This window comes from Vicugna pacos, chromosome 30 (assembly GCF_048564905.1).
Source record: "Vicugna pacos chromosome 30, VicPac4, whole genome shotgun sequence".
Lineage (NCBI taxonomy): Eukaryota > Metazoa > Chordata > Mammalia > Artiodactyla > Camelidae > Vicugna > Vicugna pacos.
Window position 1 is genome coordinate 23,642,785 of NC_133016.1, and position 576,716 is coordinate 24,219,500.

At 40.1% G+C, this 576,716-nt stretch overlaps 7 protein-coding genes, 1 long non-coding RNA gene and 6 pseudogenes across 14 annotated transcripts; 5 read left to right on the plus strand and 9 right to left on the minus strand.

Annotated features, from left to right (window-relative positions):
* Positions 1 to 13,552: 13,552 nt before the first annotated feature.
* SMAD7 (SMAD family member 7) lies at positions 13,553 to 43,747 on the minus strand. The gene is made up of 4 exons (XM_006219094.4): positions 41,514 to 43,747; positions 40,129 to 40,182; positions 34,448 to 34,522; positions 13,553 to 15,525 (listed from the first exon to the last, which is right to left on the minus strand). Exons 1-4 carry the CDS (start codon positions 42,121 to 42,123, stop codon positions 14,987 to 14,989), a joined length of 1,278 nt encoding a protein of 425 aa, XP_006219156.2. The 5' UTR covers positions 42,124 to 43,747; the 3' UTR covers positions 13,553 to 14,986.
* A 68,888-nt stretch (positions 43,748 to 112,635) lies between these two features.
* On the minus strand, positions 112,636 to 429,884 carry DYM (dymeclin). 6 transcript variants are annotated; one of them, XM_072952335.1, is made up of 18 exons: positions 429,613 to 429,864; positions 427,477 to 427,639; positions 411,633 to 411,824; positions 385,712 to 385,764; positions 383,986 to 384,079; positions 382,889 to 383,022; positions 372,721 to 372,793; positions 350,176 to 350,301; positions 348,671 to 348,813; positions 320,099 to 320,281; positions 316,530 to 316,708; positions 314,645 to 314,770; positions 304,274 to 304,387; positions 303,225 to 303,319; positions 217,121 to 217,223; positions 174,866 to 175,048; positions 164,013 to 164,126; positions 112,636 to 113,039 (listed from the first exon to the last, which is right to left on the minus strand). In XM_072952335.1, exons 3-18 carry the CDS (start codon positions 411,770 to 411,772, stop codon positions 112,890 to 112,892), a joined length of 2,010 nt encoding a protein of 669 aa, XP_072808436.1. In that variant the 5' UTR covers positions 411,773 to 411,824; positions 427,477 to 427,639; positions 429,613 to 429,864; the 3' UTR covers positions 112,636 to 112,889. The 6 variants fall into 6 exon arrangements, with proteins under 6 accessions (XP_072808436.1, XP_072808437.1, XP_072808435.1 ...); XM_072952336.1 differs by lacking the exon at positions 429,613 to 429,864 and adding an exon at positions 429,391 to 429,588; XM_072952334.1 differs by lacking the exon at positions 429,613 to 429,864 and adding an exon at positions 429,391 to 429,588 and having other exon boundaries at positions 427,477 to 427,646.
* Positions 136,889 to 140,482, plus strand: LOC140690534 (uncharacterized). Of its 2 annotated transcripts, XR_012065847.1 has the most exons (4): positions 136,889 to 136,956; positions 137,973 to 138,202; positions 139,109 to 139,228; positions 140,161 to 140,482. It is a non-coding gene; the product is annotated as an uncharacterized lncRNA (long non-coding RNA). The 2 variants fall into 2 exon arrangements; XR_012065848.1 differs by lacking the exon at positions 137,973 to 138,202 and having other exon boundaries at positions 136,891 to 136,956.
* Positions 429,885 to 441,715: 11,831 nt separating the features above from the next.
* On the minus strand, positions 441,716 to 442,621 carry LOC140690334 (olfactory receptor 4C6-like; annotated as a pseudogene).
* A 12,564-nt stretch (positions 442,622 to 455,185) lies between these two features.
* Positions 455,186 to 456,112, minus strand: LOC102541547 (olfactory receptor 4C3D-like). The gene has a single exon (XM_015252128.3). The coding sequence runs from the start codon at positions 456,110 to 456,112 to the stop codon at positions 455,186 to 455,188; it is 927 nt and encodes a 308-aa protein (XP_015107614.3).
* Positions 456,113 to 462,371: 6,259 nt separating this feature from the next.
* LOC116278459 (olfactory receptor 4C3-like) lies at positions 462,372 to 463,296 on the minus strand (annotated as a pseudogene).
* A 7,876-nt stretch (positions 463,297 to 471,172) lies between these two features.
* On the minus strand, positions 471,173 to 472,870 carry LOC116278460 (olfactory receptor 4C3D-like). The gene is made up of 2 exons (XM_072952039.1): positions 472,846 to 472,870; positions 471,173 to 472,092 (listed from the first exon to the last, which is right to left on the minus strand). The coding sequence occupies exons 1-2, from the start codon at positions 472,868 to 472,870 to the stop codon at positions 471,173 to 471,175; spliced, it is 945 nt and encodes a 314-aa protein (XP_072808140.1).
* Positions 472,871 to 486,815: 13,945 nt separating this feature from the next.
* LOC102541052 (olfactory receptor 4A15-like) lies at positions 486,816 to 487,769 on the minus strand. Its single transcript, XM_072952340.1, has one exon. The coding sequence runs from the start codon at positions 487,767 to 487,769 to the stop codon at positions 486,816 to 486,818; it is 954 nt and encodes a 317-aa protein (XP_072808441.1).
* A 5,608-nt stretch (positions 487,770 to 493,377) lies between these two features.
* Positions 493,378 to 503,482, minus strand: LOC102540805 (olfactory receptor 4A47-like; annotated as a pseudogene).
* Positions 503,483 to 508,683: 5,201 nt separating this feature from the next.
* On the minus strand, positions 508,684 to 510,240 carry LOC116278461 (olfactory receptor 4A47-like). Its single transcript, XM_072952040.1, has 2 exons — positions 509,333 to 510,240; positions 508,684 to 508,738 (listed from the first exon to the last, which is right to left on the minus strand). The coding sequence occupies exons 1-2, from the start codon at positions 510,238 to 510,240 to the stop codon at positions 508,684 to 508,686; spliced, it is 963 nt and encodes a 320-aa protein (XP_072808141.1).
* Positions 510,241 to 525,842: 15,602 nt separating this feature from the next.
* On the plus strand, positions 525,843 to 526,759 carry LOC102543864 (olfactory receptor 4A47-like; annotated as a pseudogene).
* Positions 526,760 to 534,801: 8,042 nt separating this feature from the next.
* LOC140690335 (olfactory receptor 4C12-like) lies at positions 534,802 to 535,695 on the plus strand (annotated as a pseudogene).
* Positions 535,696 to 546,851: 11,156 nt separating this feature from the next.
* On the plus strand, positions 546,852 to 547,778 carry LOC140690492 (olfactory receptor 4C3D-like). The gene has a single exon (XM_072952328.1). It carries the CDS (start codon positions 546,852 to 546,854, stop codon positions 547,776 to 547,778), a length of 927 nt encoding a protein of 308 aa, XP_072808429.1.
* Positions 547,779 to 567,553: 19,775 nt separating this feature from the next.
* Positions 567,554 to 568,484, plus strand: LOC102540066 (olfactory receptor 4C3D-like; annotated as a pseudogene).
* The last annotated feature ends 8,232 nt before the right edge of the window (positions 568,485 to 576,716 follow it).

Sequence of the window (576,716 nt, forward strand, 5' to 3'; positions counted from 1 at the left end):
TGAAGGTTTGTGGCCACCTTGCATCGAGCAAGTCTACCTGCGCCATTTTTCCAACTTCATTTGCTCATTTTGTGTCTCTGGGTCACATTTTGGTGATTCTTGCAGCATTTCAAACTTTTTCATTATTATTACATTCGTTACAGTGATCTGTGATCAGTGATCTTTGATGTTACTACTGCAAAAATATTACGTCTCACTGAAGGCTCAGGTGGTGGTTAGCATTTTTTAGCAATACAGTGTTTTTTAATTGAGGTATGCACATTCTTTTTAGACATAATGCTATTGCACAATTAATAGATTACAATATAACATAAGTATAATTTGTATGCACTGGGAAACCAAAATTTGTATGACTTGTTTTATTTTGATATTCACTTTATTGCAGTGGCCTGGAACCAAACCCTCAATCTCTGAGATGTGCCTTTACCCAAGAGAAATGAAAACATATGGTCATCCAGAAACTTGTACATGCATGTTTATAGCAACATTATTCATAATAGAGAAAAGGTGGAAATAACTCAAGTGCCCATCAAGTGAGTGGATAAACAAAATGTGGTATATCCATACAACGGAGTATTTTTCAGCCAAAATTAGTGAACCTTAGTGTAAACCATGGACTTTGGTTGATAGTGATGTGTCAGCATTGGTTCATTGACTGTACCGATCTGGTATCACACTGTACCACAGGAGATGTGCAGGACGGTGGAGGAGGCTGTGGTTAAGGGGAAGGGGTATGTGGGAATTCTGTACTTTCCTTTCAATTTTGTGGTGAGCCTAAAATTGCTCTAAGAAATAGTCTATTATTTTTAAAGTAAAAAAAAATTGTTGATACATGTTACAACATGGATGAAACTTGAAAACATTATTTTTAAAGTGAAAGGAGCCAGTCACAAAAGACCACAGTATATAATTCCAGAACAAAGGAAATCTATTTTCCAGAACAAAGGAAATCTATAGAGACAGAGAATAGACCAGTGTACCCCCAGGGCTGGTTGGAGTGGGTGACAGGTAAAGCATAGAGGATTTCTTTTTAGGGTGATGAAAATGTTCAAAAATTGACAGTGGTAATGGTTGAGCATACCTTTGCATATACTAAAAACCATTGAACTGTATGGTTTAAATGGGTGAATTGTGTGGTATATGGACTATATTTTTATAAAGCGGTTAAGAAAAAGACATTTTCAGACAATGGAAACGAAATTCAGACCATGGATTAGGAAATTGGTCAATATTTAGGCTTTCTGATTTTGTTAATTGAAAAAAAACTGATGGACGACTCTTGTATTAAGTAGGAACTATCATTATTCCCATTTTACAGATGTAGAAGCTGAGGCCTGGAGACATCAAGTTACTTGCCAAGGATCACACAGCAGTTTAAGAGCCTGTGGTCTTTACCCTCTCCTTGTTTCTCTTGGCACCTTCGTCTTTTCCTTTATAGTACTTGTCACAATTTGTAATTTTATATTTTTTGTTCTGTGAGACAATGAGCTCCTTGAGGACAGAGGCAGGTCTCTTCTGGTCGTCACTTCCCCATCTATTTAAACAAACATTTATGGAGTCAGCTTACTAGAAGCCAGGCCTGTATGTGTAAGAGTCAGTGAAAATATTTAGTATAGGTCTTGGCTCATTGTGGGTGTTCAGTAGATACTTGTAGTTTGGATGGATGGAAGGATGGATAGATGGGTGGGTGGGTGGATGGATGTGTAGATGGGTAAATGGATGCATGGGTGGATGGTTGGATGGATGGATGGATGGGTGGATGGATGGGTGGATGGATGAGTGGATGGGTGGATGAATGGATGGTTGGATGGATGATGAGTGGATGGGTGGATGGATGGATGGATGGATGAGTGGATGGGTGGATGGATGGGTGGATGGATGGATGGGTGGATGGATGGATGAGTGGGTGGGTGGGTGGATGGATGTCTTGATGGGTGGAGAGGTAGTTTCTAGACAAAGGCTGCCTGGGCCTGCCCAGGACCACCTTCAACCTCCTCACCTAGCTACCCTTTCCCTCCTACCCTAATCCTGTACCCCTGCCCCAACCTTCAGGCCCATCACATCCTGGAATACACACCCACTGTACAGCCTCTCCTCTCTCCCTCCATCATGGCTATCCAAACTTTCATCATTTTTCGGGGACTTCTGTGGCCTCACATCCTCCGGGAAGTCTTCCTAGCCCGTGCAATCTAAGCCTTTCCTACACTCTTTCTAATGCACAATACTCAACAGAAATCCTGTATCATGTGCAGATCTGGACCTCAGGGACAGAGGCCTTGGCTCCCTCCTCCTCTGCTGGTTGCTCGGTGGCAGGCACTGGGTGCAGTGTCTGCATTGGCCACACAGTTAGGAGTCATGGCTTCTCCCTTGGCAGAAAGGGAGGACCCAGGCACTGGAAGTAGGAAGGACCTCAGCCCAACACCAGCTCCACAGGGACTGCCAGGCCCAACCCTGGTGGAGGCTGGGCCAAAGCCTGACCTCTGGGCCAGGCTGGGGCTGAGCTGGCAGGGAGACACAAGCGGGCTGGCCGCAGCAGGGGCCGGGCGTGGGTGCCTCCCTTCCCTCCCAAGCCCGAGCCGACCAGCCCCCAGGCAGGCTGGAGGCCTGTTTGCCTTGGCCCTGGGCCAGGGCCGCCCCGCCAGTGAGTAATGCATGAGGACCGCCTGGCTCCAGTTCAAGGGAAACGGGCTGGAGACGGGGCCTCCTTGCCTGCGCAGGGCTAGGTTCTGGGGGCGGCTTCCCAGAAAGTGCCTGCTGAGGCTGCCTCAGGGCCACTGCTGGGCCTGCCACACACCCCTTCTCCCCCGGCTCTTCTCCCCCTCCTCCTCCATAAAGACCAAAGAGAGGCCGATCTGGAGTTCCCAGGAAAAGACCCTTAAGAGTGGCCAAGGACCCAGCCACCTACCCGCATCCCCAGACCGAGCCAGCCATTCCCTGGAGCCGTCACCCTACACTTTCTGAGCACCTCCTGTGTGTATGGCAGGGACCCGCCATCAGGGAGTTCATGGGAGTTCAGGGGGTGAGGCAGGGGGCGATGGGGGAGGAAACGCCACAGACACTCTGGGCGGTCATACTGGAGTCAGTCTTACTAGAAAGGACCCCTTGGGTATCTGCCCACATCCCAGGCTTCTGGGTGAAGACACTGACACTGAGGCCCAGAGAACAGGAGTGACTTGTCCAAGCCACACAGGGAGTTAACTGCAGCAAGATAAGAACCCAGGTCTCCTGACCATTGGGCCCTAGCCCCCGGCTGCTCTGAAGGGTGGCTGTGGCTTTAAAACTGCCCGGCTCGCATGATGGAGGGACAATGGCTAGGACATTTTTATTACAAGGCTGGGTCCTCCTGAAGTGTTCATTTACGCTCTGCCCTTGCTGAGTGGCCTCTGCTTGCCTAGGATCCGGGTGACCATCCAGGTGGGGAGCATACCACGGCCATCGTCTCCATCGCAGGGGCAGGATTCCCAGCCCTCCTGGCCCAGGGGATGGCTTTGCAGCCAGCCTTGCCCTGTGCCCCTCCCGGCCTCTCTCTCTGTCAGTCTTCGTAGCTGCGCACTCCAGCAGGTTATTCTGGAGAAGTAAAGCCCGAAAGAGAAGTCCTGACAGGGTCCTGGACAAGTCACAGAATCAACAGTGGGCTGGAGAACTTCTCCATAGCAGGGGGTGCAGCTAAAACCACACCACAGAGCTGGCCTCTCGAGAACCCACTGCCCTCCTCCCCCAGAGCACCAGATGACTCTCCTCTCCCCGCTGACATCTGCACTAGACACCAAACACTGAACCACGGATCCTGCTGTTCCCCAGAGATGGAATGTGGCCCCTGCCTCCCCCTGGAATCATTCTCCTGCTTCTCTGGTCCCTGATCCTGACTCCAAAACCAGAGCAGGGGCACCTGATTGGCCAATCCCAGGGCACGTGCCTATACTTGGCCACTGGGGAAGCTGGGAAAGCAGGTTTCTCGCTCTCTAGCCTCTCAGCAGGCTCAGGTAAAGAGAATTCCAGGTAGAGGTACGGGCAAATCAACAATAACATGCCAGAAATCGACACAACATTGTAAACTGGCTGGACTCCAACTAAAAATAAATAAACAAACCACTTTGAAATTAAAAAACAGAAACCAAAAATAACAGATGCCCTCTTGCTTGCATCCCCCCACCTCCAAGCCTTTGCTTATCCAGCCCTCCGCCCAGACTCTCCAAAGCGCACACAAGCACAGAAGGGTGTAGCTGAAGGGCTTTGGGTTCAGTATGTGATTGTATTATGTACGGAAAATTCTTAGCATAGGGCATGGCCCACAATCAGTGTTTAACAAAGTCAAGTTCTTCTCCACGGGGAGTGTGCAGACGCAGCAGCCAAGGGAGGGTGACCTTGGCTCAGCTGGTTGGTGACAGGGTCTGGCCCAAGGCAGACAAGAATGAGGGTTGTAAGAAAGTGTCACGAAAAGTGCTGTAGAATCCGATTCGTGCCAACAGGAGAGACTGGAAGGCTTCCTGGAGGAGTAGCTCTTTGAGCTGGACATTGGAAAAAGAGATTAGATCGGCTAGACAAGAGGACAAAGGCATTCCAGGCCAAGAGCCTGTGCAGAGGCAAGGAGATGTCAAATTGCTTGGCTCAGATCTGGGTTTACAAACTCCCTCTGCCATAACCAGGAGTAGGTATCAGCGGGGGGACAAGCATGGGTGCAGGGGCAATGACTAGGGGGTCTCTGAATTGCTCGGGCCAGAGGCCAGCAGTGCCTAAGCTCAGGTAGTGGCAGGGAAATGAAAACAATTTGATATCCAGAAACCTCAGTCCAGGGCAAGGGTGGGGAGGAGCAGAGGGGAGGGAAGAAGGTGACTCTGCTTTCTGGCAAGTGGATTTGAGGGCTGGACCACATTCTGGGCCCCTTTGTATGATGGGCTTGAGGCAACAGAGCAAAGGCTGAGGCTGCCAGTGAGCCCTTCTCTTTCCTTCTGCCACGCAGTCCTCAGGCAAGGTTTGAAGGAGGAGGGTGGGAAGAGGAAAAGGAAGGAAGGAAGGAAGGAAGGAAGGAAGGAAGGAAGGAAGGAAAACATGGTACAAGCAGGTTTTAAAGATAATTGGCATCAAAATGAGGGACTAAACAAGGAAGGTGAACTCATGGGATCCAGGGAACAAGAAACTCAAGCCAACACAGAGGCAGAGGGATGCTTCAGGGAGATGGCCGTGCATCCATCAGGTCCATGAGGCAACCTGTCCAGATGGGAGCAGAAAGATGGAAGCTGGGGGGAAAAACACTGAACTGACAAACTGTCTGATAGATCTGGCCTTGAGGAAAAGTTAAGAAGCTTGAAGAATATTGAGAAGTGCCTGAAGAGTGTGGAAACAGCAGGGAAAATGCAAAGAAATCTAAGCCAGTGAAAAGAACCCAGGCAAGTCTTAACTCCAGGAATTGCAGAGTTGTGTAAGGAAAGAAATGCAATCAAAGAACGCTCCATGGCTCAGCAGTGAACGGGACTGGTACTGTTCCAATCACGTAAGTACTATCGATGAGAAAGGAAGTAGTATGAAGATTCAAGACAGTGATCCCCAACTAGAAAGTTCACAGAAATTAATAGACAATATCTAAAGTTAATGCATCAAGAAATATCAGAATATCCAAGACATGGAAGCAACCTAAATGTCCATCGATAGATGACTAGACAGAAGATGTGAGATATATACGTACACACACACAGAGGAATATTACTCAGCCAGAAAACAGAATGAAATAATGCCATTTGCAGCAACGTAGATGGACCTAGAGATTATCATACTAAGTGAAGTAAGTCAGACAAAGACAAATATCATATGTCACTTATATGTGGAATCTAAAAAGAGGAAACTTATTTACAAAACAGAAATAGACTCACAGACATAGAAAACAAACATACGGTGACCAAAGTAGTGGGGAGGGATAAATTAGGAATTTGGGGTTAACAGACACACACTACTATATATATAAAATAGATGAGCAACAAGAACAATATATATAACTTGACTCCATTCATGAAAATTGTATATGTTGGTATTTAGAAACAGAGGTCAAGTTCAGAAGGGGACGAATCAAAACCTCCTGTCACCTCTGGGGAGTAGTGTTGGAAGGCATACTTTGAAATGATGAGATAGAGGATAATTTTTACTATTGATTTTGTGTTTTTCAGTATTTTTAAAGTTTGGGAAAAAGCATTGCATAGATAAAATAAAATTCTCGTCCCCCGTGTCCCATGACCACCACACTCCATTCCACTCCCTGAGGCTGGCAGCCTGACCCTGTCTTTCTTGTTATTCCCAGCCCTCTGTCCTGCTCTGGAATTACTCTGAGACGAGTCCCTTGGGCACTGTAATTTCCCTGGCTGCAGCGTGTCATTAGAAGATCTGGCACTGATGACACGAGGCCTGGATGCAGCAAAGATTCCAGACCCTGATGGGACAGGACAGCCTGACCACAGAGCAAGTCTCCCGGCAGAGACACCCCTGGAGTCTCAAGCTGCCTCAGCAGAATCTGGGACTCAGAATGTATCTTAACCTTGAGAGAAGGAGCCAGAAAAACTGCTCTTTCAAAGCTGCAGGCTTCCACGGGGGCTCAGGGCTCAGAGCAAGGGTTGTGGAGGAAGGCAGACATGGGCTCCTGCTCCACTCTTCTCCGGCTATGAGGCAGCCTCCATTTCCCCACCTGTAAAATGAGATAATGGTAACCCATATCTTAGAGACAACACCAAGTACCTTGCCGAGAGCACCTGGCACAAGCCCTGCCTTCAATCAACAGCCTGCTGTTATTATTATGATTGTGGCGGCAGCTGTGACCATTACCCACCCCAAGAGGCAAAGTTTTGCATGTACCTTTTTGGGTCAAAAATATAAGAATGCACTCTTTCTTTTCACAAATATTAGGAAACAAGCACAGACCCACTCTTCTTGGGGGGAAACTGAATTCCCTGGGAACCTGAATGCATTTATTTCAGTTTGGAAAGTTGAGCAGTCATTCAGCACTGATTCATCCAGGGAGCATTTGTCGCGTGCCTGCTCTGTCCCGGGCACTGTCTTAGATACTGGGGATATGGCCGTGGCCGGAGTGTACCCTTCACTAGGGGTGTCTGACAAGAACCAAACCAACAAAATGGGTGTATAATAAAACGTGAAACCTGTATATAATAGAACACACATAGTGCCAAACAGTGCTAAAAAGGAAAGGAAAGCAGGTTAAGAGGACTGTGTGCTGGGAGTGCTGTCTGATGATCGTAATCCCTGTGTTCAGCGCATCAGAGCTCTGCTCTGGACCTGAGTGAGGACGCCCAGGAGGGCACTGGTCTCAGCTGGGTCTGCACTGACAGTACCCTGGGCTGGAACAGCAGCTTGCTCCTGTGGAGATGGATGGTTTGAGGAGGAGGGTGGGGAGGAGCTGCTAGAGGCTTTTAGAGGGTGAGGAGCAGGCAGGGGGCATTTTCACACAGCTGTGAACCACTTGGGGACCCTGCGCCTTGGGAGGGCTCCCAGCAATCCTTCCAGGGACACCAGTGGAGGAGCTCCCTCAGTTTGCATCAATACAGCAAGTAATTACTAAGCACCTACTATGAGCCCAGAAGTGGGCTCAGTGCTATGGTGTTTTTGTTTGTTTGTTTTTTGTTTTGAGGTGGAGCAGGTAATTGGGTTTATTTAGTTAGTTATTTTAATAAAAGTACTTGGGACTGAACCTAGGACCTCGTGCCTGCTAAGCATGTACTCCAACCACTGAGCTATACCCTCCCCTCCTGGGGGTGGGTGTGATGAAAGATGTGATTCAACTAGGTACGTGAGCTGGTACCTGACCTCCAGGAGCTCCAATCACACTGGAGATACAAGACCAACCTCCACAAAAAGAAAAATGCAGGACGGATTGAGTTGAGCCCCTGAGCATATGGAACAAGCCATGGACTCGTCTAGAGAGGCAAACCACCACATCTCAGTCGGTGACACATAAAAGTTACACAGTCACACAGTCTGCTGCCAACCCAGTGGCTTTCCAGGCAGTGATTCAGGGATCCAGGCTATTTTCATCCTATGCCTCCATCATCTCAAAACACATCTTCCAGGCATGGCTGTGGCAGAGGGAGAAACCACTCACCAGCGTTCCAGCGCTTTAGCCCAGCAGTGGGGGAAGGAGAGTCACAGCCCCTCCACTCACAACCCGTCGGCCAGAACCAGTCGCATGGCCCCAAAGAAACTGCAAGGGAGGCTGGGAGATATGGGGCCCACCCCGCTACACATGAAATGTCTCTGCCACAGCCGTTTATTGCTACCAGGACCCAGCAGCAGAGTGGAGGAAAAGGAGTCTGAAAGGGGCTTTGCACAGAGCAGGCTGGCGCCAGGCTCTGGAAAAGACAGACTTCAGGAGAACTTGCCACCTCTTGGCTGGGTGTCTCAAGTAAGTCATTGATCTCTTCCATCCTCAGTTCCTTCTTCTAAAAGGGGCATAATCAGAGCTCCCATCCAGAATTCTTAGGAGAATGTGCATGTAGGGGCTCTCTGCACTGTTGAGAAGAAATGTAACATTGTTATCTACAAATTAGCCATGTTTTCTTTCGGGTTCAATGCAGCCCTGAGAGACACATTCTGCTTCTACCTCCAGGGCCTGGGTCTCTGTGTCCTGCCTGTAAATGCAGGGCATAGATTCCATCAAATACTTTGCCACCGGCACGCCCCTTTGGGCCTGGGACCAGGCTGGAAGAGACAGTGGGAACAAGGACACGTCCTCCAATCATCTGGTTGTTTCACTCAATAATTCATGTCAAGTTTGCATTCTGTTCCATCACACACATGGGCTTGTCTCAGGACAAGACAGTCATATTCTTTCTCCCCCAAAGCTCCTTAGAATGGCAGCTCCAAGAAGGTGCCCCTGGTTTGTTTATCCACTTGGCCTGGCCTGGGGCACCCATGTCTATGGAACGACCTCAGCGCTGGGTTCTGAGGTCCTGCGGCCCTCGAATCCCGAGGAAGTGTCATCATACAGGCTCCCTGGAAAGAGGCTCCTGGCTCTCCTTGTCTCTGTGGCTCCATTAGACACCAAATGGACCCCGCAGTGAGTCCAGCCTGGCACCCAGGCCGTGCCCCCTTGCACACCCCTCATTCCCAGCCTCCCACCCCACCCCTAACCAGTGAATCGTGCCTGAATCAATCAGAGCGCTTGCACTGGTCCGAACTCACCGAGGGCCTCCTCCAGCGGCCACTTCATGTTTGCTAGATTAATTGCAGCCGGGGGAGGGGAGGGAATCCATTTTTAGAAAATCATTACTTTCAGAAAGAGAGGGGGGCGCCTCTGGTTGGGGAAAACTGCTGAGCTGGCAACTCGGGCCTGCTGCTCCAGCGCCAGGAAACCTGGGGCTGTGCGGGGCTACTCTGCTGGGTGGGCACCGCCTGGGGGCCCACACTCCCTCCTCCTGGGGCCGGGAGCCCTCCTGCCCGGGTCCCAACGGCCTTCGCTTCCTGCTCTGGCCTGGACTTGGCAGTTTGCTGGCATTCTGAGCAGCAAGGAACCACCCCAATATTGACCACCCCACACTGCCAGCTGGCTTGGTCGGATGTCTTCTTTCAGCCCCCTTGCTGCACAGACCCAGAGGGTGATGCCAGGGGCAAAAGATCGCCACTGCCTTGAATCGAGCATCTGGTAGATGAAATGACATGAAATTGCCATTTAGTAGGCCGGTATTGTCAGTCCCACGTGCTTCAGCCTAAGCACCACGTAGCGAGCTCTTCAGTGCGTTTTCTCACTCATCCCCCGCTTGGCCCCATGAGGCAGGTATGATGCCCATTTCATGCCTCAGAAACCGAGGTTCACAGAGGTTAAGTGACTTACCCAAGTGAGCGCGCAAACCTTGGTCCCTCTGACTCCAAATCCAGGACCCTGAGTCACAGCCCCCGCCCCACCTGCCGGGCCCTCGTGCCGTGACTGTCTACAGCCGTGCTGCCAGCGGGGCTGCGCTGATGGCACCCAGACGGGCAGAAAGCTCCCCTGGAGGCCGAGTGCGGGGGCCTGACTGTCAGGACGTCTGCTTGCTGTGGGCTGGGTGCAATTCCACCCTCCCCCTCCCCCAGGCTGTACGTGGGTGTCCTGGGCAAACCGCTCACCTGTGGGAGGCTGTCCTCTTCCCGAGCCGGCTAAGGCCTGCCTGCGTGGCGCCGCAGCGTGGGCATGCACTGGGAAGACCCTTGCTGCCCAAAATCTGTACAGACGCCAGGTGGTGTCTCTATTGTTTGGTGATCAGATCGACGTGGTTCATTCAAACCAGAGCTTGTTTTAGGGAAAAAAATATGCCCCACTCAGTCACCCTTGACCCAGGCCTGCCTCTAGAGATGAGATGTCACAGAGGTGATGAACTCTGATGCTACCATTTGCCAGCTAGGGGACCTTGGGCAACTCTTTAACCTCAGTTGCTTCATCTGTAGAATGGGGCTCATAATAATAGTATCCACTTTTAGGGTGGTCGTAAGGATTATATGGGAAAATGCCAAAGTAAAATGCTTGGAACACTACTTACCATGCAGAACACCATCACTGCTGGTTGTTGCTGTTATTATTATTATTGTTATTATTATTTCCATCCCAAGCTAAGCCCACAGTTCTGCCTCTCCCTCCCTCACTGGGACAAACCCTGTCTGAGCACTGTGTTAGGAATTTTTAGGGCAGTAGATCTTAAGTGGGGACCCAGCTGAGACCCCAGGGTACCAAAAGCTTACTGCTCATTAGGGAAGAGAGAATCTTACTCCACTGATGTCTCTTTAGAGCAGAAATTTTTAAGGGGGGTGGGGTGCTTCCTGGAGGAGGCGTGGTTTGGGTTGCATAGTGAAGGATAAGACCACCAGTTGAAGAAGGAGCTGGAAGACATTTGCTTGGAAGCACATAAGCCAAATGTGTTTGAGGAACCGCAAGTCACTCTGCATGCTCAGGACTGAGGGGGTACGTGTGTGTGCCTGTGTGTGTGTGTGCATGTGTATGTGTGTGTGCATTGTGTGTGTGTGCATTATGTGTGTGTGTGTGTGTGTGTGTGTGTGTGTGTGTGTGTGTGTGTTGCAGGCAGGGGTGGGTGGTTAAAAGGTTGGGAGGCGAATGCTGAATGAGTAGAAGGAAGACCAAGGTGGCATTAGGAGGCCCTGAGCTAAATCATTACCAGTGGGAATAGAGCAAGGGAAGATATGTGAGAAATGTTTGCATTTTTAAATAATAATTATGGATGGAATGAAGGAGGGAGGACAGGATCTGGGTTTTTTTATTTCATGATGGAGGACAGGACATGGAAGATGGGAGAATCCAGGTTTCTGGCCAGAGCAGCTGAGGCATTTGCAGGGCGAGGGGAGATGAAAGCACCAGAGTGACGTTGTTTTCCCGGGGACAGGGTGTGGCCTGAGAGCTGAGGGCAGAACCCTGTGACACACCCCAAAACCTGACTGGTGATCAAAGAGGAAGGAGAACCAGGTGACAGGAAAATTTCCTTCCAGTGAGGCATCTCCTCCTCCCCTCCACGAATCCAAGCTCCACCTGGGCTGGATGTCCTGGCTCCTCTGGGTCCCATGTGGTCCGAGGTACACCTGTGCTGCTGGCAACCTCGAGCTGGGCATCTTGTCCTCCAGCACCACTGAGGCCAGGGGGCGCCTGCTGCAGTCCTGGCGCCCAGGAGGTACCCAGGGGATGCCTGTGGGGAAGGCTGCTCTGGCCAGATGAGGGAAGTGTCCGGTACCCCTAACACGGGATTTCCCCTAAGTATCCCTCTCTCCCTGACCCAGAGCCAGCCTCTCCATCGGAATCCACATGCCTGCAGCCCAGTTCCAACCTCATGAGGCTGAGAGTCAAGTCCACGTGTCAAAGGAGGGTGTGAAGGTGCTGCTGCCACAGCTCCTGCCTCCCAGAACCAGAGACCCTGCCCATGCCGCACGGGACCCACCTTCCCCTGATTTGAGGTTGTAGGCCTGGCACCCCAACAAACTCCATCAAATAACATCCCTTCAGGGTGTGGACCAAGGAGTAGGGCCAGAGTCAGCCCCAACCACTTCCTCGCCGAGTGACCTTGGGCAAGTCTTTCAACCTCTCAAAGCCTCCATTTTTGCAGGGGGTCCTAGTGAGGATTAAATAATTCCCTTAAACGCTTAACATCATGCCTGGCAACCAGCTAAGTATTCAATAAATGGTAGCTATTATTATTATTAAAGAGCTTCCTGGCATGCTGATGCAAGTTAGAGCAAACGAAAATGCCTTTGACAGCTCCCTAATGTAACACCTTCCACCCCACCCCTCCTCCACCACTACCACCCGGGAGTTAATTAGAGCCCTCCTTGGGTGTTTTCCAGACACGGAATTTTACACTCCTTCCAGGTTGCAGAACTAGAATAAATGGAGGCAGCTTTCTGTCCAACTGATAAAAAGCTGCCTCAAGAGGTAGTGAGGTCCCCGTCACCGCATGTGAACAAGCTGGCCCAGATGACCATTTGGCACTAATGCTCTGGGCCGTAAATCAGCAGGTTGTGTTGAAGTTCACATTTTCACTATACAATTGCATTGTAATTCCCTCAAATTAAATGGTGGTGCCAGTAGGCTGTAGTGCCGTGTCATTTGGCAAAATGAAAAACTGGCAATCCTACCCGAGCCCTCCAATAAAGGTTTTCCGAAATTGTATAAGTTTGTCGTGTCCAAAATTTTAACTCCCAATTCAGATACCCCCCGCTCCTGGGTTGAAGGTTCAAGACTTCCTGACATAAACACCTAACAGCCCCATTTGGTGCCCAGTTTGGACTCATTTCTTGTGCAAGGAGCCCTGAATCTAAAACGTGGCTCAGATCAGAGTGGAAATCCTAGGGGTAGTACCGAGAGGCAGTTTACCAGCAAGTGCCGTTGGGGCTGGGCGGGGCCGAGACACAAGAAAGCTGGAAGGGGTTTAAGCAGACAGAGCAGGACCTGGACTCCATGACCCCCCAGAGTCTACTCCACCCCAGAGTGCCCAGTGCAGAACTCGGCGCGCCCAGGAGGTAGCCGGATCCCTCCTCCCAACACTAAACCCCCACTTCATCTCTCCTCCAGGGCTCCAGCTCTCAGGAAACCTGTCCTGGAACTCAGTGTGGCAGTGACCTTCCTCTGCGAAACGTGCCAGTCTCAGGACTTAAAGTGAGGAGATAGCAAGCAGGAACCAGAAGGACCCCAAGGTCTTCGGGCTGTACCTCGCCCTCCCATCTCCCAGGGCAACCTCCTTCCCAATCATCCGATATAAAATTCCCTTTTCTCAACTCTTCAAGCTTTGAAAAATCACCCGCCTTTGTAAACTCAGGGCTCCCTGAGGTTGACTCCATTACAAACTCAGGATGCTCACCAGCTAAACTCTAGGGTTCCTGCCTAACAAGAAAGGTGGCATCTATGCAGGTACAGATCTTTCTAATAAGGGAAGACAGGGCTATTCTCTCCAGAGACATCCAGGTAACCCCTCTTCCTCCCCAACCAAGCACTGGGAGACCCCAGCTGTTCTGGATTCTGGACACACCTCCCCACACCCCTCCCACCAGAAGAAAAAGGAGCTGGAGGACAACATGGAATCAAGTATACATTTTAAAAATTGTTTAATGGAACATAAACTCCTTTAGAAAAACATTCAGCCAGGTGATAACACCCATAGAAAAAAACACCAATCTTGTGTTTATCTTTTTTAATTTGGCATTTGTTATTTGCATTTATATTAAAGCAAAGTGCATCTTTTCTTTATTTTTGTTTATACACATTGCACAATACATAAATAATGATGCTTATAAAACGTCTTTATATTTACAAGTAATAATATATTTATATATAACATAAAATACACTTTTTCTTTAATAAATCTCAGGGTTTTTTTTTCAGGAGTCCTTTATCTCTCAAAGCACTACAATGCTAAATTTCCAATGAGAATGCTTCTCTTGTTCATTTAAACCTTTGTAGTTAGAAAAATAGCTTATGTTAAAGTCTAAACATGCTCATTGAGCTAAGAGCAGTGTCAACGTATCATACGAGTGTATGAGTTGTAGAAGAAATGAAAGAGTTAGGTGTCAGCTCAGGATGGTACCTTGGGTTGTGATGGACCGAATCCTTGGTGGGAAGAGGGGGATGCTGAGAAGTCTCCCTCCTGGGGCTTCTCCCCTTGCTGGTCCAACAGCAGAGCTCAACACATGGGCTGCGGAGGGGAGGAAAGTGCTGAGCTGGTTTTCTGAGTCCGGGGAAAACCTGATGTCACCAGGGCAGGGGAGAGGCTGAGGGGCCTGAGAGGGCACTGGGTGAGCAATACTGTGACGGGGCTGCCCCGGCAGCCCTTGGGAAGCCCATCTCAGAGATGTCCAGGAGCAGATGGTCAAAAAAGAAAGACACGACAATGGCAACAGGGTGGCTACAGGGGAGCGATAAGACGGCATGGAAAAACGGGTTCTGGTTCAGCCTCTTGCAGGGTTGTTTCTAAGAAGCCAATGTCCTAGAAGGGAAGAGGTGAGGCGGGGGCTTCCCGGGGCTGGGGACAGAGCCTTGCTGCTGGCAGCTGCTGCCCCACTGAGCATGTCCAAGGGGCAGAGAGACAACCTTGGGAGCAAAAGGTCTCAGCCGGAGACATCGTAAGAAACACACGAGTCCCCCATCTGCATTCGTGCGCATGTGCACACACTCACATTCGCTCACACGTACGCCCTGACAAGGGCAACAATGACCCCAAAGTTGGGACCTGCTCCCCATTCCTACACTGTGTTTGGCGGTACTCCGATTTTTGCCTCCCCTTTTCACATGAGGTGTTCTGCCAACCATACCACCACCACCCCCTAAAAAAACCCAATTCTTTTCATAAGCTATTTCTCACAGAACAAAACAAAACAGAGCATAAACGAGAAAGACGAAAAGGGGAGGGGGGGGAACACGACCAAAGAGTTTGCATGAAAAGCAAGCACTCAGGAGGAAAACGTTAGCAGCAAAGTAGTTTGGACTGGGCCCGCTCGGCTCCCGCTCTGTCCTCTCCCCATGTGGCTACCGGCTGTTGAAGATGACCTCCAGCCAGCACGGGCAGCTGCTGATGAACTGGCGGGTGTAGCACTGGCCCCAGCCCTTCACGAAGCTAATCTGCACGGTGAAGCCAGTCCACGGCTGCTGCATGAACTCGTGGTCGTTGGGCCGCTGCAGGCTGAACGCTTTCTCGTAGTCAAAAGCCTTGATGGAGAAACCGGGGAACACTTTGTGTACCAACAGCGTCCTGGAGTCCGGGTTGTCCAGTGTGGCTGACTTGATGAAGATGGGGTAACTGCTGCGGTTGTACACCCACACGCCATCCACCTCCCGCGTCAGCTGGATGCCACAGCCAATTTTGCTCCGCACTTTCTGCACCAGCTGACTCTTGTTGTCCGAATTGAGCTGTCCGAGGCAAAAGCCATTCCCCTGAGGTAGATCATAAAAGATATCCAGGGAGGGCTCCTGGACACAGTAGAGCCTCCCCACTCTCGTCTTCTCCTCCCAGTATGCCACCACGCACCAGTGTGACCGATCCCCAGGCTCCAGAAGAAGTTGGGAATCTACAAAACAAAATGGCAGACACAGTTGGTGGTGACGGGGACTGGCATTTTCCTCTGCATCCTCGAGTCAACACACACATACACACAGGTACCCCCCGGACCAGCTTGTCTCTCAGTGCAAGACAGGAGGAGGTGACAGTGGTACTGGAAGATGTCCTCCTACTGAGGCCTGGAAATCTTGACCCAGTCTTGATGGAAGAGCCTTGCTTTTAAGCATGGGGCTCAGCTGGAGAGCCTCTCCCCTCCTCTTCTCCCATCCTCCGAGGACACCAGCACATGTGCCCGTCTGGCCAAAGGAAATCCCATCCCTGCAGAGCTCAGAAGCCAGGACCACTTAGCAACTTGCTAGGTCCTGGTTTTCGGGCTAGCAGAGGCCTTCCAGACAGATGGTCTGAAATTATAGTTCTTGAAACTGGACGGAACCTCGAAGGCCAGCCGCTCCAGCCCCTTGTCATCCTCATGAGAAAACCCAGGCCCAGGAAGCTTATTGCTCAGACCGCAGGGATGACACAGCCAGACCCAGCACCCAGGTCTCCAGACTCCGGGACCACCTGCTGAACAGTCTCTGCGTGTGACCCCGTCCTCAGATCAGTGCCTTGGTCATAAGGGTGTACCATCCGGGAAGATTTTAAATGGAAGAGGTTTGAGGTAAAAATATGTCTTCCTAATAGAAAAACAATTCTCAGTGTGTCTGTCAACAAGCTCTGTCCACAAAGCATGAGTTCACGTCAAAATGCCAAATCACAACACACAGCTTGGTGTCAACCCAGACTACCTTACAGAAGCTCCCTCCAGCCCAGACAGAAAAGGATGTGTCTAAAGCGGGTACACAACCTTGCTGGCAGGGCCCTTGTCTGCCGGCATCCTCCTCTTCCCCCTCCCTCCCCAGGAGCATCTAGACTGGGGGCCCTGCCCCCTCCAGTCTCCCTCCCCTGGAGGCCCCACCCCAGCCTTCCTAGACCTGCTTCTTCCCACAGGCAGCGGGGGAGACTGGGGTGATGATCTTGGTAAGGTGATTTTCCTGAATAGGCGCTTGGAGCTCTTTAAAAGGGGTGGGGGGTATATGGAAGGAAAGGGGGCCCCCAGCGGCTGGCATTCCAGCTCCTCCTTAAGCTGGAGCCGGCGGGGCAGGCCTCAGACTGGGAACCATAAATCTCCCCAGCCCAGCCGGGCTGCAGGAACGCTGTGGTTTGTGGTGGCAGGGCGGAGACCGGAAGTCTTGCATTTGTTAACAAAAATGGGGAAAGGCAGGGGGAAAGCCGGGCAGACGGCAGGGCCTCCCCTGCCCTCCAGGTCCGTCCTTGCTTCTCAGACCTGGGGGCTTGGGGCATGAAGGTGGGTGCTGTGAGATGTCTTTGGCTTGTTTGGCCTTTTTGAGTTTGGAACCACTGGCTTTGGAGAGGGGTGATGATGGCTTTTACAGCAGAGCAGCCAGGGCCGGGGGAGGGCTCGGGCCCCCATGTCCTGCTGCCCCGGCAGGCCGGTAACCAGTGCAGCTCAGCACACCAACTGCTTCCAACCCTTACAGGCATGTTAGGACCTGGGAACCAGTCAGCTCCATTAACATTTTTTTTAAGCAGCAGCCAGTTTTGCATGGAGGTGTCCCATGCATACTTCCGTGCAAACGTACACCGTGACACACTGAGGGGGCCACAGACATACACCCTGAGCGGGGGTCCCCCAGACACCCTACCTGGCCTTCTCAAGTGCCTGCCGGGGCGGCTACACAAAACGGGGAACCCGAGGGCTCATTCCTCCCCTCAGTCCCCACCCCATCGAAAATCAATGCCAGAAACCTGGCCTGTCACCTCCCCCAACACACACACATCTCTGAAGCACAAGAGTGAGAGAGGCCGTGTCCATGAGTGTGGCATACGAGTGTGTATTACACGAGTGTGTGCATGCACACACACCGGAACATACGGAAAAACAAGAGCGGGACAAGGGCTCCAAGCAGAAGTGACTCATCAGGCATTAACTTGTTTCTGCAAAGTATCCATCAACGGCTAATAAACTCGTGAGCGCTGGCAATCTTTGAACCCTCTTGCCGAGGGAGTTCAGCTCTGATTCAGGCCACACCAAAGACCCGTAACATCCATGTAAATAAAAATGCTCTGGTGTCCAAGTTCGCTGGGGAGGAGAAAGCCCTCCTCTGGAAGGCACAGGGTACCCATCTGCCAGTCCTCCCGTTTGGGGCAGGGAGAGTGTTTCGAAACATAAGAAGTTCTGGTTTATTAGCCCAACTCGGGACAACAAACCGGCCAGGAAAGGAAGACCAGGGAGTCTCTGGGAGGGAGGTTCGGGAGACCCTCAGCCGAGCCTCACCACAATACTTTGAGCCTCACCACAATACTTCGTTTCACAGGAGCCCGGCTCCCCTGAAACCTGGCACCCAGTAGTGCAGAGGGGGAGGGGGGAGGAGGGGGGTGGGGAGAGGAGGAGGGGGGTGGGGAGAGGAGGAGGAGGGTGGGGTGGGGGCCTGGAGATCGAGTTGCCCCAGTGCCAGGCCCACCGGCAAGGGGTGGGGGCCTCTGGGGGCAGAGGAAGCTGGGCGGGGGCTGGAGCCTGAGGTCAGCCAGCAGAGGGGAGGGGGAGCGGGCTGAGGGGAAAGGGGGGCACGTTCTGGAGGGTTTCTCTTTCATCTGTGCAGCCCGCCATCCACCCAGCAATTTGCTGCCAGACATCCCCTAGAAAAAGCCTTTTTCTGTTGAGGTTAATGGCTCAGCCCAGATAAACAGCATGTGGGTGTCCCTGGATGAGAACAAGGCCCCTGAAAATCCATTAGGTGCCCTAATCTGGGGCAGCAGGACCCCTACGTGCAGCCATGTCACCCCGTAGCCCCCAGTACCCTGATACCTCACCTCCTCACTGCTCCTGAATTGTATCTCTGAGCACAAAAACAGGTTCTATAACAAGGGTGAAGGCCCGCCTTTACACAGCCCGCTCCTGGGGGCCGATACACAGTGCCCCATGTTGCCAACTCAGACTCCCCTCCTTTGCCCTGCACCACCCGGCATCTGTGCTCATTTCTGGGAAGCACCCAGCATCATCTTCAGAGAAACACAGTTTCCTGAATCGGGCCCACAGCCCACAAGCATCTTCCCACAAAGTTCTATGCAGATGCTCAGCTCCTGGGGGCTTCCCAGGCCTCGAGGGGAGGAGCTGGGAGGACCTCAGTGAAGAGTCCCCCTCGTTACAAGGACTAAGAAAGGGTCCTCGCATCACAGTTGCTGATACTTCATCTCCAAAGGTGAAACTCACAGCCCCTTGTTAGTTTCCCTCAGCTTTTATAACTTTTTCCGGTATTTTCAACAACTTCTTCTCCCTCCTCAGAAAACTGTACAGGGGCTTGTTTTAAAACTCTATTTGTGCATTTTAAAGCATCCAAAAGAAAAGCTGTGTTGTAAAAAGCTAACTAATCAGATGCCTGCTCACAATTTTTTCTTTTTATTACAGTTTAGGGAATTTTTGGAGCAATCCCAGAAAAGTGCTGAATCGGCCTAAAATTCCTTTAAGGTTGTTTTACCCCCTCCCCTTCCCCATTTCCCTTAAAGCATAAAATCTACCCTTTAAAAGGAAAGGGGGAGGCGGGTGTGGAGAAGGGGAAGGATTTTGCCTCGTGTTTGCACTTGCATTAGGGAAGACCACTTAACAAGGAGCTCCCTGCCTCGTACAAAGAGTTATTTAATTACCCTGGTCATGAATGAACAGACCAGACCCTTCTAGACCAGAGGCTCATGAATGAATCCCATGCCTGGGATCTCAACGGCACAGGGTGACCAGACCTCAAGGCCACATTTTAGGTAAGAGAGGAATTTTTCCCCTTTTAAATTTTTTATTTGAAGGTGTAAGGAGACGAAGATGGAAAAAAAAAAAAAAACTGGAGGGAGGAAGTAAAGACCAAGTTCAGTGCCTCACTGGTACAATTTCCAGCCTCCAGGTTGGGAAGTCAATCCTGGGGCCAGAGAGGCAGAGCTGTCCCAAAACACCCAGGGGAATTCTGGAAACACAAGTGTGCACAAGAGTGAGGCCATCTGACCCTAGCCATGTCCACACACAGAGGAGAGGTCCCCAAGATTCTGACCTTTCAGGACAGGGACTTGGGAAACCAAGCCAGCACAGAACCACAGCAGCTGGCGCCCACTGAGTCCACTATGCCCCACTGCCAGGGCATAAGAAAAGAGGCAGGAATCAAAGGTGGACGGGGAGGTGGGGGTCTCCACTTGCTCTCATTTCTGTGAAGCACTTGGATCATAGAGGATTATTTCTCTATTCAGCAGTGGGATGGGTCTGCGAGCCCCCCATCCCCAGTGGTCCAGCAAAGAGAAGGCTAGGGACGGAGCCTGGGCAGAAATGGCTGCCTCACGCAGGCTGATGAGGGCAAACGAAGGGCACAAATGCAGACCCAGAAGTAAACCCGGCAACCCTGGAACGCAAACATCGCCACGCCTCGCCCTCCCAGGTCCAGGGTTCTCCCTTCTCGGGACTCCGGCGCCACCAAGGGTTGCCTCATCCTGTCCTCCCCCTCCATCAGTCATCTCAAAGGTTAACAGCAGCCGTCAGCTCAGCTCCCCACCCTGGTCAGGAAACTGGCTGTTCTGAGAGCAACCAGCCCACTTCAGGGACAAGGACTAAGATAAAAGAGGACTCGGTGCCAATCTGTCCACCCCAAACACAATTAACAAAGACTCTTGTTGGGCTCCAGTTTTCAAGAAGCAAATGACCAAAAACTAAAGCAAACACATAAAAACTTGCTGCGGTGTCTGGGCTCAGTGTGGGTTCTGGGGTCAGCGTTAATCGGCCACGTTCACTTGAAAGATGACGTCAAGGGCTGCTCCCTCAGATTCTTGGGGCAGCAAACACGACTCGGGTTTAGAGGGTAGCTTGCTCTCACTCAAAACGCTTCAGGTTAACTCTCAGTTACCCAACAAATGCTCAGACCCAACCCACCACCACCGACTGCCCCAAGCTCCTTCACCAAAAGGCTCAGTCCTGGCTCGTGGAAGGCAGAACTGAAAAAGTTGGATTTTTTTTTCCAGAGCTCTGCAACGAGGCTCTCCAAAGACGTGGCTGGACTAACTAGGGCGTGGGCAGGGGGAGCCACAGGCTCTTCTTCAAAGGCTGGGGTGCTTCTTCAGCATCCCTGGGCCCAACAGTTGAGCTCCCCAAGTCCCACTCCGCAGGGAGTCCCACCTCCATGAGCTGACCAGCCATGGAGTCAGACACCCCCCAACTCAAATCTTGGTGTTGACTTGATCTCATCCCTAACAGGGTCATTGTGACAATGTGATCAAATGCAGCCAGAAGCCAGGGCCTGGCCTGCAGCCACACTGGAGGGTCTCACCTCTCAAGGGTACATCATCTCTTGGGTTCTCCAGAGGCTCGGAAAATGCTGATGACTCTCCATGCTCCCACCCCACCCCAGGTGAGAAAACAGTCCTGGGCTGATACCTACACCCCATGAGCACTTACTATGTGTAGCGCTGTTAGAAGGACAGAAAGGAGACCCTGTGAGGTTGCACGGTACTATCTCATGTTAAAGGAGAAAATGAGGCCCACATCACCTGCCAAAGAGCAGGTGGGTTGACGGCCAGAATACTGCCCCGTGTGAGCTGTGGGCGGGCGACCACTTTGAGCCTCTAAAGCCACTGGTCCTCTCCAAACACTAGCGAGAAAACCATGTCCTCCAGAGCACACGTTGGAAATGCTATGCCCACTTTAGGCCCGAGTGTGGAGTCTAGCTCCCTTGCACCAAGAAGCCAGGAGAGAAACGGCTTCTTTGTCAGCAAGCTGGTCTGTGACCTCGGCCAAGTGGCTTTGCCCACTAAGTCTCAGTCTGACCTGCCCATAACTGATAGGAAGGGAACTGGGGCAAAACAGCCTCTTGGGCCCTCTTCCAGCTCTGAAGGTCTGGCTACAATCTAGGATTCACAGATGTGCCCCTCAGTATTCAACAATGCTGGTTCCATTTCTTTTTACTGCCTTCTGGAGAGTAAGGAAATCACTTTGGGGAGCAGGGCATAGTTTCGCATTTCATTTGCAATAATAAAACAAAAACAAAACAAAATCAAAAAGGAAAGGAGATGAGTCAGATTTTGCTGTGTCCATCTCTAACCCAACTTTTTTTTTAAAGAGTTGCAACCTTGTGTTCTTCCTGTCTGTCATTCAAGGCCCCCAGGAAAAGAGGAGTGTCTGGAGGAAGAGTCTCCTGTATCACCACCGTACTGCCAATGCCCACCCGGCTTGTGGCCCTGAAGTTTCTCACCCACCATCACCTCCTGCAAACGCCCCGAGCTTACAGATTCGGCAGGTCCTGCTAGTCTAGAAGGCTGATTCGTGACTGTGTCTTACGAACTGTGATGAGTAATCAGTTACTAGAGGGAAAAGGTACTTCCCTGCTCCCCTAGTGGGCCCCACCCCCGACTTCCCAAAGCCCCTCAATGCCCCCAAGTCTGAGGCCCCCAGCCCAGGGGTCCCGCCTAAGAGCAGCGTTTTGCCATCAGAGAATATAATTGAGGGTAGCGCCGGGCAGGGGAGGGAAGCCACACAAAAGCTCCCATCTGTCTCGCCAGCCGGGCTGACGCGGCTTCCTGTGCCCCAGCCTTCAGCCATGCAAATTATAGCGTGTACCCGGCTGCGTGCCTTCTGAGGAGGCCCGCTCTGCCCGGCTCCAAGAGGCCTCAGAGGAAGGGTGGGGACCCCCAGCCCAGCCAACTCCATTCATAATATTTACAGTAAATGGGCCTCCCTGGCTGTCGGTTAGTGTGCATCCAAGCTCATCTCTTCTCAAGTCTGAATTTCAAGTCTCTTCCACTCCTCGGAGCATCCTAAACTTCCCACCCTCACCCCCTCATAACTCAGCAGCAGCTCCCTTAGAAAGGGGGTTCACACACCTGCACACACAGAGCGCCCCCACCCCTCCCCAGACCTCCACCACATGATCTGCTCACCTGCCTGGCCCCTGGGCAGGAGCCTGGCCACTCTCAGGAAGACCTAACAAGGAGGGGGGACATCCCACAACAGAAAGCCCAGCAAGTCACATCTCTAACCCTCCCACCTCCCACCTGCAGAGGGTCCAGAAATTCCCCCAAATTCCACACTTGGATTCCCAACTAGGAGTGCTCCTCCACCCGCAATCACAACCTTCTCCGAAACCATCAGGAAGTCCCTCGTCTTCTTTTTACTGACCACTTCTAAGTATGCTGGCTACACGTTAGAGGGTCGGTAAGAATCTTAATAAACATGGATGCACAATGAGCCAATTTTCCGAAAGGACTCAACCCCCAGAGGTGCAGGACGGTTTTCGCCTGATTCTGCAGGTCTGGGGCTCTGCCAGAGTTACTTTTGCTGCGGGCCTCGATTTAATAAAGCCCCGTGCTAGGCGGGAGGGTGCAGCTCAGTGGTAGAGTGCAGTGCTTAGCATGCACAGGGTCCTGGGTTCAACCCCCAGTACCTCCATCAAAAATAATAACAATAATAAATAAAGCTGATATCTCCCCAAAACTAAAATAATAATAATAATAATAAAGCAGCCCCATGCTGCACTGACCTCCAGCTCCCTGAAAGGAATTACAGCCCCAGATGCAGGCCCTGCCCCCTCACCCCATCCCGCACACAGCTCCAACTCAACTCTAGCTTTTCTAGAGTAGGGACACCGTCCGGAGATGTGGAAAAATACAGTGAGAAACAAAAGTCCTTTTCATCTCTCCCCTCCCCCAGCTCCCCTTGTTCCATAACAATTATGAAAACTGTTGGATGGGATGGCATTTTGAACATTTACTGCATTCCGGCCAATAAATTCCAATGCAGAATCTGATGGAAAAGCCTTTCCCCTCTTCGGCCAGCTCCCTGGCTCCCTGCCCCCTGCTCACTCCCAGCCCTCATTCCTTCTTTCTTTACAACCCAATACCAGGGCCCAGCCAGGCCAGGGCCCGCACTGTACTTACGGGGAAAAACAGTACGACAGACTGGAGACAGTGTGCAGACTGGAAAAGTTAATCATTACTTCTGTCTGCCTCCGTAATCTAATCTCCCTGGCTTTGACACACTCACTGTTCAGCCATCCCAGCCCTTTCACCCCCAAAGCAGCCAGGACCTCATAGGCCTGAGGCCCCCCTCTCACGGGCCTTCCACCCTTTGCCTCCAGTGAGGAGGCCAGGGGGATGAAAGCTCCCCACTCCCTGGACCGCCGTGACAAGGCTCCCGCTGCTCTGTGCTGTGTGCCCCGCATTTCAGAGGACTCCGGGCCTCGCGTGGGCCCCACATAAATGCGGGCTCCAATCTGGCTTGTGTTACAGCAGACAGCCAGGCCACCCCTCCTCCACTGCCCCCTCACAGCACACAGACTCAGTCCCTCCCAGCCCCCTATCCCATCTTCTCTCACTCCCCCTGCTGGGCTCACCCCCCAGCCCATCCAGTTGCCCCGTGAGATGTATGCAGACACACAAGTCAGGATGGCTCTGCCTCAAAAAACTCAACACAGAATTACCACAGGACCCAGCAATTCCACTGCTGGGTACATACCTAGAAGACTGAAAGTGGGGTTTTGAAGAGATACTGGTACACCCATGTTCATAGCAGCCTTATTCACAATAGCCAAAAAATGGAAGCAACCCAGGTGTCCACTGAACGATGAACGGATATACAGACACATTTAAAAAAAAAGGCGATTCTAACACAACATGGATGAGTCTTGAAGACATTATGCTGAGTGAAATAAACCAGACACAAAAGGACAAATATGGTATGAGACCACTCATATGAGGTCCCTGGAACAGTCAAATTCAGAGACAGAAAGTAGATTGGTGGTTACCAGGGGCTGGGGAGGAGGGGGCCTGGGGAGTTAGTGTTTAATGAGTACAGAGTTCAGTTTGGGAAGGTGAAAAATTTCTGGAGACGGATGGTGGTGATGGTTGTACAAATATGTGAAAATTTATTTAATGCCACTGAACCTTAAAACTTAACACTTAAAAATGGCTAGAATAGTAAGTTGCATGCATATTTTACACAAAAAAAGAAAAAAGCCCTGTGGCCTCTCTGAAGGCTTTCCTGTACACCCTGCCTTCCTGGGTACAGGGTACTCTACAGGGGGCTAGGGATAAGGGGCACCGGCAAGGCTAAAGGCCCCCTGGAAGTGTATGCAAATATTGGTATGCATATGCATTTTCCTGGGGAAAGATCCCTCCCACAAGTCTGAAAGCCAAGAAACTTGAAGAAATACCATCATTTTCTTCGCCAGTAAAAGAAGCCTCTCTCTGGCTACCCACCTCCCCAGTAACAGGGGTCTCATTCCCACCCACCCTCAAATCCAAGAATCAAAGATCACAGATCACAGGGGGTCAGTACCACAAGGGACTTGGGAGATCAGGTCCGACCATGGATTCTGCAGATGAGAAAACTGAGGCCAGGGACACAAAAATGGCTCCGGCAAGGCCACGCACCCAGCGGCAAGGCCACGCACCCAGCTGGTGGCTGTGCCCGCACCCCACCCCCACCCCACCCACCCCCCGCCCTCAGCCCAGGAAATCAGGCCAGCCCCAGGGGACAGAAACCTGGGGGGGTGCTTCCCCTCCCAGCCTGAATTCTCTCCAAGCCCCCTCATGGGACTCTGGCAACTGATGACAAGGAGATTTTGGGGAGTGGGAGGACAAGTCTGCTTCTGAATCTCTGCGAGCTTCCCAAACTCCAGACCTCTTCCCCAGGAAATACCCCCCATCAGGGTTTAACTGTGAGCCCCACCCCCCGTCCCAAGCTGGAGATGGGGCCCATCTATTTTTAAGAACTGTATTGTGCACCCAGATCACAGGAAGAACTCAACTCTTGCTTTTCCCTCTTGGTTACTGATTAATGAGGGGGCGGGACCGTGCGGCTACGAGGCTGCCCCGGGGCTGGCAAGATCCCCAGGCACTTTCTGAACAGAGCAGCTCTTCTGGCCCTCCCTGGCCTCAGCCGCTAGGCTGGGGAAGATCTGCCGACTTTAGCAGGTGACCGCCAGGTGGGAAGGGGCGGCAGAGACGATCATTTCACCTCCAAGTGGAAAATGCAAGAAGGTGGAGGGTGCTGACCTCACTGTCCTATCTTTTGTTTGTCCCTGTTGAACAACCATCCCAAATTCAAAAGTAGAAAGGCAATACAGAAATGAACAAACATAAGAGCCACCAACAGTCCCCGGCCTGGTGATCTGAGTGCTGAAAGACAGAAACCCCCAATTTTGCAAAATGAAACTGGAGTTGAGATCCGTCCTTCCCTCACTGCCCTAGATCAAACCCCAGGCCAAAACAGCTCTCCTGACTTTACAGAGGAGCAAGGAGATTAATTAAATTAGTGATCTCCAAGAAATGAGCCATCAGTCGGCCAGGGGTGGCAGGGGGTGGCCAGGGGCAGGATGAGCGTGAAAATGAAACCCCTTGGTAACTGGGTATTAGATTACCTCAAGTAAACCCTCCTACAGGCAGGCCAGGGCCAGAGCCCCACACCCCGGCTGGGACCTCAGAAATGGACTTGACCATCAGATTTTAAATTAAAAAGCAAGCGTTGCCTCCCCAGATGCATGAGAATCAAGCCCACCGGAGTTATAAAAATCCAACTCCTGGGCTTTGGAAACATCACACCTCCCCTGTGGCTGTAAAGACATAAATACTATCACTCCAGATGTGTCGGTCCCCCGCCCCTTCCCTCCCCTGCTGGGCTAGTCACCTCCTCTGGGCTGTGCTCCCAGGTACTACCAGGGTCTGGATTATAACTGTACCTCCTGCTGTTCCGGCTGTTATCTCACAATCAACAAGTGAGGGGGGGCCTGTGGCTGGAAACAGAACTGGAGGAGACAGACCTCTGTTTATCCACAAGCTTTGCTTTATCTCAATGCTCAACAGACCACACAACCCAAGCAGAGGCAAAAGCCGATAGCAGAGAAGCTGTGCCGGCCCTGCGAGCTCAGACAATCACCCTGGGGGCCCGTCCCTCCAACATCTCACCCAACGGCCCGGCTCCTACTGCCTGAGAAGCTGACCCCTGCGCCTGACTCCAGACAGAGCCAAACCCTGCTCAAGAAGCCCCCAACAGCGCCTTTAGACAAACCATGCCATCTGCCCACAGTCCAAGAACTACATCCTCCATGTCTGGCAGAGCCTAGCTAAATGATTGGACCACAGAGATGTGCTGGCTTCTCCTGAAGCAATTGGTTCCCTGTCCCAACTTCACACCTTGCAGAGGGAGGCACACATGAACCCACCTGGGAGGTGAGCGTGCCTTCCAGGCCGGGGTCAGCCAGAGAGGGCTAGGCCCAGTCCCAGCTCCCCGTGGAGGCGGGAAGAGAGAGCCCCTGTCCTCAGCTACTTCCTAGCCAGCTGCGGCCGATCCTGAGAGGTGTTTCCAAGCCAGGCGCCGGCCAGGCAACCTCTGTGGGCTCACCACCTGCCCACAGCATTCTGCCTTGGCGTCCTGCTCTGTTTGGACAAGTTACCCTCATCGAGTGTTCAACAATGCTTTTACACACCCCAGGGCTCTTGTGTTATGAAAACAAAACAAAGCATGCTAAGGAAAAAAGCTGGGGGAGGGGCGATGGAGGGCAAGCAAGCCACACACAGCTCTCTTTCTTTCTGGTCTCCATCCTAAAGATGGTTCCTTGGCATCTTTAGGATCCCACATCCCATGTCAGGGGAACGATGACGCCATCAAAGAGGGGACTTAGAAACCAAGAGATGAGTAAATGAAAACTGTTTTCACACCCAGAACAAAACCTCCATACCATTGGGCTGCACAAGTTCTCTTTCTAGGGGAAGCTTCTGGGTGACTGGGGGCCGCATGACCCCCCATCCCCCAGGGCAAAGCACAGCTCCTGGACACAGCTGTACCAGGGGAGCTCTGTCTTCTGACTCCTCTTTACTCCTCACCAGCGCCCTAGAAACAGACAGTCAGGGAGTTGAGGGACTCTGGGCTCAGTGCTTGAAAATAAAGGCAGCCCCAGCCTGCCGAGTGCCAGGGACCTTGATGAGGGGAAGGTCATGTTGGGGTGAAGAGGCTAAGGGCATCAGTAAATTCCTATCTAACCCCTACCCAAAAAATACGAGGCTTTTTTTTTCTTTTTGCAAGTTAAAACTGAGCTAATGACACTGGGTGGGGCTCAGTGTCGAGCACTGTGCAGCCAAACCAAAATTCGCTTCCAGCCAAGAGCCGCTTGGCCTCACCATTGGGGGAAGGAAGCTGAAAAAGTCATGAAAGATTCTTTAGTAAACCGGGAAATAAGGCTGCAGTTAACATTTCAACTGAAGGTGACCCTTCTGGTAAAATATTTTTTTAAATAATAAAAGTGACATAAAGTTCTCAAACAGCCTCTTTCTTAAAGAAAATGGGCCTAAACGTTCTCGTGGGAGTGGAAGGAAAGAAGGGAAAACAAAACAAAACAAAACAAAACTGGGCTGGCCTCCTCTCAGCCACTACCTTTCACGAACAACTTTTTTCTGGAGTTCTTCTCATAAAAGGAATGATGCAATTTCCTGTCTGGTCCCAATATTTCCTGTTCACTTACAAGGTGAAAGTTATCACCCTGCTTTAAACAACTGTCCTGAACTCCATAGAAAGTTGCTTTTTCTATCCAGTGCCCCATCCCCATCACAAAGTCTCCCCATCTTAGAACAGAAACATCACCATTTTCTACACCTTTAATGAATTGTTTTAATAAAAAGCCTTGTTCTCTCTATGGAAGAAACTGAGTCTATAGTCACGGCTCCCGCAGAAAGTGGGCTAGGGGCTCGGATCCTCACCGGGATAAAGTGGACGGGCCCAGGGGCAGCCAAGCACCCCCAATGAGCCAACGTGTTTAGACAGAGTTGCCGCCACCAAGGGAATATTGCTCTCTTGGTGTGTTAGCCACTAAATTGAGAACTGCACCTCAGCAGTTAATAATATCTTCCTGCTGAAAATAGCCCAGAGAGGAAGCCTGTCTGTGACAGTAGGCACGCCGCCAGACTCCGGGCTAGCCATTCAGTACTGCGCGAGAAAGATGGTAGGGCCAGTGGTGACCTCGCAGTGGCCACGCTGTACAGTATCCTTTCACAAGGCTCCTGCAAAGGGAGGGCTCCCGGGCGAGTCACCAGCCTCCTTCTGCAGCCTTATAACCTCGGCAAGGATGTCACATGGACCAGAGGCTCAGGCAGCAGGACCAGAGGAGGGGTCAGATCGCCCAGCGGGGGATCAGGAGGACCCCAGGCTTTGGGAGACAGCCCTTGCATGGCTGGCTACCCGGCACTGGGCCAGCCAGGGGGAAAAAGAGCTTCTGGTGCAGAGAGGGAACAGAGCACTCACTTCCCCTGCAGGAAGGTCAGTCTTGGAAAATGAGCCACAGGGAACTTTCCTGACTCTCCCTTCTGTAACCCTCATGGAAAAGGAAAGATTGCAGAATCACAAGAGACAGGCCCATGATCGTGGCCTCACCCAGGAGACCTCAGAGGTGCTTCGGAAACAAGCGTTTACCTACAAGTGTAGAACCCAGGCACCTGACAAGTCTCCACAGTCAACGTTCTTTACTGATTATCTAAATATCTATGTGTATTTCAAAGCTGCCACAGGTCACTACTTCTTTAAATTGCGGCAAAATATGCATAACATAAAATTTACCATTAGTGACATTGACAGCATTCACAGAGCTGTGACCATCACTACCTAGTTCCAGAACATTATTATTACCCAGAACGGAAACCCTGTCCCACGGGCCTCTTTTAACAATGTCATTCACAACAGCAAAGCCAACGGGGAGGAAGGGGCAGAGTTAATGCACCTCGTCCAGTTTCAAAAATCTTACTTGAGAAGAGGCTCAACCAGCAAGATGTTCAAGTTCTTCACTATGGGAACTGAGACAGAACCACAGAAAACCTGCAGGGCCACCAGAAGAAGCCACCAAAGATCACCCCCTGCAGGAACACAGTCTTTCCACCCCCTAACACCAGGGGCTCCCCAACTTGTCTATGCCTTGAAATCACCTGGGCGGCTTCAAAAAATACCAACACTGTGATCCTGACGACAGACTGTGATTCGGAAGATCCCTGAGGTCCTAGTGTGCAGGCAAGTCTGGGGACCACCGCCCGGTGCCTTTTTTCCTCCTACCACCCGGTTAAGACACCTGCTTTGAAGCAGCCTGGCAATCACGGCACTGCAGCAACAGGATCCCGGGACAGTAGCAGCGCAATAAAGCAGCAAACGGAGCCAAACTTAATCATGAACCCTCTGGCAATTCCTCCCTTTTCACTGTCCCCCGGTTCTGAGCTTGCCATCAAGGTCTCACAGGTCCAGAAGTCCACCCAGCTGCAGCCGGGCTCTGCTAAGAAAAAGCAGAGCCTGGGGAGGGGGTGTGAGTGACCCAGGCTGTGGCCAAAAGCTGCGCGGGAGCCTGGCCCTCACCTGGCCACCTCCCACTTCGCAGGCCAGCCCTGTTCTGCCTCAGTGACAGGATGCATGAGGCGGCAGGCCTTCTAGTCTGGCCGGCAGAGCAGCCCCAATTTGCGCCAGAGACTTTTAATGCTGTCACCCTGCATTCAACCCCTGCCTGACTGCCCCATTCTTTCCAAGACAATAGGGGTTTTAACAGTGAGCCCTTCTCCAGGTTGAGTGCATGACCTCAAGCATCGCAGCAGAGGCGGCAGACCCCATGACTGGTCTTCACCAGGGAGTGGCTGTGCACCAGGTGAGCTGGCCTGGGCCCGAGTCACCAGGCTGGCATTAAGGAATAGGTGGATTGGGTCCTTAGAGATTCAGTCACTTCTCACAGTGGCCTGGACAGAAGGCGAGTGGGTAAATAAGGGGCTTTTGCTCATGGACACAGGTGCTAGTCTGCCTGACTCCCCCATAGCCCACTTGGATGAACTCAGTCCACTCCCGCTCTCCTCCCCATGACATTAGAGACTCCAGAGAAACCACAAGCTGCTTGTTCCCAGGCACGGGAAGGAGAAATTATAAACACAGCAATGGGCACCCAGGCCCAGATTCCCAGTTTGCCATCACCGTTCCCAGCCAGGTCACAAACGCAGCTGAATAACTTTTGGTAACAACAGGATAGAACCATCTTTCCTAAGCTACTTGGTTTGAGCCCAAGATGACCATGGACCCAGCCAGGGTGGCATTTTCAGATTCTATAGGTGTTTTTGAAGACCCTCCCGCGAGGCTCTAATAGATGCCAGTGGGGATGAAAGAAAAGGAAAGAATGGTTCCTGAAAAGGATGCTGATCTCAGGATACTCCCGTCACCCAGAAGTAGAAGCTATACATGGATCTGAAGACCTTAGCGAAGGAGCTGGCCTCCCTTGGATTGGTTAAGATGGTATCTCTCCAATAAGTACTCTCAAGTCCCTCCCCTGGACACACCAGTACCATGTCTCCATTGCCTCCCGCTTCCCTTCTTGACATCCACTGTGGCACCTCTTTTGAACTTTAAAAGACTACAAATGATTGCTGGCCTCCAATCTCTGCCCTAAGTGGGGAGGTCCGTATGCCTAAGACCCAATCAGCTCCAGACATCAATACATAAAGCAGGGGGCTGGAGGATGGGCCTGCAGCTCAATAATCTAGAACTCGCAAGTGGGACGGTGTTCCTTCAACCTCCCCCCAAACCAGGACATCAGACCCGCCAAGTGAAAGCCCCTCCTCCCCAAAACTCCAGATGGAGGCTGCCAAGATGACAGCTTCAAACACATGCTTTTAATTACCAGTGATACAGTGAAAGCTCTGGGAGCAAATCCTTTCCCTTTCCACCACCGAGCTAAACCTAGAAGCTTCCCATCTATATGAGACTCCTCCAAGGTGGGTATTCCTGGATCAGGACACATGCCAGCAACAAAGGCCTGTTCTGTACGCTTTTTAAAAAGCACCATACCCAGATCACAATTCAAAACCAATCCACAAACACTTCTCAGCCCCAAAGAGCATATCCTCATGGAGAAATTGTCTCGAGGGTCACTGACCCCATGTGAGACGGACCCAGGCCTCTCCCAGAGCCTGCCTGTGGGCATCTGCCTGCTCGTGTGTCTGCATGGGATCGTCTATCTGTACGTCTGCAGCATGCATACGCACGCACGCGTACACACACACACACACACAAAACCATGCACCGAGCAATCCATCTGTCTCGGAGAGCCGGCTGTCAGAAATGAAAGTACAATCTCCTGGAACCGAGTCACAGCCTTCTAAAAATGTGCCGTTTTCCCAGACTGAGGAAACTTGCAGGGGTGGGGTATGTTTCACTGCGAGTCCCAAAGGCCTGGGCCTGTCGTCTCACCGGCCAGACCCGAGCTGCAAGGCTGGAATTCCAACCTGCAGCCAGCGGGCCGGCTCCCAGCCCACTCCCCTTCCTCGCAGGAAAGGGAAGGGCCAGCCTTGGAGTCACCCCGGCATCTCAGGAGGGGCGTGCCTTTGCACACACCCCCACCCCCACCTCCGAGACACCACATTTTCACATTGGGCTGTTTTCTCTTTCCCTTCTTCCCTTGCCAAGAGAATCAAGCCCTGGCTCCCGCTGCCGACCTTCCTCCCACCCTAAACTGAGCCCCATTCATTAAGCCTGCTCTCAGCCAGGGCAGGACAGGAAGGAAAACAGCACACAGGGCCTGTGAAAGAGACACTCACAGAGGTGATTTCAAGGGGGAGGTGGGGGCAGATCCTTGTGGGCGTTTTCCCCGCCCCCCACATCCCCCACTTCGATGCCCGCTTGGCCCTGCCTTCCCCACAGCAGGCTCCTCACCAAAGCCCCCCATTGGCCTCATCTTCTGCAAGGCGGACACACCCAGGCCACCCTCTCCCCATCCCCATGGAAAGATCAACTTCTTGGAAACGAGGAGGTTCAGGATTTATCCCTTTGCAAAACTCTCTGCCCTGGCCCCAGGCCACTACAATCATTTGGGGCGGGGGGAGCATCCTCACTGCAAAGGGTGGAGACCTGGGTTTTCTCAGCGCCCCAATGCCCCCTCTCCAGATACCCCCCAAACCACTGGCACCAACCCAAGAAGCAGTTTTTTCTATTTCCCCCCACAGCACATTATTAATAAACTGCTCCAACTCCGAACGGAAAGAAGAAAGAGCTCAAACTTTGAAGCCTTGGGAATTAGTAAATCAAGAACTAAAATTCAAAACAAATGCTCTTTCATGTGGAGCCCCCCCCTCCTTTTTTTTTTCTTTTTGCAGTTTTGTTCAACTACATGATCCCTTCAGAGACAAGCACTCCTTCCACCAGCTCCTCATTCATTGAAGTGGCTGCAGGTACTCTGGGGCTGGGGGGAGGAGTTAATCATTGCTTGACCCCCAGTTTCTTTCTCCGACTGGAGAAACTCTTAGAAGCCCACCCATCTCAGAAGGGGCTGCAGGGTTACACTGTTAAGGTCACAGTGTTCAGCTCCCGGGCGGGTAAGGAGGCTGGTGGCTGGCCGGGTGTCGTCACTTCCTCCAGCAAAGGAGACAGACAAGATGTTATCAACAAGACAAACCTTCCGAAAAGCCCCCTTTCAAAAGCTACCGCTTCCCTTGCTTATTTCATGTGGTTCGCAGGGGCCGGGACTCCTCCCTGCACACTCGGGATTTAAAAAATAAAACCGTCTAACAACATCCTGAGTGTGCTATTTTGCCCACACCCTTTCCTCTCCTTGGTCTTCTTTCTTTCCGGAACTCTCTCAGCCTTAGAAAGCAGAAACCCTCCAGCTCTTCACGCCCCGTGTGTTCCTCCCTCCTCCACTGCCGTGGCCCACCCTCCTCCTAACGCCCCAAGCCCCCTGCCCTCGCTGGGTCCTTCTTTTTTCCTGCTCAGCTCTCATTAGGAGCATTGAGTAAACAATACCTCTGTCTCAGATAACAGCCAGAGCATATACTGCGCTGAAATAAAAACAAACAAGGGTCTCCCTGCAGACATTCTCAGCAAGCTCAATTCCTGGAGAGGGAACAGGCTGGGATGACTAACAGAGCAACACCTGACCAGTCTGAGGTCACCTCACAAAAGAGGGTGCACCACAGTCCCCTGAAGAGTTTTATGGCTTCCATCCAAGCTGCCATGATGCCACACCAACGTCCCAGGGGCAAATGCCCAGAACTCTGCAGGATTTTCTTTTTTATTTCCCCCCAGGTTACTTTCCCTCTTGCTTTAGCTAGTTCTTAGAAAATCCAGTGATTGGCACACTGGGGTAGGAAAAACAGGTGGAAACAAGACATCTTTAGAACAAAATGGAAATGCCTCCCATTTACATTGCTAATGAGTTTCTCCAAGTTTATCACTCTCCTCTCCTGTCCCTCAGGGACAATGAGGCTTGAGCTACCCACTGCCCCTCATCCAATCCCATAACCCTCCAGCCCAGCCATGCCAGGCCCTCGCTCACAGCCGTGGGCCCTGAGGAAAACCTTCCCTGCTGGGTAGCAGTGGTGGGGCCTACTATGTGCAGCGTCCCAGCCCGGGAACTCCCATTGCCTGACATGCATTGCAGACGCTGGACCGAGAATTAGGACTTGCAGAGAAGCACCAAGGACGTCTGTGCTAAACTTCCATCATACACTTGGGATCTGTCTTCAACAAGTTCCCAAAAGGTAGATCCATCCCCTTAAGGCACCCGATGCACTGTGGGCAAGAGCTTAAACCATGAACTGATGACATCAAAGTCACCAAGGGAACCCCCTCAAGCCAGGAACCACTTAACAAATAACCAGGAAACGGGGCTCAAGGGCAGCCCCCACACCCCCATCCCTGCTGGCCTGTATTTCCACATCTACAGGGCAGGCCTGGCAGGGACGGCAGAATGATGAGCTCAAGGGCACTACAGTCACCACAGATGCACCCAGTTTAACGCACATAAAAGTGGGAATTAATTCCAGACCAGCTAGGGTGACGGAAGGCCACCTCCAGTCTCCAGTAATTTTAGGAGGTCTTGAAATTGCCAGGAAAGTAAGAGAAAGCATCTCACCTGAAAGCCCCCCAGGGGCCAGATAATTCGTTCCCCCTGTTTCAGCGGAGGAAGGCACAGCATCCGGACAGGCTGCTGCAGATCGGGAAAGGAGAGAGAAATGCAACACAAATAAGTAAACAGAAGCACCAAGATTAACTTGTAAGCACATTCTGAACAGCATTAAAGAGAAACCACACATTCCAAACGGCCGACTCCCAGCCGCGATGCTGACTATGAGTGGTCTGCTCAGGCTTCGCTACCCATCACGAGACAGACCACAGCACCTTGTCACCCGTCTGGGCTCCGGGCCGCCAGTTCATCATTAGTCAAGTCAGACTCGATCACAGACTGGCTGGAATTTCTTTGATTGCAAATCCCCCATTGAGGAAACCAGGTAGTTTCCAAGGTCAAAGAAGGCCGGGTTCTTCTCTCCACCTTGGCTGCTGTCTCCCCACCATCTTTCCCAAAGAAAGATTCAGGGCACGGACTCTGCTTGGATCCAGTGGCCTCGCTGACATTCCCACAGACCAGTGTCTCCCTCTCATTTTTTTAGACAGATTTCCTAGTTCGTCAGGACTTTCTTAAAACTGGCATTAGGCTAAAAGGACTGCTTTTTTGTTCTTAACTGAGGTCTTGTAAGTATAGCAAAGCACACAAATCTCATGTACAATTCAATGAATTATACTCTTGTATACACCTGTGTGAAGCCTCTGCCACGTCAGGACAACAGAGAACATTCTCAGCAAGGGTCCTAGCTGGAAGAGAAATGTTCTTCCTCCTTCCAGGCCTAATCCAAACTCCCCACCTCTGGAAATCTTCCCTGGCAACCCCAGACCTGCGAGGTTCCCTGCCCTCAGTTCCTATAAAATCCTTCTGGCGCCCAGCACTGGGAGTTTCCTTCTGCGGTCTTTACAGATCTTTGACCTTCAGATCCTGCCTGCCTGAACTAGACTATAACCTTCTCTTGAACATCTTTGTCACCTCAGGTGCTCAGCAGTGACCTAAATGTTAATGAGGATAATGTCAATTCCAGCTGAGAAACAGACTCGACAACCTCCCTCCAAGCAATTAAAACAATAACGCCCACGAACCACAACTAATTAGTCCCAGAAAACAAAAATACACAAGACCCCGTAAGCATATCACGCACCACTGCCAACGCCAAACTTACTGAAATCCATAGAGAAAGGCCAGCTCAGGAAAGGGGTTTCCCAGCTCCGAACCAAAAACACCAGGGTGGATGGTGCAAATTCCAGTCCTTCCACCCCGGGCCACTAGCAGGATGTCCCTGGGGTGTGCATTACCAGTTTCCCACTGGAACCGCTTGGCCGAGATGGCAAATATGGAGCCAAGGGAAAGAGCGGCCCAGAGGCAAGCAGCCACGGGAGCGCTCTAGTAGCCCAGCAGCTGTTTCTGTTTCAAGGTGAAGGGCAGAGGTGGGCTGGCCCCTTCAACTCTGAGTTTCTCCCTCCAATCTCTCCTGCATCCTCTCTCAGGCTAGAAGAACAGCTTTCCAAGAGTTCTTCTAAACAGAGGAGGGGGAAGCGGAGGAGTGGCAGGGGAGAGAGAAAAGACTGTGTGTGTAATCTCATTTTATCAGAGTAAAGTATTATTCCTAACAGGAATATACAGTTTTACAGGATACACTTAATCACATGGAAAACAATAGGGGCAGGCAGGAAACAGAGTTGCTGGTTAGAGAGTATGCCCTGCACTTTCTAAACGGCTCTGGTGGCCTTCAGCATGCTCTAGAGATAGGCTTCAACCTACCCCCAAACGGAAGGCAGCCCCACATTAAATATGACTTACCCATGGCCACTCCTCACCCCCTCACCCCCTGCCACGCCCCCGCCCCATCCTCCCAGCTTTGGCTGTCTGGATCCCAGGGGCAAGGTGTGTTTCAAAGGAAGAGCCCGGCATCTCAGGGCAGAGCTGGGACCACATTCAGGGTGTCAGCCTGTCTCAGATCAAAGGTAAGCCAGCTCCACACCAGCAACCACAAGCGTTTCTATGAAATGGTGCTCTGCCCTTCGTGCAGCGCCTTTGATCTCGGGATTTACAAACATTAATTAGGACTTCCTACCACCCCTGTGAAGTAGGAAGGTATACCTGTTCGACATACACCCAGGGAAACTGAGGCGTCACTGAGTAGGCCAAGGGGCCACCCAGTGAGCTGATCATACCCAGCACCTACCCCGTGCCTCCCCCTCCCCAGGCAGGCCAGCGTCCTCACTCTTCCCTGTACACAGTCGGGCTGAGACAGCCTTCAGCATCCAGACTAGCCTCAAGCTCCTGCCAGGCTGGTAAAGGTCAGAGGCCACACCTCCACCTCTCACCCACAAGAAAGCTCCTGGAGGTGGCTCTCTAAAGCTAGGGTCTCAGCTTCTCCCATGTCGTCTGCTCCCCGGGGCCCAGGCTGGCACACACTCAAGCTCTAGGCCACTTCTGGCTCTTCTCCACCACTAACCACCACCAAGCACCCAGGAAATGCTGGGTTCTGTGGGAGAAGGCCTCATTCCCCTCTCCCAGCAGCAAGAGAGACCTTGAAGACGCACGCCTGGGAGCGCCAAGGAATGAGTGCTGTGAGGGGACAAGGAAAGGGAGTTGGGGGTCCCACTTCTCTCATTCAGAGCCTGGTTCTCAGAGAGTCACCCTATTCTTGTCAACTTAGTTCTGAACTTCCTAAGTCCTGTCTGGGACAGAAGAACCCAACCCTCACCCCACCCCCACCACTGTACCCCAGTGTCCCAGCTCTGCTCCAGTTCACAACCCTGGTTACAGAAGAACAATCCAATGCAATGAAATCACATTTTTAGGCCACAGCATCAGGCCTATAAAATGAATGAATGAATGAACCAATAAATGAGTGAATGAATGAATCATCTAACTCTTCGATCATAGGAGTTTAAAAAGAGGCCTGGAAAAGTTAAGAGTGGCCTGAGTTAAGAGGTAAATGCAGGGCTAGGTCCCAGACTTCTCAACTCAGGCTTTGGAGGCTTGATCTGCCAATGGGCTCTGATCACTGATCACCTGCATCCCTAGCCTAAGGGAACAGGGTACCAGCAACATCCCCCTGCCCCCAGTCATTCTTCAAACCTTTCAGACCATCAGATACAGAGGACACAGGAAGCAGAGCCCACAGAGCACTCCCTCCCAACATCCCCACCCCATAAGCTGAGATCTCATTCTAAAAGCCTGCTCTTACTCCTTGTATGATGGGGAAGGAAGGTGGGGGGGTCTGCCTGACTTCTGATAGGCCCAAGTCACAGCCACCCTGCTCCTACACTCAGCCACATCTAACAATCCTCCTTTCCCAGAGTGAAGTCCTGCTGACTTTGAACCACCTAGCACCCGGGTCTACAAAAGTCCAGCATCCCAGAGGCTGCCACATAATGACTTATATTATAGCAAAATGGAGTTCCCGACTTTCAGCCCTGGCTCTCCTTCAAACGCTTCAGGGGGACCAAGCCCCAGTCCCTTCCCACCACCTCTTCCCAAGCTGGAGACTTCACTGAAAAGATCTCCTCAGTTGTGCAACTGGTTATGATTTTAATAGTTGTCCACTGTAAACCTTACGGCTGGTTCTCACCTAATAACCCAAGACCAAAAATTCAACCTAAGGCTTAGAAACTGAAGAATCTAAGTGGCTGATCTAAATTCCCTAGCCAAATGGTCTCCCCTGTACAAGGCGAGGATAAAAACCTGGGGCAGCATCTCATCTGTGTGTCTGACCTCAACGCCCCCGGCCACAGCAGCCAACAAAACCGGCCCCAGCCCTGGCTGCCCTCCAACGTGTCCGGAGATCCCTACTGAGGGGGCTTCGCCTGTTAGCACCGGGCATACTTACACAAGGGTGGTGCTTTCATTCTTTTTTTTATTTGGGGGTTTTGGGGTTTTTTGACTTGTCTTGGTTTTTTTTGTTTTACACAAAATGTTTTGGGTGAATAACCAGCTGTTTGAGTTTCCGATTGGCAGGTTAATCACTTCCTATTGGCTGATCTGGAGAACTTTTCTCCCCCTTGAAAATGGCACATTCCTGTCTTTGTGGCTTCTCTGTTTACACACATTTTGCTACCTAATGTCAACACTTGCTAATGAATAAATATATCACTCCACTCACTGAAAATGAGGTCCTGGCCTGAGAGGGTGGCTGCTTGAATCCAGGGAACAGATTTGTCCCGCTATCTCTGCAGGAAACCCAAGAGAATGTGGTCCTTCTTTCCTATGGTTTTAGGAAGTTTCTCGAAACATCTCCACCTAATCGTCTTTGCCCCCGGGGCCAAGGTGACTGGACTCTATCTTTCTCTCTCTTTTAAGGAAAAACCACCAAATTTGAAGACTATGGAAGGAAAAACAAAAACAGGACAGAGAGAGTCCCTTGGAGAACTAAGCTCTTAAAAGAATTCTTGAGTCTTGAAGCCAAAAACCCAGTCGAGTTACATTCTTTGAGAAAACAGAGCTTGTTAATTTCAGTTAACATTTGTTACAAATACAGAGCTGGTTATCTCCTCATTAATGACTATTTATCTGGTGTTTTGCAAATCGAAAGCAAAATATCCCATGCTTTGCAGGCCACTTATTAGACAGGCACCAGGCAAGCAGCAACGCCTTTCGACTTGAGGGAGCGTGGAGTCGGGGAGGGCTGGCTGGAGAGCATGGGCTTGGGTTACACCATTCATTAAAGTATTTAATTTACGACAACGCCCCAGCAAAACTTTTAATTAGTGGGGGGGGGAAAGCCGAACAGCCCAAGCTCATGAGGCGGAAGGACCTGTAGAATTCCAAGAGCAAAATGGGGCCCAACCGTTCACTTTTCCTTCTCCCAGAAACTTTGGAAAAATAATAAAAATGTTGCATTTTTCAGGGACCAGTACAGACCCAAATCACAATCCATACTTTCAAGCAAAGGAACCTCCCACTGTAAGAAGGGGCTCCAGGACACAGGGGACCATCCCAGTGGTCACCCTCAAGTCCCAGTTTTGCGGACTCTCTTTCCCTGGCACTGTTGGCCCCTGCACTGCCAGCCAGAAGTTGAAGGCAGACAACCACAATAGGGCTGGTGCCAGTCTCAGGTGGGGCTTCTGCCCTGGCCCCATGCCATCCAGTGACAAAGCAAAGGGCAGGCAGAGCTAAGCTAAACACTTTCATAGACCCCACTAGGAATTCTGAGAAAACCGGGCAGGGGCTGTTGCCCTAACTTAGCAAATTTTCTCATCTTCTTACTCCAAAGCAAGGTCTTCTCTACAGCTTGTAAAAACTATCCTTCCTTCTATCCAGTTGATCCATTCTTCCCACTGATTGTTCTGGCACTCACGAAATCCCCGAAGCTTCCCAACAACCTGTCCTATTTGGCTCCCAAGACACTTCTGCGTGGATCAAATTCCACGTGTTAAAGCTGAGCCAACTTGGGTTACAGAAAAAAGGAACAAGATGTAAAGCATATCTAGGAAACACCTTTGTAAAAAATATATATATGTATACATATACACATATATACATACATACACACACACACATATCTCAGCTTCAGTCACAACAAAAACAGGAAAAAAAATCCACCAAACTTCCAACAGGGGAAACCTATAACCACCTCGGGGCAAGTGTCTCCCCAAGCCGCTGCCTAGATACAAAAATCCGCCTTTTAGACACTCCATTTCTAACTTAAGATAGGAAGGGTATTTTTAAAATCATCTACTCACCAGTTGGTTTGAGAAAATCCATCGGGTATCTGGAGTAAGGAGGAGGGGGAGACTCTGGAATTAAAAAAGAAAGAGAAAATAAAGGACGAGCCAAGAGAAAGAGAGATAGAAACTTATGATAACAGAGGCATTCTTTTAGCCCAACTGTTTGTCTTAGCTGTGGGGGTTGGAGGCAGGGCCGCGAGGCGGTGATTGCCTTGATATTTAGCTGTCAGATAAACAAAAGAGGCCGCCTGGCGCCAGCCTCGGCGCTCCGCTCCTCCACGTCTGCGGCCGCCGCCGCCGCGCTCAGCCGGCCCGGCTGGAAACCACCGGCTCGGCCGGGGCCGCGCACTTCACAGTTCACAGGGTGGGGGGCGACGAAGCCCCCTCCCCGTCCCAGAACTTCCGACCGCGCTCCCCCTACCACCTCCCACCCCGCCCCGACCCGTCCCTCGGGTGCAATTCACCTCTGCCACCGCTGCTCCGCTCTGCATCCGCACGGGGAACACGGAGCTCCCCTTCCCCAGCCCACCCGAGAGGTGCACCCCAAAAGTGCGCTGATGAACTTAGGTTTGTGGGCGCCCCAGGTGCACCCCGCCTCCGCACAAAGATGTAGAGAAAAAGGAAGTAATGGAGGAGGCTGGGAGGATAAAGAGGAGGCTGGGGTCTCAGCTGAGAAGCCCAGGCCCCAGCGAGGTAAGGGGCAGCATCGTCACGGAGGCGCTGGGATCAGATCATCCTACAGTCAGTAACTGCTCTCCTGGGCTGGAGAAGAGGGAAAAGTAGGGGACACCAACTTTTCCTGACTACTTGTTCTCTTCCACCCTGGGCTGGCAGAGTTGAGAGTAGATATCCACCTCAGCCTCCCATCCTAACTCTTTGTCCCCAAACCCTAAGCTGCGCCGGCCAGAGCAGTATCCTGGCCACTAGTGCCCACGAGACTCTCCTTATTTACCGAAGGAGCAGACTTTCCAGCCTTTACAACTGCTTCTTCCAGTCTTCCTTGGCGGGCTTGGACCGAATCCAACTCGGCCACACACCTCAACGCCTTTCCGGGTGAGGGGGAGGCGTGACCCCCAGTTCTCTGCACCCCTTGGTTGATCCGGAAATGAGGGCGCCTAATTTTTAACCCCAAGTCTGTAGACTGTGTGCACGAGCAGTGCCCACAGCCCCCCTCGGGGGGGGGGCAACATAAGCAAAAACTGGAAGGGAACCCCCCAGGGAATGCCCTTCTAGTTTCCCCTAGTCTCTTTCTCTACCTTTGGCCCCCAAGTCTCCTCCCACGAGGGGATGTGCACTACCCTCTAGCGAGGTGGCTGCACAAACACACTGCCCAAGGGGGCTTTTCTTCCAGCACCTGAGCGCCAGGAGGAGGGGAGGGTGGGCACAGAACAACTTCTTACCGAGTTCGCAGAGTCGGCTAAGGTGATGGGGGTTGCAGCACACCAGCTCGGGGTTGATCTTCCCGTAAGATTCACAGCAACACAGCCTCTTGACTTCCGAGGAATGCCTGAGATCCGGCCACCTGAACACTTTGCACAGCAGGAGGGGGAGCGAGTAGGACGAGGGCGGCTGCGCGGGCTGCGAGCCGGCGGGCGCCCCCAGGCCCAGCCTGCAGTCCAGGCGGCCGGGCAGCAAGAGGCACGCGGTGCGCGTACCGCCGCGGGACTCCACGGCCTGGAGCAGCAGCTCCAGCTGCCGTTCCTTCAGTTTCTTGAGCACCGAGTGCGTGAGCGCCTTCAGATCCGCCTCGGCGCCCCCGGCCGCGCCGGCGCCCGCGGCTGGGGGGTGGGGATGGTGGTGACCTTTGGCACCTCGCACTGCCTTGCCCAGGCAGCAGCCAGCCCTGCCTGCACCGCCGCCACCGGCCCCATGCGCCCGGCCGTCCGTCGCCCCTTCTCCCCGCAGCTCGCCTCCTCCGCCTCCCCCCGCGCCCTCCTCCTCGTCCTCGCCGCCGGGCGCACGGCTCCTCCAGAGACGCCGGACGAGCGCAGATCGTTTGGTCCTGAACATGCGGGGCGAGGAGGCGAGGAGAAAAGTCGTTTGCCGGCTAAGGAGCGAACATGACCTCCGCACACCATGAAGAAGTCGGGCGCCGAGTTGTGGCAGCAGGCGCAGGCGACAGCAGCAGCAGCAGGGGCCCGGGCAGGAGCGGCGGCGGCCCAAGGGGCGCTCCGTGGCATGCGCCAGTCTCCCGGAGGCCGGGGCGCGCGCGGGGGCCCGGGGGCGCCCGCCGGGGCTCGGGGGCCTGCGCTCCGGCTGCCCCACCCCGCGCGGCCCGCGCCGTGCGCGGCTCTCGGGCCCCGGCGCACCCCGGAGGAACGCGGCCGCCGCTTCCCTGGGGGCGGCGAAGCCTACCCGGGTCGGCGCCTCCCCAAAAAGAGGCCCCCCCGCAGCGGCTCCCGAGTGTCGGGCTCGCCAGCCTCGGCTTCCTACATGGAAGATCCGCGGGGACAAAAACGAAAGGCGTTCGGCTGGGCTGCTGGAGGGAGGAAAAAGCCTCTTTCCCCCTTGCTAAGCAACTTAATTCGGGGGTGGGGAGAAGCAGGCAATTAAAAAAAAAAAGCAGGCACGCGATTTATTTTTTTCCTCTATATCCTTAGTAACCGGATCTCCTTGAATTCCGTGCACACGAAGACTCGGGGGAGGGGGCCGAGTGGACTTCACCCCACATGAGATGTCTGGCGAAATAAGGAGGCTCTCTCAAAATCTAAGAACCAAATATGCAAAGCCCAAAATGAAAAACACCACCTCCTCGCACCCCGGAGGTCTGGGGGCGTCCGGCTGGAGCTGGGGTTTAAAACAAGAAAATGTCTACAAAGTAGAACAAGACGTTTGAGGGGTGGAAAAAATGTATCCACGAGTTACATCCCCCTTTTTTCCTTGCAGAGCCCCGCTGGTCTTCCTCTCCTTTTCTTCTGCCAAAAAAAAAATCGTATATTTTTTTAATCCACAGAGAGCTTTGGCTAGGCTGCTTCAATCCTTCGCATCTGGGTGATTTAGGGGAGTCTCTGGTCTTTCCTCCTGCGCTCCCGGAGGCCCCGGTCCTCAGCGGGGACTTCCTCGGGGCTGGCGGGGGCGCGGGGGCAGAAGATGCTGCGGCGGCGGCTGCGCCCCGCGGGGCTGACAGCGCGGGGGAGGGCGGCGCGGCAGCCGCGGAGGGCCCCTGGCGGGTCGCGCGCTCTCGCCCTCTTGGGCGCAAGCTGCTCGCTAGTGCGAGGGCCGCCGGCGCCCCCTCCCCTGGCCGCGGCTGGCTGCCGGGGTTCCTTGTACGGACTGCTCGCCCCGACTCTGCTGCGGCGGCAGGAGGCCCCGGTGTCCCTCACGCCGCCTTCTCCTTCGAGACTCCTCGTCGCGCCCGGGAGCCTCCTTGTCCCCCGTCCGCCCTCTCCTGGCGCTCGGGTCCTTCTGCCGCCGCCGAGAGCTCGCCAAGCCGCACTCAGGGGCTCCGGGCCGGGCGCTCGGCTGCTCGGCGCCGGCTGGCTGGCTCTGTCTCGGGCAGCGCTCTCCGGCGCGGCGAGAGGACCGAGCACGGCGCCCGGCTGGCTCGGCTGGCGCGGCTCGGGGACAGGCTCCTCCGTGCGCCGAGCGGGCGAGCGAGTGTGCCCGGGACTCGCCGCCTCCCGCAAGGCCTCCCGCCCCCGCCCCCTTCCCTCCCCCTTTCTCCCCCTTCCCTCCCCCGCCCCCAGCCGCCGCCGCCTCCTCCCCTCCTCCCGCCCCCCCCCGCAGGCCCTCTGCTTTGCTGGTTCCACTGCGCAGTGGCGCGCCCGGCTCCGGCCTCGTCACGTGGCCGTCTAGACACCCTGTCGCTTTAAAAAAAAAAAAGCGATTGTGTTTCGCAAACAACAGATCGGGTTTCTAAAAGCTATTTCTCCCCCCGCCCCCCTGCCACCGCCACCCCCTTCCCGGTCTGCAGAGGGGGCACCAATGGGGGGAGCGAATAAAGGTGGGGAGCAAAGAAGCTCCCGCTATCGACAGAGACCTGCCCGAATCAGAGGAGAAGTGGGAAGACCCAAGAGCACCGAGCGGGTCTCGCCGGCGAGTTTTGGAGCCGAACGAGCGGGTCGGTGGCCGGATTTAGACCCAGCCATAGCTGTCCCGCGCGCGCTCGTCCTAACGCTTCATTCATTCGTTTTGTTTTGAAGGCCTTGGCGGCGGATCCCCTGGCCGCGCGGGAGGGAAGGGGGAGGAGAGCGCTGTCTCCGTTTAAAAGACATTTACACCAGACTGGACCGAGGCCCTGGGAAGTGTGCGCTGGAGGGAACAGCCGGGCCGCCGAGGGCGGGGAGGCGGCGCGAATGTGACCTCAGCGGCGGCCGCGCGCTCCCTCCCGCCCTCTCCCGCTCCGGGCTCGGGTTTCTAGGACTGCCTGGAGAAGTGTGTCTTGTGCAAAGCTCTGGAATGCATTTGGCTGGCTGACGAGTTGCAAGGGGCAGCATCCAGGCGGGAGGGTGGGGGGCGCGCCCGCCCGCCGCCGGCAGGTTTCCTCCGGAGCCCGGAAGACCTCCGCCACCCCGCCCCCCGGCGCGGGAAGGTTACCTTCCGAGCAGACCTGCCTAGGGCATGCATATGCATGCGAGGCCTGTTTCTGCGCCCTCTTCGGCCCTGTAGCTTTCAAGGTGCTTAGAGTCAGAGAGTTTATCCCCTAACCCCAGCTTTTAGCGAAGCATAGACCCAGCTGACAGATTACTGAATGAAAATGTGTAAGGCATTGGTAGGGCGAAGAACCAGACTGCATTTACTTCGTGAAAGCTATTGGTACTCAGAAATGTAATGATTTAAATATATACGTATCAATATTGACTAGGCCACTAGTTGGCATGGTGGTCTAACCTCACATCTTACCCAGTGAAATAAGATTTTTTTTAAAAAGTCATTTAGAATTGTGAGATCTGGACGACAATGAAACTCATGGAGAATTTTAACAAATCTTTAGGAAAGGTGTAGTGAACTGTTTTCATTTTCCCAGCTAAATTATTCTCATTTAAAAGGAAAAGTTACAGAAGAATTTCCACTTTACTGCTCAGCCCCTTCCCCTCCAGCAACTTAAAAGGTGTCTGCATGCCATGGATGCTTACTAAATATTTAGGAATCAATAGAGTTGGGTAGGCATTTGAACCATTCCCCTCAAACTCACCAAGAGCACCTTTGGAAGTATAAATGTGAGAGAAAGTCGTGATCTATCAATGATCTTCCCTAAGCAAGGGGGCCCTGAAGCTCACTGACAGAGAAAACTCAGGGATGCCAGGCAGTGCAGAAACGTCTAGGACAGGGCAGCAGCTGGCATTCTAAAGATTTACTTTGTAAGCCACATAGACTGCAATTGTATAAGATCATAATTTTTTAACAAAAAAAATTGCTTATTGAAATGGGCACTGAAACCTGTGTGTGTAAAATAAACTGTGTGTGTGATAAACTTTCCAAACAAGCAACCTGCAAAGGCAGCAGGAGAGAAAGCACAGGAGAAAATGGATTTGGGTGATCCTATCTTCACAGGCAGGGGAAGACAAAAAAGGCAGAAATGGGATTTTTGAGGCTTTTGGAAAATGTATAATACACTCACCTCAGAAAAGGTTAGAAAGAATACCTAACTAAAACAAAACCTGGTTCCTGGCTGGGCTCTGCCACTCACTGGTTAAATAACTTGCACTGGTGGTGAGCCTCACATTAGAAGAGCACTTGGCAGGGTTTAAAAAGCTTTCTAGCTGAGTTTCCTGCCTTCTCGGGGTCCCATTCCCTCTCTGCTCTGGACCTCACTAGAAGATATTCACTTTTCTAGAGAGGCTAGGCCAGGCTGCAAAGTGACAGGAAGGACTTTTAAATAAACAGTGAAAACAAAAGGCATATTTCTAATTAAGCTTCTTGGCTACATGGAGACTATAAAGACTCTGGGAAATCTGGCTATCTGGTCAATGGTGCTAACACTCTAGGATGAGAGGCCAGGACACACACAGGGCAGGTAGGTTTAGTGGGTGTTTCAGAAGTTGAATCTGACGTCACAACTTGTCTGGGTGGAACATGTATATACTTGCAAAGATATGTTCCCATATAGTGTAATTGTGGGTGTTTTAATTCAGGCGTCTTGCTCTCCCTACACGGCTTTCCTCCTCCATTTTACTGCCCTAAGTAGACAATGGGTGGGTTGCTGGGCAAGTAGCTACATTGGTTGGTGCTGCTTTATAGCTCCCTGGCATCCCCTGAACCAGCTAACATCCCAAGCCTTTCTGAGAGCCAGCCCCACCCCATTACATTCTTATTCCTTTCCTTTCCAAGAAAGAAGCTGGACGATAGAGGAACTCCTGGCTGGCTCGTGTGCCTAGAGAGGGAGTTCCTTTCCTTTCCACAGGCACAAATGAAACCGACAAGCACCCCATTTCAAACTATTCTGATCCTTAAAAAAAAAAGTTTAGAAGTTCACCAAACTATTGTGAATGAGTTTGATTCTAATCATTTGCTGGCAGGGAATATGGAATAAAATATCTCATTTGCAGTTGTTTATTTCCTGTTGTGGCTTCTATTTTCATCTTTTAGTCACTTTGGTGATAGTAATCAAACCCTAATCATGGTGCAGCCACAAGTCACAGAGACCAAAATAACTTGCAGCAGTTATGACAAACAAGGATGGAGTCAGCTAAAGACCTGGCTACTTAATCACTGGCCCCTGGCACCTGAAGGACCGTGGGGGCTGCCATTTGACCGACTGCTGGCTACGCATCCAGAGGAGAGAGGAAGCTGGAGGGAAACCGCTCCAAGGCCCCTGGTCTTGAGCAGTCAGGGCCCTAGTGCGCATGAGGAAGGCGGGCATCAGAGGGCACCGGAAGTGGAGGAGAAGCAGGTGAAGGGTTCATGGTTTCCAGGGGGAAAATTGACATGAAAGAGAAAGAAGAGGATGAAAAAGAACCTGCAAAACTCTCCACAACTACAAGCAACTCTAAGCAAAAGCTAAAATTAAAAAATTAAAAATTAAAAACAAAAAACAAAAAACTCCAGTCCAAGGAAGACAGGATTCTTCCTCTCAGTAATTTTCTCATTTCCAATGGTTCCTGGAAGAGAAGGGCAGAGAGAGGCCCCAAAGTGCATGTGCGTATGTTGGCAGGGGGTCCCAGGGCAGGGATGAGGCAGGGATGAGGATTTTTCCTTGCAGAAGCCCAAAGAAGAAACGACTGAAGAGGCCAAAAAAGTGTTGGAAAATACTGACATTTCTTGCACAACTGTCTCCTGAAAAATGTGTGAGTGAGCCCTCAACCATCCAGAGCTGGCAGCAATACAAATGGAAGTGATGGTTCATGAAAGGAAGACAGCATGAGTGAGGCTGATGTGACAATCAGCACTTCTTGGCTTATCTTAGAAGGAGGACATAAGTGAATGAAATGCGTCTAATTCACAATCAAATAAAGATGCTATAAGCTTTGACTCATCACATATTCTTGTATTGCAGTTACGCTGTCAACTGATCTATAACATTTGCCAGGTAGCTGGCCAGGGAGTTCAACTAGGTACTGGGGGCTTGAAGGGGAGGGGCAGGATGAAATGAATGTTCTTATGAAAGAGACAAGAGAAACTTCTGGGAAAAAGTGAAGACTGAGGACAACAGAGACTTTCAAACATATAGCCATAGAGATGCAGTTTCCTCCACGGAGGGACACTGGATGGCTGAAGAAAAGGCTGGGAGGGAAACTTTACTGTATGTAAGTTTTTGTACCTTTTGAACTTTGCACCATGTGAATGTTACTTATTCAAAAATATACAGATTTAAAGGTTTTTTTTTTTAATCCCTACCTACTTTTCTCATTTCCTGAAATTTACTGTTCTGATGTCCTTGTAGAAAAGGACGTGCTTTGTGAGGTCTCATGTGGAAGCCAGGCTACAGACAGCTTCTCTCTCTGTGGGGCAGTTACTACAGGAAGGTTGATGACAACGGAGGCCAATGTGTCATCCCAGACGGCAAGGGTGGAGGCTGCCTTGTCATGACCCTGGCAAGAGTCAGTGAGGAAACACGCCAGTCCTAATCAAACGTCATTCTAGATATCAGTCAGGTGCAAGTCCTAACCCGGGGAGGACAGCCTTGTCTACACCGATGTCTCAACGACTGAGACACAGGAAGGAGCCTGCCCCGTCTGAGAAAATGACAGTTGTGCTTTTTGGAACAGAAATGTGTTCATGTGACTCTTAATCCATTCAGCCAGCATTGATTCAAGAGGTGACGCCAGGTCCCAGGCACGACCTCTACAGGATAGAAAGTTGTGTTAAACAGCCTCTGCCCGCAAGAAGCACACCATCTCAGAGAGGGTTGGAGCTATGAAAACAGCCAGCCCTCGGGAAAGGAGCAAGGACAGAGCCAGCAAGAATGGAGGGGCTTGCTTGGGAGAACAGATAATCAGGGGGGAGTCTGTCTGGGGGGAGTCTGTCTGGGAGGAGTCTCAGAAAATTTCCCAAGGGAAGAAACACTGGGGATGAGATTGGCTGAGTTGACAGCCAGGTAGATGTGCTCAGGAGGGAAGCAATCCTATGCAAAAGGAAAACACTCTAGGAAGAAACAATTGCTAGTTTCCCGTCAACTTCAGCTCAGTCTTTAAAACCCAAGCCCAGCCTGTCACTGTGAGTCTGTAACTTTGTAAACACTCCTAAGCCCCAAGGGGGTCGGGGATGGAGGTGAGGCCCCTGCAGCCGGTGTTCGGGGAGATCGTCTCCCTCAGGACGAAGTCTTCTCTGTAGAAAGAAATTGCAGGCACAGCGCTTTCTGTGGTTTAGAAAAGTTTCTCCCCAAGTAACTGAGGAAACCGCCATGATTTCCATTCCTCAAATCAACAGTTAGGCCTCACTGGTGGCAAACTGGTTCTTGTCAGGAGACTATGCTAATTTCAAGATAAGTGGAAGGGCAGAGCCTCCAGCGTGAAGCTGACCTGTGATGGCTCAGTAATGGGGGTGCTTAGATAATAGCCCAAATGTCAACAATGAAAAATTACGATTCACCATTTCAGTGTAGACAGAGGGACACACGGCTTGGCTGATTCCCATGGGCACTAAAAAGAAATTGATTTCAAAGACAGTAAAACGAGGAAATAAATGTTGTGCCTAACTCAGAGGCACCCCGATGAGCCGTGCTGTTATTCCTCACTGTCCGCACTGCAGACAGGGTCTTCATTTGAACCTCAAGACACAAGCCAATGAACTCCAAGCTCCTGGTCATATTGGACTACCAAATTCACCTTCACGGTTTTCTGATTTTCCCCCCTATTTTTATCTTTCCCATTCCCCTACCAAAAGTCACTAACGGATGAATTTGGTACTGAATTCTGCCTAGTAAGTGCTGTTTAGCATCTTAGCGACGAGACATCCTGTTAATGATGAATCAGAACTGGGCAGCCTGCAGAAGGGGTGATGTTTTGTCTGTAGTAGAGTCATAGGTGACCACCCACACTGCCCCTGGCACATTCCGGGACCCACCAAAGAAGCCCGGCCCCATGAGCGATGGCCAAGGCATCTCCACTATAAGGACCTAGGGGAGCAGCCGGGACCCTCAGCCCAGTTTTAGGATTAAATATGCTTTTCTACCACTGCTACCTGCAGGGCTTCAGTAAATCTGTTTCCGTAGTCTGTCTGCCTTCCTCAAACAACAAACACTGAATTAATGTCTTGTGTGTGCCAGACCCGGTATGAGGCTCAAGGAACAAAGCCCTCACCACAGGGTTGCTGGGACGAGGCTCGGGCTCGCCGGCCACACCGCCAGCACAAGTGCTATGTAAACGCGCTGGTATACAGATGCTAATTATGATGATTATCATGGATTCAGAGGCAGGAGCCACCCTATAAGCTAATTTTGCCTAACCTTCCAAACCTAGGAAATGAATTTTTATGGGGAAATGTGTCCAAGTGATAGGGTAATGAAGAAGGAAGCCACTCACTCTAGAGTCTGGGACTTTGTGTGGGTTTTACTAGGACCAGTTGGGACTGTCAAAGAGTAAGGCCAGCATCAGAATTTAAAACCAAATAGCCTGGGAAACCCTTTTCTTAGAATGAGAGAGGGGTAAGTGAGAACACACTAAAAAGTGTTTCTAGTTCTTTCCTATGTCCTAGAAAGAACTTTGTTGGTAATTATGACAAGCAACGAGGAAGTGTGAAGGGGTCCACTTTTGCGGGGAAGGAGGTGCTTAGCGCAGTCTTGATCCCACCTCTCTCCATAAACATTTTTTTTGAAGGGTTTCAAGGTCTGTAGAATATGACGCTATTTAGCATTGCTCCAGTCTGGCAGACCCACAGGAGAAGACAAGGAAAACTGCATTAAAATATGCTCAGAGCTAGAAGGGACCGTGCCTCAGCTCTCCTGCATCCGAACTGTGGGCCGAGCATCTCTCAGACACATGGTCTTACCCGTGGGGAGTCTGCATTCTAGGGGGAGACAGAGAAGAACTAAGTAAAAAAAAAAAAAAAAAAATTTAAAAATATGATCTCACACAGTCACAGGAGCTTTGGAAAACCTGAAGTAGAGTGAGGGGCTAGGGTTGGTGTGGGCTGACTACGGCCACTTCAGATCTGTGATCAGGGAACCCCTGTCTGGGGAGGAGCAAAGATCAGGAAAGAGCCTTCCAGGAAAAGGAGACAGACCTAACCCTGAGAATGGTGCACTGGCAAGTAAGAGGAACAGCTGGGAGGCCAGCGTGGCTGGGATGGTGACAGGTTGGGGAGAGTGATGGGAATTACGGAGAAGAGAGCTACCGGGGCTGGAGAGGGGGTGCAGGGGTTGGGGACGGGAGGCTGGGAGGGGGGCTAGAGCACACAGAGACCCCAGGTGTTCATGCTTGTTAGGTGAATGTGCTGGCAAGCCCAAGATAACAGAGACCGTTACCTTGGGTATCAGGGGAAGCACAAATCACCCCAACACGGGAGCCAGAAGTGCTGTGTTCAAGCATCAGTGCTGTCCCCATTAGCTGTGTCACCTAAGACCTTGATTTCCCCATGGATAAATGGGGATAATAATACTTACCAATGCAGAGCTGTCTCAAGGTTAAATGAGATGATGTATGTCAAAGAATACTGTAGAGATGGAGCTACAGGATGGTGATATAAGAATTCCCCATCAGGCATTTCTGAACCCAACATAGAATAATTCTGCGGTATCCAAGCCCTAACAGTGTCCACTTATACGTGTGGGATGACCAGTAAACCCTGCATTTGTGGAATCACCGCTGAATGCATTTGTATAGCAAATTTGCTATTATTTCATGGCAATACACACACACACACACACACACACACACACACATATAGCTCATCCCATTTCTCTTTTTCTCCTTGAATAATAGGAGCATGTTAAGTGCAAGATGATATTGAAGATGGTGAGGAAACTCTCTGACACCAGAATAACCTGAAATTGATCACTTGTTTAAAAATGCACAAACTCACAAGTCTTACTTTTGAAAAAACAAAAGGAAAACAACCTAAAAGGCCTAAGAAAGCAGTTCACTTATGAAAGCTCCAGGGTCCTACCTGGAGATCGTCATTCTAAGTGAAGTAAGCCACAGAAAGACAAATATCACATGACATCACTTATATACGGAATCTTAAAAATGACACAAATGAACTTGCTTGCAAAACAGAAACAGACTCACAGACATAGAAAACAAGGGGGTTACAAGAGGGGAAAGAGGGTGGGAACGGATGAATTGGGAGTTCAAGGTTTACAGATACTAACTACCACATATAAAATAGACAAAACAACATGTTTCTACTGTACAGCACAGGGAACTATATTCAATATCTTGTAGTAACCTATAATGAAAAAAATATGAAAAGGAATGTATGCATGTATATGTATGACTGAAGCATTGTGCTGTACACCAGAAATTGACACAACATTGTAAACTGTACTTCTATTAAAAAAAAAAGGCCCAGGGTCCTAAACCAGGAGCTGGGATCTGGTCTTTCCAGAGTAGCCCCATGTTCCTTGTATGTGATTTTGCATCTAACAGATCCTGAGCAAAGACTGGGCGGTCACAGGTGCCAGGTGCAGTTAGAGACCCCCATCCCCCCTTGTGGTCCTCCTTGAGACCTGAGGAAGGAGGCCTTCTCTTGGCACATCAGCCTCCCTCCAAGTGGCTCCCGACCCAGGTTACTTCATTCCCAGCCCAGCTTTCCCCTCCCCCATGACCGTGGGCTTCAGGGAACACCAGCTCTGGGAGCCATCATGGGCCCAGACCAGGGGAAAAGCTCCAATAATCATCTGTATGCCCAGAACTGCTTAAAACAGATTTCTGCTGGTTCTCTGCCAAGCCAGAGACACCTAACAGAACACCTGTATCCCTCAGGATGCCGGAGGGGCACACCCACTGCATTTCTTACCTATCCCCCTCCATACCCCGCGAATCACACTCACCCTTATCCCCAGCCAGCTGCCTCCCAGCATCCCCCACTGGCTTGAGACAGACCTAGACATAGAAGAGGAGCAGAGTAAATCCCACCTAACCTGGAAAATACAAATTCCAGAAGGCTCTCAACAAATGTGAGTTCCCTTCCTCCTTCTCTCCAGGTGATGAACAGGGGCCCCCAGGGGGTGCTTTCATCTCCCAAGAAAATACACTCCATTACTGCAGAACTTCTCTGTCCTCTCTGCCTCCAAACAGCCATCCAGCCCCACACTCCATCCCTCATGGAATATTCTTGACACTTTAAAGGATCTGGCCGGCATGAAAGCCAATGTGGCCACATTCTTTAATTAATATTTATTGAGTGTCCCTATTAGGTGCCTGGCAAGCAGAGTGTGTTATGCGTGGCTAAAATATCTATTCCCTTTCCTCTCCAAGAAAGTACATTCCTGGACAACCCAGGAACGTTGATATGCCAAGTAGAGGAACAGCACACTCGAGCAACAGCGCAAGTGAGCTGGGAGTCAGTGAGAGGACAGAGGCAGTCCACAGGGGTCAGGAGATAGGAGCTTGAGGCCGGCCGTCCCAAGCTGGGTATGCAAGCTCCAGGAGGGAGTTTCACTTCTCTGGACCTGTGTCCGCACCAATGTGATGGACAGTATCACTGTGCCTGCCTCCTGGGGCTGGGGATGTTGTAGAAACCAGGTGAGATCACATAAGTGACGCCCTTGGGGAAGTTTAATATGCCATACGAATGCCAGATGTTTCCTCCCAAATAAAATCTTTGGTGCATTTCTTGGTAGACACAAAAATTGAATGAGATTTAAAAGAATGGGACCCTGGGAGGTCCCAAAATCTGACAAACACCATGTGGCATGAGTTTAGATTCCAAGGCTCTGATCCAAACTATGGGCAATCCCCTTTACTTAAATACTAAATACATTCATCTTCAGCTAGATGTACGTATATGTGTATCACACACACATACACACTAACTAGGAAGGAAGGGAGTCCTTTGCGGGTCCCTTCACAATAACTTGGTGCTATATATCTGCAAATGTGGAAAACTATGTAGGTATGATACAAATAAATTAGACCATGAATTATTCTACAGTGTTAAGTGCATAAACTTCAGAATTTCAATTTCATACATCCTTGGTGTAAATTGGTGTGATCTCTCTGGACAGCGATAGACATTTTGATCAAGAGCCTTAAAAATGTTCCTATGGATAAACAAAATGTGGTATATGTGTGGAATATTATTCAACCTTAAAAAGGAAGGAAATTCTGACACATGCTACAACATGGATGAATCTCGAGGACATGCTAAGTGAAATAAACCAATCACAAAAAGTCAAATACTGTTTGATTCCACTTATAGGAAGTACCTAGAGGAGTCAAATTCATAGAGACAGAAAGCAGAAGGGTGGTTGCCGGGGGCTGGGGAAGAGGTAGTGGGGAGTTAGTGTTTAATGGGTTGGAGTTTCAATTTTGCAAGATGCAAAAAGTTCGGGAGGTGGATGGTGGTGATGGTTGCACAACAATGTGAATGTAATCAATGCCACTAAGCTGTACACTTAAAAATGGTTTAAATGGTAAATTTTATGTTACATATATTTTACCACAAGTTTTAAAAAATGTCTCATTTCTGACTCAATAATCCATCTAGGGATATATTCAAAGGACATAATCAGAGAATAAGGCAAAGATTTTATGTAAGGCTGAACAGGAATGAATAAAATATCTGTGTTAGGAAACACCATGCCACCAATAAAAAGCCTGCTTTTGAAGAATATATACCGACATGGCAGCACGCTCATGAGGAACAGGATTCAAAACCATCTGCCCAGAGTGATCTCAACTTTGGAATATGCATACCCATATATGCATCAGGGAAAAAGATCATAAGGAAACAAACCATTGGTTTTCTCTAAGTGGTAGGGATTATAGATGCATTTGTATGTTCTTCATGTTTCCTAATGTTCTATGATGAGTATGTTATTAATTACGTTTCTATCAGAAAAATGGTAAATCAATATTAAAAGGACTACAGAGCTTGCAGGTGTGTCTTTAGATCCCTGCTGGATCTGGGTATGCTCACGATGGGGTTGGCACAGGGAGCGTGCCATCCAATAAGCTTTCCTGAGGATGCATCAGATCTGGAATGTACACTATCTGTCTGCAGACAACCCACAGCACAATGGAGACACTTGTGATAATATTTGTGACTAGGTAACTGTGGCCCCAAATACTTTATACTGCTTTGGGGCATCTGTAGCAGTTTTGTTGAAACTTTTGGGATATATAAAGCAGTTGCCTAAATATTATATGTCAGAAGTATGAAAGAAACATTAGGTCAGTTGTGTATTCATGTTTGAAGAGGATGTGGTTGAGAAGTATGATTCATATGGGTTTAGCTAAAATGTCCAAAACACAATCTTCATCACAATGTTAAATAGAAGGATTAGAAGCTGACCAACTGAAAAGACAAAATATCATTGAAGCATAGCTCTCATTTTATTTTATTTTTTTAATTTTTTGTGGGAGGGAGGTAATTATGTTTATTTATTTATTTATTTTTAGAGGAGGCACTGGGGATTGAACCTAGGACCTTGTGTGTGCTAAACATGCACTCTACCACTGAGCTATACCCTCCCCCAAAGCTCCCACTTTCAATGACAACCAAAAAATAAAATACTTAGGGAAAGCATTCTAAAAATAATGCATAATCTAAATGAAGACATTTTTCAAACACCAAAAAAGACTTGAATAAATGAAAAGACACATCCTGGGGGGAGGGTATAGCTCAAGTGGTAGAGTGTATGCTTAGCATGCACAAGGGCCTGAGTTCGATACCCAGTACATCCTCCAAAAATATATAAACCTAATTTACCTCCCCCTCTGCCAAAATAAAATAAGCAAATAATAAAATTTTTTTAAAAGAAATATCCTGTTCTTAGATAGGAAGACTCACTGTTATAAAGTTCCCAATCCTTCTCAAATTAATGTACAGTGTACCTTGTTGTTGCTTATTTTTGTTTTTGTTTTGGGTTTTGGGGGGTGATTAGGTTTATTTATTTATTTATTTTAATGGAGGTACTGGGGATTGAACCCAGGACCTTGTGCATGCTAAGTACACCCTCTACCACTGAGCTATACCCTCCCTCCAATGTACAATTTACCTTGATCCCAATAGAAGTGCCATAGGATTTAAGCAAGGGGTGTGCAGAGGATTTAAGCAAGGGATGGCCAGACTGATTAAAGTTCAAATTAAAGGCAAATACTAGGTAAAATTTGAAAAAGAAGAATGATAGGAAGCACTCCAAAGACACTATAAAGCTTTAGTAATTAAAATCATTTTTTACTGACTCATGCATAAATAGAGACCCATGCAACTGAATGGAGAGGTCAGAAGTTGGTTTAAATATTTTTTTTCAAAGAGCCAACTTATGGCTTTGATCATTTTCTATATCATGTGTTTATTTACCATTTTGTTAATTTCTTGGCCATGCCCTTTACTAGCAATGTGCCTCAGTATTCACATCTGTAAAATGGGGAGGATAATAATGGCACCTTCATTGAAGGATTGTTCTGAGAATGAAATAAATTAATAATTTTATTAGTACATGTAAAACACTTAGGAAAGTTCCTGACACGTATTGCTTTAAGTGTTAGCTGTAAAATAACAATCATCAATGTCACTATTATTTAAATTAACCCATATATGAAAAAGATCTCCTATACTGGGAGGTATGTGACTTCACTGGTAGTTAGAGATGAAATTTTAGATCCTGAAATAAGAGATGCTGGAAAATCTCTTTCCTCAGGAAATACAGACTCGGGATTGGGAAGAACATTAGATTGTCCTGTCTTTTCGAAGATTTTCAGGGAATGTGAATTCCCTGTTCTCAAGGAAACCTGTTCTTCCCTTGGTGGACTTTCTAGTTAGAAGGCTGACCCCAAACTGAACTGGCTGCTTATAACTTCTATCCATTGATCCAACTCTTAACCATCAGCAGCCATGTAACAAATGTAATCCACCAGCTCTTCTTGAAGATTTCTACTACATCTTCCTTCGCCTCCTCTCCTAGAAATATGCCCTGTTTTCTCAGGCTATTGTCCCAGAACAGGATTGCCAGATTCCTCACCATAACATTCACCCTGCTCTGGGAATCCTCAATTCCAGCATTCTTTGTTGAAAGTTGGTAGGTACCCAGATCACAGCATTTTGGGACTGGAATGTCCTATGTATGAATGTTGAGTGAATGAATGAATGAATGAAGTACTCCAGTTAGCACCGTAATATACCAAAACTATCATCATCTCCCTCTTAACACAGCCTCAGATTATATTAGCTTTTCCAAGAGGAGTTTCCAGAGTTTGTTGGCTTGGGGATGCAGGCATGCCTCTCCAGATTCCTTCCCTCCCTGGGGAGATAAGGCTGTAGGACCCACTGACTGATGCCTGCCAGCTCTGGGAGCCTGCCAAAGGAGAAGGGCAGCACAACAACAGAGAAGATGAAATCTGAAAACAAGCACTCTAATCATGCAAAGAAAGAAGCTTGTCATCAGCTCCTGTCTCACCTGATGGACTGAGGGTTATTGGGGTGTTCCTCAGTGCCCCTCAACAAACATTTCTGGTTCCATTTACAGGCAAAAGATAGAAAAACACTTCCTTGCCCCCTGAAGTTAGGTGTAGCCACATGACTTGACAATGAAATGTGAGTGGAAGAGCCAGGTGCATTCACCGAGTTCCCCTTTTCCTGCCTTTGGTGACTGTGTGTGCACGCACAGACATGGAACCACCCCCAGTGGAGACCACGCTGAGCAGAGTCCCAGCCAACCCACAATAGATATGGAGCTCTAATGAGAAGTAAGTCTTTGTTGCTTACTGGTTGGGGGTGGGGTGGGGGAACAAGAGGGAGTCTACCCCTACCTGCCCAACCAACTTAACCCAAGGTATCCTGGGGAACAGAAAATGAAACCCTACATAGATGGAGCCACAGAGACCCAGAGAGAGAAGGTCCAGACCCTGCCAATCCCAGGTGTGAGCCTGGGAAAGTCACTTGACCACCCCAGACCTCAGTTTTCTTATCACTAAAAGAGGAAGATTGAGGTAGATGATCTTCTACTAAACTTCCTAAAGTCAGATTACATAAAAAGACAGTCTTAGCGCAAGATGTTATCACCGGGGGAGACTGGATGAAGGGTATATGTACAGGATGTCTCCATAGTATTTCTTACAACTGCAGATGAACCTACAACACTCTAGAACCAAACCAAAATAAGTGGGGGGGGGGGGGTAAAAAATCAGCTTTAGTCTGAAGCCAGTTCTCTAAGCACTAGTTAATGATTTTGATGTTCGATGGCTTCACTCTTCCAGAGAAACCCCTCCAAAGGCCTCCAAGGGACTTCCTGGGCGTAAGGCAGCCCCCCACTCCTCTTCTCTCTGAAGACCCATTTAACTGCCAACCAGCAACTCAAGAGTTCCCATTGTTCTGCTCAACTTAGCTACACAAACTAAATGTTAAAAATGTACAGAAATGGGGAGGGGTGTGCTTAGCATGCACAAGGTCCTGGGTTCAATCCCCAGTACCTCCATTAAAAAAAAAAAAAACCTACCAAAAATGTAATGTCACAATAGGTGACAGCGTAAAAACTTTCCGATAGTTGCATTTTTTAAATGCTGGGTGACAAGTGAGTTCTGCTTGCGTTATGCTTTTCGCCTTTCTATGTTTTCTGTATTTTATTTAATAAATTATGGATACCAATTTGAATTAAGAAAACAAAATCCATGGTCACAGTGGCAGCCTGTTTAGTCCAGACTGTGAGCGGACACTACTGAGCTAGGAACCTTCAGGGAGCCCATTAGCCAAGTGACCTTCGACAAGTCGTTTTCTCCCTGTGGGGCTCAAGGACCTCTTTGCTGAACTGCACGTCCGTTCTCTGAACGATCCTTTGAGGCCAGAGTTTGAGACAGAGTCCTGGGCAGACTCTGTCCTTCCAGCTCAGGTCCAGCCTCTCTCCCCTTTGCCACCTTGAGACAGAGCTACAGTCACCAGCACTTCTGCCACACTCCTATTTTCCAGGCACAAAACTTCAGGGGTCTAAGCACACAGTGGAATCTGAGGAAGCTAACAGACCAAGACTAGCCTAACATAATGACAGGGTGACACTTTTGGCTGATCTATCGACACAGTAGTTAGAGATCCTCTTTAACAGCAGGAAAACTGATGAGTAAAGCTTGGTCAAGGTCACCCAGTTTGGTGCTGATGCTGCCCTCCTTGCAGTGCCCTCCCACAGACGTACTTGTGCCCAGCCCCCATCCTCTGGTTCAAGGCTTCTTACTGCTCCATAGAGCAGTCCAACAGGAAAGCCCTGGGTAGCAGGGATCCGGACACCAGGGCTCTGGGATGGCCCGCTGCATCTGCCTTAGGCAAATCTGATATTAAAGGTCAGTGCTTGAAATCAATTTTTTTATGATTTATAAACTTTTCCTTCACATATAACTCATGTATAGAAAAGTGTATGGATCATAAGTATATAGCTTGATGAATTTTCACAAACTCAATACACCCATTAAACCAGCTCTCGGGCCAAAAATCAGAACATCACTGGGACCAAGAAACTCCCTCCCCAGTTCCCTCCCAGTCACCCCACAACAGGGGCAACTAACCACTTTTCTGACTCCTCACACCTGGGATTACTTTTGCCTGCTTTTGAACTTTTAAAAAAAGGGATCACCACATTTTTTAATGCACTTTCTTTTTAAGCAACTAAAATTTCAAGTATACATGTAGAGGAATTCGAGGATGGCATTGTTTTTGATTTGGGCAACCTGCAAGCTGCTTTAAATTCATTCTACATGGACCATGAAGCGATTTAAAAACCAAAGTATTTTACTCTGCCTGATCAAATGAGTTTCAGCAATCTCTCTCAGGGTCCCTGGGGCTTCTTTGTTAGCCCTGTCCCTTTCTTAGAACACCTAAATCCTGTGATTCTAAGACCCAAGCCAGACTAGCTTAAAAAAAAACTTCTTTTTTTTTTTAGAATAGTTTTACATTTATGGAGAAGTTGCAAAGACAGTGCAGAAAGCTCCCATATATCCTGCACTCAATTTCCCCTACTGTTAACATCTTACATTACTACAGTACTATTTGTCACAACTCTAAAACAGTATTGGTGTATTACTATGAACTCATCCATACTTTTTTCTGATTCCACTAGTTTTCCCCTAACGTTCTTTTTTTTTTTTTTCTTCTAGGATCCGTCCAGGATACCGTGTAACACTTAACACTTATGTCTCCCTAGTCTCTTCTGGGCTGTGACAATTTCTCAGATTTTCCTTGTTTTTGATGACCTTGATAGTTTTAAGGAGTATTGGTCAGGTATTTTGTAGAATGCCCCTCAGCTGGGTTTGCTGGATGTCTTTCTCCTGGTTCTGGGTTTGGGGGAGGAAGACTACAGAGGTGAAATGCCGTTCTCACCACATCAAATTAGGAGTACATGCTGTCAGCATGATATACCATTCATGATGCTGACCTTGATCACCTGGCTGAGGTCGTGTTTGCCAGGTTTCTGCACTGTTTCCATACTGTACCTCTTGGAAGCAAGTCACTAGGTGCAGCCCACACTCAAGGGGATTAATCTCCACTTCTTCAAGGGGAGAAAATCTATGTAAATTATTTGGAGTTATCTATGTGGGAGATTTGACTCTTCTCCCCCATTTTTTGTTTGTTTATTTACTTCTTCAATCAGTCATTCCTTGTGTCACTATGGATCTGTTCACAGATATTTATTTTACACTTTGGATTAAAAGCCAATATGATGCTGTATATTCCTTTGCTCAAATTGCTCCAGCCTTGGCCATCAGGAGCCCTTTCAGCTTGGCTCCTTGGCATGCCCCATCCTTTTGAGCACTGAGCACTTCTCTGCTTTCCGGCACTACAAGATGCTCTGGACTTATCTGGAGTATTTCCTGCCCCAGCCTTAGAACCAGCCATTTGTGCAGAGAGCACACTGACGGACGCATTCTTCCCCTCAAGATGCAGGCAGTCCTCACTGTGGGAAATGACCCAGCCTTATTATACACAAACCAGCTATTTGCAAACAACTTCAAGTCGAGTCTGATGGCTTGTTGGGGAGGGGGTTTCCCCTGAGTCTGGTTTGTTGCTTTGGTTCAAGCACCTGCTTACCCCGTATGCCTACTGTCTCTTCTCCCAGATGGTTTTCAGTTTGCCTGAAGCCACTTTGCTCACTCACTTGACTTAGACTGTGATGTAGACCCATCCCAAGTGAGTCAGACTGCAGAGCTAGAATAAATTAGAGAGGTCCTCCTCCCGAAAGGCCTCCGAACTGCCAGCCTGGAAAACTGCTATGTAAAGATACGAAGCCAGCTGGATACACACACGCGCGCACACACACATACACACACGAAAAAGGAGAAGGCACTTGGGAAGGGCAACAGAGGGCTTCACTCTGAGAGCTGGTATTAAAGGGGGAAAAACAGGGAGGCGCTTGGGCAATCCAGAATGGCAGGTCTGAGCTGGCCTGGGGTTTTAGCACAGGAGGAGTGAGTTCTTCAGAACAGGACCAATTAAAACCTTTTAAAGTAATTGTTCCCCTGCCTTCTTTCAAAGTCGAGCACTAATCGCCTCCTCTTTCATTCTTCCCACCATTCCATCATTTTAAATTAAACCCTTTGCTTCTCTCCCGCCACCGCATCTGGCCCATCACAGAAGTGCTGCTACACGTGTTTGCTGCTTGGGGCTGGGAAGGGGCCCCTGACACTTGCTTGGCTTAGCACAGAAGCAAGATGGGCTCTGTCCCACTCTCACCCCCACCCCCCGCAGAGCAGAGTGGAGCAGGGAAGGAGCCAGACGGTTCCCGGAGCACATGACCAGGTAGTAAAGCTTCATGGCTGCCCTGCCAGGGTGTCCACTAATATTACTTAGCATGGTGGTAGGGTGGGCAGGGCCTCCTCTGGACTGAGCCATAAACCCTTTATGGCTCCCTGAAATGTGACACATCAAGGTGACATCACCTGTCCACCTTTAGTCTTTTCTCCCTCTAGCAAAAGTCCCTTTCAGGCTGTAGGTGCCTCTCCCAGCACGTCCCTTTATGGGAGGACTGTACAAATGTCTGAAGGTTCTGAAGTGATGTGGGAAAGAAAGTTCTCAGGGGAGGTTTCCCCATGGTGGTAGGGTAATATATAATTAATGGAACTGCAGACCATGAAGGTTACCTTGACCTTGACTGAGTGATAAATATAACTGGAGTTAGGCACAGAGCACACCATTCAGAAAAGCTTTCACCTTTTTTATTTTTAATCCCATCTCCACTTTGCCGTTCTACAGTAGCAGAGCATTTTACGGAAAGAAAATCTACTTTCTGTCTCTTAACGGGATAGACAGCTCCTCCAATCGTCAATCCGGGCTGGGGTGGCGGTGTTGGCCTTCCACACCGAGTCCACTTTCCTAACACTGGCCGGGAGGGACAGCGAGGTGACCCAGTCACTCAGCCAGTTGGTGGCAGGGCCTCCAGACGCCACTCGCTTCTAGGTACTTCCCATAATGGAAGCCTTCGCTCCATTAAAAGTTATTTTCGGGATTCCACAAGCCCACCACCATCCCACCCAAAGCGGAAAATTTATGTAAACGAGTCAAAATAAAGCAACAGTTTCTTAATAAATATGTTTAGCGTTTCACTCCGGACTCAGGCAACAGGATAGGGACTTAAAGGTTCAGTGTTCTTCTCTATACAGCGAGACTATTTTTAAACATTTAAGGACGTATTCAGGTCCACACCAACTCCAGCGGTCCACACCCCTCAGGTTAAGCAGGGCGCTGGTTCCGCCTGACCTGGCCCCACTATCCTGGCGGTTCCCAACCGCTGGACACAGGCCCATGCCCGGGTTCCTCCATAACTGCATCCTCCCCTCTCCCGGCCTCCCCTCAAGAGGCCAGGCATCAGGGGAGGAGTTGAAGAACTGGACGGGTGGCCCCGGGGTCCCACCTTAGCCCTGGGCTGGCAAGGACACCAGGTTAGAAGACGGGGGCGGCTGTGGGGTGGGGGAGAAGAATATTAAAATAGGAGGGGGAAAACCATTCACAGCGGGGTTCCTAGGAGGCGAAGCGGGCGAGGCTGGGGGGAGGGGGGATTCGCCTGCAGGACTGGGGTTGGGGGGAAGCTGGCTGCTCTGATAAAATAGCTGCAAGGAACATCCTGGGGACTTCCATCATCCTTCCGGGCTGCGGGGGTCTGAAGCCCGAGACGCCCGTGACTCACCCGGGTGGCGGCGGCGGCGCGAGGCCTGGCGAGCCGGGAGGACTCGCTCGGCGCGCGCCCGGGAGCCGGGGTTGGGGGGGCGGGTGGGGGGGAAGCGGGGAGGCGGGAGCGCGCGCGCAGCGGAGGCGCCGGGCGGAGACCGAGGCCGGGCCGTGCGCCGTCAGCCCGGCGCCGCGCTCCTAGCGCCCGCGCCGCCTCCCGGGGCGCCGCGCGGGTGGCGCAGGTAGAAGCCGGGGCGGGGGCGGGGGCCACCCCAGGGCTCAGGTTCCAGCCGCCTGGCTCGGCTCGAAGCAGCACGCTGCCAGCGGGCGGGCATGCAGGCGGACCCGGGGGAGCGGGGGAAGGGGCGGAGACGGAGGCGCGGCGGCGAGGGGCGGGGCCGGGGCGGGGCCGAGAAGAGCTCGGGTCCCCCTCCCACCCGCCGCGGGCGACCGAGCTCCCGCGGCTGCGCTCTGGGCGCCGCTGGCGGAAGTGGGGGCGCCCTCGCCAGGCGCCGAGGCGTGGTGGCCCGATCGCAGGGCGGGGAGGCGCGCCCGCGGCGGGGCCCCGGGCAGGCGGGCGGGGCGCGGGCCGCACAGCCGCGGTGGCGGCGGCGGACCTGTAAACCTTAATGACAGCAATCTTGCCTGTCTGCGCCGCTGACTCACGCGGTGACCCAGCCTCCAGTCACCCGGCGGCCTCCCTCCCGCCCTGTGGCCTCAGTTTCCCCGGCCGCCGAACAATGAGGCCACTGTCGTTATTCATTCTTCACAGCCCATTCACTCGGGGAGCACCGCGGCCTCCCCGGGGAAGGGACCGAGGCGGCGAGCTTTTAATTATCCCTAGTGGGGTCGGGGGCGGGGAAGGCCGAGCCGGGCTGGATAGTTGAACGCAGGGACTATTCCCAGGTCGGCTTCAGCTTTTTATTTTTAAACCGTCCTTTCCACTTCATCATATTCGAGTTTTACCCCTTCCTCTCCACTCTGGTGGGGCTGCTAGGAAAGCAGTGAAGTGACTCACCACCTCGGTCTGGCGGTTTAGGCTTTTCCCAAATATTGCATGTTTAATCAATCTCCTCACTACCAACTTGAGTGCCTACTACGGGGCCGGCCCTGCGTGGTGAGCACTGAAGATGCAGTCGAGCAGGAAACTAGCCAGTTCTTAAGCCCAGCCTCTCAGAGGAGCCACCTTATAGCAACCGGCTCACTTGTTAGATCCTTGTGTAGGAATAAAAAGGATCAAATTACTGACGCAAGCAACAGTGGATGAATGTAAGCCAGACACAAAAGAGTACATACTGTATGACCCCCTTGTAAAAACCCTAGAAAAGACAAATCTGCTCCATAATCCACCATTGGTTGTCTGGTGGTGGGGCAGAGGGAGGTGACTGGGATGGGGACAAGGCCACTCAAGGAGGATAGATATGTCCTATGTCTTGACTGAAGTGGTTACATGGGTATAGATAGTTATCAAAACTCACCAAACTCTAAAATGGGTGCATTTTATTGTATGTAGATTATATTTCAATAAATTAACAGGCCATTAGTCTCAGGAGTCTGAAAGCTTTGTCAAGGTCATGTAGCTAATCAGCCTTCGTAATTAATGTTTCAGAGTGCACGGAGATAAATAACTTAAAATACTATACTCATAAAACTTGAGCATGGGAAAGGGATTGATGAAGGAATAATGAATGTTATTTGTTGAGGGCTCCAAAGAGAAGGCTTTACAAAAGTTATTTACTGAAATTGTACAAGTCCTGAATATTGGTATTACTGTTATTATCCCCATTTTACGTTGAAGAAAACAAACTCAAAGACGTAAAATAACTCTCCCAGCCTCACTAGACTTACCCGGGCAGACATCACTGAGAGGCACGGTCTGCATACCTCAGTGGACTTACCTGATTTTATCGCTGGGTGTATGAGACACTGAGGTCTGAGATTCAGGGTCACCAGCAAGGGCTTTGGAGGCAGTGGGGATCCTGTTAGAATGCTGCCCCTCCTCTTTCTAACGGTGGGACCTGGGGCAAATTACCCTCTCTCAGTCTGGGTCACGTGGAGACAGGCCCCTCAGGTGTGGTAGTGGGATGCTGGGAAGCGCTCAGCTGGGTGCCTGGTTCAACACATGCCCATGAATTTTGGGTACCACTGTCACCTGGGGCAAGTCCCTTTTCTGTAAGGGCCTTGGTTTCCTCATCTGTAAAATGAGAGGGTGGGCTCTAAATTCCCCTCCACATCCTGACAGCCTGGAGTATTTGGAGGGAGGAGGGTGAGGAGTGAGGAAGGATTAGGTAATTTCCAGGGATTGAGGGCAAGTGCGGTTCCTGGAAGGGAAGTTTCCCCAGAGGCCCTGCTCCCTTTACAGAACCTCAGAATGAAAGGGATCTGTGGGGTTTTTTCTAATCCACACTCTGTACCCCAAAGGAGAGAGTCTTACGACACCCACCCCTGTGAGAGTGGGCCCCAGCTTCTGCTGGAACATGCCCTGGGTGGGGAGCTCAGTCCTTTATGAGGCTGCCTCCTCCACTATTGGGTGTCCGTGGCTTTCAAAACATTCTTCTTCCTTACGTGCATCCCCAGTCTATCCTCCTGGGTCTCCCCTTGAGAAGCAGTTTTGGTGACCAGGTACTGACTCCCTGGGGAACATTCTCCTCCTTTCTCAGGAGTCCTTGGCTTCCTCCTTTCTGTGCAGACCTCTCCCCTCATCAACTAAGGAGTAAGCCGAGGGAAGGAAGGCCCACTTGTGGCCTGCCCACCGGGGCCGGCAGCCTATCCTAAGCATCTTGCAGGATCCGTGCCAACCCCGTTCCCAGGGAGCAGAGTGCAAGCCACCGTGACCGCCTCTGAAGGACACCCCGTGTTTCCTGTTCTGGGAAGCGGGACCCTCACACCTCTGCTTCCCACCCCTCATTCCTCACAGGACAACCAGCCAGGGAGATTTAGAACCTGCAGCACAGATTCACACACATCAGGTGCACGTACACACTCACCCTCCCCACACAGAGCCCCGCATACACCCCGCAAACCGCAGAGATTCTCGTGGGCAACGCGCAGCTGTGTCCTACCCAAGGGGCCTGGCTGAGGGGGTCCAGGCAGCTCACAAGGCAGGGCTGGGGGCCCCCGACGGAGGAAGGGCACCTTCTCATTTGCACAAAGGCCAGGTCTGTGCTCACCGTGCCTCTGGCCTGCCCCCCACAGCACAGCAGTCCCCCACCAGCAGGCTCTCTGGACTGGTAGACCCCAGGGCCCTGAGGACACCCCCAGTCCTCCTTGCTGAACGCCCCTGTCCCCCGTGAAGCCCCCACCCCTCCGCTGCTCTGGGTGCCCCACCTCCAAGACCTGGCTTAAGGCACAGCCCAGCTCTTCCCTCCCCAGGCCTCTGTCACTTATTACCGTGACCTCAGCATCACCGTTCACTGGTTTAGCCTCCACATGCTTGTGCAGCGCCTGCTTGGGCCAGGTCCTGGGCTCGGTGCTGGAGATGCAGAGGGGACGAGGTCGAGCTCAGTTAGTGGGCTTTGGACCCTGAACAACAGTGGTCACACGCAACAAGCTCGGCCATGGGAGAAGCACCTGTGGGAGCTGCGGGAACCGGGGGGGCACCTGTAACCCCAACTAGGGAAGCAGTCACGGAGAACTTCTTGGAGGAGGTGACTACCTGTAACTCCAACACTGTGACTCACTGTATGCTGAGCTCTGTCTCCTGTAAAGGGGGCCTTGGCATGCGTGGAGACTATGCTTGAGTCCCCAGCCTTGGGAAAGGGTATCCGACTCAGCCTCAATGTCCTTGTGAAATGAGGATGTCAGCCTTGTCCTTGTGAGAGAAGGGCTGAGGCGGTGTGGTGAGGTGGGCACTGGAGCCAGACAGGCTGCCTTCCAATCCCAGCCTGATCACGATGAGCTATTCAGCCTTGGGGAAGCTAGCTCATCCCTGACTCAGGGTCCTCATTTGAAACACAAGGATCATAACATGAATCCCTCACAGGGTTGGAAGGATTTAAAGCATTTTAACTGGGAAAGAGTTCAGAACAGTGCTTGGCACATGGTGAGCCCTCTGTATACAGAATATATATACGTGCTTAGCAGCCCTTGGTACATAGTAGGAGCTCAACCAGTGTCCCAGCACGGATATGCCCTTGAACATGACTCTTCATCCTGCTAGACCTTTCACTTTATCTTTATTTCTGAAGGGAGAGATGCCAGGCTGGGTGCAGATGTGTTTGCTCTGTTCCTTGAAGACTCACAGCCAGCCTGGGCCTTGGTTTGTGGAGGGGTGGGGCAGTGACAAGGAGGTTCCCTCGGTCACTAGGTAGGTGGCCACAGGTGCTGGCCCTGTGCCCGTCTCCTCCCAGTTGGCACTGTCACTGGGAAGGTGGCAGTGCCACTCACGGTGATCTAACTACTCTCCTAACCTCTCCCTTCCCCGAACACGGGCTCACCTTGGCTTCGAGCAGATTTCCATTGTTACTGCCATCTCCTCCTTCCTTCCCTTCTCCTCAAAATAAATATATAAATATCAAACATTCTGGCCATTCCTCAATTCGAGTTACCCTGCCACCCAGCAATTCCTCTCCTAGGTCTGTACCCGAGAGAAATGAAAACATATGTCCTCATCTGTAATATGGGAGTCATAACAGAAAGGATTTGTATGGAAACTTGAGCACGAATGTTTATAGCTGCGTTATTCACAACAGCCAAAGGTCCTAGATGTCCATCAGTGGACCAGTGGGGAAGGAATCTGTGGTATATCCATACAACGGAACATTATTTGGCCATAAAACGGAGTAAAGTACTAGTACGTGCCAGGGCATGGATCGGCCTTGAAAACACAATGCTAAATAAAAGAAGCAAAAAGCCACAGAGTGTATGATTCCACTTACTTGAAATGTCCAGAGTAGGAAAATCTATGAACAGAAAGGAGGTAACTGATTGTGTTGTCAGACCCAAGTTCAGGTGCCTGACACATACTGCAGCCAAAAAAACCAAACTATCAAGTTTAGAGTGGAGAAAGGTTTATTGCAAGGGACAAGCAAGGGGAGTGGGGTGGCAGCTCAGGCTCAAAAGGCCTGGACTCTCAGGTGGTTTTGGGGAAAGAGGTTTCATAGGCAAGGTTTGGGGGGAGGTCTGCAGGGTGTGTGACCTTCCTCTTGGCTGGTGGTGAGGTACCAGAGTGGTGTTCCAGGAATCTCAATCATCAGCCTTCTAGTTCAACCAGAAAGGGTCCCCCTTACTTGTGCTCAGCCTGAAGTTATCCTCCTCCACCCTATGCACACCCCCCCAAGGAGGAACCAGGCCCAGGCCCTTCTCTGCACTGTTCTCTCCGTATTCCCTCACCCCCCTCTTTAGTATGTGATTTTGCCCTTTGGAACTCAGGGAAGATCTAGCAGGCTGAAAGCCACTTTCCTCCAAACAAGAAACGGGACACAGAAAGGTTTTTGCACATGGGAGGACCCCACAGGGCCCTGCTTGGTTTCAGTCCCCCCTTTTCTTTGACACTCCTCAACCTTGAGGGAAACAGGTGTGGGGCAAGAAAAGGAGTAACACTTTGATAAAGAAGTTACTCATAAACTCAGCAGAGGAACTTGGTTTGAGGGGGCCTCTTAGGGCTGGGGTGGGATGAGGGTCTGCGGCTGAGGGGATATTAGGGCGATGGTTAAGGAATATGAAACTGCTTCTTGAGGGGACGAAAATGTTCTAAAATCGATGGTGGGCATGGTTGCACATTTCTGTGACTATTTTAAAAACCATTTGTTTGTATGCTTGGAATGAATGAATTTTATGGGACATCAATTATATCTCAGTAAAGTTTGGGGGGGGTGTAGCTCAGTGTTAGAATGCATGCTTAGCATGCACAAGGTCCTGGGTTCAATCCCCAGTTACCCCCCCCCCACCAAAAAAAATTAAAGAAAGAAAGAAAGAAAGCTGTTGAATACATATGTGGCTAAATGCAAAATACTGTTCTTTTCTGTCCTGGGGGTTTATTGTACTGAGGAGCTACCGCATCACAGGTGGGGACAGTCTTGAGTGCAGAGGCCCAGCATGGGTCCCTGTGGTGTCCTCCAGGCACCTCTCCAAGCCCACAGGTCCCCCGCAGGCCAGTGTGCCCTTCCCCCTTGTGTGGCTGTGTGCGCCCCACAGCTTCTGTGACCTTCTGTTTCCCTTGCTCATCACCACAGCCCGGGAAACCCCTCCTCACTCACTGTTCAGTGCCCAAACCCTCATCACCCCTCTGTGGCCAGCCTCACCCAGAACTCGCTGCTCCCTGCCGGGGTTCCTGGGTGTTTTGCTCATGGGGAGTAAGAATGTTTACCTCTTTCCCCAGCTGAGCAGAATTTCCTTGAGACTATCCCACACCCATTCCTGGAACAAACTAGGTGCTAAATAAATGCTGCTGAGTTGATCTGAACAACAAGGGACTTGAACTGAACCGGTGAATCAAAACCGTCCACCTGAAATGTTCAGCCTGGAACTCAATTTTTTTTTTTTTACTGACTCATTATTTAAATCCTTTTTTTTTTCTCAATTCAAAAAGTACCCAGTGAACCAGTTTGAGGTGAAACCAAATCTGTGCCTTTTCTGAATGCGTTTCAGTTGAGCTGGAATACAATGAGAACAGAATGTTTTCCAAGCTGAAAATCTCCCAAGGTGCAGAAAGTTCTACTTGTCCTTTGTTTTGGGGTTCGGGGGCTTCTGTTCTCTGCAGTTCAGAACCCCTCCTAACCCTGAAGACCTCAAGGTTCCTCAAATTGCTGTGAAGCTCTGTGAAAGCAGACAGAGAGAGTGCGTAAGGCCTCCGTCAAGGTCACACAGGCAGGACTGGAGGCCAGCTCCTCCCCAGCAGCTAGTCACCTCCAGGGTAGGAAAAACATCTGCCTAACAAATTCCCTTAAGATGTCACCATAAAAAGGCTTATGGTATTAGTCCTCTCCCAGGTGTTTGCAGACAGTCCTTGGGGAATAGGTATGCGTAAAAAGAGCTCACCATTTACGAGCTTTTTTTTTTTTTAATTGCACCTTCTAAATTATAAACTCATGGTAGAAAAGTACCTGCCATTGGTTTTGTATTCTTTGCAGTGAGCCTTCAGCGAAGGACCTGGCCCCCCGGAGATTTGAATTCAGTAAACTAATGGGTGGGGAGGGGCGTTCTGCATTTTTAGCAAGTCTCCTTGTGATTCTGGCGCTCACGGTAGTTTGAGAACTATTGCTATGCAGCACAGAGCACTTAGTAGACCAATCAGGATTTGCTTATGAAAGGAAGGAAAAATAGAGAAGAAGGGAGAGGCTGATAGCTCTCTTAAGTATTTCCCAAGATAATCTTTTTCTGCCGGGTACACAGTAGGTGCTTAATAACTGTGGCATATGCAGTGAAAGAATGTTGTGGTGGTCCAGGCCAACAGCGCAGTGAACAGCTTCTCCGTGCAGCCTGAGGGGACCCTGTGGAGCCCCTCAGGTGTCACTGCGCTTTCCAGAAACGGTAGCCGCTAGCCGCATGTGGCTATTTAAATTTAAATCAAAGACGAACTTCCGCAGTTGCACCAGCCGCCTTTGGAGAGCTCAATACCTCGAGAGGCCCAGGAGCCTGAGTGCTAATGGGTCACTGATGCGGGCTCGAGGGGCAGGGCCCCATTCTCTTCTTGCTTCCAGAGATGTTTCCGGAGAGCTGAAGAGCTTGCTGGAATCAGAGCTTTGGGCAGTAAAATCTCTACTTCCAGCTCAGCTGGAAATGAGTGTTTATCCCTTTAAAAATTAGTCATTTTCATTGTAAATAGCTGTGTTCAATTTTTTTTTACATTTTTTATTGATTCATAATCATTTTACAGTGTTGTGTCAAATTCCAGTGTTCAGCACAATTTTTCACTCATTCATGGACATATACACACTCATTGTCACATTTTTTTCTCTGTGATTTATCATAACATTTTGTGTATATTTCCCTGTGCTATACAGTGTAATCTTGTTTATCTATTCTACAATTTTGAAATCCCAGTCTATCCCTTCCCACCCTCTACCCCCGCCCCCGGTACTGTGTTCAATTTTTAATAGAAATTTTTCTTAAATCTGTCACATACTCCCCTGAGCGGAATGGAACTCTTTCTTTCTTGGTGACTTCGGTCCCCTATGCAAATCTTGCTACTCCTTTGGGCGAAGACTCAGAGCACGATGAAGGTGAGCCCCTCGTCTCATTCCAAATAATCTAGACAGCTGAGTTTGGATCATTTTTTTCTTTTAATAATATTTCCCCCTCCTTTCCCCTTTTACTCATCCCTGGGTTTGGACACCAGCTCATAAAGGCAGTTACAGTTGTATGTTAAGTATGAGCTCATAGATTTTAAAGACTCAACGACCAGTGAAGAGCTTGTGTTTTGGAGCAGGGATTTTTGATATCCATATGGCTGCTCAGAAGTCTTTTCTCCTTAAATCCTGTTCTAAAATACCTATTGGGTAACTTAGATACTTGGATTTTGGACTGGTTGACAGGTTACCACTCATCATAAATAAAAATATTAAAGAGGTTGGGTTAACTGTTTCCGTTTCTGTAGAGCCAGCTGTTTCCCAAAGTGCTCCCCGATGGCCTCAAAGTCAGGATTTGGTGGCTCACCATATAGAAGAAGACTCAAAGAAAAGAAGGAAGAAGAGGGTGAGTGGAAGGCGCTGAGGACAGTCTTAGGTCTGGTCCCCACTTTTAAACAAAGAGTAGTCGTGGGTGGTTTCAAAGAAGCTTTGGAAGCAGGAGCCTAGGGAAACAGTTAGTGCTACCAGAAAGGGGAACAGCTAACCCAGCGCCCCCGGGGCTGGGCCAGTACCCGCCCATCCGCCTGTCCCCGAGGAGCTCAGTCAGAGGCACGTGCGTGGAAACCCTCTCCAGAGTACCTGCAACCTCAAATAAGAACGTGGGGAGAGCAGTGTTTACCTCAGGGGAGTCACTTTCCGAGGGTGGCATGTCACGTCAGGGGATATATTTGTAGGCTGGGTCCGGGGCCCTCCGGCAGCCCTGCCAGACCCTCCGAGGCCGCGGCTCCCATAGAGGGGGACCTGACTCCAGGCTCGGGCTGCCCCAGACAGAACCCGGGCCCAGAGCCCTCCAGCCCTCTGCTTTGTCCTTCCCTTGGAAGATAAGAACCCGTCATTGTTTCTTCCTGGACGTCATGGGCTTGGGGGATGAGAAAGAGCACAAATTCACCTCCCGCCCCCATAGCTCCCTCTGGAGCCGGGCGCCCAGTCTGAGGGAAGCTGTGTGAAATGTAGGAAGTGGAAAGAGATTGTATTCTTGTGGCCAGATCTTAGAGTTAGTTAGGACTTTTCACACCCCAAAATGACGGTCCAAACCCTTTGATCTGTAACCCAGTAAAAAGTTGGGGATTTTCGTCCCCAGGCTCTGGTGGCGTTGAATTGTGCCCTCCTACTATCCGTTTGTTTGTTTGGACCCTCCATCCAGCCATCAGGTGGCACCTTACCCTTCCTGGAAAAGCCCTTGCACCCCACAGCACCAAATTCTGTACTTACCCTGTTTATAAAATTGATGAGTGAGGCTTGGTTCAACTCTCCATTGTGGCCCTGAGTACTTCTCTGTCTTGGTTCCCCTCCACTCTTTTTGCCCTTAACTTTACCTGTTGTCACCTACAGAGGCCTACAGAGGTGCTGTTGGCCCTTCGGCCTGTGGCCCTGGCAACGGCCCCAGGGCACCCAGAAGACCTGACACAGCCTCATTCTAGGAGAACCAGGCATTCCCCCCTGCGGGGATGAGAATTTGTTTAAGGAGACCCGGGGTGGAAGTGTGAGAGCTAAGAGAAGGCGCCCTCCCCTAGTCTTGTTTTACACAAACAGGACAGTTCAACAGCTTTGGGCTCTGACCGAAAATAAATTGGTCTTTCTGCAGTTCTTTTTTTCCTTCCTTCAACCAAAATATGCTCTCTTCTGTTTTTCCCCCTCCACACCGGAAACTCTACTTATGATTTTTAAATGGTCCTAACTGGGGAGAGGAAGTTGATTGGCTGGGGAGAGAATTCCACACTCGTCCATATCCCACTGGGCCCAGAGTCAATAGCACGGCCCTCCGGGCTCCAGGCGGCAGGAGACCGGACAAGCCACGAAGTATTTATTTTCTGTGGCTTTGCTCAGGCCTCTGCAGACAGGGTTTTTATTGAATCTGGCCCCAAAACTGCTGGGATTAGGGCTTGCTTGGCTACTCAGAGAGAAGTAAGTGTTCTCAGAAAAAAAGTTGCCCTCTCCTGCCCTCTCCTGCCCTCCCTCCCCTTCTTTCTCTTTTCCACTCTCCCCATGTGGTTTCTTTGTTTAAAAGTTTTCCAAAATGTGCTCGTACTGAGGAAGAGAGTCATGTTTTTCTGAAAGCCCAGCACGGCTCCTCTGAACCTGTGGTTGGCGTCAGTCTCAGGAGCTCCCTGCCGCCCCCAGCCCGGCCCCGGGAGGAGGGCCGGCCTTGCACTGCGTGCGCCCTCTGGAAGGCCTGGCCTCCGCTGTAGCCTGCCCAGCTTCGAGGCCCCGAGAGGCAGCAGCCGGGTCATTCCCAGGCTTTCCCCTAGAGCTCAGAGCTCAGAGGGGCCCCAGGCCCCTGGGGAGCCTTGCTCATAGTGAATGCAGCCTCCCTTGAGGCGAGGGCTAAGGGAAGATGCTGAGGGCCTCGGGCAGGTGTGTGTCTGGCAAGGCCAAGATCAGAATCAGGCAGAGCGGAGCCCCCCAGCAGGGGTCCTGGGCATTCCTGTTGGACCCTAGAAAGAAAGCTATGGATTGCTTCACGGGGCTCATAAGCTGCCCCCCAAAACAGGCTCTGTGCCCTGCAGCTCTGGCCGGGCTCAGATCTCAGTGTCCTGAGGAAGGGGTGGATTCTACCCAGGAACCTCTGTCCCCTGCGGGCAGCAGGGGTGCCAGATACTGACGGAGGCCCTGAGGTGCCAGGACAGGTGGCACCCTCGCCCCTGGCTGTGCCCAAGGCCCATTCACTCTTCTTTCACAAGCTCCTTATCTGTGATGTGATCGCTCTTAAGGCCCCATCTAGCAACCAGGTGGGCTAACTTCAGTGACTCATTCACTCATTTATTCACTCAACAAACAACTGTAAACAAATAAAGTAGCTCTGAGAAGATAGTGCTTTGGGCCACTGGATGGGAGGGACCTGGCTGCTGCTCACCGGGGCGCAAGCAGAAGCCTTAGACCGCCACCCCAAGGCGAGTGAGCTGGGCTAGCTCTCTGCTGGGAGCAGGAAGGACAGAATCCCTGGAGAAAGCACGGAGGCTGGATGAACACTGCATCTGTAGAACAGAGAGACTCTCCTGGTATGTTGGGTGGATCAGCGAATGTGAGGCCTCTTTGGACACAGGCGGTGGCATCAAGCCAAAGATCTGTTACGTGGACAAAACCCAGCCGTGTTGGGTCTGGGGTTTTGTTCATCTGGTTCCTTGTCCCAAATTCGAAGGACCATCTGTGTTGTGGGAGGAGGAGCCGGTTATCGCTGGGGTTTATTGTGGGGCTATTAATAATGAGTGTACCCCCGCTCCAGGGTGGGGGAGACAGCTCGGGGCCAGCCAGCCCGGTCCCTGGGGCCCCTTGCTCCTGCCCTGCCAAATTCCTCAGAGCCCAGTGGATAAGATTAGCGGTTTCTACTTCCCAAAGGCCCCAGCCTCGAATTCTTATCCAGCTCCAGGCTGGGTTAACTGGGGTGGGGGTGGAGCTGGCCTGCCAGGGCTGGGAGCTCAAAGACCCCAGAGACGAGCCCAGCCAGGCAGGCGACAAGCCCCCACTCAGAGGCAACTTGAGTCCTGAATCCTCTATTAGTTTCCATAGTCACAACCTGAAAGACAATTCTAAAAGTGGGTACCTGGGTGCCAGCCCAGCAGTGGGCAGGGAAGAGAAGGGGGCAGGGAAGCCAGACCGGGATATAGCCTGAGAAGTCCCGCATGTCCTGGGCCCTGTGTTCTGTCCGTCTCCCTCCATCCCCTTGTCCCTGTAGCACAGCTGGGCTGGTATGGTGGGGCCTGGCCTCAAGCCTGGCCCGTTTGCACCTGTAGCTGCTGCTCCCAGGAACCCCTCATACACCTTCTGCCTGTCCCACTGCCCACCCAGCCTGAGCAGAGACGCTGCTGAATGTGCAAGGGCCCCCTCACCCCCACCCCCACCCCTGGGAGCTCACGCCGGGCCGTAGGCAGGCCGGCCTGCCTGGAGACTGGTTGATTTCTGTGTGTGCCGGGGGGATCTCTACCACCCAGTGGCTGGCTCCTGGGCTGCGTGCATGCACACGCACACACACACACACACACACACGCGCGGGGCCCTCCCCTCAGGGAGCTTCTAGTGGGGAGGCAGGTCTCAGTATTCACTGACTGTGAAATGACTCACATGGTGTATTTTAAATTTCCTGGGAACACGTGTCAGGAGGCTGGATTCTAGAACCCACTTGACTGCTTCATGCTGCGACCTTGGGAAAGTCACCTAACCTCTCTGTGGAGTTCTCATTTCCTACTCTGGGAGCAGATTAGATTAGTCTATCTCTGCAGAACCTGTTAGGAATGAGGCCAGGAAGAGGTCACAGGTTACATCAGGGCCAAGTCGTTCCCAAATTCCTCTGGGGAGGGGAAGAGTGCTAGGCCGCCCTGCCCAGAGGCTGGATGGGAGGTGGCTCTTTCTGCAATCTCCGGATTCCGGCAGAGGATGCTTCTCCTGACCTCCTGGAAGCTCTCCTCCAGGAAGGAAGGTGACCACATGGATGTAGACCCTTCCCCTCTTCTCCTGAGCCCCCACCTGCCAAGCCTGCTGGCTTCCCAGCTCCCTGTCTGTGCCCTGATTTAAGCCAAGGACATATGTAGGTTGAGGAACCTTCAGACGAGCTTCTAGGGGGCTTGACGCTGGAGAGGGGTGTTGGGGTTTTGTGGGGATCTGTGGGCCAGCCATGGCGGTGACCTTGGTCTGCCCAAAAGCCCATCCAGGGAGATTTTCCAGAAGCGCTGGGATTGCCTGGAGACCCCCCAAGTGGCAAGGGGAAGGTGGGGCCCGAGTGGATTTTGTTGGGTCGAGACTTGGGGCTGGAGGTGGGACGGGGCATCCTTCCCGGCGTAGGCAACACCTGGGCTGCTGAGGGTTGGCGGGAGAAGGTGAGGGCCACATTAGAACGGAGAGGCTGACCTTGCAGTGTGGCCGCCTCGGCCCTTCCAAGTCCTGCCTTTCTAGGGCTTCTTTTGTTTCCATTACTGACCTACATGGGAACTCCTACTGTCCCCAGACAGTGGTTTTCAGTCCTGTAGGGGTCAAATCACCTGGAGAGCCTTGACAAACACTGGTGCCCGAGACTCATGGCAGAGACTCTGATCTCATCAGCGGAGAATCTCTAGAGCCTCTCCTGTCTCCAAATGAAGGGTACCTTCTCCATCACTCCTCGCCTGCCCCAGTGCCTGAAGGTCCTTCCTCCCCCACCTCCTACTGGAGGACATCTTCCTCACCTGGGATGACTGTTCACATATCTGGTCTCTCCTGAAGGTGAGGGACAGCCACCTAACCTGGCCACCTCAGCCAGGTAAGTGAAATGGCATTTTCTGCTCAGGTGGGAGTAAAGGCTCATCACAGCCTCAAGTTCAAGTCAGATATGTGCGGGGAGTCATGGGTCTGTCCCTGCTCTGCTCCTCCAACCGACACTGGTACCCTCAACCCTACTGTCTGGACAACCACCTCCCTGGCAGGAAGCAGTGTGGGTGGTGATGGGCAGGACCTGTTCTGTGGGCCGGGCCAGCCTGCAGTTTCCAGTTTTCTTCTGGACAAGCCTTGCCATGATCTCCAGCCTCACCTTGTCATCATCCAGTGGCCACTTCTCAGCATGTCCCGTTGAGGACCCCTCAGTCAGCATCCCCTCCACAGGCTCCTGCCTTGGCTTCTAGAATGCCCCCTCCCCCAGTTCTTCTCTTGATGGACCCCTCAGTCACCACTGCCACTTCCCCCGAAAGCAGGGTCCCCTGGGGCCTGTCCTTGGCCCTGTCCTTGCTCCAGCTCTCCCAGGAGTGGCATAGCTTCAAATACTATGTGCACGGAGATGCTCATCTTCAGCCTGGACCTCTCTTCTGAGTTCAAGATCCTGCAACCAGCAGTTCACCAGCCCTCTCCCCGTGTGTCCCACAGACACATCCAACCCTTCCACAGCCAAACTGTCCCTCCTTTAGTTTCTCTGCTTAGAAAGTGTGGCTTTATCCAGCAAACTGCCTCCTCCTTGTCCTGGACTCCTTCCTGCCCTAATCCTCAACCAAGCTCCCACTTCCTTTTACACCTTAAGTCTCCATCCCTCCACCTCCCTCCACCTCCCTCCACCAGCCTGGTCCAGGCCACCATCATTTCTCACTCAGACTCTGCAATCATCTCTTAATTGCATTTCCTGCTTCCCCTCTTATCCCCATACAAACCTTTCTCCACACAGCAACCATCAGGAAATCTGAAGCACGGGAGCCTGGATGTGCACACCTCTGCCTAACACCTCCCCTTGCTTCATCCCAGCCCTTGTAGGCCCTCATCTCCTCCTCCCAGCTCCTTCCCTGTACCCCTCCACCCACATTCCAATCATTCTGTCTTCTTAGAGTTCTCCAGTATATCATGATTGATACCTCTAAGACATCATACCTCTGGAATGCCCTTTCCCACTTCGTCCAGCTAACTCCTATTCAGTCCTCAAAACCTCACTCAAGTGCCACATCCCCTGGAGAGCCTTCCAGGACTTCCTAGTCTGAGTGCAAGAGTGACTTAGACTGTGTCTTGGTGTTTCACAGCATGGAGCACATCTACTCTGATTTTCAGGACGGCCACTCTTCCTGGTGCCACGGCCCATGGGGGAATGTGGAGCCTGGAGAGGGAACCACGGAGTGTTCAGATAAGGGGAGAGAGAGATCGTCATGCCTGCCTTGTGGTGGGCAACATCACTGGGTGGGGCTTATCCATGGGACTTGTCAGAATTTTGTGGGACACAGCTGGCAGGGCCCACAGTGAACTTGGCCTGCATGTGTCAGATGAGAGGTTGGTCAGGGGCCTTCTCAAGTAAAAAGCAGAGGGTCACCCACCAGGAGCTTTCTGGGGTGATGTGCATGTTCTATATCTTGCTGAGGTTTGAGTGACACGGTGTATTCATTCATTCCAACTCAGCAAATGTACACTTAACGATTTTTTGCTGCATATATATTTTATATCAAAAGAAAACATTTTAAATAAATATTGAACTCTAGTGAACAATATGCACACTGAAGTATTTAAGGGGAGGTGACTGATGCCTGCAATTTACTTCCAAATGTGTCCTGAAGATCACAATGGATGGAGAGGGGGGGTGACACACGAACGACAAAGTGACAACAGCAATGTGTTAGGGGTACAGAGCAGGTGGTGGGTAAACAGTTATCCCCCATAAAATTCTTGCCACTTTGATATTTAAAAAACAACTTATAATAAAATGCTGGGGTGAGAAAGCAGAGGTCCAGGGCTGGAGATGGCACAGGGCAGGAGGGGCCGCGCTGCCTTCTGGAAGAGGCAGCCTGCGCTCCAGGGTGAGGATTGTCCCGGCTCCTCCCTGAGGGGACAACTGAGACTGCTGGGGTTTATAATTTGCATTTACAGTAGTGGCCTAAACTGGATACGTTTTATCCCAGAGTGTGAGCTTTGCCATTTTCAACAGATCCCTCTGTTGTCCCCACCAGCTCCAAGGTAAAGCACGAAGGGGATTCAACCTGACATTGCCATCAAGTCCAGGTAAGCGGTGCCCCCACGCCACCCCAGCACCCAGCAGAGGCTCTTTTAACGTGACTTCTTTCTGCTCTAGAGATGAGGGTTACCCAGCTGGATCCTTGAGTCCCCCCCACTGCATGGTGAGCTTCCTGGGGCGGGGGCCACAGCTGATTTTTCTTTTCATCCCCAGCACTTGGCCCAGTGCTGGCATGTGGGGGAGCTCGGAACTGTCTGCAAGGTGAGGGAATGCTCTCGGCTGTTTCGTGTCGCCCACCAGATTCGGCCAGCCTGGGTGCTCTGACAGTGCGTGGAGCTAAAGGTGATGCCAGCCCCCAACAGTTGCCAGCAGAGATGCCCTAAAATTGCTTCCCAGGTTGGGGAGAGATCCTTCTGTCCTATGTCAGGGCAGAGTGACCCAGTCTGGCACTGCGTGGTCCAGAGCTTGCCCTCACCTCTCCGGCATGATTCCTCCCGTTCCCAGCAAGCTCCACCTATCCCAGCCACGCGGCCCTAGTCCTGTCCTCCTCCTCCGCCCGACACTGCCCAGCCTCCGGGCCTCTGCTCACCGAGTGTTCTCTCCCTGGAATGACTTCTCCACCTCTTTCTCCTACCTGAACTGGCACCGGCCTCCTTGGCTCTCTGCCTCCCTAGGCCAGGGCAGAGATCGTTTCCTTTAACTTGTCCATCGCCCACTGGCCTTTCTGCCTGGCCTAGCACAGATCAAACAGTGTTGGTCATTAACTATGCAGCGTGACCACTGACTTCTCTCCATGTGTCCAGCTGATCTCCTGAGGTCTACCTGTTATCCACATCCCTATCCCTCCCGAGGGCTTAGCACAGGGCCCAAGAGGGCAGAAGACACCCTGGTGAGCTGGTTGACAGAGTATGAATCTTTAGGGCCGGGGCTCCCAACCCAGGCCCAGAACTGGAGCCATTTTTATGAATGAAGCATCTGAAATTGAAACCCATCCACCTGAGGACAGAAGCAATGGCGCCCAGATGCAGAGGGGTGGACAGCAGACACTGAGGCTCCTGGTCCTCCTTTCTCTGGAGCTTCACCTTCAGCTCCTCCTTGACCTTGAAGGGGCCTCACATTGGTCCGCTCCCCCGTCTCTTCCCGAGCTGCCTTCTGTAAAGTGATCTTTCTATATTTACTTAAACTTCTATTTAAAGAGGAATTCCTCATAATTACTCAGCCGCAGAGAGCTGACACTGTTTGGCTCTGTTTATTTAGTTTCTCCTGGTGATTGGCAAAATGTCCTCAGTGGCTTTAAAGAGCAGATATAGACGAATGACCTGTTGGTCATAAAATAAAGTATGATGTTCTTTTCTGTCCTCATGGGAGATGGCATGTGGAGGGGACGTGCCTCACTGTCCCATCCCATGAAAATGCTAAGGCCAGTCGTTTCTGAGGTTGGATTAATGAAGCTGGCTTGTAATTTTTGAAAGGCACCCACATCATCTGGGCATGAATATATATATGTACACAGTGTGTGTTCAGCACACCCGCTATACACACTTCTCATGTACACACAGACATTCACACCCACACACCACCTCACAAACAGCAAAGGGCAGACATGCCAACAAAGGGATGAAGCAGGGATTAATACGCCTATTTTTTTCTTCAGAAAAATTTAATTGATATTTGGCTTTTAGCCCAGTAGTGAAACTAAAATAGTAAGTTATTTATGTAGAAATGACTCCCAAGGCGCTTCCCTCTCCTCTCCCTCACCCTGCGCTCCTCTGCCACCCACCCCCACGCAGTGACCTTCCTCTCCGACAGCCCAGAGGAAAGGGTGTTCTGAGTATCCTCTGTAAAACTCTGGCCAGGAGCTGGGCTCAGAGGTGGCTGGCCATCGGGGAGACTGGGGGGGGGACAATGGTATTGTTCTCTGTTCTCTCCAGCTAATTCCAATTAGTTTGAAAGCGTGCAGACAGTGGGGACAACTGTCACGCCTCCCAAAAGCGACCCGACCGATCTAACTCAACACAGCGCTTCCCATGAGCCCTTCTCCTCACCGTCCCATCACAAAACCTCTCAGCCCTGCTTTCTCAGGGACCTCTTACCCCCACACCCCGTTTCCCATCCCTTGTGGTCATCTCCCCTCCGGCAGCCTTGAGCTGACCCCCTTGGTACCAGGCCAGCCTTCAGAGACCCTCCACTGTCTTTCCCTAAGTGCTTTGCGGACTGCTTTGTGTGGCTGCCTGTCCCTCTGCGGTGAGACTGCCCCTTCGAGGGGGACAGGACCTGTACCTCGAGCAGCTGCAGTGTCCCCAAATCGCCTGGTATGCAGATGGGGATCGGTGGGGAGTCGTGGGGACAGTACACACTGTTGCCTTAACACGGCACAGCTCAGGATCCTGAGAGATGTCTGCTGTTGCCCAAGGACCCTTCCTGGAAGCCTCGTTTCTGCTGGGCCCAGACCTAAGCCAGTGGGCCTCCCTTTCTGAATCCACTGCAGCTTCGCCTCAAAGCCGGTGAACAGACCTGAAAGAACTCGGGGCAGACGCGTGATCCCGTCGTGGACTGCAGATCAGCCAAGGAGTAAGGGAAACCTCCACCATCAGCTCCTTTGCTCCAGAAATTGTCGACAGGGCGTCCTGAGCCCCAGGCTAGTCTCCAGTTTTTGATGATCCGTCTTTCACTACCTAGTCTTTCAGTGGCCTCGCATCCCAGAAAACCAAGAGCACCATTTCTCTTTTTTCCCCTTTTTAAAAAAATAGCCCTTATATTTTATTGAAGTGTGGTCAGTTTACAATGTTAATTTCAGGTGTATAGCAAAGCGATTCAGTTATACACGTACATACATACATATATATATATATTTTCAGATTTTTTTCCATTACAGCTCATTACAAGGAATTCAATATAGTTCCCTGTGCTACACAGTAAGTCCTTGTTGTTTATCTATTTTATATCCAGTAATGCGTATCTGTTAATCCCAAACTCTGAATCTATCAGGAGGACCATGTCTATAGAGGAAGTTGGACGAATAAAGACAGCACGAGAAGACAGAAGCTCCCCCATCCCTAAGCTAACTCTCCTCAGACGTGGCCGGCAGGGCTCAGCAAGCATGCTCTGTAGCCCTGGGCCCTTTGCCCAGCCCGCCCACCTCCCCAGCCAACTTTAGGCCTTGCCCTCCCCGTGGTGTCCACAGCCCCCTTGTCACCCACTCTCCCCAAAGGCCTGCTGCAGTGCAAATATTAATAGAGAGATCCACCAAACCCTTTCCAGCGGTTAAAATCTAGCTTGAATTAGTATAATTTCAACAAACGTTGTTGAGCATCCACTGTCCTCCAGGAGCTCTGCTAAGTGTCACTAAACAAAGCAGGTGGATCATTGCTTTCACGGAGTGTATAGTCTAGCAGAGGGTTCCCAAAGTTTAGGTGCGTCAGAACCACCCAGGGGGCTTGTTAAAATAAAGTCTTTTAGGGCCCAACCCCAGAGTTCCAGATCCAGTCGGTGTCTGGAGTGAACCCAAGAATTTGCTTGTCTAGAGGGTTCCCAGGTGACACTGACGCTGCTGGCACACAGACCACACTGGTCCAGCAAATCCCCAAAGGAACAAAACCCAGGGCAGTGATTTTTAAGGAGAAAAGACTGGTGGTCCAGAAAAACAAAAGGGTGGCTGAGAAGCCAGCAGCTCATGGCCGGCAGACTCTCAGCATATCAGAACCTCGAGAGTTCACTGAAAAAGCCACTGGGCTGGATGAACCCTGAGATCCTTCTTAGGTCACGTTTTCTAGAGGATGGGTGACTCGGCAAGAGGGGGACGTGGGCTGGTGAGCCAGGGCAAGGAAGCTGGGGCAGAAGGTTCTGGAAACCACTGGGGTTGGGCCAGTGTTCGAGAAGAGGAGACTCTGGGCCTTCCTCTGCCTCCCCAGTTTGTCTTGGCTTCAGCAGCCCCCACCCGGGCCCCCCCACCACCAGCCCCCAGACAGGCTGTGGCCTGGCTGGGACCAGCGGGACCTGGGAGCCTCTGCTGCCCACGACACCTACGATTTTAGAATCTGGAGAGCAGATGCCTCTCCTTGCTAAGCAACTTGTGAAACAAACAATTTGCTTCAGGGCTTTCTTTTTTGAAGCTGACTTTGTTGTTGGGGTGGCAAGATGTGTGTACAGATAAGCTTCTCAGAGTGATGACATCATAAGAATAATAAAAATGCCACTTTGCTCTCTGTGTCTTCCACCTCTGAAGCATCTTCTTCAAAATAATCGCAGGTCCAATCCTATTACCAGCTCTGAGGGCTGGGGGTGGACGTGGGGCAGGCGTGCCCGCTGACAAACAGTCAGCTCTGCTTACGGCACTTCAACGGGCTGGGAGCAAGCCCCCTTACCTCCCAGAGCCTCAGTTTCCCCATCTTAAAAATGGGCTGAGCTACGTGGCTTTTAAGGTCCCTACCTCTTCCCAATTACATACACAGAAGTGATTTAAACTGGGTTTTTAACCAAAGCGTTGTTCAATGGGGAGTCTTCACTACAGTGGTATCTGTTGTAGATAAATTCGACCGGGATACATATAAATAATTTTTTTCTCTTGTTATGATAAGGGGTCAGAGGTTGCTTCAAGTTTGGGGGTACCCTGAAGCTTTCACAATTTGTGAGGGCATCTCCCTAAGAAAAATAATACAGAATTATTAAACAAAATTAAGCAGGCTCCCCCGCTGTGAGGAGCCCCGAGGCTCTAGCTTCTTAACTCCACGGGGTCGCCCTCTCCGTGTGTGGTTCAAGGCCCACTGTTGTTCTGGGCGAGTATCAGCTTCCAGAATAGAGAAGTGGGACCCTGGAGGCTGTCTTGGGCTTGAGTCGGCACTTTGCAAACCTGAGTGTCTCCCGCACTCATCCTGTCCTAGCCTGTGTTTTGGCCTTGACACTGCGGTTGCCGGGCAACCGTCTATCCTATAGGAATTCACACTCGTTCTTCCAGGAAGAGGCACATTTAATTTCAGACCCGGAGTGCTCGGTGACGCGGGGTGTCACCAGCCTGTGCCCTCACAGAAATAACCCGAAGCACTCAGTCAAAAGTAGCTGGGGGAACTGATACCCGCATTTGATCTTATTCCCCTAAAATAGCTTGGTCTTGTTTATGGGACTGCTGTGAGAGAGGGGACGTGGGAGTCTGGCTGAGCTCACCGCTTGGTGCTTGCTTCCCTGTAGCCATTGCCAGAGACACTCGCAGTGACTCAGGGCCCTGAACATGATGTAACACCCCTGGCTTCCGGGCCGGGTGACGGGGAACGTATGACAGCCTTGGAATTCCAGGCAGGACCCTTGGTACCCGCCTGCCAGTTCTTGACCAAGGTCAGGTGCGGCTGAGAGCTGGGATCTCCAGCCTCCTGGTGGGACCTGGGGAGGGCATCCCTGCCCCTGAGCTGGAGCCCCCACTGAGGATGGGCCCAGGCCTTGGCAGCAAGGGACTGCACATCAGTCCGTTCTCTAAGGCAGTCCTTAGACCAAGGTCCTTGACCTTGGCCCTGCCCTGAAATCACCTGAGGAGATTTGAAAAATATGGACCTGATGTAATGGTGAGATTCTAATGTACAGCCAAGGTTGAGAGCCAGGGCTTCTGCCCAGTATCACCTCCCCAACCAGCTGTGGACTTTTCCTTTTTGGCAAGTGTGTCTGGGGCCCCGGACACCCTCTGAGCTCTGACCTCCCAGGGCCTTCTCTTGACTTGAGCGCAGTTGTCTGCCCTGCCAGGAGCTCACATGCCTCAGGCTCCCAGGCCCTCAGCCAGGCATCAGGTCTTACCTGCTGGCCTACTGTGTGCCCTGCCCAGGGTCAGGCCTCCCTGTGTGGGTGCACATGGCCCTCCATGACGCTGGGGAAGAGTGAAGACCCCTGGACAGGTGCTGGACTGGATGGAGTGGGAGAAGGTGGGGCCTTCACGGGGTGGTGGGTAATGAGGATGGAGGTTAAGAGTTGGCTGTTGGGCTTTGAAAATATACTCAAGGCAGTGTGCGAACTGGTAACAGGGGAGCGCTAACTAAGCTCACAAGCTAGCAAGCATAGGTGCTACGTGAAAATCAGGTTTTGGAATTTGTTCATTGGTCAGTTTGTATTTTATTGTGGTAAAATCACGTAATATGAAATTCACCCTCTTAGCCGTTTTTAAGCGTACAGTACAAGGCTGTTAACTGTGTCTCGGATCTCCAGGACCGCTTCATCTTGCCATCCTCTGTACCCGTCCCCTCCTCCCCAGGCCCTGCAACCACCGTTCTTCCTTCTGTTTCCAGGATTCTGACTACTTCGGACACTTCATGCAAGTGGAATCAGCATTTGTCCTTTTGTAACCAGCTTGTTCTACTCAGCATAATGTCCTCAAGTTTTATCCATGTCGTAGCATGTGACATTAATTTCTTTCTGTTTAAAGGCTGAGTGACCTTCCCTCCTACATGTGTGCCGCATCTTCTTTATCCATTTATCTGCTGATGGACATTTGGGCTGCTTTCACCTCTTGGCTATTGTGAATAACGCTGCAATGAACATGGGTGTGCAAGTATCTCCAGACTTTACTTTCAATTTTTGGAGTGTACACCCAGGAGTGAAATCACTGGATCAGATGGTATTCCACTTTTAGGCTTTGAAGAACCATTATATGATCTTCCATAGTGGCTGCACCATTTTACATTCCCACCAGCAGTGCCACGATGGTGCCAGCTCCCCCGTCTCCTCTCTGCTTGCTGTTCTCTCTCCCTCTCTCTCTCTCTCTTTCTTTTTCACTGTAGCCATCCAAGCAGGTGTGAGATGATGTCTCACTGTGCTTTACTCAGATTTCTCTAATGATTGGGCATCTCATTTTATGCGTCTCAGCCGTTCACACATCTTCTTCAGAGAAATGCCTACTCAGGTCTTATACCCGGTTTTAAAATCAGGTTACTTAGTTTTTAGTTGTTGAGTTGTGGAAGATTTTTACATAGTCTGGATATTAACCCTTTGTGTGACATATGATTTGCAATTCTATTCTCCCATCTTGAAGGTCATTTTTCACTCTGTTGATTGTTTTCTTTAATGTGCCTTGGTCAGTTTTTAAATACAATGTAGGGGACTAGTTAATAAGTTCTGTTAGTGACCTATGTGAGCGACAGGGCTGTCAGCATTGGAGTGGGGCTGGCCACATCTCCTCTTCCTCTAGCATGTGCTTATGAAGAATGAACATGAAGAATTTCTACAGAAATGCCTTGCAGTGGCTAAAGAGCTGTCTGCAAGCTGGGGTTACCCCGAGCCTGGCTCAAGGCGGAAGAGGGCTGCTGTTTCTCTCAGGCCTTGATGTGCCTGGTACACACACAGCCCAGCCCGGAGCCAGGGCTCAACAGAGGCCTGAATGAATGCACCACAGGGTCAAGTACGAGCCTGAGGGACAGTATGGATCAAAACAGCCTTTATGTTATTGGATCGACAGGTGGTTCTTAGTCCTCATCTTGCTTCATCTGTTGGCAGCTTTCAGGAGGGTCGGCTCCTCCCACCTGACTCACCAGGCACAAGACTCCCATTTGTTCCCTCCAGCCGCCTCCCTCTTTCTCCTCTTCCTCTTTCTGCCCAGCTGCTTCCACATCTTCTCTCTGCCCTCCTCAGTTTGATGCTCCGAGCTCCGTCCTTGGGCTTCATTCTCCACCAGCTACAGGAAGGAGATCCTGGTGGTCTCATCCAATCTCAACTGTCTGCTGACAACTCCCCCGTTCATCCTCCAGCCCGGCCAGCTCCCTCGAACTGCCGGCTCATACGTCCAACAGCTTTTTTGACCTCTCCACATAGACATCCAATGACCTTATCAAACACAACAGGATAAACCTGAACTCCTGAGCTCCCTGCAGGCTGTTCCTGTGAGGGTGGCCCAGCCTGGTCAGTGGCAACCCTGTCCTTCTGTGACTCACTGACCCCTCGTAGTCATCCTTGCGCTCCCCTGTCTCAGAGCTCACGTCCAGTCTGTCAGAAAACCCCACAGACTCTGCCGTCAAAGTACAGTCAGAATCCAACCGCTTCTCCTCACCTCCATACTACGGTAATCTCAGCTAAACGTATCCACTACTCACTGGTGTCCCTGTGTCCCTCCTTTGTCCCCCTGCCGTCTAATCTCAACATAGCAGAGTTTCCTTTTAAAATGCAAGCCTATTACTCAGAGTAAAGCCCAAAGACTGACAGGCATCTGTTTCAGTGACTCAGGGCAAGGCCCTCAGACCAGCTGCAGCCGCACTCAGAAATGCAGAGTCTCAGGCCTGGCCTTGGACCTACCGAATCCAAGACTGGGTTGAGCAGGAGCAGGATCTGTTTCATAAGCCCTCCAGGTGATTTGGCTGCGCACTCAGGCTGGAGAACTACGGGTCTAGTAAGGTCTGCTCCTTCTGGCCCTGCCGCCTCCCTGACCTCATCGCCTCCCTCTCCCCCGTCGATTACTCCATTCCAGCCAAACAGGCCTCCTTCTTGACCCCAAACACTGCAGACACACCCCTGCCCAAGGACCCCTTTGTCCTACTCTGCTCTTCACCTCCTTCAGGTCTCGGTTCAATGTCACCTTCTCAACTGGGCCTTCCCTTCTCACCCTGTTGAAAACTTCAACTCTGTTTTTCATTATAGTGGTGATTGCCTCCTAATGTTTTGTGTCATTTACTTGTTTCTTGCTTAGAGGCTCACTGCTCCCACCAGAACGCCAGCTCCGCTTGGGCAGAGATTTGCCTCTGTTCACAGATGCATCCAAGTGCCAGTAACGGTGCCTGGCTCAGGGCGTGTTTGTTGAGTGGAATGAATGAATGAATGAAAGAAAATCCACCTTACCCCAAAGAGCAAAAACTACCTTTTACGGAGCGCATATTTTGTTCTGACCTTTTTTCCAACATGAGTTCTAATTCTCTCAAAATCCCTGCAAGTTATGCAGCACAATCTGCATTTTATGGATCAAGAACTTGACTCAGAGAGTTAAGCAGTTTGCTAAAAGTTGTCCTGTTTAGTGCCTTTCTGATCTTGAAGCCTCTGCTCTTTCTCTGACACCAGAAAGCCACTCCCAAATGCCCTCTACCCATCTCCCCAGAAGAGTGCGGCAGCCCCCAGCAGGAGGAGACACTGCAGCATGGGTAAAGCCACTGTGTCCAGGGAACATACACTAAAAGGTAAAGCAGGACCCGAACACTGGGACCCACCCATCTGTGGATCAGAGCACAGAGAAGGGAACGCCTGGATCCTCGGAGTCTGCTGGTGGTGGGGAGGGGGCTGGGGAGCAGGGGGGCTGGCGTGACTGTCGGGCGGCCATCCAGCTTTCCCTAGATTCTCATGCAGCCCTTTAGAGAATGTGCCCCTTCACCCAGTCTCTAAGCAACCACCTTCTGCAGCAGGCGGGAAACGATCCATTAATGATACGTTAGGAAACCTTTACTGAAAATAATTACACCCTCCTCTGAGCGACGTGTCAAAACACGCTGGAGGATCGTCAGTTCAGGCAGAGCCCAGGGGCCAGCCCGTTCCCTCCAGCCCCCTTCCTCCTTCTCACTCTTCTCAACCTGGCATGTCTTCTGCTCCAAAACCCTCTCTCTCCTCTTCCTGAGATTGACAAAATGGGGGGTACCCACAAAAGCCACAACCCATCTCTCTTGTAAACCACACTGCTTAGCTGTCCCAGGGCTCAGAGGATGGATGTCATGCTCACAGAAGGTTTGGGATCAGGGCGACCCTGGGTACATGGGATGGATGTCTTCGTAGCTGAGGGACCGCATCCAACTTCTGAGGTGGGGTTTTAGGAATCATTAAGGCCTTAGGGCTCCGGCAGACCCAAATGAGCCCGGTATTTGACCTCTCTGCACCTCAGTTTCCTCATATGTAAAATGGCTGAAACAGCTTTGAAGGGTTGCGGTAATTAGATGACATCTAACCGATGGGCGTGTTACTCTGTGTCCTGGAATGTGACACATAGTAAAGGCTTCACATAGATCCTGACACTCTTGGGACAAATGTGACTTAATAGTGAAAGAGAAAATACAGAGCACTACTTAGTACGCAGTGAAGTGGAAGAGGAGAGAGCTTCAGGTGGGCTGGGATAATCAGGAAGAGCTGGGCTGGAAGGGAGGGGAGGGTTTGCAAAGTCAGAGGGACTGGTGGAAGACAGCGCTGGTGGGTCTGACTCCAGGGAGAGAGAAACACTTAGCAACATCCTAGTGTAAGCCCTTCACTTACTTGGCTTCTCCCTCATCAGAATTCAGGCTTGGAGTCTGTCTGTCCGGTTCTCCAAAGCAGTAGATAGATGTTGAATGAAGAAAGGAAAAAAAAATGAGGTGTACCAGGCAAGACCGATTGAACAGGGTCCCAAATCTTGAGCTGGGGAAATGACACTGGAGGTGGTGGGAGATGGGGTGCATTTTGGTTATAATGGGTATGTGTATAAAAAATGCTTCTCTGAGGGGGGCGGATATAGCTCAGTGGTAGAGTGCATGCTTAGCATGCATGAGGTCCTGGGTTCAGTCCCCAGTACCTCCATTAAAAATATACATATAAACCTAATTACCCGCTACTCCAACAAAAACAACAACAAAAAAACCCCAACCCCAAGTGAAAAATGCTTCTCTGCACAGTCTTCCCAGGGGAAAAGTCTGGAAGGATTCAGTCTAAGCTGTTACGAGGGGTAATCTCTGGAGATTGGGAGGGAAACTTTTACTTTATATACTTCCCCATTGTTTGAATTAATTTTAAAATAACAAGAATTTCTGTACATTTTCTAAATAGTCAATGACTTTGAAGAAAATTGGGAACCGTTGGAGTAGGGAACTAAGAAGGGGCACTGGTCCTTGTGAGGGGCCGGTGGGCGGGCAGCTTTAAGTGTCCTGGGGGAAGAGTCGGGCGCCCCTTCCTCTCCCGTGGGAGGGGTGAGGCTGCGGGGCCCGGCGGGCAAGAAGGGCTTGTGTGAGGAGTTGGGGGTTTCTCTGCAGGGCACGTGTTGGACAGGCCCGGGTCCAGCGGCTCCTGAGGAAGGCTGACCGTCATGAGGGGAGCAGAGGGTAATGGCTCTCCCTCTCCCTGCCCGACCTGGTCACTCACAGCTGGGCTCCCTGCCCATGGAGGGAGAACCAACCATTGTTGACTTTGGGGCCCTGGTTGAGGCTGCAGGGGGACCTGTAACCTCTAAGAAGCAGACTGCTCCTCTCCCGCCAAGCATCCTCTTTCCTTGTAAATAAGGCCTGGTTCCAGCCTCCCAAGGCCAGGGCAAGACGGCAGGCTGGGGCACTGTCAGAGGCAGGGCGGAGGGCAGTGGCATTGGGGCACCTTCTGAGTGAGTGGGGTTCAGGAAGGGTAGAACCATTCTGGGAAGGGCGACTCGGAGGCCGAGGCCCAGGCCTGCCCCAGCAGGGGGTTAGGCTGGGTGGGGAAGGCGGGCTTCAGGGAACCCAGGCTGGAGAGCTAGGACCCTCTCAGGGGCTTCTTCCTGACAGTTCTGGGACAGGAAGCAAGGGCCCGTGGCCCCTGCATTTCAGAAAGATGCCACCTGGACAGGCTGCAAGGGAGGGCAGGTGGCCCGCTTCCCCACTGAGGACCACACCCCCGGGGCCTGTCGGGGATTCTGAGGGGGCAGCCGTGCCACTGTCCTGCTGAAAGAACCTGAAGGGACAACAAAACCGAGATGCTGCCCTATTCCTGCCTCACCTTGACTTCCCACCCTTTGCCACCAACAAAACTCCCGCCAGCGGATAGCTTTTGCCAGCTCTCTCAAGTTCCTATCATTTTATTTAAAATTTTTCTTTATTAGTATTTAGAATATCAAGTAATATACGTTTGCTGAAAAATCGTGAAACAACACAAAAGTATCGAAATAAGAAATAAGTATCTACCTCGTCCTCAGACACCTCTTTCAGTCCTGCTCCCTGGAGCTAACAGTCTCTTCTCTCTCGCTCACACACACACACACACACACACACACAGTGTTTTTATTCCTTATTATTGTTCAGCTTTGATTTGTTTTGTTTCCACAAATTTGGGAACACATTTTACATATTCCTCTGTAACTCAACAGCACAATATCGTGGAAATCCCTCGTAACAAACGAAATGCCTGAAATACACAGTGTGACGTTCTATACTTTACTGGGACAACCTGCTATTGATGGGCATTCGGGGTTGTCCCTAATTTTTTGCAGATTCAGACATACCTGCAAGAACATCTTTCCAAAACCATCCTTGTGAGCTTGTACCAGTGCTTTTGTGCAATATTTTCCCACACGTGGAATTGCTGGGTTGAGAGTTAGGGGTATTTAAGCATCAGGTCGCTGTTGCTCATTTAAGGCCCCCGAGGCAGCCCCGATTTGCTTTTGAACGGCAATGCATGAGTACTGCTCTCATACCCTTCCCGGCGCTGCATATTCTTAATCTTTTAATTTTTTCCCAAAGAGACAGAAGAAAAACAATCCCTCACTGGCGTCACTTTGTATTTCCTCTGATTACTGAGGAGAACAGGCATCTTTTCATACGTTTATGGGCCATTTTGTTTTCTCTGGGGAATTTCTTCTCCCTGTCTTTTGCCTGCTGGGTTATCTTTTGCTCGTGTATAGGTTCAGGATACAAATCCTTTCTATTTTACACATGACACAAATATTTATTTCCTCCTGGTGTGTCATTTGTCTTTGAGCTTTGTTTATGAGGTCTTTCTTAACTCCTCTTTCAGTTTGTAAGTAGCCAAAGGACTCCTTTCTGCTTTCTGGGTGCCTCGCATCTCCCAGATCCTACCCGTCAGGGTAAAACTGATGGGAACTCAGACCTTGTTGGCACAGGAGCCCAGCCCGGAAGCGTTATCCAGAGACAGGTATTTTGTCCAGCAGAAGCCCGGACCGAGGCCTCTGGCTGCCCCTGGACTAGCCCCTCCTGCCCACACGAGCCTCCCCCAGGGCTGCAGACTCACTCCTTGGCCCGCCACTGGCCCAAGGAGGATAACAAGCAGGAGGCAGGATTTGCTCTGCCTCCCGCCCACCCCCCCCCCAACCCCAGACGCTGTCCTGCTGGGAGAGGGGAGGGCCGGGAAGCATTGGCTCCAAAGCCCAGATAGGGGAGATACGTTAATGGACTTGTCCGGAAGGAGTGGGGCTTGGGATCCAGTGGACAGACCGACTGGCCACAGCACAAGTCCAGCGGAGACGCCAGCCTTATCTCTGGGGACTCTGGAGGGCGCCTCCGGAAAATGGGTCAGCGGAGGCGGCCTCTGGAGCACCGCCTCCCCCCACCCCTGCCCCAGGCCACCCCATGCAGTAGTAATGACCACAGCTGCCCTTTAGCTGTTAAAAGTTTGGGATTTTCCCCCTTATAAAAGTAGTATAAACTGCACACAAAAATCGCAACCATCCCAGAGTGAACCTCGTGAACTGTGCCGGGGGCACTTGGCCCCCTCCCCGCGTCCCAGGCCTGGAGTCTGTCCGGAGCTGATTAGAGTTTCCCTTCCTTCTCGAGTCTCTTTCCCCAGTGGTTCCAGAAAAGCATCCACGTCATCTTGATTCTCAGACGTTCTGGCATAACGTTACACGCAACCCTTCCTGACGACCGACGCGTCTCACGCTTGTCTGAGGCTGGCTCCCTCTCCCTGGTCCTGCTCTTGTGGGTATTTTCCCCCCTCTTTTTAAAAACCTTTCTTATCATGAAACAGGCACAGATAAAAGTGCATTTAAGACAAATGTACAGCTGAATAAAGGACTTGGAAGGAGATGCCTGCAACCACCACACAGATCAGGGGACTGTTCCACACCCCAGAAGCCCCCGCCGCGTCCCAGGGCCCCTCCCAGCCCCAGCCTCCTTCTGGCCCCATCATCCTGATTTCCAATTGTTTCCTTTGAACTCGTCCCATTGTGGTTTGGCTTTGCCCGTTTGTGCCTCTCTTTATTTCTTGGGTCAGGCTTGCTGGGTAAGGTCAGTGGGCTTATTTTTTCAAGGAAGCTCTACTGGGCCAGCTCCAGTCCCCCAGCCTGCACCACCCTCCCCCTCCCCGGGCTCTGCCAGGGCCGACACTTCACCTGCCCAGAGGGCCGCCCTGGCCTCCAGGCTCACCATCCGCAGGTGGGAGTCCCCTCTCCACCCCTCACCGCTGCATAACCTCGGGCAGTTTATTAAACGCTGTAAGCTCCAGTGTCTTCCTATAAAGTGAGTTACTGGGAGGACTGGATGTGTTAGCACCCGGAAAGCGTTTGGCCCAGTTTCTGCCATTTAGTAAGCAGGGCACAAGTGCTGGCTTTCATCCCCGAGCCTCCCCACCTCCCTGCCGTGGCTATTCCTGCGCCAGCACTTGGCGTTGCTTTTTCCTTCGAGTTACGCGGGAATCCCTACTTCTCCGACGGCCCAAGCCAAATCCCTCAGCTTTAATGACACCCTCGGCTGGTGACTTGCTCCTCCGGCATTTCTTTTTCACCCGCGTCCCCATATTCTAAAAGGCTAATAAAAATCTCGGCCATTTATTAAGCAACTCTTTCTACATGTTATCTGTCATTCTTGTGTCAACCAGGAAAAGTAGACCATAGCTCCATTTTATAGGTGAACACATTGAGGCTCACAGAGGTTAAGGAGTTTTGCCCAAGGTCACAGAGTTGCTAAGTGACAAAGCTGGGAATCAAATCAAGGAGGGAATTCATCCAGTGCCACCGCCAGCCTATGTGGTGCCTTTGCAAGTTAGCAAAGGCGGCTTTTTCTTGGGGCACACACAACCCCCCATGGGATGAAAGTCATGGAGATGGGGTGCAGGTGGGATGTGACCCCCCTGGCCCCTTGGCGGATGTTGATAAGACACAGACAGGAGGAATCCGTTGGAGTGGCAGGTACCCCGTGCCCCGGAGCCAGTCTGGCTGTGCCTGGGGAAAGGGAGAGGCCCCTGTGGAATGCATGCTCAGAGGCCCCAGAATCTAATTTACCCTGGAGAACCCAGAACATTCTATGGACCTTTTATGCCTTCTGAACCTTAGCACAGGCTAAGGCCCTGGGGGCTCCCATCACTCAGTTCATGGTGGTTGTGGCCGTTTTGAAGGCAGTTGCCGTTACCCTCTGACCTTGAGGGGCTGTGTAAGGAAGTGGCCAAGGGCCCTGATGCCAGACTGGACTCGAGTCTGAGCCCAGTCATCTTCTGTCTGTGCTACCTTGAGCAAGGTCCTTCTCTGTGCTTCAGTTTTCTTGCCCATAAAATGGTGATGAAAGATAGGACTTACCACCTCTATAAAACTGTGATTAAACATGCTACTTACCTCATAAGATTGTTATCAGAATTAAAGCAATTCACACATGCCCAGCACTGTGGGGGTTTGTGCGTGTGTGTGTGTGTGTGTGTGTGCTTATCCTTAAACCAATGACCAAGGACCCTGAGGGCTTTGAGATGCCCCAGTGGGTCCTAGCTCTTCCACAGGATGTCTGGCCACTGGGCAACACCCATATGTCATCCTGGGTCCTAAGGCTTCCTTAGGCCTGGTCTACCCCACGGCAGGTGTGCCCATCGGACCCAGGAGCGTGGGATGAGGAAAGAAGGCACATGCAGGGAACTGATCTTGGTGTTCTTGCTGAACCACATGGAAGGTGTTTTGCAGACATTGATTTCATTTGTTTTTCACCACATTGTGAGATAGGTGGTATCAACTCCCACCTTGTGAAAAAGAGGCTCAGAGAGATTAAGTAACTTACCCAAGGCCACACAGCATTGGGATTTATTCTAGGTCTAACTGGCTCCAGAGTCTGGGCCTTCCCTCTACAACGAACTTACTGCCCTAAGGTCGGCAGTCTTCTGGTGTGGTCCTGAGGGCATGACTAAGGTGATACCCCTTGTTCTCAAAAATTCCTGCTTCACAGACATAGACATTTCAGAGCCTTAAGAGATGGAGAGTGCATTGACTCTCTCAATCATTTTCAGGACTACTGTTATCTTAACAATATTAAATCTTCCAATCCATGAACGTGGGATGTCTTTCCATTTATTTCAATCCTTTAACATCTATTTCAATTGTTTTGTAGTTTCCGGAGGACAAGACCTATGCTTCCTCTGTTAAATTTATTCCTAAGTATTTTATTCTTTTTGATGCTGTCATAAATGGGTTCTTTTTTTCTTAATCTCATTTTGGATTGTTCATTGCTGGTGTATAGAAATAAAGTTGGTTTTTGCACGCTGATTTTGTATCCTGTCTACTTGCTGAATGTGTTTACTGATTGTAATAACAGCTCACTGCCCTTGGATACCCGGGATGCTCTGGGGTTACTTTGGCCAGAGGAGGGAAGGAGGGCTGGCAGGGGCAGATCTGGGGGCTTGGGAGTTTGGTCTCCAGTCATCAGCTCAGAAGGTGCTGAGGGGCCCTGCCCCTGCCTGGACAGAGAGTAGAGGCGAACAAGAGAAGGCACCACACTTGCCGATCTTGCATCCGGTGCCACGGGACACGCACGTGCAAGCACGCCAGCTGTTCTCAGAAGACCTGGGCTCCAGGCCCATCCCTGGCCCAGGTGTATCTCAGCCAACTCTCTCCCCTGCCCACCTCTGACTTCCCTCTCCAGTTACAGTGCCCACTGCTGCTTACCTTCCTCCCTCCTCTCTCCTAGTTCTTCTTCAGGACTCATCTCTAACAGGGAGACCCCCTTCTGTCCTTTAGGGCCACCACTGGCCCTTCAGCACCAGTGTGCAGCACTGTCAGAGCTGGCCTTGGCACACAGCCTGTGCTCAATAAATGTTTCTTCCCCCAGGTGTACAGACAGAGGCATGTATGTTTGGGAGGCAGAGGATGAGTGAGATGGGCTGGAGGGACAGGAGGCCTGAGAGCCGGCTGGGGCTGGGACCCCTTTCTCCCACTTCCTCAGTCTCAGGAGATGCCCCATTCTTCTGGGCAACTCATGTGCCCCGCCCACTCAGCTCGTCCTGGGCTCCCAGGCCCTCAGGAGGATAATGAGACCGAGGAAGTATTTATGGAGCGTCTTCCTGGAGGAGCCTCGTGGCTTCCCAGCCATGACCTACCTCAGTGCGCACCAGAGCAGCTGCAGGTGTGCCAGGCTGGTACCAATTTGTAGGAGGGGGAAACTGAGGCCCAGGAGGGAGAGGGTTCACCTGAAGATGCCTTCTTGAGGGCCAGAGGGTTTTGGGAAGCAGAAGCCTCCTTCCCCTCACAGGAATAAGGGCAGTTAGAACAAAAAGGTCGAGTTAGGCCTGTCTGGTCCTAGGGTGAGTCTGGGCATGAGCCCACTCTGGTCTCTACCCTCCCCTGCCTGCATCCCCCTCCCCATCTCCTGGCCTGTGCTGGCAGCCGCCCTTCGTGGAGGGCTCCCGGGGTGAAGCCGCTGCCACACACCAGATGCTACTGGGGAAACTGAGGCAGGGGCTTCGCCCTCACCCCCAGGAGCCTGAGGGGTGGGGGAACCACCCAGGCCAAGAGAGGGGGTGGGGAGATGGCGGTGCACAGGGCCGCTGGGAGCAGCTTAAGAGAACTCCTAGGGGGCCTTGTTTGGCCTGGGGCTTTGAAGGACAGGCAGGCCTTTTGCGCATCTAGACTCCCGGTGCCACCTCTGCAGGCCCTGATGGGTGGAGAGGACTGGCCAGTGCTGCTGCTCCCCACCGTCTGCCAATGGTCCTGTTCAGGGTTAGGTGACAGATACACACATTCTCCCTTTATTTCCAGGGCCACCATCCACCCAGCTCTGGGCTGGCTTTGCAGTCAGTGTAGGCCCTGGTAACAGCTGGTAGCCCCTGGGGATCCTCTCTGTCTCCTTTTATTTTAAAATGGGGATTTTTTTTTTTTAATTGGGGCTTGAACCCAGGACCTCATGCATGCTAAACATGTGCTCTACCACTGAGCTGTTTCCCTCCCCCTTCGCCTGTGTCCTGTTGGCAGTGCCCAGCAGGCCTCTCTCTGGGTCTCTGAGCACCCTGGGCAGACCCTGCACACATCAGCAGCTGGGGGCATGGGTACCCGCTGGCTGGGCCAGCTCTGGCAGTGAGGTTTCTGCCTCCCCATGGCCCTGGCCTGGCTCATCCTCCCTCCCTGCCTGAGCTCGGTCTGCACAGCCAGGTGATGGGGGTCTTCTGGGCTGGACACCGCCGCCTAGGCTCTGGAAAAATGGTTTTGTCCACTGCCCTCTTCATGCGTCATCACATTTAGCCCCTTCTGCGGTGGGCGCTTTCATTAAACTGATCCTTACCCAAGGTCACAAAGGTCACAGACACGGTAAATGGCGGAGCAGGAAATGCTCCCTCACCACCAAGCTGGCTGTGTTCCCAGGCTCCGCCAGCACCCTCCCCACACCCCACCCTCCCAGGGCCCAGCTGAGGGGGTTGAGGGCTGGGGGTGAGGTTTCAGTCTGGGGTCTTCTGCAGTGGGGGCTGACATTCGTTTTGTGGCCCTGCCCTCTGAGCCGTCGCCCCCTCCTCAGGTCATGGCTGGGGGGCAGGGCATGGGAGGAGGGGGACAAGTGGGAGGGAACCCTGTCTGCCCAGCATCTGGTGCTTAGGGTGCAAGCTGGGGAAACCAGTCCTAGGGTGGCGTCCTCAGCAAAGGGCCCCTGGCCCCTGGCATCAGGCACACAACTGCAGAGGGTCCAGCCTGGCCTGTAGGGGAGCAGAGGCCTGGGGGGCAGGAGAGCAAGTGTGGAAGTATCTGGGGAAGCTGAGGGTGTCTGCCACCTAGCCCTGGCTGACCCTGACAGGCCCGGTGACCTCTCAGTGCCGCAGGCCACGGCTGTGAAGTGGGACTTCCACTAGAGGACACCAGCCAGGGTCCCCCCACCTGCCTTCCTGGGACACCCCCTGGTTTCAGGATATGAGCCCATGTCTTGGCTGCAGGTGTGCAAGTGTGTGTGAACATATGTGAGTGTGTGAGCATGTTGATGTGTCTGAATGTGGATGCACATGTGCGTGTGTGCGTACGTGTGTGTGCAGGGAGTATGCCTGTGAACTCTGAAGTGAGTTAAGATAGTTAAGCTGCCCCAACTATTCCCCAAACCAACCAGCCCCTGAGTCCCAGCCAGCCTTCCTGCTGCCTGCACCTGCGGAGGGTGAGAGCGCGGGTCTCCAGGCTGTACCAGAGAGTGACCAGCACGATCCCCATGAGGGGGACTGTCGGATACCAGGAGGGGCAGAGCTCAGCAGATGTCACTGCCCAGGGAGTCTACCAGGCAGCTCTGGCTCTAAATCCTACCCCAGCCCCTCCCCAGCCCCCTGAGCAGCTAGGGGAGGGAGGAGTTGTGAACGAGCCTAGGGTGGGGGGCGGGGCCTCAGGAAGGGGGGTGCCCCCCCCAGCCCAGTTCCTCCCCCTCACCTTCAGCCACTGATCGTCCCAGCTCCGAGTCCAGGGCTCTGGGTGACTTACTGTGGTTTGGCATGAAGTCTGAAGACCCCGAGCCCCCCAGGATGACGCCTCGCCCTCCTATTCTCTGCTCTTGGGCAGTTCTGCTCTCCAAAAGCCCTGAATTTCTGAGGGCTCAGGTGGTCTGGATCATCCTTCCCGCCTCCTGGAGGTGGCTTCAGAAGGCCCAGTCCTGGCCTCTGTCCATCCCAGACCTGTTTCCAGCAGTTTCTACACCTGTCCTCGATGTTTCATCCCCACCACAGCCTCACAGGTCCGAAAACAACCTCTTCACCTCTGCTTTCTCCACTCAGCAGCCCACCTCCTCCCACTGGCGGCTGCTCCTCCTCCTGGTCCGGTCACCTGAGGCCAAAGGCCACCACCTCTGAAAGAAGGGGTGATGGCCGGCAAGGGGGATGCTGCTCTGGGGGGCGGGAGCTGGGTCAGGCCCCTGGGGTCCCCCAGGAGCGCAGGCCAGAGCTACCTCTCGGCACCCGTTTCTCCTCTGCAAGCTGTGGCCCGTCTGGTTCAGGCAGGTGGGCGGATGGATGAGGTGATACAAGGTACAGCCAGGCACACGGTGCCGATGAGCTGGGTGTTTTGCACAGCTGTCCGCTCTCCATTTTCCATCTGTACCCTTGTGGCCACCAGTGAGAGGCTCTAACTGCCATCATGAGGGCCCCTCCAGACCTTCAACACTGCCTGCCCAATGGCCCTTGGGTAGGGCAACCCTGATTTTTACCAAGCCACGCCCGGCTCAGACCCTGGAGGGCTGATGTCGCCTACCCCGGAGTCCAGCACCATCCCAGCATCTGACTTCCTTTCACCTCGGCTCCCCCATTTCCCTGCCACATCCCGCTCCCCTGGAGGACGGGGACAGCCCTAGTCTTTCCCCACCCCCTGTCCTTGCCCGCAGAGTCTGTCTGGCCCAAGGGGCCCTCGCTATTTCCTCACCATCCTCTCAGGGGGTCCCTAGACCCCTGGCTTGTCCATCAAGTGGAGGGGATGGAAAGGTGCAGGGGGCTTGAAGCCCAGAAGGAGGTGCAGCACCAACAGGAAGCCTCCCACCTGCTCTAGGGTCTCCAGGTGGGGCAAGTGAGCTCCCGGAAACAGGAGCTCAGCTGCCATGCCCCAGGGAGGGGCGGGGCCACGGTGGACCCATGACCTCATCTCCCTGGTTCCAGGCAGCAACCCCGCCCACCTTTGAGAATTCCATGACTCAGGTAAAAGGGGCGGGGTCCTGCAGAGGTCTCAGAGCCAAGGTCACACTGCTTTGCCACCCAGCCATCCCTGCTGTCCTGCTCTGTCTCTAGAAATGCACGCCGGGATGGGAGGGCACTGCCTTCTCTGCTTGACCAAGGGACCAGCCTCACCATGGGGCAAAGAGGGGAAGCCACGAGAGGCCCAGAGAGGAGTTCTTGTGGTTTGGGTGACAGGGCAGTTGGAATCTGCAAGCTCCTACCTCACTCAGCCTGCAGGGTGGGGAGACTATGGAGTTGCTCTGGTAGGCGGGGCCAGGGGCCAGGGGCTGGGGGCCAGGCCTGGACCTCAAGGGCTCCTCTTAGCAGATGGGAGGCTACACTCAGGCCAGCCAAGTCCGGCTGCATGGGTCGTGCACTGCCTAACTCCACACACACGCTCTGATGTGATGGCTGGCAGACGTGTGATGTGATGGCTCTCTCTCTCTCACACACACACACACGCATGCACACACACACGCACACATGCACACTTCATACATACAGTCATCTTGAGAGTGATTTCACATCAATGCTCCGATACGTACACATTTCTTCTGCACTGTTTAAAGATGGCAGCAGCAAAATAAAGGTGACGGTGGCCCGGGCTCTGCTAAGTGGGGGAGTGGGTTTAGAAGGAAGAGCTGAATTGCCTTTCTTCTGAAAGGCTGCATGTTCCCCAAAGTCAGAATTATCATCCAAACCTTGATTGGGACCCACAGGAGCCAAGGGCACACTGCTCTGCCACCCAGCCATCCAGAGCAGAGCAGTGAGACACAGGGAGAGGGCCGCCGTCTCCAAGCCAAGGGCAGAGGCCTCAGGAGAAACCAGCTCTGCCGACACCTTGATCTTGCTCTTTCCAACCTCCAGGGAGGACGTAAAAGCCTGTGGTTTAAGTCCCCTAGTCTGTGGCATTTGTCATGGCATCTGGAGCAGACTGCGTGGGCTCCAAGTTGAGACAGGAGAAGGGGGTGTGAGTTAAATACTGGGGGCACGGCAGCGATTTCAGGCTGTGCTCCCCACCCCCAGCCTAGATGGGAGGCCCCCAGGGACGCCCACACCCTCCTCCGCTGGTTCTAAAGCGCCTCCTTCCTCTGCCCATTTCCTGAAGGTTCAGCTCCTTCGAAACACACAGCGAGCCTGGATGGCCTTTAGGAGACACCTCCGCCCCACCCATCCCCGAGATGCTGTAGCTGCAGGAGGCACCAGAGGTGCCCAGACACGCACGTACGACACACATGCGCACACGCACTCGCGTGCACGACAATATGTCATCTATTAAAATTCCACTTTTACAAACTTGTTTTAAAATTGCCCAAAGGACATGGAAAACAGCCCTGCTTTGAAGATGTGTGCATTTTGGAAGGGCCGCCTCTGCCGACATCTGGTTTCCTGGTCCATAGACCGAGGCGGGAGGCTGAGTCTGGGCCCCTGCTCCCCGGTGGGGTTGGTCTAAAGGTGTTTCCACCCCCTGGACGCCCCCCTGCTCTGCCAGCACCCATCCCAGGTGGGGGCTTGCGCTGAGCTGGGGCTGGCAGGCTGTGGAGTGTTCTGAGCCCAGGCCTGGGAGGACCGGGGGCCGGGGTTCCTGGGACGCCGAGGACCACAGCCAGGGGCTGGGTGAAGTGTTCCTTCATAGGACTCTCCTTCCAAGGGCGTCCTCATCCCACATTCTCGGGAGCCCTGCTGGTTGGCTGGCCTTGGCAGCCAAACACTGCCAACAAAGAGCAGCCCCTCAGCTTCCCCAGCCCCGGTCGCCTGCATCCCTCACCCCACAGCCCCCTGCCAGCAACTCCCTCCCCAGCGCGGCGCCCTGTGCCCTGATCGTCCTCCCCATAATCCCGTGGGCAGAAGAGGGGCAGGGAGAGGGCACAAAGCAGAGTCACGAACAAGTGTTCTGCTTGTTGCTGTTCCCTGTGCCTCAGTCTCCTGTCTGTATAATGGGGATAACCTCGGGAGGTCTGCTCTGAGGTGGGATCAGGGGCCATGATGGCCCAGAGGGGAAGTTGGCCCACTGAGGCTGGGAGGAAGCTGCCACTTTCTGACCCCCAGAAAACTTATGGGAGCCCAGGAAGGGAGGACACGGGCTGGGCTGGTCTGAGGTGAATTCCTGGAGGAGGCTGGATTTAAACTGGGCCAACAGGGTGAGGCCTCCTCAGTGGCGACCAGGACATGTGCTCTGCCCTGGCCACAGGCAGGGGTCCTTCTGCTCCCTCCACCCCCACCCATGAGGTAGACAGCCCCCTGCTGGGCCCTAGGCAGGGCTTTCCAGGGCTTGGGTGCTTCTCCACCCGCTCCCTCCCCACCCCTAGCTCCTCAGTGCACTCGGGGAAATTCCCACTATGAGGCTGTCATCCAGGTGAAATCTGTGTGAAACCGACATTGCTGGTGGCGTGCTGGTGGCTGCTGCCACCACTAAGCCCCCTACCACCCGCGGAGCCCCCACTGCCCGGGTACTTCTCACCACTTATCCCCAGTGTTCCTCCCGCCCTGCTCCCCGCAGCCTTGTCATCCCCCTTACAGACTGCGGACCCAGGCTGCACAGGTGCCCACTGGGTAGCCAGACCAGCTGCTCTGAAGCCAGGCTCTTTCCAGTGGAGCTGGGTGGGCCACGCTGATCTCTGCCCCAGAAACAGTGGCCCTTGAGGGTGCTGCATGTGTGGGAGACTGCTGCTTTCTGGAACCCGTGGGCCCCAGCCCCCGGCCATGCTCCTTTTAGTCACTTCTCCTGCCTCAGGTGCTCAGTGGAGGCCTTACAGATGCCAGCATGGCGATGGTGCTGCCCTGAAGAACTTCATTGTAAGGGGCCCCAACAGGAACTCCGTGGGCACAAAGGATGGGTGCTGTCTAACCAGCCTGGGCTGGACTGCCTGGCAAAGGCAACTTCTGAGCTTCACCTTATAGGGGGACAGGAACTGGCAGGGAGATAAGGAAGGGGAGGGGGATCCAGGCAGAGCGTGGGCAGAGGCAGTGGGATTCAAATTAGAACCTCCCACGGGACATCTCCCTGCCTAGCCTGGCCCCACAGTGGGTTAATTAAATATAGCCAAGGCTCCTTTGGGACCATCAGCATCAGTCCCCTCATGGCTTGGGGTGGGGGCAGCGTTGAGGTCAGCATCATGAGGTTGGGAGCCTGTGAGACTCTGGGGTCCAAGTCTGGAGCCTGGGGATCCCTCCCAGGCTGGAGACTCCTCCCCGTTGTTTCCCTTGAGTTCCCCAGCCTGGCCTGGTGGGCCCCCTCAGGAGCCAGGCTGGGCTGGGCTGGAGGGGTTGTGCTCTGGCAAGGACAGATGTTTCCAGTTTGAGGGCTTGGTTGTCAGAAATTGTTTCCCACCAGACCCTGTTTCCTATTAAGCTGACTCCGGGAGATGGAGGAGCTGCTGTTCATCCACTCAGCCTGTGTGTGGAAGCCCCGGTGAAGATGGGGCTGGGGAGGGCTGAGAAGTAGCTGTGGTGCCTCCACCTTCCAGGCCTCCTGGCCGTCCACAGCCCTCGTCCTGGGAACTGTCCCCTGTCTCCCAAGCAGCCTCATTCAACTGTAGAGTCTGAGGGCTGGGACTCAGGAGACCTCTAAATGGGGTTCTCTGCCTTTCCCCCATGCCCTTGATCATAGCTTATACTGTTGGTTACCTGTCCGCCCCTGCCTCCCCCAGCTCCTTTTTCCTAAAAGAATCTGATTTATATTCTGATATTCACTTTCCTGCATACCACTGATCCATCCAGGCTCCAGATCCTGATTGGTTTGCCATGATGGTGGAACCCTCTCCTTGCCAATGATGCTTTAGGAATGGGTGTGAGAAGCAGGGCTAGGCATGGAAATGTGAGGGGACCACTGGGAGAGGAGCCTCACTGCCAAGCTGTGCCCTAGATGAGATCATGCCTTGATGCAACACCGGGAACTGTGGCAGCCCTCTTGTGACTATGAGGTGAGCCAGTCAGAGGGTGTCAGAGCTACAGATGGGCAGAGTCTGGGTCCTTAAGATGGCATTGGGCTGCTGCATTAGCCCTCTCTGGGGCTTCCTATTATGTGAAATAATACCAGCTGTTATTTATTGAGTGGATATCATGTTCTAGAAACTATATACTGGCATATTTGACAAATATTCCTTTTTTAACTTTATTTTTTATTTATTCATTTTTATGGAAGTATAGTTGATTTATAATATTTTGTTAATTTCTGGTGTACTGCACAGTGATATATATATATATATATATATTTCTTTTCATATTCTTTTTCATTATAGGCTATTACAAGGAATCAAGTATAGTTCCCTATGCTATATAGGACCTTGGTGTTTCAACACATATTTCCTGAGGTCAGGCACTGTTTTGGGTGTGGGATGCAGACATGCAGAAATCAGACATAAATCCCTGACTCAAAGAATTTACATTCTCCATGCTTTAAGTATTATCTCACTGAAGACTCAAGTAACAGCGTGAGGTGAAGTGAGCGATTCTATAGTTTGGCTTATGCAACACACTCCCACCCCTGTGGACCGAGCTTTACTGACACAGGCTGGAAAGCTAGCGGTTTCGTTTTCTAGGCTCCCCCACAGCTGGGGTCTGCATACATCCAGCCTTCCCCAAGCAGAGCCACCAGCAGAGACCTGGGGAGTGAGCGCGAGCACCGGGTGGCGGCAGGCGCATGGGCAGCCGGGCGAGGTGGTGGTGCTTGGTTCCTCTGGGGCAACTGTGGGCAGAGTTTGGTGACTGGTCTCTGAGCTACGTGGATGGGTGCTGAGGGTGGGGCGGGGCAGCCGCCACGCTGCCTCTCATTCCTGGGGAGCGATCGGCTTTCTCTTGGCTGTGTAGGATCTAAGCTTAGTTCCATGGCCCACCCCGGAAGTTGGTAGCTACCTAATACCCAGAAATAAATCCTTTTCTGCCTCAATTACCTCCGGTAGACTATATGATTGCTGCAAATAACATCACCCGAAATGTGCCATTGAGCTTGAGGAGGTGGTTGGGTGGTAGATGGTAAGAATTCATCCACTGTGGGTGAAAAGCCAGCGTCCCTTGTGGGGAAATATCAGGCCAAGCCGTTTCCTCCTGTGCTTAGAAAGAAGGCCACAGCCAGACATTGGGCTGAGGGCTGGGACAGGATGACTTTGGGCTCACTTCTTTGAGGAGGGTGTGTGGTGCTCTTTGCAGGGGAGCAAGACCCTGTGTGGATGATGGATAAAAGGGAGACCAGCAGGTGGAAACCTTCTTCACTCTGCAGCTGCAAGAGCAGTGTTGAACCTTCCAACCCATGAGTCTAATACACCTCCCCTTATTTAGGGTTTTAATTTCACTCATTTTCTTTAGGTTGATCCCTGGGCACATAATGAGTTTTTTAAATGCTATTATAAATGGTACACTTTACAATTTTCATTTTGTAACTGTTCTGTTGCTAGCATATAGAAATATAAGTGATTTTTGTATGTGACCTGGTGTCCAGGAACCCTGCTAATTCTGCTAGTTTACTGGTAAATTTATTATTATTATTTATTTTTCATTGATTCTTTAAATTCTATATTGCTTTACAATTGTCAAGTTTCACATACATAATTTCATATAATTCCATCATAACTCTTTTTTTATCCTCTATCCCTATATTACTGGTAGATTCTTTTAGATTATCTACAATAATTATCATCTGCTCATGAAGGCAGTTTATTCTCCTTCCACCCAATCCAATCCATTCTTTTTTAAAAAAACAGAAACAATGTTATTGCAGTGGGCTAAGACCTGAAGTACTATTTTCCACTAAAATATGGTGAGGCTTTGGAAAGAATTTTACAGAGGACACCTGCATACTTACCATCTAGATTTTACCAGGCTTACCATTCTTGTTTTATCACACATCCGTCAATCCATCCTTTTTTTCTTTTTGTGATACATTTCAAAGTAGTTGCAGACAGTATTTCTGCCTTGTACTTTGGCATTCATTATCATTATCTAGTACCAGTTTTTAAAATTTATCTTTTGGGGGGAGGTAGTTGGGTGTACTTATTAATGTTTAGAGGAGGTACTGGGGGATTGAACCCAGGACCCCGTGCATGCGCTCTACCACTTGAGCAATGCTCTCCTCCTCTTGAAAAGAAGTGTTAATGGACATCATTCTCTTGCTCTCAGTCTGAAAATTTTTGATATTTTAAGTATGATGTACTTGCTGTAGGTTTTTAAATAGGTATCTTTATCAGACGGACATTTCCTTGTTTTTCTAGTTTGCTAAACATTTGTATCACCCAATGATTGTTGAATTTTATCAACAAATTTTGTCCATGTCTACTGTCATTTACTTTTCCTTCTTTATTCCCTGAATGTGAATGACTGATTTTTGAATGAGAAATCCAATTTAATTGTGCTGTATTTTTGTGCATTGCTTTTCATATATTGTTGGTTTCTATTCGTTAATATTTTGTTTAGATCTTTTCATCTACAATAATGAGAGAGATTGGTCTGTAATTTTCTTATACTGTTCTTGTCAGACTTTTGATATGTAAGGTTATACTGATTTCATAAAATCAATTTGGAAGTTTTCTATTTTCTGGAAGAGTTTGTGTAAGATTGGCATTGTTTCTCTTAGATGTTTGGTTGAATTCATTGGTGAAGCCATCTGGGCTTGTAGATTTCCTTGTGAGATTTTAAATTATGGGTTCAAGTTAGGCAATAGATATTGGATGATTCCAATTTTCAAGCTCTTCTGATGCCAACTTTAGAAAGCTATTTAAAAAAAAAAAAGACATTCATTTTATCCAAAGTTTAAAAACAGATTTATTGAGGTAATTGACATACACAAACTGCACATATGTAAAGTGCACACTTTGATTAGTTTTGTCATATGTGCACATTCCTGAAATCATCACTCCACATAGATTTTAACACGTATTAGTATCTATAATTTCCTCTCAAATATTCTTAACGTCTGCCTGATCTGAAGTAATTTGCCCATCTTCACTTGTGAAACCAGCTGTTCCTCTGTCCCACCTCCCTCCTGGGTTTCATTTGCTTTTTTTTTTTTTTTTTTAAATTTCTAGGTAGTTGCTTAGAGAATTAATTTTCAGCCTTTCTTCTAACATATGTATTTAACCATATAAATTTATAAGCATAGTTTTAGTTGCAACTCAAATTTTCCTTCTTAAGTTTTAATATAGGGTATTTTCATTATTCAGTTCAAAATATTTCAAATCTTCTTTTGAGTTCTTCTTTGACAGATGGTTATTTAGAAGTCTATTTTACTTCCAGATATATGGGGATCGTTGCATTATCTTTCTGTAATTGATTTCCAGCTTAACTGCATTGTGGTTAGAGAACATATTTCACTTGAATGAACTCTTTTGACGTTTGCTGAGACTTGCTTTATTGTTCAGCATACAAATTGTGGTGTGTGTGCCATTTGCATTTGAAAAGGAAGCTGTTGAGTGTAGCGTTCCACTTGAATCCACTTGGCCAAGTTTTCTAAATGGTCCATATGGTGGTTGTTTTTATTTTTATTTTTGTTTTTTCACTGTGTTAAATTCTTCTACTTCTTTCAGTTCTATTGAGATATAGTTGACATACAGCACTGTGTAAGTTTAAGGTGTACAGCACAATGATTTGACTTACATCATGCAATGATGACCACACTAATACAGGTACAGAATTAAAGCAATTTAAAAAATGTTTCCCCTTGTGATGAGAACTCTTAGGATTTACTCTTTTACATCCCTAGTACTGGAAATCTGTACTATACTGGTGGTTTTAAAATCAAACCCAATAATCTTTGTCAACACTGACGCATTAGCCTATTTAGATTTAATATAATAATGGTTTTATCACATGTATCTTTTTTTTTAATTGAAGTACAGTCACTTTACAATGTTGTGTCAATTTCTGGTGTACAGCATAGTAGTTCAGTCATACATATACATGTATTCATTTTCATTTTCTTTTTCATTATAGGTTACTACAAGATACTGAATATAGTTCCCCGTGCTGTACAGTATAACCTTGCTGTTTATCTATTTTGTGTACAGTAGTATCTGCAAATCTCGAACTCCCAATTTATCCTTTCCTACCCTCTTCCCCTCCTGGTAACCATAAGTTTGTTTTCTATGTTGGTGAGTCTGTTTCTGTTTTATAAATAAGTTAATATCTTTTTTTTTTTTACATTCCACATATAGGTGATATCTTATGGTATTTTTCTCTTTCTGGCTTACTTCACTTAGAATGACAATCTCCAGGTCCATCCATGTTGTTGCAAATGGCATTATTTTATTTTTTATGGCTGAGTAGTATTCCATTGTATAAAAATACCACACCTTCTTTATCCAGTCGTCTGTCAATGGAGATTTATGTTGCTTCCATATGTTGGCTGTTGTAAATAGGGCTGCTGTGAACACAGAGGTGCATGTATCTTTTTGAATTAGAGGTTCCTCTTGATATATGCACAGGAGTGGGATTGCTGGACCATATGTAAGTCTAATTTTAATTTTTTGAGGAATCTCCGTACTGTTTTCCATAGTGGCTGCACCAGACTACATTCTCACCAGCAGTGCGGGAGGGTCCCCCTTTCTCCACAGCCTCTCCAGCATTTGTCATTTGTATCTTATAACCTGCTTTCTGTTTGTCCCACCGCCTATTCTGTTTTTCTCCTCTCCTTATCTAATTTTGTAGCTCTTAAATCTGTCCACTGAATTATTCCACCTTCTTTCATTAGCTTAAAAGTTAAACACTTTCACTAATATTTATTACAATATGCATTGTAGATGTATCAAAGTCTAATATTAAATGAGATTTTTTTCTAACCCTCTTTCTGGATGAGCAGAACTCTTAAACCCTATTTAAGCCCTCCCCAGCTACATATATTGACTTTCATAATTTTAATATATATTTAAAGCTTCACAAGACACAGTCATTGTTTTACGTAGTATTTATGTTGACCTGAACATTTATCGTTTTTGTTGCTCTTCAACCCTTCGCGAAGCTCTGTTCTTACATTTGGGGTCATTTTCCTTCTGCCTTCAGAATACTCGTTTAATTTCCCTTTAGGGTATGGACGCTGATGAATTCTTCCAGCTGTTTGTCTAAAAGTGTCTTTATTTACTTCTTCATCCTTTCAGGATACTTCCCCCAATTAGGAACTTCAAGGCTGCAGTCATTTTCTTTCAGCACTTCAAAGGCACTATATTTCATTGTCTCTGCTAAGTTAGCTGTCCGTGCAATTGTTGCTCCTTTGATGGTGATCCCTCTCTTGCCCACGCCTCACCCCCCAGCAGCTTACAGTTCTTTTCTTCCCCCTTTGGTTTTCAAGGTTTACTATGATGGGTCTAAATGTGCATTGTGTTTTATTTATTCCACTTGAGATTTGTTGGGTCTTCATGAATTTATGGCTTGATTCCGTTCATGAGTTTTGGAAAAGTTCTGGGCCAGTATTTATTCAACTACCCCGTTCTTTTACTCTTTTGAGATCCCAAGTACACTTAGGTCAGACAGACATCCTCACTGTATCCTTTGTGCCTCTTAACTTCTATTTTCTATCTTTTTGACTGTTTTTGTTTCTGATTTTTTACCTTATTCATTCTCTTCTCAGTTGTGACTAATCTGCTCTTAAATCCATCCATTGAATTCTTTTCTTTTTTTTTTAGGAAGGAGGTAATCAGGTTTATTTATTTAATGGAAGTACTGAGGATTGAACCCAGGACCTCATGCATGCTAGGCAAGTACTCTACCACTGAGCTATATCCTCCCCCCATCCATTGAATTCTGAATTCTTGTTATATTTTTCAGTTCTAGAATCTCCATTTGTGGTCCCTTTTTATTGTCTCTAATTCTCTGAAATTCTGAGGCACGCTTTTTCTCTTCTCTGTTTTAAACACACAAAGCATAGGTGTTTCAAGTTCTGTGACTGGGACATCTGGAGAGAGTGAGGGTATTTTTTTCCCTCTGATGGCTTCATTCATGTAACTTACATTGTTTGGGCTTCTCATATACCTGGATATTTCTGATTGTAACAGAAATAATTTGAGGCCTTGGGTTATGCTCCTGTCTTAAGTCAGCTTGGGCTGCTATAATGAAATACCATAGACTGGGTGGCTTAATCAAGATACAGTTATTCCTCAGTTCTGGAGGCTGGGAAGTCCAATATTAAGGCGCTGGATGAGTCCATCCCTGGTGAGGGCTCCCTTCCTGGCTTACAGACAGTGGTCTTCTTGCTGTGTCTCCACATGGCTGAAAGAGAGATTTCTCTCATGTCTCTTCTTCTAAGGGCACTAATCCCATCACGGGGGCTCCACCCTCATGACTTCATCTCAGCCTAATCACCTCCCAAAGGCCCAACCCCCTAACACCATCACATCGGGGCTTTGGGCTCAATATGTGAAATCTGAGGGATACAATCAGCCCAGAGCAGCTCACTTCCTCCAGGGAAAATGCACGTTTGCTAACTAAGCACCTGGGGGCACCAGCAATCTGGTTTCACCTCAGTCCGTGTTTAGGGGCTGAGGTGGTTGAGAAGCTGGGCCACAGTATCGATGAAGGATTGTCTGCTGACGGTAATGGAGGACTAGGTAATCCAAACCAAGGGCAGCTTGTCTTCTGGAGGGGGCTGCCGCCAGCTCCAGAGGCTGTGTCTGAGTAGCTGGCACTTTTGACAGCTTTGTGAAGTCAGGACAGTAGGGGCTGCCACACATGACCTGACCAAGATGGGGTCGGGAGCTCTTGATGAATCTCCATTGCCTTGGGTGGATATACCCTAATAAGGTGAAATTTTATGCTTTGAGTTCTTAAAAAATAAGAATGCATTATTTGCTGTGGATTGCGCTATCATCCATTCCTCAGCTTTTCATATTCATAGAGAATTTCATATTCACCAGAGAATAGAAACTAACCTCCTTGACTCCTGGAGACAATGTAGGACATTGGAGTAGCCCTGAATTTGGCATCAGTGCGCCCAAGGATCAGTCCCTAATATCAAGCGGCAGCTACTGAAACTGCAGGCACGGTGCCTGGAGGGAATTAAGAGACCCAAAGGGTTGACCTTGCAAACTTAAGCCTATAACGTATCAGCAAGTACCACAACTCTGTTAATTTATGGCTCCGGAAAGCAGACTCAGTTATACAGAAAGCTTTAACGCCGAATGCAAAACCCCAGCTCCCCAGAACTTAAGACAGTACGTTGCCTTAAGAATGATAAATTAAGAAACTTACGGCCTACAAGCACTCCCGTACTGACGCTCCTCTTGGTTGGACCTAAACAAGCTGGAGGAAGAAGGTGCTGAGTGTTCTGATGCTGGTCCTACATCCTTCCCTCTCCGTCTTCCTCTTCTCCAGCTCCTGCAATTTCCTTCCAGGGGAGAACACTGTGCGCGTAGCGTACTTTCCGTGCTTCACTCTCAGGGACTTTCTTTTCTTTCCTTCCTGTCTTTGTCCTTGAGCTGCTCCATATCCCCACTGCCATGTGCACTGCTGAATGGTGGCCAGCCTGTGATGCTGACCTTGCAAGGCTGTTGTTCACAGATCCTGTAACATCAGCCTCAGTGGGTGACTGTGGAAACCACAGTTATAATTTTGCATCTTTTTTGCACAGTGCCTTGAACTCTTGGTAGGGAAGGTGCCACTGAAAGGGATGTGTTCTTTTAAAAATAAATACTGTGGAAGAACACTTTGTTGGTATGATCACACACTACAATAATAACTTCGTATCTTGGGTAAAACCAGGTGTTAATTTACATTCAAACACATGATGGTCCTGTATTACCTCGTTCTACACATTTTTACTTTGTGGAAAGCAAAAACATTCCTAAGTAAATTAATGCAAGTGTAATTCAAGTTTATCATTTAAATTTATTGTCAGGTAATGAATCTTTCACAAAAATAAAGAAGAGACTCCTGGAGGACTTGCAGAGCCGAGGCAGTGATGCAGCGGTGTCTGGAAGTGTGGACTCACACGCTGCCTCTGAGGCTGGAGCCCCAGCCGAGCTGTTAGACCAGCGAGCACGTCTGCTGAGTGGTTAAATAAAGGGGCGGGACGTGGAGGAAGAGACCACTGGAGAATGGGCCTGGTGGCCTGGAGAAGAGACTGTGGGAGGCCCTTAATCTGGGCTTACTTGGTGGTTTGCCCTCTATGACTGAGTTCTGGGGGACTGTCTCTCCCCTGGTCACAGGATCTGACAGTCCTGCAGCCCAGTGATTGTCCCGCAGCCCTGCCCGGCCCTCAGTCTCCTAAGATAGCCCCGTGGTCCTTACCAGAGGCTTGGCTGCTCCATGTGACCCTTTAAAAATTTTGTTTTGATTTAAAGGAAAGGAAGCAAATCAAAATACTTTGGAAACAAATTAAAGCTACTGTCATTTCCCCACATAAGAAATAAAAATGATTGCCACCTGAAACGGTAAGCACATCATTTCCCCCCTCTGACTGAGAGGACTGCTCCTTCCACCTTCAAACTGCCTCTCCTCCAAGCCAGACTAACAGAAGCCGTTCACATGCCTCATCTGCTGGTCTGAGGCAGCGGTTTGTGTAGACACGTCAGAGGCCTGAATGGAACGAAGGCCTGAGGTGGCGGCAGGCAGGCTGCATGTGCCTCCTGGGTCCACCCACTAGAGATGGCCCTTTGTAAGTCAGCCAACCTCAGGGAGCTTTGGTCTCAGTCCCTGTCCTGACGATAATGAAATCTCCTGGCCGACCTCAAAAGCTGCTGGAAGGACAGAGCAGCCAGGCTATCCATGGGTGGAAACCACACAGATGTGTACTGACCCGTGGGAGTGTTTGTAGCCTTCTCCAGAGCTCAGTGTGAGAGAAGATGGTGCCTCTTCCGCCCTGAGAAGACAATGATGGACCAAAATGACTCAGGCTCCAGCCCAGGGACATGGGGACAAGGGAGAAGCTGGCTCTTGATATAGATTTGACAGCAGCAGGTTGAAACAGGTGCTCAGCCTTGTCTGGGACCATGTGCTTTCTATGCAGAAAAGCAGAGAGTTTTTGTGTCTTTGAGAATGAAACTAGGCCATGAAGAGGCCGTGGACCCAGTGCCTGACCGGAAAGGCCCATCCGCCTCTGCCCTCGGTGCTCACTGCTCTGCTCAGGGTGACCCAGGCGGCCGTTTCCCTCAGAGAAGCCCCTCCCTCCAGCTCAGGGACCAAACTGTGGATCCCAAAGGCCCCAAAGAGTTTAAACAAAGTCAGAAACGAAGGGAAAAACATGTTTTTCATCTCATGTGGAATACTGTATTAATCAAATTGGTCTCCTTTTTCTCCTATTAGTCTGGTTGAAGAAAAAAGACTGCTTTCAAAATGAAGCTTTTCTTTTCCCAATGATTAATACAGAGTGGATTAACTTAATTTGTGCTAGACTCCAATTTAATTCAGCTACAGCTCAGAGGCCAAATCCACAGAAAAGTTAATCTGGGCTTCATGAGAAGGAACCATTTCTTTCTTTGAGGGGAAGATGCAGAGGATCTAAAGGCTTATATCTAACCGCCCGGCCTTATATCACAGGCCCTCTGAAAGGCAATCACACACACACGACTTCATTTCCTTACTAACTCCTGTCCTGTCATCTTTTCAGACTGATATTTCTCAGTGTTGAAAGAAACACGCACACACACACATACACTAGACCAAAACAGAAATCTTGAATGTACAAAAAAAAAAAAAAAAGAAAGAAAGAATGTACTGGTCAAGTGTTATATGCCTAAGGCATCAGGTTCCTGGAAAAGCTCTAGATTTTTGGTTCAGAAATAAAATTGCATGTGAAAGAGCAGGTTTTTACATTTATTATTGTTGTGTACCCCCCTCCCCCATTTTGCACTATCATCTAAACTAAGTGATCTATTGCCAACTGGCACCAATTTTCCAAACCCAACTGTGCAAGGGAAACATGCCTGTGTGATCTTCTTTAATAGAAGATGCACCAGGGAATCTGTCTACCTCTGTTTCCCAGAAAGCAAATAACTAGGAAGGCTGCTTGGCTGGAGGGGGTGAGGGCGGGAGATGGCGTCCAGCCCTCAGTCGGAATCCATCGTGAACAGCTGGATGTCCTGCGGGTTCCAGTACAGGCCCACGGCTGAGTTGTACACCAGGGACCAGACATAGGGGATAAAAAACTCCTCAGGCTGCTCCTCTTCCACATATTTGAATTTCAGTTCTGGAAATTTCTGTAACAAAAACAAAGTGATTGGATAAATCTCACAGTCCCAAGCAGAAGCAGGTGTGGTTCTGAAGTGGTGTGTGGTGCACCTGGAGCCCACCTCCCCTGACTGGTCACAGGGCCTGCGAGCCCTGGGGCCAGAAGACCCAGCTTCCAGATGACTCCGGAGCACGCGTGCTCTCCTGCAGGAAGGACGAGGGCAGCGGACGGTAGCCGGCCGCGAGGAGCAGGGACGAACAGGGGGCGATGCGGGATGAGAAACATCAGACGGGAAACGGCCCACTTGGGCCCTGTGGCGGGGGGGGGGCGGTGACTCCCCGCTGAGCTCGGGGGAAGCTTGGGTCTGGCCCTACAGACGCTTCCAGGTGACCGGGTTGCTCTCTGCGGCCCTGACGGAGGACTGAGGACACGTGCAGCTTTGAGGTCCTGGCAGTAGCACTCTCATCGCAGCTTCCACCAGGATTCAGGGTTTGGATTTTTCTAATTTCACTCCTGACCTATTTATTCCAGCCAGGGCGGAGGATGTGAGTCTCCTTCCGAGAGCCTGAGTTGCTGCTGGGGTCTACGGAAAGCCTCCGGGCTGCTTCCCTGGCCGAGGCGACTCCGGCCCGAGTGGCTGTGGTTTGGTGACCTGTGTCCCAGGTGGGGCGGGGAGAAGGGGGCAACAGTGACAGAAGAGGAGGGTGTGGCGGAAGGGGAGAAAGGGAGCAACGCACACACAGAACGCATGGCTCACAGGGGCAGATTTTTATCCAGCGTGTTTGCTGCTGTATCTGCAGAGATGATTTGATGACTGAATCAATGAAGCAGTCAACCATGTAAGGACCAACCATGTCCCAGGCACACGGGTAAAGGCTTCACGTCCACTGCTGTATTCAGTTCCTCTTACATGAGTCATTCATTCATCATGCTGGTTGAGCGTCTGCTCCTCTGCGCCCGGTGGGCGCCAGAGCCTCGGGATACAGGGTGAGCAGCCGCACCCTGTTCCTGTCCTCACTGAAGGTGCGTTCACAGAGACAAACGGAAGCAGCAGCAGCAGCAAAACAATAAGAGAGTAGTAGGAAGGGAAGGACAAGAGGCTCAGAGGCCTGCGGGTGGTGGAGGGGGAGCCGGTGGAGGGGGGACAGCACAGACGGAAGGGGAGGGGCAGAGGAAGAGTGAGCCCTGCTCGGCAGGGCCCAGACAGGAGGACAGGAGCTGCGGGAGCCATATGAAGACTGCTGGCCTCTGAGCTAAGGTTCCAGAAGCCGTTTAAGGGCCTCAGAAGGGGGGCTGATGAGAGTGGCTCTGTGCAGGGACCGCTCTGATCACGGGGGGATAAATCCCGGGCACCTGGCAGGGACAGGGCCTGGTCCAGGTGAGGGGCATGTGGCCTGAACAAAAATGACACTAGCTGGGTAGATTTAAAAGATATTAAACAGAAAGGAGGGTGGGGAGGGGCAGGGGAGAAACACACACACACACACACACACACACACACACACACACACACACACACACACACACACACACACACACACACACACACACACACACACACACACACACACACACAGTTACAGATTTTGAAAACCATCATTTGCAGTGATTAAGACTAAACATCTTAGTGCTGGATCCTCAGAGTTCCAGAATGAGGACAGAGGGGAAGAGTTAAGCAGGAAATGCTTCGTGGCAAGATGAGTTTTGAGCTACATCTTGAAAAAGTGGGTAGGCAGGAATCCATCCAAAGGAAGGTCCCCTGATCATGAATGTGACTTCAACATACCAGAGACAGCACAGTCCCTGCTTGCTATGGCTTTTTCATGAAACCAACTCCATTCCACGGCTTCCAGGGCGTAGGCAATTACAGAATATACACAAGTGGGTTTTACAAGTGGCCCCAGCTCGAGCACTATCTACCCCTGGGTCCTCCCTCATGCTCTATACACCTTATACTTTGTAAAACTACTCTGTTTTAATGAAAACCCAAGCCTTCTCAGACTATCAGTGTTTCGAGTCAGCTCTTCACCGTCAGGGTAGGCTGGAAGTCTCAGTGTGGGCCAACGGCAATGCTGATTACAGCGCGGGGAGTGACTCCTCCCAGGGGCTCATGGGGTCAGTCTGGCTGACAGAGTTAGATCAGCTCGGGGACATGGTACCACATCCAGCACTTAATGATCGAACTGAAATGCAACCAGGTCCCCGAGCTTTCCACTCCCTTGTCATCCACTCACTGGGCCCCTTGGGTCCCTCCCGCCCTGGGCCCACGTCCTCCGGGCGCACCACAACCACTCAGCAGCGGGGTGCTCTCTGCGGGCCCGGAGCCCCCGGCATCCCGGATGGGCTTCCTCACAAGCCCTGCGCTGCCCCGGCCTGGCGTGGGGTCCTTGGGTATGGGGACAGGGCTGCTGGAGGTGGAGTAAGTCTTTGTCACAGGATCACGTGTCTTATAGGTAGCAACACAGTGATCTTCTTCTCCATGAAAAATCTGCGTTTGTAGTAAGAGGACGCAGCAAGCAGCTGCCGCCAACCGAGCACTCCCCGAGCACCAGGTGGGTCTGGAAGCTCCCCAGGCACAGGGTGGTCAGTCAGCACAACATCCGGAAGGTGAAGAGGGCCTGGAGAGCTAAGCAGCTCGCTCACACAGCCTGGGGGGTGGAGTCGGGGGTGGAGCCTGGTCAGACCGGGCAGGAGAGTCAGTTTGAAAGGCGACACCGCAGTCCCAGCCACCCGAGTGCTTTGTCCTGAAATTCAGTTCTCCTCGGCTCCATGGAGCCCTTCGGGGTTAGTTCTGTGTCCCTTCACCATGTGACACAGAGTCTGGCCACTACTGGTCTTTAGAGAAATGACCAAACCTACAGTGATATCAATAACCAAGAAAGGATGGGGGGCTGTGTTTAAAGAAGAAAAGAAATTTGCCCCCTAATAATGAGGATGAAAGTCCCAGTTCTTGGAATGGCCTTAACTTGAGAAAACCTCTCATTCTGTCCTGGAGAGAAGTGAGGGGGCCAGGGGTGCAGAGGGGGTGTTTGAAAAGGCCCCCCGGCCCCCTCTTTGCCGCCTTCAGCTGGAATAATAACACCCTACATTTCTAAGTGGCAATGTCACCAGTAAGATGCACTCCTTGTTGTCAGACATAAAAGTGCCTAAAAGATGTGAAGCCTTTTCTCCACCCAGTGACAGGTTTCGGGGTTTTCCTACGAAGGATGGCCTTGGGACAGGATGTGAGGCCGCTCTCCGGATCTCCAGGGAGGGCGGCATGGGAAATAAGACAAGCAGAGTGCTTTCCCAAGAATCCCTTCCAATTGAATTAAAGGAACTCAGGCAAGAGCCGCTCAGGGGGGTGACACTACGTTCATGTGCTGGCACTAACTGCCCTCTTGGTTTTGGGGGAAGTTCTGATGGCTCTCCAGTCAGGAAAGTAATGAGTCAAAGACAGCCTTTAGATCGTACACAGGCAGAGCTAGGAAAGGGCCACCAGGAGAAGCCCGGGGCACCCCCATGACGAGCCTTCCCACCACCTGGTAGAAACAGCTGAAAATACCTCCTTTTCACTTTGGCGCCAGTTTACCTCAAAACAATAATCCATCTCAATCTGGAGTAAATGTAGTTAACAAAAATCTCAATGTAGGGTGACACCCAGAGTGGCAAGAATATCCAGATATAATATATAACAGTACGTGAAAATAGTATAAAATGGTATAAATTTTACCCAGCAAGAGCAGACAAATATTTTCATTGTGAAGTTTCTCTGGTGGATCAATGATTATTTCTATAGAAGTTCTCCATAAAAACGCAATGAATTCAGAGATTACGGCTAATGTTCATAGCTAACATAATCAATTACCGATCATGTGGCAGGCGTGTTCAAACACCTGACACCCAGCTACTCATTTAATCTTTGAAGTAACTAGAAAAAGCACCTGACAGGCAGGTGGACGATCTGAGTTGCAGTCCAAACCTTTCCCATCCATTCATGCATCAAGTGCTTACCGAGGGTCTGTGTGCAGCAAGCACGGTACCAAAACTACAGACGCACACAGTCCCAGTGTTTAGGAGCTGACAGTCTAGTCCTTGTCACTTGGGTGACTTGGGACAAGTCTCCTACCCTCACTCAGGCTCAGGCTCTTAAAGGACAGAGTTTACTCCACTCTGAGATTGTGAATTTAACCATTCTACTTCACAGGGTTGTGACAATCACATGCGATGAGCTGCATGTCAACTTTTATACTTTTACTTTCTCTGGTGCCTAACACAGAATAAGCACTCGGTAAACGCTGGCTGTTAGCACTGACATTACAGTGATACGCAAATGGAAGGCGTGGTCTTACTTTAGAACTTTCAGCAACCAAGTCTAAAGACCGAAGTACCATCCCTGGCCTGGTCCTAAGCCCATTTCTCTTACTCCACCCGACTGGACACTCTCACTTGACAACCCTGTTTCCTGACTCTGGTATTAATCACAGAAACATAGAGAATCTGGGCCTCCCCATGTGAAAACCCAGAAACAAGGGCTGACAAATGGCTTAAAAGCGACAAACTCATCTTCATTAACATTTTTAAAGAAAAAAGTTATGTCACTGAGAGAAGGCAGGTTCCGAAGAATTGCCTTCTGTCTGTCTCCGAGTCATCATTCATTGAACAGTGAGCTCAACGAGCAAATGCATTAACTGCAGATCTGCACACAGTCCTGGGAGGCAGCTATCCAGGCCGACTGCAGGCGGGGACAGGCCCTCGGGTGAGGTTATGGCTACAGTAAAGTGAACAGAAGGGTCACCTCTAAGACATATCTGACATTAGCTTCACAGCCTCCCTGGAGGATTATGGGGCATGTTCAACAACATCCAAAAAGAAGCCAGGGCTGTGGCATCTGACCTCCGAGCTGCATGGTGCTGTGGCAGCTGACGTGACCCAGGAGTGAGGACGCCACCCGGCTGGGCGCTCAGGGGAAGTGACACACACTCAGAGCGCCCTAGTGTCAGGTACTTCCCACCTCATCCATGACCACCTGTAACAAAACCAAAGTGGCAGCTCTCAGCTCACTGGGTGATCCCCCTCACAGCAATTGGGGCTTATCTTGTGCATGTGCTAGCTCACTTGGGCACCATCTGTCTCCCCAGAATACAGGCCCCTAGAGGGCAGGGGCCTTGCGAGCACCTGGCAAACTACTGACACTTGGGACATGCTGTTGAATGAGTTAAATGAATGAGCGCCTGACTTCAAATCCGCACATAATCCTGTGACATCAGTCTTATTAACTCTATTGGATGGATAAGAAAACCAAGATTCAAAAGGCTAAATGATATGCCAAAGAGGACAGAGCTAGTAAGTGGTGGAGACGGGGCGGAACGAAACTGTACCTGTCCACCTGGCCTCCGCAGAGTCAGTCGGGAGGTGTCTGGCCGTGCGCTTCTTTACAGTGTCTGTATCTGATGTGGGTGCTCGGTTTCCATGTCTTTCCAGTAACGACAGTGAGCCTCAGACACCACTTCCATGTCCCCCAGCCACTAAGTCACTTCTCCCTTGTGCCTAAGTGCCCTCATGGGAAGCGATGGAGCTGACTTCCATCCCTGGAGTCCAGGTGGCCCCCGGCTAGAGGTCAGGGGGCCTTGGCTGTCTGGGTTCAGCCACTGACACGCTGGGCAGGTTGGGGCAAGTCACAGCATCTCTCCAGGACTCAGTTCTCCCACTTGGTGTAAAATGAAGGACCTCTGAGCTCCTTCCCATTCTACTGGGTGTGGTTTTCTGAGATGACCCCAGCCTGTCAGGTCTACACGCTTGTCCTCACTGCATGCCTCCCAGGCTCTGCTGGGTGGACCTGGAGAACAGGCTAAACGAGTCAGGTTCAGCGGCCACCCTGAGTCAAGCACGTGCTGGTTTCTGCTCAGCCAGGCTTCACCTGGTGGTAGCTCAGGCGAGAGGGTAAAAAGCTGAAGGCTTCTGAGCGGTCTGGTATGCTGACAGCAGATGGTATTAAAGGCTAAGATTCCCACAACTGCTTAAAACCCAAGACAAACATGAGGCTGGGCTGAGCTGCCGTGGCCTGCGAGCTCGTGGCCAAGTGGGCTGAGGTCCCAGGCGCGGCCACGTCTGTGCTGACGAGTGAAGGCCCGGACCCTTCCACGGAGTGTGCGCTGCTGGACACGGGACAACCAAGACAGCAAGTACAGACAGAGTGACACGGACGTGCTCCCACTGCCAGCCAGACCCGAACACCGCAGACAGCGCACCCACGGGCCCCTCCATCCCCAGTACCTGCCCCTTCCTCCTCGGGGGAACAAGTCAGCTGCGAGGTATCACTTCCTGGGCTATTTGCTTGGAACTTTTCATCAACATTTAAAAGGTTCAGCAAGGAGGATAAAGCATAAATAGCAAGAAGAGCAAGCGCATGGTCTCCAGGACAGGCTCCAACAAAGCTAACGTTAACCAAGCACAAAGCGAGGGGCTGTGTCTTTCCTGCAGTGAGCTGTTTTTTAAGACAGTGTACTGGGTACATTTTAAAAGGGTGAATATTAGGCATAAATCATAAAAGAGTTTAGCAAACACTCTTCAGTCAACCTGACAATGTGAATGCAGCCTCTGCAGAGCTAGCTGTGTCCAAGCTGCCTTGAACTTGACCCCTCTCCCAAGTCTACCTGCCTACTGAGCCAGAGAGTGCGCCAACATGAGCTGAGATTGATACGGACATTCTTAAAAACATGTGCTCCTCTAACACGTCTCAGAAGTCCAAGAGCTAAGGAAAAGAAAGACGAAAGGTTTTATTTAGCACTAATGACCCTGGGGACACATTTTGTCAAGATTCAGTCTAAAAAATGTCACAGTCTGAACGTCAGACCCACCACCTAGAAAAAGTCACTCTCCCTTGTGTTCTTGTCAAAGCTGTGGAGAAGGGTGATGCCATCCTGTGACGGCTCACGGAAGTCCAGTGTCCTCACTGCAGAGCATCTTCACCCCTGACTCGGCCAGCAGGGCCCAGGCCGCCGGGGCCTTCCCGGCTCTGACGCTGTCCTCTCCTCCCCACCGTGTCTCCTCTCTCGCCTTCTCAGGCTCCATCAGTGACTGCTGGATGGATGTGCTTGAGGGCCACTAACACTCTGGGAAAGCGGAGGAGGGGCTCTGGGGGGACACGCACTTTGACATGACAGTTACGGCAAGAACTCCTCTGGAAGGGGCTGGCAGAGGGCGGGCTGCTGGTCACCGCAGGTTCTGGCTTTTGCTCCTCTCTTTCTGAGTCTTGTGACTCAGCGCAACAACGAGGGAAAGCCCATCTCACAGGCTTGGAGCTTGGTCTCAATCCAAAGCTACTTACAACAATCTTGTTGTTTTGATTTTTGGAGCCAGAGGTAATGCTAGACTCTCGAGTTTGGCCGGAATGTTTTTATCAGCTCCAGTGAATCAACCCACCGCAGTGGGACATCCAGACGCCCAGCCCAGAGACAAAGCAAAGGTCTGATTTGGTGGCTGAGACTCGCGTATAAGAAGCAGACCAAAAGCTTTAAAGAGCGTCTCTGCTGTCAGCGATGTGATCTGGTGAAAACCCACAGGAAGCTCAGCGAACAGATGCAGGCTCGACTGCAATAAGTTTATCACCACAAGAGTTCAGTGGAGCTTCCCCTTCCACCTGAAAATTATGCAGATAGCATCAGAAACTCTAGCAAGCACCTGCAGGGCTCCAGGAAGTTCAGTGCAATTTACAATCAAATAGCTCGACGGCACATTAAAAAACAATTCTTTCAAAGGCCATATCAAGCCTCTGGATAGACAAGTGATGGTGATGGTGGGTAGTGAGGCCACGGGAACTGGTGTGGGGCGGGATGGGCGAGGTGGGTTACTGCTGGCAGCGCACACCGCGGAGGGTAGGTTCTGTACAGATGAAAAGTCAACTGGTTTCAAGATCCTGTCATAAGATAGCAAGGGAGGCATTTACATGCAACTCTTTTACCCAGGGGTGAATTTGGAGATGATTATCCAGTTTCCCTCCATTCTTTCCGTCATGCAGCCTCACTGTGTCATGCTGGGTCCTTCAATTAAACGCTGAGGAAGCACCAACTATACACGAGGCATTGTGCTACACTGAGGCTGTAGAGGCAAGAAAGGGGAACAACCGCTGCCCCTCTAACAGGAGGGATGATTTAGAGGCGGACTAGGAAGAGAGGGAGCGGGACACAGGATGAAGACCAGTGTTCGGGAAGGGGCGCCTGGCTCCACCGGGTGGTGGGGGGGTGAGATGCCAGGTGGGCTCGACAGCCAACTCCAGAAGCATCTCTACAATCAGTTCAGCTAAACTGGGGTCTGAACGAGCCTGAGCCTGAACTACATTCCACGTTTCATAGACTGCACTACCAAGGTATCAAAGATTATTACTTAACTGACAAAAAGGAAACAGGCATTGGTCCGTGAATTACAGCAACACGGAAGGTGAAACAGTTCTATTTTATGCAAATTTATTTCAAAATTGATGAAAAACTAAATTCAAAATAAGGAAAATGATAAAAGGCCAATTATTAAAAGTTACAAATTAAGAAATCCAAAGCTAAAATGAAGACGCCCACCATGAGGTGGCTCAGGGGACAGTCACAGCACCTCACGCGTCTAAGAGCACGATGGCCGGCTGGGTGGCGGGACCTCTGGGCTGGCTCTCTGGGAAGCAAGCTCCCACCAAAGAGAGGGCTACAGGTGAGCAGGCGCCTGTCCTGAAAGCTCAGGCCAGGTGACCCACCTCTCGCTGAGGACACTGTTTTGCCATCTCTGAGTATTACAAGTGACACCAATGGCTTCTGTGACTGGTGGCAAAAGAACCTCTGAGGAAATACAGACGGATACAAGGTAGAACCCACGCTCGTGATGAGCTCTCTACAATCTCACTGCCACATCACCAGCCAAAATCTGAAGCCCACTTGAGACTGAAGTCTGAGCAAATGTCAGACCCTCCCCTCACAGATCCAGGTTAAGGTGGGTCGTGGAAAGGAGGATGTCTTTAGTTGAAAATTTCTCTTTTCTGAAGGCTGGTGGGGCAGCCCGGAGGAGAAGGAAGTGAGGACAGGCTCTCCTGCTGCAGGGGAAGTTTGAAAAAGGCCTTGACAGGTGGGTTCTGACCTGTAGGGGCAGGACCGGGGCCAGGCACTGCCTGCGGAGAGACCCTTGTGAGCAAACAGTGAGGCCAATGGCTCACCTGTGGGCAAGGCCTGTGGGGCCGGGGCAGAGGCTTGAAGGCTGGCAGCTGGGGGCACCGATGGAAAGACAGGGGGTGGAGACAGCTAGGGGGGCCTTGAGGGCCAGGACAAGTCTGTTCCTTTGGTGAGCTTAGAGTTGAGACAATAGGTAGGTTGGGGATAGATATTTATAATTTAAAAGTCATTAGCTCTGAGATGGGAGTTGAAGTTGCCAAGTGTGTGTACGCCTCAAGAAGACTGAACTGCATCACTGAGTCAAAGCCTCTGCTTCGAAGGCAAGTCACTTCCCATTCGGACGGCTGGGAGGAGGAGAACGTTTTGATTCCACGGTGGGAGATGAAGGGCAAAAGTAGAGAACTCACTGGCAGAACTTCTTGTGCTGAAAGCGACCCAGAGGGGGAGCCGCAGATGACCTTTGGAACGGCTTGCCCCTCCTGCCGGGTGTTGTTATTTTGGAGAGAACCCAGCTCTCTGGCCAACAGAGGGAGATCCCAGAAAGATAAATGCATTGCTATGAAATAAAATTCTAAGTAGAATATAAACTCCTTGAGGGCTGGGATTTTTGTTTTTGTTTTTTTCACACTGATGTGTCCTCCAGTACTTAGAATATTGCCAGGGGTTTAAGAGATATTTGCTGAGTAAATTAATAAAGGAATAAATAAGCAAAGAGGTAAAAATTGCTGTTTGTAGAAAAACTCAGAGTTACAGGGGGGAAAACATTTGGGAAAATTGAGTCCCGCACCCTAGGTGAGTTAGTGGAATAAACGCTCAAATTTATTTGTGACAAAATGAGCCAAATTAAGCCCATGTCACTTTGAGGAGACGACGAACTGACTTCCTGAGATTTGGGGGTGGGGGGACGCATCAAATCTAATAGATTAATTCACTTCTCAAGTTGCCTCTTCTTGCTCTCCAGGATCCCACCACTGTCGGATGCTGGCTTACCTAGGAAAACTGCACAGTAGACAATGGATGATGCTGATACAGATGGTCATGGTCACATTTTGTATTTCAATATATATCTAACTATGGAAAATAAAATGAGCTCATTAACATGCACTAGTCATGAATTTTGCATGATGTGTGAACTGAGACAAGTTCCATTTTTAATCAGCCCTTTACTTTTCACTCTTGTGAAGACTGCGATAGGGTTCAAGGAAAAGGGGGAAGATACGGCCTCAAAATGTAACAGTTGAGCCCTAAATGCTGTGTCTGTGATAATATTTAATTGTTTTTCAGATTCATATGTGAATTAAGTGGGAGTGGGAGCTACAGATTTGGAGAAAGCTATCTGGAAAGAGAATTCCAACTAAGACAAACGTGGAGATAAGAAGTTGTCTTCAATTCCTTAAGAATATCTTCTTTGGACATTCTCAGGATTTAAGTTATAAGCAAATGTCTCAGGTTTTCAAGCCTTCAAGGGGCATGACCCATTCTTAGAAAAGTCATGCCTTAATTACTCCTTAGCAAGAAGTTAAAACTAGGCTCTGATAATCAATAGCCCCCCACACCCACTATATAGAATTTTTTCTTCCTCTTATGGAAACACCCTATTCCAAGTGTTATATGAAAAGCTTTGTGGTTGCTAAACCAATGGTGTTTTCTTTAGTCTACTTGGAAAGCATTTTAGAACCTCTAGTTCAGTCCTACTGACTCCTGTAGCTCTGTCTGCCAGTGACACAAGCATGACCCATGAGTGGCGACCAGACTGTGACTTCCTGTCAAATGCAACTGCCCTGGCCCACGGTTATTCCAACATGTGTGATCAATGAAGTAAAAGCACATAATAAGGTTTGTTCCCTTCTTCACAGCCATGACGACTAACAAAGGGAACGAGGAAATTTAGAGGAGAGGGAACAGAGGCAGAACACTTCAAAAGATTCCTAGCAACACTGTTTGCTGGAAAGTAGAAATCTGTTGTGAAGTGAGCCCACCTTAGATGTGGTCCACTCAAGGATGGTTATGTAACTATGAGGCACAGCTAGCTAGAAGATGGGGTCCCCCAGCTTCAATGAAACAGGTCTAGGTCAGCTAGAAAAATCCATCATTTTCCTGAACTTTGACACTAAGAAATCCTGGAACCACAGGCACATCAGCACTAGAAGAGACAGAACACCCCTCACTCCTAATTTTAAAAAGAAGGTACAAAAATGTACAAATGAAATCACAAAAGGTCCACCAAGTTAACAACAATTCACATTGAGTGACTAGTATTTAAATTTACTTTTTTAAGAAGTTGTCCTAATGTTGGGGACCTATTCATTATCTCAGCCCAAACTCCTTCAGACTGAGGCTCGATCTCTTCGGGAAGGCAGTTGACACTTTCCAAAAGTAAAAAAAAAAAAAAGCAATTGATAAATTGTTGTGCTTTTATTCCCCTGAAGTCAGTAAACATATTATTAAATGAATCAAACACTTGATTTGCGGTTACGCTCACATTGTAAGATATTATCTTACTGTAGTTCTATTTGTAAAGCAGCTATCAATTGTGAAACACTCAATTGGTTGAAAACCTCAAAAGACAGGAGATAAGCAATGAATGCATCAGAAAGAACTAATCAAAGCAGTTTGTCTAATTTTCCTCAGGGAAAACATGAATAGGAAGAAGCAAAAACAGCAAAGAGGGTGGTGGGGCAGGTCACTGAAAGGCAGGGGGTAAAATGAGAAACACTAGCAATAGTAGAGTTATGTGATTTGAAAACTATGACCGAAAAAATAAAAATAATGAAGGAAAACCTACCCTACTATATATTAAAATATAAAGCTAAAATAATTGCATGGTATAATGTCCCTCCCTCTAATTTGGACCATCACAGATATATATAATTTAGAATTTACACCTGCTATGTTATAATCACACAAGAACTAACCAAATGATCTGTGTAGAATATCTCGTCTACAGAATACAGGATACATTTTATTTTATAGATTAAAAAAGTGGTTGAGATTTAAACTTCTAAAAGTTTTGATTTTGAAAGTTTCAGATTTAGAAATTTCAAAATGTACACAAGTACATGAAAGGACCAAAGTCCATATTTCCTTTAGGTACTATACTGCGTGAAGGATACCACGCTCCCACATTCACCAGACTTCGCCCCTCTTCTCACTCCATCTAATCAACCAATCCATCGATCATGTGGAAAACACTCAGGTACAGCAGGTATAAAGCAAAGCTCAGACTCTCAAGGAGCTCAAAATCTCATAAGGAGACAAAATACAGATGTACAAAGTAAGCATTTAAATATCAACCTCGCTGTTCAACACCAAGAAGAGTGATACGGAGAGTGAACTACTGAGAAGTTTCTGGCAAGATTGATACACCTGTCATGTCTGGACAGTCTCCATGGAGGCAGTAGGACCCAGGCTGCGAGGACAGAGAAGGGGCGACAAGGTCACTTCAGGCAGGGACGAGCAAGGCAGGAATGGAGAGTGTGTTCAGGGGTCAGGGGGCCAGGGAGCAGGCAGAGGAACAGCAGGGTAGGCAGCGGGAGCAGAGGTGCTAAAGGTGGGCTGGGCTTAGAGTCTGATTGTACGTTATCTTCCCTGGCTTCTTCAGGCACCAGGGAGAGAGCTGTGAAGAAGCTAAGAGAGGCAGTGAAGTTTACTTAAATGACTGGGTGGTAGAGGTGGTGGTGCTAACAGAGAAACGAGATCCACAGACAAGCATCATTCTCACCCCAGCAGGTACTTGCTAGGAATGCAAATTCTTGGGCCCCAAATGTTCTGTGATTCAGGAAGGCAGAAGGGAAGGAATGACCTGGGGTAAAAAGAATTTCAAGCTTGGAGAAGGAGCTGGGTGTGGGAGTCAAGGCTCTCAGGAACCGGGAAGTGTGTAGACCGCAGAAAGGCAAAGGCTGCTCAGCACAGTGGGGCTGCAGGGACCCGGACACCATCCAGACAGCTCCCTCAGCTGGCACATGGGGGAATTAGGCCTACAGTAACAACGATTAATTTCAGGAGTCGAGGCTAAAAGGTGGCAGGGATCTAACGAGAGGTAAGTATTCGGGGCCGTTGGCTAGGCTGGCCCTGAGACACAGACAGAGGCTGGGAACCATCTGCGTGGAGCCTGAAAGCAAAGTGAAGGTAATTAGAAAGAAAAAAAGGGGGGGGGGAGTTTACCAAAAAACAGTGCTTTATGAGAATCTAGTAAGTGTAAATTTTGCTAGGAACTTCCCAGTTCCACTAGTATGCAATCATTACACAAATAACTAATTACTTTTGTTACTGCTGTCTGTCTTCAGCGATGTTAATGGGAGACAGATTCAGAATACAAAGTGTCAAGAGCTCTTTCTAACCCACAGCTGTGACACGGTTTTTGGCTTGAAGCTCTAAATGGATGGTGCAGGATCCTCGTGGCCCCTCTTCTTAGTAGCTCTAGAGGCACAGTCACCCCAAGTGCAGAGTGGCTAAACAGGCAAATTGTTCGTGTGCTTTAGGGAAATAATTTTAATTCCCTTTCTTGGACAAAGGTCTCCCTGCAGCGAGAAAGGGAAGGCAAAGATTATGATGAACCAAAGAACGGAAAGGCTGGAAGAAGGGCTGTGTCCCTCTAGGGGTCCAAGAAATACCCCGGGAGGGCCCACGTGTGCAGTAACGAGCCACTAGGTAACAGAGGCCCCCAGGGCCTGCCAGTGACTGTGCTGGTCCTGTATGGAGCGGAGAGGGACTCCCAGCCCCACAGGGAAAATGAGAAGTGGGGAGGGAGGGAGGAAGAAAGCTGAAGAAGACTCCAGAGCTTCCCAAGTCATTCCAGTGCCATTCTTGGTCTTCAGCTATCACTCTCTGTGCCCACTTCCCTGAAGGGGGGCAGGACCGTCAAGGCAATTCAGAGAGACTTGACAGCCACACAGCAGGCTCAGGGTCCTTCTTTATTCAAGTGCCACAGAGCAAAACGGAGCAAGTAAACAGCCCACTAAAGAGAGAGTATTTTTATCGTCAATATTATAGCAGAAGAGAAGAATACTTCAATCTGCTTTCCAGAACCAACAGAGAGAGGCTAGTAAACAAGGGACAGGTGATGTGATTACAAGCCAAGTGTGACCTGGATCTCAGATCGCACACCACCGAGGAAGATATTCACGTAGAGGTAATGAATGTGCAGATGTTAATATCTGGAAGCTGAAACAAAGATCAAATCTTCCATTGACAAAAGCCTATTCTTTGCCATTCTTGAATCCTGCTCTCACCCTTTCCTGTGCGAGAACACAGGTTTTATGTTTCATTTCTCACTGTGCTAGAAGTTTAAAAACTGGCTCACCATACCTAAAATGGAGTATTGGCTTCAGGACAGGTTAGAAATTGAACTGCACTGGTATAAATCCACGTGATAGCAATTTTTTCCCATAATTTTCTTATGAAGGGAACATTTCACAACTTTATGAATAAGCAATAGCACTGCAGGCAGGTTGAAAAAAAAAAGATGTTCAGAGGTGGCGAAGCAGTGGTACCAACCAACCAGACTAGAAGCCCAGGAAAGAGTGAATCTTCACGCTCTGAAGAGGGCAGCCCCCGGAGCCCCGGGGCTTCCGCTGACACGGGTCACGTCCTGGGGCAGGCAGGGCCAGACCTGTGGAACGGTGGTCAGAAAAAGCCAGGCAAGGAGCTGGGAGTCATGGCGGTTTCTATTTCCTCCGCGGCAGTGGCTCTGTATGCTGCGGAGATGGGCAGAGGAGGTGCAATGGCAAACGTCAACTGGGGAGCCAGTCGGGGCCTTAGGAGCCCCCGTGCCTGTGTCACTCACAGTCTGAAAGCCGAGGCTGGGCCAGGCAGGGCTTTTGGACTCCCGTCCCATTTAATCCCCCAGCTTAGACAGACTGGAGGTTGTAAAAGGCCGGCAGTTGGTACTTAAAGCTGATCACGGCCATGGTCATCCTTACCGATTATCATGCAATGGAAATAAACACTATGATAAGGAAGCATAAACTTCTGAGACTAACATGCATCTCTCCCATCTAGGCTCTGAATGGCATCATGGAGGGAAAATCCAAGACATCTGAATTTTAGACTTGGCTCTGACACTAATAAATTTGGACAAATAACGTCACCCCTTTGACACTTGGTTACCTCATCTGTAAACCATTACTGCCGATGAGGCCCGCTCGGCCCGTGGTGGGGAACTGATGCTGAAGGCTGGCTGTGATGTGTAAGTGACTCACATGGGGCTGGGGGACCAAGGGCCAGGCAGGCTGCTGGGCCAACCCCTGCCTTGTCCACAGAGGCATTGCCGCAGAAGGGCCCTAAAAGAGCCCATCTCCTGCCCTGTGACAGAGGCCACGGCCAAAGGAGAATTGGGAACAGAGGGACGCCTCCCTTCTCCATTTTGGTCTCCACCAAACATACATTCATTTCTGTATTTTTCAAATCGATGCCCTAGAAGACAAGTAAAACGTGTACGTGGAGCATTTGAAGATTTATAGTCATTTCCAAACCACGACAGTGGTTGAAGAGGAAGGAGTCTTAAGTTTTATAACACAGGCCTAATTATTCTAAATTTACATATTTCAATCAAGAAACATGCATTGCTTATCTCTTAATTTACTTTCAGGGACTAAGCATGGATAATTCAGTTTGTTATACACTGCAAGCATGAACATTAACTAAAATTGGAATTTACCTTGAGGATACTCAGAAACATTTAAAGGGTATTTCTAAGGGAACTTCTAAATTTAAATAATCAATATATTATGTTTCAGTATTTGAATATTCCTATAGAACTACTGTATGCTCAGCATGAAAGGGATGACATCTGGGTTCTGGGGCTTTTAAAATACTGCTTTACTTTCAAAAGCAGCACGTGAAGGAAGAGAGAATGCTGTGCTTACTGCCAGAGTGATTTACACTGTTGATGCAGCTTCCACCGTTTCTCCATCCTAGTGAACGTACAAAACACTTTCTGATGGAGAAGGATGTTAAGATAAAACCTCTGATTGAATCTCTCCTGTGAGGTGACCTGTTCACCCATGCATCCTTCCTTTCTTTGTATTAATATTTACATTTTAATTATAACCACTGATGATTTAACAAATATGGCATTTTAATACAATGGCAGATACAAATTAATGGTCTTCTTTGCCATCTGGCTAATGGGTCTGCCTCATGTGTTGTGACTATATTGAGAGCCTGACCAAATGGCGGACTCTTGGCCGTCTTCCTGACTGTTCTGGTGGTCAGGGCTGCAGCAATGCAATGTGAGGCACAGGTGGCTGCCACACAGCGCTGCAGGGAGGGTGCGGGGCTGGGAGTCAAGCTGAAGATTTACTCAGTACCACCGAAGGCCCAAAACCTCCCCCAACATTTTATTAGTGATGACCCCATACACAGAAGTGGAGAGAACAGTGTCCCCATCAACCCGTCACAAGTCATCAACTCATGGTCATTCTTGTTTCGGCCACCTCAGACCTCCCTCCTCTGAATTATTTTGGTGCCAATCCTATAATTTTATCCCTGGATGTTAACCTATATAGTATCGAACAGGTAAGAACTTTTTGCTCTACTTTTAAGATAACCCCAAATTAAGTTATAGAGTGACCCTTTGTATCATAAAAGTATTTAACAAAAAATATGAAATATGGTCTTTGCCCTTAAGTGATCTTAACAATTACCTGGAGAGTTAAGATGAATGCCAATGGAAAAAAGAGTCACTAAACAGCAATTCTCCAATGTAACCTATTGTTAGAAGACACAATGTACTAATGGCCAGTTCTGATGTAGATGGATTTTAGGATGTGCACAAATGGGTCCAAGTGACCTCTGAGCTTCATCTGCTTCCTCTCCTTTACACAAACCATCAGCCTCTGCCAAAGTGAACTCCCGAAGGTCCTCTGCACACTCCAGGCAATTCCCGCCTCCATGCTGTCTCCAACTCTGAGCTCGCTCTTTGTGGCCAAGATGTCCTTCCTACCACATTATCATTTCCTACAGAGCTGGCTCAAATGCTTCGCCTCTTCCCGAAAGTTCTTCATGGTCCCCTCTGGTGCTTGGTGCCTGCCTGCCGCCCCACCCCCTACCCACAGGCATCTGTCTGCACATTTCCCACAAGGAGTCTGGACTGGATACGGGTTTGTATATGGTTTTCACTCACTACCGGATATACATGTTTTGAAGGCAGCTTTGCTGAGCGAGGAATGTAGCCCCCTCCACCCTTCCCCTGCCAGGGGCTACGGTGGCTTCGAGTGAGAGACACAGACTCTCGCTCAAGGAGGGGGCAGAGGTAGGAAAGTATTCTAGGCAGAAGGAATTATTCAGAAACTTGGCCAAACAAGAAAACGTTGGAATGCTCCCATACATCGACCTCTCGGAGGAACTCCTGGGTAGCGAGGGGTGCACGAGCGATGATGACATCTGATCATGGTTCTCTGGCCTAAAAACATCCCATTGGCTTCCCAGTGAAAACCACTGTCACAGAAGATACCAAAGGGGACAGACTCTGCACCAAGGGGTTTATAACCTAGGCATGAAGATAAAACATCTATTAAAAATCACTGTAAGACAAGGTAGAAGTGGTAAGTATTACGTGAAGTATACAAATTAGCATCATTTATAGGAGTCCAGGGAAGGGAGAAATTACTTTAAATGGGGGCATCAAGAAAGGCTTCAAGGAAGAGGGGCACCTGGGGGGTCAGTAAACTATGGGTGGAAGTCGGGCATGCGAAGGGGGGGGAGGGCATTCAGGGCAGCGGGGGTAACAGAAGAAAAGGCACGGAGGCAGAAAAGCACAAGGTGCCCAAGGACTAGCCAGTGTCAGGCTGTCTGGAAAGTGGGGAGTAAAAGGGGGAGTGACGTGAAACAAAGCTTACAGGCAGGTTTATGGCCCTTTACTGAGCCTGCTGGAGACTCCAGTCTGTGAAGAGGCGGCACTGATGTATGTGAGCAGAGCAGTGACGGGAGTGAATGGGGCTGTGGAGGGTACGTGGGAAGCGACGTGATCCATCTGGATTGAGGAGGGCAGTGACTCAGGTCCCAGGACTCGAGCAGGGATCCAGGTGACTGAATGTGCACCTGAACCTGAGAGACGACGGCGGGGTGTGTGTGTGACGGGGGGAACAGAGAAGGGGGACAATGCCCCTCCCCAGAGAGGGAAATGAGGGCTCAGAAGCGACAGCTCCAGAAATAAATCCAAGAGACTCCTCTGTGGATGGTCATGCGTTGTGTCCGATGACCTTTGTTACTTTTGTTTTTCACTAGAAACAAAGGCGCAGACAAAAAAATCCTGTTCCATCCTCTGTCTGGCTCCACTCTAATGAGTCTTTATCTCTGCGATACGGTTTCTTGGAGCCCGGTTGCCCCTGGGAAGGGGCTCCGTGCAGCTGACTTCACGAAGTCTTTATATTTAGGTCAGCAGGAGCTGCTCACACAAGCCCCCGGTCCCGCCAGCCTCACAGATTAAGCACGCTGTCTGAAAGGGTTATCACAATTCTGGTTCTCTGGCCTCTATCTTCGAAAATGAGAAAAGGGAAAAACGGAGCCTGGGAGAAAGTCCTAGGACCTATTTCTCAAGGGAGATATTTTCCTTCACTTTGCCCATTTCAATCTTTGATCGTCAGCCTGTGAATAGTAGACAGCAGTAACAACGGCTTAGGAACAGCTACAGACGGGCTGTCAACGACCGACTTTCCCACACATGTCCAGCTCAGGTTCAGGACCTGTGCACAAACGCCCTGGGCAGTCCCCAGACCCTGACTCTAACATCTCCAAGGCCTGCAGATGCACAGTGACTGATGGTCAATCCTCCTGCCGTTAAGTGTGAGCCAGGAAACCGCCTCCCACATGTTTGGGGAAAAACAGCAAGCCCTGAAGTTTCCAGAGACGAGAGTTAAACTGGACTGGACTTAAGATGCTCCATAGGACCCACCCTGGTTCCCATGCACAGAACACACATGGATGGTTATGCTGTTTGCCCCCAACTCTGCCCTTGAATTATGTGGAAAGAAAACAGGAGTCCTTGGGACACATTAGGGTTAAGGGTTCCAGCTTAGAAAAACTGATTCCAGTGCGGGGGTCATCCTCTATACAAAGTTTAGGACAACTTGCTCCCTTTCAGAAATGTGCATGCAAACTTCATTCCCAGGATTCCTCCCCACTGCATTTCCTTTTCACTTCTGCAAATCACAGATGGGAATGGAGTGGGGGTAGGAAGGAGGAGATCAGAGTAAAACTGGAAAGCCACTAAGGTAACCTGCTTTATCGAAGGGTAGAAGGCAACAAAATTCCCAAGTAGGCGCTTTCTGTATCTGGAATATTCTGCCTTCATCAGTTTTTATTCATCTCTCATTTCCTCTTTCCCCAGTGTGGCAAATTCTAGATTGAACCAGACCCCTACTAACTGGAACTTCCATGAAAGCACACTTATTTTAGGACAAAGAAACAAAGATGAGAGAACAAGCACATATTCAGTAAGTTAAGAAAAAACACAACATACTTCCAGGGAACCCTCCCACTAAGATTATTATATACTCTGCAGGACTGCACACAGGTCTGTAAAAGAACTCACGTTAGAAAGATGGCGGAAACACAAGATTCTGATTATCCACAAAAGACAAAAAGCACCGTGGTCCTCATCTATGCCTAAAGAACTCCCCTCTTAACTATTAGAAGCTTTAGGGTGCAGGTTGTACTGAAGGTGCAGTTTGTAAGTAAATGAATGTACAGACAGAACTAAAGAAATACGTGAATGAAAGATGCTGTATCACAAAGCCGAGAAGCTGAGTGCAGTTCAGGGCAGTCCCTGACCCAGAGGAGCTTCCTGTCTAGGGGACAGTCATGACACAATGACAGTTCGAAGTGTGCAGGGCACCAATAGCTGGGCTAACAAAGTGGTGGGAAAGGCTCTGCTGAGGAGGTGCTAATTTCTATATCCTAGAGAAAGAGGTGAGTTTTGATAGGGAAGAAGCATTTAGACATTGGGGAAAAATACACATAGGGCCCTGTGTGCAAAAACAATAGTTTGTAACTTTATCTTTAGGAGACAGTAAAACTGGTCATTCCCCAAAGGACCAGGCTTTTATTTATGTTTTACCTTCTATAAACTGACAGTTTATAATTTATAAGCCTTTTAGAGAATCTTATCATAAAACTGTACACATTATAAAAAAATTTCGTCAGAACAACTGCATTGCCTAGAAAAAAAGCAGCCTTTTTAAGGCAGTTTCTGGCTTGGAAATATGAATTCTCTGATTTCAACAAGGGATGTTTCATAAACCTACTCACTGGCGAATAAAAATTAACTTCTGAGATTTCAATTATTTTGAGCTACTCTTTTAATTCTAATTCTCCCAAAAGCCATTTATCATTTATAAAGAAAATGTCTTTGAAAGAAAACATGCAAAAATTTATATCAAATACATAATTCTGAAAATAGATTAATTTTTGTGGAGCTCTCCAAGCAAGTTCTATGCATTCATATTCCCTAAACAAATTGTTAACAGTAAGAAATTTTACATTCACTTTTTGAGGGCCACTCTGAATTTTCAGCTGTGATCTATTTGATCAAATCCTACTTGAAAGTTAAAAAAAAACAAACAACTGTAGCAGACTGATGCACAGGGATTTTTTTGGCTTTGTGCTTTTATGTAGAGAAGCTAGCATGTATTTGAGATCTCTAGCAAGAGTATATTAAGTTCTATTAACAAATTTTTTGGGACATTGTGTTCTAAATATACATTCTTCCTTTTTAGACTTCTAAATCTGCATTGAAATAAATTTAGTTTTAATTTTTCCCAAGTTCAAAATTGTAGTTTCTCTCTTTACTTTTTTTTTTCAAACTTTTATTACGGAAAATTTCACACACACACACACACACACACAGTAGAGAGTATAACATAATGAACCCAATGTACCTATTGGCTAGCTTCTAAATTATCAACAGTTCGTCCGAACTCTTATCTACCATATTTAAAAAATATAACCACAATAATGTACCGGAGCTTAAATAGTTAAAATAATTACTACTATATAATATCTATCAGGGCATATATTTCCCCAAATGTCAAAAAGGCTTTTCTGCAGCTGGCTCATTTGAATCAGGACCCAAACAATGTTTACAGATTAATTTTTTTCTTTTTCATTCCTGCAACATTTAGTAACCACCTGATATGCATTAGGTAATGTGCTGGATGCTAATCTCAGTTTTATTTACCAGTTTTATTTTCAGATGCTGTTTTGCAATTCAGCCCTTGGTTGCTTATTATCTGTCTGGTATTAATCTGCAGCCATAACCAAGCACTGACTCTTAACAACACAGATGCCCAATTCCTATGGGCTGCTAAGCTATAAACGAACAATTTTCTCAAACTTTTTACTTACTTGTAGGATTTAAATTAGCAACATTCTTATTTCTGAAAGCACTCAACTGTTTAAAGTATACTTAAAGTTACTTGTTTAACTAATTCATTAGTAGATCAGAGAGAGTAAGTCAAAAACACAAATGGTCTGAAAGTGCTCACAGGCCAGTTGCAAGCTCTGGCCAGGGGTTCTTCGCACGGCACAGCACAGCACTGAAATGCCCACAGAAGACTCGGGCCTTCGGTTTAGAGAAAGCAAGGAAATAATCTATCTTCCCATTCCCACTGGCTTTACAATTGCTGACTCCAGTAACTCCCAAGCCCAGCCATTCATCATGATAACCTCCGCTAACTCCTGCTGCCTAGGCCATCTTCTTCCTTCTCTCTCTCTTCTTTTTTTGGTAAAACAAACAAACAAACAAACAAACAAACAAAAAACTTAACCATGTTAACCAATTTTAAGTGTACCATTCAATAGTGTTTAGTATATTCAAATTGCTGTGAAAAAGATCTCAAGAACTTTTTCATCTTGCAAAACTGAAACTTCCTAACATTAAACAGCCCCCCGTTGCCTTTCCCCACAACCCTTGGCAATTACCATTCTCTGTTTCTATGAATCTGACTCTCTTAGCTACCTCATAAAAGTGGAATCATTTGTCTTTTTGTGACTGGCTTATTCCACTTAGCATAATGACCTCAAGGTTCAGCCACATAGAAGCATGTGACAGGATTTCCTTCCTCTTAAAGGCTGAATAATATTCCATCGTATGTATGTACCACATTCTGTTTATCCACTTGTCTGCCTTCTGGCTACCATGAATGGTACTGCTAGGAACAAGAGTGTGCAAATACCTCTTCAAGAGCCTACTTTCAGTTCTTTTGGATGCATATCCAGGAGTGAATTTGCTGGAGGATACAGTAGTTCTGTTTTTTATTTTTTGAGGAGCCTCCAAACTGTCTTCCATAGTGCTTGCACCACTTTACCATCCTACCAACCGTGCACAAGGCTTCCAACTTCTGCACATTCTCACCACCATTTGTTACTTTTTTTAACAGTAGCAATCATAATGAGTGTATTTTTTAAATTAAAAAAGCGGATAAATTAGGAGTTTGGGATTTGCAGATACACACTTCTATTACAAAACAGATAAACAAGGTCCTATTGTATAGCACAGGGAACTATATTTAACACCTTGTAATAATCTATAATGAACAAGAATATATAAATGCATAACTGAATCACTATGCTGTACACCAGAAACTAACACAACATTGTGAATCAACAATACTTCAATAAAAAAATTTTTAAAGAAAATTTCTGTTACATGCCTCATAGTAAAATAAAATATACTGTTCACTGAAAAAAAATTTAAAACAGGGATTAAAAAATTATCATTAGCTCCACAATCCAAACACAACAACTGGTAAACATTCTGATATATAACGTCTACCCCTCACTTTATTTGCAGGGCAAGGGAGGCATAGATCGTATTTTAGGAGAGGTAACATAATTTAACTTCCACATGCAAATGGAAACAGGGAGAAGGGTCTTACATATTGCTAAAAATATTTTTATCATCTTCACTGAAATCCCCGTCTAACATTTCTATCACTTTCCACACTTTACTCACTTTTAAAATAAAGGTGTCTTCGTGGATTCCCTCACTTTTTCAGCCTTGTCTGTTATGAAATACAACACACATACAGAGAAGTCCACAAACACAGACAGGTGAGGACTGAGCTAGTACGAGGCGAGCATGCGTGTAGCCGTGGCTCAGGTCTGCCAGAGAACACTCGCTCGTTACCGCCATCCTGACTGTCACAGCGACCACCTCCTTGCTTGGTTATGCTTTACCACCAGATGGATTCCTTAACACCATGGCTGAGTTCTGCCTTTCCTTGAACTTCATGTTAATGAAATCTACAGTATACATCCTTTTGTACCTGGACTCTTTCCTTTAGCGTCGTGGTGAGGTTTGCACACGGTGGGTTCGCTATGGTCCACTCACTTGCATTGCTATCCAGCACTCTATTGTCTGAATACACCATAGCTTTTAAATAATTCTACTGCTGATGGACACTGGTTTGTGTCCAGGGTCCCACTACTATGAACAACGGTGCTATGTGTCTAACGTCACATGCGTCTCCAGGCCTGCAAGGGCACGCACTCACGTTAGGCGTCCACCTAGGAGTGAAACGGTGTACATTTGCTCAACTTCAGTAGACTGGTCAAACTTCTTCTGAAGGTCTTCAATAACCACATGACCCTCTATCAAACCTTCACTGGAAACTGTTAAAGCCTATTTGTGGCCATCACACTTGCTTTTTGTTCAGACCCACACCTTCCCATCACATCACAATGAAGACACACCCAGTGAGGGCACTGTGTGTGCTGGGTTCCAGGCTGAGTTTTGAGGCTATAAAAGGCAGATGACAGGTCCTGGACAACAGGTGTTACAACTGAGTTGGAAAAAAAGGGCAAAGAGATAAGAAGGCAAGTCTTAACAGAGGTTGCACGCACTGAGCAGCAAATGACTGGTGTGGTTTCTGAGTGCTATGGAAGTTGGGCAGAGGAAGGGGCAGGGTGATGTGTGAAAATCCAGGGGAGGGGACCTGATCCTGGCTAGGCCTTGAGGGAAACGCAGAATTGAGATGAACAAAGGAAGGCCATGGCTGGGAAATTCTGCGTTTAGAGAACAGGGAAGGACCGGTGTTTCTCTGAAACAACGATCCAGGCCACATTCAGGTGCACAAGGGCAGAAGCTGTCTTTTAAAAGGTCAGAGAGTAAACCTGCAGCGAAACACGATGTGTAATATCATCAAAAGAATTAAAGTCTGCTAGCTAAAAACATTACATGTAGTCACAAATGTGTATTCAAATACAACTCCAAAGTGCAGTTCTAAAAATACTTACGGTGCTAGAACACTGAGCCCCCAGGGCCTAGCCTGAGAAAGCGATCCCTTAAGGCCTAGACAGACCTGTGATGTTACCGTCACAGGCCACGCAGGACTCCAAAAGTGGTCCACTAGTAAAGACATTCACAAAGAGGTCATAAAGAGGACAGGTCAGGGAAAGAGTATTTGAATGAACACAAATATATCACCAACAGCCAGCGAAAACTCATGGTGTCATCCTTCTATATAAAGAGCAGCAAAGAGCCAATTACTAGTAATAGTTGGACTTTCAAAAATTTTTGAGGCTGCTTTGATGGACGATGTAGCCTGATGGCAGGAGTTCCGGCACCCCTTGAACGCAGAGAAGTGTCACGTAGTACAGAGCAGCCAGGAAACCTGGCTCTGGGCCTGCATCTGCCCCTGCCAGCCTTGTGACCTTGGGCCACGAGTCAATTCTCATTGTCTCTATTCATAAAATAAGGGGGCTGAACACAGGGTTTCTAAAATCTGTCTTAGCTCTCCATTCTAACAACTAAGGCTGAGAGAAGGGCTATTCTGGTCCACTTCCTTAAGAATGAGAAACGCTCAGGCCTGGCTCCTCTGTATCCTTCCCAGAAGCCTTAAGCCTGATGACAGAGAAAGGACACAGTCTGATGCTGTTCCTGAGAAATACAGGGAACTCCAGAGAATACTTTGTCTTAAATCATCCGAACGCCGTTTTTGTTAGCCCGGGCCGCTGGAAGTGAGCCGCGTAAGACAAATCAAAGCCACCAGAGAAATGAACCCTGGCGCTGGGCTGCTTCTGTCACAACTGGAATATCACACGCAGCTTTCGTACGCCGAGGGTGAGAGCGGACGCTTATTTATTCATTTCTAGGAAGAGGTGGAAATTTAAAACAAGGACGTGGCTTCTCCTGTTTCTTCTCCAGGAATGATTACATTTCAAACCTTTTTTATTTGACTGGAAATTGGAACACTTGGGAGAGAGAGTTGGGGCCAACTTTAGTAGTAAATGTGAAGGTAGCTGCGTGGAATTGATAGGTCTTTTCATAAACACATATTCTAAAGCGTCTTTAAGAAAATACCAGAATCAGGGAAAAATCTACAATACCAAGTTTTCGGTTTCTGTGTATTGGGACAAGCACGTATTCAGAGGTAACATGAGTGGAACAAATGCAGGAACGCAGTACGTTGGTTACAAAAGAACAGAGCTTTAGAGATAGATAAGCTGGCTCGGCCTCACTTTCCAGCACAGAACTTTCTAGATGGAGGGAGGTGTGAGTTAAATGAGATAACTTAGTCCTGACAGAGCAACTGATGTAACCATGAAAAATGGTGTTCCAAACTGTAAATTTTTATAAATCAAATCAGTTACTCTTTAAAAGAATTTTAAAGTTACTATTTAAGAGGATCTTGCTATGATTCCTTCCAAACTAAACTATCAAACCAATCAGCCACTGAAATAAAATCATTTAGGAATTCGTCTGTTTTGAGAGTTCAGATTAGTGACTTGAGCCTTCTCTGGACGCAGGTCAGTGACTGCTGTTCTGAAAGATGAGGTCTTAATGTTTCTCAAAGACAGAGATGATATCAACTTGATATCCTATAACTGCCCCACCTTTTCCTCAGGGTCATGACCTCTATGGATTCTTCTGATGTCTTTCCATGAATAGTATGTAAAAGTTCTTACAAGGTAATAAAAAGTAAGATTCACAGGTGTTGTTTTTCTGTTCCTTCTCTTGTTTTATCAGGACCAGCGGCCCTTGATTTTCACCGTCAATGTACTAATTTGCAGCAGTTACGTTGTGGCTTCCAATCTATTTCAGACTTGGGAACCAAATGGCCAAGCTTGTAAGACTGTGTACCACGTGGTAAGCAAGGGGCTTGTAACCCTAGCCTAGTAATAAAATGCATGGAAAGGATTTTGATTGTTTAGAACTTCCAGCTGTAGTTCTTGGTTTTGTCCTAGAAAAGCAAGGTTGATAGATAGATGGGAAGAAAACATTGGTGAACAACTGAGTGCTCACTTTGTGCCAGGAGCTATGCACTGTCTCTTTTAAATTTCCCCAGTCACTCAGGAGGTAAGCAAGGGTATGAGACCAGACCCACCTTGAGGTGAGAACCTGATGTGCAGTGAGGGTGTACTAACGTGGCCAAGACTGCGCAGCTGGGGGTACCCTGCCGGCCTCTCCACTTATGTGCTCGGGGCGCTGGTGTGGGATCTGTGTTCTGTCGGTATTCCCTGCTCAATTTCAGTCAGGGAAACCAAGGTCTCCCCAAGTCCTTCGGGGTTTGGGCTGTCACTTTCTTTTGTCATTTGCGTCCCTTAAGGAAGTAAATTACTACTTAAGATTTCCCATTCGGAAAAGAAGAGCTGTTTCTCTGAGTGCTACTTTAGAAACTGTGCCCTCCTATACAGGAAGGCTCTTTCGGGGAAAACCTCCAGCAGAGTGCCGTGCAGACAGGAGTTGCTCAGTCAACGCTGGTTGAACAAATAAATGAAAGGCAAGAAAATCGCTCTTGGCCAATAGCAGTTCTGTAAGAAGAGGAACGTTAGCTACTGGATGTTGGAGATATTTATTAAAGGACTCAGAGGTCTGAGGACTGCGGGGACAACATAAATAAGGACGATGATCAAGAGCCCATGTGGTTTTGTGTTCCCCATTGTACCCTGATCTGAAAAACCCTCAACATTGGTTCAGTGTTTTTCTTCAACAGGGACTGTTAACAATGAGAGGCTCTATGAGGGGATGTGGAGAACATGGACAAAAGACTAAAATACTCCCTGGTTTTTCATTTTCAGATCCTGCAGCTTAGGGCTGGGATACAGATGGTCAGAGAGGAAGGCAAATTTTTCATGGTGCCTACCTGCTATTATTTCTCATCTCTGTATCAACAGGAAGAAGGCTGAATGCACAAATTTGATAAGGATGATATTTATTTAATGGCAGAGGTTGTTGGAAACAAGAAAAAGAACTAGACATACTATCTGAATATTTTCCTTATGAAATTTCTCTCACGCACATTTTAAAAAAAAGACTGTGCTTTCAATCCCCCAAATACAGTCTTTTGCTACAAATGTATTGAAACTGAATGGAGAAAAATAAGATCACTCTTGACTACAAGTAACCACCCACCTCTGTCTGCGTAACACTCTGGGATGCAACTGAAACCATGGACACAATGCTCCACACGCAATTCAAATTTGCAAAAGCTTATCTCTGAGTGACGAAGAGAGAACGCGTCATTCGTTTACCCTTTATGGAACCAGTCTGTCTCTTTGGGGTTCAGATTATAAGCCAAGCCATCAACCTGCAAAGGCTGAGGGCTGGCTTTGTGATTCTAAGTGTATCTCTAGCAAACAGGAGCCACAAGAAACTAGTGCCCACTGATAGTAATTCTTTACTAAGTTGCAGGCCTGAAATAATCAGGGCTAAAAGTTGAAAGAAAAGTATCTCTAAAGAGGAGAAGAAATAGGAATCTAAGGAATTCACTCCTGGATACTATCTAGTGTATACACTAAATATCAGATATTTAATGTCAGAGAAAGGACAATAATGGTGAGACTACAAACGACCTCATTTACAGTGTCTTGTCATAGTGACTACTGAGAATTAAATAAGGCTGTTTCTAGCTGCTACTGCTATCAATTAGCCAGCACCACGTCCACAGCCATAATAACTGCCATGTGCATGCTGCATTACCTCTGGGCCTGCTAATTCCAAACAAAGGAGGTTGTAGCTGTAGATGGCACTGAACAGACCAGCTACAACTGAATGCCCTGATAGTCAGATTTTGTTTTACAAAATGAAATGATTCAGTACGTCAGAATATTTTAGATAATTCAGCCTAGTTCCGCTCCTTAAACATACGAACTAGATTATACACTTTGTAATAATTTAACCTTCACTTACCCAAACGATTCCACGCCATGCAAGTACATGTTTCTTTTCATTCTCGTTACCTCTAGTTTCACAAAATTTAAACAATGATCTCTGGTCTAAGTTACAAGGTTATGTTGCCAATATGGCGATGTGTGTCATGTATAAAGGCTTTCATTTTTCAAAATGAAAAAAAAAATCAGTTCTATGAAATTGACACTTCAGTTTGAGAGATGAAGATATTAACATAGAAGAAAACCCCATCCCAAAGGATCATCTTTTACGTCTGTAGAAGCAGCCCCCAGACCCACGCCACGGCCTGCTCCCCACTCCAGCCCCTGCCTTACGGGGTTCCTCAAACCCTAGTACCAACGAGGGTTCCCACGGAGCAAGACATGACATGCTGGACAACAATAAAGGGTTAACGCTCCTCCTGAACTCTGGAAGAAACCAGATTTCGTCAGTGAGGTTTGGCAATGTGAGAAACCCTGTAACCAATTTCATTTCCTGATAAATGAATGGTCCACAGGGGAAAGTCCGCCAGTGAGTCTCGGAACTGTTGAGAGCTCAGACTCCACTGCGAGGCTCCCTGAAGGAGCCAGCCTGTCTATTGCTTATCGCTGCTGAGCCGGCCAGCCCCATGCAAACATGCAAACAGGGCAGCTGCCAGATTCCATTTACAGCTCACTGAAGCGCGAGCAAGAGGGCTTCCCAAACATGTGGTATCCCTTTAAGGAATGACGCCGCCACTGTAGATCCCCTTCTTCATACTGGGCTTTTTAACCTGTAGGGCTGCAAACATATGCCTATTAGAATTATTTCAGAACAGCAGGTTTAATGGTCTTCATCCTTTAAACTTTCTCTCATCCAACCAAAACCGAAATATCTTCAGCATTCAGTTTGGATTTAGAGTACGGGAAATGCAACATCTAAAAACAACACACTCACATAAATAAGAGTAAAATGTAGAAAGTCAGTCGGATGGGGGTTACATAGCAAGTACCTCAAAGTGCTAAAACAAGGTTACTTGAAATGTAAATAGCATAATTAACTGCAAGATCATTTACATTTTAAGCTTGAAATGAATAAATATCGATATGTTTAAGTAAATGAAAAGGCAATATAACCATAGATGCTATATTTATGCTAGAAATGTAAAAAAAAAAAGGTAAAGAACACTTCACAGTAATCAGACTCAAAGCATAAACTTAAAAATACGTCTGCTGAATTCAAATACATTTTCATCAAAGGTTAACTTGACTGACTTAAAATCTCTAATCTCACTCTGCTTAGGAAACACACCCAATTACTCCACATAAAATGGCCACATGAACACTTGAAGGCAGGAGAAGGGAAAAAGCCCTAAATAATGGCTTCAGGCCCTTAATTATAGAAAATAAAGAAAACAAAATCTGAAACTAGTGAGCTTTCAAGAAGCTCGCAGGCTTGGTCTGGCAGTAAGGAAACCTGGAGCTGATTAGCCTCACCCTTGCAAACACACGTCACAGCAGCAATGAGGAAACGCTGGCGGTTTACAGAGAGGGATAATGTGAATTTCGTCCACCGAGAAGAACGCGTAAACCGAGGACAGAAGGAAAGCCAACGAGCCCTTTAGCTTCTTCAAGCATTTAATTCTTTTTTTTTTTCCCCCGGTTCTTCATGGTTTTAGGACATCAAGATGCATTCTTTCTTTGGCTTCAATGTTAGATTCTTGGTGACACAGAGTTGAGCTGTCTCCAGGCCCAGACTAGCAGAGAGAAGTCTGTGCATTCACTTGTGGGCAGTCGGTACTAAGTCTGCTTTATTTAGGTCAAATAACCTGATAACAGAAGGAAAGGCTGCAGAGAAAGCGTGTTTCCTAGGCTGTCTTAACACCATCTGAGTTGTGACTCTGATCAGTCACGTGCATTGAAGACCGTCTCTTTAGTACCAAGGCTCTTTTGGTCTCCACAGTTTATAAATCAAAAGCCAAAAATGCATTTCTAAATATTATGATTATGAGCTACTTCAAATCTTAATTATCTACATATATAATAATAGTGCATAGCACTTTTAAATTCAGAAAATAAGCACAACTGAAAGGTTTAATTTAAAAATAGGGCTCATGACCTGTGGTAGGAGAATTAGTCTGGCTCATACCTGAAAACTGAGTTATTTAGAGGATGATCGTCAGTGCTTTGTGGCACAGAGCTACAAATGACGACTGAGTTTAAAGGCCAAAAGCACATCTGAGGCCTTTAATTAATCTCCAGAACTGTTTCTTGTAAATATTCTGCAAAGCACATGAGTTTCTTATACAGTAAGTTCCGAGAGAACTAAAACATCTTTCTGTCTCCTTCTGAATGTGGCTGCTTTCAGACTGTCTCAAATTCAGAAGCTGGAAGGGGTGGGAGGTAGGAGAGGGGAGTGGAGGGCTTCAACAACACAAATGCCGAGACTGCTGTGGAAAAGGCCTGACGTGACAAGACTCACGGAGTTCTGATAAGAGAGGCCGCCGACTGCCCGAGGGGAGGCAGACAGGGCAGGGCTTCCGTCAGATGTGCATCAGCTAGGAGTCCAGGAGGTCAGGGACCAGCTTCAGTGCTGCCTCCTCGCTGGAGGATGGATGATGAATGAGGACCCATGATGCTAGGGTGAACAATTAGGAACCTGAGGAATTTATTCTGAGGCGGAGCCAGGGAGATCCCCCCCCCCAATTCGTATGCTTCTCCTTCCTTCCAGGTTCTTTTCCATCCACAACACTTTCCCGTCTGAGAGCTGAGTGTGCGGCTGCTGAGGAGGGAGGCTCTGCTGGCCTGGCTGGGGCAGACCGAGCCTGAATGGGGGACACTCCCCTGCTGTCACTACTCCTCACACCTCTCCTCAGACTTTCATCCAGGGATCAGAGTCACTCAGAAATGTTTAATTAAAGCAAGAAAATATGGCCATGACACAACCGAGGAAATGTAAGTACCGAGAGAGTCAGTGAGAGATGAACAGGGAGGCAATGACAGGATCAAGAGGAAAACACACATTTCTGGATCCTGACTTGGCAAACTGGCAACGGGCGTGATGAGCTAAACTACAGATGTGAAATTCTATCCGTGTTTTGATGATAGGGGTAGTGGCTAATGCTAGAAAATATCAGAATTTTCCCAACACTAGGAATTCAAAACATTTACTGCTGTGAGCCTTGGAAACAAGGAATGGTAGTTGAAGTTTTGAGGTAGGGAAGCAGACGGATCAAAAGAATGTTTACTCTGTTTCCTAGAAAAAAAAAAAAGTTTTATGAAGTGCTCTTTCCAGTGGAAGACACAGTTATTATTTTCTGCTGGGAAACACTCTGGCTAGTTTACAGTACGGATCTGCTATAACATGGGAAGAGTTTAAAGCCTATACACTTAAAAGCTCGCTAACACGTATTTTCCTGTTGCGGCTGTGGTAATGTTGATCCTCCATTTAGACAGAGCAATGTCAGAAATGTGTTAGCAGGAGCACCCTGTTACTGCAGAAGCTGAACAACATTAAAGGGAGTTTAAAGCAGGCAAAGCAAGCAAACAAACCAGTCCAACCCACCCTTAATCTTCCTACTCAAAGTAAGTAAATATTTGCATTTGGGGGAATAATCTGTCTCTGTATGGGTGCTTACATTTGGACGGGTGAATACACACTTACGTGTGTATGCATAAATATAAATATGAACACAGTTACAATCATATGAAAAGCATTATGTTTTGTTGGGAGTCTGGGAGACACATTAAGAAGAACTGCCATGCATTTCTACTTCGAGATGACACTATAAATTATTTCCTACTTTTGGTTTACTCCCCAGCTATAGAGATTATGCCAGAAGTAACCCACTGAAATATGTTTTGCTAAAACATACTATTGTAATTGTTCAAGTAATTCACAACTCCAGTGTAACAGCTAGAGATGTGCTGCCTAGGCCACATAAAATGATTTTTCTGGAGCCATTTTACTTTTTATATGAAAAGTTACATAAAAACATAGCAACAGTATAAACTGCAGAAGGTTCACATCCTGAAGACACCTGGGAAGAAGGGAATTGTACATTCTGCTTTAAAAAAACCTTTGAAGTCACTGCATGAATGTGGTACCGGTTACTCCCAGAATTCTCCCTAGGAGTGCCTGTCACAGTGCACAGCACTGCTGCCCGTCCTGAGAACTCTGACGGATAATATGCCTAGATAGAAATCTTTCTCTTGTTTCACCTAAAGAAATTTTTTTTTTTTTTTTTTTTTTTAGTGGAGGTCCTGGAGATTGAACCCAGGACCTTGTGCATGCTAAGCATGCACTCTACTAATGAACTGTATCTGCCCCATAAACTTGGGTTTTTGAGGGTGGACATTACGTAGCTTTTGTTATTACAAGGCCTATTCCCAGCTGTGAAAGCAGGGACATGGAGAAAGAATGCTCTTGAGTCCTCTGAAATCCAAATCTGAACTCCTTAAACAATCTAACCATAAATTAGTTCTTTTCTCAAGTGGTGAGAACGTGGTACCCTGCACAACAGGGGAGCTTCACAGAAGTACTTTTTTTCTTTTTCCTTTTGGCCATGTTCTTCTGGTCTCCAATTATACTTCTGAATTGAACTCTGGAATTTATTACGTGAAAATGACCAGACTGACTGCTTCCTTCTTCTTTTGCTTGAGATTATTGCCATACAATAAAAGTCACTAACTTCAATGTTTGATGTGATGAATTTTGCTGTTTGTATATAATTGTGTAACCGTCACTACCACCAAGGCATAGATGAGAAGCCCCTCTTGCCCCTTTGTACTTGGCTCCCTACCCTGTCCCCCTTGGCCCAAGGCAGCCACTGATCTGTCTTTGGTCACAGTTTTGCCTCTTCTAGCATTTTCTTGACTTCTAACTATCTAATTTAGCTTTTAAAATAATTTTAATGTTTTAAAAATTACTAAGACTTGCTCTGTGGCTCAGAATATGATCTGTCTTGGTAAATGTGCCCTGTGCATTCAAAAAGAATGTGAATTCTGCTACTATTGGTTGAGATGTTCTATGAATATCAAGCAAGTCAAAATGATATCCTATGTCTTCACTGATTCTTTTTTGTCCAGTTCTACTGATTGCTGAGAGGAGAATGTTAAAATCTCCAAAATAATAGTGGTACTGTCTAGTTCTCCCTTTAATTCTGCCAATTTTTTGCTTCATTATTTTGAAGCTCTATCTTTGGTGCATATACATTTACAATTATTATGTCTCCTTTTGTTGAACTATCCTTTTGGTCATTTTGAAGTATCCCTTCATCTTAGGTTTTGTTTTGAAAGTTTTCCTAGCTGATATTAATAAAGCCATTTCAACCTTCCTATGCTTACTGTTTGCATGGTATTTCCTTTTCCTTCTATCATTTGCTTTCAGCCTATCTATCCTTTTATATTTAAAGCACATCCTTTGCAGACAGTATACAGCTGGGTCTTATTTTATCCATTCTTACAATCCCTGCCTTTAATGAGTATTTAGTGCATTAACATTTAATGTAATTATTGATATGTTTAGGTTGGTCTACCATCTTATTTTTTTTTTATTTTATCTTTTTACTCTATTATGCTGTCTGATAAAAACATTTTGTCTTCTATACTTTTATAAATACCATCAACATGAATATTAACACCTTTTCTGAAGTTCAATAATCTTACCAAAAACATTGTATTTATCCTTTGAAATTGTCTTGCAGATGCAAATATACCTTCATTCCTAATCTAATTCAGATTCATAAAGTATGAGGAAATTATCTTGTGCAACAATTTTTAATAGGATATTCCTAATTGACACAATACCCAATTGAATGGGTGTTTACCATCTAGATTCTTTTTTAATTTCTTTTCTTAGGATTCATTTATTCCTAATAAAATTGTATATTCTAAATGAAATCAATGCATGCTTGCTTTCAAGCTACAGTTTATTCTCTGTTTTGTTAGAAAAACAGAAAGAATTGGTAGCAAATGAAAATAAATTTGGATACAATTATGTCTAATCTGAAATGTTATTATTAGAGATATGACAAGAGACTTAGTTTCTATTTGACCAGAGAATGGAAAATATAACCAATAATTCCAAGAGCTACAACACATTTAAATTCAAAATTCCCACAGGATTTTTTACAGCCTGTGATGATTGTGCTCATGGGCTTAGATAAAGCCAAAACATATGAACTGGAAGTATGCGAATATCAATTTCCATAAATAAAAAAGAAAACAATTTAAATGCAATGACATACTCGTTTCAGAAGCTTATATTTGGTCATAAGATCAACATAAAATGAAATTTGATCATTTTTCATCAGAATGGTTCATCATTTGTAATACATGTCATTTCAATAAAGTCTTGGGATATATTAAAGGTATTTGAAAAGATAAGTTTTTTTTTTCATTCTGTTTAGTTATAAATTTGGCTTTGGGGGGGGGTTCTATTATCCTTTCAACTGAAATTGAATTCTCTCCTCTACTTCTCTAAACTGCTAACACTATAAAATAACAAAATCTGTTCACCTGTATCTTGTATAAAATCAAGTGACTTTAGAACTGTAAGGAGCCTATGGATCATATGTCCTTTGCTACACATGCATCAGTAGCTTCAGCTTCACCTGACAAACTGTATAAAGTGCAGAATCTCAGACCATCACAGACTTACTGACTCAGAATCTGCATTTGCACAGAACAAAAGGTTTTAATTTTGAGGAAGTCTAATTTATCATTCTTCCCATTATAAATCATGCTTTTGGTACCAAGTCTAAGGACTCTTTGCCTAGCCTAATGTCTCAAAGATTTTTACCCATTTTTTTTCTAAATTTTTATTTACATATCTTTTTATTGAATATAGTCAGTTTTCAATGCAGTGTCGATTTCTGGTCTACCATCTTATTTTTTGTTTTCTTTTTGAATCCTCTGTTTTGTTCCTTTGTTGTGCCTTTCCTACCTGGGGAGGGAGGAGACGGAACTGTCTGAAAATTTTTTAGATTTCTATTTTAAATTTTCTGTTGCTTTTTTTAGCTGTTGATTTTCATATATTTTTTCAAATAATGGCTACCCTAAGATTACAATATATACCCTTAATCTTTTACAGTCAAATTGTAGATAATAATTTAGTACTTCATGTAAAATACGGAACATCATACAGGACCATATTACACAGGACCATATTCATCCTTTGCCATCCTTTATGCTATAGTTGTGTGTGTGTGTGTGTGTGTGCACGTGTGTGCACATTTGTGCAAGGATGCTATGTCTATATACATTATAAATCCTACAAGACAATGTGATAACCTTAGTTTTAAGGATTTATATAGTTCATTTAAAAATTAAGAGAAAAAAGGCTGAGTTAAAAGGGTGAGAGGAAAAGGACAGAGGGAAGGATAGAGACAGAATAAATATGAATATTTTGCATTTATCCCGATATTTGCCACTTCTGGTAAATATTCATTTCTTCTGAAAATCTTGAGTTTCTGTCTGGTAACACTTCTATTCAGCTCACAGAACTTCCTTAGCATTTTAATAATGCAAGTGTGCTGGCAACAAGTTCTCTTACTTTTCTGTTACCTGATAATGTCTTTATTTTGTTTTCATTCTTGAATAATTTTTTCATTAGATATAGAATTATGGGTTGACTATTATTTTTCTTTCACACTTTAAAGACTTTGTTCCATTTTCTTCAAGACTCTACAGTTTCTAATAAGAAGTGGTGTTAATTGGATTGTTGTTCCCCTGTATGTACTACGCCATTTTTCTCTTGGTCTTTCTCACTGGCTTTCGACAGTTTTGACAATAATGTCCCTTGATGTGGGATTGTTTGTGTTTATTCTGCTTGGTATTAGCATCTCGTATCTGCAAACTACCGACTTTTTTATTGTCATTATTTCTCAGCTGAGCCTTCTCCTGTCTCTGCAGAGATTATTATGCATTGAAAACATGTTTCATGCCATGAAAACAATGAGCAGAGTTACAGTTACTGCTTTTAAATCCTTGTCTGTTAGTTCCAACATCTGGTTTGTTTTGGGGTTGAACTCAATTGATTTTCTTTTATGTAGAGAATGTGTTCCATTTTCTTGGTTCCTTGGATGTTGGGAAATTTTGGATTGCATCCTGAGTTAAGTTGTGGAGATTCTTGTTTGAGCTTTAACTGCGAACTATTTTCAGTAGCAGCACCAGTCTCTGTTCAGATCTTCTGTCTCTACCTGGGCTGCGTAAAGTCTGGTCTCCGGATGCGTGGCTCAAGGTTTAGTCAGAGGTGTGGGTAGAAATATTTAGGGATCCCTTTCTCTGACTCCTTCTCCTCTGGGATTCCTCCACTGTTTTCAGGGTTCATGGATCCTCAGCTTCTTTTTTCGGTTCTTCCCGTCAGAAAGGCTACAACTTTCCCATGTGCCCCATCACTGCTATGTGCGCCATGAACTGCAATTAGACTCAGGCTAAAAGCCCTCAGAGACAGGAAGCTTGCTACTTCCCATCCTCTAAGTGAAAGTACACTCTCCACCAGAGTTTTCTTGCAACTGTTCATCTGTTGGCATCTTCAGGGTGTGAAGTCTGGTCTTAGTTGAGAATTTTGGTCTTTGGCTGAGCTGCTGTGGGCCTATTTCCCATATATGGTTCAGAGATCAGTCGGAGGTGTGGACAGATACAGTTTTGAGGGTTCCTCCTTTGGTTTTTTTCCTTCGAGGATTCCTCTACTCTCTTCAGCACTCACTTTTGGGGTTCTCCAGGTCAGAAAAATTAAGAGTTTTTCCATGTGAGTCCCTCACCCCTGCACAGTAAACCATAAACCACACGGATGGTGCTTTGCCCCAGCCTAAAAGCCATGGACATGTGAAGTTACTTACATACCTTCCTATCGCTGTCTTCATTATGAGATGGACACCCTTTCAGAGTCCGTTTGCTTCTATTCACTCTCCAGTACCTACAGGTAGTTGTGTTCTGAATTATCTGATGGGGCTTTATAGTTGTTTTCTGCGGTGGGTGTCACCTGGTAGGGTCCTTAGTCCCTGATACCTGGAAGTATTCTCAAGCTGATTTTCAACCATGCTGAATACATTAATAACTTCATTCAATAATATTTAATAAGTAGCTGTTCTGTGCAAGGCAGTGTATTATGCTAAATGCTATGGGGGGATATAAACATAGAAAATACAGCAAGAAACTTAAATCAGGTGAAATTAAAATATACACATACATATTTATATATAAGATAGCATGAGAACTTTTCTTTTAGAAGCTTAAAGTTGGAAATAATCTAAATGTTTACCATTAGTAAAATGCACAAATCATGGACTATTTACACAATTTGATACATCAGTGGGAAGGAGCAAACTTTGTGTAACAAGAAACGTCTCTCATAAACAACGTTGAGTTAAAGAAGAAAGGTGTAAAAGAAAATAAACTGCATGATTCCATTTACAACAAGTTTGAAAACAGGAAACCATATTGTTTGGGACTATACATGCAGATGGTGAAGTTGTGAAGAAAAAGAAGACCATCACCTTAGAAGTTAAGATAGTGTGTATTTCTAGGGGAACAGGATACATATGTTGGGACTTCGGTGCTGCTGGCAATGTTCCGTTTCTTGTTCTGAAGGGTGATTACATGGATATCTACCTTCTCACAATTTAAAAAGTAAAAAAAAAAAGGGGGGGGGGCGGCTTTATCAGTAGGTGGAACCTTGACTACATTCTAGGTATGAAGGATCACTATGAACAAGTTATTATTCTTGTGGCTCAACATACTTCTGAAAATACATATAAAATATATTCTTTCCAATCTCACTGTAAGAGCAAAAATATAATTTGATCCCAACACAGGCCTGGTTTAACTTAACCTTAGCACCAGAGAAAAGCTGACTTTAAGTGCTTTTTAAATTGTGAGAGTCACATTTAAATGTAACAGAGTCATTTCTCTTGGAAAGATCATGCCAAAAATCTTTTTTTGATGAGCAAAGATCCTCCTTGGACACAACTAATTGGTCTATAATTTATCATTTTTTAATGTTGGGGTTTGTGTATGTTAGGCTTCTTTAAGAGAGGCATACTGGTGGTGATCTTCACCATCTAACAACTGGCACTACAGAGTAGGATGTCCCCTGGAATATTTGTCCAAATTCACATTTTAAGCTGTACTTGAGATAAAGACCGTATCATTAATTCTAAGTTTTCAAAATGGATTCGATTTCTAATAATTAGTATTCAGGGTCCAAGATACTTCCTACTGTCCTCAGAGCTCCTAGGCAAAACTCCTATAAAGAACCTGGGTGTGCTGAATTGACAGGAAGCAAAAATTGTAATAGGAGTTAATTAATTGTCTCAAACTCACTGTTAAGTATCAGAAGTATTCATATTCTTCATAGACCTATGCTAGGGTTTTAGGGCCTCGAATCCTTTAAAACCAACAAACGCTGAACAAAAGCTTTTAACTGTACGGCCAGATGCTTACCAGCCTCCTTGGTGTGATCAGTTATGTGCCCATCACTGCCCTTCCCACTTGCCCCAGAAATGAAAGCCATCATAAAGAAAGCAGTTTTGTTCCCCCAAATGACCAATTCAGCTATGTGTAAGGAATTATACTAGTGTTCAAGAGAATGGACTTTGGTTTCTTTAAAAAGTATTATTTCACCTTAAAAGTTTTCAGAAACCTTTGGGATGTATGCTCAATTAAGAACATCCCTTCAAAAATCATAAGAACCAAATACAATTATTTAGTTTTCTTGTTCTTTCACTTAAAAAAAATTCTATGTAGAAAAGCTGACTTGAGAATACTAATAACATAAACAGAATCCACAGAACAAATTATTAGACATAATTTTTTAGTCATTCTTTTTATCAGAAATAATTCACTCTTTATCACCCATTAAAGTTAAATAATACTGTAACTTTCTGGGAGCCATTCTATTTTGGGCATAAATTAGGTTGCAGAATACTTTGTAAGGATTGCAGTTAATGACTTGAACAATAACTGCAGAGGCAAGGGAACAATCTCAGTAACTTTCATTCAGCCAACGTAACAGAAGAGTCAAGACTGGGACAGATGAATAATGGTAACTGGTTCTATTTTTCAACCACCATCGTAGATTCTTTTTTGGGGGGAAATTTTAGTTTGTGAATCACAAATTTCTGACTGTATCAAAAAAAAAACCTCTATCAAAAGTAACAGCAGAAATGTAAAGATAAAATAACACTGATTAATGTTTCCTTTTCAAAGGAGGAGTATCAACATTCTCCAGAGTGGCCCTGGCATTGTGAGCTGGTGTCCCTGGGTCACTGGAAACCGTGGTTTGGAGAGCTGGGCAGAATTTTTCCTGCTACAGCAAAATCAGATATTTATCATTTTTCAATGAAGAGTTTTAGTTTTCATAACTACATATAAGATGTAATGATAATAAAGATTAAAATTTTTATACTCTTGAGATCACAAAGTAAAAAATAGGCTTAATCTACTTCTTATCTATTGCAAGGAAGAATAAAAAATATCCTATAAACTGCTTACAAATCTACCATATGTTTAATTAAACAAAAATAATTTAAGACATGTAACAAGTACCATGGTTAGACTGTTTATCAAGAATGGCTATCCTAAAAGTAAATATGACATGAAGCCCCTGCACGTGTAGCGCAATGTCATTATTCTGTATGAGGAAAGTCTAAGAATGTTCGAGTACTCCATAGAGTAGCAATGGGTATAACTGTTCAAACACTTCAAAGATTACAAGACCGTATACAAATACTGTCAAAACCAAGAACTTAATTAGGTGTGTTACGAATACTTTAGGTTAAACAAATTGGTCTAGTGGGCAAACAGGGTTGTGAATTAGGAGGAGACAAAAATTTAAGATTTCAAAGAAGGAACAGCTTCTTTACGGTTCAAAGATAAGAGACTGAAATAATCTTGGACAAGCCATTCTCTTATCTCTAAATTCTCCTTAGCCTTCTTCTTCACTTACAACATCCTTATACTTCATACGCTTGTTGGGAAGACTAAATGAGAACACCTGTGGGGAAAAAAAGAGCCTCTGGCACAGAGCAAGTGCTCAACAAATGTAACTGGATGACAGACAACAAAGAAAAAGGAGCTGAGTCAAAAGAGGGATGCTCATGTCAGACTAGAGAGTAGATGCGACCTTTCAAAAGACCATACACTTTAATTTTTTGCTATTTGTTTAATTTATAAAATAACTGTGATATAATTTATAAAATAATTGTGATATTCTTATATTTGGGATACATGTAAAAGAAATTGTCTATTTTAAGGTTCATGAAGTGAAAGTTCTCTGTGTTTTGCAGGAAAGGAAGATAAAGCAGCTCCAGTTCCATCAAGGCCATTGTTACTCCAGCCATCATTTCCTTGGTTTCTGTAAGGGCAGGGAACTGGAGAAAACGGAGCCATACAATAGTGGGTCCCCAATCTGGCGGACCATCAGGACACTCAGGGAACTGTTTAACGAGACAGATTCCCAAGTTCACCACCAGAGCAGTGAATCAGAATCTGAGGTGGGATCCAGAAAGCTGCATTTGAAAACAGGGCTGCAGGTGACTGTGTTCATTCTTTTGGAATCCTCACCTTGATGAAAGCAGAATCGGTGTGAGCAGATCTGTTCTTACGTAAGACCAGGACAGAAGGAATTTCAATTATCAACATTTAAAAATTTCTCTGTCCTTCCTACAGTCTTTGTCTTTAAAAAACTGCTCCAGGGGGTGAGAACGGGAAGCAGAGCTACTCTGCTTGTCAAACTCCTGCAGAGATCACCTGGGGGTGAAGGAGATGGCGGGGATGTAGCTAGTCTCCCCCTTCAAGGAGAGAAGCCCAGCACACAGCTGTCCCTTTTATGCTGAGTCCTTCCTAGTCTCCACCTAAAAGTAAAAAGTAATTAAGATAACAGTATTTCAAAAAGACAGAGAAAACAGGAAGAAGAAAAAAAGTCTGAAATAATTTTTTAAAAACAGGGGGAAAAAGAGGCTTCATTGCAGCCTGACAGTTCCAGTACGTTCTTCGCCCTCCAAGACTCAGAAATAGAAATGAGATCACCTGAGAAACTTTATTCTAATAACATAAATCAGAATATTTTACCCTCCTTGAACTGTAATGAAATCACAGCAGGTGAGAACCAAGAAGAGAACCCCCGAGAAACTCCTGAAAATTTAGTGACGCTGATTTACATAGTAATTAATGTATTGATGAGAAGTACAGAAGTGTGGTCTTCACGCAGGGTTTTGCAGCTGTAAGAATGCATGAGTGCGGAGCAATATTATAGCCTTAAAAATATAACTGTTTCAACACAGTTACCAGGGCCTCCACTCTTAGCTTCTCTATAATGTTTTGGCAAGAAAGATGACCTTGGAAGAGTCTATGGAGAGCTGTTCTCCAAAAAGCAATGTTTACTTGAAGCAGCATCTTGGTCCAACCTCAGTGGTCAACAGCCCCCTTCTTCTCTGCCCCTCTTTTTCCCATCAGCAAATATTAAAGTGCCCACTATGTGCCAGATGTGACTTTAGACACAACAGTGAACAAAACGAGAAGGTCCCTGCCTTCCTGGAGCTTATATTATTTAAAAGAATAGTAATAAATAATTACATTGTATGTTAGGTGATAAATACTGTGGGAAAAGAAAACATACAGTAGGATTAGGGGGATTGAGGCTGAAATTTAAACAGGGAGGTCAGGGCAGGCTTCACTGAGAGAGGCTTCGTTTGCTCATGTGAGTTAAGACCTGAAGGAGGTGCAGGATTCGGGGGGTGCAGGTATCTGAGGGAGAGTAATCGAGGCAGGGAGAAGTCAGTGCAGAGGCTCTGAGGGTGGACAGTGCTGGTGTGTCAGGGGGGATAACTTACGGCTGTGCTTTTCAAACTTGAGCTGATATCAGAAGTCACTTGGAGGGCTACTGCTGGGCCCCAGCCCCAGAGTTCCCAGTGTAGGAAGTCTGAGGTTGCACCTGACATTGTGCATTTCTAACAGCTTCCTAGGGGATGCTGGTGCAAGGACCACACTTTGAAAATCACTGAACTATGAATTATTTTTTAAACTGAGTCACTAAATAATAATGGACCACTTAATCAATGTAATGGGTCTGACTGGTAATTTTTAAAAAAAGAAAGAAAAGAAGTAGAATAGGAAACATCTGAGGCCATCACACTCACTCAGGTAGATGAAACTTTCATGTTTGATGAAACTTCTGTTTTGGTTATATATAAATGTGTGTGAACTGCTCACTCGGGGTGGTGGTCAAAAAGCTTGAGAGCCACTAGTCTGATGTCATGTATAGTGGGTCATGAAATAACAAAACCACATTAATTTGGTGGAGGGAACTATGAGAATCGCTTTGTTTCAACTGGACGCTAAGCTGAACCTGCCTTTGGTCTCCTCCTCCACTCACAAATACATTTCCTCTGCCAGGATTTCACTTCTTCCAACTCCCGTCGACAGAGAAAAGATCAAGTCCAGGTTTCTCCTTAAAAAACCTTCCCCATGATGTCTCTCTCCCTCCTCTCACCTCCTCCAGAACTTAACTTCCATACCATTCATACCGGGCGGAGCTTAAACCACCCGGCTTTGTTAGTGATCTTTGCAAGCGTGTGTGGACCTTGTCTCTCCAGAAATGTGGTATTTTTTTTGTATGTCCCTAACGATGCCTTCGCAATGTTGTGTTCAAAGAGGACTAGCTGTGGAAGGAATAAACAGTCAATTCACATTTTAAGTTATATTATTTGTGTGTTATATGCAATATATATAATGATAATGGAAATTAAATGGAGGAGATGCAAATTTGGGGATGGGGTACTTGGGTGGGAGAAAGGGGGGGGGAAGGACTAATTGGCTGGGAGAGCTGATGGGTAACAGAGGGCACAGCCCCAAGCCTCCCACTCTGCACCCCAGAGCCCGGGCTGAGGGGTCTCCGTGCAGCATGCCATGGAGAAAACCCTCACTTTGCACTGGGTAGGAGTAAGTCACTCTGATGCTCTGATCTAATGCTGTGCAGTGGATAAGAAGAGCTGAAGGATCAGAGGAGAAATCAGTGTTTGGGCTGCGAGGAGAGATACAGGGAATCAGGCGGGGTGGAGAAGTTAATTCACTCAATGAATACTTATTGAATGAGTTCAATTCCAGGCCCCGAGCTAGGGACTTGGGAAGCTCTTTGTTATACGGAGGGACACACAAGGTATTGTAGAAACATGGAGAAAGAACCACCAAGTTTGCCCAGGTGACTCAGGTGGCTTCGTGGAAAAGGGAAAGCCTTTTCTATGTCGTGTTGTGTTGTGACCTGACAGACAAGACACGCGAGGGCTGGAAGGGAAGGAGGAAGGAGGAAGGAGGCAGGAGCGGCACGTACTCGGGCACAGACGTGCTCGAATATTGTCCATCTGGAGATCCGCCCGCAGTCTGCCATGGCTGGAGCAGAGTGCTTAGGGGAAAAAAGAACCACAGATAAGTCTGGAGTGAGGCTACAAAGGGCCCTGTGTGTTGGATCTGAGCCGGGTGTACCTTGAAGAGACCGCTGGCTGTGGGGCTAAGGATGCCGTGGGGGCGGGAAGAGGCAGAAGTGGGAACACCAGCTGGAGGCTGTGGTAACAGACTGCGTGAGACGTGGAGAGGCAAAGTGGGACAGAGGTGACGAGGAGGAGAGGAGAGATCTGGGAAACAGAATTCACAGAGCCTGTGAAAAGCGTCTAACTGCACTTCCGAGTTAGAGGAGGTGCTGGCTGGTTGTGTTCCCGTGGGTGGAAACACGTGAGGAGAGCAGGTGTGTGAGGAGGCAGGAGAGTGCGCCTGTGGACAAGATGAGGGTTGGTTCCCGTGGGGCCACCCAGGAGGAGGTGGCACACAGGGTGGCACTCAGTCTTCTTCTCTGGAGTGAGAGAACTGACAGAGACGCGAAAGACACCTGGCGTGGGGACACGGAGGGACTCCTGATAGGAGTCAATATTAAGACGCTATGAAAAAAACTCTTGAAATTTCAGTCAACTTTCTGTATTTCTCTTTGGGCAACTAACAACAGTGAAAGTGTTCTAAAAAGTGGCAATAAAATGAAGGCCTTAAAAATCATTTAGTGTGACGCTGCCTATCCACTTTTACTTCTATGATTTACCTAGTGTCTGAAGTGAATGAAACGAGAAGTTCACTTACTGTCAGTAACTTCCGCTATTCCATAGTTTCCTATTTACACGAAAAGAGAAGTTATCCTCTGGTTAATTATCCCAGAAAAGCATGACCTAATTTTCTAACACTAGATATGGTAAAATTCTTAATCCTCAGATGACATAGCTAATTCACTAAACCGAAGGAAAGAGGGAACCTGGACACTTTGCATGATTAAATACAAGGTGGTGAGGTGGTGGTGGAGGACCCGCAAGGCCTGGATGAATGCTGACCCATCATCACGACACTCAGGACGCTCGCTAGGACGCAAATTGGCAGCCAGGGACAGGCCTGCTGTGGACGCAGACAGTGGGAACTTTGAGCTGTGGCTTCTAACTGAGCTCCTGGAGGACACACTAACTTTATTTATTTCCTTCCAAACTCTAAAGGAGAAATAAGCATCTTAGGATTTCAGAGCCTGTTCTTTTTGTCTCTGTTTATGCAGGAGGGTCCCCCAAAGCTAATTACCTGGTATTGCCTTTCCCAGACTTCACGCAATACCAGTAAGAAGAGGATGTTTAGAATGATATTAATACTATTTACTCTGAACAGCCAAGTTGTTTAACTCTATAGACAGATTTATCCAAAGAGTATATATTCCCACACAGGATATTACACAAATATTTTACAAGGCTATGTCAAATAACATTTGATTGAAAAATATTTTATTTGGTTGAAACTCAGTTACTATGCCATGGGCTTCCAGATCTTAATGTTTACTTGCCCAAAATTGGAAGAATGATTCTTTTACAAATTTGGCTTTAATTCTGCAGTGCAAGGGAAACTTCAAAAACTTCTGGCTCATCTTCCTCAGCTGACATTAGCTGGCTAATTTCTCATGAGTAAGACACACTGTGCTTCCCTTAACAACTCAAAAGGTGGTTTGAAAGAATTCTAAATTTTATAAATGTTTAATTTATATTTTAAGAAAGAACAAGTCAGTAAGTACACCGTTTTCCACATTCATAAAGAGCTTACTGAAACAGCATTTCCAATTTGAAACAACCTCTCTGACATCAGTCTCAAGTACAAAGCTATTATTACACACCCGACAATTATTTTATCAGTATATATTAGTGAACCACCCAAAAGACCATAATGTGCTGTCATGTGGCATAGTGCAAATGTTATTCAACACACAGCTTGAATTTTCAATCAATTTAGATACGGCAGAAGTCTGTGAATTAAACTCTAGAGGTTTTAAGTGATTCGTTTTATTATAAACAATCTAAAAAGATGATTAAAATAATTGAGATAAAGCTTGATTATAAAGATAAACAGGCTCTTTTTCCAGAAACATCTGTGGTAATAATGTGTTATCATTTAAACCAACCGAGGATGACTCACCATCTGTGAGTAAATGTAATTTTGGTTTCTTTTCCAGTACTGGGGATGGATTTCTTTCTTTTTTTTTTTAAACTGAATCATCCATCCTCCATCATCTGTCCCTCTTGCAACCACAGAGTGAGATGGTAAGCTGCAGCGAGGAATACAGTTTCCTGCTATGTTCCACAACAAAACTAACCAGCCCACTTAAGGAATTTACCCATGACCTTGGCTTCAATGGGCTCTTCCTCTAAATAAGTTAACTGGCCTCGGACCTCCCACAGATCAATTAATTTCTGCATTTATTTAGCCACAATCCCAAAAAACAAACAGTTATATTTCTCATTTACATTTACTGTCTCAAATATAAAGGGCACTTTCTTTCTGAACACAGTACAATTTATGAACAACATATTAACATTTAGACGGATAGCCTGTACATTGTCATTCACTTTGCTTTAAAGTGAGTGTTACAGTTAACTACTAAATTAACTTTCAGTATCTCTGTGGGCCATGGAGGAGCGTTTGGGCCAGGAGTGTACACTAGAGGAATTAGAAAATAAAATCTGGGATTGGAATAAGAAGGAAACAAATGGACAAAACTAGTGAGAGATAATTCAAGAGAGGAGCCAAGGTTTATCATAGGGGAGGGACGGATACAAAAGGGGACCTGGGACAGCACTGCGATGACAGCAGAGTGAGGAAGCAGAAACTGCCCACAAAAGAGAAAGGAGGTGGGGAAAAGGATGGGCAAGGGGATGGGTATATAAAGTCTTAACAAGAAGGTGGCCTAGTGCCCAGGTCTTGGTTCCTAAAACCATTTGGGAAAAAAAAAAAAAAAAAAAGGAACCAGAGCTTATTCAAGAACTGGTTGATTCCAGGGCTGGGGAGAATACAGGAGCCAACCTGGAGGAGCTCCCACTAGCCAAAGCGAGAACAATTTGAGCAACAAAATAACTAAATAAAAGCACTGAATAATAATCTACAGAATAAAATACAAAATTATCATCAGGTAAACACCACAGGAATCACTGTGCAGGTAAGCTCCACAGATGAATGATAAAATCGGGGCAAAATTTTGAGGAGAAACAGGATATTAGCAAAGACCTGAAGTCTCACCCCCAAGATAGTAATCAATAACAAAGGAAAAATAATGACTTTTCACTGGAGAAATCTGGTGGACACCACGTTAACCAAGTGATGAGGGATAACATTAACAGTAATGAGGAACACTGACACCATGTGCCTCCTGACATGATGAACCAGAAGGACAGAGAATCACTTCTGTGGTGTTTTTACCAAATATACGTAACTTCAGTATAATCACGAGGAGACATAATACAAGAAAAATGCCAGTTGAGAGACATTCTACAAAATAAGTGACCAGCCCTGGAGTGGTGGTTCTCAAGAGCTCACTCCAAGGTGCTGCAAATCTCAGTACCTCTGGGGAGCCATCAACCACCCCTGCCATCTACAGCATCAAGCCAGCCAGGAGCTGCTTCTAGCGGACAATGGCTCCTCCTCTCCTGCCTCCCAAAGTGCACGCCAGCGCTCTTCCCTTGGGCAGACCCCCACTCAGAACGACACAGAGAGGAGGCGACTGTGACGCAGAGCCAGTAACAGATATTTCAGTACAAATGTAGTTCTCCTATTTGTTTGCACAGGACAATCAGTGACTGGATAGTCAACACTTTTTTTTTAAAAATGTGTTTTCCATCCCCCTTGAACCATATTCTTTCTCATTGTGAACCATATACAACTTTTAGCAATTTGTTTTTCTGGGATATAAATCTGACCCCACACTGTCTTTTCAAACCCTGATTTCGTGGTTATTATGGATTCTTACTTTCTCTGTCCCTGCACTGAATCCCTTCTCTCCTCACTTCTTTTTTTTTTTTGGGGGGGGTGCTAATTAGATTTACTTTTTAATTTATTTTTAGTTTTTTTTGTGGAGGCACTGGGGACTGAACCCAGGACCTCGCGCATGCTAAGCACATGCTCTACAACTGAGCTATACCCTCTCCCCTCGCCTCACTTCTTAACTGAAACCTGGTACTCCCCTCAGGACTCCCAAACCCTTGGAGCCTTTGGAAATAGAGGCTGCTCATTCTTTCACACCTCACAGCCTTTGGGGTCTGGAGGGGCGGTTGGTGTCCTCTTTGCTTTCATTGTTGTTCCTTGGCTATTATTCCTCTACCTTTAAGTACAAAGCTCTGCTCACATGAGGCTGGTACCAGCTTCTTCTCTTCCTTATAGCTGCCACTGACTGACTCTAAGGCCATTCTCTCATTTACTGTAGCATCTGGCTCACAGTCTTTCTTTCCTTGCTATGGCCTATTATTCTGGGGGACTACAATGTCCATGTGAATGACCCATCCTTGGCTTCCAGTTCATTAACTGGCTCAATCACACTGACTTTCATTCACATTCATATCACTTCAGTCCCCCTCCTCATGGCCAAATCCAGACCATGCTGTCACTGAGATCTGCTCCTTTTTAATATCTTCAGTATAAATATACTGCTCTCTAATCACAGCTTCCATTACTTCTACTTTGCTGCTTCTTTGATCTCATCAAAACCCCCTCCCCATGACTCCATTATCTTTTTCTTCTAACCTCCGGATAGTTCCACATCTTTCTTTTTTGCTGTTTTTAACTTCAGCTTTCATTTAAGTGTAGTTGATTTACAATGTTAGTTTCAGGTGTACAGCAAAGCAATTCAGTTATACATATACATATATATATATTTTTTCTTTTCAGATTCTTTTCCATTATATGCTATTACAAGAAACTGAATATAGTTCCCTGTGCTATACAGTAGGTCCTTGTTGTTTACCTATTTTATACATAGTAATGTGTATCTGTTAATCCCAAACTCCTAATTTATCCCTCCCCTGCCCTTTCCCCTTTGGTAACCATAGTTTTTGTTTTCTACGTCCATGAGTCTGTTTTTGGTTTGGAAATAGAATTTGTACCATTTTGTTTTTTTAGATTCCACACAGAAGTGATACCACATGTGATATCTGTCTTTCTATTTTTGCCTTATTTCACTTAATATGACAATCTCTAGGTTCATCTATGGTGCTGCAAATGGCATTATGTCATTCTTTTTTATGGTTGAGTAATACTCTATTGTGTATGTGTATACACACACACACATATATATGTATATGTATACCACATCTTTATCCAGTCATCTATCGATGGACATTTAGGTTGTTTCCAAGTCTTGGCTATTGTAAACAGTGCTGCTTGGGGGTACATGTGTCTTTTCGAATTATAGATTTCTCTGGATATATGCCCAGGAACGGGACTGCTGGATCATATGGTAAGTGTATTTTTAGTTTTTTTAAGAAACCTCCATACTAGAGTAATGGAAATAAAAGCAAAAAAACCCAAATGGGACCTAATTAAACTTAAAAGCTTTTGCATAGCTAAGGATACCATCGACAAAATGAAAAGATAACCTACAGAACGGGAGAAAATATTTGCAAATGATGCAACAAGGGACTAATTTCCAAAAGATACAAACAGCTCATACAGCTTAATACCAAAAAAAAAAAAAAAAAAACAACTCACTCAAAAAAATGGACAGAAGACCTAAATAGACATTTCTCCAAAGAAGACATCCAGATAGGCACATGAAAAGATGCTCAGTTTTGCTAATTATTAGAGAAATGCAAATCAAAACTACAGTGAGGTATCACTTCTTACCAGTCAGAATGGCCTTCATTAGAAAGTCCACAAATGATAAATGCTGGAGGGTGTGGAGAAAAAGGAACCCTCCTACACTGCTGGTGGGAATGTAAATTGGTGCAGCCAATTCTTTCCTGACTTAGCTTAAACACCAAGAGCCATCACTTCCTGTGAGTTGCCAGTTTAATCATCATGGATTTTTGTACTGGTTAACATGGTATTTTTAGTTGAAACAAATTTGAAACAGTGAAAAAAACCCCAAAAGACCTCAGATGTCTTACTTTATGTAAGAAAGGAAATAATAAGACTTCTTCACACTTAAGGAATTGTCAGGAAGAGAATAAAGGGAGATATGGGGGGGGGGGTCCTGGTGAACTATAATCAGTTTTTAAGCAATTGCCACATGGTGGTGCCATTTTAGCTGATAAACAGAAACACCCCCACCTTTGCTCAGCACCACATGAACAGCACGGCTGTTTACGTACAGCGGAACTTCTGCAAGTGATTATGACTAATGTGCTGTTGCTTCACACGCTCTGTTATTATAACTGAAAATATTTTCATATCCTACAATGTTCATTAAGCAGTGGTTCTAGTGATAGTGCTAAAAAACACAGCCCCCCAAAACGGTAACGCTTGAACAGAAGTTAGTTGTGATAAAACACTACGAAGAAGGTCAAGCTTTCACTATGACGCCCTGTGCTGTTAATTTAGGAGTAAGCACTCTAAAATATTAGAGGTAATGGAGGAAAAAATTAAAAGAAGTATTAATGTAAAAATAGGCAACAATGCTGTACATTCATGCACTCTGCCAAATATCTTCTTCTATGGGAAAGTTAGTCTTGAAGTCTGAGTTTTATAACATGAGATCACTTCAGGAACTCATCTACTACACACATGTGAATGCCTTCTCAAAACACATCATTTCCCCTACCTCTTCCATGAAATGATCCTCTTTCAATAGCTTTACCCAGGCATACAGTAAACGGCGTGCTGATTATGAGCACGGACTCTGAAGCCAGACTACCTGGGTATGAATCTCCTAGTTCTCTAGTTTTCTAGTTGTGCGAAACTTTGGGTAAATTACTTAATCTCTCTGTGCACCAGTTTCCCATCCCAGAAAATTAGGATGATAACACTACATACCCTCAAAGGACTTGCTGCAAGGATTGAACGAGTTATTATATGTAAGACACTTAGTCCCTCCCAAAACCACTGAGTAAACACTATGCAAGTATTACCTATTGCCGAAGTGACACCATCACCACCACCACCACCAACTTCCCATCAACTCTTGATACTTATAAGACTCAGTTTATTTCACTGGGTTAAAAAAATAAGGTGCTCCGTTATTCATAGTGCATGAATTACTCATAGTATATGCAGTGGTTACTCATAGGGTATGCAGTGGTATGAAGACAGTCCTTCTTTTGCTACTTCTTTTGGAAAACTGTCAGAATCCTTCATCACAGTTCTGTGTGCCAGTATATAGTAGAGCAGGCGGTATTCAGAAAGCCTTTTGTGGCCCAAGTGCTGGGTAAGTGATATAATTCTGAAAAGAGCCCGCGCAGACACTAATATTTACATCGAGTGATACAACAGCATGCTTCTTTCGCCAGTCTTACCTTCAGCCTGTCTTTGGGCAGCGCGACGACCCCTTGCTTGATGATTTCCAGGACCCGCTCCACTGACAGCTCAGCTCCAGCTTGCAGCAACCTTGAGCTGAAGAAGGTGATCACCTGGAATGTGAAGTGTTATTTTTTTTTTTAAACAAGTAGATGTATGAGATGTATTTTCAGTAGCTGCCTTTCTCACATGGTAGTCAAACTCTCATAGTTCCATTTCTTAGAGGGATCTGGCTTTTCATTCACTAGCTCTCCTGAATCAGTCCTCTCTCTAAAGGGTTTGATGGCTGAATCAGAGCCAGCCCCTGAATATTCAGGGCTGATTATCCATTCTGTGCGTTAAGCAGCTTCCTGAATTCTGCTCTTCCTTGTGCTGCCTCACCTTGCAATTATATTTCACTTAAACAGCAGCATCCATTAGAAGGTGGGAAGAGAAAGCTAAAGCTTAAAACCTATAAATATTGAAGCTTAATATAAAGTCTTAATAAGAAAGGAATTTGAAGTTAATGGCTAAAATGATGTTTTGGGGATTATTTATAAATTTAATTTATACACAACACTCTTATCCCTGACCACCAGGGATAATCAACAGCAAGCTGTAATTTTTTGGTGTCCTGTCATAGCACAGCCTGAACTATGTAGCAAGATGCAAACACAGTAACATTATGGAAATAACACTATCTCTTAACGCTTGTCATTAAAAGAATGGCATCATTTCTTAGGAAATTAGCTGATAATTCAAGAACACCATAGGTCACTTTTTATTCAACAGACTAAACTATATACACTATGTACACTATAGACAAGTGTTTATAGGCAGACATGCAAAAAATAAATATTTACATTTTTTAAAAAGTTGACCATTACCAATCATATGTTTTCTATTTTATAGATAAAATATTTTAAGTTACTAACGGCTATTTTCAAATATTTTAATACATTTTCATTCCGGGTCACTCTCCTAAATATTAACTGTTCAAGTGTACAATAATTGTTCCCCTAACCGTCCTAGTGGAAAGTGCATGATAGGACATAAATCCTGCAAAGCAGAGACCCAGCGGGAGCCAGAACCCTAACAAGCTCGTGCCTTGAGAGACTGAGAATGACTGAAAACAAAGGCAGCCAATGGCAGGCTCCACTGCTGCTGACTCCAGATAAATCATTTCTTTATCTCAGGCAGTTTGCTGGCACCAGCTCCTTTGCGAGTTGCTTATTTTGTCCATGACAGGCTGGTTTTCAACGTGTGCCTATGGGTTTTGTTTTTTCCAAGTCAGATTTTAAGTTCTTCTGGGGAATTCTGGGATAAAATTTTGTTTGCAGAGTTTACAGACACAGCAGGTACTGAAACTGATTTTTCATAAAAAGTAATTAAGTTTCTTTTTATTTTAAAATGGACATTTTATACATGTAAAATTCAGTGAAAATACTTTGTGAATTTTAGTTTTACTTCAAGTTTCTGTGTTTTAATCAGTACATCGATGATACCCTGGACAGCCTATTCAGTGGAAGAGAGTATCCAGAGAATTTACAGAGGAAATAGATGATATTTTGTGTCTTCAAGAAAGATGCAATGTGTATAGCAACTAACCTTCAATAAAAGAAAGAAAATTTTTTGAAAAAAAAAAAAGACACAATGTAATTGGGGAACAAGACACAGATCAAACATGTATAACCAGACAGATTTAGACATCATGGTAGCGTACACCATGAACTGCTCAAAGTCAGAGACCTAGTTTGGGGTCCTGCCTGTGAAACTTAACTAACAATATGTAAGATGCTCAACTTCCTTAGGTTAAATTTATTCTCTTTTTTTCCAGTTTCTTATTGTTGAATCTTATCGTTGATTTAAGACCTTTCTTCTTTTCTAATAGAAGCATTTATTGCTGTAAATTTCCCTCTAAGCTTGAGCTGTGGCCCACAGATCTTGATATATTGCATTTTCATTTTGCTCACTTTAAAAATGTGTTTTATTTCCGTTGTGAACTCTTTTCTTTGACCCACAGATTTTAATTTTCAAATATTTGAGTGTTTTCCAGATACCTTTCTTATTGATTTCTAGTTTAATTTCAGTGTGGTCAAGAGCATATTCTATATGATTTCAAATCTTTTAAATGTGTTGAGGTTTGTTTTACAGCCACAAATATGATCTATCTCAGGGAACATATGTGTTTTATGTGCACTGGTGCTGCTGGGTGAAATGGTCTATAAATGTCAATTAAATCAAGTGGGTTGGTATCACTATCTGGATCTTTCGTAACATTACTAATTTTCTATTTGTTGTATCAGTTACTGAGAAAGAAGTGATATTATGGACTTGTCTATTACTCTTTGCAATTTTATCAGCTTTTGCTCCATGTATTTTGAATGTCTGTTGTTAGGCTCATCCATGTTTGGGGTTGTTATGTCTTGGTGAACTGACCCCTTTATCATTACATGGTGTCCTTCTCTCTCTCTGGTAATATTCCTTGTTCTGAAGTCTACTTTACTGTTAACAGTCACTCTGACTTTCTTTTGATTAGTGCCTGCATGGTAAGACTTTCATCCTTTTTCTATTAACCTATGTCTTTATATTTAAAGTGAGTTTGTTACAGATAGCACCACTTATCTTTTCATCCAATCTGAAAATCTCGTAACTGAGCCATTTCATGTGGTTGGACCCATGTCTACCTCACTGCTTACTACTTTCTCTTTGTTGCACTATTATCCATTCTACTTTCTTGCTTGCCTTTGGACTGAGTATAAATTATGATTCTTTTTAATCTCCATCTTTGGCTTATGAGTTAAATTCTCCAGCTCTCTTTTTTTTTTTTGTACAGTTTGCTGTACAGTTTATAATATATACATTTAATTTATTATCTACCATCAAATAATCTTATACCACTTCACATTGTCAAGAACTGTGAAGAGTCTAAAATTTTATCCTTTTGCAAATTAAGTTACTTGGTCATAGTTTTTTGGATCCTGGAAGAAGATGAGGATTTCTAAGTCAGTGATGAAGACAATCTGTTAGTCACAGTAGTAGCAGGAACCAGAACACTGGCATTTCTGCGCTAGTCCCCAAGCCCCAATTTGCACAAGTGTGATTTTTTCTTATTGAGGTATACTTGATTTACAATATTATATTAGTTTCAGGTATACAACCCAGTCATTCAAAATCTTAACACTATACTCCACTTATAGTCATTATAAAATATTGGCTATATTCTCTTTGCTGTACAATATATACTTGCAGCTTATTCACCTTATACAGAGTAATCCCCTGTAACGCTCCTCGCCTCTTCCTTTTCCCTACTGGTAACCAACAGAGCTTGCTCTCTATATTTGTGAGTCTACTTATGTTTTGTTACATTCGTTTGTTTTATTTTTACTAAGCACAATACCCTCCAGGTCCAACCATGTTGCTGCAAATGGCAAAATTAATTTTTTTTAATGGCCCAATAGTATTCAATTACATATATAAAAACCAAACTTCTAAAAATTCTTATTTTTTATTGAAATGTAGTCAATTTACAATGTTAGTTTCAGGTGTATAGCAAAGTGATTGATTATACATATACATACATATATATATATAATACTTTCAGGTTCTGTTATGGCTCACTACAAGAAACTGAATATAGTTCCTTGTGCTCTTTTATATATAGTAATGTGTATGTGTTAATCCCAAACTCCTAATCTATTCCTGCCCCCCCCCCGCCTTGGTAACCACAGATTGTTTTCTTATGTCTGTGAGTCTATTTCTGGAAAAACCACATTTTCTTTATCCATTCATCTCTTGATGGACACTTGAGACTGCGTCCATATCTTGGCAATTGTAAATAATGCTGCTATGAACATTGGAATGTATGTATCTTTTCAAATTAGTGTTTTTGTTTTTTTCAGATCTATTCCCAGGAGTGGAATTGTTGGGTCATATTGTAGTTCTATTTTTAGTTTTTTGAGGAACCTCCATACTGTTTTCCACAGTGGTTGTACCAATTTACATTCCCACCAACAGTGTACAGGAGTGATGTGGTATCTCATTTTAGTTTTGATTTATATCTGATAATCAGCAATGTTGAGCATCTTTTCCTGGTCCTGGCATATGGATATCTTCTTTGGAAAAATGTCTATTCAGGTCATCCACCCATTTTTCAATTGGGTTATTTGTTTTTTGATATTGAGTTGTATGAGCTGGTTATATATTTTCAGTTTAACCCCTTATCAGTCATATCATTTGCAAATATTTTCTCCCATTCAGTAAGCTGTCTTTTCGTTTTGTCAGTGGTTTCTTTTGCTGAGTAAAAGTTTTAAATTTAATTAGGTCCTATTTGTTTATTTTTGCTTTTATTTCATTTGCTTTAGGAGACAGATGCAAAAAAAAAAAACATTGCTATGATTTATGTTGAAGTAAGTTCTGGCTGAGTTTTCTCTTTTTTGCCTGAGTTTTCTTCTATGAATTTTATGGATTCTGGTCTTACATTTAGGTCTTTAATCCATTTTGAGTTTATTTTTATACATGGCATGAGAAAATACTCTAACTTCATTCTTTTACACGTAGCTGTCCAGTTTTACTAACATCACTTGTTTTAAAGACGGTCTAAAAAAAAAAAAAAAAGAGTAAAAAAAAAAAAAGAAAAAGACGGTCTTTTCTCCATTGTATACTCTTGCCTCCTTTGTCACAGGTTAATTGACCGTAAGTGCAAGGGTTTATTTCTAGGCTCTCTATTCTAATCCTTTGATCTATGTGCCTGTTTTTTTGTGCCAGTGCCATACTGTTTTGATTACTATAGCTTTGTAGTATAGTCTGAAGTCAGGGATCATGATACCTCTAGCTCTGTTCCTCTTTCTCAAGATTGTTTTGGCAATTTGGGGTCTTTTGTGTTTCCTACCAATTTTAGATTTTTTCTAGTTCTGTGAAAAATGTCATTGGTGTTTTGATGGGGATTGCACTGAATCTGTAGATTGCCTTGGGTAGTATGGTCATTTTAACAATATTAATTCTTCCAATTCACGAACACGGCATACTTAATCTGCCTGTGTCATCTTCAACTTCTTTCATCGGTTTCTTACAGTTTTCCAAGTTGAGGTCTTTTCTCTCCTCAGGTTTAGTTTGAAGTATTTTATTCTTTTTGATGCTACAGTAAATGGGGTAGTTTTCTTAATTTCTCTTTCTGATAGTTTGTTGTTAGTGTATAGAAATGCATCAGATTTCCATTTACTAATTTTGTACCCTGCAACTTTACTGAAATCATTTATTAGTTCTAACAGTTTTTTTCATGGCATCTTTAGGATTTTCTATGTATTTTCTTGTCATCTACAAATAGTGACAGTTTTACTTCTTCCTTTCCAATTTGGATTCCTTTTATTTCTTTTTCTTGTCTGACTGTTATGGCTAGCACTTCAGTACTATGTCAAATAAAAGTGGGAAGAATGGGCATCCTTGACTTGTTCCTGATCTTAGAGGAAACACCTTCAGCTTTTGACCACTGAGTATGATGTTAGTGGTGGACTTGTTATATGTGACCTTTATTATGTTGAGGTATTTTCCTTCTATACCTATTTTGCAGAGTTTCTTTTAATCATAAATGGATGACGACTTTTGTCAAAAGTTTTCTGCATCTATTGAGACAATCATATGACTTTTATTCTTCAGTTTGATAAGGTGGTATATCACATTGACCTACAGATACTGAACCATCCTTGCATCCCTGGGATAAGTCCCACTTGACCATGGTGTATGATCCTTTTAATGTATTGTTGAAGTCAGTTTGGTAATATTTTGTTAAGAATTTTTGCATCTATGTTCATCAGTGATATTGGCCTGTAATTTTCTTTATTTGAAATAAAGAATATTTCTTTATTTGGTGTCTGTCTGGTTTTGGTATCAGGGTGATGCTGCCTCACAGAATGAGTTCAGAACCATTCCTTCCTCTGCAATTTTTTGGAAATAGTTTGAGAGGGAAAGGTGTTAACTCTTCTCTAAATATTTGATAGAATTCACCTGTGAAGCCATCTGATCCTGGATTTTTGTTTGTTAGGAGTTTTAAAATCATTGATTCAATTTCATTACTAGTAACTGATCTGTTTATATTTTCTGTTTCTTCCTGGTTCAGTCTTGGGAGAGTGTACATTTCTAACAATTTGTCCATTTTTTTCTAGGTTGTCCATTTTATTGGCATATAGTTATTTGTCATTATCTCTTATGAACCTCTGTGTATCTGTGAAGTTATTGGTTGTAACTTCTCCCTTTTTATTTCTGAGTTTATTGATTTGAGTCTTCTCTCTTCTTTTCTTGATGAGCCTGGAAAAAGGTTTATCAATTTTGCTTATGTTTTCATAGGATCAGTTCTTAGTTTCATTAATCTTCTATTTTTTCAGTATGTATTTCATTTATTTCTGCTCTGATCTTTGTGATTTCTTTCCTTCTACTAACTTTGGGTTTTGTTTTTTTCTTCATTCTCTAGTTCTTCCAGGTGTAAGGCTAGGTTGTTTGAGATTTTTCTAGTTTCCCGCAGGAGGCTTGTACTGCTATAAACTTCCCTCTTAGAATTACTTTTGATGCATCCCACAGATTTTGGATCACTGTATTTCCTTTTCATTTGTCTCCAGGACAATTTTTAAAAACTTCCTCTTTGATTTCTTCAGTCATCCTTTGGTTTTTTAGTAGCATATCATTTAGCCTCCACATGTTCGTGTTTTTTGCTGTCTTTTCCCCCTTGTAGTTGATATTTAGTCTCACAGCATTGTGTTTGGAAAAGATGCTGGATATGGTTTCAATTTTCTTAAATTTACTGAGACTTGTTTTGTGGCCTGGCATGTGATCTATCATGGAGAATGTTCAATGCACACTTGAAAAGTATGCCTATTCTGCTGCTTTTGGATGGAATGTTCTATACATATCTATTAAGTCCATTTAGTCTAATGTGCCATTTAAGGCCAGTGTTTCCTTACTGATTTTCTGTCTAGATGATCTGTCCATTGATGTGAGTGGACTGCACAAGGTGATCTGAACAGGGACAGATAACTCCTACAAATGCAGTGTGTTATACTATAGGAACAGAACTCTGAGCTTAGGGAACCCAAATCTCTTATAATGGTCAGTAAGCATGCCTACCTTTTGCACCAAAGGGAGACACAGACACGTCTCCATTCTACCTCATCTGATTCCAGATATCTGCATGATTCATTCTCTACCTCGTTCAAGTTTTAGCTCAAATGCACCTTCCCAGAGAAGTCTTCTCTGACTGTGCTCTTTCGATTTGCAATTTCCCAACCCTGTTGCACACAGCACTCATCATTCCTCTTTCTTCTTTGGCTTAAGCAACTAGGTAGATATTGATGTCACTTACTGAGCTAAGGAAGACTGCAGAAGAAAAAGCTGATTCACTTTTTGTTTGATTTTTTTTGAAGAAAATAAAGAATTCTGATTTAACCTTGTTCAGCATTTGTGGTACTGCCATATAGGCAACTGAATACACTAATTTGGAGCTCAATAAGGATGGTCAGGTCTGGAAATACAGAAAACCTAATGTAAATTTTACACTGTCCAAAGATAAAAATAGTTTCTGCCTTTACCACACTACACAACTATTATTGTTCACTGTCTCTGTTCTCCACTTATATTCAGCCATGAGATTTCTTTCATGCCCCTTCTCATTTGGTGTGGTATTTCTATTTTGTTCTGTTGCTTAATTCAGCTAGATCATATCATCTTATTAGTTAGACAGGAGGGATATGTATCAGTGGCTAACAGAAATTTGGCTATTTGAAAAGCACATGTCTAAATCCTCCTGCAGAAGCTAAAAGTACTCCAAGGTTAGTCACTCTTGTCTCAGACATTCAACATTGCTTAATGTCTCAATGAAAAATATCAACTCTCAACTCCCTGTCAGCTAAAAATAACAGTGGATTCATAGTCTCCTCTACCAACACTTCTCAAGGTTAACTCCATGAAAGAAATAGAAAGAGCTTGCTAAAGCCAATGCTCGCAAGAGCATTGGGGGTGGGGAGACGAGACAAGAGGGGAAGGTAAAGTGCTGAAAGAGGCAAAAAGTAGAGATGTTATTTATATCTTTATCATGGCATGCTTTTCAAAATTTGTAAAAAGAATTTAAAATGATTTTGAGTGAATTTCCAGTGTGTCCAACACTATTTTGGATGACAGTATTCAAGAAAAAGTTGTTGGAAAATCTGCTCATTTGGACTCTTCCTTAGGTTTATCCAAGTGAATGTGAAAGCATGGCGTTTATAATGAGAAGACCTGGATTCAAGGCCTGGTTGGGTGACTCACTCACTAAGTCACCTTGAGCCAACCATTTCACCTCTCAAACCCTACTCTGCCACCCTCACGGGGGTCACATGAGATTGTGCACATGCAAATTAGTGATAAAGCCCTATGCAAATATGTGATCATTATCTAAGAGGATGAGTCTTAGATGGGGGATCTGTGTTAAAATCACCTGGGAAGCTTTCTCTCAGCATGCTGGTTTCCTCATCTGTAAAGTGGGATAATAATAATGAGTTTACTGGTTTAAGAAGAATAAGAGAGTAATGTATGTAAAGGTACTTAGCCTCATTCCCAGCACTTAGTAGGTACTCAAAAATGCTTAAGAATATATTTATCTAGTTTTAAGAACTGCATAATGGCATACAGCCAAATGCTTACCCTGAGCATGCATTTTTCACTGAAGCAGGACATTCCTGACAAAGACAGGAAAGTGAGCACTGGTTATAAATCCAGCTGAACTCCCTGCTTTTATTTCCTCATGGCTCAGTATTAGATATAGCATGAGGTCCTTTCTACTTTCTCACCTTCATTCTGCTTTTTGCTTCTAAAGGAGACTAAGTTTCAAACAGATGCAGTTTGAATCCTTTACAGGATTCCTAAGTGTCCTTTAAAAAAAACAGTATGGTCCTTCAGAGAGATTTTTAAGGATGTCAACAGCCTGGTTACTAAGAAGAGAGCATCATGTTCACCATTGGTGGAGTAAAGGTTGGTCTGACATCATTCGAAGTGATCTTGAAGGAGAAAGTAAACAGTGACATTTCTGGATTTGTTTTCAGGTAGTGAAAAGGCAAACAATGAGAAACTATAGGACATTTAGTGAATGGGGATAGTAGTTAGACATGATTAAAGCATGAGTTTTATTATCAAACTGCCTGCGTTTGAGTTCTAGCTCTATCACTGTCTGAATGTGTGATCATGAACATGTTAAATCTTTCTAAGCTGGTTTCTTTACCTGTAATTGAAAATTAAAGTGAAATATACCTCACAGCTTTGTTTCTTAATGAAGAGTAAGAGATAACACGTGTAAATGCTTAGCGAGCATTTGATAAAAGCTAGCAATGCTAATGATGAAATGAACAGAAAAAGATCAAATGGTTTTTGATGTAGTTTAAACATTTAAAGCTAAGGAAACCAAAATATGTGTTATAACATGATGATCTATCGCCTATTATACTTACGACCACAGAAAAAAAGAAACTCTGGGTTAGTCTTTTATCAGAAACAAAGAAAAAATTGGCTATTATGAATAGAGGTATTGGTAATTAAATAGAGAACATTTCTCTCCAATATATTGCAGATATAGATTATCTGACATATATTGTGCATAGTTCAGCGACTATCCAAAAGAAAGGAGGGAGGAAGGAAAGAAAAGGAAAGGAGGAAAGGAGAAAAAAGACAGAAAGGAATGAAGAAAGAAACTGAATTAAAGAGGTCCAGAGAAAGGCAAAAGTTACAATAGCAGGGGTGACATGGCAGCACCCCAAGGAAAACAGTCTGGTATGACACACGTGCAGCAATCCATCATGAGGTGTGCGTCCTAGAGAAAGGTACGCAAATGTGCTTACTTATGAGGGAAATTATATATTTACACTTGTGTGATAATTTAATTATTGAAAATCTTCCTAAGTGTAAGTAATATAAGAACTGGGATGCTGGCTCTTCAGCTTCCTCTTGTGCATAGCATTATGAATCTGATTAGCTATACAAGACATATCCGTGGAATCAAACTTAATTGGAAAACACTAATACTAATACAGCAGTAGAAAATTAAGCAGAAAAACATCTTTAAAAAAGGACAGAAAATGAAAGTTCACAGACCTGTGAAAAATGTTCAATCACACAAATAATGAAAGAAACAAAAATTAAAAGCAATAATTAAATATTGTTTTTGATGTAAAAAGACAAATATTAAAAATAATTATAACACTCAAAGCTGCAAAAAGTGTAGTGAGACACTCACAGATCACCTGTGGAAGTACAGGATGACACACAGATGCTCTAATCGCACAGTATTTCTGGAATGAAATTTCGCATGTGTTGAGTCTTGAAAAGATAAGATACCTGACAATAACAACTAGAACAATTCCAGTTTTAAGACTATACCAAAAATCTAACTAAAAAATGTGAGATGAGATTTATTTTTAAACTGTTAATTATGAATTAATATACAATATTAAAAGCAACCAAGTTAGCAATAATGGAATAAGGGTTAAATACATTTTAGGACATCCATAATATAGGTTATACAGATATTAAAATGTGAGATTTTCAAAGAACTGCTGCTATCACAGAAAATATTATTATTAAGTAAAAATTGGCAGAATACAGAAATATATGAAGTATGACCTGAATTCTACTAAATATTGATGTGTGTGTGTATGTGTGCGCGCACATGTGCGTATATATATATCTGTATATAATACATAAACACACATTTGAAAGGTGACAAATGGTATTGCAGAAGAGAGCAAATATAGTTAATGTTCAAGAGACTAACTTTTGTAGGTTTTTATCAAGGTTTGTTCAATTTCTCTACTCTAATATTTTTTAAAGAATCATAATAAATATCTTCATTTACACTTACCAGATCAATATTTTGCATTATATCCTGAAAGGAAGGATGAGTTCGAAATTGCTCAAAGAGATCTCGTTTGTAAAGAAGTGCATACACCAAATTTGGGTTGTGATGAAGTGAATTTGTCAGGCAGGAGTTGATGATTTCTAACATCATTCGAATCACTTCTTCAATGACGTTTAGGTCCTGCGCCTGATAAAGAAAGAAAATCCCCAGAGTCAGTGCTTTCCTCCTTGACACAGAATTGACTAGAATGAGGGCAACTGCTTTCCAATTATAACAGCACTGGAAAGATTCTGCAAAAGAACCCTTCAAGATTATGTCTGTCAAGAATTTTTAGAATTAGGTTTATCAGTTACCAGAGGATTTGAGTTAAAATCTTTTGAACTTAATATGGTTGGTGATCATTATAAATTTCACATAATAAATTATAGACTCGTAAATCTAGAAGATAATTTTGAGCTTATTCAGCCTTCAATTAATAGATCCTACGCACCCTTCGATAGCTCAGCTGGTAGAGTGGGGAACTGCAGAGGTAATTAATAGATCCTAATTTGTACTCTTATCACTGAATCACTCTAAATCATCAGCCTTGCACAATGTAAAGTTGTGGTAAGGTCTTAGCAATTCCAAGAAAAGTATCTAATTCAGAATATGACCTCATTTTTTTGCACTGTCATTTCAATGTTCAGATTTATAGATAAAGAGCCTACTTTTTTCCTATTTCCTCAAAGTCAATAACCTTTGAGAATCTGAACATGAAATGTTATAAGACAGCTACACTCAAAATAAGCAGTCAGCAAAACTCTTGGAAGGAACAACAGAAAAAGCAAAAACACAGGTGAATACAACACTTTCCTTCTAGTTTTCTAAATTATGTTTGATAGTTGAAGCAAAAATTATAACATTACCTGACGGGATTCTTAATGGATGTAAAGGAACACCTAAGACACTTACATCATAAACCAGGGAGAGCAAAGGGATTTAAAGAGGGGAAGGTTTCCGTTATCTCATTTGAACTGGTAAAATGTCTATACTACTAGACTGTAGCAAGTTATGTACATAAAATGTCTTGAGAATAACTACACAAAGAGACAGCATACACAAAAATACTACTGATACATCAAAATGGAATTCTAAAAAAGTTCTAGTGTTCACAGGAAGGCAGGAAAACAAGACAGACATGAGAAACGAGGAACAAACAGAAAGCAGAAAGTAAAATGGCGGATTTCAGCTCTAAGATATCAATTATTACATTAAATGCAAACAGTCTAAATACAACAATTAAAACCCAAAGAATGGCAGAGTGGATTAAAAAAACACATGACCCAACTACATTATCTACAAGAAACTTCAGATGCAACTCATTACAAATATAGTTAATTGAAAGTAAAATAATGGAAAACAAGATACAAATATTAATCAAAAGAAAGCTGGAAGAGCTACATTGATTATCAGATAAAGAATATTTCACTTCAAAGACTGTACGGTCTGCAAAACGAAACAAAAATTTACTATCTGGCCCCTTACGGAAAAGTTTACCACCCTGGTCTAGCAGACAAGAAGGAATACTTATTTCCATACATTTTACCTCCACCTGTATTGTTTTAAGCACAATGTCCTGAGCATTCAGTCTAAATTTATGAGACAAACAAAAAAGCAGGTAAAAATCCATGTCCAAGATACAAAGTAATCAGCAGACTCAGAGATACACAGATACTGGAAATATCAAAGAGGGAATTTAGAAGAACTATGATCTGCAAAGTCTACCATGAATCTGCAATATATTTGAATTGATGGGGAATTTTAACAGAGCTGAAAACTACAAGTAACAAATGAAAATGCTAGAATTTTTAAAAATGGTAATGTCTAGATAGATGCAACAGTAGACTTGAAAGACTCTTTTAGACATCATGGCTGAGCATGTTCCTAAAATAACAAAAGACTCAAACAACAGATTCAAGAAACTCAGAATAACCCCAAAGTATTCCCAAAACAAACAAAAAACCCCATAAAACAAAAGCCACACACTTAGATACATCATATTCAAACTACTGAAGACCAAAGAGACAGAGAAAACCTTGAAGGCAGCCCAAGGATAAAACAGATTAAATACAGAGGTACAAAGCTCAGCATTACAGCAGACTTCTCATGAGAAACTATGCAACTCAATCTAAATGGAGCGGCACTATTAAAAGGCAGAAGTAAGAGTCAAGTAGGAATTGTATCACCAGCAAAAATATCTTTCAAATAGGAAGGTGGAATAAAGACTCTTCCAGATTAAAAGAAGTTGAGACAATGTATTACTTGTATACCTGCGCTATAAGATACGCCAAAGGAATTTCTTCAGATAAGAGGAATGTGAAAGCAGACAGAACTGTAGATCTACACAAGGAAATGAATGAATTTTAATTTAAATCATTCTAAAAGAAAACTGATTTCAGAAGCAAAATAGTAACAACCTATTTATTATAGGTTTATAGTACATATATGACTCCCTTTATTGTGATACTTGCTTTAGAACCAAACCTGCAATATCTCAGAGGTATGTTTGAACTTCCAAGTTTGGCACTTTAGAATAGCAATAATCATTTGTTTTGCTAACAAATTGGGCTGGGCTTGGTAGGAACAGCTTGTCTCTGCTCCATGTGGCTTCACATGGTGCTGCTTGTCTGGAGGTCGGAGAATCCACTTTTGTGGTAGCTTTCTAGCATAAAATGGCTGCCAAGTTGGTGCTGACTGTGAGCTGGGTGCACAGCTTGGGGTAGGGACCAGAGTCTGATTCGTCTTCTCACGGTCTCTTCTGAGCTGCATGAGCTTCCTCACAGCATGAAGGTTCAAGAGATCTAATTTTAGAAATCACTTAGTGGCACTGCCACTTAGTGTCACTACAAATTGTGGCACATGCTATTTATTGAGCAGTGGCAAAGAGCATGTGAGGCAGAAGATGCTGCTGCCATCATCTTTGGAATGTATCGTCTACCATATTTCTGCTTACCATCTTTTATAAGTTTACCTCTTCCAAACCTGTCTTCCCTTTTCAGCCTCTGTTGAATTAATAAAGCTTTTTATTCTCCTGGCATCCCTCCCTCTTTCTTCTCTGCTGGTTTATAGGCTAAAGATAGTATTTCAATTCTAACAGGGGTAACCCTTTTAATTTTAACATACACATCCAACGTCAGAATTACTGCTATCCACTTCCTAAACAAGATCCAAGGAGGTTAAGGTATTTTGCTCCTCCTTGAACTGGAAGCCTCTAACCCCATTCTTCATTGTTCTGTTATAGTTGCTTAGGTTTTTAATTTCATCTTTTCAAAAACCCTATACATTGGTTTTAAAAAGTAAATGGTTAAGTAAATTTACATATTGATTTCAGTGCCTACCACTGTCTCTTGCATTCCACTTCTCTACAGATCCACCTTTCTTCTAATTGAAGTACAGCCTTTAATTGAAGTAGTGCTTTCAGTGAAGAGTTTGGATAATAAACTTTTAGAGCTTGTGTGGTTGAAATATGTCTTTATTTTGCATTCACTCTTACACGAAATTTTATCTGGGTATAGAATTACAGTTACTTTCTTCTGCACTTTAAAGATATCGGTTCACTTTATTCTGGTATCTGTTTTTGCCACTGAGAAGTTTATTGTAAACCTCACTATTGTTCCCCTGTAGATAATCTTTTTGATAGCTTTTAAGATTTACTTTCCATCCTTTAACACTCTTGAGTTTGACAACCACGTGTTTAGGTGTTCACTGATCTTTATTTATCCTGTTAAGTATTGAGTATACTTTTCATCTGACAACCTAGTCTCTTCCATAAAGATAATTTAGATGCCTTTTTCCCTCATTACCTTCCAATTTACTAACCCTCTTTGCTAGTGTCCAGTTCAGAATTTACTGTCTACTGAGCTTTCAATTTTAATGATTATATTTTTCATTCTAAGCTTTTTAATTAAATAATTCTGAGTCATGCTCTTGTTTCATTTCTCCCTGTTTTTATTTCATAATTATTTCTTCTTCTTAATATTATATCCTTCATTTATCTTTGAGGATACAAAAAATACTTAGAGTGCTTTCAAAATTATTCTATTAATTTTTAATTCTCTTTGGATAAATTTACCTTAATTATGATCATGACTATGCTGTCTGTCTCTCTTAGTATTAAGCTAGATTTTGGCATATATTTTGTAATTTTGGTTATGGAGGTTCATCTAATGTGGCTTAACCCCCCCAAATCTACAGGTCATGCAGTAGATTCCTAGAGCCCCCAGTCTGAAACTAGGTCTCACTGCTGGGATCTAAGGGCTGCTGCCCTGAAATCACACTGAAGGCGTATGGGCAGGGTCTGTCACCCAGCAACATTCCTCACAATGGGCCCATCATGAGGTTGGCTCTGGGTCCTCCCACTTTCCTTGATGCAGAACTTAACAGTCATTATTAGTATCTTTATTCAGGCTCTTTTCAGTAAGTGGTCTGTTCCAGCAGGGAACCTGGCACTAGCGTGCTGCCTCTCACCTGGGCATCCGTAGTGCCGTGCCTGCCTGCAGCAGCTTAGCTCCCGGCCCCTCCTGCCTCCTTCCAGATGTGAAGTTTGGCAGCCTCACTGCTTCAGGCCATGCTCTCTGCTTAGACTACTATTTCTATTGCTGGTCAATCAAGAAGTATCTATTTCATTTGGGGATGTGGCTATGTGTTTTAAATGTTTTCTTGTTCATCTATTATTTTTGTTTTTAGAGCAAAGGGAAGAGATCAGCCTTCATTTTGGAAACTAACAACATAATCTTGACTACAGTTTTTTCCAGTTATATTTTCATCTCACATTGTTACTTGAATTAGGAGAAGAGGAGGAAGAGAATTCGAGTTTCAGAATTCTCTCAGTCATCTAAGAGAAACTCAGTGAGACAGTATGAGTACTTTAGTAACACAAATCAAAACATTAGCTTTCTGCAGAATTTTATGTTCATAAGTATTTCATATCCATTCATGTTACATATAAGTCCTAATATATTAAACTTAAATATAAAAAATGAATTACCTATTGATAGCTTACAATTTCTGCTTTCAAACATATTGATAGTTTATTCTCCATGTTTTAATAAGTAATTTGCTGCAACAAACAGGTTATGTACCCAACCCCCAAACAGGCACCTGCTTATTTAAACCCAAACTAAGCTACTGACCATTTATTTTATTCCCATGGTAGGTAAAGAATAGACTGGAAACTCTACATTACTAAGCATAGTCTTCACTTCGCATTAATCAATCTGACTGGGGCTTCTTAAGGGTTACACTAACCCTCTTATACTTAGAGGAGTTACTGGGTATTTTACTTAACTTCTTTTTTATTGTTTCTGTGACAAGTTCCAGCTCTAGTGCTATCTTTTAAAAATTATTTTCAGCTACAGATTTATAAATTAAATGACAAGGACATAAAGTTTCTCTGGCATTATTCAAATCGACTGAAAATATAATGTGAGAAGTTACAGCAAAGACATTTTATATGATATCATATTTTGCCATACTGTCATACTAGAAAGCATCCTGTATATTTTAATGTTATAAGACTATTATAAAACAAAATAAGAAATTAAACATAATTCAGAAATTAAAAATAAGCTTAAATTAAGGAGTAGCTGATTATAATTTTTGACAATATCTACCTTAACATGTAACACTGTAAATAATTTAGGTTATTAAAATATCTTTTATTGATAGACCTCCTTCTCAAGTCCAGCTCAACTACTCTGTTTATGAGATAAGGTCAGTTTCCTTCCTGGTTATATTCAGGGCTGAAATTCAAAATATTTAACAACTAGTAGGCCAAAATATTCAGCAACGGCTAGACCTACTGGATGTGGGTTGTATATGACCGAGGGCCCCACTAGCTTGCCCCTGCTGGCTGTCAGTCACATATACTCCCCATAGCTGCCTTCACAGGGATTCTTTCTTGAGAAATAATATGAAGTTTCCTTGAAAATAAGGTATCTACATTAATTTCTACATGTTATTTTATTCAATTCAGCAATTCTTTAGCTTAATACTGAGCACTTCAGTTATTATCTATCCAGCTAGAAAGCTTCGAATTTGATCAAAGAATTATGAAATTATAAAACACACTCAGACGTTAACCAAGACACTCCCAACACCCCTTTAATGCCTAGAATCCCTTCTATAAAATTCACTACAAGCGGTCAACCAACTTATCTTTGAACACTGAAACCTTTTGAGAGGCTCCTGGTTCATTCTTTCTTTGTAGTTACTGTAGTTTAGCAGAAGTTCATCACCTCAGTTCTTCTACTCATTGGTCTTTGACCCTTGTCACAGCTAACACCTTCTCCTCAAACCTATCAGCAACTTCAACTGTTCTTCAACATAACCCAGTTTAGAGTCTTATTCTTTATCTTCTGTCAGATGCACACCATTTGGACTGTTTTGATATTAGGTGTAATTCTATATATTTAGTTATCTTTGTTAAGATACATAAATACGTAAATGTCCATTTTTATAATCCCAGTAACTAATTCATTTTTCTTTTTAATTAACAGGTTTGCTAACCCTACTTTATCATCCTTTAAGGAACAGCCGGCATCACTGCTATGTCAGTTGCTTCCTAAAAACCACACTCTTGTGGATCTTCCCAATTGTGTTGGAAAATCAATTGCACCAAACAGGTCATGAAACAAATCATGGGCCAGAGGAGTAAATTATGTACCCCAAGATTCTGCTTCACTAGAAATAAAATATCAAACTTTTGTCTAATTCTAATTTCCAAGGAAAATTATTCCAATAATTATAATTTACAAGTTATTTGAATCTTCAAGTCGCTACTATAAGTAGATTTTAGTGTAGGTATTATGCATGGCAATAAACAAATGAAACCCTTTATGTTTCATTTTTAAAAAGCATTCTTGGGTAATAATCATCACTTGTAAAAAGATGAAAAATCAGCATGAATTTGACTAGAGCGTCTTTAAAATGACAAAATTATCCAAATCTCAGTATTTAAACAGACATAAAAGGTTCTCTAATCTAATCATTATTTGGGTGTCAGAATCTCAAATGGTATTAAAAAGAGTTGCTATTTGATTTTTTTTTCCATGAAGGTTAAATAAGGTAGGATTTGTAATGCCCTTAAAATAGTGTGTAACACACGGTAAGTACCATGTGAGTGTTTTTAAAAATAAAAATAAGTACATTAAAAGTGTTTTAAAGGAGAAAAATCATTTTAATTTTAGACATTACAAAAAGAACATAAAGACAACTGCCCTTCTGAAATGGATAAATGAATGCAATTACTATAACTACAAATAATCATATCCCTTAGTCTTAAATATAAGCACCAAATTCTACTTTTATTAAATTACAAAACTGGTCTTTTAGGGAAGTGTAAAGAAAAAACGGACTTACATTTATGGAATAAAATAAAATTTTTAAAAAAGACATGTTTAAAAAAACTAACCAAAATTAGCTTTGTCAGAGAGAAAAATCCAATGGCTCATTGGTAGAGCAGCAAAAATACGTGGAGAATACTGTGCCTTTTTCATTCATGGTATTTTCTTTTTAGTACATACAGCTTCCATTCCAGGAATGGATCCCACGTCAAACAGACTTTCTTCTTAAAAAAAAAAAAAAAAAAGAATACTTATTTTATTGCAGAAAATCTCAAATGTAAAAACAAGGGCCCTGAGGAAACGGCTCCATTTTCAGAGGTTTCTGATGGTTTTATACACGTTGGTAATGAACACTGAACAAGTTCTGTGCTAAGCAGTGAGTTCATGTCAAACGGACAAGCTGGCAGTTGTGGGAGTACCTTGCCCTGTCAACAGCAGTCATGGCTGCTTCATTATATAAACTTCCTTTTCCTTTTAAGCGGGAATTTATACAGTTAAATAGTTTCAAATCATTTATTTTTAGTTTCCTTAAGAGAAGCATATGTGTCTTGTTTGTATTAGTTTTGGGGGGATTCCAAGAGAGTTGTCTAAATTTCCTGCATTTTCAGCAGAAAATAAAACCTTCAACAAAATTAATGGGACTGTGCCAAAGTGGCGAAGGAGTGGGGGAAGCACACACGCAAGACTCTCTTTAAAGTTAATGCGCAAATGGCCTTCAAAGCCAATCATTTGGTGATGGAGCCTCGTTATCTCTGTGCTGTTAAAATTCACTGGCACCACACACGGAAAAGCTTTGTGACCATGTTATTTCCAGACAGAACTGGATTTGTCTCAAAATATCAAGCTTCTGATAACAGGGACTAGCTTTCTATTACATCCAAATCACAGCTAAAGAATCAATCCCGTGACTAGAGGAGACAATGTATAACCTTAATAAAGTCGGGGGAGGGGGACCGGGACGGGGAGGTAGAAGGCTGTGTCTTGAGTAACACGATGTGGACGTTTTCTTCGTTTCTTGGACAAGGTCTGAATGTGGCCTGCAGCCTAAACTGGAACCCTGGGAAGTCTGTTATTTAAAACATGCTTGCAAGTGGCAGGAAGGCAAGATGATGGTGGCTGCTAGGGGACACGGGCTAACTTTACACACTTCTCCACACCTGGAAAACAGCCAGTGAACTAACAAAAAGAAAAGGAAAGTTCTGACTGAAATCCGAGTAAACTGCAGCCCCCAGCAAGCACATTACCTTAGCAGGCTACTCAACTGGCCAGAAAGGGGGGGTGGGCAGAACAGTGCTACTGGCCCTGCTACTGGCAGCAGAGTAAGCACACGCCCAAGCTTGGAGTTTTTCATTTTGTTTTTAAAAATTCAATATTTTGCATTAAGAACTAAGTGTTCATTTCCATTCTCCTCCCACATATATCGGTGTTTTATTATAATAGCAGTGTCTTTCCACATCCCATAAAAAGTAATATCTAAGCAAAACAATTCTCTAGGAAGATGTATTGCCTTTTTTTTTTAAAAGAGCTCGACATTCTGCAGAGTGCCTGCCGTCACCCCACTTTGAGATAGAAGAGTCCCAATTCTAGTCTCAACTCAGTAACTAGCTGTGTGGCTTTCGGTAATCACTTAACCTGGATTGCAGGTTTTCATTTGCAAACATAAATGCGTATGAGAGTTTAAAAATCCCTTCCTAGTCTCAAGCCTTAGCTCCCATAAAGAATTTGGAAATAACTGAATTTAGAAAGCAAGTTTTATTAGACTAACCAAAAATGTGATTAATGTAGAAAAATCTTCAGGGGGACCTCAAACTTCGGTAACATTCAGATTTTACTTTGGATTACTGCAGCACCTGAAACAGTGTCACTGTTCACTGAGGAGGGAAAAAAGCCCCCACAAGCTCTGAGAATACAAATGCATAAGGCTAAGTTGGAAAGCAATCATTTTCTAAACCAATGAACCTACTGATTCTTTAATAATTTATTTTTTCAGCATTTCTTAGTTACCTTTGTTAACACACAGAAGGGGAATAATCTCTAAAGCTGTATGTCAGGATTTCATCGCATGGACGTCAGAGACCTATGATGCCCTTTTTTCATTCTTTCTTTGGAAGAAGAGTAGGTGGCGCTAAGAAAGGCAGGGAAGAACCACATACAAGGGAGCTAAAGCCCTGATGTTCACAAACAAAATGAAAAAGAGAGGTAACCACGAGTTAGCAGAGAGAAGCTCTAGCACGGGTCCTGGTCCCAGTCGTGCCAGGGACTGGACAAGCCACTTTCTGGGCCTCAAGCGGAAAATAAATGGGCTCTTTGGGCAACGCAGGGAAGCATTAAGGGACCCAGACTGGCTTCTGCTCAGGATGTGGAAAGCTGCAAAGGATGCTGCTCCTTACCCTAACGATGAGGAAAAGCCAGATAATTTAATATGACAGAAGTCTTCTCAAGACCATCAGAGACTGATTCTGCCAAGTAATCAAGTGGAATGAATTCCCAAGAAGGACACGTTCTCCAAGGAGAGAAGGAACACAGGCACCCCCTCACTTCCGACAGAGCGCAGGCAGACGAGGCACTCTCCACACGAGTGGGTAAGAAGAAATCAGACGAGATTTTAATCAGTTCTTAGAAGCTTAGTGTGGTCTAAGCTCAGTGTCAGTCAGAGAGCTGGAGCTTCAGATACAGTGGAGTCTGCCCTCACCCAAAAGTTTTTTCCCCCCTCAATTTTTTTTACTGTGATAAAGTACACACAAAATAATATTTAGCATCTTAACCATTTTTCAATGTGCAACTCAGTGGCATTAAGTACATTCACATTGTTGTGCAACCATCACCATCCTGCATCCACAGAACTCTTCATCTGGCAAAACTGAATCTTTGTACACATTAAACAGCAACTCCTCATTCCCCGCTCTCTGCAGCTCTGACCACCACCCTCCACTTACCAGGAATTTGACTATGCTAGGAACCACATACAAGCGGGATTGTACAGCATTTGTTTTCTTTTTTTTCACACCCAAAAGTTCATTTTGACGGGCCTCTACCAGGTCCTCAAGAGCCCCTCTATTTGGCTCAAGATAGCAGGTGACCAGCCACCACTGCGGGCAGGCACCAAGACTCTGCTACTTCCAAGACAGGCTCTCATGCCAAGCAAAAGCCTTAAGCTCCTGGGGCACTAAACCCTTCTGGTTTAGAGCATAGGCAAATTTCCACTGTTTTGGGGAGGAAGTAGGAACATCACCCCTCTGCCTCTGAATGAGAAGCAGGAAACTATCTCACCCCCAGGATACACGCAAAGATCCATTCCTGCTGGTGGAGGGACAGAAGCAAAAATCTTCTAACGCTGGTGTTGGGGCAAGATCCCATACATATACCAATACCAAACAAAAGTGCTATCACTGGGGAAGGGACAGTAAATCCCCATTCAAGGACAACCACAGACACAAGGCAGAGTTTGGCTGCCAAGGGGAGGAGGAGCAGAGATGCTAGGAAAGCCCTACCTCTAAGACTCAGGTATACCCAGGGACTCTGCAAGATTGGGGCTGGAACAGGACCCTAGAAAGACCCCTTCTCTTCTCTAACTCCACTGCAAGGACTGCTGCAAGCAGAGTACAGTAAAGAAACAATGGAAAAACCAACCAACCAACCCCTGGCCCCACTCTTTAAGCCCAGGTAACAACTGATGGGGGGATGGGAAGTTGGTGGTATGATGAAGACAAAAACCCAAACCCAAATCCAGTCCTAACTAGAATGATCCAAGTCCACATTAGCAGCCTAGTAGTAGAGATGTCCCCATTTACAGTCATAAATACTTTTTGCTTCAGACTGCTGTTCTATACACAACATCTGGTGTTGAATCGAAAATTATGAGACACATAAAATAAGTTATATGGCCCACAAGTAAAACAGAATATATGATTCAGTAGGTGCTGGGGATGGAGTAGTAATCTAGGCATGTCCATACCTTTACACAGGTTGTCATTTAGAGGAGATACACCCTGGGAAGTATATGGTGCTATGAGAACTCCTGAGGGTTGCTGGGGGTGGGGGATAGGAAGGAAAAAGAGGTTTCCCAGAGGAAGTACAGCAGGGCGGTTAGGAACATAAACTCTGGAGTCAGGCCTAAATTTGATAAACCCCAGCTTTAGTATTTACTAGCTGTGTGTCCTTGGGCAATTTATTGAGTCATTCTGAGCCTCAGCTTTCTCATCTGAAAAATTAGAATATTATCTGTTTTTACAGGATGTGATTAAATAGAATAATGCATTGAAAAACATTTGCTGTCTTGCCTAAAAGATGGAAAGTGCTTATAACATGGTAGTTACTATAATTACTTATTATTAACCTGTACAAGTTGGTGGGAGAGGTGGGAAGGCAGAAGGAACTGCATGAACAAAAAGCCCAACAGTGAAGTGGACCCTAGTAGGGTATGGACATCCAGTTTGGCTAGAACATCAAATATAAGAAAGGAGTTACAAGAGGAGAAACTAGATCAAGCAGGTCTCACCGGTCAAGGCAGATGAGTCCAAGACTTCCCTCAGTTCAGAGAAGACCTTGAGGGCTCCTTCCAGCTAAGAAATACTCAAAACGAGAAGGAAAAAACACTTCTGGTTAGAAAATAGCTCTAGAGAGCTGCAAGTCGCTCTAGGATAAGAGACAGTGAAGCAACCCCAGAGAGGTTCAGGGAACACACTGTGAAGACCTGCTGAGGTAGAGATTCAGGGGTGTTACTTGCTAGTTCTAGTGCAAGGGCATGAGAAATGGAAAGGAGACAGCACAGGCTGAAAGTTAAGCGTGAACTTTGGGACTATTATCCAAAATTTTGAAAAATAGCAAAGGGAAGAAATTTTCTAACAGAACAACACATAGTACAAAGCCATACTAATTAATATGTTAGAAACGGTACCCTAGAAAGAGCATTGGAAGAAAAAGAATCCAGAAGCGTATCCAAGTATATATGGGAACTTGGTAAGTTACACACAGATTCATTTCAGAGGAGATAAAAAACTGAATCGCTGTTACTGGGTTAACTGAGTAACAGTTAAATAGAAAAACAGTGAAGGCAGTATCTCTAATTTATTCCTCTCAACAAAAAGAATGCTAGAATGTTAAAAGGTAAAAAAATAAACCTTAAGGAGGTAGAAAATATATAGGTAAATATTTTCATAATCTTGACCCTGGGATGGGGTAAGGAATAGACAGGGAGGCATTTCAATATTTGAGGGGGGGGGGAATCCAGAGTTTCTAAAAGAAAAAGCACATAGTTTTGAATACATGAAAATGTAAGTCTCTTGAACTGAAAAATGCTAATCAGTAATAAAGATGCAACCAAAAGTGTACTTACAGAAAAAGGCACAGTCCCACAGTCATCCACAAGTAAACAAGTAAAATTTAGTTGGTAAACAAAATGAACCCAAAGAAAACAGGTCAGAAAAAAGGATAAAAATAAAAACCTAAACAGATAAATTAGAACACAGAATAAAACCACAAGAGAATAAGCAAATAAATATATTTGTTTCTTTTAGAAGTAAACAGAAAACAGACAAAACACTCATCACGAAAAAGAGCAAAAACACAAGTATAAAACATTAGGGAAGAGAAAGGGAATGTAACTACAGATATGGAGGACACTTCAAGTAACAATTCTCTGTATAATTCTCTGAGAAAATAGACCCTCTGACAAAAATGCAAAGATTTTAAAAAAACTAATGATATTCTCTTAGTGAGGTTGTAGGAAAACAGGAACTCTCATGTAATGTTAGTGGGAATACAAGATGGTACAATCTCACTGAAGGAACATTTGGCAGTATATATAAAAATTACATGGGCATTTGCACTTTGACACAGAAATCCCACCTTTAGGAAGTGACTACAAAGACAGATCTGCACAACTACGCAACAGCATACGCACAAGGCTACTCACTGTTACGGCATCACTTGTGATAGTGAAAGAAAACAAAATGTCCATCATATATCCACATAAGGGAAGACTATGCAGTCAGGAAAAGCAATGAAGATGTCTTTACACTAACATGGAGAGATTTCTGGGATTTACTGTTAATATATAGCAAGGAGTAGAATGGAATACATAATGTGTTATCTTTTGGGTAAGAAAGGTCCTTGGGAAGAGTGTGTGTGTGTGTGTGTGTGTGTGTGTGTTTATGTAAAAAAACAAACCCTCTGGAAGGATAAACTAAAAATAATACAGAATAAAAATAGTTGCCTTTAGAAGAAGAGAGGAAACAAGAAGAGGGGACAGGGATGAAAGCAAGACCTCTCTATGTAGACTCAGTCACAGTTTGACTTAGGAAACAAACGTCATATATTCCAAAATAAAACTAAATCAAGAATTAAAAAGAATTCTCTAAAACTTGACAATGAACTGAAATGATGTATCAGAATGGTGACATAAGAATTACTTCATGTGTCTTTAACACAGTATTTTGACTGTACATAAATATATTAGTAGAATATTAAAATGAATATATTCTAAGGACAAATAGAACTGAAATCTCAAACTTTATTCAATAGTCTAATTACTGGTAGTCATATTACTGGCATTATTTTGAAGCTACAGATTACTTAGCACAAATAAATAATTATATTAACACTTTTAAGAATCAAGGTTTTCAGCACAAGAGTGGTGACATAAACAAAACCAAAGGAAAAAAGCTAAAAACTCATTAAGTTAAATGTGAATTTAAAACCATAAACAAATGATTTTTTCTTCCAAAAAACATGCATTTTCTAATGAAAAGGTCTAGTAGTAATGACAACCAAACAGCAATGAGCATACTGTCAGATTATGTTCTCTAAATAGCATTCACCACCACCACCAAAACAAACAAACAAACAAATAAACAAACAAACAAAAATCCCTATAAACAAAGAAAAAAACCCCCAAGCCAAGTCTCCTTGAAAGGATGACTGATACCTGGGAGAAAGTACAGATTACTAGCTGGGACATCTTGTCCTAGAAATCAAGGAAGCTTTTAATGACTAGTGGATTGTGTTAAAGGGGCAAAGAAGTCAACCCAATGTGAGACCAAGTGACCAAAGATGAAACTGCAAAGAACTGAGATTCCTGAGATTCCTGAGATGAAATTTCTGGCAGGTAGATAAGAAGTTTTAGAACAACGCATGCACTTCAGTAGGGACAGTTGTAACAGCTGGATATGTGCATGCACGCACATACCCAGACACACTGTTTAAAGTCTCCAGAAAGTTCTCAAGGCAGTAAGAAATTGTAAAGGCAAGATCTGAGAAAAGAGGAAAGTCTAAAAGGTTACTTTGGCATTTAGAATCCCTTTTCCCTTAAGGGTGTTTGCTGAAGTACAGCCTGAGAAGCTGAATAGCTAAGAAGCTTAGTGTAGAGTTTGTTAGGGTCACAGGACTTGAAGGAGGCAAGGGCCAAAACTGGAATTCAGGGTCTGTCAGAGAGGAGGGGCCCAGGTAATAACATCAGGCTTTCATCTGGAAGTCCAAGAGCTATGCCTGAATTGTAAGAGTAAAAAGAAATAGACCATCCATCACAGAGAGTAAAGTCCAGCTTTGAAGCACCTCAGTCAGATGCGATTAGGTCAGTTTGGGTATAATAGCACTCCTAGCCCAGAGAGTTACCACAAGCAAAGATCTTCTCTGGAGGAAGAAAACATTGTCTAGGGTCTGGAATTATCTCCACAATTTTTCGTACAATGTCTGCCACTCAATAAAAATAACCAGGCACTTCAAAAGATATGATAACATAACCAAATTCAAGAGAAAAAATAAACAGTAGAAACAGACTCACAGGGGAACATCAGGCATGTACTTTAAAATAACTAACTGTGCTTAATAGATTCAAAGGCAAGACTGAGAATTCTGGCAGAAAATTTGAAACTTACAAAAAAGAACCACTTAAAAAATCTGGAAGTTAAAAATACAAGAACAGAATTAAGAACTTAACGGTTGGGCTACAGGAGACAAGACAATTGTAGAGATAATTAGTGAAGTAGAAAATAGCTGATGAGAAAAAAAATCCAGAATAAAGACAAAGGGGCAGAAACAACATTTTAGAGGTACCAGCCAGCAGGGAAATTTCTATAACTGATGAAATGCACCACGTAACAAATTCAAAAAGTACTATGAACATTAGCAGGATAAATCTGACCCAAACCACCCTAAGTATATAATAATAAAACTGCTAAAAAACTAAAGACAAAGCAGCCGGGGGTGGGGGGGGGCAATCTGTGATAATTTATGTACTTAAGATTTGTGCACTTTTCTGTATATATGCAATGCTTTCCTAAAAAGGTTTTTTTTTTAAAGAATAAGAATGCAGTGGGTTTAAATATATTCAATATATAACACTCCATGAGTTTAATAATAATCCTTTAAAAAGTGAGAGAGAGAAATCTCTTACCCCTAAAACTGAACAATTCACTGGACAACAGTTTAAGTAACTAGGTCACCTAAAAACTGGAGATTAAGAGTAATTAAGCCTTTTTCTTGATTTTCCTTTATGAACGGAATTTCAACGAGTCCTATCTGATGAAGAAACATTCTTCTTTATAGAATAATTATAGCTAATAAATATAAAAGGAAAAATAATTCTGAAAATCAAAATACTTAATTCTTATTACTCTTAATCAAATAATTTAGGCAACAATATTCAATGGATAAAACTATTAGATAAAAATCTGAGGTGGAACTTCACAATGTTGTGAAACTGGGCTGTGCCCACTGAAATCACCGATCAATAAATCACTGAACGTAAGACAACGCCTCCTAATGTGTGGGGCAAACAGTACCACCTCTGAAGTATTCTTGCCAAGAAAGATGAATCTGAATCTACTCAAGTCTTCAGGGCTGACTTCCATGCACAGTAAATACGAGGGATAGAGAACAAGTTAAATAACACTAAAGTAAGCAAAAGGACATACTCAGAATGTGGAAGATTTTACAGGACAAGTATTTTTTTCTGCAACATGAGAAAAAAAATAGAAAGGGGACTGCTCTAGATTAGAAGAGATTTAACAGATATAACAGCTAAATGTGTGAATTTTATTTGAATTATGATTTTAACACATTGTCAATATCCCTATTTAAGACTATCAGAGACATCTGACTATGCTGTGTAGTAGGTTACATTTAGGAAATACTGCTACTTTTGTTAGGTGTGATAATGACAAGGAATTAAGAAAGAAACCATTATTTTTAGAGATGCATACCAAAATATGAAGGAGTGAAATTCCAAGATTTACTATGAAATATTTCAGCAAAGGAAAAATAAATGGGTCAGATGAAGGATATATGACAAAAGCTCACTGTAGAATCTAGATAGTTGTTCATTAAACAACTTTCAAATATGTCTGAATATTTTTCAAAATAGAATATTGTAAGTTGACAGTTTGAGAAAACTGGTCAACTTGATCTGTAATCAAATGAAACATGTGAAGAGAATAACATGAAAAAAGGGGGAAATGTGTCAGAGATGTACTGTTAAAAGGGCAGATAGTTTTACAAGTAACTCCTTTATATCTTCAGGGAATAATTACTATGCCATTTATACTTTTAAACCAAAAAATTTTTTTTCTTATTTTTTTTCCCTTAGAATAGCCTAACTGATTTCAAAATACGGTAAAGTTAGCTCAAAAATAAAAATAAAAACTGATGTCACTAAAATACTTAAGAAAGGACATACATATCAAAGTCAACACTGTCCTCCAAAATTCTACAACCTAAGTAGTTTCAAGAATCTAGAATAGTACAATACTGGGAAATCTATGGATGTAATCATGTAAATATTCAAAGGAGAAAAAAGTTACAATCATCCTAATCGATTTTTAAAAGGAATTTGAGAAAAGTTAATTGTCATTTCTCCTTTGAAAAGTTGTTTGATAAAGGAGGAGAAAGGGGCTCCAATGGAAGAGTACACAGTGGACACAAACACATAATTCACAGAAGATAAAAACATTAAAATATATTCAACTTTGCTAGTAGTTTAAAAATGCCCATTAAAATTATAATGCCATACCTTTTTATATCTATCACAATAATTAAAAATCACAATTATAATTTCTAGTGCTGTCAGGAAGAAAGGAAAAGAACATTCTCAACAGAGTACTGCTGAAAGTGTCATGTGAAATAACTTTTGCAGGGATCAATTTATAAATATGTACTGAAAGTCTTTTAAAATAAGACTTTTTTTGGTCCATGCAATTCTAACGTTAGAAATTTATTCTAAGGAAATAAGTAAGGCTATGTTCAAAGATTTACTAGCTTTGTGGATGTTCACTGTATGATAGCAAAACATTCTCATCATCCCTGAATTAGACTTCTATTGCTGCCATAACAAACTAACACAAAGTATGGCAGTTGAGAACAACATAAATTTATTATCTTATAGTTCTGAAGACATTCAGGTAGGTTTGGCTGGTTCCTCTGCCCCGGGTCTCATGAGGTCAAAATCAAGGCATCAGCTGGGCCAGGCGCTTATCTGGAGGCTGTGAAGGAGAATCCATTTCCAAGTTCATTCAGGTTGTTGGCAGAATTAGCTGTTTCCTATCTTCTTGCTGGCTGGCAGCTAGGAATCTCTGTTAGTAATTTCATGCTGCCTGCATGACATTGCTCCTTCCATCTTCAGACCAGCAATGGTGTGTCAGATCCCTCTCAGCTTTGACTCTCTCTGACTTCCCCCTTTGATATCCATGGGTTCTGGGGATTAGGACAAGGACACTTTTCTCTACCACAATTCCTGAAGGGTCACTATAGCTACCATAATCCCAAATGTCCGAAAGAAGATTATTGGTTAAATAAATTACAGTACATCTGGACAATGGAATATCATGTAGTTATTAAAAGAATAGGTCCTGGGCAACTCACTTTGAAATTATAAAAGATAGCAATGGGCTGATGGAAGGACAGAGAGAAATAGGTAGATAATAAAGCAAGTTTAGTAAAATGTTCATCGTAGAATCTAGGTGGTAGGTATATGGGTGTTCACTGTAAAACATTTCCAGTGTTTTTGTATGTCTGAAAATTTTCGTAATAAAATACTGGGGAAAAAAATCATTAGCTCAGTGATCTTCCAAGTCCTCCTCCTCAATCAATCACCAGTCTTCCAACTGCACCGGGTGAAAATCTAGGTGTCTGTGAGATTTCTAGCAAAGCAGCAGCAAATAAGCTTCTGCATAAGGCTTGTACAGAGACTAAGTCTCAAATGGCATTAAATATCACTCCACTTTAATTTTCAGATAATTAGCAAATTAAAATAAAAAAGCACTAATATAGGATGAATTTTTGCATTGTTAATGTAAAAACCAGATTATACCTTATGCTTGAGGCATTTTTATTTTCAAAAAGAAGTTCCCTCTACCACATAAAACGAATGCTATCTCTGTTAATTATTTCTAGACAGGAATAAACAAATTGACCTCACAGTTTAACAAAATTTGACAAAACAGATTCTCAACTGAATGAAATAGGCCAACACAAAAATGAACATAAAATAACCTCAGAAGACAACGATTTCAGAAACAGTAACTGAAGGCCAATGTCATGACATGCAGCATCACCCTAAGCACTGAGAAGCGGTTCTGATGATATAAAATAAAATGCAGTCTTTGAGCTTCATCTCACCTTACAAAATCCTGTCTAATTTTGTAATAAAACAGAAATGTCTCAAAAACACTGTTTTCAAGATACGTAAGGAATTTAACGTTTAGAAGAGGGAATAAAAATCTAACTTGCTATTTTCATTTGGAAATAATATTGCAAATGTAACTAGGGGACGCTGAACCTCAGTTGGACACCCAAAACTGTTTTCATGGATTCAAATCAGGAGCAATTACTCTCATATTAATGACTCTCCAGTTTTATGGAAAATTGGCCAGAGTATAGATGAGAAATACCGTGGAATAGCAGTTAACTGCCAGAGCTCTGAGGTCAACCCTACTGGTCTCTGACTCCCTGTTCTACCGTTTACTGCTCATGTGATCTCGGGTAAGATTCTAAGCCTTGATTTCTTTATCAGCAAGACTGTCAGAATGGAATGAGATAACGAGTATGTAAAATACCTACCCCAACGCCTAATGCGCAACAGCAGTTCAAGAAATTGTTGCTTTTGCCAGTAAAAGCCCAAGTAATAACAAATGAAAATTTCCTATGAGATACAGATGTAATTAGGATGTATGTTAACTATCAGGCACTAAGTCAAATAACTATTGTTTTCTAACTTGCACTTTTAGGTCTATTTACAGAGAAGTGCTTCCGTGATGTTGAAATTTGAATTTTAGAACATTGTGTGCACTGCAATAAAATGCTCTCAGCGAACTGTGAATCTGATGAGATCTTTAAGAACCTAAATGTTATTGTTTTACTAAACGGTTAACCCCCTTAGGAAATATCATGTTCAAAAATATTACTGCTGAAATATAAGTCATCCCTGGTTGAAGACAGCTTGATTTGAAACCCAATGCATTATAACCATATTCTACATAAGGACCAGAAGTTGTATTTCTGGTTGCTTAATGACTGGGACCAATGCCTACATTTTGTCCAAACAACTGCCAATGCGCACGATTCAGTCAAGGTCAATGGCAATGAGGGTGACTCAGTCTGCTGCTACAATTGGAGTAAGGGATCACTGAAGAAGTTGCCATGGAAACTGCCTATCGTCCAGCAATTACCATTCAAAAACTTTGGGATGTAATCCTGTATTAAATTTGCAGTTTATTTCTTGTGGCAGAAACTAATTTTAAAAGCAGTTTGGAGGTCCTTAGAGTAATGAAGAATGCTTACTACAGGAAGAGGTAAAACAAGATATCTTCAGCCTACATGTCACTGGACTTACATTTTCAAAAGCCTCAAAGGCACTCAAAAGCACATAAATAACCCAATTTTTACCTTGCTGTTGTTTGTGATACAATTATAATATACACATTTTTCATCCACTGAAATTTATTTTTATGTTTCTATAACATGAAATTAATTTTGAGGAGTGGGACTTCACATGTGTAACACTGATAAGGATCTGAATTAAAGTGGCTCACCTTAGGATCACAGACTAGTAACCAAGTCATGAGCTGGGGCCTGCCTGTCATTTTGCTCTTTGGTGTCAAATTTCTTGGGAAAAGAGAGGTGCTTAATTTTATTTCCTGGAAATTTTTCCTGGACAGAAGTTTGTAGAAACAACTGTCAATGTATAAAAGCCAAAATCAAAATGGGACGGGAGGGGGAATGGCTAATGTAGCATTAAGAGGCAAAGAAAAGGAGATATTAATGTAGAAATAAAGAAAAAGGCTATTTAAGGAGTCTCTTCGGTCAAAATTTACTTGACAACAAGGAATGTGATGCCCCTTTTCCTTTCTTCTATTGCACATCTTTACGTCTACTTGTATCAATCTGGGAATAAGGTAAAAACTTTGTTAGGAGGAAGATATGAAACGCCAGCAAAAGACATTTTAGGGTAATGAGTGCATTACAACAAGAAAACTTCCAAGTGCTAACACTGGTATTGTTGGCAACAAATCTAAAATTCACTTGGTAGCATTTCTCATTAAAAAAAGCACAGGGACAGTACAAGGAAGTAATATAATGAAGACGCAGCTTTTTCTACAACACGCAGACCATTAAGTGGCAATTTAATGGTAATTCTCTTTGGTCAGCAGTCCTGTAAGTTTGTAAATAAAAGACAGGCAGTTTTAGTTTTTCTTTAGGTTTTCTTAAGGAAAACCATGGTTTCCTTAAGGTCCAAAGTCAGAGATGTTTTTAGATGTGCACCAGCTCAAGTGGAACAGACTGAACATGACGCAGCGCGTGTGCAACAATCACAGACGTGGGGTGTGGGAGAAAAAGGCTTGTGTGACGGAGGCCGTTCACTCAGCTTTGGCAAGGACCTAAAAGCCAACAGCAGCAATTACAGAGAAATCTCCACCTCATTTCATCAATAAAGCCAATGATCGGTTAAAACTTTCCTGAAAAATCACTTGGTTTTACTGAAAGATCATACTGAGAGCTAGGTGAACAAGAACTCTCAAATATCTAAAGGACAAGAAAATGGTAGTATAAAATCATTTTTAGCAATTTAGCTGCTTGCTTAAATAAAAATGCCTCTCCAACCAGAATGTTTAGGAAGCAGTTTTTTTCTCCTTGTATGTGTGTTTGATTTATGTTTAAGAAACATGTGACATTATTGGAACTAATTTACTGGTTACTATTCAACAGTCACTGTTAACTCTAACTCTTCAGTGTGCCAACAAGCTAAATAAAAGAATGATTATAACCTTCTTAATGACTTCGACTTTATGTCAATCAAAATTTGAGTAAATCGGGTGAGGAATTGGTCCTGTTGAGCATAAAGAATATAAAAACTGAAAGACAGACAAATAAAGACACAAAGGGAGAAATTAAAATCGCATTAACTGCACACACACAAAAAACCAGTTACAAATTGCTTTTGTAAAAGATCTCAAAAACAGTTGCTATCTGAATATTCCTTACATCTCTGAAGGGCTTTGATAACAGCAAGGATACTGAACACCTGCCCAGTGTTCTGTGCTCCCCTGTAATTTACCGGCCTTGGAAGGTCTGGTTCAATGTATCCTAGGCAGCTGGGGAAATTTCATTAACTCCTTCAGGTTACCTGGCAAACCGGTGCAATGTAATCAGCCCTGCCAATAGCTATTTACTGGTTAACACAACACTCCCAGGTGAAATGTCATTCACTTAACAACCTGAGTGAACGGTGCTGTGAGAAGGCACTGAGTTCGGCGCTGGATTCAAGCAGTTACCAAGGGATGTAATCCCCGCCTGCATGGAACCAGGGTCCAGGGGGAGAGAAATGTGAATTGTGGGAAATCCTTGCCGGCTAAAAAAAAAAAAAAAAAAAAAAAAAAAAAAGGGAAAAACGAAAGGATAAAAATGCAATTTAGACTGAGACTTGAATAAAAAAGCGCAGGAAGTGTCCCGTTTAAGACTTCACATTATAATGCTTTCAAGAGTTTCAGTCAGTGTCATTAGAGATTTCCAATTACATAAGGAAGAATACCAGAAGCAGGAGAAAATGCCTAATTGTAGAATGCATAATTTATTAGCTGTTTTAGCCAATTTCTCTTGAATTACCAAAAATCAGACTGCTTTATAAAGTGAGGGTGCTGACAAGCCTATTCAAAGAATAATACATGAAACTCAGTTTTGAAAGTGATCCCAAGTATTTATTGTACATGTGTTTGGTTTCCTGTTCATTTCTTTTCCCTAAACTTTTGTCTTAATTTTTATCAAAGTAACAGATGAGCATGGTGTGAAAGTCAAGACTAGCACCAGATGAAACAAGACAAGAGCAGCGCCTGGACCCACCCTCCTGTCCCCTTACCCGAACTTCCACTCTCCAGACGCAACTATTTTGAACCATTTTAGCTATTTCCTCCATCATCTGTCTTCTTATTCTGAAATCACACGTGTGTGCTGGTATTTCTTAATTTTAGAACTGTCAATAGATAACTGAAAGATATCTACTGACTTCTTGAAAAAAATGAGGCCTTTCTTCTTCCAAATTTATTTTAGAATCAGCTTGAGTTTTTCTGATTTTCTGAACTGAAAATGCCCATTTTTAAAACCACCGCAGGAAGGAGACAACTAAAAAGAAACATGTATACCTAAGCTAAAATGTTAAAAGTAATGGAACAAGATTTAACTGGGGATCTCAGAAGAAGGTCACGCTTCAAACTGTATGACACTGCTTTAAGACAATGGCAGTTAACCGAATCTTCTTGTATCCGAGTATCTTATCTGCAGTATGAGGGAGAGCGAGTAATAATTTCTCATGCTTCATTACTAGAGTAGAATGTGAGTCTATGAGAGTTGGACCATTTGCCAGAGCACCTTCTAAATTCCATAAGGCCTCTCTCAACTGTACCCTATGGTCATTGCTTTTGACTCACAAATTTATTTTGTAACTCTCAGAGCATGACGAATCCTAGGTGGCTGTTTTACTCCTTTTCTTTCTCTCTCCTTTTCTTTCTTCATAAGAGTCTGGCATTCTCAATAGGCACAGCAGTTATCCTGCTGACAATTCTCCTGTTCCTGCGCTATTACATTTAATTTGTGTGCTTTTATAACTTTGTACTTACGCCCACGGGCTTTTGAACAATGGGCACCCATTCAATAAATCCAAAGAAATAAATGACTTGATGATTGTAAGTGCTTTGAACTCAATGGACAGAAGGCTTTACATAAGTAATATAATAGTAAGGACACTGGGATGAAAGATTGAAAAGAAAAAAACAATCTAAAGCTTTTTCAGAAGCCACACACACACACACACACACACACACACACACACTCCCTCTCCATCATCCTTTGTTACACAGCATTCATTTTCCTCATTTCTACTCAGTTCTCAAAACCTCTTCCTCTATATTTTTTGAGAGGAAGATGACAAACATTTGTAAAGCATTTATACATTTATACATGCTTTCAAAGAGTATTTCCTTTGAACCATGGATGAGATGGTGAACACGAAGCTTATTATATACAGTAAGAGATAGTTAAATATATTCTGCAATCTCAGGGAAATAATTCCAGTACTATGAGGAAACCATCTGGAGCTCCCTATAACCTGAGCTGTGGGAATACGGCACGTTTTGACTTCCGTCCTTTTCACTTGGTTTATTAAGCATAACTTAATTTGAAATCTGATAGATGTACAGATTTAAAGAAAAGTAATCAGGATATTTAACTACGATGAGGTTTATTATCATGAGTTGTTATTAATTACAGTACTGACATATAACTTGCATTTTAAACAAGCTTAACTATGATCATTAGCCCACCGCAAAACTTCATCAAGGTGGGTATGCTAAGAAGTAGGAACAGGGGTATATACATATTTTAAGGTAAGAAAGGTTAACCAGGAGATCAAGAATAAGCAATGTTGTACTTTTTCTTTCTTAAACTTCAATTTAAAAAATTTAATTCCTAAAAGAATCTCCTTATGATTAATCTAGATACCTGTCAGTTTATACTATTCAAAAGAATTCCCATTTTTACACGCCCAGATGCCATCTCTGTTTTACCAAATCCAGTGGATATGTTTAATCCTCATCTCAGCCTCAATCTTCAGTTCACAATTGGTTCGCCATTTCTTCCTCTTTAAAACATGCCTACCTGACACCACACACTTTCTCTCCTACCCAACTTCTGAGGGTTGGAGGCCCCTCAGAGCTCCGCTGGGACCCGTTTCCTTCTCATACCACCTTCTCTCACATTGTGCTCTCATCAGTCTCACAAAATTTGAGTGTCTGACTTTGGTTGACGACACCTACGTTTCCACCTCCAGGCCATACTTCTCTGAGTTCTAAGCCACTATCATCTCTCACCAGGTGGAGTTAACAGGTTGAGTCATCTCTCACCTCTTTAAATCACTTTTCTACAGTATTCTTTTCAAAGGGCACATCTGGCCAGTTACTCCATTGTTCAAAACCCTTTAATGACTTTATGCCAAACTGGATAACATCTGCAGTGAACTCATCTTACGATGAGTAAGAAGGCCTGGCATGGCCTGACACTGACTGGTACCTCCAGTCTCATTTATGCTGGTCCCCCCACCCCTCCGTCCCACCTCCTACATCCACACTCCAAGACATTCTGGCCTGCTTACAGTTTTCTGAATAAACAGAGCCCTGTCCTGCTTCAGGGCTTTTGCATATGCTGTTAAAAACACTCTACTCCCACTCTTCCTCTGGCCGACTCTTACTCATCTCTCAGGTCTGTTAAATATCGCTTTCTCACTGAGCAAATACCCATCTCCCCCATATCCCCAAATCGCAGTTAGGATTCTCATGATTCTCTTGCATGATGTTACAGTTATTTTCTCTAACCCTATTTATAAGTTTGTATTCATTTGCTTGCTAATTGATCTAGCTTTTCCCTCTGCTAGCTCCCTGCAGTGGGGCAGAATCCATGCCTGCTTATTCCTCACTGCATACTCAAAGCCTGGGGCAAAATATGACATGAATAACATCATACGTTTTGAATGGATGATGCCCCTCCTTGAATTTATGCTCTGTTTTACTTTTGTATTTACCACATTTAATCCTATTTAAAAATGAACAAGTAACTAACAGTAGGACTGTTGCGACTTTTTTTTCAGAAATGGAAATTAAAACTCAAAAGATTAAGTCATTTCCTTACCAACACATAGCTACTAAGAGAGAGAAGCAGGATTCAAGTCCAGTTATGTCTGACTCCAGAGTCTTTGTTCTTGGATGAAGAAACTGAAGCTCAGACATTAAGATTTATCAATGATTTATGTAATAAAAACTTCGATGTCTTCCTTTTTTCTGGGAAAGTACGTAGATGCATATGATTACTTACATATTGAGATTATACATTTTCTACAGTCAATTCATTAAAAACAAAATCTCCGCGGCTCCCTTCTGTGGCGTTACTGGCTGACAGCGGCCAGGCCTCCCAGCATCATGTACGCTCTCCAGTGCTCCAGCTCTTGTGAGCGCTCTGTAAGCAACGATGATGATGCTACAGCGGGAGAAAGGCCATGCTGAGTTACTCAATGAGAAGGAATAAAGTATTCAGAAAGGGCGATAAACAGAGACAAAAAGAAATACAGAGAGTACAGAGTTAGAAAGAGACTGGAGCAGTCACCTCCACTATATTTCTGAAGTCAGTTCTAGAGCACCTCTGTTACATGCAGACCTCGTCTCTGTTGTACTTGAATCTCTACTGGGAAAGGAAGAGCACTTTTCTACTTACATCTGGTACCTAACAAGTCCTTTTTGGTGTAGAATTTTCATGTGTTACTAGAAGAAAAGCAAGTTAACACTGGGCATCACTATTGCAGTTATCTTTAATCTGCCATGATCACCAACAGAGCACTCCTCCTGCGGAATACTCATTGCTCTAAATAGAAAGGTGTAAGCCTCTATTGATAAACAAAACCCAGCGAAACAAAGAAAAGATAGACACTGAAATTTCCAAAGTTGCGAAGAACAGATATGATTTAACAGTATGTTCTATTAAACCCACATTAAATCTAAGGCCATAATTAAATCAGAAATATATTATTCTTATGATCAGATAAATTTTGCCCAGGAAAGATATATGAAAAAGCCCGTCTTACTTTCCATTCCTGAACAATGATACTCACATACTTACAAAGTAGGCATTAGCATCCTCATTTTGTAGATGAGATGACCAAAGCTCACAGGGCTACAGTAACTCCTCTAAGGCCACTAACTAAATAATTTGCTAACCAAAATAGCATATATCAAGCGTTAAAACTCAGAGTTAAGTCTAGCTTGCAGAGTCAGCTTATTCCATTATGCCACAGTACACTGAAAAGAGAATTTTTAACAGGATTTCTAGTAATAAGCTTTAGTTTTCAGTGATAGGAGAACAAAGGACGTATCTTCCTATCGTTCAGGTGGTAGAATCTTGGTGGCAGGAATAACGGCCACTAACATTTACACAGTACATATTTATATAGTTATACAGTTATATGCCAAATATTGCACAAAGGGCCTTCCATGCAGTATCTCATTTAATTCGTACAACAATCTCATGGGCAAGGTATTACTGTTTTTTATTTAACAAATGAGAAAACCAAAGATCAGAGTCGGGGTTAAGGTCAAGATCACATGAAAGTTAAATCCAGTTTTTTCAGAGTCCAATGCTCATACTCTTTAAATTAAAAAAAATGGTATAATATACATAAAATTTACCATCCTAACCATTTTTCTACCGGGTCAGTAGTGTTAAGTATACTCACATTGTTGTGCACCCTCTTTAACTTTTTCAATTGGAAAATTTCATATGTATACAAAAATAGGCAGGATAGTATAATGAACTTCCATTTTACCTACTAACCCAGCTCCAATAATTATCAACTCAGGACCAATATTGTTTCTTTATTCTCACTCACTTCCTCCCCTCAAGTGCCATTTTGAAGCAACTTCCAGACATATCTTTCAGCCATTAGTATATTGGTAGGTATCTCCAAAAGATAAAGATTCTTCTTTTAAAACTATAACCATAATGCCATTCTCACACATAAAAAGTTATTAGTAATCTCTGAAAATTATCTAATATCCAGCCAGTCCTCAACCTTCTAATTAGGCAAAAAAAAAAAAGGTTTTTGTTCTTTTTTTAATGACAGTTTGTTAGAATGAGTATCCAAATAAAGTCTTTATGTTGCAACTGGACTTTATTAAAGGGTGTTTCTGTCTCCTTTCTCATTGTAATTTATTAGTTGAATAAACCAGGTTATCTGTCCTATGCGGTGTCCTGCAATCTGGATTTTGGTGGTGGTGTTTCTTATTTCTCTGTTCTGGGTATTTCCAGTAAATTGGTAGACGAATCTAGAGACCTGATCAGATTAGTTTTTTTGTTTTGTTTTGTTTTTGTGGTTTTGTTTTTGGTTTTAAAAGCAAGACTACTTCCTGAATGATGGTGTGTTCTACATCAGGAGGCACGTAACGTCTGGTTGTCTCTTTCTGTAAGTCAGCAGCCACTCATGTTCACTGCTTGGCTCACTAATTTATTAAGGTTTGCAAAACGGTGATATTCTCATTGTATCATTCCCTTTTCAGTAATCAGCTATAGTATTTCTCTAAAGAGGAACTTTCCTACATCTATTATTTTGTTACCATCTTACATGAAAGGCAGCATATATTCTTTGTTCCTGTTAGTGGAAATCTGGTTGCTAGTGATGCTCAACGCTGTGTTACTGGGCTGGTCACTGTTTCTGAGTTCAAAGAACAGATGCAGAATGACTAGACATGAGCTACAGGAACTGAAAAACAAAAACCCGAGTTCGTACAGAGACTTCCTATTCAACTGAGATCAAAGAGTTTCTACTCAATCTCTTCTATTTTACATCTATATACATATACTGTTCCCATGCCAAGAATCCAGGTTCCCAAGGCAACGGGGAAAACAAAATTAGAATACTGTACAATTACTTGCTTTATCTCACATTACAAACACATGCCTTGAAATAACAATACCAAGGTTGCTATACAAATATAATTAATAAAAAGTTTCTTTTTTTTTCAGTTGTGTCTTCAAGCCAACCAGGGATGAAGAATCACTTGGATGTTTGGTTATTCTACCCACTGGATATATATTTGTCTACTTATTTCAATTTATTTAAATTTCAGAGACTGATCACAAATATTCAGTCCAACTCTACTGAAGGAACTTTTTTTAAACTTAAGAATTATTTACATAGTTGTTAAGTTAAATTTGAAAAATCAGAATTCCTCAAAGTCTAGGTTTATCTCTCCATCACTTTCATTCTATTCTTTCACTCTCCTCATAGGTAAGTATTAAAATTAAAAAAAAGTTTATCTTTCCATTGTTTTTTCAAACATAAATATAAATGGATATCAACAACTTATCCTGAGAATTATTTGGTAACATACAGTTTCATACAGAAATATTTTTCATTCATTTTTATGGCTGGATTATACTCTATTGTGTGAATGAATCAAAGTTCATTCAAAGCTCTTACTGATGTAGTTAAAGACTGAAGATCAATTTGTCTGATTTCAAAGCTCTCACACATAATTTTATGTTACATTTATATGTATCTAAGTCTTTTATGTAAGCAGTCCTTTCATATGTGGTCTACTTTATTTGCTTTCTTTTTATATTTTATTTTATTTTATTTTATTTTATTTTAGTATTCAGGAAATCTGTATTTTTGTTCTAATAGTTACCTTTATGTGAATAACTTTACATAATTCCTGTCTTCTTATTTTTTGTCATTTTCTCTTGGCTTGCTACTGTAAACAATACTAAATTAGCTAATTACCTCTTCTTCCTCCCACTCCTCTCTCAGCAGCTGATCTGAAGTAATACCTTTAACACCCAGTTAACTGTCAGGCAATCAGCAAGTTTACTCCACTTCTTACATGTTCCCCCACTTCCCCCTCCATATTTGAATAGTTGTGATATATCTGCATTGGCAGAGACACAGCCTTTAAATACTACACTACACTCTCTCCTTTATGAATGTCATTTGATGTTAGTTCCACAAGCAAAAATAGATAACGCTCATCACCAGTCTCTGTGTTTGTGCTTCTCCCGTCATCATGGTTGCCTGAAGTTCTTTCTCTAGTACAGGCGTTGGCAAACTATGAACTATGGGCCAAATGAGATTTGTGGCCTGTTTTAATATGGCCTTTGAGCTAAGAATGGTTTTTTTTTTCACATTTTTACAGGGTTGTAAACAAAACAAAACAAAACACCCCAAAGAAATGCAATAAAGACAGCATGTAGCTACAAAGTCTAAGATTTTTACCATTTGGCTCTTTATAGAAAAATCTTTGCTGACCACTCCACTCCACTAGAGCCCTCAGGAAAGGAACAATGTTCTCAGAGCCGCTAGATTTCATAAGATTGCGTCTCTCCTACTTGCAAGTCAGTTTGGTGGGATAGAAAATCCTTGGCTTTCATTTATTTTCCTTGAGTATTTTAAAAATGTTATTCCATTTTTACTGTAGCATAAAACACTGCCAAAAAGTCTGCTGACAATTTTATTTTCTTCCCTTAAAAGTGACCTGGACTTTTTGCCTGAGGACCCCTCAGATTTTTTTCTCTTTATCTTTGTAACTCTGCAATTTCACTAGAATATGTGTTGGTACTTGCTGTCCTGGGCTGATTTCCCAAGGCATATGGTATATGTGTTTTCAACACATAGTTTCAAGTCTTTTTCCTTCATAATTTTAGGAAAGTTTCCTTGAAGTACAGCTTTTGGCCTTTTTTTTTTCTTTTTGAGAGATTCCCATTTTATGATTGGATTTTTGCCTCTAGTATTTAGCCATTTTCTCAAACCCTTGTTACTTCTTTTATTTCTTTTTGCCTTCAAGATATCCTCCGTTCCATCTTCTATTTTTCTTAAGGCATTGTCTATTCAATTTACTAAATGCTTCACCTTTGTGTATAATCTGCATCTCGGAAAGGACTTTCCATTTCTAGTTTTATTTCTAAATAAAATTTAACCGTTTCAGTTTTTGTGATTCTGATTTACGTTGTTCTGTTCCATCTTGCATCATTTTCTGAGCTTCTCTTAGTTGTTGGAAAAGTTACTGAGTAGCTTTCATCTATTTGGTGGGTTCATATGCTTTCACTGTCAATATAGATGTGATGATTCCCCTTATTCTCTTTCATCTTCTGTCTTTGCACTGGATTTGACTGTGATTTGTCTCTTTTGCTCATTTTTACTAAGGTTTTCCTGACACTTCTGAGTATGCAGGGTGGGTTCAAGACTTGAGAGCGACCTCTTCTTTGTCTATGCGAAGTGTTCAGAAATACGGCCACGTACTTCCTGGGATCTCTAGGCTCTCTTCTCCAACCTTACACTTGCCTCAACTTTCTTTTTTCTTTGCTCATTGTCCCTGACCTCCCTCCTCTGGGGGCCCTATTTCCAGCAATGGATGGGGCTTGGTCCCGGAAGAGAGCTTTAGCTATTTAGTTTTAAGAGTTGGTGGGGCCCAGCGGCTAGAACCCCAGCAGATCTTACAGCGGACCCCTACCAGTTTCAGGCACTTTTCTCAAACTGGTCTGTGTTCTTTCCAATGAACCCCTTTTGGCTAATTCTCAGCTCCCTTGGGTGTCTCATCACTTCCCTTCAGCTCCTCTCGCACAGATACTGCAAGGATCTGATGGCTCTTGGCAGTCTGTACCCACCCTCTTGTATTTTGGGTTTTATATGGCTACTCTGTCACCTAGTTTTGTTGTAGATGTTGTATTTGTTGATGCATTCTATTTGTTGTTTTCATGGAGGAAATCTGAAAAAACGAAAAACCTATGAGGCTGGGTCCATCTTTCAAGAATTCTCTTTGCAAAGCTTACATTCTATTATTTAAAATTAAAAAAAAATTTTAATGGAGGTACTGAGAATCAAACCTAGGACATCACGCATGCTAGGCATGTGCCCTACCACTGAGCTATACCTACCCCTTCCAAAGCTTATACTCCTAACCACTATACATACTGACTCTTAAAGGCCCTTCCATTCTGTAAGACTCTTAAAAACCACTCAAAATTTCTATGATGCTTTCTCGGAGGAGCCTTTTATTTGTAGCATTCTATCAAAAAATTAGCTGATATTTATATTATCTCTGAATATGTACATCACTCTGCGATATCTACAAATGTCTGTCTCAAATCCTTAAAGAAAGGATCTGCATCATCGTTCCATATTTCCTATTGAGCCTCTTCACACACCCGGGCCCACTACTGTTGTATCACTCCAGGGCACACCATGCACTGCATTCCAGATGTTTCGGGGGCATGATTCACACAGAATGAGAGTGGAGTCTCCTGTAACTGTGCACTGCAGCAATACAAATCCCTTTCTATATATCCAGGGTATCTTCATAGAACTAACAGAACCAGAGACAATGTTAAAGAAATCACACACACACAAATCTACTTTAAGATACAATTTAAGGCAAGGAAATCAAGGGTCAGAATCGCAAAATAAGTTACCCAAGCTCACAGAAAGTAAAGGTGAAAAAACAGAACACAGGTCTTCTCATTTTCAGGCAGTTGCTCTATCCAAAACTTTTCTGGATCAGTCCTCAATAAGCATTTGTTCAAAACGATTATAAATACGGTCCAGATAATCTCCTTCCCAGCCACAATACCCATCAGAGCTCAGGGAGGCTCCTGTCTCAAGCCCTCTCACCCCGTTTCATTTTCCTAGAACACACTGCCTCTAGAGAGCCACACGACTCACTGCTTCTCCTCCTTTAGGTTTTGCTCAAATGTCACTTCTCACCGAGGCATACCCTCCACCGACCACCCATTACGCTGCTATCTCCCCATCGCTAGCCCTCCCAATCCCTTTATCCTGCTTTACTTCTAACGTCTCATTCATTTGTTCATTCATTAGTCCCTGCACACAATCACTATCCATCTCTCCTCATTAGAATGTAGGCTTCTTGAGAGCAGGGATTTTTATCGCCATTCATGTCTTCACAGGGCAGAGAAAAGTGCCTGAGAAGACATAGTTGCTCACTACTTGCTGGATGAAAAAAAAAAATAAGGAATTTCAAGTACCATGTGGAGTTTTTTTAAATACATGTACTACTCTTTTATAACTGGTATTACTGCTAGCCTGGAAAACATTAGTAATTCACATTGGCATCACAATGGGTATGGGAAATTTAGGACTTGGAATTGGTTAGTGAGCTAAAGCACTACTAATAATGAAACAGAAGTTACTCTTACCCTAATTTGCATTCATTGACCAGTATGACACAACTTCCTAAGAGAGTTAATACCTGATAATAACAGTGCTTTTTAGGTTTAGAATATGACCTAAAAAGGATGTCATTAATTCAATCACTAAATTGATCAATCAGCATTGTAGATTAAAAGACAAGAAGACACTTTTCAGAGCAACACAACATTCTCATGACTTCAGTCAAAACACAAATTCGAGATCATAGAAGATACCAGGTGAGAGATTAGACTCAAATTCGTGAAAATAATTAACCATGCCTGCTCTATTTATATGTCAACTATCCAAAAACAACTACTTTGTTGTGTTAACAAATCAAGAAAACCAATACACTCCAATTATGGACTAACCTTTAGCAACTGTCAAAGCACAAATTAACTTGCCTTCTGCTTCCCAAAGTATACCACTTCTCGTAACTGAGGTCCCCAAATTCACATCTCAGAAACTCAAGTAACTTATGAATAAGAAACAATTTAGGCTTAACTTTATCTGGCGTTAACTGAATCTTCTAATAACACCTGAAGCCTAGATAAACTCTGATGCTTTCATGTTCATTTCTGCATTTATAAGGTAATCCCCAAATATTCCTTTAATAATTCTTAAGAATTTTTCAGAAAGCCATGAAATTTCCAGGAGAACAGGCAGAGCTGAATTCTCAAATACAATTTGTTTTCAGAAATTAAATCCACTAAGGAAAGAGCTGAATTTCCACTCATACAATGAGTAAGATTACTAGTTTTTGGGGGTCTTATTTGGAGAAACTATAATAAAGTGCCATTTATAAAATATTTGCAGCTTTGACTATAATCAACTGTAATAATAAGATACCAGCTCAAAAAAATTCTTTTCATTTAAACCTCTTTTGTAATACTGCTTTTTAATAACCCTCATAATAGCCGAATTAAAGGACCCCAACAGAAATCATTCATCCCACATAAAACAAACATTGCCTTTTCTTCTTAGCTTTGTTTTACAAGCTACATTATTTCCAGATGACGCTTGAGGGGACTATGGTTTCAAGAATTAGATGCCTAAATAGACAGCTGCTTTCTATTTGCCATGTAAATCAAGGATATATCAAAGAAAATTCCAAATAGTAGACTTCTTTTCTTCCTATTAAGAACCATGAACTCAGGCAGAAAAGGAGAAAGAGAGGGGGCCGGAAAAATCAAAATTTGAGCAAACAAAATTAAAATAATGATTTCTTAATTAAAAAAGCAAGTCTGAAGAATCTTAGGAAAAGATGATTTTGTATTATCTCTGTTCTGCAGCAGGTAAAAATATTTTCACTACAATAGGAAGGGGAGGAAGGGGAAAGACAGAAACCGTGATCACCGGTTTTTACAAATCTATCACATATTGCTACTGAATTTAATATGCATAGGTTAGCTTTTCTATATTCTTTAAACTTCACTTAGAAATAATTAATCATTGCCGGATTTCAATGCAAACACATCCTATTTCCTTTTATAAAGCAGAGAAAGGAACATAAAAGTTTTTTAAGTATTTTAAATTATAATTTAAAAAAATCTTCTAAAATATTCTACCATACTCCATAAGAAGGGAAAAGACAAACTGCCTCTGTAGGAATAAAGAAAGGGCAATAGTATCTCCCCCAACTCAGGTGTCCTTCTTAAGAATGGAGGAATTTATTTTTCTTTTAAACAAGAGGGGATCCTTGTCCTTAGAAGCATTCTCGGAACATCTCTGGAACTCCTAGTTCAGAAATGCATACAAAGCCAAGTCATAACACAAACAAGAAAATCAGTCCGATTATGTTAAAGTCAGGACTGGTTTTAAATTAGAGAAAAAAACTGACAGGGATGGGGTGAGGAGCTTGGCTCACTTGCTACGGGCTTCGTTTATTTGATTTTTAAAATCAGTTGTTCTAAAGAAGAAATTGTTTCCATGTTATGTAAGTGTTAGATTCTCTACTCCAGGGTTTAAATCCGACAGACAAATCAGTGAGAGTCTCATCAAGAACTGAGAGTATGAAATACAAAGAGTCGTACGTATGTGTATTTTTGTATTTACTTCCTTGTATGTGTGTGTGAAGAGGAGTCTTTTGACACTAGCTCAATATTGTACAAAACAAATGGCTGAAGATAGTTTTCAATATTACCCAATCCATCAACTATTTCAGTCAAATGACTTTGAGATCTGAATTAAAAAGTAAACACTGATAAGGAATCTTCAAACCAGAATGACCTAAAATGGAAAGGGCGAAAAATGGAAAAATTCCTGAATCTAGATTTTCTTGTCATATGGAATTAGGTCAGAATACCCCATAATACATTTCTGAAGAAATTAAATGTCTAAAAGCAGATATAAAACTTATAAACAAGAGCTTAAAGATTATTATAAGAGCTATCAATTAAAAAGGTATCAAATGACATAATGCAGAATGAGCAGAATGTTAGGGTTCCATATAGAATGTTAATGATAAGCAATGATGATCAAAATAAATTTCAAACACACAACTTTTGCTCTTTTGGAACTTACAACTTAAGACAGCAAACTGTTAGATCAAGTGGAGGTTGAACAATCTATTCTACTTATATTGAACTAAGAGAAAAATGCTACAACTAATGCTTGAACATGCATCAATTCTGACATAAAAATCATGCAAAAATCAATGAGAAAAATGATCAAACTAAATTATAAGTCACACAGATATAGGTAGGTCTAAGACTCTTTTTTAGTGTTAGACACCTGACAGAGCATCATCCTTATCAATTAATTGGTTAATATTTAGTCAATTTTTCCAGCCTAGGATACAACAGACTCATGTCTTCAAACTTCATTCAGTCTTACTGAGAAGAATAGCATAAAAGAAATAATTATAGAATATGAGACAGCATATATTTAAATGTTCTTTCTGTGTGTTTGTGTGTGTAATAGTTCATATACACCATTGGTTCTCAAAACCCATTCATATTCTTAAAAGTCAACGATGCTCTCAAAAAGCTATTTTTATGTGAATTACATGTATTGGTATTTACCACATTAGAAATTAAAACCAAGAAAAATTAGAACATGAGAACATACAAGTACGCATTCTATTAACTGTCAGATTAACATTACTCATCACGTAGCCTTTGGACAACTCTGTTGTATCGTCCTGAGAGAATGAAAGTGAAAATGAGACTCTGAGAACCCCTGAAGACAGTGTGTGTGTGTGTGTGTGTGTGTGTGTGTGTGTGTGTGTGTGTCTGTGTGTCTGTGTGTGTGTCTGTGTGTTGTCAATAGCATTAGAGTAGTCCTCCCTTATTGGCAGGGGATACTTTTCAAGAACCCCAGTGAACACCTGAAACCACAGGTAGCACCAACCCTAAATACAGCTGACCTTTGAACAACACAGGTTTGAACTGTGCAGGTCCACTTACATGTGGATTTTTTCCCTAATAAATATACAGCTGGCCCTCCACATTCTGTGGTTTTACTTCTGTGGATTTAACCAATTTTGGATTGAAATTTCCATCTGTGGTTGGGTGAATTCAAGGATTTGAAATCTGAGGATGTGGAGGGCTGACTGGACTATACCATTTTATACAAGCGACATGAGCATCCTTAGATTTTGAAATAAGTGGGGGCACCTAATACTGATACCGAGGGAACTGTATACTATGTTTTTTCCTATAGCTACATACCTATGATAAAAGTTTAATTCAAAAATTGGGCAGAGTAAAAGTATATCTGAATTACCAGCGTGATGCACTACTTCTGTGCTTTGGGTCATTTAGTAAAATAAGCATTACTTGAACACAAGCACTGTGATATCATGACGGTCCATCTGATGATAACTGAGATAGTGACTAAGTGACTAAAGGTCGGAATATGCCAAAAGGATGATTCACGTCCCAGGCAAGATGGAACTGGATGTTAAGAGATTTCATCATGCTACTCTAAAGGTGTGAAATTTAAAATTATGAATTATTTATTTCTGGAATTCTCCATTCAATATTTTTGGACTGCGGGTGACCATGGTAAATGAAACCATGGAAAGCAAAACCATGGACGTGGAGGGAAGACTGCACTGGCTTAGCAAGTTGATGATAAACTCTTAGTTACTATTTATACTTTCGCTGATTTTTCTAATCTGGCTGGCTCCTCACTCTTTTTGGCCAGGGTATTTTTGGTTTGTGCCTTTGCATTTACATTTGGGATGAGATGGGAAAGTCTATCCCTTGAAAAGGTTTCAAAAGGTTTCAAAAGTTATTTGATGATCATGGGGCAACATAACTTGGTTCCTTATGATTCCACCTATGATTCCTCTCATCTCAACCAGCTGCTAAGATAACTGTTAGAAAGTAGGGAAACAAAACTTACATTGTACTGTGACAGTACTGATAATTAAAAGTCACGGTTATATTTAAAAAGCAAGTATAACTCATCTACTATTTTTGCTTCATTTTCTATATTCAGATTCTATGTTATATGACCAAAGTTGTTCTAGAAATTTATTCTTGTCTAAAAATTGTTGAAAGGTTCTTCTTTAACAATTTTCTCCTGGCCTTTTTAGTCACTGAATTAAATTTTATGAAACCCTAGATAGACACCAGAGCTCAGTCAATTGAACCTCACCAGCTTTCCTAGATACCTTTATCACTCTCTGACCAGCGATCACTGTAGTATGTAGTGGGGATTCTCTCTCCCAACAGAGAACTTGAGTGCAATTTTCGTTTTATTTTCCCGTAAGCAGCCAGGGCATTTCCTCTTTATCTAAAGTTGCTTGAAATCTTCAGGCTTCCCCTGAGATGTTCAGATAAACATGGCTGTACTAAAGTACTAAGACTAATGTTTCTGTAACTTGTTATTTGCTTTGTATGTTGTTACTCAACTGACTGGTGAATTATTCAGTATAATGAGAATAAACGTTTTCTTAATAAACTCAAATCTCTAGGTAGACTGAAGTACTCTATGTACTACAATGAGAAGAAAAACATCCTTATTTTTAAGCACTTATCCAAACTCTTTACTAATATATTTCTTTCAATCTTAGTGTAGAAAGTATACATCAGGGTATCTACTGCTGCATTAAAACCCTTTCATATTCCTTTTCCATCTTTTACAAACAAGTGGTCTAAAGCTTTAGCCTAGGACACAGAATCTTAGGTGGTTGTTGGCAAAGAAACTTAACAAGTAACATATCTGGGGAAGAAAAAAGAAGAAACATATTTTATTTTCCCAGATAATGACCAACTTACAACAGAATGACAAAGAGAACATGGTTTCAAATGTTAACTCACTTATACATAGTGTGTTGAGCAATGGGAATGATGGATAAAAACATCAGTTATCACCAAAGAAAAACATACTGCAGCACTGACCTGTAAGGTTGCTACTGTTTTCTTTAATCACCTATCAGATCAGTGATTGGGGTGATTCAGTTACCACTACTACTGAATTCATGTTACTCACTCTTTTTACTTAACTCTGAGGAAAGGCACCAAAATTCAAGTTCATAAATCCATTTGGAAAATCTGTGATTTGCAAAGTCTCATACACACAAATGTGAAAATAAGGACTGTCAATGACAGATTCCAAATAGAATTTTCCTTATATTACTAGGAATCAGATGACTTAAGAAATTCACTTTTACTTAGTGAAAACTTCATCCAAGAAGAAAACAGTAAGTCAATGACTCTAAAAACTGTACCATTCAATAGTAGCATCTGTCCATTACGAGTTCAACTTGTCCTTTCATTGCATAATCACCTACAAGTTTGCTAAATACTGTTAAATATGACCCATTTTCTCAAAGAAATACCAATTTTCTGGCCTCTGATTAAAGGATAATACTGCAACCTTAGTTCTATATATATTCAACATATTTTTGTGGAATTAAACAGGAATACTATATAAATCAATAACTATATAAAAATGACAAAACATTTAAAGATGAACAAAATTCAAGTTCTTAATAAACATAATCCCCATTGCCACTTTGGCCCCAACTGAGGTTTTTCAAGGAACAATTAGAATTGTTTTCTTAAACTGAAAACCTCCCCACTAAAATCTGGAACAAGACAAGGATGTCCACTCTCACCACTTCAATTCAACATAGTCTTGGAAGTCCTAGCCACAGCAATCAGGTAAGAAAAAGAAATAAAAGGGATTCAAATTGGAAAAGAAGAGGTAAAACTGTCACTATATGTAGACAACATGATACTATATATAGAAAACCCCAAAAGCTCCACAAAAAAACTACTAGAGCTAATAAAAGAATTCAGCAAGCTAGCAGGATACAATATTAACATACAAAATTCAGTTGCATTTCTTCACACTAACAATGCATCAACAGGAAAAGAAAGTAAAGAAACAATCCTTCTTAAAATTGCATCCAAAACAATAAAATACTTAGGAATAAATCTGATCAAGGAGGTGAAAGATTTATACATGGAGAACTACAAAACACTGATTAGGAAATTAAAGAAGACTTAAAGAAATGGAAAGATTTCCCATGCTCTTGGATTGGAAGAATCAATATTGTTAAAATGGCCATACTGTTGAAGGCAATCTACAGATTTAATATGATCCCTACCAAATTACCTAGGACAGTTTTTTACAGAACTGGAACAAATGATCCTAAGATTCATATGGATCACCAAAGACCCAGAATTGCCAAAAGAATATTGAAGAAAAAGAATGGAGCTGGAGGAATAACCCTCCTAGACTTCAGATACTACAGAGCTACAATAATCAAAACAGTGTGGTATTGGCATAAAAACATAGATATGGATCAATGGAACAGAATAGAGAGTCCAGAAATAAACCCACAGACTTATGGTCAATTAATCTTCGACAAAGGAGGCAAGAATATACAATGGAGAAAAGATAGTCTCTTCACCAAGTGGTGTTGGGGAAAACTGGACAGCAGCATGTAAGTCAATGAAGTGAGAACACTCCCTCACTCCATACACAAAAATAAACTCAAAATGGCTTATAGACTTAAATATAAGGCAAGATACGATAAATCTCCTAGAAGAAAATACAGGCAAAACATTCTCTGACATAAATCTTAGCAACCTTCTCCTAGGGCAGTGTACCCAGGCAAATAAGAGCAAAAATAAACAAATGGGACCTAATTAAACTCATAAGCTTTTGCATAGAAGGAAACCATAAGCAAAACAAAATGACAACCTACAGAATGGGAGAAAATATTTGCAAATGATGCAACTGACAAAGGCTTAATTTCCAGAATAGATAAATAGCTCATACAACTTAATAACAAAAAACTAAACAACCCAATCCAAAAATGGGCAGAGGACCTAAACAAGCAATTCTCCAATGAAGACATACAAATGGCCAACAGACATATGGAAAAGTGCTCAATATCATTAATTATCAGAGAAATGCAAATCAAAACTACAATGAGGCATCACTTCACACCAGTCAGGACGGCCATCATTCAAAAGTTCATGAAGGATAAATGCTGGAGAGGCTGTGGAGAAACAGGAACCCTCCTATACTGCTGGTGGGAAATGTAGTCTGGTGCAGCCATTATGGAAAACAGTATGGAGATTCCTCAAAAAACTAAAAAAAAGACTTACCATATGATCCAGCAATCCCACTTCTGGGTATATATCCAGAGGGAACTTTAATGCAAAAAGATACATGCACTCCAATATTCACAGCAGCACTATGTACAATAACCAAGACATGGAAACAACCTCAATGTTCATCGACAGATGACTGGATAAAGAAATATGGTATATTTATACAATGGAATACTACTCTGCCATAAAAAGAAAAAGAATAAAATAATGCCATCTGAAGCAACATGGATGGACCTAGAGACTGTCAGTCTAAGTGAAATAAGCCAGAAAGAGAAAAGAAAAATACCATATGATATCATTCATATGTGTAATCTTGAAAAAAAAAAAAAGGACACTACAAACTCATCTACAAAACAAAAACAGACTTGCAGACTTCATAAATAAGCTTATGGTTACCGGGGAAAGGGGGTGGGAAGGGATAAATCTGGGAGTTTGAGATTTACAAATGTTAGCCACTATATTAAAAAATAGATTAAAAAAAAGTTTCTTCCGTATAGCACAGGGAACTACCTGTTCGATATCTTGTAGTAACCTTTAATTAAGAAATATGAAAATGAACATATGTATGTATATGCATGACTGGGACATTGCGCTGTACACCAGAAATTGACACACTGTAATTGATGGTACTTCAACAAAAAGAAAAAAATGAATTCTTTTCTTATAACAAGTCATGACAAGGATAGAACTAAGTGAGTTATAATGCTCATTTGAAAAAAAATGTTGAGAATATTCAACCAGCAGGAAATCTTAAAAGATACTGTTTGGTTTTTTTATTTTGGTAAAAGAGAATTACTTGGGAATTTTAAACTGAATACCTTAATGGGATGACAGATCATAACATCTCTCTCACATACACACTAAATAAATAAATAAAAGAGAAGAAAAACAGCTCCGGTCAGGCTGTGGATGCAGACAGCGATCTCTGTTTATCAGCGTCTGATATCCGGACTGGGTGCTGTTCCCACAGTCTCATATCAGCACAACCATTTAAAATGAAACAAACCACAGCAGGAAACAAGCAAAACAACTCTCCGGCTGTCTGGTACACATCACCACATCAAACTCAGAATATAAAAATTCTCTCACAAAGTGTCTAAACATCAACCCACCTCGTTGTCTGGGGACTCAGGGAGGGGGTCCTTATTAGAGCTGGATGAACCACCTCTGTGGTTCATGACATGACATTTTTTAGCATCCTCATCTAAGGCATGTTCCAAAATATAAGAAGTGTTCACAGATAGTGGCACTATCCTAAAGGAACTCATAACATGTTCTCCTTCCTATTATTATATAATGCTCATCCCTGTGCTGTGGCCATTCTATTCCATCCTCCTCCTCTGAGGTCAAGGGGTAATAAGCTCTTCATCTTTAAAGCTGATGGAACAAATGCAACATGCTACTGCTGTTTTCTGCTGACCAGGGCAGACAAGACCAGAGCAGCATACTGACCTAGCACAGCCCATTACATTCTCTCTCCCAGGAACCGAGAATTAGGACTCTGATCAGTCAGCAAAGGACATGACACTCACAAGGACATGCTAAGGGTTGGGAGGAAGGGTGAAGGAGGGTTCGGGGTTGCTATTTCAGTCAGCAAAGAGAGAGACTGGGCCTATAGAAATTAGCAGCAGAGTAAGAAGCAAAAAGAAGCAGATAACAGAAACTAAATGCCCCAGAAAGACGGGCTATTTTGAATGAATCCAACAGCTTTTCGACTTTAAGTTCCTGTTCTCTGAAACCCAGATGTACATCTTGCCCTTGAATTCAGTGAGAAAACTTTGCACACCTCCTATAAAATCTCCCCCTGCGTTTCTTTGTTAATTAGTTTGAGTGGTTTCTTGACTAAGGTAGTAAGATTCCTAATTATTAACAATCTCTGATTTAGGGTTGACTTCAACCACTTGTTAATCATCATTAAATTTTTTCCCTTGATGTAGATGTCACTCCTTTACTTACCTGCTACAGGTTTCCTGGGGGCCAAGATCACAGTCAGATCTTGGGAAAGGAGGGTATTGTTATTTTTCAATTCAGCAATGAAAGGAAACATTTTCATTGACAGAGTAAGGTAACTACTTACATAATCTGGTAGAGGAACATCACTGGAACTCAGCGAACCTCTCAAGGACTGTGTGGCTTGTTCCAGAACTTTGTTGTGTTTTTTAGACAGCAAGGAAAACAAACTGAAAAAAACAAACAAAACCCCCAATTACATTACAAGAATTAAGTGTCTCCTTTTCTAGGTTTTATCTGGAATTATACAGTTCCACAGAATGCCAATTACTCTAAAAACTACTTGTAAATGATTCTTTTTTTCATGCTTGTGTTAATAGCAGGATTAACAATACTCTTGATGTAACAAAAAATGAAGTGAGGAGAATGTTTAAATTATAAGGGTTCTAAAAACAAAAATTTGATCGCTTAAAATTATATTTCAAATGCAGAAGAGATTTTCAGAAGATTACTATCATGGAAAGAACATTGGGCAGAGATTTAGAAAACCTGGGACATGAACTGACTCTGTTGGTAACTCATAGTGTAATAACCTTTCACTCGAGCTTGCTGTATCTCCGTTTTCTCATCTTTCAAATAGGTGCATTGATTAGATTTTTTCTCTAGTATACAGTCATATAGAGTGTATGGTTCTATAGTGTAGCTTTATATTCTTATTTCTCAAAAAGAATGGCTTTAAATAAATATAAGATTTTTGCTTCTGGCCATAATACATTAACTGGTACTGAACAACCCTGCTGTGTAAACAACTGAAAAATTGGACAAAATATATGAAATAACTGTTTTCAGATGTTGAATAACATATCAATGCAGGATTATGATCCTTAAAATAAAAGTGATCCACGTGGGCCCCCAAATAGTGAGTTTCTGCCTCGAAGAACATTCTAGACTGTGGTTCAGAAAACTGGGACCCAAACAGCACACAGGAATATTGTGCTGTGCTGAGAAGACAGAGACATGAATTTGGGGTTTCTGTGGCAGCTGGAATTTGCAGGGCAGATTATCAGACTGGAGAGAATTGCAAGAGGGAGGTCCAAAAACCTGTCCAAGGGTCTTCTTGAGTGTTTGGCTAAATACTAAGCTGTACTGTGCAAAGACAGACCCTACAGGGCATGGCAGTGAAACACCATCCAGGAGCCACAAACTGAACAGAGATTTTAGCAGTCACAAAAAGCTGGAGGGATGCTGAAATTCTAACCAGTAAGAATGGATAAAACTCACTGAACATGAACACTCCGCTGAATTCTCAGAAAGGCCATGCTGAAGAGGGCTACTCTAATCCAAAGTAAAAGATGCACTATCATAGACCGAAATGAGCAACTGTCAAAGAACACAACAAATTTATATTAAATGTAAACAGGCTAAACACGCTAGTTAAATGACAGAGATTGTCAGACTGAATAAAAAAGCCAAACTCAATACCATGCTATTTTACAAGAACCGCACTTGTAAATTTAAAGATACAGATAACAGTAAAATGGTGCAAAAGACTCACTGTATAAACACTAGTCACAAGAAAGCTAGAGTGGCTATATTAACATTAGACAAAGTAGGCTTAAGGATAAGAATATTATTACTAGAAATGAGAGAGATTCTATAGTAATGAAAGGGCTAATTCACCAAGAAGCTATAGCATCCTAAATGTGTATGTGCCTAATAATAGAGCTTCAAATATACATAATTATATGATCCTAATATTAAATCGACTATATCTAATGAATACAGAATTCCTCTTTGGGTTAGATGACTGCTTAAAAATAAAGACAATTCTGATTCCATGTATTTTTCCAAAAAAATATGACCTGTAGTGTCTTTTTAATGCCCCAAACATTATTCTAGTATTTCTCAGTGATACCTTCCTAAATAGAAAATTGATTTGAATATCAATCCAGGAAAATTCATAATTATTTCAGATGGTTTAAATGGGCTAATCCCTGAAAACAAGTATTTCTAGATTAAATTTAACATTATCAATGAAAAATTCCTTACACATTTATTGGCAATGCTGGATGTGTACAAAGTAAATGTAACAGAGGGAAGAATATTCTCTAAATCTATACTCAAATACGGCAGGCAGAAAAAAAAGTGAAATAATTACTGAGTGAATAAATGTGAAATCATACGATACCGATCAAGCATATGTTTATAAGAGAGATTTCTTTGAAATGGAATAGTACAGCAAAGTTTCACAAAGGGGTTAGACTTTATATAAAGTCTTGCGGGAAAAAAAGATTTGTGCAAGAGAAAAGAGAAGACATTTCCAAACAGAAGGCAAAGCACAGAGGTGAAATATGGGACAGTGAGGAGAATGGAGTGGAAAGTGCTATGTAGAGAAGTAGGAAAAAGACTCAGTTGTAAGAGTATGTGCATTTTTTTCAATCACTTTATTTTTCTGTACTGGAGGTTTAGTTTTGCTTTGCTTTTTTTCTTTTTTAAGGTTAAAAGGAAACACTGCACTTTCTCCTCACGTCCATTCCCATGACCCATTAGTAACTAATGTTAGCAGTTTATTGTCTGTGAGTCCAGAAATACCACATGCATCAAGGCAAGTATATAAATGAATACTGGACATATACATCCAAGTTTTTGATTCCACAAAATAGGTACTGTTCTATACTTTGCACTTTTCCCACTTAACAATATATTCCTTGATTCATTCAATAAACACATACTGAGTGCCAGTTACTTGATATCCCAGCTTCTGGCTATACCATAATTTAACTAGTCCATTAAAAATGAATCATTGCAATGTGTCCAGTTTTTCTGTATTATAAACAGCACTGCAATGAACAGCCTTGTACATGATTTTTAGCAAACCTGAGGTGAGACTGCCTATAGGATAAATTCCTTGAAGTGAAACTGCTGAGCAAAAAAGAGTAACTGAACATAATACTAGACTGCATTAGGGGTATGTATTCTTAATACACAAATTATTTTTCAGGCAATGAAAATTAACAGATAAAAATATGTTGAGATAGTGTATAAAAGCACAGTCACATGTAAATGTATAAAAGGGGGAAATGAGTAAGATTCTTCTAACTGGCTGTAGTATGCTTTTTGGAATAAATGGAGTTTCAGAAGTTCTTTTGAGACTGAAGGGACTTTGGTGGTTGATTCTTAGGACCAGGCGTGGCAAGACGCAAAGGCATCAACTGGATGCCCAAACGAAAAGGGAAGGCAATACATACACCCGGAAGAAGAGAGCTTTTGGTGTTAGTAAGCATTTGGAAACAGGGCAGGTAAAGGAAGACAGCGTACTTTGTTAAATTTACAAAACGCCATTTCTCAGGGGCTCCTTCATGGGTTCAACAAACCTGGGATTCTCTGTCAGTGTCCTAAGAGTGCACCTTCAGAGAAGGACAACACAGGTAATCTATGGGAACTTTTATCATCAACTGAAGGCAATTATCAAACGAATCCTAGGTATCAAAGCAAAAAGGATTTGAAACTGTTTCCTTCGGAGAAGAAAGGCTAGTTTGTTTACTTGAAAAGAGAAGATGAACAATCCGCCTCCCTCATTCGCAGCAGCAGAAGACAAAACAAGGAAGGGGGCTGCAAGTCAAACGTAAGCTCTTTCGGTTGGACAGAACGGGAAATCTGCTACGGGCTCAGTCCACCTCAAGAAGCTGTGGCTAGTCTGCTCCCAGCTGTTTTTAAGAAAGCTGACGTAAGAACAGATGATTTGAGGTCACTTCCAATTTTCTATCGTGAATGAGAAACAGAGTTCACACTTAGGTTGTTATTCTTCAGTCTAATAGGCTTTTTTTCTCAGGCCTTACAGAGTTCTCAAAGCTGGTTTTTATTTTTTTTTAAACCCTCTAATTTTGTCTTTCATTTAGCATTTTTAGGGCAAAATGACCTAAATTTATATCAGACATGACTTGCAAATTGCTGAGAAAATTTTGCAAAGCGGCTTAAAGCTTTGCATTCAAAGTACCAGCCCCAGCTTAATGCTAGGGTGACACACATGGTGTTTGCACGGAAGGGGTAATTCTGATTTTAGAAAGAAGTGAAACTGACTTTCAAGTACACTGACATTCACTCAGGATAGAGCTGCCAGAATACCTTTTTAATTTAAATTAGAAAAAGACTAGATTCTCCTGTTTGTACAAGAATGCTCATTACAAATTGGTTTAACGATGAAAAACTGAAAACAACCAAAACGCTGGTCAAGAATACAATGAGTCAATAAACTGTGGGACAGTCCTACAATGACATACTAGGTAGCAATTTACAATCACCTAAACCTACATGAACAATAGGGCTAAGTCCTAAAAACAATGTTGTTCTACCAGCAAGGACGCATGCAGGGAATGTGAACAAGGTAATATTATTTATATAGTGTTTTTAAAATGCAGAACAGTATTACATATCTACTGCAGATAAAACATTTGAAGCAATAAAACGTGTATGGAAATGATAAAATACCACATCTAGGACAGCCACTGCTCTCTGAGAAAGAAGGGCAGGAAATGGGACCAGGCAGGAAGAAATAAGAGGCTCAGCTCGCTCCTCTCTCTCAAATGTTCTTTCGGCTACATGCATATATGCATAGGGGACTGCTATCTTACTCTGGTTTTTTGGTGTATGCCTGAAATGTTACACATTTTAAAAACCGGAATAAAAATACACTATCCTGAAGAAAACAGCCCCTGCCAACAGCTAGCATTTCACAAAAGAAAGAAACGTATAAATATGCGTGGTGAGTCCCACCTGGAACAGGCTCAGAAAACCACTGGCTGCGGCACAGGGCTGTGGCTTAGGTGCCCGGCTGGTGGCAGGAGATGAGACCGGAATGAGGACAGTCTGAAGACAGACTGTGAAGGGCTACTTATGGTACATCAGAAGTCCTGGACTTTTCCATACGGAGAAAGAAGCTAGTGGAACATCAGTCTTACAAAATTAGGAAAGGGACGTGGTTCCTTGTCCCCAAGGAACGCATGTCCAACAAGATAAAGGGGAAAAAATGTCTAAGACACTGAAATCAGAGGACGCCATGAGTCTGAAGAGAGTGCCGTGGGAGTACAGCGGAAGGCTAGGTACATTTCCCAGAGGAAATCTGTCTTGACCGTGGCCTTGAAGGTTAGGGGGTTTGCTTGTTGGGAGAAGTAAAGGGGGAGGGTGAGCCACTCTGAAAGGGGGGAAGTGTACACAAAGGCACAGAGAGACTTCAGGGAAGTACCAATAGCTTATAAGGCCAGAATAGTGCACGTCCACGGGGGTGGAGGGTCAGAGATGGCAAGAGAGGAAGTCAGCAAGACAGGCAGGGGCCTGTTTAAAAAAAAACAAGAAACAAAAACACGCTAAGAGGTTTGCACTGTCAAGTCATCAAGACAGACAGTAAGTCAAATATTTACCAAGAACCTACTACGTACCAGGCAATGAGCAAGCTGCCTGCCTGGGATACAGCAACAAGTAAAAGCCACAAAACCTCTGTCCTGCCCTCTTTGAGGGGGCAGCCAGGGCAGGGAGGGCATGCCCACACAGAAGTTCTACTGTCAGTGTGGTGATGGAGGAAACACGGTGTGCACTGGGGACCAAGATGAGGACTGCCCGACTGCACCTGAAGTAGGGACAGGAAACCGTTTCCGGAGAGGATGCTGAGCTGAATCTTAAGGAACAATCAGGAGTTAGCCAAGCAAATCAGGCAGTGGTAAAGGTAACGTGGGCAGAGAAAAGAGCTTGAGGGTAGGCAAGGAAATCCGAGCACTGCTGGTGCAGGGACGAGCACAGCAAGCATATGCACGAAGTGCTAAGTGTACGGAGCACCACGGGGCGGTTGGGGCAGTAGTGGGAATAGTTTACAAAGCACCACTTGTGTCTCACTTAGACCTTGGACTTCATCCTGAAAGCCAGAGGCGTCTCCTGACAGCAGGTCTACAATCCTAAGTAAGAGAGACAAAAGCAAAGCTGCTGTTCAGTGCTCAGGTGGGAGGTGTGGAGCGGGGATGTGCAGGAAGGGTGACGGATCATCCTTGTTCATCTCTGTCCTCTATCTCTCCCTGAGGCTCTCTCATCCCATGGTGGCCACAGGGGCCCTGTCACAGAACCCTGGGCTCCTGAAGACCGCAGTGAGGTACATGTACACAACAATTACGCTTGCTTTAGGAAGATTCCTCTGCCCTCTGAGGGAAAGGGAAGGACACACAGGAGTGGGCAAGAGAGCACGAGTGGAGACAGAAAGCCCCTCTGGGCACCTCTTACACTGCTGAACGTAAGAGGCGAGGGGTCCCGAGCTGAAGTACATGTGAGCTCTCCGGGAGGCAAAACAGACAACACAGAGTGAAGAAAGGGAATCATGAACAACTCTCGGGTTTGGGGAACGTAGTGGCTGGCTGAGACTGGGACTGAACATGCGACTGAACAGGCCCGGGATGTTAGCAGAGCCGAAGAGCAGGGAGAGGGCCCGGGAAGACAGAGGGCTCCTTCTCTAAGGGAAAAGCAGCAGCAGCGGCTGAGGCTCAGCGAGAGCTCGCTGCGTGGCAGCCCCTGTTCATCAAGTAATCACAGGAGGTGTGCGCTGCTACCATCCATTCTGTTTTCATTTGAGGATGAAATGGAGACGGAGAGCGGTTAAGGCACATAGCTACTAAGTGGTGGAGTCGGGAGTCAAATTCAGGCAGACTGGCTCCAAAATCTGTGTTCTGAACCATTCTGGCACGGAACTCAGAGGTGCTCAGGAATAACCTGACGGGGATGGTTGGAAATATCCAGATTCAGAAATACTAATCTGGTGCTCAGGAGAGAGGTGAGACATTTTAGGGTTATCGGCATCAGCTGAAATCATACAAGTACAGGTGATCACCCCAGGATAATGTGTAATATAAGAAAAGAAGGACAGAATTCTGGGCGACACCAAGACTGAAAGGGTAGTCACAGTACAGGCAGCCAGGAAGGGGCACTCAAAGAAAGAGCTCGAAGTAGAAGAATGACAGGAGAAAGACATTCTTCCGGAAGGCAAGAGAATTGTCTTAAGGGGGGAGCAGTCTTCATTGTCAAAAGGTAAAGAAGGATTTAAAAAAAAAAAGAAACAAAGTCATTGGACTTGACTCAAGGAAAGAAACCAACTGTGACCTTACCAAAAACTGCTTTCAGTGGGGAGGAGGAGGAGGCAGACGCTGGACCTCAGCAGCTGAGCAGCACAGGATGTGGGCAAACAGGCGGTGCTGGGGCGGGACAGTTAGAGAACACCCTGGCGGGGAAGGCGGCGCAGGCAGAAGGCAGCTTACTGGGAGGTGGCATGGGGGTCCCTCCCTGAAAACTGTAGACGTTTCCCACAAGAACCCTGCCCTTCCTCACAACTTTTAGTCACCTCTGTCCACGCCCCAGTCCTTCCTCTGACACATTCATACCAGTAGTCACCAGAGAAATGAGCAGCAACTCAACTCCACAGCAGAACGGGGGCAGGTCAAGGAATTCAGGTACAGAGCTGCTAGTTCAAGGTCAAAGTTACTTGGTGTAGTGAACACAGAAGTTCTTTGTAAACCCTAAAGAGCTATTAAAATGCAAAGAAACACAAGATATTATTTAAGTTACTAGAGGCAGAGCTACAGCTGGAAACCAAATCTCTTTATGCAAAGCTTCACGTTCTCTGGGGAGACACGGATTCCTTCCACACGCAGGAAGCCCTTCTTCGTCCTTCGGCCCATCTAGAGGCCGCCCCTTCTTCAAGGCACAACCCCACCTTCCTGTGAAAGATTTCTCTAACCCGTGCTCACCCTGCCTCTGAACCACACTAACTTCTCCACTGCTCAGCTGGTATTTAAATATCATCTTACGCTACTGGCTAATTTAGTTTTATTGAGGAATGACCTATGTATAATAAAACTGACCAATTTAAAGTAGACAATTTGATGAGTTTTGAAAAATATAAACATTCATGTGACTTGTCACCATAATCGTGATAGAGACTATTCCCCTTGCCTCCCGCCCCAAATTCCCTTGGGCCCCTCTGAAGTCAGTCCCCTCCTCCAACATGCCCACTCCCAGACCTCACTCCTGGTAACCACTGATCTGTTTTCCATCACTCTGGTTCTGCCTTTTCTAGATTTCATGTAAATGGAATCATACCACAAGCACTCTTTTGTGTCTGGCTTCCATCACTTGCATAATGATTTTCAAATTCATCCACACCGTTTTGTGTGTAATTCATTCCTTTTTATTGCAGAGTAGTTTTCCATTGTATGAACGAACCTCAATTTATTTATTAGTTGATGGACATTCGGGTTGTTTCCAGTTTTAAGCAATTATGAATAAAGCGTCTATAAACATTCTTGTACCAGTTTTTATGTGAACATATGTTTTCATTTCTCTTGAATAAGTGCCTAGACGTGGGATTGCTGGGTTGTATGCTATTTGCTTTAACTCTGTAAGAAACCGCCAAACTGGTCTACATTCTTGCTAGCACTTGGTATTTCAGTCTTTGTAGGTTTAGCCAGTTTAGTGGATGTGAAGTAGATTTCACTGTGGTTTTAATTTGCATTCCCCTAATGAATCTTCTTGTGCTCATGTTTTCTTTGAAGTGTCTATTCAAATCGTTTGCCTAGTTTTAAAAACGGATTGTTTTTGTTCTTCTTTAGTTGTGAGAGTTCTTCATATATTCTAAATACAAGTTCCTTATCAGGTATGTTTTTCCACATCATTTCTCCCGTACCAGGGACGGGTAGGGACAGGGGAAAGAAAGGTTTAGAATTTGAGGAAGTCCAATTCATGAAATTAAAACAGAAATTTTGTGCTTTTTGCATAAGAAATCTTTACCTAACTCAAGATCCCAAAGATTTTCTCCTATACTTTCTTCGAGAAGCTTTAGTTTTAACTCTCACATTTAGGTCCGTGCTCCATTTGGAGTTAACGTGTATGTGTGACATGCAGTAAGGGTCAAGGTTCATTTTGTTGTTACTGGGCTTTTTGGCATATGAATATTTAACTGCTCTAGAACCATCTGTTGACAAGATTATCCCTTCCCCCCTTGAATTACCCTGACAGCCTTGTCCAAATTCCATTGACCATACGTGCATGGCTCTATTTCTGGACTTGATTCTATTCCACTGGTCTGAAAATCTATTGCACACTGTCTCGGTTAATGTAGCTATAATTTATAGTAAATCTTGAAATGAGGTAGTCTGAGTCCTCCAACTTCGGTTTTCTTTGTTGAAACTGCTTTTGGGTTTTCTAGGTCCCTTGTACATCCATACAAATTTCGGAATCAACTTGTCAATTTCTACCAAAACGCCTGATGGGATTTTGACTAGGATTATGCTGAATGTATGGATCAGTTTCAGGGTTTTAGCAACACAAAGCCTCTGATCAATGAGTGTGGGATTACTCTGTTTATCTAGGCCTTCTTTAATTTCCTTCAGTAGTGTTTGAGTTTCATTGTATAGGTCTTGCATGTATTTTGTTTTGTTTGTAAGTTTTTTCACATTTTTAATGCTACTATAAATAGCATGGTTTTAAAATTTCAATTTCTGGTTGTTCACCACAGAATTTCAAAATACAATTATTGTTATACATTGACTTTGTATTTTATGACCATGCTAAACTCATTTATTAGCTTTAGTAGATCTTAGTTTTCTCACAGAATTTCCTGAGTTGAACAAATTCCCATCTATTCCTTGCTAACTGAATTTTCTTATCATCATGAATAGGTGTTGAATTTCATCAAATGCTTTTTCTATACCTACTAAGATAACCATATAGTTTCCTTTTCCTTTTTTTTAAACTGAAGTATAGTCAATTTACACACGTGTTAATTTCTGGTGTACAGCATTGTGATTCAGTTATACATACATGTACATGTATTAACAATGTAATATGTATATTCCTCGGAATACTACTCGGCCATAAAAAAGAATAAAATAATGCCATTTGCAGCAACATGGATGGACCCGGAGATCATCATACTAAGTGAAGTAAGCCAGAAAGAAAAGGAAAAATACCCTGTAATATCACTTATAAAAGGAATCTAAAAAGAGGACACAAATGAACTTATTTACAAAACAGAAAGAGACTCACAGACATAGACAAATAAACTCATGGTTACCAGTTTTCTTTTTAAGTCTATTAATACAGTGGGTTGCACGTTAATGCAACCTTAAATTCCTAGGGCAGATCCCACTGGTTATCCTTTCATTTGCTGATGATAAATAATAAGACTAATGGTAGTTGTCACTTAGAATGTACTCTGTGCCATGCACCTTTTTAATTTTTTATATTTTTAAACTAAATTAATTTATAATTTGCTTAATAAAGAGGGTGTTGATGTTATTGTCACAGTATATAAGAGGAAACGAGGGCATGAGAGAGGTACATTAGCTTGCCAAGAATAATATGGCTTATCAGTGGAAGAGCCAAAGCTCACACCCTGTAATCTAACTTCAGATCTGTACTCACAACCACCTTATTTTATTATCTCTTATCTGGGGGGTTGTTTTATTAACTATGGTGGCTACTGGGGTTTTTTGTTGTTGTTTTCTGCCCAGCATGATTTACTCCCACTTGCTTCTTTTAAGAAAAGAACTGACTCTCCTGAAAAAAGTGAGTTCATGGCACAGGCTGAGTCAATTATCATACCCCATCCCCTGGGTCACCGAGTTTCGTTAATGGGTATGTGCTTGACGTTGAGCCAGTTGAAAACTTTCCCTAAGACTTTTCCAACTAGAAGTGGTGAGAAAGACTGCTTCTTTGGTTACAAGTGGTTAGAAGACTGTGAAGATGTAATCTTGGAGGTGCCTAAGGTCATGCTTCTGCTTCCTGGAGAAAACCCACATGCAAGAGGAGAATGGACCTAAGCTGGGACAGTGAAGGAGCAACAGAGACCACTGACTCAGACACTGACACACGGACACAGACACACAGCGAAAGAGGAAGAAAGAGGGAGGGGGAGGAGGGCAGAGAATACACCCTGAAGGTGTTGACTCCCCAGTTCAAGCGCCTGGGGTTCCCAACATCTCCTGCATTTCCTTTGTGAGCTAGTCTCCACTAAGTATCCTTAGGACAAATCTTTCCTTTTCTACACGTGCCGGAGTCTGGTACGGCTTCCTCCCTCATCTGAAGCCTTTGCTCAAATGTCACCTCTTTTGTTGAGGCTTATCACAACCCAATCCTGGCACACCCTATTTTACTCCACTCCTTTTTTTCCTTCCCATACTACTTATTAGTTTCTAAAATACTACACACGTTACTTATATGTTTTTACTGTTCCCATCCTCTAGAACAGAGGCTGGCAAACTACAGCTCACAGAGCAAATCCGGCCCGCATCTGTTTTTGTAAATAAAGTTTTACTGGCTCACAGCCACATCCATTCATTCCCGTATTGTCTATGCCTGTTTCACGCTACAATGGCAGAGCTGAGTAGTTGTGACAGAGACAATCTGGTGTGCCAAGCTTAAAATATTTACTACCTAGTCCTTTTACAGAAAGTTTTCTGACTCCTGCACTAGTATGTAAGCTCCACCAGGGCAGGGACTGTCAACTGTTTTGCTCACCACTACATTCCCAGTACCTAGAACACTGCCTGGTGCATAGCAGGTATTCAACACTGGTTCACTGAATAAAATGCAAAGAAGAAATTCCCTGAAAAGTACTTCTGCTAAGTTTAAAATTTCAAAGTTTATCTAGTTTCTGATTCTTTATACAAATACCTGATATTTTTATGGCTAGGCAGTTATCTCCTTTCCATATTTTTACGGCACTAAAAAAACAAGCATTCTCTCCCATTCACCTAGAAATATAATTACCTTACACTTTTGAGTTTCTCCTGAGAGTAATCCTTCAGTATCTTTCCTTAGTATACAAACCTAGCTTGACACCAATGCCAACAGGATTTGTTGCCAGACTGGATTTGAGGCAAAAGAGTCAAGGATGTGATCAAGGTTTTCAGGTTAGCAAATGGAACGATGGGTACACCATTTAATGAGTTGGGAGACTGTCTGGTTGGGGAGTCGGGGGACGTCCCAGGGAGATCATCAGGTGTTCCCTCCTGGATATGCTAAGTTTGAGATGCCTATTCATTATCCAAGTGAAAGTTTCAAGTAGACATTTGGATGCATGCATCTGGCTTCAGTTAAGAGATTCAGGTTAAAGATATGCATTTAAACTATAAACATACAAGCAGAAATTAAAGCCATGGCAATGGATGAGAAAGCTCAGTGACTAGTATGGAGCAGAAGAGAGACCAAAAAAAGCCAAAACTTAAACTAGATGTGAAGGACGACCAGATGCTACAGAGTCTAATTACTAAGCTAAAGAGGAAAAGTAAACATACTGCAGCTATGAAACAAGAAGGAAGCCATATAAAAAAGAATATCAGAGAACAAAAAAGAGCTCTGGGAAAAAATAAGTATGACAGCAAAAATGAAAAATTCAACAGAAGTGTTGGAAAATAAATTTGAAAAACTTTCCCAGGAAGTGGAACAGAAAAGACAAAGAGATGAAAAATCACAGAAAAATGGCAATCAGAGAACTGGTCCACCAAGTCTAACATACGATGTTTAAAAAAAAAGAAAAGAAAAGAAAATGGAAGGGGAAAGGAGGAAATTATTAAAGAATTACTCCAAGGAAAGTTCTCAAAACCGAAAAACATGAATTTCCAGATCCCACCACAAATCCAGAAAATAGATAAAAATAAAGAAAAGCCCCTCATAATAGCATATGATTGGAATTTCAAAAAATTGGAAATAAAGGACCCTAAAAACTGAAAGAGAGAAACAGGGAGGGAGGGCAGATCACACACAAACTGCCAAGTGTGAGTGTAACACTAGACATCTTCACAGCTACAAAACGAGCAACGCCCTCCATGTGCAAAGTGAAAATGACTCAGTGTAGAATTCTAAACTCTGCGAATTTTTTATTCTAAAGATTAAAATAAAGACATTTTTAGACAAATTGTTTAGAAAGTAAATATTACCATATTAGATGGATCATCTGTGACTAATATCCAGTTATAACAATGTAAACGGTGACTACTGATGGAACCTAAAATTACTGTTTACCTGTAATGGGAGGATGGGGAAGAGGCACCTGGAACGTGTGCGTGTGGATGTATGTTGTTATAGGGGAGTTCAGGATGATGACTACTACTTTTGAAATATTGGTTTGTTCACATAGAATGTTTTTCTTCCTCATTCCACTTCTCTGCGTCTCATGAAAAATATCTCCATCTATTCAGGAAAAGTTGAGCAGAGCAATGATTGCCAAAGACAAGATTCCAGCAGCCTTTGTCAAAGACAGATCAAATCAGAGGTTGAGGAAAAGTCTGAGGGAGAAAGGGACATCTGGAAGGCTCTAATAAATGTGGGGAAAATATGAGGATTAAATGTCTCAAATAAAATAAAAACTCAAAGTCTATGAAGATTAGAACAAATTCATTTCATGAAACACGTCCCTTTGTACTTGCAGAATATAAGAGAAATAGTGGGGGAGGGTACAGCTCAGTGGTAGAGTGCATGCTTAGCATGCACAAGGTCCTGGGTTCAATCCCCAGTACCTCCATTTTAAAAAAGTAGATAAATAAACTTAATTGCTTCCCTGGCAAAAAAAAAAAAAACAAAAAAAAAAAACAAAGAAAGAAAGAGTCACTCTCCAGGCTTTTCCTCTCTGTCAAATTATGTAATCTTAATTATCTGTCTTAATATGCTGCTTTATGTTCTTAAATTGCCATGTACTTATATATATATAGATACATAATACATATATGTATTGTAAACATGTTCCCCCGAAATGCTAAGTTCATGTATGGCCTTGATTGTAGATCTTCTTACAGTGCTCTGCATACAGCAGGGTCTAAAATATGCTTGCTACTAATAATGTCTTTCTATTTCTCTTCCATCTTTCTTACTCCAGTAAAAGAAACTGCAAAGATATCCATAATCCTGCCTTACAAAATTGGAAACAAGAGGTCTTTGTTTATTTTTAGAAAACAAAAATCTTATTTTTAAGGACCTAAAATTAAAATGAAGGAGATGGCTAACTACATAATTATCTTTGCTAAGAACACTGACATTTACAAAAAAAAGCAAGGAGCAAACTGTGCATCCATTCACATTTAATCGACTTAATAACCATAAACATTTTAGATACGTAATAACTAGCTTTAAATTAATTTCCATCCAGGACAAGTGCTGAGACAGCATTGATTTTTATGATATAGAAGGTAGAGTGCAAAGTAAGAAACCCTGGCGCCACTGGCTTGCTGTCAAGTAAGCCTTGTTAAAATGCAAATGTTTAGTGGATGAGTAGAGCAGTATAGAAAGATGTGTCCATCCACACTGAACGCAACATGAGCCATCAGATCTATATTCTTCCATATTTCAAACCTAAGGAAACCTCAGTAACTCATCTTCAAAAAACTGAAGTAAAAGCAAAAGATACAAAGACAGGCATTTACAATATCTGTTAAGCAAGGTTCTCACCAAAAGGGCACACCCTGAATTGCAATTGGCGAATCCAATCTCTCTGCCATAAAAACACAAGGTTTCTTGGCGAGAACTTAAAATTACGGTTTCAATGTCAAGTATGATCTGCACTGCATGCATGTCATGCAACATGAAGTATTCAACTAAACAATTTTTCTTAAAATTGTTTTAAAATGCTTTTTAAAAATCTCAGGAATTGAGTTTTCCCTGGTTACAGAAACAACATAAGGAGACTTCCGGGCAAGATGGCAGAGTAGAAGGATGCTTGTAAGTCACCCTCTCCCACAAATACACCAAGACCCACATCTACAGACCCGCTCAGCCAACCAGAGCACCTGCGGAACTCCAACAGATCATCACCCTCTTCAAAAGATAAAGACGCCAAAAATCTGGTAGGAGAAAAGGAAAAAAGAAAGAACAAAAGGCAAAGCAGCGCGGGACGAGTCCCGTGGGGAGGGAGCGGCAAAGGAGGACTGGCGCTCGCTCGCTGGGTCTCCCCTCTCCAAATGAGAGGCCAGCAGGACGGAGGGGGAGCCTCCAAGGCTCGGATCTGTACAGAGCAGCCCTTGTCTGACAGAACTCAGTTAAACGGGCACAGAGCGTCCCCCCGACACCCAGCCTGAGACGCGGGCCGGCAGCGGCGGGCAGGGCCAGGCTGCACAAGCCGGGCGGAGGACGGGGCGGCTGCACGGAGGCAGCTCCGGGGGACTGCAAGGGGCTGGGCGCCGTGGCTGTGGGTGTACGGGACAGAACAACCTGGACCCTCCATAAAACAGCAAGGTTGATCTGCTCTCGGGGGAAGGGTGCATACCCCCATCTCTGAAAACCCGCGGAAACTTTTCAGGGGAAGAGAGGCGGGGCCCAGGCAGAGCCGCCATATTCTCCAGCGCTTAGCACCCAGGCGGGGGCAGAGGCGAAACCTGCGTCCCCACCGAAGGGCTTAGCAGCCTCAAGGGCCAGACTGAGATGGGCCTACAGCCCTGGGCAGAAAGGATCCTCCCATTCTGGTCCCCCAGAGAACTTGCTCCACAAAGACAAACAAGCAGCTGGGTCTTGGCTCGGAGCAGGGACGGGGCAGCCCCTCGGTCTTCCCCGAGCCCACCCGCGGAGCGCGACCAGGGCGGAGCGCCGGCGCAGAGCGCGCAGCCGCACAGAGCAGCGGAGCTACCGGCGGCGCAGGCAGGGGGAGAGCGGCCCCCCGCCTGTCGGGCAGGAACACAACCCCTGACCGAGGTGCTGGGAGGGGGCACGACCCGCCCTCCTGCCTGGCCAGTCTGCAACATCTGACTGCCGCATCCGGAGGGGCAGTGACCCGCCCGCCCGCAGCAGAGGAGAGCTCCATCTGACCCCCTGTTACGAGGAGGCGCGATCTGCTTGCCGACAGGTGCTGGGAGCAGCACAGAAGAGGGCGCCAACGGAGGGCCTATGAAAACAAGCTGAGCTTCCAAAACAGGACGAAGACAGAAGGACATCACATTAAAAGCACACAGACTCCAGGAGAACACCGACAACCCCCTTTTTTTTTGTTTTTTTTTTTTGTTTTTTGTTTTTGTTTTGTTTTGTTTTAATCTGTTTTTACCTGTTCTATTTTCAATTACTCTCTTAATTTTTACTTCTTAATTCATTTCTATTTCTCTTGGGTTTTGATGTCCTGTTATTGATTAGACACAGGCTTCAAACACATATATTCATCCCCCCCCTTTTTTAAAGGTTTTAAAAGGACGTCTCCACCCGATTAATACTCTGCTTCAACCCGCTCTTCTATTATTCATTATACACTGTTTTCAAACCCTCTTTCTCCCTTCTTTTAAAAATCTTTCTCTCTCTCTTATTTTTTTCTCTTTTTTTCTTTTTTCTTTTTTTCCCCTAAGTTCTATTCCTAAATAGGCATTAGATAGATAAAATCCTTAAGATCCAAAATAGACAACTGATACTCCATAAACCACAGTGCCAGAGAGGCATGAGCAAGATGAAGAAGCAGAGAAACCTTTCCCAATTAAAAGAACAAGAGGAATCCCCTGAAAGAAAGCTCAATGAAATAGACATCGATAGTCTACTAGATCAAGATTTCAAAAAAGGAGTGATCAAATTGCTGAAGGAATTAAAAGAGATAATGCTTAGAGAAATAAAATATGTCAAAAATGAAATTGAAGCTATAAAGAAGAGCCAAGCAAAATGGGAAACTCATTGACAGAGATGAGGAATGATCTAACAGCTGTGCAAAGCCGACTAGTTAATGCAAAGGAATGAATTAGTGATCTAGAAGACAGGGCAACAGAAAGCACCCATTCAGAAGAACTACAAGATAAGCAAATAAAAAATAATGATAATAGCATAAGGGACCTATGGGATAATATAAAGCGTCCCAATCTTCGCATAATAGGGGTCCCAGAAGGGGAAGAAGGATCAAAGGGGATTGAAAAGGTTTTTGAAGAAATCATGACTGAAAACTTCCCAAACTTAAAGAAGGAATCAGATATACAATTACAGGAAGCTCAGAGGGTCCCAAACAGGAAGAACCCAAATAGACCCACATCAAGACATATCATAATCAAGATGGCCAGACTCAAGGATAAAGAAATGATTCTAAAGGCAGCAAGAGAAAAGCAAAGAGTGAACTACAAGGGAACCCCCATAAGGCTCTCAGCTGATTTCTCTACACAAACACTACAGGCCAGAAGGGAGTGGCAAGATATATTCAAAGCCCTGAATGAAAAAAAGATGCAGCCTAGGATACTTTATCCAGCAAGGCTATCCTTTAGGATAGAAGGAGAAATAAAGAGTTTCACAGACAAAAGAAAGCTGCAGGAGTTTAGCAACACTAAACCCATGCTAAAAGAAATATTGAAAGGGCTATTCTAAATAGAAAAGCAGCAGGATGCTACAGAAATGAGAAACGTACAACTGGAAAGGTGATAACTCATGAATTACAAATAAAGAAAACACGAAATTATAAAAGAAGACATACAAATCACTGAGAGTGGGAGAGGGAGGCAGGGAATTATAGAATTTTTTTTTCTTTCTTTTTAAAATTTTTTAACAGTAGGATGGGTTTGAGATCATGTTATTATCAGTTTAATAAAAACGGGTATAGGTTAATAGATTTACAAAAAAGGGTAACCACAAGTCAAAAATTTACAAGGGAGTCACAAAAATTAAATAAAATCCATGATAATACAAAGGAAAATTACCAAACCACAAAAGGAAGAAGAAAGGAACAAAGAGGATATACCAATTCAACTGCAAAGATAAGTTCAAAATGGCAATAAACACACATCTATCATTAATTACTGTAAATGTTAATGGACTAAATGCTCCAGTCAAAAGACATAGAGTGGCAGAGTGGATAATAAAGCAAGAACCTTCAATATGCTGCATACAAGAGACCCACTTTAGGGAGAAGGACACATATAGATTGAGAGTGAAAGGATGGAAAAGGATATTCCATGCAAATGGAAAAGCCAAAAAAGCAGGTATTGCAGTACTGATTTCAGACAAAATAGACTTTAAAACAAAGGCCATAAAGAAAGATAAAGAAGGACATTTTATAATGATTAAAGGAGTGATACAAGATGAAGATATTACACTCGTTAATATATATGCACCCAATATAGGAGCACCTAAGTACATACAAGAATTACTAACAGAGATAAAGGGGGATATTGATGGGAATACAATCATAGTTGGAGATTTTAACACTGCATTAACATCACTAGACAGATCTTCCAGACAGAAAATAAACAAGGCAACAGAGAAATTAAATACTACAATAGAAAAACTAGATTTGGTGGATATTTTCAGAGCTTTACACCCCCAAAAAATAGAATATACATTCTTTTCAAGTGCACATGGAACATTTTCCAGGATCGATCATGTACTTGGACACAAAAGAAACCTCAACAAATTTAAGAAGATAGAAATTATCTCAAGCATCTTTACTGACCACAATGCCATGAAACTGGAAATCAACAACAGAGAAACAAAGGAGAAAAAAAGAAAAGCATGGAGATTAAACAATATGTCACTGAAAAAACAATGGATCAATGAGGAAATCAAAGCTGAAATTAAAAAATACCTTGAGACAAATGATAATGAAAGCACAACCACTCAAAACCTATGGGACACAGCAAAGGCAGTGCTAAGAGGGAAGTTTATAGCGATACAGGCCTTCCTCAAAAAAGAAGAACAATCTCAAATAAACAAGTTAACCCACCACCTGAATCAATGAGAAAAAGAAGAACAAAAAGCCCCAAAAAGCAGCAGAAGGAAGGAAATAATAAAGATCAGAGAGGAATTAAATACAATAGAGATTAACAAGACCATAGAAAAAATCAACCAAACCAAAAGCTGGTTTTTTGAAAAAGTAAATAAAATCGACAAACCTCTGGCCAAACTCACAAAGAAGGAAAAAGAGAGAGCACAAATTAGCAAAATAAGAAAGGAAAATGGAGAAATTACAACAAACAAAATAGAAACACAGAATATCATACGAGAATATTATGAAAAACTATATGGAACCAAACTGGATAACCTAGAGGAGATGGACAAGTTTCTGGAAACATACTGTCCACCAAAACTGAATCAAGAAGAAACTGAACACTTGAACAATCCGATCACTAGAAAGGAAATAGAAATAGCAATTAAAAACCTCCCTACAAATAAAAGTCCAGGACCGGATGGCTTCACTGGGGAATTCTACCAAACATACAAAGAAGAACTCATACCAGTCCTTCTCAAACTCTTCCAGACGATTGAAAGGGAGGGAATACTCCCAAACTCATTCTATGAAGCCACCATCACCCTGATACCAAAACCAGGCAAAGACACTACAAAAAAAGAGAATTATAGGCCAATATCACTGATGAACATAGATGCCAAAATCCTCACCAAAATTTTAGCAAACAGAATCCAACAACACATAAAAAAGATTATACATCATGACCAAGTGGAGTTCATCCCAGGGACACAAGGCTGGTTCAACATACGCAAATCAATCAATGTAATACATCACATCAACAAGAGAAAGGACAGAAACCACATGATCATCTCAATCGATGCAGAAAAAGCATTTGATAAAATTCAACACCCATTTATGATAAAAACTCTCGCCAAAGTGGGTATAGAGGGAACATATCTCAACATAATAAAAGCTATATATGACAAACCTATAGCCAGCATAGTTCTCAATGGTGAAAAACTCAAAAGCTTCCCACTAAAATCTGGGACAAGACAAGGATGCCCACTATCACCACTCCTATTCAATATAGTCCTGGAAGTCCTAGCCACAGCAATCAGGCAAGAGAAAGAAATAAAAGGGATCCAAATTGGAAAAGAAGAGGTAAAAGTGTCATTATATGCTGACGACATGTTACTATATATAGAAAACCCTAAAAGGTCCACAAAAAAGCTACTAGAGCTGATCGAAGAATTCAGCAAGGTAGCAGGTTACAAAATTAATGTTCAAAAATCAGTTGCCTTTCTTTACACTAACGATAAATCAACAGAAAAAGAAAGTAAAGAAACAATCCCCTTTAAAATAGCACCCAAAGTAATAAAATATCTGGGAATAAATCTAACCAAGGAGGCGAAAGAATTATACACAGAAAACTATAAACCATTGATGAAGGAAATTAAAGAAGACTTTAAAAAATGGAAAGATATTCCATGCTCTTGGATTGGAAGAATCAATATTGTTAAAATGGTCACACTGCCCAAGGCAATCTACAGATTTAATGCAATCCCTATCCAATTACCCAGGACATATTTCACAGAACTAGAACAAATCATAATAAAATTTATATGGAACCATCAAAGACCTAGAATTGCTAAAGCATTACTGAAGAGAAAGAAAGAGGCTGGAGGAATAACTCTCCCAGACTTCAGACAATACTATAGAGCTACAGTCATCAAGACAGCATGGTACTGGTACCAAAACAGACATATAGACCAATGGAACAGAATAGAGAGCCCAGAAATGAACCCACAAACTTTTGGTCAACTCATCTTCGACAAAGGAGGCAAGAATATACAATGGAATAAAGACAGTCTCTTCAGCAAATGGTGTTGGGAAAACTGGACAGCAGCATGTAAAACAATGAAGCTAGAACACACCCTTAAACCATATACAAAAATCAACTCAAAATGGGTTAAAGACTTAAACATAAGACAAGATACAATAAATCTCCTAGAGGAAAACATAGGCAAAACATTATCTGACATACATTTCAAAAATTTTCTCCTAGAAGAAATAAAAGCAAGAATAAACAAATGGGACCTAATGAAACTTACAAGCTTCTGCAGAGCAAAGGAAACCAGAAATAAAACAAGAAGAAAACCTACGGAATGGGAGAAAATTTTTGCAGGTGAAACCGACAAAGGCTTGATCTCCAAAATATATAAGCAGCTCATACGACTCAATAAGAAAAAAATAAACAACCCAATCCAAAAATGGGCAGAAGACCTAAACAAGCAATTCTCCAAGGAAGACATACAAATGATCAAAAAGCACATGAAAAAATGCTCAATATCACTAATTATCAGAGAAATGCAAATCAAAACTACAATGAGGTATCACCTCACACCAGTCAGAATGGCCATCATTCAAAAATCCAAAAATGACAAATGCTGGAGAGGCTGTGGAGAAAGGGGAACCCTCCTACACTGCTGGTGGGAATGCAGTTTGGTGCAGCCACTATGGAAAACAGTGTGGAGATTCCTCAAAAGACTAGGAATAGACTTACCATGTGACCCAGGAATCCCACTCCTGGGCTTGTACCCAGAAGGAAATCTACTTCAGGATGACACCTGCACCCCAATGTTCATAGCAGCACTATTTACAATAGCCAAAACATGGAAACAGCCTAAATGTCCATCAACAGGTGACTGGATAAAGAAGATGTGGTATATTTATACAATGGAATACTACTCAGCCATAAAAACCGACAACATAATGCCATTTGCAGCAACATGGATGCTCCTAGAGAGTGTCATTCTAAGTGAAGTAAGCCAGAAAGAGAAAGAAAAATACCATATGAGATCGCTCATATGTGGAATCTAAAAAACAAAAACAAACAAAAACAAAGCATAAATACAGGACAGAAATAGACTCATGGACAGAGAATACAGACTGTGGTTACCGGGGGGGGGGGGGGGTAGAGGGTGGGAAGGGATAGACTGGGATTTCAAAATTGTAGAATAGATAAACAAGATTACACTGTATAGCACAGGGAAATATACACAAAATGTTATGATAAATTACAGAGAAAAAAATGTGACAATGAGTGTGTATATGTCTGTCCATGAATGACTGAAAAATTGTGCTGAACACTGGAATTTGACACAACACTGTAAAATGATTATGAATCAATAAAAAATGTAAAAAAAAAAAGATTACACTATATAGCACAGGGAGATATACACAAAATGTTATGATAACTCACAGAGAAAAAAATGTAACAATGAGTGTGTATATGTCCATGAATGACTGAAAAATTGTGCTGAACACTGGAATTTGACACAACATTGTAAAATGATTATAAATCAATAAAAAATGTTAAAAAAAAAGAAACAACATAAGGAGGACACTGAAGGAAAACTGAAAGATAACCAACAACTTAAAAAATAATGTTACATGAATTATTACAAGTAAAAATATTTTTAAAGTAATGGACAAAGTGCATGATCTGGTAACTACATTAACAAAAATGTAAGTGTACTGAAATAAGAGAATCTATCATTAGCTTAAAGACAATTACTTCTCACAAAGGCATTCATGCAAATTTCTTGCATGTTTTTTAACTTTCAAAGTAATTCAGCGGAAAACATTTAATAAGTGAACATAATGCAAAAGGATTGTTTTCTTAAGCAGACTTTTCCAATTTTGACTAAATTTGGTCAGCAATACTACTGAATAGGAATGAACTAACTAAATTTAAAAGTTGGCAATTTGATTTATCTCAGAAGAAAAACTTTATCCCTAAATTGGAACTTACTTTCATGGATAACATACTTAAAAAAGGGTGTCCTTATATAAACTCAAGTACAACGTGAGATCAAAAGTATTTTGTCATTAGTATGTCATTCTAAAGATATCAAGCTTTCTAGAAGTTTTACAGTATTTTCTCATCTCTATTAGAAAATATATTCTAAAAGGATAGAAATGCATTTCCTGAGTTGAAAGAAGTTAGGCTGTCTTTCTTTCTCTGTCACTTTTTCTTAGTTCCTGTAGAAAACTGCACCCAAGCAAACAGCAAACCTATTCATTTAAAAAGAAATATTCTGTACCACAATGTCACTAATTTATGGCAGCAATTAGGGTGGTGATGCTATATAATGAGAATTATCATTTGGAAAGTGGGATTATCTCATAGTGAACACAAGAGGAGCCAGGATGAACAGTTTATGCATTATTATCATGAATTGTAAAGGCACTTCCTAAGTGTAAAGAAATTTCCTCTCAGGGGAAACCTACCCAATAAGTATGTTTACTATATGTCAGATTTGACAAAGATAGTCAAAGGAAACATGACACTAATAATTGTACTTGGAAAATGCTGCAGAATACCTACTCTTATAACCAATTTATCAGGAAGATGGTGGAGGACCCTTAATTTAAGGATCCCAACGAGCAGGGTTTCTTTTTGCTTAGCCCTTAATCTTAATTTAGCAAATATAATTAGTCTCTGGGAGGGCTATAGGAAAAGGAAGTCTTAATTGGAATTACAGGTCTTTACCAGTAAATGCCTTTTTTCAACATCTGCTAGCCTCATTACTATTAAAAATCTTAAGATTTGTAAAAACTCTATCCTTTTATTTCAAATTCCTTTCAACCTTTGTGTACTTAATTACTAATTTACACTGGTCCTACAGATTTTAACGTGTATTTTCCTTTCGCTTGTATATTTATTCCATTTCTTCTGTGAACACAGTTTCAAGGGTACAAATGTCCATTCTTCTTTTCTTTCAACTCCTCTGCAATGTCTCCCATGTGAGTTATTTCCTTCCCACTTCCCCTTTTAAAAAAAAATCCACTGACTGATTATTGGTGGATAAAATTTACTTTGAGTTAAAGTTTACAAATACTTTTTCAGAATAACCAAGAAACCAAATATATATTGATAGAGGAAACTTCGTAAGAAATCCACTTCTACCATGAGTCACCCTTAAATAGAGGAGCAGCACCCTTTCCAACCTCTGGAGACAGACCCAAACCAAAGCTATGAACCCAAAGTTGTATTCGTCTGATTTAACACAATTATCAACAAGCTAAATTATTAGCTTCCTCAGCTAAAACTTCTAAATGGTAAAATTAACAAAGGGAAAACCAGGATGGTTTCCCAAAATGGTTAACAGTGTAATCAAAAAAGAGAAAAGAGTTTTGACATCAAAGTAGGAGCAACTCAGAATTCCATTACTCTTTAGTACAACAGTCCACGTTCACAGTAATGAAAGTTATCAAGTAAGACTCAAAACGTGCACAAGATCTTGTACTTAAAAACTTGAAAAAGTCTGCAACAGCAAGCTCTCTTATCTGAAATACTTTTAAACCATTTTAAGGTAGTGCTCTTATGAAACATATTGTTATTATCTGGAAAATACGTGTAACTCCATAATTCCAGGGATGCGAGAGAAATAAGGTACCACTTAGATAGGACTTTAAAAGTCTGTAATACTTGAAGCCACAGTCCCTTTTAGTTCTGGGTTAAGTTCAAACAGCAGAGTTTTTACAGTATCAACAAGAGTATTTCTGATACGATAAAAATTACAATTTTTAAAATTAAATTCTATTTAACAATACAGAACATAAACCACAGTAATCCTCACGAATAACCATTATTAAGTGTCGTTTTAGAACACAGCTCTTTATTATAACTACCGATAATTACAGAGGTAGAATTCTATTAGTTGTAAAAATGTCACCATTTCAAGACAAAATTACAGCTCAAATCAAATGGAATATAACCTGATAAGAAATAATCTTCTGTTTTAAGAACTGTGGTTAATGTTTAACCACATAACTTCCCCCCCAACTCCCCCAATTTTCCTAAGATCCAAACATAAATTCATGCTTTGTGCTCCCTCTGCTGGCTCCATATTCTTGGGAGATTTTTTTTTTAACATTATTTATTGATTTATAACCATTTTACAGTGTTGTGTCATCTTGGGAGATGTTTTGTACAACGTAATCCTATTACAACACGCTGAAAGGTAATGGTACGTTATATCTGGGGTCTTATAAATATAATCCAGCTCTCTCCTTTGAACTTTGAGGAAGAACAAGAGAAGAAAAGCATAACCTGACCAAGGTCACATAGGGCGCCGAGAGACAGAATAATTCTGGTCTGACTCGCAATCCAGCGCTCCTTCTATTCCGTAACAATTCCTGTGTCTTCATGTACAAGGCTGTACTTACTACAAGTATCTAAAAGCTTGATGTCTTTGGGCCACACACATATTTTTCACTGAACTGTAATTACACCTGATTAAGGCATTTGACCAATATTCAGTGTACACATACAAAGAGGGTCCACAATTCTAATTTTCTTGGACAGTGCCCAATTAAAAATGAAAGCTTTGGGGAAAAGATACTTTATTAAAAACATGAACCTGTTTAATTTCTTTTAAAATCTGAGCTAAAGTGGGAGGTTAATACTTTCCTTACTTTTAGTAGAGTAAGGTACATGACCTACACCATAAATGCTCACTAACTCAAAAGAATAAGTTAGTGTTTCAGTGCAATTGACTTTTGTATAATAGACGTATTTAATTGTTTGTCAAGTAGTCTGTGTGTGGAAAACTGGAAACACTAGCGCTAGTCTGATAACAATACTATTTAGACAGACACAAACAGTCTGGGATAAAGAATCTAATCTTTTCAGACGAAAGGTAAATATTTATTCAGCTAGAATATACAAGTCTATCTTTGTGAGGAAGGGACATTTGTTTCTTGATGAAAGATATGAATTGTTTTCTAAATCATGAACAATTTTTATTCGAAGTAAAGTTTAAACAAAACCCTAAAGACATCAGTGCCTACCTTTGTTTCCTGGCAGCGATCAGATGTTATTTTCATGGAAGGGAATCATGTTAACAGTATTTAAATAAATAGGAAAATAGTGTTAAAATGAATGTATTCCTCAATTACTTAATGGTAACTTATTTAGGTAGTACAAACTACAAATGTCAACATTTTAGAAATGGGAAATTAGCTTGGGTTGAATTCAGCCTTAAGAAATTTAGGGAAAACTGACAGATGAATGTAAATTTTAATCTTGCACAAATTAAGTAATGTAATAAACTTGTTACCTGGGGCTCTCCAGCTAGCATCATATAATATTTATGAATACTGATTCTTCAACTGAAAAGACAGGCAGTAATACCTTATTTTTGATATTATGAAGAAAGGTTACTTAGAATAAATCAGATGCACTTCTGTTTAAACACCAGTCCTCCACTTACCAGCTGTGTGAACTTGGGCACTTAACTTTTCTGAGACTCAGTTTCCTTACATATGGTGATGGTGCTGTTGATGGTGAAACTACTGAATAAGAGTTGCTGTGATGATTACGCGAGACAGTTAGTGTACAAACACTTAATTGGGAGCCTAAGAAAAAAGCCATCAGTCTGACTACTGGCATGGAGAAATGTGGGCCCTGGGTTACCAGCTATTCCATTTATCTGTTATGTATTAGCAACAAATGCTAACTTTCTAAACATATGGTGCAAAACCAAACACAGCACCTCTCTGGGCTGAGTCCAGACCACAGGCGGTCAGTATGTACTTTCTGTTTTGGAGAATCGCTGGAAATGTCACATGCCATGAAACTGAGCAAAGCATCTGGAGTCAAGGCTGTGTGGGGGTTAGATGGATGTTCTAAAAGAAAGAGACGTGCTCCAGCAGGAAAAGTCAAGGGTGGAGGTTAAGAGGATATTATGACAGAAACTCATAGCAAATAGCATGTTTTTCCTGGCAAACCACAGTTTTGAGATAGCTCAGTAACATATTTACATCACAATTAAAAAAAATCTTTGATTTTCATATAAGTGTATTTCAATTTAATCCCTGATTCCCCAGTAAAGACAGTATGTTATTCCCTGTTCTGTCAGAGACAGATCAGTTGGTTTATAATAGAATCCAAAGTCTTCTACAATATAACACTCCTATGTCTAGGATGCAGTCCAAATTTACTCAACATACAATACTGGCCAGAAGTGTATCAATTTTTTTCACCTTCTCGAGGAATGAACTTCTGATTATACTGATTTTCTCTATTGCTTTTCTGTTTTCTGTATCATTGATTTCTGCTCTTTATTACTGTCTTTCATCTCCTTATTTTGGTTTAATTTGCTCTTCTTTTTCTGGTTTCTTCAGGTGAAAGTTGAGATCGTTAATTTGAGACCTCTCTTCTTTTCCAATACAGGCATTTCAGCTATAAATTTCCCTCTAAATACTGCTTTGGGGCATTCCACACATTTTCATCTGTTGTATTTTCATTTAGTCTAAACTACTTTTTAAATTTCCTTTGATTTCTTCTTTGATCCATTGGTTATTCACAAGTATGTTTTTAAATCCCCAAATACGGGGTGATTTTCCATGGAGCTTTCTGTTACTGATTTCCATTATAATTCCTTTGTGGTGACAGGACATGCTTTCCATGCTTAGAACCCTTTTAAACTTACTGAGACTTGTTTGATGGCACAGCATATGGTCTTTCTTGATAAATGTTCCCATGAGCAAATGAGAAGAAAGTGTATTTGGATGTTATTGGCTGGAGCACTCTATAAATGTCGATTAAGTCAAGCTGACTGATTGCATTGCCTGAGTCAAAAATATTCATGCTCATCTTCAGTCTCCTCCTATCAACTATCAGAAAGAGGTATTTAAATCGCCAGCTATAATTATGGATTTGCCTATTTCTCCTTGCAATTTTATCAGTGTTTTGCTTCCTGTATCTTGAAGTTGCTGTTTATTTGGCACATATATTTAGGATTCTAATAGTCCTCTTGATGAACTGGCTCATTCATCATTATGAAATGGCTTTCTTTATTCCTGGAGAGTCTATGCTCTGAAGTTACTCCCTCTTTCTTTTACCCAGTGCTACTGGTTAAGTTTATGTCTATCATTTTGCTGTTAGTTTTCTGTTTGTCCCATTGATTCTTTTTTCTTTCCCTTTTCCTTTTTGTCCCCTATCTTCTTTTGGACTAAGTGAGGTTTTCCGTGACTCCACTTGTTGACTTATTAGCTATAATTCTGAGCAGTGGCCTAGAAATTTTCTTATAACGGTATGCTGTGATACCCAGCGGGGTCACCTCCTTCTGTCTCCCACCCCTCAGGGATTATTTTCTTTATTGCCTGATGCTCAGCGTCTTGAAAACCACCATTTCATATATTTTGTCTGTTCTCTTGTTATTTCAGGCAGAGGAGTAAATCCATTCTCTGTTAGTTTATCTTATTTGGAAGTGAACAGTGATTTTTAAATACTTACATGAAAAAATGCATAGTTTTAGAAATTTTCTGTAGAAACTTATGGAATGCTGGAGAAAACCAAAGATCTTTAATACCTTTCCTTACTTGACGTTGTGATCATATAATTTTTCCCAACTCTCGGGGACTCCCTAATATTCACAGTATTTTCAATTTCACCCTGATTTCTCAAAAATGACACTAAGTATACACTTAGTTCAATCTGTGTGGAAGTTGCATTCTCTTAAAATAATCCCACTAATTCCGTGCTTTGTACTACTGTATTTTATTTGCACAATTAGTCTCTTTTGTAGCTTAGAAGTGTCAATCATTCCTTAACTTTTCATTATTCTTCACTATAGAAATCAACATACTAGGTACTCTCACAGCAAAAAAAAAAGTGACAATGAATATATGTATGTTCATGTATAACCGAAAAATTGTGCTCTACACTGGAATTTGACACAACATTGTAAAATGACTATAACTCAATAAAAAAAAGTTAAAAAAAAACATACTAGGTACTCTCTACTTTTTCAGATAATGTGGCGACACCACCAGGGAAGACAAACACTACAAAGTAGTTTTACATTTCTAGTTCAGGTCCACCACTCCCTACCTCACTCCACACACTGTCCACACTGATCTGTGCATCATTTCCTGAACAACCATGCCTTGGCTCATGCTGACCTCTTTGCCTTTACTTCCCTTTCCTACATAAATCTGACTGGCAAATTTCTGCTCACCCTTCAAACTCTGAAAAAATCACTGATCACATTTTCTGGTTAGTTGTATCCACGTTTAGTTCTCTCACTAAAATATTAAGTTCTTGAGCATAGGATAAGCCACTTCAACCTTCTGGGTAGCCAGCATATTGCCTGTGTATTTAAAACACTGTCAAAAAATGTTTATTTAATCATCTAAACTCAGAAACAGAAATAATATGGGATGCAGTATGCCATGGACTGCGTGTATGTGTCCCTCAAAACCCATATGTTGAAGGCCTGACCTTCAGTGTGGCTATATTTGGAACAAGGAAGTAATTAAGGCTGAATGAGGTCATAAGGGTGGGGCCCTGATCCAACAGGATTATTGTCCCTATAAGAAGAGACATGAGCTCGTCCCCTCTCTCCCTCCATGTGGGTTCAAAGAAGAGATCACATAAGCACACAGCCATAAGGCAGCCACCTGCAACTCAAGACGAGGGCCCTTACCAGATACCAATCCTGCTAGTACCCTGATCTTGGACTTCCAGTCTCCAAAAATGTGAGAAAATAAATTTCTGTTAAATAAGTCACTCAGTCCATGGTATTTTGTTATGGCAGCCTGAGTTGACTAATGCACACAGGCAGATGGTTAATAAAAGGCAGTTCCTCTCTCCCAACTAGAAGGCAGGTTAGGGTCCTTGAGTCTTAAGGACTAGCTGTGGAAACTCTCTCTTCTGTTTCAAAAAAAATTATTTCTGCCTTTCCTCCAGAGATCTAATACTTAAAATAGTGCTGCTGTTTCACCCTTGGCCATTGTCACCACAGCTCACTCCAAACCAAAAGGATCAGATGTTCCATAACCTTGCTTATACGCAATCTCAATTCTAAAAGAAGGGGAGGGGATAGCTCAAGTGCTAGAGCACATGCCTAGCATGAGTGAGGTCCTGGGTTCAATCCCCAGAACCTCCTATAAAAATAAAGAAATAAACCTAATTATCTCCCCCCCAAAAAACAACAACAATCAATTCTAAAAGAAAGCTCGATTCCCTAAGGACTGGGTTACTTAGGTATTAGAGAAACACACATTTTTATTCCATTATAGGGTTAGAGTTTATAATTACTCCAGCAATATATATATCTCAGAAGTATGGGGATGATCACAGTGCTTCTAAAATAGCTGTCATTTATGAAAATAAAGCTAAAGAAAGGATGAAAAGTGGAAAGGGACTGGTTTTAGATGGGGTAGTCAGAGAAGCCTTCACTGAGGAAGCAGTATTTAAGTAAAGACCTGAAGACAATGAGGGTGTTGAGTTGAATAGATATCTGGAGAAAGAATATTCTAGGTAAAAGGAATACTGAATGCCAGTGGACAAAAGAGGGGCATGTTCAAGTTGTATTACTGGTAACAATCTCAAGAATCTCTTGGGGGGAGGGGATAGCTCAAATGGTAGAGCATGGGCTTAGCATGCATGAGGTCCTGGGTTCAATCCCCAGTACTTCCTCCAAAAATTACCTAATTACCCTACCCCTCCCAAAAAACCCCGAAAAAATAAAAATAAAATCAAGCCCATTAAAAAAAAAGTAATCTAAAAAAACCTCAAGAATCTCTTTAAATGAGTATTTAAAGTATAAAAGATCTAAAACACATCATTATTTTTAGCTGCCAAGACCACATCCCCCCAGCAAAACTAAGTTTAATTTTTCTTATTTAAAACAGAAAATTAAATGATTACTCTTCAGCCAGCAATCTGCCACAGAACAGAAACTGGATTTGAAAAACACAATGCTATTGAAAACATCTTTAAGACTTAGCTGAATGCAAAACGAGAGCTACTGTATTCAATAATTCAATAATACAACTGTGAAAATCTATTACTGAAAAGTAAGAACTGGAATAGATACAAGGTGAGATGTGAGTTGTATTATATTAAAGCTAGAATGAAAAATAGTTTTCCAAACTTGCTTCTTTAATTACTGAATTATCATTACAAATGAAAGGCAGAAAGCTACCAGCAACATCAGAAAGCTTAAAGTATTTGTTACTTTAAATTAGCCTGCATTGAAAACATGCTAATCACCAATACACAAACAGTAGTAGTTGCTGTAGAAATCACGGGAAAAACAATAATAGCAGAATTTGGTTGCTCAGCATGTGACATTAGCATTATGCTAAGTGTTTTGCATACATCACTGTATTCAAATCTGACCTCAATCTAGGGAGGCTGGCTTCCCTATTATTTCCATCTTACTTGCTCAAGATTACCAGCTATTAAGTGGCAGAACTAGCACTCAAGTCTAGGTAGCCTGACTCAACACCCAAGCACCACGCCACACTGCCATGAAAACACAGTTAATCAACCTGAGTGATGGGTCCTGCTAATCCAGGCCAGAATCTGATACAACTATTTACAGTTTATTTTGTTAAGGAATATTATGGTAAACCACTTTCAAAACTCAGGATTTTAATGTTTCCTATCTTTACGATCTATTAATGAACTCGAAGTAAGTATTCAACAATAATGTGATAACCAGATGTCCCGATTTGTCCAGGAGAGTCCCGGTTTACACATTTCATCCCAGTCAAATTATTAGATAGGGTTTCCTTTCACTCTATTAAGGGTCCTGGTTTGAAGGATAAATTATAGGGCCACTCACTTAATAATCACTTCATTTTTCGCTCTGCCCATTCACTGTCTTACTAAACAATGAAACATAGTAAACTGTCATTATTCTTTTTTTGGGGGGTGTACGTTTACCACACTTTTTCTTCTAATCAGTGTTGGCTTTCTTAAAGTACAAGTTTTCTCTCGTCTCCACAACTCTTTCCCAGTTTATATGTCTGATCTCATCTCCTCCCACACCCTGTCCCAATCCCCATTCTTTTCTCCTAAATGAATCCTTTGTCTTTCTCGCCCACTCTCACCTATATCTTCTTTCATGCCACCCCCTACGCTTGAAACAACCTACTGATCCACCAAATATCTGTCCTCAAATCACTTTTTAAAAGTCACTTTAGTCAGTGAGGCCTACCTGAGATCACCCATCTACCCACCTGTCCTACTTAAGGCCTGAATCCATTAGATTCAAATTCGAAATGTTTTTGTTATTACACTCCTATGAGGTAGTGAATCCTGACCAACTTTACAATTTAAAAGTAGGGCTTATTAACCAAAAAGAATACGTAATCCAAGTGATCTTACTAAAAATCATAAAATAAAAAAACAACCATTGCTTTCAGGAGATACAGGGAAAGTCATATGTGGATATTTGATTGTCAAAAAGACCACATTCACTGGTAATACACAACATAAAAAAAACCCACTGTGAGTCTCGTGGGGAAGATGAGTGAATGGGAACACTGGTCTTATCCTGCTTCTGCGACCTACAACCTGTCCAGTTCTGAACAGGGGAGCTCTGTCTATGTCGACAATAAAGACAGATTTATATGCTACAGAAAAAAGTCAGAAAAACAAAATGTCCCATGGGAAATCATCTCTTTTAGGCCAAAGACTAGTGATATTTAGTGAACTAGTCTAAAGAACTAATGGATGATAAAACCTCATTTGCATATTGTTTTCCAGGGCTGTTTTACATTCAGGAAGGAAGATGATTAGTTCTAGGTAACACTATAATTTTTGAACATCGTGGTTTGTTTAAAACAACAATGAATTAAAATTCAAAGCTGAAACAAGACAACAGAAAAAAGATATTTTTCATGAGATAACATCCAAAAATTTAAAATGAAAACTCAACTCTCCTCAGAGAAAATCTGAATAACAAATATTAATAGGCAAGGAAGTAACTACTGCAATGACACAAATGCAGGTCATCAGAAGAAATGTCACTTGATTACGTAAGAGGGAAAATCAGCTTATGAAAATACACAAAATCAGAGAATGCAGCTCACCCCAGAACCAAATTGGGAATAACATGATAGCACATACAGCTTCGTTATGCTAAAGTATACGGCATGTGTTGGGAAAGTGAGTTCTGTGGTTTTGGTTATGGGGAGGCAAGTCAAATTTCCACATGCTGTAAACAAATAAGGCCACATTACCCTCTGAGAAGACAATTTATTGATTCTTTTTAATTCTCAAAGTTAAAGAACCCTGACTCATATAAATATGTCCCCATCCCCCAATACACAAAAAAAGCAGTGATTTAAGCCATGTGCCAACAAATTCAAATCCAAGAATTCAAATACACCAGAGCTGAGTTAGTTAACAAAGCAATAATTTTAAGACTTCAATTTACTGTTTGGGGTAATAGTCCCATGATAGCAGAACAAAACAACCACCATTTTGGCTGTAACAGGCATTGCAAATTACAGCCAAATTGACTTCAGTCTCCCTTAAAAGAAACATTCATATGTGAATTACATTTACAAGTTTGCAACCAGGGCCTCTCTATACCAGGATTCTAGCTCCAGTGGGTCATCTCTTAGCGGAACAACAAGTTATTAATGTATACAGACTCAATGTACAAGCAAGTTACTATTATCATCATTATATTCACAAGGGGGAGGGAGGAACTAGAAAACAAGAGAGTAAGAGTAAAATAAAATTTCTCTAAACCATGGTAACAGGAAATACCACAAACTCCTACCACAGTCACACCAGGAGTCATGCAAAATTTGGTAGCCTAGAAACAAGTCTTGCGTCTGCTGCTCAGCGTCAGAACAGAAACCAAGGCAGTGATTCTTGAGAAGGAATATTAAAAAAAGAACGAAAATCAAAGCTTTTCTTTCCTTTCAACTAGACTATCACAACACATTGCCTCGATATTTTGCCTGCTACAGTAACATACTGCTATGCAGGACAAGAAAACAGCAATTAAAAAGCCCACAGAACAGACGACTGTCCGTTATGTTGTACTGACCCGTTTTTAATCTACAGCGATGCTGTCTACCTGTAAGAGGAACCCGGAAGCTACTGTACATCAGCTCAACTATGAAAAGTATTCCCCAAATGCACTTTTTTCCCTGCACACGCAGAAATAAATTTATCTGCAGCTATGTATTCACTGGTTATAGGTTAATTTGTTAACCTTTATTTTCTAACATTTTACAGAAAAGATACTAAAATATTATTATATATAGTTGCACCCGTCTTTGAATGTGATTTTGGAAGTTTAGGACTGAAGGATATTACATAAATCCTAAAAGGTGGACCCACCCCCACAAGACACAAGACTCTGCCCAGATTCTCAGTGCCGCCACAACCACTCTGCGCCAGGAAGCAGACACCAGAGAGCAAAACTTCTACTGTTGTCAATAAAACGGACTTGAGCTTCCTACTGCCTTCTAGTACGTGCTACCTGAAAATAAATGCACATCGGAAAAGGAATTACTGGTATCAACATGAGATACACCAAGAATAAGCTTAAAAGTAACAAACATTTTAAAGTATATGTACATGTTATCTGTATTAAAAATATTCATATATGAATAGTAACTATATTTCAAAGTCCCCAGGGAAGCTTCTGCTTATGTGTTTATTCAAAGTCAGAAAGATGACCCACTTGTTAGTCACTAAACAAGAGGAGTAACAAGGAAGCTATTAAGACTTTTAGTCACTACTGGAAATTATATTCAGTTGCTAATTGCTCTTATTTTTTCCCCGAGTGGTAAGTAAAATGAAAAACATATCCTTTGAGTTACCTCGAAAATCTGCCTATAAATGCTTACTTTGTGAAATCTGGTTAAAAACCTTTTCAGAATAGCTTGTATCTACTATTACCTTGAGAAGGAGAAAAAAAAAAATCAAGCCTATAGCAAAAATTAAAACCAAACTTAGACATTTGGGATACAACACTATGAAACCTGTAATCTACTAATCAGCAGATTTGAAAAACAGGAGACACTGCATGTTTAGAGAGTACAAACTAGACTAAATGGTACCTATAGAATTTAGAGGACCGAGATATACAGTTTTGAGTTTCTTCTGTTTTTACGGTCTGCACTTCAATTTTAAATTTTAGCCAGTTTTATAAACTATTGCCAAGTGAAATTTTGTATGGGCAGAGAAGTTCAAGAATTTAAACACAAATATTTTAAAATGTATAACCGTCAAATAGTATCAGATTTGTGCTGGGCTCAAAGATGGGCTAAAATGATTTCAAGGGCGTAATGAAATCATGCTATTATTAAAAAGCTTCTTAGGAGGCAGTGTAAGGCTATGAGTGTAGCTTTTACAGCTAGAAGACTTCAGTTTCAATACTGGCTTTACCATCTTGAAATCATTCTGCATCAGTTTCCTCATCTACAAAATTGAGATAATAATATTAACTGCCTCACAGGGTTGCTTTGAGAATTAAAAACAGTAATTAGAATAGTGTCCATTACAGAGTAAGAGAGCTCAATAAATATTAGCTATTATCACCACTACTGGGCAAAGAAAATATTTTGTATGTATGCTCTAATATGCAGCCTTTAGCAAATCTATACAGTACATCTAAAGTTCATTTAAAAATTAATTTTTAATGAACTGCCTCTTACAGACTGCTAGTTTGTAGAATTGTCGTGCAAAACAAGCACCTCTTGGAACATATCTGATTCTAGTTTAAGATCAATATAAGAATGCACATGGAAAAAATGCCTATGAGAAGCAGTAACTCAACTCCCATCTAGCTCAAATCTTTAAGACAGAAAATTGAAATATAACAGGATTGAACTGAAATGTAAAAATCTCAAGACATAAAACTTTTTAAAAATTGGAGAAGCTATCTATTGAGAATTCATTAAGCACATGTATAGTGAGATATATTTATTCCACTTTATAATGCTGTGACATTCAGTAAGATGAAACTTTGATCTCCAGAGACTTGGATTCTATTTCTAGCTTTGTGATCTCCGCCAAACCTTTTAACTTTTCTATGTTCCCCTCTAATTCCTCATCTTTTGTAAGACAGAAATAAATCATTTTGTTGTCAATCTACTTAGAGGGATAGGATTACAATAAATGTCGTTCCCACTCTGTGGCCAAACTGAAAAGGATTTACCTTTCTCATCCTGAGTATGATGATTTAGTTACTTAGTGCCAGTAGGTGAAACATTAACTTCTGATTTACATCATCACCCATTTAAATTCTGAAAGTCAAATAAATGTAAGGCTGGCATCATGACGTGCCAAGGCATGGGGAATGGGTGAAATCACTTTTCTTCCATATACGGGAAACCCTGTATGTTTAAGTCTCTTAGACATTTAGTAACTAAGAATATTTCTGTAATAAGCAGTTATGCAAGTCTGCATGTCTGAATATGTACATGAAATTCCCTGCAAATGGCAGCCCCAGGGAAAGAGCACCCAATTTGGGGAACTTTGTATCCATTCCAGATCCTCTAAACATAGTCTAAACTGCATGAGAAATTGTATTTTTGTTGTTTAAGTGTTCATCTTCAGGAACTCTGGTCACAACTGTGCACCCCAGGTACATCAACTAAGACTTCAGTGCTTCCTTTACTAACAAGAGCATTTGGTGGAAAAAAAAGATTACCTTTTTTTTTTGGATCAAGTGAGAATTTCATACTGTTCTTTTCCTAAGATTCTATCATTCCTTTCTTATTTTATTTCCATATGCCAAAATTTTCATGACACCTTCTCAAATTAAAATTTTACTTATCTAGAACTCTTCTAATTTTCTTTTTTTATTAACCATTTTTTATGTCTCCTTTTGGAAGTGTTTTTATATATATGAACTTCGATATTTTCTCCTAGTGTCCTTGGAAGAGCAGAGAATTTTAATTTACATTAAATCCAATTTGCCAATTAAAACAATTTTTTACTAAGTATCTTTTGTTATATTTTACTGATTTAATCTAAATATCCTCCCTTTGGGTAACAAATTGCACAGTACGTCTGCCTTGGTGACAGTTAAGTGCCGATCACCATGGCAGGCTAGTATAACATTTATTTTGAGCAGGGTTTTAATGTTTCTGTTGATCTTCAAAAAATCTTACCAATGTTCTTATAAGTAACACACTGAAAATATTTTTCTTAACGTTTCCAATTAGGCATAATATAATGCATATGTTTGCTTCTCTACTACATAATTTTGAATTAAAAAGGAAGTTAAACAGAATTTTTAATACATTCAGTGATTTTTAAAAAATTTCTTACCTATATTTCTGAAACTTCATTCTGCTACTACTGTTACAACTACTAGCTTCCATAATTCATTTATACCAAAGGAAAACTTTTTGGGTGTGGGGGGTAAAGCTTGTAAGAACTACTCTATTTCAAATTATTTGAAATGCCGTGTATTATTCTCATGTGCAGTAATATGCTTAAATTTCAAGACGCAAAATTTAATGTAAAATAATTTTACTGTTTCCTCTGAGTCTTTTTCTGCATAGCTAAAGTTACCACAGAAAACGTTATTTTTGCAATTTTATGAGCATCTTTCAAACCATGTTGATATTGCTTTGATGGTCATGGTTTACCAAATAAACCCAAAAGGTGGAAAATTTATAAAATATTTAACTGAGAGAAAAAAGCAATGCAATTTCACATATTCCAGATGAATTGAGGAACCTCCCTTTGGCAGGCGGTTTTACTGCATATCTGTAGAAACCATGACAAGAATACTTCATTACCTAATGCTGCTACCTTGAATGCCATTTTGAGGATGTAGCAACATTATAATAGGATTGTCATCTTACTGCTTCTGGCCAAGTAACCTCTGAAGAAGTGGTCATTATTAGACTGGGTAAGTCTGCAAACAGTTAATTGCAATAAACTAAAATCATCTATTCTCGGCAAATATGAAGCACCTATTGCATATCTAAGTATCATATTAGGTGCTAGGGATTAGTGGATAAACAGTATATATTTTCTGCCCTCATGGAGCTTACAGTCTACTCAGAGAGACAGAGAGAGAGAAAGAAAGTGTATGTGAGAGAAAACATAGTATTAAACATAAAAATGGATTTGAGGATAAGGGAAAGTCTGTCTGAGGAAGTAACAAGTGTAAGAAATATAACACAGGGAAAAGAACATTCTAGACAGGAAAGAGCACGTAAGAAGCCCAAAGATGGAAGTGGGGTAAGCAAATCTTAGAAAAGAACTGTTGTAGTTAGAGAATGTACCATTCTAAGGGCAAAATGAACCCAACTGAGGGTTTCTGAGCAAGAACAATAACTGGATTTCGATTACCTGAAGATGTTTGCTAGATGAGGAACCAGACAGGTTTTCTCTGTCCAGGTGTGAAATAAAATGGTTTGAGCCAGAGTGGCTGGCAGAGAAAAGAGGACAGATTCCATTCACATTTTGGATGCAGAAATAAAACAAATCGAGTGAGGATGGATGTAGGGGGTGAGGGAAAGGAAATGTTGAAGATTCTCATGTGATGCGCATAAGTAACTGGATGAATGGAGACACCATTTACTGAGATGGAGGAGACTAAAAGAAAAGGTTAATAGGGGGAGGGTATAGCTCAAGTGGTAAAGCGCATGCTTAACAGGCATGGGGTTCTGGGTTCAATCCCCAGTATCTCCTCCAAATATAAAGAAAGAAATTAACCTAATTACCTCCTCCTCATAAAAGAAAGAAAGAAAGAAAGAAAAGGTTAATAGAGAAAGGTTAAGAGTTCACGGGGAGATGGAGCACGTGAGAGGTGAGAGTGGTGATGTTAACCTGAGGACGGCTGACACTATGGGACTGGGGCTCAGAATTGCAGCTGGAGTTACCAAGTTGAGAAGCATGGCGCTTGGAAGACATGGAAAGTCAGAGATATAGACGCCTATTTCTATTTCTCATAGAAAATGCCCCAGATAAGAGTTTTAAGCGAAAAGAGAGGAGAATCTTAGGATCAAGCCTTAAGGAATTCTAGTGTTTTTTAAAAAGAACCTAAAAAGAAATGGCAAAACAGTGGGAAGAAAGCCAGGAGTATGCGGTCAGGGAAGCGAAGAGAAGGGTGTAGGGGAAAGCTGTCTACACCTGAGCTCTGAGACCAAGCGAAGACGGTGGCTGGGCTTGCTTGCCAAGCTTTACCCTCTTCTCTTGTCCAGAATGCACAACAATGATTCATTCCTGTAATTCCTGAAAGAAAAAAGAGAACTCCAAACCCCCGAACCAGAAAACATACTAAATTACAATGGTGGTTTTTATTTTTCAGTTGTTTATTCTTCCCAACTCTTCTGATCTGAATTTACCTATCCTACTTTGATTTATACAGCACTGAGTACTAAAGTAGTAAACTTTTTTTTAAATTGAAGTAGAGTCAGTTTACAATGTTGCATCAATTTCTGGTGTACAGCATAATGTTTCAGTCATACATGTACATACATATATTCCTTTTCATATTCTTTTTAATTATAGATTACTACAAGATGTTGAATATAGTTCCCCGCACTATACAGTAATAACTTGTTTAAAGTAGCATATCTTAAGACGGGACACCGCACTACAGAAAATGGGATAAGCTTGATGACAAGATCAAGTAGTGAATATGTAATTCAAAAGGAAACCATAATGGCTTAAGTGGGATAATACATTTCATTTCATGCCAGAGAAGTGGCACAAAAATCAATAAAGCACATAGCCACAACAGAATTATTAAGACAGTATCATATGCATGAAAAATTATTACTATGGCTTCACATATTTATTCATTACAGATTTAGTGAGTGGCATGCATATACTATGACAAGACTGTTTCAGTAATGAAAAAAAAAAAAACCTCTTTTGAGGAAACTCATTAGAATGTTATTCTGAATTCAGACTGAAGATGCAATCCTTTCAAAGCAATAAAACAGCACCAGACACAATTTTTTTAAACCCCAATATAAGACATACCACATGGGCAAAAAGGACTCCTAAGCTGAAAATGCTACAGTTTTGATAAAGAAATGACTTAATGTTGTGCTTAGAATTATAAAACCCATTCAGTTAAAAAGGAAAAAAAAAAAGAATCTTTAAAAATTTTAACACAAGCCATGGGAGAAATTTTCTATGATCACAGATAGGAAACTCGTATCTATTCCCATAAGCCACCGCAAGTCTTTGCCAATTAATAAAATGACATGGCGGAGTGGGCAGAGAAAAGTCCTGCGGTGGTTTTACTTGGGGCAGTGGAAGGAGCGCATAGAAAGAGAGGAGAAACTTATAACTTAAATTTGCATAATTTTTAAATGCAAAAAAACCCCTTATTTTTAAAAGAATGTCATGTGTATGAACGTAATACAACTATTTTATACATTATCTATTTTTTGTCCACATGCATATAATTTTATGCTGTTGTTTTAACAGCACTAAATAACTTTATACTCTTTTTTCACTTAACATTATATCAAGTGCTTTCCATATTTCTATATGTTTTTCCTTATATTTTTAATGGCTGCAAAATACTCCATTGAGTTGACAGAATATAGTTTACTCAATCATTCCCTTATTTTGTTGCTAAATATAATTCTTTCCTTAGGATAAATTCCATGATATCAATGGAATTTTAATGACTTTTGGTAGTTATTTCTTTATAGAAATCTACTATATTTCACCATTCTTTATCTTACCTATGCGCCTTATCACTGGAAGGAAAATAACCCAGGATTGAGTATTACATCACATCTTTAGTATATTAAAACAATGTTCTAAATGGTTAAGACAGTTTAAAAAGTCTTTACTCTTGAAAAAAACTCAACCTTTTACCAGACAGATTCCATAAGCCTTCAGTATTGAGTACTGGTAATAAGAATGTTTCTAACACACTCTTAAGGCATAAACCATGAGCCACACAGACAGCACTTACTAAACACCTGCATGAGAACTACCTGGATCAAAGTAATGTTAGACTTGCTACTAATAGTTCATAAACCATCTCAGCGTTGGTGTTCTCTTGATACAGTTCTCCTAATCTTTTTCAAAAATCACTTGTATCGCTTGCTTCTTTCTGCTTCTCCACTGCTACAATCAGGTAGCCACTGTGTTGATCTATTACCTACATGCAGATCTTTCCCCTCAAATCCTTTTAAATACACTATAATCCACAACACTGTAAAATGACTATAACTCAATAAAAAAAGCTTAAAAACATAAAACAAATAAATACACTATAATCATCATATGGAGCATGTTCTAACCGTATTAACACTCATGCTCAAAAACACTAAGTAAAACCCAATGCCTATAGAAATCCACACACACACACACACAAAACTCCAAAAATGAAACAAGCAAAAAATAAACATACAAAATATCCCACTCTGGCATTCCAGGCTCTCCGGAGCATAGCCTGAGGCAATGTAACTATTTGCAATACTGATTTATCCCATCTATGAATCATCTATGATTCTGCTTCCGCCAGACTATCCTAAATTTACTGTCCCCAGAACAGATCGTGTGCTTTCCCACTTGTGAACTCCTGTGCTGTAAGTTTCAGTACCTGCTCTCCTAATCAAACATCACTTAACCATTAAGTTCTTGCTCAAATCTGACTTGTTTGAAGTCACTTCAGATCCCCTTCTCAGAAGAGATCTCTTTTCACAAATTACTAATTTTATATTTAACAGTATAAGGCAATGGTTTTTACCAATGAAACCCTTTTGCTGCCTGACATAGGACTAATCCCACAGCAGGCACTGATTTAACATCTGTTAATCTCATTACCCAGGACAGGAACTCCTAGTGGCAGAGACTGTCAGCTGTCCCTACAACGTCTCCCATCTCACCAGACAAGAGAGTTTTTAGCAGATCACATGACCATTCAGCCAAGGACTCTTTCTGGCCTCTTGAGCAAGTTGTTGGATAGTCTGTAACTGAGTTTTGGCCTTTAAAACTTAGTGATAAGTATGATGCCATCAAAATGGGAACGTACTTCCACCTCAGTCCCTTCTACCCTCCAGCTGGTTAGAATGCAGAAGTGTGTGGTAAGCCATTTTCCAGACTTTTGGGATGAGGGCAAGACACTGGAGGTGGCGGAGCATGAGAAATGAGGATTCTGAGTCTTTAAAATTATACAGGGCAGAGCAGCTGGACCAGCTCAGACTTTTGGGAAGCAGAGGGGACCTTTTTTACACCAACTCTATGTAATTTTCTAACTAAATCAGTTGCATGTAAACTCTGAATTTTCTATACATTCTACAAGAGCTCTATAATCCCCTGAAATGTCAGGAACCAGTGACTCTGGTGACATATTAACTAGCCAAGGACTTCAGGGCTAACATGCTTAAAATTACAAGAGAAAGATTGTTTTTAAATTAGTATGTGTTGGAAAATAATTTTTAAACATCACAGATGTTTCTTCTCATCCTTCCAGCAGAAGGTAGCAACAAACCAAAACCTTAAGTTTAATTAAAGCTCAAAGTAAGTGATGCCACTAAAACAGAATCATCCCAAAAATAACCTTTCCCTTAGTTTCTCTTGTCTCAGGCCCAATAAAACAGTATTAGGAAAAAAATAGCATTAGCAGCTATATTTTTCACACCAGCAAATTATGTAAATTAAATATACAGTCACTTAAAAATAAAGGAAAATAGGTATTTTCTTTTCACAGATTTGTCATAAGACTTATTCACCACCTGGAAACCTAAGAAAGCAGAACTTAAAATTAGACCTAAAGATTCAGGCAGTCAAAACATCTGACTCATATAGTTATGTAAGTGATGAATTAAAATTCTCAAATGCTCACTTAAAATTCTAAATTTGATTTCCACAGATGTCAACCCTTTGGGTAGTAATTTGAGAGTTGATCTCAATGCTTGTGAGGACAAACAGGAGAAGCTACCAGGTCTGAAAGGCTTATAGCTTCATAAAGTATGACACAGAGAAAGACAGGATAAAATCATTACACTAAAGTAAGAATAAATGTAAAGCCCTGCAATTAGGCTCAAAAAATTGAATGTGCAACAAGTCTAAGGAGATGTGTGTTCCTGTGAAAAGATCTAGGAATTTTACATGAACCAAGGTGTGTCCGCTTTAAAAAGTCAGTGCAGTTTGTCTTAGGACAAATTAACAAGAGTGTGATTTATAACTATAATTCAGTATATAATTTATATAGTTTGGGTTTATAAAAGCCAAAATTATAAAACTGAATTATTGTATCCAATTCTGGATACCAAAGTTTGTGATGGGTGCTGACAAATATAACCATCCAGGAAGATGAGAAGAAGGCTGAATAATCGAGACAGCGTCTGTTTCAGGAATGGCTAACATAACCAGGCTATTTAAGCTAAAGAAAAAAGATCAAGGGGTGTCATGATAAATGTTTAAAAAAACCTGATGGGCTCTCATGAGCAGCAACGTTTATACATTTGCGTGTTTCTCTCGAGCAGAGCCAGACCAATATACGAAAGTTATCGGCAGGCAGACTTAGCATATCTTTCTAGCAATGGAACAGCAAGAACTCCACCACCTTCTGTGGTGGAAGCACCCAGAAACTCTCTCTCAGGGATGCTGTAAAAAGAATTCTTACACTGGAAAGTAGTTGACAGTAAAATGACTGAAATTTCTACCTACCGCAATAATTCATGACAGATCAAGGTAAAATTCTTTCTTAAGGAATAAGCGTACACTTCTCCTTAGGCACTGAATTACATTTTAAATATTCTGCATAACCAAAAGCTATCTGAGGTTGTGAAGTAAGTCTGTGACTGCTCCTTTCAGACATTCGGCTTGGTTTGTCCTTCCATGTCATGTAGTTCTGCTGAAAGAAAGATCCTTCCACGACAGAAACTAGATCACACTTGGCCATGTGTCATTGTGTACTCGGGATGTTAATGACTTGCAGATGAACACACCAAAGGTGACCAGATAGCTCCTTTTATGCAAATCCCACCCACGTTCTGAAATCTTCCCGAATGGAAGACTTTCCTGTTCACTGTCCCAGACCAGCCAGCCAGACTAGCTGGGATGTAAAGCCAGTAGGGAAGGAGGAACCTCGGCTCTAGAACGCATGTCCCTAACCACCGCATTTCTTTTTTTTCTTTTCAGAAAACGTGGACAGGGCCTGGCAGAATTCGGAGGCCAAGAGGCAGCACGCACCTCTGGTGCAACAGCCCTGTTACGAGATGAGAGAAGATGGGAGACTGTCTGAGAGGGGACAGGCTGCAAGGGGGCAGCATTTCAAAAACGTCCTACCTGTTATTGGCATCAGAATGCTCCCCTACCCGTGAACTTGGGCCTACCAGGGCCTGACATTTCCTTACCAATGCATCCTAAAGGCTTTCTGTCCTGAAGAGGGGGCTTTGTATTAAAAAACATTCCCTTTGGAGAGTTAATGCCTTAAATCTCAGCTGAGAGGACTGAACAACCTCCTGAGGATGAGAAAGGACCAGGATGGAGCAGGGATGGGCTGAAGCAGTCCTTTGAGGAAAGGTGCTGACAGAGGAAATGGAAAATAGGAAAGCAATGCTACAGCGACTGGGAAGCTGAGTGTGGATTTAAGTCGGCCGGGAATCAGGTGAAGGGGCTCAGGAATCGCACGCTGCTCTAGCCACATGCTACCTTCATCCCCCCTCCCAGCTTTTCACTTCTGTTCCTCCCTACTTTGTCTGCCTGCTCCTTTTCCTTCCATCTCCTTTTATCTTTCCGGTTGACAGTGTATTTCTCTCCTGTCTGTTCCTGCGAAGTGCGGGGTGTGACTCCGGAGTCTAGTGGCACGCTGGCACAAGTGGCAAACGGTAAAGCCTGTTGCAACCAGCATTAATGACCGATGCGCCAGGTACAAGGCGCTGTAAGATGTGTGATAAGGAATAAGATACAGGGGGAGCCCCAAGGAGGCTTACATTCTGGTAGGATGGATATGATGCATGTGAAGACACATAAAGAAAAAACAGAAGCAGCACAGTATGATGGTAACTTTATGTGCCAACTTGGCCAGGCCACAGGGCCCAGCCGTTTGATCAAATGCTCATCTAGGCGTTGCTATGAAGGTATTTGTAAGTGCGATGAACATTTATAATCAGTTGACTTTAAGGAACTTGGTAAACAAGGACAAGATCAATTATGCTGCCCAAGTAAGAGGTTCAGTGATTAGTAAAGCTCTATGTTCTCTCTCCAGTTCCAAGGAGAATTCACTTACCTGATATTCACTCACTTTATATAAGTCAGTTGAAAATCACTGGCTTTAGTTTGATAAATTCTTCTATATTATATACATAAGAATTGACTCTGTTATCCCACTTGCTTTTCTATCCCGGATTTTTTTCACTTTGTAGAAGTGTCGAAACTGACTGAATAAGAATCTGATCAACATCACTGTGAAAGTCTAAAATTTTTTCTGCTATCAGGAAAAGGCTCTGTCACCTTAGATATCACACTGTCTTTAATTCCTAGTAAACAAAGTGTTTTTGCTTAGATATAACTGCAGAGTCTGAAGTTTTTTATGCTTCTTCACCTGAAAAGATCTATTTTAATTGTAAATGGCTGCTCTTTTCCAGAAAGTGGTCATGAAGTTTTTTTCCTTCTTCCTCTAAATCAACTGGCAGTGAAGACACTGCCTTTAAACATCATACCTGACTAGCAGTATGGTGCTGGTGTGAGTCATCTCTGACTTACAGAAAACGTGTTAAAAATGTCAACTGCAAGTACAAAGCAGTAATGTCACACTGCCCCTCTATTCTGGTGCATCACACACACTAAACAACAGGAGGTGATTTTCTCTGACACTTGAGATTGACGGCTTGTCTCTTCCTTACTACTCCCACCATCATTATGTTTAATCTAGATTCATCCATGACGCATTGCAACTTGCTGATTTTATAACTCCTCGTGTGTAAGAGAGTAAGAAGTAAAAAATCCCAACGAATAATTTCTACATTTTTAGGAAATCAAATCTGCTCATCTGAATGTGCCTCTATCGAAACTTGGGCGAAGTCTCACAGCCAGCTCTCAGCTGTTTGCAGAGCAAGAACGAGAACTCAAAATTCACAAGTAATTAATAGCAACTGTAGAGTCTATTTCATATATAAACAATACAGAGCCCTCCCAACTATTATAAATTAAGCCAAAAGATTTCCAAATGGAGCGAAATATAGAAAAGTTCTATCAAGTTTACATGACAACTCTGTGGCTAGAAGTTTTTCTCTCTTCCGCGAAACATGATAAAGTACGTAAGAAGACATTTGTTAAAAACAAACAAACAAACAAAAAACCAAAACCCAGCCATTATTTTAAAGAATCATTTAGTATCATTTCATATATTAAATTTCCTCTTTAATCATTTAATTGACATGTGTCCCATTAAAACATGCAATTATCAGTCTTACAGAGCATGCAGCATGCAGTAAATGGACAGCAGAGGTTAATAACCTGGAAGCATAGGATCTGAGAATGTGAGAGCAAGTTAAAGACAAGAGTTCCTCTCCATTGTCACTGAGGGTCGAGAAGCAATGTTGAAGCGTAGAACAGTGAGAGTGGGGGAAATACAGTTTGTCCAACACATAAACATATCTCCGCAAGTGGCGGCAGGTATAACTGAAAGACAAAGGTAAAAGGAGAAAAACAGAAAAAGAGGAGTTTTCCTTTGAAAAAATAAATCATTCTCAATGACCTCAAAGCTTTCTCTGTATTTTCACTAGATGGTACCCAAGAAAAAGCAACTATTAAAGAGAATATAAAAAAGATAAAAAACCAAAAAACCAAAAGTGAAACTGATTTTTTTCTTAAATGGACAAAAGACCTAAGCAGACACCTCACCAAAGAAGATATGCAGATGGTAAATAAGCGTATGAAAAGATGCTCCACATCACATGGTATCAGGTAAATACAAATTAAAACAATTAGCTACCACACACCTATTAGAATGACCAAAATCCAGAATACTGACACCAAATGCTAGGAAGGATGTGGCGTAACAGAAATTCTCACTTCTTGCTGATGGCAATGCAAAATGGTACTTTGGAGACAACTTTCATTTTCTTACACAACTAAACATACTCTTAACATACAATCTAGCAATCATGCCCCTTAGTATTTACCCAAATGAGCTTAAAATTTATTTCCACATAAAAATCTGTATATGGATATTCACATCAGCTTTTTTCATAACTGCCAAAACTTGGAAACCATTAAGATGTCCTTTAGTAGGTAAAACCAAAAATAAACTGTAGTACATCCAGAGAGTGGAATGTTATTCACACTGAAAAGAAATGAGCTATCAAGTCATGAAAAGACTGGGAGGAACATTAAATGCAGATTACTGACTGAAAGAAGCCAATCTTAAAAGGCTACATAATGTATGATTCCAACTCTATGACATTTTATAAAAAGCAAAACCATGGAGAAAGTAAAAGGATCAGTGGTTGCCAGGGGTTAATGGGAAGCAAGGGGTGAGCAGGCAGAGCATAGAGGATTTTTACGGCAATGAAACTACCATAATGGTGGATACATGACATTATTGGATACATGACATTATGCATTTGTCCAAACCCACAGAATGCACAATAGCAAGAGTGAAACCCAATGTAAACTACGGACTTTGGGTGAAAATGATGTGTTCAAAATGGATTTGTCGAATATAACAAATGTATCATTTCTGAGGCAGAATACTGATGCGGAGGCTGAGTTTAGGGGGAGGCAGGCAGTATATAGGAATTCTCTGTACTATCTGCTGAATTTTGCTGGGAACCTAAAACTGCTCTTAAAGAAAATATCTATTTCAAAGGGGGGAAAAAAGACATATTCACAGGGAAAAAAGTCTGAAAATATGAGGCCATTAGTTAACCATATGAAATTTGCCTTCGTAGAGTGAAGTAACATGAGATATTTTCTCTTTACAGTATTACAAATACACTCCTGGAATACAGGCAACACTACAATAGTAGTATGGAAGATGCCATGGTAGGGGGAATACTGAATTTGGAGTCAGAAAACTCTGAAATCTAGATCCAGCCCAGCCACCAGCAGCTTTATAATGGTAGGTACTTGATCTCTCTAAGCCTCAATTCCACAAAGTGCAACATGAAAGTAAAAAGTTTAAACTACTCCAAAACTTTGAAATATTACAAAACAGTAAAATACTAAGAACTTATTATTATTATTATTGTCAGATTCATCATTATTATTGTTACACTTCAGAGTACTTAAAAATAAGTTTGAAAGAGGAAAACACCAAATCAATCTGACCAAGTCAATTACCAAATAGCAAACACATCAACTGACATGTCTAGACTCTGTCTTTGAGAACCATGTCTGAAAAACCACACCAAAGGTATATCAAGTTCCTAAAGAGACAGCAGATGATTTTTAAAGTGTGGTGGAGCTCAAATCGTTTGTACTGTTTGAACTTTCTGCCACTTTCATGTATCACAGAAATAAATTAACAACTAATTAATTTTTAAAAATTTAAAGGGGCACAGAAGCGATACTTTCAATCAGAGGAAATATCCCAAAGCAGGGAGATCTAGACAAGTACAAGGATCTGAAAGAATTTCAGAAGGACGGCTGGCGTAAGACTGAATAAATGGTAAAACGTAAGGCAGGCTCACGCAGGGGCTTGTGGGCTATGTTAAAAGGTTTATGCTAACATGGAAAACCAATGAAGGGATTGAGCAGGGGAGCTATTAGATCTGATCTGCATTTTTAAAGATATGCTTCTGCAATGCAAAGATGAAATCAGAGAAGGGCAGAGGTTGAGAGATAAAACTAGACAGGGGCAAGAGTGGAAAAGCAAAGCCCATGCAGGAGCTACTGCAGTCTAGGCACGCACTGCTGGTGCCAGAGAGCAGGGGAGAGCAGGGGCACAGCAGACTCAGAACCAGTAAAACGTGCTTGCTGATCGGAATGGGGGGGCAGGGGTTGCCAGTGGAGAGCACTGCGTGAGAGGAGGAAGATACCGGAGTAAGAACTGAATGAAAGTACATTTTCTGAGAGAGGAGAAACTGGAGGAGGAATAGGTTTGATGGAAAAGATCACGAGTTTGGTCTTGAATGTGTACAGTTGCAAGATGTCAGTAAACATTGGTATACATGTATGTTTCAAGCTAGGAGAGGTGTGGACTAACTGACCCAGAGAGACAGACAGATACACAGGAGGAAGTCAAAGCTCTGAGAGTGTGTATGAGATTCCCCACAGTGAGAGTGAAGAGACAGAAGCAGGACCAAGAGACTACAGTATTTCCAAATTAGAGAGAGAGAGAAAGGTAGCTAGAGTGGTAGGAAGAAAATCTAAAAGAGTACTGTCAGAAGTAATAAAAAGAGAATGTTTCAAGAGGACCTTGGTAATAATATACCTTAAAGATAATTTCCAAATACGCTAAACAAATAATACATTTAAAACTTTTCAAACTGTATGATTAAAATAGTTAAACTATTTTAATAAACAGAGCTACTGTTCAATAGAAATAAGTTCTTTCCTTAATCTAATTATCTTGAAATATTCTTTATTATTTATAAAAACTGAACGGAAATCGCTCAGGTGGCTAGCAGACACATGAGAGATGTATTCTTATTACGTGAAAAATTCTTTGGTTCCATACTTTCAGCCTGCAAAAAAAACAAGAAATGAACAAAAAAACTCTACAACTAGCTTTTATTAATTCTTTTAACAATTTACAATTCTATTATGAAGTCTATTTTAATATCTTCATAGCAATTGTAATAATTGTAAACAATGAATTCAGAAACTCACTAAGCCCCAGACTCTGAAACTGTTATTTTGAAGTCAGCTCAGTCCATCTGTATTCCTTAAATGTAAATCAAGGCACATCAAATTGGCTTTTAATCACATTAAGTTGTCATGATCAACTAATCTTTATGAGCATCCACTGGATTAATAATACTTACTGGTTGCTGAGCAAGACTTCAATTATGAAATTATTTTAAAAGCACATTCTACACAGAATTCATAAAACGTTCCAACAGGTACAAATACGAAACTGGACAAAGAAACGTGATGTTGCAGTTACTTCAGCATTTTACACAAAAGAACCCCTTCTAATCATTATTGAACAACAGATGGCATCTGATTGAAATCTTGCTGTGACAAAAAGATCAGTATCTTGGTTACCTCTCCCTAGATACACTCCGATTTTTAAATATTCTTACAACACTGTAATAATATGACTATCACCTTCCATGAATAGAACAGTACAATCTTTTTTGATGAGCATAGATTTTTTAGCTGTTGCTCATATTGAGTTGGTGGCCAAATGTAATATCTTACAGGACAGTCTTTCCAGTCCTATATTTTACAAATGATCTTTGGAACTTAAATTAGGAAATGTCATCTTGCAATACTTGGCTTTATTCTAATATGTCAAAATAGTCTGAATATGAACTCTGACTTTGTCATCTACAAAACTGAGAATCTCTCTTATGATTTCTTCTAAGAAAGTTATTAATAGAAGCACTGAATAGGAACAGGTCAAGGACAGATCTCCTAGAAAAAATGCACTTAGAGATCTCTGTGTTGGTCATCAGTGCATAGAGAAACTCTAATCAACAGCTTTTCCACGTTTTTCAGCCATAAATATATGAAGAAGGAGTGTGAAAAAAACTTCCACATTTATGACCTATTTATTTTTTATCCCCATATTTCCACTGTGGTAATTAAAGACAGGTATCATAACCCCCAGTTAACAAATGGTGATTCTGAAAACTAAAGAAAATAAGTGACATGTTAACTATCCTGACAATTAGTAATGGAAGAATTCCACCCAGTGGAATTCACCAACAATTCTGTCAAGCTCAGGCCCAGAGGCTTTCTACTCTGTAAATGAATATCTGAGCTCAGGACCCATCTGCTCTGGAAACTCTCCAAGGCCTATTCCTGCCCATTTCTCCCACATAAAGGTCTTATGAAGCCGATAATGTCCAAGATAAGGTAGCATTAACATTTTTTTTAAACAGGCTTACAACTAAATAGATACTTTAATTGAGTCCTAGAAAGGACTCCAGGACTTAATCCACTAAAGAAAAGCAAAAACTTAAGAAAACACAAAAACTGTGCTCTTTAAAAACGTGAATCACCACCACCTTACACAAGTCATCACAGTTAATATTACCATCAGTAAAGCAAACATCATGTGTCTCCTGTTATGAGCACAGAAGAGCTTAAATCTAATCCCAAGGAATCATCAGCAAATCCAAATTGAGGGACACTCTTAAAAACAAAAACAAAAGCAAAAGCAAAAGCAAAAAAAAAAAAACCTCTGTATTTTTCAAAATTTGAAAGATGAGGAGGAAAAATCAAAGGACTATTCTCAATTAAAGGAGACAAAAGAGGAGAGTTAAATGTAGTATGGAATTCTGGGACTGGATCCCAACCAGGGGAGTAAAAAGGCATTATTTTTCCCTAGAAAGAAATGAGTGGGGCAAATGACATAACTTGAGTGCCTATAGATTGAATAAGAGTATTTTCTCAATATTAATTTTCTGATTTTGAGAAATATCTTTTTATTTTTAAGAATTAGATACTGAAGTTCTTGGTGGTAAAGGTACATCATGACTATAAACTTATTCTCAAACATTTCACAAAAAAAGAGACAAAACAATGTAACAAATGTGGTGAAATTTTAACATTTTGGGAATGTGAGTTAAAGGTAACTAAGAAATCTTTATACTATTTTTGCAGGTCTCCAATTTCAAGACAGAAGATATTTAAAAAATGAATGCAACATTAAAACACAAAAAACTATAATTTATTTTTAATCTAGAAAGTAGAGAAAACAAAACTAGCTTTTTGACGCAGTGAATAATGCCCATTTTAATATAATGGGATTCAAATCTAGAGTCCTAAAATGTCAGTCTGACCTCTATACTTGCAGCTGAGGACATCAGAAAAACTAGAGCGTGGGAATAAGCAAATGTGGTCTGGAGCCATCCCATAAAAAACAGTCACTGTTATTTAAGAGTTGCACTTTCATAAAAATAAAATCTCTTTAGTGAATTCTTATATGAAAATGCCCAAGATTATGCAATGTATAGTTCTGAAATGTTACTTGATACAGTTATGCCTCATTAAAGTAAAGTATGAAAATGTTCTGTCCTAAAACAACATTTAAGTCTGTAAAAGATCCCCAAAACCACAAGCAAAAGAGTGACGCTTAAAAAAGACCCTAGGGTCAGGCTTTCTAATAATGTATTTTACAATACTTTGACAGTAAAATTATGACATAAAAAATGAGATTACCAGGGGCAGGTTAAACTTGACGGACTACCTCGAATATTCTGTGTATCCCTTTCCAATCTCCCATTTTTCTTTCTTTCTTTCCCCCCTCTTTCAAAAAACCTTGTCACCAGATTCACTAGTAGATACGAAATACCTAGACAACTAAATTGATAATAAAAGTTTAGGATCTCTATGAAGAAAATTATAAAACTTTACCACTGCACACAAAAGAAGTCTTCATTAAATGAAGAGACACCAGTATGCTTCTGGATGGGAAAACAAAGTATTATAAAGAATGCCATTATTCTCCACAGATTCAAAATCTCAACAGGAATATTTGATTTTGACAATATAATTCTCTTACAGTGATTCCTACATTTCTTTTAAATGTCCATTTTAAAAGCCAATAAAAGACATGGATCCCCTTACAGAAAAATGGAGCAAGTCATATACACACAAAATTTTACATAAAATTTTAAGATCTTCACAGGACGCCTAAATCCCATTCATATGGTCCCTGTGCCCCAGATTCATGAAGTGCAACTACTCAGCTCCTGTGCAGAAGAGGAAATTGGTAAAAGAGCCAAGAAGACTTTGAAAAAGAATAGTAATTAGGAATTTAACCTTGTGCTATTTAAATACATAAGTCTATGAGAATAAAAGTGGGAGAAAAGTACTAAAAGAAAAACAGGCATATGAATCAATATAATAAACAGGAAAACCAAAAATCAGAATCCAGTATGTGATAAAGGTTGCATTTAAACCTTGGAAGAGAGAGGGATTCTTTATTCATTCATTCATTTATTTATTTTGGTATGTGTCTAGAAAAACCAGTAACATATCTGGAAGAAAAAAAAAAAAACAAAACACCATACCTAAACAGACATATATCGTACAGAGCAAATCAAACTAATTTCAAATCAATTAAAGTTGAATATTAAAAAAGATCCACCAAAGAACCAGAAGAATAAAAGAGGGAAGTGGGGGATGTGGCCGCAAGAAAAAGGATTAGTCAATGTGACTTCATAAACATTTAAAATGCCAAAAAAAAAAATCAGTAAAATTAAAAGGTAACATATTTTTAAAAGAAGATAGACAGTCAATTTCTCCTGCTGTCTATAAAGAGCTCTTTAAAATCAGTAAGTGAAAGGTAAAAAATGTAACTGATAAATGAACAAAGTGAAAAAAAAATGAACAAAGTGAATATGCAGGTAATTCACAAAATATACAAGCAATAAACATGAAAATAATTTACTCTTAGCAGTGATTAAACAAACAAAACTTCAGGAATGAAATACCAAGTCCTGGCTATCAAACGGGACTTTTTTTTTTTTTAAGCTGATGGGGATGGCAAGGACACAGGAATATGGACACTTCATGCACACGGGCTCTGATCTCATGGAATACACATTTGAATAGAGGAAGCCTGTGAATAACTGAGTTAAAAAATAAACAAGAAAATTTCAGTTAATGAAATAAAGAAAATACGAAAAAAGGCGGTGGAAGAGGGGATGAAGGCACTAATTTGGGTTGTTAGGAAAGGCTTCATCAATGGAATGACATTTGAGCTGAGAAATGAATGCCAAGAGGAACTGCCATCTCAGTTTCTCAAGTATTCCATAATACTAATGAACTAACTTCTATTCTTTACTCCATAACTGAATAAAACCATTTGATACTTCAATTGAAAGAGATTATTTATAAACTTTAACAGCTTAGACATAAATAAGACAATAAGTTTTTTCAGTGGATGGGACTGGAAAATGAGGATGCCTGATGATGGGGCCCTGTGATGTCACAATCACAGGGCTGGGAAGGCCCGGGAGGGCATCTTGTCCAATCTTCTACCCACCAGAGATTGTCTAAGTACCCCTACAAGTTGTTCACATTGCTCTTACTAAACACTTTTAAGCAAAAGGAAATTCTCTAATTTGACAGACAGCCCCATTCCACAGATAAGTCAAACAATTAGAAAATTGCTCCTTATATAGTAAGTTAAATTTCTTCCCAGTTATGACACCTGGAATTAGATACACAAAGTCTAACTCTTCTCTCTACATGATAGCCTTTAAATATACAAAGAAACTGTGAACCCCTTCACTTTTTTTCCCTGGCTGATATTAAACATCTGTTCCTTCATCTTTCATGGGCGGTAGTTTCTAAATTCTTCATCAATCTCATTACTCTTCTTTGACATTCACATTGATTGTAAGCTTCTCAGCAATGTAAGAAGGGCAGAGGAGTATTTTCTCTCTGATAGTATTTAGAGTTGATAATAAAAAAGCAGACCAACTTTTAGTCGGTTTTATTATACTTTATAATTCTTGTGGGGAGGGTACAGCTCAGTGGTAGAGTGCATGCTTCGTAGGCACGAGGTCCTGGGTTCAACCCCCAGTACGTCCATAAAAATAAATAACTAAATCAACCTAATTGCCCCCAACAAAAATCAGTATATAAAATAAAATTCTTTACAGGCACAGACAGTACCTTCCCTAAACCATTGATGACATGCCTGCTTGGTACACCACTGGTCATTCTTAAAATATGGCAACATAAAGTGAACATAATATTTAGATGTGTCAAGTTTTGGGGAGTGATGAAAAAGTTATATTCTATCTATAGAGCTCAAAATTATTTCAAAAACTGAAACTAAAACAACAAAAAACTTCCTCAAATTTAAAAGTGAAAAAATGAATTTAACTGTATATGAAGTGATGATAAAACTATACAAAGGATTGTTTTGTATAACTTTAAAATGTAGAATTGATCATATCTACTCAGATATAATTTAAGCACACCAAAAAAAATCCTGAACTTCATTCATTGACTTATTATTAATATTTTAAAACAAATTATGTATTATAAAGGAGAGAGACATGGTCAGAAAGACGGACATGAGACACAGTCAGAAAGACGGACATGAGACACAGACATACATAGTGGAATAAAGAGAAGAAACATATTAATGCTGTTCAAAGATCAAAACAGAATTTATATTAAATAATCTTAAATTTGAATCAGAACTGACAGTACAAACTGTCTTTTCCCTTTTCAAGAACTGGTATTTTTCTAGTGGTGTCCACCACAAAGAAGTAAAAGAAATGCCAAACTCCTGAGCAATCAGCACCCCCATCACCTACTAAGTACACTGTGGTTTCTAAATTAATCATTCCCATGAAAGGAAACCAGAGTCCTTGGAAAGAATGACTGTTTCTATGTCTGAGACAGGAAATGGGCAAGATGGCCTAAGACATCTTACTGACCTAAGAGCAAGGAAGCAAGGAAACAATGAAAGCAGAATGGGGTCCCATCAAAAGGACAGAGACAATATCATAAAAGGTCTACCACTGGCCAAAGATGGCACAATCAGAAATCAGGTGGATTGCTGCACAAACAACTGAAACACATAAAAAATATGTATACATCAAGGCGTTCATAATAAAATAAAACAAACAAACCCCCCAAATGCCTTAGTTACTACTGGAGGCAACACAGACACCAACCTCTTTTTCTGAAAATTACATATTAAAGGGGAAGAATTAATTAAGCACTAATCCTGTCTTTCCAACTAAATCTAATTGGAAAAAGAATTCTACCTAAAAATATGCATGTAAGATTATAACCAAAATTCTTCCTTTTGGCAGCCTGTAATGAAACAGCTAATTCAGACAGAGATCATTTATAAATGAAACCATCACATACAAGAACAATGATGAAACTGAGAATTAAGGGAACACAGCTCTTGGTAGAAGTAAAAGACAGTGAGGCAGGAGCTGACCTTGGAGGAGAAGAGAGATAGATGGGGCCAGATCACATAGGAGTTTTGTCTTTATCCTAAGAACAGTGGCAAACATCAGAAGTGTATTAAGCAGAGCAGTTACAGGGTAAGATTTTCATTTTGAAAGGATAAGCCTGGCTGCAGACTGTTGAGGTAAGAGTTGGTAAGAGATCTGTTAGGAAGTTATGGCAGGAGACCAGGGAACTAAGGCGATGGGATAAAGGAGAGAAGTAGGCAGACGTGAGAGAACATTATTGACAAGACTTGGTAATGAATTAGATGTGGCAGGTGAGAGAAAGGGAGCGTCAAAGATTACTCCCAGGTTTCAGGCTTGCATAAAAGGTGGTGTCATTCACTGAGGCAGGGGACGGGAAAGAAGATCGCAGAGGGCTAGGAAAGGACTTCCATTTTGGACATGCTAAGCCTGAGATGACTCTGAGAAACTCGAAAGATGGTATCAAGTTAACAGATTGGACAAAAAAGTTTCAGAGGTCTGAGGATAGGTCTAGCCTGGAGATGTGTGTTTGGAGTCATCTGAATATAGGTGGGGGTGGCTGAGATCACCTATGGAAGGAGTAGAGAGAAGGGGATCTAGGAGTGCCCTTGAGAAATGCCAACATTTAATAGTGTCATAATAGTGTCATCATGTTAAGTCTAGATTAAAGGAAAACAAATCATCACAGAATTTTGAAGAGTGGCAAACCCAACCAACCAACCAACCAACCAACCAACCCACCTACCCACCCAGAAGGAAGACGAGGAAACCAACGAAGAGCCTGTTTTAAGGAAACAGTAGTTAAAAGAGTCAAGCACAACCAAGAAGACAAATAAGACAGAAAATGTTCATTGGATTTAGCAATATGAAAGACACTGGTGAACAGTAGCCCTTTTTATTAGTAACATTAAAAAAATACTACACATTAAAACACAATCCTGAAAAAATAAAATAAAAAATAAAATACAATCCTGGATATAAGACTTATGTTTAATACCACTCATTACATGCATTAAATGCCATTAAGTTGCCAGGGGAGGTTTTTGCAAACCAAAAAAATTTACAAAATAGTTCTCACACACACAATTTTACACAGTATCAGACTTCTAATACAATGTGGATATCAAAGGATATCCAAGAAAATGAGCAAAGGAAAATCTGGGACAAACATCAGGAAACCACACAGCAGTGGTGGAGGCACAACCCTTGAATCGTTTAACTCCTTGGCAGCAGAAGACATTTTTCCTGGAGCTAAATCTACTGCCAGCGATGAAGATCCTGAGAATCTCTAGTATGAAGGATTAATGGACTGGCCCAACTACTGGAAAATACATCGAAAGGAACAATCTAGTACCAGCTCAGAAGGAATGAAATGACCTAATATCCCACTGCCAGGTCTAGAAAGTAAGAGAGATTATAATAATAATATTAAAAAGGACCTCTTCAACAATAATAATAGACTACAATATTAACTTCTTTTCTGTGATTTGTTTTATTTCAGTTGCTATAGAAACTCAAAGTAAGAAAATCCCCTAGATTTGCAGTGTAATGAAACATTTTAATCAATTAGAATTTGTATAAAATCTATAAATCATTGATACTTAATCAAAGTCTTTGATTTAAAAATCTTCCGATAAGTACCTTCATCCTAAATGAGCTACTTATTTGGGGATATAAACGCATCAACAAAGACCTAAAATGTGAGCATTTCAAAAAACTTTAAAAATAGGCAGATATTTCAGGTCTTCTGTTCAGTTTTTAACTGGGTTGTTTGTTGTTTTGATGTTGAGTTGAATGAGCTGTTTATATATTTTGGACATTAACCCCTTATTGGTCATATCATATGCAGGTTGTTTCTCCCATTCAGTAGGCTGTCTTTTCATTTTGTCCATGGGTTTATTTGCTATGCAAAAGCTTTTAAGTTTGATTAGGTCCTATTTATTTTTGCTTTTATTGCCCTTTCTTTAGGAGACAGATTTAAAAAATTAGAGGACATGTAGATGGCCAAGAGGCACATGAAAAGATGCTCAACATTACTGAACATCAGGGAAATGCAAAGAAAAAACAACAATGAGATATCACATCACACCTGTGAGAATGGCGCTCATCAAAAAGAACACAAATAACTAAAGTTGTCAAGGATGTGGAGAAAAGGGAACCTTAGTACACTGTTGGTGAGAATGTAAATTGGTACAGTCACTGTGGAAAACAGTATGGAGGTTTCTCAAAAAAACTAAAAATAGAACTACCATATGATACAGCAACTCTACTCCTGGGTATATATCTGAAAAAAACAAAAACACTAATTTGAAAAGATACACGCACCCCAGTGTTCAAAGCAGCATTGTTTATAACTGCCAAGATATGGAAGCAACCTAAGAGTCCATCAACAGATCAATGGATAAAGAAGATGTGGTATACATTTTCAATGGAGTATTACTCAGCCATAAAGAGAATAGAATTTTGCTATTTGCAGCAACATGGATGGACTGGGAGGGTATTATGCTAAGTGAAATAAGTCAGACAGAGAAAGACAAATACTGTATGATATCACTTATACGTGGAATCTAAAAAAATACAACAAACTAGTGACTATAACAACAACAACAAAAAAAGAAGAAACAGACTCACAGATACAGAAAACAAACTAGTAGTTACCAGTGGGGAGAGGGAAGTAGGAATGGGCAACACAGGGGTAGAAGATTAGGAGGTAAGAACTATTATAAAACAAACTGCAAGGATATGTTGTACAACACAGGGAATACAGCCAAGATTTTATAGTAACTATAAATGGAGTATAATCTTTAAAAGTTGTGAATCACTATCCTGCACACCTGTAACATATAATATTGTATATTAACTACACTTCAATTTAAAAAGGGAGGATGCAGCAAAAAAAGGGTAAATACTTTAGGCAGCAATTTCATGATGTTTTTGTAAACATACTTGCTCCTGATTTTAAAATACTTTTGTTATAATCAGATATAAATTTGGTAATATCTAGAGGATTAATCATACTATCTTTTAGGGAAAAACTTTATTTCCAAGAATGTTTTTGAGAACTTCAACTGTTGTCTTTGGAGACTTGATCATAGTTTATAGAATTTCATTCTCCTTTCTACTGAAAACGAAGTGGTCAAAGGCATTGATTATTCACATACTATCAAAGCAAAGGGAATAAGGCACTTGAAAATAAAATTTTTAAAGTTCTGTCAACAATAACAGTCATATGTACCAAATACCTAAAAATATTAGCTAAGCAGATGGAAACTTGCATGGAACTCATTAAGTATAACATCCTCCCTTGTTTTAAACTAGTGTTACAATCTATATTTACAGGTGTGGATAAACAAATCAGTTTATTACTAGCATTCCTTTTTATATGGCATATGTATTAAAAAAGCCTTTTGACTGTGGACAAGGCAACTATTTAAAAAGAATAGTTATATGGCTCTCCATTACAGGCATTTGCTCTGCAAATGCCCAACATGGCCACGCAGCAATGTGGAGCTGGCTTGGTTCCCAGCAATGCACAGTTATGCTATATGGCCTGAAGTTGTATTTCAACGTGTTAATAGCATGTTGCTGTCTGCCCTACTTGTGGTCTAATAAGCAAGGTTTAAAAATCCACAAATGCAGACATTCATTTCAAGTTCTTTTCTAACACTTTCTTTCCATGAATTTAAGACTCAGGATGGAAATTTCACAAGGAAAGGAAATTTACTTGAAAACAATTTCTTGATTGGCTTTGTTTACAGTTTGTATTTCGAAAGAAACATTTTCATATGTCATTATGTTCCTTCTTGTGTCAAGGAAGTGGTAGAATGACAGAGCACACATTAAAACGATGACACCCACAGATGCCAAATTGGTTCCAGAGGGGGTGGAGTTGATTGAAGGAAAAAAAGACGTAAAGTACATGCTCATTACAGAAATAGCAATCAAAGACATAGAAGTCAGCCTGAAAATTTTAAAATTTATCTTTACACATAATCTTGAGAAATTAAGAGACTTGTTTTAAAAAATCTAATATTCAGAGGACATTAATAATGACTATATACTAGATTCAAAAGGGTCCCTCAGTCCACACACATCTGTCTACCCTAAGTAATTTGAGGTATAAACACTAAGAGTGCAACGGAAAGACTGGGTTCACAATTAAATAGGTATAAAATAGCATATTCAGCACATTTTATGACCATCAAAAAGCTTGCTCACTTCTAAGGTTATTATATTTTACAAACTCTCTCTTGATAAAAAGGCACACAAAGATTTACAGCTATTGTAAAAATTCTTCTGAAAAATCTGAGTGCTGAGTCTGAATCCTAAATACATGCCACAAGTATTAGATCAGTGAAGTTAGATAATCTGGAGCCATGAAAGAAGGCCAGTTCTGTTGAGACTGATTAAATATTTATGTCACATCCTTTCTATAGCAGATCTGGAAAAATACACACAGGATAAAATGCTATACAATTACAAGAGCTGAAACTCTAATGAGGTTATTAAAAATAAGAGCAAGTCTTCATATACAGAAATTATGCCAATAACTCTTCATCAGAAGACCATCTTGGAGTCATTTTTCAGTGTGGTCATGGATATACACTGAAACAGCCACACTCCCTCACCCTTTCACCAACATGGGTGTGGTGACACACACTAAACCACATCTGTGAGCTGGCAGGCAAGGATTATGGGTACTGTCTGTTACAGGAATGTGGTCATCATGAAATTGGAGGAGCTCACTGGCGTAGGTGGGTGGAGATGAAAAGCCTGATCTTGGTCTCACCAGCTCAGTGTTCTCCTCAGTCTAACTGAAGGATTAGCCTCACCGCCATAGCAACTGACAGATACACCAGGACACTTCTCCCTGGGGGGAAGGACAGGCATGCGTTCTTCTGCTTCTGGGTCTCGGCATCTGCTGTCAACTTCCTGGAGATGCTCATTCCACCTCCCTGTCCTTCTGGCAAACTCCTCTTCCTCCATTCTGTAAGTGAGTCTGACTGTTCCATGAGGCTTTCCTCGATGCTTCAGGCATTTTGGTGATTTCCATTCTGGGCTCCCATTATGCCTTGTGCTTACTGCCAATACATAATTTAACGAAATGTACCCGTAACTGTCTTCATATCTATCTTCCCTCTCAACTATGACCTTTTTGAGGGCAGATCCTGAATTTTTAGTTTTGTTTCCCTAGCACAATGCCTAGCATTATGAAAGCACAATATTTACTGATTCACTAGAGGAAAACTGACAAAAATTAATGCCCCATATTCAATGATCCACAAGTTATCCTGTTTATGAGAGTTTCTATGCATTTATACTACACTGACAATCACACTGTAGGCTGCGCTGGGACTGAGAGTCAAAACCATAAACATAAAATTACTTCCTTCCTTAGGACTGAGCAAAGGTCTATAAATTACTGGCAACAGGAACTTACACAATAATTTTTAAGGCCCTAACTGGCAATTTTTTTTCTTGTTTTTATTGAAGTATAGTCAGTTTACAATGTTGTGTCAATTTCTGGTGTACAGGACAATGCTTCAATCATTCATGAATATACATATATTCGTTTTCATATTCTTTTTCACCATAAGCTACACAAAATATCAAATATAGTTCCCTGTGCTATACAGCATAAACTTGTTTATCTATTTTATATATACCAGTCAGTATCTGCAAATCTCGAACTCCCAATTTATCCCTTTCCACCCCATTTCCCCCTGATAACCATAAGTTTGTTTTCTATGTCTGTGAGTCTGTTTCTGTTTTATATACAAGTTCATTTGTCTTTTTTTATAGATTCCACATATGAGTGATATCATATGGTATTTTTCTTTCTCTTTCTGGCTGATTTTAAAAGAATCGCATGACTTGTCTACTTTGCACAAGTGCAAAAGAGTCAATCGTTTTAATCACTTCCACCTCCCAATCAAACAAAAATGTTTTCTTTTTGCAGGAGGGCAATAGCTTAGTGGTAGAATGTGTGCTTAGCATGCCCAAGGTTCTAGGTTCAATCCCCAGTACTTCCATGTAAAAAAAAAAAGTTTTATCACCTTTCCATGGACTAGAGAAGCGGGACACATGATTAAGCTTAGAGCTGGCCATTCTGAAATAGCTCTGAAGACCTTAACAAGCTATCATGTTGTACAACTGTATGAATTACTTCACATTATTATTTTGGATCAAAATTAGCAACAATCTATCAACTTCTAGAACCAGGTGCTCTTTGAGAAGGCTTCATATCTCTTTTTTATGGGGGGTGGGATTTTATTTATTCCTTTATTCATTTATGTAATGGAGGTACTGGAGATTGAATCCAGGACCTCGTGTACGCTAAGCACATACTCTACCATTGAGCTATACCCTCTCATCCTTCATATCCTTTTTAAGACAAAAGTTGTAACTGCTGAATATAGGAAATGGCCAAGACGAGATGAAAGAGATCAAAAAAAGAGGGGGAAAGCTTACTGTTGAAAGACCAAAGTGTTCTGTTTTTATGAGAATTCAAAGGAGGAGAAAACAGAGTATAAGGAAGATCTGTATCATGATGGAAGGGACACGGGTGCTTATTTATCTAGCATCTGCGTAACAGTTACTAGTTCTTTTATTCTCATTTCTATTTGGTATGTAATCTACAAGAATATCAGTAATGATTACCCATTAGGCAGTTTATAATATAGTTGAAGATTCAAGATATAAACAAACTAAAAATTAAATGGCAAAAAACCCTAAGATGTATCACAATTCCATATATTTACTAATTGACAAAATAACAAATCTATGACAATAAGAGGTATAAGAATAGGGACAGAAGAGGAAATTGTAGACTACAAAGAATTAAGTATCAGGAGAAAATGATTAGGTAGGTATTATGAATTGAATTGTATTATCCCAAAAGACATGATGAAGTCTTAACCTCTGGTACCTCCTGATTCTTGAGGATGTCACCTATTTGCAGATGGAGTTGTTGCAGACATAATTAGTTAAGACGAGGTTATATTGAAGTTGGGTGAGTACTTAATTTAATCTGACTGGTGTCCTTATAAGAAGAGAAGAGACACAGAGATTGCAACACTCAGGGAGAAGACGGCCAGGTGGCCATTTGACGACAGAAGCAGACTGAAGCAATGCATCTATTAGCCGAAGAATGCCAAGGAATGCCAGCAAACAGCAGCAGCTAGAAGAGGAAAGGAAGTATTCTACCCTACAGGTTGCAGACGAAACACGGCCTTGCTGATGCCTTGGTTCTGAACTACTAGCCTCCAGAACTGTGAGATGACAAACTTCTAAGCTCCCAGTTTCTGGTAATTTGTTATAGCAAGTGTCAGAAACTAATACAGTGGGCAAGATGTGTCCATACAACTGGGGATGACGGGAATAGACATCATCAGAACATCACGATCCCTTTCCTGTGGGCTCAGGGAACTCTCCTCGGGGCTGAGGCGAGGAGATCAGGTGATGGGGAGACAGCTGGTTGGCAGCTGGGGTGAGAACAGCAGCAGGAGACAGGCCTTTCTGCCGGTTTCAATTTCATCATCACTTAGAATGAAGGACTCCAAACAAGAAAACTGAAAGACCACTGAACTGTCTCACCCATTTTCCTGTTGCTCACTAAGAACTGTATTAGAACGAAGCAGAATCAGAATCAAGTTTTCCAGAAATGTTCTCCAAACTCCACCTTCACCTTCAAACCATGGATTTCAAATATTCTTGATGCCTTCTTAGACTACTTCAGTACTTTCCAAGAACACGTGATGTAACTTAGAACAACAAAAAGAAAAAAAGAGCCCTAATCTTTTCTAAAATGGCAAGACTTATACATAAAGTATATCCAAAATCTGATTCTCCAGAAAGGAAAGCAATTTTTCCTTCACACATCAACTGTGGATAGGTGCTGACTTATTTTAAACCCAAGTGATTCTGGCTGTTTTCAGCATAATTCTTCACTTAGAAAACGCTTTGATGTTTATAAATCTATCACTCCAACATTAAATTGATTTATAAAAGTAAAAATGTGGCTTTAATAATTTGCAGTTGTGGCTTCTGTGATTCAGATGGTAATCATCTCAAGACAGACCACCATCAGAGCCGGAACCTGGAGGAGAAAGGAACTGGGAAGGGACAGGGATGCTCACGTGCTCTTCAAGCTACAAGGCTGAAGCTCAGAGGCACAGCTGGAGGAGGGAATGTTTCGATGTCCTTGTACATATGATGATTAGGTCAGTCTCTCAAAAAAGGGGGCAGAGAATTCAAATGTTTGCAAATTTTTCATTGTTCTTTCAATTGATTAAATTTCTTTTATCCATTAATTCTTAGAGGTGGTAAATAAGAAGGGCATTGTTGGTGAAAGGCCTATCTCCATAAATTCTTTAAAACACCACCAGTGTGCTGCAATCACCAAGGTCAATGGGGAAAGGATATCTTTTTGACAAACGTTGCTGGCATAATTACATATGTATATACAAAAAGTGAACATGGATTCCTACTCTGTATCACATGCAAAAATGAACTCAAAATCAATTACAAGCCTATAGGTAAAACATGAAACTATGAAACTTCTATAGAAAAAAACACTGCAGAAAATTTTTGTAGCCTTGGGTTAGGAAAAGTGTTTTTAAGTAGATATCAAAAGCATGATTCATAAAAGAAAAAAGTGATAAACTGGACTTAATCAAAATAAAAAATTCTGTTCTTTGAAAAATGCTGCTAAGGGAAAATTTTGTTTTTAGAAAAATGCTGTTAAGTCACTGTCTGGTATAAGTATCTTGGTAAAACACATGCGTGTGTGTTTTATATCCAAAATACATAAAGAATTCTCAAAAGTCAAAAACAAATAACCCAATATGAAAAGGACAAAAGGTAGACATTTCAGCAAAGTTATAAATAAAACAGGTTATATGAGTATAAAGAAATCACATGAATTATATATATAAAAAAGAGTTACATAAATACAAAGAGGACATGAAAAGCTGCCCAAAGTTATTAGTCACTAAGGAAATGCAACTTAAAAGCACAATGAGGTATCTATTAGGATAGTTTTTACAAAAAGATAGTATTAGCCACTGGTGAGAATGCACCCTCACACACTGCTAACAGGAACGCAAAATGGTACAGTCACTTTGGCAGTTTCTTATAAAGTTAAATACATACTTACCATATAACCCAAAAACATCATTCTTAGGCATTTTCCCAAGAGGAATGAAAACTTACAATCTCACAAAATTCTCTGCACAGGTATTTATGGTAGCTTCATGCATAAATGCTCCAAACTGAAAAAATCCAAATGTCCCTCAACTGATAAATGGGTGATCTGTGGTACCCGTACAATGGAATACTACTCATTCATAACAAGGAATGATACAGCAGCGTGGATGACTCTCAGACTCAAGAGACTACATACCATATGACTTCATTTATCTGACAATCTGAAAGAGAAAGAACTCCAGGAACAGAATAAGGCCTGGGTGGCTGGAAGGCTATGACTACAGAGTTGAACAGGGAATCTTTAGGGAAATAAAACTATCTTGATCGTAGAGGTAGATACATGACTCCACGTGTTTGTCAACTCAAAACGCTACATAGAAAACAGTGAAATTTTCTGTCTGTAATAAAACAATTTTTTAAAACCATCCTAAAAACTTAAAAATGGCAATCACCTGTAGTGAAATATTAGCCTTTGTTAGTAAAATATACCAAATGTATCCAAGGGAAGGAGAAAGTTAGGTTAGAGATTGCAAGCTCAGTCCCACACATCCTGCTCAAGCACAGACCATGCGTCCTAGTGAAAACCTTTACTGTCAAGCTCTTTTTAATCTCTGCGCACTTTTAAAGTTTCTTAATCCATGCCATCATCAAAAATTTTTTAACTATTCCCAAGTACTGCTATCTACTGTGAACAAAAACCAAGTGTCTCCTGCTGTGACAGAAACTTAACATCTCACCCAAAATGAACTATACTGAAGTTAGATATGTTATCGAGAAGAGCTTACCACACACTGAGGACTACAGCAATGGCTCACTCCACATCAATCTGCGTACTGGCCCAAAACAAGCAGAACGCTTATTAGGAAGAATTATTTCTAGAGGTCTTAATGGAAGTCAGAGGAAACAGTCAATGAAACACTAAATATTTAATTCCAAACACTCAGTATACTTGGTTTGGTAGCCTGGGATATATGCCTTATAATTAATAAAACAGATTTTCTCAGTAAGAATCTACAGTCTCTCTTCTAACAGATAAAGTTCTTAGAAGGCAGAGAACAAGAGAGTAAATGATAGATACAGCCAGACAGAAAACCTCAACAACCTAAGTGTAGAAATAAATAAAGGACAAAAGAGAATGTTTCTACATTACAAATATATAAGAAAATACAGAGTTTAAATAACCAAATGGACCCATCATTTATTAAAAATTTCGTTTCACCAATGATACTAAACATGCTATTATTCTAATGCTGTATCTTTGAGACAGGTATCATACCTTAGAATAATACACTGCCTTTTGAACAGTTTGAGGAACCTTAAGATCTACCTCATTACTGCATCATTTAAAGAAGTGTTCTCTAATTTTCACCTTAGTTATTTATTCATGGAGATGTGTATGTGCTCACGTATTTAAAGCAATGAGACCCTTTCTGCAAATGAAATCTGCTGTGACAGCGTGACTAGTGACGTAGATACTAGTGGAGCAGTGCTGCTCTGGGAGGAGGAAGGTGGGCTGAGAGGCCTGGCAGCTCACGTGGCCACTGCCAAGGAAAACATGTGACCGACAGGAGAGCAGCACGCAAATCACAAGATCGGAGTCGTAGCGTCTCGGACTTGGGAGAGGACTCACTCCACTTTCCATCAATCTCTTCCGTGCTGCCTCCACAGGTAAGCAGCCATGGTTGAATAGCTCAAGTTATCGTGGTCCTCTCCCAGGTTAAGCTACAACGTAGGTCACTGTTACACTGCTCTATGTGAAAGACACTGAGATATATGAAAGCCACCACACCCCTTTTAGTTATTAGCGTGAGCATGCCCACTTTGCAAAACAGAGCAGGGTGGGGTGAATCTATCTGTGGCCATTCCTTTGAGTTAGTAGCAGCCTAGATCCAAATATAATGACATTAAACAGCCATTAAAAGGCCTGATATTGCAACTAGCACTAAAAAATGACCAGAAAAACCTTAGTCAAAGTATAAACGCAGACTGCAATACGAATTTTGAAGAGGGCCACATCAACATGGTTTTACTTCTGCTAACAGGAAAAGGAATGGAGGCTGCAGACCAGTAGAGTTCAGAAATAATCATTCACTGATATAAAATAAAAAACAAATAATTTTTCCATAATAACAGGAAGTTCTAAATACATTCCAAAACTCTTCTTGTCAGCCGATTTATGTTTTTCAGTCACACATGTGATTCTCCTGTTCCCCTATTTTTACCGGCTGAAGTATTATTCTCACTTCAACTGCTCAACTGTACTGCCACGAACTTTCTGAACTCTTCCATCTTATCCTAGGTTAGAATTACTCCCTCCTTCCTTCTGTGCTCCTACAGCACTTTGAACAACTTATCACTTTATCACTTTCTGTCTTATATTACAATTGGCCATATAGAAATTCTACTGGATTGAAGCTGAACTTCTTATCCCTAAACTGTACTTTCACATTTATTTTCGGTAGATAAGATACTTAAATGTTGCGGGAATCAAGGACCCAAAGAATGCAAAGATGAATGGATTGGCTATATACTGTGGGGATTTCTAGTTGGGATTCTGTACAATGTCCAAGAACGTATTTTCAAAGAACAGTTGGATTAAAATAAAATCCACTGGAGCCTTAAAAAACAGCTTATCTCACTCAAATGCCACATGAGTGGTAACATTTTTAATTCATTCAAAAAAATGTATTTATTAAAACCCACTCTGTGGAAGCACCGTGCCAGGTACATGAGACCAGAAAAATAAATCAAGGCTAGATGCTCTTCTGGGTATAGAAACTCAGTGTTCTGGTGCCAAGTTACACTGCTTATTTAAGGATTTCTCTTCAATCTGCCCCTAAGGAAGCCATTGTCATCCCAGCCTTACAGTATGGTAGTTGTGCTATTACAATCTCCATTAGTTCCTTGTTTTCTTGTTGGTTGTTCTGCAGTGGTTCATTTTTCCCCTTCCATATCAACAGATTTTTTTTTAAAGCAGAACACATAGCTGCAGTGAATAAAAACAACATTTCTCAGCTTCCACTGCTGCTACGTGTGGTCATGTGACTAAATTCTGGCTTATTAGATATAAATATCTCAAGGGAGCTTCTGGGGACCTTCCTTAAGAGTCACCTGGTGCCTGGCCTCACCTTTTATTCTCTGTCTCCTCTGTTCCGTGGCTGGAACTCAGATGCTGACTGGGACCATAATAAGGAAGATCAGACCCTAGGGATGGTAGAGATACACCAAAAAGAATTTACCCAAAGATGCCCATGCCCTAATCCCTGAGACCTATGAAACACTACAAGACAAAGGGGAATTTGAAGATGCAATGAAGACTGCAGGTCTTAAAATAGGAAGTTTATCCTCGACTATCCAGATGGGCACAATCTAATTATATGAGCCCTTAAAACTCCTGAACTTTCTCTGGCTAGAGTCAGGGGAAACGGTAAAAGAATAAAAGAGATTCCAAGCATGTAAACCACTTGGCGTGCCACCAGGGGCCCATGCACAAGGACCAGAGAAGGGTTCCTAGGAGGGAAGAGCAAGGAAGTGGGGAACCTCAGTTCTACAATCGCAAGGAACTGGCTTCTGCCAACAACCTGGAATCTACATGCACATTCTTCCCAGAGCCTCCTCAGAAGAGCCCAGCAGATTAACAACTCGATTTAGGCCTTGTGAAACCTGGGGCAGAGAAATCAGCTGAGCCAAGCCAGATTGCAGACCTACAGACCTGTGAGATAATACATTTGTGTTGTTTAAGGCCATTAAGTTTGTGGTAATTTGTTACAGCAGATAAAGGGAACTCATGCAGACTTCCTGGAGCAGAGCCTCCTTATCAGTCCTCGAAGGTCTGCTTTGGACTTTCACCTGGAGAAAGATAAAATTATTTCTTCTTCCAATTATTAGGATTGCCAGTTTTTCATGCACTCAGTTGAACCTAAATTTGGCTGATACAACTCGAGGAAATCCTTTCAACATAACACAGTATCATTATCAACAGCTATAAAGAATAAGAAGCTAAAGGGAAATCCTATTTCAAGTTGTGAACACTTTACATAGGATAATAGTCAGACAGCCTTCAAAAGGTTTATTGCTACTTTATTTGCAACAGATATATCATTACCTCAAACTTCGTAACGCTTAGTATATGATCCAATTTTAAGAAAGTCTAAACAAAACACTGTAAGATTACAATGCTACCAGTGTCTAGACCAGTCAAGGTTAGTAACTACTTACGAGATACAACAAATGTCAGCAAAATAGAATGAAATGGTTTGGTAGGCAAATTTCAAGTATGCACTATATCATTGTGAAAGAAAAAAAAAACTTACAGCTTGAAATAAATACCTAAATCTTTTAATTACCATAAAATGCTCCATTTCATAATTGTAATATAAAAATCTACTACTATAAAATCTTCAGACTAGCCTTTTTTCTTCATCAGGAATCAAAAAGTTCCATAAACAGAATCTGCTTAAGCTAATTCAATCTTAATGTGAAATGTGGTTTCTTAGATATATAAGGAAAACAGAAGCTATGTAAAAGACTTGATAATTTAGTAAAAAAAAAAAAATTTTGGTAGTGGAACACTTTATTCACACTTCAGGGGTCACTTGTAGATAACATAAACATTAAAACCTTTTTTCAAAACCTATCAGAAAGGACTTCCAGTTCTTCCTTTCTGTGAGGGTGGTCTATGAAATCTCCTTTAATACATAAATGAAAAAATACATAAACAGCCATTCTCAGTCAAGTTTTTTGTATTTCAGAACTGTTTCCATTTGATCAAGTATACCCCACTTCAAGAAAACCAGTATGTGGAAAGAAGAAACTGCTTTATAAATGGTGAGACTCAGGAAGGGCAATAAACAGGGATGAATTCTAGGAGATATTTAACAGTAAGTAAGAAATGAAAATAAAGTCTTCTAAAAATAATAATCTAAGGAAACGGGAAAATGTGAACTTACTGCCCCAAAAGGCAACTACATCAGAGCTGGGCATGAGGACCTCCCTCCTCCGAGGTGGCAGCTGAACACAGTGTATACACCAGGCAGTCGGACTGGTCCAAACAGTCCTCTCATTGCTCACATCACTCAGTAAGGTGAACAAGGAATCAGTGATCACTCATTTTGAACGTGCTCTCCCCAGAAAGACTGTGAACAACCTTCCCTGCTACTAAATGAGACCCAAGACACAGCTGAGACTTGGGAGAACGAGGTTCACCTCCTTGAAGAGAAGAACTCATGTGCAGCTGCCCCTTTCGGATCTCCTCGTGCTAAATTTATCAAGCAAATTATCCTTAAGGGTCTCCTGCTTGTGACCACAGGGGTCACTTTAGGGGACAGTATCAAAAAGATGAGCTAAAAATGGATGTTTGTAAAGAGTTCTGAGGGTCATTAATAATGAACAGTAATGGTCACTCAGAATCAGGTCCCCCATTTTACACCCATGCTTCTCTTTGGAGAGAAGAGGTTGGTGAACATTTAAATGTGCTAAACAATCCCCAGTGCCTCCATTAAAAAAAGTTAAATAAATTAAAGAGCCTAATTACCCCTCCCGAATAAATAAATAAATAAATAAATAAATAAATAAATAAATAAATAAATAAATAAATGTATGTGCTGAACATTGTTCTAGAAGGTTTCCATATTTTTACTGACTTAATCCATACAACAATGCTACAAAACAGGAATTATTATTATTACCCACATTTTATAGACGAGGAAATGCACACACGGAAAGGTGAGGTAACCTGCCCAAGACCATACAGCCAGCAAGAGGCAGAGGTGGGTCTCACTCCCACGTGCACAGCTAACCACTGTCATACGCTGTCCCCATTTGTGCACAAGGGTTTTATCTCCAGAGCTGTACGTGTATGTACCTGCATATGTGCAAACAAATTAAATGTCCAAATACACTGCATTATCAATTTAACTGGATAAATTCAACGATATTTTGAAGCCATCATGTTACAGAACTGTATCCTTTCAGCACAGGGGACACACACACACACACACACATATGAGAAATGCTTGCAAAACTCTGTATGTGATGGAGCCTGTTTTTATGAAAATACATACATAGATATGAACAGGAAATTATCTGGAGTGTTACGTACCAAGGCATTAATCTAAAGATTACTTGGAAGTAGGAACTATGGTTGTCTTTAAGCTTGCCTGTATTTTCTGCAATGAGTTTGTGTGGCTTGCTTTATACTGAGTTATTTTTATATAATCATTTATTCTACAAATTATTATTTGTGTGCCAGGCTTTGTTACAGGTCCTAGGCATACATTCACCAACGATACAAAGAACCCTGTCCTCCTGGTAGGAGAAGAGAAGCAGGAACCGTGAAAAGCCTTGCTTTCTTCTCACCTCATAATAACCATTTTTATCAGTTTCCTGTGTATTTTTCCAGAGTTTCTACATGAAAATAAGGACAGATGCAAATATATATCATTTTCCCCCTTACTTAGACTAATCAAATGCTCCAGTGGCCCCCCCTTATCTGCAGGGGATATGGTCCAAGACCCCCAGCGGGTGCCTGAAACCACTGATGGTACTCACCTTATATACACTCTGTTTTTTCTTACACATACATACCTGTGATAAAATTTAATTTATAAATCAGGTCAGAGAATGTCCGAATTGCCAGCATCACAACGCTTGCACTTTGGGGTCGTTAAGTAAAATAAAGGTTGAACAAAAGCACTGAGACATTGCTGGAGTCAATCTAACAACCAAGACGGCTAATAAGTGATACACTGGACAAAGGGTGAGTCACGTCCTGGGCAGGACATTGCAAGAATGGCATGCAATTTAAAACTTATGAATTGTTTATTTCTGGAATTTTCCATTTAGTGTTTTTGGCCCATAGTCGACCACAGGTAACTGAAACTGAGAAAGGGAAACTGCAGGGAAGGGGGGACTACTGTATACGTTATTGTTCCATGCCTTGCTTTTCACATAATATATTTTGGAAAGCCTTCTATCAGTACCCTTCTGTTTTTTTATTTTTTATAACTATACACTGTCCATGGTATCAGTGTACCATCTTTATTGAAATAAGTCTCTATTGATGGATATTTGAGTTGTTTCTAAACTTTCTCTATTATTAAAAAAGATACTGTCAAAATAAACGTGTACATTGTCATTCTTCATAAATGCAAGAATGACTGTTGGGTCACAGGGTAATGCATTTGGAATTTGGATAGATATTGCCACACTGTTCTTCACAGAAAGGGTACCAATTTACACTCCCACCCCCAAAATCTAAGAATATCTGCTTCCCCATAATCATGCAAACAGATTTTTCTAATCTGATGGATGGGTGGAAAATGGCATCTCAGTGAAGTTTTAAATTGCATTTTTCTTATTAGAGTGAACTTGAGCATTTTAAAATATATTAAGGACTATTTGATACCCTCTTATGTGACTTTAGAATTTTTTTAACTTTGTGAATACCTCATCTTTAGGCAAACTGTTGTCTACAGGCAGCTTTGGGCCTGGCTTGAGTTCAAGTAGGTATTGTTTTCTCACTTTTCAGAAAAATGTCAAGAAAGTGAACAGCCAGGATCAGACTATGAGGACAATAACCATGTCTCAGATTCCCTAAGCCTAGCACAGGGCCTGGTACACCTTAGGTGTCCAATAAAATGTTTGCTAAAAAAAAAACTGGCACCAAAAGATGTTTTCTCTGGAGGTTTACAGTGCAACAGCACCACCAAGGGGAGCTTCAGCTAAAGCATCTCCCCCATCAAATACCCTCCAGCCAGGTCTCTAACCCACAGCAAACATACAATCAACTGCAGACAGTGTGTCTGCTCCACAAATGCTACTTCCAAGCAAATCTCCAAGCTCCACCTTTCGAATTTAATGCTGCCCTCAACCTCCCTCGTACAGGACTTCCGCACTGCCACTGTCAGAGTCAACACCCGGCCAAGCACGCTGCCACGGGGTAGCACAGCCCTACAGTCTCTCAACCCAAAGACAAGAGCAGGCCATTATCAACCACTCAGTGACCAGCAAGTGCAGCCCCACGAGCATTTATATAGGACAGGAACTCTGCCCACTTGGTATAGTAAAGCCACCATTACTGGAAAGTGGGCATTTGCTTCTGAATAAAAGAAACCGAATACAGGCAAACACTCAGGGGAGAGAATTTCTACGTCGAATTTAAATTAAACAGTGGAAAGAAAAATGCAAAGATAACATCCGAATGGATTCAGCTTAATTTTCTCTTTTGAATAGAAACCTAGGTATTTACCTTAAGCCTAGAATTTGACAATGAAAGCAGCTGTTCATTTTTCCAGTTACCCTGGGTAATAATCTATGACAGTCTTGTGGCAGCTAGTGTCCAAAGATGGCCACAAATGAACCAAACCTCCCAACGTTTATGTCCCTGTGTCGTCCCCTCCTCTTGAATCTGCAGTGGTCCTGTGACCTGCTTTTGACTGATTAAATGTGGTGAAAGCAACGTTCTGGGATATCTGAGCTACCTCACAAAAAAACCTTCTGTCACTCTTAAGAGGTTCATCCTTGGGAGCATCCCTCTTGGGAACTTGTGAGAAGACCCAAGCTTTGTGGACAAGTCACGTGGAAAAAAATGAGGTGCTGTGGTCACTGCCTCAACAGGCCTGCCAGCTGATAACAACGGCCAGCCGTGAGACTGGGTCACACTGGACACCCAGCCCAGCTGCCATTTGACTGCAAGCATGTGAGAAACCCTGAGTGAGTACTGCTCAGCTAAGCAATCAATCCACAGCTCTGAGAGAGATAGTTATAAACTGTTGTTTTAAACCACTAAGTTTTGGGGTGGTTTATCACACAGCAATAAACAACCAGAACAAATTTACTTCCTAGCCACACCCAGGCCAGATGAGCAGTAGACTTCTAAGACAATTTAGCAGAGTAACATCCCCATCTTATGACTTTTACAGACAGAAACCATGCGCTCTTACAGGGAATAAACATGATTTATATATTCTGCATATCCCCTTTCTCTTCCAACCTCTGAGAACTATGTTCTCAATAAATATTTATTAAATGGAAGCATGAATAATACAAACATAGCTAACTATTGATTATATTGATGGAAGGAAGTAGGGGTATAATTAATTCAGAAATAGGAGATATTTAAAAGTATATACAGTGACCTTTGTGATACAGACACATTCACATTCACCATCTCCACCCCTTCCTCTGAAATGGCATTAGCACAGTGGCTCTTAAACTTAAAAAACTATTGAGGACCCTCAAGAACAATTTTATATGTGGATTATACTTACAACCATTAACTACAGTAGAAATAAAACTGAGACAAAATCTAAAATATTTATTAATTCATCAAAAAGTAATAAAGTACATGTTAACATAAATAAAATACTTAATAAGAAATAAGTCCTTTCCAAACCAAAAGAATTATTAATGCATTATTTTTTCATTTCTGCAGATCTTTTTACCGTCTAGCTTAACAGGAAGCAGACGCTCATCCTCACTTCTTAAGTCAATCTCATGCTATATTTTGTTTTAGTTGAAGCATGTGAAGAAAATGCAGCCTCAAGAAGATACTACTTGGGAAAGGGAGCAGTATTTTAATGCCCTTCACAGGAACTTGCAGACACTCTCCTCTGATACTACAATAAAACAAGGAGTGGTTTCTTAAAGATAGTTAAAAAGATGGCATCAGACACTATGACAAAAAACTTTTTGAGTCTGTTGTATTAAGATCCATTAGTCTATTCTGTACTTTTAACGAATCTTTTCGCTGATGCATAATTTTGTAACTTCATGCATTGGTCATTTAAAAAATACTGGCTCACTGAGTTACACAGATCTTCCAAATGCTGACACATTGCTTCATACAGTACCCCCCCTCCAAATCTCACATTTATTAGTATCATCATCAGTCTCTTCACAAGAGTCTTTAATTATTGGGAAGCTGTCAAACTCGTGGTGCCAAAACAAGTTTTTTAAAATTCTAATTTTTGCTTGTAAGTTCCAATTTTATCACTGGCAACTGACACTGGCGGTTGTCTTCTTTGAAGTGACAGGCTCACTTTATTAATTTTCAAGAAAATGTCTGCCAAGTCTAAGCAACCACAGACTGTCACTCGTTCTTTAACGGAAAAATGGGATCCTATCAAGAAAGTGGCTAGTTCAGTTCACAACTCAATCACACACATAACTGCTGTAGCTCAGTACGCAGTGGAAGTCTTTCCATGTGAACTTCGTTTCATCACATAGAATATTATAAAGACACAGATTCTAGGGTCAAGACTTATTACAACTAATCATTTTTACTGTTTCATCAAGGACATCAAGTGAAAGTGACTGTTTTTTTCACTGCAAGTGTGTGACTGTGGAAGACACAGTGGCGACCAGCACAGGTTGGTGCCACTGTCGTGATTCATGCCAATACACCAGTAATTTTACCCCAACTTTGCTTCTACAGCACTAGTGCAAATGTCAGCACGGTGAAAATGGCATAGGATGTCTTATAAAACACTGTCTGCTTTGTCCCTTGTCACACTGTCGTCAGCACAGCACACACGCTGCTCTGTGACAAGCAATCCACCGTCTCTACGAAATTGGAAGCTCTTTGAAGGCAGAGCACAAACACGTGACATGAATCTCCAATGACCGGCAATGCCTAACACAAAGCAAAGCAGACGAGGAAATATCTGATGAATGATTAAATGACTCCTGAATATCTACCCCTGCTTCTAAAAAAAATCACAACGTCATAAAACACTCTGTGAAGAAAACGTTATTAGAGCCAGTTACTCTAGTTTCTCAGAGGGTGTATTTAGAATCCCAGTGATTTATATAAGACTGATTGACCCTAACCGGGAAATCTGCAATAATGTGAAGGCCTCTGATTACCTTATGTGCTAAGATCCATGATTATGTCCACATCAGGTAGCAAATAATGACAGAGCTGTGAACACCTGAATTTCCAGAACTAATGGGCTCATGAAAGTCCTTTAAGCAAACAGTATATAAATGTTCCTGCACCTCAGTTAGATCTTCATGTCTGACTAATGAAGGTAAGAAAAACAGGTACATTTTTAATGGAAAAATATCAGTAATAGTTTGGGTTCCTACAGTAGTTTTTTTTAACTTGTGGGCCCCAAACCCAGAAGGCCTTTCAGATCTTTTTCAACCAGAGGTCCTAAGAAGGTGTAAATTTAGTAGTCAACCAACTCCTCCGCAACACGCGTTTGGGAAGGTGTGGTCCATGTGCCATCCTTGGGAGAACTGAGGAAACTGTTATTCAGCTCATTCTCCACAGGGCTTGACTCCCTTTCGGAACCCCAACTGAGAAAAGCTGCCACAGAATCACAGGTGTGAGGCCCCGCGGTTCACCTGGAATCTTCTCAGTCAGCAGGTACTAAAAGACAGTGAATGGTGTTCTAAAAACACGTCAACAAGGGGACCGCAGGCTCAGAAAGGCTGAAAACAGCTCACCCAGGGCAGGATGTGATATTAAAATGCCTTGTACACAAATTACTTGCATGCTTTTAGTTTAAAACTTCTTTATAAGAAGTACTTGATGATGGGAGGTAGCACAGTAGTGTGGATGGAGGTCAGACTAACGCTTAGACCTCAGCACTGTCACTGTCCAGCAAGGTGGCCTTAAATAAATCATTCCCCTGAAATTTAGTTTCTCCACTGTAAAATGGAAATAATAATACCCACATCATCAGGTAACACAAATAACATATGGTACAGGGCCCAGGATGTCGCCTATGGCAGATACCAGCTGGACCAGAAAACAAATCAATGACAGCAACAAAAAGCAATCGTCTATACAGCATGTTTCCTCTTCACCTAAAGCCAGCAGATTTTAACTGTTATTCTTTTAATCGAACTAGAGTGTCAGAATCTCATCATTCGTTCAAATATCTACTGAGCCACCACAAGCAAGACATGGTGCTGCCCATCCTCTCCTCAGGAAGGCTTTTTCCTCTGATAACTCCTAGGTGAACTGCTATTGAAAAGACTGCATTCTAAGTGCTTTCCATGTAATAACCCTTTTATTCCTCACAGCAATTCTGGGAGGATGTTCCCATTTTGTAAATGAGGAAATTCAGGCACATTAAATGAATAAACAAATGTTAAATGCTCAGAACGCTCACCTGCCTTTGTGAGAGGGAGTATTTATCTACCTTTGTAGCAGCTACCTTTCCCACCCGTCCTCCCATCTTCCTTAAAGCAGCACTCTCCTTCCTTCGTGCATCCCCGTCTCAGGTACCTCTGACTCTGCGTGTAGTTATATCGGACACGTGAGTCATTTTAAATCTCTTTACCCTTCTGTTAACTCTCATTTCTCCCGTTAGCACAACCCTTGTTTCTTTGTCTTGAAAAAACTGCTCTTTACAAAGCCCATGAAGCATGTTCAGTTCATCAAGGAGAATGCTTTATTAAGTCATTTGATTTCTCTGACCTGGCCTTACATTTTAAAGGACCAGCTATCACAACTAAGTAAGAGACACAGAGAAGGCTATGTGCGCGTGAACAGTTTTTCTCAGTTGTTCTGGGAACAGCACCAGGCGAGGAGCTGGGAGGCTTGACTTCTCCAACGTTGTTCTGCAATAGTGCTCATTTAGACTAACCTAGGTGTCAGCATTTCCACGTGTAAAATGTGCAAACCTATCTTAGATGTTCTTTAAAGGTCCTTCCAAGTCTAAAATTTTATGATTTGCATTTAATACAAAAATGCCTTGGTTATGTTAAAGTCACCAGAAACAAGACATTAAGGGTTGCATTAATGACCCTGTCACCCAAGCAGGAGAGTCATCATGACACATGGACAAAGCAGAGGCTACTGAGGCCATTCAATCCTTTACTACTTCTTCTAAGATACATGAATCCAACGCGTTCACAAGTGAGACATAAAACCTGAACAGCATCAGCTAGCTGCGGTAATGTGCTGGTGACAGGTTTTTCCAAATGGCAATCAAAACACAAAACTAGGCACTAAGACTACTGGGAGAGTTCCCCATGGGTCTCTGGTGTTTCTGCACATCTGGAAAACACAGGCATTAAAAGTCATGTGCTCTGGACTATCTTTTTGTGGATTTTGTGGAGTGACCAGACAGCGACCCCCTCTAAGAGCAGAGAGTAGTTTGCTGCCATCAGATGTATTAAACATGTCTCCGTTCAAAGCGAAGTTTGGGCAGGTTTGCCTGAAGCCTACTATAAAAGATGGGATTTCCTAGGTTCAGGGTTCCTCTCCTGTAATGTAACCCACTGCATATGCAGACGTCACGTGACCCTTGTCACGTTGCCCTGTAGGCATGGAGAACTACATGAGAAAATGACGACACTGGCTCCCACTACTGTGAGTAATAAACTGTCCTTTGTCTGTGACCCAGGAATCTTGAATCTCTACCGGGATCCCCAAAACTATGGCAGGCTAACTTGTTAGCTTGAAAGTAGGGTAAAAATCTCACCTCAGATCCTTCACAGTAGTAGACAGGAATGGGGGCTTAATAATTTATGGCTAAAAGGACAAAGTCTGAATCTTCCCCATTACCTCTATAATATGAGTACATTTTATAAAGCTTTACCCAAATCATTTTAATGTTTGACTTCCCAGTGACAATTTTGTCCACAAAGGTCTTTACCTATAAGAAATCAAAATTCAGGTAAATGCATGAGATGCTTCTTTAAAAATGGACATTTTGAATATGCTGGCAGTCTAAACTGAAATTAAACTTCAATTATGAAGTTTTTGCATGTCCCATCAAGTTTACCAAGACACTCTGTTACACAACAATAGCAATCCCACAGTCAGAAATTTCCTATTGGAAACTGACATTCTCAACTGAGAGCTGTCTGCTCTCAACACAGCTTCTGAAGAAACAGCTAAACTGAAAAGCAAACCATGTCAGGTTTTCCTGAAAAATGTAGTTACCTTCAAAGTACCACTGGCTGGAGGAAGTGCAGGAAGCCAGATGTTTTTTTAAGGAAAAACATTCCTCCCTCCTTTGCTGGCCTGTGCTATGCCAATATCACACAAGGATCAGCAAAGACCAAAGCAATGGAGAAACGGGAACTTCTTCACTGCCAGGCACTGGGCAAAAACAAGTTAATTCTATCTTTTAAAAAATAAATTACATAAGTTTAAAAGCACTTACACTGCAAAACTATTGCTCAGACCTCCCACCAATCCAAAATAAAACATTATTATTAAAAACTCCCCATTTATATTCACTAAGGTCTTCACTGAGGGAAATATTTGGGGAACAGGCAATTCGATGATCCTTTGGGCAAGGAATCAGAATCTAGAAATATTAACAGAGAGTAAGAAATTTTTTTGCAGAGATGTTATCTAAATTTATTTTTAGATTAAAATTATTTCAAAAAATGTTGTAATGAAATAGAGCTGGCAAAAGACTTAACAAGCCATTATTAACCCTCACAACATTACAATGAGGTAGGTATCATATGTCATTTCAGAGATGGAAAACAGAAGTTAAACAACTTACCAAGATTTTAGAAACAAAACTGAACTATTTGTTATAACTCTTAACATCAGATAATGCCTTCTCTAAAGAAACAATTTCCTAACTATAATGAAGTCAGATAGTGGATGATGTTGAAATTGAATTAAGTTTTTAAAAAATAAAACCAACCATGGCTATAACACTTAATTTCTAGATACAATGAACAGCATTAGTCTCAAATTAAAATGCAAAAAAAAATGACACTAAAAGAGGACTTCGGCAGTGACAGGCACACAGCAAAAGCTCAGTAAGTTCCTACCAAATTAAAAATAAAGTCTAACATCAAGGATTCAATGTAAGAAAAATATTAAAGCTTTCAGGCTAAAAGGTAAAAAATTCTCATCCTCTTTTTTATGTTTATTTTCCAGGAGAATATCCATACACTACACATCCATTCTTCTTCAACCAGTCAGTTTAAGAAAGAAAGGAAAAAGATCCTCTAGTCTTTGCTATTGTAACTTTAGGTACTTAGCTCCCCTGGAAGGAAGCTGGAAATGAGGGGTGGGGAGCAGCGAACGGAAGGATCAACAAGGGCTCGGCCACCTTAGACTGCAGAGAACCACCCGTTTCAGGTAACCCCCAAGAGCCTGGATTGATGGGCCCACGGCAGGCGAGCTACTCTCAGGAACAATGCCCCGCCAGTCCTGCCACCACAGTGCAGTGGAAGGCGGGTGGGCTATTAATCTGGCCAAACGGGAGAGCCACGTATCAGCTGTGAAACACCAACACCCTAAATCATATAAGCCTCTAGACCTTTACCAGCCTTAACTGTAATGAAAGTGAGACAAGTGGTCATATTGAAGGTGACAGGTATTAATTTATCATTAAATGGACCTTATTTTCAAAATAAGACAGTATTCCAGAAATAGCAAAACCAAAAGAAACAACCGGATATGTTACTATACTATGCATTTGAATATTTTATGTTGCCTAATATAAATTATCCCAACAATAAACAGGCCGTTTTGCTTCCCAACATTCTGTCGTTTGTTTTCAGTTCAATGTATTATTTGGTTCGGAAAAAAACATCCACTTCCAAAGACTTAATTCAGGGGGACACAAGTGAGGAAGCCGGATGTGGTAAGCCAATATGAGAAGGTATTATTAAAAGCAAATTGTCCAACTTTCTTTAATTTCTTGGGCCATTCTAAGAGAACCATATTTGTCCAAAATAAAGGAACTAGCCATCCGGAGTTAGATAACCAACATGTGTTTTTGAACAGAACATGGTGCCTGGCTCCTTACACAAACTGTAGCTTGGGGTGAGGCAAAGAAGAAACAGACAGCAGTGAATTTGGTTAAAATCTGAAGAGCATGTGGCTGGTAAGAGTAAGAAAAGGTATAAGTATAAATCATAGACTGAAGAATTTTTAAATTCTTAAATTACATAGACTTTACAAAAAAAAAGCCCTGTACTACTCTAATTAAATAGTTTAAAAGTAAAAATCTAGTCTGTTTTATATTATTCTATTCTCAGAAAGTTTGGAAGATCATAAAGCTTTCAATAATAGCATGCATTGCCCTCAACTTTAGTAGTTTCAAGCAGCAGCAGATATTGGCAGAATGACGTGAATCAACTTAGATGAAGTCTCAGAATGACAGGTGCCAGAAATAAGCTTAAGTCCCAGATGCCAGCCCATCTTTTAAGAATCAGTCACTAGGTATTTATTAAAAGTCTATTGTGTGCCTACTGACAAGCTGCTCTCATAAAGGGATACAAAGAAACACAGACAAATCTTTTATCTCCAGTAATTACTACTCTGCTTAAGCATCAAGACTCGCAGCTCCAGGCCAGGCCAGGGCGTCAGGAGCCCCTACACTGGCCAGGTCAAGGCTCAGACGTTCTCTCTCCCCAAGACCACCTCTGAGAGAAGCTGTATTTTCTAACATGGACTTTCTCCTTCCCTGGCCTTTCCCCCCTGCTCCTACCCAGAAACTCGCCTCTGGGCCAGAAACTGACAGTGTGACTCATGGACTGCTACAAAGAGATGAACAGGACCAGTTGGGTTCTCTTTCTAATCTGAACAGGGAAATACGAAGCAACTGTGCCAGCAGCAGCTGGGTCTAAAGACAAACAGGCCTAGGGGTTGTATGGCGGAGTGGGGCACTGCTGGTTCAAGATAAAACAGAATAGAGGGGTGGGAAGCTGGTAGAAGAGAACCTACAGAAAGAGGTAATAGTAGGCAGGAACTGCCTCAGCTTTTTCTAGTTCCAGACCACATTTGTCTGGATACAGGGGTGCAGCTACGGAAGACAGGGAACTATAAAGACTCAGTAAGGACAGAGCAGTAAGTGTCAGTTAGTGACAGATGATTAAGAGCAAAGTGCAGGGCCCAGATCATGTCAGACAAGGCCTCAGCTTCAGCACTGCTGACGTTCTGGGCTGGATAATTCTTTGTCGTCCTGTGTATTACAGGATATTTAGCAATATCCCTGGACACTACCCACTAGATATCAGTAGCAAACCAAACAGTTGTGCCCAGTTGTGCCAACCAAACAAACCCGAAAAACAAACAAACGGAAACAAAAACCAAAAAAAGGAGGGGAAAAAAAAAAAACCCTACTTGACTCCAGACATTGCTAGATGTCCCCTGGAGGCAAAACCAACCATGTTTGAGAGCCACTTGAAAGAGGCTGAATTTTAACCTGCTGGCAACAGGAAGTCATGTAGTGATTTTAAGCATAGGAAGCAATACAAAAATGATTAGCTTTGCTTTTCATATGAATGGAGCAGTGCAGAGGTGGCCTGTAGAGGGGCAGGTAGCGGGGCAAAAGGACGAGGCTGACTAACGACGTAGTCCTGGGTGAAGATGATGAACACGTCAACCAAGGCAGTAGTAGTGGAGACAGAAAAGCAGGTATGAAGCAAGTCACAATGGTAGTTAGACAGAACTCTAGGACCCAAGAAGATACAGCATTTGAGGGGAAGGGAGAGATGGTACAGAATTACTTGTGGGTTTCCGGCTTAGCAATTTAGGTGGCTGTGGAGGGGGAATTTAACAGGAAGATGAGTTTAAATGAGTTCAGTTTAAAAAATAAAAGTCTGAGGTTAAGTGTGGGATTATCCAGGTAGTGAGGTTAGCAGAGTTAGGGTTCAAGTGGCCAACACTTTTATCATGAATATTATGTGCCAGGCCCTTTACAAATAGTAACTCATTTAATCCTCACCCTATTCATGGAGACAGCAACTACTGCCACCTCATCTTACAGACAAGGAAACCGCTGCACAGAGAAGCTAGGTAACTTCTCCAAGATTCCATAGCTAGTAAATTTTGAAGCTGGGAACCTAAACTCAGGGTCTCTTAACCACAACACTGAACTGCCTGCCTCAGGAACAGAGAGAAAGACTGGGATTATAAATGTAGACTGGATGGTTTTCAGTATAACAGCACATAGTAGGTGAAGTCACAGACATAGATGTGAACTCCCAAGGGAAAGGAGAAAAGAGAAAAGAAGAAAGCAATCTAGAATGAAATACTGGAGAAAAGCAGGAGTATCTGTTAAGCCAAAGGTGAAGGAGGAGCCAGGGGAAGGAGCCAGTGAGGGGGGATGGTGGGAGTTGGACGTGAAAGGCAATAGGAAAAGTTTTAAGGGGAGGAAGTAAGTGATGACATCTTTGTAACCCACAATAATCCCTTGTATATAATCCACTCTATACAAATGCTTTAACTGAATTAATAACCCTATAATCCCAAATAATGATCATATCAAATATCTATGCTTATAACATATCCAAAAATAGCCACAGTTAAGCAAAACCCAAATCATGTATGTTTGGATTTCTGCAGAATACCAAGAATCTGTGGAAGACACAGTGTCATTAAACATGAAACAAGAGCCTAGACACCGTATGAAATCATTCCATACATTTATGTCCGGTTAAGAAGACTTTCTAAAGCTTCATTCACATCCTACTTTCACAGCAATGAAACATGTTATTCTGTTTTGCATTTTGTCGAAGATCACATGAAACACTGGCTCCTCTACGTTTTATAAATGATGGACACAAAGTTGTGTAGTCTCTTCTTAGAAAAGGATTGAGAAAATGTGTATATGAAAACTAATTACTTCTCACTCGAAAGAGTTACTCAAGCATCTGGTGAATCTTGAGTTGTACTCCTGTAAGAAATCTTCTGTGTATCTAAACAGGTTTTTGTTATGCGTTCTTTATTATACTTTACAATTTTATACCCTAAACACTAGCATTTAGTAGAAAATGAGTTTCCTCAAGACACAAAAAAGCTGGCCCCCACTTCCAATTCAACACAAATATTTTTTAATGGAATAAATCTTGATTTCCAAGTCCAAACTCAAAGTACTTTCCAAACTTTAATGTATGAACAAATCATCTGGGGATCTTGTTAAAATGGGAGATTCTAACTCAGCAGATCTGAAGCTGGGCCAACAATCTGCATTTCCGACACGCTCCCTCTTGGATCATCGATGGGGATGCTCTGGTCCACACTGGCTACTCAACTGCGACCCTGGGACCAGAAGCACTGGCAGTAATTGGGAACTTTAGAACAGCGCGCCCCTCAGTGTGACAAATAGACCAACATCATCTGCTGAAACTCACAACTCCAGACATTTACATTAAAGTACTTCTTTTAAAATCCATTTACAACTCATTCATTCACATTTTCTTTTTTGTTGTTATAAAAGAGGAGAACTTTTTTTTCTTTCTATTCCTTCTATTACCCTAAACTGTGGATCTAATAGTTTAGCCTTCCACAAGAAGGCCCCTGCTGGCTCTTACAAGCTTCCCTCCTATAACCTCTGTACTGGCCCACAGCATGCCAACTGCATGGACTGGTTATTTTCTAAATACACACCATGCTCTCAGCACATCCCCTCTGCTTTGTTTTGGTTTGTGTGGCTGATGCTTCTCCCTAACAGGCGAGTATGTAGAGCCATCCCTCTACGCACCTTGCCTGACTCCTCAATGAGATGTGACCTTACCACTCCCTGTACCAACTACTCACCCTCACCGCAGGAATTTTTCTTTCATTCTAATATTTACTACATTCTGCTAGATATAACATATGTTGGTCCTCGTCTTATCTCTGAATTACAAGGTACTTAAGGGCAGGAATTTTTATAACTAATTTTGGTATTCCTTGCATTGCTTAAGGAAGTTCCTCACTAAATGCTAAATAAATCTCCATTAAAATGAAGTAAAGCACTATTCTTAAATGATGATAAACTTGACCTAAACATTCCCAAATCATAAATCTAAATTACATTTCTTATTTCTCCAAAGACTATTGATTTTCTACTTTAGTCATCACAGAAAATTGGGCACAGAGCTTTATTTGCATTTTTTCCAACTCTTTTACATCTAGAAAATTTTTATTTAATCTTGCTTGATATATTTGAGCAGAACTTAAATTCTGAACCAGTTCATCTGGCATTTTCATACTGAACAGGCCAAATGTTCATGTATCAGTTGAGGAAAATCTTGTAATGAAACCTCTGTAAAACCACTGCAAAACTCCACATACACACAAAGAAAAACAGATCACAAAGCGGCACAGGTATCACTGAACCTGTCATGCTGAAATAAAGCATGATGACAAAGGTTAATTTTTAGAAGCAAAAGGCTCTTCAGAACATCCAGAAGAATCTGAGGTATGAGCAGATGCTATGTTGACTTTAAATCATGAAGTTAGCATTGGTCCAAAGTCAGCCAACTGGACAATCTCTCAAGTACAAATCAAAAAAAAAATCAAAATAATTTACTATTAGGTCAAATAGTGAGTCAAAGGAAAATATCCTGTGCTGAACTCTGAGGATAAACAGACTAAGAACATAAGTTAATTCCAACTGATAAAAATGAGCCCAGGTCAATAAATGTCTCCAACCAAAAGATGGAAAGTGAGATCAGAGTCATAAAGTGATATGGACTCGTGATAATCACCAATGACTGGAACACAAAAAAACTAATCATCAGAACTGCAACACCCTAAAAGCAAGAATTAAAGGAAAGGATCTAACGTCACTGACTTACGTAACAAATGTTCTACTTGAGAGTTGCTTGGACAATACTGGGCATCCAGCTGAAGATCAAAAAGTACCCACATTTGTTAAAATCTGTGCAAATGATATTCATCATTTGTTAATTAACTTTCTTAACCTTACAGAGCACATCTTTTGCACAGAGTAGAGAATGGACAGGGGTTTCTAGTGATGTTGTGACAGGCAGAATAATGGCTCCCCCCAAATGTCCACATGCTAACATCCATGGACCTATGAATATGTTACCTTCCACAGCAAAAGGGACTGTGCAGTTGTGACTCAGCTAAGGACCCTGAGATGGGTAGATTATCCTGGATTATTCAGGTAGGACCAAGGCAATCACAAGGGTACTCAAAGTGGAAGAGGAGGTCAGAGTGATGAGATGTGAGGAGCACTCAACAACCTACCGTTGCTGGTTTTGAAAACAGAGGAAAGGGCTATGAGCCAAGGAATGTAGGCAGCTTCTAGCAGCCAGAAAAGGCAAGAAAACAGATTCTCAAGAGCCTGCAGAAAGGAAAGCAGCTCTGCTGACATCTTGATTCCAGCCTGAGAGACCCTTGCTGAGCTTCTAACTATAGAATTACAGAATCAGTTTGTGTTCTTTTAAGCCACTAATTTGTGGTAATTTGTTATAGCAGCAATAGGAAACTAATAACTTAATGGTTAAATGCTATGAAGAGAATTCTCTAAAAGAGACAGAAGACTGCTTTTTAAAAGGGTAGAGTGATGCTCAATAAAATGCTCAGGAAATACGTTAATCAAGATTTAGTTTACATCACTAAGAAGTGCACCTGCTCCTCTGTAAAAAGCTGACACGCAAAGCATTAAACTAGATTTTATAAGAAGGCTGAAAGCAAATGCAATTAACTTAGAAAAGTCTGGGTTAGAAACAAAGCAGAACAAGGTACTTTCGACCAAACAAGGTGATAAAAATTAAGTAGGAAAATGTGATATGCCTCACAGACAGCATTTAGAAAGGGACCAGCATAGTCTCCTTTTCAACAGGGCAGCCAGAAGGGGCAAAAATCAGCACTCCTTTTAAAGCTCGTATTTACCTGATGATCCTCTGGGCGGCGTACTGATGGAGAGAACGAAACTGCGCCGACATATTTGCTAAGGCTGCCAAACAATTTGTGTGCAGGTACTTGTCCTGTCAGAAAAGAGCAAGCGTGAAACACATGTCACGTCTTCTCGATATTCTAAGCTGGCAGCAAATGCAAACTCAACTGTCATTGATATTGCATAGCTCAGGGCCACAATTCATTTCCTCTAATTCCAAAATCCATAAAGCACTGAAATTTCAGTACTTTCACCACTAATTTGGAAGCAACATCTGGCACAAAAGATGAAGGTGCTACCTGTGGTCTTCATTAACCCCACCCTGGGGGAGACGGAAATCTCTTGCTGCAGAAACAGTAATGCTCGGTTTCAGTGTGCTGCTCCAGAACCGGATGGTCACACAGCACACGGACTATAATTACCTTTCGAAAATCAAAAAATTCTCCGTTCTGAAACACACGTGGCTCCTAGAGTTTTAGATAGAAGACTGCGGACATGTACCTATGTCAGCCTCAGAGGGGAATAAGTGAGAACAGAGCGGTAAACTGGACCATTTCTCTGAGCTGTGGAGTCTGTAGACTGCTTCTCTACTGACCGGAACCAAAATCTGCTCCCAGGTACAGCAAACACAGTCTGGTTGAGATTTTCCTTTCACTCTCTCAAGTATTCTCTTTTACCTTTCTTTCCCATCTGAATTCATACCTTCCCATGCTGCTATCTTCTTAAAGTTTGCTTTTGCTGCTTTTAAAAGGTGAATGCGTTTTATCAGCCCAGCAGAGACACGCAGCATCTGCTACCTAAATGCGCTCCACTGCTCATACTCGATTATGTGGGACATATCTCTGATCAGACAACCTACTAAATATTAAGAAATAAACACTAGACACATTACCTTGGGATCATAATACAGTGACTATATGACCATCTATATTTTTCCACCACTTTCCATGAGAATGTTAGCACTCAAAACATTGAGACTGTTTTAAACTACAGCCTTAATTGTACCATCTGTATAAAGGTAGAAAAACAGCTGTGGAATACTTACTCTTGTCCTGGTCATGTTGTACTGAATGGTTCTTATTACAACCAGTATCAGGAGGCTCCCCAGTGAAATTTCAGTTAAAACCCGTTCTGAATACCAAGTAATATTTTTTAATATCTGTAATGGGGGAAGAAAAGTTTAAGTGAATATGATCGTTTGAGGGAAAAGGGGATTATCCATGTCTACAGTTTCTGATACGCCATGGCTTTGCTCTGAAGGTGAGTTAAACAGTACATAACAGTAAGCTGTGAGAATTTCAGTGTGAGAGAGCAGAACTGTGCTGATGTACTTACTCCTCTTTCCTTCTTAAATACAAAAGAAAACAACAGGTCTGGAAAACAGAGGCTGCTATCATCAGCAGACAAAAAGGAGTTCTATCTGAAAAGGTATGGCATATCGGACAAAAAAAAAAAAAAAAAAAAGCAGAGCTGTTGCACCAAAAGAAAGAAAAGTAAACTAATGCTGGATTTTTCATCTCAAACACTACATGTCTGAAGGACAACAGAATAACATCTACAGATGCTTGAGGAATATTAATTCTAGAATTCTACCTCTATGGAAACTATCACACAAGTAAACAGAAAAGTAAAGACTTTCAAGTAGACAAAGACTCAGCCTGAACCACCCACGCACTATCTCTGGGGGGAAAACCAAACAACTACACATGTAAGTGCTTGGTTGCCCTTCCTCACCATCACAATGACAGCAACAAAACAGCAACAGCCAGAAAGTTTCAAGAGAAGGGAAATATGGACTACTAAACAAAAACTAAACAAAAACAAAAACAAACAAACAAAACCCCACAATCATAATCCATGAAATCAGGCCAATATAATTAAATCTGAATAATATAGTTGACCTCATAAGTTCTCTTTTTTTTAATTGAAGTATAGTCAGTTTACAAGGTTGTGTCAATTTCTGGTGTACAGAATTTCTCAATACTTCAGTCACACAGGAACATACATATATTCGCTTTCATATTCTTTTTCACCATAAGTTACTACAAGATACTGACTGAATGTAGTTCCCTGTGCTATACAGTATAAACCTGTTGTTTATTTTATGTATATTAGTATCTGAAAATCTAGCGACCGCAGTTCTTCTAAAAGACTAATAAAATAGATATTTCTCTGCCAAGTCTGCCTCCCCCCAAATTCCAAAAAATATTAAAAAATGAGAAAGTGTCATGGAAAGAGATAAAAATAAACAAGCAAAGAAATACTGTCTTCAACTTCATGTAAGTGTCCATCAGTGCCTCCAAAACAGATTTTTACTCAGTTCAGCACTTTGGCAGGAGACCCTTGTCACCTAGCATCCTTGACGTAAAATAACCCCACCCTGGCCCGTTCAGCAGACTCCACTCAGAGGCTGGCACGTACAGCCCACTACATGGTAGCTGAGTGGTTTGTGAAGTGAAAAAAAGAGCAAAATTTTAAGCATTTCCATTTATTCATGAGTATTAATGACCTCAATCAACTAAAACATATAAAACAAACCATAGAAGGTGAGAATATTAAAAACCATTAGTTGTGCCAGTTTGGATCCTTATGAGGGAATGACGCAGCGCTCAGGCCCTTCGACAGACTCTCTAAGGCAGCAGTTCTCGGAACGTGGTGCTGGGACTTCTAGGGGTCCCTGGGACATTTCTGGAGCATTCTTACGGTCAAAACTATTTTCACGATAATACCAAGACAATACTTTCCACTCTCATTCTCTCCCAAGTGTATAGTTCCATATGCCAAAGGCTACATAACACGTCTAAAAGCAAATTTAATACAGAAGGAGACGTGAGAATCTGCCTTCTGTTAAGGCAGTTCATTAAAGAGATTTGCAAAACTGTGAAACAATGCCACTCTTCTTGCTGACATTTTGTTTGTGGAAAATAGTTACTTTCATAAAAATACATTACTGATGCTAACATGTAGTGGGTTTATTATAATAATTATTTCTAAATAAACTGATTAAATAGTTTTAAAATGTCAGTTTTAATTTCCAACATGAGTAATGAAGAGACCAGTAATCCATATAAAGATGCTATTTGGTGTCCTCAATTATTTTTAAGTGTAAAGACCAAAAACCTTAAAAACCACTGCTTTAAGTCTCCACGGGAATGCTAACCCAGGATACTCATTAGGCAACTTTACTAGTGAGAGGAGTCTCTGTCTTTTAAAAGGTCATATGCTTGAGTAGAGTGTGGTTTCTCGTCTCTCTTGGCTCCTGTATTTAGAAAATTATCGTAAGCCACTCTTATTCGAAACCGGGGGTCACTGGTTCTTAACACTTTCTTGGGTATGTCAATTATATAACTGGATGAAAGAAGTGTTTTGAATAAAAGTGGTCTTACTCATCTATCATTCAACAAACATTTAATGAGTATCCACAGAGTAAACTTATGTTACTATGAAAATTAGAAATCCAATTTAAAACTTACATAAAGGTCTGTCTTTCCTTCCTGTGAAAAATAAGTCATTGTCTAAAAATTCTGGACGTATTTAAGAAAAATTAAAAATAACTAGTTACAAACCTCACAGAGCTTCCCATGGGACATTAATGCATTAACAGGCAGCATACAGAGAATTTTCTTGGTAACCTGGCTGTAGTTCTTGACCTTTTTATTTGTGTCTTATAATTCCTCATCTCTTGCATTCAATGTCCACACAGTTTAATAGCTGTAGACTGTTATTGGATTACACAGCATATATATTTATTGTTTAATGCTAAAATAACTCAAATAACATGTAGAAGGAAACCCTGAGGATCTGAAAATGTCTTCCTCCTCAGAAAGTATGTAAGAATTATTAGTGGTTCTAGGTCTTTTGTTCAGCTTTTCTCCCCCATATGATTTGATTTTATTGAATATAGATCTCTTCCATATGTTATACAGGCTAGAATATTATATAGTAATATATAATATCAACTCTTTAAAAATTAAATATATACAGAAAAGCACAAAGAGTAATAAACTCCCACAATTGACATTAACATTTTAAACATTTAACACTTAACGTTACTGTTAACGTTTTGCTCTTTAAGATATACATCTCATTTTATTCCCCCTAAAAAGAACAACCATTATCTTGAGTTTAGTTCATTTCAAATACTTTATATGTACACACACACACACACACACACAAACCAAAAAGCAAGCGTTCCCCTATATGTTTTCTAGCTTACATAAGCAGTACCATAACGTACTGGGTTGAATAGTGTCCTCCAAAAGTCATGCCACCCAAAATCTGTGAATGTGACCTCATTTGGAAATAGGTTCTTTGTAGATACAAACAAGTTAAGATGAAATCACACTGGATTAGGGTGGCCCCAAATCCTGTATGACTGGTGCCCTTATCAGAGAAGAGGAAAGACAAACAAGCACAGGAGGAAAGGCCATGTGATGACACACGCAGAGGTTGGATGCAGCTTTCAAACCAAAGAAAGCCAAGGACTGAGGACCAGAGACAAGGAAGAGGCTAGGAATCACCCTCCTAGATCCTTCAGAGAGAGCATGCCCCGCAAATGCCTTGCCTCTGGATTTACAGTTTCCAGAATGGCAACAATCCATTTCTGTTGTTTTAAGCTACCCAGTTTATTAGGGCAGCACTAGTAAACTGATACACTTAAGTCATTGTTCGCATCTTAATTTGTTTACTCAAGGTGTTTTTGCAACTCCTCTATATTGATACATGTAAGAAGAATTAATATTCACCACATATGCCAGTCTGATAGTACTCTTTTTTTTTTTAATGAACTACTTCTATACTAGTTAGTTAGTAAAAAGCTGCTGCCCCAAGCAACTCCCTGGGGACCTCCTCATGGTTTGGCAATTAACGCACAGCAGAGAACAGAGGACTCTGGTCAACAGCCATTCTTACTGGGTGACTTTGGTGCCATACCAGTTAAACAGTTGAAAATCGTCTCTACTTCATTCCACGCAAGCACTGTATCGTAGGCCAATAGGCCACATTTTTTTATCCATTCCTCTATTACAGAACTTTAGGTTATTCCCAGTTTTCTCCCAACTAAAGGTAATGTTACAACACAGATCCCTGCCCTCTCTAGGCCAAGATCTCACCATATTAAACTCAGAAACCGGGGAGTCCTCGCTCTCCATACTCTTAATATTCGGACATTAATTACCTAAAGTCAAGAATCAAACAGATTTTGAAAACAAAAATATCTGTAAAATACCTGCTTTAAGCTACCCAGCTGGTGGCACTTACGACTTCATAAGCACATCTACAACAGTCTGTCAGGAAGCAGAATCGCTAAGCCACTGAACAACTCCTTCTAAAAAAATACGTGCATTTGGTCCTCTATTAACTAAAAAAGCACAGCGCACCAGTGTCCAACAGTCACACTAGCCACAAGTGGGGATTTAAATTAAAATTAAAATTCAGTAAGATTAAAAATCCAGTTCCTCAGTCACACTAGCCACATTTCAAGTGCTACCATATCAGACAGTGAGTGCAGCTACAGGAGATTTCTAGCGTCGGAGAAAATCTGATTGGAGAGCCTGGTGGAGAGAGCACACCACCGCTGTAGCCAGCATCCAGTCTTAGCAAACGTGAACACGTCTGCTTCTGCAGCACCTAGAGCCCTCTTGCCACTCCTCCCCCATCCCACTGCCTCACCTCAAGCAACCACTCTACTACTCATTTGGGGACTTCATTACCAGGAATATTTTTGAATTTATTATTATCAAAATGTTTTATTATGTATTATTATCAATACATGTATCATTTATTATCAATACATATTTTACTTTTTATTATTACCAATACATATGTAATTTATTATTATCGACACACATGTACTTATTTTATCAGTACATATATATGTTCCCAATATATATCTATTTTATTCACTGTAGCTGTTCTGCAGTATGTTTCATTTATGTTACCGGCTGTTTGCAATTTCTGAACACTACAGACAATACTACAGTGAACATTCCTTCAAATGTGTTCTTATGAATCTATGAAAAAGTTTTTCCTAGGACTCAACCAGGAAATGGATGTGCTGGGAGGCAGAGTATTTACTTCTGCAGGTAATCTGAGGACTGTGAGAGGCCAAATTCTCTCAGAGTGGTTCTACCATTTATGCTGTCACTACTAGCATGTCTCTTTCTGTATATTCCCATCTGATAGAAGAGATGTAATTTTTGCCAATCTGAGGAGTACAAGATATTTCACGGTTATCTTAATTAGCATGATCCTGAGGAACGTTCGTCAAAAATGCTGACCAGTCAATCAGACTAACTCTCAAAGTTCTTTCGCATTTACCTATTTTCTATTCCCATGTTAATAAAACAGTCTTACGTAATAAAGTTTTATAACTAGTGTGTCTGGTAGGGCAAGTAACTCCACAATGAATTGCTTCAAAAACTTTCTAGGCTTTTTGCTTTTCCCAGATTCCTGGGATTAGCTTCTCAAGTCTCACAAAACACTGCTGAGATTTTGATCAGATGAACATAGTGATGAATCTGGACGCAAAATTAACAACTTCATGACACTGAGTCTTCCCATCTGTGAACATGGTATCTCTCTCCATTTATTAAATCATATTTAATATCTTTCATTTCGGTAATTTATATTATTAATACTGTACTTCCTTTAGATTGATTGCTGGGTTCCACTGTAGTTTCATTGCGATTGTAAGAAGCACCTCTATATCACATTTCTTAAGTTACTGATATGCAGAAATAGTAGTTATTTTGTATATTCCTCTTTGATCCAGAAAATCTGCTCAATTTTCCTAATAGTTCTAATATTAGAGTCTTGAATTTTCTATGTAGTCAATCATAATGAGACAGGAAGGAAGGGGGCAGCGCACAGTCATTCAAGGAATGACACAGCAATTAACACCAAAATGGTGGAAGATTCAACCCCCAGTAGGCCTTGAGGCTCAAGATGGCGGGAGATCTGACTTCTAGAAGACCTTGAACTTCATTATACTAGCCCATTGCAACAGATTAGCATGGTGAATAACATGCCCACAGGCACCACGACAGTTCCAAGGACAACCATAAAAGGCCCACAGTCTCTGACAAGTTTCTTCACTTACTGGCATATTCCTGGGACAACCAGGTCCTCAGAGATCGAGATCTCAACTTTGGGTGGGTATGCGGAAGCTTCCTAAATTCCTTTCTCCTCCTCTCCATCAGATTAAGGGTAACATCTACTTTATGCAGTTGCCTTTTTTATATTCTTTAGAGTTGGCAATTTCTCTCTTATAAGACTAAATATATTAAATACTTCAGGCTTGCAGGCTACATAGTCTCTGTCACCATGATTTGACTCTACTGTTGTAATGTGAGAACAGCTGTGAAGAGCACGTAAACAAACAGGTGTGGCTGCTTTGAAATAAAACTTTATTTGCAAAAACAAGCAGCTGCCCTGCAGGACATACTCTGCTGAACCCCTATAACAGACTATTGCTGCTGATGGTAATGATGCCAGGTAAGTATGAGTGATTTAGAATAATTCAGTGAATTCATCACTGTGAACTGAGAATTTGATAAGATCCCCATAGCAATGTGGTAGACCAGCAGAATGACACTGATACACAAGAAGTAACTTTTTTTCTTATTAAAAATAGAAAATTGAGGCAGGTAATGATTTTACACATTACAGTATTTAGGTTCAATGTGAAAATGTATCAATTAAGAAAAAGTTGAACATACATATTCAACATCAAAGATACTTTTAATTATTTTAGTAGATAAGAAATTTCAAATTTATCAGCTTGTTTATTATTTTACTTTGTTTCTCATGTTCAGTCTGGTTTGCAGGAGTTACTCTGCCAGATCAATCACTCTCTCCAATTATATATAACCAGCCATTACATTTGCATGGTACCCAAGTGCTTTATGTACTATGGAATTTTTCTACATTTCTTAATGAAACCAGTATCCTAAGACTCATCAGCACAATCAAGATACTTTGCTATAACATAACCTCTGCATGTCTCTTGGTACATATGCACGTGTATGTCGTACAGATAGCTAGCAAACTTAAGGTGATGGGATATATATGTGCCCAAATTGGGCAGAAATGACAATGAGTTTACCAAAGGACTTGTAACAGTTTAAAACCCTACCAGAAGTTCCACACCCTAGCCAATTTTAGGTGTCCTCATCCTTCATCCAGGTAGGAGTACACTGGCACCTCCTTGTGGTTTTAATTTGCAACTTGTTTTTAAAACACTTTTTAATATGTTTATTGACAATATCACTGGACATTAGGTAACAAAAATTCTAACCAAAATGAGATACCAGAATATATTTCACGGACAATTAGGTCCACGGCGGATGATGCCATGTAGAGAACTCTGTAGAAATATTTGACTTACTCATTTTTACTGTTACATATGGAAAGGAAAAGGACAAAAATAAACAGATCAACAAGAAAGTCAGACTCCAGAGGAAAAAACCAATTTGTTTAAATACCTGAATTAGACATGTCATCTAGAATATCCCAAAATCCTCATGGAACCTACTTGAATATGAACTGAACCTAATGCCTTCCCAAAGTTACCATCCCTGTTTTGGCAGTCAGTAAAGTTTAATTTCAATGCAAAATCCTGTGCTAACTTACAGTTATTTCATTACCAAATATAGTAATACAAAAAGTATAGAAAATAACATAATAAAAAGTATATCCACCTTTGAATTTTGTCAAATCTTAACATTTTTGTCAGATATGCTTCAAAGTTTTGTGTGATGACTTATACTTTTGTTTTTGCTCTTATTTAAGTGAATGGAATATCACAGAGCTCGGGGACGCCTCACTGTGTACCCCTCCCCATTTTCATTCCCCCTTCTTACTCTGACATAGCCAGCATCCTGTTTTATTTTGCAGGTTCTAAACATTTTCAGTATTATAAACAGTGCTGTACATGACCATCAGTAAGCATGTTCTCTCTACATAAATGTGCAAGAGTCTTCCTAGACAACCTTGGAGTGAAATGCTGATTTGTGGAGTATATACAGCTTCAATTTTACCCATATCTCTTAAGACTAAACACACACACCTGTCTTACAACCCAAAAATTCTATGCGTAGGTATATGCCCAAAAAGATGAGTGCATATGTCCATCAAAATACATGTTCAAAAATGTGCACAGCGGCTTTAGCAAAAATAGCCCCAAAGCAGAAAAAAAACAAATATCCACCAAGAAGAGAATGAATAAACATACTGTAGCATAGTCATAAAATGGAATAGCACATAGCAATAGAAAAGAACTAATGATGGAGTTTAACATGAGTGAATTTCAGCAATACTATGTTGAGTGAAAAAAGACAAAATAAAAGGGAACACACTAATTTCATTTCCTAATACCCAGCGATGTATTTCTCACATACTTTTCCTGTGTACTTTTCATATTTTCTTTCATGAAGTATTTTTCCAAATTTATCCCCATTGTTTTAAATTATATTTTTATGTTAAACTAATTGTATTTTAAGAAAAATGCAGAGTGATCCCACATACTCTACTTATTTCCCCCTAGCAACAGCTGTAATTCAAGGAGAGGCAAAACTTTTCTATTAGGAGTGAAGTCAGAATAGTAGTTAACTCTGGCTGGTGTGAAGTATTGACAAGAATAAGGCAAAACTCTGGTTGGTGTGAGGTATTGACAAGAATAAGTCTTCTATTATGCTAGAAATGTTCAACAACTTGACGTGGGTGGTAATAACACTGGCATATACACATACATATATGCAGAAACTCATAAATTGTACCTTTAAAATTTGTGCACTTTCCATTGTATACTTTAATTTTAAAATGTTTTTAAAAAATCACATTTTTTAAATTCTTTATCAAAAGAAATACAATTTTTTTTAAACTATGTTGGTACAAATGTTTTCTCTCATGGTAGTTTACTAAATACAAGAATCAAAAAATTTCTATTTTATCCTCTTTCTACAGTGTCAAGATTCCTTAAACCTTGGTTGAATGATGGTCACACTATACAAAAGGCAAAAATAGTTTCAATGAAACAGTAGAGAAGAATAAAGATGACTTGAAAGCCCTATTGAAGACAAGAAGAAAAGAAAGTGTTTGTATCCAAGGAACACTGAAACCCTTAGCCCTGTCTCCCACCAAACCCCCATACTAGACTGGAAGAATCCTTTCTGAGAAACTGATCACCCCAAAACAAAAGGCCTACAGAGAGTAGGACGCCCAGAGAAATAGACTATGTAGAGCACATTATATTGATTAAGTCCTGCCCACACACAGAATTTCCAATCAACATTTTAGTGTGTGCTCCTAAATACAAACAAATAAGCAAGAATCACCACACATTTGAGGAAAGTCCCAATGCGGACTAAGACAGGAGCCAAAGGAAAAAATGAAACGGAGAAAATATGCTATATGCTTTAATAGCTTTAGAGGGGATTCTCGGTTCTGTTGAAGCATTGTGAGTTGCATTAGTGATTGGTACATGAATATAAAACAGGGCAATGATGTGCTAGAGAAAATTTAAAACATGTACAAGAAAGGAAATGCAATTATCACACACCCCATCTGAGCTAAGAATAAGTTAACAAAATCATAATAATGTAAAAGCTGAGTTAACCAAAAATGATAAGATGAAAGGAGGAAAAAGTCTACATATTGGAAAGGGATCTGGGAATTTCAGAGGAAACATGCAAGATGAGCAGGAAGGAGAGCTAATGACTTACATTTCAGCTCAGGAAGAGAACAGTTAATGTATCTAAATCTGAAAATTAAGAAATAGCAATATAGGTATGTTATTTATAAACCTGGACAGAGCTGAAAGCATTTGTCTTTGGGGAGTGTAAATCAGGGATGAGGCAGACATGGGGCCTTGCTATTTTGCATTAAAAGCTAGTACTTCTATGGAAGTTTTAAAACCATGTGCATGTGTTACTTGATACAAAGAAAACACCAAAGAGGAAGATAAAATCAGTTTGGGAATGGAACTCACCAACAGGACTGAACTGTAAACAGCTGACTTACATTACTTTTTAAAATATAAATAAGTTTTCAGTCTTCTCTTTATTCCCTATTCTTTCACTCATTTGATATAAAAAGGAGCAAACCTGCTCGACAATTTCTGCCACGACTAAAAAGTGGAAATGGAGAGGAAAAATGAACTCAGTGCCGTTAAGAACATTTCTATCAATCACTACAGAAGCCACTTTGAGTTCTTATAACAGCTCATAGTCCTTCGGGAAAAAAAAAGAAACCAAGCACCACTTCACAAATCTGAAGACAGACACACCGTCTCTAAGTCAGGTTCCTGCAGAAGCAACTACCAGAGGGAAGAGGAGGAAGGGCACTAAGGGCAGCAAACCTTACGGAGTGGCGTCTCTCTTCTACAGCTCGGAAACTCATCACAGTGAAGGCAACTTACCACTTCGTGAATGGACCTGTTGAAGCCATCATCTTCTGTGAGGATCAACAATATTATAAGAGCCATATACACGTGGTGTGAATTTCTTTCTTCCACATGATACAGAATCTCAAGAATTGGTAAAACCTAGCAAATAAAAATTTTAATTTACTATTTCACTTTATTATAAAACCAATGTTTTAAACCTCTGTGTTTTATTACGTACCCTTTGCTTTATTTAATTTCATAGTTGGATATTCCTTTAGAGGGAAAAAACCCCACACAAACCAGTCTGTGACTGAAAAGCACTTTCCATATGTATAGCTTAGGTACCAGCAGAGAAAATCATCCCCCTCGGTGAAGGTCTGCTGCCACGGTAAGGCTGGGTTTACAGAGACCATTTAGGCTCATGGTCAATACCTGACACTGAAGAGAGGCGAGTGGGCCTCCAGCCTGGCAGGAACCTACATGACGAAGCACTCTTAGAAACACTGTAATTACGTCAAACACCATTTGTTTAATAGCAAAGATTGTGGAATAAAACTACCGTTAACAACTACAAAATCAGCACAGTAAATTTCCGACCAGTAAATTATTTTTTAATCGTTGCCTCAACAAATCATAGAAGAAAGACAAGGACATGGAAGGACATCAGTTAAGACATATAGAAGTAACCTATGCAAGAAATTAAAAACAAAACAAATATACAAAGCCCACCGCACCCCTTCCCACAGAAAGAATCCCAAAATAAAATCTTTTAACTTTTCCCTGTTAAGTCATCATATAGACTGTTCTTCCGCACGATTTTATGTACCAAGATCCTTACCATAAACAAGCCTTCCTTTACAAGCTTTTACTCACATAATAAGCAGTACACTGTTACACTCAATTTTGCTATTTAAGCCAATGTTTTTTCCCACATCACATTTTTTTAGTGTCACTTTGACATGGAATATGCTCTTCAAATAAATTCTAATATTCCATGTTTACTCATTATTTTCATCTTTTTTTTTCATTATTTTCATCTTTAATGCTGAAAAAATGGCCACCAAATTCCTGGTGAATTCTGCTATCACCCTGTAAAAACTGATGCTGCAGGGACATTCCTGTTGCCACCAGCAAGCTGCTGGCTAGTTTAGAGATGTTCAGAGTTTTATTAATGCATGAATAGGCCAATGGATCTATATATTATATGTTTCAAACATAATATTAACATCTTACTGAAGTAGCTTACTTTTCATAGAAACATTTTTGTTTACACATTAGTTATAATGGAAATCAATGATTGCCCACAGGTGTTTTTATCTACGAGCAAAAATATGGAACTAGTTTCACTCATACAGTGAAGGATAAAGTGCATTTATGTAATGTCTGGCAGTGGTATCTTAAAATAACTGTAACACTCCAGGAATTGAATTCAGACAGCCTTAAAGTCTAAGCCTGTTGAAGGGACTGGACACTTGGGAAACTGAGTTGAAAAATCACCCTTCCTTCTAGCCACGCTCCTCAGGAATATGCTGCAACTGTGACAAGCTACTTGAACATGGTGGGCGGGCACTTAGCAGCAGAAAGGAATCAAGGGGGTATGAAAATCTTCCTGAGATTGGCAGCCAGTGCTTCTTGCAGGACTTGGTCCAGGCCGAATCACGGGCAGTGGTGGCTGTTAAGGACCAAAAGGACAGGGAAGCCTGTCATGCTGCTGTGTTCCCCCGCTCTGCTCTGTGACACCATCTCTACGCCCACTGTCTCCTACACTGTGAAACTCACACCTCTGCCTTTGGTGACATCTCCCCAAAATCTCTTGACCATCACCTCTGCAACCTGTCAAACACAAAGCCTCTTGGGAAAATAAAATACTCTTCAAAATATTATAAAATAAAGAAACCATGTTTAGTATGTTACTTACAAGATTTTCCATATCTGTGCGAGCCAACACGTATGTTCTAATATTACTATTCTGATGGAGCAATGTATATAAAAGGAGAGTTGCTTGATCAGATGTCTGTTGTTCACACAGGGCCATGTACAAACTGTTAAAGTTAATCTGGAAAGCATGTGGAATTGATGAGGGGAAAGGACTGGTATCTGGAATACAGAAAACAAAAATTTTAAAATATTGCATCAGTATTTTTTAGACTGTGCCTTATATAAATAATAAAAACACCGTTAATTAATACAGTTCAATTCTCATTAATTCTGTGAAAGTTGCTATGTTTCAGATTCAAAATTTCTATTTATACTGTAAATTTTACCTTAAAAAGAACTAAGCTACTATAAAACATGACTACAGTTTGATAACATGATATTTGTAATTGAAATCTGCTAAGAAAGCAGAACTGAAATGTTTTCATACACACACACACAAAAACCCCAAAAACAAAAGAAACAAGACCCCCAAGCTAACCTAAACTGGGACACTTCACTTCTCTGTACTATCTAAATCACCACATCTTTCCAATGATTATAGATATATGAGTAAAAACCGTGTAACAGTGACTTATTTTTTTTAAAAGCCAAATATAAAAAAACCTAAACTAAGTCATGACTTCATTACTACTTTTGCATTAATATAGCTGGATTAAATCACCAATAAAAATATGAGCTTAAATAAACACAGCTATGGGCCTAGGCAAAAGGCCTTCAAATACATACAATTTGACCATGACACTGAGATCTGTTTTGTCACCAAAACTAAATGACCACCAGTCCTGAATAAAACTATCCAGAGATAAACAAAATTCTCTTATAAGATAGAGGTAAAAAGAAAAAACTTCCTTGAAGCTAAGTTAATTTTTTTTTTCAAATGAATGATCATGGCTGAAGTAGTCACCAATGTCATTCGCTCATTTATGAAGAAAACGGCTAGGAATACAACATATAATTTATGTAGTTTTTTTTTCATCTTTTCTTTTCTTTCTTTCCTTTTATTTTTTTTTTGTGGGGCGGTATTTAACAACTATCAGAAAACTTCTATAACATTTTTGCTTAAAGGAGAACCTAAAACTAATTGACTACAATGGCTAAGAATTTTTTTTTTTAAGTAGAAACACTGGAATGATGAAAAGCATAAACAATCCATGTAGGGAACATTTTTGATATTCCAAAACTGACATAGCCCCTTTCCTAAAGTTTACTGGATTTGCTTAAAAATTGAAGCAAGCAAGGTTAGGAAGCCAAAAATAAGAGGTAAAGATAGGTCAACTGACATAGAGAAAATTAGTCTCGTCAGATAAAACACAGGAACATAGCAGCACAAAGAGCTGGTATTTCCATGTGTTCTGACAAGTAAGCACAAAGAATTTTTTTAAGAGACACAGAACCACTAGCAAAACAAAACAACACAAAACTTGAAAAAAACACTGCTTTAATATTTCCAGAAGCCATGCTCTTATGGAGAAATGTGTGCCAACAAAATCTTTGCTAGCACAGTTCCATGCCTCTCAGATGTTCCTTTCTGACCTTTACATTTGTGAAAAGAATGCATCTAAAAAATGTCTGCTACCTTACTACGAAGTGCCCTCACTTCTCCTTCCACGTTTAGAACACAGGTTACTTTTTTAATCCAACACTGTATTTTTGACACTTAGAAAAATAATTATTTTCTGAGACTGACTTCATCTTTTTGCAAGGGATGGCAAAAGGAAATGCTGGATGTATCTGGAGTAGGCAAATTTTACAGAATCTACAGAAGACTCAGTGGAGGAAGATTCTAGACACACTATACCTCTTCAGAATGGAAGAAGTACATATTCACCAACCTGCACTATACATGACTCCAAATGGAATTCGTATATATCCACAACATCTATACATGACTAGCTAGTAAGTGCTATGAAACGGTCGTTATACTGATGGCTTTATGTCTATTATCTCTTATTTGACCCATACAACAACCATGCCATTACTCTGACCATTTTACAAAGGATGAAACAGGCTTAGAGATTAAGTAACTGAGTAAAACACAGACCAGCTTCTGTTGTTTTCACTGCATTATACTATTTCTTACAATTGTAGCAATAATTTAGTGAGGCTGTCCTATGATAAATGCTCATTTAATTCTTACAAGAACCCTCTGAGGTAGAGGTTATAATCCTCGCTTCACAAATAAGGAAACTAGTATTTAAAGAATAAAATCTGGGATATGAACCCAGGTCAGTCTAACCCTGGAGTCAGTGTTCTGTATTACATATCCTCCCAAAACATGACCATCCCAAGAAGATCCAAACTTAGTATCATTTGGCCAGAGCAACACAGGTAACAACAGCAGATATCAAGTTCTGAGCTCCTGCTACACTGAGAAATCTGGGCTAGTCGTTTTAAAACCTTCCCTTGTTTGGGCTTATACAAATACTATTAGGTGACAGTATGTCCATTTTAACAGAAAAAGCCATCGAGGCTTACTGAGATGACACAAGCTGTGACAGGACTCACAGCTCTGAAGTGACAGAAGTACGGCATGAACTCAGGTCAGCTTGACTCCAAAACTTAACCCTTAAGCCACACTGTCACCAAGAAGAGTATAGGAATGAGAAGATAAAATACTATTAGATCCATGAGTTTTCATTTCTTATGTATCAAATTGTTTTAGAGACTCATATTCCCCTACAAATAATACTGTGAGAATTGGCAAAGCCACGGCTAACTGGCACGCTCATCCACTGTCTGCAAGAAACGTTTATTAGAACAGCTCGGGAAAGGAAGAAAGCAAAGAGCACCAGAAGCCTTAAAAATGTTCCTATCCAATAACCGCACTTCTTACCCATCTTAATTATATTAGTGTTGGATGTATCTGGAAAATCTAGGTACCATATTAATCTTGCTTTTAGAGTGTAACCTTTTGATAAGTGATCACTGTTTCCACATGGCACTATCTGCCCAGACTCTACTTCAGGGGCTGGCAAATTACAGCCCACAGGCGGCCCACCACCTGTTTTGGAAAGAAAGTTCTACTGGAACCGAGCCATGCTCGTTTGCTTATGCACTACCTATACTGCTTTTGTGCTACAGAGGCAGATAAGAGGTGGTGACAGAGACCACATGGCCCTGCAAAGCCACCTGCCCCTCTGCAGAAAAGTGTGCTGAATTCTGCTCTTATTTTTAGTTCTATAAAACTCTACCTGGAATATAGGCTTTAAATAGAAAATTTCAAACAACTTATCATTTTGAGTTTTCCAATTAATTCCTCTCCCTAATAGGTAGGGCAGGTGGATCCAAATTCAGCACATGCTGGCTTGGTTATCTCTGAAAGAACTGTAAACATAAACGTAAAATAAAGAACCAGAGCCCTCCTAAGACACACTTGATCTTCCTGAGAATAGGGACGTAAAATTTAAGTTTTACTCATCTTGAATCAATATGAAAATACACAATTTGACAGTCCCCTTCACAACTGAAAGAAAATAAACAATATGGAGTAAACATTACCCTCTTTCCTCATTAGAAAGAATATTCAGAGAAAAAAAAAGTACCACAAACCTTGCGTATTCTTAAAGGACATGATGGCCTGCCTGTAGGGGTTTGGGGCGTCTGCAGCATCGGTCAGGTTGGCCAGCACCAGCAGAAGCAGGAGACTCTGATTGGCCAGCGGGGAAGAAAGTTCTGGAGCGGCAGCCGCTTTGTTGCCCACGCCACCCAGTGTGAAGACAGTCCAGAGTCCAGCTTGAGAAGAAAACACACAGTTCAGATGTGCTGGGACTAGCAAGAGGAATCTATTTCGGTGCAAAATTCTACACTTTCTCATATTTTAAAGTTTGAAATAACACTCTCTTTTTCAATTATGCAAGTTAAACAAGTCCATAATTTGGAAATTCTCAGGCCCAAGACTATAAACTTTTTAAAGACTGTCCTTCCTTATTCCCACAATTCCACTTCCCATAAGTAATCAAAATAACATTAACTTTCTTATATATCTTTCCTGATTTTTCTTTACATATGAAAACACATACGTATTTATAAGAAAATTTCATGTACAACTGTATACCAATATATTTGAAAACCTAAGCAAAATATTAAAATATCCAGGAAAATGCAAAATATCAAAATTGGCCAAAGAAGATGAACTCCTGAGTGGATAAATAACCTCAGAAGAGTGGAAACAAGAGTCAAGGAGCTAACCTTAAAAACAAACCAAGTCCAGATTTTTTTTTTACAAATAAGTCTACCAAAGCCTCAAAGTACAGATAATTCTCATATCATACATGCAGTTCCAAAGTACAGAACCCAAATCCTACCTATAGGACTCATTTGACAAGGCCAGAAAAATTTCCTTGATATAGAAACTGAGTAAATAATGCATTTAAAACAAAAGAGAGAAATGAATAGAGATTCTGAGATAACCTAAATCAAACAGAAGCAGGTGAACTCCTGTAGAAAACTTTGTTATAAGAATAAATGAATCATGATCAAGAAGGTTTTGTCTCTGAAATGCAAGAATCGTTCACCATTTAAAAAAAAAACCTATTATTTCTCTTCATTTAAAAAATATAGAAGAAAACAAAATGTGGTCACTTCAATATATGCCAATTTTTTAAAAAATTAAACTTAAAACCTATTCTTAATTAAAAGAAGAAAAAATCTTACAAACTAGAAATGGAAAGAAACCTCTTAGGCTTCTAAAGTCTATCTAATAAGAAATCCACAATGGTCAAACATTGGAAGGACTCCCATTAATCAGCACTGTACTATGGGAGCTCCAAACAGAAGCATTAAGGCAAGGGGAAAAAAAAAAGATCAAAAAAATTTGTTACTTGCAAGTAATACTGCAAACTGTCCAATACAGTAGCCGCTAGCCACTGTGGATACTGAGCACTTGAAATGTAGCTAGTCCAAAGTGCACTGTGCTCCAAGTATAAAATACACAGTGAATTCTGAAGACTTAATAGAAAAAAAGTTAAAATCTCTCACTATTTTTTAATATCAATTACATGTTGAAATTATGACATTTTGGATACACTGCATTAAAGTGTATTATTAAAATAAATTTCACCTGTTTCCTTTTACTTTTTAAATATGACTACCAGAAAATTTTAAATTATATATGTGGTTTGCACCTATGACTCCCATTATAGTTCTACTGGACAGAGCTACTCAAGAACATGAAGAGAATCAACTGACATACTCTAAGAACTAATAGATTTTGTTACAATTCTACAGCTAAAAAAACAACATATAAAAAATCAAAACCCTGTCTATATGTAAGCAATAATATTAGAAAGTCCGATCACAAGAGCAACAAATCCAGTAAAATATTCAGGAAGAAACACAGAAGAAAGGTGTAAGACGTTTAGGCAGACAACCATAGAACTTGAGACTGAAGGTCATATGAGATCTGAATTAATAAAAAGGTACAACAAATTTCAGGACAAAAAGACTCAATACCACAAAACTGCCTCTAAGTTAATCTAAAACTCAGTGTAATCACTACCAAAATACCAAGAAGAATTTATGTAATATTTTGTAATACAGTGAAATAAATTGTTGTTGGCTATAAAAATACGTAAGAAAAAACTTTTGAGGACTTATCTGAGGAGAAATGCTCCCAATCAAACAGCAAAATTTTTATAAAGCTATAGTCATTGAAAATTGTGATACGGAAGCAGACTAGACCAATAGTTCAATGGGACAGAAATGACTTCAGAAACAAACCCACAGGAGTTTGAGAACTGATCTTATGATATGGATAGTATTACACATCAGTGAGAAAAAAATTCTATAAATGTCTTTGGGACAATAAAATTTAATCATTTCCCAGAATTTAATTACCGAAGTGTACGTATGAATCTTGAATTGAGAAAAAATTATGCGAGAAAAAAATTCAAGAAGATGTAAAGAATAATAATGAGTACTTAAAATTTAAATACTTTGATGTGGTGAAATATATCATTAACAAGACAAGTGAGAAAGGAGGGAAGAAATTTGCAACACATAAACCAGAAAGGCTATTTTTTTCAAAAGACCTCCTGCAAATCGGGAGGAGAAAGAAAGCTAATACCCAAAATAAACATGGACAACAGAATCCAAAGCAATAAAGATGAAATCAATTAATATGATAATGAGATCATCCTTGAGAACAGAAATATGTTAAGATACATAATACCTCGTATTGGTATAGAAAATTACTAACAATACCGAGATCAAAGTGTTACCAGAGTTTGGGAAGATATTTGGCAGTTCTCACTGAAATTAAGAATGCACATTCCCATCATTATAGCATTTTTTTTCTAATACTAGAAGATACTTGAACAGTTATACAGAGATGCATATATAGGAATTTTTATTGTAATATTACATATGATTATTAGATAATAAAAACAAAGCAGATGCTCACCAGCAGCAAAACGTTACATAAGCTACAGTTAATCTATACTCTGGAATACAATATAAAGAGGCAGGTATCGGTTTATTAACAAGGAAGTCTCTCTAAGGTATACTGCTAAGTAAAAAAAGCAAGTTGCATAAAAATGGACGTAAGAATTTAAAAAACCAAAGCCATACATGTATGTGTATGTGTGGGTTTTTGTATATAAATATATTAAAAAAAAAAAAAAACAGGAAGGACAAAGTACACATCATATTGGTAACAGAAATTACCTCTGGTGTGGGATTCATGGAGAACTTTTGCTTTTTTGTATAGTTAAATTATTTGCTAGAAATACACTCATTTATTTCATTAAAAATAAATGTAAAATAATAAAATTAAAATAATAGAACAAAAGGGGAGGGTATAGCTCAAGTGGTAGAGCACATGCTTAGCATGCAAAAGGTCCTGGGTTCAATCCCCAGTACCTCCTCCAAAAAATAAATAAACCTAATTACCTCCCCCACCAAAGTAAATAAATAAATAAAATAATAAAAATAACAGAGCAAAACAGACCCCATCAGTATAAAATTATGTAGGATACTGAAAAAACCTCACCAGTATATGAACTAAAAAAGCAAATCATAAAACAGTATATATACACAAAAATGCCCCATTTGGTTTTTTAACAATTGTAAATACACCTACCTATGCATATTAATGCACTACATGTACCTGGAGGTGCACTGCTGACATTGGTTACCTCTGATTGTGGAGAACAGGAGGGGTAAAGGTGGCTTAAAGGAGTCTCCCCGTTGTGTTCAGGGTTTACTGTTTGACTCTTTTACAACATAGATATATTCAAGTATAACTTAAGCAATTAAACAACAGTAAGGAAGGAAGTGAGGGAAGGAAGAAAATTCCTGGTCACCAACCCCAGAAAGTGTGATGTGATACACATTCGGGCTAGGGACACAGCCAAATTACTTTTATTTTTAGAAAGCACCTCCTAGTCATCCTGGATAGTTAACTACCAATGTGTTAACACTGGGTAGATCTGAGACAGTGGCCCTGGGTATGATCTTTCCATCTCTGCACACATCTAATTTTTTCATTATCAATTACAATAGGCAGATGCCATTTTCACAAGAACATCTTTGTTAAGGAAATTAAATGTTTTTGTAAAGAAATTTAAAATGGACAGCAAAATAGGCAAAACTGATTAATTTTTATTTTGTCTGCACTAATATAGGCAGATACTTTTTATTTCTTCTTTATACTACGAACAGTTCAGTGGGAACGTGTTCACTTCTAGTATTTCGCCCATTTTTTACTGAACACACGATATAAAATTATGTCACAGACATCCTATCTATATACCATTTCTTACATAATTGTAATCCTCAAACTTTTTCTGTGACTTATTGGAATGATTTTATTATTAACTCTTAAGAAGCTGTTATTTGAAATGAGTCATGCGTATGAAACATACATTGTGCAGAATACAGTCATTAACTATATAATATCTTTGTATGGTGACCAAGATCATAACTGGACTTACTGTGCCAATCATTTTGAAATGTATAGAAATATTAAATCACTACATGTTGTGTAACAGGAACTAACATAGTGTTGTAGGTCAATTATACATCAAACACAAATAAACAAGAAAACTCACAGAAAAACAGATCAGATTTATGGTTCCCCGAGGCAGGATGGTGATGGAGGGAAGGGCACAGGGAATTGGATGAAGGCAGCCGAAAGGTACAAACTTCCAGTTATAAGATAACTAAGTACAAGATGATAAATATAATTAAAACTACTATATGTTATATGTGAATTGTTAAGAGTATAACCTAAGAGTTCTCATCACAAGGAAAACCTTTTTTTTTCTATTTCCTTAATTTTGTACCTGTATGGGATGATGGATGTTCACTAAACTTATTGTGGTAATCATTTCATGATGTAGGTAAGTCAACCATTATGCTGTACACCTTAAACTCCAACAGTGCTGTATGTCAATTATAAATCAATAAACCTGGAAGAAAAAAGAAGCTGTTTGGAAGCGGGGATAAATAGCCCTCCTGCTCAAGTTTCAGAGGTCCCTAGAGGAGTATACAGGAAAACATCAAAGCACACCGCATATCTGGTCTAAACCTTCAGTGTAGGTACAAGCAAACGTGAGACCCAGCACAAGAAATTGGCAGGAAGGATTTTTTTTTATAATGTAGGAAAGATTTTAAGATAATTGAGGAAGATAGGAAAAATCTGGATACATAGATAAAATTGATCACCTAATAAGTGATCACTACACATCACAAATTTATTCAAAACAGTGTTCATGATATAGCTGGGAAACTTGAGACATTTAATAAGAAAATCAAAATTATATAAGAAAATACAACCAGTAGCCAAGTACTATGTGCTTTGGGATTGATTTATTGTTTATCTTAACATTTTTAAACATTTCCAGTCACTTCCTTCCACACACAGTATGCTGATAACTGCCTACCCCTATATCTACCACTGTGTGTTCTAGGACCGCAAGCAAAGAAAAACACAATTAGAAAGTTCAATCTGCAACAAAAATAATCAGAAAATGCTCTCCGAGGTAAAATGTAAGTGTTTTTGTTGGATTTTCCTTACAGCTAGCTGCACATCTTCACTACTAGAAGAAATAAGAGTTGACTGTCACTGGACAAATTTCCCAAACAAAATTTTGATTCTCTTTTAACAGAACTTCAACTTCCTCTTTTTTTTTTTTTTTCACTCCCCCGTCAAGTTTTTCCAAGAGGGCGGCAAAGCTGCTTCTAATGTCAGACAAATGAACATTTTATTGAGAGGCGATCCCACCCCACTCCCACTCGACACACAGCTCTCCTTCCTTTCTCTGGTAAGTATCGCTGCCATGTGGCCTGTCCTTATAGGGAGAAGCAGGGCAGCCTGCCACTGCCTACATTGCAGTTTAAACTGGCCCATGATATTGGACCAGAATTCTTCCAAAAGTTCATTTCTTTTTGCTGATCCAAGCCTCTGATCTATGACCCAAGAATCTTAGTGGAACTGCATTTTCCTGTTGGCAAAAAAAAGTTCCTCTCCACCAGAAAAATAAGGGAAAGTTACAGTATATTTCCTTCTGTTCTAAAAACCAAATTAAGGATGGTCTTCAAAGTTTCTCAATTGTATCCCTCAGGTCCTCCAAGTAAAGGTTTAAAATTAAATTCATCTAACTAAAACTAAAAAAGTACTGAAATTAACTTAAAGAACAAATCTAGTGTTGACGATTCAACTTTGTTAAAGTACTGAATCAAGATCATTTATCTTTAATGATTAAAATGTGAGAAAAATATAAAGTAGGACAAACTGAAACATTAATAAAACAAAAAAAACCTCTCATTTAAAAATATTTGAACTCAAAAGTAAACATTAAGACAATGAAATTCAGGTAAATTACTGCTTTTTAAAAATACTACTAAACACGCCACTTGTCAAACTATAATTGATTTCTTACATATAAAAAATATATTATAAAACACTAGTCAAGCAGAATTGTACAAAAATATATGATAGTGCACTACACTGTCATCCATAGTTATAAAAATCTGCTAAAAAGGTCTTACTAGTATATTTTGAACCTGTAATATTATAACAAAACAGATATCATGAAGGGATTAAGGAGAAAGCAGGTCAGCTATTACAAATACTTAGAAAATTCTGCTAGAGACAACACAGATACAATCAGTCAATAAATAGGCAGTGAGTGCCTAATTAGGGCTAGGATATACATGCCAGGTAGCAAAAATACAAAGAAGGAAAAATCATACTTTGTTTTTTGAGGAGGTTAGCAGAAAGGGGAAACAAATATTCAAACCAATTTTAACTGCCATAAAAGTCCAACAAACATACCTAACTCTTAAAACAATAATGCTTTCCCTATATAAATGTAGTGAAATAAGGGAAGACAGTTTCACCAATAAAGCTACCGAACATCCATTCCAGGGTAAACACTGGGGAGAGCAACTGCCTGACCCCAATATCATGTTCTCCTTCTTCCTTTTGATTAATAAAATGCCCTGGGATTTAGCTGGGCAAAACTACATTTCCCAATCTTTCCTGCAGCAAACTATGGCCATATGACTAAATTCCAGCCAATGGGATGTGACCGGGAGCAGCACATGCAAGTTTTAGGTTATATCATTAAAAAGGAAACTGTTTTCTCTTTGAATCCTCACCATTCCCATGGCCTAGGTATGATGGTGGGCAGACAGATTTGACTTTGTGCATGAAGATACTACAAAGAGAATGGTAAAACAAAACAGAAGGAACTCTGGGTGACCGGAGGAAGCAAATCTGCCTACACCCCTGGACTAGCTTAGACTCTTATGTGACAGAAATGTAAACTATTAAAAAGCCAAACCAATACCCTAATGCAATTATGTATTATAAAGTTCCAGAATATTATTGCTTGGTTAGAGACTTTTTTTAAAAAAAAACAATAGTTTTAAAAAATTCTTTGCACATCAAAAAAATTTTAACTTTTTACGATAATTATTGATTCATATGCTCTTGTAAAAAAATGTACTCTTATCCAATTTCCTCTAATGATAACATCTTACAAAACCATAGTACTATATCACAACCAGGATATTGACACTGATACCATCAAAATACAGAACAATTCCATTACCAGTTAGGAACATCTGTATGGGAAAAATATTTGATGATCACTTAACTTCTTTGAAGTTGACTTCTTTTAAGGGTCACATACCAGCCACAGAGGAAACCCACTATCCCCAACTATGTACTGGCTGCCTGGGCACTTACGTATATTCAATTCATCATTTAGCAAGGTACTGCTACAGATTAGGCAAAGTGCAAGAAACTGATCTAGGCACTTAGAAACCCAAAGACCATGAGGCCCTGTCCATAGAGTTTACAGTTTAAAAGACAAATGGACATGAAACAGAGAAGCAAATAAATAAACTGCAATGAATTAGCAGAGGAGAAAAAGAACATCACCTAAATGTCAGGGCAATCCTTGAAGAAAAAATAGTTCAGAAATCAATGAACAGAACTGACCATTGGTTTATATGCTTTTTACAAGTTTACAATTCAACCAAAGAAGACATTCTACTTCCTCCCATTTTTAAAAACTTTTCTTTTATTTCTTTTTTCTATTTTCTTTCTTGCTTATACTCAGCTGTTCTAATATATGAAGCGAAAAAAAAAAAGAAACTGCTCTCACAGCACTTTGATTACAGCTCTCTCCAGCACTGTATTTACCATAGTCTGACTTTGATTATACTTATGTATGTAACATACGCACAAATCTTCCTGTGGATTCCTTGATGGAAAAGAGCTACGTCTTTTTCATGTTTTGTATTCCTTAGAGGGCTCCAACTTACAAACTTAATTTGTTCCTTTACTTCAACTTCACTTTACTTTCTCACTTCAGTTACTCACCAAAGGATAAGGCAAAGTGCAAGAAACTGGATTAAAAGTGTACAATACAGATTTTATACTCGGTATTTTAAAAGGATATAAATAATATAGATTTTATACTTGTTATTTAAAGGCAAAGCATGCTATTTTTAAAGTTCTAAACACAGGTGTCAAAACTTGGCTTTCTTCCTATATTTTAAATTATAATATTTTAATGCTGATGAGGGTACAAGGAGGCAGGTATCTTCAGACACCTGTGGTAGGGCTGTATATGGGTACCATCTTTATGAAGGACAATCAAGCAATGTGCATTACAAGCATTAACAATATGCAAATTATCTGGCCTAGCAAATCCAATCTACAATTTATTCTAAAGAATGAACACAAAGATGAAATTAAAGAGCTAACCATCTTAAAACTCAGTGAAACCTAAGCATCAAGTAAGAGGAAACTGACTGAATTAACTGTGACATATTCATCAACAAAACAGAAAATCAAGCCCATGGTTAGAAATCCAGGCATCTCACCCAGAATGTCAACAAGGTTAACATTTTCCCAGTAGAATGTCACCTAGTTTTTAATATCTAAACTCCCTAGAATATATCACTCAGTTTAATCTTTTTCAACTAATGTTTATAAAATAATCTTTTATATTTATATCTCCAAAACTCAAAACACTTTAAGCAAAATAATGTATTGGGGGAGAGGGGAGATCAAATTTCATTACAAAGATCATTGGTATGCCAGAACTGAGGAGCTATATTCAATATCTTGTAACAAACTATAATGAAAAAGAGTATGTATAACTGAATCACTTTGCTGTACACTAGAAACTAACACAACATTGTAAATTATACTTCAAGTAAAAAAAAGTAGATGAACGCCTTAGAAATTGCCAATAACTAAGAAGACTTCTTAGTGTCATGCCCTGTGTGTGCCATTCTCCACCACCTGGCACACATACTAAACGTGTTTCCATAAGACCTTTCACATTGAGCCCATGATTTTGCCAAAGGTTATACAATAAGAGGCAAAAGTTGAAAACGTTTTAAAGAGTGAGGGAAAATGACTAAATGGAAGAGAATAGATTACTATTTACAAAACAACCCTTTGTTAATCATCATGTTGATCAGGAAGCCATGTTTTAAGTGTTTTATATAAAAACACACTAGTTTGTTAAATATAGGCATTTACTGTGCTTTAGAACACTGGTTAAATGTTTTGGGTTATTATATACAATTTAAAAATTTTTAAATGGTAAATAGGTTCCAGATCGGTATTTTTAGCAGAATGTCTGATTTCCATGAATAGATACTGATATTAAGTGGTAGACGTCTGCATTGTGCAACTGTTTTGGAGAGCCAGTAGTTAGGGTTTGACTACAAAGGAACATGAGGGGACTTTTTAAGGTGATGGAAATGTTCAAAATCTTGGTTACATTGGTTATTACACGACATGATTGTACATACTTATTAAAACCAATAGAAAGTTAAAAAAAAACAAACAAGGTATATTTTACTGTATATAAATTATATCTCAATAAACATGACTTTATCCTTTCCCTCTCCAAAAACATGTTGGCATGGATGTGGAGCAAGTGGAACTCTCATATACTCCACACTGAGAGTATAAATTGGTGAAAATCATTTGGAAAATGTTTAATTTTAACCACTATAATTGAATGATGCACAACTAGGCCCTGGCAATTCCCCTAATTATTATGCCCAACAAAATGCTTACATATGGACAAAGACATGTACAAAAATGTACACAGCAGCACTATTTTAACAGCCAAAAGTTGGAAATAATCAAATACACATTGCTGTATAAAGGATAGATAAAGTGTGGCCTAGTTTTAAGATGAAATAATATATAATAATAAAAATGAACAAACTATGCTTCATGCAAAAATATGAGTGAGTTTTACAAATAAAAGAAGGAAAACACAAAAGAATACTTAGCATATGATTCCATCTATATAAATTTCAAAACTGGAGTGGTTTCCTCTGCAGTTGGGAGAGGAGAGTAATTAGGAGAGTGTGAGAGAGGTTTCTGGGGTGCTGGAGTTACTGGATCTGACTCGTAATTACATGTATGTTCATTCACTTTATGATAATGAACTGAGCTCCACACTAATTGTACACTTCTCTGTCTGTTTTAAATTACAAGGTTTACCACTAAGAAAAAACAGTATGCACCCCTTTTTGTAAGATGAGGGTAAGTACATACTATGGTACTCAGAGCGGTTATCTCTGATTACCGGAACTAAAGGTGATTTGTTTTTCTCATTAGAATGCTCTGATTTCTAAAATGATAATGTAAGAGAAACCATAAAATTTGAAAAAAATTTACATGATATCTTTAGAACAGTATTTCTTAAAAGAAATATATTAAAATATCAGCCTATTAAGGAAAATATACCCTAGTTGATATTATATCTTTATTAAAAGGCACAGTCCTCAAGTACCTCTCTATGTAACCAAAGTATATGTTAAGAAAACATTTTTTAGCAATTATTTTTCCCATTTTAAAATGAATGTAAAACAGCAACAAACACAATCTTGAATCACAGCCAGTCGTACTAGTGCTAGAAAAGGGGAGGGGTGGGAAGGTCACTAATATTTTCACTTTTTTACATGTGTTTACATTTAAAGCACTCAAGATATCTGGTGACTGCTAGTTCCTAAAACAGCTCTGCGTCAAATTCAATTTTCATAACATAAAACAACATGATATTACTACCCCCAGCCTGTCTCCCAAAAGGAATGCTTTGACCATCTCAAAAAAGAAAAAAACACACCATAAAAGAACAGAAGAAAATGTTTTAAAAACTCATAGCACAGTAAAACATTTTATCCACCTTTGTAGTCTGAAATCTGTCAGAATCTCTGATTTATAATCCAGCATAATATAAGCCATATGAAACTTTAAAAATTCTTATTCCTTTAATTTTAAGGATAAAAAAATAGAACTATTAAGGAAAAACTGAAAAAAAAATCCACTGAAGTAATTCAATATTTATGAAGATGGCACCTGTTTTCAAAAAGGAAAAGCAATGAAAAGTAACAGCATTCATTTGTCTATGTAAAACTCTAGAATCACACATTCCTAAAATAAACATTTGTGAGAACCTAAGATAAGCCAGGTACTACATTAAAGTGAAAAGTATAAAGGGAAACAAAATGAGTAAGAGACCTAGTATCCTCTGAAATAAATCCAATCTCACACCCACAAGAAAAGGCATCAGATAAGTTAACTGCAATCCATGCAGTAAGAAAGGGGTACTGTCCCTTTGTACTCAGAGGACAGACGGCCCTTTCCTTGAACAAGCCCATAACTGGCTCCCCAGAAACTTCATTCCATCTGTCCCAAGGCTGACTCCTAAAGCAGTGTTTCCAAAAATGTGCACGGACCACTGATGAAGTGGGAGATAGTTAAGCATGGCACTTTTTAAAAATCTTCAAGAGTTATGTATACTAGAAGTAGATGTAACTAGGATGTCAATCTCACGACTTTCAAGGACTTCACCATGTAATATAAGGATACAGTAAATAAAATGCTTACATTTTTGAAAAAAGTGAAGTAAGTAAACTGGAATTCAAGCTGTACTCAGATAAGACAAAAGTCACGGTGCTTGCACAGATGTGGGCAAAGTTGGGGAAATATTCCTACAGGAAAACAAGACAAGTCCTCACATCACAGCTCTGAGCATCTGGCAGTGTACACATCCACAGGGATGCCCCTCTTCAAATCAAAAAAGCCCTGTTCCCACAACATTTTCCCGTGATATGTGGTCTCTAACCCCGCAACACCCTGGCCACTCTTCCATCTGCTGGCAATGAGGCATCCTCAACAAAACATAAAATTTAGGTACGTATGTTAATGACAGAAGAGAAATGTAAGTACCTTTCAACAAGCTTTAACCAAATACAACCATTCACTCCTCCTTCAGCTGAGGAAATTCAAAAATGCAGTATGTCACCCCTGTGAAAATTACAGGGCCTTGTTAGCTCTAGAATTTTTCTGGTTACTACAAACCTCTTCTGCCTCCTACACGTGGCTATATGACTGCATACCCCTGCCTTGCACGACTGTCTTCCCTGCTAGACTGGATTTCTTGAGGTGAGGGTCTTCCCTTCTTCACCATGGTTTGATTCTTTTGTACCTCGATGATGTAATTTTTGTATTACACTAAATAGGAAAATGAGTAATTTTTCATTCTGCATTTCTGCAGACTGAATATTTTTACTTTTTATGTAAAAAGATTCATATGAAATTGTTAACTTTCTCCAAATAAAAATCAGGATTAAAGACTGAATTCCGAAAGAGATTTTGTCAAAACCTTCTACATTAATACTACTCAAAAACATAAATACTCAAAACCATAAATAATAAATGTATTAACTTAAACAATATCAAACCAAAAAGAATCAATTTGGAATCTACAATAAGTTTTGAACAGTAAAATCTTAGACTGAGTGCTTCCATTAGCATTCGACTTCCACTTGTGTGAGTAAATATAAAGCAAATGACTGTATAAAGTATGTAGCACAGATTTATTCCCATGTTCAGTAATAGTCGTTTTTTCCCTATAGGTCTCCAGCTGTTACTTTTCTGGGAATTAAAAGCTGAGAATCTGTGAGTAACTACTCTTTCGTCGAAAGTGACATTCAAGGAAAGATGGGAATTATTTCTTCCAAAACTCTGACCATTTTAGTTTTAAAATGAATTTTTGAATGCCTTAAAGGCAGCGATAGCAACACCATCTACCATTAAGGACACAAAGAGTAAGACAGGGGCTCGGGGGCACTAGGAAACTAGAATCTAAGAAATGAGAGGACATCTGAAAATATTTGGAAAAGAGGATTCCAAATTAGTGAGCCCAGAAAGTTCCCAAGACATAAACGAACAGCAAATGAAAGTTTTGGGTACTAAATATGGGATGTGCACACAAGAATGAACACTGTAGATCAAATGGTCGGAAAGTACTCATGAGATTGAAGAACTATTCCCAGAGCACCAATACAATCCAACAAGCAGTTAACAGACACACACTAATACTAGTAGTCTCCAAAGTGGGGGAAGAAAGAAAACATTAGAACTTTGTGTTTCTTCTAAGAAATATGAAGACACTAAGCCTTAGCAGTCAGTATGCATTATCCAGACTGGCACTGGTGCCCACACTCAGGCCACCTGCTGGGAAGTCACGTGCCATGCCAGGTACCCTGAACGAAGAGTGTGGGTCCTGTCCACAACACGGTGACAGAGGCACTGGCTCCTTCCTTCTTTTGCAGCATAATAAGACAGACAGTGGTTTGGTGTGCTTAACTGTATTATCTAGGTTTAACTAAACTGAGTCTCATAAAAATCTACTTTAAAAATAATGGAACCACAAAACTGTTTTAAACTTTCTGGAAAAGAAATCACAGATAGAAAAAAAAATCTGTGTTAAAGATTCAAGTACAAGCAAACAGTAGAACCAACCCCTCTAATCTCTATGTCAACTCAGTCATTTTTGTGAGCTCAAAACAAAGACAATGTTCATCAGATCTCTGAAGAAAACTGCCTTCATCCATTACCAAAACTCTCTGAAGGGCAGATTTATAGGCACCATTATTAACAATGAACATGGCTATAAACATATACTGTTCCTTGAGACATTAAATAATGATGCCTGAAGCCACTGTGATTAGCAACTGAGTTTAAAAGCTCATCCAGATAACTATTAATAATAATTTTTGTAATATCAAAAATTTTCCTGTATTGGTAGTAAACTCAATTTTAAATACTCAAGAATTTTCAATTAATCTTATCTTCTGGAAAATGTCAATTTGAAGATAACTCATAACATACATATTAGCATAACAATGCATTATATAATTTAGAAATCAATTCCCTTAAATCAGGGGGCTTCTTTAAAAGGTTATATTGATGGAATGTACAATCAATAAAGTGTGAAGACTACGATACTCAAGGGACTGTTGAAGGGAGAGGCAGTGAAAGAAAAGAGAAAAGAGCAGCTTCTGCCATTTAACGGTGATCTATACAAATTATCACATTTAAATCTCACCAATTCACACATAAAGAAATTAAACTCAGAGAGGCTAAGTTCCTCACTCACATAAGAGCTAAGCAGATTCGCACCCACGTGCCCTGAATCTAAAACAGATGCTCTCACCCACTACCCAGACTGCCTCTCGGGCTCCAAAACAATAAAGGAGGACCACGGCCTCAGCGAGGCGGCGTGCCAAGTTTAAAACTTACTACAGATCAAGTCTTCAGCACCTGAGATGCAACAGGCCTAAATTCAACCTATGTGCCGTAAGGAATAGTACTGTATTCTGTGGCTTACAATAGTCTGGCCCCGAATTATCTTGCCAGACAGACTTCTCTCCCACTCTCCAACCACATCCATAGAACCCTACATGCTTCTGGTTTTTTTCTTTTTGTTTGGATTGCTCTTTTGGCTCTACTACCTTCTGTTCATCTTGGTATTGTATCTGCCTTTCTTTATTTCTCCCTAAGGAACCATCCCTCCTAGGCATTTGCCCCTTTCTTACAGTGAATAAACATTTACTAAATTGTCTCTTTGGCAGGCGTGCTGAGGTTCTTCAATGAATAAAGTGTTTTCAATATATTCAAGGTGCTCATAATTCTCAGAAGGGAGACAGGCAGGAATGTCTTTATAATACAACATCCTGAGACTTTTACAGAGACCTGTGGGGAAAAGAGAGGACTAGCTTTGATAGGGCACTCCAGGAGAGCTTCCCAAAGAAGGCCACCTGTCGCCTGGGCTGTGAGGGCGAGTGACAGATCTATAGGAGGAGAGGAGGAAGGCATTTCAGTGCATGAATGGTATCAGACAACGCGTGGGTGTACCAGGAGCTCCAGCTGGAGGCGCTGAGTGAGGGAAGGCTAGGAAGAGAGGGCAGTGTGTGAGTGTGAGGGCTCGGCCTGCAAGATGGTGCTTCTCAAGGCCGCTCCACTGCCCATTCTGAAGGACCACAGACAGACCAAGAATTCAAGTCCTTTCTGATGATTTTACAAATAAGTAACATACAATGATATAAGGTTTATTTTCAGTTTTACCTATGATTAACACTGACCTATTAACTCACTATATCAGTGATGGGATATTGTATTTTCATTAACTCAGAAAAAAAACAATTACTAGACTTTAGAGGAGATCCTAATAATTAAGTCTCCTATCAAAAAGTCCAGCTGCTGTGCAGTGTATGTTTGTGCTGCAAAGCTCCCCGTGCACATACGTGCGCATGCAGACACGTGTCACAGGGGTCTGGAATTCCTGCTATTTGGGAGAAGGATGCTCTCTCATTAAGGCACTACCCATTTTGTTTTGAATTGGTCATGGTATTCAACTGACGCATTTCAAGCTATTTAAGTTATAAATTTCTGTTAAATTAGCTTCAAAATGATCAACTAAGATGACTGTGGGTTCTCTAGTTAACCCTACACAATACAGCGATGCATAACTGTTGAGACCACACTACTCAGGGCCTTTCCCCTACCAGGATACATCCAAACAGCAGGATATAAGGGAAGTTCACAGAGCTCTGAATTTTTCAGTAGGATACTTCCTCTTCAGGCCATGAGGCCAAAAGCCTCACCATAACAAACTGTCAAAAGCTGTAATTAGAAATGATTACCTGCCTTCCCCTAAAGGGTCATCAGGGCTAATTATAACTATGCCTTATATCCCTGTTTACCTTGATTAGCAAAGAGACCTAAAGCTGCATCATATCCTGGCCCAAGGCCATGGGGCTCAGTACATCCCCTAAACTAACACAGTCCCCTAAAGCACCCCCCATCCCAACCATTCTACTGTGCCCTCTGGAACTCAAGTGTTTCATCAGAAAAAAAATCACCAATATTTTCAAGCTCAACTTCTTTGCTCCTGATCTAACATAAAACCTGGATGTCTCCTGAGGACAGTTCTTCCTTGCAAGCCTTTTTAAGTGGTGACTTTCTTGTTCTCTCTCCACAACCCATGGACCACAGAGAAGCACTACAGCTCCCAAACCACTTGTCCTGACATCCCAGCTCCCCTGACACACCCCATCAGACTGCACTGCACTATGTTCTTGCTGCAGTCATCTGCGGACATCATGTCACTCCTGCTCGCTTGCTAATAATTTGAGCACCTGGTTCACTCACTGTCTTTCACTCTACAGTACTCCAGTCCTCATTTTTAAAATATCAACATACTCATAGTTAGGCCATCCAAAAATACGGTCTTTATCTGCTTGTTCACTTCTTCTAACTTACCTCAACTACCCATTCCCACGGTCACAGCCTCGTTACACATTCTCTTTATTAGCAACTGCACTACCACCACAATTTTGAGTTCATACATTCCACTCTCTGAATACCACCTCCCAGCTTTCCAGGCCATTGTTTATAGCACCCAACTCAATTTCTGACCTAACTGGCTCTCTCTACCACTTTTTCATTGTCCGTCACCTCCCCTGAGTCCTCACTTCCCTCCTAACCCAGCTAGGATTCAGTGGATCAGCACCAGGATCACTCCCTTTTACTCTCCTTCTCAACTCCCCCACTCCCCTCCGTTCTTCCACCATGCCTGCCAATCAAAACCCCAGCCTTGATTAAATCCAATTCTCCACCTACTCCATGATCCAGAGCAGCTATGCATAACTGAAGAACAACATACAACCATTCCAACTGCTATAAAGTTCATCCCCATATATTTCAAGTGGGCCCTCAGCTCCACCCAGCAATCTTACTATGTTTCTCTAGTCCCCTATGGCAATTAACTCTCCTACAGTTCTCTCTCTTTCAACTTCCGACACCAATCCCCAATCTTCATGCTTAGCTGACTCTCAAAACAGTCTGTCAGGGAACTACCTTGTCTTTCCACTGTAAAATCCACAAACCCATCAGCATCAAATGCGCATATTCCGCATCTATTCCTGTTATAAAGAAGTGAAATATGTCTTCTCCTACCTTTCGGAATAGCAATTTCTCCATCTCTAACAGAACAGAAGTTCTATGAGTGCAGGCATTTAATAACATTTAAAGAACTGAAATGAATCATTCCTATCACAGTGTATAAACATGCTGTGCCATTTCTCAGCCAAAAGCACAAAAAAAAAGCCTGCTCCAGAACCCATGTCCCCTTCTAGTTGCTGCCTTATTTTTCTGCCTATACTCTGACTCCTACTATTCTCCCCACAACCCATGCTAATTAGCTTCCAAAACACCATTCCACCTAAATGATCCTTGACAAAGTAACCAACATCTTACAAGATTCCAGCAGTCAATTTTAAGGTCTCTCCTTAATCAAAAGTTCTCTTAAATCTGCACAGGGCTGTACACTTAAGATTTTGTACTTTACTGAACCTATGTTATAACTCAAGCATTAGAAAACTTCAGCGAAAGGATTTCATAGATCAGATACAATTGGAAAGAGAACTAGTGAACTGGAAGATAAAAATGTGAAGAAATTACTCGGCATTCAGAGAGATCAATGGAATTCTGAGAAAGAGAGGCGAAGACTATGAAGACAACAGAAATCTCAGAAGTAAAAAGAACAGCAGAGATGTAACACGACAAGACAAAACTGCCGATCACAAAAGCTACCAGAAAGAAGAGATTTGATGATCTCCAGCATCACCCACAAGGTCACAAAACTAGCAGGCTTAAATCCAGGTTTCAGGCTTTTTGCAATATATCACACCACTCAGAGAAGGGAGAAAGAAAAATCCAGTTAGCTAAGAAACTCCATTAGGCTCAAATCCTCATACACATACTGTTTCTCCAACAGGTATGTAGGAACTCCTGTAGATACCCCTTCGTGTGCCAGGACTAAGCAAGGTCAGAAGACAAACATGACACTTTTTCCTGAGTCATTAATTTTACACAAAGATTTCAAGGAAGTTAATTACGTCATTGGACTGTCACGTCATTCCGTCTCAGTAAAACAAACATGGCTATGATTACTGAAGTAGAACTTAAAATGTGCATCAATTTATAAGATAAAATATGAAGCCCGAGAGTGTGCCACATGGCTTCTGACAAACTCCTAGATCTTTAAGGTTATGAGCTCATTTGCCTCATCTGTTACAGCCTGGCTTAAAAAGCACTGGTAGCGGCTCTAATGGCTTCTCAGCAATGAGAGAAATATTATGATTGGCAGAATTCAAGATCTGTTTAACAACAAGAAGAAGGATTATTTGTGTAATTCACCGTTTTTGTTGTTTCTTTTATTCTGAACTTAAATGTTGTATTCTGTTAAGAGTGGAACAAAAATGCTGGAGGACTGAGGACAAAAACTGATAGAGAGGGAGAACAGGTTCTATTCTCATCCCATTGCTTTCTGGTCTCTGTGAGATTCTCATGGAAACTCCTACAAATAACCTCGCCTAGAAAGCTGCTTTATTATACTACTGCCTCATCTCCATCCACTATACATTACCACCCAAATGTAAGTCAGAACTAGGGTCAGTTACAAATAACAAATCAGTAATTATGGCTTCAACAGAAGGCCAAAAGTCGGTGTAACAGAGCTGCTCACACTGCTCCGTGCTGTTCAAGAGCCAGGCTCCTTTCCTCTTGTCGCTCCATCGTGAATGGTCTCCATTCGTAAATTTACTCATGACCCACTACGGTTGACCCAGCACCAGGCATCCCATTTTCATTCAAGTCAGTAGATGAGGACATGCACTTTCTTTAAGAACTCCACTTGGAAGTTTGGCCATACCATTCCTGTCTACACTCCCCTAGCCAAAACAGAAACCATACGTGGTCGCAAAGAGGACTGAGAAATAGGATCTATCCTTGGCGTCCATGTAATCAATTAAAATGAGGGAGGAGACAAACCAGCAGTCACGACCATGCCACATTTGAATAAATCCTTTGCAATGTCCCCCCAAATATGCCTGTTCTACCTGAGGTGATGAAACAGCTAATTTGCCTTACCTGCGCTGTCTTTCGAGCCCTTTCTTTACCTTCACTCAGGGCAACAACTGTGCCTAGAGAAACCAGTGAGCTTTATGAACAACATGAGAATTGGTAGAAGTATTGGCACTCTTTCCACGACATCTTCCCTTTGAATATGAGCAACGGGATCGAAACATGCTACTGATCATACAGCCAAAAGGAGGAGGGAAGAGATTTTATTCGCTGCTTTACAGCAAGAATTTGCCTGCTCTCCTGATTTGACCAAGTCAGGAACTGAAACTAATAAAAGTAACAGCTAGGATTTAAACTGTACCTTTATTTATTAGTATTCAAATTTTTCAAGTATATAGTAATATACCATTTTATTTTCATAACCCTAATGACAAGATCAAATTTGATATTATCTGCACGTTTTAAGTGCCTCTTACTTTAATATTTAATTTGCTGTAAGTATAAATATATACATACACATAGGGACAAGGACTGAAAAAGAATGAAAAAGTGGAAACAGTTGCTTTGTTACAGTGACAGAATTATAGCTAATCTTATTTCTTTTAATTTTCATAACTTCCAGTGCCCCTATCCAACAATGTTTAAGACTTTATAAACTCACACATACACATATCTTACACATATACAGCATACAGCACGGAGGAAGAGACCCACACGTGATTTTGAAGCTGTGTGACCTTACGAAATTACATAGCCTCTATAAAATAAAGGATCACAGGACTAGCCATTTAATGCCTTTCTGCTCTCATTTCCATACCCCTCCCACCTCTGATTTGTGGCGCAGGGGGCTAGAAACCTCCAAACTCTATTTCCCAAATTTCTTTGCCTGCTGGCTTCTCGTTAAGACAGATACACTGCCTGCCTGAAAAACTAAAGACATTTTTTTAATTTCTCAAAATAAACATGTTTCAAATAATCAGCTCAATTATCATTTAATTCTGCCAGAATTTTAAACATGCAGATAAAATTTAAAAACATATGGATATATCATATCATTTTGTTGCACCAAGATGTCCATAAAATCCCTGGTAATGCGAAAACACCTCTCAGTAATCATGGAATAAGAACCCGACATGTGAACGCTTTGTTACTGACGAAAACCAGACTACGGGAGAGAAAACCTGAATCAAGTTTTATTTTAAAAATACGATGAAAGTGTCAAGAAACAAAATGCCCTAATTTGTTAAAGAAATATACACATATTTGTATTTTTCAAAATAAAAAACGTATGAAACGGGACAGAGGAAAGGGGTTTAATGTGAGAACTCTGTATTTTCTGCTCATTTTTCTACAAATCCAAACTGCTCCAAAAAAGGTCTATTAATTTTTCTTAAATGAAAAGGCATAATTAAAAGTATAAATTCACAACCATAAAGAGAATAGGGCCATACGTGGATGAAAGATTTTAACGAATTTCTGGTAAAAAGTTAAGAGTGAGCACAGTGGAAGAAGACATGGACTTAAATTCTCACAGGAGGAGCTGTAATAAAGGGAAAGAGCCCATCTGCACAGCAGACTAGGGTCTAGAATTAAGAGAAGCTGCATGGATTGGGCCACCCAGCATAGGTCCCACCCTCTCTACATTCTGCAGTATTTCTAATCCTCCAGTTGACTCTGCTCCAAGCCTACACCTATGACTTCAGACCCTTACTCCAAGGTTCCCAAACTCATGACTACGAAGTCTCTCCTGTAGCCATCACTGCTTCCAGCACTGGCAACCCTGAGATGGAAGCAGTTGTTCATGTCAGGGCCACAGAGAGCAGCAAACTAATGCCAAGAAATGCAGTGGCTAGAAAGCCAAGAGCAAAGAAGACAGAGAAGAACGATGGGGTGGGGGGAAAGTGGGGGGGAAAAGACAGCATACAAGAATAGGAAACTGAAAGCAAACTGGGACAGTCTAGAAATGATCTTTAAAAATAAACAAAGAGATAAATCCACAGATTGTTATTTTACTCACAAAGCATCATCTCTTGAGCCATAAAGATGTGTAAGTAGGCAAAACTAGTCTTACTTTTAGAAATATTCCTGGAAAGCTTTATACTTCAGAATCATTTCTATTGAAAAGACCTCCTCTCTTAAAGCTACTATCTGTTAGTCTGTGTACACTTTCTAAAACAAACAAACTGGAGGCTGGGAATTGACCAACTTCAAAAAGGCACAGGAAGTATTATTAGAAAGAGTTTTGAAAAGACAAGTTTAAAACTTTTCAATATATACCCTCAATCCATAGCATCAGGAGCCCCAGAAAATATAATACCTGTCAGAGCATGAAAATATGTGATTCAGCAACTTATGACATTTTTAATTGCAAAATTAGCGCAACCTGGCTTGCTTTTGCACCACTCAGATGGCCTAAAAATGGTACTGATAGCTAGCAAGGCTTTCAATTTGATGAAGATATGGTTAAGGATGCTAAGGAGGTTCCTGGTGGATCTGTGTTTATCCTCTCTTTGTATAATCCAGAAAAGAGGGGTAGGCTGTCTTAATTTTCTAAGCAGCTAGGTTATGGGAACATAAAACACATAAGATAAAAATATGTAAGGTGTTTGGAAAACAAGAGAAATCGACACAGGTGAAAGAGGGGGGAAAGGCAGGCAAATGGTAACTAGTATGTGTTTTTAGCATTTACCATGTTCTAGACACTTAATTCACGACTCACTGCACGTTATTTACACATAACAAAAGCCCATAGATAAAAATATTCTAAGTTCTATATTTGAAACAAGAAAATTAGGATCCAACGAAGTAACTTAACTGAAAGGAACAAAACTAGTAGGAGGCAGGGCCCGGTTTCCAGTTCAGAAAGCTATATTCTCTTCCAATCCACTATCCTGCTCGTAAGGCTGGCTAGCTGCTGCTCTCCCCTCTCCCTTTCTTTGGTCTCGTCTCTGTCAAGTGTGGGACCCCTCTGGCCTTGCAGAAGTGACTGCAGGCTGCTAGGCAGCACAATGAATGGTACCTCCCTCTCTCTCTCTACCATTCAAACTGGATTCAATGGGCCTTCAAGAACCACGGTCTGGCGAAGTACAAGAGGAGAAAAATGAAGAGACATTTATCATAATCCTGCAGGGAATCATTATTCCATTTTTACAGATGGGAAAAGGCTTGGAGAGGATACAAAGCTTTCACAAGGTTACAGAGCTAATCAGCTGCAGTAAGGGTTTGAGTCCAGGTCTGGCCAGACCCCACATCCTTCAGAATCTTACCTAGCAATTTTGAAAGGATTAGGCATTAAGAGAGAGCTTTTTAATGGACAAACTGAAACTACAACACTGATTCATCCTCATAGTGATTCTATTTTTTCCCCAACATTTTATTATGAAAACTGTCAAACATTCAGAAAAGCTGAAAGAATTACATAGTGAATATCCATACACTCACCACCTAGATTTTACATTAACATTTTGCTCTATTTGTGATTAACATCCTTATCCACCTATGCATACTTATATTCACCCATCAGTGTAGCTTATTTCATTAATGCATTTCAAAATAAGTCACAGAGACATTTTAAGAGGGAAATCTTTGAATACCTCTGAACACCAAACTTTAAATTATGTATTCATGTAAAAGGTGGTCTCAAAACTACACCAACTATAATTTATGAGACTTTTTAGTACCATTCACAGATTCTGTCAGCAAGTAACCTTGAATAAATCTAATCTTTATATTTACCCCAAACATTCATGCTGAAATTAATGTAAATTTTAAAACCATGAAAGAATTTAAGTTTTAAAACAAATCCATTTTAATTGCTTCATTTTTCAAATAAAATTTACATTCTCAAAACTCAAAATTCCATAATCTTAGTATTCTTATTTTTAAAATATCTTTAATATTTTAAATTTCACAATAAAATAAATTACATTACAGAAGTCTCAAAAACAGATTAAGGGGGGAGGATGCAGCTCAGAGGTAGAGCACGTGCTTAGCATGCATGGAGTCCTTGGGTTCAATCCTCAGCACCTCTATTAAAATAAAAATAAATTAAAAAAAAAACCTAATTACTTCCCCACAAAAAAAATTTTTTTTAATTAAAAATAAACCAGATTAAATCACTGATACCAAATAAACAAGACTCATAGCAAGCCTTAGGAAAGTACTGCTAGGATTTCATCTGAAATTGATTCATTTATTCTACTTTCTTCCTGGTGAATATGAATGAATTTACTCCCCAACTATTTGTGGCACAGAGAGGCCTCGATCTTCCCTTCAAATCTGTTAAAAAGAGATTGAGACTAGGGGGCTGGCATACTGACTTTCAAAGTCATTTCTGCAAACTTATTTAGAACTGTTGTCAGCAAACTACAAGGATTAAATATAACAAATCAATATTGTATTTGAGACTATATTACTTCCAGTGAATATCAATTCAAAAACACTTTTTTGAAAGTCTATAATCTGAAATAATACTTTTTCAAAGACCACTTAAAAGTGAAATTACTTCTATTACAATTCTACAACTAAATATGGTCATTTTGTGTTGTAGACAGTAATATAAATGCTCCCTGTCCCTGCAAGGAACCACCTACAAGGACACAGCAAGCTGAAATTAATTCTATTTTACTAGCCATAAGACGAGTTCAGTCCCCAAAAAAAAGAAGGGAAAAAAAGTCATTCTTTCACGTGGTTTATAATAGCTACCAAATCATTCCAAATAAAAATGAATTAAGAATGTAATTACTGTTTAAAAAACTTCCTTTTCTCAAAGGTTCAAAACGTTTTAATTAGAAATCTTTTCACAACTATGCCTATTTCTGAGTGCCACATACTTTTTCTCTTACTGTAGTTTTTCTTCCTCTCAATGAGTCAGCCCAGACAAAGCCAAAACTGAAGAGAAAAACAATCGTCACATAAAAAAAATTACAACCACTGCATACAATACCTGTTGTAATGAATTCAGTAACTTTCTCAATAGCCGTTGGGAGAAATGAGTTTTAATCTTCAAATTCTACTTTATTAATTTCTCTATTATAGCATTTGCCTCAGCAAATAATCGCTACTTTGGACTTATAATTTGGCTGGGATACCCACCACTGCAAGCAAAGGGAAAAAAAAACATTTTTGATGGCTCATTCAAATGGAAAAGCCATCTATCAGAAGTTATTGTGTAAAACCTCAGTACTTCTGATGGAAAGCACAGTCTGGCAGAACACATTTAATTAGGCTTGGCTCTTTAAAACATTAAATACTCAGTTACAGTCACATTAAAGCTTTGTCTTATAATGAAAAAACACGCACAAAATTTCAAGGTCAACCTTTTCTTGCTTCACCCTTTTCTTAGGGGCACTGAGGCAATTTAGAAGCTTGAAAATATATTAAAAGACAAAGTCAAAGAAGTAAGGGTAAAATCAAAAGAAAAACAATAAATGCTACAACTTATTTTTCCTTCTCACAATATAAACTTTCAACATAATTCTTTTAGTGACGGTCTGAAGTCTCTAATAAAAATGTATATACCAAATACCTGATTTTTTTCATAATTTATTTACATTAAAAATCTGAGTTGAGACTGACACATTGTAATTGACTGCACTTCAATAAAAAAAATCTGAGTAAACTTGTAAATTATTATAAAGTCACTGGCTTTTTTCTATTTTTTTAAAACAAAAGTTATCTCTCAAGTATTAATTACTACGCAATGTTTGTTACTAACAGTGACCATTTCTTGTGTACCTATTAGGTGCCAGGCTCTTTCCTACACTCCTGCTCATTTGATCACCTCAGTAGCCCTACAAAAGGAAGGGACTATCCTCATTTCACCATGAAGACTCTGAATCCCTGAGAGGTTAAACAGCCCAGGAACAATTTGTTAGTAAGTGGCAGGACTGGCATTTGACCTAGGTCTGATACCAACAGCCAGAGTCTGACACTTGTGCCTCCTCCATACTACCAAGTTACCCAAATCTAGAGTCATTCCCTCGAAAAGACAATGTAAGTGGTGGTCTCCAAAATCAGAAAAGAAAATAATCTGTTCAATCACAGGATTGTTTTTGGAGGCACTCCTTATGCAGTCTGGAATGCTGTTTCTTTTCTTTTTTTTTAAAAATATATTAGTGAGGTTGGAATGGGCTGTGAATGATCTACTTTGGCCACAATCCTTACCACTACCACTAAACAGGTTGTGGTTTAAAATAAAGGCTGACTGGAATTAAAAGGTGCCTTAGTTATCATCATACTAACAAGACCAGTGGCCTCCCAAACTGAGGATTTCAGTGAGGGGAAGTCTAGCACAATCTATGCAATGCCTATTATTGACTGAATGTTTGCGTCCCTCCAGATTTCCCACAGTAAGCCCTAACCCCAATGTGAGGGTAACAGGAGGTGGGGCCTTTGGAAAGTCATTAGGTTTTGATGAGGTCATGAGTGTGGAGTCCCCATGATGGTATCTGTGCCGTTATGAGCGGAAGAAGAAACACCAGTGAAGAGACACTGGTGAAGAGATACCATGTGAAAACACCATGCAATCATTTGCAAGCCAGTAAGAGAGCCCTGACCAAGAACCAAACATTTTGCATTTTGTTAATAGCAATCAGAACTGACCATGTGTAACCAGCATACGGTCTGCTCGATCACATACCAAATCATACAGGTAAAGGTCTTTGGTCACATGCTTTGTAAAGCATTTCTAACAGCATAAGGCAATGTGCTTACAGATCAAAGTAAGCATTAAGTATCACTGCCTACCTGACTGTAACTAAAACCACTGATACTACTGATGTATCTGAGTTACACATTTGAAATATTTACTGCAATTCAGGCTCAGTCAGCATCTTTTCTTTACTAAAATCTTTGGCTAAGTTTATAAACCAACTATCAAAAAGAAAATATAACATTATAATAAATTAGCAAGAAATGGTACCATGGTGATTGTTGTCAAGGCAAGTTCATTTAGGAAGCAAGGAGAAATCTCTTGTGGGTAATATCTATTTAACAATCAAATTTTCCTTTCTGACTGTCATTGGCCAAATTCTGCACCACATAAAATGAAAAGCCAGTTGGAGAATGAGCAAAAACATGGCTGGTGTATTCAGTTTAGTCAGTATTTCAAAACATTTTTATGTAAAATTTAAAGTCTGAGCAAATGAAAAAGATAAAATATTCTCTTAGATTTTTTAATTATCTTACACAAATCTGTTAGAGATTTTCTGATCACTAAATTCATTTACTTTTTTTAAATTTCTTTTTTATTGAGGTATAGTTGATTTACAATGTTGTATTAGTTTCTGATGTACAGCATAGTGATTCAGTTATACATATATTCTTTTTCAGATTCTTTTCTACTATAGATTATTACACAATATTGAATATAGTTCCCTGTGCTATACAGTAAGACCCTATTTTTTATGTGTCTTATATACAGTAGTGTATATCTGTTAATCCCAAGCTCGTAATTTATCCCTCCCCCCACCTTTCCCCTTTGGTAACCATAAGTTTGTTTTCTATGTCTGTGAGCCTCTTTCTGTTTTGTAAATAAGTAAATTTGTATCATTTCTTTAATTCCACATATAAGTGATATGATATGGTATTTGTCTTTCTCTGACTTACTTCATTTAGCATGATAACCTCTAAAAGACATATGTATACATATATATAACTGAATCAGTATACTGTACACTAGAAACTAACACACTATAAATTAACTATACTTCAGTTAACTTTTTTAAAAAGCGATATAAAACATCTTATGATTATAGGCACACTAAAAACTGTAATTTTAATGTCTTTAGCTGAATATTAAATTTCTTAATGGTAGGGGAAAAGACCACAGAGCCATTAAAAGTTACGTGGAAACAGTCTCAGAGATCATCTATAGCAACCTTGATAGACATTTGATAGACAAAGAAACTGGGAGCTAGGAAAATGAAGGAACTTCTTCCTGATACGCAGAGCAGATCTAAAATTAACAAGTCAAGCTTTTTGGCACCTGGTACTAATGACACCACATACCATAGTGGACTTCTTTATGGTAACACGTAACTGCAAGAAAATCAAGAACTACACACAAATCTATGCTTTTAAAAACTGCCATTGTTTTGAGGAAAGCTGTTAATGAACCTATACTAATTCCTCTAAAAAAATCTCCAACCATATTGGAGTACTGAAAAATACTCAGCTTTTGAATACTCCCACCAGTTTAATGATTGAAAAAAAGAAAACACTGATGGATTAATCTAGCCTTCCCGTGGGACACATGAGGTCCTTCCTGTGCTGCCTTCAGAGGCCACCCATGAGCAAGCCTTGTGCAGTCTCCTCATTTGAAACACTGAGAGCTGTGGGAGGCGTAACCCAGAGAACAAGCCTCTGCGGGTCCGCTGTTCTCGGCAGCCTGCTCAGCACCAAGGACAAAGCCATGGGCGATTACGAATGTAATTCAACTCACAATATTAAAAGAAGTCAAAGGAAGGCAAACCTAGAAAGCCAGGTCCACAGATCAGTTCCTAAAGTCAACAGAAGTCTTTTAATCCAAAGAGTTTCCCAAGACTCACCATTCCGTAAGTTATCACAGAGCACTCCATCTTCCTACCAAACTGATGTTCCCGCCCAAGCATGGAGAGCATGTCACAGCCTAAGTCGGCTGTGGAACTCAGCTCCTTTTTAAAGCCCTTCAAACAGCTGAAATCTGCCCGATGTAATTAATAAGTAGGACGTACACAGCTGCTTTACCAGGAGCACCCAGGCGGACCTTACAACTGCCGAGGTGTCAGTCTAGTTTGTCTCTCCTTCAGAACAAAGCAGAAGTTCAGCTGATGTAACCTCACGTGCCCAGGTCCTCCACACTAACAAAGGGGAGGGCCAGAGTATCCCTGTGCCTCAACTCTCTTTAGTCTGAACATTGTGGAGCAGAAATGAGGCTTTACTGTATGATGGGAAAGAACTTCCTTAGTTAATGAAATTTGCTTCCAATTCTGATAAAACTCACGTTTGTGCCACTTCAGAATGAACAAATGAAACTCCACGTATAATAAAAAAAAAACTACACTTAACTAGTCATGTAAAATCCTAACCAATAAAACCCCTAAAACAGAATGATTTCCTCATGAAACACAAACAGTAAAGTTTCCAAGGGCACAACTGTATTTATTCTGTACAGCTAGAACTCATGCAATATGCATATTCATAAATATTCTTCTTGAAAAATGGTGCCATATAGGTAAACAATCTATTCATTATTTGCATATATTGCCTTGTATAAGTCACTGCACCTAATGGAAAAAATATTTTAAATTAATTTCCGTATTTCACATTTAGTCAGCTGCACAGATCCAATCTATAAGTTAGCAGTGGCAGAATTTCTTATGAGTAATTGGATAAAACCCATGAACATCAAAGAACTGACAAAATTAGGCAAGACTCACTTGCTACTCCCGATGCAAGTCCATACAGCAGGCCTCCCCCATCCGACTGCTGAGGGAAAACGTGCGATCCTGGAGGCGGCGGCTTTTCTTGTCTGATGAAGTTGTACAGTAAGGTTTTCACAAGCTTGCTGGTGTACGGAAGACTACACAGTAAGAGAAAAGAAGAAAAGAAGCCCATATTTAGGGAAGTCTTCTGATTTTCTGTCATGGTAAATATAACCTATATAATCTATTGACATAGAAGGATTAGCACAATTCAAAGAAATCTAGCACCGTCACACAGCAGTGAAGACCGCGGGCTTGGAGGTCAGACCTGAGGCTTAATTCTGGCTTTTCTCTTACTATGCCGTATGTCATTCATAAATCACCTCGACTCCTAAGCTTTCACTTACCTTATTTGTAATCTGTGTAACAGGTGAGATATGATAAATTCAGTGTATAATCCAGTACCTGGCAGTTGAAGGGAGGTAGTAACTTGGAATCAGTAGGAAAAAGTAAGAATTTAAAAGTATGAAATTATTTAATTTATGCATGCATACAAAAAAAATCCATATGTACACAGATTTCTTTTTAATGTTAATACTCCTTGCTTTTAAGTAATGGAATGAGAGAAGGAAGAGGAAATAGGTTAAAAGGGACATTTGTTCACAAATTGGTGATAAATCAATTCCTGCAATCTAGAGAAAACATTTAAATAGACCACTGAGCCAAAGCTTAAGTCCTTTTCATCCCTATAAGCAGTGGTTTCCAAATACGTTCCCCAAAAGAGCCCTAAAGGATTCTATGAACGTGCCACAGTATAATCAAGGTGGCAAGAAGGTGCCACAGAGGTAACAACCAAGGTAGCAAGAAGGATGTGAAAAAGACAAACCTCCCAAATGAAGTTCTCTGAAGATTATATCAACAGCAGGTGCCTGTGTGTGTGTGTGTATGTGTGCACTGAATGTTTATCTACTCCCATCCCTACTCACTAGGAGATTGTAAGCTTCTGCTCAGGAGCAAAGCTCCACATCCTAACACACGCCTGGCACATGGTTACTGCACAGTAAGCATTTACTGACTAAAGGAAAGTAGGAACAGTTAAGAGACTGCTGGGGTAATCCAAACACATGGTGATGGGGCACAGGTTACAGTAGTAGCTTCAATGGGATTAGTGAGAAGGGGAAGATACAGATAATTTCAATGAACAAATATGACTAGATGGCTACTTAGACAGAGAATGATGCAGAAGGAAGGAGAAAGATGACTTCAAAGTTTCGGTTCTACAAAGAAAGCACCAGAGAAGGTAATGAAGCTGGGCGATGATAGGGGCAGGGAGGACAGGACAGACCGTTTAGACAGGAAAGCAGATCCTTACATGCTGGGTTTGAAGTTCTGAAAGAACAACCAGAGGAAATGTCTGGTTGAAAACATGGGACAACACTAAAGTGAGAGGACAAGATGAGAAATACAGATTTATACAATACAAAACTAGACAAATTTAAAATAGAAACATAGAAACATACCATCGACCTTGCATCAAATACTTGTGACTGATGCTCTGCCGCAAAACTTCCTTGTGGAAGAGCTGGCAGGAAAGGAAAACCACCATTGTTGACACAGCTTCAACTGATATTTCATATGTAATATCACTGGGAAAATAGAAAACAAATCAGAACAATGATCACTTTGGAAGATTAAGGTATTGCTCTTTTCTAAATAACCCATACATTTAAAAACTCAAATCAAAATATTCAACATGTTTCTAGATTATTAAAAAATACTAATATGTTTAACATAAAATATTCAACATGTTTCTAGATTATTAAAAAATGCTAATATGTTTAACATAAAAATCAAGTCAAGTAAAAAATACGAAACCCTTTCCTTGTCGTTAGTTCCTGTACTTGGATCAGATATCCCATTACTTTCCTATTTCCCAGTTCCCATCTATTACTGAATGACAAGTCTATTAGTGTATAACAGAAACAGTTCCCAGCAATGCTGTGCTTTGAGGGTCCACCCTAAAGCCCTTGTGTTCATCTCTGTTCAGTTAATATAGAAACAAATACTCAGATTGCAAAACTGAAGAGAAGCCACAGTGTAAGGAAGAAAACAATGCCTTTTTGAGTTGATAATCACTTTTCAATAAGAACAATGGTATACCCTAGATCTTCTATCTCTAAGTGTCTATTTTCTCAAGGCCAACTCTGCCTGTTCAGCACAATGTGAATAATCAAATTACTCCTATTTTATTAAGCATGTTTCTTTTATGAAGGACTACCGCTGTCCTCTGAAGATCGTTAACTCCTTTTAGAAACAAATCTTAGATCAAATAAAACAGAAATGAAATTTCAGCTGAGCAGGGAGTATGAACAGGAACAAATGCATAAAGAAATCTTCAATTATTGCAAAAATTTAAACACAATTATGGAGAACAGTAACATGTTAGAACAGGAAAGTGGAAATCTCAACAACACAACAAGAAAAGTAACAGCTTCAAAAGAATATCAAAGTATTTTTACACAACTGAAATATTCATGAAAAATCCAAAGAAAAATACTTAGCACCTACTTAAGTGAAGCTCATTAAACAATTAAAGATGACTTGGCTCTAGAGCTGGGTAAGCTTACCAGAGTTTTAAGTTCTAATTCTATCAGATATTTTAAGGAGTATTGCTGATAGAAATGGCTTTTAAATAAAAGCAAAGTATACAAAACAATAGAGGCCCATGCAAATGATCTTATTATGTAATGAATAAATCTCATTTCTACTCAGAAATCTGGCTTTAAAGTACTGTAGAACAATTCTCTTTCCTGAAATTTCCATAATTATTGTTGTAAATATTAACCATATGAAAGGCAATCCTTGCATTTGTTTTTATTTCTTGAATTGGATGAAAGACAATACTGATGTGTCATTATTACAATTCATTAGTCTTCATTAGTGATGATCTGAGTGCTCAGAACCCAAAAGATATTGCATCACAATAACCATTTATTCACACAGCCTATTTCTGTCAGGAATTCATACTCTACAGGCAATTGGCTGGGCTTTCCAGCTGGATCAGAGCTTAAAGCCAAATCCTGAACGAACAAATATCTTGCCACAGGGTACCGCCTATCTAGATAGGTGATCACTTCTAATACATTTATCAATGTATTCAGTCATCAGTAATTTTTAAAACTGTGATGGTTTACAATTGATCATCTTACTCTAGGTCCCAGATCCAGAAAGAAATTGCTTTAGTTTGTTTAAACTAAAAACTGTAACTATTAATAAATACTAGGTGTAGCAATCTTAAGGAAAGAGTGTAGACTGAGAACAGAGGGCTGGTCTCCTTTAAAATAAACTGGGTCAAACAACATCACAAATGGGAGAACAGAGTAGGTGTTAACCCTTGGACCATCCTCTCTCACTGTTACGGAGTGAAGAGTAGAGGCTTGGATGTTGGGAGGTAGGGAAAGCTTAAAGCACTTAAGAATATTGACTCAAAATGACATTGGATTTCCTATCAAGCTAAAATTTCATTCTCCCAAATTTTCTTAAATGGAGCTAAGAGATCCCTCCTGTGTGCTTTCACAAGCCCACACATAAAAATTCTATCTGTTGAGATAGGTATTAACTGTGGGATCAAAAGAAAGCACCTCTAAAAACGCAACTTAAGACCTAAAGTATTTGCAGACAAGTCTATGTTCCTTACTAGAACACATGAGAGTCTAGCTAGGGACCCTTTCATTTTTCAGTTGTTGTTTGTATTACCAACTCTAGTTCATAACAGACACTAAATGGATAAATGGATAGAGAGACAGAGGGATCTTCATTGCTCTGATTTTGATTGGAACTAATTGGGACTTCCTGAATAGTGTCATCAGCATAGTGTACAAGGCATACGTAACTTAGAATAATAAAAAGGGAAGATATATGTTGAGGCCATGTAATATATAATCATAAAACAAAAGGAATACTCGTTGCAACAAAAATGTAAAGGGAATTTCATGAAAAAAGGATTCAGGATGCTGTTGACTGATTTACAGGATAACCTCTATTCATTTTGCTGCCCAGCATCCATTTATTAGTATTAAAACACAAATAAAGGGTAAAGAGGATGATCTGAATGGAATGACTTAATACTATGATGATAACTCTAAACAAATTAAAGTCAATACAATCAACAACCAAAATTACCACTGAGTTTTTTTTTCAGAAATTTCATAAATTGACTCTTAACATTTTTATGAAAGAATAAACATATAGCTAAGTCATCCTTGAAAATACAGAGTGAAGAGAGGGACTTCTACCAGTTATACAGCTGTGGCAATAAAAATAGTATGGTATTTGCAAGCAGACATGAAAAAGAAGACAAATCAATGGAACTCAACTGAGAACTGAATATGTATAGTCAAACCTGTGTTTCTATGGGAACGAACAATAAAATGAATCCGCAAATTAACTGAGAACAGATTGTACAGAAGATGGTGTTGGGAAAAACTGTCTCATTTCATAAAGAAAACTAATGATGGGTCCCCATCTTACAACATACTCAAAGACCTACTACAGATAAATTAAAGACTTGGATGTGAATGATAACACTAAAATTAATAGAGGAAAATGTATAACAAGTTTATAACAAAAGCACAAGAGGCTTCTTAAACAAAAGCCTACGAGCACAAACCATAAAGTGAGTAAATAAACAGCTAGCATTTAACTACATCAAAATTCAGGATTATTGCTCAACAAACCCTTAACAGGCAGATGACAGAATGGAAGAGGAACAAGGATGTAATATCTAGAATATCACAAGCAACTCCTGCAAAAGGCCAAGAAAAAGGCAAGAACTCCAGTAGGAAAAAAAAAAAAAAGAGCAAAAGATATAAAGAGTCAGTTTCGAACAATGTCATGTCCCCTGATGTCCTAGAAAATGTAAAGTATTGGCTGGCACATAATGACATATAAACCCTCATGTACTACTAAAAGGAATATTAACCAAAACAGTCATTTTAGCAAACAATTTGTAACCCAGTATATGTATATATGCCAAAGAAAAATTCACAGAAATATGTCTGAGCACCGTGGTAAGCAACCCCTAAAATGACCCTCAATAATCCCTGCTTCCTGCTATTCATGCCCTCGTGTAACTGCCTCCCCCTGAGTGTAGGACGGACATAGTGACTTGCTTAGAAGATAATATAGTAAAAGTGAAAGGATGCCACTTCTGAGAGAAGACTGGCTTTTCTGAGAGGAGACTGAGAGGAGACTGGTCTTTTCTCAGAAAAGACCACGGCTTGTGTTGGGCACCCGCTCCTGCTCTTCTATCTGCTTTCTCCAAGGAAAGCCAGCTGCCTTGTTGTGAGCTAACATACAGAGAAGTACACTTGGCAAAGAACTATGGGAGACCTCCAGTCAACAGCCAGTGAGCAACGGAGACCCTCAGTCCAACAAGCCTAGAGGAACTGAATCCTGCCAACAGCCAAGGGAGAAGTCTAGGAAGCAGGTCCTCCTTAGTTGGGGCTTCAGATGACACCACAGCCCCGGCCATAAATTAGATCAACTACAACCTCATGAGACACTTGAGTCACAGGCAACAAGCTACACTGTACCCAGATTTCTGAAACTGAAAAACTGAAACAATGTTGGTTTAAACTGCTAAGTTTTAGAGCAGTTTACTGTGCAGTAATAGATAAATAATAAAAACACATTCATTATTTGTGGGGTTGCAAAGTTGGAGACACTCCAGGAGTCCATCACTGAGGAACTGGGGAAGTGAAATGTCATGAATGCACACAACGGAGCAGTTTTAACAGCAACAGACTAGATGTTCACTTAGTATCACAGGTAAGTCTTAAAAAGCAATTCTGAGGCAAAAAGCAAAGAACAATGAGTTCTATCATCTACAAAACAAAAACAGACTCACAGACATAATAAACAGTAACCTTACGGTTACCAGGAGGAAAGGGGGTGGGAAGTTCAATACTTGCAAATATTAACTACTGTCTATAAAAAGATAAAAAAAATTTCTTCTATACAGCCCAGGGAACTATATTCAATATCTTCTAGTAATCTATAGTGAAAAAGAATATGAAGAGGAATATATGTATGTATATGTATACTGAAACAGTATGCTGTATACCAGAAATTGACACCTTGTAACTGCCTATATTTCAATTTAAGAAAATAAGTTCTAAAACACAATTCTATTTATGTAAAGATGCATGTGCACATAACACCTTGTACTTGCACTTCATATATAAAAATATACACATTAAACATATTAAGATGGTTATTTTGGGAAAAGAAAAAGAGTAAGGAATGGGGGTAAATGGAATAAGTGAATCGATTAATATTGAATGGAGGAAGGGAGGGGCCTTACATGAACCAATGATGACAGTGACCCTTAAATTGAAGAATGTGCTTGACTCAACTCTACGCCTCATGTGTCCAAAATCAGGGACTGCGGAATGAAGGGAGGCGTAAGAGGCTCGGGGACATCCTGAAGTAGGAGAATGCTTCTATTAATCTCAGAAACAAAAATGCAGGCAGTAAGTTATCCAGTCAGGACATTCTAACGCCCTCCATCAAACACTGATGCCAGGAATGGGAAAGAGCAGTAAGACCTGGATGACGTTTAACAAAACACAATAAGTAGCACTCAGTGACATACTGGATGCTTAACGTGGGCGACAAAGACTAAGACTCACCGAGAAAGACGAGCGTTTCTAGACTCGGAACTCAGAGACGGTGATGGCAGCAACGCAAATCAAGAACACAGGAAACGGAAAAAGCACCTTCCATGGATAATCCATCGATGCTTGTTATTCACAGACTCCATGTTTGCAAACTCACCCACTCACTAAAATCTACTTATAACACTAAAGTCAGCATTTGCAGCATTTTCACAAGTTGAAATGATCTATGTAAGTTTCTAACTTGCACCAAAGGAATCCTGGACACAATTTCATGACAAAAAATAATTCACAATTGCAAATGAACTCCTGGATAGATGAGAAAGTTATTTTATTAAAGACGGTAAAATAAACTTAAAGTTTGCAGTTTTCTAATGTCTCTGGGAACAGGAGAAAACACTGGCAGGGCAAAGCTTTGCATAAAACTGACTCTCCAGATATACGACATGTCTGGAATTTTCTTAAATATAATCTGAACGGGGGGAAATATGGCTGTAGATGGGGAATAGTTGAAATAAGAGAGGCCATGAGTTGTTATTAAAGCTGAGTGATAAGCATATGGGGGTTCACTATCCTCTCTCTATTCATATACTTAAAATTTTACATAAGTTTAAAAATACAAGGTTAAAAACTGACCACATGACCATAGACTAGAGTTTGGTGAAAATAGGGACCTCTCTTATTCCAAGTTCCTACCATATTTCCTAGCAAATTGTGGGTACTTAACAAATATTAATTGGAATGAATGAACCATCTGAAATTCTGTATTTAACAAATTTAATTTGCTCAAGTTATCTGCTTTAAGAAGTTGGCAATGTTTCATTAGTTTTTATATTGTCGGTAGTAGCAAATCACCGCAAACTCAGTGGCTTAAAACAGCATAAATTCATTATTATACAGTTCTGCAGTTACAGTACAGGTTTCAGGGGATTAAAATCAAGGTGTCAGCAAGCTGCTTTCCATTCGGGAGGCTCTAGGGAAGAATCCATTTCCTGCTCATTTGGGTTGTTGGCAGGATTTAAGAAATTCCTCACGGCTGTACGATTCAGGTCCCCAGTTTCTTTCTGGCTGTAGGATGAGGGCACTTTCCAGGTTCTAGAGGTGGCCTCATTCTTTGACTCATCTTTTTCCTCCATCTTCAAAGCCATTACTAGCTTTGAATGACTCCTCATGCTGCATCACTCTGACTCACCCTTCTGGTTTCCTCTTCTACTATTAAGGACTCGTATGATTAGACTGTCCTCTATAATCTTAGTGGGCCTAATCACCCCATCAAAAGGCCCTTAACTTTAATTACATTTACAAAATCCTTTGATATGGGAGGGCACCTATTCACAGGTCTTCCAGAGATTAGGATGTGGACAACCTTGGGCTGCAGAGGACATTATTCTGTCTATCAGCAGCAGATTTAAGTGCTAATTTCAGTAAGAACCAAAAATCTACCAGCCAACATGAAAACATTGCTCATAGTTACACTCAACTACCAGATTTGGGTGGGGGAGACATATAATGTTCAAATAAATGGATTAAAGCAATTAAAGCGGGCTCCAACAAACTAGATGGGTAGAAGATAACTTAAGTATACAATGAAGCACAGCTTCAAATGACACAGCAAAGGTACAGATACTACAAGTGGCTAAAACAGAAACTTTTTTTTGCAAAGATGTCAGGAACCTAATTTCCAATTTTCATTGTCTGATAGGGCTTACAGCCACAAAGCCGGAAAAAATTTAAATGCACAGACTAACAAATACACAAACAAGGACCATAACCATCCACTGGCTAACCGTCACGTTCAGAATAAAATGCAAAGTCTTTAATGTAGCCTCTAAGACCCTACACCACTTCTGACTAACCATCCAACCTCGTCTGTCGCTCACCCATCCTTCTCATTCAGCTCTAGCTCTCCTGGCCTACTCAGTAGTCCTTGGATACATCAAGCACGCACCCACCTCGCGGCCTCTGCTTAGAATGCTCTCCGGAAGGACAGCAACCGGACTTTCGCTGACTTCCGTTCAGTTTCTATTAAAAAGTCCACTTCACAAGGAGCCTTCCCTTACAATCTTGGCTGAAATACCACATTGCTTTTTTTCAACTGTACTTATCACATTCTAACAATATATATTGTTTGTTGTCTGTCCTACCAAATTCACAACTAGCATCTACGTCTTATTCACTATTTTATCCCTGGCACCTCAAACAGTGGCTGGCAACAACAGTATCTGTTGGGTAGTTTCTTCGACTGTGCTCGCGGGCACAGAGAGAAATTAGTATCATTTTGGGTTTACCAAACCCTAGAAAAATACATTCATTCACGTACAAATTTTACGTGACAAAAAATACCTAAAACTCTCAGCTTCCAAACACTATTTCATGACTTAGCGCCATGTATAAAAATTCACGAGACTCCTGGGGCTACAGTAACAGAACTAGCAGCAGCAGCAAAAATAATCACCCAACATACCCTCATTTAATCCCTTTTCTATCATAAGTGGTACTGAAAATGACTGATACTTTTAAAGCCAGTTTCAAAATAAGGAGCCCAAATCCGAGTTCTACCCACAGGGAAAAAATGATGTAAACAGGAGAACTTCTGAAATAGCCATTTAAGAAATACATTTTAAAGACACAGATGGATAAAATGCAACTATCCATCAATTACCTCCCTAGTTACCATTTCTCACATCTCTCAGGTCAGTGTGAGGCCTTTGGTTCTCCCTACCCCCCCACCCCAAGACTGCTTGGCTGACGCATATTCATCATTCAAGACTTTGGACTAGCTTTACCTCCTCCAGAAAACCCGCCACTATAGTGCTGTTCATACTCTACAGTCTGTATCATGCAAGAAAATATTCGCTGAACAACCAAAAAAATGAATTGGAAAATAAATGAAAAATGTAATAAAACACAGCTTATACACAACCACATAATGTTTAAAGGGATCACAGGAGTTGAGTTCTTTTGTTTTGTGTTTTCCTCATATAATTAGCTTTTTCCAGCATCATTAGTTTAAAAAGCTTTTCCTCCCCAACTGAATTGTTTTCCTGCTTTCCAGAGAAGTGCAGATCTTTTTCTTGCCTCCCTATTGTAATCCACTGATCTATCTGTCCATAGGTCAATACCATATCATCTTCAAAACTGCAGCTTTACAGCACATCATGAAGTGATAAAAAAGTATTCCATTTGTTCTTCTTTTTCAATTATTTCTTTGGATAGTCTAGGTTCTCTGTATTTCCATACATATTTTAGAATCAGCTTGTCGATTTCTATTGAGGGGGGGACCCCTGGTACAAATGTGATGAAGTGAATCTGTGGATCAATCTGGGTAATACTGACAAGAATAGTGAGTCTTCCAACTCATGATCATGATATGTGTCCACACTTCGGTCTTCTTTGACTTCACTCATTTTTTTTAGTTATCAACATACAAGTGACACACATATCTGCTGAATTTACTAATGTTTTAAAATTTCATACTGTTTTAAAATGGAATTTTTAAGGTTTTACTTTCCAACTGTTTGTTACCAGGAAATTAATAATCATCTTGTAACCTGCAACCTTACTAAACTCCCTTTTCCGTTCAAGTAGCTTTTGTATATTCTCTAAGGTCTTTTACATAAACAACCACGCTGCCAGCAAATAAGGAGCGCTCTAGTTCTTCTATTCTAATCTCTATGCCTTTTATTCTTTGTTTTGCTTTACTGAACAGGCTAGGGTCTCATGAAACAGTGAACAGAAGTGCCGAGAGCAAACATCCTTGACCTGTTCCTAATCACAGATGAGGGAAAGCTCCAGTCTCTCATCATTAAGTGTGATGTCAGCTGCAGGTTTCTCATGGATGCCCTAAATCCAGCTGAAGATGTTTCCTTCCACTCTTAGTTTGCCGAGAGAGTTTTTTCATGAGTAGATGTTGAATCTGGTCAACTGCTTTTTCCACATTTACTGAGACAATCATATGGCTTTTCTAATTTATTTTGTCAATGTGACATATTATATTGATTTTCAAGTGTTAACAATATTGTACTCCTGAGGTAAGTCCCACTTGGTTATGATGTATCATCCTGTTCATATACTGCTGGATGCAATTTGCTAATTTTTTAAAAAAGCTTTTTCTCCTATATTCACAAGAAGTATTGGTCTATAATTTTCCTTTTATGAAATGTCATTGTTAGGTTTTAGTATCAGGGTTACGATGGCCTCGTAAAACAAGTTACCCCATATGCTTTTGAAACATAGTTTATTGAAATATTTGCTTCATGAGGTGATGCTGAGCAAAGACAGAAGAACAGCATGCACCATATGAATGAATATACATGCAGACGCTAATACGCAAAAAACAAAAGCAGCAGTCCTGGGAGATGAGATTACAGGTGGCTGTTTTTATTATTTTTAATTTATTTAAAATGGGAAGGGCATAAAGAAAATGAGGGGGAGAAACATTTGCTTCAAACTGGTTGTCTCCTTCAGGAAATTTCCTGAAAAAAATATTTCAAGAGAGATGGTTTGAGGACAATTTCTAATCTCATTTTCATCACAGGTTTTCTTAATTATTCCTCTCTCTCACTTCACTATAAACAATCAAAGTCAAGGGGATTCGCAAGTAGGAAAAACAACCTGAGTGTCTTGGTCCTTTTGGACTGCAATTTAAAAAAAAAAAAACAAATACAGACTGGGTGATTTATTTATTTATTTATTTATTTATTTTTTTACATTTTTTATTGATTCAGAATCATTTTACAGTGTTGTGTCAAATTCCAGTGCTCAGCACAATTTTTCAGTCATTCATGGACATATACACACTCACTGTCACATTTTTTTCTCTGTGAGTTATCATAGCATTTTGTGTATATTTCCCTGTGCTGTACAGTGTAATCTTGTTTATCTATTCTGCCATGTTGAAATCCCAGACTGGGTGATTTATAAACAACAGAAGTTTATTTCTCAGTTTTGGAGGCTGAGCCCAAATCAAGATGCCTGCAGATTCAGTGCCTCACAGGAGAGCTGGCTTTCTGGTTCACAGAGAGGAAGCATCCTTTTGCTGTGTTATATGCCAGGACAGAATGCACCAGGACAGTTTTCTCGGGTGTCTTTTACTAATCCCACTCACGAGGGCTCTGCTGTCATGACCTAATCATCTTCCAAAGGCCCCATACCTTCCATCACTGCCACCTTAGAGGTTAGGTTTTAAAATATAAATTTTGAAAGGACATTCAAACTATAGCAATAAGTTAGCCATACTTGCTGCATTAGCTAGAGTTCTCGAGAGAAACAGAACCAACAGGATTAATTTATTTCTACACAGAAAGAAACTTCTGTATAGTTCTCCCACAACGATGAAGGTTAAGAGGTCCCATTACCTGCCATCTGCAAGCTGGAGGCACAGGAAAGCCAGGGCTGTAGTTCCAGTCTAAACTCAAAGGCCTGAGAACCAGAAAAGCCCTGGTCTGAGTGTAAAGGCCCAAGAAACGGGAGCACCAGTGTCCGAGGACAGGCGGAGGTGGAAGCCTCAGCTCACGGGGTGGGGAACAGGTCTATCCTTTTTCCTCCTCTCTGTTCTACTCACGCGCTCCACTGACTAGATGATGCCCACCACCACAGGTGAGTAGATCTTTTTAACAAAGTCTACCGATTCAAATGCTAATCACTTCCAGAAACACACTCACAGACATACCCAGAAATAATGAAATAATCTTTGACCTCTGGGCATCCCTCAGCTCAAACTGTCACACAAAATTAACCATCACATTTGCCAAAGATGTAAGATAAACTTAAATACTAGCAAAAGGCACAGAGGCACAGACCCAGCCTCACTAAAAACATTTAGGCATTAAAAGCATTTAAACACTATTTGAAAGGCTTTACACCTAGAAGTTTTGTTCCTTCCTAAGAAACAAACAGCATTCTAACACTCACCTAATTTGCAATAATCATAAAAAGTGAATACATATTTCAGTACTGCAAAATGCTACTCAATATAAAGCTTAGGTGACACAGCACACAAAGAATGTTATTCTTGATTATCTCCAAAATAGCCTACAGCTATGAGCCAAGACCAAGATATACCAGATGTCAACATATCATATACTATGAATAAAAATATAAGATTTAGAGAAACAAAAAGAACTAATGACTAAAAAGAAGAGCAAGAGCACCCAGCACCTCTTTTGCATTCTACACACACACACACACACACACACACACACACACACACACAAAGTTTAACTATATTGTAGCCACTTAGATTTAATGATGACTGAGACTGCAATGAGCTCTCTGGTGAGAAATCCACTGGAGGAAAGAGTAGGCATTTCTTATTTTTAAACCATTGTTATACAAGTTAAGAAAAGGACCTCATCAATACAGTTTTAAAAAGATAGTGATATACATAGTATTGGAACAACTGTATACCCTTCTGAAAGAGAGAAAAAAACTTGAATCTATACCTTAGACCCTACATAAATCCCAAATACATCAAGGGTTCAAATCTTTTAAAAAATATAGCGATAAAATGGAAGACTTTCTCCTATAATATGCTTTAGAGAAGACCTTTTCCAACCATTTGTGCCTCATCATTACTGAGCACCTAGCATATGCCAGGTCTCCTTACATTCTAGAGGGGGCAGACAAATGAATAAATACGCTACGTAATAAATTAAAAGGTGGAAAGTGCTTTGAAGAAAATAATGCATGAAGGTGGGACAAAGAGTGCCTGGTTGGGATGAAAAGATAAGTAACGGGCTAAACGGCTGTGACGTTTATTTCTCTGCCACATAACAATCCAGATCAGGCAGTTCACTCAATAAGATCTCTCAAAGGCCACGCGGAAAGAGAGCTCTGTTACCTTTTGCACATACTTCTACGTTTGCCCCAGTTGTCACCATTTCCCACCAGAGAGGGGAGAAAAATTCATTCCAAGGCAAGTCATTTCTTTTTAAGAAATATGAAAGCTAAATATATCACTTCCTGTGGTGCACCCACATCTACCTCTCAGCAAGGGAGCCTGAGAAATGTCATCTCTACCTAAGCAGCCACTGCTCAGCTAAATTCTAATAATAAAAAAGAAGAGAAGAATGAATTTGGGAAGGACCTATGATGATCTATTACAGGCATGTTACAATTTTAAATAGGAAGACTCAACAAGAAGGTTGACATCTGAACAAAGACTTGAAAGAAACAAGGAAGCAAGGGAAAAGTCCTCCAGGGAGAGTGGTCAGCACATGCAAAGGCCCAGAGGTAGGAAAATGCCTGGCTTATTTAAAGAACAGCAAAGAGGCCAGTGTGGCTAGAATGGAACATGCAAGAAGGAGTGTAGTAAGAGATGAGGCCAAAAAGATACCAATAAGCCAGTTTATGCACCTGGAAGGCCTAAAAGTTGTAAAAGATTGATAAAGTCAAATTGTTAAAAATAGTTTTAAAAAATTTATCACATCAAAAACAAAAACATGCTATAAGCAGACAAATCAAGTCAAAAGGCAAAGTTAGAAAAAATATACCTTCGGTTTATGTCACAAAGGGCTAATCTTTCTAATATAAAATGGGTCCTAGAAATAGATATAATAAAGGTGCCAATATGAGAATGAGCAAAGGATATTAGCAAAAAAAAAAAGTTAACAATCCTAATGTCCATCAATAAGGGAATGATTAAATATAAATTGATATTGACCTACAACAGAATATAAGGCAACTTTTAAAAATGAATGAGAAAGGATGTAGGGAAATCAGAACAAGGCTGGTGGGAATGTAAAATGATGTCGCCATTAGGTAGTCACTCAAAAAGTTAAACACAGGGTTACCATCTGACCTAGTAATTTTATTCCTAGACACATCCCCAAGAGAACTGAAAACCACATTCACACAGAATCTCGTACATGAATGTTCACAGCAGCATTATTCATAATGGCCCAAAAGTAGAAACAACCCAAACATTTATCAATGGATGAGTGGATAAACAAAATGTGGCATATACATACACTGGAATACTTTTCAGCAATAAAAAGGAATGAAGCACTGCGGCACGCTACAGCATGGATGAACTTTGAACACATCACACTACAGAAAAGAAGTCAGACACAAAAGGCCACACAGAGTATGATTCCACTCATATGAAATGTCCATAAAGGACAAACCTATAGAGGGAGAACACAGATTAGTGGTTACCAGGGGCAGAGGGAGGGAGAAACGGGGAATGACTGCTAACGGGTACAGAGTTTCTCTCTGGGGTAATGAAGTGCTGGAGCTAGAAAGCAGTGATGGCTTCACAACTTCCGTAAACATACTAAAAACCACCTAAATATATACTTTGAAAGGAAAATTTGGGGGTGTTTGAATTATATCTCAATAAAGTTGCTGCTTAAAAAAACAAAAATGGGAAAGTTCTCTAAATGCTTGTATACAGAAAATTTCAGGAGAGACTGTTAATTGGAAAAAGAGTAAATTTCAAAACATGATGTATAATTTCCCACCTTTTATAGAATACGGGGGGAAATAAGAATCTATATTCATAACTGCATACATATGCATGAAAAATCTCGGGAAGGATACATAAGAAACTAAGAACAGTGGTTACTATGGCGCCACCTGGGAGGGCTGGAGACGGAGCACGAGGACAGGCAGGAGGCTGGGCGTGAACGCTTTTATGTGTTCGTGTTATCTGAACAACGTATCATCTGCTTGAAAATTAAATTAAGCCAGAATTTAAAACAGAGGATTGTCATAAATGTTAAAATCAAACCTTTCTGATTAAAATCTGATGACACTGAAATAAGCACAAAAAACCAAATCATAGTGTGGTATGATTCTGCAGGAGTCACCGATCCTACATTAGAAAACCTAGGATGTGCTTCTGAGTTCTCGATTAAACTCACTCTGTTAACTTCAAAAAATCACTTCTCTGGGTCTCAGTTTTCTTATTTTTAAAAAGTACACTGGGCAAGATGATCTCTAATGTCATTTCTTGCCATCACTTTCTACAATGCTGAAAAAAAGAAATTCAAAGCAACGTTATAGTTCTGTGGAAACAAAATTTGAAATCTATTAATTGGGCTATCTTAAGTGCCAAATAATCAGGGAAAAGAGCCAAGACAGGCCAACACTTGAAAGAAACCAAAATTCTACCATGCTGAGTGTGGTGGTTTTTAAAAGATGAAAAACGTTTAAGCCAACAGATCTTTCTTGTTTAATGACCTTGTATAATCTTCAGAAGATTTTCATTACACAATCGCCAAAACAAAGTCAACTTTAAAAAGCTAAAATGTTGCTTTGGCTGCCATATTATCCCAAGAACTTTCCACCATCTGGGCTGGAAATGTCCTAGAACAAACTACTGTTGGAGCAAGTTATTAATTTCATGTGAAGAAAAAAAAGACAGGCGCCGTGACCTTGCACTGCTCTGCTAGGGCAGAGTGGAACACTTGGATAAAGACAAAAGCCTTCATGAAATGGGTGTTAGTGTTGGCTAAGGGCAAAGTCAATGAATATGCAGGAAAAAAATATCCTTTGACTTACTATTGGATAAGAAACCGACAGTAGTGTAAATGGAACATAAGTTTAACAAAAACAACTGACAAGTTCAAAGGATTAAGACCAAAAGTTAGAAATATCAATGTCATGCCAACATGGATATTCTAAAAGTAAAATATGAGGAAAGACTAAAAAGTGGTATAGCATGTTACAGATACTGTCAACAGCACTGATGGTTAGTTTCAGAAGCTAACAAAATCAAAGACATGGTAATACTCCTCATTTATAAGAGTATTAACAAAGGAACAGAAAGTGCCTGGAGGTTAGGAGTCGAGGAATCTGCAATCAAGTATCAGAACTGACTCTTTCCCTTTATCAGTCACCTTATCTGTCAACTTCACCATATGCAAAAATTAATGGGGTGGATCATATAAACTCAAACATCCATTCCATGTTTTTATGGTTTCCCAAAGAACTAATACTATATAAGTAACAGTGCATCAAATGCATAAAATACAGCCACATATCTTCCTGAAATTAAGTTTGACCAAAAAGAGCTTTTAAAAACATTTTAAATAATCAAAAATTGGGAGGCCATAGCTCAGTGGCAGAGGGCATGCTTCACATGATGAGGTCCTGAGTTCAATCCCCAGAACCTCCATTAAAAATAAATAAATAAATAAACCTAATTACGTCTTCCCTCTCCCCCCAAAAAATCAAAAATTAAGATGGATTGATAAGGTGGATACATAGTAATAAAGTACAATTATGCCAGCTTAAAAATTGCATTTGTAAAACAAGGAGCAACCAGAGAAGAAGAGCTCTCAAGAATTAGCAATGATTGCTGAATCTTCACTGCAAGTTAGAAAAGGCTCTTAAATATATGAAGAGATATTCAGCCTCACTTGTAATAAGAAAATGCAAATAAGGATCATAATATGATTTCCATATTTAACTTACCAAAAATGTTATAATATATAATATTGGCAAGGCTCTGTTAAATGCTTTTTATAATTGGTATATTCTCTTTAGGGAACAGTTTTTTTTTAACCAAATTTATCATATTTTTATCATATTTAATTTATTTATTAAATAAAATAACTTATTTTATTATTTTTATTTTGCAGGGGGGGATAGTTAAGTTTATTTATTTAGTGGTGGCACTGAGGATTGAACCCAGGACCTTGTATATGTTAGGCATGCACTCTACCACTAAACCCTTCCCTACAAATTTTTAAATGGTCATTTTTAATTCCAGTTCTAAAACTTGTATGAGGACTATCTGTATATATGCATACAGTGAATTTATATATACATATTACATCCAGAAAATGGAGTATTACTCAGCACTAAAAAAGAAATGAGCTACTAAGCTACAAACACAGAGGAAACTTTATTGCATATTACTAAGTGAACAATATCAATCTAAAAAAGCTACAATCAGTAGGATTCTGACTATATGACATTCTAGAGAAGGTCAAACTATGGAGACAGTAAAAGGATCAGTGGTGATCAAGGGTTAAAAGGGTAGGAGGGATGAACAGGAGAGCACAGAGGCTTTTTAGGGCAATGAAACTACTCTTATGTTACTGTAATGCTGGCTACATGTCATTATACATTTGTCAAAACCCACAGAAAGCACAACACACCGAGCGTGAACCCTAACGTTCACTATGACAGTGGAGGAGGCTATGCGTGTGTGGGAGGAGGGATATGGGAATCCTCTGTACTTCCTGCTTAATTCTGCTGTGAATCCGAAAATTAAAGCCTTTAATTAAAAAAAAAGGTGTTCTATTATTTAGAAATATATATAAGGGTAAGATAAGAGTAAAGGTTTATATAAACCATCAGAATAGCTAAAAAATGAAAAATGATTGTCTCTGGGGAGGAAAGGGACAAAGAAATTTGTTCTCATCATAAGCCCTCTGTGCTACTTGACTGTCTCCCCAAACCATGTGCACCCATACATTACAACTTAAAATAATCACATAAGCATCAAGGACTAGTATTAAATACTCAAAGGTACCGTAATCTGGATTATTATGCCCAGAAAGACTCTGTGAAGAACTAACTTACATAAGTAACGCAAAAAATTAGAAAGAAAAAAAAAATCAACTGTTGACAGAATTAAAGTTTACGGTTATTAATGTCATCTACCTCATTCATACTTTGCTATTCATGTATTAACAACAGCGAAAGAAATTAACAGAAGTATTCTGCACCAGTCTTGCCTTTGTGAAAGTAAAAATTATCTGAAGGCAGAGATTCAACGTTTTCAGGGCTGAGCTATCTAAGAATCCTGCAAACTGACCTTAGGAAAGTCACTTCCTTTCTGTCTACTTCAGCGCCATCATACATAAAATGAAAGGGCCAGGATGTATAAAATAAGCTTAATTCTAGTTTTAAAAATCAAATGATTATATGCTTCTAAATAATCCGTAACTTGCAAGGAAATATGCGAACACAGGCAAAATGACAGCCAGGATTCAGGACTCTGCTTTAGCCTCTGCTAATCTTTCACACCTAATGCCAGGCTAGAACCAGTCCTCCAAAGCAGCCTGACACAACAGAAACTTAATTCAGTTCCCACACAGACTATTCAGCCTTGTTCTTTCGAGTATCAGACATCCTGTGCCCTATGATCTCTCTACTTGTTAATGATCTAGTGCTATTACTTTTTACCAAGAAGTTTAAAATAGGAAAATTAACTCAGAAGCAAATACATTCAATGTTTTTCTTAAGTACTTAGTATGTATAAAGCGATACACTTTTGTAATCATAAAGCACTTTAAAATTTACAAAAGCATTTTCAAGTGCATTACTTTGGTCCTCAACACACTCCTCAGCAACAGAGTAGACAGACCTCATCCCAGGATGAGATGCTTCCTCTCAGCGGCTGGCCCCTCTACTACAGCGAAGGACAATGTGTATTAAACCATCAGCGTGCCTCGCTGTTCCTTCAACGGCTACAGGAGTTGGTCTCCAAACTCCATTATTTTCCTTTACACTTAATAAACAGAGAACCCTGAATACAATCAAACGTTTAGTCTTTGTAATATTTAAGTCTTTACTCCATCAAACGACATAGCTTCTCCATCCCTAATCTCCCACAAACTCTGCTCTAATCAAACTAATGCACTTGTGATTCTCCAAGCACACTGTACACATCCAGGAAGCCCCCTGCGGCTCCTTTCTGCCTCTTCGAAGACCCAGCCACAGCTCGTCAGTACAGCTCAAGTGACTGTAGCACTTATCAACTGTTCCTCTTATTGGGCTATTTTCCTATGCATCTGTCCACCTCTAAGTTCTTCCAAATCATGCCCTTCTTTGCCCAGGGTCCAGTAGAGTATACACACATAGTATATTCATAATATGTTTTTTAAGATGAACTTAATGAAAAAGAAATTACTATCCTGTGAAGGGATAATCTGGGCACTACTGAGACACAATACTGATTGTCCCTAAACTAAATGGCCCCACACTACTCAGCATTTATAGCCAATTAAGCTACCATTTCCTTAAATACCGTCAGATGCCATTTCTCAGTGTTTTGGTTTCTAGGAGCCTCTTTCCACTGTTAATATCCATAAGACACCTGGTATTTATAATACAATGTACCAACTGCAAGGGGCTTTGAGCCACTAACCTGCAAAGGAATATGCCTTCGCACACTACTGTGTTTCCATAAGATCAGATGATGAGAAACAAACAAACGAAACGCTTTAAGCCACTGAGTAGCACACCTGTGCCCCTAGGGATTTACACACTCACCAAACATTTTCTGAGTCTCCCACGTGCCCAGCGAACCTGAGTACTAGGGATACAGCAGTGAGCAGGACAAAGGCTGCACAAGAGCCCTTGTTTTCATGTAGCTTTCATTCTCATTTTATTTGAGAAATAACAGGTAATATGAAAAGCAGTGATAAGTGTCAGGACAAAAAAAATGCGTGATAAAGGGCAGAAAACGAGAGGCGTGCTATTTTAGGGTAGTCAGAGCAGCTGTTTCAGACTAGTAGAGCTTTGAGCAGAAGGAAGCTTGAAGGATGTCAGGACATGAGCCATGCAGATATCAGAGGGAAGACATTCAAGGCAGAAGAAGAAAGGTCAAAGGCCCTGAAGACAGGAGTGGATCGGCATGTTCCAAATGAGCAAGGACACCAGCATGGCTGAAGCAGAATGAGGAACACAGACAAGGTCAGATCACATCAGACAGCCCTGAATTCGAGAAGCTGACAAAGCCCCACTACAGAAAGACACACCCCCCGGGGAAAAGACAGTGAAGACAGCTAATTATGAGTACCTCATCTTTATCAATATATAACATAAAAAAACCAGATAAAGTTTCTTAGATTAAATTATAGAATTGAAAAAGCTGCCGATTAGGGCCAGGCTGAGAATTAAGCAGCCCCAATCATCCTCACTGAGTTCACAGGTTGAAAAAGGAGAAGACAGACAAATGGGTCTCAGAGGAAGGGGCTGGAGCCAAGAGAAAGGCCCACGCAGAGCAGACCTCACAGGAACCTGCCCAGAGTGGGCACCCCAGAGGGAAGGAGTGGGGCTTGCTCTCAACAACAGCATACAGGTAAGAGTCACGGCTTTGACAAAAACAGTCAAAAAGACAAGGAAAGAAATCCAGTTGAAGTTCTCAAAATAACTTTAAAAAGCATCACAAGCAGTCCTCAAAACTTAAGAACTGGGCCTGTACAACCTAACTGCCTTCATGGCCAGGGCCCCACCTAACCTCCACCGCTGGGCAGAGTCCTGGGGCCGCATTCGGCCCTCACAGCAACACTGCAAGACCAATCCAGTGTCACAAACTCGAAGTGTCATGCTTTCAACTCTGGCCTGCGACCATGTTCCATTACGCTCTCCATTAGTGTCTTGAGGACATACTTTACCTTACCTTATTCCTTTCCCATTCAACTCCTTGAGATCAAGAACACACAACAATTAAAGACAAGGTTTTCCTTTTGGAAGACATTTTAATTCTAGTGGATCAACCCTATATACACCGAAAACTGTCAAGTCATGAGACTGAATGACTTCATCTCTCTTTTAAATACATACATAAATGCTGAGGTAGGGAGTTAAGGAGGGATTCCTGAAGATGTGCGATTTTAATCTGACTCTGAAGAGAATTAGCCTTTTATCAAGAAATCCAAACCAAGAAGCAGTAGCCACTCACTACTTCGAAGCCAATTTTCATTACAAATCAATTCCTACAAATTCTGGGAGTTTAAACTGCTGCCGTTGATCCTGTTCATTTAATAATAAAGTATCATTTAAAACATCTAGATTTCTAAATATCTATGTTCTTAGTAATCACCTGCTTTCAATATTAACAGAGTGATTTCACAGTCTCAAAAGAAACGTTTAAGCTAGTTTTGAATTATCCACAATGGCCATCAAAATAAGATTTCTCCTGCTGTTCACCTGCTAACACAGCACTGGCTCACCAGTGTTCAACGTCAATGTTTATGGCGAGACTGATGGTAGTCAGGTGGGCCTAGAGCATCCGCAGTTTTCATAGGTTAGTATTCCTCCTTAAATTATAAGCTGATCCATAACACTGCACTATAGTTATAGGAGATGAAATATTTAAAGAGTAGTTTGGTTTCACATGGAAACTGTTACTAAGACAAACCTTCTTGTAGGATGGAGTTCCAAGAACATTAAATCATAAGAAATTGTTTCAGCAGCTGGTTAAAACTGAGTGTACATAACACAAGACATCTGGTTGTCTGTGCATCTTCAGTTCATTTAGAAAGTATAAACACATTAAAACACTGAAATGTTTGATATATTACAACACTGTCTGCTTGTTCCCCAAGAGTGTTAAGTGGCTGGTCTATTCACTGTATTCACAGTTTTATTTACTATCCAAAGGGATTTATTATTTCCATGCCCCTTAACTTCACCAAGAAGTTATCAACAACAACAAAAACAAAAAGTACATGCTCATGTAGGATGTATACAGAGTTGCTGGTATTTGGTAATGATGTAAATGTAACAGATGTGGTGCTATTTTTAAAATTAAATTAGGAACCTACAAAGCATCACACATACTATGACAAGTGAATAGCAGTATACGTGTTGCCTTCCCAGGTTTGACCACTTGTAACAGAAAGCTAAACACAGACGTTAGCCAAAGTAAGTGTTCGCTCTTTTCACCTAAGAAGATAACCGAAGATAAAGCCATCTAGGGCTGGTATAGTAGTTGCATAAAATTATCAATACCCCACGCTCCTGGGACACGGTTCTCCGTGTGTGGCACTCAGCATCATAGTTTCAAGCTGGCCCGAGCACTGCAGCACTGCCTCCACATCCAGGAAGGAAGAGCAGGGCAAAGGGCAAGGAGCTGAAGGTACACGCCCTGCAAGCTCATGACTTCTGCTTATGTGTAACTGGCCCCAAAGATGTCACGGAGCCACATCTCATGCCCAAAGCTGGGCAAACACTGCCTCCCTAACAACACTGGAGGGGAAGGCAAGAAAGGGTATATCGGGCGTGCCAACAGCTGTGTCTGTTACAAGAGTTCAGCTTGCCCGGGATGGTTTCCCCGGGCCCTTCCCAGCTGGGTGAGTCCTCAGTTGTCTCAGCCCTCCCTGCCAACTGCACATCACGAGACGAAGTCACAACAGGGTTTGCTGGTTCTCATTTCTAGATCTGTACAACTCTGGATGCTGCCCTGCGCCCAACAGAGACCAGGAGCCTGTTTTCTCACAAATACTTGTCTTTCCTTTTTGGGCCATAGGCAAGTAGCTTCCAACGACACCCCTATACGGATTGAGAGTCTGTGATGATAAATTTTAACATCTACCCTTTTATTTCAAAAATAATTCCTTTAAAAAAAATAATAATTCCTTTAGAATATGCATTCTCAATGGGGAGGGGGTTAGCAAGATCACCCTCAAGCAGGTGAAAACTGGTTCTTCTGGGGTGAAAAATTTCATAGATATTATGATGAGTGGCTCTCCAAAAGGCCACAGCACATAAACAGATACTCAGTATATCTAGGGTGTTCAAATTTCATTAGGACTTCAGACACGTAATTAAGAAAAAAAATTTCTAAAAAGACTCTCAGAGAAACAATTAAAAAAATAAGGTTGTGAGTAACTGCTTTAAAAGCAACAAACATTTTAATCACATAGGAAACTGCATTTAGATGTAGTGGCAGAAATCTAGTTATAAGAGTGTAAACAAACAAGGGTCTATTTTTCTCACATGAGAAGTCAACAGGACCAGGGAATTAGTAGTTGGTAACTTTGGTTCAGTAGCTCATTGACATCAAAGCAGAATTTTCTGTGAGTGTCTTAGCTCATGGTGCCAAAATGTCCAACACAACTCTAAAAAGACCCTGTCCACATTCCAGAAAGCAGAAAAGGGGCTGGCACATGCACACAAAAAAAGATATGCCCCCTAGATGAGTCAGGTCCCCTTAAAGACCTCTACCCATAAGTTTCACTGGAGGGCTTCCCCCCTACATCTCAGTGACCACACCTAGCTTCAAGAAAGGCTGGAAATGGAAATCTGACCTCTCCAAAAAAGGCCAGATACAAAAGCAGGAAGTAAGGAAGGAGGAGAGAACAGAGTATGGACAACTAGCTGCATCACCACACATGTATGAATTTCAAACTGCTTCTGTCTGAAACCCTTGTTTACAGAGATTAATCTACATCGGTGCCTGTCACATGCTTAACATCACTGAAGAGTTTATTTTCCTCTAAACAACATTAAATTCTTGTCTGATGATGGGTAGTCAGGGTCTAAATATTATCAGGCAGGAGAGATAAGAAAGAACTGCATGGATGTACAGGGAAGGCATACATGAAAGTACTACACCACGACCCACAAACTGTTCAACATGACCAATTACCATCTTCAACATACAAAGAAGATAAAACAAATCCTGGCTTAGCCAGAACTTACAGGAGTGGAGTATCAGTGATTAACTGCATCAAACAGCAGAGCAATTCTTCCAAAAGATCTTCTGAGTCAGAACCTGGTAAAACACATAAAAAATGTTTCTTTCTTTTTTCTTTTTTATTGAAGTGCAGTCAATTACAATGTGTCAATTCCCACAAAAAGGTTTTTAATGAAGTAGAAAATAGAATTCAGTTGTTTGGAAGTTCAGTTTTCATTCCTAATGAGAACAAGAATAGTTATTATAATAGAAAGTCACAGACTTGAATGTTGACCTAGGAACAAAATCTGTATCATGAGCAAGTCCGTATCTGTTATAATCTTCAACTAGTATAGGAATTTTGAACACCAGACATTAACTGTATAGCTTTTAATGCTTGAAGGTATCTATGACTCCTATAAGCCAGTAGTTTTCAAATTTCTTATACTGTACTACGTTTTTTCAAATACAATCTTTAAGTCAAATATATAAAATAGATAAAAACTCAAGGTACTCCAGCTGTTTTGTTTGCATCAGGAATAGAATACCTGGACCTCCTCCTCCAACAAATATCTGACTGGACCCTGACCTCCTCGATGAGCTTCAAAGCACCTTCTCTGCTTCACCGATCACAGGCTGGTATCCACAAAGAGGCCAAGCGCCTCTTCACACAGATCCAAAGACAAAACGGCGTTCCCAAGTCACAGAAGTAGTAAGCAGCAAAGGGAGGCTGCAAATTACCATTCCAACAGTGACACTCCTCTGTCCCAACCTGCTGTAAACTTAGTGACCTTCTAACTTCCAAAGCCAATCGGTATCTCAGGTGGCTCCTGGCGTTGGACACTACTGGCACCTACTCCTTCATGAATTTGTTTCCTCCCTCAGTTTCTGCGCCTTCTCTCTAACCGACTTTTTCTATTCATTCCCAGCACCACCTCCACAGAATACGCTTCAAGCCCGGCATGTTCCTCAGAGTTCCAGCACTGGGGTTCTTCTTGTTTCTCATTCCCTGTACTCTCCCTTCCTCAGCATCACGTACGTGCCGGTGATCCCTCAATCTACGGTTTTCCTCTTGGCCTCTCCTCTGCACCTCACCCCTTCACGTCTGGTTATCTACCAGCCACCTCCCCCTAGACATCTCCCTAGTTCCTCCACCTCAACCTCTTCAAAACAGAACTCATCTCTCTCAACACTGTGAATCCACTTATTTGTTCTTCATTCTCCTTTTTGGTGACCATGTCAGTAACCCAGGAAACCCAGACTAGTCTCTCTTCCTCATCTTTTTATAACCAATCTCTAGGTCCTTGCAATTCCACGGTCTACCTCTCTGGTATTTCCTGTTTCCTTAACTCCTTGTCATGCTTTCATTCGTCATTTCATCATTTTGGTTCAGTTAAACAAATTTCCTAAATTAAAACTCATTCTGGAACTTCTTTAAACCTTCTTACCTAGTATTCCTACCTCCAATTTTACTCTTCTCCAATCCAAACTCCACACTGCTATCAGAGGGAGCTAACTAAATTCCATCCTTTCATTCTCCTGGCTTAGCTCTTTTCAACTGCTTTTAGCTGATTACTAAACATCAGAAAAAAATCAAAGCTCCATGCCAGACACTTCAAAATACATGCCCTGCATCCCTTTCTACCTTCATCTCCCACCATTACTCCCTTCTCAATTTACATCCTTGCAACACCAAGCTACCTGCCACGTGCTACATTATGCTCCCTCAATAACATTCTCTCTGCCTGGAATGCCCTCCAACAACAAAAACCCGATTTTTTTAAAAAAGCCAATCTTTATCCATCTGAATCATCCTCAGTCTTCATCTCCTCCATAAAACCCAACTCTCTTTGCTCACCCTGAATAAAAATCACCATCCACACAGCATCTATGCCTTGGGCATCTGTTATTGTATATGTTGGCTGCATTATACCATAGTTTCTGAGTACTTGTAAAGCTGACCCCGGGTGAACTTTGTACTTCTTAAGGGTAATGACCAATGGAGTTTGACACATAATGTACACTGAATATGTGTTTGCTGAACCGAACACAGGTGTCTAAGTATAAATCTAGTGGTTACTTCCAAAACATCAAAGCACTTGGAATCTCAAAAAGAAGTTTGGCAATTCTTTTTTTCTGGACCACAGTATCACCTGGTATTCAGATATCATGAAGAAATTCCTCCCTGCCTTGCTATAAATAGAACTAGCACAGTAACCATCTGAGAGGTAGGTACAAAGCTTGAAGAAAATATTAAATCACACTGAAGACACCAATCAAGGCTAAAAAGAATACACAGCAAGAATCAGGCTCAACAACCACATTAAATTTCCCTCTAGAAGTGGCAGGCTTAGCTCAACTAGTGAAGAAGGTCAGAAGAGCTAATGAAATCTCTCATTGCCAACGCTGTCCAACATAACCCAAGCCAGCTCCAACAAGCTGGTTTGTTGGCATGTAACATCTACTCAATACGTGTTTGCTGAACTCTCATTCCCTGACTTACCCTACAGAATGCAGTGACCCAGACCCAGCAAAAACATTTAAGATCACTCACTGATCCCCTAAAGACCATTTCAGAAAAAATAAGTGGGACCGTTTAATAACATACCCCTGGTTCAGCCAAGCAGCCAGCACAGTTTTTTAATTACAGGTGCGGGAACTAGCACTCAGGACTCACAGATGGTGCCTGACTGGATTTTTTTTTCCTCCAGGAGTGTAGACACATCTGATTTTCAAATCTTAAAATGGCAGCAAGGATCCTCTCTTTGGTTCCATGTGCCATCTTAATCATGACCTCCACCAAGCCTACAGCTGGTGAGTTAAGGAGTACGTGCACAGCTTCGTTATCAATGTGGTGTAATAATGAAAATGATGATACATACATCTCATACAAGTGCAATGCAGCATCTCAAGGCCAAAGCTCTAACAAAAGACGAGAATAAGCAAATTCCAGCTGAAATCTCTGACGATTTCCATGTACTAAAACCAAAACATTCCTGCATAATACTATATAGTTTGGGGGGTTAATCTAGAAGCATATAACTTGCATAGCAAGTGAAGAGTTACAAGATTTGACTGCCTATCAGGTTTTACATTAAGCAAGTCACACATACTGCATTATTTTCCAAGCAGCATTTATATCACTTAGTTTTCACATGAGGACACGCATCTCCTAAGTTTCAAAAAAACAAGTAAATATAAAACACACCTGCAAAAATTACAGTAACACACTCATGCATTTCTCACAGGAAGGGGAATCGTAAAAGCCCTTGAAACGTGCAGGTCCGGGACGAAGTAAACTGATGAATAAAGGACTCTGTAGAGATTCAGTGTGTTCTCCGTATTGGGAAGTGTTACAACCCAGGGTTGTTGGGTTTTTCTTTAATCTCTTAAGAGTTTTAAATTGCCTCTACAGCTCCAGTCAGATATTTTAATATTTTAAATCTTAGCTTCTGTAAGATAACATTCAGAGGTAACATCTCCTGAGTTCTGTACCCTTGGAGAGGCATGCTCTGCGAGTTCTAGTCTCTCCAGCTCACGCTAATCCTAACGTTGACTCTTAAGGAGTAGGTACGATCCTCATCATTTAACACACAAGGAAATCAAGGCTCAGACAGGTTAGTTTACTTGCAGTAAAGTGGCAGAGCTCAGACCTGAACCCAAATCTAGATCCCCACAGAAAGGGGGAAAAAAATCTTACAAATTATTTTTGAAGACCTGTTTCTATACAAAACTGGGGAAAAAATCCAGTAAACTAACCCATGTTTCTCCGAAGACCCTAAACACATTCCCTGGTAAGTAAGTACTATGAGCCATAGTAGCAGAGAGATCAGAAATTCCACATATTAGTTTACACATCAAGATGACATACTATATACACCTTCATCAAAACATACTCAAGTCCTTGACTTAAATATACTATTTAGAGATAATCTCTCCAAACAAGAAATAAATATAAACTCTTATTATGAATATTGTGCAGAACAAGGGCACTGAAATCTCACCCCATCCTGGGGTTCTCCCGCTTTAAAGCCCTAACGCACTTCCCTGGTCCCTGTGAGTATCACCCGAGGAAGGGAGAAAGACGAGAAAGCAAAAAGAGAGACAGAAAGAAAGGCAAGATTTATGGTCCCTCACGGCTCTCATAAGCTGCCCCTGAGACTCAGCTGGGGACGGTCCTGCTGGTGCTTTCTGTTCAGCACCCTTTCAGTATCACATACTGAGGTAGAACTCTTCTGTTTTGGCCTTCGGGAGAGAACCAGAGATAATAAAATGCTGTTATAATCAAATACCTTCCATTAGAGTTGGAGGAGCAGGTGGGAAAGAGAGAGAGAAAAGAAAAATTTTTAAAGCACTCACCGGAGAAAGGGGGGAAAAATCAGCACTGATGGAAAACAAAGCAGCAGCCAGAAAAAAGAAACACGTGGGCTACTTAAATCAGGTTACATGTAGTTATTAAAAGGAGTATTAGAAGATCTTTAAAGAGCTAAGCATTGTTGTCTTCTTTGCATTCAGAAAGTCACGCTGCCAGTTTCCCAACGCTGCTCAATACTGTGTTGATACAAATACAAAGACTCCAGCGCTGGCTTGGGCAGCACGGACACTAAAGCTGGAACAGCACGCTGAAGATCAGCGTGGCCCCTGCACAGGGACGGCATGCAAATTCTGCAGCGTTCCGTATTTTTTTCAAGATTTGCAGATACAAACTACTATATAAAAAATAGATAAACAAGTTTATACTGTATAGTACAGAGAACTATAGTCCGTATCTTGTAATCTATAATGAAAAAGAATATGAAAAGGAATATATGTACATATATGTATGACAAACATTATGTTGTACATCAGAAATTGACACAATACTGTAAACAAACTATACTTCAACTAAAAAATATAATTTTTAAAAAACTTAACACAAGAATTGACAGGTCTATACTCCAAAGGTGCCTGGAAATTCAGAGCAAAACAGACTTCCTTAACATGGAAGAAACATAGCTAGATTACACTTACTTACCACCTTCTATTCAGAAAACCACAATATGGTCTATGTCACTGTCTATTTTAATTGTAAAGCTAATGGTGGAATTATTCTAAACTATTAAAAGTCGTATTTAAACTTCTAATTAGCAAAATCAAATGCCTCCATAAACTAAGGAAAAGCAAATGGACTCACTGTTCTCTAACTGGTCCACATCTTCATGCATCACAGTATTTATAAACCTATGTCTCACACCATTCCAATAAAATCTGCAATGATTCTGGTCGACTACCATTACTGTGGTCAAACAGAAATGCTTCTGATTACCCTCAAGGATAATATAGCCTACCAGGTTTCATAATAAAATGTGCCTATTACTAAGGATTAATTCATTTTGTTTCACTGATTGCATAAAAAAGAAAGAAAGGGAGAGAGAAGAGAAATATCACAAATTGCACTGTAACCTACTATATGACCAAAGGATAAGTCAGGAGCTCCTAGAAGCACTTTTATTTTTCTGCAAAGTCACACTGCAAGTCTTTCATGTTAAATATTTCAAAAGAATAAATCTGCACTTTTTTCTCTAGGTCACATTTTTCACCTATTGTGGGGCATTTTTTTCTTTTTTTCTTTTTTTTTTTGCATTACTGATCTATAGCTAATGAAACTGAACTATTAAGCTTTATATTAAGATTTAAAAAAAAAAAAACAGAAATCACTTACCCACCCACCACACAACTTTAGGTTTATCTCTTGAGCTACAGTGGCCTCAGGCCCAAGGGACTGAGCTCAAGCAGAGGAAAGAACTTGGTTATGGGGCAGAACTTCAGCCATGAGCCATGGGGAAAAAAAATCAAAGATACTTTCAAAGGAAGGAGATTTACCTCCACTGCACTTAGTAAAACGAATACACCATGGATCTGGAAGGTAATTCCAAAGAGTTTCAAAAGGGTTTAAGCCAGAGAGGAATGGAAAGGAAACTAGGTTTCTGTTTGTTTTGTAACAAAAAATTTTAGTTGTCTGTTACCTTTAATTAACATGTAAATAGACAACATATTCTATAATTATATTATGGAACTATCTATCAACAAAACAGATAAAATTTTTTGTCTGATGCCTAGGAAAGAACTTCTTTTCCCATAAATTTCCATCTCATATTTTTTTTTCTTCTATTTGTTTTGGTCGCACAAATTTTAAGTTTTCTCAACAGTATGAGATCCTTGTTTCCCTATTTACCTGCTGGGGGGAGGCAAATGCTGAGCTGTTCCAATGAGGGGCACCCGAATGTCAGTTTCTCTAAGTCTTTGCCTGTTTTGGATTCATGTTCTCTGGAAAAGTATCTACTAATCTTCTGGCAGGAAAGGGAGTAGGGTGGGTGCCAGCACCCTAGAGGCCAAATCAGGACTTCCAGTTGCAGCCTTTTCTCTCAACCCTGTTCTCAGCACGCCACCCCCTCCACCGTGCCTGAGATTCACACAGGGAGGCCCTGCTCGTACAGTCCCTACAGAGAACAGATTGTGGTGTCCAACTGGGGAGGGGGTGGTCTCATGACTACATGACAGGGGGAGTCTGGGTCTCTAACTGCTTTTTTTCCATCAGTGCCCCTGGTTGCCTGCCTCCTAAGACAGAGGCACTTCCAACTCCTAAGCTTTTCCAGGGCTCTGCGGCAAGAAATGGCTTTCTTCTGGGGTTCTCCAACCCCAACGGCACTTAGCACTCAGCGTTCGCTGATCAGTTTAGCTCATCATTACTCAATTTTCCAATCTGCAAATGTTATTAACACGTGTCCCCCTCTCTTTCCCTTTAACCTAATGAATTCATAGCTTGTTAAAAATCCCCTTACTGATATTTTACTGGGGTTTCAGGAGAAAGCAAAGATAACCACGTATGTTTAATTCACTATGCTTGAGAGCGAGTCCTACAAAGTTGATAATTTTTAAAAATAAATTTATACTGAACTACTTTATGCCAAGGAAATGAAGTCAAGCAAGTCATTTACCTGGACTTGACAAGTCCCTAGTCTCTTTCCTCCTCTGCACAAAACTGTGCTAAACTGGTTCCCAAGCTCCTCAGGCCCGCACACCTCGCTCTCCCCGGCTCTCGGCAGAAGACCTCCACCTCCTCCTCATCCTCGTCCTCGTCCTCAGCATCCACACAGCTGCCCGCCAAGGGACACAGGTGGCACATTCTTCCAAAGCAAACCTACACTCCCTCTCCATGCTCTGGATCCCAGTGTCTCCTACTTCCCTGGACCTTCTTTCAGCTCATCCCTCCTTTCTTCGCTTCTGTCTTCAGTCTCTCAATCCCCAAAGGTGTCTTCCCTCATTGACAAAAAGTAAAAAAATATTTTAAGGAAACTATAGTGGCCTTCCGTTGGCAGAATAGTGGAGTCGTTACTCCAAAGAGCCCTCCAGTCCAAAACAACTTGTTCTTGGCTAAAATACACTCTTCAGTGCATTGATGGGCTTCTGGAAGGTAAAGGCAATCTCCAAGGACCCCCGCACCGTAATCAAAAAGAACCACCACAAGCAAAGCCGGAGTGAAACACTGCACAATGAGCAAACTCTACGGATCTGGGGTCCCTGGGATGAAGCCAGAGCCGGGGAGACTGAGCCATCAGCCTTGCCACTGGGAAGCTGAACCTGAGGGCCACGTTAAGCCAAGAACTCTTGAAGGAGACTCAAGTGGTCTACGGTGCAGACCTTGGATCCCTTCAGAAGCAAATGCAAGTCTCTGCCTTATTTGAGGCCTCAGATTAAGATCAAACAAATAAAAGCTCACAGTCGACATCATCAAAGACATAAGGAAACGAGTCGCCATAAGTGCTTGCAGAAACCAGCAACAGATTCAGATCCCTAAGGACTTAAAATGTTGGTTTTATGTGGTACAAAATGTAAAATAGATACCAGTTATTAGGTTGGCAAGAATGGGACATAATACCAAGCAGAGGAATAGAAAACTCGTATTGAAAGCAAAGGGAAAATGCCGACAATTTTGTAGCGCTTCATAGTTTTGCCCACGGCTGGCTTCCTCCCCTTGACTATTCCGAAAGGCACAGACTAGTGGAAAGAGCCGTCTTTGCATAATGGTACAAGTTCTCTCTAACAAACAGTCTACTCCCACGTCATACACAGCCTGTGGGAAAATGTTCAAGTATGAAATCCTCACTAATTTCAATTACAAACTGAGAGCTGAGACTCACATTACCCTCAGAAAGATGGTTCCACTGAATATGGCAGCAGTATTCATCTGATCACAGCAGCACTACAGTGAACCAGGGTAAACAAACAATTCAGTGTGCTGTAATAACCCAACTGTCCTAAAATGCCTCAGTTGACCTTGCTCATTTGTTTGCAGGTGGTCCTCTACTTCTGTCGATTCAAACTTTAAACCTGTACTGCTGTGTATTACCCATCCCTGAACAGTCTTTCACACACCTTGGTCAGATATTCAGATATTGGCTAATAAATGGATGTTTTCAGCTACGCAAAATGAGGTTCCATTTTTTCTTCCCATTCAGCAGTATCTGTGCAATCATTTACTGCTATCACACTTTTATAAAATATAAAAAAGACACTGATAGAAAATACTAAAAAGGACTTACACTAGTGATAAGAAGTGGAAATCTCAAAGAAACAACATGAAAGGCTAAGATGAAAATAATTACATATACCAAAAACAGCAAGCAACTAGACTTAGGCTGGTGGACAAACAGGAGGCTCAAATGCAAATAAAAAAAACAAAAGAGCATGTAAAACTCCCGAACTGCTAACCCTGTGAAAGAGGAGGACAGGCTGCAGCATACAGAATCACCGAACACCAGACCTCACAGATGGCTCCTCCAGTGAGGCAACCATCTTGGTAAAGTGGCCGTGGTTGTAAAGCGTTGTTTCTGTCCTGCCTCTACACCAGGCTACCTGGGGTATACGACAGAATCCTGCTTCTCAGGCTTCGGTGTGAGTGGGGAGTGCAGGCACAGAGAGGGTATTCTGGGAAGATGTTTGGCTCCCAAATGAATACAGTGTGTATCTCGAGTGCATCAATTTGCTCAACGGCAAGTACTGAAAAAATGATTTTACATAAAAATAAAAATGATATTGTGTTAAATAAAGCACAATATTTGCCAGTTTTTGTGACATAACACAAAATAAACTGTTGGGTTTGCAGGTGTGTTTGGACTAAGCTCTCAGGCCCCATGGAGATAAACATTCACTCCATTCTTGCTACTAGAACTTCCTGGAAAGGTTTTCAAACTCACTAAGCAGAACCATGCTTTGGCACTGCTGGTACCACAAAAACAAAACCTATCATTAGCAGAACTAACACATGCAAGACATAACCCTGATTAAAAGCTCTAACCATTTAAATATCAGTATATACTTAACAAATACAGATAACTGATTATCAAAGTAGTAAATTATTACACATATTCAGTGTATAAGGCTCTCAGTGGACAAGAAAGCCTAATCAGGGCAGAGGTGTGTTTTGAAAAATGAATCCAGGAAACTCAGAAGCAGCAGCGCCTTTGCCTTCAGCGAGAGACAAGTGTGCTGCAGGGCAGATGCAACACGTCACATTCTCCTTATTTCACTGTTAACAATCCCACCACCCTTGTATTTTCCAGTTTGTAAGTTTCATTGCTAAGAAATGAAACACCAGCAATTGATCTTGAAAACTACAGGCCCCAGTAACTACAGGGGGAAAAATATCTCAGCAATATCAGGAGGAAATGGTAACCTTTTCCTGCTACCTTGAAAAAAAGACAGTAACACTCTGGCATCATAAAGTTATCCTCGAAAATACTATTTCTGATCAAGTAGTCCCAAAGACACCCAGGCTCAGAAACTGTTACATCCTATGAAAGTAACCTTTAACATTTATAAAATGTGTAATTCTGATTAATAATGTACTGGCCTACTAAATTGTACTTAACTTGGCATTTGTTTCCTGAAAGGAATACTTGTGATTTTTATTTTTATTTCCCATATGCATGGAAGTCAGAATAAGTAACAGTCTCAATCCTACTGAAAAACCTGTAAGAGTCTTGGCTAATTTAAATCAATATAGGGGACTGAACAGTGACGACGTCATGTCATTTAAAAATGAAAATCATGAGAGGAAAAACGTAATTTTCAAAATTATACGTTTATTCTTCAAAGTTTATCTGTATATGCTACACATGTGATCCCAAGAATACTTTCAAAGGCAATACTTACTGTAACTGCCAGGAGATTTTTCTTCATAAGTGAAATGAAGCTGTAGCTCTTCCTCTGACATCTCACAAATGAACACTTTCAGCAAACAGCAAATAATAAACAAAGCGTTGTGTGTCTGCCAAATGAAGATGTGGCTAGAAAGACCAAAATCACACAAGAATCAATATTTAACCATAAGCATGTCGGTTTATTTCTAGCCCATGAATTCTCAATTATTTCACCCATTCTGTCTGTAATATTAGAACAATGTCCTTATCTCATCATGGCTCATGATTTATGACTATGGACCAGGGATATCTACTACAGTTTACTTCATATTTCATTCTGTGTATTTCACACAGGGAGTCAATTTCAAAAATTTTCCTTTAGGCATGCTTTTTATTCTTAACTTGATAGCTGTCCCATACCTAGGCAACTCAAATAAAAAATAAAGTAAGTACAAAGTATAGTAACATGAAGAGAGTATTTGCAAATACACAACCAAAATTTTAAATGGGGCATCATCAGCTGCACAGTGTAATACCTGCTATTTGTAGTCATGGACTCACAAGAAAAATTTTAATTGGATTTCATATAAACTGGAAGCAGGGCAATAAGCAATCTTTTAAGAGATTATCATCCAAAAACTGGCTTCAAAAAATGCTTGAGTGAATAAAATGTTAACCTTCCACTATATAAATACGAAACCATAATACCTAACCTGAAGCTTCGTTCATCTTATATGAAAGAAAGGAAATAAATGTGGAATGAGATGATACTCACACTAAGTCATTACTTAAATTAGATACAAGGGCGGTGATAATGAGAGAAGATCACCTTTTTTTAATAATAATTACACTATTAATCTTCTTAAAGAATGTATTTCTAAAGACTGTCTAAAATGCTGAAATCAAACAGATCCCAGAATTTATAATCTCACCCCAATGATTTGGACAGTAAATTAAAATTTCTCTTTTACTATTTCCCCTTAATAATGAGGACCATTCCTTTATAGCCTTCCAAAGACCATAATCAATTTCTAACAATAAATGAAAAATACTCATATTATTAAATACAGATTAAATATAGAGAGAATGTGATTTAATCAACCGGCTTACTTCTGACATTCTGCTGAAACTTTCAGTTCTTTGGTTCTAGAAAGGAAGACCTTAATTAGTGCACCAAGGTTTCCTGTTCGAGGATTATTTTCAACTGCGAGAGAAGAAAAGGTTTTAGAAGTTAATATTACGAACTGAAATCAAAGTGAGCATATCATAACATTTATAAAACCAAATGTCAAATTGAAGTTTATCATGGACCAACCTTATTGTCAATTTCAAATCTAATTAGGGAAATTAGCAACAAGAAAAACTGCTGCTTGGTCTTAATTCTAAACAACAACAACAACAAAATGATTTACAAATGAAAACAATAAAAACTGTAGAAGAAAATAGCCATTTCATTTCAGAATCCAAAACTGTAAAGAAAACATGTGTAAGAGATTAAGTACACCATTACAACATACCTACTTTGTGCTCAATAACTGTCAAATTAACCCACGTCTATATGCTGGGTATGTGTTCTTGTCACAGCTTGAGAGTCAATGCAAGTAACTGCACAACCTTCTCACTGTGACAAAACGTGAAGCACCCTGCTATTCCAAGTGTGGTTCAGGGACGAGTGGCAACAGCATTATCCTGGAGCCTACTGAAAGTGCAGAATCCCAGGTCCACTCCGCACTACTGAAGTTGACAGTGCTTCTCAAAGTTTAATGTACATTTAAGTCACACAGAATTCTTATTGAGGTTTAAATTCTGAGTCACATCAGAATTTAATTAAATTCACATGTGTGGAGTGTGAGCTGTGATTCTGCATTCGTAACAGTCTCCCAGGTGATGCCCACTGCTTCTGGCTGGAGAAACCCACTGTGAGTGGCAAGATGCAGCCTGTGTTGTAAGCCAGGGCGAGTTTTGTCCAGCTTTCACAATCCAGTATACAGACGCAATTAAATATTAGATATGCTTAGAGTTTCACTTTGAAACAAAAAAAACCTCCTACTTTTAAGCTTGGGGTTTACTTTACTGAAAGAATATCCTGAGATTTCAAGACAAATTGTTTTCTAAAACCAGTTCATGTTTGCAAGTGCATCTCTGTGTGTTCAGAGCCAAGGAGAAAGAGTAACAGACGTTCCCATGTAAATCAAGCAAACCTGCATAAAATACAGCCTTCCAGAGTTCTAGAAATTAGTTGGAAAATAGCAATATACTGTCTTCAAGCTAAAACAGTACAAAAGCATTACCAGTGGAAAACAGGAAAATTAACTATTTGTTTTTTAAAAAGCACAGAAGGTCACTGGGGGAAATGAGTGTAACAAAAAGAGAGCCGTCTGACAGCTTAGGAAAACCTAGGCATGATCTAAAACAAAAAATGCAATAACGACTAAAAGATACACTAGAATCTTGAGAACTGCAGTGTGTAAAACACTGAATCAAAGATATAAAGGAGGAACTACAAGAAAATAACAGAGACAAAGAAAAGGAAGACGCAGAGGACAAAGTCCAAAGATCCAACCTGAACATTACAGGTGATTCTAGGCTGAGTGAGAAGAAACTAAAACACAAAGAAAATCAAAGTCACAATAAAGAAAAGTTCAGAGCTGAAAAAGACCTTAATAAACCAATAAAGAGACCTCATCAAAAACAAATATATGTGTGTGTGTGTATGTGTATATATATATATATCTGCATGACTGGGACATTGTGCTGTACACGATATGTGCACATACACACACACACACACACACACACACACACACAATCACACACACTTATTTTTCCTCCTTACCTAAAGACCTGCAGACTGAAATGGTGGCCTCCTCCAAGAGCTTCAACTCGGTACTGGAGAGATAAAACAAAGGTAATTAATAACTATAACACTAACTATGTACATACTAACCAGTTAAAGGAATATATAAAAACAGAGAAAGGCAATTTAGAAGGAAAATATGATATGCAGTGGTAAATAATAAAACCAGCAAAATAAAGTTAAGCTTCTAGTCTCAATGTAATTAGAAATTTTTTTAAATATGAAAATGAAAATATGCGAGTATATGCATGAATGGGACATTGTGCTGTACACCAGAAACTGACACAATGTAGTTGACTGTACTTCAATTTAAAAAAAGAAAGAAATTTTACCACAATTCTCAATGTGAAACTACTAAAAGAAAAGCATTTGGGACACCCTGCATTTTAGGTACTGGGGCAGGGAGGAGTGGTGGGGCTGGAGGGACTTAGAAAAATTCAAGAAAGGCATTCTCAAGTATACAGCCCAAGGCAGGGACTCCATATGCCCAGTTCCAAGGGCAGTGCTGATCATAGGATTATACTTATTTAGAAAAATGCCATTATTTTTAGGAGATACATGAAGTCTCATGATCTCTATAATGCTTTCAAACAGTTCAACAACAAAAAAGAAACAAGGCAAGAAACGAGAGAACACATACATAAGCTTCAATAATTTAGAAGTAAATAGTATATATAAGTATATAGAAAAACAGACACAAAGTGACACAGAAACAGGAGACACAGACAGAGACGGCCATAAAACTTTTAGAACTCATAAAAACACAAGAAGCTACATGACAGTGGATTCAGCAATGATTTCTTGAATATGACACCAAAAACACAAGCATCAAAAGAAAACCTAAGTAAATTGAACTTCATCAAAATTAAAACCTTTTTAAGCCACAAAAAGAAAAATACCATATATCATTCATAAGTGAAATCTAAAAAAGAAGGACACCATGAACTCATCTACAAAACAGAAATGGACTCTCAGACTTAGTAAACAATCTTACGGTTACTGGGGAAAAGGGGTGGGAGGAGATAAATATAGGAGTTTCATATTTACAAATGTTAGCCATTATATATAAAAATAGATTTTTTAAAAAAGTTTCTTTTGTATACCACAGGGAACTATGCTCAATATCTTGTAATAACCTTTAATGGAAAAAAATATGAAAACGAATATATGTATGTATATGCAACACTGGGACATTGTGCTGTACACCAGAAATTGATACACTGTAATTGACTATACCTCAATTTTAAAAAATAAAAGAAAAAAGAAAAAAGAAAAAAATTAAAAACTTTAGGTAAGTCAACTATACCTCAATAAAAATTTTTTAAACCTTTTCAAAAAAAAATAATAGAATTAGGTTAATTTGAAAAGGAAAAAAAAAACTTTTGCACATCAAAGAATACTATCAACAGAGTGAAAAGTCAACCCAACAGAATGGGAGAATATTTCCAAATCATATATCTGATAAGGCATTAATATCCAGAATATATTTTTTAAAAAACTCTAACTCAACAACAACAATACGCAACTGAAAAATGGGCAAAGGATTCAGATAGACATTTCTCCAAAGACGACATAAAAATGGCCAACAGATCTATGAAAAGATGCTCCACATCACTAGTCACCAGGGAAATGCAAATCAAAACAATAATGAATTCCATTTCACACCCATTAGGATAGCTATTATTTTTTTAAAAAGAAAAGAAAGAAAAGAAGTGTTAGAGGGGATGTAGAGAGAAACTGGGACCCTTGCACATTGCTGGTACATATCTAAAATAGAGCAGGTGCTGTGAAAAACAAGATGGCAATTTTTCAAAAACTCAAATATAGATGATCCAGCAATTCCACTTCTGGGTATACATATACCCAAAAGGATTAAAAGCAGGGACTCAAACAGATACCTATACACCCACAGTCACAGCAGCATTAGTCACAAAAGCCAAAAGGTGGAAGCTACCAAAGTGTCCATCAATGGAAGAATGATGGCGCAAAATGTGGTACATACAAACAAGGGAATATCAGCCTTAGAAAGGAAAATTCTGACACATACTGCAACATGGATGAACCTTGGAGGCATTATGCTCAGTGAAATTAAGCCAGTCACAAAAAGACTAATATTGTATGATTCCACTTATATAAGGTTTCTAGAGTAGTCAAGTTCATTGAGACATAAAGAAGACTGATGGTTGGCATTGGTGTGACTGGGGACAGGGAGGTGGGGAATGGGGAGTTAGTGTGTGTTAAGTATGGAGTTTCAGTTGGGGAAGATGAAGAGACGGAGGGTAGAGATAGTAAAACAAACAATGTGAGTGTACTTAATACCACAAAAATGTACACTTGAAAATGGTTAAAATGATCGATTTTATGTCGTGTGCATTTTGCCACTGTATATAAAAAAAGGTGCATTCCAAATTCCAATTCAACTAGTTATTAACCATGTACATAACCTTGGGATAGTTTAACTCTATGTTTTAGTTTTGTCATACATAAAGCAGAGATTATAGTAACAGTACCTGCTTCGAAAGGTGTTGTTATTGTTAATTATGTAATATGTATAAAGCACTAAGAACAGTGCCTGGCACAAAGTAAAACCTCAATAAATGACAGCTATTACTGATTCCAAAACACAGTGTTTTTTCCCCAGTTAACAAATTAAAACAATGCTTTAAATCTGTATAACCCTTTTAATGTTTTTCAAAGCACTTCTACATTCATTAGCCCATTTAAATTCCATGAAAACCTCGTCTAATAAGGGCGGCTATAAACCCTATTTTAATAGATAAGCAAACTGAGGCTTCCAAGGAGTTTAAGCAACATTCCCAGAATCAGGAGTCTAGGAAGAACAAGTAGCAGCTTCAGGGCCTGGTGATTGTTAAAATTTTTGTGTTCTTTTCTGCCAATACACATGGCACACAGCAAATGCTCCAAGCAGGCAACTCTTTCTTGGCTAGTTTAAAAATCCCTACCTCCTAGGGTTCCCTGCTGTTGTATACTTTTAAAAAGAGCAATCCATAAGCATTAAGGCTTTTGACAAGAAAATTTTAGAGAAACTATGAAAGAAAACAGATTGCCTTAGCTATTTCTAGAACTATGCTGTCCAACATGGCAACCACTAGCTGCATGTAGTGGCTGACCACTTGAGATGTGGCCAGCCCAAAGGGAGATGCACTGGAATATAACATACATACCAGATTTCACAGATTTGTTTAAATATAGAAAATACTTCATTACTAATCCTTATGTTCTTGAAATTATAATATTTGGGAAATACTGAGCTAAATAAAATATACTGTTAAAATTAATTTCACCTGTTTCACTTTACATTTTTAATGTGGCTATGAGAAAACTCCAAATAGTCTCATCTTTTATTTCTATCAGAGTTGTTCTGAACTTGTTTCCTAGCAACTGAAGACGGTATCACATATAACAAGTACTATACATACACACGAAGCTAAAACTCACTAATTACTTCAGTGAATGGGCCATTACCTTCAGAATCTCAAATTATACTCATATTCAAAAAGATAAATATAATCTCTTCACAGCAAATCTTTCAGTGTCTCCTAAGATTGAAAATTTTTTAGACAAAATAACCTAGAAATGACTTCTAGGTAGTGTATACAGGTCCCTGGCCTTCATCACTGTATTAGGTATTTCTGGAGCATCTGCCCACCATGTATTCTCTCTCCATCTGCTGTCCTCCCTGTCCCTTTCTCCTACCTTCCCACCTACCCCTCAGAGGGGAGTAGAGGCAGGCAGGCTTATTCAGCTGGACCCCACTCCCTGGCCACAGCTGACTGAATAGACATCTCACAAAAGCTATGCCAGAGTCTTGGGGGATTTGGAATTGAGATGGAAAGACAGATTTGGCATATGGCTGGAACTAGGCTGTAAAGCTGAGGGTTATAGGAAGCCATCGTCTATCCACTGAGAAGCAAAGATAAACAGAAAAGACTCTCAGGATTCCTGCTGGCCTTCCAATCCTTGGGACCCGTTCTTCCTGAAGCCTCGCTGTGTTTTTGATCTTAGATTCTATAAGACAGTCCTGTCTCTTTATCGCATAAGCCCCTCTTCCTGACAAATGCAAAATCAAATTGATTTTTGTTAACAACCAAAAGACTTCCAATTAATAAATCACTGTGGTCAGATTTAATAATGTACATTAGTAGTTGGCAAGAAGTGGGAACTATGAATTACTCAGCTTATGGGTTACTTGGGCAAAGAACAAAAGTAAAGAGGTATAAAATGTAAAAGATTGTAAAGAGTTTTATGAGGTTAATAACTAGACCACATGCATAAAATCTGTTTCACTGGTGCTTCTACTTTCTTCAGTCAATAACACTCTCTTAAAACCAACTGGAACCAAGAGCTTCAATTACATACATGTGGCTATAACCCTCAAAAGTTTTGGAATTTGTTCGTTCAACAAACACTGCCTGGGTGCCCAGGACATGCTGGGCTCTGTGAAAGATGCTGTCTCAGCCTCCAGGCTACATGGAAAAATGAAGAAGCAGACAGGCTATCTGATGCCTGTCTGGGGAAGTATGAAGACCAAGCCCAGACCCACGCATGTGGTTAAAGGAAGTGCACCCAACCCACCTATTGGCAGTCGAGGAAGGCATCCTGGAGGAAGTGACTATCTGTCCTGAAGGAGCAAGATAAGCCAGTTGGGCAGGCAAAAGCGGAGGGTTTTCCAAACACAAGGAATAGCAAATGCAAAGGCATGGCAGTCACAGAGAGCCTGGCAGGTTCTGGTAAGTAGAGATTAATCAACATTGGAGACTGATAAACTACAATCTTGGAAAAATATACCAGATGGCTGGAGTACAGAGTTCAGTTTCTCAACTCATTCTCAAGAAAAAGGTATTAAGTGTTCCCAAAACAAAAATCAAAACGGCGTTCTGATTTCTTTTTAACACAACATTAGCCTGAAAAAAAAAAAGGATTAATTCCAACATGTATTAGTGAGGTTGGTTGGGACATCACTTCCTCCAGGAGACCACCTCTGATCATCAAAGACCAGGTAAGAAGCCTGCTTTCTGTCCCCAAAGCACCCAATCATGAAACTAAGCAATGGTAGCAAGACTGTCTAATTATTCGTCTGTGATCCCCCTAGACTGTGGGCTTCCTGCTCATCACAGTGTTCCCAGCCTGGTACAAATCAGACACTTAATAAAAATGCACTGAATCAATGAACACCTTTTTCAGACACTTCATTACCGGAGGACAAAATTAATTGTTTCCTCCTGTTCCTCAAGAAACACTTTACACTCTTCAGATCTCAAGGATCTGTCCTCAAGTTTAAACTTTTATTAAAATATTTTTAAAGACACTTATTTGTTTCCAAATGTAAAATATATATATATATATATATATATGTATATATGTATATATTTATATATATACACACATCTTTTTGAAGCGGCCTGGTTTCTTTGTCATTCAAGGACGGAGAGACAGAAAAGGCTGGGACTCATCCCACCTCTATTGGAAAGCTCTGTCTTATGGTTAGCCGGCCAGCACCTGCCATTCTGTGATTAAGCCCATCAGGCCTGGGCCTCTACCCACGGCCATGATCTAAAACAGCACCACAGCCACCACCTCCTCAATGATCACTTCAGGCCAGAAGCATCTTGAGTGTCCAGATTATAAGCTCCGTGAGAACAGGGAAAATGTCTCATTCACCCGTGCATCCCCCCAGCATGCCTGGTACAGTGGCTCAGCCAGAAGGAAAACACATGGTAAGTACCTATTAAATAAAGGATTTGTAGAGCTCTGTTTGTTGCAGTATCCCTGCGATTTCTACACTGTGAAGTGTTATTTCTACAAAGGAAGTTAGCCAGGCACACCCTCGCCAAAAGCAACACACTGATCGTTATAATAGAATTCCTTTCCTCCCATCCCTCCATCCTCCAATTTTCTAAACTTCTTGGAACATGTTAAGAATAATCTTCTTTCCCATTTGCTTGATTTAGAGCTAAAATGAGGTGGTAAGCAACTGGGGTGGCTGGTTGCTGCGTGTTACAGGCATCTATGCACAGTACTGTTTAGTCAAACAAATGAGCTCAGATGTTCTGGCAGCAGGCAACTAACAAATCATCATTTGCAGTAAATAAAAGTAAGGTTGAACTGCAAAATATGCCAATGTTTCCAAGACAATTACAATTAGAAACTGAACGCTGTTTCTGAAAGCAGATTTGGAGCACTGGAAGCACACAATAAAGGGGGCAAAGGCAGCAAATATTCATACCAAAATAGATAAAATAAATTAATAACACACAGAGGTCTTCAAAATTCCTGTATTAATAAACTCCACAACCAGGTCAATTTGGAAAATGTCATTAGTGAGAGATGAGGGATAAATACTAAAAACTAGTCATCTCTTAACCAAACCATTTGCTAAGTGAACTAAATTCTAGATAAACAAACATGCTGATCCAACGACCAGGTGCGGCTCTGTCTGAAGCAACCCTTATGTGTGACTGCAGATCAGGCTCCTCCTTCCCAGGGCTGCTATCATCCCAGCGGCAGCATAAACAGATGGACTCTGAACCGGAAATCTCACTTTGCAGGTGACAACCCCCATGGACCATGAGACCTATGGGACTGAAGAGCCAGGCCCCAGACCCTCTCATTGACACTGGAATGTCTGAAACTGGTCCAGTTTTAAGAACCTTCCTTGGGCTTCCCTGAAGATGATTCAGCAAGGAAGTAGTTATTAAGATTTTCACAACTATAGGGAAGGTCTTAAACATCACCACTCCATTTCTGGGCTAAGTCTCTTCCCTACTTTGATTTCATGAAGAGAATCTCCCTCGGGAGAGAACTGTCATCAACCTCAACTTCTCACCCTCCAAGTGCTTCAGAGAGAGCTTCCACGAGAAAATTCCCCACGGAGTAGCAATAATACAGCTAGATTATTTCTAAATTATGTCTCAACTAATCTATGTAATCTCTACTGAGTGCACAAACACAGTTAAGTAACTAGGACTTGTAGGTAGCAGAGAAGACTGGCAAGGTAAACAAGAGCAAAAAAAGAGAAGAACCTTAATGCCATGTTAAGGAACTTGCATCTTACCCTACGTGAAATAGGGAGCCAATGAGCACAGGATCAAAAATACACACTATCAGAACTCTCACAGCAGCAGCATGTATACGACCTGGTATATGACGGCTAAGTGTCTACGATCATCTTCAGATTTTTAGCAAAAACCAAAGAGATAACGTGTACAGCAACAATGATAACGATGCCTCTAGTAGCACGTGTAACAAAGCCTAACCATGTGCTCACAACCATCACTATAATTAACCACTGCTGCCAACTGTTGGGCCAGCAAACTTGGATAAACCAGTAACTGTTACTAAAGCAGAAAATAGTCAAGCATATAATCTTTAAAAATTCTGTACACTAAAATAATATGCCAAATTGGAGCACTAGGAAGGCGTATCGACAGAAATAATATGGATGACTCTGTACCCACAAGATGCACAGACTGGTCACTTTCAGTGCTTAAACTCCAAGTGCACCACCTCTCAATTTAACCATTGCCATCAATTAACAAACTCATTCATGATACTGCCCACATGGATTTCCAATCATTCCCATTACTGAAGACAATGTATGCCCCTATATAAAGGAAAGAGTGCAGATTTCAAAGCCACATATTTAAATTCCACCTTCCTCATGCCTATTGGTATGATGAGCCAAGACACTTCAATTGAGAGCCTCAGTCTCCTCACGGGTAAAATGGAAGTAAGGATGTCACTGTCTCATAAGATAGTTGTGAGGACTACGCGGCAATGTATGGAAAATGCTCAGCACTCAGCTCAATAATGCGAGTTCCCTAATCCTCAACAACAAAACAAACCACAAGTGCTAAACTGTGAACTTTGCATGTATTTATTCCTTAACACATCTTACAAGTAACTTGCCAGTCTTAGCCTTTCTTCCCCCCATGGGGCACAGCGGAAGAATAAGACATAATTTAGTAATTTTGGAAGTAGTTTTAGATTTTGAAATAGAATCAAAACAGCTGTGTCAAACAACTGTAGGTGTTCTGCTTTGATTTTATTTTCATTAATATTTTACTACAGTAGAAGTATAACCTTAGTGGATTACAAAGGAAATCAATATTCCTTATTCACCTAGCAAAACTTCTCAGTATTAAGTAACGTTTAACAAGTGGCAGAAAAGAAACTTAAATCTAGATAATAATTCTCTTTTAGAAAGAAAATTTTTCTTATTTTTTATTATTGTAAAAATGAACCATGCTAAAACCACCATGAAGTAACACTACACACCTATCAAAACTGTTAAAATAAAAAAAGAGTGACAACATCAAATGCTGGCAAGGATGCAGAGAAACTGGATATCACATACATTACTGGTGGGAATGTAAAAGGGTACAGCCACTCCGGAAAACAATTTTGGCACTTTTGTATAAAAGTAACATTTACCATATAAGCCAGAAATTGCACTCTTGAGTATTTCTCTCCATGAAATAAAAGCTTATGTTCACACAAAAAGCCTGTACACAAATATTCACAGCAGCTTTATTCACAAGAGCCAAAAACTGGAAACAAATGCCCTTCAATAGGTCACTGTTTAAATTATGGTATATACATAACATAGACTACTACTCAGCAATAAAAAGGAATGAACTATGATATACAGAACAACTTGAATAGACCTCAAGGACACTATGCTGAATGAAAGAGCTAATCTCAAAACGTTACATATGGTATCATTCCATTTCTACAACCTTCTTGAAATAAAATTACAGAGATGGAAAACTGATTAGTGGCTGCCAGGAGTTAGAGGTGGTGAAGGTAAGAACAGCTGTGGCTATAAAGGGAAAGCACAAGAGCCTTGTTGGGATGAAGGTCATATATCTTGACTGTGGTGGTGGTGGTGGTTACACAAGGTTATATATCTTGATTGTGGTGGTGGTGGGTGATGAAATCACACATATAACTTACTGCTGAAATCTCCATACCCGCTGTGGACTGTACCAATGTCAATTTCCTGATTTCGGTCCTGAATTACAGTTACCACTGGGGGAGACAGGGAAGAATGCAAGGAATCTCCCTGTACTTTTTTTTTGCAACTTCCTGTGAATCTATAATCACTTCAAAATAACAAGTTAAAAAAAATCATAAAAGCCAAGCTATAAAAATTTATACAGAAGTTATATATAAATATACACATTTCAAAAATACATACATATATACAATTTTGCTTGAATGAGACTGTCATATGAACGATTCTTTTCCTTTTTCAGTTTTATTATGTAGATTACAGTTTGACTGTACATACACATTACATTGCATGTAAATACATAGATAAAGTATACCACACTTTTTTTTAGTTTACATGTATGTACTAATTACTGTTTCTAAGAACAGATTAGAGCTTTAGTTTTTAAACTTACATAGTTATCAAAGGAATAAAGCCAACTACAAAATAAGAATCAACAGAATGCAGTAATCCAATCATAAAGGACAGTCGAATGTGCTTACACATATTCAAGAAGTCAAAATAATAATTAGTATTCATTTGTGTCATTATTATTGTTGTTATTATTTTTTCAATTCCTCATATAAATGATATCATACGGCATTTTTCTTTCTCTTTCTGGCCCACTTCACTTAGAATGGCAATCTTCAGGTCCATCCATGTTGCTGAAAATGGCATTATTTTATTCTTTTTTATGGCTGAGTAGTGTTCCACTGTATATATGTACCACATCTTCTTTATCCAATCATCTGTTGATGGACATCTGGGTTGTTTCCATGTCTTGGCTAAGACATATGAATGATTTTATAACTAGCTTTAACCACTTAATGTGCTATGGATTTTTTTTCAAATCTGTAAACACATGATCATTATTAATGACTGTATATTGTTCGAGTGTGCAGATACACCCTTTTTATTTGTTCATTCATCCAATCTCCTTACTGGTGAACACTTAAGATTGTTCACAATTTCCTGTTATCATAAACACTGCTAGGAACGTCTTTGCACGTACATCTCTCTACATACATCTCTCTCCTTAACAAATTCTAGAAGCAGAATTGCTAGGTCAATGACACTTCTGTTCTGATGAATACTGCAAATTACATTCCAGAAAGATTTAACCAATTCCCACCAAAATGCATGAACGGTGGCTTATCAACCCACACATTTCTAAATCTGAAAAATTACAAACTCAGATTTCTTGACACCAAATCCAATGATTTTTATATTCAGAAAAGCATGCGCTTGACAAATACAGATTTTTTTCCCCTCTAAAATGGCCTATAGAGAGAAATTCATAAAGGATGTGAGATCCAACTGGCAAATTATCAGGCTATTGTAAACTTAAAACAAATTCTATTCACCACCACCTAAATTCTTCCACTGCACCAGGCAGTCCAATTCTGTATTAACTAACATGGAGGGCGAGGCACATCAAGGACCACTGTACAGAGAGTTTACAACTTCTTTGGATTTAAACTCTGTGTTACAATCCTCTGACATGACAAAGCAGTTTTCCAAATAAATAAACAAGAATATTTGTTGGTAGGGGAAAAAAGCTAATTTCATATGAGGCCTGTAGTTCAAGAATTCAATTTCCCAACAACCAAAATAAATATATAAACTGGGTCATCTAATGAACTTAATATCTATTCCTGATAACTGTCACACATGAAAATGTATAGAAGTTATTGACAATATTTTAGTCAGCTGGTGTAACAGGTCAGACAGGCTACAGTTGGCAAGTAAAATACTCACCAGAGGAGTTAACAGAGTAGCATACTTAGGCTGATAAGCGAATTGATATCCTGTGACCTGTATCATGGAGCCAACGTACAGCATTAGAAGGAACTGTCTGTGGTCCTTTAGGCAGTTTCTACCATCCAACATTTTTTTTTTCTTTTTTGACTTTCACTTTTCTTTTCTATCAACCCATCTGTCTTATTCTTTTTCATCTATTCACACTTCGGATAGTTAAGTAACGTAAGAAGTACCAAAGGACACTGTCAGGCCATGGTGTTGGCCCTCAGGGATTAAAGAAAAAAGAGGTTGAATAATACATAATCTTAGAAAAGAAGCTTACCAATGGGTTGTAGAACAACACTGCAACCTGATAAAAGTCTTCTCATATTCTCAAATATACAAGTAATTTGGATTTCCACATAAAACTAGGCTTAAAATTTTTTTTTACACTACAGAGAAAAATTATTTGTAAAAACTAAAAATTGCAACTAAGTATTGAATGCATTTAGCAGGATTTCATTAATTTGAACTCCACTAACTTAACATTTGGGACCATTTGGCTAAATTAAGCTGAAACTGATTTTTACGTTCTATTTTAAAGAAAGTATTTCAGCTTGGAAGGAGGAGGCTTAAGAAAAGAATTGTTTAACCTTCTACAAAAGAAATGTGTTTAAAAACTTCAGCATATTAATTGTTGATATGCAAATAAATCTGCTGATCAGCTACAACTTGCAATTTGTACAGATCTATATGTACTAATCAAAGTTCTCTCACCTTGATTATTTCACTTGATTTCTCTGAAAACTCCTGAGAAGTTGACTAAGGAAATAGAAATAGCTTCATCTTACAAGTCACAGAAACAGAGAAGCTAAGTATTTTGTTTAAGGTCACAACATAAGAATAAACATCTCTAACTTCTAATTTAATTTTCTTTCGATATAGATAATATTTAGCTACTTTTTTATTAAGACAAACCCACATAATATCAATCTAGAACATTACCACTAATTGGAATTTCTATATATACCTAAAAGAAGTGTGTCATAGATGTATTATCTGTTATAAAAATGATATTTATGGAGTGAGGAGGGTATAGCTCAGTGGTACAGTGTGTGCCTAGCATGCACAAGGTCCTAGGTTCAATCCCCAGTACCTCCATAAAAAATAAATAAATAGAAACCTAGTTACTCCCTGCCCATAAAATAAAAAATTAAAATGTAAAACTATTTTTAAATGATATTTATGTTATGATTTAAATCATATAAAAATTATGTGAATGATAAAGACTGCAAGAAAACAAAAAAATCTAAGCCTAATAAGGGAAATGGTAAGATGATAGATGACTTTTTTATAATTGCTATGAAATCATAAACTACAGTCTGAGGGGGAGGGCATAGCTCAAGTGGTAGAATGCGTGCTTAGCACACAGAAGGCCCTGGGTTCAATCCCCAGCACCTCCATTAAAAAAAAAATAATAATAATAATAACTAAATAAATAGACTTAATTACCTTCCCTCCAAAAAACAACAAAAAAAAATTTGCTTTAACTACAGTTTGGGTAGGAAGCTAAATTTTTTTTATTATATACTCCCTAAGTCACAGCTTTCAGTAATTTAGACTGGTTTTATTTTCGTTTTAAGCACACCAATCTCATATGCGAATGTCAATAATGAAAGATGATAAACATAGTTCAAATCTTTTAATGAAAAGCAGATGGGCAGAAAGCTGCTGGGGCTAGAATTATACATAGATTTCTGAAAACTGATTTGCTGAACAATCAAAGTAGCTATAATTATGAAGTTCATAAAATAAACACCGAAAATTCTTTTTCACTTAAAATTCCACCATAAAATATTTCAAAATTGACATTTTATATTAATAATGTCATTTTCAGTCCACAACATACATTTTCTAACAAATTATATGTTTGTCAGTTTAAAACACAACCTGAGTAAAATCAACAAGTAACCACTCAGAAAAGCACAGACGCATTTCTGAAGACTTTTCTCCCTTACCTTAGCAAAGAGAATTATAGAAATCATTCACAAAACTAACAAGAATCACTCCATTCAGTGGTTTAACTGTGGGAATGTCAATGTTTTAAAAGAGCCTATTCAGAGGAAAAAGCCAAAGGATGAAAACTGCACATAAATTTATTATAGCAATTTTTAATGCACCAAGCAGAACCAAAAAGGTATTTATATTCATGTGATTCACAGACAATCCTATAAGCTGTCATTCAACTGCCAAAATGAAAGAAACTATAACTATTAAAATGTCAAAATTTCAACAACTACTCTGCAAGATCGTATTGCATTTATTCTCTCAAGAAAGCAACAGAAAAAATGACTTAAAAATTCAGATTCCAACCAAGAAAGTGAGAAAAGGAAAAAAAGGTTCACTTGGAGTAAAACTTACTTTCCCCCTTATTTTAATGTTTTAAACTATGTTAGTTATGTGCACCACCACCACCCCCACAAGCTTTTAGTTTAAGGAAGCAATCAACCCTGGCCAAACTCAAGCATCCTCTAAAATGATTTTGCACAGAAAGGTATACATGAAAGAAAAGGAAAAAAGGTCTTGACTCAAGATGTAAAAACTGAACTTCTTTTGGTCCCTCAATTTGAGAAAATAAGATGCCAAAAAGTCTCAAATTATTTATTCCCTTAGTAAAATGGCCTAGTACACTATTTTGGTCTCCATTCAAGTAAACTTATGATGAAAGAATTACAGTTTAGAAGATGGATTTAGGAGTTATCCCAGGCCCACCTCAACGACAGAGAAGATTGTTTCAACTTGAAAAGTCCTAATAAAGTTTCACATAAAGTGTGCCAAAGAGAATAAAAACACAGAAGCAGAGACAGGCCTCAAAAATTCAAAGAAAAAAAAAATTTTACAATCACTTAATTGTTCCTGTCGGTTGAAAACTTGTGACCTAATTCAATAAAAGTCTCTTTTCCTATTTCTCAACTGAGGAAACAGATCAAGAAACTCTAAGAAAGGACCATTCAGGCAGCTTCCCTTAAATAGAGAAGGCACACACCACTCAAAGCAAGGTTAAAATACAGGACAGATTATCCATCCACTTGCCTGTATTAATTGTAAATAACATTTATTACATTTACATTGTAAATAAAGACACTCAAACATAAGGCATGTGTTTTTCTGACCTTCGCTTTGAAGGTGCTTAAAAATCTGAGTGTATAAATCTGGTGATTCTCAAAGATTAGCATATATAATTTAATGCTGCATCTCTTTAGCCATTATTTGAAGCTCAGTCTGTGATCAGTCTGTGCTTCCAAATGGAGACTGTGTGGCAGGATGGCCAACAGAATTCATCTCTGGAGCTACATTAACCTGGTTTGAATCTGGTCCATGCCAACTACTAGCCATCTGACTTTGGACAACTTCCCCAGGCCTGTTTTCTCGCACGGAAATAATAATAGTACCTCCTCATAGACTTGATGTGAGAACTAAATGAGGAAATGCACTGAAGGCAATAAGCCCAGTGCCTGGCACACACTAAGGGCTCAATAAATAACGGCTAAATTAACAATGATGTTTACATTAGCCAAGCCTCTTAGCAGAATGAACATATTTTTTTTATAATGCAAGAGGGATCCCTGAAAACAATCACAGTGTAACTGGGATCTAACAACGCTGAACAGAAGTGAAGGGCATTTATTTAAAAGCATTTAAAAGAAAGTACAACAAACTAGAGTTTAAAAAACATGTGATGTGAAGTATACATAGAATGGATACTCCTCAGCCTAAAAAAGGAAATTCTGACACATGCTACAACATGGTGAACCTTGAATATATTACGCTAAGTGAAATAGGCCAGGCACCAAAGAATAAACATTAAATGATTCCATTTATATGCAGTACCTAGAATAGGCAAATTCAAAGAGACGGAAAGTAGAATAGAAGTTACCATGGACTGGGAAGCGGGTGGAAAGGGGAGTCACTGTTTAAAGGGCACAGAGTTTCAGTTTGAGATAATGAAAAAGTTCTGGAAATGGACAGTGATGATGACTATAAAACGCTGGGAATGTACTTAATGCCACTGAATTATATACTTAAAAATGGCTAAAATGGTAAAAAAAAATTATGTTATGTAAATTAGACTACAATAAAACAAGCTATGTGAGTAAAATCTTTTCATACTGCAGCAGACTAGACTTAATTCCCAAATATCAACATTAAAAGATGCTCGTCTCTGGAATACCACACACCATAAAAAATCTTTAACATTGAAGGAGAATTAATCAAATGGCCACACTTAGGCTAACAGATTGCTAATTCTTATACTTGCTCTTAAAAGGGTCAACTAATCTGACTGACTGGTTACTACTCACAGCTCCAGGCCCATTGTTAAAATAAAGCTATTAATTTTACTGTTTCTGCTTTATTCCAGTAATCGAAAGTAATAATCATACTTGGTCTCTGAGTTGTTCTCCAGGGAGAAGGTCCCAGGACTGTAACAAAATAGCCTGAATCACCAAGAAGACCACGCCTTGGGCGCTTATAAGATGAAGAGATGGAAAGAGCGACAACCACCAGCCTCTACAGACTTGGTCACCTGGAGACACCGTGACGCCACTCTGAGTCTGATGAGAAGAAAATCATTCTGTTGCTTGTTACCGATGCTTTACTGTCTGAGCTGTGGCTGTATAATCCCCCTGCCCCAACCCCAAGGTGGGCTCACAGTTTTGAAGGCACCAGCCTGCTGTGAAGCCTCTTTGCCCCACAAAGCAATAAAGCTGCCTCTTTTCTTCTTAGCTCTAAGACCTTGCCTCTGAGTTTCAGTTTGGCTCATCAGGGATGGGGGCCGATCTTTCGGCAACAACATGACCAAAAGTCTCCATGTAATTTGTCTCCTTGCTCACTGTTCTGCCACACTGGCCTTTTTGCTATTCCTCTAACACAGACAACTTACTCCTGCCTCAGATCCCGCTGTTCCCTCTGCCTTGGAATACTCTTTCTCCAGAACAATGTCTGGCTCCCTGGTTTCACTAACGTCCACTTACATGCTGCTTCCCTGAGATCCTCTAGCCAAAGAAATCTCCCGCTGGTATTTGCTCCCATTCTGTCACTCTCCATGAACTTACTCTGTTATTTTTCAGACATTACTTCACGTATTTATTTCTTTACTTGTTTGCTGCCCATCTCCTCCACTAAAATATAAGGTGCATGAGGGCAGGGGCCTTGTCCCTCATATTCACTACAAGGTTTCCAGCCCTTAAAAACAGTGCCAAGCAAACGCGAGGCATTCAACAACTATTTTTTTGGTAAATAAATTTTAAAATATTCACATTTGCTGAAAAGGAAATATATCAAATACACTAGTTTTTATAAGTAACCTAACAGTAATACAATATAATCACATATTTATGAGGGTAGAGATAGATATAAATACACAAGTCTATCTATAGGTAAATCCATTTTTAAAACCTGTGAAAAAACATATTTCAAAATATCAACAGTGGTGATCTCTACGTGATGAGAATACAAGACTATTTCCCTTTTGTTTCCATATTTTCTAACTTTTATACAATGAAAAACTCGTGTGATTAAAAAAAATTTGCTATTTTACCAGCAAATCAACTACTAAGAACTCACTCCACTTATATAATTAAGGATATACACGAAGACTGGGCTGCAAGGAAATTCATCACAGTTTCATATTATCAGGAAAAATTTTAAAAAGCCAAAATGTTCAACAACATTAGATAAATTATGGCCATCTCTAAGACAGGACATTCTACAACCATTTAAAATTATGCTGTAGGAAAACAATGACATGAGGAAAATGTGAATTAAAGAAATAATGTGTAGAATGCGATGCAAACATCTTTAAATGAGAGAACTGACAAAATATACACCAAAAAGTTAACAGTGGTTACTTCTGATTAGTATTATTTTTATCTTTTTGCTTCCTTGAGCTTTTTCTGTATATCAAGGTACTAAAAATGAACACTCATTACTTTAGTACTGAGAAAAATGAGTTTGCTGATTGTGTGTGTGTGCGCGCCAATAGCTGCCTTCTCGCCTTATTTGAGCACCATCTAGTGCTCAGTATACATAACACAATTTTCATTATGCAATAAAGGTTTCTGAAAGGTAGCTTTGGTAAAAAGGACATTGAGTCTGCACAGAGACAAATATCACTATATTCAGGGTTCGGCCTAATTTTTAGAACAGCTGAACAATTAATTCAAAAGAGTCAAAGGATTTTCAATTATTAGGATAAAGATGTCATCAGAAAATCTGTTAAATTTCTGCTACTTATTTTCAACCCTCAAATATTTTAGACTAAACTCTCAAGACAGAGCCCTTGATCTTTTTTTAAATTTTAGGTATTTTTTCCTTGAAAGAGGAAAGTCAGACACTTTACATGCATTACACTGTTTCATCTTCCCCACAAATCCACAAATAAGGTAATCTTATTTCCACTTTACAGAAGCATCAACAGACTTGGTGAGACTAAGCAGCTTGTCTAAATTCACAAAGCTATTAAGCAGCAGAGCTGAGATGTAAGAAAAAGTCAGTCTGGCTCCAGAATTCATGCCTCCTCTACCATGTTTCACCATCTCCGTTCTTCACACTTTGCCCAAATTCACCTCACCTTTGGGCAAAATGATTCTCATTCTTGGTAAGTATACAAGCTGTCACCACATTGCTCAGCATTGCTCTCAAATCTGGAGCCTTAAGCTCATTAAGTATTAATACTCAAATCAAGTATCAATTTAAAACAAAAGAACTTTTCATGTACAGTGGATGAAGGACTTTCTCCATTTCCTGCACAGGCACAGAAAGCCAGGCCTTCATCAGTGGTGGTTCTGGCACTCCAGCTGCCTCCCGTCTGGTTTTCCTGCCTGAGCTCCTCCGCCTACCTGCTCTTGCCAATCTATCATTCCCTCTACCCAACAAGCAAACCCCTTAAAACAACGCTTTCACCAGTTCCACTCGACAAGAACCTACAAGGAATCACAATTCTAATCCTCAGCTTTCTAACAAGTGTGCTAAAAATGGGCAATGGGTGGACAGATTTTCATCTTCCCATTCAGTCCTCTGTGGTCCAAGGCCCCACACCCTCAGAGCCTCCAGGCCACCATACCTAACCTGCCTTATTGGTTTACCAGCCCTCTCCCCCCAAAAATGAAATATGCTGGGAAGCACTTTCAGTGCTCCATAAAATCTGTTCCTGACCTATTTAATTACACTTGTTTCTCATGTGCTACCAACACAAACTACAAGAATTAATGGAAGTCATTTGGCCACACTTTAATTACAGGACAGAAACTCCTTCTACCACATGTACAAGGCTATTCGTTGCTATATTATGTGTAACAGGAAAACACTGGAAGCAATCCAAATGGTAAAAATAAATGGCTATATGAATTTTGGTATGTTAAGCAATTGATAAACTCTTACGTTGCCTCTATATCCAGCTATTGTAAATATGCTGTAATGAACATAGAGGTGCCTATCTCTCTTCAAATTAGCGTTTTCCTAAAAATGAAACAGCTGGATTGCATGGTAGTTCTATTTGAAATTCTCTGAGGAATCTCTGTACTGTTTTCCATAGTGACAGTACCAATTTCCATTCCTGCCGATGGCACACAAAGGCTCCCTTTTCTCCACAACCTTTCCAACACTTCTTATTCGTTCTCTTTTTGATGATAGCCTTCTGACAGCTGTGAGGTGGTATCTCATTGCGGTTTTAATTTGCATTTCCCTGATGATTAGTGATGCTGAGTATCTTTTCATGTATCTGACGGCTATCTGTAGGTCTTCTTTGGAAAAATGTGTATTCAGGTCCTCTAACCACTTTTTAATCCAGCTGTTTTTTCTGATGTTGAGTTGTATGAGTTCTTTACATATTTTGGATATTAACACCTTATCAGATACATTGTTTGCAAATATCTTCTTCTGTTAGGCTGCTATTTCATTTTCTCAATAGTTTCCATTGCTATGTAAAAGCTTTTTTTTTGTATTTCAAGTTTATATTTTTTAATGAAGTATATTTGATTTACACTGCTGTGTTAGTTTCGAAAGCTTTTTAATTTGATGTAGTCCCACTTGTTTACTTGTGCTTTATTTCTCTTGCCTGAAGAGACATATCCAAAAAAATACTGCCAAGAGCAATGTCAAAGAGCATATAAAACCTACATTTTCGTCTAGGAGTTTCATGGTTTCAGATCTTATATTTAAGTCTTTAATCCACTGAGTTTATTTTTGTATATGGTGTTAAAGAATGCTCTAATTTCATTCTTCTACATGTAGCTGTCCAGTTTTCCCAGCACCACTTACTGAAAAGACTGACTTTCCTCCACTGTATATTGTTGCCTCCTGTGTCATAGATTAATTGACCATAAGTGTGTGGGTTTTTTTTCTAGGCTCTCTATTCTGTTCCATTGATCTATGTGTCCAATTTTGCACCAGTTCTATACTGTTTTGATTACTACAGCTTTGCAGTATAGTTTGAAATCAGGGAATGTGAGCTCTCCAACTCTGTTGTTCTCAGGATTTTTTTTTTCTTTTTTGGCTATTCAGGGTCTTGTGTATTTTCATACAAATTTGAGAGTTACTTGTTTTAGTTATGTGAAAATACCATGGGTATTTAGATAGGGATTGCACTGAAACTGTAGGCAGCCTTGGATAGTAGTCATTTCTGTTTATTAATTCTGTATATTAATTTTGTAATCTGCAACTTACTGAACTGATTTACTAGCTCTTATAGTTTTTTGGTAGTTTCTTTATAATTTTCTATACACAGTATCATGTCATCTGCAAACAGTGATGGTTTTACTTCTTCCTTTCCAATCTGAATTCCTTTTTTTTTTCTTGTCTGATTGCTGTAGCTAGGACTTCCAATACTATGTTGAATAGAAGTGGCGAGAATAGGCATCCTTGTCTTGTTCCTGATCTCAAAGGAAATGCTTTCAACTCTTCACCATTGAGTATGACACTAGCTGTGGGCTTGTAATAGATGGTCTTTATTATGTTGAGGCATGTCCCTCTATGCCCACTTTCTGGAGTTTTTTTTATCATGAGTGGATATTGAATTTTGTCAAGTTTTCTGTATCTATTGAAATAATCATGATTTATTCTTCAAATTGTTAATGTGGTGTATTACATTGATTTGCAAATATTGAACCATCCTTGCATCCCTAAGATAAACCACAATTGATAATGGTATATGATCATTTTAATGTATTTCTGAATTTGGTTTGCTAATATTTTACTAAAGTATTCTGCATTTATGTTTATCAGTGATATTGGCCTGTAATTTTCTTTTTTTGTGGTCTTTGGTTTTGGTATCAGGGTGAGTTGAGAAGTGTTCCTTCCTGCTAGGTATTTTTGGAGTAGTTTGAGAACAATAGGAGTTAATCCTTCTTTAAATGTTCGGTAAAATTAACCTGTGAAGCCATCTGGCCCTAGATTTTTATTTGTTAGGAGTTTTTTGATTACTGATTCAATTTCATTACTGGTATTTGGTCTATTCATATTTTCTATTTATTCTTGATTAAATCTTGGGAAACCGCACATCCTAGGAATTAATCCATTTCTTCCACGTTGTCCATTTTCTTGGCATATAATTGTTCACAGTAATTTCTTATGATCCTTTGTATTTCTGTGATGTCAGCTATAACTTCTCTTTACTTTCTAATTTTGTTTATTTGGGCCTGCTCTCTTTTTTTCTTGACAAGTCTGGCTCAATTTTGTCTATCTTTTCAAAGAATCAGCTGTTAGTTTCACTGATCTTTTCTTTTCCTTTTTTTAGTCTCTATTTCATTCATTTCTGCTCTGATCTTTCTTATTTCTTTCCTTCTACTAATTTTGGGTTTTCTTTCTTTTTCTTCTAGTTTCTTTAGGCATAAGGTTAGATTGTTTGTGATTTTTCTTATTTCCTGTGGTAGGCCTGTATCTCTATAAAATTCCGTCTTAGAACTGCTTTTGCTGCATCCCGTAAGTTTTGGATCCTTGTGTTTCTGTTTTCATTTGTCTCCAGGTATTTTAATTTCCTCTTTGATTTATTCAATGACCCAATAGTTGTTTAGTACCATATTGTTTAGCCTCTAGATGTTTAGGGTTTTTTTGCAGTTTATTTCTGGCAGTTGATTTCTAGTCTCATACCACCATGGTTGGAAAAGATGCTTGATAGGATTCCAATCTCCTTAAATTTATCCAGCATGTGATCTATCCTGGGGAATGCTCCATGTGCACTTGAATGTGTATTCTGCTGCTTTTGGGTGGAATGTTTTATATATATGTATCCAGGTCGTTTGGCTTAATGTGGCATTCAGGCCAGTGGTTCCTTATTGATTTTCTGTCTAATCTGTCCACTGATATAAGTGGGGCGTTAGTGTCCTAGTATTATTGTCTTACTGTCAGTTTTTTTCCCTTTGTGTTTGTTAATTGCTTTACGTATCTAGGTGCACCTAAGTTGGGTACATATATATTTACAACTGTTATATCTTCTTGCTGGACTGATCCTTCTATCATTATGTAGTTGTCTCTTGTTACAGTCTTTATTTTAAAGTCTATTTTGCCTGACAGAAGTATTGCTACTGTGCCTTCCCTTTTGTTTCTGTTTGCATGGAATACCTTTTCCATCCCCTCACTTTCAGTCTGTGTCTTTAGATCTGAAGTGAGTCTCTTGTAGGTAGCATAAAGATAGGTCTTGTTTTTGTATCCATTCATCCACTCTATATCTTTCGATTGGAGCACCCTAGTCTATTTACATTTAAAGTAATTATTGATAGGTATGTACTTACTGCCATTTTGTTTGCTATTTTATGGGCTGGTTTTGTAGTTTTTTACTTTCTTCTTTTGCTTTCTTTCCCCTGTGATGACTATCTTCAGTGTTATGTGTGGATTCCTTTCTATTTTTGTATGTGTATCTACTATAGATTTTTGGTTTCTGATTACCATGAGGTCTGTATATAACTATATATATATATATAGATAGATAGATCTATATGTAACTAACTATATTTATAGCTATCTATATAGTTTAATATTTCTGACATCATATTTTGAATCTTTGTTTTGTGTATCCCTTAACTACTTACTGTGGATATAGATGATTTTACTACCTTTGCCTTTAGCACTATTTTGTTTTTTGTTTCTGCTGCTATACTTAGTATGAAATCAGCCATGTGAGTAATTTTTATACATTTTACTGAGAAAAATAAACAGTATATTACTTAAACTTTACTCCTGAATTAATTTTGATTTTATTTCAGATCTTTGCTTCACAAGGAATTTTAATAAGGTGAAAAGTTAAAAACTACTGAAGAATCTAAAGATTTTTCAACCATGTCTGGAAACTATAGCAAAATCTGGTTACTCTGGTGCCAAAAACAGTTTATAGTAAGGAAAAATTAGATTAGTCCTAAAGGCCTTAGTGCTTCTAAAAAATTGGCAGACATCAGTTTTTGGCTGCACTTGAAGACGGCACATATGGGACCCAAGGAATTCCAGGAGTGAGCAATCTCAGAAATGTCTGAATTCAGTGTCTTCCCTACAGAGACTCATCTTTATCTTGAATAATTCATAAACTAGGTAATTCCATCCCTGACTGTCAATGAGGTGGCACCTTCTACCTCAAGGCCTGCTCAGTGTCAAGGTTCTACAGGTCACACATCAAATACCAGCAGTGAGGAGCCAGGGTAGGGGGGCCTGAAACAAAGGGACAGAAGTGCCAAAAGCATATGCAACACCACAAATGAAGGCTCTCTGAATATTCTGAATAGCTCCTCCCAGACCTACAATGTGCAGTTTATTCACTTTACATCTTTTTACATTTTCTAAGATTCTTTTATACTTTTCTCTACAAATTAGGATGAACTAAGAAAAAGAAATGACATCAAAAAGAATAAACCCATGAGAACAGCAAAGGATCTTTGAGAAAAAGCAGTAATTAGCAAAACAAACTATAAAGCCACAATAATTCAATCTGCAAGTCACCAGCAGAAGTATGGAAATTTTAGAAGGCAAGAAATATATTTAATGGAAAAAAAAATACATTTAATGGCTAAAACATTATTCCCATTACTATTTCTTGAAAAGTTCACCCTTTTCCCAATGCTCTGAAGTGCAAACTCTGCATAAATCAAGTACACACACACACCTTCTTCTTCAGAGTACTTTAGCTATTATGTTTCCTTCTTTCCCATTCAAATTTTGTAATGAGCTTATCAAAACTGCCCCACCCCATCCCCCAAAAATGCTGTTGGAATTTTAATTGGAATTGCCTTCAATCTATAGGCCAATATGGGAAACACTGACACTTTTACAATAGCCTTCTTAATCCCTGAACACAGTATACATTTCCATTTAGTTAAGTCATCTTTAATGTCTTTTGGAAGAGCACATATAGACTGTACTACAGTTTAGATAAGTGAAAAGGCCATTTATTTTGGATAATAAATGATGTTCTCTTTATATGTCCTTGTTTCTCTAAGTTTTATTACTACAACATGAGCAGTGATACTCAATGACAGTATCTTAAGGATTAAGGAAATGGTTTCAAAATTTGCTGAAGCTATAGTTCACATTTAGTTTGACCTCTCCTACCAATCCACAGCCACTTTTACTTTTCCAAGGATCTCACAAGCAGTAATATGTAATCACTTCCCATAGTAAACAACTAATTCAAGCTACACAAAAACTGCAAACTAAGTTAACCTTCTAAGGCTCAATCCAACTGTATCCAAAAGTTAGAAATTAAAATTTATTGCCAAAATTTATAAACATATCACAAAAAGGAAATACCAATAATCCTTAATTCTTAAACATATGAAAATAAACATCAACTGTGATTGTTAAAGAAAGGCAAACTGAAACCATTAGGACCACAACACACATACACACACATGTATTTTATATATATATATATATATATATATATTTTTTTTTTTTTTTTAACTTCATACTCAAAAGACAGAGACAGTCCTGACTCTGCGGTCAGGGGAGAGGGAAATACAGATTTATTTGTCACCATTATACCATTTTCATTACTGAAAATTGGTAGAATAAAAGAATTAAATGTTTACCCTTATTAATAATGTAGTAAAAGCCATGTTTTAGTAAATCAAGTACATTTCAAGAAAAAAAATTTTTAAGAAACTTATGAAAAGAAAACATGTTTTATATAACGTAATTCATGAAAGCTCTTCTTTAGAGAAGAATTCCAGTTAATAAATGTACAAGAAATGACCAAATGAGAAACAGCATTTTCTAATTTTTTATAAAATAGGTGATTCAGGCCAAAATTATCAATGGATGCTAAAACATACTCAAACTTCTGATCAATCTTAGCATAACGGAAATAAAACCATGTATTTTCTGTATCCTAATGTAATACATTATAAGGTACATAGCACCACTTATGAAATAACCTTACTAAAAATGTTTAACCCAAATTTTATCAAGACTTTCAATATGACGTCCAGTCTACAGAAAACACAGTAAATAAAAAAAAAACAAAATACGGGGGGTATAACTCAGGGGTAGAGCATCTGACTGCAAGAAAGCAAACTATGAGAAGCAACCAGGTAAATTTAGAGGGTGGAACTGACCCAGTTTGTTAAAAAAAAAAAATTGCATGGGGAAAAAACAGTGGCAGGAGTTGGAAGTGCATAACTCTATTCGAGACTAAAGACATTAAAGAAATATAACCACAAATTGCATTGTATACACCTTACTTAGTTCCTAATTGTAACAAATGAACTACAAAACTAGGGAAATTTTAAAATGGACTGACTGGGAATTATTGTTAACTTTATAAGGTGTGATAATGGTACTACAGTTATAAAAAAAATGCCCTTATTTTAATTTACTTCAAAATACTTTTCAAATAATAGATGAAGTAAATATGGAAATAATCCAAATGTCTATAAATTGATAAATGAATAAACAAAATGTGGCATGTTCATACAAAGGAATCTCAGAAATAAAAAGGAATGAAAGACTGATAAATGCTACAACATAACATATTCACAGATTTCAGGGACTTGGACAGAGGTATCTTTGGGGGGCCATGATTCAGGATATCACAAAATAAATAAAAGTGTCAAAAATAAATAAATAAAAGTGCTTAAAATCAAGATACCAAGTAATTAGGAATTCAATATTCTAGTCATCCTATGTGATTATGTCTGTCAGTTTTTATAATAAAGAGTTAAAAATGAGATATTGGTTTTCACCTATCAAATTGGCAAAACTGTATCAAACTGACAAAGGTGTGGGGAAGCACCTTCTCATACGTTGCTGGCAGGAGTGTAACTTCGTACAACTTCCATGGAGCACAGTTTGGCAGTATCTACCAAAATTACAAATGCACATACACTTTGACCCAGAAATTCTACTTTGAGGACTATACTAGAGATGTGTTTGGATGCATGAGAAATTATGTATGCAGCATTATCTGTTATAACAAAAGATTGGAAACAATCTAAATGTCCACCAATATATTTATTATTATTCAATTATTTTATTTTGGCAGGGGTGGGGAGGTAATTAGGTTTATTTATTTTTGGAGGAGGTACTAGGGATTGAACCCAGGACCTTGTGCATGCTAGGTATGCACTCAACCACTTGAGCTATACCCTCCCCCTAAATGTCCACCAATTTAAAAACTGATTTAATATAATCTATGGATACTTGGCAGTGATTTGAAAGAATAAGACAGTTGCATATATGCATGCATATATATAACACACATATATATATATATATATATATATATATATATATATATTTTACTAAAATGTGGGGGAAAAAGCAATGGACAGCAAGCAAAAAAGAAAAAGCAGGGTAAATGTAGTACACTAGCACTGTGTTTAAATGGTTCTGTAAAACTACATGAGACATATGGTTGCACTGTCTCTAGAAGGATTCCAAAGAAACTGCTACCAGAAATCATCCTGGGAAGAGAGGTGGCTGAATGGACGAAAGGAAAGAGAAAAACTTATTTCCTACTTCTCATACCTTTTGGATTTTCCACTGGTACATGCACAACAGAAGAATGGACAGTTAGAACATTAAAATAAATTTTTATAAAAAATCAGCATACCACACAAGTTTATGTGGCCCTCTATACAAATTTTCAATCTCCAAGTAATATCTTACCTGCTAGTTGGCGTAGGGAAAGAAAAAGAGAGAAGCTGATTCCAGAACGGGTCATTCTCAGAGACAGATTCTGTGCCTGATAACTTTTTTAAGTATTCATTTTTAGGAAGATCACCAATTCTGCTGCTGTTCGATCCCATCTTCTAATCTGGTAGATAACTTGTCCTTAAACCTTCATTTCCACAAGACAACCTACAAAGAATGAAAAGAAATTTAAACTTGTTCAAAATCATCACTATACTCTCCCCACCCTTGACCTACATGTAAGAAACTCAAAACTTACTATAGGAAATCACACTTCTATTTTTGAACATATTAGACATCAGAAACAAAGTTACACGGGGGAAAATGGGGCTAAAATCTGTTTTAGCCAACTGAAACACAAAATCCAAATCTATACTTGTACATCTTAGAATGGTCACACCTCTGCCCAAGAAAATGTCTCAAAGCAAATTCATAACAATGATAACTTAGTAACAAACAGTCTGAAAATGAAGCTCCTTTACAACTAAAACAATGGTACTAAAGAAATAAAGACTGGACTGCTTGAAATGTGCTGAGAAGGGGAGAAAGTTGTGCAAGTAATTACCATGTGCTCCTTACACTTGAGAGAATGAGGACCTGGTTAAAGTGAAAGGGCTCCCAATTCCAAAGGAGTCACATTCAGTGCCTCTCTCATTCTACTATAATGCATATACACTTTTTTGCTGGCACGTCTGTTCTCCTAAACAATGAGACGTTGGTTTGTTTTGTTTTGTTTTGAAATAAGAACTATCTTATTCATCTTTCCATCTCCAACGTCTAGACTAGCATGTAACAGGCATTGCCTAAATAGAATGTTGAAAAAATGAGTGTAAATAAACTGTTAGTGTCTTCGGTATTTGTTGTGCTTGATTACTAAAGGGAAAAACATTCAGTTACAAAATGAACCAGAGTCTTCATCAAATTGCACTTAACACAGTCTGAGATCTTGTTCTACCTCAACTTGTTTAGAATAAGTCTCTCATTGACAATAAAATGGTGAATAATAAACTACCCTAAGTTAAAATTACCATCACAATGAAATGAAACTGTGAGTTCAGGGGCTAAAGGAAGCTCAGGTTAGATGAGAATTTACATTAGTAGTGACTGACTTTCTTACTTATGTCCCTCATTCCACAAAGACAGTGAAGCCAAGATCAGAATTTGGAAGCATGTCTGGAGCGTTCTCTTTGGAACTCTGGGACTGGTTTAAGCTGCTTATCTAAGGACATGAGGCTTCCCCATATACATGGACAGCTGGGTCCTCTGAATGTGAGTAATCTGGCTTCTAACCACCTGCCCCCGAACTCAAGGCCACATACTACTTTCCTCCTCTTTAAACATGGTGACAGAGACCCCAAAACTAGCTGACTCTGACTTAGCCTCCACATCAAGCCAGCTAATCATAACTCTAGATTTAATGTTTTAATAAAATTTCTTAATTATTGAGCCTAATTAGAAAATGCTATAAAGAAATATTCTGAAATACTAAAGTCCTTACCTGACATACCCTGTTTCAAAACTACTTTATGCATTTTAAGCATTTAAAGTTAAGTTTTTTTATATCTTTATAATACACAAGTGAAAATGAATTAACTAGAGCTACAATTACCAACATGGACAAATCTCAAAAATATAATTTTTTTAAAAAAAGAAAGCTACAGTATAATAAGACATGGTATGATTTCATTTATGATCTTTAATGTGCAAACAATGTTAAGGATTTATTCATAGTGAGTACAAGTATTAAAACACATATGGGAAAAAACACCCTGTAAATTCAGAAAAATGCTCTTATATAATGTTATCAGGAGAGGAACAGAGGGGCTTCAGCAGTATCAATAAATACCTTCTTAAACAGAAAAGAGAAAGAAATTGAAAGAATGAGAAGAAGTACATGTTCAGATTTGCTGACAATGGGCAATCGATGCATGAGTCTTCATTACATTACCCTCTGTTTGTCTGCTTTATATATTAATTTTTAAAAAGAAAAGAATGGTTTCTTAATCTCTCAGAAGCAATACTGGAAACTAGATGACAGGGAAGCAAAATCTTTAAAATATTAAGAAAAAACAATTTAACTAGACGTGTATAGTCAAGATGCCAGTTAAGTATGAAGATAGACTAATGATATTTTTAGATTTGCCAAGACTCAAAAAAACATGTATCCATATTCAGGAAGGTACTGGAAGATGTACTGTTTCAATATGAGGGAATAAACCAAGAAAAATGAACACATGGACTTCAGAAAACAGGATTCAACACAAGATAGTGGTAAAGAGCAGTCGCAGGACAAGAGCTGTGTAGCAGCTGGGACAAGAATCAAGATGGTCCAATGACCTCCTGGGGAAGAAAACACAGAGCTGACAGGTCACCTGATGTGTCTGACCTTATTCTGCGGAGTGCTGAAATACTGCACAATATGGACGGAAGGAATGATGGTTACAAAGGACATGTACTATGGAAAAACAAAAACTGTTCAAGAAAGATCATGTAGTCATAGTACATGACTCATTTCAAAGGTTACCAATAATTACGTAATCACTGTAATATAAATACTAAATAAAGACTTAACCAAAAATGGTAAAGTAACTATATTAGGAGGATGCTAGAAAAAGAAGTAGGAGTGGGGCTTAAGAGTGTGATATCTTCATCTTCCACAACAGGTAGGAAGTCAATCTTAGAAAATATCTAAAATTACTAAATTAGAAAATAACAGTAAAAAGCATATTAGTTATAAATAAGGAAGTAAATAACGAGAAGCAACAGCTCAGAGATTTGAGAGTGGCCACCTTTGGGGGAAAGGACACTGGAATGGGGAGGGTGGAAGGACAGTTTTTTCATCTTAGTTTAAAAAAAATCAAATAATATGATGGATCTATGTCCACTTATTATGATTTTAAAAATTAAACACCTTTTAATCTCCATCATTACATTTCCTACTCAAATTTAAATTTTTTACATATATGGAAAACACAGTTATCACCATAACTAAAATAATAGTAACAAAAGTGTAAATTATTCTTCCCTAAGGCACACAACTAGCAAACTTCAGAAAATCTATTTGTCTAATACAGTTTAATGTTATAATAAAAATTACTAAAGTTGATTATCTCCCAAGATCTAAATTTCAAATTTCCACCACTGTATGTGTTTACTGACAATAATCCAAGCTTAATCAGAAAAGAGAACAAATTCAAACACGCTGTAGTGACAGACACATACAGCAGTAAAACAAAATAGAAAACCCAGAAATGAATCCACAAAAGTACAGTCAACTCGTTTTTGTCAACAAGGCAAAAGCAGTTCAAAGAAGAAGGACAGTTTTTTCAGCAAATGTTGCTGGAACAACTGGACATCAATAGGCTCCCTGCCCTCCCACAAAAAAAGCACTTTGACCTAAACTTTTTATGTTATACAAAAGTTAACTCAAAATGGATCATAGATCAAATGTAAAACATAAAAGTATAAAATTTTTAGATGAGAACACAGGAGACATCTGTGACCGGGAGTTAGGGAGCACTTAAGACATTATACAAAAGCACAACCCATAAAAGAAAAAGCCAATAAATCGAGCTTCATCAAAATTTAAAGCTTTTGGTCTGTGAATGACCCTGTTAAGAGGATGAAAAGATAAGCCACAGACTTGGAGAAAATAGCTGGAAGTCACATATCCAACAAAGGACTTGAAACCAATATATAAAGAACTCTCTAAACTCAACAGTAAGAAAACAATCCAATTAGAAAATATACAAAAGATTTGAATATTGCATGATTTTTACGACTGCGTCACCAAAGAAGACAGCAAATAAATAAATACATTAAAAGACATTACAACATCATTATTAGCCATTAGGAAACTGCAAAATAAGACTACCATGACGTACACATCCACTAGAATGGCTAAAATAAAAAATACTAACAGTACCAATGCTGCCAAGGATGTAGAGAAATTGAATCTCTCACATGTTGCTGGTAGAAATGTAAAATGGAACAGCCATTCTGTTAAGTGGTTTAGCAGTTTCATATAAATATATACATACTATTCAACCCAGGAATGGCACTCCTGGATTATGATCCTAGAGAAATGAAAATTTAAGTTCACACAAAAACCTACACACAAATGCTTATGAAAGCCTTACTGGGAATAGCAAAAAACTGGAAACAACCCAAATGTTCTTTCAACACATGAATGAATAAGTAAACTATAGTACATCCACAGAATGGAGTAAAAAGAAGGAACTATTTGATATACTCAATAACTTGAACAGATCTCAAGGGTATTGTGGTAAGAGGAAAAAAAAGGGTTCCAAACTCAAAATAATAGCAACAACATATTTGATGATTATAGATTATGTATCAGTGAAAGGAACCAAGGCAACTGTACAAGGAACAGAAGGGAGGAATTAGGAACACTTTCTTATTTAGGCACTTGTACTACCTGTGACGTGCACCACAAGTCAAACAGTATGGTGTTATTTGAAAGTAAACTTGGATTAGTTGAAAATGTATATTGCAAACACTAGGGCAACCACTTTATTAAGTTTTTTTCTTTTTCAACAAGTATAACTGGTAACACTAGGAAAGGAGAAAAGATGGAATCCCATAGAGTAGAAGACAAAATACGAATGAAAACAAGGACAATGAATAGAAAATAGTAACAAATATGGTAGATAGTAATCCAACTTTATTGATAATTACTTTGAACATCAATGGTCTAAATATATCAATTAAAAGACAGATTGTCAGAGAAGATCAAAAAACAAGACCCAACTATATGTTGTCTACAAGAAACCCATTTAAATTTGAAAAGATACACATAAACTCAAAGTAAAAAGATAGAGAAAGATATGCCATGTCAACATTAATCAAAAGAAAGCAGGAAGAGTTACATTAATTTCAGAGCGAGGAAACTTATCAAGGATAAAGGAGGGCATTACATAAGTATAAGGGAGTCAATTCTCCAAGAAGACATAACAATCCATAATGTGTATTCATCTAACAACAGAGCATCAAAATATGTGAAGCAAAAATCAATAGGGGGAAGGGTATAGCTCAAGTGGAAGAGCACATGCTTAGCATGCACGAGGTCCTGGGTTCAATCCCCAGTACCTCCACTGAATAAATAAATAAATAAACAAACCTAATTACCCACTCTGCAAAAAGAAAAAGAAAAACAACAACACAAAAAACCAATTGAACTGCAAGGAAAAGATGAATCCACTATTAAAACTGGAGGCTTGAACACTCCACTATCAGCAACAGTCAGATCCAACAGGCAGAAAATCAGTAAGTATACAGCTTATGTCAACACTACCATCAATCAATTGGATATAACTGACATCTACAGCTACTTAATCCAACAACAGCAGAATACATATTTTTCTCAAGCTCACATTATTCACCAAGATAGATCACATTCCGGGCCATAAAACACATCTTAAATTTAAAAAAAAAAACATAAAATGCTTTGAGTGCCCCAAACCAATAAGCTGGGGATAGAGAAGTAAAATCAGAGGACCTCATGAGGAACTATTCAGAAAAAATGCAGAATATAGGACATTGCAAAGAACCAACACCCTGGGTTCATCGAAAAGTCAGTATCACAGAAAATAAAAGTATGTGTGGGGGCGGGGAGCTGTTTTAAACTGAAGGAGACTAAAGGGATGTAACAACCAAATGTCGTAGGTGAATCTTGAATGAAACCAGATTTGGAAAAAAGGAGAAAAAACAAACACTACAAGAAACCCAGTTAATCTTGAGACCCAATATGGAGACCATTAGGGAAACCTGAAATTGGGCTGAACAGACGATATCATGGACATAGGTGGGATAATGATAGTGTAATTGAGTAGGAAAATGAACTGATTCTTCAGAGATGTATACTTACATATTTAGGGGTTAAGAGTCATCACTTCCGCAACTTACTCTCAAATGGTTCAAAACAAAATAGAGACAAAGCAAACAACATGGCAAATTATTAACAACTATTAAATCTGGATGGAGGGAAAAAGTGGTGTTTATTATACTATTCTCTCTACTTTTCTGTATGTTTGAAACTTTTTATTAAAAATGACTTTTGGCAAACAAAAAAGGTTACCTATCATGACTCCATTTACGTAACACTCAGGATGCCAGAACTGTAGTGATGAACAACAGACTTGTGGTTGCCGGGGTGTGGGGCGGAGGGGTGGTGGGGCAAGGGGAGCTGATAATAAAAGGGGAGCATGAGCAAGTTCAACTGTGGGACTGCAAAAGTCCTGAATACTGACTGTGGTGATGGTTACATGAATCTATACATGTGATAAAACTTCACAGAACTATATCCACAAAAGAAAGAAAAAATGAGTGCAGGTAAAAACTGGAGAAATCCAAGTATAGCCTGCAGTTTGTTCTGTTGTGCCAGTATCAGTTTCCTGGTTTTGATAATGTGCTATAGTTATACTGACCTTGCGAGAGGCTAGGGGAAGGGTACATGGGACTTCTTGGTACTCTTTTTGCAAACTCTTATGATACTATAGTTATTTCAAAGTAAAAAGCTTTTTAAGATAAAAAATAAACCCAGAAATTGAATCTACATGTCCAAGCAGGGTGCCAATAAATCAGACTAACAGGTACTCTCTGTCACAACAACCAAGTTTATTCTTACAAATTAAATGACTTCATCGCCTGCATTACCTCCTGGTGACGTCTTAGGCTCTCACGTTTGTTTTACTTGGTGACTTGGAGTGCTCTTTCACTTCGTTTCCCCAAATAAATGCTTTCTTTCAAATCTTATTTAAAACTGAACTTTTTCAATAAAAATGAAATAAGTCATGGTCCTTTGGGGAATCCACATTAACTTCCTAACTCCAGGGACTGTGAGCAGATCTGCCCTTTACCACCTACTCAAAGGCAATATTTCCTTTTTATCAAACCTTCCAAGTTATTTTACTTGTCTAATAACCCCTGCAACTCTTGTATATGCCTCAACGAAATTTTTTAGGAACAAACAAAAAAGACCACCACAGCTTGTTGCTCTGTTTATCTGGGCACTCATGACAATTGGAAGTTAGCACTGTGGGCGCAACAGCAGCCTACTGGGTAAAAACCTACGTGTGTGGATTAAAGTGGTTAGCTAAGAGAGGGCTGGTTTACCAGCATGAGCACTTCAGTTATGAGTTGCCCTGGCGCTGCCAATGGACTCAGTTTCTTCTCTTTGCTTCTCTGAAATGAACAGGATAAAAATGACACCAGATAAAAAGAAATGAGAATCAGAACAATTTGTTCTCAACTAAAAAGAACATTATTTTACTTTTCTTGTGGTACCTTAAAAGCAATCAATTCAAAACTCACTTTGGGAGTTTAATTAGGTCCGTGAATGCTGTATTTTCAAAAGAACAAAATTCCATCCCACCTTTCCTAGATAAGACAACAATGAAAAATATCAACAGTCTATTAATGAAAATTTAAGTAAGATTCGATTTTTCATTTGTATTTTATTTTTTGAATCAGTAACGCACATGGTACAAATGCAAAGGGTTCAAAGGGTATATCATAAAAAGTCTCTCTCCCATCCCTTCTCCAAACCACCTACTTCCTGAACTCAGAGAAAATATTACTAGTTTCTTAGGTATCATTCCACAGATTTTCTACATATATTCAAACACAAACTTTCTCCTTTTTACACAAACCATAACACACTATATGCATCTCTTTATTTTGCTTTTCCTGGTTAATATATATTAGAAATCATCACTTGACTATATATAAAGTACTTCCTCATTTACTTTTACAACTCAGTAACATCCCAGTTTTTAATTCCATTAATCCTGTATTGATGACATGTAAGCAGTTTATGGTCTTTTGCTATTACAAATCAATTTAAGTATCTGGTCCATAAGATATTTCACACTTGTGTAAGTACAATAAATCCAAAGAAACAGAATTGCTGGGTCAAAATTACATGCATTTCCAATTTTGGCAGATACCGCTGAAGGGAAGTAGAATATTCCACCTCAAAATATGCCCCTGGGCACTTTATTTTGAGCTGAGGGCACTTGAAAAACAGCAAAGGCAGGGTGAGGCCTTCTCTGAACTTTCCTTATCTGCCTAAAGACAGATTCTCCAAAAGGAATCCCATTATCATAAATCATAAGTTGATACGTTTCATCACCACAGAAGACTGACTCATCACAGGAGGGAGGAGAAGTTGACACCACACTGAGGCAAACTACGTCACAAACCACCTTTTCTCTCATCTACTCTTCTAAGGCCTATTCCTCTTTCCTAAATATGATATACACTCCCTTAAGAGGCCTACATTCCACTCCTACCCTCCCTTCCCTACTGAGATGATGCTGAAACCTGAATTCTAAGCCACCTTGGGAGTTACTCCCTTTTCCCTAGGTATCTCCTGTGTATACATGAGCTACACCTGCTAATAAACTTCTGTTTTTCTCCTGTTGATCTCTTTTATTACAGGGGCCTCAGCTAAGAACTCAGAAGGGTATAGAAAATCATTTTTCCTCCCCTACACTGCCTAGCTGCCTTCTTTAGAGGTTGCCAATTACCACTCCCCTTGGCAATGCTTGTTTCTCCACACCACAGCCACCACTGTTGAATTAAACTTTTTGATCTGTGCCAACTGATGAAAATTTTCATCAACAGGTGAAAGTAGTTTTCAGTACAGTTTTCATTTGCATTTCACTTCTCTTGCTGTAAAAGAGGCCATTATCTGCTCATATCTTTTGCTTATTTTCTATTGATTTATAGGAAATAAATTGAATTTTCAAAGCTGCTAGGATAGATCACAATGTATTAAAGTAACTGCTCAATCCAGGACCAATACAAAATCTGGGGAAAACAATATGAATAAAGCCCGCAAGCTATAAGAAGAGACAACAGAATATTAACAAAGAAAACCAAGACAGTCAACTGAGCACAAAACGCAATGCCTCTGTCCTGTTTTCCTCACCAAACCCTAAAATAATGCAAAAATAAATTTTTTTAATTGTCAAAAATTACACAGCCATGCTAGGAAATTCACAGGAAACCAGAAGCTGTAAAACATTTGGAGGTGAGCTAAAAAGGAAAATGGGATAAATAACAAGTTCATACTGTACAGCACAGGGAACCACACTCAATATCTTGTAGTAACTTATGTGAAAAAGAATATGAAAACAAACATATGTATGTTCCCATATGACTGAAGCATTGTGTGGTACACCAGAAACTGACACAACATTGTAAACTGACTAGACGTCAATGAAAATATTTTTTAATTAATTAATTAAGGGGCATGGCATCTAGGACAGGCCAAAAGCCTTCGATCAAGGGCACCAAAAGCATGAACAGCAACCCAGGCCAGAGGCAGAAGGCCAGAGCCCGGGGCAACAGGCCTGGCCAGAACACCCTGCCAGTCACCCCTGCCCTCAGTCCCCCAGCCGGCAACAACCAGGTACTACCCGCTGAGAACACAGAGTGACGGCGGCACCCAAAACAGCTGCAGTGCCGTGGAGGAACAAGTGCAGCCAAGCAGAGAAGTCCAGCCACTGAGGTGCTCTGACTCTTGCCAGAAGGTTCTACCTACTTCTGCCCCCTCACAGAAAGCAAAGTAGTAAACTGAGCCCCAATGCATCTCTTTTGCATCTGATTCATGCCAAGGATTCCAAACACACACACACACACACACACATCACTTGCATCCAACGTATTTGGAACTCCCAAGACCCTCGCTAACAAAACCAGAATAAAATGGAGCCTGAGAAACCCACTATCCAGTCACTTCGCCTCCTTAGAGTCCTCCTGCTCTTCCCTCTCACTGTGCATCATCGGAAGACGTCCTTGGCTTTCAGCTCTTCCTTCTCTCAGTCTGTCAATAACTGAGCCTATCTCCTGGTTTCACTAGTGGCTTCCACGATATTACTTTCAAATCTCTCCTAGTCCCTATCTCTGACAAAAACGCCAGTTCTCTCTACATGTTTAAAACAAAGAATTAATTTTTAACTTAAGGATAATATTATATATACAATTGTATTTTATATATATCCAGTAACTTTGTGGATATCAATGCTCCTTTCATAAATCTATACTAGAAATAAGAACGCAGCTGCTGAGGATTTTAGCAGTACACCTTTCAAAAGACCTATCTTCAATGCAATGTAGTTAAGAACTCAATCTTAACATGTGCAAAACTGACTCTATCCTCCCTCCCCAAATCTCTCACCTTCCCACTACTCCCCTAAAGTTCCCATTAAGTAAAAAACGACCTTGAAATGCTATTTTTCTGCAGTGTATATGACATATCTCCAGAGGCAGACTATTTCTGAGAGGCATGGATCAGGCTTTGTATTTCCTTCCTGTTCCCAAATAGCCTACAGCACACTGCCAAAAAATAAATTACTTAAAAAATACTTACTGAATAGCCGAAGTCCCATAGCTAATAAATATATGAAAAGATCTTCAGTATAAATTAGGAATAAAATACACTAATTGATACAATAAAGTATCATTTTACCTATCAGATTAGTACAGGTTAAAAAAAAAAACCTTAACAATGTGAGACTAATTAACAGGCATCCCCACTATTAGCGTACAGGTATGAGACAGCATCTGTCAACATTTTAAGTGTACATACGCTTGGTGCCAACAATTTTGTTTTCCCTTTTTCAGAAATGTATATATGTATGTGTGTATACACACACACATTTGTACTCAACAGACTGTAAGGCGAAACCTCATTGCTGAAACAGGAGCCCAGAGAAACAGTGGGCAACGATCACTAGCCAAGGGACATGACAAACACTCCAGGTGCCATTAGTCTACCAAGTAATGGAACATTCTCTAAAAGGTTACTATGTTCCAAGTGCTATATTAAGTAAATACAGTTGGATATTCCACCCCAGTGAAATAGAGTAATGAAAATAAAAATACATAAGCCCACAAGTGTAAGATCAGAGGAGGTGTGGAAGATAGAAAGGTGAGAGAAGCAGTAACTGAACCAGCAGAGCTAAGGACGCCCCCAACATGCAATGCCTGCCAAAGGGGATGCTAATAAGAAGGAGGCCAATCCACCCTATGGAACCCCGGGAAGGTTGGGGGGAGACCGTGTGCGTTCTCTGGAGAAATCTGACTGGAGAGCCTCTGGACTCTGAAGCCAAGGTTGGAGAGGGTAATGAGGTAGAGGATGAAAGCAGGGGAATGAAGTTAAAGTCAGCTTTGGGTTACACAATCATGTTTCCCAGCCTCCGAGGCGGGAGATTGGAGGCTTCTTCTCAAGAGGAGCTGAAGGGAGACCCAGCGAAAAGATACAGGCATTTGGGATTCCCCCCATTTAAAAAGCTTGCTTGCCACCTACAGAAATGCCCACCATTCATCAAAATCCACTCACACACAGAACTTCCAATCAATGCTGGGAGTTTCAGTCTTGAGAATGGTCCACCAAAAATGATTAGGCTTGTGAGGAAAGCCTCCAACATGAAATAAAGAAATGAAAATAAACCAAAGAAATTAATCAGAAAACAGATGACTCTAAGAAAAAAAATTTTAAACTAATATCCTCAGAGAGAAAATAAAAACAATGAGTGCTAACATTTAGGTAGCACCTATGCTGTCCCCAGGTTCTATTCTAAGTGCTTGACACATATTAACTTGTTTAATCCTCACTGTAACTTATGAGGTAGTACTGTTAATATTCTCACTGCCTAGATCATGGGTTAGCAAATTATGACCCAAGGGCTAAACCTAGCCTGTGGCATGAGGAATGATTTTTACATTTTTTTAAGTGGTTGGGGGAAAAAAAATCAGTATTTTGTGACACATGGAAATCATATGAAATTACAATTTCAGTGTTCACAAATAAAGTTTGATTACAACACACCTACACTCATTTGTTTACATCTTGACCAAAGCTGCTTTCGAGATCCAACAGCAGAGTAATTACCGCAGGGGCTCAATGTGGCGCACTCATCCCTTTATACTCCTGCTCAGCGCATGACAAATCTCAATGACACATGTGACAATGGCAGCACTTCAAGTGTTATGCATATTGCCACATTTTGATATTTTTAATGACCAGTGGATAGCTCTCACATCAAAACAAGGTAGACTGATGTCATACTTCTAAGTCACAGTGGAGTGTAGTTTTTTTTAATCTAATTAGATGTCAAAGCATTATGTTTATCATATAATAGCATCATAGCTGTCAGAAGAATACAATATAGGAAGACATTAGCTGAAAATGAGGCTGCAACCAAAGTAAGATTCCGAATGGCTCATTTGTTAACCAAGCAAGGAAAGTCATTTACCAATCATGAGTTAAATTGCACTTGATTTCAGCAGACAAAGAAATGTGTCTAGAGAAAATAAAAGGTCTTTAAGACTTGTCTTTCAGTAAAAATATTTGCTCAAAGAAGAGTCTGTATGGGACAATTACAGCCATAAATGTTTTCCAAGATAGCTGAGAAAATACTAATTCAGTACAACATAAAGTGGAATCTGCTAAGATATACAACAGACAATGGTAAAAACATGTTTGAACCAGAAAAAGGCTTAGCTAGGGATTTCAAAGTGTAGAAAAGATAAACAAGATTGTACTTTATAGCACAGGGAAATATATACAAGATCTTGTGGTAGCTCACAGCAAAAAAAAAAAAGTGACAATGAATATATGTATGTTCATGCGTAACTGAAAAATTGTGCTCTACACTGGAATTTGACACAACACTGTAAAATGACTGTAACTCAATTAAAAAATGTTTAAAAAAAAGATAAAAGAAAAAAACCACAAATGGTCAACAAAAAAAAAAAAGAAAAGGCTTAGCTGGACAAGTTTACAAACCTTGTAAAAATGCAAGGTGTTTAAAGACTATTCATTACTCATTGTACTATCTATCAGCAGGTACTCTGTATAAAATATGTGAATCTAACACGTTATTGAACCAGTAGTGTCAACAGTTAACTTCATTCACTCTCATGAACTTAACTATCAGTTCCATGAAATTTTTCTCAGAAATAAAAGCTGAATATCATATGCCCTACCACACAACAACGTGATGGCTTAGCAATGGTATGGTTTTATTGAACTTTTTAAAGCTCAAGGATGAGACAGGAATTTTTCTGAATAAGAATCCCTCTCAACCACTGTTACTGAACAGTGAATGGCTGTGGAAATCAGTTTTTGTTACAGATTTGGTATTTCTCATGAATTTGACCAAAAATTAGAAGGCCAACAGCACTTACATGTAAAATCCATACTGAGGTAAAGTCATTTCAAGGACAACTGACATTGTCTGAATCACAGATCATGTCAAGCTGCTTTATACACTTCCGATGCTATCAAAAATTAAGACTCAAGTTCTCCACTGTAACACATGTATGTGGTAGATGTATTTTCCAAAGTCAAACTACAGTTCCAGCAGCATCTTTCAGACCGCAATACAAATACTTTCCACATTTCAAAAACCATTTAACTGTGCAACAAGGAGCTTCCTGTAATTCTCAACTGGAAGTGATTATTCAATAATGGAATGAAAGGTAAATATCAAGAAATGAATCTAACAGAATTCTACAGATGCCTTCCAAGCAATAAATACACTCTATGAAAACCATGTTCATAGACTGCTATCAGTATTTGGCAATACTTATCTGTGTAGGAAGATATATTCCAAGATGAAATACATACAATCTTACTACAAATCAGCATTAAATGTGAACATCTGTAATCAATTTTGATCATAGGGAACAGTAAGTTTAAACTCCAGTTGAGTAAAATGTTATCCCTTCTCCCCCAAAAGAGATTTCATTCTTCTCATTATTACAAAAAGTTCTCAATCATTATTACTATTGTATTTTCAATTTCATCAATAAAAATATTTGTGGAAATTTTTTCTCCCTTGTAATATAAGTACCTATATAACAGTCTTCATTTACCTCTGGACCCACAAAGCTTAATTTTACAATCTGGGCCTTTACACAAAACACTGGCCAACTCTTGACCTAGAAGAATAAACTGAGGCAAAGAAAGATTACGTGACTTGCCCAAGACCAAGACTAGAGTTAGAAAGTGACAGACCAGGTTTCAGACCATGGCAGGCTGAGTGCAGAAACCAAGCTCTTAACCACTATATCACACTGTTTTCACGAACCAAGAACAAGATGTGATTAAAAAAAAAAAGTAAATGTTCAAAGAACAAGAACAGACACTTGAAATTAAAAAGTGATTTAAAAATTCAACAGAGGAGAGAGAAAAGGTCAATGAAACTCCCATAATCAAGAACAAGAAGACGAACAGATGGGAAACAGGAGACAGAAAATTCAAAGATCTGTTTAGAAGGTCTTAACAGATTAGTAACATGAGTTCCAAACAGAAAGCATGAACAAAATAGAAGGGTGTGAAGTCAAGTTGGAACAAGGTCTGAGACTACTTTACATGCACACCAGCAGAGACCGTGAAGCCTCTGGGACAGGGACGAGAAACAATTCACTGCTCACAGCAACAGCAGCAGCCAGAGTAACATCTTGCATCAGTTTCCTGGGCCCCAATCCCCATAGGTCTTGCAATGTATTTGGTAAAAACCAGTTACATATTCTGGAAAAAAAAAGCAAACAAAGTTGAGGGGGCACAGGAAAACAAGGTAAACTACTCAGCTCAGCAGTGATATTTATACAGTCACAGAAATGCAAACACCGAACAGTAAGTTAACCAAACATTCTTAAGTGTCTATACTGGAAGGGCTGGAAGACAGGGAGGAGGAGGACCTCATCTACCATTACACAGTCAACGGGCGTTACCTGAAATTGATTAATCACAAAGTAGCCATTTAGATATATTTATAAACACAGATAAAAGTAGTTATCTCTGGGAACCAGACTAAAAAGGATAATATGCCTCCTGGTGTTATCTTTTCTAACAATTTGCAAGTATTACTTTAAGTAGAAATATTAACTTATAAATAAATTGGAGAGTGGTATGCTAAAACACACCACCATCAGAGAGCCAGGATCTTCACACCTGCAGACAGCCAAGACCTCAAAAGCTAAGGTAGAAAGTGGAAACCCCTCAGGAAGCAGGATACCAAAGTACAGGACTTCCTGAAATCCTTTCCACCTCTAAGAGTCAGTCCTCTCCCCGTCCTGGGAAAGGAAGAGCAGAAACAGCCATCCTGCCCCTCTGCTTTTCAGGCCCAGAGCACTCAACCATGCCTAGGTCAGCTAGTCACATAAGGAAAACCCTAGAAGGGAATTCTAGCCCAAGTCTCATAGTAGCTCATTCTTCCTGTAAATTTTCTCTCACTTTGAGTCTTCCTGTTGAATTGGAGGTGCCTCTATTACCCACTGGGACCTCTACCCTCTCACCCTGGGCATGGGAACCATCACTGCCCCAGAGTGTCCTGTGTCATCAAGTAGCAGCTGAGCATTATATATACTGTGGTTACAAGTATACAATACCTTGAAAACATGAATATGAAAAAGACTGAAATGAAATACAGAAAAACTTTACACGTTGATTTTATACTTAATGCCTTCTAAAGGCCTCATTTTACCAAAGCCTCAGGTATTTCCCATATATTCGATTATAGTCACTAAAAGGAGAATGGAACAGTCCTCTCCAGCACTAACCATCCCCACTATCCACAAACTGAAAGACGGCACACTGCATTCGTGGTAGCAGACAAAATCACCTATTTTCTTAAGTCTCAACAAGATACTGTGGTAGGCAGAATAACAGCTTCCAAAGATGTCCACATCCTAATCTATGGAAACTGTGACTCTGCTATTTTACAAAGCAAAAGGAACGCTGCAGGTATAATTAGGTTAAGGACCTTAAGACAGGGGAAATTACCTTGAATATCCACATGCACCTGAACTAATCACATGGGTCCTTAAAAGTGGAGAACCTTTCTTTCCCAGCTGCGGTCAGATCAACTACAGAAGAAGTCAGCTGGCAACACTGCTGGCCTTGAAGATGGAGGAAGGGGGTCACAAGCCAAGGAATGTGGCAGCCCCTAGAAACTTCCAAAAAGGAACACAAGCTTTAAACACTGACTTTAGCCCAGGAAGACCCATTTCCACCTTCTAAAATACAGAACTTTAAAATAGTAAGTTTGTATTGCTTTAAGCCACTAAATTTGTGGTAATTTGTTACAGCAGTCACAGAAAACTAATATACACATTAAACAACTTCTAACAATATGTGAAATCACCTAGAGGAGAGAAGAATCCTCCAATTGCCCGAATATTTAGACCATTATGAGACACAAAAGTAATTTGTGCACATTGTGGTATATTTCACTCCTGTTTTTCTCCTGCTCTCACAACATTCCAACTGTTGGAGAGCCAGCCAAAATGACAATTCTTCAAACTTCCTATAGAGGGATGAACCGTGTTAACCAAGAAAATGGGTCAGGATAGTAGGACTGACTGGAAAAATCAGGAAACAATTACACAGTATTTTTCAGTCAAACATCATGATGTCTGTACTTCTGACTTCCTTTGTATCAAATGGATACCACATTTAAAAATAGTAAGTCCTTCTAGATATTGATATTAAGAGCTTACTATTAACTTTTTAGGTGTGATAATCATACTGTGGGTATATTAAAAAAAGACAGTGACTCAATCTTCCATAGACATATGCTCAAATATTTACAAATGAAATGGAGTGGGGATAAGAATGGATAGAGGCATAGAAGGAACTAAATTAACCTGAGTTACTAATTGAGTTGGGTACTGGGTACTTGGGGGTATATTATCTCAGTCTGAACCTTTCCAAATTTTAAAGACACAAAAACAAAGTCCTCGACCTATTTATCATAATGATACAGATTTCTTAATATACATAATAGTTGGAAGTCCCTCCTGAAACATAGCTCCACCTCAACTTTCTGCCACTTAATCCCCACCTCATTTAGCCCTATTTACTAACTCAGTAAGTTTCAGGAAGTCACCTAACCTCAAGAAGATTGTCTTCATCTGCAGAATGGGAATATTTATACTTGCCCAGTCTATCTCTGACTTGCGGAGAGAATTATCTAAGATAAAAACTACAAAGCAATATAACCATTCTAAAAATCTATATATTGACAAATTTCATGCTCAACAGCAATCATTCACCTATTCTTACAGACCCTCTTCCCTTCCACCTCCAGTTCCTCTTTTGAGCTCCCAATTCAACAGCCCAAACGCCAGGGTCCCTCTGAAAGGTACCTAGTCCATCTATCCTGTGTACCCCTTTGCTGGCCCTATTACAATCATGCCATTGCTTCTCTATATTTCAGGTCTTTCATCCTATCAGCTTTATTAACCCACTACTGTCCCCGGTTCGCAAATACCCGGCTACCCTCCCACCCTCTCTCACCTTTCAGTTGAAACATAATTGCTAGTTGCCAGGGAGTGGGGGAGGGAAGAATAAGGAGTTACTGCTAATGGGTACAGGTTTCTTTCTTGGGTAATAAAAATGTTCTGAAATTAGATAGTTGCACAACCCTGTGAATATGCTTTTTAAAAAAATACTGAGTTATACTTCAACTGTACTTTTAAAGCGTGAATTTTACGGTATGTAAATTACATCTCAACAAAAATGTGCACGTCAAAAAAAAAATCAACATTATTGCTCACCCCGCCCATCACACGCCTATTTGTCAACCTCATTTCCCGAAGCATCGACTTGCTTGCTCTTCGGTATCCCCTCCCCAACTCCCAACAGCAGACTCGGACAGAGGCCCCCCTCACCCTCTTGATTAACACACCCCCTCACCTCTCGGCTCGAAGTGCCACTGAAACCTGGAAGTGGGGGAAGGGGAGTTGGGGGCAGCTCTCGTGGCTCAGACGGGGTGGCCCCGCCCCCGCTGGCAGAAGGGACCCTTCTCCCCGACCTCCCCGGGGGAGGGGAGGGCGTCCCCAAGCCCGCTCTGACAAGCGGCGGGGGGCCTCGCCCGGCTTCCCGGGCCGCGCTGCCGGGGGTGGAGCCACAGCCCACCTGTCTCAGCAGGCGGGGAGATCCGCTTCCTGCTCACGGACGGGCGAGCGGGTGGCAGAGGGGACAGGACGAGCCCTGGTCGCCGCCGCAGCGGGGGTGGCGCACGCCAGCTCAGGCCTCCATGTTTCCACGTCTCTGCGGCTCCGGCTCCGGCTCCAGCTCCGGCTCGTCTCCCGCCCGGGCAGCGTCAGTGCGGAGAGGCGGGCAAAGAAAAGGGAAGCGGCCGAGAACGCCGCTGAGGACCGAACGGCCTGGCGCGCTCCGGCCGGCGGTCACGTGGCGCGCGGACTTGTGGGAAATGTAGTCCGTCGGGCGTTACGCGTCTCCCCACCCTCCTGCGCCTCCAGGGCAACGGCCGAGCCACGCGGCAAAATCCAGACGCCGCTGAACCTTCCAAGCCTCGTGCTGGGGTCCTGGCTTCCCCTACAGCACTTGTTCTGGTACCCTACTTATTAAGGCCCCTGTTCATTCCTACCCAGTAATCACCCCAAAGTCAGGCAATTCCTTGTACGGCTGTGAAGAATTGGGAAATAGGAAAATAATATTTGATGGAGTCAGGTAGCAGGTCTAGAACTGCCTGCAGTTCTGTCAGAAAGGACAGGCCAGCAGGAAAGAGTGTCAATATGGTGCAGTGCCAAAAGTGTGGAATTTGAAGTCAAATGAGCTGTTACCAGATTGACGTCCTGAGTCCGTCCTTCACCTCTCCAGCCAGTTTCTCATCTGAAATATATATACAAGATAAATATACAAGGTAGTGATGGTGCTTTCCATACAGGACTATGGACGATGTCAGCAACAGTAATAACAACTCATATTATGGGTTATTTTCTATGCACTCTACACTGTTACTTTATTTATTCAAATAACGCCACGAGATAGATATCACTGTCATTTCCATTGTTTTTTTTTCTAGTTCCTTAAGTTGTAAACTTCAGTTGTTGATTTGCTATCTTTCTTCGTTTATAACATAAACATTTATAGCTATAAATTTCCCCCTTGGCAATATTTTCACTCTGTCCCATAAGTTTTGCTATGTTGTATTTTTAGTTTTGTTTGTCTCAAGATGTTTTCTAATTGCCTTTGTGATTTCCTCTTAGATCCACTGGTTGTTTAAAAGTGTGTTAATTTCTCCAAAAACAGAAGGAAAAAAGGGTGGAGCAAGAAGTGGAGCCAATTGTCTTTCAAAACTTTCTAAGCTGAGCTTTTACTAATTACTGGTTTGCAGTGTCTGGAGTGCCGCTTTTCTTTGTCGCAAGCTGAATACAAGAGGGGGCTGACTCTCTTCTTAGAACCTAAAGGGCCAAAAAGGACCTATGCCTATCAGAAGGCCAGTCCTTAAGCAGGATCAAAACTATCCCCCAGATTATTGTTTCAATCCTGTCCAAGAAAAGTGCTCATGTTTCCACTTCCTAGGAGAGAAGAGCAGACTTCGGGGTCAGACTTGTGTTTGAATTCCAGTTCCATGAGAATGAGTTGAATGACTTGGGAAAGCTATCCTAGTCAGTTCTTAGTTTGTTGGCTCCTGTAACTGACTAGTTTTCTTCTCAGTAAAAAGGAGACAGTTGAATCGTCCCTTTCAAGAGCTACTAAAATGTCAGGGGGAGATACTCAAGTGATTTGTTAATTTACCATTCGATGATTTCTAATTGTTCTGCATTTTTTTCTATTTAGTTCCAAAACATTTAGCAAATGTATCCCCCAAGGCACTGTGGGTGGTGGCTGCCTTCAAGGAGCTCACCAACCTGTGAAAGACACAGTAGGTACCCAGCTATTTGTAGTGCAAGGTCACCCACAGAACTGTTGTATGGAGCCTGCAGGGCACAGGGGCAAGAGACCCTCTGAAAGAAGGAAATGGAAGGCTTCCCAGAGGTTGTATTTAAATGGGGTGAAAAGTGTTCTGGTCCCAGTTTCCAAAGTCGGGGGAGGGGTGATTCTCCAAAATCAACGGGGTGTCTTATGATTCTATTCAATTCTGACATTTAGAGATAGAATCAGATGCCACAGGTAAGGGCTCAGTCCCACAAGACCACACTCCATTTCTGATGTCAATGCCAAGTCTAGGTTGTTACCTGTACTTCTGACTGGCTATAAATCAGATTCCCATGACCCCCTCCTTGAGTTTGATTAATTTGCTACAGTGTCTCACAGAACTCAGAGAAACATTTTACTTACTAGATCATCAGTTTATTATAAAAGGATATAATAAGGAAACAACCAGGTGGAAAAGATGTATAGGGCAAGGTATGGGGAAGGGGCACAGAGCTTCCGTGCTCTCTAGTACACCACTCTCCCCAAATCTCCACGTGTTCACCAACCAGGAAGCTTTCTGGAACCTGTCCTTTGGGGGTTTTATAAAGACTTCATTATATAAGTTGATTAAATTATTGGCCATCGGTGATTGAGCTCAACTTCCAGCCCCTCTCCCCTCTGCAGAGTTCAGAGGGGTGGGACTGAAAGTGCCAGTCTTCTGATCATGTGACTGTTTCTTCAGGCAACCTGTACCCAAGTTTTGGTGTGTTCAAGTCGCCTCATTAATATAACAAAAGACACACTGCTCTATTCATTTAGGAAATTCCGAGAGTTTTAGGTGCTCTGTGCCAGAAATGAGGACAAAGACCAAACACGTATTTCTTATTATAAACCATATCTCAGTATTTCCACTGCCTTGAGCAGGTGGCAACGAACCCCGAATAGCACACAGCTCTCCTTTATCAGAACATACAGTTTTCTAAAAAAGAAGTGCTAAGGGAGAGATTTACAAAGGATTGAAGCTTCTCCTTTGATACAATCCTAAGCATTAAAAGAGCATTAGGAGGGGGAGGTGAGTACCAGCTTTGCACTTTTTATTATATACATACACTTCTGAATTATAATTTTTGGAAAGAACATTCATGATTCATTCCATAAATACTGTGTATCTATTCTGGACCAGACACTTACAGGTGCTGGGGATTCAGAATGCACTAGTCTTATAATAAAAATTAAAATAAAACATAAACATTGAGAATAGATAACAGACGACTAGGCTCGGAAACAGATTGTTCATGTTTTACTTTCTTTTCCTTCGGATTGTTTAAAGTCTATCTTCAAAGTCAACAATAAGAAGAAAAAAAGGCATCATAAAAAAAATGTAGGATGGGGGTCAGGAGGGATTTTTAGACTATCTGTATTTTAACGCTATTTTATAATAAGAATACATTAATGTATTAGTTGTAGAATAATATCAAATTAAAAATTAGAAAAGATGCACTGGTAAGTGAAGAGTTTGGAGAGGTCACCCATGTTGCTGTTTTTCAAAATTGTGAAACATGTAACAAAAAGAAATATATAACAGACACAGCTTAAAGAACAATACTGTGAAACCCACTTCTGAACTAAGAAACAGAATAGCAGCAGTATTTCCCAAAGCCCTATGCTTCTCCTTGATCGCACCTCTCTCCCCTGAGAGGTTAACCACCATCCTAACTTCTATCCTAATAATTCTCTAGATTTTTAGAGCTACATAAAATGAACTACATAATAATAATAATCATTATGTATTATTTTGTGTCTTGCTTTTTTTTCTCTGAACTCTTTCAAGATTCATCCATGTGGATGCATACATCCAAGAATTTACTTTATAATTTACTTTTTAATTGACTTGCCTCTAGTAAATGGACAGATGTTAAGGTTATATCTAAATCTTTACATATGTATACCTGTGTAAGCACCAATCACATCAAGGTAGAGAACATTTCCAGGACCCTAGAAAGCTCATGTGTTCTCCTTTTGAATCACTATCCCCCAGAAGTAACCACAATTCATACCTCATGCTACATAATTACTTTTGAGTTCATTTTTCACTGTGGCATAGTATTCCAGTCTATACATATTTTGTGAATTTTACACATAAAGTAATTGTTGATTGGCTTTTGGATCTCTTGATCAGGTGAACTAAGAAAGCTTGCTTCCATCACTTCATTAACTGAAAATGATATTAACCCACAGTTTACACAATGGAATTTTTTGAGCCCTGCTTAAAGCATTATAACAAGGTTTTATTACACCAATTTATTTGTCCATCCTACTTTGGATGGACTTTTTGAGGGTTTTTCTGTTTTGTTTTGTTTGGGCTATTTCATAGACAATACTTCTGAGAATATTCTTGTACATCTCCTGGTCTGCAGATACAGTTTTCTCTCGTATCCAGACTCTAGGAGAGGCATGGCTGGGTCACACTGTAAGTGCATGTTCTGCTTTATCAGAGAATGCCAACTTATTTCCAAAGCAGCTGTACCAGTTTACACTCCCACCAGTGGTACATACAGACCTTTTCTGTTCTTCATCCTCCCAGCTCGTGATGTTCAATTTTAACCATTCCGGTGTTTTCTCATTGTGGTTTTAATTTGCATTTTCCTGCTGAAATATGTGTTTCCATACGTTTATAAGCCTTTCTTCTTCTGCAAAATACGCTCTTTAACTGCCATCCTCCTTCTCTCTTGTGAAATGACTTCTAATCATCCAATGATTAGAAAAGACCATGCTGAGTAGCTCTTTAAATTTCACTCCAAAGAGTTTAAAGTGAAGCTGGGGGACACTGATAGGTGGAGACCATGAGATTCAGATCCAAAGTGGATTCCCAAGTACAAGGACTAGAATCGTTAGTCAGGAAAGGGGCCATGTGCACCAGGCAGACTTCTCAGATGGTTCCCCTAGATTCCTGGCCACCGATTTATACACATCTCCAAACACCAAATACAAAACTAGGTGCTGATGTAAAGGGATTTTTGCAGACATATTAAGACTCCAAATCAGTTGAACTTACATTAGCGAAATTATCTAGGCATGTCTGATTTAATCACACGAGCCCGTTAAAAGCAGAGAATTTTCCCTGCTGGTCCCAGAAGATTGGAAGACAGAGACGTGCTCTGCCAGCCCTGGAAGAACGTGAACATCCTTGCTGTGAGCTGCTTATGCGACACACATGCCAGGGAACCACAAACAGCCTCTAAGAGCTAAGAATGGTCCCTGGCTGACTAGAGGGAAATGGGAACCTCAGTCCTACAGCCACAAGAAGATGAATTCTGCTGGCAACCAGTGAACTTGGATGCCCAGATGAGAACTGCAGACCTGGCCAATGTCCTGGTTTCAGCTGGTGAAAGCCTGAGTGGAGAATCCAGCCATGTCATACCCAGTTGCCTGACCTACAAGAAAATATGATAATAAACTTGTGTTGTTCTTAAGTCACTAAGTTTGTGGTAATTTGTTATGTAACATTAGAAAACACCAAGGAAGTATGAAACTTCATCTGCTGAATTACAAGTCAGGAGCTGGACCTGTGTCTGTTTGTGGATGTGCAACATACAGATGCAGGGGCATCATTTACATCGTTGTCCATGTGAATGGGGCCCTCTGAAACTGGACAGTGCACACTCAGCACAAACGTACACAGCAGTCCTGCAGGAGTCTCCGCTCTTGCCGTTTCAGCATCTGGGCTACCTCTTTTAACTTTCTATTTTTTTTGCCATTTAACCATTTTGGCAGAAATGAGAGGACTGAGCTAGGTGTACCTTAAGGTCCACACCAGCTCAGCATTTGGAGTGTTTATATTCTGCAACTACTCTACCGCACACTGCCCTGAGTTCGTACCTTCTCAGTGTAACTTTCACTTCACTTCACTATGTCTGCCCGTAGTCTGTTCCTTAGGGAGCTGTCACCGCGTTAATCAATTTGGCTTCGAGGATGGAACCAGCCAGTAGCCCTGTAGGGAGGAAACCACAAGGGAACGTCCCTCCCCTTCTTCCTTTTGGTATGAATGAACTCAGGACATTTAGCTTTAGAGTCCAGGAGGCTTAAGATCCACGGATACAAGTTCTTTTCAACCCTGTAAGTGGAACAGATCGACACACTAGTGTTGGTCATTTTGAGGAAGTGCTGACTCACCTGTTTCTTTGGATGGTGGCTTAGTAATGAAAAAATGTGACAAAACCCAGGTCTTTCAGGCGAGCCTTGAAGAATTATCTGAGAAGAAATGCAGTTAAAATTAACTAAGGCAAAATAAGCTACTGAAAACTAGGGAAGTTACAAAGTCATGCTGGAAGGTGAGTAAAATCAAAGCTTGAGAACAAGTCCACACTGATTAGTCCACACTCCCTGCTCCATTTCTGCCCAGTTACTCCCACCGGGGTTTTTTACACGGTGTCAGCAGCTGTGACCGCTCTGAGGGGGTCAATATTTTAAAACAACTTAAGAGTATGGCTTTGGATTCCTAGACTCTACACATATTTAAACTCTACGATGCCATTTCCTTCACTTTTTCAGTTTTGAAAGGATCAGTTCAGATCAGGTAAGATCACATGTGAAGCACTCTTGCATAGCACCAGGCACACGTGCTGAACAAATGGCATTGTTCTCTTTAGAAACTTAGACTAATGCCTCTGAAGTTCTTTAATACCGTATACTTAATGGTGTTTTACATCATAACTAATAATACTGCATCATTTATTGATCTGCCCATAAATATGGCCTTCCAGTTACTCTCTCAACAATATTTCCTTATTAGTGGGCACAAATACAAATCAAGGACCAGAAAATATGAATGATAATGCATTTCCCAGTCATGTTATATTGACTGTAATTTCATAGAAGAAGTATACAGTTACTCATCTTCCAACAATGTCTTCTCTTGAACGCCTTAAGCAATAATGACTGCCTCCCTAGAAGGTGATATATGTCAGCACTGATGACATCCCTGCCTCGCACACACCACCGCCAGCAAGCAGGGCAGATGAAAGGCCTGACTGCAGGCAAAGAAAAATGGTCCCACTCATTCTAATTATACCCCTTCTCACACATGGTTTAGACCCCACGCAGGAGAGCACACCACCACATGGAGGCAAGAGAGGACATTAATCAGAAGGACAAGCTCTCATCATGGAGCAAAAGTTTTAAAAGCCCTTACAAGAGTAAGGCACAGCCACCTCTGCAGAATTGACTGGCACATGACACAGAGCCTGTGGAAGGGCTGGGGTGCCCTTCTTGGGTGTCAGCAGGAGAGGTGCACAGGATATAAGATGCTCACCTGAACTACTATAAACAGTAGCACCGCAGTCAGACTATGGACAGGAGAGAGCTGAGAAGGGCCCAGACCCCTGGCCCAATCCATGGATCAGCTGGGGACTGCTTCGAGACCAGATCCTTGAATGTGTCCTGTGTCACCAAAAGTCAGCCTGTAAGCACCATTCTAGTAATCAACTTAGTACACTGTTATCAAAGAAATAATGTAGCAGTTTTTGGAAACCATTTGCTGCTAGACTGCTCTCCTGGAACCAAGGTTCTGGCCACATGGTCAGAGATAACTTCCTAGGTGCAGAATTCAGTAACTGGGGGGTGTCTGGTGGACGCCAGGGGCAAGATAGAGCATCAAAGAGCATCTAGAGGAGAAAACAGAGATGAGGCCTGCCCAGTTTAATCCAGGATAGACTGCCCCACTAGAAGGCAATTCTGAGTCCCAGACATTGGAAGAAAACTTGGAAAAATTTTCAGAATACACTTCCAGATGTAGAGTTAAAAACAGTATCTCTGCTTGTCCTGGTCCAAGGGTGGTTCTATCTAAAATATTGGTTCTTCACAGTTACAAATATGAAGTGAGTTAGCCATGAGGATGACTGGGAGAAAGCGTACCATGATGGTAGACAGTCTATATAAAGGACCTACAGCAAGAAGGTAGCTAGCTGGCCAGTAAGAAGAATAGAATAGTGCCCGGCTAATCAGAGGAGTCAGTGAGGGACTGGTCATAAGCGAGGAGTGTAGAGAGAAAAAAGGACAGCCAGATATGTCTGATTTTTACTAACTGTAAGGAATTTAGCTTTTACCCTGAGTGACATGGAGAGTGTTTTCAGAATACTGCATGGAAGTATGATAGGATCTGACTTATGTGTCTGAAGGATAATTCTGAGACTGTGTTGAGGATAGAGTATTAGAGCAAGAATGCCAAAATAAAAGTAAGAATAGATGTGAGGGAATTGCAATAATTCAGGGGAAATACAATAGTGGTTTGGAACAAAGTAATAGATCGAAAAGTGATTAGAAGTGATTTAAATTGAAGTGTATATTGAAGATTAAGCCAACAGGATTTCCTGACAGACTGAACGTGGGATTGAAAAAGAGACACCGAATGTGCCATCACCTGAGACAGAGAATTTGTGAGTGGAGTAGGTTTGGAGATGAGAGAAGACTCGGGGCACAGATTTGATGTATTCAGCTAAGAAATCTATTATGACTATTCAGGAGGAAATACCATGGAGGAAGAAACAGCATGGACTTCCTCAACCTCAGGAAAGAAGTCTCAGCTGGAGGTAGCAATCTGGGAATCGTGGTCATGTACAGACAATGTGCCAAGGAAGGCTGGGGGAAGTGATGCTGACGGAGTCTGTAAGATAAGTGAGCGATGACAATTACATTTCGTGACACAGAGGGCCTTGCTGACATTGAGAAGAGCTTTTTTGTAAGTGTTGATAATTGAAGTGTGACTGAAAGTGTTTAAAGAGAATGGAAGGACAGAAATTGGAGACAGGTGTTATAGAATCTCTTGCTACAAAGAGGAGAGAATGACATGAAGTAGTAGCTGATAAATGAAAAGGAATCAATGAAAGATTTAATGTTAAAGATGAACAGAATAACAGATTGCTTCCTTGATGATGTAAAATGACCCAGTAAAAAGAGAAATGTAGATAAAACAAGAGATATAGAAGCTATTTTGACTAATGTCTTCATGTAACCAGAAGGAAATGAGGTCCAGTGTATAATAAAGATGTTGGTTGCCTTTGGAGAGGAGCACAGATGATGAATGCATTTTTAAGAGTAGGTAGGAAGGTAGCATATAACTGAATGGGTGCTGGAAAACTGGAAGATATAACTGGAAGATTCTGAGGAAGTTCTCTTTGAAGGCTTAAATTTTTCTGAGTGAAATACTAAGTTTATTTAATATCACCTAATAAGTTGGATGCTGTGGTTGTTTTTTAGGCCAATACTCTCCTTCAAATTAAAGTGCAAACATTATTCCTATTTGCAAAGTCTTTTTATTACAAATAGTATTGAATTGTTCAATTTTGATACAGAGATTATATGATTTACAGTCTAATATTAGCCACAGCAAGTTCCCCTAAAAAAGCAGTAAGAGCAGTATTTATTTCAAAACCAAAGTGTTAAAGAAACAAACAAAATACAGTCATTGGCTGCTAATATGTTTATTGAGTAAAGCTACTTCATGTGAAGAAATTAGGCAGACCTTTAAAACAGATAAGAGGAGAAATTTGTGAACTCTAATTGACAGATAATAATTTCAGCATGAACAGTCAGAATGGCTCAACTATGTAATGGAAAATGTAAATTCTGCACATACTTGTGATGCTGGAGAATTACCAAAAAGGTTACAATTATTTAATGTTAGGGATCTCACTATGACCCTTCCAGTTCTTTAATTCTTTAATTAAAGATCAAAGTTTTCACACTGTCAGGGGCTTTATCTTCTTCTCTGACATGAAGCAGGGTGAAGAACTACAAAGTGAATGGGGGAATTTAATTTTAAGATGCTGTAAGCAGGCAGTAAACATTATGTTCTGTCATTGACATGCCAAGAGTTAAATGGAAGCTCTGTGAGATGCTCGATGCCAAACTGCTGAGTCATCTTTGAGTTCATAAAGGATTTGATGTTTAATTATTACTCTAATCAGAGTTGCTCTGATGCTCAGATACTTTCTGAATCTGAGGGTTAAAAAACAATTGATTCATTGTGCACCTTTCACATCTCACATGTGCCACATTCCGTCTTGTCCACTGTGCACTGATCTCCTTCACCTCCTTCACTTCCGGTTGGTTCCTACCTTGCGGTCTCTGCACAAGCTTTTCTCTATTGCCTGGAGCGCTCTTCCCACTGACTGCTTAAGGATGGTCCTATCTCATCTTCCAGGACCTAGTTTAGGAATAACCTCTCAGAAAAGCCTCCTGTCCCCTCAACTAGAGCTACCCTGTCCCCCTGCACCACTCCATTACAGCTTTCTGGAAACCATTGGTCTCTCTCTGACTTTATTTTCATTTCTGTATGTGGTCTCCTGCTCTAGAATGTAAGCCCCAAGTTAAAAGGGGAGCACTGTCTTATTCATCCCTGTGTATCCTGACCCTAGAAGAGGATCTGACACTTCATACAAACTCCGTGAATACTCTTCAGTAAGTAAATGAACCTCATAGTTCTCAAAAATAGCTGGTGATAATTAACATGAAATACCTATTGTAATACATATTTAGTGTTTAAAACTAAAAATACTGGTTTAAATGTTGTGCTTGTATGAAATACTGTAACTGATGTTGCCATTACTGTCATCATATGTCATAGATGGTTTAAAATAAGAAAACTATAACAGAATGCTAATTTATGCTAAGACATTAGACTTCCCATATGCCTAGTTAAGGGAGGCAGTTAAAAAAGCATCAGTGTCTTTCAGTGACAGGCAAAGCAAGATCTGAGAGAAAATAAACATCCTTTGTATTTAGAGACCCAACTCTAAGTTGTAACAGCAAGTGCTACCAGAGAGTAGGTTCTTGTCTCATAGCAGAAAGAATTCAGACAAGATGCAAAGGTCAAGAAAGAAAAGTGAAGATTTATTAAGCAGTAGTAAGCTCTCAAGGGGACAGTGGGCAGACTCAAGTAAGTAGCTGGGCTGAGTCTCTTTGGCAAGATGGTTATAAGGGGTGTAAAATAAATGGGTGGAATATTCACTGGGGAGAGAGGAATTTGGGGTGTTATTCCCTAGTTTTCTTCCCAGGTCCACCTTCCTGAGGAGAGGAGGGAGTTTTGTCCTTATTTAGCCTTAATTGGAAGTGTCATGGCATCGGCACCTGATGGGTACTTCTTATCTGCAAGGCTAATTTTATTGTAATGAGGACTTAATGTGCAAAATGCCATTCAGATGCCAGAGACCCTCACCTTTTCGCAACTTTCTTTTTCTACCTCCAAGACACTTACACCCCAAAATGTTTGATTTCTTATTAGCCCATTGGTTCCCACTTTTCTTTGTCTGGTGAAGCATCCCATTATTTACAAGATGTATAATTTCCTGCCATTTGGCCCTTGCCCCTGTTTCTCTGCTTACATTTACTTATCATAGTTTAAAAAAAATCAAGGCTATAGAATTAACTTTTTTCTCATAAAGAATATACATATAGACAGATATTTTGAAGTACATTGACTCCAGCATGAGTGATTCTTATTCTGCTTCTCTAAAGGAAGAAAAATGGTAGAGGAGATATTTGGTAGAATTGTCTTCCATATTAAATAGTAAATTACTAATCTGAGATTGTACTTGCTTTCAAAAGTTTCCAAAAAGGACATTCAGAAGCATGCAAACTAGATAATTCTAGCTCCTATATTGTTTGTATTACTTGTTCTATCCTACTTTTTACCCCCCCCAAATTTTGAATTTGCAAATATAAAAAAAAAGCTAAGCTACTTTTAAATTTATATGTATTCACTAATATTTATTAAGCACCTACTAGGTGACTGGCAATATTCTACCCAAGCATGAACAAATAAACATAATTCCTGACCTTACAGGAATTACAACCTTGTGGGGAAAACAGAGAAAATAAAAGTCAATAAATAACTTTTAATTCTAGTTTGTGATTGTTGATATTCAAGATATAACCAGACAAAGAGTTAAGAGAATAACTGAGGGGAAAGACTAGAGAAAGTCATCAGGAAACACTTGTCTAAGAAGGTGGGAGTTCAAGTGAAAGTGGAAAAAATGAGATTTAGACACGCAAGTGAAAACCCTAGAAATGAGCATTCCAGCAGCGAGCTGAGTAAGAAAAACAAAACCCTGATTTAAGAAATGCTTGAATTATTTAAAAGACAAGAGAAAAAGGAGAGGGAGAATGACCGAGAGAGCGGTCAGAACCTTGTAAGAAAAGCAATGGGGCACAAGATGTCCTGGAGATGTAGGCAGTAACATGATCTTAACCTGACTTGCATGATTAAAAAATGCCATTGGCTGCTGAGTCCTCAAAGGACTGGAATGAATGGGGAAGGTAAGAATGCATTGTTTTTATAGAAAAGAATTCTTATAAGTTAGTAACTGCGCAAGGTCCCTTGCTTCATCCAGTTTTCTAATGGATTTTTTCATCTCCGTGTTCCTTAAGGTGTAGACCAAGGGATTTAACATGGGTGCAACAATGGTAAAGGTCACAGCCATTGCCTTGTCTACGGAGGAAGTGACAACAGGTCTCGCGTACAAGAAAACGCACAGCACAGAAAACAAGATGACCACCATGAGGTGGGAGCCACAGGTGGAGAGAGCTCTATGCTGCCCTTGAGAACTGCAGGACTTCAGGGAGCAGAGGATGGCCACGTAGAATGTGATGAGGAGAAGAAAAATGGCCACACGCATCATCCCCCTGTTGAGGCTGACCAAGAGGTCCAGAATGTCGATGTCCATTCAGGCCAGTTTCAACAATGGGAACAAATCACACACAAAGTGGTCTATGATATGGGGGCCAGAGAAGGGTGTTTGATACAGGAAGAGAAGCTGCATAACTGTGTGGGTGAATCCCTCTCATGGCCCCTCCCATTAAAAGGAAGCACACCCGAGGCCTTATGATGGTCACGCAGTGCAGGGACTTAGAGATGGCCACGTAGGGGTCACAGGCCACCACAGTGAGAAGAATAATCCCCACTCCACCAAAGATGTGGTCAACAAAGAGCTGGACCATACAGCCTTCCAGAAAGGTGGTTGTGCTCTCAGAGAGGGAGTCCACAATCATCCTGGGGGCACTGAGAGGAGGGTAGGTGGTATCCATGAGGGACAAGGAGATAAGGTAAAAATACGCAGGTGATCTCAGACTCTGACTTGTGAGGATGGTTACCACAATGAGGGGTTTCCCAAAATGGTGGAAGCGTACGTGATTAGAAACACAGCAGGGAGTATTTTCTTAGCTCTAGATTCTTTGTAATGCCCAAAAGAATGGATTCAGTCATTTCAGTCAGAAAACATTGCTGGGATTCTCCATTTGTAGCGGGCTGATGTAAGCTTATCCATTTGAGCTGGAAAATCTACAAAGAATTTCATTTTTAATTAGCAAATATTGAGTGTGTTGAACAATTTCTGCATGCTGTCTCATATCTTTTTGTCCTCTCTTTTTATCTGGACATAAATACAGCAACCAGCTGTTAACAATTATATCCTGACAACAGCTTGATCCTACCAGTCCCCGCCCGCCTTGTACATTCTTTTGAAGTGTCTCTCTTGCTTTCCTTCATGACACTTGCTGCTTGAGACAGAAGACTTTGCTTCATCATTCTTGTGCACACACACACCTGGCAATATGGAGAATTAATATACCTTAAGGAAACCCTAGATCATTAGTAGATAGAAGCCAGTGGATAAATGGTAACCAACTTAACACAATCTTATATTCACTCTCCTTCCTTCCTGGCTTCACTGTTCCCCCTTCACTGCTTCCATTCAGTTTTCCAGAATGAATCACCTACACACAAGCCCTTCTCCCAGCCACTGCCTTTTAGGAACCCCTAAGCTAGGAAGCTGACCTTAGTTTATCACTAGACACACCTAATAACCAAGAACATGGACGATTTCATCTCATCTATTTCAATTATTCCATTTACTGTTTGAATGCCTAGAATGTGCTAGTTGAAGAGCTTGCAAGACAAATAGGTCATATTCCAATGACCCGTCCCCTATGAAGAACTATATTCATTCCATCTAATTTTCTTCCTCTCAATTTGGAATATTATTACCAACTGTTAATATTCAATCAATCCTTACTCTGTTCAGGCACTGGATTATCCTATGAGAGCTTTTCTTCATTTTAGAGATGATACTCATTCAAAAAGGAGTGAAAAAAATGACACAAAGTTCCCATAGCTAGTAAATGTTGAAGCCAAATTCAAGTCCAGCTTTTTCAGAATCAAAATCAATACCAATGACAAGCGATATTGCTCCTCTTATGATGATGTTGAGTGTTCAGTATGGAAGAGATACTGATCATTCAATAATTTCAATATCATAACAATCCAATGAGATAAACGCATGCTTCCTGTGCTTATTTCATTCAACAATTATACAATGAAATTCAGTGTCTTATCCAATGATAATTCTACATTAAAGAACCTGTTTTATATAAAAACATAATCCAATCTTGAAGCTACAAGTTATACAATTTAACTAAGCTTTCAAGTTTCTAACTGTTTTCCGGATAGGCTGTTGGAAGAAAAACATCTTAAATCTCTTTCTCTGCTCCAAGAAGACCCAGAACCAACTTGGTCAACACTATCCCTGCAGATGAGCCTAAATCAGTATAAATCATTCCTTTCACCTTTTTCTTGTGAAGGGGCAAAGGATTCTAAATAATAATAAAAATATCAATACAAAGGATTCTCTTACTTTGAACTCACTATATATCAACAAGGTACTTGGTCTGCTATTTGCATGATTACATTTATTTTCGTATCACATAAGATGAGTACTATCTCAGACCTCATCTTGGGGATGAGGAAACTGAGACTTGGAGACATTAAGCATTTCATCTAAAAAGGGTGGGAATTACATATCCAAGTAATTTTATTTTGAAATACAAGTCCTTCACTGTTACACTGTATCACTGAAGAAGAGAACAGCAGCTTCAATTGGCTAAATACAACTGTTAGTAGAGTTGAATGATGTGGTAAAGGAACTACCTTATAAGCCGACTTCTCTTTATTGGGGTACTTAAGCAGGAGCTGTCTGTCACTTGGTGGGAATATAGTAGAAACCATTGCTTTAAATAAAGATGTAAGCTACATGATCTCTAAGATCCTTCTAAACACCCAAAGACACAATCTTAGATTCATCCCTGTTACTAAACAAAGCATACATTTTCCAGGCACTCATTGAAAATTTACAATGTGGATTAACTTTAACCTCTCCCATATTCAGCCAAAGACATTAAAAAAAAATGTGAATAGCCCTAATGAAGTAGAAGGGACACATTCTTGGAAACTGGGATATTTGAAAATATAAATTTTATGTTAGTTTTAATTCCTCATATGGATGCTTATGAATAACTAATTTATTCTCTTTCCAAAAATTTGGAATGCTGTGCTGTGTACATAGCAGTCATTTAATTAAATTTAGGTAAATTCTTGAAATTGAATTCATCTAAAGAAACCTGCATAGAACCATGTGGCCCAGGCAAACCAGTGCCAGCCTCTGTCTCCAGAATCGAGTGAGTGGCATTGTCAGACCTGGGCACCAATCCTCTGACAGTCAGGCTCACATATCCAATTTCCCGTCTTCCATCTTCACCATTTTCATTCCTAGACATGCTTTAGCCAAAACAAAGGGTTGGACCATCCCTCGACTCCCACTTCAGTGTTGAATCGCTGCCTTCAGATCCTCTTTGTGATGTTGTCTATTTCTTTCCGCTGTTCCTGTGAAATATCATTGCTCAAAAGACTGCTCATATAATGAAGGGGGGAATTACATTTTTTAAATTGTCTAATTGTCACCTAGACTGTACATATTTCTCCTTTAATAGCATGTCAATTAATGCAAAAGATTCAAGGCAGTGCTTTCTCCATAAGAGGGAGACAGACTAGCACTCCTGAAACAAGGCCTGCACAGAACAAGTTCCAGAGGGGAAATACCAGTGTGATCTACGGATTTCAAAAAAGAAAAATGAGCTAGTCCTTGACATGAGCATTTAGACAATTGTAAATTTAGAAACTGAACAAGAAGGGTGACAGTATGAGCAAGGCAGGAAGACAAAAGTGGAAAACATGTGGACATAGTCACAATTTTAGGACTTTTGACATCAGAAAACCTGGGTTTCCATATGGCCCTTCCAGAGATGTTATTAACTAGAAGTTGTATATTTTCTCTAAACCTCAATTGCTCTTTTCAGAGTTGTTGCATTAAACATTTTAAGTTCCTAGCATTATAGTTTAAATTTTAATATTCAACTTTCAAACATTAAAATGTAATGGAAATGTGAACTTATATTAGTTTACATATTTATTGAGTAGTATAATATCCTGGCATATTTTGTGTGTCTCATAAAACTTAGTGACTTTCACTCCTATTAATCCCAGGTGTCTTGAGTAGATGCACTGGCCAGACTGGAGTTCAGGTGGAAATAAGTAGTAAGAGCTATAACCTTAAAGAGATCTATGTAAATTCTTGATTTTTCACACTAGAGTTAGTTCTTTTGTTCTAAGTGTCTATAATATATCAGACAAACTCTCTTGGCATCAGTTTCATCCTCTGTAAAATGGGAAACTAACATCACATACCCCACAGGGTTGTTGTAAAGACTAAATGATTTTATAAAAGCAAAGGGCTTAGATCAGCTTCCTTATTTCTTTTCCCAGCATGAGGAGAATGCTACTGACCACAAATCATTTTAAAACAGATCACCTGACTTTGGACCGTGTGTTTACATCTGTATCTATTAAATGCTCCATTTGCCAGCAGGATATCAGCCTTATGACTCCAAAACACTTGGTAGCATGTAGGTTTTTGAACTGCCTCTCAAAGAAAAACCTTCCAAAATTGTTTTCTAAAACACAGTTGTAACCAAAAGTAGAAGAGTTCAAATAAAAATAATTTATTTTTATAAATTATTAAAGTAAAACATGGCCCAAGAAAAGTAGTTTATATAGGTAAATAGAGTGACAAAAATTTAAAGTCAAAAAACCTCTCCCAACCATAAGCGCTCATTCTCCTCCGACGCCTTATTGACAACTTAGTAAATGCTCCTTCGAGGTGTATTTGTATGGCGGTATACATGTAGTCATGTATGTGTTTTACTCTATGTAAAAGTTCTTAAAATATAATAATACATTTGAAATTCTAACTACATTTTTTATGGGCACTATTTGTCAATGTTTATTATTTTCCTTCATTTTAATTGCTACATCTTATTCCATATTATAGTTATAACATAATTCCTTTAACAAGTCCATTTTTGCTTGAAATTTATTCTATTTCTAATGTTTTGCCTTATACACAGGGCTATAATGAGCATCACACACAGAAATCACTACCAGCTGGGTTGAACACTTGGAGAAATCTATGTCAACACCAAGTCAAAAACTATGCATATGTTTAAATAGGTTCTGTAACACTGCTCTCAAAATACTGAAGCATCTTTCGTTCCCATAAATAGTATGCTGAAGGGTAATTTTCCCCACAGCCTTACCAACAGTACATATTATCAGGCTTTGATATTGTAAGAAGAGAAGATGAGGTGAAAAATAGTCTCATTTTTATTTGCATTCGTTCTATCATACATTGATGGATTTTCATTGATCACACGAACGATGAGTATTGGTCTCCAGATAAAATTGTATTAACTGCAATGCAATGTGGGGGCTGGGCCGCGGGCGGCGGCGGCGGCGGCGGCGGGCGGGCTGCAGGCCCGGCGTGGCATCGCGGCGCGGCGGCCGCCCCGAGTGTGCGGAGCCGGGCGCCCGACCGCCGGCCCGGAAGCCGGGGGCCCGGGGGCCGCCGGGCCTGACGCGCCGCCTCTCGGCTCCGCCAGCAGGTCCGGGGAGCGCAGCCCTCGCCCCGCCGCCGCCCGCCCGGGGCCCCGGGCCCGGCCTCCTGCGGCCCGCGGCGCTCCGACCTGCGGCGGCGGCGGCGAGCCGGGGCGAGCCCGGGGCGGCCGGAGGATGGACTCCGCCATCGCGGAGGAAGGCCTGGACGCCTGATCGGCCCGCTCGCCCGCCTGGGTCGTAGCCGGTGCGGTGGGGCCGCCTCAGTCATCGCGTCTGTGGTAGCAGCGCCGACGCGGCCAGTTGGCGGGGACTGGCTGTCCCAGGAGCAGGGGCGCACGTGAGTGGGTGGTGGCCGCCGCGAGGGACCCAGAGAAAAGGCGTCGGTCCGTGACTGCCCTTGAAGTGGGGGACACCTTGAGCGCTGGCAGGACGGAGGTGACCCAGCTTCGGCTGTTGGGGAGGGCGGCCACTGCAGCACCTCGGGGCCACCCCGGCCCCCAGGCGGCCCTGGAGAGGGCTGCTTCCAGACACACGTGTGGAGCTTGACCCCCAGAGCCCTAGCCCAGCGACCTTTGGTGAATGGTGAGCCAGGAGGCTGCGAGACGGCCCGACACCCATGCCAGGGCTGGTGCTGGTGGGTGGGGAGGGTGCAGTCTGGAGGAAACCTGCCTGAGCTGTCCCAGGGCCTGTGCCTCCATGTGGAGGATGGAGGGCCCAGCCCGTCTGCACTGAGGCCTTTGAGCTCTGTGTCCAGAGCCTTATCACCAGGGCATCCTGCTATCTTCTGTCAGCTGACCGCCTTCAGGACGGGACTCTGGAACATCAGAGCCCTTGAGCCAGATGCCAAGGGGAGGCTTCAAGAGCTCAGAGATGACCACCACCACCTGTCTGAGGCTCCCGGCCAGCTGCAGCTTTAAGAGATGCCATGGGGTCCGACTGCCCTCTCTCAGGCCTCCGGTTCCTCCAGCGATGGATTCTGCAGTGACCAGTGCTGCAGGGTTCACCTCACACGTGTGAGGGTGCGAGAGATCTGTGTCCCCAGGGGTGAGCCAGGACGCGCGGGGACTGGGGGCCACGGTCTCGGGCTGCCAGGGACAAATGCCCCCAGGAACCCTCGATGTGGCCACAGAAATGCTCGTCAGACCTGAGTGGACCCAGCAGGGTAGGAGGGTGCCCCAACCCCTCTACCCCTTCCCCCGCCAAGCTGAGGCAAAGGCTAGGGCTGGCTCCCTAGTCGGGGGAGGAGGGAGCTCAGGTTCAGGAGAGGAGAGTGGCTATTTTTATCTCTACCCAGACTGCGTGTTCTCTCCACAGAGCTGCTTTCTGATTAACAAAGAAATAACTTAAGAATTAATTATCTTAATAAAATGTGCACCCCCCAAATAAATGCAATATAATGTCTATATAGATATATATAATCTATACACATATCCAAACCAAACTAACAACAATAATAAGTTATTTAGTAAACCCTATGCACAGACATTTTGATAATTCTTTATACACGTTTCTCATTGAATCCACACAATTAGCTATGATGTGACATATTTTATGGCTGAGATAAAGCGAAATAATTGATTTGCTTAAGAATATACAGTTAGCAAGTAATAAATCCTGGATTTGAATCCAAGGAGACAACTTTACAGTTGGAATGTGTTTCTTGTGTCTGAATTTTTAATAAAGGTAAATAATTTATTCAGTAATATCCTGAATAACAGAAGGGTGAGAGCAATGTATTTAGGCAGTGTCCCTGGGTCGTCATTTTTAAGGAGCAATAGTGCCCTGTGCTCCTCAGAAGCCCTGTGCCCTGAGCACGTGCATCATCAAGACTGTCTTTGAGGGCAGGTCTTTAGAAGGGTTGTTCTGTCAGTAAGTCTTTCTGACGCACTGCACTTTCCTTGACAGATGAGTAGACATGGAATTATCTACACTACCACTTTCTCTGGATGACAACTATGGTACCATCGTAGACAGAAAAATTAATGCTTTCCTGGAATGCTTCCAGAGGGAGGGGGCTTAATTCCTGAACAATCTAATGCATCACCCATAGCACTGACAATTATATATATATACACACACATACACAAATATATATATATACACACACACACTATATATATAGTACCTAACTTATTAATTTACTTAAATAATTAAAAATCACTAACTGACCAAAACAGAAAGAAAAACACCACATAAAGTCTTTCTTAAAGATGATTAGTAGAATAAAATTAAAGGAAGTTGGTACCAGAAAACCATGGCAATAAATATATAATATATATGTATATGTTATTTATATAATACATACAAAAAGAAAATTGCTCAAGAGAAAAAAAAGGAAGCAATAGCCTAGACAGATGAGGTAAACTTTTCTAAGCCTCAGCTTTTATATCTATGAATTGGGAATAATGTATTCCTCTTGTAGGGTTATTCTGAGATTAAATATGAAAGAGGTTTGCAAATAAGAAGTGCTCAATGCAAAATAATTCTTATTTTTTTTATTTCATTAAAAAATGAAATATAGTCAGTTTACAGTGTTGCATCAATTTCTGGTGTACAGCATAGTGTTTCAGTTATACACATACATACATACATTCCTTTTTATATTCTTTTCATTATAAGTTACTACGAGATATTGAATATACTTCCCTGTGCTCTACAGTATAAAATGTTGTTTATCTATTTTATACATAGTAGTTAGTAACTGGAAATCTCAAACTCCCAATTTATCCCTTCCTACCCTCTCTCTTCCCTGGTAACCAAAGTTTGCTTTCCATATCTGTGGGTCTGTGTCTGTTTTATAAATAAATTCAATGTATCTTTTTTTAGATTCCACATATAAGTGGTATCATATGGTATTTTCCTTTTTCTTTCTGGCTGGCTTCACTTAGAATGATGATCTCCAAGTCCATCTATATTGTTGCAAATGGCATTATTTTATTCTTTTGTGTGTGTGGCTGAATAGTATTCCATTGCATATATGTATACACAATTTATTTATCCATTCATCTGTCAATGGATATTTAGGTTGTTTCTCTGTCTTGGCTTCTATAAACAGTGCTACTGTGAACATTGGGGGTGCATTTATCTCTTTGAATTAGAGTTCCCTCCAGATTCATGTCCAGGAGTGGGATTGCTGGGTCGTTTGGTAAGTCCATGTTTAGTTTCGTGAGGAATCCCCGTACTGCCATGAGGGCTGTTTTCAGTCCAGATGGTGTCCACGTCTTTCCTCCATGTATGCTGGCTGTTATCCCCTTGACTGGGGGTGTGGTTGGCGCTGTGGTGACCAGAGCCTGCCCTGGTTGTTGAGCGGGGCCTCCTCTTTGCTGTGTGGTTGTCACAGTCCTGACAGGGGCTGGATCTGCTCCCCTCTTGTTGGAATAGAAGCTTCCAGACTCATTTCTGAGCTGCTGTGTGTGGTGGGCAGGACTGGCGTGCCTTTGCTGGAAGGGGAGCTGTGAGTACTTCTCTGCAGATGTCCAGTGGAAAGCACCCTCTGCGGTGTTGTCTGTCACTATTATGCGGCTCACAAAGTACACTTTGTTGTCACTCCCCTCGTCCCTGCCTCAGCTGCAGAAATATTGGCAGTCCACCATGGTGTCCCCCAGGTTCTACACCCACAGGTCCATCAGCACGTTTCTGCTGACTTCAGGCTTCAGGCCCAGCCGTGGTGTGTGTGCAGCCATGCACCTGGCATACCATGAGCCACGAGCCAGCCGAGACCTCAGCCCTGTGTCTGCCTGTGGTATGCAGGCTTGCAGTTAACACCAGACCTGCCCCACTGTGTACCAAGACTGCGTTCAGTTGTCTCAGAAGCACGGGTCCACACAAGCACATGGGGACCAAACGCGTCGCTGCCACGTGGGGCTTGACACAAACCTCAGCCCCACCTGCGAAGTCTCGGGGACACCGAGAACGGATTCAGGTTGCAGCCCTACCTCTGCCCGGGAGCCCTGACCAGCGATTGCGCCCCCCCCAGAGGAAGCTTCAGGGACTGCTGGGTCTGACCCACGCCCATCTGCTCGCAAGAACCTGTGCCAGCAATGGTGCCAAGCAGTGCTTCCCGGGCTAGTGGAGACCAAGCTGCCAAGTTGCATTGTGCCACTCCCCCCACGCACACCAGCAGTGGTGCTCACTGTGGGGGCCCAGGCCGTTCTGCACACCCTCTCAGCTTCAGCCCACATCACACTCCACCCCACTAAGGCTGCCTCTGCACAGTCAGCCCCAGTCCTCCCCCAGGTCATCCGCAGAAGCCTGAGCTCCAGCACCCAGCACCTACCCAGCCCCACTGGCTGGCATCCCTGGGATCACAGGAGATCTTCGCGCTGGTTTCCCTCAGTCCTGCTGCCAAGAAGCGGCTGCTTTCTCCTCTGAGCCTCTGAACCTCCCTTTCTGTCCCCACTGACCTCCCCGCCAGAGAAGGGGCTGCCCAGCGGGAGGGCGCTTTCCTCCTGTGCTGTGCCTTCCCCAGAGGACAGGTCCCTCAGCGATGTCCCTTTTCTTTCTTTCTTTTTTTTCCCTCCCAGATTTTGTGAGGATTATCATTGTATTTCCAGTGTAAGTGATGTTCTGCCAAATTTCAGTAGCTATTCTGTGCAAATTGCTCTCTGTGTAGACATAGTATTCATGGGAGAGGGTGAGCTACGCGTGCTTCTAATAGGCCACCTCGGCCAGCCCGCCCGGTGCAAGTTGTGTAATAACCTACTTATTTTAAAAAATGAAAGGGGATAATGCAATTATTTAAATTTTGACCAAACTGAAATTCCTGCTGTGCTTCAAACAACTGCACAAATCTTATCCCAGTCTTCTCTCCTGCATTGCCCTCTTATAAAATGCTCTTCATTAAACCCATTACTAACAAAATTACACTTTTCACTTACATGTTTACGTGCTTATTACCCATCTAGTCCTCACTAGAACTTAAATTCCACACAAAATGCCAACCTGTTTGTATAACTCAGTGTTGCAAACCCAGCTCCCATGGCTCTCTTTCCCACTGTAGGCACTGGACAGTAATTTTTGAATGCATTTTCAAGTCAAAATTTCCTACACTGAATTAACCATGGAGGCATTTTTCCCCCATAATAAATGTTTCTAATACAGATAACAATGGGAAAAGCCATATGGAAATGATATCTATTTACCTCTTAATGGCGCTACCCTCAGGCCCAAGGATGGTATGAAACCTCTCAATGACCGAGTTGCTAATTTTTCTCCCAATATCTCTTTCACCCAAATGTCACTTTCTTTGAAATTCAACAATTTGAATTTAATTGCTTGAGCCTATCACCTCCCACTTTTCATGGCATTCATGAAGGGTAATGTATCTGTGCAAATTTGTGCCATCATAGACGGCTTTTCCCTGGCACAAGAGGAATGAAGAAATTACAAGTACGTGGAAAATGGACGTCAACACAGAGCTAAAGAAAAGAAAGCCCTTCCTACCAAGAAAAAAAAAAATAAGGAAGGAACACCCCCATGGTAATATTCACAATGTGGCCAGTCATAAGAGCTATGTTTTGGTACTTTCACACCATGATATTAAGGAGTATGGTGAAGTGGGAAGAGTAGAAAGAGGAAAGTCTAAAAGCAGTGATATTGTTGCTTAACTCCACTAAGTTTTTATTTTCCTTCTCATATAAAATGCAGCAAAAACTTCCCTAATAATAGTTGTTGCTACATAAAAAAAATTAAAGTATGTAAATAACCTATCAAAATAGATGCCTCGTAGCTGGCCTTCAGCAATAGCTCATTTGCCTCACATAATGCCTAATATTTTCACTAAATTAAAAGTCCAAGTTAAACTAAAGCATTCTTATACAACAGATCCAAACATTATTTATACCATTAATTTTCAGGAGAAACACTCATATCCCCAATATCTTTTTTAAAGAATCAGAAATAATTAGGTGGCAGTCTGTCCTCAGGAGAGATTCTTGATGATGAGTGTAAAGGGACATCTCAAAAGGACTTCAGCTTACTCACAAATCAGCAGAATTCTATCTACTGAGAATGTCAAACCGCCTTACATTTCCTCCTTCAGTTCTGCAGCTCCCAGGTTGGCTGCTGGCAATTTGTAATTTGTGCCTCACTAATCTTCTCACCCCTCCTCTGAACCTTTGGTATGGCCGCTAAGACACTATCATTAGTTTAGTTTCCCTCTTCAAATCCTCCATTTGGTCTTAGAATAAAAACCACAGTTAATCAATACTTTTACCTATTCTTGACCTTGGATTATTTTCATCTCCTATCTAACATTCATAAGACAAAATGAGCCACATTTCACTTAGTCTAGATTCTGTTGAAATGTTTAGCTATTGCAAACATGACCATTTTAGTTAATGAGGTGCTTATCTATCATATTCCAGGCCTATACTTTGTAGGAAAACATTCTGTTTCTTATGAACTGGAGACAGCCATGTACACCTTAGTAAACACAGCCACCCTTTACCATGCTGTGGCATTACTATATGTCAAATTATGAAAAAAGAATCAGAGAAGCTTTGATTTCTAAAAAGTTATTTAATAATGTAGAATGACCTGGGGTTCTCCACAGCATTGCAGAGATCTCCTAATTTCCAAAAATTCATCTTAGCTATTTCACTTTTATGAAGACTAACATTAGTACTTGCTTTCACTAACTGAAAGAAACCTGAAGGGGATTTTTTTATTTAAAAGAAAAATCTGTTACCAAACTACTGTTGGTCTTCGGTAAAAGTGAAGTGGCATAAAACAAGCATTCAAAAAGAGGAAAAACTTGTAGTGCTGAAATGGGTTGTTATATGTGAAACAAGGCTACAAAAAATTGACACCAACTTCTTGAAAGACAAAGTTTGCGTAAAGTTCCATATAATTTTCGTATCTATGGACCTAAATATACCACAGACAACTGAGTTTCATTTGAAAGAAAGTAAGATTGAATTTTTTAAGACCTGGATTGGAATGTTTGTAGCTGAAACTTTTGAAAGGAAGGTGCACTCAGTGCAATAGCTCCTGATACACTATATGGGGTAAGCAAGTGTGATGTAAGACAAGTAAATTAGTAAACCTCTCTTGCCTTCAATTTGCTTCTATGTAAAATGTTCATATTAATAATGGAATGACAGGCTTAGTATGTGGATGAATCAACTGAGGGGAATACACCTGATATATTATAAGATGTTCACTTAGTGTGAAAATATGTATCAGACCTACAGAGCAACAGCTTTGGTACCTAACTATATGCCTTTTAGTTGAAACTGGACAAAAAAAGAGTTTACCCTTCTTGTTTTGAATGGTTCCACAAGTCTTTATATGGAAAAAAATTTTATATTCATGAAAAACTGAGTAATAAGGATATTTAAGAAAGAATAAGGAAACAAATATATTTATGTATATGTATGACTGAAACATTATGACCATTACACCAGAAATTGACACAACATTGTAAACTAACTACTTCAATAATAAAAAGAGTAACTTCAAAATTTCTGGGTTATTTTGTGCCAAGAAAAGAATTAGACACAGATTTTGAATTATTCTTTCCTCCTTTGGTGCGTGTATCTCCTTTTGCTTTTGGTAAATTCGTAGCGAAGGGGAAAAAGTCAGCTGAGATTCCTTCAAGCAACTGTCCCTTCCCTGTGTATCTGTATACGAATTCCTGTCACTTACCGGCTTTGCCAAAGGTTAGAGAAAACAAGAGTTCTGAGATGAAGGGCCTATGGAAAAGCCAATTTCATACAAGTAAAATATATGAAAGACTTGGTAATGTAACAGGGAGATTCTGGAGAAAAACATTACAATCATCGAACTAGGAGTTTAGAGTTGTTCTCTCCATTAGCTATTCTGAAGCTATGACCGTGAAGATTGAAGACTTGGTAAAGTATATCACAAGTTATCAGGGTGCCTAAAAAATGCCTAGCCATTATTAAATACTCAACAAATGTTAGTTTCTAGGCCTTGTTTTCCTGTCAGTGATCTGCAAAATTTCTTAATTTTTTTTCACAATTTACAACATGTGTAATCCTCCCTTTGTATATAAATCACCAGTTTCTTGACATCATGAGCAGCCTAAGTTACTCTCCTCCTCAACAAATTCCTCATGGCGTTTTTCACCTCTGTGTTTCTCACTGTGTAAATGATAGGATTCAACATGGGAGTGAGGACTGAGTAGAACACACTCACCAACTTGTCTGCAGGATACGTGGCCACAGGACGCGTGTAGATGAAAATACAAGGCACAAAATAGAGCACCACTACTGTAAAGTGGGAGCCACATGTAGAGAGGGCTTTGTGCCGTCCTTCAGAGCCACGGGATTTCAGGGAGCACAGGATGACTATGTAGGAGATGAGTAGCATGAATAAAATGAGTAAGCATATGCCCCCACTGTTCACTGCTACCACCACTCCAAGTCTGTAGGTGTCGCTGCAGGAAAGTGTCAAAAGTGAGAAGAAATCACACATGAAGTGGTCAATGACATTGGGACCACAGAAGGTCAAGTCGACCGTGAAAAGAATCTGCAGAGTAGCATGCACGATGCCCCCAATCCAGGTCACGACCACCAGGAGCTGGCAGAGCCCCTGTCGCATGATGGTCGTGTAGTGCAGAGGTTTGCAGATGGCCACGTAGCGGTCATAGGCCATTGCAACAAGGATGATGCCCTCTGATGCTGCCAGGAGGTGTTCCACAAAGAGCTGAGCCAGGCAGCCACCCCAGGAGATGGTTTTCCTCTGGCGCAGCAGGTCAGTTAGCATTTTGGGGGTGGTGACAGAGGTGAGGGAGGCATCTAAGATGGACAAGTAAGTCAGAAAGTAGTACATGGGAGCTGAAAGTGTGGGACTGAGGGAGATGGTAATGACAATGAACAGATTGGCCAGCAGGGTGAATAGGAAACTGAACAAAAAGACAATGAAGAGCACTCTCTGCAGGTGTGGATTCTGCGTGAGTCCCAGGAAAACAAATTCAGTCACATTCTTGGGAAGGGTGAGGAGATCCATTCAGCAAGTAACAGTTTCCTGGGGCTTGAATTACCTAGAAAAGAAATAGGAGTGATACCTATTAACCACAAAAGGATTGTGGTCTGAATTTCTTAAAAACTACAACAACAACAACAACAACAACAACAACAAAACAGAGCTGTCACTCTCCCTGTGGAGCACGTCCTTGACACGCCTGCTCAGTGCTTGTTTCAGTTCTCTCTTACTTCCTGCATGATGTTTCCTTCTCTTCAGACACCTAGTACCTGTCACCTGTAAAGCATCTGTAGGGCAGCATTTGATGGGAAATTTACTGAGAAAACATTGGGCTGTCTACGTGAGATCTGGATTCTCCTTCTGCTTCCATCTCCATATGACTCTAAGTCATCTCTGTGTCCCACAGTTCTGAGCCCCGCTCTGTTCCTGTGAGGTTACAGACTGTAATTCTCACATGGGTTTGTAAGCTGAGAGGTGTTACATGCAGGTAAGAAGTAGTGCATTTTCCATGAGAATTCACAGTTGCAACCCTCAGCTCTAAGTGTGTGATGAGACACTGGCAATGAATATCCGCCATAAGCAGGCAGTTTAGGGAAATGCAGTGTTGTTGTTGACACACCCTCCCTGGTACCTACCATAATACATATGCTAGTTCCTTGCTGCACCTGCTACAGTGCCTGGCATAAAGCCTGCAGTTTCTGAAGTCTATTAGATGATGAGTAAATGCTTGGTGAATGGTTATTCTCCATGGTTAAGAGTATGACTGCTTCCCCAGACTATAAACCTACGAAGAATTAAAGTGTTCTCTGTCACCGCTCTTTACTTTATGAGAAACATAGATAAACATTTGAAAAGAAGCTCTATTCCAGTTTAATATTTTCTACGACACTCACAGCATCAATATGAAAATATGAATTGCCTCTAGGAAAGAGTACATTACCATGTCGTTTTACTTTCAAAATAATTATAGTGTTTGTTAGTCAATATTTCTTTTCCTTCCAAATCCTGTTCCACATACCATTTAACATGGTCATATTCAGTCAGTTTACATGCTTTGTAGACTTGGATTAAAAAAAGCAAACTCTTGCATAAGTGTTAATACACAAGGATCTGTCATACAAAGGAAATACCATTTTTCAAAGTTTAAAGAATAATTTTAATGTGGAGTATAAAAAGAAATGGTCTGTTAAATAAGACAGAGAGATAATATACACATATACATATAAACACGCACAACACAGACACATGTAAAATCTATTACTTACGATAAATACCTACAAGTTCATTCAACAAATATTTATTGGACACTTACTACATGTATCAATCTACGTCCGTTCACACATCATGAAAAGTGACTCTGTTAAATGCCCTTGATGCCTGACATTTTATTACCAAACAGTGGCAACTCATCCCTCCATGACGTGAATGACCTTCCCACCCCTTTGTGATTCCCCTCCAGGCATTCTCATGCCTTCTTCTCCCCTCTCCCTGCAGCATCCATCATCTGTCCATTGCTAATAGAATAAGGAAATTTGGGGACATAAATTTCCCAACGAAAAGAGAATACATAAACATAATAAAATACATTCTGCCAAAAATGCCTTTTCCTTTCAAATAGGTTAAAGGTTTATTTTTTAATTATCCAAAATTAAAAGTTTACAAAAATGTGGAAACAAAGTGTAGCAGCTTTATTATATTCCCTTATTTTGAGGTGGGATCCCCCAGCAGATCAGAAAAACAGAGTGTATGTAAAGTAAGAATCAGACATGATTAATGAAACTGATTTAGAAATAGCTATGAAAACAAAATGTTATGACAACTCACAGAGAAAAAAATGTGCCAATGAGTGTGTATATGTCCATGAATGACTGAAAAATTGTGCTGAACACTGGAATTTGACACAACATTGTAAAATGATTATAAATCAATAAAAAATGTTAAAAAAAAAAGAAATAGCTATGAAAACATTACTCACCCTTTCTTCCTTCCTTCTGTCCTTCCTTCCTTCCTTTCTTCCCTTTCCTTTCCTTTCTTTTGTTTTTTCTTTTCTTTTCTTGCTTCTCAGTGCACTATCTAGGAATAAACACTAAAGGAAAATATTTTTAAAAATTAAAGTCATTATTTACAAATATATTCAACACAATTATTGAGAGCTGTGGAAAATTTAGAGACTACATGGTATGTTCAACAGTGGAGAAATTGATGATTACAATAGAGCGCATGCCACTGGTTAATACGTACTTTTTAACAGAAGTACTTAAAAAGACTGTGCCATATCATAGGAAAATTTTTATATTGTATTATTAAGTATGGAAAATTTTGGATGCAAACTTGATTTATTCAATTAAAAAAAACCACTTATCATTTTTTTAACAGAGATACTGGGGATTGAACCCAGGACCTCATGCACACTAAGCATGCTCTCTACCACTGAGCTATACTTTCCCAAGGAATTATATAATTATTCTAACTAATTTAATTCTAACTAATTATGTAATTATTCTAACAAGTATATCTCACTAAAAAAGGCAAATACTTTTATTTCTATGTTGTTACTGTTGTAGTTGAGTCTGTCTTTCTTGATGCTTTCATGCTGAAGAGGGACTGAAATCATAGATGGGTGAGGATGTGGGGTGATCGTATAATTTGTAAGATCCATTTAATCCTAAGAGTCTATGGTTATATGATTTCCTGGGGAAAATTTTTTCTCACCTATGGACTTGCTGACATATCTCCATGGCCAGGGCCCCAGGCAGCTCACCAAGAAAACAATAAATTTGTAAGATTAAAAATGCCAACTTGCTCAGCTACAATAACTGCCTTTGCTGATTTATAAGTTGTTCCTTCAGAGAAGATGTTTCTCTTGATCCTTAAAAATGCTGCCACATTTTCTGTTTCTAGGCCAATTCTGTGAAGTTTTTAGCTGTGGCTAATTGGACCTCAGGGGTATTTCACCACCACGAGGAGATCTTGCCAACAACCCAATTATTTCACTTAATTGAACTCCAGAGAAGAACTCTTACAGCATTCATCTTTAATTTTGAACTCCTCTTTAAATATGGATGAAGACAATGCACTATGAAAAGAGAAAAAAAATAAATAACTTGACCACTTCTGAATTTAAGTATTTGATAATAAATGAGCATAATACTGAGTCCAAATATTGACTATTGTATAAACTAATCATTTAGGTGGGGAACTATCTGACTTAAAATTTTTTCAGGATAAGATTTATTTTAATTGATCTAATCATATTTAAAATATGGTTTGAGATGTAAAAGTGATAACTGTGAACCTTATTATAATTTTGACACTTCAGACCTGGTAAAACTTACAGTAGTTTTTTCAAATTGTTTGTATCTTGAGTCAGTTCTGGAATTAGATAAATATGATAATTATGAAAATAATTCCATTATTCAATTATATTTGAAGATGGTAAAATGCAATTTTGTCATTGAAATTTAATCTCATGGTAGTTCTATGGACAAGGAAAAGTAGGCAATAATAGTCACTATTTATAACAAGAAAATATAAGACAGGGAATAAGAACACTATTTGCCTAGTGGAGGTGAAGTAAGAAGCCAGGCCACTAAATCCTGGACCAAATTTCTTGTCTTTAAATTAATGCTTTACAACAGAAGTACCACAATACACTCATGCTGCCATCAACTGTAAGACCTATTATAATTATCTACTAAAATGAATAAATATGAATATTTGAAATGATTTTGTAAATAAATTTAATCCAATTCAACTCAGGAATATTCCTGTATAGAACCACATTCAAATGTGCTTTCTTAAATAGGAAGAAGAATAAATTATACATAACTCTGAACTGGCTACATAGAATCTGATCACTTTCAGCAGCAGGTGTCATAAAGGAAAAGAGTTTAAGAAAACTGAAACTGCATGAGTAAACATGATTTTTAATATTAGAGTGCCAAAATTACATTTGCGATGGTAGATGCCAAAGACTGTTTGAGTGAGGGCTTGAAACTACCTAAAGAATTCCAAGGAATATGGATTTGGCTGAAGTGTCAGTGTGAAAATGTCTTTCAATTTGAACTTGTCTTTTAACTCTGGACTGAAAACCCGAATCAGATCAGAGAATTAGCATGTGCAGACATCATTCCCAACCTCATAAAAGCTTGAAATCCATTCACAATGACCCATTAATTGGTCATCCAGCCTCTACTTAAATAGCTACAGCACTGGGTAGAGTGAAGACTTTAGGACCCCAATCCTTGTCCTAAGCTCCCCAAGCAACCCAGCTCCCCAGGCCCTAGAGAAGCACAGCATGGAAGGAGGGCAGAGTTGGGTGTAAAGCAATGAGGATGGTCCAGGAAAATAATTTTTCAAAAGAGGAGTTCCTGGAAATATGCTGGGAAAATCTGTATCCAGGATACAAATCCAAGGCCAGAGTCATTTAAAACCCTGGAGAGTCACAGATTCTCCAACTTGAAAGGTAAATCAGAAAGAAAGCAGAAGGAATTATATGTGGATCTTATCACAGTTGATCGGAAACTTGTTGAGGTCTGATTTGATGTTTGATAGGTTCAGGGACTAATTTCACAAAAATCAAATACCTGGCACAATGTTCTGATAGCAGCTTCATGCATCTCACTAGGTAGAGGGACATGTTCTCAAAATAGCAAAGGACTCAAAAGCAGAGTTCATATTGTTAAGTCCAATCCAGAGACAACTGTAGCCAAAAGGACAACTGCAACTTTGTTTACCAGAAAAAAAAAGTTTGGGGAGGTAGACTGTGGTGTCACAACTTCCAATTTTACTTCTAATTGAAGTAGAAGCAGATATGACAATATTTACAGCAATAAATATATTGCGTTGGGCAGAATCACAGAATTTGGAAACATCTTCCATTTTACCTAAGTAAACCACTTATAGAAATACGAAGAGCTGTTTAAGGTGATGAAAGAAGATGATGTCATAGTGTGAAATAAAACATGTGTCTCTTGATCCTGAAGCTAGCGCTCCTAGTCTCCATCACATTTTTATTCATAATATGCTCACTAAATAGTGTTACATCAGAGAGTCTGTTGATTTCTTCAATAAAACATATGGTATCTATGAAGTGGGAGGCTGGATCTTTCTGTCAAAAGAGGAAACTGTAACACATCTATGACATCTACATATGTGTATTTTGGTAGCAAACTTCATTTTTGAAAAGAGCCACAATTAAATCACAACAGAGTCTAAAAACATAGGTAAGTTGTTTATCTGAGAAATACTCTCTTTGGTCAACAGTGGATTAAACATTCCTGTATTTTTATATCTGTCAGAAATATTATCCAAAAGCAGTTTTTGAAGACAATTCCAGATTCAAAGAACTAAATGTAAAGCCAAGTTTCTAATAATGAAATTGCTTTACAAGTATACTTTACTGAAAGAATATCTATATTTAATTGATACTAATAATTGTTAATATAATATAGTATCATTTCATATGGCATATAATCAAAAGTATTTTTATATACCAAAACATAATCAAATACCACACTAAGGAACTCTGTATAATGTAAAGATAATAGGATGTGGGTGACACTGTTTGAGCTCAAAGCTGAGTTTCATGTTCTATGATTGAATTATTTAATCTTCTGATCCTCCATTTTTTTCCTGTAAAATGAGAACACTAAATTTTAAATTTATAATGCTATTGAGACCATGTGAGAACACGCTTACATTTCATATCAGTTTTAATACAGTACAATTTTTAAAACCACTGATAACTTTTACCCAAGAGAACAAGAAATCCAATATAATTTTAAATATTAGGTACATCAGGGGTGTGCCAAGAGAGCATTGCCAAGTATCTTCTTTCTATAACAAATTCCACATCCTAGATACCAGCAGGCCATACAGCTTTTGAGTAACAACTGCTTACCACAGGCACATTATACAACTCTATTACTAGAGAGGAAAATTTTCAATTACTACAAAACAAAGGAGGATCTGGTGAAGTGCCTTTTTTTTCTTATAACATGTAAAATGGTTGAGAGAGTATTAGATTTGGATTTAGAAAAAAGGGGAGCTGTATACTAGCTGCATCTCTGATTTTGGGCAGATTACTAACTTTTTTGAACTTCACTTTTCTTCATCTGTAAAACAGGAATAATCCTAATAATACCTAACTTGTAGAGCTGGTGTCAGTGACAAGTGAGAGGTTTGGGAAGGGGTTTATAGTAATAAAATATGGAAAAGTAAAGATCATGATAGAAATAAATCTTCTTATTGGGTCATTTATTATCTGAAGTTGCATTCCTGTTTAATAGCATTCTAATGGCATTTTTACCCCTGAATTCCTTACTGTGTAGATAACATGGCTTAACACGGGAGTAACAAGAGTATAGAACACTGCTATGGATTTATCCATGGGAAAAGTAGCTACTGGTCTCAGATACATAAAAATATAGGGCACAAAGAACAAGACATCAACTGTGACATGGGAGCTACAGGTAGACAGGGCTTTTTTCCTCCCAGCAGAGATATGAGTCCTAAGGCAGTACAGGATGACCACAGAGGATGCCAATAACATTACAAAAGTGAACCCAGGGATTATGCCACCTATGGCACCAACCAAGAGACCAACAAAGAAAGTGTTAGTGCAGGCAAGTTGTATCAGGGGAAAATGTCACACATGAAGTGATCCATGCATGATGTTGGGGTTACAGAATGGGAGCCAGAAAGTGACTAGCATCTGTCCAATAGAGTGGAGAAAACCCACTGCCCAACACACCCCCACCAGGAGGCAGCATATGCAGTGATTCATGATGGTCACATGGTGCAGAGGTCTACAGTTGGCCATGTAGCAGTCATAGGTCATGACCACAAGGAGGACAATCTCTGAAGCTCCCAAGAAATGTTCAGTACAGAGCTGTGTCATGCAGCCACTGAAGGAGACAGCTTTTGAATCAGAGAACAAATCAGCTAACATTTTAGGGATTATGGAAGAGAAAAAGCAAGCAGCTATCAATGACAAGAAAGTCGGGAAGAAATACATGGGAGTGTCCAAAGTTGGGCTGCAGATGCTAGTAACCACAATGAGCAGATTCCCTGTGACAGTGACAATGTAGGTGATAAGTGACTCAAAAACAGAATTCTCTGCATCTGAAGACTGTAAGTCCCATTAGAATGTATTGAGTCACATTCACTCTGTCTTCTTTCATTTCAATGGTGAAGATGAATTCAGAGTTAGAGAATTAACCTGTAAAGACAATATTTTTAGTAGAAAGGTGACAAGAAGTCAATATTTTGGGTTTTTCAGGCAACACACAGCATTTTGATAATATAAGCTGTTTTTTCCATAATGTGCAAGAGGAGAAGAAACATGGTAGAAAAGTGTGAACATTTGAGGATGTTTAATTAAGCTTAATAGACTCAGTTTAATAGATTAGTTAGTAGAGCCATGTACCAGACATTTTGTGGCTACTTCTTACATGTTTCCTCATTTAATCCTCATGATCAACTATGATGAGACATATTTTATGGCTGAGATAAAGCAAAACAATTGATTTGCCTAAGAATATACAGTTAGCAGGTGACAAATCCTGGATTTGAATCCAAGGAGCCAACTTTACAGTTGATATGTCTTTCTTGTGTCTGAATTTCCTATGGAGCTAAATGATTTATTCAATAAAATCCTGGAAAACAGGAGAGTGAGAACAATGTATTTACAGAGTGCCCCTGGGTCATCATTTTTAAGGAGCAATAGTGCCCTGTGCTCTTCAGAAGACTTGTGCCCCCAAGCATTTGTATCATCAGCAGACTGACTCTAGCGCAGGGCTTTAAAAGGGTTGCTTCTGCCAGTCTTTCTAACTCACTACACTTTCCTTGAAATGTGAGAAGAAATGGAATTATCTGCAGTTACACTTTCACTTACTGTACCATTGTAGATACAAAAATTAATTCTTGGAATGCTTCCAGAAGGAGGGGACTTCATTCCTGAACAACCTAACGCATCACTCAAAGCACCAACACCAATATATATATATATATATATATATATATATATATATATATATATATATATTTAAACCAACTTATTATTTTCCTTAAATAATTAGAACCCTTAATTGAACAAAACAGAAAGAAAACACCACATAAAGTCTTTCTCAAAGATGATTAGTAGAAAAATAAAGTTAAAGGAAGCTGGTCCAAGAGGAACCCAGAATTGTACATATATTATATATTATATATGTTACTTATAAAATACATCCACATACAGAGAAAATTGCTTGAAAGAAGGGAAACATAAAACCTGTCTTAAGGTATCCTCTACATTCCAGCTACTCCAGTTTCTCCTTTTCCTAAGACACATCTCTGGAAACAAACACACTCTTCTTTGCTAATCTCACGATCTGGATAGAGAAAAAAAAGGTAGACACATGTTTCCATAATGCTAAAAGAGATGAAAGTAAATTAAGCAAAAGACTGTTGGTAGCTCAAGGCTCTCCATCATGAGGCCAAAATTTGCTTATATAGACAAAACAGGTGAACTACTGACACATTTTAAATATAATTGTGCATACATACAAGTGATTCAATTATTTCAAAATAGTACTTCAAATTGATAAGATCATGTTTAGTACTCAAAAAAGTTGTTAAAATCACCTCCAAAATCCAGGCTCGTGTCATCTCTATGACCTCTAAAAGCCAGTCAGCTGATAGTCCCCATAAGTAGGAGGCAGAGATTGTGCAAGTAAATTTTCTAGGATCAAGTCAGGGTTACTAAAGCCTTGCCCCATGGAGAATGTACTCACACAAACTCTTATCTACAAAAAAGCTGAAGCTCATGACACATTAGAGTTTCAATTTAGCAAATCCAAGCATGAAGATGAGTAAATAGGGCCATTCTGGAAACAAATCGCCCAAGGACTTAATGGGAAGTTATTTTGATAGGATTAGATTCCTAATGATTTTGAAGATTCAAAAGAGATGCTCTAAGTGTCTAAGGATTTATATAAGAAACAACCCCTGAGCATGGCAGAGGAATTCGAATTTCATCTAAATAGAAAAGGTTACCCAAAAGGCAGCCAGATTGTATAAAGATTGTGTAAAAATCCTCTGTACTTGGATTACCTTTACTAACATTCTAAAGTTGCTTCATAAGCTTACTGAACCATTTAGACACGACTTCGCACTGTATTCCTCAATCGTGTTTTCACTATAGCCCCACAAAAGTGCTTTTTAAAATATTTTATTCCCTTAATTACCCCCTCTAAAATAATAATACCACAAATTTACTGCCTATTTATGTGAGATATATAATATTCATGCTCCAAGAAATCATTTTTACCTCCTTGGGAGAGATGTTGCCCCATCAAATACATGTTTTTAAATATCCCATTTATTAAAAGAAAAGGAAGATGTTTAATGCGGTTATGTAAATTTTGACCAAACTGAAATTCTTGCTGTGCTTCAAGCAACTTCACAAATCTACATCCAAGTCTTCCCTCCTGCATCACCCTCTGATCAAATGTTTCTCATCAGACCCATTACTAGCAAAATTACATTTTTAATTTACCCATTTACCTGCTTATTACCCATCTGTCCTCACTGGAATATAAGTTTCACACAAAATACAACCCTGTTTGTATAATTCAATGTTGTATGCCCAGCTTCCATGGCTCTGTTTCTTACTGTAGGCACTAAACAGTATTTTTTGGATTAGTTAAATAAGTCAAATAAGTCCTAAACTGAGTTGACCATGAGGCATTTTTCCAGTAATAAATGTTAAGATTAAGGGATAACAATGAGAAAAGCCCTATGGAAGTAACAACTATTTAGCTCTTAAAGGTGCTGCCCTCAGGCCCAAACAGAGGGTCAATCTCCCCAGTGACTGAGTGGCTCATTTTTTAACTCCAAATATCTCTTTGGCCCAAAGGTCACTTCCTTTGAAAGCCAAACATTTGAATTACATTTCTTGAGCTTATTACTCCCATTTTTATGATGCGCATGAAGGGTAATGTGTCTGCACAAATGAGATCATTTGTACCATCATAGATGGCTTTTCCCTGACACAAGAGGAATCAAGAGACTGCAAGTAGCCAGGAAAAAGTCAGTCAATGAAGAGCTAAAGAAAAGAAAGCTCTCAACTCTCACCAAAGTGGGTATAGAGGGAACATATCTCAATGTAATAAAAGCTATATATGACAAACCTACAGCTAGCATAGTACTCAATGGTGAAAAACTCAAAAGCTTCCCACTAAAATCTGGGACAAGACAAGGCTGCCCACTATCACCACTCCTATTCAACAAAGTCTTGGAAGTCCTAGCCACAGCATGAGGCAAGAGAGAGAAATAAAAGGGATCCAAATCAGAAAAGAAGAGGTAGAGGTGTCACTATATGCAGATGACATGGTACTATGTATAGAAAACCCTAAAAGGTCCACACAAAAACTACTAGAGCTGATCAAAGAATTCAGCAAGGTAGCAGGTTATAAGATTAATGTTCAAAAATCAGTTGCATTTATTTACACTAACAATGAATCAATAGAAGAAGAAAGTAAAGAAACAATCCCCTTATAACATATAAGCACCCAAAGTAACAAAATACCTAGGATTAAATCTAACCAAGGAGGGGAAAGAGTTATACATGGAGAACTATGAACCATTGATGAAGGAAATTAAAGAAGACTTAAAAAAATGGAAAGATATCCCATGCTCTTGGATTGGAAGAATCAATATTGTTAAAATGGTCACACTGCCCAAGGCAATCTACAGATTTAATGCAATCCCTATCAAATTACCCAGGACATATTTCACAGAACTAGAACAAATCATAATACAATTTATAGGGAACCATCAAAGACCTAGAATTTCCAAAGCATTACTGAAGAGAAAGAAAGAGCCTGGAGGAATAACTCTCTCAGACTTCAGACAATACTATAGAGCTACAGTCATCAAGACAGCATGGTATTGGTACAAGAACAGACATATGGACCAATGGAAAAGAGCCCAGAAATGAATGAACCCACAAACTTTTGGTCAACTCATCTTCAACAAAGGAGGCAAGAATATAGAATGGAATAAAGACAGTCTCTTCAGCAAATGGTGTTGGGAAAACTGGACAGCAGCATGTAAAACAATGAAGCTAGAACACTCCCTTACACCATATACAAAAAGCAACTCAAAATGGATCAAAGACTTAAACATAAGACAAGATACAATAAACCCCCTAGAAGAAAATATAGGCAAAACATTATCTGACATACATCTCAAAACTGTTCTCCTAGAACAGTCTACTCAAGCAATAGAAATAAAAGCGAGAATAAACAAGTGGGACCTAATGAAACATAAGCTTCTGCACAACAAAGGAAACCTTAAGCAAAACAAAAAGACAGCCTACGGAATGGGAGAAAATTTTTGCAAATGAAACTGACAAAGGCTTGATCTCCAGAAAATATAAACAGCTCACACGATTTAATAAGAAAAAAACCAAACAACCCAATCCAAAAGTGGGCAAAAGACCTAAACAAGCAATTCTCCAAGGAAGACATACAAATGATCAACAGGCACATGAAAAAATGCTCAATATCACTAATTAACAGGGAAATGCAAATCAAAACTACGATGAGGTATCACCTCACACCAGTCAGAATGGCCATAATTCAAAAGTCCACAAATGACAAATGCTGGAGAGGCTGTGGAGAAAGGGGAACCCTCCTACACTGCTGGTGGGAATGCAGTTTGGTGCAGCCACTGTGGAAAACAGTATAGAGATTCCTCAAAAGACTAGGAATAGACTTACCATATGACCCAGGAATCCTGCTCCTGGACATATATCCAGAAGGAACCCTACTTCAGGATGACACCTGAACCCCAATGTTCATAGCAGCACTATTTACAATAGCCAAGACATGGAAACAGCCTAAATGTCCATCAGTGGATGACTGGATAAAGAAGAGGTGGTATATTTATACAAAGGAATACTATTCAGCCATAAAAACCGACAACATAACGCCATTTGCAGCAACATGGATGCTCCTGGAGAATGTCATTCTAAGTGAAGTAAGTCAGAAAGAGATAGAAAAATACTATATGAGATCACTTATACGTGGAATCTAAAACAAAACAAAAGCAAAAAAACAAACAAACCATAAATACAAAACAGAAACAGACTCATAGACATAGAATACAGACTTGTGGTTGCCAAGAGGGTGGGGGATGAGAAGGGATAGATGGGATTTCAAAATTGTAGAACAGATGAACAAGATTATACTGTATAACACAGGGAAATATACACAAGATCTTATGGTAGCTCACAGAGAAAAAAATGTGACAATGAATATATATATGCTCATGTATAACTGAAAAATTGTGCTCTACACTGGAATTTGACACAACATTGCGAAATGATTATACATCAATAAAAAATGTTAAAAAAAAAAGAAAGCTCTCCACCAAGAAAAAAAATCAGAGAAAAACACCTCACTGACAATCTCCACAGTGTGGCCAATGATCCGTTCTGTGTCTTGGTATTTTCACATGAAGATATGAAGGAGAATTTTGAAGAGAGAAGATTAGAGTAAGCAAAGTCTGAAAGATGTGATAGTTCTGTTTAACTTCACTGAGTCTTATTTTATTCTAATGTGAAATGGAGTAAAACTTCTCTAATACTACCTGTTGCTGCATTAAGAAAGTTAAAGTATGTAAAGCACCTATCATGATGTAAGTGTCATAGTTGGCCTTCAATAATATTTAGCTAATTCCCTTCAGTTAACGTCTAATATTTTCACCAAACTGCAAATTAAACCAAGCTGTCCATATGTAACAGATCCAAACATTATTTATATCCTTAATTTTCAGAAGAAACATACTCACTCTCCAGTATTTTTTTTCAAGAATCAGAAATTATCAGGTGGCAGTTTATTCTCAGGAGAGATTCATGATGGTAAGTGGAAAGGGGCATCTTAGCAGGAATTAAACTTACTCGCAAACCAGCAAGACTCTATCCAGTGGGAATGGCAGATTGCCTTACATTTCCTCCTTCAGTTCTTGCAGCTTCCAAACTGGCTGCTGACAATTTCTAATTTGTGCCTCACTAATCTTCTCACTCTTCCGCTGAGCCCTTGGTATGGCCCCTAAGACACAATCATTGGCCTTAGTTGCCCTCATCAAATCCTATTTGGTCTTAGAATAAAAATGACATTTACTCAATACCCTGATTTTCCTTACTCTTAGATTACTCTCATCTCCTATTTTACAGTCATAAAACAAAATGAACTACATATCATTCAGTCTAGATTCTGTTGACATGTTTAGTTTTCACCAGCAGTTGCAAATTTGACAATTTTAATAAATTAAGTGCTGAGTGTATCATCTTCCAGGCCTAGATTTTGTGGGAAAACATTCTGTTTCTTATGAAATGGAGACAGCCATGCCCACCTGGGTACACACAGTCACCCCAGTACCATGCTCTGGCATTACTGTGTGGTCAAATTATGGAAGAAATACCTCCATCTGACTAGCGAGTCTGTGAAGGAACATTTGTGAGAAGTAACACGAGTTGAAGTGTTATAATCAGAGAAGCCTGATTTGTAAAACGTTATGTAATAATGCAGAACGACAGGCGCCCTCCATGTGCATAGAGGAACACTGCAGGTACCCCCTACTTCTCAAAAGTTCACCTTGGCCACTTCACTTTTATGAAGACCAGCATCAGTACTTGTTTTCATTAACTGAAAGAAATCTGAAGGGGAGTTTTGATTAAAAAAAAAAACTATTACCATACTAATGCTGGTCTCTGGTAAAAGTCAAGTGGCCTAACCCAGACATTCACAAAGAGGAAAAACTCGTGGTGCTGAAATGCTCCATGTACGACAAGATGACAGCAAATTTGACACCACCTTCTTGAAGGACAAAGTGAATAATTAAGCCTGCATATCATTTTCTTATCTATAGACCTAAACATACCACAGACAATTGGGTTTCATTTGAAAGAAAGTAAGATTGAATTTTAAGACCTGGAAGTTTGTGGCAGAAACTTTTGAGAGGAAGGTGCATTTCAATGTAATAGTTCCTGATGCACCACATGGGGTAAGCATGTGCGATGTGGGGCAAATAAATTAGTAAACTTCTCTTGACTTCAATTTGCTTCTATGCAAAATGTTCATATTAATAATGGAATGACAGGCTTAGTATGTGGATGAATCAACTGCAACAAATATGCCTGATATATAATAATTAGTGTTCATTTAGTGTAAAAATATGTATCCAAACTAGAGAGCAATAGCTTTGGAACCTAACAAATGCCTTTTGGTTGAAATTGGATGAAAGAAAGTTTACCATTACATTCCTCAGTTCTTTGCATGGAAAAAAATTCTTTATATTCAATGAAAATTAGGAGCCATGAAGATACTTAAAGAATATGAAAATGAACATATGTGTGTGTATACATATATATATATGACTGAAATATGCTGTACACCAGAAATTGGCATAATATTGTAAACTGAAAATATTTCAATAAAAAAGGAGTAACTTCAAAATTTCTGCCTTGTTTTGTGACAAGAAAAGATTTAGAGATAGATTTTGAATTACTCTTCCCTTCTTTTGTGGGTATCTCTCTTTTTGTTTTGAAAATTCATGGAAAAAATCAGCTGTTATTCTGTCAATCAACTGTCCCTTCCCAGTGTATCTATATAAGAATTCCTATCATTTATTGGCTTTGCCAAAGGTTAGAAAAAAACAAGAGTTCTGAGACAAAGTCCTTTGGAAAAGTCAATTTCATCAAAGTTACATATGTAAAGAATTTGGTAAAGTAGCAGTAAGACACTGGAGAAAAACATACCCTACAATCATTGAACTAGGAGTTTAGAGTTGTTCTTTCCATTGGCTATTCTGAAGCTATATCCGTGAAGATTGAAGACTTGGTAAAGTATATCACAAATTATCAGGGTGCCTAAAAAATGCCTAGCCATTATTAAATACTCAACAAATGTTAGTTTCTAGGCCTTGTTTTCCTGTCAGTGATCTGCAAAATTTCTTAATTTTTTTCCACAATTTACAACATGTGTAATCTTCCCTATGTATATAAATCACCAGTTTCTTGACATCATGAACAGCCTAAGTTACTCTCCTCCTCAACAAACTCCTCATGGCGTTTTTCACCTCTGTGTTTCTCACTGTGTAAATGATAGGATTTAACATGGGAGTGAGGACTGAGTAGAACACACTCACCAACTTGTCTGCAGGATACGTGGCCACAGGACGCGTGTAGATGAAAATACAAGGCACAAAATAGAGCACCACTGCTGTAAAGTGGGAGCCACATGTAGAGAGGGCTTTGTGCCGTCCTTCAGAGCCACGGGATTTCAGGGAGCACAGGATGACTATGTAGGAGATGAGCAGCATGAAAAAAATGAGTAAGCACATGCCCCCGCTGTTCACTGCCACCACCACTCCAAGTCTGTAGGTGTCGCGGGAAAGTTTCAATAGTGAGAAGAAATCACACATGAAGTGGTCAATGACATTGGGACCACAGAAGGTCAAGTCATCTGCAAGAAGAATCTGCAGAGTGGCATGCACAATCCCCCCAATCCAGGCCACCACCATCAGCAACCGGCAGAGCCCCAGTTGCATGATGGTCGTGTAGTGCAGAGGCTTGCAGATGGCCACATAGCGGTCATAGGCCATTGCAACAAGGACTATGACCTCTGATGCAGCCAGGAAGTGTTCCACAAAGAGCTGAGCCAGGCAGCCACCCCAGGAGATGGTTTTCCTCTGACACAGCAGGTCAATGAGCATTTTAGGAGTTGTGACAGAGGTGAAGGAGGTATCTATGAAGGACAAGTAAGTGAGAAAGAAGTACATGGGAGCTGAAAGTGAAGGGCTGAGGGAGATGCTAATGACCATGAGCAGATTGGCCAGCATGGTAAATACAAAACTGAACAAAAAGACAATGAAGAGTATCTTCTGTAAGTATGGATTCTGTGTGAGTCCCAAGAGAACAAACTCAGTCACATTGTTCAGGCGGGTGAGGAGATCTATTCAGCCAGTTACACCTTCCTGGTGCCTGAATTACCTACATAGGGCAAGGAATGATCCCCATTAATCATGAAAGGATCATGGTCTGAATTTCTTTTAACAAAAACTAAAGCTGTCACTGTACCTGTGGAGCATGTCCTTGACACACCTTCTCAGTGCTTATTTCAATTCTCTCTTTCTTCCTTCATGGTGTTTCCTTCTCTTCAGACACCTAGTACCCATCACCTGTAAAACATCTATAGGGCAACATTCGATGAGTAATTTACTGAGAAAATCCTGGGCTATCTACGTGAGATCTGGATTCTTCTTCTGGTTCCAACTCCATATGACTCTGCTAAGTCGTCTCTGTGTCCCACAGTTCTGAGCCCTCCTCTGTGCCTCTGAGGTTACAAACTGTAAGTCTCAGATGGATCTTGTAAGCTGAGAGGTGCTGCATTCAGGTATGAGCTATATGATTTTCCATGAAAATTCATGTTTGAACCCTCAGCTCTAACAGTGGAAAGAAAGATACTGGCAAAATATATCTACCTTAAGTAGACAGTTCAGGGAACTATATATATTTTTGGGTACATACCCTCCCTGGTACCTCCCATAATACATATGGCATTCATGTGTGTTTCCGCATTGCACCTCCATGCTGCCTGGCATAATGCCTGCAGGTTCTAAAACCTGTTTGATGATGAGTAAGTGCTTGGTGAATTGCGATTCTCCATGGATAAGCTTATGCCTACTTCCCCCAGTAATAAACCTACCAGGAAGTCGTGTTCTTATCCTCATGCTCTATTTATCATTACTCTCTACTTTATGGGAAGTATAAACTTGTGAAAGGAAGCTGTATTCCAATTTAATAGTTTGTAACACATTTATAGGGTAAATATGAAAATATGAATCGCCTCTATGAAAGAGTATATTACTGGATCCTTTTACTTTCAATATAATTATAGTGTTTCTTAATCAATATTTTATTCTTCAAATTTCTGTTACACATACTATTTAATGTATTCATTTTTAGTAAATTTACAGCCTTCATATATTTGGATTAAAATAAGAATTCTTGCATAAGCGTTCAAAACACAAGGATCGATCAAGCAAAGTTTTAAAAATGAAAATTTTAATATGGGGTGTAAAAAGAAATAATTTGCTATATAAGGCATAGAGATAGATAGTATACTACACATATATACATACATACATGCACAACATAGACATATGTAAAATCTGTTATTTACTATAAACACCAACTACAAGTTCACTCATTCAACACTTATTATGTGTATTAATGTATGTTTGTTCAAACAGTCATGAAAAATGTCCCCCTTAATAGCCTTTGTTGCTTGAAATTTCCATTACCAAACAGCAGCAACTCATCCCTCCATGACGGGAATGACCTGCCCACTCCTTTGTGTTTCTGCTACAGGCATTCTCATGCCTTCTTCTCCCATCTTCCCATTACATCCATCATCCATCATTCCTGGTTACAAGACACTGCATTACTAACAGAATGAGGAAATTTGAGGACACAAATTTCTCAAAGAAAAGAGAAAACATAAACATAATAAAATGTATTCTGACAAAATGTCTTTTCCTTTGAAAGAAAAATGTATTAAAGATTTATTTTTTAATTATCCAAAATGAAAAAATGTACACATATATGGAAACAAAGTGCACCAGCTTCATTGCATTCCCGTATTCTGTGGTTAGTGCCTGCATCAGATCAGAAAAGAGAAGAATGTACGTAAAGTAAGAATTAAATGTAATTACTAAAAGTGATTTAGAAATAACCACAAAAAAATTACTTTTTCTTTTTTCTTTGGCTCCTCAGTACTCTTTCTAGAAATAAACCCTAAAGGAAAATATTTTTAAAAGAGAGAAGTCATTATTTATAAATATATTCAATATAACTATTAAGAGCTGTGGAATATTTAGAACCTACATGGAACATTCAATGGCAGAGAAATGGTTGATTAAAATACAGTGCATCTCTTTGATTAATGTGTACTTTTTAACAGAGTTATTTAAAAAGATTGTGCAATATCATAGGAAAATTCTTACATTGTATTATTATTTAGGGAAAATTTTGGATGCAAATTTGAATTATATAATTATTTTAACTAATTTAATTTAAACTAATTATATTATTATTCTAAGTTAAATATATCTCTCTGAGGGAAAAACAAATATGTTTACTTCTGAATTGGCAGTATCGTCGTTGAATCTGTATTTCTTGATGTTTTTCATGCTGAAGAGGAATTGAAATCTCAGATTGGTGAGGATGAGGGGTGATTATATAATTTGTAGGATCCATTTAATCTTCAGAGTCTATGATTATATGATTTCCTGGGGGAAAAAAACTTACCTATGCACTTGTCTGACATAACTGCATGGCCAGGGCCCCAGGAAGCTGTTAGTTCACAAAGAAAGAAGAAGTAAGATTAAAAATGCCAGCTGGCTCAGCTACAGTGTATCTTGCTGACTTACAAACTATTCTTGCATAAGGCCTTGTAAGTGCTACCACATGTCCTATCCGCAGGCCAATTCTGTGAAGGCTCTCAGCTGTGGCTAATGGGACCTCAGGGGCATTTCACCACCATTAGCAGATCTTGCCAACAACTCAATGATTTCATGTAACTTTACTTCAGAAGAGCCCCTTACACCATTCATCCTTAATTTTGAACTCTTCCTTAAACCCACATGGAGACAAAACACTAGGACAAGAGAAAAAATTTTTGACCACTTCAGAATTTAGGTATTTGATAATTAATGAGCATAATATGGAGTCTACGTATGGACTATTGCATAAGTTACATATGATTTAGATAGGTAACTATCTGACTTTAAAATTTTTCATGATAATATTTATTTTTAATTGATCTACCATTCATGCTAATCATCATTTTGAAATATTGTTTTCAGATGTACAAGTGATAATTATGAACCATATTATAATTAAGGCACTTCAGACCTGGTAAAGTTTACAGTACTTTTTCAAAGTGGTCATATCTTATGTCAATCTAGAATTAGATTAACATGACAATGATGAAAATAATCCCATTTTTCAATTATATTTGAACATGGTAAAATGTGTTCTTTGTCATTTAAATTTAATCTCACAACAGCCCTATAGAAGAGGAAAAATGGACAATATTATTCACAATTTATAACAAGAAAATATAAGACAGGGCAAAAGAACACCATTTGCCAAGGGGAAGTGAGAAGCCAGGCCATTAAAACCTGGGTGAGGATTCTCAGGTTTCAATTATTGCTTTACAACTGAAGTGTCATGATAGTCTTATGCTTCCAACTGTAAGACTTGTTAAAATTATCAAATAGAATAAATAAATACAAATATTTGAAATTATTTTGTAAATAAATTTAATCATACTCATCTCAACGATATTCCTATGTAGAACCACACTCACTCACAATGTTCAAATAAGCCATCTTTAATAAGAAGAAAAATAAGTTGTACATAAGACTGGGTTGGCTCCAGAGAATGTGGTCACTGTGAGCAGCAGGTGTCATGAAGGAAAAGAGTTTAAGAAAACTGATACCACATGACTAAACCTGGTTTGTCCAGATACTTCAATATTACAGTGCTGTAATAATATGTGTGATGGGAGATGCCAAAAACAGTCTGAACAAGGACTTGAAACTGCCTAAAGAGCTGGAGGGAGTATGGATTTTGTGGAAGTGTCATTGCAAAAATGTCTTTCAACTTGAACTTGTCTTTTAACTCTGGAATGAAAACCAGAATCAGATCAGAGAATTGGCATGTGCAGACAGAGTCATCATTACCAACCTCATAAAGGCCTGAAATCCACTCACAATGGCCCATTATGTGGCTATCTAACTTCTACTTAAATAGCCACAGCACTGGGTAGAGAGACTTCAGAAACCCAACCCTGTCTAGACCAGCTTCCCAAGCCCTAGAGAAACATGATGTGGAAGGAGGGCAGAGTTAGGTGTAAAGCACTGAGGATTGTCCAGGGAAATAATTTGTCAAAACAGGAGTTCCTGGAGCTATACGAGGAAAGTGTATCCAGAAAACAAATCCAAGGCCAGAGTCATTTAAAACCCTGGAGAGTCACAGATTCTCAAACTTAAAAAGTACATCAGAAAGAAAGCAGAAGAAATTATGTCTGCATCTCAGCACAGTTGATCAGAAACTAATTGAGGTGTGGTTTGATGTTTGATAGGTTCAGGGTCTATTTTCACAAAAACCAAATAAATACCCGGCAAAGTGTTCTGATAGCAGCTTTATGCATTTCCCTAGGTGGAAAAAAACAGGTTCTCAGTGTAAGAGGACACTTAAGAGCAGAGTTCATATTTTCCTAGTCCATCCAGAGACAATTGTATCCCAGAAGGACATCTGCAAAGTTACCAGAGTAGAAAAGCTTTGGAAAGTGGACTGTGGGGTCACAGCTCTTCCAATTTTACTTCTAATTGAAGTAAAAGCAGATACGGCAATATTTATGGCAGTAAGTGTATTGGCCTGGGCACATCACAGACCTTGGAAGCATCTTCCAATTTCCCTAAATTAACTACTTCTAGAAACATGGGAACCTTTTTCAGATCACAGGAGAAGATGACGTCATAGGGTGAAATAAACCTCGTGTCTGCTGATCCTAAATCTAGTGTTCCTACTCCCCATCATGTTTTTATTCATAACATACTTGCTAAATAGTGTTACATCAAAGAGTCCATTGATTTCTTCAATAAAACATATGGTATCCATGAAGTGGAATGCTGGATCTTTTTGTCAAGAGAGAAAACAAAGAACACATCTATGGCATATACACACATGTGTATTTTGGTAGCGAACTTCATTTTTGAAAAGAGCCAGATTAATTCACAATGCCGTCTAATAACTTAGGTAAGTTGTTTGAGAAATATTTTCTTTGATCAACTGTGGATTAAATATTCCTTTTTTTTCATATCTATCATAAACATTCTCCTAAAGCAGCTTTCAAAAATGATTCCAGATTCAAAGAAATAAATGTAAAGCCGACTTTCTAACAGTGAATTTATTTTACAAATATATTTTACTGTCTGCTTTTGAAGAACATCTGCATTTAATTGCTCCTAATAATTGCTAATATAATATAGTGTCACTTCCTATGGTATACAATCAAAAATATTTTATATACCAAAACATAATCAAATACTAGCCCCCCCACATTCTGTATAATGAAAAGATCACAAGGTGTGGAATAAGAATATTTGGGCTCAAAGCTGACTTTCATGTTCTAGAGTCTAGTAATTTAAATTTTCTGATTTTCCATTTTTTTAATAAAAGAAGAACATTAAATTTTAGTTTTATAGTGCTATTGAGACAATTTGATTACACTTAAAAATTTTTCACATCAGTATTTATACAGTAAAATCAATTTTTATATTCACTGACAACTTTTACCAAATAGAATAAGAAATCCAATATAATTTTTAATATTAGGTATGTCAGGGGTGTGCCAAGGGAACATTGGCAAGTATCTTATTTCTATAATATATTCCACATCCTAGATACCAACAGGCCACACAGCTTTCTGAGTAACAGCTGCTTATATACAGAGGTGCATCATATAATTCTGTAATTAGAAAGGAAAAGTTTTCAGTTATTGCAAAAGAAGAGAAGTTCTGACAAAATGCTGTGTTATTTCTGATATCATTTGAAATCATTAAAAGAGTGTCAAATTTGGATTTATAAGAAAGCAAATCTGAATCCTAGTTCTGTCTTTGATTTGGGCAGGTTATTAACTTTTTTGAACCTCATTTCTCTTTACTTGTAAAATGTGAATAGTCCTAATAACCCCTACCTTGCAGACGTGGTGTCAGCACCTGATGACAGGTTTTGGAAGGGATTTATAGCAATAAAATGTGAAAAAATAAAGATCCTAATAGAAATAAGTCTTCATACTGGGTCATTTATCTGAAATTGCATTTCTGTTTAATAACATTCTAATGGCATTTTTTACTCCTACATTTCTTACTGTGTCAATAATATGGTTTAACAGGGGAGTAACAAGAGTACAGAATACCACTAGGGCTTTATCCATAGGAAAAGTGGCTACTGGTCAGATACATAAAACTATAAAGTGCCACCACCACCACCAACAACAAAACAACTGTGATGTTGGAGCTGTATACAAGTAGACAGGGCTATTTTCCACCCTGCAGAGCTGTGAGTCCTTGGGGAGCACAGGATGACCACATAAGATACCAATAACATTATAAATCTGAGCACAGGGTTTATCCCACCACTGGCAACAACCAAGAGACCAAGGAAATTGTTAGTGCAGGCAAGTCATATCAGGGGAAAATGTCACACATGAGGTGACCCATGTATTTGGGGCCACAGGATGGGAGCCAGAAAGTGACTAGGATCTGTCCAATAGAGTTGAGAAAACTGACTGCCCAACACACCCCCACCAGGAGGCAGCATGTGTGCTGCTTCATGATGATCACATAGTGCAGAGGTCTACAGATGGCCAGGTAGCGGTCATAGGCCATGACCACAAGCACAGTCTCTGAAGCTTCCAAGAAATGTTCAGGAAAAGCTGTGTCATGTAGCCACTGAAGGAGATAGTTTTTGAATGAGGGAAAAAAATCAGTTAACATTTTAGGGATAATGGAAGAGGAATAACATGAATCTATCAAAGACAAGAAGGTCAGAGAAAAAAATACATGGGGGAGTCCAAAATTTGGTGCAGATTATAGTAACCACAATGAGCAGATTGCCCATGACAGTGACAACGTATGTGATAAGTAACACCAAAAATAATAGAGTTCTCTGTGTCTGGTGATTCTGTGTAAGTCCCACTAGAATTAATTGAGTCACATTTATTCTGTCTTCTTTTATTTCAGTACTGATGATCATTCATTTCAGAATTGGTAAATTAACCTGTAAAGACAATATTTTTAGTAGCAAGGTGATGAGAAATTAATGTTTTGGGTTTTCAGATAATCCAAAGTATTTTGATAATATAAGCTATTTTTTCCATAGTGTGCACTGGGAAAAGAAAGATGGTAAAAATGAGTGAACTCCTGAGGCTGTTTAATTCAGCTTCTTACAAGGATGCTCAAATCCTTCTTTAATGCCTTCTGACAGTTGGCCCTTAGGCTTTTGCTGAAGGATGTCTAGTTACAGGGAGCTCACCGTATAATAAACCTGACTGCTACACAGCCATGGGAAATGTTAACTTTTCCTTAACTGTTAAAAAATATATTTGTATGACTATTGATTCTGGTTCTGCACATTGCTGACACACGGATTTAGTTTAATTCACCCCTCTCTTCCATTTAAAGGTCACTTAATTAAGTCTAAGAGATACAGATCTGTATCTGTCTTCTTTGCCTCTTTATCCCCAGCACTTGGTTCAGTGTCTGACTCACACTGCTGTTCAATAAAACTAAGTGAATAAATAAATTGGAAGACTCTCATTTCCCCCGTGTTTTCCTTTTTTCAAGCTAGTTTCAAAAATAGCATTTACACTCTTACTTCAAAAAAAAAAAAAGAATAAACAGCTGGAATTTCAAAAATTATTTTTCTTTTACCCATTGAGATCTCTCAGTCTCTCCTTCTGAACAGCTCTCTTTCCTGGTCAGCTTTAACCATCTCCCTTGACTTCTGGCCAAGAGGTAGCACCAGCTGAATATTTCAGGGCGGGTGAGAAGAAAAGAAGGAATGTTTTGGTGCTTATTGTCCTGGTTCCTTGCAGTGGTTTGTCAGTGACTGGGTGCCTTTTACTGAGGCTGGGCTCCTTTGCTTGGCCCTTCTGTGATCTCTCCCCCCTGCTCTCTGAGATCCTATTACGGTAATGGCTTTCTACTGTTACTAGCCCTGGGGTGATTTACCATCCCTTCTTAGTTTCCCTCAATTCTACCCATCCTTTGATAAGTAAACATATTCAACTCTTTTTAATCTCCCATTTTAAGTGTGCTATTTCTTGTTAAAACTTCAATGGATGCAGAAGTATGTTTTTTCCTTTGTGAAAATGTAAATGTGGAAATAGTTTTCTCTTTATGTACATTTATTTTATATATAAGGCATCAGTACTTCTATTGATGGATAACTGCTAAATAAATTCAACTTTTGTCAGGAGAAAATATTGTGGAAAAAATGCAGCATTAAAAAAATCTGTGTGTTATGTATAATACTTCATTTGGAGTCATGGTTCTATGGGATTTATGTCTTTGACTAACTTGAAGCTATTTTACAACTCTTGAAGTTGCAGAAAACTGACAATAATGCAGGTAATTGCTGTTCATAGAAATGCACACTTTGTCTGCTGGAAGTTTGATTGATTTCCTTGACCATTACAGATAAAGTCAGTTTTTCATTCGCTTGTAAATTCATTACACATTCTGGGCGAACAATGTTAAGAGTGATACACTGGAATTCCTTTCTACTGACAATAACATCTCACTATTTCCTTCATTAATCAATTAGCTAAATAAAATCTTTGCCATGTGTTCATTTTATATTTGTATGAGAGTCATGATTTTACTTCTTAAAAAAGTCTTTTCCTCCCTGGATATTAGAATAATGACCATCTTAGAGAGAGGAGCTAAAAGACTCATGAAAATCTAGATATTCTTATTGTTAGTTCTTCATGGGTGTTCTTTTTGTGTGGGATTTGTTTCTAGTTCATGAGTTGGTAAAAATCTTCTTTAAAACTTGCTTTGAAATCAAGTGTTCCAATAGCTCTTTTTTCTCTCAATTTCCATTTTTGTGGTGTTGAAATATTAAAAGTTCTGTGATAATTAAAGACTAAAGAAATTAACCCCAATTTTATGTTGAGAGATGTTATTATTTGGTAAATTATAAAGTTCTGTATGAAGGTTAGCAATTATTATTATAGGTAATGATCAAATCCTAATTTAGTCTGCTGCATATATACTAGGCATTCTGCAAAGAATTTTATATAAATTATCTTACTTGATACTTTTAAAAGAGGGTTGCATGTGGTTGGAAGATAAGAAAATTGAGACAAGGAGGAGTTAAGCCTTGTGCCCCAGGACATACAGTTAATAAGGAGCAGACCTAAAGATATAATTCAAGACTGTCTGACCTCAAGTCTCGATCTTGATCTTGGCCCCACAATACCACCTACGTAAAAACTTACCAAATAATTAGCCAGATCTTTCTTTAACATTAATCCTTCAGCAAAGACATTCAGAAGACTGTTTCTCATCCTAATTTGTGGAGGCATGGAATAATGGTTTCAAAAACACTTGGGAATTTGAAAGATGTCAACTTTTTCCTCTAAGAATTTCCCATCTCCTCTCTCAGAAGAATTAAGAATTGTATAGTTATTTTATTCACTTTATTAAGTCAGTTAATAACATATAACCTTGTCCATTTTTATTTTTCCCTAATTTTGCTGTTTTAAAAATTATCGTGTAAATATGGAGTGGATGTGGAGAACAGAGAACCCTCCTACACTGTTGGTGGGAATGTAGTTTATTGCAGCCATTATGGAAAACAGTATGGAGATTCCTATAAGTCTAAAAACAGACAACCATATGATCCAACAATCCCACTCCTAAGCATGTATCTGGAGGAAACTCTAATTTGTAAAGATACATGCACCCCAGTGTTCATAGCAGCAGTATTTACAATAACCAAGATATGGAAACAATCTAAATGCCCATCAACAGATGACTAGATAAAGAAATTGTGGTATATTTATATAATGGAATACTACTTAGCCATAAAAAAGCCATTGCAGCAACATGGATGGACTGGGAGATCATCTTTCTAAGTGAAGTAAGCCTGAAAGAGAAAGAAAAATACCATATGATATCACTTATATGTGAAATCTTAAAAAAAAGACAGATGAACTTACAAAACAGAAACAGACTCACAGACATAGAAAACAAACTTAGGGTTACTAGGGTGATAAGGGCTGGAAAGGGGTATTGGGAGTTTGAGATTTGCATATACTATTATATATTAAATATATAAACAGCAAGTTTATACTGCATAGTCCACAGAACTATATTCAATATCTTGTAGTAACATATAATGAAAAATAATATGAAAATGAATATGTGTTTGTATGTGTATGACTGAAACATTATGTTGTATACCAGAAACTGATGCATATTGTAAATTGACTACACTTCAATAATTTAAAAACTTAATAAAAATTTTTAAAAATCATGTAATGAGCACTTCTTGACTCCTTTTTCATATTTAACCTCAAAGTAACCCTATGAGATGAATACATTATTCCAAATTCATAGATTAAAAAAGTGGAGGGTCAGAAAAATTTATTCCACCTGTCTAAACTGGTGTAACCAGTAAGTAGTAGAACTAAAAGCATATTTCTGCTGTTTTAGTTCCAAGCTGTTAGCTGTCTAATTTAAGAGCTGAAATCTCTGGAAAGTGTTGGATATGGTTCACAATAAGCAGAATAACATTCCTCAATTTCATACTATATTATAAATGAGCTAAGGATTAGAGAACTTGGAGGCCAGAATTTGATCAACAAATAAACAAACAAGTAATAAAATCATAGGCATTGAGAGTTGAAAGGGTTATTATAGAGTATCTAATTCATTATTTTTATTTTGCATACAAGTAAAGTGAGATCCAGGGAAGGAAAGGAAAATATTTAAAATTGTACATTTTGATGATAGCAGATTAAAAATAAGAATTCAGGTTTCCTAAATTCCAACCTATTTTATCTTTTCTCTACATGGAATGGCTGATACTCTCACTTGTTACAAAGTAATTCAAACAAAAGGCATTGTTGTGTTTGCCCAATTGACCTATGATAATTACTTCAATAAGCCTCACTGTTTCCCAAATGAGATACGTCTAGGGAAATGAAGATGTTGAGAGATCATTATCAAATACATCTTTGACTCTATCCTATAGGATTGTCTCATATAAAGGAAAATCACACAAAGTAAAGGTATTTTTAAAAGAGATTTTTCTTTAAAAAGAACAGAACTTTTTCAAGCACCATTTTCCATACCAATTTAGTATGTCTCTCCATTTTATCCTTAAACCAAACAAGTAAATTATGTGGGAATGTGATAAAATGTATTTCCTGCATTTATCAAATTTCTTTGTTAGCACAAGAATATGTTGCTGCTTTTTCTTTACTATTTGGAAAGGGAGATTAGTTCCAAATATTTCTACCCAGTCCTTTATATTGAAATAAATTCACTCATGCATCAGGGACCCAATATGGGAATTTATGCCTTCTATAGAATACACATAGTCTACTAAATATGCAGAACTCACCCACTGAGAGAGCTTTGAGCCAATATTCTCACCTTATACAGCAATCAATAAATAGAAATTAAATTAAATAGAGTTGGGAGACCATGAATGGGAACTCTTCTGTTCTGCAACATAGCAAAGACCAACAAAAGAAGAAAGACTCTTCTTTCATGGCAGGGGCTCAGCCAATGAGAAGTCATGGGCCCGTTATTTACTAGAGCCCTCCCAAATCCCTTTATCCCTTTATAAAAACATTCTCCTTTCCTGGCCATGGAGGGAATCGCACATGGTTCAACATGGTTACAGGTTTCAAATTGTAATTCTTGCTGATGCCAAATAAGCCCATCTTTTTGGAAAAATATCCAGTAATCTATATGTTTCAGATCAACAAATATCAGTTGGGCCTTCTGACCAGTGGGCCACACTGGCATTCTGCCACCCAGGAGTGGGTGTTAGCATAGAAGCTACCTCAAGTAATCTCCAGAAATATTTGAGTATCTCTATTTGCCCAGAGCACAGTTACTCCAGTAAATGGTCTCAGCTCCCTCAGAGAAAGATTAGGTTGAATATCCATACCACCTATTTGTAGTGATATCACAGAGTTCTCATTCAAAATTACCTGGTGTAGCCTTCATTAAAAAGAAAAAAATCTCTGGTTTGGAAATTATCCACATCTGGTGATTGGATGAGAAGCCATGATTTTTCTGAATTGACTCTGTTGACTCAATTCAGATCACTGTTCACCAAATGTAGATTATATTTGATCACCACCATCAGCATCATATTAGTTGGCTTGGGTTTTCACAACAAAATACTTCAGAGTGGGTAGGTTAACAACAGATTTATTTTCTCACCATTGTGGAAGCTGGACATCCAAGAACAAGCCTGGACATCCAGCCTGCAGGGTGGGTTTCTGGTGAGAACTTCCTTCCCAGATCAAAGATGGCCACCTTCTCTGTCCTCTGTCCTCACATTGGAGGGAAATTAATAAAATGGTCACACTTAGGCTAACTGATTGCTTATTCTTATGCTTGTCCTTTACATGGTCAATGAACCTAACTGAACTGGTTGCTACTCATAGCTCAAGGCTCATTGTTAAAACAAAGCTATTAATTTTACTGTTTCTAATTTATTCCAGTAATAAAAAGTAATAGTCATGCTTGGTCTCTGAGTCATTCTCCAGGGAGAAGGTCATGGGACTGTAACCTCACAAAATAGTCAGAATTATTAAGAAGACCACACCTTGGGTGCTTAGGAAAAAAAAAAAAAGAGCTAGAAAGAGTGACAGCCACTAGCCTCTACAGAACTGGTCACCTGGAGACACCATGATGCCACTCTGAATCTTAAGAGAAGAAAATAATTCTGTTGATGGTTATTGATGCTTTATTGTTTGAGCTATGGCTATATCATCACCCTGCCTCATCCCCAAGAGGGGTTCACAGTTTGCAAGGCACTAGCCTGCTGTGAGGCCCCTTTGCCTGGCAGAGTAATAAAGCTGTCTCTTTTCTTCTATGCTTTAACATCACATCTTTGAGTTTCAGTTCAGCGCATTAGGGATGGGGGCCAATTTTTCAGCAGCAGTATGGCCTTACCTCTAAGCAAACATCAGAGAGCAAGCTCTGGTGTGCTTTCCATTTCTTATCAGAACACCAGTTCTATTGGGTTAGAGCCTCACTCTTATTATCTCAAAGAGTACAAACTAGTCCAGGCCCTGCTGCTCAAGGCTTTCCAGCCTGTATGACAGGCATATGAGTGAAGGAACTTTTCAGATGACTTCTGTCTCGGCCAATTTCTAACCGCAAGCTTCTCAGACAAGCTGTGACCGAAGTCCTAACTGAACTGATCAAATTTCTGACCCACTGAAACCATCTGAAATAAAGTGAATGTTGGTGTTTTAAATCACTAAATTTTGAGGTGATTTTTTTTTTTTAATATGGCAATGGTGTCTGTAACACTGCCGTCATTTAGATGCAGTAGTACTGGCTCATGGGTAGATACATTAATTGAACAAAATGGAAAGCTAAGAAATAGAAAAACAGGTATATAGATTTTTATATGTGAAAGAATCAGTGCCATTGCTGACTAATTGGAAACAGAATTGTTATTCAATAAATGTACTGGGAAAATTTATTTACCCTTATAAGAAACATACATACCCATCTCACACTGTGCCTAAAAATGTATGCCCTATGTGGTTGAAAGATGTAAATATAAAAAAAACTTTAAAATATTTAATGAAAATTATCATTATACTCAGAGCAGAAAAGGAATTTGAGAAGTGCATGCAGAGTCATTTTACCCTGAGTCCAGCTTCCTCATCCCTACATACAGCACAGGTGGTGAATCCTTAATCCCAACCATGCTCCCTCTATTGAACATCTTCAAATCCAGCTGTCAGCTCCTTCAAATCTAACAATTTTTGAAGAATTAAATTTCTTTCTAATTAAAAGACTTACAGTACTTTTTATTTCCTTCACTGAAGAATAAATAAAACTATTGTTGGCATTAATTCAACGTGTCAAATATTAGTATTGCTAATTGCACTAAGTGATTTCAGTTATAAACTGTGAAAAAAATGAAGGCATATTTTATACCTGAGTGTCTAAGTTGTGGGTTGCATTTTGAGAAGACGCTTGTAATGCCAGAGCCTTGAAAATGATCTTTGTAATACAGTATTTGATCCCCAAAGCTGCCATAGAGGTATTGTAATCAGAGAAGATACTTTAATTCATCACTTAAATCAAGAACACATAGTTTACAGAAAATCAGAAAGGCATTCACTATGTAAACCAAAATAATTTGTTTCCCAAATATTAAACATTTGTTGCATTAAACAAAAAACTTTGAACCCAGTAGTTTAATTTAATGTAGGTAGATATGTGATATGAATGACTTAAATATATATTCAGCTACTGGGGAGGCCACTTGATCTAGATGCACAGCAAGGGGTTGAAAAATTTAATTTTTAGTCAAAAACTTGATTAGTAAAGAAAATCAACCACGTCCTACTATTACAGCATAAATTTCACAAAGTTCATTTCTTGTGGATTTATCCTCTGTTGTGAACATGTGCTGTGAAATTGTAAATTAATTAATTTGACTGGCACATTTATTTTTACTGTTAGTAAACATTTTTAAAACAATCTAAATTTTAAATTTCAAATTTCACTCTCTCAGACTAAAAGGGAACAAGTTCTATTAGCTCGTATTTCTCTACACCAGTATAGTACCATACCCCATGAACAAGAACTTAAAATAAAACCAAAAATTGCTGTCAGTAAAGAATATTAATACACTATGGATGCTTATATAAGAAATTAAATGTATGCAATTCTCTTGGTCTTAAGAACTATAAAATATTCCACTTACAAAAAGATTAATTTAATAGCTGTCTCAGAACAAATAGGCTAAATAACCCAAAGGAAATGATGTTTTAAATGCAATCACTGATAGTTTAAAGTATGCTGTGATTCTGTAAAAGAATGAATATCATGTCCTACATGAGGGATACAGCCCTTTTCCACCTAAGGTCACATTTTTATTCCAAAGTTTCTTCATGGCATTTTTCATTTCTGCATTTCTCAGGGTGTAGATTAAGGGGTTCAACATGGGAGTTATGAAAGTTAAAACTACCATCATGGATTTATCAATGGGAAAATTGGCATTAGGCCTTGCATACAGGAAGATACAGGGAACAAAGAATAAAATGACCACCATCATAAGGGATGCACAAGTGTAGAAGGCTTTGTGATTTCCTTCCACTCCATGAGTCTTAAGGGAGTGTAATATGGCCCCATAAGAAACTAAGAGAGTGAAGAAGACAACAGTGCAGATTGCCCCTCCATTAGCTATCATAGAAAGTCCAATGAGGTGGGTGTTGGTGCAAGCAAGCTTCAATAAGGGGTACATATCACACAGGAAATTGTCAATGACATTGGGGCCACAGAATGGGAGCTGATAAATGAAGAGAAATTGAACCAATGAGTGCAGAAAGCCTCCAGTCCAGGCCCCCAGCAGCATGAGAACACATACCTGCCGATTCATGATGATCAAATAATGAAGAGGTTTACAGATGGCTACATATCGGTCATAGGCCATCACCACCAGAAGAATGACTTCAGCACCAGCAAACAGATGATCTATAAAGACTTGAATCATACAAGACTGGAAGGAAATAGTCTTTTTCTCATGAAGCAAGTTGGTGATCATTTTGGGAGCAATGGCAGTAGAATAGACAGTGTCTATAAATGATAAATAAGCCAGAAAAAGGTACATGGGGGAACCCAGGGACCGGCTGGCCACGATGGTCACCAGGATAAGCAGGTTGCCCGCTATGGTCACGAGGTAGATGAGTAAGAAGGGGACAAACAGAACTTTTTGCATTTCAGGGTTTTGTGTGAGCCCCAGCAGGACAAACTCAGTCACATTGTTCTTATTTTCCATGGTGATCTCAAGGTGTTGAATCTGCAAACAAAAGGGCCAATAATGACTTTGACAAGATTGCAAGCTTTCTGTCAAAAATGTGATGCCTTACTCCACAGTGTTTGCTCCATGAGGGCTCACACAGAGTAACTCTTTAGAAATGAGACTTTGGACTCTCCTCCCACAAGCACTCCACTCAATATCACAAATTCCTCGCTTCAACCCTAGTGTGAGATGTCAGTACTCTAACTGGGAAACATATGTGAGTGAGCATATCTGAGATACACACACACACACACCCCAAACAATAAGAAAGCTGCTTTCTCCAGATTCTCTCTCACAAAGATGGCGCTTTTGACTTTACATACCATTTCTATTTTTCCTGAACACATTTTGGCTTCTGAGGGCCACCATGAAAACAATCTCATCTCTAATAACTTGATTTCTATATTTACATAAAGTAATACCTAGGCATGGAGCATAAAACTATAGGCTTACATTTAGATAACTCTCTCTCTGAATTACTATGAGTGCCAAAAATTGAGGAATAAGTCACCCACGGTGTGAGAGAACCAGGCACATTATGAGTATTCATTAAATGCTTATTAAACTCTGTTTAATTAAACTGAATTTCAAAACTCTTAAGAGAACAATTGAATACAGATAATGTATAAAATTCTTCCCAACCAAGAAAGGTACAATGAAAGCAATGTTTTGTTTGAAAATGTAAACACACACACACACACACACACACACAGACACTTATTACAATCCATATTATTGGAGAATAAATGGACAAGGTATACCTAAGTGATTGATACTGTATTCACATTTTCCTACTTTCCAAAATTGTTTAGAATCAATTAATGCTAAGCAGAGCTTAATTAAGAATGCCAAAATAAAATTTTAGGCAGAATCATGGTATATTAGAAAGAATTCTATACCAAAAATCTAGAAATATATACGTTGATCTGGCTCAGTCATCTTGGGAAAATCACATCCCAACTCATTCTTATAGAAAAGTTGATTATCTTTCAGATGTGTTTCTGAAATCTTTTCATAGAAACCTTTATCTTAAATTGCATTTTAACACTTCTGCTGGTAGACTCTCTTTGTATTAATCAGGGTGAATTAGTTTGCATTAAAGTTTGTTTGATTATTAGAGTTATGAGTAGATTAGACTAGTTATATTGTTCATATTTTAAGTTCTTGGTTATCTGAGTCTGTGTGGAATTTAGGACATTCATTCTCACTTGCGGAAAATAAATCATCTCTTGGGCCTTTCCAATATGATCCAGGGCCAATTTTTCATGTAATGTGAATAACTTCATTTTGGCAGAAATATCTCAAAAGCACTTCATTTCAGTGTCTACATTTATAGATTGTCATTTGTGAATGGCAGGGGATTTTTCTATTCTTTGTGCCTCTCACAAACCAATTTGTACATAGAGGAGAGAAAATAAGAGATGACTGAGATAAGGCAGATAGAAAATGTCAAAGATTGTAAGCTGAATAAAATATGCTCTGAAATCGGTACACAGTTTGGTTTGGAGGTATTGAATGAGTTAGGAGTGGAGGAATTTTGAATTTCCTGAACTGTCAAGCTGGAGGTGGACTGGAGGGTAACTCAGCATCAGCACCAGGACTTGCCTTTCAGAATCTTTATACTTCCAGAGTGAAGAAAAATGAGGAAATCAAATTCTCAGCTTTAAGATGCGTAAGTAGACAAAACCAGCTGCCTAAAGGAATGCCATCTTCTGAACTCTGGCATTTCACTGCATGATACATAATTCAATATCTCCACTCACAATGAGGACACTACATCTGTGCTTGTAATGGAAGATAAATACAGTTCAGAGGAGTTGTGTGAGGATTCAAGAAGTAACTTCTAATAGAAGAGTCTAAGTCCCTGACCTATTGCACACTTACAATACTTATGTGTTTATAGCTGGTTTTCTTCTATCACCTGTTGGGACAATAACCATATCTTATCAATAATTATATCTCTAGAATCTATGAGTGTATTTTAAGTGATTGATAAATATTTTAAGGGATTGACAAATATTTGACTATTAAATGTCCTTATGAACATGATTTTTATTCTAAACTGTTCAAAACTATTAATTTGACTCAGAATGCTAAAAATTTCTATACTTTATCAATATTGTACTTTATTAAGGATAAATATATCTCTCAAACATTTGTGAGATTCTTCCATTTCTTAACATTTTCAATGAGAACAAATAAAATCTTTAAAGAATGCTCAAAAAGTATAAATCTATGATAATTATCTCACAATGATATATAAAATAAGATAAACTAAATAGATCTACACTCTGCCAAATTCAACAACATAAGATGGAAAGCAAACCTTTTATGTGGTGTGCAAGATGTAAAATACTTTGGAAAAAACTTTTGATTAGAAAAATATTGAAAATTATAGACCCTGAAATATTGTTACAGTCTAGATCCATTTGGAACATATGATCACAATTCATACCTAAATGTGTTTCTGTTTAACAGTCTCTATACTTATTTCCCATGTAACCAATAGCTTTTTCCTAATGATTGAACAGTGGCCCAAAAATGATGCAGCAAAAATTTTGAGGTCCTAATAAACACCTAAACAGCTCATCATATTTTTTAAAAAATATAAATTAAAAACATACCACATTTTCTAAATCAATTTCTTTATAGTAAAGGAAAAATGTTATTTCTAAACCTGAATATGGCTGAACAGACTTTGGGGACAAAAACAATATGACAATTATCAGAGACAATGCATTGCCTATCTCATATATAGTTGGTTTTGTTTGATATTGTTTTATAATTTTGCATGGATGGCCCTGGATGACTGCAGTGTACTTTATTATAGTTTGGAATTTGAGCCTCAGAATCCAGACTCACTAACTGTGTGACCTGGATAAAGTACTCAGCCTCATCTGTATAATGAGTCTTAACATAGCATCTAACACCAAATGGTTTAAAGGGTTCAACAAGATAATGCTAATAAAACTCTCCAAAATTGACAGATAGTAAGCATTAAGTAAATTAAGATATGATTTACTAGTATTTCTTTCCCCATGTAACTTCAGTGTCCCATCTCTACAATTAATTTTTATGTACGTTTTCCCCCAAATCTATTCTTTTGTCTAGTTATCCAAAGGGTCATTCCCTGAGTGATGGATGGATTGACTGTGTCATTACCATATGCAATTCTGGAAACTGTCCTCTTTTCAACCTTTACATTAATGTGTGGAAATTCCCTTGTCTGTCTTTCTCCAAATCACATTCTCTTCTTTGAAATGTATCATTAAAACTAAACTTAATCTGAGTGATCTTCTTTCCATAAATTAAGAGGTCAGCTGAGGGCCTAATGTGATGTGTTCTGTTTCATTTACAGTATTTTAAGGTCCTAAAAATGAGAAAAGATACATGTAATAAACCCACAAACAGAAATAGATATTGGCATTTTATCTGAGCCTGTAAATGTGTATCTAGCAAAATTCATGAATTCTATTTCCACAGATACTACAATTCACTTTCCAATAAGGTATTAGTATAGGTCAATGAATCTAAAAAGTAACTAAATATCTCTGAACTCGTTTTCACCTTGTAGACTTTGAGTTTACCTTTGTAATAAGAAACTATTAGTTTATGTATACAAGTGTTATTGGAAGTTTATATACAAAAGAATAGGAAGCAGAGACTCTAACACATATTTGTACAACAATGTTCATCGTAGAATTACTCACAATAGCCAAAAGGTGGGAATAACCCAAATGGCCAACAACTAATGAATGTATAAACAAATTGTGGTATATACAGACAGTGGAATATTAGTCACCTTAAACAGGAGGGAATTCTGATATATGCTATAACATGGATGAACCTTGATGAGAGTATGATAAGTGTAATAAGCCAGAAACAAAAAGGAAAATATTTTATGATTTCTCTTTTATGAGGTACCTGGAATAGTCGTATTCTAAGAGACAGAAAGTACAACAGTGGTTACCGAGGACTGGAGGGATGGAGGAGATGGACGGTTACTGTTTAATGGGTACAGAGTTTCAGCTTGAGATGATGATAAACTTCTGGAGATGGAGAAGGAGATGGATACACAATAATGTGTTATGTATAGTTTACCACAATAAAAATGATCAATTAATAAAATCTGTACAGGTAACTGGAACATTTAAAGATACCATGTACAAGTTAACAATTTATAAAGAGCTATACTGTTTCCATTATTTTAAATATATTAAAACACAAAACAGTGTTGAAGTCTCTAAATTGTACAATGAAATCTAAAAAAAGTTATTGTGAAGACTATATAGATGGCATGTTATGTTGTTATGTTTTGCTATGTGCTTTCTGAAATGCATAGCTCAGTAGGCATGTAAAGGGTTTGAATAAAGAACATTGGAGAAAATTATTGTCATTGTACTTATTCCAATAATATTTTACAAAATGGAGAAAATGCATGCATTATATTATTCCTGGAGCTTCAGCTACAAAATATTTGAGGTCATATGATCAAACCTGCTTCTTAAGAAAGACACATAATTAATTTCAAGTAAGTCTATTTTCTCTGTTCTCATAGCAGGGAAGAGTTTTTGGAAATATGTTACCTGGGTTTTCTGTTTCCTCTTCAGTCACTTTTTCCAAATACAGACTTCACCACTTCTGTCTTTGGTCATTGAAGATAAAGGTTTAGTTCTATGAAGATAAGTCAGGATTGCAACCCTATCAACCCTGGTATGACTGCAGAGAGAAGATCAGTATACACTTGATCACTTTGTGACAAAAGTGTACATTTCTCTCCCTGCACAATGCATGACCATGTTCTTCAACTTTTATAAACATTTTACAGTTTAGATGATAGAATTATTCAGAGTTGTCTTCAGGAATATACAATTGATACGGTTGATAAGTCATTGAATTTGAAAGCTGTCACTGAAAATTTATTTCCAGATAAAATTTAAAACTTTATTATGATGTTTAGCAGGCCAAATTAATTGAACAAAGCTTTGAAAATAGTTTTAGTCAATAATGCAGAAAGCTTGTTTAAAATGGGCTTTATTTTGGATTTTTTAAAAAAGCATTTATATGACTATTTTAATATGGTTTTTATCTACTAAGGTAATGGCGTATCACTTACACCTTGACAGTAACATTAATACCCAAAGAGAAATCTCCCAGGTAAGGGAAGATGTGGTTGGGCACTTAATCAACAATGAACAATAAATCACTTCAGAGTTGTTAAAAGAGTTTGCTCCCAAAGCTTCTTGTTTAAGATTAAATTCACTGAGGAATCATGCTCTAGAGAACTGAGGTCTTCCATAAGATCCTTTCAGTACATTGTATATTCTCAGAGGCTTCTCCTGCCAATCACTTTAGGGGAATTAAGTGGAAAAATAGCACTCTAATATCAAAGAATAAATCACTTATTAATAGCAAAGACATAGGTTGCTTGAACAAGAATCCTTTATTTTCAGTTAATTAGTATATATTTGAAATTCTCAAATTCAAAGTGGCACTGGAATGAATTAAAAAGATTGTCTTTGTGTATGGCAGATATACTCAGTGAGATTTTCCCTAAGCAATTTACTAAGTGTTTCAATTTGACTCAGATAGCATCTATACAAAATTCCAACTCAGAACTTTTGTCCAAGAGGAAATAATTTTTCTTAAAAAGAAATGCAAAAACAGGTTATAAGGACTTATAATTTGAAAGAGACAATTATAAAGTAATATAAGAAGGAAAATATAGAAACTAATTCCGGAGGTCTTTAATATAGCTATGGCAGGTCCTTAAATCTGAATATCTGTACACATGATCTAATACAACATACAATGCAATAGAATAGGCACATAAAATCACACATAACTCACACATGCAGCATAACAGAGATGCTGAGAATACACAAATTTCAAATAACCCTAAAAAAATAAATATTAAATTCCAGCAGAGAGATCTCTGGAGCTTATGATCCAAGCCTGAGAGGAGAGTGAAGGAAACTGAAAAAACAGAATAGAGAAGAGGGAAGTAACAATCCCAAGGGAGATAGAGCACAGCCATAATCACGTGAAAAGAGTAAATAACACTAATTTTATTTTATTTTATTTTATTTGTATTGTAGTATAGTCAGTTTACAAAATTATGTGAATTTCTGGTGTGCAGCATAATTTCTCAGTCATACATATACATACACATAGTTGTTTTCACATTCTTTCTCATTATAGTTTATTACAAAATATTAAGTATAGTTCTCTGTGCTATACAGAAGAAACCTGTTGTTTATCTATTTTATATACAGTAGTTAGTATTTGCAAATTTCAAACCCTCGGTTTATCCCTTCCCACATCCATTACCCCCTAGTAACCATAGATTTGTTTTCTATGTCTGAGATTCTGCATCTCTTTTGTAAATAATTTCATTTGTCTTTTCTTTTCTTTTTTTTTTTTTTTTAGATTACACATATGAGTGATACCATATGGTATTTTTCTTTCTCTTTCAGGCTTACTTCACTTAGAATGATAATCACCAGGTCCATCTATGTTGCTGCAAATGGCATTATTTTAATGATTTTTTATCACTGAGTACTATCCTGTTGTACAAATACACCACAACTTCTTTGTCCAGTTTTCTGTCAATGGACATTTAGATTGTTTCCATTCTTGGCTATTGTAAATACCACTGCTATGAATATTGGGATGCATCTATCTTTTTCAGTTACAGTTCCCTCTGGACGTATGCTCAGGAGTGGAATTGGTAGATCATATGCTAAGTCAATTTTCATTATTATGAGCAATCTCCATACTTTTTTCCATAATGGTTGCACTAAACTACATTCCTAACAAGAATGTAGGAGGGTTCCTTTTCCTCCACACCCTCTCCAGCATTTATTCTTTGTGGATTTTTGAATGATGGCCATTCTGACTGATGTGAGTTGATAGCTCATTGTTTTGACTTGCATTTCTCTGATAATTAGTGATACTGAGTATTTTTTCATGTGCCTATTTGCCCTTTGTACATCTTCATTGGAAAATTGCTTGTTTAGGTCTTCTGCCCATTGTAGGATTGGGTTGTCTGTTTGCTTGTTTGTTTTGTTATTAAGTTGTATGAGCTGTTTGCATCTTCTGGAAATTAAATCTTTTTCATTTGCATCATTGCAAATATTTTCTCTCATTTCATAGGCTGTCATTTTGTTTTGCTTATGGTTTCCTTTGCTGTGCAAAGCTTATAAGTTTAATTAATTAGATCTCATTTGTTTATTTTTGCTTTTATTTCTGTTGACTGGGTAGATTGCCCTAGGAGAACATTGCTAAGATTTATGTCAGAAAATGTTTTGTCTATGTTTTCTTCTAAGAGTTGTATAATGTCTTGTCTTATGATTAAGTCTTAAAGCCATTTTGAGTTTATTTTTGAGTGTAGTGTGAGGGACAGTCCTAATTTATTGATTTACATGTGGTTGTCTAGTTTTCCCAAAACCACTTGCTGAAGAGACTGCCATTACTCTATTGTGTATTTTTGCTTCCTTTTCCAAAGATTAAATGACCATAAGTCTGTGGGTTTATTTCTGGGCTCTCTATTCTGTTCCATTGATCCATGTATCTGTTTTTGTGCTAATACTATACCATTTGAATTACAGTAGCTCTGTAGTATTGTTTAATGTCTGGGAGGATTATTCATCAAGATTCATTCCTTTTCTTCAGTATTGGTTTGGCAATTCTGGGTCTTTTGTGATTCCATATAAAGTTTGGGTTACTTGCTCTTGTTCCATGAAAAACCTCTAGGTAATTTTACAGGGATCACATTAAGCCTGTAGATTGCTTTGGGCAGTATGACCATTTGAACATAATCAATTCTTCCAGTGCAAGAGCATGGGATATCTTTCCATTGCTTAAGTTATCTTTAATTTCCTTAATCAATGTTTTGAACTTCTACATGTACAATTCTTTCACCTCCTTGATCAGATTTATTCCTAAGTATTTTATAATTTTTTGGATGAGATTTTAAAAGAAATTGTTTATTTACTTTCTTTTTATTTACTTCATTGTTAGTGTAAAGAAATGCAACTGATTTCTATATGTTAATCTTATATCCTGTCACCTCGCTGAATTCTTTTATCAGCTCTAGTTTTTGTGTGGAGATTTTAGGGTTTTATGTATATAGCATCCTGTCATTCACATATAGTGACAGTTTAACCTCTTCTCTTCCAATCTGGATCCATTTTACTTCTTCTTCTTGCCTGATCACCATGGCTAGGACTCATAATAATAGGTTGAATAGAAGAGGTGAGAGTGGGCATTCTTTTCCTGTTTCGGATTTTGGCAGGAAGTCTTTCAGCATCTGACTGCTGAGTATTACATTGGCTGTAAGGTTGTCATATATAGCGTTTGTTATATTTAGATATGTTACCTCTATATCCACTTTTGTAAGAGTTTTTACCATAAATAGGTATTGAATTTTATCAAATGCTTTTTCAGCAGCTATTGAGATGATCACGTGATTTTTGTCCTTTCTTTTGTTGATGTGGTGTATCACACTGATTGATCTGCATATGTTGAATCCTTGGGTCTCTGGAATGAACTGAAATTGATCATAGTGTATAATCTTTTTCATATGTTGTTGGAGTCTGTTTGCTAATATTTCTTTTTCATATGTTGTTGGAGTCCGTTTGCTAATATTTCTTTTGAGGATTTTTGCATTTATGATCATCTATGATATTGGTCTATAATTTTCTTTTTTGGTACCATCTTTATCTGGCTTTGTATCAGGGTGATGGTGGCTTCATAGAATGGTTTTAGGAGTGTTCCCTCCTCTTCAATCTTTGGAAGAGTATCAGAAGGATTGATATGAGCTTTTCTTTGTATGTTTGATAGAACTTCCCAGTGCAGCCATCTGGTCCTGGACTTTTACTTGCAGGGAGTTTTTTTTATTGCTGATTGTATTTCACTTCTAGTGATTTGTCTTTTCAAATGATCTATTTCTTCTTCTTCTTTTTAAATTATTTATTTATTTATTTTACATTTTTTATTGAGTTATACTCATTTTACAATGTTGTGTCAAATTCCAGTGTAGAGCACAATTTTTCAATTATACTTGAACATACATATATTCTTTGCCACATTTTTTTTTTGCTGTGAGCTACCACAAGATCTTGTATATATTTCACTGTGCTATACAGTATAATCTTGCTTATCTATTCTACATATGCCTGTCAGTATCTATAAATTTTCAAATCCCCATCTGTCCCTTCCCACCCCCCAACCCCTTGGCAACCACAAGTTTGTGTTCTATGTCTATGAGTCTGTTTCTGTTTTGTATTTGTGTTCTTTTTAATTTTTTTAGATTCCACATATGAGTGATCTCAAATGGTGTTTTTCTTTCCCTTTCTGGCTTACTTCACTTAGAATGATATTCTCCAGGGACATCCATGTTGCTGCAAATGGCATTATGTTGTCAGTTTTTACAGCTGAATACTATTCCATTGTATAAATATACCACTTCTTCTTTATACAGTCATCTGTTGTTGGACACTAGGGCTGTTTCCATGTCTTGGCTATTGTAAATATTGCTGCTATGAACATTGGGGTGCAGGTGTCATCCTGAAGTAGGGTTCCTTCTGGATATATAACCAGGAGTGGGATTACTGGGTCATATGGTAAGACTATTCCTAGTCTTTTGAGGAATCTCCATACTGTTTTCCACAGTGGCTACACCAAACTGCATACCCACCAGCGTTGTAGGAGGGTTCCCTTTTCTCCACAGCCTCTCCAGCATTTGTCATTTGTGGACTTCTATATGATAGCAATTATGGCTGGTGTGAGGTGATACCTCATCATAGTTTTGACTTGCATTTCTCTGATAATTAGTGATACTGAGCATTTTTTCATGTGTCTATTGATCATTTGTATGTCTTCCTTGGAGAATTGCTTGTTTAGGTCTTCTGCCCATTATTGGATTGGGTTGTTTGTTTTCTTCTTATTATGTTGTATGAGCTGCTTATATATTCTGGAGATCAAGCCTTTGTCGATTTCATCATTTGCAAAAATTTTCTCCCATTCTGTACATTGTTGTTTTGTTTTACTTATGGTTTCCTTTGCTGTGCAGAAACCTATGACAAAATTCAACAACTCTCACCAAAGTGAGTATAGGGGGAACATATCTCAACATAATAAAAGCTACATATGACAAGCCTACAGCCAACATAGTACTCAATGGTGAAAACCTCAAAAGCTTCCCACTAAAATCTGGGACAAGACAAGGATGCCCACTATCACCACTCCTATTCAACATAGTCTTGGAAGTCCTAGACAAAGCAATCAGGCACAAGAGAGAAAAAAAGGGATCCATATTGGAAAAGAAGAGGTAAAAGTGTCACTATATGCTGATGACAAGATACTATATATAGAAAACCCTAAAAGGTCCACACAAAAACTACTAGAACTAACCAATGAATTCAGCAAGGTAGCAGGTTACAAGATTAATGTTCAAAAATCAGTTGCATTTCTTTACACTAATGATGAATCAACAGAAAAAGAAAGTAAAGAAACAATCCATTTTAAAATAGCACCCAAAGTAATAAAATACCTAGGATTAAATATAACCAAGGAGGTGAAAGACTTATATATAGAGAACTACAAACCATTGATGAAGTAAATTAAAGAACACTTTAAAAAATGAAAAGATATCTCATGCTCCTGGATTGGAAGAATCTATATTGTTAAAATGGTCACACTGCCCAAGGCAATCTACAGATTTAATGCAATCCCTGTCAAATTACCAGGACATATTTCACAGAACTAGAACAAATCATAATAAAATTTGTATGGAACAACAAAGACCTAGAATTGCCAAAGAATTACTGAAGAAAAAGAAAGAATGGAGGAATAACTCTCGCAGACTTCAGACAATACTATAGAGCTACAGTCATCAAGACAGCATGATATTGGTACAAGAACAGACATATGGACCAATGGAAAAGAATAGAGAGCCCAGAAATGAACCCACAAACTTTTGGTCAACTAATCTTCAGCAAAGGAGACAAGAATATGCAATGCAATAAAGACAGTCTCTTCAGCAAATTGTTTTGGGAAAACTGAACAGCAGCATGAAAATCAATGAAGCTAGAACACTCTCGTACACCATACACAAAAAGCAACTCAAAAGGGATCAAAGACTTCAACATTAGACAAGATACAATAAACCTCCTAGAAGAAAACATAGGCAAAATATTATCTGACATACATCTCAAAAATGTTCTAGGAAGTCTACCCAAGCAATAGAAATAAAAGTAAGAATAAACAAATGGGACCTAATTAAACTGTCCTAAGGTATATTTAAATTTATTCTTTGATTTCATTATTGACCCCATTGGTTTTTTAGTACCATGTTGTTTAGTGTCCATGCAGTCATCTTTTTCTTATTTTTCTTTATGTGGTTGCTTTCTAATTTCATGCCATGTGGCCTTCATAAAAAGGGAATGTTGATGAAGATGTACAAAATTTAGAATGCTTGTACTAATTGTTAGTGGGACTATAACTTGATGCTACTACTATGGAAAAGAATACAGACATCCCTAAGATAATTAAAAAGAGAACTACCATATTATCCAGCAATCCCCCTTCTGGTTATATACGCAAAGCAAATGATATGAATACCTCAGAGAAATACCTACACTCCCAAGAAAGTTGAAGAATTTTCACAAAATCCAAGATATGAAAACAACTTAAGTGCCTTTCAACAAATCAATGGGCAAAGAAATGGAATATATTAAAAATGGAACACTATTCAGTCACAGAAAGAAAGAAATCCTACCTTGGAAATATGGAAGAACACTGAGGACACAAGTGAAATAAATCAGATACAGAAAGACAAATATTGTATTATTTCATTTACATGTGCAATCTGAAATAGTCATACTCATGGAAACAGATAGTAAGTAGAATGTGGATTGCCAGGGGCTGGAGGGTGGGATAAATGGGGAGATGTTGCTTAAAGGGTACAAACTTCCAGTTACAAGATGAATAAGTTCTGAGGAATCTAATATACAGCAAGGTGGCTACAGTTGATAATACAGTATACTTGAATACTGTATACTTGAATTCTGCTAAGAGAGTAGATTTCAAGGGAGTCTTACCAAAAGATAATACAGTATACTTGAATACTGTATACTTGAATTCTGCTAAGAGAGTAGATTTCAAGGGAGTCTAACCCAAAATATCAAAATGATAATTATGTGAGGTGATGGGTGTGTTATTTAGGTTGATTGTGGTTATCATTTCTTGATCTATTTGTATATCAAATCATCACATTGTACATCTTAAATATATATAATTTTAATTTGTCACCTATGCATCAATAAAGCTGGGAGAAAGAAAGAATACATACTATATGATATAATTTATATGACTATCTGGAAAAAACAAAGCTATAGGAATATAAATGGATCAGTGTTTGCGAGGACCTGGAGGTGAAGGGAGGAGGTGGTTACAAAAGGACATGAGGAGATATTATTGGTGATGAAATATTCTGTATAATGATTGTGATAGTGGTTATACAATTATATGCATTTTGTCAAAACATATAAAACAGACTAAAAAGGATGAAGGATGTACTACAAATATTAAATATTATGTAAAAATGGAAAACAAAAATACTTCCAACATTGAAACAGACACTTGGAAAATATAAGACAAGATTCTATTCATAATAGCAGCAAAAAAAAAAATCAAAATGACTTGTTACAAAGAAACATACTAGATGTATATGAACATAAATGAAGACTTGTTAAGTGGAAAGACCCACCCAGTTTGTGGATAAAAATTCTCAATTCTCTAAAGATATAAACTCTTTCAAAATCAAAACTTATTGCAAATACTGACTAAACTTGATTTTTACTAGACTAATTTACTTTCAAATTTAATTATGCAAGAATAGACATAGTTCTAATAAGTAATTGTAATAAAGGAGTCCTTGGCTTATGAGATATCAAAGTGTATTTTAAATAAATACAATTACATCCTGTGTTGAATGACACATTAATACAGAGATTAATGGAAGATAATAGAGGTCTGAATTGGATCCAATCACATGGCATATTTTAGAATTAATAGTTGGATTATCAAAATTGTGGGGAAAATTATTATGCTTCTACAAAAATGGCCATCTTAAAAAGTAATTGAAATGTGATAGCTAATGAACTTCTTACATCAAGATAATGTGTAGATGGTATAAGAATATAAACATAAAGCATAATACAACAAAAAGACTTACAAAATTAAATGTTGGAAAATGTGGAAAAATAATTAGATAGCACTGAAATAAGAAAATTCTAAGTAAGATATAATATGCAAAGGAAATATTGATAGATTTCATTACTTAAAAGTAAAAATATTTCTATATGGACAAAAATATTCTGCACAGTACAAAAACCTCTGAGGCAAATCACAAATTGGATGAGTAATTACTTCATATACATGGGAAATGGGATAGGTTCCTCAGCATATGATTAAATCATAAAAATCAGTATAAAAGTATCAGCAATCAAATAAAATGTAAAATTAATTAATAAGCAATTCATGAGAAAGTAATGCAAATCACTTTAAACATGTGAATAGATGCCCAAGTTCAATTATATTTATTTATAATTAAAGTATGTAAATGAAACAATATTTCTTCATTTAGATTATTCAAATACCACACATGTGTATCCAGAACTGGTTGTTTGATAATGCCACAAAACAGATATTTTCCAGAATAAGGGAGTAGTGAGTTTGGTACAAGCTTATGGATGGCATTTTGGCCATCAACATTGTAAATCACATAACAATTGACTCAACACTTTTACCTCTACATCAACATTATAAATACATGTACCAGACTGACTCAACAATTTCATCTCTCGAGCTCATACTAACAAAATTTTAAAAATATTTCATTGCAGAACTATTTAACATAAAAAAGACAGAAAAAGATGTGGAGAACAGATATATCAACTTTTGTGTATCTTTTATAAAGTACAGCATTTTGAGGAAACAGAATGTTTTAGGTTTATATAAACTGGTATGTAAAGATTTTCAGAAGGCAGATTAGTAAGCTGCAAAATTTACACACTTGAAACATAAACATTACATATATGAAAATTTGCGAGGATAATTACTTCAAGAACCTTACAAGCACAGCACGGTGACTATGACTGAAAAGACTGGGAGGCACTGGTATGGGGTGGGTAGGATGTTTATTCTACAATATTTAATTTTGCATAAATTCTACTTCTAATACATATTATTCTGCATCATACTTACAAATTTATTTAAAAAATTAAAATATTACACTAAAATATTCATATGTAAGGAAATGAAAATGAATAAGTAGGACAGTCTATCCAACATTAAATATTTTAACTGGTACAATAAAAAGAATAATGATAGAAAAGGGAATTAGACAGAAAATAAAATTAAGGATGAAAAAGTAATAAAAATGCAGAAACTAAGTAAAAATTAAGGCAATTCTATAAAATTTTATTGAGTAATAAGTTATGTACTACTTATTGCCTCCTTACTAGAAATGCATTCCAATTCCAACTTTTTAGGGGAAGTGAAAAACCAGACATCATATAGTTTATAGTCTAGCAAGGAATTTTTATTAATAGCACAAACACACAGTTCATTTTTAATTATAATTACCATTAATCCTTTAGAGAAAAAGAAAGTTTGATGCAGATTTATGAAGACTTTTACATTCTGGGAGTTTGGCCCTGATGCTAAATTACTTTCTTTATGGATAAAGCACCTATTTAATACTTTATCTGCCTTTTTTTTCTCCAGAGCTTCTTCTTAGCATCAGTCATCTCAGAATTCCTTAAACTGTAGATTAGTGGGTTCAGCATAGGGGTGATGACTGTATAAAACACACTCAGTGATTTGTCAAAGGGGAAGGTCTTAGCAGGTCTTGCATACATGAAAATACAGGGAACGAAAAAGCAGAAAACTACAGTGATGTGGGAACCACAGGTCTGGAGGGCTTTCCGCCTCCCTTCCTGACTAACATTCTTTACAGAGTGCAAGATGACTCCATAAGAGATGAGTAAGAGTAGAAAAACAGCAGCAGAGCTCAGTCCTCCATTGACCACCACTAAGATGCCAATGACATAGGTGTCAGTACAGATGAGTTTCAATAAGGGGTACATGTCACACATAAAGTGATCAATGACATTGGGACCACAAAATGGGAGCCCATAAATAGTGTCAAGTTGAATTACTGAGTGCAGAAAACCTCCAACACAGGACACCACCAGCAGCACAACACACACCCTTTGCCTCATGACAATCAAATAATGCAAGGGCTTACAGATGGCCACGTAGCGGTCCTAGGCCATCACCAACAAAATAACAATCTCTGATCCACCAAAAAAGTGCTCTGTAAACAGCTGAGCCATGCAAGATTCAAAAGATATGGTGTTTTCCCCAAAGAACAAGTCTGAAATTAATCTGGGGGAAATAGAAGAGGAATAAATTAGATTCATAAATGATAAGCTAGCAAGAAAAAAGTACATTGGCGAGTTCAGAGTCTTACTAATAGTTATAGTCACAATAATGAGAAGGTTGCCCACAAATGTCAAAATGTAGAAGAGCAAGAACATAACAAAAAGGACTTTCTTCTCCTTTGGATTCTGTGTGAGGCCCAGGAGGATGAAATAAGTTACAATGTTCCTTGGTTCCATCTTGTCTGTACAGGAGCTGACTTCACATATTAGAAGCATTTTTATCTACAAAACAAAGGGAAAATGTTTAAATACATTATAAAGTAAACATTTTATTTAGCTATTCAATTAAAACAATGTGTATGAAGTATCTATTTGTGTCCAGCATGTCAGAGACATTGTGAGTACTAGCACCAAGCTGGATAAGGCATAGTTCCCTATCCTCAGTGATATGACACACAACAAGGGGTCAAACAATTCCAGACTCATAATAAGTGTCATTACAAGAATTTCAGACAAAGCTAAGAGTCACACTATAGGAATATATCAATCAGACTAGAATAAGAGAAGGCATTCTGTAAGAAGCAACATTTTAGCTGAGCTTTAAAGGAAAAGTAAAAGAACAAGAAAAATGGAAGGGGAATTCTAAGAAAAAATATATCATTTATAAATTCACAAAGCTATGATACTTGACTCCCACATCAACTAATTTGCATATTCAGTGTGAGTAGATCAAGCTTTGAATAGAAGTTTACTGCCCTGGATTGTCTCAGAACTCACTGAGACTTTCTTCTTAGGGGCTTTAGTTAGGTATTCCTCCATTTCAAGACCAATAAATAATCAGGTAGTCAAACTTCATGTCTCTGAATCTTATCTCTACCTTTATTTTCCAAAGTGTGTATGCAATGTCTCCAATTTTGGATTTCTCCAGTTGGATATCAATTTAGTATATATAAAACAAAATTTAAAAAATTTCTCAGTTTAAAAAAGTGTTTCCTATCTTATTAAAGTCTATCACTTTCAATGTAATTGCTCAGATAAAAAACCTTACCATGTTTTTCACTCCCTTATTGATGTTACATTACTTATTCATACCTTTAACAAATCTTGTTGTCTCTACTGTGCATATCACATGCCTCATCATTCCCTTTCCCATGCTTCCTTCCTGATTCACTGCAGTAGCCTACCGCCAAGTCTCTCCACTTTTATCCTGGCCTCCAACAATTTGTTCTCTTGAAGCAGCCTGAGTGAATCTCTTTAAATATTGCTCTGATCATATCACTCAAATGTTGAACAATCCATGGTGAGTTCTAATCAAGGAATAATTGTTTATGTATCATATTTAATATGTACAGTAGCAAGAATTGTAATCTCCAATTTTATTTGAAATAACTGAGACTCAGATCATCTCATTAATTTTCCCAAGGTCACACATATTTAAGTGAGAAAACTAGACTTGGCATCTAAGTTTGAATTTTTTCAAAATGATTAAATTCATTACATAATAAAGTCACAACATTCTGTAGCCTGGTTTTCACTATTTACTGTTATTCTCACCTTGTGGAGGCTTGTTCACAATCTGAAGGATGGCTTTTCAAGTTATTCATAAAGACTTGGAATTGCTGTTTCATCCAATATGAAAACCAAGGGCAATAGGCTGCATTATTACTTGAGGATGAATTTAACTTCATTTGAGTGTATGTTCATTTCTTCCATGGGCTACTGATAATTCAGAAGAAAGTTTTCATTTCTCTGTTGATTATTTAAAGTAATTCCATGGTACTGACCAAAAAAAAAGTTTACTATGTTAAGAGAATTTATACAAAAAATCTTCAAATCCTATGTGTACATTAGAAAATTTTAACTAGCCATTTCCCAGGGAAATTTATCTCAAGTAACTTCTCTTCCTACTAGCTTTAAAATAGAAAAATACCACTCACTTGTTTAATGCTTTTAATTCTCTCATGTTTATGTGGCCAGACTAGTTGATTTATGATTCTGTGATTCATTCTTGCACTGTTTTTCTTTCTTCTTTTAAATATATTTCTTTAAATTTAACATCAAACCTGAAAATGTTCTATCAGTACTTAAAATTATATCATTATTTGTCCCACTAGGGGCAAAGATCATTGGACATTTTATTGCTTCTAACCTCATTTATCATTAAGTCTTAGAATTGGAAAGTATCCAAGACTGATTCTTGCTTAATTAAATTCACTGGGGTTATCCACTATATTTAAAATGTACATCGGTATATAAAGAGACTACTAATCCTTATCACAGAATTAAGGTCCAAAAGAATGTAAAAGGGGGAAAAACAGCTTTATAACTGCTTTCAGACTATTGTGAACCAAGAAGAAAGTATCAGCCAAATCATTTAGTTCCAGTGAAGATAAATTCCTCAAGTATTTCCCCACTTGTTATAACAAGCTTGTCTTTCTTTTAATTTAATATTCAAATTGTTCAGTATTTAAATTTATGAAATATATAAAAATATTACCACCATTTATGATTTAATATATAATTTTATATATAATAATTATGTATTTATAATTTAAGCTACCTATTTTATACCAGGAACTGTGCTATCATTGAGGACACAGTAAGTAATAAAACAAAGAAAAAATAACACACAGCAATTAATAAAACAAAGAATAAATACAGGGGGGTGGGAAGGGACAGACTGGGATTTCAAAATGTAGAATAGATAAACAAGATTATACTGTGTAGCACAGGGAAATGCATACAAAATCTTACAGTAGCTCACAGTGAAAAAAGTGACAATGAATAAATGTATGTTCATGTATAACTGAAAAATTGTGCTCTACACTGTAATTTGATACATTGTAAAATGACTATAACTCAATAAAAAGTAAAAAAAAAAAAACCCAAAGAATAAATAACATTAAATTTCTTTCCCACATGAATTTTATATTTTTATAATAGAGTCAGGCAATAAAGAAGGAGACACTTTAATAAAGTAGTTGTAATCTTATGCAGTGTTTATATGACAACACATAGAATACTGCAACAGAAATAAGAAAGAAAATTCTACCGTGGAAAATATAATCAGGGAAGTGGTTTCTTAAAAAGTGAAGTTTAAGCTGACATCCAAAGAATAGGAATGACTACCATTGGAAGCAGTGTTACAGACAGGAAAATTAAGTAAAATTTGGTTAAGTTAAATTATCTCACTACAGAGATGACATTATATTGAGGAAAAAAACTAAAAATTTAACAGAAACTTTAACAGCAGGACCATGTTGCAAAGACACGGTGAGAGTGTTCAATGGCTGATGGGACATTTTCTACATAAAACTGCTTCTTCAAGATTAGGAAACTTAACCAAACCACCAAATACAAGGAAATAAAATTCAGAAAATTAGGCAATAGAGGAATGTGTTCCAAATGAAGGAACACAATAAAAACCCCAGAAGAAGAACTAAATGAAGTGGAGATAAGAAATCGACTTAACAAAGGATTCAATGTAATGATTATAAAGATGCTCAAAGAACTCAGGAGAAGATTGTTCCAACTACCTGATCTTTGTTGTAAAAACTCCTGTATATCTGGGTTCCGCCTTACCTCTTCCCAGTAGTCCCTCAGAGCAATCTGAGAGGCTATCATCCCAGGCTTGGAGGTATTCAAGTCCTCAAAAATGTCCACTGAATAAAACAAAACTCAACTTTTAGGTTGTGCATTTATTTCAGTCAACATGATTCAGTGTCTTCAGATGAGAACATTCACATATACCAAATGGACTTCAAATTCTCCATTTCAAAATATTATCTTCAATGGAATGACATCAGTTTCAGAAGCATTCCACTTAACAAGTGCCCCTGTTTTTCACAAGCAATTACTCCTAAGGGTGTAAAGTAGAGATGATGGTAGTTCATTCAGTAAATACTTATTAAATATTTATTCTTTGCCAAATTTTCTTCCAGTTTTGTGATATGAGGTACTGAACAAAACACATACCCTATACCACTTCTGAGCAAATAGCTTTCTATTTTTTGAGTTCCTATATTTCTATACATGTACTGCTTGCATGCTATATTGTATTCATGTTCATAGCAAAATAATGTTTTTTGATCCCTCAGACAGGTGTTGTCAGGAAACTCAGACTCACAGTTGTATCCCCTTAAGAGAACAAGAAAAAGAGATTCGAATATGGCCAAGGAAATAGAGGGTCATTCCAGCACAAGAAATGCTTACAAGGCCTGTCAGCTTTCAGAGTGTTCTTATAGGCAGGTACAGAGAAATTATGCATCCTAAAGCTAATTAACATATTAATTTATATTTACTTATACTTATAAAACTAACATGTATATATATATATTAGCTTAAGATTCTATGCAAATAAGTAGTTCTATTATAGTTTAAGAATCTAATAATAAAGTGTTCACAATAACTAACATTTATGAGCATTTAGTTGCCTAAAAGCTTATACAGATGTTTCATTTGATCTTGAGAATATCTCCACCATTCCACATTTAACAAAACTTGAGGAAGTTGTGTTTTGCCAAAGTTTACATAATAAGTGGCAAAGCTAAGTTTTGATCTCAGAAGAATCTTCCTCAAAAAGACTATGCTCTTTACCATTATACCAGAAACTGGTTTCTGAATCCTCAAAAATGTATGTGAAATTTGTAATAATGGAAAATCCACACCAATAAAGCAAAACTGTAAAAATGAGTTCCTCGAAGTGAATGATTAGTTAAGATTATGAAAAAAATGAGTTTTTATTATTGAGTCTAAATTTGTACTGCTCGCTCCACAACTGGCCAATAAACTGAGACACAAGTTGTTAGGACAACGAATAGTGACTTTACTTGGGGAGCCAGCAGACCAAAGATAAGGTAGACTAGTGTCCCAAAGAACCATCTTGCCTGTGCTTGTGTGCTAGTTTCTATACAGAACAGAAAGGGGAAGTGAGGCAGTAAAGCATGAAAGATGATACGGTGTTGCAAATATTTCTTGGTTCTGGCCAGACTCCAGAGGGCATGTGTTAATTTCTTGTTTCCTGCACTCATTCACTAGTGGGCCTGGTCAGCATGTTTCCTTGAGCTAAACAAAGATATATTAGGTTAATGCTCAAGCATGGGAGGCAGGGATCCCAGGGATGGGCCATTCATTATGTATACTTCAAGTTATAGGTAACCCCCCTTTAGTGATTAACTTGTAGCAAAAGCAATAGAACACAAAGGTCAAAGTAAAAGATAGCAGACCCACTATGAAGTCATAGTTGTTCTTCCCTATCATGGGTACATCCAGTTTAGTGTATCTGTATAACAAAGTGAAAGTATGAGGAAATTGAGAATTAATTACCTCAGTATAGACTGGTCTGTAAAGATCTTCAGAAGGCTAAGCAGTGCAATGCAAAATTTAAACACAGCCATAAACACAAAGAATATATGAATATATGCTTGTATTTGCAAAGGTTATGAGTTGAATCTCAGAACAGAGTAACTACATCTGGAAGAATGAGAGACAATAGTTTGGGATGTGGAAGAGGTTTATTTAACAATCTTTCATTATGCCTAGATTTTATTTTTAACATTTTATATCCATCATACTTACATCTTTTATTTAAAAATTAGAATATTAAACTAAAAATTTCATAGGTAAAGCAAATGAAGTAGAATAAAGAGGATAGTGTATCCACATTAAATATTGCAACTAATATAGTAAGTGAATTATGATAAAAGATAAGAATCTGACAAGAATAAAACTAAGAATGTAATAAAAGTAAATGCAGAAATTTATTAAAATTAGTGTAATTCTATAAAAATTTCATTGATTAACTCATTACATATCATTTATTGACTCACTAGTTAATGCATTCCACCCCTTTCCACTCTGTTAGGTTCTCTAATCAACCAGACATTATGGAATGAACATTCTAACAGGGAAACTGTCATTGTTTATGAACAAAGAGTTCAACTTTTACTTCAATTACCAGAAATCCTTTAGAGAAAAGGAAAGTTTGCATCAGATTTATGAAGACTTTTACATTCCAAAGAGATTGACCCTAATGTTAAATTAATTTATTTGTGATGGATAATGCACTTGTTCAATATTTGCTCTGCTTTTTTTCTCCAGAGCTCCTTCATAGCATTAGTCATTTCAGAATTTCTTAGACTGTAGATTAAAGGTTTCAGCATAGGGGTGATGACTGTAAAAAACATGCTTAATGATTTATCAATGGGGAAATTCTTAGCAGGTCTCACATATATGAAAATACAGGGAACAAAAAAGCAGACAACCACAGTGATGTGGGAACCACAGGTCTGGAGGGATTTCCGCCTCCCTTCCTGACTCAGGTTCCTTAGAGAGTGCAAGATGACTCCATATGAGATGAGTAAGAGCAGAAATACAATAGTGCACATCAGTCCTCCATTGGCCACTACTATGAGGCCAATGACATATGTGTCACTGCAGATGAGTTTCAATAAGGGGTACATGTCACATATAAAGTGATCAATGACATTGGGGCCACAAAATGGGAGCCCGTAAATAGTGCTGAATTGAATAAGTGAGTGCAGGAAACCTCTAACACAGGACGCCACCAGCAGCACAACACACACCCTCTGCCTCGTGATAACTAAATAATGCAAGGGCTTACAGATGGCCACATAGTGGTCATAAGCCATCACCAGTAGAAGGAAGACCTCTGATCCACCAAAAATATGCTCTGTAAACAGCTGAGTCATGCAAGATTCAAAAGATATGGTGTTTTCTCCAGAGAACAAGTCTGAAATTAATCTGGGGGTGAAAGAAGAGGAATAAGTGGCATCTGTAAATGACAAGCTAGTGAGAAAAAAGTACATTGGTGAGTTCAGGGTCTTACTGAAAGTTATAGTCACAATAATGAGCAGATTGCCCACCCTGGTCAAAATGTAGAAGAGCAAGAACATAACAAAAAGGACTTTCTGCTCCTTTGGATTCTGTGTGAGGCCCAGGAGGATGAAATAAGTTACATTGTTCCTTGGTTCCATCCAGTCAGTACAGGAGCTGACTTCACATATTAGAAGCATTTTACCTACAAAACAAGGCAGAAAACTTTTAAATGCATTCATTATAAGTTTTATCTTTTATTTATCCATTCAGTTAAAACAGTGTGCATGAAGCATCTATTTGTGCCCAGTGTGTGGTAGACATTGTGGCTACCAAGTTGGATAAGGAATAGTTCCCTCTCTGTGATAGAATATATTAAAGGAATAAAACAATTTCAGATCCACATAATGAATAGCATTATAAGGGCACTTACAGAAAGCTAAGAGTCAGAAAGTAGGAATATATTTGTCAAACTAAAGACAGAGAAGGCTTCTCTAATGCCTTAGCTGAATTTCTAAGGGAAAGTGAAAGAACAAGAAAAGATGGGAAGGAAATTCCATGGAGGTACACCATTTATAATTACCCAAAATGTAATACTTGACACCCACATAAGCTACTTTACACATCCCAGTGTGAGTAGGTCAAAATATATACAGATGGTCAGTGGCCTGAATTGTCTCAGAACTCCTGAAGCTTTTTTCTGACTGTCTTAGGTGGATATTCCTCCTTTCCCTGACCATTAATTGCTGAAGTAGTCCAATTTTGTACCTTCAGCCTCTATCTCCACATGTATAAGCCGCATGTACAGTTTTGGACATTTCTGGTTATATTTCAACTTAATATTTCTAAAACATGATTTAAAATGTCCATAATAATAAATGTGTATATAAATAAATAAATAATAAAAATAATAAATAATATACTAATATATTTAATATATATTATACAATATATAATATATAGATATAATAAAATAAATAAATAATATAAAATAATAAATAAATATGTAAATAAATAAATAATAAATAAATACCTTGAACACATCCTGCTGTCTCTACTTTCAAAATATATCACAGATTTGGTCATTTCTTACCCCTCTACTTCTTTTTTTGCCCACTCCAATCACCTCCTGCCCAGTCTCTCCACTTTTATTCTGGCCTCCATCTATTTGTTCTTTTTAGGTAGTCCACATTTTGCTTCTTAAATTTTGTTCTGATTACATCACCCAACTTTTCTAAGCACTTATGGTGAATTCCAATCATGTACTCAGAATTTAATGTATCATATTTAACATTTACAGTCATAGGAACTGTATTCACCTTTTTATAGTTGAAAAAAATGAGACTCAGACCATCTCATTCATTTCTGCATGATCAAACATTTTTACATGATTAACACTAGAATTGGAACCTAAGTTCAATTTATTTCAAAATGATTTATTTCTTACATGAGAAAGAAAGTCACACAATTGTGAATCCTGGTTCCCACTATGTACTGTTATTGTCACCTTGTGGAGGCTTGTTCCATAATCTGAAGGATGAGTTTTTAAACTATTCATAACTATATCCTCTTTTCATTCTGTTTGAGAACAGAGGGCAAAAGACTGAATTATTACTTGAAGATATATTCTATTTCATTCTACTGTGTTTATTCTTTCTATGGAGTCTTCTAAATATATAGAAGACATTTTATTTGCACTGTAGATTATTTAAAAGAAATAACTTGGTGACTACAAAAAACAAAAGTATATCATGTTTGAATAATTTATCAAAAATATCAGCAAATCCTATATTTACACAAGATTGTAACTAGCCATTTTCTGAGGGAAATACATCTCAAGCAACTTGATTTCCTAAGCTTCAAAATCGAAAAATATTTAATTGTTTAATCTTTCTCATCCATCCTGTTGATGTGACTAGTTGATTTGAGAGTTTGAGATACATTCTGTTTCTTCCTCTTTGTTATGCATTGCTTGAAGCCTAGCAAAGGATCTCCTGAAAAAATTGTATCAGTTTTTAAAGGATAGTAGCCATATTCCCACTAGGGGCAAGATCACTGGATGTTTTATCCCTTCTAACCTCATTTGTCATTAAGTCTTAGAACTGGAAAGTGTCCAAAACTGATTCTCACTTAATTAAATTCACTGGGATTTTCCACTACATTTTAAAAGTACATCAGTATGTAAAGAGGTTACTAAACCTCATCACAGAATTAGGGTAAAAAAGATGGAACATGAAAAAAAAACCCCACAACTTTATAACTGCTTTCAAAATATTGCAAACCAAGAATAAAATAGCAGCCAAACCATTTTGTTTCAGTGAAAATTAATTCCTCAAGTATTTTCCCACTTACCATAACAAGCTTATCTTTCTTTTTATTTAATATTCCACTTTTCCTGTCATGATTTTTATTAAATTTATAGAAATGTTATCAACATTTCAGATATAATATCTAATGTTGTATCCAATTATTATTTATTTTATAATTTAAGGCACCTATTTTCTACTAGCAACTGTGTCATAATACAGGAGACAGTAATCAATAAAAGAAGGAAAAAAAACACATGAAAGTTTCTTCCCATATGGATCTTATATTCTTACAATAAAGACAATAAAAAGGAGACAATTTAACAATGTAATTGTAGTTCTCTGCAGTGCTTTTATGATAACAGATAGAATACTGTGACAGAAATAAGAAATCAGAGAAGACATTTTTTAAAAGGTGATATTTAAGCTGCAATCCAAAGAATAGGAATGATTACCATTGACAGCAGTGTTTCAGACAGTAAAATTTAATTAAGTTAAATTATCTTGCCTCAGAGATGACATAATTTATACCTAGAAAACAATCCTAAGAATTTAATATGAAATTTACTGCAGTACTACATTGCAAAGATGTGGCGAGAGTGCACACTCTTACAACCAGCCATGCTAGGACCTGGCCCCACCCACCAGTAGCCAACAGTCACTGCACAATGCAATGCCTGTCAACCATTGGAACCAGGGGCCATCCATATCTACAGCATGTGCACAGTCAGCACACAACAAAAGAGGATCCATGTAGCCCACATAATGGAAATCACTAGAGCATATAGCTCTGGTGACCAGAAGCAAGTGTGCTGATAGGACATTTCCTTCATAAAACTGCTCCTTCAAGATTAGGAAACATAACCAAGCCACCAAATACGTAGAAATAAAGCACAGAAAATTAGGCAAAATGAGGCAACAGAGGAATATGTTCCAAATGAAAGGACACAATAAAAAGCCCAGAAGAAGAACTAAATGAAGTGGCGATAAGAAATCTACCCAATAAAGGATTCATTGTAATGATCATAAAGATGCTCAAAGAACTCAGGAGAAGACTTGTTGAACAGAAAAAGAAATTAGAAATTTTTTTCAGTTAGATGATAAGAACAAGCAGAAATAAAGAATTCAATGATTGAAAAAAAAACCCATAAGAAATCAACAGAAGTTCATATGATACAGAGGTAGTGATCAGTGAGCTGGAAGACAGAGTCATGGAAATCACTGAAACTGAACAAAACAAAAATAAAAGAATAAAAAGAAATGAGGCCAACTTAAGAGACCTCTAAGGTGACATCAAGCACACTAACATTCATAGTATAAGGTTCCTAGAAGACAAGAGAGAGAGGAAGATGCAGAAAACATATCTGAAGACATGATAGTTGAAAACTTTCCTCACCTGGTAAGGAAAACAGACATCCAGGTCCAGGAAGCACAGAGAATCCCGAACAGTATCAACCCAAAGAGAACACCAAGAAATACTGTAATTTAAATGTCACACACACACGCACACACACACAAATCCAAAGATGAGAGACTATTAAAGACAGCAAAGGTAAAGCAACAAGTTACTTACAAGGGAACTCCCATAAGGCTATCAGCTGACTTTTCAGGAGAAACTCTTCAGGCCAGAAGGGAGTGCCATAATATATTTAAAATGATGAAAGAGAAACCTTGCAATCCAGAATACACTACCTGACAAGACTTTCATTCATATTTGAAGGAGAGATTAAAAGTTTACAGAAAAGGAAAAGCTTAAAGAGCCTCTAACTGTGGGGTTATGTGTGTCAAAATGTTATCTCAAATTTAATGCAAAAACTAATTATTTGCTCATCTTGTTATTTCAAAAATTATTGACCACCTACTTTGTGTTGGGCCCCATGTTGTGAGCTGGAGAAAACAGCGATTAGTAAAAAAAAAAAATCAAGATAAAAGCACTGCCTGCATTGACCTTATAATACAGTTATCCAGTATAACAAGGAACAACTGAATAAGTTATTAATAATTTGTGACCCATGCTAATAAAACAATACACAAGGTACTATGACAGAAAATAAGGGGGGAGAGCCTACTGTGAATAAGGTGGTTAGAAAAGGTCTTTATGAAAGGTAGTATTTTAGCTGAGTTCCTACAGAGAAATGCAACTACCATATGAAGTACCATTCCATGTGTTAAGCCACAGTGCTGAAAAGAGCTTGGAGAGTTTAAGACAGTGAAATGTGATTTCACCTGAAGGGAATAGGAAAGGGAGAGGATAGGACAAGCTGTGGGCAAAGAGTTGGGCAAGACATGAACCCTGTAGAGCAGAACAGATCTTAGTTAAGGAATTTGGATTTCACTTAATATTCCCTTAAAATTAGAGAAAGTAAAGTAAGACAAGCAAATTTTTAAATGAAGGAAAACATCCATCTCATAAATATCTCAAAATTAAGATACAAGAGCTCCTTGAGATGGGATAGCAAGTCATACACTACACCATGCTAGTGCCAGAAGGTGAAGGACTCTTGTATCCATTTGTTTTCCTGTGTCAGCACTAACCACATTTACTACCCAGCAAATATTCCTAAACAAAACAAAACAAAACAAAACAAAACAAAACAAAACAAAACAAAACAAAAATATGTGAATAACTGCCTGTAGTATCCATTAATTTCCTCTTTCCAGATTCCTTGTGGTCTGTTATTTCTGCTTTTCTTCCTGCATGTAAGATAGAGACATGGATATTCTGAACTCTTCTAGGAATGCAGAACTGTGAGATAAATTTTATGAGACTAATCCCATCTGTAGTAAACATCAGCAGTGTATGACTGCTCAAACATCTCTTAAATGCAACCTGCATAAGCTGTTAGTTTCCAAAGTATGAATCTACTTTCCATACTTAAAATCCAAAGACTTATATTTTCCTAACTCCCTGAAAATTGGATGAAAACATGTGATTTGGGTTCTGACAACTGGTTGCATTTGTGCAGGTCTTTGAGTGGATATCAGTTATAGGAGGCGAAGTAGTTCTGAGCCTCAGATTAGTTCTGAGGTCAAGAAAGTGAAGTGCCTTTGAAGTTTAGCCAATGACAATAAGATTGGCATCAGGAGGACCACATCTCCTTGAGCAACCCTGTCCTGTGTGGGTGTGATTCTGCAAATTGTAATTGTATCTCAGCTTAGAATCTGCAGCCCAAACCATTCAACAATTCTTTAAGCTTTTTAATTGCATATAATAAATATTTTCTTCTTAAACTAGATAAACATGATTCAGTGTCTTCAGATGAGAACCTCCACATATACCAAATGGACCTCAAATTCTCCATTTCTATTTATCACCTTTAATGGAATATCTTCAATTTCAGAAGTATTCCAGTTAATAAGTGTCCCTTTTTTTTTTCCAAAAGCAATTACTCCTAAGGAGGTAGAATAGAGATAATGGTCATTCAGTTAGTAAATATTTATTAAGCATTTATTCTGGGCCAAGCTTTCTTCCAGTTTTGGGATACATGATACTGAACAAAACACACACTTTGTATCAGTTGTGAACAAATGACTTCTTATATTTTGAGTTCCTATATTCCTATACACTTACTGCTTGCATGCTATACTGTACTCATGTTCATAGCAAAATAATGTTTCTGACCCCTCAGACAGGTGTTGTCAGGAAACTCACACTGACAGCTGTATCCCCTCAAGTTTATGGATGAAAAGAACCAACATAGAGTAGGGAACAAGAAAAAGAGATTCAAATATGGCCAGGAGGATAGAGGACCATTCCACCATCACGAATGCTTACAAGATCAGCCAGCTTCCATCATGATCCTCTCTGCAGGCACAGAGAAATTATACATAATCCTTCCTAAAGCTAGCAATTGTTACTTAATATATTTATTTATATATATGCTTATAAAACTAGCACACACACACACACACACACACATATATATATAAGCTTAACACTTTGTGACAAGTAAGTAGTTCTACTACAATTTAAGATTCTAATAATAAAATGCTCACAATAACTAACATTTATGAGCATATAATTGTCTAAGAGCTTATACAGATTGTTTCATTTGATCTTGAGAATATCTCCCCTATTCCACATTTAACAAAACTTGAGGAAGTTGTATTTTGCCAAAGTTTACATAATAAGTGGCAAAGCTAATTTTGACTTAGAAGAATCTTCCTCAAAAAGACTATGATCTTTAGCATTATATCATACTTAAACTGGTCACCAATCCTCAGAAATGTATGTGAAATTTGTAATAATGGAAAATCCACACCAATAAAGCAAAACTCAAAGTGAATGACTAGTAAATATTATAATAAAAATGAGTTTTTACTATCAAATCCAAGTTTGTACTTCTTACCACACAGGCCAATAAATTGAGATGCAAGTTTTTAGGGCAAGGAATAGTGACTTTATTTGGGGAGCCAGCAGACCAAAGATAAGGTAGACTAGTATCCCAAAGAACCATCTTGCCTGGACTTGGGTGCTAGTTTCTTTATAGAACAGAAAGGGGGAAGCAAGGCAGTAAAGTTTAAAAGGTGATACAGTGTTGCAAATATTTCTTGGTTCTGGCCAGACTCCAGAGGGCATGTGTTAATTTCTTATTTCCTGCAGTCATTCACAAGTGGGCCTGGTCAGGATGTTTCCTTGAGCCAAAGATATTTTAAGTTAATGCTCAGGCACTGGTGGCAGGGCTTTCAGAGATGGGCCATTCTTTTTGTATACTTTAAGCTATAGGCACCCCCGTTTAGTGATTAACTTGTAGCAAAAGCAATAGAACACAAAGGTCGAAGTAAAAGAAGCAGACCCACTATGAAGTCATAGTTGTTCTTCCCTATCACGGGTACATCCAGTTTAGTGTATCTGTATAACAAAGTGAAAGTATGAGGAAATTGAGAATTAATTACTTCAGTATAGACTGGTCTGTAAAGATCTTCAGAAGGCTAAGCAGTGTAATGCAAAATTTAAACACAGCCATAAGCACATGGATGTATGAAAATATGCTTGTGCAAAGGTTAAGAGTTGAATCTCAGGAACAGAGTGATTGCATCTGGAAGAATAAGAGACAATGGTTTGGGATACGGGTGAGGTTTTGTTCTACACTCTTTCATTTTCTATAGAGTCTATTTTTAATATTTATTATTATCTATCATACAAATTTTTTTTAAAATTAAAATATTACATTAAAATTTCACAAGTAAGGCAAATGAAGTAAAGACAATAGTCAATATAGCATTAAATCTTTTAACCAATACAATAAACAGAATGATGATTAAACACAAGAATCTGACAAAAATAAAACTAAGAATGAGAAAGCAATAAAAGTAAATGCAGAAATTCACTAAACTTAGTGTAACTATAAAAATTTCATTGATTAATTCATTACATATTATTTATTGACTCGCTACTTATAGCTTTCCACCCCTTTCCACCTCACTAAGTGCAGTAATCAACCAGATATTATAGGATGTATATTCAAACACAGATATTGTCATTGTTTCTGAACATATAATTCAACGTTTAATTTAGTTATTATAAATCCTTGATAGAAAAAGAACACTTGCATTAGATTTATGAAGACGTTTACATTCCAAAGAGATTGACCCTTATGCTAAATTCATTTCTTTGTGATGGATAATACCCTCATTCAATACTTGATCTGCCTTATTTTCCCCAGAGCTTCTTCATAGCATTAGTCATCTCAGAATTTCATAGACTATAGATTAAAGGGTTCAGCATAGTGGTGATGACTGTAAAAAACATGCTTAATGATTTATCAATGGGGAAAGTCTTAGCAGGTCTCAAATATATGAAAATACAGGGAACAAAAAAGCAGAAAACCACAGTGATGTGGGAATGACAAGTCTGGAGGGCTTTCTGCCTCCCTTCCTGACTAATTTTCTTTAGAGACTGCAAGATGACTCCATATGAGATGAGTAAGAACAGAAACACAATAGTACACATCAGTCCTCCACTGGCCACTACTATGAGGCCAATGACATAGTTGTCAGTACAGACGAGTATACATCACAGATAAAGTAGTCAATGGCATTGGGGCCACAGAATGGGAGCCAATAAATAGTACCAAGTTGAATGACTGAGTGCAGAAAACCTCCAACCCAGGACACCACCAGCAGCACAAAGCACACCCTTTTTCTCATGATAACTAAATAATGCAAGGGCTTACAGATGGCCAGCAGAAGGAAGACCTCTTATCCTCCAAAAATATGCTCTGTAAACAGCTGAGTCATGCAAGATTCAAGGGGTATTGGGTTCCCCCCCCAAATAAGTCTGAAATCAATCTGGGGGAAATAGAAGAGGAATAATTTAGATCCATAAAAGATAAGCTAACAAGAAAAAAGTACAGCGGTGAACTGAGGGTCTTACTGACAGTAATTGCCACCAGAACAAGCAGGTTGCCCGCCATGGTCAAAATGTAGAAGAACAAGAACATGACAGAAATGACTTTCTGCTCCTTTGGAATCTGTATGAGGCCCAAGAGGACAAAGTAAGTTATATTGTTCCTTGGTTCCATCTAGTCTGTACAGGAGCTGACTTCACATATTAAAAGCATTTTACCTATAAAACAGGCAGAAAACTTTTAAATGCATTATAAGTTTCATCTTTTATTTATCCATTCAATTAAAACAATATGTGTGATGTATCTATTTGTGCCCAGTGTATTATAGTGCAGAGGTCTACAGATAACCACGTAGCATCATAGGTGATGTCACCAAGGAGGGCAATCCCTGAATCTCCCAACAAAAGTTGAGTAAAGGGCTGAGTCATGCAGCCACTGAGGACGAGAGAGTTTTTGAATCAGAGAGCAAATTAGCTAACATTTTAGGGATTATGGAAGATGAATAGCATGCATCTACCAAAGACATGTCAGCTTAGGAAGAAATACATGGGATAGTCCAAAGTTGGGTGTAGATGGTAGTAACCACAATGAGCAGGCTGCCCATGACAGTGACAATGTAGGAGATAAGTAACATGAAAAAAAGGATTTTCTGCATCTGATGATTCTGCTTAAATCCTATTAGAATGAATTAAGTCATATTCATCCTGCCTACTTTTACATCAGTGCTGATGTTGAATTCACAATTGGGGCATTAACATGTAAAGACAATATTTTCAGTAGCAAGGTGACTTAATATATTGGGTTTTCAGATAATCCAAGACATTTTGATAATGTAAGCTTTTTTCCTGTAGCGTGTAAGATAAAAAAGAGTGAACAACTGATGCTGTTTAGTTCAGCTTCTTATAAAGATACTCAAGTCCTGGGCCTTTATTGGAAGACATCTGGGCACAGGGAGCTCACAATACAGTAAATCTTACTACTTCTCAGCCAATAAGAGATGCTAAAATCTCTTCCATAACTATTAAAATATTTGTACAACTGTTGATTCTGGTTCTGCACACTGTTGATACACAGAGTGAGTCTAATTCACCCCATTTAAAAGCCACTTAAATAAGTCTAAGAGGTATAGGCCTGTATCCCCCAGTGTAGGTCTGACTCACATTCCTGTTCAATAAAATTAAGTGAATAAACCCATTGGAAGACTTTCAATTCCCTCTGTGTTTTCTATTGTTCAAGCTAACTCCAAAACATAGCATTTACTCTCTTACTTCCAACAACAACAACAACAAAAACCCCAAAAAACTGAATAAACAGTCGGAATGTTAAAAATTATTTTTATTTCACCCACTGAGATCTCTCACTCTCTCTGGCATGAGCAGCTCTCTTTCCTGATCTCCTTTAACCAGTCCCCTTTCCCTCTGGCCAAGGGGTAGTATGAGCTGAACATTCCAGGACAGGTGAGAAGAAAAGAGAAATATCATAGTGTTTATTGTCCTGGTCTCCTGTAGTAGTTTGTCAGTGGCTGGGTATATTTCACTGATGATGGTCTCCTTTGGATGGACCTTCTGGGTGATCTTTCTCTGAGGCCCTATTATGTTCATGTCTTCCTACTGTTATTAACCCTGTGGTCTTTATCATCCCCTCTTAGTTTCCCTCAACTCAATCCATACCTTGACAAGTAAACATATTCAACTCATTTTAAGCTCCCATTTTGAGTATGCTGTTTCTTGTTAAAACTCCAATGAATGTAGAAATTTTGTGGTTTTTCCTTTGTAAAACTGTAACTGTGAATATAGTTTTCTCTTCATGTACATTTACTTTGTTCATGAGGCATCTGTACTTCTTTTGAAGTATAGCTGTTAAATAAATGAAATTTTGCTTGGAGAAAATATTGTTAAAGGCAGAAGTGCAACACAATCACAGAAGAATCTGTGTGTTATCTATAACATTCCTGTGGAGTCGTGATTCCATGGGATTTATACATTTTACTAACCTTAAGCTGCTTTACAACCCTTCAAATTGTAGAAAACTGAAAATAATGCAAGTAACTCTTGCCCATAGAAATAGAGTGAGAAAGAGAGACAGACAGACCCTGCAGAGAGAATTCTGGATTCCTTTCAGCTATTCTTCAGAGTACTGATTAGTGCATGAATTTCAGGAAACTACCTGAGGCTGGGAAAAGATTTAACCAGATGGACTACTGAGAAGAATGTTTGGTCCACACACTGGACCTAGAATAATGCATATTCTCACCAGCTGGTAAAGCTCCTGGTTCACAAAGCCAGGGCACTGAGCTGAATACTTACGAAGATTTAGCATCAGTAGTGGCACATAATGTCCCAAGACTGAGCACTTCTCAAGACCTTCTCAAAAATCACATCAACAAGAATAAAAAAAAAAATTCAATAGAATCAAATTAAGTACTAAATACTGTGTTCAGAATTTTGTGACTTTGTTAATGTGAAGCATTAATCTAATTATTTTCTTTGCCATACTTTGTTTCATTCTAGTATAAGGGTTTTGCTGGATGCATAAAATGCATTAGAAATTGTCTTAATTTCTCCCTACTGTGAAACCATTTATGTAGGTTTGTACTAATTCTTTATAACTTGGTCTATAGAATTCATTGATTCAAAGTATGTGGGCATGAAATTGTGTTTGGGAATGGTGGGATTTAGGTATTAAGCTATTCCAGCTTTTAATTATTTTTCCTTGTGTGTTTAGAAACTTGTGTTTTTATAGCAGTGGTCCATTTTCTCTTGGTTGGTGAGGACACTGTCATAAATTTGCTCATCATATCATTTTATTGTCTTTTTAAGCTCTGCCATATCTGCAGTGATGAACCACTCTTCATTGCTGATTCTGATAATTGGGTCTTTTTTTCTAATTTTTTCTTAATCTGTTTTCTAGGATCTTATCAATTATATTAAACTTTCAAAGAACCAAGTTTTGGTTTTAAATATTTTCTCTATTTTCAATTAATTTCTATTTATGATTTCTGTCTTCTATTTGCTATTTCCTTTCTACAGTGTTCTTTGTGTTTATATTTATTATCTTTTTCTATCTTCTTGAGACAGAAGCACAGTTCATTCCTTGTAACATTTCTTGATTGCCAATACTGCATTTAAGGTATAAATTTCTCTCTAAGCACTCTTTTAGCTGCATCCAGTTGATTTATATATAATAATATATATAAAATATAGCCTTTTATACATATACATACAATTCATAAATACATTTCATGTATCTTTTATAGACACTTGCATTATTATCCCTGTGTTGAAAATGTATCTTTCAAAATGTTCAGTTACTTTAGATTTATATTGCTAAATTCACAATTAGAAGATGATATATTTTAGTTATCAGTTTCTAGTTGAATTACATTGTTATAAAATACATATGTAAAAAATACATATACATATACATAAATATGTACTCTATGATTTAAGTCCTTTGAAATGTATTGCAATTGTGTCATGGCCTAGTGAAGAGTCTGCTTTGGTGAATGCCCCATGAGCACTTGGAGATTAATAGAATAGGCCCACAAATATTTTCTTTCCCTACTTCTACACTAACACAGATTCTATCAACTTGCTTCTCTGAAAATATATGACCAAGTATGTGATAAAATTTTTCTGCATTTGAAACAAGTTTTAAATGACTTGTTCTGAAATTAGCATTCATAATATTTTGGAAATCAGTTCAGATATCATCTTCAAAGACAAAGCTTAAACATATTTTCCTATTTTGAAGGTCATGATTTTTTAAAACATTTTTTTCATTGAGTTACAATCAGTTTACAATGTTGTGTCAACTTCCAGTGTAGAGCATAATTTTTCAATTATACATGAACATACATATATTCATTGTTGCATTCTTTTTCACTGTGAGCTACCATTGACCTTGTATATATTTCCCTGTGCTATACAATATACTCTTGTTTATCTATTCTACATATGCCTGTCAGTATCTACAAATTTCATACTCCCAGTTTGTCCCTTCCCACTCCCCTCCCCCTGGCAACCACAAGTTTGTATTCTATGTCTATGAGTCTATTTCTATTTTGCATTAATGTTCTTTTCTTCTTTATTTTAGATTCCACGTATAAGTGATCTCATATGGTATTTTTCTTTCTCTTTCTGGCTTACTTCACTTACAATGACATTCTCCAGGAGCACCCATGTTGCTGCAAATGGTTTTATGTTGCCATTTTTATGGCTGAATAGTATTCCATTGTATAAATATACCACTTCTTCTTGTTCCCGTCATCTGTTGATGGATATTTAGTCTCTTTCCATGTCTTGGCTATTATAAATAGTGCTGCTATGAACATTGGGGTACAGGTGTCATCCTGAAATAGGGTTCCTTCTGGATATATGCCCAGGAGTGGGATTCCTGGGTCATATGGTAAGTCTATTCCTAGTGTTTTGAGGAACCTCCATACTGTTTTCCACAGTGGCTGCACCAAACTGCATTCCACCAGCAGTGTAGGAGCGCTCCCTTTTTTCCACAGCCTCTCCAGCATTTGTCATTTGTGGACTTTTGAATGATGGCCATTCTGACTGGTGTGAGGTGATACCTCATGGTAGTTTTGATTTGCATTTCTCTGATAATTAGTGATACTGAGCATTTTTTCATGTGCCTGTTGATCATTTGTATGTCTTCCTTGGAGAATTGCTTGTTTAGGTCTTCTGCCCATTTTTGGATTGAGTTGTTAGTTTTTTTCTTATTAAATCATATGAGCTGCTTATATATTCTGGAGATCAAGCTTTTGTCAGTTTCATCTTGTGCAAAAATTTTCTTCCATTTTGTAGGTTGTTGTTTTGTTTTGTTTATGGTTTCCTTTGCTGTGCAGAAGCTTGTTAAGTTTCATTAGGTCCCATTTGTTTATTTTTGCTTTTATGTGTATTGCTTGGGTAGACTGCCCGAGGAGAACATTTTTGAGATGTATGTGAAATAATGTTTTGCCTATGTTTTCTTCTAGGAGGTTTACTGTATCTTGTCTTATGTTGAAGGTCATGATTTAAACAAATTTTTATGTATTTTATTTCTGCCTAGACTGAACTTTTCCCTTTTGGTGATTTGACCTCAAGTTTTTAAGTTTTTAAGTTTTTTTTTTAATGCCTCTCCTTGGGAAACATAGTCCTGTAAGTCTTGTTATACATCATGATTATCCTGGTGACATCTCTGAAGACAGAGTTTAACATCAAAATTATGATTAAGGTCCCACTGAATTTAATTAGGTAAGAATCACCCTTGGAGATGCACCAGTTGAATGACTCCATAACATGTCCAGTAGTTCAAATGTAGCCAAAGGGTTTACAGATCTTTGCTCTTTCCTTACAGGACAGACATTCATGAACTGAAATGCTGGACTCTGAACATAATAAAGTAAGTATATGTAATCATTCTCCATTATTCAGGAAACCCAAAATTCAACAATGCTGTATCAAGGCAGGGCAGTATAACTAATTGAGAATCAAAAGATTGCAAAAGCTATTTCTGTATTTCACTTTTATTGGTATAAGTCACAAACAGAAACATTCTTATGTAAACAATTCATACATAATTTGTTTTCTCTCCAACCAATATGTTGAATTAACATTAGTTGGTGATTCAGACAAATCCTGCCAACAATTATTATTTTACTTCTCTGTTTAGAATCAAGATTTAGAGATCTTTAGTAATAGGCCACTGATACTCATTTTGAAAACCCAAATTTTCTGAAAATGAATATTTTTCTGAATGAGATAAGTTAGATTTCTGCCTGCATGGAATGAGTTGGTCACATGGAAACAGTTCAAGGTCCAGTGATGGTACATGTATCTTGCTCTCCATGATGGCATCAGTGGGTAAAGGAAAAAGGAGAAGGCAGAGAATCCAGAATATGGATTGAATGGCTTTCTCCTTGTGCAGGTAACCCAGGAAGGGTATTTGTATGCAAGATTCTGCACTAAGCTTTACATTTGCCAGAGTATAATGGTGGCATGAGAGTTCAATCTTTTAAAGGTTCTCCTTTGGGATTTTCAAAATCAGCCATGTTAGCAATCCTTTATGATCACTAAAGTATATGGAGATTGAGTCTATTCTATAATACTCTTCCTAAATAGTTTTGTATTACACTCTCTAACATAAAGAGACGTTCTTTAACATAAAGTAGTCTTAGAAACTAATTTCAAGTGTAACTAATTTGGGATATTTTTATGGGGAAATATTTGCAAATGTGATGATAGTCTCAATCAATATGTTTTCTAAACATTGTTTTATAATCTGTAAAAAATTAAAAGATGATATAGCATCTGAAGACTTTGATTGAGTGGCTTTCAAGAATCCAAAATAATACTGTAGTAAGCAAGCCATTACTTCAATTCCCACTTTTCTGTTCCCAGCCTCAGTGTACTAACATATGCTTGTTAGCCATTTAGATGTCTTTTTCCTTTAATTGTTTGTATTTTTTATTTATTTTATATTTTATTTTTATTTTGTGCATAAATTGTTTTGAGATTTTTGTTTATTTTAGACATTAACTCTGTGTAGAACCTGTAAATGTCAATCTTTCTCTAAACTGCCTTTGTCTATTTACATTTTGGTATCTTTTCCTAAAACCTTAAAAACTTTTTTGAAATTGTTTAATATATCTCTTTGGGATTTAAATGATTGGTTAAGAAGTTTCTTCCAACCCTAGATTGGAGAAGATCGTTTCCTTAATGACTGGAAATTAAAATGAAGTAAATTTTTCTTTCCTTTTTTATTAGAACTTCAATCAATTTACATTTTTGTATAAGGTATTAGCTATATGTACAATTTAATTAGCTTCCAGATGGAAAGCTAATTGTGGCAACTCATTTACTTAATAATGTGTTCTTTCCCCACATATGTCTCTAAATTACTTGCCACTTCATTAGACTGAAAGTTTTTTGAGATTAGGGAGGATATTTTAATCAGCCTTGTACTACAATCACTGAAAGTACTGGAACATTATAAACCATACTGCCTATTTCTTGATTGAATAAACACATTATCTAAGACTTCAGAAAATCCCTAGGAACAATTATATTACCAGAAAATTTTGCCCTGAACACTGAAATAAAACATACAGAAGATTCTATGGAACAAAGGAGGAATGTGACTGCATTTGTCCTCTTGGGGTTCACTCAGAGCCCCCAGGGTCAGAAAATATTATTTGTTGTGTTCTTGCTCATATACATGGTGACAATGGGGGTGACCTCTTCATTGTTGTGCCTTTAGTGGTGAGCCTGACCCTGGATTCCCCTATGTACTTCTTTCTTGGCTACTTATTATTTATGGATGCTGTTTATTCTACTACAGTCACCCCAAATATGATTCTAGATTTACTCTGTAAGAACAAAACCATTTCCTTCCAAGCTTGCATGACCCAGCTTTTTCTAGGGCACTTTTTGAGTGGTGCTGAAATTTGTCTTCTGGTGGTCATGGCTTATGACCATTACGTGGCCATCTGTAAACACCTGCATTATTCAGTGATCATGAATAAGCAAGTGTGTGTTGTGCTGCTGCTGTTGGCCTGGGTTGGTGGGTTTTTACATGCTTTAGCTCATCCTCTCTTTGTTTATAACCTTCCCTTCTGTGGCCCCAATATCATTGACCACTTCGTCTGTGACACGTACCCCTTGTTAAAACTTTCCTGCTCTGACACCTATGCTTTTGGCCTCACTGTGGTTGCCAATGATGGGGAGATCTGTGTGGTTATCTTTATGCTCTTACTCATCTCCTATGGGGTCATTCTGCACTCCCTGAAGAATCTTAGTCAGGAAGGGAGGCACAAAGCCTTATCCACCTGTGGCTCCCACATTACTGTGGTGGTCCTCTTCTTTGTCTCCTGTACCTTTATGTATGTGAGACCTCCTTCTACCTTACCCACTGATAAATCCTTGGCCATGTTTTATACCATTATCACCCTTATGTTGAATCCTCTAATCTACAGTCTGAGAAATGGAGAGATGAAAAATGCCATGAAAAAGCTCTGGACAAGAGTAAGAAAATGAGGCACTTATTTTCTTATTTTATGAGAAAATATTATCACTTATTTTCAATGACAAATTGCTATTTCAGGAAAGCCATGTGTGGCTATTTACCTGTAGTAAATGTCTCCTCAGGTTTAATAACTTGGGCATGATGAAAAACATTATTATATGAATACTTCCAATGACCTAAATATACTTTTAAGATTTTCATAATTTCCTAGTTCAAATGTGTGTGTATATATATATTAAATATATATAAAAATTGAAATACATTTTTAAGATTTTCACCATTTCTTAAGGAAACATAATTTTTGGATGTAAAGTGTCTCTCTCATGAATATAGGTTTATATTCTATATGATGAGTTAACCTACAGTTTATATAGCAAATTTATTTCAGTTAGTGAAGGATTTTCTTTTGTTTCTCTCTTAAATGATGTACTCTTTCTCAGAATTAATAACTCATTACAGTACTCAAAAAATAGTAGAAGAGATATGACACAAACATTTCATTCACTCCTCCCCACACAAAGACAGCCCATATTAGTATTTAAAACATGTATCTTCCCTTTATATCTACAAGTACTTTACATATATTAATTTGCTTGTATTGCTTACCATATTAACATCAAATAATGAAGTTTCATTGTTGTAATAGTAGTCATAAGGAGGCTAAGTTTATAAAAATGTGAATGAACAAGATATATATGCAGAAAAGGACCAATCCTTACTTATTTTCCCAGTTGAGTAATCATATTATCTCCTCATGGGAAGAAGCTTTGTTTGGAGTTATATTTTCATAGAGATGACCCATTAATCTTCCCAAATAGTTTAAAATACTTGATCATGCCTCTGCTATTTTTTAATATCTCCATATCCTTTTTTGCTTATGTTTCATAAACCCTATAGAGACCCAGGCTCTTCCTTCTTGTGCAAATTTAGCATTAATGATAATCCATGAGATTAAAACATGCATTTTAGAACTTTGCACCAGATGTTTTGGGTGATATCATTGTTAAGAAAGATGCTGACAATATATGCTCTTCTTATCTCTGTTGTTAATGAAATACAGTTTTCTAGGTAATACAGGAGACAGAATATATTGTTTTGTTTGATAGACATCATTCATAAAATCCTCTCTATCTGTGAATGAGGCTAGAAACATAATATTATCTGCCTTAGATGGTCAGAGGTATGTGCTCAAAGTGTAACCCAGTCCAAACTCGTTCTGCTCACCACGCAATAGGCCAGCATATTGGGAGGCCTGGTGCTGGGTCTAGGATAATGACTGTCTTTGGAAAGCCAGCCAGCCAAGAAGATGAAGACTAAAGTCTTAGAGAATCATCATACCCAAGTCACAATTCAGGCTCCTTTTATACTAAGAAGGGGATAGGGTGTGGACCTCCAACAAGACAAATGCTATTCTTTATTCTGCAACTATTAATCTCTATATGAATGGAAAAGTGTTATACCCTTATGGGCCATCTTGTATATTTCAGGCTGTAGGCAACATTCATTTATCAACATGCAGACCAACAAGACTAAGCACAGGACACAGAGCACAGGGTTAGCACTAAAGGAGCAGATCTAACATAGAGTCATTTATCTGTTCTTCCCTATTACAAACAAAGTCTGTTATTCTGCCTCCATTATTTAGTCTGGATTCATGAGGAGCCCATTCTTTGGGGCAATGCATGATTTTCACTAGTAAATCACGGTGTATGAAAAACAGTGTATTGTGATTTCTATCCCTATTACAGAGAAAATTCTTATGTTATCTTAGTCTTCACAAATACAACACTATTCACCAGATAATATGAAGCATTTTAGTTTATGAGCACTTAATGTAATTTATTCCTCCACTTTTGGATGCTGCAGTAGACTGAGTATTTGTGTCCCTCTTCAAAATCATAAGTTAAATCCTTTATGATGTGGTCATATTTGGAGGAGGGCCCTGTGAGAAATGATTAGATCATGACGGTCAGGTTCTCATGAATGAGATAAATGCCTTTATAAAGAGACCCCACCAGCTCACTTGACCCTTCTGCCATGTGAGGACTCAGCCAGACACAGAATCCACTGGCACATAAATCTTGAACTTCTGAGCCTCCAAACCTGTGAAAAATAAATGTTTATTGTTTAAGTGTTTGGTATTCTGTATTCGTAGCCCAAGTGGACTCAGACAGAAATTTAGTGAACTTTCAAATCTGTGTAGTCATTTCAAGTTATGTGATAAAAGCCTTTACAAATTATCTCTTTTTATTGGGCTGTAATCTATCTGAAGTCAGGGGAAATTACTTGTCTTTGTGTTCTGTTTCTTGCACAATATATGGGACATAGAATCCACTATATAGACATTATCCATTACTTTAATTCTTGATCTATTGGAGTGTGAATTTTCCTGAAAATTTTGATGAACTCTTTCTAGGTTAAATTATAAATATATGTGTATATATATTTGCTATGAATACTCATTCTTTGAAATTTGCTATAAACTTTTACTTTTGTGTTATAATTATGTGTGTTACTATATAAATACATTATTTTAATATTCTTTTACTTTTTGCTATGTCTATACTTGGAAAATCCATATTCTTCCAATTATTCTATAAATTTTAATCTTTACTTAAATATTAACTTTTCAAACATTTTTTTAACCACTTAAATTTATTTTTGTTTATGATGGGGAAACATCTAAGCCCAAACAGGAAAATAATCTGCCAACATAATTATTAATTTTGGTAATCATTTGAAAATTTTCTACTTAGTAGTTTGGGATTTACACCAACAAGAAGATTTAAATTTGGGGTACTTTCTCCTTTTTCTCCATTTTTCCCCTCCTCCCCTAAACTTTAGGGTCATTTTACAAAGTTTGAAAACTTCTCATTAAAATATATGTAGAATGTTAAGACTGTACATTTGTTTTAAGGAAAATTACATGTGTTAATATTTATTTCCCATTCTGAATAAGATATATTGTGAAAGATTTGTTAATGTCTTAATACAAATTTATAACCATCTCTATAGAGTGTAAATAAATCTTACCTTATGATTTCTTATTTAAAAACAGGACTCTCTTATCTATATTTGATTCACATTTTCAATGAGCTGGTCAGGAAGGGCTTAATGTTTTTTCCTGGCATGAACTACAGCACAATCCTCAAAGCCAAGGACATATAGTTAGTGGGTAGAAAGACCTCCAAATTGAAAAACTCACCAAATGTGTGAGTCATTGCCTGCTAATTGAGAAAGAATTCTCAGTAGAGTCAGAGGGACAAAGTGAAAAGTTGCTTTATTTCTAGGAAAGAGGAGGGTCAAAAAAAAAAAAAATCAAGTAGGGAGCTGTCAGCCAAGTAGCCTGTTAAGAAAGCTCTAGCCCCTGAATGGGTCAGAGGGTCTTTTATTTAAAGGCTCTGTCATCATTATCTTTATTTTGGAAGTACCAATCACTTTCTATTATAGGCTCTTTCCTCCCATGGAAGTCAGCCCTAAAACAGAAACTTCAGTGGAAAAAGAAGAAAGAAAGAGATACTGGAGTGTGTTCTTGGGATGAATGCAGCAGTTGTGGAACATAAATATCTTGTTGCATGGCTATGTTCTTGAGACCAAGGAGTCAGCTGTGGGATAAGAGAAAAAGTCTTATTTTTCAACAGCCTGGCATTTCTTCCCCTTGTTGATAATCAGCTAGACTCAGTAAGCCTGTCTGATTACCTCTCTGAATATGTCAGTATCCAAACATAATATGCCTGTATCCAAAACACACAAGTATATATCCCACCACATACTCAGATCTGGATCCAACTTCATGTGAATTTCTATGACCACATGTATGTGCACATTCAATGAAATGTAGGTCTTCATCCAACTACATTTATGTGTGTATATGTGAACACTCTGGGTTGATATATGACAACACATGGATCAATATTTGATTGGCAACATGAATGCATTTGTTTATGTATATGCATATGTATTTGATGTGATCTCACACAGGCTTATATCTGTCTACACACAGGGTATCTTGCCATTTGCTTGTCTGTATCTGATTATACGTGAATTTAGTCAGGACTTGACTGAACAATTCTGTTTTTTTGTGTGTGTGTGACATGCACTGAGGTCACATTCTAGCATTCTTTTGATTGCTGTGCTTTAAGGAGGGTCCAAGATGATTTGACTTATATGAATAGTGCCGTGGCAGGGATAACTATAAGGTTCTTCTGGGTCTGTTTCTTCTCCATGTAGATGTAGGGTAATGTAGACAATGTTTGTCCAGTGAGGTTGTCAGACTTATAAAATGGCAGCTCAAGGCTCCCAGAGAGAGGAGGCAAAAGCTATCAGATCATTAAGTTTCATTCCATCACGACACAAGATTCAAGTCCAGGATATCAAGTTTAAAATTCAGACTAAACTTTATAGCAAATCATACAATCAAAGAATGAAAAGGTAACTTATGGATTGGGAGAAAATATTTGCAAATTATATATCTCATAATGTATTAATATATAAAATATATAAAGAACGTTTACAACTAAATTAAAAAGAACACTTGATTTAAAACTGAGCAAAGCACCTAAATGGGTATTTTTTCCAAAAAAGACATACAAATGTCCAATAGAAACATGGGAAATTGAACAACATCACTAATCAACAGGGAAATGTAAGTCAAAACCAGAATGACATGTTATCTTACACTCATTAGGATGGCTATATGAAATGTATAGCAGACAACACATTTTGGTGAAGATGTAGAGAGAATAGAACCCTAATGCACTTTGGTGGGAATATACATTTGTTCTGTCACTATGGAGAACATTATGGAGATTTTGCAAGATATTAGAAATAAAAGTACTGTATTATTCACCAATACTATGTGTGTGCATATATATCCAAAATATGAAACCAAGAATCTGAAGAGATATCTGTATGCTCATTTTCCTTGCAACATTAATTACAAAATGAAACCATTGCAGAAATAAATGCAATCTACCATCCCTGGATATAATTGCAGAATGGAATTATTTAATTATTTTCATCAATATTATGCTAACCTAATTCCAAAACTGACACAAGATACAGCCACTTTGAATGAGTACTTAAACTTTACGCAATGTGAAGTGCCAATATTATAATAGGATTCAAAATGATCATTTAATTGTACATCTGAAAATAATATTTAAACTTATGATTTGCATGAATAGTAGATTGGTTAAAAAACAAAATATTATACTAAAATATTTAAATCAGATAGTTACTCAAATGATTAATTTATGCAATAGCAAATATTCAGACAATATAAAGCTCATTTGTTTCAAATGCCTAACTTCATAATTGGCCAACTTATTTTTTTTCTCTTGTCATAGTATTTTTTCTTCATGTAGACTTAAGGGAGAGTTCAAAATTAAAAATGAATGCTCTAAGAGTTCTCCTCTGAAGTTCAGTTATGTGAAATAATTGGGTTGTTGGCAAAATCTCCTAATGGTGGTGAAATACCCCTGAGGTCCAATCATCCACAACTAAGAAACTTCACCTAACTGGCCTACAAATAGGAGATGTAGTAGCACTTTTAAGCTCCAAGAGAAAGGCCTTATCCAAAGGAACTAGTTATAAATGAGCAAAGGCACTTACTGTAGCTGAGCTATTTGGCATTTTTAATCTTATAACTTTACTGCTTTCTTGGTGAGCTAACATCTGCCTCGGGCTCTCACCAGGGGGTTAAGTCAGACAAGTTTGCAGGTAAGATGTTTTTTTCTCCAGGAAATCATACTTTAATAGACTCTCAGGATTAAATGGCTCTTTCAAATTATACAATCACCCCTCACCCTTACCAATCTGAGATTTCAGTCCCTTTTTAGCATGCAAAATATTAAGAAAGATCAACTCAACTATAATACTACTGATTTAGAAGTAAAAATATTTGGGGTATTTTTTCTTATTGATATATATTTAAATTAGAAGAATAATATAATTAGTTAGAATTAAAATAGAATAACTATATAACTCAAATTTCCATTCAGAATTTTTCCACTTTATAAAACACATCAGAATTTTCCTATGATATTGTACCATTTTCAAAAATATCTCTTTTAAAAACTACACAAGTCAAAGTGATGCACTGTATTTTAATAACCATTTCTCCAATGTTGAACATCTCATGTAATTTCTAAGTTTTCCATACCTCTTAATAATTTTGTTGAACATATTTGTAAATAAAAGCTTTTAGCCTTTAAAATATTTTCAATTAGAATTTAACCCTATAAAGAATACTGCAGTGCCAAAGAAAAAAGAAAAATAATACTTATTTCTTCATAGTCATTTCTAAATCACAGTTATTAGTTATGTATAATTCTTACTTTATATAAAATCATCTCTTTTCTGATCTGCTGGGGAGTCAGCCACAGAATAAAAGAATGCAATGAAGCTGCTGTACTTTGTTTCCACATATGCATAAAATTTTTCATATTATTTAATTAAAAAATAAAAGTCTTTATTTACTAATCTTTGAAAGGAAAAGACATATTTTCTGCAGAATATATTGTATTATATTTATGATTTTTATTTGGGAAATTTATGTTTGCAAATTTCCTCATTCCATTACTAATGCAGTATTCTGTAACCAGGAATGGTGGATGATGGATGCTGTGGGAAGATGGGAGAAGGAGACATGAGAATGCCTGTAGCAGAAGCATAAAGGGATGGGCAGGTCATACATCATGTAGGGATAGGTTGCTGCTGTTTGGTAATAAAATTTCAGGGATGGGATTACTAAAGTTGTTTCACTAGGGAACTTTCTATAATTTTATGTGAACACACATACATTAACATATACTAACATATGCAATGTCTAGTGAATGTTGAATGAGTGAACTTGTAATAGGTACTTATAGTAATAGATTTTATGTGTGTTTGTGTTGTGTATGTATATATGTTTATGTGTATAGTCCATACATATCTATCTTATCTAGCAAACTATTACTTTTTTGCCTATGTTAAATTTTTACTTTTAGAATGAAAATAAGGATTTCTTTGCTTGACAGATACTCAGATACTGAACTTTTATGCAATAGTTTTTTATCCAAGTCTTCTGAAGCTGTAAGTTTATTGAATATGACTGTCAAAATATATGTGGAAAATAATTTGAAAAATAAAAAAATATGCATTAACAAACCTTATGAATATCTTGAAAATAAAATTACCTAAAAACATACTCATTCTTAGAGGCAATTAATATTTTCATATTGCCCCATAGAGCATGCCAGAAAATATTAATGTGGTACGCAGCTTCTTTTCAAACATTTGCTTATGATTTTTATAAAGTAGAGAGTAATGATAAACAGAGCAGGAGGATAAGAACACTTGGACTCTTGGTAGGTTTAAGGTCCTTTACCCATGGAGGATGAGAATTCACCAAGTATTTACTCATCACCTAACAGGTTTCAGGCAGTGCAGACATTATGCCAGGCACTATGGTAGGTGTGGTGAGGAAACACACTTGAATAGCTTACGTGTTCTGGCAGGTACCAGGGAGAGCATGTTGCCAATGACTTACATACATTTCTCTAAATGGTCTGCTTATGGGAGATATGTATTCATGGTGTCTTTCCACAGTTAGAGCTGAGGGTTCAAATGTGAATTTTCATTGAAGAGAGAACACCTCTTACTTGTGTGCAGCACCTCTTAGCTTAAAATATCCATCTGTGAATTACAGTTCAGAACCATGGGACACAGAGAGGACTCAGCAGAGTTACATGGAGCTGGAGCCAGATGGAGAATCCAGATCTCATGTAGATAGCCCAGGGTTTTCTCAGTAAATTTGCCATCAAATGTTGCCTTAAGATGTTTTACAGGCGACAGATACTAGGTGTCTGAAGAAATGGAAACATCCTGGAGGAAGTAAGAGAGAATTGAAACAAGCACTGAGGCAGGAGTGTCAAGGACGTGCTCAGCAGGCACAGTGACTGCTCTGTTTTTGCACCGAGAAATTCTGACCACAATCTTTTCATGATTAATGGGGATCATTTCTTATTCTTTGTAGGTAATTCAGGCCCCAGGAAGTTGTACTTGCTGAATTGACCTCCTCACCCCTCCCAGGAATGTGACTGAGTTTTTCTCTTGGGACTCATGCAGAATCCACACCTGCAGAAAATACTCTTCATTGTCTTTTTGCTCATTTTCCTCTTTACCCTGCTGGCCAGTCTGCTCATTGTCATTACCATCTCCCTCAGCCCTGCACTTTCAGGTCCCATATACTTCTTTCTCACTCATTGTCCTTCACAGATGTCCTCTTCAGCTCTGTCACAACTCCTAAAATGCTCATTGACCTGCTGCACCAGAGGAAAACTATCTTCTGGGGTGGCTGCCTGGCTCAGCTTTTGTGGAACATTTTCTGGGAGAATCAGAGGTCATAGTACTCATTGTCATAACCTATGATTGCTACATGGCCATCTGCAAGCCTCTGCACTACATGACCATCATGTGACATCAGCCCTGCCAGCTCCTGGTGGTGGTGGCCACTGTGTAGATATTTTTTGCAGTTGACTTGACCTTCTGTGGTCCCAATGTCATTGACCACTTAATGTGTGGTTTCTTCTATCTTTTAAAGCTTGCCTGCAGTGACTGCTACAGGCTTGGAGTGGTGGTGGCAGTGAACAGTGGGGGCATGTACTTATTTTTTTCATGCTGCTCATCTACTACATAGTCATCCTGAGCTCCCTGAAATCCCATGGCTCTGAAGGATGATGCAAAGCCTTGTCTACTTGTGGGTCCCACTTTACAGTAGTGGTGCTCTATTTTGTCCCTTGTATATTCACTTGCATACATCCTGTGGCCACTTATCCTGTGGACAAGTTTGAGTATGTTGTTTGCAATCCTCACTCCCATGTTAAATCCTATGATTTACACAGTGAGAAACACAGAGGTGAAAAATGCCATGAGGAGTTTGTTGAAGAGGAGAGTAACTTAGGCTGTTCATGATGACAAGAACTGATGATTTATATACATGGGAGAATTATAGCTATTGTAAATTGCACAGGAAAACTAAGAAATTTTGCAGATTATTGACAAAAAAAAGTCCATAAATTAGCATTTGTCAGTCATTGGATATTGGCTAGTCATTTTTTAGACATTTTGATAACTTGTAATATACTTTACCAAGGCTTCAATGTTCATGATTAAAGCTTCAGAATAGTCAATGGAGAGAACAACCATAAACCCCTAGCATGATGGGATATATTTTTCTCTAGAGTCTTCATTCTACTTTACCAAGTTCTTCATATATGTTACTTGGATGAAGTTCACCTTACCATAAGAATTTAATCACAGAAATTCTTCCAGTTTTGCTTAGCCTGTGGTAAGCAATTAAGGGATAGAAATTCTTATCTTATTCTTATTCTTAGTTACATGGTGAAAGGACATTTGCATGAAGGAATCACTGCTGATTTGGTGTATCTCTGTGTGTGTGTGTGTGTGTGTGCTATGAATTTATCAAAAGCAAAAAGAGAGACACCTGCAAAAGGAGGAAAAGATAATTCACAGCCTATCTCCAATTCTTTTTTGGCATAAAAAACAAGCCAGAAATTTTGAGATTATTTTTAGTTTGCTCTTTTTTCTTAAATATCCTATGACTCTCAGTTTTCATGAATATAACAGAAATGTTTTATTTTTACATAACAAGAATTGAGGAGCCAATTGAAACATGGGTAATCATTCTTTTATCAAATTCAGCAAAAGAGCCTATGGTTAGTATCCAAAGGTAATGAACTATGAGTCTGCTACACATGTTCTCATTAAATTAACACTTTATTATCTATCAAGCATACTCACTTCAGTTGATTCATCCATGTACTAAGCTAGTCATTCCATGATCAGTATCTCCATTTTACAGGGAAGTAAGTTGAACCCAAGAGAGGTTTTCTAATTTCCTTGCCTCACTTCATGAATGGTTACCCCATACAGTGTGTCAGGGATTGTTACACTGAAATGTACCTTCCTTTCACAAATTTCAACTATGAAATTCCAACATAGGTCTTAGTTTCTTTCAAATGAAACACAACGGTCTGTGGTGCATTTAATTCTACAGATAGAAAAATTATATCGACTCTTAATAAAAAACACTTTGTCCTTCAAGAAGATGATGTTGGATTTGCTGTAGCCTTGTCTCACATGTAGCTGCCCATTTCAGCACTACACATTTTTCTCTGTTTTTGAACATTTGAGTTATGCCATTTCACTTTTACAAAAGACCAACCTTAGTATGGTGACAGATTTCTTTTTTTCTTTTTAAAGAAAAATCCCTTTCAGATTTCTTTCAGTTAGTGAAAACAAGTACAAATATTGGTCTTCATTAAAAAAAAAGTAGCTAAAGTGAACTTTCAGAAAGTGGGGATAACTGCACTGCTCCTTTATGTGTGTGGAGAATAGTAGGTCATTCTACTTTATTGCATAACTCTTTATAAAACAAAGCTTCCCCTGACTACAACACTCTTGTGTGCTTGTGTCTCACAAATATCTTTCTCAAACTCAACGATTAAATGGAGCTATTTCTTCCATAATTTGACCATGCAGTAATGCCAGAGCAGGGTGTTGGGATGACTATGTTTACTAAAGTGTGCATGGCTGTCTCCAATTCATAAGACACAGAACTTTTTCCCATAAAGTCTAAGCCTGAAAGATGATATAATCAGCACTTAATCTATTTAAATGGTCATATTTGCAACTGCTGGTGAGAAAGTGTCAGCATAATCTAAACTAAATGATGTATGGTTCATTTTGTCTTATGATTGTTAGATAGAAGATGAGAGTAATCAAGGGGTAAGGATAGAAAAAGTGTTGATTAAATGTTGTTTCTATTCTAAGACCAAATGGAGGATTTGAAGTGGGAAACTAAGGCCAGTGATTGTGTCTTCGGGGCTATATCAAAGGCTCAGTGGAGGGATGAGAAGATTAGTGAGACACAAGTTATAAATTGTCAGCCATGAACTTGGAAGGTGTAAGGCAGCCTGTTGTTCTCAGTGCACAGAGTCCTGCTGGTTAGTGAGCAAGGTTAAAGCTTGTTAAGATGTTCCTTTGCACTGATCATCAACAGTCTTTCCTGAGGACAGAGTGCCACCAGATTATTTCTGAATCTTAAAATAGCATATAAAGGATAAATTTTGATTCTCCTAAAATTAATGATAAATAATGTTTTGATCTGTTGTGTAAAGATCTTTTGGTTTAATCTGGATTTTTAATTCAGTGAAATTATTAAGAATTTAGCAAGGGAAATGAGCTAACTTTTGTTGGGAGACTGACCATAAAGCTTACATTTTGAGAAGTTCTTTACATACTTTAACTCTCTTAACATAGCAACAAGTATTATTAGAGGTTTTTACTCCATTTCATACAAGAAGAAAATGAGGCTCAATGGACTTAAACAATAATATGTTGTTTTTAGACTCTGCCGATCTATTCTTCCCACTTCATTCCTTGTTAGAATGTTATGAAAACACCAAAACACAGGTCTGAACATTAGCCACATTGTGGAGACTGTCACTGAGGCATTCTTATCTTTTGGGGTGTGTAGCGACTTCTTCCCTTTAGGTCTTTGCTGTTGGTCATTTCCTAAGATTCTTGCTTTTTCTTGATTCCTTTTGGGCCAAGTAAATGTCATCCTAATGACCTCTTTTCTGCAGATATACTATTCTTTATGGCCATCATGAAAAATGGGGTGAAATAGGCTGAAGAAATAAAATTCATATACTTGAACTTCAAAGAAAATGGCTGCTGAGTGAAATAGATACTTGGAGGAAAAATAAACAACTCAACCACTGGGGAGACTGAACCTCTTTGTGGGCCTGACAGTAGCCCTTTGAAGAGCTAAACAGGTGCTATTTCCATAGGGCTTTTCCCGTTGTTATCCTGTAGTGTTAACATTTATTTCTGCAAAAATGGCTCAATGGGCAATTCAGTTCATGGAATTTTGTCTTATTGAGCTTAACCAAAAAAGAAAAAAAAAAATTTAGTGCCTGCAGTGAGCCAGAGAGGGATTGGAGCTGGTTGTGTTTGTGTGGAACTTAATTTTCAATGGGAAATAAATGGGTAATAAGCCATTAAACAAATAAACAAAAATATAATTTTATTAATACTGGGTAAGATAAAAATATTTTATAGGAAGGAGATACAGGAGAGAACAATTGTATACAGAGCTGTACAGTTGTTTGAAGCACAGTAGAGTTTCAGTTTGATTTGAGTTTAAATAGCCACATTTTGCTCCTTTCTGTTTTAAATATAACTAGGTTATTTAAAAATAATTGAACAAATAATTGAATGGTTAATACCATGGTCTGGTTTGTGCTGGTGGAGCATCATCTTGACCTGGCTGCAGTGAAGCTCTGCTCCTGGGAAAAGTGGATCATTGCAGAGGTGGATGGAAATTCACTGGTATGGTGATTAGTGCCTCGGTCCATAGAGACACAGCCTCAAAGGGATGCAGTTGAAATGATGCAAGTCTGTACATGTTAAAACATTGTGCCATTTGAAAATCACACTCTGCCCTCTTTTAGCCCAGGTCTGTTACTCAAAGGAGAACATCTTAGTAATGATGTTTCTTTAAGGGGTGGTCTTTTGACTTTAAACTTTCTATCATTCTAACTATTTATAGAAGCAAAATTGGGCTGATATTTTGTCTTTACTGGCATTAGTCTCAACATAATTCTCAAGTTGATTTTTTTTCTCATTTTACATCTTTTTTTTACCCTAATTCTGCAATGTGGTTTAGTAGTTTCTTTACATACAGGTGAACTTTTTAAATGTAGTGGAAAATCCTAGTGAATTTAATTAAGTAAGAACCCTTATATGAATGGAGCCTTGTAGGGATGGCTATAAGACTGGGCTCTTCTGGGTGTCTTTCCTTCTCCATGTAGATGTAAGTCAATGCAGACAATGTCTTCCCAGTGAAGTTGTCAGCCCAGGGCCCTGAGAGGGAAGAGGCAAAAGCTAACAGACCAGTTAAGTCTCATCCCATTATTACATCAGCTTGAAGTTCAGGATCTCAAATTCTAAATCTGTACTGCTTCTACACATTGAAGGAAACAATCAACAAAATGAAAAAGTAACCTATGAAATGGGAGAAAATATTTGCCAATCATATGTCTCACAATGAGTTAATATCTAAAATACACAGGGAACTTCTTCACAAATAAATAACAGCAAGAACAACAAAACAAATAATCCAATTTAAAAATGGACAAAAAAACTGGATATTTTACTAAGATATAAAAATGGCCAATATGAACATGAGAAGGTGCTCAGCATCACTAACCAATAGGGAAATGCAAATCAAAACTAACCTGTGATAGCACTTTACACTTGCTAGGATGGCTATAGGAGATACACTGGAGACAATAAATGTTGGTGAGGATGTAGAGAAAATGGAATTCTACTGTACTTTGATGGGAATATAAATTTGTTCAGCTATTATGCAGAACATTATGGAGGTTTCTCAAAATATTAAAAATAGAACTACAATAATATTCAGCCATCCCATGTATGTGTATATATCCCAGAATATGAGAGAAAGAATCTGCAGAGATATATGTACTCTCATGTTTCTTGCAACATTATTCACATTAGCTAAGACACAGAAAGAACCAAAATGTCCATTGATGAATGAATGGATAAAGAAAACATTCCACATAATATATATGTCAAAAATGTGTACTAGCTGATCACATACCTTGTAACAAGCCACCCTCCTGAGGACTTTAAAGAGGCTTTCCTGAAACCCATCAGGGACGCTCAGATGTACTCGGCACTAGCTGTTCTGGAATCTTGGCACCCTGCAACAAATGCTGCACTTTCCTTCACCACAACCTGGTGTCGGTAGACTGGCTTTACTGTTGGTGGGCAAGCAGACCCAAGTTTGTTTTGGCAACACTCCCAGACTGCAGTTGTCTTGTTCTTTGTCCCCTGTAGTTTTATGTACCCATGATCAGTAGCTACTCTTGCCATGGATAAAGCCATAGAGGCATTCTATACTTTTGTTACTCCCATGTTAAAACTCTGTTATCCACACAGTATGAAATACAGAGATTAAAAAATAGTGCATTAGAATATTATTAAACAAGAATGCAATTTCATATAGTAAGTGATCTAATATGAAGATTGTATTTCTGTCATGATTTTAACATTTTATTACTTTAAGTCCTTCCCATACGTCTCACCTGACACTGACAGCACCCCTGCAAGGTAGGTATTATGATTATTACTATTTTACAGATGAAGAAAATTGAAGTTCAAAAATGTTAAATAATCCACCTGATGTCTGAGGCAGAGATAGTATTCAGATCTGAATTCTTCTAAATTCAAATTTGGTACAATCTTTCAACCGTTTCAAATGATATCAGGAATAACACAATATTTCATCAGACCCTTTATGGTTTTGTAGTATTTGAATATTTTCCCTTTCTAATTACAGAACTGTATGATTTGCATATCTAGAATGACATGAAATATAATGTAGAAAAAAGATACTTGTCAGTACTTTCATGGCACACATCTGATATACCTACTATTTAACATTAAGTTGGATTTCTTGTTCTTTTGAGTAAAAGTTGTCTTTGGTTATAAAAATTGACTACACTGCCTTCAGACTGATGTGAAAATTTTGCAGTGTTCTCAAATGATCACAACAGCATTATAAAACTCAAATTTAGTGTTCTTATTTTACAGAAAATAATGGAGAATCAGAAAGATCAAATAACTAGATCATAGAACATGAATGTAAGATTTGAATCCGAATAGTCTTACCCACATTATGCGATCTTTTCAATGTAAAGAATTCCATGGAACTGGTATTTGATTATAATTTGATATATAAAATATTTTGATTAAATGCCATAAGAAGTGCCACTTTATTAGATGAAGAATTATTAGTAGCAATTAAATGGAGTTGTTTTCAAAGGCACACAGTAAAATATATCCATAAAACAATTTCACTGTCAGGAAGATGGCTTTATACTTAGTTCCCTGAGTCTGGAATCCTCTTTAAAAACTGCTTTAGGAGATTATTTACAAGGGATATAAAAACAGAAAACAAAAACAGGAATCATTGCTCCACAGTTGTCCAAGAAAAAATTTCTCAGCTGAATAACTTCCCTAACTTATAAGAATTTATTGTGAGTTAATTTTGACTTTTCAAAAATGAAGTCCACTACCAAAATATAATTGTGTATTTATGTCATAGATGTGGTTCTGGTGAGTTAATTTTGACTCTTTTCAAAAATGGAATCTATTACCAAAATACAATAGTGTATATATGTCATAGATGTGTTTATACTTTGCTCTTTTGACAAAAAGATCCAGCTTCCTGTTTCATGGGTGTCATATGTTTCATTGAAGAAATCAGTGGACTCTATGATGTAACAATATTTAGCAAGCATATTATGGTTATGAAAACATGACGGAGAGTAAGAAAACTAGCTTCAGAATCAGGATACATGAGTTTTATTTCATACTATGCCATCATCTTATTCCATAACCTTAAACAGCTTTCCCTATTTCTACAAGTAGTTTATTTAGGTAAATTAGAAGGCATTTCCAAATTCTGTGTTCTGCCTAAGCCAATATGTTTATTGCCATGAATATTGTTATATTTGCTTCTACTCTAATTGTAAGTAAAATTGGAACATTTATGAGACCACAGCCCATCTCCTAAAACTTTTCCATTCCTGATAAATAACTTTGGAGATGTCCTTTTGGGATGAAACTGTCTCTGGATTGAGCTAAGACAATATGAGCCCTGCTCTTGAGTGCTTTATTTTGGGAACATGTTCCTCTACCTAGTGAGATGCATGAAGCGCCATTCAGAAAACTTGGCAGGTACCTGAAATTAGTTCCTGAACCTATCAAACATCAAACCAGACCTCAACTAGTTTCTGATCAATGGTGATAAGATCCATATATAATTGCTTCTGCTTTCTTTCTGATTTACATTTCAAGTTTGAGAAGCTTTGTTGCTGTCTCTCCAGGGTTTTAAACAACTCTGTCCTTCGATTTCTGTTATGGAAACAGACTTTCTTGGATTCCCCTTTTGAAAAATTATTTTCATGAACCACCTTCACTGACTTAGATCAAACTCTACCTTCTTTCCATTTCCTGCTACTCTAGGGCTTGGGGAGCTAGACTAGACAGGGGTTGGGGTTCTAAAGCCATCTCTATACCCAGTTTTGTAGCTATTTGAGTAGAGGCTGGATGGCCTTGTAAAGGTCTCATATGAATGGATCTCAACCTTGTATGTGGTTGAGAATGATTAATTTGTTTCTTCATGCTAATTCTCTGATCTGATTCTGGCTTTCACTCCAGAGTGGAAAGGCAAGTTCAAGACATTTTCATGGTGACACTTCAGGAAAATCCATATTCCTTATTGTTCTTTAGATAGTTTCAAATCCTCATCAGAATGTCTTGGGCATCTACCAACACAAATATTATTATGGCATTATAATATTAAAGTGTCTATTCTAAATAGGTTTACGTCATATGGTTTCAGCTTTCTTAAACTCTTTTCCTGCAAGATACACGCTGCTCACAATAACCCCATTCTCTGGAGTCAAACTGGAGCTAATGCACAACTTATTTTTCTGCTTTTTTAATGCAAGTGTATTTGACCATGGTGAGTGACCATGGTGTTCCATATGGGTATATTCACTAGTTGAACTGGATACAATTTATTGAAATTAATTTCAAATGTGGATATTTATTTCTTTTAGTAGATAGTTGCAATAGGCCTCATATTTGGTGGCAAGGTAAACTTGTAATGATAATAATTAAAGGTTTTAAAACAATAATTTAAAGTTAAGTATCTTGGCCCAGAATTAAGTATCCTGAGTACTTATTTTACCTTGGCAATGGCATTCTGATTTCTTGGTTAGCATTTTCTTTTTATAAATTGTAAATTTGGTAACTTATTTTTTTCTATTCCATAGGCATATTATGATATTAAATTTAAATGGCTGAAATAAATGCATTCTACCACATCTGAATATAATTGAAGAAATAAATTATTTTCATCACTATCATGTCAATCTAATTCCAGAATTGACACAAGATACATTCACATTTTAAAAGTGCTAAAATTTTACATGGGATGAAGTGCCAATATTATAATAGTGTTCATGATTACCATTTAATGTGTATCTGAAAATAATATATAAAAATATGGTTTTCATGAATGGTAGATTGATTTTAAAAATAAATTATTGTAGTGAAACTTTTAAAATCAGATAGTTACCCACCTAAATTATTAACTTATACAATAGTCAATATTCAGACTTGATATTAAGCTCATTTGTTTAAAATATCTATATTCATAAATGGCCAACTTATTTTTTTCTTGTCATAGTGTTTTGTCTTCACATATACTTAAGGAGGAGTCCAAAATTAGAGATGAATGCTATAAGAGTTTACCTCTGAATTTCAGTTAAGTTGCGTGAAATAACTGTTGTTGGCAAGATCTCCTCATGATGGTGAAATACCCCTGAGGTCCAATTAGCTACAGCTAAGAAACTTTACCAAATTTGTCTACAAATAGGAAGTGTGGTAGCACTTTTAAGGCTCAAGAGAAAGGCCTTATCCAAAAGTTCTATTTATAAATCAGCAAAGATACTTATTATAGCTGAGCTAGTTGGCATTTTTCATCACACAACTTTACTTCTTTCTTGATGAACTAAGGGCTATCTGAGACTTGACCATGGAGCTATATCTGGCAAGTTCATAGGTAACATTATTTTCCCAGAAAAATCATATAATCATAGAAGCTCAAGTTTAAATGGATCTTACAAACTATATAATCATCCATCATCCTCACCAATCTGAGATTTCAATGCCTCTTCAGCATGCAAAATTTCAAGAAAGTTATATTCAACTACAATACTACCAACAAAGAAGTAAAAATATTTTGGATCTTTTCTCTTATTGATATATATTTAAATTAGAAGAACAGTATAATTAGTTAGAATTGAATTGGAAAAACTTATATAACTCAAATTTTCATATAAAATTTTCACCATTTAATAATATAACATCAGAATTATTCTATCATATTATACCATTTTTAAAAACACTTCCATTAAAAACTGCACATTAATTGAAAAGACTCACTATATTTTAATTATCCATTTCTCCAGTGAACATTCCATGCAGTTTCTAAATTTTCCACAGCTCTTAATAATTGTGTTGATATATTTGTAAATAAGAACTTTCAGGTTTAAAAATATTTTCATTTAAAGTTTAATCCTATAAAGAGAACTATGGAGCCAACAGGGAAAAATTAATTCTATTTCTTCATATTTATTTCAAAATCATTTTTATTAATTATGTATAATTCTTACCTTATCTACACTATACTATTTTCTGATCTGTTGGGGGAGACAGTCTCAGAATAAGGGAATGCAATGAAGCTGTTTTACTTTGTTTCAATGTATATATGGATAATTAAATTCATTTTGGATAATTAAAAATAAAGTTCTTTATTTATCTTTAAAGAAAAAACAATTTGTGTAAAATAAATTTTATTATATTTATCTTTTCTCCTCTCTTTTCTATAGGAAATTTGTGTCCCTCAAATTTCTATTCTGTTAGTAATGCAGTATCTTGTAAACAAGAATCACAGATGATGAATGCTATCGGAAGATGGGAGAAGAAGGCATGAGAAGAAGAAATAGAAAGGAGTGGGAAGGTCATTCAAATCATGGAGGGATGACTCACTTCTGTTTGGTAATAAAATGTCAGGGAAGATTACTAAAATCTTTTAACAGGGACACTTTTTATAACTTTATTGAATATACATACATTAATATATACAGTGTCCAATAAATATTTGTTGAATAAATGAACTTGTAATAGGTACTTATAATAAGGAATATATTTTAAAGGCATTTGCATTGTGTGTGTATACATGTTTATGTGTATAGTACATTCTTATCTCTCTATCTTATCTAGTAAACTACTTTTGTTCTCCATATTAAATTTTTACATTTAGAACTTCAAAAATAAGGATTTCCTTTGCTTTATAGATCCTTGTTTACTGAACATTTATGCAACAGTCTTTTATCTCAATCTACTGGAGCTGTAAACTTATTGATATGAATCTATTAAATTGTATGTGGAACAGAATTTTGAAGAATGAAAAATATCAATTGACATGCACTATAATTATCTTGAAAGCAAAATGACCCAGCAACATACTCATCCCCAGAGGCAATTAATATTTTAATATTACCTCAAAAGTGTGCCAAAATTATTAACCTGGAAGGCAGCTTCTTTTCAAACCTTTACTTATATTTCTAATAAAATAGAGAGTAATGGTAGAGCAGGAGGACAAGAACACTTGAATTCCTTGTAGGTTTATAATCTGGAGAAGCAGCTCTTTTCCTACCCATGGGGAATGGCAATATCTCAAGCATTTACTCATCACCTAGCAGGTTTCAGGTACCCCAGACATTATGCCAGGCGCTATGGTAGGTGCAGTGAGTGAACACACCTGAACAGCTTATGTGTCCTGGTAGGTACTAGGGAGAACGTGGTTCCAAAGACTTATATACATTTTCCTAAACTGCCTGCTTTTGGTAGATATGTATTTATGGTGTCTTCCGTTCCACAGTTAGACCTGAGGGTTCAAAAGTGAATTCTGATGGAAGAAGAAATATCTTACCTGGGTGCAGCAGCTCTCAGCTTATAAGATATATCTGAGAATTACAATTTCATTTATAAACTCACAGACACAGAGGAGGGCTCAGAAATTGGGACACAGTGCTGACTATGCAGAGTTACAAAGAGTTGGAACCAGAAGGAGAATCCAGATCTCATGTAGAGGGCCCAGTGTTTTCTCAGTAAATTTCCCATCAAATGCTGTCCTATAGATGTTTTATAGATCCTAGGTGTCTGAAGAGGTGGAAGCATCATTAAGGAAGTAAGAAAGAGCTGAAACAAGCACTGAGGAAGGAGTGTCAGGGACATGCTATGCAGGTACAGTGACTGCTCTGTTTTTGTACCAAGAAATTCAGACCACAATCCTTTCATAATTAATGGGTATTCTTCTTTATCCTTTGTGGGTAATTCAGGCCCCAGGAAGGTGTTACTGGCTGAATGGATCTCCTCACCCCTCCCAACAATGTGACTGAGTTTGTTCTCTTGGGACTCACGCAGAATCCACACCTGCAGAAAGTACTCTTCACTGTCTTTTTGCTCATTTTCCTATTTACCCTGCTGGCCAATCTGCTCATGGTTATTACCATCTCTCTCAGCCCCACACTTTCAGCCCCCATGTACTTCTTCCTCACTTACTTGTCCTTCATAGATGCCTCCTTCACCTCTGTCATGACTCCTAAAATGCTCGTTGACCTGCTGTACCAGAGGAGAACCATCTCCTGGGGTGGCTGCCTGACCCAGTTGGTTTTGGAACACTTCCTGGGAGGATCAGAGGGCATCATCCTCACTGTCATGGCCTATGACCGCTATGTGGCCATCTGCAAGCCCCTGCACTACACGACCATCATGAGACAGCATCTCTGCCAGCTCCTGGTGGTGGTGGCCTGGACTGGGGGAATACTGCATGCCATTGTACAGGTTCTTTTCATGGTCAACTTGCCCTTCTGTGGTCCCAATGTGATTGACCACTTCATGTGTGATCTCTTTCCACTGTTAAAACTTGCCTGCAGGGACACGTACAGGCTTGGAGTGGTGGTGGCAGCTAACAGTGGGGGCATGTGCTTACTCATTTTTTTCATGCTACTCATCTCCTACATAGTCATCCTGTGCTCCCTGAAATCCCATGGCTCTGAAGGACGGCACAAAGCCCTCTCTACATGTGGCTCCCACTTTACAGTAGTGGTGCTCTCTTTTTTCCCTTGTATATTCACCTACATGCGTCCCGTGGCCACCTACCCTGTGGACAAGTTGGTGAGTGTGTTCTACTCAGTCCTCACTCCCATGTTGAATCCTATCATTTACACAGTGAGAAACACAGAGGTGAAAAACGCCATGAGGAGTTTGTTGAGGAGGAGAGTAACTTAGGCTGTTCATGATAACAAGAAACTGATGATTTATATACATAGGGAGGATTATACCTATTGTAAATTTTACAGAAAAACTAAGAAATTTTGCAGATCATTGACAGAAAAAAACAGGGGCCCACAAACTAGCATCTATTGATCATTTAATATTGGCTAGGCATTCATTATACATTTTGATAAATTGTGATGTACTTTACAAGGCTTCAATGTTTATGATCATAGCTGCAGAATAGCCAATGGAGAGAACAACTATAAACCCCTAGTTTGATGATTGTAAAGTATATTTTTCTCCAGAGTCTTATTGCTACTTTACCAAATTCTTTATATATGTTACTTGGATGAAGTAAGTTTTTCCACAGGGCCTTGGTCTCAGAATTTCTTCTATGTTTGCTTAGCCTGTGGTAGAGCAAATAATGGATAGAAACTTTAAGATACATGGGGGAGCAACAGTTGTGTGAAGTACTCACTGCTCAGAAATTTTTTCTGCACTATGAATTGACCAAAAGCAAAGAGATAGACACCCACGAAAGGAGAATGAATAATTCATATTCTATCTCTTTTTATTTTCTTGATGCACAAAAATAAATCAGAAATTCTGAAATTAGTCTTCATTCCTCTTCAGTACCCTTAATGGCTGATAGTTTTTCTTGAATATAAGAGAAATATTTTCTTTCTGCATACCAAGACTTGGGGAGGCATTTGAAACCAAAGTAAAGATTTGTGTATCCAATCTCAACAAAAAAGCCCAAGGTTAGAGGAAAACACATCTGCCTCCAAACTGGATCTGTTCCTGTTTTCTAGGCTTAGCCCTGCCAACTCTGCACCTTTTGGGAAACAATGTTGCCTTTAGCCTGAAATAGACAGGAGAGCCTATTCTCGGGGCTCTGGCCTGTCAGGATGTTAGCACTTCTGTGCTTTTGTAGAGATGGCAAGTTGCAAAATGGAGAATAACTTTTGTTTTTTGGAGGTTTACAGGGATACCATGGCCTGACACACATGGATGGCTGCAAGAATGAATTCCTGCAGCAAGAAGCATGCAATAACCAACCACAGCCCCTCACCTGTTTTTTGTTTTGTTTTGTTTTTTCTTTCTTTTGTTCTTTTTTTTTTTTTTTTTGTATAAAAGGAGCCTGTATTCTGACTGGAGGAGGATAGTCCTCTAAGACATTAGGTTGCCATCCTCTCAGTCAGCTGGCTTTCTTAACAAAGTTGCTATTCACTGCCCAACACCCTGTCTCCCAATTTATTGGCCTGCCATGTGGAGAGCAGAATGAGTTTGGACTCAGTAATAGGTCTGGCACATATTTTTGCATTAAATAAACAACTTGTTATCTACTAGGCATATTTGCTTTAGTTGATTCATTCATGTGCTAAACTAGTAGTTCCATTATTAACGTCCCCAGTTTACAGAGAAGCAAATTGAAGCCAAGAGAGGGTTACTAATTCACTTGCCCCACATCTCACAAGCTTACCCCTGAAAGTGCTTCAGGAACACCAGAATGCTGCTGCTTCTCAAAAGTTTCAGCTACAAACTCCAAATCCAGATCTTAAAAACTCAGTCTTACTTTCTTTGAAATGACACATGTTGTCGGTTGTATGTTGATGTGTTTATGTCTATAGAGAAAAAAATATCATCTGCAGTCTTAATGATTCACGTATCCTTCAAGAAGGTGTAGCCTTGTCTCACATGTAGCTGTGCAGTTCAGCCTGCACGTTTTCCCCTTTGTTTGAAAGTCTAGTTATGTCACTTCACTTTTAAAACAGACCAACATTAGTCTGGTAATAAATATTTTTAAGTAAAAGAAAAAAATTCCCTTCCGATTTCTTCCTGTTAGTGAAAACAAGTACTAATGTTGGTCTTCAGAAAAGCTAAATGGCTAAAGTGAACTTTTGGAAAGTGGGGATACCTGTAATGTCCCTCTGTGTATGTGGAGAACACTGGCAATTCCACAGCGTTACCTAAATCTGTAAAGCAGAGCATCTCTGACTACAGCACTCCTGCACATGTGCTTCTCACAAACATCCCTTTCTCAAACTCAGTTATCAAATGGAGATACTTCTTCCACAATTTGACCACACAGTAATGTAAGAGAATTGTCCTGTGGTGGCTGCACTTACTAAGGTGTGCATGGCTGTCTCAAATTCATAAGATACAGGACATTTTCCCACAAAGCCTAGGCCTGAAAGCACCTAATCTATTCAAAAGGTCAAGTTTACAATTGCTGCTGAGAACTAAACATTTCAACAGAATCTAGATTAAATGGTATTGTTTCATTTTTTCTTCTGACTGTTACACAGAAGATGAGAGTAATCCAGGGGTATAGATAGAAAAAGTGTTGATTAAATGTTGTTTCTATTCTAAGAATAGATGGAGGATTTGAAAGGGGAAACTAGGCCAGTGATTGTGCCTTAGGGGCTACACCAAGGGCTCAGTGCAGGGGTGAGAAGATTAGTGAGGCACAAGTTACAAATAGTCAGCAGTGAACTTGGAAGGTGTAAGCAGCCTGTTGTTCTCAGTGCACAGAGTCCTGCTGGTTAGTGAGCAAGGTTAAAGCTTAAGATGCTCCTTTGCACTGATCATCAAGACTCTTTCCTGAGGACTGACTGCAACCTGGTTATTTCTGATACTAAAAAGTCATATAAAATAATAAATACATTTATCCTAAAATTAAGGAGATAAATAATGCTTGTACCTGCTGTGTAAGGATGCTTTGGTTTAACCTGGACATTACTTCAGTAAAACTGTTATGCATTAGGTGAGGGGGATGAGTGAACTATTGTTGAAGGCCAACTATGAAGCATACATTTTGATAGTTTCTCTACATATTTTAATTCTCTTCATGTAGCAACAAGTATTATTAGAGAGGTTTTTACTCCATTTCATACAAGAAGAAAATGAGACTCACTGAAGTTAAACAATAATTTAGAGTCTTTTAAAATCTGCTTCCTCTTCTCTTCCCACTTCACAACACTCTTTGTTATCATGGTGTGTAAATGCCAAAACACAGATCTGACCATTGTCCACACTGTGGAAACTGCCATTGAGAAATTCTTATTTTGGGTGAGTGAAGGACTTTCATCCCTTTGGCTCTCTTTTGGCCACCACTTCCTAAGTTACTTGCATTTTCTTGATTCCTCTAGGGTGAAGGGAAAATCATTTAAAGATCTCTTTTCTGCAGATATATTATCCTTCATGGGCTTCAGGAAAAGTGGGATGTAACAGGCTCGAGAAACAAAATTTAGAGTTGAACTTCAATGGATGAGACAGTTGGGTGGAAGAGGCATTTGAAGGAAAAATAAGCAACTCAGTCATTTAGGAGACTGATCCTCTGTGTGGGCCTGGAGACAGGGGCTATTTCCAAAGGGCTTTTCCCATTGTCATCCCATAGTGTTAACACTTATTACTGGAAAAAGGGCTTCTTGGTCAATTCAGTTTAGGGAATTTTGACTTAACTGCTTAAAAAAATACTGTTCAGGGCCTACAATGGGCCAGACAGTGATGAGAACTGGGTATACAACTTTGAACAATAAAGTCCAAAACTCTCTTTGTGTGGAACTTAAATTTCAGTGGGAAATATATGGGTAATAAGCAAGTAAATAAATAAACAAAATTTTGTTAGTAATGAGTAAGATAAAAATATTTTACAAGAGAGATGCAAGAGAGAATTGGGTATAGATTTGCAGTTGTTTGAAGCATGTTTAGAATTTTAGTTTGATCTGAATTTAAATAACCACATTAAATTCTTTCTTTTCTATAATAAGTAGGTTATTTAAAAGTATGAACTTGAAATGGGGGTAATGTCTCTCCCAATAAGGTAAATATAATTTCTTTGAGGCTGAATATTTCTTACTGTTTTTATATATAATGCACAGATAAACATAAAGCACATAAATAGCATATTTTTGGTATTACTATTTTAGAGGGAGAGGTGATTAAGGGAACATAATGCCTAACAAAGCACCTTTAGGGGACAATAGTAAAACAAAAATGTTTAAGTAATGCTGTCCCAAAGCATGTCTAAATGTTTAGGTACAAGCATGAAGTAACTTTAAAATGTTAGTCAGGGTAATCCAAGCACAAAGGTTGACCTATCACTTGTGAGGATCATATTTAGTAAAATTGAGAGGCCTTCCTTCTCAGGAATCTTCCCAGAATATGTCATGATTCCTAGCTCTTTTTAGAGAAAAGTTTGTGTGAGTACATCCTTAATGGGCAAGGTTTTAGGTTACACTGACATGGTTTTAGAATATTTACTTGCACGATCTCTGTGTCCTACTGATGGGGCCTACCAAGTACTTGGTTTTAGATGTCACATAGGTGACATAAGATGAATTTTGGAGGTGATTTTAACAACTGATCCAAATATTAAGCATGTTCTTATTAATTTGAACTACCATTATGAAATTATTGAATAATTAAATCAGTTACACTCAGGCACAATTATATTATATTTAAAAATGTGCCAGTAGTTCACATGCTTTGTTTGTATAAACTAATTGTAGCCTCAAGATGAATGACTTTGAGCTATCAACAATTTTTAGCTTGAGTTACCATAATCTTTTTTAGCAAATTTTCAAACTTATGTGTCTGCCTTTTGGGCTCTATCCAGATCACAAGATTAGCAAATAAAAGTGTGTATTTATCTTTCAGAGACATGTCTTAAAATTCAGAACAAGAGGAACTAATGGATAGAATAGTGTTAGATTTTGTTTTGTTTCCCTTGTTTCATGCAATTTTCTGTTTGTGTGTATATTTTATATATATATATATATACATATAATATATATATACACACACACACACATATGTGTATGTATATATATACATATGTGTGTGTGTATATATATATGTATATATATATACATATATATATATACATATATATATGAATATATATATATTCATTTTCTTTCGGTACCAATTTCCTTTAACTAAATTTTTCCACTAACAACCTTTAAGAAGGACTTTATGTGATATTTTTCTTTCTGTTTTGATCAGTTAATGATTCTAATTATGTAATGAAATCAATACATTGGATTACACACACAAACACACACATACACACACAAACACATATGTAAAAACCATATCTATTTGTGAGCAACTCTGCCCAGAGGGTTGGTGTTGGTGCTGGTGCTCAGGGAGATGCTGATGATTTGTTCAGGGCTGGGGTGGTGAAATCAAGAAAAGTTGTTCAGGGATTAAGCCCTCTCCTTCTGGAATCATTTAAAACAAGCATTGTTTCTACAATGGTGTAGTTATTTCCATACTAAAACTGTGCTACTGTTAGTAAGTCCACTTACATTCATCTTTCTAAGAAAGCAAAGCAATTCAGGAAGACTTATCAACAGAAATAATCCTTTCAAAACCCTTCACTAGAGACATAGTCTATTGATGATGCATGTGCTCCAGACACAAGTCCTCTGAGGAACACAGGGCACTATTGCTGTTTAAATATGATGACCTGGAGACATTCTCTAAATGCATTGCTCTCACCTTATCCAGGCTTTTCTTGAATAAGTCATTTAGCTCTGTAAGAATTTCAAATAAAAGAAACACATAGCTGTAATATTGGCTTCTTGAATTCAAATCCAGGTTTATCAAATACTAACTGTATAGTGAGAAATGAATTAATTATTTTGCTTTATCTCAGCCATGAAATGTGTCTCATCATAGCTAATTGTGAGGACTGAATGAGAAAGCGTGTGTAAAGTACTAGCAAAATGTCTGGTACATAGCATGTACTGAATTATTTATTATTATTATTATTAATTATTATTATTTTGATTTGGATATGTTTATATGTTATATATCTGTATATAGATATTACATTGCACTTAACTGTATCTGAACCCTGTAATACTTTTATCATTTATGTCAGCAATAAAATTCTATGAATCAATGTAAATTAAAATAATTTTCAACTTATTGTTTGGGTAATATATTCAATAATGACAATATTTAGTATTATTAAGGTTATGGAGAAAATTACTCTTTAATACACAATTTATGAGAATAAAATATGCTTCAAAATTTTGAGAACAATGTGATAAAATCTGTCATATTTAAAGATATGCACAGTTTTTGTCTTGTTGATGACATGGATTTATTCAACAGAAATAATTGAAGATGTCTATAAGTGATGTTCATGTGGCCATGTGTGTAAGGCAGTGAATTAGAAATAAAATCCAAGTAAAAGTGGACTCATTAAGGGAATTAGGTTGTAAACATAAAATGAAAGAGTATGTTCAATTAAAATAAAGTAATATTCATAAATAATGACAAATGGTGCCCATACAGACTGTAACTAGAATTTCAAATTTAATATTTCATTTATGTACTTTTATATAGAGTACCTAATGACTAGACATAAACCTGTGCTCTGAAGAGCATGCACTAAACTATTAATCGAAGGCTGAATGATGGCTTATGGTTGGGAGAGGTCCTTTGATTTTAAATTTTCTATCAATCTATTTATATGAACTATTTTCCATGGGCCATGTTTTACTTTAACAATTTATAAAAATAAATCATTTTATTTGAACTATTCTACTTTTGGTTAGAAATGTGTTTTAGAAAATGGGTTTGGAAAATTTCTTTTAAAGTTAATTCAAAAACATACATCCTGCCAAGTGTTGAAAAGTCAGTCATTAAGCTGATGTCCTGATAGCCAACAGAGCATCTGATTGATGCATATAAAAACACATGATCCAAAGGCAGGAGACCTGTTTTAAAGTAGTTTATGGTCAGCAGCTTTCTCCCCATGTTGGGAAAAAAATAAACCTTTTATATTTATAAAATCTTTTCATCTTTACAACAGGTGATAAGTGACATTACATTCTCATTTTACAGAGAATGAAACTGAGGCATAGAAAGATTGTCTGACATATTATAGGTACTCAGAACAAAAAACTAACTTTAATGTGAAAATCCAGAATTTGCATAAGTTTCTTTAAGATTATAGCTCTTACTACTTATTCCCAACCAAACTCCAGTCTGGCAAGGTGCATCTCCTCAAGACACTTCACGTCTGGGTTTCATGGGGGGAATGTAACTAAATGTAATGAGACACACAAAATGTGCCAGAAAATTATACCATTTAACAAACATCTAAACTATAATTTAATATCATCTTTAATCACATTTTAATATTTATAAGGTTGAACATTAAAATTTAAAGTATAAGTGTAGGAACTTAATATGTTCAACACAACAAGTGTGGAAAAGAAACTGAGATTTAGAGGAATAAATAACTTCTAGTTAATTACATCCCTGGAAGGTCCATAATGAAACCCAGGTTTTCTGATGTCAAAGTCCCTAAATTTTGACAATTTACACCATGATTTCCCATTTTTAATTTGTGACTTGCTAATTCTGTCATCTTTATTTTTCAGTTTCTAAATTATACATTTGTAAGTTTAGAATTATTTGTATTCCTGTGTCAAGGACTAGCTCATTTCATCTTTTTTGAAGTCTATAAAACATACTGATATTTGCCCTTCTGGAAATTATTTTGCACATGCATTGTTTCAGGAGTGCTAATCTGTCTCCCTCGTTATGGAGAGGGCACTGCCTTGAACCTCTTGTACTAAGAGACATGCTATTAAATGAGAAATTTATACAACCTAGGTAATAATTAGTCACTGAAATGTAATACCCGACTTCATTATATGAACAGTCTTTTGAGCAATGGCATCTCACAGGAACACTGGAAAGAAATAGACATTACAAAGAGGATCTGAAGGCAGTGATTCAACACTGAACTGGGATTCAAGATACCATTCAGCTCTTGGTTTTGGCTAAAGCACATCTAGGAATAAAAATGGTAAAGATCAAGATGGGAAATGGGATTCTTGAGCCTGACTGTCAGAGGAAGAGCAGCTAGGCTCTGAAAACAGCATTCTCTCAATTCTAAAGACAAAGGCTGACACTGGTTTGCCTGGGCCCCATGGTTCTATGAAGTTTTCTTTGGATGAATTCAATTTTATGAATTTAATTAAATTTACCTAAATGACTATGGCATGCACACCACAACATTAGGATTTTGCAGAAAAAGAATAAATTATCTATCCCTAAGAATCCACATATGAAATCAGAACCAACATCTTTTTTTTTTCAAAATTAGCTTAGGAGTTAATAGAATTACTGCTGATATTCAAACTATACAGGTGCATGTAACAAATATCCAGTATAGCAAGTGAAGAGGTTTTCTCAATTTATTATTGGAAACATTTAGTGTACCAAGCAATACTAATGGCTCCAAATATTTGAGACTTATTGAATTAATGCAAGCAATAAAGTTTCATTTATTCTTTAGTGAACTAAATAAAAAGCACTCTAGAACTTTTAATTAGAAAATAATCTAATGCAGTGAATTCAAAACTTCAATAATTATCAGATTTGAAGGAGCTGACAGCTGGATTTGAAGATGCTCATTAAAGGGAGCATGACTGGGATCAAGCACTCACCACCTGTGCTGTACGTAGGGATGAGGATGCTGGAATCAGGATAAAACATCTCTGCATGTACTTCCAAAATTCCTTGCCTTCTCTGAGTATAAAGATAATTTTCTTCAAACATTTTAAAGTTTTTTTTCTTATTTACATTTTCCAAATACATAGGATACACAGTCTTATGTATTGTGTGGAATGGATATATACTATCCTCTCTCATCAGAGGACACATAATATTTTCCCAGTACATTTATTGAATAATAATTCTGTTTCCAAATAGTCTACAATATTATAACTTTAATATATAAAAATCTATACAACTAATATTCTATTTCTTAGCTTTCCAGTTTGTTAAAATATATCTACCCACGAGGCAGTACTATCATGTCTAAATTATGGCAGTGTTTCAGATACCATTGTTGTATTAAAAAATCACTCAAAAATTTAGTGATTTAGGACACTAATATTCACTTTATTTCACATGGTTTCAGTGGGTCAGGAATTTGATCAGTTCAGTTGCAACTTCAGGCTCAGCATCTCTGCTGAGGTTGTGATTAGACACTGGCTGAGGTGGAAGTCATCTAAAAAGTTTCTTTGCTCATATACCAGTCACACAGGCTGGAAAGCCATGAGCAGTGGGGATTGAAATAGCTGGTACTCCTTGAAATCATTAGAGTGAGGCTCTGACCCAATAGAGCTGGTGTCCTAATAAGAAATAGGAAGTACACCAGAGCTTGCTCTCTGATGTTTTCTTAGAGGAAAGGCCATGTGAGGACAGAGGACAGAGAAGGTGGCCATCTGCAAGCTGGGAAGAGAGTTCTCACCAGAAACCAACCCTGCAGGCACCTGGATCTTGGATGTCCAACTTCTACAACTGTGGGAAAATAAATGTCTGTTGTTTAAGCTACCCAATCTGTAGTGTTTTGTTATGAAAACCCAAACCAATGAATATGATAAATACGATGATGATGATGATGATGATGATGATGATGATGAAATATAATCTATTTTTGGTGAACAGAGGTCTGAATTGAGTCACCAGGATTCAATTCAGAAAAATCAGGGCTCCTCAGTCAATAACCAGATGTGGATAATTTCCAAATCAGAGATTTTTCAGTAAAAGATATCTTGGGTATTTTTGAATGAGAACTCTGTGATATCGCCACAGATAGGTGGTACAGATCTCCAACCTAATCCTTCTCTGAGACCATTTACCAGGGTAACTGTGCTCTGGGCAAATAGATATACTAAAATCTTTCTGGAGATTACTTGAAGTATGTTCTAAGCTAACATTCACTCCTGGGTGGCAGTATGCCATTGTGCTCCAATGGTCAGAAAGCCAACTGATGTTTGTTGACCTGAAACAAACAGATTGCTAGATATTTCTTCAGAAAAATGGGCTTATTTGGGATTAGCAAGAATTGCAATAGGGGGCATGCAACCATAGTGAACCATGTGAAATTCTCTTCATGGCAAAGAAAGAAGAATTCTTTTACAGAGGTTTAAAGGGATTTGAGAGAGCTATAGTAAATAAAGGACCCATGGCTTTTCATTGGCTGAACCCATGCCAGGAAAGAAGAGGAGACTTTTTCCTTCCTGTAGGTCTCTGCCATGTTGCAGAACAGATTTCCCCCTTATTGTCCCCCAACTCTATTTGATTGAATTTCTGTTTATTAACTGTTGAACAAGGTGAGAATATTGGCCCAAATCTCTCCCAAAGGGTGAGTTCTGCACATCTAGTAGACTATGTGTGTTCTACAGAAGGCATAAATTTCCATATCAGGTCCCTGATGCTTGAGTAAATTTCTTTTAGTGTAAAGGACTGGGTAGATGTATTTGAACTAACCTTCCTTTCCAAAATAGTATGCAAAAGGCAGCACCATATTCTTGTGCCATCAGAGAAATTTGACAGATGCAGAAATTAAGTCTTAACATGTTTCCATGTAATTTACTTGTTTGGTTTAAAGTGTAAAGACAGGCTAAATTGGTGTGGAAAAATGAAAGCTTAAAAAAATCCTGTTTCATTAATCTTTTCTTTGTGTGTTTCCTTTACAAGAGAAAATCCTATAGGATAGAGTCAAACGAGGCATTTGGTTATTATCTCTCAACATCTTCATTTCCCTAGGTGGATCTCACTAGGAAAACAATGAAGCTCATTGATGTAATTACATAAATTACATAGATCAATTGGGCAAAGCAAACAATGTCTTTTGTTTAAATTACTCTGTAACAAGTGAGAATATCAGCTATTCCACGTAGGGAAAAGATAAAACAGGTTGGAATTTAGGAAACTTGAATTCTTATTTTAATCTGCCGGCATCAGAATGTGCAATTTTAGAAATGTTCCTTTCCTCCCCTGGGTCTCACATTCTTTGTATGCAAAATAAAAATAATGAATTGAATACATTCTAATAACCCATCCAATCAACAAATCAACAAAGACTTTGTTATTCATTTATTTTCAGATCAAATTCTAGTTTCCATGCACTTTAATTACTGTCTCATTTATACTATAATATGAAATCCAGGATAATTATTTTGTTTATGGTGAAACATATCCAACACTTTCCAGAGATTTCTCATTTTGGTGAGCTCTTAAATTAAGCAGCTAACAAATTGGAACAGAAATGGAATAAACAGGCTTTTATTTCCACTACATACTGGTTACCCCAGCCTAGACAAATGAAATAAACTTTTCAAAGCCTCAGCTGTTACATCTATGAATTGAGAATAATGTATTCATCTCATGGGGTTATTCTGAGATTAAATGTGAAAGAGGATTGCAAATAATAAGTGCCCAGCATATGGAAATTTTTAAATAGCAAATTTATTGTAGGTTAGAAATGGACAGGGTTATGTGTTATTAACTGAATTAACAAACTAAGTAAAATATCTTTACAATTATAAATTCTGAGAGAGGAGATAGGAAATTCTCAGAGGAAGAAGGTGGCATCTTTCAAATCCCTGAGTGCTTCTTGAATCTATTTTTAATGTTTGCACAAATTGGGATGAGAAACAGTCTTCTGAAAACCTTTGTTGAAAGACGAACATTGAAGAAGGATCCTGCTATCTGGTAAGGTTTTACATGGGAGGTAATGTGCAGCCAAGATCAAGATCAAGACTTGAGGTTAGTCCTGAATTATATCTTCAGGTCTGCTCCTCATTGTCCTGAAGTACAAGGCTTCTCCTTGTCCCAATTTTCCTATCTTCCAATCACATAGAACTCTTTAAAAAAACATCAAATTAGATAAGTTATATAAATTTCTTTGCAGAATGACTAGCATATATGAGGCAGTCTATATTATGTTTTGATCATTATAGTAATAATTGCTAACCTTCATACCACTTTATAATTTATCAAATAACAACATCTCTCAAGATGAAAGTAGACTCTTTAGTCCTTGGTTATCACAGACTTTTAATATTTCAGACACCACCAAAATGGAAACTGAGAGGAGCTACTGGTACATTTTATTTCAAAGCAAGTTTTAAAGGAGATTTTTCTAAATCAATGAACTTGAAATAAATCCCAAACAAAATAAAACAGCAAACCCATGATGAAATAAGACACAGGCAAGAATATCTAAATTTTTATGAGTGTTTTAGCTTATCTCTCTAAAATGGTCATTATTCCAATATCCAGAGGAAAAACACTTTTTAAAAAAGTAAAATCATGACTCTCATAAGATGAATATATGACAAAGTGTTTTTAATCTTATTGATTAATGAAGGAATTTTTAAGATATTTTAATCAGTAGAAAGGAAAATCCAGTGTATCACTCTTAACATCTCTCACTCAGGGATGTGTAATGAATTTACAAATAAATGCAAAGTTGGCTTTATGTGTAATGGTCAGGGAAATCAGTCATACTTCCACCAGACAACATGTCATTTCTATGGGCAAGAATTATTTGCATTATTGTCAGTTTTCTATAACTTCAAGAGTTGTAAAACAGCTTAAAGTCAATAAAAGGCATAAATCCCATAGAATTATGACCCCAAAGGAATGATATAGATAACACACATATTTTTAATGTTATATTTCTGTCTTTCACAATATTTTCTCCAGACACAAGTTACATTTATTTAGCAGCTATATGTCAAAAGAAGTACAGAAGCCTCATGAATGAAATAAATGCGCATAAAGAAAATACTTTTACATTTACATTTTTACAAAGGAAAAAAATTCTGAATCCATTGGAGTTTGAACAAGCAACAGCACACTTAATATGAGAAATTAAAAAGACTTTAATATGTTTACTTGTCAAGGTGGGTAGAGTTGAGGGAAACTAACTCATCCCAGGGTTAGTAACAGTAGGAAGCTGTTACCACAATAGAGCCTCACAGAGCAGGAAGAGAGATAACAGGAACCCAAAAGGTCCATCCAAGGAGAGACGCCTCAGTGAAAGGCACTCAGCCATTGACAGACTACAGTAGGGAACCGACAATATGCACCAGGACATTCCTTCTTTTCTTCCCATCTGCCCAGGAATATTCAGCTGTTGCTACCTCTTGGCCAGAAGGCAAGGGAGCTGGTTAAAGCTGACCAGGAAAGACAGATGCTCAAGGCAGAGTGAGAGATCTCAATGGGTGACAGAAGTATAATTTTTAAACTTCCAATGGTTTGTTCAGTTTTTGTTTTTGTTTTTTTTTTGTTTTTTGAAGTAAGAGAGTAAATGTTATTTTGGGAGTTATCTTGAAAAAAGAAAGCATGGGGGAAATGAGTTTGCCAGTATATTTATTCACTTAGTTTTATTGAATGGCAATGTGAGTCAGACACTGAACCAAGTGCTGGTGAAGACAGATACAGACCTGTATATCTTAGGTTTACTTAGGTGGCTTTTAAATGAAATGGGGTGATTTAGACTTAATCTGTATATCAACAGTATGCAGAACCAGAACCAATAGTTGTACAACTTTTTTTTTAATAATTAAGAATGAGGTTTCAGCCATTCTCAGTGGCTGAAAAGCAATCAGGTTTATTATATTGTGAGTTCCCTGTGCCTAGATGTCTTCCAGCAAATGCCTAGAGGCCAAGTGTCAGAAGGCATTGAAGGATTTGGGCATCCTTGTAAAAGGCTAAATTAAACAGCCTCAAAATTTCACTCAATTTTATCATGTTTCTTCTCATGCACACTATGGAAAAAAGTACTTTATATTATCAAAAAGCTTTGGATTATCTGAAAACCCAAAACTTTAATTTCTCATTACTTTGCTACTGAAAATATTTTCTTTATATGTTAATGCCCCAATCCTAAATTCATCATCAGAATTGAAATTAAAGATGGAATGAATGTGACTTAATTCATTCTAATGGGGCTTACACAGAATCCTCAGATGCAGAGAATTCTTTTTTTTTTTTTTTGGTGTTACTTATCACCCACATTGTCACTGTCATGGGCAACCTGTTCATTGTGGTTACTATTATCTGCAGCCAAACTTTGAACTCTGAAAGGTAGAAATTATTAGGATTATTCCTATTTTACACATGAAGAAAAATGAAGTTCAAAAATGTTAAATAATCTGTCCAGAATCAGAGACAGAGCTAGCATTCAGATCTTCTTTTATCTAAATCCAAATCTGATACTCTTCAATTATTTCAAAAGATATCAGAAAAAAAATTTCATCAGAACCTACCTTGCATTGTAGTGATTGAAAATTGTTCCTTTCAAATTAGAGAGTTGTGTAATGTGCTTTTGTATGTAAGCAGTTGGTATTCAGAAAGCTATATGGCCCGTTGATGTCTAGGATAGCATGAAATATATTATAGAAAGAAATACTTGCCAGTACTTTATTGGCACACACTTGACATACCTAATATTTAAAATTGTATTGGATTTCCTGTTCTGTTGAGTAAAAGTTTTCAGTTATCATAGAAATACATTGCACAGTACTAAAACTGATGTGAAAATTATAAAGTGCTCTCAAAAGGTCATAACAGCTTTCTGAAATTAAAATTTAATGTTATTATGTTACAGAAAAAAAGGAGGATAAGAAAGGTTAAATAACTAGATCATACAATATGAAAGTCAGCTCTGAGCCCAAATAATCTTACCCACACCCTGTGATCTTTTCATTACACAGAATTCCCTGGGGCTGGTATTTGACTATGGTTAGGTATAAAATTTTTTTTCTTATTATATGCCATAGGAAGTGACCATATATTATATTAGAAATTATTAGTAGTGATTAAATGCAGGTGTTTTTCAAAGTAAAATATACTTGTAAATATATAAATTTTATTGTAAAACACAGAAAAATATATTCATAACACAATTTCACTATTAGAATGTTGGCCTTACATTTAGTTCCTTGAATCTGGAATTGTCTTTGAAAACTGCTTTAGGAGAATATTTACAATAGGCATGAAAAAAAAAAAACCAAAGAATAATTAATCCTTAGTTGACAGAAGAAACTATTTCTCAGTTTAGCAACTTACCTGTTATTAGACCCTGTTGTGAACTAATTTTTGTTCTTTTCAAAAATGAAGTCCACTACCAAAATACATATGTGTACATATGTTGTAATAGTATTTAGTTTCCTCTTTTGATGGAAGATTCAGCCTTCTATTTCATAGATACCATACGTTTTATTGAAGAAATCAATGGACTCTATGATGTAACAATATTTAGCAAGCATATTAAGGTTATTTTCATGATGGAGAGTAAGAACACTAGCTTCGGAATCTGGAGATATGAGTTTTATTTCACATTATGCCGTCATTTTTTCCCATAACCTTAAACAGCTTCCCCTATTTCTGTAAGTAGTTTAGTTAGGTAAGTTGGAAGGTGTTTCCAAATTCTGTGATTTGCCCGAGTCAGTATGTTTATTGCCATAAACATTGTCATATTTGCTTCTACTTCAATTGGGGGTAAAATTAGAAGAGCTATGAGACCACAGTCCACCTCCTAAAACTTTTCTATTTTTGGTAAACAACTTCTGAGATGTTCTTCTGCAATAAAATTGTCTCTGGATTGGACTAAGACAACATGAACTCTGCTCTTGAGTGCTTTGTTATTTTGAGAACATGTTCCTTTACTTACTGAAATGCATGACACTGCCATCAGAACATTTTGACAGGTACCTTGTTTTTGTGAAATTAGTCCCTGAATCCCTTAAGGTTAAACAATTTCTCATCTAATTTCTGATCAACTGTGATAAGATCCATACAAAATTTCCTATGCTTTCTTTCTGATTTACTCTTCAAGTTTGAGAATCTGTGTTGCTGTCTCTTCAGGGTTTACAACACTCTGACCTTGGATTTGTATTCTGGATACAACTTTCCTGGTAGAGCTCCAGGAACCTCTCTTTTGAAAAGTTGTTTTTGTGGACAGTCTTCACTGATTCACACCTAACTCTGCTCTCTTTCTATGTCATGCTTCTCTAGGGCTTGGGGAGCTAGACTAGACAGGGGTTGGGGTTCTAAAGTAATCTCTCTGCCAAATACTGTAGCTATTTAAGTAAAGTCTGGATGGCTACTTAGTGGGCCATTGTGAATGGATGCCAAGCTTTTGTGAGGTTGGAATGATGACTTTTTCTGTACATGCTAATTCTCTGACCTGACTCTGATTTTCATTCCAGAGTTGAAAGACAAACTCAAGTTGAAAGACATTTTCATGATGACACTTCAGGAAAATCCATATTCCCCATAGTTCTTTAGATAGTTTCAAGTCTTCATTCATACAATCTTTGGCACCTAGCTTCACAAATACTATTTTGACAGTATAATATTAAAGTGTCTAGTCAAATCAGGTTTACTTATGTGGTTTCAGTTTTCTTAAACTCTTTCCCTTCATGACACATGCTGCTCACAGTGACCACATTCTTTGCAGCTGATACAGAGTAATGTACATATTTTTTCTTATTTTTAATGCAAGCATATTTGAATGTGATGATTTAGTGTGGTTCTATATAGGAATGTTCATGGGTTGAATTGCACTGAATCTATTTTAAAAATAATTTCAAATTTTAATTCTGTTTATTTTAGTAGATAATTGCAATAGACCTTACAATTGGTGGCAGTATAAGAGTATCATGACACTTTAGTCATGAAACTATAAATGCAACATAAGAATCCTGTCCCAGAATTTAGTGCCCTAGCTTCTTATTTCCCCATGGCAAATGGTGTTTGCATTTTCCTGTTGTAATATAAACTTGTTGAAAATTGTGCATATTGATGCTTTTTTTTCCTATTCCATAGGAATATTATGAGATTACATTTAAATAGTTCAAATAAATGCATTCTATCATCTCTGAATGCAATTGAAGAATGAAATTATTTTCATCATTATCATTATCATATCATCTCAATTCCAGAATGAGACAAGATCCAACTAGTTTGAAAATTGCTGTAAACTTTACAAGGTGTAAAGTGCCAATATAATAAGATTCATAATTATCACTTAATGTACATCTGAAAACAATATCTAAAGTTATGATTAGCATTAATGATAGAGCAATTAATGTATAGAATACATTCATGAAATTTTAAATCAGATAGTTATCCACCAAAATTATTAATTCATACAATAGTCAATATTCAAATTCCATATTATACACATTTGTTATCAAATACTTAAACTCAGAAGTGGCAAAGTTATTTTTTTTCTTTTATCATAGTGTTTTGTCTTCACATGGAGCTAATGAGAAGTTGAAAATTAAAGATGCATGCTATAAGAATTCTATTCTGAAGTTCTTGTGTTGCTAGCAAGATCTCCTAATGATGGTGAAATACTCCTGACGTCAGTCATCCTCAGCTAAGAAACTTCACCAAATTGGTCCACACACAGGAAATGTGGTAGCACTCTTAAGGCACAAGAGAAAGACTTCATCCAAAGGTAAATCAGCAAGGACACTGATTGTAGCTGAGCTAGTTGGCATTTTTCATCTTATCATTTTATTCTTTCTTGGTGAACTAAAAGCTGCCTGAGGCCTTGGCCATAAGACTATGTCAGAGAAGTTCATAGGTAAGATTTCTTTTTCCCCAGGAATTCATATAATCATAGATTCTCATTTAAATGAATCTTACAAATTATATAATCACCTGTCATCCTCACCAATCTGAGATTTCAATCCTCCAACATGCAAAATGTCAAGAAAGATCAACTCAACTGTAATATCACCAACTTAGAAGTAAAAATATTTGGGTTTCCTTCCTCAGTGTTATATATTTAAATTAGTTATAGAAATAATATAGTTAGAATTAAATTAGTTATAACAGTTACATAATGCAAATTTACATCAAACATTTTTCCTACTTAACAATTCAATGTAAGAATTTTCCTATGATATTGCACAATTTTTAAAAACACTTCTGTTACAAACTACAAATGAATCAAAGAGATGCACTGTATTTTAATTATCCATTTCTCCAATGTTGAACAGTCCATGTAGTTTCCAAATTTTCCATGACTCTTAAAAATTGTGTTGAATACATTTGTAAATAAATATTTTTTTGTTTTAAAAATATTTTTCTTTAGGGTTTATTTCTAGAAAGAGGATTGTGGACCCAAAGGTAAAAGAAAAAAGCAATTTTTATTTCTTTAGTTATTTCTAGACCACTTTTATTAATTATGTCTGATTCTTACTATATGTATAGTATACGCTTTTCTGACCTGTTGGGTAAGTCAACTTGAGACTAAGGGAATGCAGTGAAGCTGCTGCCCTTTGTTTTCACATATGGATACATTTTTCATCTTGGGAAATCAAAAGATAAACTTTATCCATTTATCTTTGAAATGGAAAGACATACTTTTGGCAAAATACACCTTATTGTGCTTATGTTTTCTCTTTTCTTTGGGAAATTTACGTCCCCAAATTTCCTCATTTATTAGTAATGCAGTGTTCAGTAACTGGGAATGATGGATGATGGATGCTGTGGGAAGATGGGAGAAGGAGACATGAGAATGCCTGTAGCAGAAGCATAAAGGGATGGGCAGGTCATTCACATCATGGAGGGATGGGTTGCTGCTGTTTGGTAACAAAATTTCAGTCATTAAGGACATTTAACAAGGACACATTTCATGATTGTGTAAACAAACATACATTAATATACATAGTAAGTCTCCAATAAATATTTGTTAAATGAGTGAACTTGAGGTAGGTGTTAATAGATTTTACATGTGTCTGGGTTATGTGTGTATATGTGTAGATATATAGTACATTATCTCCTTCCCTGTCTTATCTAGAAGACATTTTTTGTTCTCCACATTATATTTTTATTTTTAGAACATTGGAAAAGGATTTTTTTTCTTGATAGATCCTTGCATATTGAACACCCATGAAAGACTATTTTTATTCAAGTCTATGAAATCTGTAAATTTACTGAATATGACTATGTTAAATTATATGTGGAACAGATTTTGAAGAAAAAAATATTGTTTAGAAAACACTATAATTATCTTGATAGTAAAATGACCCACCAATATATTCTTTTTTAGAGGGTATTAATATTTCATATTTACCCTATAAGTGTATTTGAAAATATTAAGCTGGAATACAGCTTACTTTCAAATATTTGTGTTTCTCATAAACTGCAGAGCAGTGATAAACAGAGTAGGAGGATAAGCACATTTGAGTTCCTTATGTTCATGATCTGGGGAAGCAAGTGTATTCTTATCCACGGAGAATGGAAATTCAACAAGAATTCACTCATTATCCAGTGGGTTTCAGGCACTGCAGACATTATGCCAGGCACTGATAGGTGCAGTGAAGAAACACATCTGAGTAGCTTATGTGTTCTGTTAGGTACCAAGGAGACTGATTTGCCAATATTTATATACATTTGCCTAAGGTGTCTGCTTATGGGAGATATTTATTGATGATGTCTTTCTTTCCACAGTTAGAGTGAGGCTTCAGATATAAATTCTCAAGGAAGAGGAAATACCTCTTACCTGTGTGCAGCAGCTCTCAGCTTACAATATACATCTGAGAATTACAATCTGTAAGCCCACAGACCCAGAGGGATCAAAATCATGGGACACAGATGATTCAGCAGAGTCACATGGAGTTGGAACCAAAAAAATAATCAAGATCTCATGTAGACAGCCCAGGGTTTTCTCAGGAAATTACCCTTCTGATGTTGTCCTATAGATGTTTTACAGGTGACAAGTACTAGGTGTCTGAACAGAAGGAAACATCATGGAGGAAGTAAGAGATAATTGAAATAAGCACTGAGCAGGAGTGTCAAGGACGTGCTCCACAGGTACAGTGACTGCTCTGTTTTTGCACCAAGATATTCAGACCCTGATCTTTTTATGATTAATGAGTAACAGTCCTTATTCTTGTAGGTAATTCAGGCCCCAGGAAGGTATTACTTCTTGAATGGACCTCCTCATGCCTCCCAAAAATGTGACTGAGTTTTTTTCTCTTGGGACTCACACAGAATCCACACCTGCAGAAAATACTCTTCATTGTCTTTTTGCTCATTTTCCTATTTACCCTGCTGGCCAGTTTGCTCATGGTCATTACCATCTCCCTCAGCCCCACACATTCAGCTCCCATGTACTTCTTTCTCACTTGCTTGTCCTTCTTAGATGTCTCTTTCACCTTTGTCACCACCCCCAGAGGAAATAGATGTACATAAAGAAAATACTTTCACCAGAGGAAAACCATCTCCTGGGGTGGCTGCCTGACTCAGCTCTTTTTGGAACACTTCCTGGGAGCATCAGAGATCATCCTCTTTGTCATGGCCTGTGACCACTATGTGGCCATCTGCAAGCCTCTGCACTACACGACCATCATGCAATGGGGGCTCTGCCAGCTCCTGGTGGTGGTGGCCTGGACTAGGGGGATTCTACATGCCACCCTGCAGATTCTTTTCATCAGCTTGTGCTTCTGTGGTCCTAATGTCATTGACCACTTCAGTGTGATTTATTCTCACTTTTAAAACTGTCCTGTAGTGACATTTACAGGTTTGGGACTATGGTGGCTGCTAACATGGTGGCATGTGCTTACTGATTTTTTTCATGCTACTCATCTGCTATATAGTCATCCTGAGCTCCCTGAAATCCCATGGTGCTGAAGGATGATGCAAAGCTCTGTCTACATGTGGCTCCCTCTTTATAGCAGCAGTGCACTCTTTTGCCTCATGTATATTCATCTACACATGTCCTGTGAACACCTACCCATGGACAAGTTGGTGACTCTGTTTTTTGCAATCCTCACTCCCATGTTTAATCCTATCATTTACACAGTGAGAAACACAGAGGTGAAAAATGCCATGAGGAGTCTGTTGAAGAGGAGAGTAACTTAGGTTGTTCATGATGCCAAGAATGTGATGATTTATACACATAGGGAAGTTTATACCTGTTGTAAATTGTGAAAAAAAGAATTCAGAAGTTTTGTGGATCACTGACAGGAAAACAAGGCCTAGAAGCTAACATTTGTTGGGTATTTATTGGCTAAGCATTTACCAGGCATTTTGATGACTTGTAATGTACTGTACCAAAGCTTTAACGAATGTTCATGGTCATATCTTCAGAATAGCCAATGGAGAAAACAACTAGAAACCCCCAGTTTGATGATTGTAGAGTATGTTTTTCTCCAGAGTCTTCCTGCTACTTCACCACATTTTTCATACACTTTACTTGGATGAAATTAGTTTTTCTATCAGACCTTCATCTCAGAACTCTTGTTTTTGCTTAGTCTTGGCAAAGCCGTTAAGGGATAGAAATTCTCAGATGGGCACATGTGGAAGGGACAGTTGTTTGAAGAAATCACAGCTGATCATTTTTACCCTGCACTCTGTATTTGCCAAAAGCAAAAAGAGAGACTCCACAAAAGGAGGAAAGAATAATTTAAAATCTATCTCTCCTTTCTACCTTTTCATGGCACAACAAATAAATGAGAAATTAGAAATTTATTATTAATTTGGTCTTAAATTCCTAAGCATCCTTATGGGTCATATATATATATATATATTTTAATATAAAAATGTTTATACCAAGACTTAAGGAGCCACTTGTAACAAAAAGTGTAAACTTACACATTTAAACAAAAAGTATATATTTAAGTTCTAAAACTATTACTCTATAGGTCTGATACTTATTTTTACATTAAATGAACACCTTACTAGGCAGAGTCACTTCAGTTGATTCATCCATATACTAAACTGGAAATTCCATTATTAGTGTCCCCATTTTACAAAGAAGCAAATTGAAGCCAAGAGAAATTTATTAATTACTTGTCTCACATCACACTCTCTTATCCCATAAAGTGTGTCAGGAACTATTACACTGTCATGCACCTTCCCTTCAAATGTTTCAGCCACAAACTTCCAATCCAGGTCTTTAAAACTCAGTCTTACTTTCAATGAATCACAGTTGTCTCTGGTATGTTTCTGTTTATAGATAAGAAAAATTATATGCAAACTTAACGATTCACTTTGACCTCCAAGAAGATGTCGTCTAATTTGTTGTAGCCTTGTCTCACCTGTAGTTATGCTTTTCAGCACTACAAGTTTTTCCTCTTTTTGAAATTTTGAGTTACATCACTTCACTTTTACAAAAGACCAACATTAATAAGGTAACAAAATTTTTTTAAAGCAAACATCCCCTTCTGATTTCTGTTTAATTTGAAATTTAATTTAGTGAAAATATTAGTCATTAGTTGAGGGGAATGAGCTAATTATTGTTGAATTCCAACCATGAGGCACATATTTTGATAGGTTCTTTAATACTTTCATTTTCTTAATATAGCAAAGGTACCATTAATGAGGTTTTTACTCCACTTCATACAAGAGGAAAATAAGAGTTAAGCAACAATACCAAGTCTTTCAGACTATTTTCTCTACTCTTCCTGCTTCCCACTATTCCTTGATACTGAAGTGGGAGGAAAGGCTGCAGAGCACAGCCACTGAAGGAATGACACAGCAATTGAGGACAAGACAAACTGGTTAGAACAAAGATGGTGGAAAATTCAACTTCCAGCAGACTTGAGCCTCATGGCACAACCACAGGTGCCACAACAATTCCTAGGCTGACCATAAAAGTCCAAAAAGTGGGTGGGGGGCATTTTCTGGACATCCTTGCCCCTTCCCCAAAGTAGTTGGAATAATCCTCCTACTCATTAGCATATGAAATTACCAAGCCTATGAAACCTAACAAATCTGCACCTTGTGGTTGCTGTCCCGCTCGCCTTCTGAGTTGGCCTGCATTCTGTCTATGGAGTGTGTATCTACTTTTGCTTTAAACACCCCCCATCCCTCATCTTCTCTCCCTCTCACCTTTCTGAGATGGCCCACGTTCTGCCTAGGGAGTGTGCATCTCCTAAGCCATTTTCCCTTCTGAGTGGAATGGACCCCACTCTCTGCTGAGGATGTATTTCTCTAAATAAACTTGCTTTACTTTACCATGCCTTGCTCTTGAATTCTTTCCCATGTGAGGCAAGAACCTATTCTCCCATAACAATATCATGATATAAAAAATACCAAAACATTGATCTGATCATTGGCTACATTGTGGAGATTGTCATCGTGTTCTTCCTATAGTTATTTATTTATTTTTGTAGGGGTTGGGTGAGGGGCGTTTCTTCTCTTTAGCTGTGTGTGACTTCCATTTAACAGGCTGCTTATACTCTTTTGATTTCTCTCATGTCAGGGAAAAGCCATGTAATGATCTCATTTGTGCAGATAAACTACCCTTCGTGGGCATCATGAAAAGTGGGATGTAACAGGCTCAAGAAATGAAATTCAAATGATTGAATTTCAAAGGAAGTGACCCTTGTGTGAAAGAGATATTTGGAGGAAAGGTGAGCCACTCAATCATTGAGGAGATTGATCCTCTATTTGGGATTGGGGGCAGCACCTTCAAGAGCTAAACAGGTGCTCCTTCCATTGGGCTTTCCCCCTTGTTGTCCCATTCTGTTAACAGTTATTACTGGGAAAATGGCTCCATGATCAATTCAGTTTAGGAAATTTTGACTTATTTAACCAAAAAATACTGTTCAGTGGGTTTGATGAAAAACATTTCATCAAGTTTTGGGTATAGATTTGTGCAGTTGAAGCACAGCAAGAATTTCAGTTTGGTCAAAATTTAAATAAGCACATTAAACTTATTTTTTTAAAATAAGTTTGTTATTAAAAACATGCATTTGATGGGAGCACTATCTCTCCCAAGTAGGTAAAAATGGTTTGGGCGGCATGAACATTTTTTATTGTAGATATACTTATATACAAGGCACAGATACAAATAAATCTCAGAAATAAATAGTACTTTTGTCACATTACTATTTTAGAGGGTGAAGTGTCTAAGGGTCTAAATGTCTAAAAAAGCACCTTAGTGGGGCAATAGTGAAAAACTGATTGAGGAATTCTGCCCTGAACCATGTCTAAATAATTAAGTTAGCATATGGGGTAACTTTAGGGTGTTAGTAAGGGTACTCTAAACACAGAGGTTGGCCAGTCACCAGTGAGGATCATATTCAGTGCAACTGGAAGAGTCTTCCTTCTCAAGAGACTTCCCAGAGTAATGACCCAGTTGTAATCTATGAAGTGTGCTATAAATGTAGGGTATTGATAATTTTTACTTTTAAAGGTAGAAATAAAATGAAGGCTATAACCCTAAATATTTCTAACTTGAAAACAAATCACTTAAGAATACTAATCCTTGTGCAGTGAGAAAAAAATTATTTCTTATTTTTTCTGGCTAAGAAACATTTTAAAATCCTTTATCACGGCAACTATCCTGCAGTTAGATGTGTCACAATTTTAATAATAGTCTTGAAAGATGCAGACAGCCAGATTGGGTGACAGAAAAATTCAGTTCTGGTAGCAGCAAGGTAGCCAAAACAAGTCCTGCTGACAGTTTTCCATTTGTTAATAGAGGGAGATGGATCATTGTGTGGCCATTCTTCTATTGAAAAAGAGAGTTTAGTTGTGGAAAAAATAAGCAAACTGTTAATACCGTGATCTGGCTTTGTGCTGGTGAAGCATCAGCTTGGCATGGCTCCAGGGAAGCTCTGCCCCTGAGAGAACTGGATCATTGCAGGGATGGATGGACATTCACTGGTAAGGTGATTAGCGCCTCAGTCAGGAGAGACCCAGCCTCAAAGAGATGCAGTTGAAATGATGCAAGTCTGCACATGTTGAAATCTTGTGTCATTTGAAAATTCTTCAAAAACATTAGGAATCCTGGTTCTGTCAAAATGATTTCCCATGAAGTATTTGGGTGATTTGTTCCCAGTGTATGTCCTGATTTACTCAACTCCATGCTTGGATTTGCTAAGTTGAAACTCTAATGTGTCATAAGTCTCAGCTTTTTTATACATAAAAGTTTGTGTGAGTACATCCTCGATGAGTTGAGGCCCTTGGTTACCCTGACTTGATCCTAGAAAGTTCATTGGTACAATCTCTGCCTCATATTTATGGGGACCATCAGGCAGCTGATTTTAGAGGTCACAGAGACCACATCAGACTGAGTTGTGGAGGCGATTTTAAAAACTTTTTGAGCATTAAACATGATATTAATTTTAAAAGATTTTGAAATAATTGAATCACATATGCATGTACAATTATATTTAAAATGAGTCAGTTCACCTGCTTTGTCTGTATAAACAAATTTTGCCTCAGAATGGAGAGCTTTGAGCTATCAACAATTTTTAGCTTAATTTACTTTCATCTTATTTGGCATTATGGAAACTTAAGGGTCCACCTTTCAGACTCTTTCCAGATTATGAGATTAGTAAATAAAAGTGTTTATTTCATAGATGGTGTCTTAGGAAAAGGAAGAACAGGAGCTGCTGGAAAGTATAATATACTTTAAGACAGAGCTTATGTTTCCCATTTTTAAAGCAATTTTCTCTGTGTGTGTATGTACTATATAAGTTATACATATGTATATAATATGTTATATATGTATATATATATTTATGTGTTTCTTTGGTACCAACTTCCTTAAACTTTATTCTTCTACTAATCAGTTTTGGAAAGACTTTATGTGGTATATTTCTGTTTTGGTCAGTTTATATTTATTATAATTGTTTAATGTATGTATATATATACATATATATGCATGTATATATGAATATACATGTATGTCAGTGCCATGGGTGATGCATTAGGTTGTTCAGGAATTAAGGTTCTTCCTTTTGGAAGCATTCTAAGACAGAATTAAATTTTCTATCTATCAAAGTATATTAATGTTTTGTCCATGGGAAGTTCTGCTGCAGATAATTCCATGTCCACTTATCTTTCAAGAAAAGCACAGTGAGTTAGAAATACTTCCTGACAGGAATAAGTCTTGTAAAGCCTTGCACTAGAGACAATCTTGGTGATGCACATGCTTAGGGCACAGGGCTTTTGAGGAGCACAGGGCACTGCTGCATCTTAAAAATGACAACCCAGTGCCACTTCCTAAATACATTGCTCTCACCTTCCTGCTATCCAGGATTTTACTGAATAAGTCATTTAGCTCTATAAGCAACAATAAACAAATGGGACCTAAGTAAACTTACAAGCTTCTGCACAGCAAAGGAAACCATAACTAAAACAAAAAGACAACCTATGGAATGGGAGAAAATTTTTGCAAATGGACCTGACAAAGGCTTGATCTCCAGAATATATAAGCAGCTCATACAACTTAATAAGAAACAAACAAATGACCCAGTCCAAAAATGGGCAAAAGACCTAAACAAGTAATTCTCCAAGGAAGACTTACAAATGATCAATAGGCACATGGAAAAATGCTCAATATCACTAATTATCAGAGAAATGCAATTCAAAACTACAATGAGGTGTCACCTCACATCAGACATAATGGCCATCATATAGAAGTCCACAAGTGACAAATGCTGGAGAGGCTGTGGAGAAAAGGAAACCCTCCCACACTGCTGGTAGGAATGCAGTTTGGTGCAGCCACTGTGGAAAACAGTATGGAGATTCCTCAAAAGACTAGGAATAGACTTATCATATGACCCAGGAATCCCGCTCCTGGACATATATCCAGAAGGAGCCCTACTTCAGGATGACACCTGCACCCCAATGTTCATAGCAGCACTATTTACAATAGCCAAGACATGGAAAGAGCCTAAAAGTCCATCAACAGATGACTGTATAAAGAAGAAGTGGTGCATTTATACAATAGAAAACTATTCAGTCATAAAAATTACAACATAATTCCATTTGCAGCAATATGGATGTTCTTGGAGAATGTCATCCTAAGTGAACTAAGCCAGAAGGAGAAAGAAAAATACCATATGAGATTTCTTATATGTGAAGTCTAAAGAAAAAAAGAACATAAATACAAAACAGAAACAGACTCATAGACATAGAATACAAACTTGTGGTTGCCGGGGGAAAGGGGTTGTAAAGGACAGACTGGGAGTTTGAAATTTGAAGATACTGACAGCTATATATTGAATAGATACACAAGATTGTACTGTATATACAGGGAAATGTATACAAGATCTTGTGGTAGTGCACGGTGACAAAATATGAACAATGAATATATATATGTTCATGTATGACTGAAAAGTTGTGTTCTACACTGGAAACTGACACAACATTGTAAATCGACAATAACTCAATAAAAATAATAATTACAATAAAAAAGATTATCAGAAACCTGTATATCTCAAAAAAGCCCTTTCTATGAATCTTCCTGAAGTTGAAGCAATTCTTTAAAGCATCAGCTCCTCTGGGGGGTCATGAATGACAAAAGACATAAAAAACAAGGTTAATGATCTGATTACAATGTTTTTGACAAAGAAATAATCAAGATGCTATGACACAACATTTTAAGATAACAACTGGATTATGACCAATAATATTACACCAGGACATATTTAAGTTCAGAAACTTTACATAATTTCTAGAAATTTTACATAATTATATAATCCATACAGTATAATCTATGAAGGTTTATCATTCATTGAAAATCCTTCCCATGTAATTTAGGATACCAAACAATTCTAGTTAGAGGAATATTCCCCTCTGAGATGCCTCAGGGGCCCTCTGAAGCATCGCAAAGTCAGCTGGAAAATTTAATTAGAATGTGATAGAAAGTCTGTCAACAACATCCAAAAGTTTCAAAACACTCAGTCAAATAGGATCATAGGTCACTGTGAATATGTATTTCTTTAACCAAAGTGACAAAAGATTTCAAAGGCAAATATAGATTACTTAAAAGCAAGGAAGTTCACATGGTCTGTTATCCATAAGTAACATTCTAAGCATCTTAATCTGTTAGCAGAGAGGAACCAAATCTAGTTCTACACCAGCCCACTTTTAATAACAAAATCCATCTTCCCAATTATATTCAATCTAATTTCAGAAAGATCATGCACAAAATTTCTTTTACAGGGCTCCTGTTTTACAAGCCTTCCATAAATTTCTATAGACATATTAGTCCGTCCCATTTTTTCTATCCAGAAAAAAAACCAGTTTTTCTACTAGAGTAACTTTTTATGACAAAAATGAATATAATGTTATCATTACCCATTCATCTATCAATGGACATTTTGGTTCTTTCCATGTCTTAGTTACTGTAAATAATGCTGCAATAAACATGAGAGCACAGATATCTCTGCAGATTCCTGCTTTCATATTCTTGGATGTATACACAAATGTGAGATGGCTGAATCATATGGTAGTTTTATTTTTAATAGTTTTAGAAACCTTCATAATATTCACACCAAGATATAATAGAGTTCTATTTTCACTACATCCTCACCAAAATGTGTTGTCTGCTATATATCTCATAGCCATCTAACAAGTGTAAAGTGATTCCTCATTTTAGTTTTTTTAAACATTTTTTATTGACTTATAATTATTTTACAATGTTGTGTCAAATTCCAGTGTAGAGCACAATTTTTCAGTTATGCATGAACATGTACATACATATTTATTGTCACATTCTTTTCTCTGTGAGCTACCATAAGATCTTGTATATATTTCCCTGTGCTATACAGTATAATCTTGTTTATCTACTGTACAATTTTGAAATCCCATCTATCCCTTCCTACCCCCCACCCCCTTGGCAACCACAAGTTTATATTCTATGTCTATGAGTCTATTTCTGTTTTGTATATATGCTTTTTGTTTGTTTGTATTAGATTCCACATATTAGCGATCTCATATGGTATTTTTCTTTCTCTTTCTGGCTTACTTCACTTAGAATGACATTCTCCAGGACCACACTTGTTGCTGCAAACGGCATTATATTGTCAGTTTTTATGGCTGAGTAGTATTCCATTGTATAAATATACCACATCTTCTTTATCCAGTCATCCATTGATGGACATTTAGGCTGTCTCCATGTCTTGGCTATTGTAAATAGTGCTGCTGTGAACATTGGGGCACGAGTGTCTTTTTGAAGTAGGGTTCCTTCTGGATATACGCCCAGGAGCAGGATTCCTGGGTCATATGGTAAGTCTATTCCTAGTCTTTTGAGGAATCTCCATACTGTTTTCCACAGTGGCAGCACCAATCTGCACTCCCACCAGCAGTGTGGGAGGGTTACCTTTTCTCCACAGCCTCTCCAGTATTTGT

What these genes read in the sequence shown, in the direction of transcription:
- LOC102541052 (XM_072952340.1), bottom strand. Translation starts at nt 487,769, where the DNA reads ATGGAAAATAAGAACAATGTGACTGAGTTTGTCCTGCTGGGGCTCACA.
- LOC102541547 (XM_015252128.3), bottom strand. Translation starts at nt 456,112, where the DNA reads ATGGATCTCCTCACCCTTCCCAAGAATGTGACTGAATTTGTTTTCCTG.
- DYM (XM_072952333.1), bottom strand. Translation starts at nt 411,772, where the DNA reads ATGGGATCGAACAGCAGCAGAATTGGTGATCTTCCTAAAAATGAATAC. An exon ending in TTCCCTACGCCAACTAGCAG is followed by an intron (nt 385,765 to 411,632) that starts GTAAGATATTAC and finishes TTATCTCTCCAG; the next exon opens with TACCGAGTTGAAGCTCTTGG. An exon ending in GTTTCAGCAGAATGTCAGAA is followed by an intron (nt 383,023 to 383,985) that starts GTAAGCCGGTTG and finishes TGGTCTTTCTAG; the next exon opens with CCACATCTTCATTTGGCAGA.
- LOC140690492 (XM_072952328.1), top strand. Translation starts at nt 546,852, where the DNA reads ATGGATCTCCTCACCCCTCCCAACAATGTGACTGAGTTTGTTCTCTTG.
- LOC116278460 (XM_072952039.1), bottom strand. Translation starts at nt 472,870, where the DNA reads ATGAGGATAAGAACACGACTTCCTG. An exon ending in GATAAGAACACGACTTCCTG is followed by an intron (nt 472,093 to 472,845) that starts GTAGGTTTATTA and finishes CTGGCTGAATAG; the next exon opens with ATCTCCTCACCCGCCTGAAC.
- LOC116278461 (XM_072952040.1), bottom strand. Translation starts at nt 510,240, where the DNA reads ATGGAACCAAGGAACAATGTAACTTATTTCATCCTCCTGGGCCTCACA. An exon ending in AAGGAGCTCTGGAGAAAAAA is followed by an intron (nt 508,739 to 509,332) that starts AGCAGAGCAAAT and finishes CACATCCCAAAC; the next exon opens with TATTGTCTCTCATTCTTCCA.
- SMAD7 (XM_006219094.4), bottom strand. Translation starts at nt 42,123, where the DNA reads ATGTTCAGGACCAAACGATCTGCGCTCGTCCGGCGTCTCTGGAGGAGC. An exon ending in GGATTTTCTCAAACCAACTG is followed by an intron (nt 34,523 to 40,128) that starts GTGAGTAGATGA and finishes CCCGATCTGCAG; the next exon opens with CAGCCTGTCCGGATGCTGTG. An exon ending in GGCCCCTGGGGGGCTTTCAG is followed by an intron (nt 15,526 to 34,447) that starts GTGAGATGCTTT and finishes TTTGTTTTGTAG; the next exon opens with ATTCCCAACTTCTTCTGGAG.